This window comes from Monodelphis domestica, chromosome 3 (assembly GCF_027887165.1).
Source record: "Monodelphis domestica isolate mMonDom1 chromosome 3, mMonDom1.pri, whole genome shotgun sequence".
NCBI classification, from domain to species: domain Eukaryota; kingdom Metazoa; phylum Chordata; class Mammalia; order Didelphimorphia; family Didelphidae; genus Monodelphis; species Monodelphis domestica.
Genome location: NC_077229.1, coordinates 315,420,876 through 315,997,591, shown reverse-complemented (window position 1 = coordinate 315,997,591; position 576,716 = coordinate 315,420,876). Strand labels below are relative to the sequence as shown.

Here is a 576,716-nt window from a genome sequence, read left to right as displayed (position 1 = left end):
TAAGGGGATATTGTTCTGTGTAGTAAAGTGGGGAGAGACTTTTGGGCAAAGGGAGATTAGAGGGGCCATTATATTGTGCATCTGGGGGAGTATGGGGGCCATTGTACTATGTGGGGGAAGTGAGGCATGTGTTTTTTGTATTATGGTCTAATATTACAGACCCATAAATCCAGACCACAAGAGGACACATACTAGTGTCATGCCTTTTTTTTTTCCTGCCATGGAATCTGATCACATGGGTATTACCCATGTTCACAGATCACAGTGCAGTTCACACAGGGTAGTGTGAACTAGAAAGGTGGTGGAGGAATCGGTTCTGTAATCGTGCCAGTTCCCACACCACACCAGTGTGAGCCTGAGGTAAAAGTGGAGTTCCACCAATATGGCCATTGCTGAGGCTGAAATGGTGTGGACTGGGAAAGCTGTATTGATGGACACAGATCAGATTGCATTGATGGGTTGTGAAGTCTATATGCCTCTGTGTGGGCAAAATTATTGTTGGTATATTATTTTTATTTATATATATATGTATGTATTTTACTAATAGCAACTTGGAATCCCTAGGAAGCAATAATGTCAAGAAAGAAAAAGTTGACTTGGAGTGTAGGATACTCAAAGAACAGTGGACTTATGATTACTTTTTCATGCAGTACAAGGAAAGAGCTGTGTGTTTGATATGCCAGAATATAGTGTCTGGTTCAAAGAATACAATTTGCATTGACACTATCAAACTCAACATAAAGATAAATATGATTGTTTGGTCAAAGAAAAGATAAAATGTTAAAAGTGAAAAATACATTGACAATTCAGCAAAATACTTTTGTGAAGCAGAAGTAGCTAAATATTTCATCACTGTGAGAAAGTCGTCAAGTTGTCAAGCTAATAGCATGCACTGGCTGACCATTTGTGGAGGGAGAATTTGTTAAAGAGTGCCTTCTTTCTGTTGTCAAAGAGATGTGTCCAGAAAAGGCAGACTTATTTAGTACAGTTAGTCTTTCAGGATCTATAATTACATGAGGGATTGAAGAAACGGGAGACACTTTGCATCAGCATTTGCAAAACTCTGCAAGAAAACTTTCCTATTTTTCCTTGGCACTTGATGAAAGCAATAATGTTCATGATTCTGCACAACTTCTAATTTTCATTCGTGGGACGAATAACAATTTTAAAGTCACAGAAGAGCTTGCTGCACTGCAAAGCATGAAAGGAACAACTACAGAGGAGGATATTTATGAAAAGGTTTTCCAAACTGTGAAGTATTTGGAGCTGAACTGGGCTAAAGTAGCCAGTGTGACAACTGATGGCACTCCTAGCATGATGGGGTCTAAGAAAGGAGTAATTGCTCACATTAACCAAGAGATGAACAAACATAACCATTCTCATCCAATAGTCATACACTCCCTCATCCACCAACAAGCACTGCTATGTAGTAAATCACTGAAATGGAACTCTTTTATGAAAATTGTGGTACCTTGTGTTAACTTCCTTAGAGCTAATGCACCAAACCACAGACAATTTTAGGAATTTCTGTCTGAGCTAAATGTTACCTGTGAAGATGCTCTGTACCACACAGAAGTCCGTTGGCTGAGTTGAGGGAGAGTTTTGAGACATTTCTATGACTTACTTCCACAGATTACAGCTTTTATGCTTTCAAAAAACAAAGAAGTACCAGAGCTCAATGATGCAGAATGGAAATGGCACCTCACCTTTCTGGCAGATGTAACAGAGCTACTCAACAGTTTCAATGTGCAACTTCAAAGAAAAGGGAAGCTCATCTGTGATATGCAATCACATGTGAAAGCATTTGAAGTAAAATTAGGCCTCCTTATCAAACAAGTGAAGGAGGAAAATTTCTGCCATCTCCCCTTAACTCAAAATCTGTTAGCAGAAAAACCCTTGATTGCATTCCCAAAAGAAACATGTGTGGATTCACTGAAAAAGTTGCAAAAGGAGTTCCAATTCAGATTTAAAGAGCTTCATCTCCATGAACAGGACATACAGCTTTTCTGTAACCCATTTTCTATTGACATTGAAAATGTGGATACAATTTACCAAATGGAACTGGCTGAACTGCAGAATTGTGACTCTGAAAGACGCATTCAAGTCAAGCAGCTTGCCTAATTTCTATGCATCTCTCCCTGCCTGAGACATATCCTAATCTCAAGAACCATGTACTCAAAATAGAATCTTTGGCAGTACTTATGTCTGTGAACAGACTTTTCCCAGAATGAAACATCTGAAATCTCTAACCAGATCTAGACTAACTGATGCACACTTGCATCACTTGTTAAGGCTAGCAGTGACAAATATGGAACTGGACATTGACTATCTCATTAGCCAAAAGCAAGCCCATAGTTCCCATTGAAATGCTGGTCAGTTTGTTGATTTAAATTTACTTGTTCTTTATTTTAAATATTGTATTTGTTCTCATTTTGTTTTTTTACTTTAAAATAAGATATGTGCAGTGTGCATAGGGATTTGTTCTTAGATTTTTTTATAGTCTGGCCTTCCAATGGTCTGAGGGACAGTGAAATGGCCCCCTGTATAAAATGGGGACCCCTTGTTCAAAGTGTACATCTCCAATCATGTCCCCATCGAACCATGTGATCCTGCAGTTGTTTTTCTTCTGTGTTACTGCTCCTACAGTTCTTTCTCTGGATGTGGATAGTGTTCTTTCTCATGAGACTACCAGAATTATCCTGGATCATTGCATTACTGCTAGTAGAGAAGTCCATTACATTCAATTGTACCACAATGTTTTGATCTCTGTATACAATGTTCTCCTAGTTCTACTCCTCTCACTCTGCATCAATTCTTGGAGATCATTCCATTCTCCATGGAATTCCTCCACTTTATTTTTCCTTTTAGCACAATAGTATTCCATCACCAACAGATACCACAATTTGTTCAGCCATTCCCCAATTGAAGGGCATCCCTTAATTTTCCATTTTTTTGCCACCACAAAGAGTGCAGCTATGAATATTTTTGTATAAGTCTTTTTCCTTATGAGCTCTTTGGAGCACAATTTTATAAGAATAATATCAAGAGTGATAAATCTCAAAATGAGCTAAAATTGGCAAATAGATGAAAGAATGTTCAAAGAATAGGTAAGACCACTACTTAGAGTTGATGGGATGATTAAAATAGATAACTTGAGTGAAGACAAAACTCTTTATTCCTTATTTTGTTTCTGTTTTTATGCCAAGGAAAACAATCTTAGGCCTAGAAAGAATAGAATGAAAATGTCTAATAGAGAGATAAAATTCATGATAATTAAAGAGATAATAAGAAGCCAGTTAACTTCCCTTGATCAGTTCAAGTGAATGAATCCAGATGACCTCCATCCCAGGAAATTTAGAGAATGGTTGTGGGTGATTACTGAGTCATTGTCAATGATCTATAAATGATTGTAGAGAATAAAAGAGGTGCTGTTGGATATTTTCCTCCTTTTTAAAAAAGTTAAGAGGGTTGAATCTTCAAGCAAAACTTTGTAGGCCAATGTGTTTGATTTTGATTCTGAGAAAAAATTTAAACTATGTCAATTACTTGGATAAAGTCATAGATGGTATGCTCATCATATTGCTGATGACAGAAAGGTGAGATATAATATGGATAATGGAAAGTTTACACTTGGTTTCAAAAGTCAACTTTACAAGTACAAAGTGGAGGACAAAGTGGTGCCTTTCAGTGGCTCTATAGATATAGTGTCCAAAAAGAAAGAAGCAAGAGTTATACTCTGATATGAAAACACCTGAAACACTGTATTCAATTATGGCTCTTCATTATAGGAAGAATTATATCCCACTAGAGGAAGGGGATCAGAATGGGGCAAAGCTCCTGAATCATGCTATACAAAATAAACTGGGAATATTTGTTTTTTGTTCAGTCAGGTCTGTCTCTTCATGACCTTATTTGAGATTTTCTTGGCAAAGATACTGGAGTGATTTGCCATTTCCTCCTTCAGTTCATTTTACAGGTGAAGAAATTGAGGCAAATGACTTGCCCAGGGTCCCTCAACTGGCCTGAGACCAGATTTGAGCTTGTGAAGATGAGTCTTTCTGATTCCAAGTCCAATGCTCTATCCATTGTACCACCTAGTTGAAGATATTTAGCCTGAAGAGAAGTATGTAGGTGTCCCGAAAGCTGTCAAGCATTTAAAGACTTAATATGTAAGATTTTATCTGCCCAGGTTGGCCATAAAGGGCAAAACATGGAACAATAAGCAGAAATTAGAAAGTTAAAATTTAATCTGGATTGAAGGGAAAACTTCCAGGCTGCTGTAGAAGGTAGTGAGGACCTCTCTCACTGGAAGTGTCCAAGCAAAGGTTCAAGGACCATTAAGCAAGGATGTGGTAGAACAAGCATGGGTTCATCTAAGTAGATTCTGAGACCCCTTCTAACAGGGAGACTTTGTGGTGTTGTGATTCCTTAAAATAAGATAATGTTCTGACTAAAAACTGAATGACAAAATTGAAGGAAGAAATTCTTCTACTCAAGCAGCAGACAATGTGAGAAAAGTTCCATAAGGATCTGGGAAAAGGACTGATAGACTGTAGCACTGACTTTAACTAGGGAAGCTGGACAGTTGAATTATAAGAGCAAGAAGGCAAAGTCTTCTTTCCAATAGCCATAATAAAGGCTTTTCTGTCCCAAGGCTTCCTGCCTGTAGTAGCATATAAAAGAAGGGTGAACTTGGGCTCCTGGTGCTAGTATTCCCTTACTTGTCACTTATACTGTGATTATAAAATTAAATGTATTTCTAGATGAGAGAACACAAAAGCCAAGTAAGACCTCATCATGGCAGCCACAGAGCTACACAGCACCTGGTTATCTGAGGGTCTTTTCCCATATCTATAATGTTTCCTGTACAGTGCATCTTCTAGACCTATTTGTATACAAGCTTCTTGAGGAAAAGTCTGCTGTATCTGCCTTGGGGGCAAACTACATGAGGTCTTAGATTACACCAAAGGACTCAGAAAGGTGAATCCATGTTAAAGGTCAGCAAAAGCTACTGTCATGAAAACCCCTTCAGAACCTTTCCCTGTTTGCTTAAGTAAGCCTATCTCTGGGAGATAGCATTGCCTAGTGGATAGCATACCAAACTTGGAATCAGTAAAGCCTAGATTCAAGTATTATAGAGATTTACTAGCTGGCAAACTCTGGGCAAGTCACAATTTTTCAGTTGTGGTTTGCCACTCTTCAAAATGGAGATAATTACATCTGTTTCTTATATGAGGATGAAGCTCTAAATGTTAGGGCTAGTCTGCTGGAAATAAGTGGGTATAGGACACTAATTCCCCATCCCACTCTCTGTAACCTCTGATAGAAGCTATGCAAGAATTGAGGGAAAAAACTTAGGGGGGAGTCACATGGCTTGTCCTGTGTAGGTATTTGTGGAAGCTTCCTCAGATTCCCAGAGTCTGCCCTTGTTTCATCATCCAAATTCTAAGACAGCAGAAGTATAATATGGATCTTCCTAGTCCATTGTGAACTAGTCTTGACAATTGTAAATCTTGAAATCTCTCAGACTTGTGAATGTTAAAAATTTCCCCATCGGGAAATTCTTAATTGGAACAAATTCCCTACTGAGAAACATTCCCATTTTGATGTGAGAACTCGCCAGGATCAGAAATGGGAGGACCTCTACTCCACCCGTACTTAAGACTGCTTTGGGGGAAAAAACTCCTTGCTAAACAATGAAAGTACTTGGACCCATGCTTATAATAAGGCAAGGAGTTCTTTTAGCCAGGCCTGTTTTTAGAATTGATACAATAGGATGCTAGGTACCTAAAAGGGTCAGGTAAGTTTTCTCTTGATGAGATTAGTTGACTCAGCTGTGTTTTCTCTCACAAGTTCAGACCTACTGAGGAGATTTGGTCGACACAGCAGCATTTTTTCTGATTCAGACTTACTGAGGAGATTGGTCGACTTAGAAGGAATTTAGATGGGCAGTCTTTTGGAAAGCATCTACAGTGATTGGTAGATGTAGGGACTTAGGGGAGGTGACATGGGAGAAAAACCCCTATATAAGAAAAAGCAGAATCTCTTGAGGATATCCTTTTGGAGAAATCCTTTTGGAGGATCTCTGATGAGGATTGCTTGGGAAGAATCTCTTGAGAGAGGCTCTGGAGAAGGGAAGTTCTTGGAGGACAATCTCTAAGGAGGTCTCACTGGAGCTCCTCTAAGGGGACTCTGTCCCTCTAGAGGCTCTGGAGAGAGGCCTTTTGGAACAGTTTGGCTGGAAGGCTCTCTGGTGAAGTCAGCTGAGATGGAGCTGGCCTGGTGTCACTAGAATCCTTGTTTAGGCAGACCTTGTGGTGAGTGTTAAAAGACTGACTGACTGATTTGCTCTCTTAAGACTCAGATCTAGGCCATATTGGCTTGAGGCCCTTCATAATTATTCCTTTCCTACTCTTTCTCTCTTTCTCTAATTCCTCATTATATTATTAATTAAAAATCTCTATAAACCCAGTTGACTTGGGTATTTGAATAATTAGGAATATTTCCCTGGCGACCACCTTATATTTGATTTAAAAACCAAGACACTGTAGTGAAACATATTTTCTGCGGTCAAATTTACTCACCCACTCTTATATCTATCACAATTTATATCTTCCACCATTTTAACTCACTACAGTTTATGGGCTTCACTATTTTAAATCTCACACAATCCCTACCATGGATTTTTGTAACCAATACTCAAGGATAGGCTTCATCATGGGCAGAATTGAAGAGGCCATCTTGGATCAGATGGCTTCTCAGATTACCAGGAAAAGGAATCCCCTTCTGTGAAATTATCATCAAAGATGAGTTTCTAGTTATTTGGGAAGGTGAATTCTATTATAAGTGAGATAAAGATCCTGTCCTGCTAAAACTCTAATTGGAAAGATGGTCTTTTATTATCTATGTAAATGAATTCCTCCAACTGGATACTACCTTGGGTTACAAGACATTGTCAAAAACTTGGAAGGAAACAAACATTTGTTAATGCCTATTTTATGTCAGGTAATGTGCTAAGTGCTATACGTATATCATTTCATTTGATTTTTCACAATAACTCTGAGAAGAAAGTGCTATTATTATCCCTAGGTCTTACCGATTCCAAACTGGGAAAATGGAGGTAGGCAGAGGTTAAGTGATTTGCCCAAGGTTTCACAGTCAGCAAGTACTTGATTTGAACTCAAATTCCTCCTAACTAAAAGACCTATACAAGGATATTCATAGCTGCACTCTTTGTGGTGGCAAAAAATTGGAAAATTAAGGGATGCCCTTCAATTAGGGAATGACTGAACAAATTGTGGTATATGTTGGTGATGGAATACTATTGTACTCAAAGGAATAAAAGCAAAGCTTCAACTGTGATTGGTAGATGTAAAATTAGGGGAAGGCACAGGAAGTGATGCAAAATAAAGTATCTTTAAAAGGGAGTGACAACTTCCTGAGTGGAGTTCAACTTGGACTTCAGCTTCTTCTGGAGTTCTGAGTTGGAGACTGGAGAAGAATCTGCTGACTAGACCTGAAACCTTGTTCCTGGTGAGGCTGTTCTTAAATCTCTTCCTTTGAACTGGCACATGGTGAGTGAAAAGAGCTGACTCCTTCCTGGATTTTCTGGAAAAAACTAGCCTCAGGAGAGACCTACCTCTCGAGAGAGACATCCCCAGGTCCTTGGATACAAGGGCCAAGGCCCCTCTGATTAAGGAGTAAACTACCCTGCCTGGTTTGAGTCAAGGGTCAGAGTATATTGCTTAGTGCTTAAGCTAGATATCTTACCCTATCCTCTTTCTGATTTTCTAATTTCACTCTTTCTATATTTTGTAAATAAATTGTAAATAAATCTCTTTGGAATTAATAGAAATTCCTGGAAATCCTATTCTTAAATAATCCAATCCAACCTTTTAAATAAATAACTCCTTTCCCCCCTTACATATAGTATCCTAGAATAGCAGAAAAGAAGAGGTCCCAGGACAGAACCAGCCTTACTAGGGTTGTTGCTTCCATTGCAAGGTTGAGCTCATCCAGCCTTCTGGTACAGGGAGCAGCCAACAAGAAAGAAGAGACTGATCATTCTAAAGGAGATAAAGCCACTATCCTGATCATAGTGGAAAGGATGTCTGTCTCTCCAGCACCAGAACTGTGGCAGTTCCTGTGGCCACAAACCCTTTTTTATTAGGGTTCAAGGAGAATATAAGAATTTCTTTGCCTACAAGGTGGGGCATGACATTGTGAAGAAAGATGAGCCCCAAGGCAGTTGTCAGCTGAAAAGACCTCCTTTGGGAGGAGAGCTGATGTGGCAAGGAGACATTTAACTGACCTGAGAAAGTCTTATGCATCTGGACTGGCTGAGATCTTAGGCGGAATACACCAAGGGGCTGGGCAATAATGACTCACTATCACAAGGTCAGCTAGGGCCATGTCTTTTGCAATACCTTCCCCATGTCTTTCTCTGTCAGAGGTCATGGGACCCTTTCAGTTGAGGCTTGGGATCCTGAACCAGGAACTAATGCATATCCTGCCTCCAGCTAGAGAAATGGGGGCACATAGGTGATTATATATATATGCTGCTGAACATGGATGTTTTACCATTACTTCCAATTCATCATATCTAAAATGGAATTCACCATCTTTTTCTCTCTGATCTTCTCTGCCTCCTATCTTCCTTAAATTCCTTCAAGTCTAGGCTAAAATCCCACCTTCTGCAAAGTCTTTCATGGCCTCTCTTAATATTATAATGACTCCTCTGAGATTAACTCCAGTGTCCTGTACATGTGCTATTTGTGTATAGTTGTTTACATGCTGTCTCTGCTCCCATTAGGGTGTGAGCTCTTCAAGGGAAGTGACTGTTTTCTCCTTTTTTTATCCCTTTAGCATTTAACTCAGCCTTTGCCTCACAAAAGTGCCTAATGAATACTTATTGGGCTAGAAGAAACCTGGCTTCTCTAAGTTATTCAACCATGAAACCTTAATTGTCTTCCTTGACTCACTCCAGCCACCTTCTTTCCCCCAATATCCAATTAACAGATAAATCCCATTTATTCTTCTTTTGTAATGCCTCTCCGATTCACCTTTTCCTTTGTATCCTGTTTCAGGGTCTTAGTTATATTGTAATCTCTAGGAGAAAAAGGGCCAGGGCTCATTCGATTTTAACCTCTCTCTAGTCTCTTAGTAAATGTTTGTTGAATTGGATTGAACCAAATGTCTGAGCTATTGCCATGGTCTTCCTGCTTCTAGCCTTTCCACCCTCCAATTCACCCAGCACTCTTCTACCAGTTTCCTCAGATATTTAGATAAATGTATAATCTCATCAGTGTAGGCATTCCATCTGCCAGTGCAAATCAAAATCCTTCTACGCTTGTGCCTAAAATACAAGTGCCTGACGAAGACATTCCCTTATTCTGAAACATTCATTGGCCCCGTTACTTACAAAATAAAAATCCAGAAAGGATACTGCTGTACTCAAGGCCCTTGACAATCTATCCCTAATTCACTTTTTTCTTTTTTTTAAAACTCTTACCTTCCATCTTGGAATCAATACTGTGTATTGGCTCCAAGGCAGAAGAGCTCTAAGGGTTAGGTAATGGGGGTCAAGTGACTTGCCCAGGGTCACACAGCTGGGAAGTGTCTGAGGTCAGATTTGAACCTAGGACCTCCCATCTCTAGGCCTGGCTCTCAATCCACTGAGCTACCCAGCTGCCCCCTCAATTAACTTTTGAGTCCACTTTTTATCCCCAGATTAGATACCGGTTAAGAGTTGCCAATGGAGATAGTGATTCTACTTCTGTAGAGTCCAAGCAAAGAGGTTAAGATGGGAGTTAAGGAATGTGTCCTCTGCCCCTGCTGCTACAGCTATGTGTTCGTGGGGTGGTTGGAGGGGCAGTAGGAGACTAGGCAGAAGAAAGGACCACGCAGGACTTTCCAAGTCATATAACAAGTCTTCCCAGTGCTGGGTCACACGGAAATAAGCAGGTCCCAAAGCTTCCTCCAAGTTTACTAGAGCCAAGAAGGGCCATTCCATGCATAATCTATGAGATAGAGTCCTCCTTCCTCTCTGCTCCTGCCCTCCCCTACCTACAGGCAGGGAGATAGCAGGTTTGCAATTTGTGGTAACTAGCGGATAGCATATCTTTACATGCCCATATTTATTGTTTGATACATAGAAGTGACCTCCTGAGTGACAACTTTTGTTTCTAAGAGAAGAAATCTTAACATTTATTTCCCCTTTTGGGGAAAGAGAACTAACCAAACAAAAAAGTTGAAAACTCCCCAACAAGAACACAGTCCAATAACTTTTCAAAGGAAGGCGCCATACTTCTGAAATAGAAGCTCAATGAGTAGACCAGTAACAGGACAAAAGCCTACCCTAAAGCTGTGTTCTTCCTAGTCTCCTGCTGCCTCTCCAACCACCCCCCACGCACAGAGCCACATCGGAGGGGCAGAGGACACACCTTAACTCCCACCTTATCCTCTTTGCTTGGACTCTACAGGAAGACAAATTGTGCCCATACTTAGGGCACTAGTGTGCTGCCTCTGTGAGGGTAATGTGGTGGCCGTGCTCTTTCCCCGCTCTCGCCACAAGGTGACTTTGCTCCTGAGCCCATGACTGCCTTTTCTTTTTTTTTTTTTAATTTCTTTTTCCAAATAAGCGACTGAGAAACCTCTTACTTTGGGAATGTCTAGGTTTAGGGATGACTTTGTGATCATGAGAGATCCCATGAGGTCAGAACTGAATGGTATCATTGAGAGAAATCCCCAACGATTATCCACAGCACCTTTGGAGAGAAAATAACCACTGACAATGGTTCAAGCCAGGCCATTTTACCAGTAAACATGTATCAGGAGTTGTTTGGATGGTACAGAACTGAGATGAACTAGAAAATACATCATTAGCAAACTATTTTATATTCTGATGAAGTCTGGTTAAAATCAATCTCACTGCAGATTATAACAGTAATTATATTTAAGAATTCTGGGGGGCAGCTGGTTAGTTCAGTGGATTGAGAGCCAGGCCTAGAGATGGGAGGTCCTAGGTCCAAATCTGACCTCATACACTTCCCAGCTGTGTGACCCTGGGCAAGTCACTTGGCCCCCATTGCCTAGCCCTTACCACTCTTCTGCTTTGGAACCAATACATAGTTTTGATTCCAAGATGGAAGCCAAGGGTTTATTAAAAAAAAAAAAAAAGAATTCTAGGGGACAGCGAGGTGGCTCAGTGGATTGAGAGCCAGGCCTAGAGATAGGAGGTCCTGGGTTCAAATCTGACCTTATACACTTCCTATCTGTGTGATCCTGGGAGTCACTAAACCTCCATTGCCTAGCCCATATTACTCTTCTGCCTTGGAACCAACAACACAGTATTGATTCTAAGATGGAAGGTAAGGGTTTAAAAGGGGGGAGGGGAAGAATTCTGTTTAATTCATTCTATTACGCATGATAAAAGGCAGTCTAACCACCTTCATTAGAGCAGAGGATCCTTTAGGACTTAACCCAGGTCAATTGCATGCTTGGGTTCAAAAAGGGAAATGAGTACTAGAGTTCCTCAGGCTTCATGCAGGCAGCTTACATGGTGCAATAGATAGCATGCCAGACCTAAAGCCATGTGACATTGGGCAAATCATACAATCCTGTTTGCCTCAGTTTCCTTATCTATAAAATGAGCTAGAGAAGGAAATGGCAAACCTCTCCAATATGCCAAGAAAAACCCAAATAAGGGTCACGAAGAGTCTTTTAGATAGGACTAAAAAAAAAAAAACCACAGCCAACTGAATAACACTATGGGACCAGAAATGGTTTTTCAAGATTGAGATATGGGAATAAAGGGTGAAAAATAGACCCATCAAAGCCTAGAACTGGCAGAGACCCTTAGAGGTATCTTGGTGTGGTGGGGAAAGCTGCACTTTGGATGACTTTGAGTCCCAGATCGCCTCCTTGTCCATCATTTCTCCAGCACCAATCACCACCCGCCTCGATTTCCTCGGTTACAAAATGAGCACCCATGATCTTTAAGATTCCTTCCAGCTCTAAATCTAAATTCAATGAGCCATTCAAGACAATCAAGTCCAATCTCTTCCTTTGGCAGCTAAGAAAATTCCATTTCAGTGAAATAAAATAATCTAGCCCCGATCGAGGGGAAGATTTGAATCCAGCTCCTCCAAATCTATGACCCCAATTCTTCTGACATCTCATTGAAGTCCACTTCCTAGGGTGGGGCTTTGGGGGCAATCAGATCCAGTGGCCCCACACCCAAAGTAGGGGAAACCAACAATACCTCCCTGACCTTTAAGATTCACTCCCCAAAGCAGCAGCCCTAGAAACTGAAAGCAGTGGGAAAGAGTTTTAGGCAGGAAGGCTATGTACAGTAGAGGATATTTGTGGTTAACTTGAAAAGAAAATGCGTCAATGCTCTCCCCTTCCCTCCTACCCCACCCGCCTCTTTCGAGAGCAGTTTTGCTTCTGTTCCTTAACTGGAACCATATACCGGCAAATTGCCTCTCCATCTGAAAATAAAGCGACACCGAACAGAGACACCGAGGCAACCGCACAGCAGCAACAAAGCCCAGGTGTCAGCCAGGACAGTGGGGAGGATTCGGTTGCCTTTTCAGAGGGGACTGGTTTTGTTTCCTAGCCAACTCTTTTCAACAGGCTCTTAAAGAGTGCATTTGATGCTAGCACAAATGAGCTTTGTCAGGTTCTTGAAAGGCTTTAGCCTTGTCGTGCTATTAATCTCAGCTAACTTTCAGAAGCATGACTGTAGCAACCAAAGATTTTTCTCCATCTTATAATGCAAAAAAAAAAAAAGTGAAAATAATGATATTTATGACTAACAGACTTGGGGGGCAGCTGGGGAAGAGAAAAATAAAGAGAAGGAAGAACCACTAGTAGGCAAATGGAGAATGGGGTCATGCACAGATTCAGAGCCATTTTCTTGGAACTGGGGAAGGGTTAAATAATTTGGCCAATGTTACATGGGTAGAAAACATCAGAGGGGAGACTTGAACTCAGTTCATCTCTGTCCAGAGTTAGTGCTCTTTCTACCATACAATTGTTGTTCAGGCATGTCTAATTCTTTGTAACTCCTTTTGGAGTTTTCTTGGCAAAGATATTGGAGCGGTTTACCATTTTCTTCTCCAGCTCATTTTACAGATGAGGAAACCAAGTCAAAAAAGGTTAAGTGACTTACCCAGGGCCATGCCATGTTTAAGTTTTTGGGGCCAGATTTGAACTTAAGTCTTCCTAACTCCAGGCCTAGCCTTCTATCCATTGCACCACCTATTAAACATACTAAACAACTCCTCAAAGCTTATTTGGATACATAGCACACGGCTTCCCTCCAACCCTGCACTGCTGCAACAAAAACAGCAACTCCAGAGCTCTCCATTTGCCAGACCTCAAACTGAGGGGTTCCACTCAAGTCTATTAAACTGTGAAAGCAAAAGAGGAAGACCATTCTTACACAGGCCTTAACTCTGAATATAACCCGTAGTGTCTATTCCCTCAGTGCAATGTGGCAAAACTGAAGACACCTCTCAGCAGACTAGGGCACTGGGGAGAAGAGCCAAAGAGAAAATTCTAAGCACTGTGTTTAGATAGCCACATACAAAATTACTTGAGCTTACTTTGATTCTGCTTCTCCCATTTTGTCCCTTGCTGCATACAGTGAAACCATTAGCCCCAGAGAAGAGCCTGCCTATAACTTTTGTCTAAACACACAATCACAGAATCCAGGTTCATCCTTTCAAATACCAAAAGATGACAATCATGTCTGCCCTTCCACCAAAATTTCACTTCCTCACATCAAAAACTCACAGTTCTTTAAATGGATCCTTTTTTTACATTAGTCTCCAGTCCCCTTTTCACCTGGTTTCCCTCCTCTGGATGCCTTCTTTTCTTTTCTTTTCTTTTCTTTTCTTTTCTTTTCTTTTCTTTTCTTTTCTTTCCTTTTCTTTTCTTTTCTTTTCTCATCTTTTCTTTTCTCATCTTTTCTTTTCTTTTCTTTTCTCATCTTTTCTTTTTTTCTTTTCTCATCTTTTCTTTTTTCTTTTCTCATCTTTTCTTTTCTTTTTTCTTTTCTCATTTTTTCTTTTCTTTTCTTTTCCTTTCTTTCCTTTCCTTTCCTTTCCTTTTTCTTTTCTTTTCTTTTCCTTTTTTCTTCTTATTTCCTTTCCCTTTCTTTTCCCTTATCTTCTGTCTTAGAATCAATACTATGTACTGGTTTCAAGGCAGAAAGTGGTATGGACTAGGTAATGGGGATTAAGTGACTTGCCCAAGGTCACACAGCTAAGAAGTGTCTGACAACAGATTTGAACCCAGGACTTCCCACCTCTTGGACTGGCTCTCAATCCACTGAGCTGCCTAGCTACCCTCATTGATATATTTTCTAAAAATTATGATAACTAAAAGTGAACACAGGATTTGACTTGTGGTCTAAACAGGAAAAAATGTTGTTCTTTTGTGTCTGACTCTTTGTGATCCTATTTGGGGTTTTCTTGACAAAGAAAACTAGAGTAGTTTGCTTCTCCAGATCATTTTATTGATGAGGAAAGTGAGGCAAACAGGGTAAAGTGACTTGCCCAGGGTCACACAACTTAGTAAGTGTCTGAGACCAGATTTGAACTTAAGAAGATAAATCTTCCCGACTTCAGGCTTGGTGCTCCATCCACTGCACCACCTTGTACAATGGGGCTATCTTGTTCCTGATTTCAGACACTGACTCTCTTAAGGTAGTCCAGTCAGGGTTTTTTGACTGCTATATTACACTGGAAATTCACATTGTCCGGAACTTAGATCATTATGGGGCTGAGATGGGGAAGGAGATCTAGAGATATGCCTGTCCCCCGCTTCCTTTTTCAGCAGTTGCTATTAAGTGGAAGGGTTTGCAGTGTCCATCTGGAGTATTAGGTGATGAAGAAGTGCATTCAGGACTGGCAATTAATTAGTGGTTTAAATGGGGGGGGGGGAGGGAGACTTGGGGAGTGGAAGAGTGTGTTGTATGCTTGGAATTCCAAAGTCAGGGAGATGTTCAGAGTGAGAGTGGTGGTGGCAGTTGTCCATTTGGCTTGACTAGAAGGAATAAGTCAGTGCAGGTGATGCCCTGACAGGTGAAAGTGTGTGGAAAGTGGAGAGAGCCCTTCTGTCATGTCCTTTCCTTACCTGAGCACTGTAGCACCCATACACACAGAGTGTAGGACAAGAGAGTGACAAATGATGATAGGCTCTTTGATGGGATTGTGCCCAGGAAATGCAACACATCAGAATCACAGACTTCTGAGGTCTCCTGGTATCTGTTCCATCAAGCAGTATACACCTACTATGTGTCAGGCCATCAGTTAGCTGCTGAGGGTACAAAGATGAAGGATGAAATAATCCCTACATAAAAGAAGCTTGATTTCTTTTTTTTTTTTTAAGCAGGAGAGGCAGTAATTACATAAATTAGTATACACTAAATAAGGACACTATTCAACAGGAAAATGGATGACCTGGAATCACATACTGGTTTTGCAGTAACCTCAGACGTCCGAGACTTTTTCCCCCTCACACAGACACTGATCACTCCAGTCAGTATTGGTCTTAAAGAATTGGGGAGAGTCAAGAATTTCAAATTTCTCCCAAAGTCATGTCTGCTCTAGAAGTCACATTGAGATTTCCAGTATAGACTGGATCTATTTGTCTGTCCTGGTCTGGTCTGGTTCCTAGTTTGTTCTAGATCTAAGTTAGGTCTAGATCTAAACCAACATCAGAAGTGGTCAAAAGGCTAGCTTGGTGGTTCAGTGGACTGAGAGCCAGGCCCAGAGACAGGAGGTCCTGGGTTCAAATGTGGCCTCAGACACTTCCCAGCTGTGTGACCTTGGGCAAGTCACTTAGCCCACATTGCTTAGCCCTTACCACTCTTCTGCCTTAGAACCAATATTGGTTCTAAGACAGAAGGTAAGGGTTTCAGAAAAAAAGAGAAAAAAAAGAAGTAGTCAACCCCAGGATCAGCTCCATCTTTGGGATCCTTAAAGCATCTGACTTAAGACAAATGAAGGAACAGCTAGGAGACAGAGTGAGAATTCTTCCTTAAAAAAAAAACAAACTTAATTCCAAACTTGACAAACACAACCATTTCCACATACAAAGAAGAACAGAAAAAGAGAATTAGACATGACAGAGCCATTCTCCAATACATGCAGCTTGTACCTTTTTTTCTTTAAAGAATTCAACAAATTCAGTGCGTTAGTTTCATTTCTCCTTTGAAATCTTTCTGTACTTTTCTATTCATTGTTTATGCTTCATTGACAGTATCTTGTTTTTTTTTTTTGTATTAATACTATACCATCTGTTTCCCCAAAATTCTTGTTTTGATCTTGGAAACTCTAGGATAAAGAAACTCCTTCCACTTTTTTTAATCCCTTACCTTCCATCTTAGAATCAATACTGTGTATTGATTCCAAGGCAGAAAAGTGGGAAGGGCTAGGCAATGGGGGTTAAGTGACTTGTCCAGGGTCACACAGCTAGAAAATGTCTAAGGCCAGATTTAAATATAGGACCTCCCCCTCCTAGGCCTGGCTCTCAGTCCACTGAGGTACCTAACTGGCTCTCCTTCCACTTCTTAAAGTGGAAGACCAGCACCTTCTCTGTAACTAAGTCTTAGAAAGTTGCCTAGAAACTAAGTAACTTGTCCAGGATCAAATGTCAGATTGTATCAGAGACAGGACTTGAACTCAAATTTTCTTAGCTTCAAGGTCAGTTCTCTGTCTACTGCACAAACTACACTATCTCTCCTCCAATCCCTATTATCACTCTTTCCCAACCACCTCCACCCAAATCTTTGGGGGGAAATTCCTAATGAAACATGGAATTGACAGAAGATCTTTGACTAAGTGAAATTTTAAAACTTTTGCACAAGACAAATCAATGATCATCTTGATGGCAGATTGGGGGAAATAGTTGTGTCAAATTGCATTAAAAAATCTGGTTTTTGAAAGGAAGATCAGTGGAATAGACTGGGGGAAAACGACCTCAGCAAGACAGTATACGATAAACCCAAAGATCCCAGCTTTTGGGACAAAAATCCACTATTCGATAAAAACTGCTGGGAAAATTGGAAGACAGTGTGGGAGAGACTAGGAATAGATCAACACCTCACACCCTACACCAAGATAAATTCAAAATGGGTGAGTGACTTAAACATAAAGAAGGAAACCATAAGTAAATTGGGTAAACACAGAATAGTATACATGTCAGACCTTTGGGAGGGGAAAGGCTTTAAAACCAAGCAAGATATAGAAAGAATCACAAAATGTAAAATAAATAATTTTGACTACATCAAACTAAAAAGCTTTTGTACAAACAAAACCAATATAACTAAAATCAGAAGGGAAACAACAAATTGGGAAAAAATCTTCATAGAAACTTCTGACAAAGGTTTAATTACTCATATTTATAATGAGCTAAATCAATTGTACAAAAAATCAAGCCATTCTCCAATTGATAAATGGGCAAGGGAAATGGATAGGCAGTTCTCAGATAAAGAAATCAAAACTATTAACAAGCACATGAAGAAGTGTTCTACATCTCTTATAATCAGAGAGATGCAAATCAAAACAACTCTGAGGTATCACCTCACACCTAGCAGATTGGCTAACATAACAGCAAAGGAAAGTAATGAATGCTGGAGGGGATGTGGCAAAGTAGGGACATTAATTCATTGCTGGTGGAGTTGTGAACTGATCCAACCATTCTGGAGGGCAATTTGGAACTATGCCCAAAGGGCGACAAAAGAATATCTACCCTTTGACCCAGCCATAGCACTGCTGGGTCTGTACCCCAAAGAGATAATGGACACAAAGACTTGTACAAAAATATTCATAGCTGCGCTCTTTGTGGTGGCCCAAAACTGGAAAACGAGGGGATGCCCATCAATTGGGGAATGGCTGAACAAACTGTGGTATATGTTGGTGATGGAATACTATTGTGCTCAAAGGAATAATAAAGTGGAGAAGTTCCATGGAGACTGGAACAGCCTCCAGGAAGTGATGCAGAGCGAGAGGAGCAGAACCAGGAGAACATTGTACACAGAGACTAATACACTGTGGTATAATCGAACGTAATGGACTTCTCCATTAGGGGCAGTGTAGTGTCCCTGAACAACTTTCAGGGATCCAGGAGAAAAAAAACACCATTCATAAGCAAAGGATAAACTATGGGAGTGGAAACACCGAGAAAAAGCAACTGCCTGAATACAGAGGTTGAGGGGACATGACAGAGGATAGACTTTAAATGAACACTCTAATGCAAATACTATCAACAAAGCAATGGGTTCAAATCAAGAAAACATCTAATGCCCAGTGGACTTACGCGTCGGCTATGGGGGGTGGGGGGAGGAAAAGAAAATGATCTATGTCTTTAACGAATAATGCTTGGAAATGATCAAATAAAATATATTTTAAAAAAAAATCTGGTTTTTGAAATAAATCAAAAATTGCCACATACAGATGATATCGAGAGGCATTCTCCAATAGATAAGTGTCAGATAGATAAGTGTCCCTAAGAGATAAGTATCAATAAATACATTATTTGCAAAATATTTTCAAACTATAAATAACAAAGTGAAAATATTTTCAAAAATGCTTACAATTAGAGAAATGTAAATTAAAGCCATTTTGCCATTTCACCTCACAGTAAATCAAATAGGAAATATGACAAAAGACGAGAAGCTTAAGTATTTAGAAGGGTTATAAGAAGAAAAACATACTGAAACCTTGTTGGTGGAGCTGTGAAGCAATTCAGATTTCTGTATTTCAGTCTATAATTGTGCAAGAGACTAACCTATCCATACCCTTTGACCATAGAAGACTCTATTGGGTCTATACCTGAAGAAGTCAAATACAGACAGAAACAAAGGTTCAATCAATTAATAAGCAAGAATTACTGCTCAACACTTTTGTGTTGAATGAATATTTTTCTCACAAGTTCCTTAGAGAAGAAGTAAGTGAGATAATAGAGTGTAAACTTCTTGAAGGCAGATACCATTCACTGTCATCTTTGAATCCCAAGCATCTATTATTGTGCCTAGCACAGAGTAAGCTCAAAACAAGTTTGTTGATTGATTCTTGTATCATCACCGCAGAAACAAATGCCAACTTGTTATTGAGCTCAAACTTCTCAGAGTATAGAGAGTGGGATAAATAAAGGAAACTAAATATTTGGGATTATGGTATCCAAGCCCTTATGATTCTGAAGAATCAGGTGCTAGAGAAAGACTTGATACGGTCCTGGTTTCAGTGAGTCACTCGTTGTGGGTGATGAATTGCACATCTGTCACAAAGAACCTTTTTTAACAGCAGAACGGGTGGCAACCTGATTAGCACACACACACAGGCGCGCGCGCACACACACACACACACACACACACACAAAACCTGGCAGGTGGCCTACCTTCCCCACGATAAATGGCGCGGCTGCCATTCCTATTATAAAGCATGCCTACCTAACTCCTGCTGCTCTGAGAATCCAAGTTTCTCTTTCAATCTTGAAAGAAAACTTCTTTGGGAGGCGTTTTAATCCTTGCCAGAAAAGCTTCCACCCATCTTAAGCATGATGCTAAATGTGTCTAAGAGCTCCTTATTTGGGTGTACCTGTCTCTCCCCTGCCCTGTCTTTTGGTCAAAATGCTGGCCTGCTAGAAATTGTAACCTCCTCTTTCCTTGATACAATCTACAGTAACTAACCTCGGCTGGCTTGTTTGTACCTGTCTTCGAGGCCAGATGGAGGAAACTGGACACAATAATTAATTCAGATTCAATGCCTAGGAGTATGCCAAGAAACTTGAACTTGAATCTCAGGTTGCAAAAAAATAATTCAAAGAGAACATTACATTCCTTCTCTTCCAGGCTTCTGTTGATGGGATTATATGTCTAAAGGGGAGACTCTACCTCCCCTCCCATGGACTGCATTGCCCTTTAGACATTTGCTTTTCTAAAGAGTAGAAAAAAATGCAGGTAAAATGACATATGAGACATACTTCCTTGACAGAAAGAACCACCAGCCCCCTGTTTGATGGTCTTTATTGGTCTTTTTTTGTTTTGTTTTGTTTTTATTGGTCTTTAAAAGGAATTTTCTTTGCCTGCTTTTTGCTTGAACAGTTCCTGTGTTTAAGACACACTTCAAAAGGTTTATAAACAAAAATATCTAACCCCTGGTCTTGCTTTTTCCATTGAGTATTGAATCTGTTTATGAAGGTTTATAAAATACAGAGGAAGTAGAGTACTGTGGATGTAAAGTCAGCCTCAAAAACTATGAAAACCCAAATTCAAGTCCTACCTCATCATTCAAGGAAAGTGTGTATTTATCTTCTCAAACCCATTGGTCCATGGTGTCAAACTCAAATAGGAAACCATACATAAAGATCTCTTAGGAACCATACATAAAAAACAAACTAGGTTCTATTATAGTTTTACTTCTTTTGTTAATTATTTCCCAATTACATTTTAATCTAGTTCGGATGCTTGGGAGTGTTATATCTGCATATTTGATACTTCTGCCCTCAAAAACTTTCTAAGACTGTACGTGGGCAGCTAGGTGTAGCAATGGTTAGAATTCTGGGTCTGGAGTAAGAAAAACTCATCTTCCTAAATTCAAATCTGACTTACTACCTATGTGACCTTAGGCAAGTCACTTAACTCTATTTGTCTCAGTTTCCTCATCTGTAAAATGGGCTAGAGAAGGGAAAGGTAAACCACTCCCAGTATCTCTGCTAAGAAAACCCCAAATGGGATCACAGAAAGTGGGACAGGACTAAAAATGACTGAACAGCATCAACAAAGAACATATTTCCCCCACACCTCTTAAAGGAAAAAGTGTCCAGTCATTCTTTACCTTTGAGTTTTTTAAACCAAAGAAATTATACATCCAGCCCCTATCCTTTGTAGAACAATAATGGTGACAACATGAAATGTTTTTCTAGGCAAGTTGGTTCATAATTTCAGCATTTTTCATCAGTTAATATATCAGTCAGACTCTGCAAAATGAACTGCAATATTATTCTTTTTTTCTTCCTTGCTGTGTAATCCTGGGCAAATAATTTTTAAAATTTTATTATCATGCAAAATACACTTCCATGTTGGTCATTGTTGTAAGAGCACACTAATTCGAGACCAAAACCTCAAAATAAAACTGTAAATACACCTCTGTGAAAGATAATATGCTTCAATCTATATCCATCCAATTCCAACAGTTCTTTCTTTGGAAATGGATAGTTTTCCCTGCAATAAGTCTTTCAGGATTGCCCCAGATCATTATGTTGTGAATAGCCAAGTTTTCACAGCTGATCATTGTGCAATATTGCTGTTACTATGTACAATGTTTTCCCGATTCTGCTTATTTTACAGATCTTTCCAGCCTTTTCGAAAATTACCTTGTTCATCATTTCTTATAGTACAATAGAATTCCATCACCAACATGTTCCACAATCTGTTCAGCCATTCCCCAATTGATGGACATCCCCTCAATTTCCAGTTCTTTGCCACCACAAAAAGAGTTGCTATATTTTTGTACAAGTAGGTCTTTTCCCCTTTTTTACTATCTCTTTGGGATATAGACCCAGCAGTGGTATTACAGGATCAAAGAGTATGCACAGTTTTATAGTCCTTTGGGCACAGTTTCAAATTGCCCTCCAGAGTGGTTGGATCAGTTCACAACTCAACCAACAATGCATTAGTGTCCCAATTTTGCCATATCACCTCCAGCATTTATTATTTTCTTTTACTGTCATATTGGTCTGGTGGTACCTTGGCATTGTTTTAATCTGCACATTTCTCTAATCAAGAGTGAATTACATAATTTTTCATAAGATTATTGATGGCTTTGATTTCCTTATCTGAAAATTGTTCATATCCTTTAGCCATTTGTCTAATCTAGGTAATTTTTAACTTCTTGTGGTTTATGTCCTTCTCTATTAAAAGAAGAGACCCCTCTCTTGTTTTTTCATGAAATTTTTGAGTTGAGACAAAGCTAGTCTAGTCCCTAAAAAAGGAACAAAGCACTTAATGGATGAACAGTAGTTATCTAGTTTCTGCTTAGAAAGTTCCCATGATGGGGCCCTCACAGCTTCCTTTAACAGACCATTCTACTATTGGATGACTCAAATTCTTTAACAGGTTCTTCCAAACACTGAACCAAAATCTGCCTCCCCAATCTGTAACTTCTTTCCATTGGTTAGGATTCTTCTTCCTTTGGTAAAGTAGAATAAAACTAAATCCTTTTGTACAATATTTTTTTTGCTGTTGTTTTTCAATCATTTAGTCACACCTGGCTCTTTGGCATGCCAGGGACCATAATATACCCCGTCCTTTTTTCCTCTACTATCTCCCAAGTGTGTTCAAGCTCATTTCCATTGCTTCCATGATGTTATCTTTCTATTTCATCTTCTGTTGTCTCCTCTTTTTCTCTTCAATCTTCCCCAACATTAGAGTATTTTCCAATGAATCTCGTCTTTTCATTATGTGTTCTAAGTATTTAAGCTCCAGCTTCTATATTTGTCCTGAGGAATAGTCAATTAATTTCTTTAAGTCTGGACTGATTTGATTTCCTTGCTGTCCAAGGGACTCTCCAAAGTCTTCTCCAGGACCACAGTTTGGAAGTGTTAATTCTGTGGTGCTCAACTTTCCTTAGAGTCCAACTCTCATAGCATTACATTGCTATGAGAAAAACCATAGGTTTGACTATACAGATCCTGGTTAGCAAGATATCTATGATTTTTCATATTGCTACCCTTCAAATATTTGAAGACAAATCATTTCTCTCTCTCTCTGTCTCTGACTCCGTCTCCCTCTCATACACACACACACACACACACACACACACACACACACGAGCTTTTTGAGTTCTGGAATTATAATAAAATCAGCCTTTTCATTGTATATATCTTGCCAACCTCTATTAGTATATAAGGTGCTTGAGGATAGGCTGTGCCATTGCTTTTATACTTAGATCTCCAATGCTCATCATAGTGCTTAGAATGTAATAAGTGCTTTTTTTCCATTCACTATTATGGTATATGTTGAAAGATGTTGGTATAAACCGAATTTCTGCCAAACTCCTTTCCATTTTTTCTAACATAACAGGCTCTGGACTTACACCTCCAATTCTCACTTAAACTAGAAGATCAGGTCTTTTCAAAACCTAGAGGAAGGAGTTGAAGGGTTTGTTTTCTAAATGCTATAGCTCATAATCCTCCAACATTATGCTTTCCTCATGTTGATATCAATTAGTCAGTTAGTCTAAATTAGCTTTTAGAAATGGTTTTACTATAATGGTATAACTGGTACAAAACATTGTTCCCAGAGGCAATGACACACTCCCACTAGTACATTTATGGTTCAGGGGAAAGTGGGATTAAGTTTAAAGAGCACATGTAACAAAGTAGTAAATCATAGCTCTTGGTTGCTAGAAGTCCCTTTCTCCTCTTCGTGAATGATAGAATGGTCTGTTTCAAGAGCCTGTAAGGGCCCCAATCATGGGAACTTTCTATTGGGGTAATTGCAAAGCCCTGAATCTGCCTTTCCTCCTCAGAGTCAGTCTGTTCTTGGTTACCAATGCTGCTGGCTGATGTTTGTAAAAAATAGACTCGAATACAGGACTACAATCCCCATGAGCCTTTGCTCCACTTCCCCAGAATGCCTTGTAATCTCACCTGGGCCGAGATCGAGAAGGTATTTAAGTTGATTCAAAGGCTTTTGAAGCTCTTGGCTCTTTTTGGACTTCCGTTTTGGAGCAGACACAGCTCTTTCCATAATGTAGGTGAGGTCTAGGCCTCTGGCCTAGACACGTGTTTTTTCTTATCCTGTATTTTCTTTTAATCCTTAACTTTAATAAACCTCTAAAAAATATAATACTCCTTGCAGAGAGAAACTAATTTCTACCTGCCTCAGATGCCTCAGTCTCCCCATCTCCCCTAAATTTTAATCTTTACAGTTGGCGACCGCAGCAGGACTCGAACCTTTTGATTTTTAAGTTTAAGATACATTTGCTAATGCATGCCCAAAAAGCTTGTGACTATAAAAATGATGCCACTAATTATTTAAATAAATTATGGGACTTTGCTTAATGATTCTGTCTGATTCCAGGAGAAGATATATACACAAGAGCCATTGCACAGAGCCAAAGAAAGGCCAATCTAGGATGGATTGATGCACTTCTAGGTCAATACAAAGGTCTTGAACCTAGTGTGAAGACTCAAGGTTACTATGTTTAACATGTGTTAAGACATAGGCTTTCCTTGTATCCACACTCACCCTGAAGATACTCACAGACCAGTATCCCCGAAACCTTGGCTCCTATAATCTGGTCCCCTTTTCTGCCTCTCATAGTGTGGTACCTTTCTGTAGTCCTGGCTACTGATTGGGTAAATGCATCATTACTTAGATCATTTTGATTGGGCCCTGATTGAAGGACCTGTTATAGATTTATTTTTCTTCTACTTGGAATTTTTACACATAAGACTTTGATAGTCTATATTTTCATCCAGAAATTTTTCTTTTCTTTTGATTTTTCTGATGTCTTTTTAATATCTCTTGCCAATTGATTCATATACCTCATACCTCAGCCATGCATCCCTAAGTGATCCCTTTTTTTTTATATCACCCTCTTAACGGGGGGAATGTAAAAAAATATCATTATTTAAATTGCAAAGTTTAAATTCCTTTTGAGAAGAATTTTAGGTAAAGAAGATGCTACTTCCTGAATTCAGAAACTGAACTGTTGGAGAAGCCATCATGAAGAAGCCTCCAGACCACGAACTGCACAAAATGAACTTTGGGTGTGGTTAATGAACATTTATTTGCATGCATACTTTCATGCCAAAGGGGACTGCCCCCTAACTGGCTTTCTGTCAATGCGTCCATTCTTGGTTTTATTCTTGGTTTTATTCTTTTCTTTCTCTTATCCTCAATTATTGTAATCTTTAAATTGATTATGTTTTCATGATCCTTTGGAAAAAAATTAATTTTTTGCAAATGATCAAAGGGGGAATGTAAAAAATAGACTCGAATACAGGACTACAATCCCCATGAGCCTTTGCTCCACTTCCCCAGAATGCCTTGTAATCTCACCTGGGCCGAGATCGAGAAGGTATTTAAGTTGATTCAAAGGCTTTTGAAGCTCTTTTTGGACTTCCGTTTTGGAGCAGACACGGCTCTTTCCATAATGTAGGTGAGGTCTAGGCCTCTGGCCTAGACATGTGTTTTTTCTTATCCTGTATTTTCTTTTAATCCTTAACTTTAATAAACCTCTAAAAAATATAATACTCCTTGCAGAGAGAAACTAATTTCTACCTGCCTCAGATGCCTCAGTCTCCCCATCTCCCCTAAATTTTAATCTTTACATGTTACATGGAGAGGTAGCTAGGATGTCTCTGCAAGGTTTAAATCCCAGGGCCTTCAGAAATTTTCTTCCTTCAGGAAAGGTCATTGTGGGGAAAGAGACCACAACTATTCTTTTCCACCACCACCCTCCCCCAAGATGATTCTTTCTCATAGCCTTGGCTGGAGGTTTCTGTCACTAAAAGTGAGCAGATGCTCAAAACTTCCAGGTTACAAATTGGTCTGCTATGTTATACAAAACCCTTAGAGTATGGCTGAGTGTCCTCAACCAATCTGGACACATTTTCTATCCAACATCATTCCAATTTATTTAATGGCTTTCAAGGGCATCTAAATTGATAAAAGATTTTTTTCAGAACTTATTCTAAAGCCCATGATTGAATGATTCAATCAAGAAATGTGTTTAACTAGTTAAGGTATGAACCAGAGCATCTTGTCACTCTAGGTTGGTTAGCATCCCTGTCTTTATGCTAAAATAGAGAGTCTTTACCCTCTCTTATTCAGTAGATAATGATTTATCGAATATTAGGCTACTTTGTTCAGTTGTTTCTGGCTCTTGCTTACCTGGTATATTCCTTGATTGTCTTTTAGTTCTTTCAATTAGCACCATATAGCTTTGATGATTACTATTCTATAGTACAATTTGAGATCTACTATCCTTTGTTCTCATTTGTTTCTATGTTTCTGCTATTTTCCTAGTAATTCTTGATTTTTATTCTTCCAGATTAATTTTGTTATTGTTTTGTTCTATAAAGTAACCCCTCTGAAGTTTGGCTGATACAACACTAAATATGTAAGTTTCTCTATAATTTTATAATATTAGCATTATCCATCATGAATAAGGAATATCTTTCCAATTATTTGTCATCATTTACTTCTTAAAAAGCTCTTTTGCTGCTGTAGTCAAACTGGTCTTGTCTATGTCTTGATAGCTAAATATTGAATCTCAGATACCCTAGTCATTTGTCTAGTTATTTTGAATGGAATTTCATTTTCTAGCTCTTTCTTCTGGGTTTTGTTAGAACTATAAAGACTTGTTTGTGTGTGGGCTTAGTTTTTCATTCCACTTTATTACTGATTACTAATTAATTGCTTTTTTATTGAATCACTAAGATTCTCAAAATAATCCATATTATCATAGGGATATTTTCCCTCCTCTTCATCTATAAATATATTATTATAACAAATAATCTTTAGGTATTAAGCAAAAGACCTCTTGGCTTCCTGAACTACATAGAATCAATAAACAATGTTACTCATGAGAGAAATATTTAACAAGGACTAACAAACATTGAGAATTTGGAGAATATTTCCAGCTCTTTAGGAACATACACATCTATCAGAAAGTCTTCTATAGCTTGAAACAATTTTTCTTAAGAGTTAAATTAAAGATATAAAGAGCACAAGGATTTCTGAAAATAGTACTGGAGTAGTAACCTCAGCCACAGTTCTTCTGTACACATGGGTTTCTCTATGTAGATGCCCACTCTTCCCATGGAGATTTGCATGTCATAGTGAGATAGTGTACCCCTGATTCCAGGGCAAGGAATGTCTTTTAAATGACTGTTTTTACTATTCCATTTTGAAAAATGCTAAGAATTAATTGGTCTACTGACTGACAATTAATGATAAGTATACCAATGGGGACCCATAAGCTTTAGTGTTAGAAAGATAGGGGAGATATGCTGGTAGATGTCTAACTATCAGCCCTCCAAAATTCCTGACACACTTTTAAGTGTAATCTGTATTAACATTTTTTCCCATCACTTTAAGGCTAAACAATCAACAAAACAATAAATCAAGACCCAATTTCCAGCATTTTGCCAATTTCCAATTAAAATAAAAAATTTAACAATCTGTCCCTTATGATGGTTAGAGTTGGCTTCAACATATCCCTAACGATAGCCCTATAGAAATAGCATAGTATGTAGAGTTAACATTAGTGTCTAAGAGTTACAATAGAAATAACAAGATTGTATTAGGTTTTTTTTTTGGGTTGTTTTTTTTTTTTGGCTTCCTGGTTGCTTTGTTGACTTAGATTGAGTTGGCAGTAGATTAAACTTCCAGGTCTTTTGTCCAAGTTGGTAACTGAACACATTTAGACTAATCTTTGAAGGACCTATGGGATCTTAATCTTCTATGATCTGTTTTCATTATTTAAAGGGGTATATTCATTAGCCAAAATTAATCTCTAATTGGAGATATTTCAGAAAACGATGTCAGCAAAAACATAAAGATGCTATGGAGAAAGATAACAGAGCATGTTAGAATTGGAAACGATCTTTTAGATCATTTATTCCATCTCTCTCATTTAATAAATGAGGGACAGAAAAGTGAAAAATTTTCCAAGATCACATAAAGGAGTAAGAAGGGAACCCAACCAAATTAATTTAGGGGCAATTAAGTCTGGTTCTTAAGGTCTCTTAAACCATTTTTGCTTTTCAGAATTTCTTCCCTTTCTCCACTTCTCACTTATTGTTAATGAGCTATTTCAGTCATGTCCAACTTTTAATGACTCCATATGGGACTTCTTGGGGCAAGATACTAAAGTTGTTTGCCATTTTCATCTCTTTTTCTGCAAAATGAGAGAGCTGACTAAATATTTGACATTCCTTCAGATTCAAAGATATGATCATATATTGATATGATTTTGACTTGAATCATCTACATTTTAGATTCTTTTAGTTGACCTCCATAATTAAAAATCATATGCTCTCTTTTAACAAATCAACATGTCTATTTAATGATAGCATTTATTCATTCTTCATGTTTGTCTTTAAAAAAAGAGAAAGAGGAAAAATGTTCATTTCTACCCACTGCCTTCTTTCAATTCATTCTACCTTGGTCATGAAGGAAAGGCTCATCATCAGGAAACTCTTCATCCCAAAGGTTGTGTCAACTTTTTTTTTAAGCCCTTACCTTATGTTTTAGTACTGATTCCAAGACAGAAGAATCAGATTCCAAGAAGAAGAGTCAGAAGAGCTTTAAGGACTAGCTAATTGGGGCTAAAAGACTTGTGTAGGGTTGTACAGTGAAAAAGTATCTAAAGTCAAATTTGAACCCAGGTCCTTCTGACTCCAGACCAGGCATTTTTCCATTGAGCCAGCCACCTATCTGCCCCTGCATCAGCTTTTGATAGTCACACCTCTTCAGTTTCCTCAGCAGTCGCTGTTACTCGATATTAGAGGGCTGTTGGGCTGGGCAAAAAATTCTACCACCACCCCAAGCTTCCATTTAAAGAGGGCTCAGTCTACTCAGTCTACCCTCTTCCACCAGCTCTACTCTTTGAATTGCAACCCTTCCTTCCACTTTTCAGCTTCCTTTTATGTATTGTTTTTCTCCATTAGATTATAAATTCCTTTAGGGCAGGACCTTTCTTTTTTTTACTTGTCTCCCCAGTTCTTAGCATTCAACCTAACACATAATAGGTTCTTAATAAATGTTTATTGAAATTAACTGAGTTGAATTTGAATTGAACTTGCTTTATAATAATCTACCTAGAAAGTAATTATTCTAATTCAGTTTGAAGAGATGAGGAGGAAAGTGATACTTGGATTTTAATTCAATAACTAATAATTTAGTACCTATTGTATTTGAATCACTGTGCTAGGCACCAGATATACTAAAACCAAAAATGAATTGGCTCTTCTATCCTTTTTTTAAAATTCTTACCTTCTGACTCATATATGATATCAGTTCTAAGGCAGAAGAGCTGTAAGGGCTAGGCTGGAGTTAAAGTGACTTGACCAGGGTCAACCCACAAAGCTAGGAAGTGTCTGAATCTGGATTTGAACCCAGTACCTTTAATCATCAGGTCTGGCTCTCTATCCACTGAGCCATGTAGGGATTAAAAATTATTGATTTGACTAGAATGTATGGAAATTATAAATAATAATGGTGGTTGTCAATTTAAAGTATTATGCTCAAAGTCAAAATGATTTTTAATAGCTTTTATTTACAAAAAGAGGTGGGAAAAGTAACAGTAGAGAAATACAGAAAGGTAGAGAAGACATTTAGCCTATCTATCTAAATATTGCTCTGGTGCTCAACTCAGCCAGGACTTGACCTTCAGCCAGAATTAAACTCTCCCCAGAAGATGGGAAAAAGAAAGCCAGCTATTCATTCATCCAAGTTCCCTCCAAGAGGCAGGTCAAGACGATGACTCAAACTGAAGATGACTCCTGAGGCTGTTTTTCTTCTTGAAGTCCACTTCCTTCTTGAAACTGACCTCTAGCCCTAGAAATTCAGGACCTTTTAAGGTGGCTTCTTGTCCCTTCTCCTCTTCACAGGGGCCAATCACAGTTTCCAAATTGCCTAGACACTGCCCAGGGTCACGGTGTCTGTGGGATCCACTTCTCACCTTTTGGAGGGGAAATTTTTCATCAAAAGGGTTCACAGATTCCTGGCTGATTGAGTTGCTGAGGGTGTGAATTCTCTAAGTGGTTTGTAAGCTCCTCCACCTAGTTCAAGCTTTTGTTGATTCAATCAAAAGGCAGAAAAAGGAGAGTTAATCCTGTCTTCACAATCTAGTGAGGTACTAAGTAGGGATACTTTAAGTTATTGTTAACCAGAGTGTTAACTCAAAATAGACAAAGGGAATAAAAAATTCCCTTTCACAAGTGTGAACTCAGAATAGACAAAGAGAACAAAGAATTCCCTTTTCACAGGCATCTAGCTATCCCAGCCCCTGTATCTTCAAGCAGTTTGCATTCCATTGTAAATTACAACTCATTATCCCCTCTAATATCAGCTCTAAACTTCAGAGGAAATCTTTTTTTTAAGGAAAGTTTTTTAAAGTTTATTTATTTAATTAATTAATTAAGAATATTTTTCCCTCCCCTCCTCCCACCCTCCTCTTGCAGCCATTGAGCAATTACACTGGGCTTTACATGTGTCATTGATCAAGACCTATTTCCACATTATTACTATTTGCACTAAAGTGGGAAATCACCAAGTTTTGACATGTCTCACCACAGAGAACAGCAAAGTGAATATCTTCAGATAGTATCCAAGATTGTGGCTTCTTGTAGGTACCAAACTGATCTGATCAACCTAAATCCTTCATATTTAAATGATTTATATGTACAAGATTTTAAGACTCTGTGTCTGAAGGTAGGCATGCTTCTGCAGCTCTTTATAAGAGGTCAAGAGATTAAAAAAAAAAAACTAATATTTTTCCCACATTTAAATTTGGTATATCCCTAATGTTCTGTACTGGGGTTTGTCCTGGGCATCTGTGTGGTGTCCAATGCTAATCTGACTCTTTACCAGGTTTGACAAGTAACAATAAGGGTCGGTTCCCAGTTTGTAGTGCATGGTCCATAGGAAATACTTAATAAATAGTTTTTCCTTCATTCATTTATCTTATAAACAAACACATGAAACAATAAATGAAAACTCTGGCATGTCTTTGGGAAGAGTAGCAGTTAAAGTATGGCAGAAATATCTGTCATCCAGCTCTAGATTAAGAGATGGGATTATAGTCATAGCCAAATTTGGCTTACTATATGCACTAGAGACATGGATCTGCCACTGACATCACATCCACTTTCCTGAGCAGTCTGTCCATGTCATCCCTGGGTCACACTTTGCATTAAGTGGCAATGAGGTCCTGGAACATGGCCAGTATACTGTCACTGAACTGATGCTCTTCTGAATTGAATGTGCTATATTAGAAGTTGAAGAAGACATAGCAGACGTGCAGAGCCAACACTCAGGGAGCTGCTTTGTTCCCCCTCTTCCCAGAACCCTTGGACATTTTTTGCATGCCCCACCCCTCTGACCAGCTACCCAAAGCAAGCACTTCCTCCCTCAGCTCTCTCCCTTAATACAGAGGATCACAGACAGCATGAATTTGCTCTCTGGGCACTCAAACTCTGAAAAGGTTCACCAATGCGGTGCTATATCAAGCATGAGCAAGAACTCATGAGTATAGTAAGTTGAAGGAGCCAACTGCAAATGAAAGGATCAGAAGAAAGGTGTTTTTTTTTTAAACCCTTACCTTCAATCTTAGAGTCAATAACATATATTAGTTCCAAGACAGAAGAGTGGTAAGGGCTAGGCAATGTGGGTTAAGTGAATTGCCCAGGATCACACAGCTAGGAGTGTCTGAAGCCAAATTTGAATCCAGGACCCTCTGTCTCTAAGCCTGGCTCTCAATCCCCTCAGCCACCCAGCTGCCCCCAGAAGAAAGAATTTTAAAGGCACATTAATCACAGCTGAGCAACAATAAATCAAAGTATTCTGAATTTTAGGAAGAAGCAACAGGAGGCAGGCCAACTTGCAGAGGAGCAATCAAAGACCAGGCAGCCCCTTTTGCACAAAGGCATCCATAAGATTAAAAGGCAAAACCACAAAAGATAGTTTCTAAGAAGAACCACAAACCAAAGAACTGTTCTCACATGTACATGTTATGTGTCTGTACTGGGACAGGAGAGCAGTCTGGGACTTGGAGGGCTCAGAATATTCTGTGGTTGGATTTAAACTAAGTAATAGGCTAGGTAGGAATATGAAGCACAAGCTGAAGGTCTAGGGAGGGGGGAGAGGGGGGAATAATGAGTCAGAAACCAGGCGGGCAGACCTGCAGAAAGCAAAGGATGTAGAGTTAACTGCAAGTTAAAACAAAATTGGTCAGAAACCAGACAGGCAGCCAAATGCAGAAAAAGATCCAGCTACCGAGGACAAGGTAAATCTGACAGCCAAAGGTCCAGATGAGTCAGTAAGAAGGAGTCAGGGAAATCAAACAGAACTAACTAAGGGAGGGTGGTCCGTGTTTTGAACAAGGTTGTTCAAAATGCAGAAGATGGTAGAATCTCTTATAGTCCTTCAGCCACATGGAAATAGCTGAACTTAGTACCTTTCCTAAGAATAATTAGCTAAATCAGGAAGTTACCAGTTCATATGCACACTTTCTCCTCTAAGCAATCATCCTGCTTTTCCTCAGATGGAAACTTCCTAGGAATGGCTTTGAAATATCTTGAGATCTCTTTCTATGGCAGTCAACCTCACTCACCTGTTCTCAGCATTTAAGTATGCATTTTGTACCGCTAGTACCAGCCAGATTTTGTGCAAAAATTAATAGTCATATTATAGGATCACAAAAAGTATGCAGAAGAAAAAATGCAAGATGCCAGTACCAATGGAGACTAGATCTTGAGGAATTCTTATATTAGAGCTAATATTTAATTCAGTATAACAAACATTGAGTCCCTACTTGATGCAAAACACTGCTAAAAGATACCAACAAAGCAGTCTCTACCCCTTAGGAATTTACATTTGTCTTTAGGTAGAAGGTGATGTGCAGTCATGAGGACACTTATGACCTCATTTAGGGTTTTCTTGCCAAAGATACTGGAGTGGTTTGCCATTTTCTTCTCCAGTTAATTTTACTGATAAGGAAACTGAGGCAAACAGGGCTAAGTAATTTGCCCAGGGTCACACAACTAGTATGTGTCAGAGCCTGATTTTGAACTTAGGTCTTACTAATTCCAGGCCTAGAGCTCTATCCACTGTGCCACAGCTGTCCCTGATATAGGAGGTAGGGCAGGAGAATACAACATGAGCAAAAAGAAATCAATTTAAGTGTAAGGTATGTGAATATTGTCCATGTGTATGTCTATATGGTTTGGTCTAAATGTGGCTTACAGAATCTTATCTGCTACTTTCCATGGGGTACCTGCCTGGTGGAGAGCACAAGGCTGGTGTAAGAATCTAAATTTAGGTTTTTATGCTAATATGAAAGTTCTAAACTAATATTGTGGTCACCAATTTAAAAATATTACAGTTTAAGTCAAATTATTTTAGCAGCTTTATTTACAAAGAGGTGGAAAGAGTGAAAGCAGAAAAATGTAGATAGACAGAAAGTACTGCCTAGCTACAAATACCCTAAGTTTAATCCTAATGTCTCCAGACTGCAAATGAGAATCCAAAGTTCTAATTAGGAAGCCAAAATCTGAAAAACCAGAAGATGCTGAAGAATCTGCCCCAAGAACCTTCAATGTACACAAGGCTAAGACTGCTAAGAATCTCACCATAACTCATGCTGAAGGGAATGTCCCACCAAAGTGCCAATGAGCAGAGAGGGTCTCTTCACCAAAGAACCAAGGAAGGAATCACTCTACTCACCACCAGAAGCCAATGCAAGATCCAGGGAAAGAATCTCTTCCTCCAGTCTGGCTCACCAACACAGAGAAAGAATGACTGAATCCTCAGAGCTAACCTCTTTAAAGCAGTTGTCTCAACATCACCTTGCTCTCCCATTTTACGGGAACCAATTGCAATCTTTCAATTTGCCTAGCACTGCCCAAGGGGGCAGGCAGTGACCTTTGGAGGTGTGAACTTACTCTAGTAAGTGATTTGCTAACTCTCTTACTTAGTGTCAAGTAGGGGTACTTTAAGTTCTTGATTTGTTTAGCTAAAGATAGACAAGGGGAGAGTTAATCCTATCTTCACACTGACACCATTGCTCTCCTCAGAGGAAGGGGTCCTGGATTAGAATTTTATACATACACACACACATATATGTACATAGCTTCCAAATATTGCAAATCTAGGGCAAATTATTCCATAGTTAAGTTTATACTGCTTCCCTATTTATTATACCTTAAAGCTCAGCTTCTATATAAAGGCTTGACCAATTTACATCAAATTTTAGTTACATAAAAGATCCTCACAAATCATGAATAGCAAGCAAACCCATTTATCCAAAGAGATACAAAAAGACCAAGAAAATTATACAGATAATACACAGAGTGAATGACTTCTCCCACTGGGAGCAAGATATCTCAGTTCAACTGAGATAATTCCTGATCTTACCTAAAGGGAAATTCCCCAAAGCTTCTGGGGAGCTAAAGTGGAAATCAAGAACATGTTGGGGAGCCAGCTTCCTCTAAGGGTCTGTCTTCTTAAATTCTGTTCCCTTTTTTTCCAATTTCTTCCCAAAGAGGATCTGGAATCAAGTGCATTCTCTCTCAAAGGAGATGGGAAGAAGAAGGTCTTTGCCTTCCCAAACTCTAACACTAATTCTCTGCCCCTCATGTAGGCAGGCAGCTCAAGTTATTATTCTCTCCATTGATGAGGAGAATCTTATGCAAATGACCTAGGCTTATGCTATAGACTACACGATGTAATTTTAAGTAGGAGAACAGAAACAACTAGGGGGAAAGGAAGGGTTTTGAAGAAATTGGCACTTGAATTATGAAGTTTCATATCCTCTTTATGTTGACACAGAATCTTAGTCAGCTTCAAGTCTGACGGTAGAAGCAAGTCAATTTAGTTACACCTGCCCTGAGTAGAAAGGGAAGGAGATAAATATGAGAAAGTTGGGGATGGGAATGATCTAACATTATAAGCTAAAAAGGACTAATGGTCATATGCTGATACTGATTAACAGATAAAATAAAATGGCCAAATGCATGAGTAGAGATGTTTGGTTTTCTGTGCAATTTTATGAATGAAGATGATGCTACTGATTCACTTCATATTTTTAAAAGTTTTATTAATGCCTTCTTCTATTTACATGTTATCAACTTTTCTTCTGACCTCCAGTCTTAAATCTTCAATTGTCTATTGAATATCTAGAACTCATAGACATCTTAAATCCAATATGACCAAAATTGTACTGATTATATTTCTCCCAAATCCTCCCTTTTTCCCAACTTCCCTATTACTGTTGAGGATACCTCCTAATCTAGGTGTCATCTTGATTCCTCTCGCTTTCTCTCTCTCTCTCTTTCTCTCTCTCTCTCTCTCTCTCTCTCTCTCTCTCTCTCTCTCTCACACACACACACACACACACACACACCCATAGCAAGTCTATTGCCATGTCCTATTGATTACACCTTCAAAGTATCTTTCTTATCTGTCTTCTTTGCTCCTTCAGTACTACCATGACTCCAGAGCAGACCTTCATCTCCTCATGCCTGGACAATAGCCTCCTGATTGGTTTCCCTACCTCAAGTTTCTCCTCACTGCAATCCATCCTCCGTTCAGCTGACAAATTAATCTTCCCAAAGCATAGATCTGATGCCCATATCCAAAAATTACAGTGGTTCCCTATTATTTACAGGATCAAATACATTAACATGCAATCAAGATAAAGACATATCATTTAATTGGTGGTAGTCTCTCGGTAACCGAGGATGACGATTGTCTTTGTGAGGTTTCATCTATGGTGTATAGATGAGTGTGCACAAAGACACTTTGTACGTGAAGGAGATTTAAGTAGAAAAGTTGGTGCACAGAGACAGTCCCACTCTCTCGACATTGGAAGCCTGGGTCCAGTGGCACGAAAAGTCGTTACACCTGGAGACTTCCTCAGCTGCATTGGATGGCCGTGTTGTCCTTTGTGCTCCAACACACCCTGAGCACTCCACAGTGCTTTGCTGTGTCGCCATCTCAGCCGTTGAACCTTCTTGTTGGTTTCTTCCGCCTGTTCCGCCGAAGCAGTCTTCACATGCTGGGGTGAGCAAAGCCCTGGTTCACCAGGGGTCGAAGACAACCTGATGGCTACCCTCACAAGGTTTAGCCAGCCTGTCGAAGCTGTTGCCTGGGGTGTGGCCGCTGCCGCATGCTAGCAGCTACTGGGAGCCACAAGTGAGAGCTGGGTGTCAGGTGAGGGTCAGAGGCTGGAGAGCTGCCTCTGGAGCAGAGCGTGCCCTAGGAGGGCACGACAAGCCCTCCATACCAGAGATACTACCCCTCCCTGAGCACTCCATACACCCCATCATTTAATTAATGGATTTAATTAACAAGAATCCTTAATAGCTTTGACCCCATGCTTTGAATAGGAGTGTTGTTCTGTCATTTTAGCTGTGTTCCACTCTTCATGATCCCATTTGGAAATTTTGGGGGGCAAAGTTACGGAGTAGTTTGTCATTTTCTTCTCATTTATTTTACGGATAAAGAAACAGAGACAAATAGGATTAAATGACTTGCCCCAGGTGACACAGCTAATATCAGAGGTCATATTTGAACTCGGGTCTTCCTAACTCCAGACTGAACACTGCACTATTCACCTAACTTCCTACTTGAATGGGATTGCCTGGGTCTTTTTAATTTTCCATGGGTAGCTTTCACCACAGAATTTTACTGAAGGATGTACTTGATGAATATGATGGGATGGGAGAGAGGAGGAAGAGAGATGAAATAAATGCTTGATGGCTATTTTTTTAAAAAAGAAACAGCGACGTAAAAAAAGGAGAAAGACAGAAATGTGCATGGATAATTTGTAAACACAACTGCACAAAGCCTGGCATGACCATAGAGTTTTAAAATTGCTTTCATTCCTAGCCTTTATTCTCCTTTCCAGCTTGGCTGAGAGCCTGTTAGGCCCCATTATCCTGAATCACAACAGACACTTACACTCACACACTTGACACTCACTCACTCACTCACTCACTCATGCTTCAATTGTTTGTTTTTTCTTTTGGTGGAAAACTCACATGTTAGTTCTGAGCTTGGTATTCAAGGGCATAGAGGGTCACTAACTCAAATACCAATCACATTCCAAATCCATGAGCAAAACTTATTGGAGTGTCCATTTATGGTCATGGTGAAGCAAATTAAAATGTTTGAAAATTTTGCTTTTATTAGTTCAAAAGAGTTCATTTTTTGTAAGGTATATGGTCTTTTCAAGAAGATAGTTTCTGAAGACATCTTCCTCAATATTTGAAGGCACTATCTCAAGTCAGTCATTAGAATCAATAGACTTTACAAAAACAAACAAATATTGTATACAAATTTGCCACTTAACTACATGTGGAACCTTCAGCACGTCTATTTACCTCTCTTAGTCCTTAGTTTCTTTATCTGGAAAATGTAAGGACTGGACAAGATAGACCTTCAATGTCTCTTCCAACATATAATCTATGATCTGAAGTCATACCTAGTGCTAACTAAAGAAGTTAGTAGCAGATGAACAAAGTAGAAAATACCTTCTTCTGATTATAAAAGGAGTGACGTGCCTTTACATGCTCAGGGGCGGTATATCTTTTTTCAGCTTAACCCAGAATCTCATTATCTCCTGCTGAGAGTATTGCAATAGCATTCCATCTGGTTTCCCCAGTCTTATTTCTCCTTTATGTCCACATTTCCTATTACTGCCAGGCTAATCTCCCCTTATCACAATTGTAATTATCTCATTCCTCTGCTCTAAACCCTTTATTGCCTTGTTATCAACTTCTTCCCCAAATATCCTCAATCCTTAGGTTGACATTCAAGGCCTTTCACAATATGAGACCATCTTCATTTTTCCAACATACTCTCACACTACTTCTCTACAAGTCCCCTATATTCCAACCAAACTGGAATATTCACTATCTCCCTTCAAATTTCCCCTTTCTAGCTCTGTGCCTTTTATTTTGTTTCCTGCACTTGGAAATCCTTGCTTCTCTATCTTAATTCATCCTTTGATATCCAGTGCAAATGCTAATTTTTCCATGAAGCTTTCACTGATATTTCCAATCAGAAATAATTACAATAATGCTGTTGTCTACTTGTTTCAGTCATGTCTGACTGACTCTATGTGACCCCATTTGGGGTTTTCTTGGCAAAGATACTGAAATTGTTTGCCATTTCCTTCTCCAGCTCATTTTACAGATGAGGAAAGTGAGGCAAATGGGGTTAAATAATTTGCCCAGGGTCACCTAGCTAATAAGTATTTAAGGTCAGATTTGAACTCAGGAAGATGAATCTTCCTGACTCCAGCTCTGCTGCTCTATCCACTGGGTCACGTAGCTGTCCCAATATGAATAATAGCTGACATTTATTAACAAAAATCACATGCCCCATTGTATCTAGTCAACCCTAGCAATGCTATTCATCCGTTCAGGAATAGTCATCAAATCAATACTGTAATTATTCCTTTATGTCTGTATTCACCATTCTTATCATACCTCATATCAAAATACCTCAAAATACTGCCCACTCTATCTGTTATCTCCCCTATCAGAATACAAAGTTCTTGAAAGGAGTCATTGCCTTGTTTCTGTATTTGCTTGGCACATAGAAAATACTTCAAAATGCTTTTGCTTTCATCCATCCATCCATTCATACATACATACATTCAAAATATTTTTTCACAACTACCTTATGCTGTAAGTGGGGGGTAGCTAGGTGGCACAGTAGGTACATTCTCTAACTAGAGTTTTTGACAAAGGATTTGAACACCATATTGTTGTTTGTCCTTCTCTGGGTTCTTCTCAGCTGGGTCCCTATTAGTAAGCTTCCTTCACCTATCTCTCAGGTGAAAGATGTTTATGCTAGTCATGATAGCTAGCATTTATATGGCCCCTACTGTGTGCCCAGTGCCTTACAAATATTACTTTATTTCATCCTCACAAAAATCCCAGGAGATAGATGCTATTCTTATCCCCATCTTATAGATGAGGAAACTAAGGCAGACAGAGGTTATGTGCTTTCCATTCCCTTCCTCTGGTTCCAGCAAGAAGTAGGCACCTTTATCAGGTTTATTGACTTGATTGATTAACTTTCAGTGATGAAATGCCAGGAACTGGCAATCTCAGGAATTAGTCACTCCACTGAATTTGAAAAGTCCTTGGGGTAAATTCCAAGTTCTCTGTATTTCTTGAAGAGCTGTTCTTTTATCCCCCAGCTCTGCCCTCTTTGTGGGCAACAGTACTTGCCTCATTAGTCTAAGCATGTGGGTCAGTGTGGATTTAGGGTCTCATCTAAAGTATCAATAAATAGGGAACTCCACTCCCTCTTCTGCTATTTCAATGAACCGAAATCAGAGGAACATGGCATAATGAAGATGACCACAAGCATGATTTAGGTGTAAACTGCCTTTACTGATGATAAGCAAAATCAAAGGAATACAATAAAAATATATTCAAAAGAACTAGCACACAGGCTACCCACATCTAACGTCTCCACATATAAAGTCAGACTACTCTCAATCAATCTATAGATAATTCCAAATTCAGGAGTTCCCAAACACAATTTAGTTGAGTCATTCCCACAAGAAGTTTCATGAGACCCAAAAGTAGAATTTAGCAAATATTCCCAAAGCTTTCCTAGTCATGACCCAACTCTCACATCACATTTCTTACTCAATCTCCCAGACTGTCCCAATCAAGTCAGCTTAGGAGCTCAGGAACCAGGGCAACTCAGCTACTTTTTGGCTACTTTCCCAAGGTAACCACCAAAATTTGAATTCAGACGATTTCTCCAGGAGTTGATTTTCTCTAATAGCCACTTCCCTGTGGCCATACCTCCAGCTGCTCCTGCTTTGACCCCTACCCCCCAGTTGCTAAAGTAGCTCATATACTGGTCTTTATCTTTGGAGCCTTATCACAGGAAAGTGAGGGCAGGGTCAAAACAGGTCCTTTCCTGACCCTGATGGAAGGCATGCCTTCTCTTTCTTCTCTGTCCTTGAAAAGGCCTCCTCACCAGTTGGACTTTATGTTCTTTTCTTATCTTTTGTTTCATCTCCTTGAGTAGCCTTTATCTGTTTTTTGATTGCTGTCAATTACAATTTCATCATCCGTCAGATTGCAGATTGGCAAGGAAGCCATACCTTGAAAAATTCTTCTCACATTAAACCTTGACACCCATAGAAATTCTATGGTTCCTGGTGGGAAATCCTTGGAGTGCTGAATGAGTTTATTACTGTCAATCTTAAAATTTCAGTGACCATCTAGTTCAACTTGTGTTCAGTCATTTTTCAGTAGTGCCTGACTCTTCATGACACCATTTCAGGTTTTCTAGGCAAAGAGACTGAAGTAGTTTGTCATTTTCTTCTCAAGTTCATTTTACAGATGAGAAAACTGAGGCAACCAAGGTTAAGTGACTTGTCTCTGGGGTCACAAAGCTAGGAAGTGTCTGAGGCCAGATCTGAACTCAGGAAGATGAATCTTTCTGACTCCAGGCTCAGGATTCTATCCACTGTGCCACCTATTGCCACTTTCTATATGTTTGCCCAGTCCAACTTATACATGAAATAATAGCATACCTGACAAGTGGGCATTCAGTCTTTGCTTGAATATCTATCACAAGGAGGAAATTACTACCTTCAAAGGTAACCTATTCTCTTCTGGGATAGTTGTAATTATGAGAAATGTTTTTCTGACATCAAGTTTAAATTCCACTTTTAGAGTGTTCTGAGTATTAAGACTTTTCCTTAATTGCCAAACCTAATAGAGTCTCCTTTTTCATTATCAACCCATTTATAGTTCCAAACAGAATGAATCTTATACCTCCTTCATGTCATAGGTCCTCAAAATCCTGAAGGTAAATAGCATGTCAGCAATAAGCATTTTCAATTGACCACTATGTGTAAGGCACTAGAAATAGAAATATCATATAAAATATGATCACTACTTTTTTATTTAATAATTTTTATTTTCTCAATAACACATCATAACATTTTTCCCACATGCAATTTCTAAAATTATAAGATCCAAATTGCCTCCCTCCATCCCTTCCCTCCCCACTTTTGGAGATACTAAGCAATTTGACCTGGGTTATACATGTATTATCATGCAACACATACTCCATAATGGTCATTATTGTAAAAGCAAACTCACACAAAACCAAAACCCCAAGAGAAAACCATGAATATATTAATGTAAAGGAAACTATGCTTTGATCTGCATGCAACTCCAACTTCTTTCTCTGGAGGTAGATAGCATTCCCTGTCAAAAGTCTTTCAGGATTGTCCTAGATCATTGCATTGCTGAGAGTAGTCAAGTTTTCACAAATAATTGTCATACAGTATTGCTATTATTGTGTACAAGGTTCTCCCAGTTCTGCTTATTTCACTCTGCAACAGTTCCTGAAGATCTTTCCAGCTTTTTCTAAAATCATCTTGTTTATCATTTCTTATATCACAATAGTATTTCATTACAATCATACACTATAATTTGTCCAGCCATTCCCCAATGGATGGACAGCCTCTCAATTTCCAATTCTTTATTACCACAAAAGAGCAGTACAAGTAGGTCCTTTCCCCTTTTTTATTATCTCTTTGGGATACAGACTCTGTAGTGGCATCACCAGATCAAAGGATATGCACAGTTTTATAGCATTTTGATTATACTTTCAAATTGCCCTCATGAATGGTTGGATCAATTCACAACTCCACCAACAATGCATTAGTGTCATAAATTCACCACATCCCCTCCAATATTTACAATTTTCCTTTACTGCCATATTGGCCAGTGTACTAGGTGTGAGGTTTTTACAAACTCAACATTGTTTTAATTTGCATTTCTATAATCAAGAGAGATTTTGTATTTATAGCCATGTTCTTTGTGGTGGCAAAAAATGAAGGGATGCCCTTCAACTGGGGAATGGCCGAACAAATTGTGGTATCTGTTAGTGATAGAATACTATTGTATTGGTAATTGATAACTAACAGATCAGGCTGTTACCTACTTCTTCCTCCCTCACATTTATTCTCCCCCCCCCCCTTCCTTCTTCTTCTCTCTTCTAAATCAACTCAGGGTGAGTTTATGATGTCTCAAATGAAATACTCTTTCTCTTCTTTATCTTAAGTAAAGGGTTTATTTGGGGAAGACAGGAAAGCATAAGAAATGAAGTTAAGGGGGCTGGGGATTTCTCTAATACTACAATGAGTCTCAGTTTGGAGGATGGTGGAATATTTCAATTGGGAGAAATGGCTGATAGGTCTAGAAGTTCAGTTACTATCACAACAGAGCAATTCAGAGAGAGAGCTAGATTTTGTCATTCTTTCTTCTGTCTTCAAAGCCAAAAGACAAACTCTCCTTTCTGTCATTAAGGTTAAAGACATAACATTTTAGTTGGTCTGTTCTCTCCTCAACTCTTTCTCCCAGTAACATTCCAAAAAGAACACTCTCGTTTGAATGACAGGTCATCAATCTCAGCTACTCCTGTCTTCTTACATGCTTTCCCACTTTCTCTCTTCCACACTTGAGTGCATCATTCAGAGAGTCACAATTCTGCAATTCAGCCAGTTCCATTTAGTAAATTGTATCCACATTTTCAATGTCAATAGAAAATGGGTTACAGAAAAGCTGTATGTCCTGTTCATGGAGATGAAGCTCTTTAAATCTGAATTGGAACTCCTTTTGCAACTTTTTCAGTGAATCCACACATGTTTCTTTTGGGAATGCAATCAAGGGTTTTTCTGCTAACAGATTTTGAGTTAAGGGGAGATGGCAGAAATTTTCCTCCTTCATTTGTTTGATAAGGAGGCCTAATTTTACTTCAAATGCTTTCACATGTGATTGTATATCACAGATGAGCTTCCCTTTTCTTTGAAGTTGCACATTGAAACTGTTGAGTAGCTCTGTTACATCTGCCAGAAAGGTGAGGTGCCATTTCCATTCTGCATCATTGAGCTCTGGTACTTCTTTGTTTTTTGAAAGCATAAAAGCTGTAATCTGTGGAAGTAAGTCATAGATATGTCTCAAAACTCTCCCTCAACTCAGCCAACGGACTTCTGTGTGGTACAGAACATCTTCACAGGTAACATTTAGCTCAGACAGAAATTCCTAAAATTGTCTGTGGTTTGGTGCATTAGCTCTAAGGAAGTTAACACAAGGTACCACAGTTTTCATAACAGAGTTCCATTTCAGTGATTTACTACATAGCAGTGCTTGTTGGTGGATGAGGGAGTGTATGACTATTGGATGAGAATGGTTATGTTTGTTCATCTCTTGGTTAATGCAAGCAATTACTCCTTTCTTAGACCCCATCATGCTAGGAGCACCATCAGTTGTCACACTGGCTAGTTTAGCCCAGTCTAGCTCTGAAGCTTTCACAGTTTGGAAAACCTTTTCATAAATATCCTCCCCTGTAGTTGTCCCTTTGATGCTTTGTAGTGCAGCAAGTTCTTCTGTGACTTCGAAATTGTTATTCGTCCCACGAATAAAAATTAGAAGTTGTGCAGAATCATGAACATCATTGCTCTCGTTGAGTGCCAAGGAAAAAGAGGAAAGTTTTCTTGTGGGGTTTTGCAAATGCTGATGCAAATTGTCTCCCATTTCTTCAATCCCTCATGTAATTGTAGATCCTGAAAGACTGCCTTTTCTGGACACATCTGCTTTTTCTGGACACATCTCTTTGGCAACAGAAAGAAGGCACTCTTTAACAAATTCTCCCTCCATGAATGGTCTATCAGTGCACGCTATGAGCTCGGCAACTTGAAAACTTTCTCACAGTGATGAAATATTTAGCTGCTTCTGCTTCACAAAAATATTTTGCTGAATTGTCAATGTATTTTTCAGTTTTAATAATTTATCTTTTCTCACATCTCTGACCAAACAATAATATTTATCTTTATGTTGAGTTTGATAGTGTCAATCCAAATTGTATTCTTTGAACACAGACACTATATTCTGGCATATCAAACACACAGCTCTTTCCTTGTACTGCATGAAAAAGTAATCATAAGTCCACTGTTCTTTGAGTATCCTACACTCCGAGTCAATTTTTCTCTTTCTTGACATTATGGTTTCCTAGAGATTCCAAATTGCTATTAGTAATATATATATATATATACATATATATATAGGTAAATATATACCATCCTACAAAAATAATATATGAACAATAATTTTGCCCACACAGAGGCATATAGACTGCACTACCCATCAATGCAGTCTGATCTGAATCCATTAATGCAGCCTTCCCAGTCCACATCATTTCAGCCTCAGCAGTGGTCATATTGGTGGAACTCCACTTTTACATCAGGCTCCCACTGGTGCAGTGCAGGAACTGGCACGATTACAGAGCCGGTTCCTCTCCCACCTTTCTAGTTCACACTACCCTGTGTGAACCACACTGTGATTTGTTAACTCATACAGAAATCTATTCAAATGGGTAAGACCCCTATAGGGGCCATTATGTTGTGCATCTAAGGGAGTATGGGGGTCATTGTACTACCGTGTTTCCCCAAAATTAAGACAGTCTTATATTAATTTGACGCCCCCCCCAAACAAGGGGTATCTTATAAAACATCCAGTGGCAGTGATGGGCCCACTGCTGATGTCACAGGCCAGATCACCACTATCCGAAGCCTGTATACAGTACTGGAGGCGGTGCTGGGACTGTGACACTGTATATGGCTGTCTGGGATAGCGGAGGCTGCAGTGCTGGCTGTGATGGGCCTGCCACACCTTGCACAGGCCCATCACTGCCACCACTATACCAGGCAGCAGTATACACAGTGTGAAATTTCCTCCCTCAGATCCTGCTCATCATGCTGATGTGTTCCATTGTGCAGTCACATAATCCTTTGAGAGGCACCTCATTCTCATTCAACAAGGCACCATGCAAAGGATTATGTTATACCCCTTCTGGAAGTTCTGTGGGGGCTGGATAAATGGCCACAGGAGGCCACATGTGGCCTGCAGGCTGTAGTTTGAGGATCCCTGCTCTTTTTCTTTCCCAGTCAGAATTTCCTAACAAAAAGTTCTGTAGCATCTGAATATTTGCAAAGTGCTATAAACATATTTGTGAAATCCATTTCTAAAAATGAATGTTAAGAATAAGACAATTCCAAAAAGTCATGATGAAAATTGCTCTCTACCTCCAGAAAAAGAACTGATAAACTAACTGCAGACTGAAGCCTATTTTTTTCACATTATTTTTCTTTCTTTCTTTTTTTTTTGCAACAGCTGATATGGAATGACTTCACATGTATAATTGATAATCCCTTGCTTTCCCAATGAATGGCAGAGGGCTAGAAGAAGGAAGAAAATTTGGAATGGAAATTTTTTTTAATTAATGTTAAAATTTTTAGGAAAATAGTGTTAAAATTATTTTTACATGTAATTGGGAAAAAATAAAATACTGAAAGATGAAAAATAAAAATAATAGGACACAGGCAGAGAGAAGTTCGATAACTTGTCACATGGCTACTAAGAAACACGTTCACCACTTGAACACTTGGTGTCTTATGACACCAGATACAATGCTCTAAATAGTACCATTTCTCTTCGCCATATCAAGATGATGGCAATCAAAAGTATCTATTTTCCAAAAGCATCTGCGAGGGATACATTACTTTGCTGCCTCTTCCATTTTTATTCATTGGTTGATTCAAAGATAAGTTCTGAACAAGTTTACATTCAAAGTACTATGATCCAAATCTGAAGGGCTTTTCTTGGTCCTCAAGCTTCTCAGTCTCCCTACAGCATAGGACATTTTGGACCTCTTCCTTAATAGTTCTCTCTGAATTTTCCTGACTATGCTCTTTCCGAATTCCACTTCTATGTCTTCATCTCCTTTGCTAGAACATCATCCATATCCAATCACCCAACCTAAGCATGTCCCCACAAAATCTGTCCTGCACCCTCTTCTCTTCTCTCTTTTCACTATCACTTAGTGACTTCATCATGTCACAAGGGTTGAACTATGTTCTCTGTGCTGATGATTTTTAGATCTTTTTATCCATCCCAAGTATCTCTTGTGAACTTCAATGACATGTCACAAGCTGCCTGTTAGACATTTCAAATTGGATGTCCTATAAACATCTCGAACTCAACATGTCCCCAAAAGAACTCATTTTCTATTCCTTCAAATCCCATCCCTTTCCTACACCACCTTTTTCTTCCAAGGGTATTTGTCAATCTCTTTTCAAGGCTGCTTATCCATCTCTGCTGTCCTCTTTTCACCCAACTCTCACCTGTGGCTCCAAGAAGCTGTAGTATGTGCAGTGACTACACTCCCATAAAACTATCTCAGCAGACAGGCTAAACAAGGTTGAGGGTAACAGATAAACCTTAAACCCATCACTGAGTTAGAGGGGTGTCTACCCCAAGCATATGAAGACTTCCCTTGATGGAATGAGCAGATGAGAACAATTCATTCCAACATCCATGAAGGTGGTTGAAGCAGATGCCGTAGAGCTCTTTGGGCTTGGTCAGACATCAAAGATGCCAAGGTCATCCACTGCATCCCAAGCCATAGCCAGTCATCTTGACTTTGGTCCAACCACTCAATTTTGTTGACTCTGGAAGAGAAAGTGAGGCTGATGATTTTTAGCAACTCTCCCTCATTTAAATCTAATTCATATACAAATCAGGACATAACCTGTGATGTCATTGATCCTCTTCAAAAATGAAGGACAAACAACATCTTTTCATTTGTCTTCCTGCCTGAAGTTCCTTCCCACTCTAATCTATCTCCCACACAGCTGCCAAAGTGCTTTTCTTAAAACATAGGTATGATCATACCATTCTCCAACCTTTAAATTCCAATGGTTCCCAAGTACTCCCCAGTGGCTTGACTTATAACTATCATTTCCATACACAAACAAAAACTGATGTTCAATGCTAACACAGAAACTGTCTTTCCAAATTCCCTTTAAATCTCAAACTTTTCAAATCTTAATAATGATACCTAAATCACTGTTTTATTTGGACCCAAATAAATTTAAATTCCCTTTCCTCCTAAAAAAATTTAAATACTTATTCTTGTTTTAGGGATTTTAACAATTGGTGTGTGCTTTTCCACAATCACTATCTTTTCAATAATTGTAATTTGCCTTCTGGTTCAGTAGCATATTAAGCTGCTTATGTTGGATCTGGAATAGACGACTGAGCTTCTTAGTTCTGAGAATGTACTTAGAGAGCAGATGTTCACTGCAGTGCTAAGGTTGTCAGAGACAGATACGATTAATCTTAATTACATGACCTTCCCAGATGTGGAAAAGCCAGGTGAAGCTACAAAATATTTTCTGTGTATAAACAATGTCCTTCACAAGCACAATCCAATATGACCAAAAGTAGAACTTTTCAGAAGTGTGGAGAGCACAGGCCTTGTTATGATTGGGAAAATAACTAGTGAGGTATCCTAGTGTGCTAACACTAACTCCCGCCAGTTCACAAGAACTGATGGTTAAATTTACAATGTGAGCATTTATACCTCAGAAATTGGCCAAAGTCAATCAGGGCTTAATCATTTTTTAAGTGTTTATACACCTGTTGATTCATTCATCATACATCAGTGTTGTTACAACATACTCCTGGTTCTGCTCACTTCACTTTGTATCACTTCATATACGTCTTTCCATGCTTTTTAGTCATTATCTTGTTTGTCATATCTTATGGCACAATAGTATTTCATTACAATCATATACTATAATTTGTTCAACCATTCCTCAATTGATGGACATCCCTTCAGTTTCCACTCCTTTAACACTACAAAAAGAGCTGCTAATATTTTAGAGCATATAATTTCTTTTCCTTTTTCCTTGATCACAAGGCAAGGATCCAGGACAACCTCAAGGAGCTCATGACATAAAAGGATGCCCATCACTATGGAAGGAATACAGAGAATCTGAATGCAGATTGAAATATACCATTCTTCACTTTATTTCCTCCACAAATATTTCTCTAGTGTAAGCAATTTGTATTTTGTTTTACAACATATTGAATAAGGAAATACATATTATATATATATATATATATATGTATGTACATATATATATATATATATATACGTACATACATATATATATATATATATATATATATATACATACATACACAATCCCTATCATAACTTCCTTCTTAAGGAAAGGGGAGGACTGAGAGGGAGAGGGGGAAAAAAGAATGAGACATAACTTTTTGGATATAGCTAATGTAAGGATTTGTTTCTTTTGGATAAACATTTATAATTTATTACATATTTAGAACAAATAATATTATTTTATTGTTATGTTACATGCTATGTTATATATATTTTAAAGGTAACAGAAATGGGTTATACTTAAGAAAGTAATAGAGAAACTGTTAATAATGCAGATTAAACTTAAAAGCGCATCATGCAAATATTTTTTTTCTTCCTGAGCAGCCAGTTAAACATTTACAGCACACCATTGAATGGTGCCACTACTCAAAATCGAGGGAATATAGGATTCCAGGAATGTCAGTGTCATCCCACTTGAAGGACAACAGAAAGTGAATGTCTCAGAGGGGAATCAAAATACTAGAGGTAGCTTAAGAATTTAAAGAGGATCAGCTTCAGTGAAGTGAAATGGAAAGAGTGCTGGGTTGCAAGGACGAGGATTAAGGTTTAAATCCTGGCTCTGGCACTTACTCTTTGTGTTCTGCTGAATTACTCCACCTCCCTAAGACTTAGTTTCCTTAAATATGAAATAAAAGAAGGGGGAGGAGGAGAATGACCAGATGACATCAATGGTCCCTTCTACCTCTAATTCTACAGTTCTATAACAGATGATATATTACCTGCAGGTATCTAGCAGCAGCTAGATCCAGGGCACTTCAGATCATGTAAGTGATAGAACTTGATTTTCAAGAATTGGTGGAGGAGGAGGGAGTCAAGGACTAAAATGAATTACGGAACAATTTCAGTGCTCCTTAATGTTTTCAGAAACTACAGGAGAAGGGGATTGATATAAAAAAGTATTTGGGATACATGAAATTCTAAATTCAATGAAATTTTGATATTGGTTCTGATTGGTTTTCTTCTTCCATTTAAACTCACAGAGTGAGTAGGTAGATAAACTTCAGGCACACTCTGAAAATACTTTCCTAAACACAAATATATTCCTTTCCCACTTTATTCTTTTTTAAAATTCAATTTAAATTGAAATTTTAAATGACTAGGCAAACAGGATTAAATGACTTGCCCAGGGTCACATAATTAGTGAGTGTTTGAGGTCAGATTTGATCTCAGGTCTTCCTGACTCTAGGTCCAACATTTATTCAATTTACTTCATCACCTAGCTGCCTCTCACTTTATTTTTAGACTTAAACTTTCACAGTATGTTTGATTCTGTCCAAAATAGTATGAAAGATGCCAAGGTCCCTAAAGATATGCTATAACTGGTTTGGGATTACACTTTTCATTTTTGCTTTGGTATCTTTTTGTTGTTGTTGTTGTCTTAATTTGTGTCTACCCACTCTGCACTCAGAGAGATAGGATACTACAGTGGTAGGAAAGAGCAGGAGTTGGAATCAGGAGAGCAGGTTTTGAGACTCACCTCTTCCATTTGATTAGAGATTGGACAAGCAATCTAGGCAACATCTAGGAAAAGAAAATGGACCAAAGCCCTAAGAACAGTCCTAATTAAAGAAAGGACGGTGCCAGGGCTGGGCATGGAATTTGGTAATTTTTAACAAGTCATTCCAGTCATTAAGGTAATGTCACACTTCATTCCATTGGGTTCATCCAGTTAGATCCCTTGGTAAGGCCAGTGAACTTTCTAGATTAGCCACGTTTTCTGTAGTCTCTCCCAAGTCTATAGATACAGTCACAACTAGAGTAATTCCTCAAGGAACACCCAGTTTGATTTTAGTGAGGATTACCAGCAAAGCAGATTATTTGTTAAGAAGCTACTCAGGGCTAATCTCTGAGTTTATCCAGTACCTTCCCCCAGTCTGCTAAAGGCAGCTTCTGCTTTTGTACTGGGAAGGAAGTCGAAGCTGCTCCTTCAGCTATCATTGACCACATCTGACATCACAACAACATAAGGACCTTGGTTGCCCTTGGTAAGTATACTACACCAGCTGTTGCTACAAAGATAATTAAATAATGGAAACCCAGTCTCTCTTTGAAAGAATAGTTTGATCATAATAGGAAAGAAGTTGTTGTTTTCCAATCGCAACAGCCCAGGAAAGGTATTCAAGATGTAAAGTCTGCTTTGTTGAAAAAGGGTAAGCAAGCAAGAGATGAAGATCCATAATAGAAGTGACATCAATAGAATGTAAGTATGAGAAAGGAACATGGAGAATTATAAAAGAAAGCTGAGTAGAAGGAACTTTGTGTATTGCAAAGGAGGAGGAAGCAAATTAAGCAGCAAGCCCTTTTCAGAATTCACCGTTTGGCAGATTAATAGCAAATAATCCACAATAGATCTAGACAAACCAGGAAAGGTTGAATGGCTTCATTTAGGAACGGAACACAATCCTTGAGCAGCCTCAGGAAAGATTTTAAAGTTGAAATAAAGCCAGCTGTCAAAGGGAGCTGTAAAGTAGTATAATCTAATGATGGAAATTATGAAAAAGAGGATACTTGTGGGCTCTCAGTCAGTTCATTGTGCACCTTGGGATTGTGGGATGGAAACAAGAATGAAAGTGAAAAAAATTGTAAGGAACTGAATAAAACTTGTGGATATAAGATATGAAACTTTAAATCTGTGCTCCTGGTAAAACTTTTTCTAAAATCCAAAGAATTTCAGTGAATTCCAAATGGAAATCCTAAGCATCTTCATATGTAGGAGTTACCTTCAAAATGAAATAAAATAAGGATAATCAATTAATATTTATTAAGGTATGCCAGACACTATGCTAAGTACTAGGAATACAAATAAGAAAGAAACAGTCCCTGCTCTCAAGAAGCTTACAGTCTAATGGGAGAAGTCGAGGAAAGCTGAACAGGTCAAAAGGAAGAGGAGAGATACCTAGCACAGAGGTATGGTGGAGAAGTCAAAGAAATTCAAAATGAGTGTACCTAGGAGGGCAATAAAGAGATGTCAGAGGTTTCTGACTTTACCTTCCAATCAGAGGAGCAGATTGTACTGAGAAGGTGTAAGAAATAATGTTGATTGGATCTTGCAAGATGATAAATTTACTGGGGGTATGATGGAGAAATCAAAGAACCCCCAAAATGAATGAAGCCAGGAGGGAAACAAGGAAATATCAAAGATCTCATTTCCTCCACCCTAGTGCAATTCATTTTTAAAAAGACAACTGGGTAGTGAGCAAAATCTTTCTTGTTTGAGCAAGTGAAGTCTTCCTATTACTAGACATTTTCATTTTAGCAAACTAAAGTTGAAATTCAGTCAGGCTAAGCAGAGAAGTCCATGGAATCTAGAATTTTTGTGGCATGCAACATTTTCTTACAGGTGACTCAAAGAACTGTGAAAGGAATCATGGAAGACAAAAGAAGGCTACAAGATTTAACCATAGAATAGTGAAATAACCAGAGAAAAGTCTCCAGTCATTTGAGCAGATCACCTCTTGAGGATTTATGGAAAGACATAGATAAGAATAACATAAGATTGAGAGATGGCATGATTGTGATTGGCTAGTGACCTGCAGCACTGGGAGGAGGATCCATGCCAGGGAGATGTCAGATTACCATCAATATGAAATGATGCCAAGTGAAGTGAGCAGAACCAGGAGAACATCATACACCGTAACAGCTACATAATGTACAATGATCAATGGTGAAAGACATAACTATTATCAGCAAGGCAAGGATCCAAGACAACTCCAAGAGACTCATGATGAAAAAGGATATCTACTGGCATTGGAAGAGAAGATGGAGTCTGATGCAGATCAAAACATACCATTCTTCGTTTTATTTCCCCCAGGAATTTCTCTCTAATGTAAGCAATATGTGTCTCGTTTTACAACATGATGAATGGGGAAATAGGTATTATATGTACAACCTATATCATATTACCTGCCTTTTCAGAGATGGGGAGGGGTGGGAAGAAAAGAGAGAGCATGGATTGCAAAATGTCAGAATGTCAGAGAGCAAATATTAAAAATTGTCTTGACATGCAATCTGGAAAATTTTAAGATGGAAATCTGGCCTCAGACACTTCCTAGGTGTGTAAAGTTACTTAACCCCCATTGCTTAGCTCTTACCACTCTTCTGCCTTGGAACCAATACTGAGTATCCATTCTAAGCCAGAAAGTAAGGGTTCTTTAAAAAAAAAAAGAAAAAGAGTAAATGGGCTAGGAGTAGCTAAGTGTCTCAGAAGATAGAGGATAGTGGAGAGAGGACATCTTGAGTTCATATCTCACCTCAGATACTTCCTAGATGTGTGACCCTGGGCAAGTCACTTAACCCCAATTGCCTAGCCCTTACCATTCTTCTGCCTTGGAACTGATACTTAGTATTGATTCTAAGATAGAATATAAGGGTTTGAAAACAGGGTGCAAGGGCTGATGAGTAATTAAAATGACCAAACTTGACCCCAAATTAGACACAAATGAATGAAAGAAGAAGCATTTGGCCTAATCCATCTTAGCACAGTATCTCCAAGTTCAAGACATCAACCAACATGCCACCTCTTCAGTAATTAGGTTTATAGACAGGTACTAGCACTAATGGATTATTTTAAATTTTTAAAAGAATTGATGTTGTCATGTTGGACTCTTCATGACCCCATTTGAGGTTTTCTTGGCAAATACTAGAGCAGTTTGCCATTTATTTCTCCCACTCATTTTATAGACATAGAAACCAAGGCAAACAGTCTTTAGTGATTTACCCAAGATCACACATCTAAGACATGTCTGAGGCCAGATTCGAACTCAGGAAGATGAGTTCCTGACTCTAGACTTAGTCTTTTGGACATTTTTCTCTTTTGAAGATAATTTGAAACTTAGTCCTTCAGTGCCAACTCAATTGGGTCATCACTAGCACAAATTTCTTCTGTCTAAGTGTACTAATGTACATTTCAGCTGCTCTGACTTAATCTTCTTAAGTGGCATTTTCCTTCCTCACATAAAACTTTGGATATTTAAGTAATGGAGATTAAATGTGAAGGTTCCACTACATTTTCAAATAAGACTAAGCTGCTATAGAAAACCAGAAGATATGTTTCATGTCACATATTTTCTTTCCTACTTCCAATTTCATCTACAATTGTTTGCAGGAGGATCTGGCTTAACTAGGTCTCTCAACAATCTCCTTTCCCCTTTAACTGTCTTTTGCTATTCTAGTAAACAGTGTAGCTCATAAACTTTTGTTGACTTTTCCCATAATGTTCTGAAAATGAGTCCAGGCCCTAACCTTGTATTCCTTTTGTTTGTCATGTTTCTTCTTGGTAAGGGCACTGAATGTTTTCAGACTGACACAATTTTTGAGTTTTCATCTTCCTTCCTAGGAGATTGCTTTGCATATTGGATTTCTCTAAGGTAAAGGTAAGAGTTAAAGATCTATTTTTTGGTCTATTTCCCATTTTTTAGACTAGACAACCTGCTTATATAAATTAGGTTGAAATTCCTATAATTTTTCATATGTCTTCTCATTTTTATTCCTTCTTCTAATTTAGGACCATAGGTTTTCATAATTGGAAGGGACCCCCAAGACTTTCCAGTCCAACTCATACCTCAACCCAAACATGTTGACTGTGAACTCTGCTCTAACCAGTTAATAAGCTGAAAGCTGGTTCTGAAATGACTATGACATTGGTGGCTAGTTATTTCCTGTTGAGATATAATCAGTTTCTGTGTGTGTGTGTGTGTGTGTGTGTGTGTGTGTGTGTGTGTGTGTGTTATGTTAAAGCTTATCACAGGCAGTTCCTCTGGATTTTCTTCTTGAAAAAAGTATTTCATATATACAAGAATTATGCTTCCATAGGAAATTGTTTTCTGTCTCAGGTGGTGGTGGAGGGGGAAGTGTGGAGGGTGGGATGGAGAGAATATAGGTCTCAAAATGTTAGAAAACACCCAAAATTGTTTTTATTTGTAAGTTGGAAAAAATAAAACATTACAAAAATAAAAAAAGAATTATGCTTTCATAAGTCTTTAATCTTTCATATTTTGACTCTTATCTTGCATTTTCCAACATAGCATTTACCATGTTTTTCTGTGCCCACCTTTATATTGAAGTTACTAAGTATCAAGTTATGTTGGCTTACTTTGGGGGATCTTGTCAATTTTCACGTATTTTCATTACTGATTCATTCATGGCAACAAATCATGGGATCACAGAGTCAGAACTAGCAAAGGACCATAGCGACCTCAAAGTCCAACCCCTTCATTTTACAGATGATGGATGTGAGGCACAGAGAAGTCAAGTGACTTGCCCAGAATCACACAACTAATAAGGATGGGAGGCAATATTTGAATCCAGATCTTCCTGATTCCAGGTCCAGTGCCTTCTTCACTACCACATAAGCTACTATCCTCTTTATGATGGCCATGAGCATTATAAGGTGAGAGGACCAAGTTTCCTATGATATTTTCTTTATTTTCTTCAGGTACAGGATGAAACAAATCCCACTCTTTTATCCACCTCTCTGAGTAGAACTTACGAGCTACCCTCATATTTAGTTGCAGTTAAATTATATCTCATGGTTGTACTTATAGATGAATATATCCATGTGGATAATCCATGAAACCCATTGATATACAAAACAACCTTTGATCTTGCATCGCCCTATTTCCACTTCCATTATGAGGGTGGCAGAGCAGCAGAAAAGGTGGGGAGTCAGGGTGCACAGAATTTTTCTAATTTCAGTGAATGTGCTGCTGGTTCAAGCACAAGGACATTGAAAGTCCCACAATTCTTAGAAAGTCTACAAATATTCATTTAACAACTGATACTCTTAGTGGATGATTATTATCCAACCACTGATAAGCTGATACGCTACTGGAGAAAATGAATCATCAGTGTGCTCCAAATCCCCCCAAACTTAGAATATTCACACTGGTTAATATTTTGCTCAATCAGTAGCAGGTAGGTGGAAGCTGAAGAGAGGCAGATTAGGCTTAATATCAGGAAATCCTTCCTAAAAATGAGAGGAAATGGAAAAGGGAAATAGACTATTTTATGAGGTGATAGATTCTTTCTCCGAGAAGAAGGAGGTCTTCAAGCAAGGAAGGGACAAGGATGAACACTTGTCACATATGTTATTCCCGTGGACTTCACAGCAGGCAGAAATTCAAATTCCACCTCCTGAGAGCTGCTGAGAACTACCAGAGGAGTACCTTGCCAGGGAACATTATCTACTGCATAATGATGTGACTATAAGTAGCTGAGGCTAAATAGGACACCGAAGAGAAGTTAGCTTATGGAAAACTGGCTCTATTTGCCATGAGCAGATAGAGAATGCTGCTTTATTTTCTTTGAGCTTTTTTGCTTTGAATTCTGTGAATGGTATGTTTGCAGGGTACTATAGTTTGTGACCATCTGGCCTTGAGTTACTGCTACTAAGTCCACAAGGGCCAGGATACTTCCACAATCCATTTTCTGCACCTCTGTACCCCCACATAAGGTTTAGACCATGTTCAGACCCAGGGAGTCTCACCTTTGATGAGACCAGCTAGGCTCTCTTTTCTTATACTCATTGATTAAAAAACAAAACAAAACACACACATACACATCTGAAAACCTGGGGAAATTTCCTTAAGGCTTATTTTATGGTTCATATCAAGGTCTCCCCAAAAGCAGTGGTTTGAAGGAAATTAAATGTTATTCAATAATCAAAATAAATTGGTTTGGGGATAGTAATTTATTTCTACACACTAAATGAGGCTCAACACAGAACAGTCACAAGCACACATTAGCTTAATAGGATTCAGTAATTTAACTTGTAACTACTGTTACAATCTACTGGAAGGTTGATGTTTAAACTTCATAAGGAAAAAAAAAGAAGTTGGCAACACTGCTAATTAAGTGTTTGACTTCCATTTTACCTGAGTTTGACTCTGTTCTTACAACTCTTTCAGTAAAAAAAAAAAACATTCTTGGTCTGGTCCTCTTCTTGCCAGTGGCCAGCCTTCTTGGTGTAGAAGCTTTCCTTGCCTCTAGTGACCTCTTCATTGAAGCCAGAACCTTTGCACCATTTGATATCATAAGATTCCTGCCAGCCCTGGATAAGTATTCCTCAAGATTTTCATTTGCCTAAGATCAGGAAAGAGAAAAGACAAGAGGGGGAAAGGCAGTGAGGGATCCTGGCCCAAGATTACCTTTTGGTGGTCCCCTGCCCTAGAAGCAATGTAGATAAGGTCCACCCATGGTATTGGGATGGAAAAGAACCTGCCATTCTCCATACCTCAGTAGCACCATGATGTCCCCTGGTGAGTAGTGAGAAAGCCGGCAAGGGGAAGCTGGGAGGTTCAGTAGATTGAGAGCCAGGCCTAGCAATGGGAGGTCCTGGGTTCAAATTTGACCTCAGACACTTCCTAGCTGTATGACCCTGGGCAAGTCACTTAACCCCCATTGTCTAGTCCTTACCATTCCTCTGCCTTGGAGCCAATACCCAGTATTGATTCTAAGGCAGAAGATAAGGGTTTGTTTGTTTTCTTTTAAGCTGGCAGAAAGCTATTGTTTTAGGAAGAAACCTTGGGAGCCTTCTGTCCCTTGAGCCTTTCTGACTGCTGAATGACTCTAAGTCTACCATGTCATCTTAAAATGAAAAATCCTTTCAACACTGGGCCACCCCTATGTCTGGAAGCAATCATGAATTTATCATCCCCCAAAGCCCAAACAATGAGTCACCATATACTTTGAGTCCACAGAAGCTTCCTGGGGTGGCCCCTACAGGTCAATTCAGCAACCCATTGTTCAGTCATTTCTTCGTGACCCCATTCGGGGTTTTCTTGGCAAAAATACTGGAGTGGTTTGCTATTTCGTTCTCCAACGACATATTAAACTATGTTATGTAGTGTATTTTCCAATCTGCAGGAGAGGGGCTATAAGCCATAAAAAGAGAAATCTCCCAGAGTATGCCCAAGGCCCTGGTATGGTGTGAGGAGCTCAGGAAAAAAGATTTAGGGGTTTTAGTAAAGTGTAAATTCGTTATGAGTCAGCAGATGTGGTCACTCAAAAAACCCAGTGCAATTGTAGTGTGCCCTCCCCACACCCTCCCCAAAGCAATGCAGTTATTGGGAAAGAAGGAGGCAAGCGTCCTATGGCTTTCCACTGTCGTCAGACCACATTTGGAATATTGCGTTAAGTTCTGGCCACCGAAGTTGAGGAAATACTTTGAAAAGTTGGAAAGCGTTGAGTAGAACAATCAGAATGGTGAAGGAGCTCGAGCCTGTGCTCTATGTAGGTCATTTGTAAGAACTGGTATTGTCTAAGCCTGGAAAAGAAAAGGCCCAGAGGGGACGTGAGGACTGCGCTCAACAGAGGGATTAGACTTGTTCTTCCAGGTGCTATGCAATAGAAGGTAGAAGTTGCACATCAGTATCTTTACACTTAATTCCAAAGTAAGGACTGTAATCTATCATATTTGTTCATGGAAGTCCAATTCCAAGTCAATGTTATATTTTAACTTCCGCTTGAGTGCTAAAGGAAAATTGGAATAATATTTTTATCTAAATGATACCTTCGTATATCCTATGAAATGAAGCCGACATTGTCAGACGGTCTAGTGTCTTAACTTTGTTTCCCTTAAACGTGCTATGTTATAGAAAAGGTTTTATAAGGGAGAGGTGCCATTATGAAGTAAAATGGACATATTTTTTTCAAATCACTAAAATATCTATATATCTTAAATAGTATGTATATGTATATAACATAGGTTTGAAGTCAAGTCAACAAGTTTTATTATGCTCTCACTATGTCTCAGGTACTGTTCTAAGAGCTGGGAATGTAAATACAAGTAGAAAGAAAGAAGTCCCAGCAATTAAAGGAGTTTACATTCTAATGAGAGACGACCGCACTTAAAGGGAAGCTGAAAAGTGGGAGGGGTGGTGGCGTACATAGTTCAGAGAGCCAGAAGAGCAGCCTGGAGAATGCTGCAACACATGAAGGGTCTGGGCACTGCCCTTAAAATTGAGGTTCTAGGAGGAGCCACTCAATCAGAGGAAGAGGCTGCGTGGGTTTCCAGTGTGAAAAGTTTGAGGGTAAAGAGATTTCTGTGGCATAGAACAGAAAGTCCAGAGAGTCCGGAATGCAAGTTGAAGAGGAATAGTACAAGAAAAACACGGTACTAAACATTACCCCCAAAGACCAGGCTTCCAAAAATGCTGTGTCTGTGAATAGCAGTGGAGCAGAGGTGTAGAGAAGACAAGAGGCAAAAATTAACACAACTCCTGCTACTAGAAGTCCTTTCTCCCAGAAGGGAGTCTTCACATAGCTCCCCTTGGGTACAAGTCTATTCTGTTTAGTATATACAAATAGGCTCTAACGATATAATCTTTTCTTAAGTCCATAAGCAGCATTTTTCTTGCAATGACGGGTCATGCCCCTTTAAGCTCCCTCCTTCCTCTAATTGCTTTCCTTTTTTAAAGTATTATTTAACATTAATTTTTTTTTTAATTTTGAGTTCTAAATTCTCTCCCTCCTTCTAGTCCCTTCCCCACCCAGGGAGAAGGCAAGCAATATATCCATTAAATTTATGAAATCATGCAAAATACATTTTCAAAACAGCCATGTTGAAAAAAAAACACAAGAAAAACAAACAAACTAAAAAAAATGTTTCAACCTGTAATCAGAATTTATCACTTCTCTCTCTGGGGGTGAATAGCATTTTTCTTTTCTCTTCTTTTTTTTTAAAAAACCCTTCCTTTCCCTCTTGAAATCAATACTATGTATGTATTGGTTCCAAGGCAGAAGAGCAGTAAGGCAATGGGGGTTAAGTGACTTGCCCAGGGTCACACAGTGAGTGAAGTTGGCAGAACTCTATCTACTGTGCCATGGCACTTCCCCTTATATATCGTATACAGTACTTGAAAATCATTTTGGCATAATGGATAAGGAGCTGGTCTCAGAGCCAAAAAAGACCCAAGTTCAGGATGAGTTAACACAAACTGGCTTCCTAAGTCTGGGCAAGTTCCTTTTCACTTTAGAAGTACTTTTCTGCTCTTGCCACCTTTTCCTCTGTGTGGCTCCTCCTAGAACTTCCATTTTTAAGGAGGATGCCCAGACCAATCATGAGGTGCAGTCTCCCTCTCAGGATGCTCTTCTGACTCTCTGAACTATCCACCTCCGCCTCACCTGGACCTACCACCCTTCCCACTTTTCAGCTTCCCTTTATGCGTGGTCTTCCCTCATTAGAATGCAAACTCTTTCCATTGCTGGGACTATCTTTCTTTCTGCTTGTATTTGTATTCCCAGCTTAGTACAGCAGCTGGCAATAGTAGCCCTCAATATGTTAGGTAACTCTCTAAGACTATAAGTTTCAGAGAAGACATTGACCCACATTGATAGAAGAAGTTTGTATAATTAGAAAAATTTGGACTCCATCTCCCAGAATCCTTTTCTTGCCCCAAGAATCCTTTTCCCTTCCATCACATTACCAGTTGTTACATGTGTATATAATTTTGTGGCTCTTCCCTCTCGCTCTCTTCTTTTTCCCAGGTGCGAAGCCAAGAAAGTGGGTTTTCTTTACTGAGGTTTTTTCTTCCCTTGCTTCAAGTTTATTATTAATAAATCTTATAAATATAATACTTAGAGTATTGGATATTAATTTTAAAATCTACAAGTTTCCTCATCAGAGACTTGAAATCATAGTTCCAGTCCCTAAACCTTTCCTATATACTTTTGACATTCAAATTAAATGAAAACACAGAATTAATCAGGTACTAAGAAATAAAATACAGAATCGTAATATATTATCAACAAAACTCCTTTGGCCGGAATAGTTTCCCTACTCTAAAACCTATACATTGCAGTGGAAAGAGTATTGGACCTAGAGCACTGAGCTCAGGAAGACCTGCTTTCAAAAGTAGCCTCTGGTATTTACTAGTTTAGTTATGTGACCCTGGACAAATCACTTAACCTCTATCTGCCCGTTTCCTCAATTGTAAAATGGAGATAATAAGAGCATGCATGTCTCAGGGCTTTTGTGGGAATAAAATGAGATATTTATGATGGGCTTTGCAAATCCCAAAATGCTATATAAATGCTAGCTATCATCATCATTATTCAAAAATCATTTATTAAGCCCCTGTTCTGAGTCAGACTCTTTGCTAGATACTAAGAATAAAAAGATAGAAATTAGACAGATTTTGCTCTAAGGGAGCTTACATTCTACTGGAAAGAAATTCTACAAACACAGATAAATTAACACTATATATAAAGGACTTGTTATGTAATTAGAAATAGAGGTGAAGGCTCTAGCAAATAGAAGAATCAAAAAGGTCTTCTTGTAGGAAGGATCATTTGAACTGATTTTGAGTGGAACTAGGATTCTACTAGTCAGAAATAAAAATGTATGGGCTCCAAGCATGCATTACAGCCAGAAATTGGTATTAAATCAAGTTGGCACTCACATTAGAGGGACTGATACTCACCAATCCATTCACATGAAGATAATTGTTCAATTAAAAATCCTGAAATTTTGATAGAAAAAAATTCCTGAACTCTTGCAAGAATTACAGAAAATAAAAGCAAGCTTTAATGGGCATCTAGTACTTATGAATTCTAATTTGATCTGAACAAGCCTTTTATCTTCCTCAGGCTCTTCATCTTCTGCCTTGCTGATCCCCCCCTTTATTAAAATTTATTTAATTAACTAATTAGTTAAGAATATTTTTCCACAGTTACATGATTCATGTTCTTTCCCTCCCCTCTTCCCTCCCCTCTCTCATAGCCAATGAGCAATTCCACCGGGTTTTACATGTATTATTGATCAAGACCTATTTTCTCATTATTAATATTTGCACTAGGGTGATCATTTAGAGTCTACATCCCCAGTCATATCCCCATCAAACCATGTGACCAAGCAATTGTTTTTCTTCTGTGTTTCTACTCCCACAGTTCCTTTTCTGGGTGGATAGAATTCTTTCTCCTAAATCCCTCAGAATTATCCTGGATCCTTGCATTGCTATGAGTAGAGAAATCCATTACGTTCAATTGTGCCAGTGCCAGTGTAGAATGTTCTCCTGGTTCTGCTCCTTTCACTCTGCAACAGTTCCTGGAGGTCATTCCAGTCCATGTGGAATTCCTCCAGTTCATTATTCCTTTTAGCACAATAGTATTCCATCACCAACAGTTACCACAAATTGTTCAGCCATTCCCCAATTGAAGGGCATCCCCTCATTTTCCAATTTTTTGCTACCACAAAGAGCATAGCTATAAATATTTTTGTACACATATTTTCCCTATTATCTCTTTGGGGTACAGACCCAGCAGTGCTATGGCTGGATCAAAGTCTTTTAATGCCCTTTGGGCATAGTTCCAAATTGCTTTCCAGAATGGCTGGATCAATTTACAACTCCATCAGCAATGCATTAGAGTCCCAATTTTGCCATATCCTTTCCAACATTTATTACTTTCCTTTGCTGACATGTTAGATAATCTGCTTGGTGTGAGGTGGTACCTAAGAGTTGTTTTGATTTGCATTTCTCTATAAGAGATTTAGAACACTTTTTCATGTGCTTATTGATAGTTTTGATTTCTTTATCTAAAAACTGCCTATTTATGTCCCTTACCCATTTATCAATTGGGGGATGGCTTGATTTTTTTGACAATTGAGTTAGCTCCTTGTAAATTTGAGTAATTACACCTTTGTCAGAGGTTTTTGTTATAAAGATTTTTTCCCAATGTGTTGCTTCCCTTCTAATTTTGGTTGTATTGGTTTTGTATGTACAGAACCCTTTTAATTTAATGTAATTAAAATTATTCATTTTACATTTTGTAATATTCTCTAGCTCTTGCTTGGTCTTAAAATCTTTCCTTTCCCATAGATCTGACAGGTATACTATTCTATTATCATCTAATTTACTTATCATTTCATTCTTTATGTTTAAAATACTCTTCTTTATGTAGTGTATGAGATGTTGATCTAAACCTAGTCTCTCTCATACTGTTTTCCAATTTTCCCAGCAGTTTTTGTCAAATAATGGGTTTTTGTCCCCAAAACTGGGATCTTTGGGTTTATCATACACTATCTTGCGGAGTCATTTACCCCACATCGATTCTATTGATCCTCCCTTCTCTCACTTAGCCAGTACCATATTGTTATGATGACCACTGCTTTATAGTACAGTTTAAGATCTGATACTGCTAGGCCCCCATCCTTCACATTTTTTATTAGTTCCCTTGATATTCTTGATCTTGTCTTGCTGATTTTATTAATGATATCTTTGGGCAATACAAGGTGAATGCAGAAATGAGTCCTCTTCTTGTTTTGTTACAGCATCAGATAAGGACAGCAACAACTCGGGCATCACAACCAAAAGACCAGGCCATTTATACTATAGCTTCAACCCTTTCCAGAAGCATCAGGAGGAGTTCTCTACTTGGTTTTCCCTTGAGTAAGACAAAAAGAGGCATGAAGTGAGAGGAAGAGTATCTGAAAATGTCAGGACCTCCTAATAAGATGCTTCTTTTTGAGATGACCAAATAATCATAATTCTGATGTAAAACCAGAGTGATAAGTGTTCCACTTAAGAAGAATTTAGCATAGAAACTTGGCATGATTTGGGGGGTTTCCAAGTCTTGAACAAGCAAAGTCTTGACTTAACTAACTTGGCATGAAAATATATCCCCTATCCTTAAAAACTATTGCTAAAAAGTAGAGTAATTTATATATACCACTTCAAGGAACTTTGAAAACTATAAGAACTCTGATCAGCACAATAATCACCTATATGATTCCAGAGGACCAATGATGATGCACCTATCTGCCTTCTGGGAGAGATGATGAATTTAGGGAGCAGACAAAAATATTTAAGCATCGACGAGGGAATCGGCTTCATTTGACTATGTGTATTCACAATGAATTGGTTTTTTTCTTTTTCCAATTGAGTGAGGGTGAGAGGGAAATAGATTTCTGTTCATTTTTTTAAGCTTTAAAAATATAAGTGAAACATAAATATGCTCACTAAAATAAAAAAAAAGATTAGGCTACTTAAAGTTGGGGAAAATGTGTGGCTGTTCTACTAACAGCCTGTTTCTTAAATTTGGAAAGAACCTTGAATGTTTTTGGCTTTTTATAACTCAGACCCTATCTACCATTCAGTATAACCTTATTTCTCCCTTCATGAATACTACAGTCCAGCCAAAGTGGCCTTCTTGCTGTTCCTTACACAACACTCTCCTTCCTGCCTCTGTGCCAGTATCCTATGCCTAGAATACACCCCCTTTGCCTTTTTGGCTTTTTTTATCCACTGTTTTGGCCACAGGACATGGCACATGGCAGGTTTAATAAATACTGCTTAATAGGCTGGCTTTTTAGATTCCCTGTTTTCTGGACAGATTTAACTCAAGTACCACCTTCAAAGTGAATCCTTCCCTATTCTCCCAGCAACTAATGCCCCTCCTTCCCAACTACGTCACTCATTTTACATCTATTTTATTCACATCTATTCTGCATATACATACATGTTATTACCCCAAAAGAAAGTAAACTTGGACAGGATAAGGATTACTCTACTTTTTTTTCAGTTGTTATCCATCTCCATCTCTCTGTAGACTTTGACACTATCCATCACTCTCTACGTGATATTCTTTTTTTTTTCTGACCCTGATCTCTCCTGGTTCTCTTCCTATTTGTCTGGGCATTTCCTCAGCCTCCTTTGATGGATTTCATCCTGTTCATACCCAGTAATTTGGGTATCCTTCAAAGGCCTGCCCTGGGCCCTTACCTTCTTTACAATTTCCTCCATGATCTCATCCATTCCCATGGAGTCAGTTATCTCTGTGAAGATGATCTTTAGATATATTTTCTAGCCCTAACATCTTTCTTGATTCCCATTCTCATATCACCAGCTGCTCATTTGAAATCTCCAATCGGATATCTCTGATACACAAACTTAATATGTTTGAAACAACTTATTTTCTTCCTCCCCCAAACCCTACCCTCTTCCTAATTTCTCTCTACTGGCAAGAGCACCACCATTCTCCAAGTTACTTGGGCTTGAAATCTAGGCGTCGTCCTCAACTCTTCATCTCTTCCTCTACCACATCGAATCAGTTATTCAGATCCTTTCTCCTCCAACACTGCCACTATCCTAATACAGACCTCCATCGTCATATACCTGAACTATTGCAACAGCTGGCTGGTTGGTCTTCCTGCCCCAAGTCTCCCCCCAGTGCAGTCCATCCTCCAGATTCATCTCTCAAAGAGGTGTTCCTAAAGTAAAAGCATGGCCATTTCACACATACACTCATTCAGTAAGCTTCAGTGGCTTCCTATTAGTTTTAGGATCAAGTATAAAACCCACTATTTTGCTTTTAAATTCCTTGATGATCAGGCCCCTTCCTTGTCTTTTTACACTTTATTCATATCCATAAACACTACAATTCAGTAACACTGACCTCCTTGCTATCTCTCACATAAGATACTCCATATTTGAACTCAAGGCATCTTCCTTTGGCTCTTTCCTAATTGGAATTCTCTCATCCCCACCACCTGGTTTCCCTGGTTTCCTTCAAATCTCAGCTAAAGTTCCACCTTTTTTTAACCTGTACCTTTTTCTTTATGTATTTTTTTTAATCCTGTACCTTCCGTCTTAGAATGAAAGCATCCATTCCAAGATAGATAGAAAGGCTAGGCAGCAGAGGTTGAATGACTTGTCCAAGGTTACATCGCTAGGAAGTGTCTAAGGTCAAATTTGAACCCAGGACCACCCATCTCTGGGCTTGGCTCTCTATCTACTGAGTTACCTTAGTGTCCCATAAAGTCCTACCTTTTATAAGAAGCCTTTCTTGGTCCACCTTAAGCTTAGCATCTTCCTTCTAAGGTTATCCCCAGTTTGTCTTGTATGCATCTCTGCACATAGCATGTCTCCCTGATAGCTTCCCTGTGCACTCTTTCAGTGCAGAGGTTGTTTTTGTCTTTCTTTGTACTCTCAGCACTTAGCACAGTGCCCAGCACATAGTAGGACCTTAATAAGTATTTACTGACTTCATTTAACTTTTATCTTTGCCTGACATATAGTAGATACGGAATAAATGCTTGCTGGTTGATTTAAGAACATGAATACATCTTAAATTAGAGATCAACTTTAAGAAATTATTAGTTGAAAATAAAATATCAAGATATTGAAAGTCATTAAAATGACTACACGTGTCTCTACCTTATTAAATTGACAAGTTAAGGAAATGCAATCAAACTATTCTTTCTAGACCTTGTATACTTTTCTACTGTTTCCCTTTTCTTCTTTGGTTCATTCTTTGGAACTCATACCATCCTTGTAGGACAAATACTGATTTGTGACTTGAGCACTAGATTACCAGTACCTTTTTTCCCAACAAAAGGGGCATATGGATTATGGGCTGGGGACTGCATCTGTAAGCTGTGAAACTGACAGCTACAGTGGAAGACCTCACAGAAGGACCCTAAGTCAACTCCTGAGGAGGAGGTCCCCAAACTCTAACTCTAGGTGAGAAAACTTGTGCCCGTATTTGGTCTCATTGCTTCTCTTTGTTTAAATGATAAAAATCTCCTTTTTCCTGTTGACTTCAGTGAGGCTCAGCAGGGGAAACAAAGATAAACAGACAGTGTCCCCTGGGGTCCATACTTTAAAGAATGAAAATATTCCTTTTCTGCTACATCCCACATTAAAACATTTTTGAAGACGACTTTCCTTTTCTCAAAGATAACTGTCCTAATCCCCTCATGACACCTTTAATGGAAGCTGCCTTATAAACTCTATGGATATGATTAATCAATAATTATTTACTGTGTACTAATAAGGGCACAGCACCAAGCAAAAGATGAGAAATATAAAGTAGGGCTTCTGTTCTCTAAGAGTTTACCATCTGGATGGGGAAAAGAATTAATTATCGGAAATTTTTTAGAATAGAGTAATACTTCCAGGAGAATGGTATAGGAGATAAAGAACTAGGCTTGGAGTCATAGTTATAGTCTGAGTTATAGTTTAATCTCTGATGCATACTGGCTGTGTGACCCTAAGCAAGTTACCTAATCTCTTAGTGCCATTCTCATGGAATACATGTTACTCTGCATTGATAGCAGAAATTTCCTTACTGGAAGTTCCTTACAATGACAAAACCACAAATCTAGACCAAAAAATAATAATATTAATATTTTTTCTAGTGTAGGCTTTGGGTCTACCCTCTAATTCCCTACTCACACTGGCAAGTTGGGTCCCTAAAGCATGGTTGTTGCTTTGTATTTATTTTTCTAAATTTTTTTTACCTGGTATTTATTTCTTGGGCAGCTAAGTGGCACAGCATATAGAGTATGAGACTTGAAGTCAAGAAAACCTGAGTTCAAATTTGGCCTCAGGTACCTACTAGCTATATGACCCTGGGCAAGTCACTTCATCTTATTTGCTTTAGTTTTCTCATTGGTAAAATTATCTGGAGAAGGAAATGGCAAACCCCTGCAATATCTTTGCCAAGAAAACCCCAAAAGGGATCATGAAGAGTCAGACATGACAGAAATGATCAAACATTTACTTCTCATGAATTTTACAGATGAGAGGCAGCATGACATAATGAATAGAAAGCAAATTGACCTCAAAGTCAGAAAGATCCAGGTTCAAGTCTTACCTTTGTCATATATAGGCTATATGTGTGATATTGAGTGAGGTATCTACCTCTCAGTGTTCTAAGAAACTCCCTAAGACCATAAGTTTTAGAAAAGTGCTGACTTGCATAGGTACAGTTTCCTCAGCCCAGAGTTCGCAGGTCTAGTCGAGAGAGAGAGAGAGAGAGAGAGAGAGAGAGAGAGAGAGAGAGAGAGAGAGAGAGAGAGAGAGTGTTAGACAGACAGGCAGGCAGACAGACAGACATACAGACAGACAGATAGACAGATAGATAGATAGATAGATAGATAGATAGATAGATAGATAGATAGATAGATAGATAGATAGATAGATATAGACAGACAAAGAGAAGGAACCATCTGGATCTAGATAAATAGTGGGAGTTGGTGAACATGCTCAATATGCCCTGCTGATGTAATTTCCACATGGAAGAGGCTTGGGATCCTGATTGAATAAACATTGTGTAAATGATTCTGGTCAATTAAGCATAGGGTGTAGAGGAGCAATTTTGATTAGCTGAAGAGCACTAACTAGCCAAAGTGAGTCTCATGGTCTGGCTTTTTCTAGCTAGACTGGTGTTGAAACAAAGAGGTGGAACATCTGTGGGTCTACCTCCCCCATAAGGTAAGGTATTTGAGCTCTTTCTTATTTGGGAAATCCAACATGGAGCTGAGAGGGAAAGGACCAGCTGCTGCTTCTGGTCCTCTTATGTCTATTCTTTTTTGCTTTTTTGCTGGAGAATGGGTAGGACCTTGTGAACTTTGAAAGGGCAGAAAAGTGAGGCACCAGAAGTCTGGTAGCTAGAGGCCCTGCCAAGATTTGCCAGAAGGCAGATGGTAAACCTCAAGCAATCTGCATGACCTCACCCAACAGAAACAGAAAGAAGGATTCATCCATCCATCCATCCATCCATCCATCCATCCATCAAACAAGCAAGATATGGAAGCAAAGTCAGACCAATGCAATATAGAAACTGCTTCAAATTTGAGTCCACTCTTCCCAGGAACTGAAGGGCTTTAGGGACAAATGTGACCCTAGTCATTGGAGTAAAATATTTGAACATCTTTTCTTGCTCTATAATAACACTAAATATTCTTGTGTAAAAGGAAAATGATGTTAATTGGTTAAGTGGAACTGGTACATTAATCACTAGTGGTTAACAATGGAGGCAACTAGTGACACATTGGATAGAGCATCAGGTGTGGAGTCAGGAAGACCAGAGTTCAAATCTAGTCTCAGACACTCATCTGCTGTGTGATTTTGGGCAAGTCACTTCACCTTGTTTTGCTTCAGTTTCCTCATCTGGAAAATGGGCTGGAAAAGGAAATAATAAATCATGAAATAACTGAAAAACCAAACAACAACAATAGCAGTGGGAAGAATGCACCAGAATGGAGACTTGAATGGAAAACGTAAAGAATCAGCCCCAACACCTCAGTAGTATCCCCTAGAACTTCTTATGGGTAGATATAGTCAGCCTTCTTCTGAGAGAATGAGTCTATGTATATATACTATTTCCTACCAACAATCAATAATAATAGCTAATATTTATATGATGCTTAATTTTTACCAGGTACTATATTAACTTCTTTACAATTATGATCTTATTTGGTCCTCATGATATCCCTGGGAAGCAGATGCTATTGTTATCCTGATTTTACAGATGGGGAAACTGAGGCAAACAGAGGTTAAGCAATTTGCCCAGGGTCAAACAACTAGTAAGAGGCAGGATTGAAATCTCCATGACTTAAGGCCCTGGTAGTCTATCCACTATACCACGTAGCTGCCTCAATAGCACGTAGGGCAATAGCCTTGAGGGCAAGGACTATTTAATTTTTGTCTTTGTAAATCACCAGGGCCTAATATAGTACCCATCTCATAAGTGGTACCTAATAAATGCTTGTTGACTGATGGATTGAACTCATTACTTATTCATCTCAAACTATAAACTGCCAGTTTGGAAAAGAAGTTGGCTTCTATTTCAAGTTAAAAGATATAAAAAAAAAACTAAATATTTTTGCAAAAGGTTTCTCCATTTCTTTCTTTCTTTTTTTTATTGTCAGAAAAGTGTTGTTTCTTATTGCAGCAAATTGGTCCAGCCTTGGACAATATGGCAAAGTAGGCCAAATTTATCTTCCATGCACTCCCAATTAGGCTTTTTTCACCTTTCTCCTCCTTTGTGGCACAACCAGTCCCTCTTGTCCCCTTCCTCAATGCCCAAAGACATACCTGGTATTCTCATGCAGTCATTTAGCTATCCCATAAAGGAACTCACAAACTAATTCAGTTTATGGTTTATATGGGTGAAAACAATTTAAGTAATTCCTCATTGGGATATTTGCATTTTAATCAGGAAGCTTGTCTTAACCCAAAGGAATGAAGCTTTAATGGTGGAATTTTATGCATCATCAGATTGATAAGACCATTCTTTAGGAGTGACAGGATTTACCCAGTGTTGGCAAATTACCTGCTCCTTTTATGTATCAGGCTAGCTTTAATGGCCAGTATCAGTAAACTAAGTAAAAATATAATTCTACTATCATTGATTGTATTTTTCCATTTTTTGTAAAAGTCATGACTTTCATCAGGCTTAATTTATTTTAGGGAAATTTACTTTCTTTCAGATCCTTGATGTGGTCCTTTGTGCATTTGCCTGAGGAAACATTCTTTCATCTAAACTGTTGAGTATATTAGTTTTTATATCTACATCTATTATATATTAATATTATATTACACATAGCTATATATAATATACTCTTGTCTATTGTGTATAGCTATATATATGTGTGTGTGTGTGTGTGTGTGTGTGTGTGTGTGTGTGTGATTAGATATGGAGTTACCAATCAGCCAAAGTGATATATCTATAACTGTATAATATAGGGGCAGACAGGCAGTACAGTGGATAGAGCACCAGGGCCAAGAATCATGGAGACTTGAGTTCAAATTCCACCTTACACAGTTATTAGTTGTGTGACTCAGGGTAGGGCATATAATCCTATTTGCCTCAGTTTCTCATCTGTAAAATGATCTGGAATAGGATGTAGAGGGCAGCTAGGTAGGAGAGTGAATTGATTGCCAAACCTGAAGTGGGAAGGATCTGATTTCAAATATGGCTTTAGATACTTCCTAACTGTGTGACCCTGGACAAGACATCCCCAATTGCCTAGCCCTTACTCCTCTTTTGTGATACTTAGTACCAGTTCTAAGACAGAAAGTAAGGATTTAACAATAAAGGAAGTAGCAAACCATTCAAGAAAATCCCAAATGATGCCACAAAGAGGAGTCAGAAATGATTGAACAATAACAGCTATATAATATAGAGATATAGGAAAATATAGATATAAAAGCTAACACATATTATATAAATACCCAAATGATTTAGATATAGATATAGATATAAATATAGATAATTCATATTTTTGTAGCTCATGGTTATATATTCCTTAAAGGTTTACAGAGTGCTTTGTTTCCTTGGCAACAATCCTTACTCCTTCATTCCTCCAAATTCTGCTCCTGACTCTTCAGACTTCTTTCTACACCAGGACTTGGCAGCCTTAGCAGCCTTGAGGATCATTTTTGTCCTAGGTCCCTTCCTCTGATTGGTCAGTTCTTTGGGGATCCTCCATCTTAAAGAAGTGCCCAAGCCAGTCAGATTTGTAGCTTCATTTTTCTCTGAGCTTCATTCTTGACTCTACCTTTTCCCTTAAAGTTTGGTCAGAAATGGAAGATGCCAGTGTCATTCTCTGCATCACTAGCCATCTGAAGTCATCCTGAATTTTCTCTTGCCCCTGGACTTCTTTGACTTTTGGAATGAGACTGATAACTTGGTGCAACTCTGCCTCACTTAAATCCAATACACATGGTAAATCAAGGTGATATCTTGTGATGTTATTGGTCCTCTTCAAAATGAAGGACTGCCGCCACTATCAATAACCATTTCCCTTAGCTCTGCCACTCCCACCCAACATTCACATGTACCCCTCTCAGCTTCCTTTAATATACTCTCTTCCCCTATTAGAATATAAAGTCCTTGAGAGCAGGGGACTATCTTTTTCCTTGAGTCTGTATTCCTAGTGCTTAGCACAATGCCAGGCACTTCACAAGTATTTAATAAACCTTTGTTAACATCACTTACCTTGACTATGAGAAAGGTAGTACAAATACCATTTCTACTTTATAAATGAGGAAACAGACCCAAAGGTTGAAGTCAAACAGCTAGGAAGCTCTAGAGTCAGGGCTTGATTTCACATCTTAATCCAAGACTAGTGTTCTTTCCACTGCACAATGCTGTTAAAAGTCATCTTTTATTAAAACATCCCTGGAACAACTTTGCAAATAGCTAAATGGAAGAAGAGCCTACCTGAGCTCTTGTGAAGGAATAATCCAAATGGGAAGGGAACAGTGAGCGCAGATTGCCTGGAGAGATTCTATTTCTCCTGGATTCTGTACCCTTGGAGAATCACAGAATGTAAGAGCTGGAAGTAACTTTACAGACCATTTAGTCCCAAACTCTGATTTTACAGATAAGGAAATTTTACACATAAGGCCCCTAAGGTCCTGATGGGCATCAGATCTCATCTGGTTTTGTAGGCAGCATCATATATGACTACTAAGGGTAAGAACTATTGTGGGGGAGGGGGGGAAGACTGGGATCAGTTTTCCCCAAAGTAAACCTAAAGTGGAGATATTCAAAATAAACTTTTACTAGGGAACCAAGGGAAAACAAATAAAAAGCACAAAAGCACAAAGCTTAGAAATGAACATTCTGATCCTAACTTTAACTACTATCTAACTAAAGATCAGCTTGCCTGGCATAGCTAACAGGGACATCCAGACCTTATTTCCTTTCCCCAACCTTACCTCAGAATATGATGGATGCTAAAATAATAAATTTGAACCTATCGTCTTAGGGGAAACCAAATCGGTATTGCTTTAAAGCCTTTTGAAATTCTCGATAGTTACCTTTATTTGATATGGGATCTCCCAGATTCACAGGCTACACTTACCATACTTCTCCTCTGTAGTTTCTTGCCCCCAGGAATAAGAAGGGCAATTCTGAATCTGAGGATTAGGGTTTATGCTTCAGATCATCTTATTAACTTTGCTGATTCCATCTTCTCCTGTCTCCCAAAGGTATCTATTGCAGGGGTTCTGGATCTCTGAAAAGTTCCCCCCCCTTTTTTTTAAAACCCTTACTTTCCATCTTGGAGTCAATACTGTGTATTGGCTCCAAGGCAGAAGAGTAGTAAGGGCTAGGCAATGGGTATCAAGTGACTTGCCCAGGGTCACACAGCTGGGAAGTGTCTGAGGCCAGATTTGAACCCAGGACCTCCCATCTCTAGACCTGACTCTCAATCCACTGAGCCACCCAGCTGCCCCCCCCCCTTTTTTAACATAATTTTATTTGGTCATTTCCAAACATTATTCATTGGAGACAAAGATCAGTTTCTTTTCATCCCCTCCCCCCCCCCCAGCCGATGCACGATTCCACTGGGTATCACATGTGTTCTTGATTTGAACCCATTTCCATGTTGTTGGTATTTGCATTAGAGTGTTCATTTAGAGTCTCTCCTCTGGCATGTTCCCTCAACCCCTGTAGTCAAGCAGTTGCTTTTCCTTGGTGTTTTTACTCCCACAGTTTGTCCTCTGCTTGTGGATAGTGTTTTTTCTCCTAGATCCCTGCAGATTGTTCAGGGACATTGCATTGACCCTAATGGAGAAGTCCATTACCTTCGATTGTAGCACAGTGTATCAGTTTCTGTGTACAATGTTTTCCTGGTTTTGCTCCTTTCGCTCTACATCACTTCCTGGAGGTTGTTCCAGTCTCCATGAAATTCCTCCACTTTATTATTCCTTTGAGCACAATAGTATTCTATCACCAACATATACCACAATTTGTTCAGCCATTCTCCAATTGAAGGGCATCCTCTCATTTTCCAATTTTTGGCCACCACAAAGAGTGCTGCTATGAATATTCTTGTACACGTCTTTTTCCTTATTATCTCTTTGGGGTACAAACCCAGTAGTGCTGTGGCTGGATCAAAGGGCAGACAGTCTTTTATCGCCCCTTGGGCATAGTTTCAAATTGCCTTCCAGAATGGTTGGATCAGTTTACAACCCCACCAGCAATGAATTAGAGTCCCTACTTTGCCACATCCCCTCCAGCATTCATTACTTTCCATAGCTATCATGTTAGCCAATCTGCTAGATGTGAGGTGATACCTCAGAGTTGTTTTGATTTGCATCTCTCTGATTATAAGAGATTTAGAGCACTTTTTCATGTGCTCATTAATAGTTTTGATTTCTTTGGCTGAAAACTGCCTATTCATGTCCCTTGCCCATTTATCAATTGTAGAATGGCTTGATTTTTGGTACAATTGATTTAGCTTTTTGTAAATTTGAGTAATTAAACCTTTGTCAGAGACTTTTATGAAGATTGTTTCCCAATTTGTTGGTTCCCTTCTGATTTTAGTTACATTGGTTTTGTTTGTACAAAAGCTTTTTAATTTGATGTAGTCACTTCCAGCCAAGATGGCGGCTTAGAGAAAGCTGGAGTTTGGATCTCCGGAAACCCTTCCTTACCAATCTCAAGCTATATGCTCCTAGGGCACCGAAATTCAAAACGAACAACAGCATAGGCCCCGGGAATCCTCCTCCTGGACCTGGATCAAAAGGTACGCCCCCCCACCCAAAAGCCAGAACCCAAGATCACTCGGATCTAAGGGATAGGCAGAGGGAAGGTCCCAGGACCCATCCCCCCCAACCCAGAGCGCTGAGTCCGAGGCAACAGAGGGAACTTCAGAGCCTCAGGGCCGGTTATTTTGAAGGCTGCCTCCTGAAAACAACCTGACTCAATCGAGGGGGCACCCAACACAGACAGCAGGGAAACAGAGAGAGACGGGGGGAGCCTGTAACCTCCTGGCTGGATCCTTCCATCCGAGTCTCACGGAGGGTCCCTGCCTCAGGGCATACTCAGTTCAATCCAGCGAAAGTTAATCCTTTCAGGAGCCCTCGGAGCTCCAGGAAGCCGCACCCCACCCCTCAGAGTGTGGAAATGGGGCAGCTGAGAAGCATCAGGAGGGAACTGAGGAGGGCAGTAACATGGAAACACCAGCAATTCCTGGCTTCCCCGGGAAGACAGAACAACAACTACATAGAATGGACAATTTGCCTAGGGCTAAAGCCTCTGAACACCAGACAGAGATAAGAAAAGCTAGACCTCCCCACTCAGATAGAGATGGCAAACTCCACAGAAAAGCCTCAAAACTCCAAGAAAAACAAGAAGGGGGCGACTTTGGACACATTTTATGGAGCAAAAATACAAAATACAGAGGAGATAGAAGAGGAAACACAAGCAAACCTTCCAAAGGAAATGGAAACTCTCCACAAACCCATGAAGAATTTGAATCAGAAAGGATCAAAAAGATGGAAGCCTTCTGGGAGGAAAAGTGGGAAATAATGCAAAAGAAATTCACGCATCTACAAAACCAGTTTGACCAAAGTGAAAAGGAAAACCAGGCTTTAAAGGTCAGAATTAGGCAACTCAAATACAACAAGCAAGAACTAATAAAGCAAAGCCAAAAGAGCAAGAAATTAGAAGAGAACATAAAATATCTCACTGACAAGGTCATAGACTTGGAAAATAGAGGGAGAAGAGACAATTTAAGAATAATTGGACTACCAGAAAAGCCAGAAATAAACAGCAAACTCAACATTGTAATACAAGATATAATCAAAGAAAATTTACCAGAGATCCTAGAACAAGAGGGCAATACAGACACTGAAAGAGTTCACAGAACACCCTCTACACTAAATCCCCAAAAGACAACTCCCAGGAATTTAATTGCCAAATTCCAAAGCTTTCAAGCAAAATAAAAAATCTTACAAGAAGCCAGAAAAAGACAATTTAGATATAAAGGAATGTCAATCAGGGTCACATAAGACCTTGCAAGTTCCACTCTGAATAACCGTTAGGCATGGAACATGATTTTCAGAAAGGCCTTCAACCAAGAATCAGCTATCCATCAAAACTGACTATATACTTCCAAGGGAAAGTATGGGCATTCAACAAAATAGAAGATTTCCAAGTTTTTGCAAAGAAAAGACCAGAGCTCTATGGAAAGTTCGATATCAAAAAACAAAGAGCATGGAATACCTGAAAAGGTAAATATGAAGGAAAGGGAAAAGGAGAAAAATTTTATCTTTTTCTTTTACTCAAACTCTCTTCTATAAGGACTACATTTATATCAATCTATGTATATTAACATGTGGGGAAAATGTAGTGTGTAAATAGGGGGAAAAGAAAGACCAAATAGAATAATCTTTCTCACACAAAGATTCACACGGGAAGGGGAGGGGAAGAAAACTCCTATAAGAAGGAGAGGAAGAGAGTTTTTACTTAAACCTTACTCTCAGGGAAATCAACTCTGAGAGGGAAGAACATCCAGATCCATTGGGATCTTGAATTCTATGTTACCCAACAAGGGAAGGGAGAAGGGAAAACCAAGGGGGGTAGGGGAGGAGGGAACATAAAAAAGGGAGGGAAGAAGAGGGGTGAGGGGAGGGAACAAAAAGGGTGGGACTAGAAAGGGAAACATATCAAGGGACAGGACAAGGGGGACTGATTTAAAGTAAGTTGATGTAGTCAAAATGATTTATTTTTACATTTTGTGACTCTTTCTAAGTCTTGCTTGGTTTTAAAGTCTTTCCCTTTCCAAAGGTCTGACATGTATACTATTCTGTGTTTGCCTAATTTACTTATGGCTTCCTTCTTTATGTTTAAGTCATTCACCCATTTTGAATTTATCTTGGTGTAGGGTGTGAGGTGTTGATCCAAACCTAATCTCTCCCACACTACCTTCCAATTTTCCCAGCAGTTTTTATGAAATAATGGATTTTTGTCCCAAAAGCTGGGATCTTTAGGTTTATCATATACTGTCTTGCTGAGGTCACTTGCCCCAAGTCTATTCCACTGATCCTCCTTTCTGTCTCTTAGATAGTACCAAATTTTTTTGATGACCACTGCTTTGTAATATAGTTTGAGATCTGGGACTGCAAGGCCCCCTTCCTTTGTGTTTTTTTCATTATTTCCCTGGATATCCTTGATCCTTTGTTCTTCCAAATGAACTTTGTTATGGTTTTTTCTAAATCAGTAAAGAAATTTTTTGGAAGGTCAATGGGTATGGCACTAAATAGTGTAAAGATTAAAATTTAGGGGAGACTGAGGCATCTGAGGCAGGTAGAAATTAGTTTCTCTCTGCAAGGAGTATTATATTTTTTTAGAGGTTTATTGAAGATTAAGGATTAAAGAAAATACAGGATAAGAAACACGTGTCCAGGCCATAGAGTGGCCTAGACACAACCTCACCTACATTATGAAAAAAGCCACATCTGCCCCAAACAGAAGTCCAAACCCGAGAGCCCAGAGAGAGCCTTTGAATCAGCTTAAATACCTTCTCGATCTCGGCCCAGGTGAGATTACAAGGCATTCTGGGGAAGTGGAGCAAAGGCTTGTGGGGATTGTGGTCCTGTATTCGAGTCTATTTTTTACATTCCCCCGTTTTATCATTTGAAAAAATTAATTTTTTCCAAAGGATCATAAAAACATAATCAATTTAAAAATTATAATAATTTGAGGATAAGAGAAACAAAAGAATAAAACCAATAATTGCTGAACGCATTGACAAAAAGCCAGTTAGGGGGCAGTCCCCTTTGGCATGAAAGTATACATACAAATAAATGGTCAATCAACCACACCCAAAGTTCATTTTGATCTTGTGCAGCTTGTGGTCTGGAGGCTTCTTCACGGTAGCTTCTCCAACAGTTCAGTTTCTGGATTCAGAGACATAGCATCTTCTTTACCTAAAATTCTTCTCAAAAGGAATTTAAACTTTGCAATTTAAATAATGATATTTTTTTACATTCCCCCCGTTAAGAGTGTGATATAAAAAAAAGGATCACTTAGGGATGCATGGCTGAGGTATGAGGTATATGAATCAATTGGCAAGTGATATTAAAAGACATCAGAAAAATCAAAAAGAAAAGAAAAATTTTCTGGATGAAAATATAGACTATCAAAGTCTTATGTGTAAAAATTCCAAGTAAAAAGAAAAATAAATGTATAACAGGTCCTTGAATCAGGGCCCAATCAAAATGATCTAAGCAATGAGGCATTTACCCAGTCAGTAGCCAGGACTACAGAAAGTTACCACACTATGAGAGGCAGAAAAGGGAACCAGATTATAGGAGCCAAGATTTGGGGATACTCGTCTGTGAGTATTTTCAGCGTGAGTGTGGACACAAGGAAAGCCTATGTTGTAACAACATGTTAAACACAGTAACCTCGAGTCTTCACACTAGGTTCAAGACCTTTGTATTGGCCTAGAAGTGCATCAATCCATCCTGGATTTGCTTTTCTTTGGCTCTGTGCAATGGCTCTTGTGTGTATATATTGTCCTGGAATCAGACAGAATCATTAAGCAAAGTCCCATAATTTATTTAAATAATTAGTGGCATCGTTTTTATAGTCACAAGACTTTTAGGGTTATGCATTAGCAAATGTATTTCAAACTTGTAGCACTGAAAAGTCAAAAAGTCAAAGAAAATCTTAATGTTGGTGACATATGCTTCAAATATAAAAAGGAGAGAAATAATAATAAAAAAAATAAGTTTGGGTAGGATGTTCATTTTTATTATATTGGCTCATCCTACCCATTAATGTTTTTCCAATTGCTCAAGTCTAGTTTTAGTTGTGTGGAGAGTGTTTTGTAGTTGTGTTCATATAGTTCCTGTGTTTGTCTCGGGAGATAGATTCCTAGGTATTTTATTTTGTCTAAGGTGATTTTGAATGGGATTTCTCTTTCTAGTTCTTGCTGCTGAGCTGTGTTGGAAATATATAAAAATGCTGATGACTTATGCGGGTTTATTTTGTATCCTGCAACTTTGCTAAAGTTGTTGATTATTTCTATTAGCTTTTTGGTTGAATCGCTAAGATTCTTTAAGTAGACCATCATGTCATCTGCAAAGAGCGATAACTTGGTCTCCTCCTTGCCTATTTTAATGCCTTCAATTTCTTTAAGTTTCCCCTTTTTCTAACAGATATCTGAGCTATTTAGCCAGCCAGAAACATATTCATTAGTCAGTTATGAAGACTGGTTTCATACCTTGGTGATGATTGCCTTCTTCATCTATTGTCCTTAACTATCACCAACGGCCTCATCTCCATACCAAGGGTCCTCAGTAGTAGATGCATAAGATGGAAAAGACAGAGCACACTCAGCGATTATACTATGATTGAAGAGTAGACTATAGCTGGGGGAAGAGGGGTGGTGGAAGATATGAATGGATAGATAAGTTGGGACCAGATCAAAGATGGCCTTGAATGTCTGGCCAAGGAGTTTGTCATTTATTAGGTAGACACTGGATAGCCCCGGAAGGTTTTTGTAGCAGAGGAGTTACACATGCTCTAAGATTAATTTGGTGACAGTTTGTAAAATAGATTAAAAGGCAATGAACTGAAGTGGCAGCTGGCTAGCTCAGTGGATTGAGAGTCAGACCTAGAGATGGGAAGTCCTGGGTTCAAATCTGGCCTCAGACACTTCCTAACTCAGTGACCCTGGGCAAGTCACTTAATCCCCATTGCCTAGCCCTTACCACTCTTCTGCCTTAGAACCAATACATAGTATTGATTCTAAGATGGAAGGTTGTATGACTGAAAATCTGTTACCCTAAAAAAAGAACTACATATCCCAAAAGCCCACTGACTTCCTGTCATTACATACTTCCTGTAGACAGAGGATAAAGGGGGTGGGCTTTGGAGGCTTTCTCTGAGGTAGAATCAGCATTGATGGTGGTGAGTGGGGTTGACTAAAAAATGGCTAACCAGCCTTGGGCACGTGGTCTTTATTTTGTATCTTCTTTATTCCTTGATTTCTAATGATCATTAATAAATCTCTTAAAATATAATATTTTTATTATTGAGATTTAATTTTAACTTTTACAAGGTAAAGGTTTAAAAAAAAGACAATGAACTGGAGATAGTAGCTATGCCTTTGGTGTCCTCTTTTCTTTCAAGGCCTATATGCACAGACTATGGTTTTCAAAATGACTAGAGAATATTTGAATTCTAAATGTTCCTCAAGTAAATTTGGTTAACATCAATTATGTCAGCTAAGAAGAGAAATCAGTCTTGGGAGGACATGAATTTCCATTTGTTCTAATGTGGACCCTTGGATCAGGTTGGAATGTCTTAAATTCATAGTTGATAAGATCAACTCTGGTAATCATAGAGGATATCCAATCAGAGCTCTTTTCCTTTCTTTGAATAACAAAGGAAATAATGTGCAAGAATTATGAGATCAAATATCAGTTGTCACAGTGATGGTGGAATCATGCTATGTAGTCTGGGGCAGGTTCTATGGGCAGGGGAGAGAGAATGGAAAGGGGCCAGAGATTTTTTCAAACCAAATTTTGTCTCTTGCTTTCTCACTAACCCTCTTAGTCTCCTGCCACTATTGTTCTGTAGGCTAGCCCTCTGCTGGAAGCAAACCTGAAGAAATCACATATGATGATTAGAATCTTACTGTATGACAGAATGAGCTTCTATCGTATTCATTTCTATTCCATTAAACTTAACCTAATCACTGAGTAAACTCCAATCAGGACTAGGTCTTATGGGAATGGAAAAGAAGTAGCCAAGCCTCACCTTGGAGTAGTTTAATACCTGCTTAAAATTAACTTGCTTTTCCTCTTATATGTGCAATGTGAGATGACTGCTGCAATCATTTTCACCAAAATGATTAGAAGTAGCAATAACCAATATATTAAATGCCCATTGCCTGCAATCAGATCAATTTGGATCTTATTCTTTTCTGAGACTCCACTTTCCCATTATGCCTCGGTGGCATAAAAGAGGGAAATTATTTAAAAGGTGATGACCCTTCATGACATCTGGTTCACATGCTTCTTCTCAGAGTTCCTTCTCTTTTTCACCCTCAAGCTAAAGCTGCTAGAGAGTGACATATATCATGCAGTCCTATGCATAATGCATGCTCAGGAAAAGTCAGTAAAGTCCAAATAAAATTAGCCTCATTTTCTCTGTTCTAATGACATTCTCCCCCAATAGTCTCACAGTGGAGCAGTATCTGATTGACTGTATTCCTCTGCCAATTACCTTAATGACTCCACATATCAGCAATTTATCAGGATCAGTAACTGACAGTACCAATTATTCATAATTGTAACTTTTTATAGCCACATTTACATTTGCGTCATCACCCAGATCCATCTTGCTGCAGAAGAATAGAAAGAGGGTGAAAAGTAGGCTTCTATTCTCTTTCTCCCACTTCTCCTACCACCTCCGCTGTTGCTGTAAGAACAATAAGTAAAGACTTATAAGAACTACTTTCATTCCCTGAACACATAATCAAATCCTAAAGCCTTGAGTAGCTATTTCAGCTATCAAGGGTCCATGCAAAAATGATTATCACATCATTTTAATGTTTAATGATGCCATGTGTTAAAGTCATTATCATGTGAACTGTAGAAGTAATCCTACAATCTCAGAGTGTATGGACAGTAGAATTCAAATTCAGGAAAATCTAGGACCTTGGATGGCAAACTACATATTAGATATCAGAGGGCTACTTAAGCCTATGTCTACTTGGAGAGAGCAGAGAATCATCACCAGGAGCTGGCCACTCTGTGATGACTTTTGTTCTTTTTCTTTTGTTATAAAGATAGTAACAGCACTTTTACTCTATGGTGCATCAATATTCCCATTTTACAGATGGGATACTGAGGCCTAGAGATACAAAATGACCTGCCCAGGATGACAAGACTATTAAATAGCAAAGATAGAACTCAAACCTAGGCCCTTAGACTCAAAACCTAGTATTTTGAAAAAATATAGGTATCTTTTCCACATCATGACATGTTCCACCATGATTTCATTATATCTCAGATCAGCATGAAAAATTAAATGGGAATTTGGGGGAATTTTTCCACAAAACCCAGAAGCCTCATAATATACACAAAGGCCAGCAGATGACACAGAAAAAAATTTTAAAAATTCAGAAATTCATAAAATACATTATAATATTTATAAAATCCACAAATTTAATCTTTTAATACCATAAATTTACCTAATTTTTAAAGAGTTAAAATATATAAAAAGAACACAAAATCTAGCAAATGACACACAAAGACTAGAAACATTAACACTGAACTACATATTGCCTATGATCAAATACTTTGCTCAAATTTTACAATAAGATAATGTAAGCACCCCACAAAAGAGAAAAAATTCAGACTTCTCCAGTACAAAAGGAGAGCCAAAAATCTTTATGTGGATTTTCCAGATCATGGGGGCACTGCACCCCTAACCCCTACCCCTAACCTCCACAATGTAGAAGAGATGTCTGTAATTATTTTAACATTCATTTTTTAAATTTTGAGCTCCAAATTTTCTCCCTTTCTCTAGTCCCTCCCCTACCCATTGAGAAGGCAAGCAATTTATTAATTATATATGTGAATCAACCTTATTTTTGTGCAATCATTTTTCAGTTGTGCCAGATTCTTTCTGACCCTATTTGGTATTGTTTTGTTTCTTAAAGCAAAGATGGTACAATTATTTCCATCTCTGACTCATTTTAAAGATGAAAAGACTAAAGCAAACAGGCTTAAATGACTTGCTCAAGGTCACACTAGTATCTGAGGCTGGAATTGAACTCAAGAAGTTGTCTTCTTGACTCCAAACTCTCTGCTCTATCCTGGGAGCCATCTAGATGATCCATATTTCCATATTAGCCATATGGGAGAGAGAGTGGGGTCAAGAAAAATAAAGTGAAAATTTTCTGTTTGAATTTGCACTCAAACTTCATCAGTTTTCTCTTGAGAAGTGGATAACATTATTCAAAACCCAATATTTTTGTCATTTCTCCCTCCAGAATCTGTAGAATGGAACTGCCTCTCTCTCTGTCTCTCTGTCTCTGTCTATCTTTCTCTTTCTTCTGTCTCTGTTTCCTCTCTCCTTCTTGCTCTTTCTTCTGTCTCTGTCTCTCTATCTGTGTCTCTCTGTGCCTCACTGTCTCTGTCTGTCTCTGTCTCTCCCTCTCTCAGACTTCCCACTGGAATGGGGGAAAGTACCTCTTCCCCCAGTATGTTCCCTTCTTACACATGATAGCTTGTGCTACCCATATAAATCTAAGTCTGGATCTTTGTCCTTTGACCGTCTTTTCTATTTTATCTTTCTTTCCCTGAATATAAGTGATTAAATAGCAATTATGAGAAGTGTACTTTTCAGGAATGACTACCTCTGCAGTTTGGGGATTCCTCAGTGAAGAGTGAGGATGATATTTCTTGTAGAAGATGAAGGCTAACAGGAGGATGATCCCAAACCATGACCTAATTTGCCAGAAGACACTAACTCTGAAAGAATTGTTCAGCTGGCATAGAGTAGAGCAGAAGGTAAAAAACATAACCACCAATTCAAACAAATAATACATACTTTAGTGTTTTAAATATCAATTCCCTGGGAGAGTAGAGTAGAGGTTAGCCTTTATTGTATCACATCTTAATTCTTTATTAATGTGTACTTTGTGAATCTTTTTTGAGTTATTTCTTCTGTAGTAAGGAAAATAAATGTCGTATACCTCATCTACGATGTACATGATTATCTTTCTACTCCCTTTTGAAGATACCTTGGCATGGGCCAAACCCATTTCTTGAAGTATTTTTCTTTTTTTAAATATTATGTTTAATTTTATTTTTATTCTGAATTTAAACACCAAAAAAATAAATAAATAAATAAATAAAACAAGCACTTCCATATACATTGTAGAATAGTTGGAAAAGATTATACATGAATCTACATGTTTCTATTATGTTGAACTTGGTTTTCTTTTCTAAATTAAATCAAGATAGGGATCTCTTGAATCAATCCATCAAACACTCTCACTCCACTTAAAGTAGCTATCAAGAGTGAGAATAAAACTCTTGAAACAAATTTGCATAGTCAAACAAAACTAATCCACATAGTAGCCATGTCTAAAAATTAATGTTGCTTTACTTTGCATCTATTACTTCTGTCAGGAGGTGGGTAATATGTTTCATCAGAGCTCTACGGAGACATGGTTGATCATTTTATTGATCAGAATTCTTAAGTCTTTTAAAATTGTTTTTCTTTGCAGATATTATCATATAAACTTTTCTCCTGGTTTTTTTGACTTCAAGAATCTCTGAAATTGCTTCTTTCATCATTTCTTGCAGTGACATTATATTCCATTGCATTCATATTGTAAAGATTAAAATTTTGGGGAGACTGAGGCAGGTAGAAATTAGTTTCTCTCTGCAAGGAGTATTATATTTTTAGAGGTTTATTAAAGGTTAAGGATTAAAGAAAATACAGAATAAGAAAAACACGTGTCTAGGCCAGAGGCCTAGACAAGATAACCTCACATCATGAAAGAGACGTGTCTGCTCCAAAATGGAAGTCCAAAAGAGGCCAAGCCTATTCACAACCAGGTTTAAATACCCCATCTTGCTCTCGGCCCAGGTGAGATTACAAAGCATTCTGGGGAAGTGGAGCAAAGGCTTGTGGGGATTGAAGTCCTGGATTTGAGTCTGTTTTTACATTCCCTCGTTTGATCGTTATTGGGGAAGAAGTTTCCCCAAAAAGGATCATGAAAACAATCAACTTAAAGATTACAATAATTTGAGGATGAGGTAGGGGGAAAAAACCCAAAACCAATAATTGCTAGACTCATTGACAAAAAGCCAGTTAGGGGGCAGTCCCCTTTGACATGAAAGTATACATACAAATAAATGTTCAATCAACTACACCCAAAGTTCATTTTTGTGCAGCTTATGGTCTGGAGGCTTCTTCATGGTGGCTTCTCCAACAGTTCAGTTCTGGATTCAGAGAGGTATCATCTTTCTTTACCCAAAATTCTTCTCAAAAAGAATTTAAACTTTGCAATTTAAATAATAATATTTTTTTACAATATTCCAACAGTTTGTTCAGTCACTCCTCAATTAATAGTCAATCTAAGGCATTTACTAGCTGGTGTCATTCCCTGAAGCTTCCAGAATCCCCTCTCTAGAGTTTTTTGACCACCCTGGTGCTTTTTCAGGTGACCTTTCCCTGCACTCTTGTTGCCTCTGGACACGGAATCCTGTAGGATCTATGATCACTCTGAGAAGCTATCTTGTGCCAAACCTGTCCTGTTTATCTAGGATTCCTTCTGGCCTTGCTTCTGCACTTTGGAGGGTGTGGAGAGAACTGTGTCCTTAGGGCTTCATTCTTCTTTAGTCTGGACTCTCTGGATTTTATCTACAATACTAGAGAAATCTCTCCAACCTGGAAGCTCATTCCACCCCTAAGACTTCTCACAGTGGAAATCTGATTTCTCCTAGAAATGCTATTCTTAAGGAGGATGCCCTGGTCAGCCATGCCTTTATTCCTCTCCATACTATACTCCTGAGTCTTTTGTCCCCCATTCCACCACCCCACTCCGCTTTCCAGCTTCCCTTTAATCCCTCTCTTCTCCTCCACTAGAATTTAAGCTCCTGAGGGCAGGGACTGTGTTTCTGTTTATATTTGTATTTCTAGCACTCAGCATAGTAACTGACATAGAATAAATACTTAATATATGTTTGTTGAGTTGACTTGTCTTGACTAGGTTCCTTTTCCTGTTCACCTTCATCTCTAAGCTGGCAAGAAATAAAAAACACCATGTATAAGCACTATGCATTGATAAGAAAAATAAATTCCCAAACTGGCTAGATCCAAAATGTACATCTCATTCTGCAGCCCTCTCTAGTTGACCACTTGATGTTTCTGTGTAACTGATTCTGGATTTGATTATAAACATTCCTTTAACTATTTAATAGTAATGCATTGTGCCCACTCCATCCTGCATAATTTGTGGCATTGGCCCTTCTATCCTGGCTATATTACCTTAGTTTTTTGCCCATTCACACCTAATCCAGGCTTTTCCATTTACTTTTTGAATAGCCTACTGACCTCCCAGGTTCCTATGCCTGAACCTCTGTCTCAAATTTGCCAATTCCTGAGAATCGAGACCTCTCATTTTGGAGTAACTTAACCGTTTTCCCCTCCACATTTGTTAGTAATCGACAAGACTTTTTATTGTTTCTTGCTTAATTCTTTAGCTTTTGTATTTGCTGCGTTTCTTTCCTTTTCATTGAAGTCACTGATTTTCAAGATGTATATTAATTGGTTTAGAGGATTTTATGAAGTTCTTCATAGAATTTCTCCACTTCTACATCCCATGCAGCAGATTTTTAACACATAAGTTGCCAAATCTTCATGAAGGACCTCTTTTTTATACTCTGAGTACTGCAAGTTTGTGACCCAATGTCTCATGAAATGATGCTTCCTCGTGACCTTGGATAAACAGGAAAACCAGTTCCATTAACTCTTTCTTCATAACACTGAGAGCCATGATTTCTTTATGTCTTTTGGTTATATCAGGTTTCCAGTAGAGCTTGGAGCATTTTGCATGCTGCTGTATATTTGAAAGGAGATCTAACTCAAGATTGGTGGAAAGAATGCAGAGGTAACTCTCCAGACCTGCCTAAGGCACTGATTTGGATTCAGAGCTTTTTGTGAGAGAGATACATACTGGTAGTGAGGTTTTGGGGAAAGGGCTACAAAAGATGTCAGAGTGTCTAAGGAACAGTAAGACCAGGACTTTGAAAGTTGAAAATATGTAGGGAAGCCTGTTCTTCAACATATTCCTGATTTCTTGCTTGCTTCTCAAGAGACTCAGGAACCACCCATTGTCTCCCTCCCAAAAAGCTCTGGAAGCACATTTGTTCCTTCCTTCCTTCCTTCCTTCCTTCCTTCCTTCCTTCCTTCCTTCCTTCCTTTCTTTCTTTCTTTCTTTCTTTCTTTCTTTCTTTCTTTCTTTCTTTCTTTCTTTCTTTCTTTCTTTCTTTCTTTCTTTCTTTCTTTCTTTCTTTCTTTCTTTCTTTCTTTCTTTCTTTCTTTCTTTCTTTTTTCTTCCCTTCCATCTTCCTTCCTTCTTTCCTTATAATCCTTACTTTTTATCTTCACATCAATTCTAAGACAGAAGAGTAGCAAAAGCTAGACAATTGGGGTTATGTGACTTGCCCGGGGTCACACAGCTAGGAAGTTTCTGAGGGCAAATTTGAACCCAGGACCTCCCAACTTCAGGCCTAGCACTCTTTGCACTGTGCCTTCTACCTGCCCCCATGGGTTATTTTTTCTAGGAAGCTCTGGCCTCAACCCCATTCCTTATGCATATATACAACATTCTTTCTAGGAATTCAGAATCTCCTTGTGCTTATGCAGCTGTAGGCAAAATGTCCTTGGCTTGGTTGGAAACCTGATTACACATACTTAGCTTAAAAAAAAAATCAAGAGAGATATAGCTCATGACTTCCTATAAAGTATCAACTTGTGGTCATGGGACAAAAACCCCATATTAAGAGTAACAACAGTTAAAAATGAAAGTTTGTAGGTATTTCTTTCTGAGTCTTAGCATTTTCTGTTTCTTCTGTCACTCTCCATTTTCCATCAGCAGCTCTGCTTGGTTTCTTCCTCTCCCAGGATAAGCTGATCACTAGAAATCTCTTCTCTATGCAGACTGATTCAGTTTTTGACATTCAACACTTTCTCAACTCCTTCATTTGTCTCTGACCTCTGACCGAGAGGGCTAGAGGACAGAGCAGTAAATTTCTCCCAAAGCTTTTCTATAGAAGGCTCTAAACTTTCACGGGCAGCTAGGTGGCACAACAGATGGCGTGCTGGGCCTGAAGTCAGGAAGACTCAAATTCAAATCTGAACACAGAGCATCCTAGGTGTGTTACCCTGTAAAAGTCAATTAACCTTATTGGCCCCGATTTCCTCATATGCAAAATGAACTGGAGAAAGAAATGATAAATCATTACAAGAAGAGTCAGACACACATCTGAACAACATAGTAGTAGCAGACTTTTAGAATGTTCCAGGTAGCTCTCCATTTTCCATCAGCTTGGTTTAGATTCCATGATGGTCCCCCTTCCCCTTTCAGCTTCCATTTCACAAATCACTTTCATCCCATTAGATGGCAAGTTCTGTCTTTCTTATTGGTATCCCCAGAGCCTGGCACATAGGAAGTGTGAAGAACAGGTCCTGGCAAGATGGTGGACTCCTCAGAAGGCCATATAATGAAGAGTAAAAAGAAAAGAAAATCGAGTTAAGTTTCATGTTCCAAGCTTAAGCTCCTTTTCCCCACACCCATTTCAGAAGGACATGATGAGGAACACATGATAGGTTAGTCCTTTTAGAGGCTAACAGGTGAAGCTGCTTTACTTTAATTGTCTATTTGAATGATTGGAGTTGTAAATTTTGTGCAGATCTGCTGCCTCTCATGACTAGATTACAACTCTCTAGAAACCTGTCAATGGGGAACAAGGGGAGGAACTGATTTGCATTAATAAAAGGAAGCCTGTGTGCTCCCATTCCTTGTACTTGCTGGCTGTAGCCCTGGCTCATGAGTACCCATTCTCGTGAGGATGGAATAAAATAGCCTTTGCACATTAATGCTGGGTTCAAGATTCTATTGAGTTTCTATTCTATTGAGGTTGTTCCTCTCAGTAAGCAATTGATAAATATTTATTGAATTAAATGAGTTATCACTTTACTACCATCACTGCATAAGTAGTAGCGGATCACAGAAAACTGGAGGCCATCTTATATCTTTGTCTATTTCCTGAATTGTCATAAAAAGGAATTTGCCACCCATTGTCTAGATCCTTGTGATTAACTTATGTGACTTTAGCAAGGCTGGCACTCAGACAGTAGACAGTCTGTTCCTGAGAATATTTTCCAGCTTGGCAAGATCTTTTGTTTTACTGACCTATCCTAGATCTTAAGGTCATTTCCCTGGGATCACAGAATCAGAGATGAAGCATTGGAAGAGACCACGAAGACTAACAAGTCTGGCACACTCATTTTACACAGACAGGACCTGTTGTCACTAGAAGGAGACATGTCTTGCTTAAGGCTACATAGTGAATTGCTATTATGTCTTCTCACTCCAAATTCAGAGCTACTATCCTTAAATTATACCCTAATGAGGATTCAAAGTGGGACTTCTGTAGAGTCTCTAAAAATAAATAATTTTTCTTCTTCAAGTGAAGTATTTGTCACCTATAAGGATGTTTGCCATCATAGTAGTAAAAGGCATTTGAAGAAATCTTTAGAGATATAAGTAATAGCCTTATCTCTTAAAACAGAAGCTGTAGTAGCAAAGATGGGGAGACAGACCAAGTGGGCTGGAGGAAAGGCCACTACCTGGAATTTGGTGAAAGAACCAAACAAGAGTCTGAGATAATAGAAGTAAGGCTGGCAGGAGGGTGTAGAAGTCTCATTAGCCACAAGAACAGGACCAACTTCTGGGGGAGGATAAGAAAGAGCCATGTTCATTCAACATGGTACACAGCAACCTTTGCATCCCTGAAACTCACCTAATGACCGTTGGCCTTTGTTTGATGTCAATGGAGTCTGTGGCAGATCTGCTCCAGGTCAGGGTACTCTAGCTATTTTTTGGGTCCAGGGCAAAACTCTACAAAGTTATTCACCATATTAAGAAAGAAGCAAACATTATCTCCCGGGCTGAGATGCTCTCCAGTTAGTCTATTAATCTCTCTTTTGCTTAGTCTTATTATCATTTCATTTTTTAAGATCAATTTAATAATTTTTCAACTGGAAGATGTCTGCACCAACTAGAATACAAATGAGTTTCAAGACCCAGCTTGAAGAGGTTTGTGGCAAAGCCTCATTAACAAACTTCAGATAAGCACTCAGTGAGCCAATCTCTCTTTTATGCACATGAAGTGCCATGTGATACACAAAAACACAATACATTCTCAGGCAGACATGCCCTGACACAACTCAGTTGTGACCTCTTTACCCTCTTGTATTTTGAAAATGCAAATTACTAATTCCAAGTGACTTATGCCTTAGTTATTCAAGCAAAACTTTCTTGCTACCAACAATTGCAGCAGATAGGATCCACCTGTCAGGCTTTTATTTTCTCCCCTTTCTGTGGGATGACTTGATATGTCAAGGCTTTGAGCCAGTTTTAGGAGAGAAAAGCCCATGGTCACTGGGAGATAAAATGTTATCTCAATCTTCTGCTTCTTCCCCTTTCCGATTGCCCACACTTACCTCCATGCCAACGTGCTGATAATATTCAGAATGTGTGGGCCTCTAAGTAGGCAGATTCCAAGTACATAGTCAGTGAAACTTACTGGAAAATTTCCTTCCAAGTGTATTTGTTTAGATGGTTATCCATTCACTGAAGTGGTATGGAGTATTTATCATCCTGCACCTAAAAAATATATTGCATTAGTATATACAGTAAGCCATAAATTATCTGGTAGGAGACAGCATTTTTGCCAGAACTTAGCTTACTATTTTCAACAATCATATCATTAACGGCCCATTGCATCTGCATCCTAGCATTGCACAAACCATTACATCATGGGATGCTAAAAAACAATCTTAGCAATGTTACTATCTTTTCTTGCAGCCATATGTTGCCCTCAGCATCACGATTTTATTTAAACGTAATTATAGCTTTTCAGCTGTACAAATATCAGCATAAATAAAAAAGGCTTTAATTAGGAAACACCTTCAACTTTCATTAGGAAAACAGTTATGCTGAAACATCAATAACACTAATTCACATAATTACATTTGTTTGCCAGGCTTATTTGGTTTAAATGATCTAATAGCCAAAGGCAGTTTTCATAGCTTTTATAGTTTTGAATTCAGGCTTTCCCAGAACCAACATCAGGGAAACATTATTCACAAAATTGGATATTACACCCATGAACCCTGTACATCTGCTTTTTCTGGAACAAGCGACTGCCGTGTAGGAGATATCTTATGAACACCTTGCTCTATGGCTAATGAATGTCTAATGTAGCATTTAAATAGTGGTTTTAGTTTTTCAAAAAAACTATACAAAGACAATTTATTTGATTCTTATAACAAGCCTGGGAGATAAGTGCTTTTATTATCCCCATTTTACAGATGGGAAACTGAGACAGACAGAGGTTAAATGGCTTGTCGAGGTCACTCATCTATTAAGTGTCTCAGGCAGAATCTGGACTCTGATATTCTTGCTTCCAAGACCTTTATCCACTGTACCACCTAACTGTCTGTAATGCTTCTAATATTATAGATAACAAGAAATCACATAGAAATGGTGCATTTAATGTTTGCAAGTTTCTCTATAAACATTGTTCATTTTAATTCTCCTAAGAGTCTGTGAGGTTAATGCTACAATTATTCCCATTTTACAAATGAAGCAACTGAGATTGTAAGAGGTTTGTACTGTTTGTGCTTAGTAAATAGCTGAAAGATTCAAACCTCAAAACCATGCTGACTCTAAGTCAAACATTCTACATGTTATACTCTGCATGTTAAAACATCAATTTTGTAATTCATAGTATAATATCTGTGTATTCATAAGTGGCTCAGGCTATAGAGTAACATTCTTTTTTTCTCTCTTTCCACATTTCTTTCCCTTTCTCTCTTCCTTTCCTTTTCATTCTCTTTTCTTTCTTTCCTCCTTTCTTTCTCTCTTCCTTTTTTCTTTTCCTTTTTTTTCCTTTTCTATCTTTTTCTCTTTTCTTTCCTTATTAATTTTTACTTATGTAATGTTTATACTTCAAAAGGTTAGGAGGCAGGTTATATAAATTAATTTTTATGCAAAACAAGGCAATTGAGAGAGAAACAGAGATAGAGACACAGAGACAGAGACAGAGAAAGCAGATAAAAGGAATAAATGATACCAGCCAGATTACTACAATTGGGAACAGAATTTGACTCTAAATTTCCTGTCAGTTTGGACAAAAAGAGAAACACATTTGGTTACATGATTTGCATTTCCTGACAAAAGAAAGCAAACAAACTCCTCCTCAGAGACAAACTTTTTTTTCCTCTGGAACAAGTGAGACTGTTAAAATGGCCAATTCTCCAGGTTTGGGTAGAAATCTCTTGGAACCGATTCACATTTCCCAAGGGAAAAAGGTTAGGGAAGGAAGTTAGGACTCAGCCTCTCCAGTGGATCTTGGATATTTTACTAAAAACAAACAGGTCCTCTTTGAGGGTGTGGAAGAGGAAGTTGGCAGGTAGTGGGGAATAGAATATCATTGTAAAATTAACCCAGGCCCTGGGTCATGTCACATTTGTCCACATTTTTGAGTGTCTAGCTTCTTCTACCAGCATTGCTTTAATAGAGAGAAGAGTAAAAGTCCCAGCTGTCAGGCATAGCATTTAAACACAACTCCTAAAGTCCACAGAATCTGGGCACAAGTCTAGTAGCTATAGTAATTATGTCTATGTCCTGATTCCTCCTGTAGCTAACTCCTGAAGTGTGGATTCCCTGACTCCCATTCCATTCTCTTTCCTTGGGTCTCTCTTATGACTCAGCATCACCTTCCCCATCCCCATTTCCCCAAGGGGCAGATTTTTAGGTATGATGTAACCTCTACTCTCATTTGATTGGCTGACAGCCTAAGAACTCTCCAGTGGCTATTCCTAACAAAAGAATGTGTGTGCTTCCATTAGTACTCTTTTCTTTAATCAATTAATCAGCAGTCAACAAATAAATTTATTAAGTGTCTATTAGAGACCATTCTATGCTGAGAACTGAGGAAATGAGTATAAAGAATGAAACAAGCCCAGTGATAGAAGAGACAAGTGTGTATTAAAATATATACATCATATATATGTAAAGTGAATATATGCAGAACAGACATCTGCAAAGCAGTTAAATCCAAATGTAGTTTTAAAGGGAGAGCACTAGCAGTTGGAGGGAACAGGGAAGTGTAGAAGGTGGTGCTTTAGCTGCATCTTAATGAAGGCAGTGGGGCAGCTCTCCCCCACTACCCAGAGGTAGAATAGTGGATTGAGTGTCTGGCAGGCCTGGAGTTGAGAGGACCTGGGTTCAAATCTAGATTTGATATTTCTTAGTTGTGAGCAACTTGCTTAACTCTCATTGCCTAGCCCAGTGATGGTGAACCTATGGCATGGGTGCCAAAGATGGCACTCAGAGTTCTCTGTAGGCACTCAGCCACTCTCCCTCCACAAGCATCCCCAATTCTACAACCCCACCCAGTTCATCACTAGAAAGGAAGAGGGATTCAGCAGAGCTGCTCCCCTTCCCCTCTCCATTGTGCCTGATGACATTTTTTTCATATCCCCTGCCCCTCTGCCCAGTAGCCCAATGGGAGTGCTCCCCCCCTGCATAGAGAAAGAGGGGGCAGGGCACATGTGACACTTGATGGGGGCAGGGGTACTGCACTTGGTCTGGGGGGTAGGGTGGGGGTAGGACCCAGTACTCTGTCTCTAAAAGATTCACTATTACTGACCTAGCCCTTACTGCTCTTCTGCCTTGGAACCAATACACAGTATTGATTTCAAGACAGGAGGCAATGTTTTTTGTTTTTTTTTTTAAAGAAAGATGGGGGATTCTCTCAAGCAGAGATGAGGAAAGAATGCATTCTAGCTTGGGCAAAGTCAGGGAGAAAGGAGAAGAAATCTCTCTGGGAAAAGGAGAAGGCCAATTTGGCCGGTTAGAATATAGGGAGGAGATGTAATGTTCAGTGGGATTGGAAAAATAGGTTGTATAGGAAGATCAGAGCTAAACAGATGAGTTTCTAGCTGATCTTAGAGAAAAAAGGAAGCCACTAAAGTTGATTAAGTAGGGAAGTCACATGATCTGATTTGTGCTTAAGGAAAATTTCTTTAGAGATAGTAAGTGAGTCTTGGTTCTTGCTCTTACACATCCCAGAGTCAAGAATTTAGTTTCATTATTAACTAAAAATGGGGACAAAGGCATAGTATTCTTATTCTGAATAGTGTGAAGTAGACACATAACAGCTGGTGCCAAAGCACAAGCCCAATAAAAGTGGTGGAGAGAGGGAAGAGAAGCTCTTGGTTCTCTAGTATTCTTTTTTTGCCTTCTGAACTACAATCAGGTCTCCTTTCTCCCTCTAATACTCTAGTTGCCTATAAGGAGAGAAGAGTTTAGGTTTTCTCTAGCCTATCCCTTTTCCTACTTCCTAATAACAGCCTGATGACCTCTTATGAAATTCAAAGTGGATATATTCTCATATCCTACATAGAAAATGTGAAGATGCATTACAAGTAACAGGATGGAAAACTAAATTGTTCACACCTTACAAAGATCTGAGCAGTTGCATCCTGGTCCTACTACAGGACATGTGTCACTTTTTTTAGTTCACCCTCAAGACTGATTTCTTCTTTTCAGTCTGGACCTTGGTATTAGCTCAGTTCTAGTTCTGTGACTACGGAGTGGACATCCTGATCTGCCTTCCATAAAATTCTGGAATCATTTTTCCTAGCTTTCAATATGACATATGGGAATTGAGGTCTATGCAGAAAGTCTCCTTCAATTTGGTTATCGTACTGTACTTTTATCTTCAACCCAACCACAAACATTTGGAAAATGCATCCTGCCTCTCCATTACTGAGTGGAAAAAAAAAATTCCCCTCTGTCTAGGCTCCCAAGCTACCACTTTCCAAGTGGTTGATCCTTATTTTTTTCCTTACCTTTTCCTGGAAGACTGTATGCTCTGGCCCCTATGGAAGCATGTGGAACAGCAGACAGAATGCTGGATTTAGAATTAGGGGACCTAATTTCGAATCCTGACTCTTTAAGTATTATTTGTATGGCTGAGGGCAAATCACTTAACCTATCTGAGACTCAGGTTCCTCTTCTGTAAAACAAATGGGCTGGACTAGGCAGCCTCTAGGTCCCTCTCAGCTGTCTATCTGTTCTCCTAATACACGAAGGTATTCCTCTTCTTGCCTAATCTATCTCTATCTTAGCTGACTCCTTGAAACAGGTCATATAAGCTGGAAGTGTTGGTCAATTTAGCCTTTGATGAATGGTTTTAATAAGCCTGTTGGAACAGGGGTAACTACAAATTCCACCAGCCATCCCTGAGTATATTCTATCAATTCTAATCATTCTTCCACTCACTAAAAATTCATTTCTGCCCACAGGGAAATTGAAGGGGAGGGGCATGGGAACTGAGCTCCTCAGCTCTCCTCAGGCTCTGTCCTTAGGATAAGAAGAAGCCCAGAAAAGAAAGCCAGTTCAAATAGATGCTAACTTGCTGACTCACAGCTAAGCAGAAAGGTTGGAGTAGTGTCAAGAGGCTGGAGACTTTCAAGGCTAACCAGAAGGAAGATAGAAGTCAAAGAGGAATGGTCCCATAAATTTTCATCAGGTTACATGCTTCCTTTTATATCCAAAGCTATTCTCCCCTCCCCCAGGGCAAGGGAGTATCCTTGGTTCTGTCAACAATGGGATTATTTATGAATAAAGAAAGTCTGACTCCATGGCCAATAGAAAGCCAACTCCTCCAGGGGAGCAATCCCACATGATTCATTGGAGACCATGGGTCTACTCTAAGGGGGATCTTAAAAGTTCTCCCTTTAATCAGGTGAACATTTCATTATTGGTCAACACTGAGGAAGGAAGGAATATCCTCTCCCCAACGCACTAGAAGGAGTTGTGGTCAACCATGATGTTGCCAAGGATGATGGGATTCTAAGGCAGCATCAGATTCAAACCTCCCTAATGGCTGCTTATTGTTCAGTCTTTTTTCAGTCATGTTTGCCTCTTCATGACCCCATCTGGGATTTTCTTGACAAAGATATTGTAGTGGTTTGCTACTTCCTGCTCCAGCTCATTTACAGATGAGGAATTGAAGCAAACAGGGTTAAGTGACGTTCATGGCATTATACAGTTAGTAAGTGTCTGAAGTGAGATTAAAATGCAGGAACATGACTCTTCCTCACTCCAGGCCTGGCACACTCTATCTATTGAGTCCCCTAGCTGCCTCCATGGTTGCTTAACCCTAGTCTATTTTGCTTTCTCATACTAAACCTATCTTCACACTATTCATAGAGGCAAACTCATGGATGGACTTGAGGAACAAAGAAAAGAAACTGAACAGCTTTCTCTTGGACTCATCTGGGGAGTTAATCTAATCATTTCCCCATCTTAGCATCATCAGCAACTGGTCCTACTTTGGCTACTCTTCCTGAGGGTGACTATAAGTTACAATAATTATGATAACAAAAATTACAAGGCCATAAAGCATCATTGAATACATGTTCACTACCTCAGATCTCTCCCATCCCAACGCCCATTAATTGGGCAAGAACATTCATTCACTGGTTTAAAGCATTAGTGTTTGCACTGGAGAACTCAGATTCTGGTTTGGGTAGACATTGTATAAGGTAACTGGCAGGTTACAATGTAAGTCTTAGAATAAAAATATTAACTAATATTTGTATAGTACTTTAAAGTTTGAAAAATATTTTGCTATATCATTAGATCCACATAATGACTCTGTGAGACTTATCATCCCCATTTTACCAATGAGGAAGCTGGGACTCATAGAGATTAAACCAAATCATTGTTCTACAATCTACCTGTACTTGAATTGACTACCATGCTTTTTTTCTCCTCTTTTTCATATTTGCCAATATATTTTATTTTGATATATTAGGTACTTTCTAACAAACAACACTGCCCCACTCCTATAACACATTTTAAAGACCTTATGAATTTAAACTGGAAAACTTAGTAGAGTGATTATAAATAATGGAACATTTTCCTTTTCCTTTTTTTTCTTTTTCAATCTCTCTGGTTCACTTACTATGATCCCTTTATTATTGGGAGTTTGAAGGGAATTAACATCCGACCAGCAGTTTGGTATCAGGAGCAAGGGTCAGACTGCTTACAATATAATGAAAGAAAAGAAAGAGTTGCCTTAATTTTCCAAGGTGCAAAATGACTTTAGAGAAAGGACATCATTAGCCACAAGAAATTAGAAATTTCAATATTTACTTGCTGCAGTATGACTCAGTTAGGGAGCAGAAAGAAGTAGGGAGGGAATGGGAAAGTTTATTTCAGATTGCAAATACTGATGGCCTGACTTGGTTTTTGTGCAGATTGCAAAGCAATTTTCAACTTCACAATGCTTGTTTTATAGCTTTGAATTAAGCCACATTTTGTTATGAAATTCTGAAGTCATGTGTAGACTCAAGGATCTTACATTTTTAGAAGAGTTATAACTTGCCTGACTTCCTTTTTCTCCTATATTTAAGGGGGGGAGCAAAAGTCTCTCCTTCTGTTTCATGCTTTTAGATAATTAGTTTAGCTGTTCTAGCTAGGCTTAATAATGGAATTAATCTGTTTGTCCCTGCTTTCCAAATGACATAGAGACTTTAAAAAATTAGAGGATTTATTGTCCTCTCTGTGCTTCCTTGGAGATGAATACAACATTTTGGATTTCTCTTCTGGCCTGAACCTGTTTCCCTATCTCAAATCAGGAAATATAGTCCTAGAACAAGAAAAGATGCTCAATATGTTTTGTGAATGACTTATTGAAGAATATTGAGAAAAACTGAAGGAGGATAAGAGTAAAAGGTGGGGAGAGAGACAGTGTGGTGTGGTAGATGAAGAGCAGGCCTCAGAATCAGGAAGATCTGAGTTCAAATCCCAGCACTGACACATACTGGCTATGTGACCCTGTCTAAATACCTCTCGATGGCATGGGCAGCCCTCTAAAGTTTTGCCAAGCAGTGCTGGTCTGAACTGGTAGCCTCGATAGGAGGTCTATTTTCCAATGAAGTCAGATCTGGCACCTCTCTTCCCCAAAGGAGCAGAAAGTACATGTATTATCAAGAAACAAGGAAAAGTCTGCCTGACTCCCCAAGGACTAGAGGAATGATCACAGCACCCAGCAACTAGTCCTGAATCTGACATTCAAGGCATCAGATTTGGCATCCCCTCTTGCTTGAGAAAGGGAAAGGGAGGATCTGGGGCAATCACTTTCAGAAGTGATACTGTTGTGAAAAAGGCAATCCTCTCCATGAATGAAGGGCCAGTTTGTGGCTAAGATTAGGATCAAGGGATATTAAAGTGTATTTGATGGGATGTGAATCTCTGGACATCATAAGATCCTACCAAAAACCCCTTTTGCTGAGGAGATTTTCAAAGAGCTCCTTCTAATTAGAAGGAGTGAGAAGCAGGTTAATGAGGGAAGCCTTTTTAAGAGATTCACAATCCTGCTCTCTGCAGTCCAAGATAATGGAAAAGTTCACAGAAAGGCTCAAGCTCACAATGCTTATATGAATTTATTTAGTTCAACCACAGAAAAGATGGAAAGAACTAAAGAAATGGCAGGACTCCTAGATTTCTAGAAATTCCATTTTGATGGAAAATGTTATTAGTTTCTCATTGCATTATTTCATGGAACAGCTGTAAACAAAAGACCAAAACTGGAACACAGAATCTTAGAGTTTGAAGGATCCTTTATATCTAGGCCAAGTTCTTCATCAGTGCAAGAAACTTCCTACAGGCTTCTGGGTGAATATTTCCAATGAGAAAGAATCCATTACTTGACAAGGCAGCCTGGTCCTACAGTAGAGAGCTCTGGTCATTAGAACAGAACATAGCTAATATGGAACTTTGTTTTACATGACTTCATATTTATAATGGGTTTTCTATTTCTTGTCCTCCCAGTGGCTGGGGGAGGGCCTCCTGTTCCAAATCTAAAATATCTCAAGATAATTTGGCAACGTTGGGTCTCATGTCAAGTCCTCTACAGGCTTTTTCTAAACTATTTTTTGTAGCTATGTGAATCAAACTTCTTTCATCCTTAAAGGACATTTATTTCTCACTTGGGGTGAGAACTAATGAAGGACTAAACTAGGGCAGAGAAAGGAAGGAACAAAGGAAAGAAATGGACATTTATTAATCACCTACCTACTCTGTGACAGGTACTGTGCTATGGAATTTGCAAATATTTCCTCATTTGATCTTCACAATAACCCTGAGAGGTAGATGCATTTATGACACTCAGTTAAAGAAACTCAGTCAGAGAGAGGTTAAGTGATTTCCCAGGGTCACACAGCTAATCAATAACTGAGGTTAAATTTCAATTCAAATCTTCCTGATTCCAGATCCAATGCTCTATTCACAGTGCCACCTGAGATGGTAAACAGAAAGGGACAGATGTGAGAAATGTCAAACAGAATTGAAAAGATTTTTATAGTCAATTGAATATGTGGATATGGGATGAGGGAAAGAAAAGCCAAAAGTGACACTGAGGTTTTGAAGACCTGAGTGGCAGGTTGGTGGTGTTTTAGATAGCAATATGTAACAGTTAATTTATACTCTATTAATAAAAGTATTATATTTCATGAGGTTTGTTAAGGATTATTAGAATTAAGAATACAAAGTAGAAAACCACATGCCCATGGCTGATTAGCCAATTCAGAATTCCCGTGCTTTGCATACTCACTACATCTTGCAATCTCCGAGCACAGGAAGAGAGAGGCCTTCTGGGAAGTACCAAGGACTTCTGGGGATTGAAGTCCAGGGTTCAAATCTCCATTTTACAAATAGGGAAGGTGGGAAGATGTTGGGGATAGAGAGGAGCCAACTTATCCTTGTGTAACTTAATCTGTTCTACCAAAAAGGGGAGAGAAAATACTCTTACTCACTAGTCACTGCCTCCAAGTACAGAAACCACTCTCCAAAGGGAATCTGTGCAATTGCAAGGTATTCTCAATGGGAGTAAAATATTTCCCAGTGACATTTTATATAGTTACTGTGATTAGTTTAGGATAAAACTGTCCTGAGCCAGCACCAAGGCTCAGAAGGGGAGAGTTTGGGAACTTGCACAAAATAAAGAAAGAACAGAGTGGAGAAATATTGGGAAATAAAGAAATGTGTGGTTGTGTTGAAGACCGACAACAAATCATTAATCTTAGCAACTACAGATAATTTACCTATTTATCGGCAATGCAAGGATCCAAGACAACTCCAAAAGACTCAAGATGAAAATGCTACCCACCACCAAAGAAAGAACTGATAGAGTCTGAAAGCAGATCTGAAAGAAATAAAAAGAACTAGTGAAACATACCATTTCTCACATGAGTTTATTTTCTCATATAAGCAATATGTATCTTCTTTGACAACATGCTAAACATGGAAACATGAAAATATGTTGCATGATAGCATGTGTACAAGCTCTATCAAATTACCTAGTCTCAGGGAGGGGGGAAAAGAGAGAGGGAGGGACAGAACATAGATTGCAAAATGTCAGAAAGTGGTCATTAAAAAACATATTGACATATAAAAATGTTTTTAATGAAGAAAAAAGAATAGAATATTGCCTTGAATTAGGGATAGATCAATGAAGCATATTGCCATTGACATATGGAAAAGAAGTTTCCTGGCAGTATAGAGAATGAACCAAGATCTGATTGCAGAAGCCATGCATAAGAAAGTCTGAACCAATGAATCAAAGGCATATCTATCATGGAAGAGTATAATTATGGGCTGTTAATACTCTGAGAGTCTTAGAGGGCCTGGAAGTTACCTTGAGAATGCTTTCTGGTGTTTGATGTTACCAGTGATATGAGTGCTTCCTTGACAAACCCTGGTCCTCACTAGTGAGTAGTCTCTCTCTCTCTCTCTCTCTCTCTCTCTCTCTCTCTCTCTCTATATATATATATATATATATATATATATATATATACCCCATGCCTGCATCAGGAATGAGGCACAGTTAGCAAGATCAGGGGATTTGAGACTTGGGTTACATATGGCATAGTAAATAGGCAATCAGTTGGCCTTGACATCAGAAAGACTGGGATTCAAACCCTACCTCTGATATATATTTATCTGAGGTGTGATCCTGGGACACATATGGTCCTAAATAATTCTCTAATTAAACGTTACAGATAAGTTGCTTATCTGCAGCAGCTGGTACACTCAGACCGGTTCCTTACACCAAAGAAATCACAGATTCAAACAAAGAAGAAGTCCTTAGTGCCAAGCATAGTACCTGCCTGGCACAGAGAAACCATTTAATACATTCTTTGTTGAATTGACTAGAATGTGACTAGAATGTCCAATCAGTTAACCTAGTCCTATAAATTCAACCTTCTCAGCTTCTCTTGCTGTCTCTATTCTTTTATTTCTAGTGCCTAATACCACCCACACAGGCTATTGCAATAGTCTTCTAATAGGTATTCCCACTTACTTACACTCTCTCCCTGCTATAGTATATCCTTCACCCTATTGTCAAAATAACATTTAGGTATAGATCTGGCCATTCCCAGACTCTACATTTAATTAGATGATTTAGAATAATTTTCCATGGTTACAAGACTCATGTTCCTTCCCTCCCCACCCTCCACCCCCCTCCCGTATCTGACACACAATTTTAGCATGTACCTCCTTATTATTAATATTTGCATTAGGGTGATCTTTTAGAGTCTACTTTCCCAGGCCTATCCCAACCAACCCATGTGATCAAGCAATTGTTTTTCTTCTGTGTTTCTTTTCCCACAGTTCTTCCTCTGGATGTGGATAGCTTTCTTTCTCATATGTGCCTCCAAATAGTTCTGGATCATTGCATTACTACTAATAGAAAAGTCCATTACATTTGATTGTACCACAGTGTATCAGTCTCGGTGTCAATGTTCTCCTGGTTCTACTCCTTTCACTCTGCATCAATTCCTGGAGGTCGTTCCAGTTCAGATGGACTTCCTCCACTTTATTATTCCTTTGAGCACAATAGTATTCCATCTGCAACACATGCCACAATGTGTTCAGCCATTCCCCAATTGAGGGGCACCCCCTCATTTTCCAATTTTTTGCCACCACAAAGAGTGTAGTTATGAATATTCTTATACAAGTCTTTTTCCTTATTATCTCTTTGGGGTACAAACCCAGCAGTGCTATGGCTGGATCAAAGGGCAGACAGTCTTTTAGCACCTTTTGGGCATGGTTCCAAATTGCCTTCCAGAATGGTTGGATCAGTTCACAACTCCACCAGTAATGCATTAATGCCCAGACTCTACTTAAAAAGCTTCTGGGACTCCTTAATACTTCCTGAATAAAATTCAAATTCCTTTGCTTAGCATTCAGGACTCTTCACTATCTGGTATCATCCCACTTTTCTGCCTTTTCCAATATCCCTTCTGTGTACTCTAAACTCCAATCACACTGGATAATTCTTTGCCTCCAAATCTTCTGTCATATCTCTATACCATCCCTTCTGTTTCTTTGTTTATTGAATTCTTACCTCTCTTTTCAATACTGACTTCAGTGATGCTTTCTCCAGGAAATCTTCCCTTTCCTTTGCTGTCAATAATCACTTTCCCACTGGATCTCACGTAGCCATTTGCTTTGTACCTCTCTCCAGCAATTGTCATTTAATAATATTTATTTTAGTGACATGTTTTTCTCTTATAACTTGAATGAGACTGTAAGCTTGATAAGGGCAGATAATGCTTTCTTATCTAAACTTTTAATTTCCCCATAATATCTAGAACTATACAAAGGACACTTAATGATTTTGGAATTGTTGAATTTATATATTCCTCCACCTCCAAACGGACTCATTACATTATCTTTAAAAAAAACCCAACAACAAACTTTTATTTGCCTCTGTCACCTTTTCTAGCTACTATTCTATTTATTTTTGCATTATCTGCCACTGTCCAGGTTTTAGAAAAATTGGCCTTTGTATATTGCCTCTATTCCTTCATTACTCACTCTCAATAATCCCTTATAGTCTGGTTCTACTTGCCATACAGATTCAATGCCTCTAGTCTCTTCCTCCTCTAATCCATCCTGAATTTTGAAACCGTAATAATAATATGGAAATATGCCCCACTGATCATGTTAATTCTCCAACTTGAAAATGTTCAGTGACTCCTATTTGCCTATGGCATAAAGTTCATTTATTTAAAGATTTTCATTTTCAATTTAAAATTCAATTTCAATTTCAAGATTCAAGGCATTTCAAGAAATTTCACAATTTAATCCCCCAATTTACCCTTGGAGTATTCTTTCTCCCTACTCTCATCCATATCCATTTCTTAATCCAGTAAACAAGGCTACTCAACACAGATCAAGAAGGAATTTCATACTACTCCCCTAGTCTTCATTCCATTTGCCTGACTATCCTACCTTCTCTCCTCTAACTATTCAAATCTCAGTTATTCTTCTATAAAGTCCAGCTTTGGTCCATCATGAAACCTTCATAGATCACTTCATTTCATGATCCTTTTTGTCTATCTCATTCATATGTCTTTTTTTATTTACTATGTTAGAACTACAAGAGATCTTGGAGAGCATCTTATCAACACCCTTCTCCCATTTTATAAAAGGGATTATTTGCCTTTGCAAAAGTGGTAAGTCCATAGGTATGGGATACTTTATGTATTTTTAAATTTTTTTCCCCAACATATTAATTAGTTTTACTGATACTGTCTTTCTTTTTCTTCTTTTTTCTTTTTCAAGATATTCTTTGTTATATTGACAGCTCTCTGGAGGGAATATAAAGGCACTATAAACTTAGGCACTATAAAACCAAAAATCATTAATAAAAATTAATTTTTAAAAAGAGGTCAGTTTGGTATTTTTTGTCATTAAAATACTAGCAAGATTCAAACTGAGCTAGAAGGATTAACATGTGCTATGTAGAATTGTTTTCCCAAACTAACATTCTGGCTAATGATTTGTAGAAATATTTGAATAAAGGGTTTGGATTATCAGTATTTTCTGATTATGGAACATTTGACTATGAGGAAGAAACTGTACTTTGTGTTTCAAATGCAAAACAGATATGTTAGGTCAAATTCTGCTTCACAAGGTCCAGGAATTGATGAAAGTTTATGACTTGATAAGCAGGAGTATATGCCAAGATTTACAATTGGGGAATTCTGGGGACTGACTGGTATAGCATTCGAAATACAAAAAGTCATTCACTTCAGTTTATCATTTATATTAACCTCCAAATGATTTTTTCTTTCAAAAGAGACCTTAGATTTGAACACATTCGGTTAACTACATTAACTTAAATTTTATTAAATACCACATTTTAAGGATAGTAACAGCAATAATACCTTGCATTATCTGTCTTTACATGATACTTTGATTCTAATAACTTTTTTTCCCTAAAAATGTCAATGTGTTGACTTTTAAAAAACCTTGCTGGCTCCAAGGCAAAAGATGTATAATTGAAAATCTGATACCCAAAAAAAGAACTACTTTTCCTGGGAGCCCACTGACTTCCTGTAGACAGGGGATATTAGGCAGGGACATGGAGGGTTCCACCTCTCTTTTTGGCATGATGACATCAAGCTTGGTGGTGGTGGTAAGGTGGGCATCTGAACTGGCTGATCAGCCAACATGGTCTTTATTTTGTATACCTTTTATTCCTTTATTTCTGATGATCATTAATAAATCTCCTAAAATATAATATTTTTATTACTATTGAGATTTAATTTTAACTTTTACAAAGAGCAATAAGGGTTAGGCAATTAGTAAAGAGACTTGCACAGGGTGACACAGCTAGGAAGTATCTGAGACTAGATTTCAACACAGAACCTCACAACTCTAGACCTAGCTCTATATCCCCTGTGCCACCTAGCCCCAACCCAGTTGATTTTTAAAAGTAACTAGTTTTGATATTTTAAATTTATTTTATTTAAAATATTATTTTAAAATTTTGTTTTATTTTAATTAAATTTAAAAATAAAAAAATTATTTATTTTAAAATACCTTGAGTACTGAGAAGTATGAGGAAAGATATGTTATTTACACAATACTGAATAAAATACAAAAATGTATAGGAATCATTTTTAATATAACATTATGGTTTTCTTATTATTCTCCATAAATTTTATTTTTAAAACCCTTCTGTCTTAGAATCAATACTATATATCAGTTCCAAGACAGAAATGGAAAGGGCTAGACAATGGGGGGTTAAGTGACTTGCCCAGGGTCACATAGATAGGAAATGTCTGAGGCCAGATTTGAATCTAGGACCTCCCATCTCTAGGTCTGGCTCTCAATTCACTGAGCCACTTAGCTTCCCCCCTCTATAAATTCTTAAAACCAAACACTCATTAAATTCTATTTTTCTCAGTTATCACTGTTTAAAAGTTTTATTGACATTGGTCACATGTTATTTTACATGACTGACATATTAGTCCATCTTACCCTTTTCCCGTCCCTTAAATCTATGAAATAAGGTTTCTTTTCTTTTTCTTTTTTTTTTATAAAAACCCTTACCTTCCATCTTGGAATCAATACTGTATATTGGTCCCAAGGCAGAAGAATGATAAAGGCTAGGCAATGGGGGTTAAGTGACTTTCCCAGGGTCACACAGCTAAGAAGTGTCTGAGGCCAGATTTGAAGCTAAGACCTCCCATCTCTAGGCCTGGCTCTCAATCCACTGAGCTACCCAGCTACCCCCTGAAATAAGGTTTCTAATAGAGACATTAACTCATCCTTAACAAACAGGAAACTGTCAAATGATATGATAAGACCATTGGGCAATGTTTTATGATAATAGGTTCCCTCTGACTTTTATTTCCAAGATTATGAAGTGGTGCCTTACTTTATAAAAGGCACACAGAATATGGGAGTCATGGCAGAAAGAAATTGATGAACTGGAAAAATATGCCTCTGTTGAATATTTCTTCCTAATCTCTACAAAGGTCTCTCATCTGGAAGGCCTAATACCCATGAATATAAATCCAGTGATTTTTCACTAAAGACATGTTTTCCAGTATAGTCATTTTAAAATAAAGAACAAGAAGCAGAAATTTTAGAAAGAAAATATTTTAAATTACATTAAGAACTGAGGACAATTTTTATTTAATTTCAAAGCTCTTAATATCCAGCTATACAATCATGTTACCTAAACAAAGTAAAGTGAGATTACACTTTAAACTTAACAATCCATTATTCATCTTTATCATGTCACTGAACTTAAACCAACTACTAATTTGTGTTCAACTAAATTAAAAGAATTGTTGAAGGATGGAGGGTGGAGGTGTAAACCTTAAAATTTCTTAGACTTATAAATGTTGGAAATTTCACCATTGGGAAATTTCATACTTGAAAAATTTCCTACTGATAGTGGGAACTCTATTGGAATGTGAACCCCCTTGGCATGGGAGGGTCTTTCTCCTCCCTACTTAAGATTACTTTAGGACAGAAACCTTTTGCTGAACAATGGAAAGGGCTTTGACCTATGCTTAAGCATAGAACAGGAAGTTCTTTGAGTCATGATTGATTTTAGAATTGATACAATAGAGATACTTGGAATGACAGAACCAGGTCTTGGAACTTACAATCTCCACCCTACTCAGGGTAACAGGATTTAGGAAGGGCTGCAGCGAAGGATCAAAATTTAATTATTTGAGAATATGACCTTCAACAGACATGTGCAAAGCCACAGACCTCTGGGCGGTCCTGGGTTAAGCTAGAGCCACCATTGGCACAGGGAAGACATGGACAGTGATTAGTAGATGTGAGAACTGAGGGGAGGGGACTTAGATGGTTTCCTTAAAGATAGCAGGGTCTGAGGACTGAGGTGGTTGGAGAGGTTTTGCTCTGAGAGGTTGTGCTCTGAGGAGCTTGCTCTGAAGGAAGCTGGAGGTGGAGGCCCCTGAGACTGTTTCTCCATTTTGGTCACGCGAGTGATAGGGACTGATCTCTTTTCTTTGCCTCAGCTATCTAAGGGCTTGGGCCTTTTGGCCCAGCCTAAACAGAGGGGGTATTTAAGCCCTATTCCCTTCTCTCTCTCTCTCTCTCTCTCTCTCTCTCTCTCTCTCTCTCTCTCTCTCTCTCTCTCTCTCTCTCTCTCTCTCTCTCTCTTTCTCCCTCTCTCTCTCTCTCTCTCTCTCTCTCTCTCTCTCTCTTTCTCTCTCTCTCTCTTTCTCTCTCTCTCTCTTTCTCTCTCTAATACCTTTCTTCCTCCTGTTTGTAATTAAACTCCATAAAAGGTTGACTGCTGACTTGAGTTTTCATTAAGGAATTACATAGCTGAATTCCTTGGCGATCTTAAATTAATATATATCAGTCTTTTAAAGTGATTTCCTTGTCACAGAGGATGAACAAAGGAGCAAGAAAAGCTAGTTTGTAACAAGTTTGAAGGAGGAAGAATAAATGGCTGTATCCTGTATCTACTAGACTCATTCAGGTCAGAGGAAAAGTGGGAATATGTTCTAGAGCTCAAGAAAGCTGTTTGACTTTCAGGGTATTCTGGGAAGAGCATTGCTAACCAGGTAAACAAAATCCTGAAAATTAAGGTAGTGGGCAAAAGAAATAAAACCGCTACATAACAAATAGGGTCCACACATCTGAATAAAAGGCATGTCAGAAAAAAAAAGACATCATATCAATTTTAAAAGCAAAATTGGTATTGCATTGCTGATGGAGTTGTGAATTGATCCAACCATTCTAGAGGGCAATTTGGAACTATGCCCAAAGGGCTCTAAAAGACTGTCTGTCCTTTGATTCAGCCGTAGCACTGCTGGGTTTATACCCCAAAGAGATAATAAGGGAAAAGACTTGTACAAGAATATTCATAGCTGAGCTCTTTGTGGTGGCAAAAAAACTGGAAAATGAGGGGGTGTCCATCGATTGGGGAATGGTTGAACAAATTGTGGCATATGTTGGAGATGGAATACTATTGTGTTGAAAGAAATAATGAACTGGAGGAAATCCATGTGAACTGGAACAACCTCCAGGAATTGATGCAGAGTGAAAGGAGCAGAACCAGGAGAACATTGTACACAGAGACTGATACACTGTGGTACAACCTAATGCAATGGACTTCTCTACTAATAGCAATGCAATGTCCCAGGACAATTCAGAGGAACTTGTGAGAAACATCACTATCCACATCCAGAGAAAGAACTGTGGGAGCAGAAACACAGGAGAAAAACAACTGCTTGATCACATGGGTTGATGGGGATATGATCGAGGATGGAGACTCTAAATGATCACTCAAGCATAATTATCAATAATATGGAAATCAGTCTTGATCAATGATACATATAAAACCCAGTGGAATTGCATGAAGGCTATGGGGGGGGAGGGAAGGGGAAGGAAGGGAAAGAACATACATCATGTAACCATGGAAAAATACTCTAAAGTAATTAATTAAATAATTTTTTTCAGATAAAAAAATAAAAAGCAAAATTGGAGCAGCTAGGTGGCTTACTGGATAGAGAACCAGGACTGGAGAAGGGAGATCCTGGGTTCAAATTTTACCAGAGACACTTCCTCACTGTGTGACCCTGGGCAAGTCACTAACTCCCAATTACCCTACCCTTATCATGCTTCTGCCTTAGAATTGATATCAATTCTAAGACAGAAGGTAAGGGCTAAAAAAAAAATTCAAAACACAGAGCTAAACCTACTAAGTAAAAGTTGGGGGATTCTAAAAGGAAAAAAAAAGTATTTGTTTAAAGAAGTGATTGAATACTGTCAATACAAATTTATATATTTGGTTTTAGGATATTAACTTATTAAACTACCACTCAAGAAAATCTAATGGACTCCCTCACAATCTGAATGGATGCCACAGAACTTGTGTAAAAGTGGAGATTTGAACCCCAGACTTCAATTCCTAGAAGTCTTTTGAAGTTCCCAGAATACCCTATAATCTCCCTGAGTCCTCACCTGAGTGCGAGAACACAATGGGTATTTAAACTGACTGTACCACCTACTCTCTCTCTCCCTGCACATGCAGCTCTCTACCTAGTAGGCAAGATGTAGAGTAAGTGGTTGTGAATGGACTCTGGGCCTAGGTATGTGCTTTCCTTATTTTGTATTTTCTTTATTTCTTAATTCTAATAATCTTTAATAAACCTCAGAAAATATAATACTTTTAGCAGAGAAACTTATTTTAATTGTTACAGTTATGGTGAACCACGTCGGTTGTGACAAAATATCCTCAATCTTCTTAAATTTCTTCTTCTAAATGACTTCTTAAATTTCCTAAATCCTAAGTTCAGCTTTTAATAGCTAGTGCCTAGATAGTGATTTGATTCAAATCACTCCTGCTCCGGCTGCTGCTCCTGGTCTCTCTCTCAGTCACCTGGTCCCAGCCCTTCTTGGCCCAGCTCCTCTTGACTGCAATTTGGACCTGTTTAACCCAGATCTCGCTCACCTGATCACTACCCGTCCACCCAGCAAACTCTAGCCTCAGAGCAGATTGCTCAGCACCCCAGGCCCAGGACTCACTTCCCCTGGCTGGTAAAAACGGGGGTGATTTTTCCTTAGGCTACAATTAGCCTCCACATGAACTGGGGCAGGGAATCACAGGGGTGGGGGGGAGAAAGAAAGAAGGAAGAGACTTTTCCAAACAGGAACTTAAAGCATGACTACTTTAAGAGGATATCTTTTGACTGTACTGATACTTTCATTTATCTCACCTGAGATTCAGGGGAAAAATTCAGCTCCCTGCAACTCTTTAGCCAAATTTGAGATTCCTCAATATGGGGAGGCAACTCAGTGGCTTAGCAGAGAAACTAATTTTAATTGTTATACTTGAGAAGGGCAGAAGTGGAGGAGGGTAGAGCAGGGGAGCATTGGCTTAAGCACAAGCAACTAAGCAGCTAAGCAGGAGAGCTGCATTGGTCCCCAAAAAAGACCCCCCAAAAGGATGACTTTCCTTCCCACATGCCAGTATCTGACATCATCTATTATGACATCATCACTTGATTGGAGAATAGTCACACAGGAAATTTACTCAGACCTCAATCACAGGAAGAGGCAGGTCTTCAGGATACTTAGAGGCTCTCTTCCTCCTTTTCATGTGGTTGCCAGAATGCTTCTGCTTCCCAACATGGCGAATGCTTAGTTGATTTTGTCACCTAATCAAGCGCTTATTTAAGGGTAAATAGGGAGCAGATCTCCACCCTGCCTATAGAAAAAGCCATCCCAGTGATACATCTTTAACTTTGTTGGACCTAGTCTAGTTTCATAGCTTGGGGAAGATATGGTTTTGTAGTTTTAAAATCAAACTGTTCTTGAGGGCCAAAAGGGCAGTTATTTCTCAAAAAGTAGCCCAATTCAATATTAATTTACCAGAATAAATTAATAACACTCTCTGCATATATATTTGTAAATAGCTATATTGAGAGAAGTTGGTAGAATATCTGTATTGGACGTTTATGTGACCTTCTAATATGAATAGGCATTTCACATATAAAACCCCAAAGTTGGAAAAATACAGACTTTTCTATAAGGTCTTAATTTCCTAACTTGAAAGAATAAGTTAAGGACTTCTCCTGGAATGTGTCATATTAATGATATATAGCCTCCAAATGTTAAATGTCCTCTCTTTCTTGTTTTCATCTCTTTTTCCCCAATAACTTAATCTGGGCCTAAGTGGTTGTGTAGCATCTAGCATCATAGAAAAAGACCATCCAAATCTCATGAGCCAACCCTGAGTAAATCAGGGAACATTCTAGCCTGAAACTTTGGTCTCCATTTACTGCCTTCAAAAATCCTAAAATGTAGATCACCTGGATATCAGAAAACACCTGAAAAGAGGGAATATCTTTAACCCATATCAGAGAAGGAACTTTTCCTGTACAAAAAGGGAAAACAAGGAAGCCATCTTTGGATTTGTCACTTTATACCAATCTAATGGAACTGCCATACCATTACCGCCATCTGAATAAAGATATGGAGATCCTCAGAATTCCATTCCTAGCTCCAGCCTGCTGGACAGAAAAATTCTTTAATCAATCTTTTAGATACATAACTCTTAAGCATGCATTTCCTTCTCTCCTCCCTGGTGCATAAGCTTGAGTTACCATCTTACTCATCTGAAAAGATCTGCACTGGCAAATAAACTGACTGAAATGGGCTGTAGAAACTGAGCAAGTCTCTTCATTTTTAAATTCCTCCAACTCATGGAACCATCATCCAATTGCCACAGAGATAAACCCTAATTTGCACAAAAACTCATCAAGATCATATACTAAGATCTAGAGAAGTTGCAGACTATATGTGGAGTGATAAAACTGATGAAATCCTTGATCTTTGAAATATTTGGATACCTTGATTCTTTGCATTAGATTTAGGATTTTTATTGGTATGGAGACAGTCTTGGCTGATGCAGAGTTCAGTTCCCCGTGTTTTCTCATTCTATGAGATTCTTTTATTTGTCTTTCTATTGTAGCCAGAGGAATGATAGCAGTCTTCAGAGCCTTAATGTTTTTTAGCACAAGCATCCAACTTTTTGTAAGTTGTTTAAGTTAGTTGTCTAAATGACATGAAATGCTAAAGTCAGGCACTGGAAATAGAATAATCCTCAAGATGAACAACTGGGAATGAATGACTTAGCTATTCTCAGCATCACAATGATCCACAAAGGATTGATTAAAAAAAAAATGCCATCCACCTCCAGAGAAAGAACTGACAGAATCTGAATGTAGATCAAAGCAGACAGTTCTTCACTTTGGTTTCTTCATGGCTTTTTTCTCATATGTGTTTCCTTCCACAACACAATGTATGTGGAAATATGTTTCATATAATAGCATACGTATAACCAAAATAAAACTGCTTATCATCTCAAAAAAGGGAGAGGGGAGGGCAGAATTTAGAATTTAAAGTGTTAGAAAATGAACACCAAAAATTATTTTTACATGGAATTGAGAAAGAAAATACCATTACTAAAGAAGAAAAAAGAATGACTCTCAAGTATGATTTGAGCAACATGACATGAGAGTTTCATAATCTCAAATGTGTAGGGCTATTATAAATTTGAGATGCTGCATTCTAGAGTTTCAATATGTAACTTACTCTTGTTTTTTAATCTCTTCACAAACCAGCACTTGTCCATTTCCCTCAAAAGGCATAACTTTACTAAATTTTATTTCCTTGTTTGAAAAAAAGCTTTATTGTTTAAAAGCACAGCTATATACATGATGAAAGTATTCTTCTTAGTAGAAACTATTTTTAGCTCTTGGCATGGACAGAATTTAATATTGCCATGACCACTTAAAAGTTCTTTTGAGGGGCAGCTAGCTAGGTGGCTTGGTGGACAGAGAGCCAGGTCTGGAAGCAGGAGGTCCTAAGTTCAAATCTGTCCTCAGACACTCACTAGCTATGTAACTCTGGGCAATCACTTAACTTTTGTTTGCCTTAATCCACTGAAGAAGGAAATGGAGAACCATTCCAGTATCTTTGCCAAGAAAACCTCATATAAGGTCACAAAAAGTTGGACATGACTGAATGACTGAGCAACAAAAAGAGCATTGATATAACATTAAGATTTATGAAGTGCTTTACAAATATTTTATTTTATCCTCCCAACAACCTGGTCAAGTCAGTGCTACTATTATCCCTGTTTTACAGATGAGGAAACTTTGATCAGGGTCACACATCTATGGTTAGATTTCAACTCAGTTCTCCTGAATTCTGGGTCCGGGCCTCTATCCACTATGCTACCAGTGGCCTAAAAGGAAATGATAGGGGTCAAGAATCCAGGCTCATTTTCTTATTTTAAGCCACAATTCCAAAATCCAAATCCTCATCTCAGATAATCATCTTCCTATCCATCAATTCACTTCCCAAATTTGTCTTTTTCTTATGAATCCCTTGCTTCTGTGGGCAATACTGACAAAAACAACTAACAAAAAACAACAAAAATATCCGTTCTGGCCTAAGGTCTTTAGTTTCTTGCCCTATACGTTCTGCAAAACTTCTTAAAAATACAAGGGCTTTAAAAATTCATCCTAGATTCTTTCTGCCAATGTAAATCAACTAATTGTTATAATTGGATAGTATAGTATTGGATATAGTATATATATTTGCCAATAGTAATCAGGTCTGACAAGTTACAGGAAGATTCTCCATCATATCCTAGATGTATTATTATACATTTTTTTGTTTTGCATAAATTAGTACATTATAATAATCTAAATGTAAAGATATCGAGAGATTTTTAAAAATCTGACTGACAATTTCAAAGTAGGTATACCTTTGTCCTAGTGGTATCTCCATCCAATTTACTGCTACTATATCTCTATTCTATCCATTCGATACATAATAAATGATAGAAAACTGCTAAAAACTATAGCCTTGAACTTCTACCTCAAAAGTATAAAACCAAAAGTCAGGTATAAGTAGAGTTCCTTCTGGCTTCCAAAGACTATCTCCCATGTACTGGTGACAGGCCACAAGGATTTACTGAGTAATCAGAAAAGTACATAGACCTTTACTTGTTTTGGGGCTTATATATCAAGAGTAGATAAAATCAGGATTCCTAATCCCAATGAATTAACAATGAATGCAAATTCCAGAGATAAAAATCTATTGCCAACTATGTGCCTTTGCTTCTCCCAGAACTTTTAGCCTCTGGTCTGGGGAAGACTAGAATTCTCTAATCAATCCCAAAAAGGGGTTTAGAGAGACCGCATAAATAAAATGGGCTTTCGGATACTGATAGTTTTAGCATGATAGTGCATATTTTGGTTATGTTTCTGAATTTTAACACTTTATAAGAAGCAAATAGTGGAAGAATCAACACCCTTTAAAATTTGGAAGAGAATTATGGCCTAATGGATAGAGCTCTGGGTTTAAAAATAAAAATTTTTGCATTTGGTTACTACTTCAAGCAAAATTGACAACTTAGTTTGGGGTTTTAAAAAATTGTTAAATACATTACCTAGCCTCTGTTTTATTTTTCCTTCCTACGGGAGGTGGGGATTTTAACTGACATCCAAGTTCTCTGGAAGATTCTGTATAATAATACAATAATAATTAAGATCATTCACACATATATCCAATATTTAAACAGTGCATTAAGGTTTACAATGTAGTTTCCTTACAAGAACCCAGTGAATCAGAGCCTCTAACTTCCAGTCTTGTTATCACTCTCACCCCAGGTTCCTTTTCCGCCTCTGGACAAACACTCCTTATAGGAATGACAGGTGCTCAGACTCTTGCTCACTTAGGCAAATAGTACAAGACCAGATCACATTATTAGCCTCTCTTTATTGCTTCCTAATATTGCTATTTGCTCCACAGTGGGGAGGGGACATACTAAAACTCAGAAAACAAACTTTCCTTCATGCGCTGCTCTCCACACATGTTCCTATATGTGCCCATACCAGTTTCACAGATGAAGTGCCACAGCTATACCCCCCCACACTTCCTCATACCCTCTGCTTCTTCTCTCAATTCATTTCTTTTCCTCCTATTGACAGACTTGTTATACTCACATATTGCTTTCACAAACTCAATCTGTTCCTCTCAAAACTACCAATGCATTCCCCAGGAATAGTTTCACTCTTCTAACACTAGCATGGAAAATTTGTCCCAATGTAATCTAAATAAGCTTGGAGACTGACTGTCAGCTGTGAGTTGCTGCAGGACCTTGCTGTTTCCCAAGGAAGGCAATTATTATTATTCCCACTTTAGTTCAGGAAACGTACTCAAACTAATACAATGAAGTGATACAGTAGATACAGGGATAGGCTTGGAGTCTGGAAGACCCGACTTCAAATCCCACCTCAGACACTAACTAGCTGTGTGATCCTAGGTTAAGTCAGTTAACCTTTTCTTTCCTAGGTTTTCTCATCCATAAAATGGGGATCATAATAGCACCTTCCCCCTCGGGTTGTTGTGAGGATCAAATGAGATCATAACTGTAAAGTGCTTAGCACAGTGGCTAGCATATAGTAGGTGCTTAATAAATGCTTGTTCTCTTCTCCTTGTCCCACTCCCCCCACTCAGCCCCAGTAGTAAATATCAGAACTAGAATTAAAATCCAAGACTTCTCATTACATTCTGATTAAATGCTCTTTCCCAGTACCAAAAAAGAATAGAACTGGCAAATGTTGATTCCTGGAAAAATTCTAGAATGAATTAATTATTACAAGGTTATATATGGACATTTAGGGGAAAAAATAGCAGCAAATGCTAAAAGCTAGCATGACTTGATCAATTACAGATCATGCCAAGCTGATCTCTCTTTGTTTTAGTTTTGGTTTTGGTTCAGTTGGTTTTGACAGGTAGACTAGACGAGTCAGCCAGGGGAATGCCACTGACAAACTTATCCCTAGGTTTTGACAAAGTCTCTCATGCTATTCTTGTGGAATAATGGAGAGATGTGGAACAAATGACAGCTGAGAGGTAGATTCAGACCCAGCTGAATGTCAGAACCCAAGAGTAGTCATTAATGAGCTATTGTCAACTTAAAGGGAGGACTAGAGGAGAATGTCCAGCCCTTTGCTGTTTAACATGTTTAGAAATGACCTGGGCAGGGGCATAGGTAGCATTCTTATCAAATGTGCAGATAACACAGAGCTGTGAGGCTAGCTAACTAACTGGATGATAGTGATGATACAAAATGATGCTGATGGACTAAAACACTTTGATGAATCTCATAAGATAGAATTCAAAAGGGATGACTGTCTTACCTCCACTTGGGTTGAAGTAATCAATCTCACCAGTACAGAAAGAGGGAAATGTTACCAGACCACAGTTATGTGAAAAAGATACAGGGGCTGTGGGGTGGGGGGATGCTAGGTAGCACAGTGAATAGAGTCAGGCTTGGACTAGGGATGACGAGTTCAAATTTGACCTCAGACACTTCCTAGTCTTGGGCAAGCTCATACCTAGCTCATACCACTCAATACTTAGTATCAGTTCTAAGGCAGACTTCTGGTAAGGGCTGTTTAAAAAAAAAGAAGAAGAAGAAGATACAGGAGATTTATCAGATTGCAAGAGCAAACTGTGGGACATGGTAGAGAACAATAATAAAATGATTTTAGACTGCATTTAAAAGAGAAATGGGATACAGAATAAAGGAAATGATACAGTCTTCATATACTTTGCCCCTGATCAGATCACTTCTGGAATATATTTGTTTCTCAACACTCCATTTTAGGTGTTGGTATAGTTTCATATCAGAGTAACTAGGCTATGACCAGGAATTGGAGAAAATACTGTACCAAAACAGTTACAGGAACCAGAGTTGTTTAACTGGAACAGAATTTTCTTCTAGCTTTTTAAAAAAATTCAAAGGACTTGGGGCAGCTAGGTGGCTCAGTGGATTGAGAGCTAGGCCTAGAGACAGGGGGTCCTGGGTTCAAATCTGGCCTCAGATACTGTCTAGCTGTGTGACCCTGGGCAAGTCACTTAACCCCCACAACCCAACTAGCCCTTACCACTCTTCTTCCTTGGAACCAATATACAATATTGATTCTAAGACAGAAGGTAAGGGTTTAAAAAAAATTCAAAGGACTATTACCTGAAGAGAATTAGACATTTTAAGAATAACCATAAACAATAGAATTCAGAGTCAGATTTAAGCTCAAGGAATGAAAAGACTTTGCTAAAAATTACAGCTTTTCAAAAGTAGAATGGGATGTCTTTGGAAAGAGGGATTCTCCCTTCCTAGAGATCTTCAAGCAAAGGCTAGATACTAGCCAAGATAAATGTATTTATTAATTAATTGATAACTTCTTGTCAGAAATTGGAAGTTCACTAATATAGAGTTAGAAGGAACGTTGGGGGCTTCTAGTCTAATTTCTTTAATTTCACAAGTGAGGAAACTAAAGCCTGGGAAGTTAAGTGATTTAGTTAAGGCCACATGGGTAGTCAGCATTATAGGGAATTTCTGTGTCAGCTGTGTATTAGACTAAATAACTTCGGAGATCTCTTCCAACTCTGAAATTCTATGAGTCTATACAATCCACAAACAAAGGCCACAATAAAAACAAAAGTCAAATTCCAGGAAAGCTAACAAAATTAGAGGACCAGAAACAAGCAAAGAACAACCACAAAGCCAATGCAGCCTAAACCTGAGATCTAACAGAATAACTTCTGAGCAGATACTGCAGTTTGTTGTTAGACCAAGAGAGCCCTGAGCTAGTAATGTATGTAAAGTTTTGTGATACTAGTTCATTCATCTTCCATTGCTTATTTTCTCACTGAGGAAGATCATGACTCTGTGTGTACTAGGTGCATGTCCTCCACCCCTTTCATAAACTTTTGCAGTCGTCCTATGCACAGTAACTTTCTTTGTGGCAGTGGAATACAGATATCAATCTGATAGATGTGATCATGTCTACCTTTAGCTTCTAACTGGTCATGTAACAAATATTCTAAACCTTTGCTAATACCTTTAAGTTTGTACATACATAGCAAATGGGTCTCCACTTCAAATAAAGTCTGTGAATTTTGACCATTTGTCACAAATGTGGGGACATTTTTCATATATAGGTTGGACTAGATACAATTTCTCAAATTCCATGAATCTGTGATTCTCTGTTCCTCTCTCCTTTAATTACTACCCCATGACTTCTCATTCTTTGTGATTCTCATCCACGTGTTTCCATAAATATAGACTATCCAATATGTTATAGACCTTTCAGTCAGTAATATCAATCAGTCAAGAAACATTTATGAAGCACCTGGTATAAGTGAGAAGTACTAGGAATTAAAAAAATGAAAAAGAAAGGCGGTCTCTGCCCTCAATCTAACAATGGAATTAAGCTTACAATCTAAGGGGGAAAGAGAACATACAAAAGGAAGCTGAAAAGGGTATGGGAACACCAGGTAGGAAGATATCTAGTACAGGGACTGGACAGTTAAATCTAGAGAAGTATATTTGAGGGCAAATAAAGAAATGGTTGCCCTTAAATGGAGCAGCTCTCCATCTCCACCCTCACCAAAACTGAGGGAGGTTCCCAAGGGATAAAAGAGTTCCAGGGTTGAAATGATCTTGTTTGATGATGTGATTTCCTTGATGATGGTGAAGTCCAGAGGAGTGCAGCCAAGTGGGAAATGTGGTTAAGATAAGCACTAGGGAAAAGGAGACTCAATTTCCTCCTGGGAAAAGAGGTAGAGTCCAAAGGAAGCCAGACCATATCATTACCAGGGTTTCTTTGGTGCCAAATTCTAGGAGTTGACATGGAAACAAGAAATCAATTTCAAAAATTTTCAGTCTGGAAATATAGGTTAAGGGGGAAAGACTCAAGGAATGTTAAAGAGATGACTATTTGTATGATTAAACCCAAATTTCCCTAAAGTTTTAGGGGTTTTGTGACAGAATCTCATTCCTTATTACCATTCTAATATGATAGCATGCCTATGAGTTAGGTCTAACGGGAGGGGAGTAGGAGGAGAGGAAAGAAAGAACATGAATCATGTAACCATGGAAAAATATTCTAAATTGATTAATTAAATTTAAAAAATTTAAGACTTAAAAAATAATAATAAAATCAGTTAGGTCTACCATGAACTTTCCTGATCCAGATACACCAGTAAGACCATGATTTGTGAAATGATCTTCCTCCATTTCTTTTAATGTGAAAGGAGCTCCAAAGCAGAATTCAGATTGGCATCTGTTATACTTTATTCTACTTTCTTTTCTAGTCATGCATATCCTTAATGCCTTTTGTGGCATTCCAATTCAATTAAGTCCAAAATGCATTGTCTACTGGGGACAAAATCTTTCTGTCATGCAAGTTATCTATTGTCACTTGAGGAATTTACAATTATGAATCTTCTGTTCCAAGATTCATCACCAGGATACAACTGAATTAATGAAAAGCAATGATTAAGCACTTACTTTGTGCCAAGAAGTATGCTAAACATGGGAAACACACTGAGACAACCTCTGCTTTCAAGGAATTTTCATTCACATAGAGATGGACAACATGCAAAGGGGAGAGGCAACCATAAAAAGGTGTTTTGGTCTAGGAAATCAGATTGATTTTTAAGTGGAGCCATAGAAGAACTGATTGGCATGATCTTTCCTGAATCAATGGTATTATTAATTTGATTTAAATTCTAAAAACAAGGGAGAAAGATATCAATAAACTGCAAATGAACATATGACTTGGATATAAGGGATCACATTGTAAGTATCAACTTGCTTAATTAAAGCAACAGGGAAGAAGATCTTTTTTGCAATCATAGGGGAAATTTCAAAAAATTGGGAAAGATTCTATATAGGCAGTCAGTAAAGGGAAAATTAGAAGAGAATCAGTTAACTGGGGGGAAAAATCCTAGCAACAAATTTCTCTGGTAAAGGCTTGATAATGACAATAATTATCATCTATATAATGCTAACCATGCTGCAGACTAAGAGCTTTATAATTATTATCTCATTTGATCCTCACAACAACCCTAGGAGATTTATGCTATTATTATCCCTACTTTATCTACGAGGAAACTGAGGCAAACACAGTTTAAGTGACTTGCCCCAGGTCACACTGCTAGTAAGTGTCTGAGTTTGAATTTGAACTTGTATCTTCCTGACTATAAGCCTAGTTCTCAATCCACTATACCCCTAGTTACCTCTGATATACAAGATATACTGAGTCAAGCAAGATTCAAACCTTAGTTGAAAAACATTTAAAGGATATAAATGGTCAATTCTCAAGGTAAGAAAAACCAAGGTTGTCAACAACTATCTGAAAAAATGTTTCAAATCACTAATATAAGGAGTATGAATAGGCAAATGAGATTTCTAAATGAAGCATGCAGGGATATATCTAGAATCTTGCCCACGTCTCTCCAAGGGAGACTGATTCTTCCCTAGAAGGAAGCAGAAGGCTACTTGCTTCTTTCTCTGAGAGAGGGTACTGGATTAGACATATATTTCTGTCTCAGGCAGATGAATTTTCATTTTGGATTTTTAGATTCAAAAACAATAAAGCTGCCAAGGGGGAGGACAAGTTTGTTCCCACAGGCTTTACTCTTTTACAACAAATACTAGATACACAACGACCATCAAAAATAGTGAATAGAGAGTAAACTAATTTATCCAAGCAAATAGTGGACAGAAATTGGAGACATTAATCTGATTAGAATATACCAGAAAGGGGGCAGCTGGGTAGCTCAGTGGATTGAGAACCAGGCCTAGAGACGAGAGGTCCTAGGTTCAAATCCGGCCTCAGCCACTTCCTAGCTGTGTGACCCTGGGCAAGTCACTTGACCCCCATTGCCTAGCCCTTACCACTCTTCTGCCTTGGAGTCAATACACTGTATTGTATACTCTTCTAGTAGGAATGGAACCACTGAGAGTGGCTCTGATATCACCCAAAGGGAAATTTCTTGACATATCTAAAGAGGTAAGTATTAATAAATGCTTCTAGATTGTTTCAATGAATGGCTAGAAGTATAGTCTGATGGTATGGGGGCTGGCTAGTTATAGTTGGGTGTCCCAAATATGAGCTCACTGACTCACCAATTAGGAGAGGTTAACCTCAGGATGAGTATGCCAAAGCTGAAATGGATTAAGTCCTCCAAGATCTGGTTTCTGCAGGTCTGCAGGTCAGGAAGGTGAATTAGTAAGAGTAAGTTCATACCATCCTTGGTTGCTACCTAGCTCCAAACCATCAGAGCATGCTTCTAACAATCTACCTAGCCATCTTCTTGTCATCTGCATTGAGGTTACATCTTGCAGAGCACTGGATATCTAGACCACCAAAGACCATGAGACAGATCTAGAACTTGAACTCTAGAGCTGAGCCATCTACTGATTGATGAGTCAGTAAGCACTATCTCATATAGCACACTAAACTTAACTGTTCCTAGACCACTAAACCATAAAGGCCTTTAAGAGATGGATTTTGTAGGGAGAAGCAGCTTGGGCTCACTAGAAATGCTGTTCAGTCTCCCAAATGTTATCTATTACAACCTCTTCCTCTTCCTCCTCAATTTCAGGGATAGCTCATTGTCCACCTCCAATGCTTGTCCATTATACATATAATTGTATTTACAGAGTCTCTCCAAAGGTGTATGTATGTATGTATATATCCACACCTATATTTCTATCTATACACACACACACATACACACATATATATATATATACAGCCATACATGTATTGGCTGAACTCCCTATTAAGATGTGAATTTATTTAGACAATATGCTGCTTTTCACATTGGTTTTCTAGTATAGATAAGAAGAGGGATCTTTTTGTCCCTATATTATACCATAAGGTATTCCATACCAGTATCATAGGTTCTGTTAATTACAACTTTTTATCAATGATCATCAGAATCCTTTTGACTTTTGTCTCCTTTCCATTTAGAGAGATAAGGATTTCCTAAAGTTTGCTCTATACTTATGTCCTTTTTTTACATGGTAATTTGTCCCTCAAAATAAATCAGGCTCTAGATTTTGCTTCCATTTTCTTATCATTGGTTGTTACCAGCAATCCTTATCCTCTCTTCTCCCCACCGATAGGCACTCACAAATTCTATCTAAATTAGAGATATAGAGATGGTTTGGGGGTAAGGAATACTTGACAGGCACCCAGAAGCAGGGGGAATATCCTATCTATTTTTTGAGTAATCTATGTGAACTAAATGATTGAGGAAATTGTAAATATATCACATAACAAAAAGAAAGAGTGCTAAAGTGCAAAATACCACAGAGGTTTTCTTTACTTTAAGAAAAATACAACAGAAGTACAGGAGAGCAAAGTTTAAATATCTTGCTTACAAAGCCATAAAAACTAAAGAAAAATTGCCCAAATAATAAAATCCTAGCCCATTCCTGAATAATTTTATTTGTATTTGAATAGAAATGTAATTGAAAAATTACAATTATGGTTAAGATACAAAATCTTAACATGCTACTATAAATCTAGTTTGTAAAAAAAACTCTTTATTATACTCAACATTTTAAAATTAAATGGTTTTAATGTGAACTAGATTGCTATTAAAAAATAGCAATTTTAAAAAATCAAATTACTTCAGAATTAAAATGCAATAGCTGCATTACCTAGGGCAAATGACACACTGCTAAGTTAAAGATTGCCTTTCATCATTATTTTTTCTTTGTAAAGACATGACACCAGACAATTCTCTGGCATACATTTTCTTAATGACGTCATATCTTCCATGGCAACTGATAGAATTCTCTTGTGTGTAGGGTAAAGTAATTCCTAGTGCTTTTCTTTTTACAATCATGCATAGCCTGCTAAAATTCTGATATTATTATACCTATTAATAGTTTCAGAGAAATAAAGATAATATTAAAAACAAAACTTCATAATTTGACCTTAGCACCAAAATACAAAGGTAGTAATGAATATGCTAGGGTTTTTAATAATCTGGGCCCATCCAAGCCCTTGTCAAGTCCTTCATGATTGAAAGTATATTTAATAAACATCTCAACAACTAACTGCCCAAGAAACACAAAAGAATGTCCTATTAGAAACAAATCTCATCTCAAGCTACCTTAAAAATACAAAAGTAGAGATATATAGTATCTAAATTCATGTTGCTAGATATGCAAAGCAAACATGCTAATGAATGTGGTATGAAAAAGAAATCAATGAGATTGATAGGTTCCATTTCTGTGTCTCTTCTCTTCAATCAATCAATCAATCAACATTTATTAATACTTGCTATGTGCTAGGTACCATGCCAAGCTCTCTCAGCACTATTCACCCCTCTACTTGCTTCTATCTAAGCTCTGATCACTTGATTTCATACTTGAGTGAAGTCAAGTGATACATAACTATGTGGCACAGTCCTTCCAAAGGCTTCTTTATTTGGGGTTTTCTTGGCAAAGATACTGGGGTGGTTTGCCATTTCCTTCTCTAGATCATTGTAGAGATAAGGAATCTGAGGCCAACAGAGTAAAGTGACTTTTCCAGGGTAATATAGGTAGGAAGTGACTAGTAGTGACTGAGGCAAGATTTGAATTCAATTACATGAGTCTTCCTGACTTCAGGCCCAGAACTTTATCCACTCTTCTACCTAGCTGCCCCCCTTTAGCTTTCTTTTATGAACTATCTTCTACCATTAGAATGTAAGCTCCTTAAGGACAGGGACTGCCTTTCTTTGAACTCCTATTTGTAGTCCCAGTGCTTAGCAAGGTGCCTAACATACATTATTTAATAAATGTTAGTTGAGAGGGCAGCTGGGTAGCTCAGTGGGAGATCCTGGGTTCAAACTTGGTCTCAGACACTATCTAGCTGTGTGACCTTGGGCAAGTCACTTAACCCCCATTGCCTAGCCCTTGCTGCTTTTCTGCTTTAGAACCAATACACAATATTGATTCTAAGACAGAAGGTAAGGGTTCTTTTAAAAAATAAAAATAAATGTTAGTCTACTAATTGACCTAGAGAACTTCAATTTTTCCGTTGGGGTCCTAGTCCTAGCAGTGTGACAGCATATCTGCATTGGGAATTATTCTGAGGAAAGGTAGCTTCATGATTCTACAAGCCCTTCAGAAAAACTACAACATCCATAAGGTGAATTTGAAACAGATTACTAGCAACCAAGAATTGTAAATTAACTACTTAGTAGATGTGTTCTCTAAGCTAGAACCTACTTCTTCTGGATTTCATGTATTCTTGTGGAAAAATGTGTCAGACTTTGATGGAGGATGGAATGTGTTTAACTACTACTTATTTTATCTCCTTAGTAAATACAGTACTCCTTTTCTTTTTTTTTTAAACATTATTTTATTTGGTCATTTCCAAACATTATTCATTGGAGACAAAGATCAGTTTCTTCCCCCCGCCTCTCCCATAGCCGACATGTGATTCCACTGGGTATCACATGTGTCCTTGATTCGAATCCATTTCCATGTTGTTGGTATTTGCATTAGAGTGTTCATTTAGAGTCTCTCCTCAGTCATATCCCTTCCACCCCTGTAGTCAAGCAGTTGCTTTTCATCGGTGTTTTTACTCCCACAGTTTATCCTCTGCTTGTGGATAGTGTTTTTTAGATCCCTGCAGATTGTTCAGGGACATTGCATTGCCATTAATGGAGAAGTCCATTACATTCGATTGTACCACAGTGTATCAGTCTCTGTGTACAATGTTTTCCTGGTTCTGCTCCTTTCGCTCTGTATCACTTCCTGGAGGTTGTTTCAGTCTCCATGGAATTCCTCCACTTTATTATTCCTTTGAGCACAATAATATTTCATCACCAACATATACCACAATTTGTTCGGCGATTCTCCAATTGAAGGGCATCCCCTCATTTTCCAATTTTTGGCCACCACAAGAATGCTGCTATGAATATTCTTGTACAAGTCTTTTTCTTTATTATCTCTTTGGGGTACAGACCCAGCAGTGCTATGGCTGGATCAAAGAGTAGACATTCTTTTGTCGCCCTTTGGGCATAGTTCCAAATTGCCCTCCAGAATGGTTGGATCAATTCACAACTCCACCAGCAATGCATTAATGTCCCTACTTTGCCACATCCCCTCCAGCATTCATTACTTTCCATAGCTGTCATGTTAGCCAATCTTCTAGGTGTGGGGTGATACCTCAGAGTTGTTTTGATTTGCATCTCTCTGATTATAAAAGATGTGGAACACTTTTTCATGTACTTATTAATAGTTTTGATTTCTTTGGCTGAAAACTGCCTGTTCATGTCCCTTGCCCATTTATCAATTGTAGAATGGCTTGATTTTTTGTACAATTGATTTAGCTCTTTGTAAATTTGAGTAATTAAACCTTTGTCAGAGGTTTTTATGAAGATTGTTTCCCAATTTGTTGCTTCCCTTCTGATTTTAGTAACACTGGTTTTGTTTGTACAAAAACTTTTTTAATTTGATGTAGTCAAAATTATTTATTTTACATTTTGTGACTCTTTCTAAGTCTTGCTTGGTTTTAAAATCTTTCCCTTCCCAAAGGTCTGACATGTATACTATTCTGTGTTCACCTAATTTACTTAGAGTTTCCTTCTTTATATTCAAGTAATTGACCCTTTCTGAGTTTATCTTGGAGTAGGGTGTGAGGTGTTGATCCAAACCTAATCTCTCCCACACTGCCTTCCAATTTTCCCAGCAGTTTTTATCAAATAATGGATTTTTGTCCCCAAAGCTGGGTTCTTTGGGTTTGTCATAAACTGTCTTGCTGAGATCATTTACACCAAGTCTATTCCACTGATTCTCCTTTCTGTCTCTTAGCCAGTACCAAATTGTTTTGATAACCACTGCTTTATAGTATAGTTTGAGATCTGGGACTACAAGTCCTCCTTCCTTTGCATTTTTTTTCATGATTTCCCTGGATATCCTTGATCTTTTGTTCCTCCAAATGAACTTAGTTATGGTTTTTTTCTAATTCAGTAAAGAAGTTTTTTAGTAGTTCAATGGGTGGCACTAAATAAGTAAATTAATTTGGGTAGGATTCATTTTTATTATGTTAGCTCATCCCACCCATGAGCAATCAATGTTTTTCCAATTGTTTAGATCTAGTTTTAACTGTGTGGAAAGTGTTTTGTAATTGTATTCATATAATTCCTGTGTTTGTCTCAGCAGATACATTCCTAAGTATTTTATATTGTCTAGGGTGATTTTAAATGGTATTTCTCTTTCTAATTCTTGCTGTTGAAATGGGTTAGAGATATATAGAAATATTGATGACTTATTCAGGTTTATTTTGTATCCTGCAACTTTGCTAAAGTTGTTGATTATTTCGAGTAACTTTTTGGTTGATTCTCTAGGATTCCTTAAGTAAACCATCATATCATCCGCAAAGAGTGATAGCTTGGTCTCCTCATTGCCAATTTTAATACCTTCAATTTCTTTTTCTTCTCTAATTGCTACTGCTAGTGTTTCTAGTACAATGTTAAATAATAGAGGTGATAATGGGCATCCTTGTTTTACTCCTGATCTTATTGGGAAGGCTTCTAGTTTATCCCCATTGCAGATGATGTTTGCTGATGGTTTTAGATATATACTGTTAATTATTTTTAGGAAAGGTCCTTCTATTCCTATACTTTCTAGTGTTTTCAATAGGAATGGGTGTTGTATTTTATCAAAGGCTTTCTCTGCATCTATTGAGATAATCATGTGATTTTTGTCAGTTTTCTTGTTTATATGGTCAATTATGTGGATGGTTTTGCTAATATTGAACCATCCTTGCATTCCTGGTATGAATCCTGTCTGGTCATAGTGGATGACCCTTGTGATGACTTACTGAAGTCTTTTTGCTAGTATCCTATTTAAGATTTTTGCATCTATATTCATTAGGGAGATTGGTCTATAATTTTCTTTCTCTGTTTTTGACCTGCCTGGCTTTGGGATCAGTGCCATGTTTGTGTCGTAAAATGAATTTGGTAGAACTCCTTCTTGGCTTATTCTGTCAAATAGTTTGTTTAATATTGAGATTAGTTGTTCTTTGAATGTTTGATAGAATTCATTTGTGAATCCATCTGGACCTGGGGATTTTTTCTTAGGGAGTTCTTTGATGGCTTGTTCAATTTCTTTTTCGGATATGGGGTTGTTTAGGTAATTTATTTCTTCCTCTTTTAGTCTAGGCAATTTATATTTTTGTAAGTATTCATCCATATCATCTAGATTGCCATATTTGTTGCCATATAATTGGGCATAGTAATTTTTAATGATTGCCTTAATTTCCTCTTCATTAGAGGTGAGGTCTCCTTTTTCATCTTGGATACTGTCAATTTGGTTTATTTCTTTTCTTTTTTTAATTAGACTGACTAGTACTTTGTCTATTTTGTTTTTTCAAAGTACCAGCTTCTAGTCTTATTTATTAAATCAATAGTTCTTTGACTTTCAATTTTATTAATTTCTCCTTTGAATTTTAGGATCTCTAATTCAGTCTTCATCTGAGGATTTTTAATTTGTTCACTTTCTAATTTTTTAATTTGCATGCCCAATTCATTGACCTCTGCCCTTCTTAATTTGTTAATATATGAACTCAAGGATATAAATTTCCCAGAGAGTACTGCTTTGGCTGCATCCCATAGGTTTTGAAAGGATGTCTCATCATTGTCATTTTTTCAATGAAGTTATTAATTGTTTCTATAATTTGTTCTTAACTAACTGGTTTTGGAGAATCATATTGTTTAATTTCCAATTAATTTTCAATTTACCTCTCCATGTTCCCTTACTAATTATTATTTTCATTGCATTGTGATCTGAGAAAATTGCATTTATTATTTCTGCTCTTTTGCACTTCTTTGCAATGTTTTTATGCCCTAATACATGGTCAATTTTTGTGAATGTACCATATGCTGCAGAAAAGAAGGTATATTCCTTTTTGTCCCTATTTATTTTTCTCCACATATCTACTAACTCTAATTTTTCTAAGATTTCATTCACTTCTCTTACCTCTTTCTTATTTATTTTTTGGTTTGATTTATCTAGTTCGGATAGAGGAAGGTTCAGGTCTCCCACTAGTATGGTTTTTCTATCTATTTCGTCCTTGAACTCCTCTAGTTTCTCCTTTATAAATTTGGATGCTATGCCACTTGGTGCATATATGTTGAGTACAGATATTTCCTCACTGTCTATACTGCCTTTTATCAGGATGTAATTACCTTCCCTATCTCTTTTAACTAGATTTATTTTTACTTTGGCTTTGTTGGATATCATGATTGTGACTCCTGCCTTCTTTTTGTCAGTTGATGCCCAATAGATTTGGCTCCACCCTCTTACTTTCACCCTATGTGTATCTACCTTCCTCATGTGTGTTTCTTGGAGACAGCATATGGTAGGGTTTTGGATTCTAATCCATTCTGCTTTTTGCTTGCGTTTTATGGGTGAGTTCATTCCATTTAGATTCAGAGGTATGATTAGTAGCTGTGTATTTCCCAGCATTTTGATTTCTATTCCTGTTACTGCCTTTTCTTCTTTCACTATTTCCTTCTACACAAATGTTTGCTTTTAAACAGTCCCCCTTGTTCCCACCCTTATTTTACTTCCCTTTCTACCCCCCTCCCTTCTTATTCCCCCCCTTATTTCCCCTGTAGTCTTTCTAAAATTAACCCCCCACCCCCTCCCTCCCTTGTACTGCTTCCCTCCCCACCAGACCGTTTGTTACCCTTCTACTCCCCTATAGGGCACAGATCTATTCTCTGACCCCAATGGATTGGATTGTTTTTCCCTCTTTGAGTCAATTTCAAAGCATGTAAAAGTTGAGTATTTCCTGTCTCCGACCTCTTTACCCTTCCAGTGTATTGATGTTCTCCCCCCTCCCACCATGAGCTTCTTTGTGACACATAAATTTACCCCCATTTGTTTCTTTTCCCATTTCTTTTAATATTAACCTATTTTTAAGCTCTAGTTATATATATGTATGTATATATAATGCATACTCATGTGTATGTATTTATGCATGCATATATCTATATACCTATTTATGTCTTGTCCTTTCATTCTATACAGTTTGTCACTGTTCCCTCTAAGTGTACTTCTTTTTGCTGCCCAGGTAATAACAACAGTTTTTAAGAGTTACCAATGACTTCTTTTCTTATAGGGATACATATCATTTTAACTTATTTAGTCTCTTTAAAAATTTTTGTTTTGTTTTGTTTTATTTTTATTTTTTCCCTCTTTTTTAATTACCTTTTGATGATTCTCTTGAGTTCTGTGCTTGGAAATCAAACTTTCTGTTCAGGTCTGGTCTTTTCATTACGAATTCTTGAAATTCTTCTATTTTGTTGAATGACCATACTTTCCCCTGTAAGAATATAGTCAGTTTTGCTGGGTAGTTGATTCTTGGTTGTAGACCTAGTTCCCTTACTTTCCAGAATATCATATTCCATGCCTTTCTTTTTTTCAGTGTGGATGCAGCTAGATCCTGTGTTATCCTCACTGTGGTTCCATGGTATCTGAATGACTTCTTCTTGGGAGCTTGTAATATCTTTTCTTTGGTCTGATAGTTCTTGAATTTGGCTATAACATTCCTGGGTGTTGTCAGTTGGGGATTAAGTATAGGAGGTGATCTGTGGATTCTTTCAATCTCTACTTTTCCCTCTTGTTCTAGGATATCGGGGCAGTTTTCTTTAATAATTTCCTGTAATATCATGTCCAGGCTTTTTCTTTTGTCATGGTCTTCTGGTAGACCAATGATTCTTAAATTATCTTTCATTGAACAATTTTCTAAATCCTCTAATTTGAGAATGAGATGCTTCATATTTTCCTCATTTTTTTCATTATTTTGGTTTTCTTTTATAGTGTCCTACTACCTTGTGAGGTCACTTGATTCTAGTTGTTGTATTCTGGTTCTTAAAGACTGGATTTCATCCTTGGCTTTTTGGTCATCCTTTTCCTTTTGGTCTGATTTTCTTTGGAGGTCATCTTTCATCCTCTTTACCTCGTCTTTCATCTCCTTTTTCCTCATCTTTCATCTTCTTCCCCTCATCTTTCATCTGCTTTGCCTCATCTTTCATCTCCTTTGCCTCATTTTCCAGCTGGTTGATTTTGGCTTTCAAGACACTATTTTCTTGTTTTAGTTCAAGTGCCTCTGTTTCCAGATGACTTATCTTAGTTTTTAAGTTCTTTTCCCAATTGTCTTCAGCCTCTCTTAATTGTGTTTTGAATTGCATTTTGAGTTCTTCCAAAGCCTGTATCCAATTCACTGGGATTTCTGATTTTTCCTTTGCTGATCCCTCCCCCTCTGTTTCATTCTCTCTTTGCCCATTACCTGTGCAAAAGCTGTCTATTGTAATTTCTTTCTTCTTTGTCTGTTGTTTGCTCGAGTTTACCCCTTCTTTTCTCCCCGTATTTGTCTGTGCTCTTGCTCCTCTCATTTCTTTTGGTTTTGGGGCTGTCAGTCTCCCCTCTTGGAGCTTTGTCAGATCTCTTGGTACAGTCTCTAGGAGAGGAATGTTAGCTTCCCTGTCGTCTGGAGGCTTTTGATCAGATTAAGTTCAATTGGATTGGGCTCTATGTGCTCTGAGGCCGAAGACTCCTGGAAAGCTGGGCCGCCCAGGCTCTCTCCAGTTCTCTCCAGCTTCTTCTCCACTGTCCGCAAGTTTCCCCAGTGCCTTTGCCTGCCCCAAGGTTCTTGTCCTTGCTGGAGGCCCTACACTCTGGGGGAGGGGGGGTGTTCTGGCCTCCCTGAGCTCTGAGGAGTCCTGATGGGATTAGATTCAACTGGATTGGTCTGGGTGTGCCCCGAGGCAAAAACCTCCCAGTGAGACTGGAGCCAGATGGAAGGACCCAGCCATGGCCCCAGTCTCTCCCTGGCTTCCTCCTGGCTGTCCATGCTGGATGCTCTGAGCCCAGCGCCCCACTGCTCACAAGGTAGACCCTCCAAACCAGCACCTTTGCCCGCCCAGAGGTCCCCGCTGCCGCTGGGGGCTCAGCCCTCTGGGTTGGGGGGGAGGGGTCCTGGGACCTTCCCTCTGCCTTCCCCTTAGACCCAAGGGTTCTCAGAGTCCGGCTTTTGGGGGGCGTACCTTTTGATTTGAGTCTAGAAGGAGGGTTCCCCGCTTCTGTCCTATTGCCAAGCTTGAACTTCAGTCCCCTAGGAGCATTCAGTTTGTGATCGGTAAGGAAGGGTTTTCAGAAGTCTGAACTTTTGCTGTTTCTAAGCTGCCATCTTGACTCCGCCCCCCTCCAGTACTCCTTTTCTAAAGGCCTGGCTAATTTATATCAAGACAGCTAGATGGTTCAGTACATAAAGTACTGGGCCTGGAGTCAGAAAGACCTGAGTTCAAATCTGGCCTTAGACACTTCCTAGCTGTGTCACCCTGAGCAAGTCACTTAACCCCCATTGCCTAGCCCTCACCACTCTTTTGCCTTGGAACCAACACACAGTATTGATTCCAAAATGGAAGGTAGGGTTTTTAAAAGTAATAATAAATAAAACAAAATGGGGAAATGGAGAGGACACTGGAAAAGGAAATAGCAAATCACTCCAATATCTTTAGAGTTGAAAACAACTAAACAATAACTATAACATTAGGGAAAAAAATGACCCTTGATTACTTCATTGCTAAACTTAGCACCCTAAAGGGATGTAGGGGCCACAATTTGGGAAACAGTATCATTAGAAGACTGAGAATTGTGTAGTAACCTCAAAGCCTACATGATCTTGAAGAGCCAGAGTTTCCTCTAGCTCACTAACCCACCTTAGGAGCCGTCCACTTGCCCAGGATTTGCTGTGGGTCTGAATGTACTTGTTAGCCACTCTGTGGGACACAGTAAAGTCATCTACATTCTTCTTTTTCTCTCCCCTTCCTGATTCTCCCTCCCCAACCAAATGACATCACTTCCTTTCCTTTTGTTTCTAGATAAAATGAGCTCATTTTTGCTGCATTCTTAGACTAGTGTTTGCTGTAAAAGAACAGACCACACAAGGAAAAGAGGGGTCAGATGCGATCCTGAGACCAATTGCCTTAGACTTAACTGTAAGTCTATGTTAAGCACCCTGGCTGATTTCATGAAGTGGGGCTTCACCTGGAATTCCTTCTTTTTCCTTCTGCTTCTCCTACCAGGTGTGACATGCTGCTCAATGTTTAAAGGCCCACTTCAAAAGCCTTCCCAGAAGCCCTCTGATAATAATGAACCTTATCCTTGGACTTTACAAAGTGTGTGATTTACTCTTGATTTATATGCTTTTCATATATCACCTTGTAATATAAGTTGTATAAATATTATATCACACTATTAACTTTTTAAGTTTGTAAAGGCAAGAACTGCATCAATTTTTTTTGTTTTCCTCATTGTCTGTAACAGCACTCTACACACAGTAGAAAATTAATATATATTAATATATATGTTGAAGCCAAAGTTAAATAAGATATGCTTCCCCTACTTGCCCCCTACCTCAAGAATTTAAGATAGCAAAAATGTCAAATAAACAAAAGATCATAATTTCTTTTATTTTCTTAGAAAAAAAGAGATTACTATATAAATCATCCATCTCCTTTCGCTTTGGGAAGCAATGGGAAGTTAGGTTGACAAAGATTTCCAATTATTATCATCTGTAAAATTATCTTTATTACAACATTATCTACCATGCAGGCAAAGAGAGAAAATGAGAAGAGGAAGATGGAAGAAAATATTGGGACTATTAGAGAATATTAGGAAAGATGAAAATATTAGGAGAAATGAGATTTTACAAAAAAACAAACAAACAAATAAAAAAAAAACACCAGCACACTCAAACTTAAAGAATAGGTGGAGAAATGAAAAGAGACAAAAGAGAAAAGAAGAGAAAAAAATAGGAATGAGACTCATCAATGGAATAAAGTATAAAGAAAGCTATAAAAAAGGAGAAAAAGAATGCTTCAAACGATAATTAAGGCATAGTCCCTGAAATAGGAGAGGGGGGTGTTAGATTCAATGGATTTGTTGGTGGAAGAAGTAAAAGCATTTTGACTTGCTTCAAAGATAAATCATGTGTGGTGTCAGCCCCCTAAGCAAAGTCACATATTCACATGATCATCAACATTTTTTCTTTGATGAGATGATTTCAGAACTTGAAATCATATGACTTTCCTCTAACAGTGTGCATTTGAAACTCTTCTACTTCATATAATGGCTTCTTTCTGGCTAGGTAATAAATTAAACATACATTTTCTTCATTCTTTTAAAATTAAAAATTATTTATATATTTTGTTTTAACATCACCTTTGTTTTCAAATGTATTCTGCCACATCATACCCAAGAAACAATGCTTTTGAAAAAAAGAAAAAGAAGAAAACAGACAATTGTCAGCAAAACTAACAACACATAAGGTGAATCTGATAGTATATGCAAATCTACAAACCTATAGTTCTCTACCCCTTCAAACAAACTTAGTTATTAGAATCACATTACATTTAATTTATCACTACTGTTTTTCATATTTCCACTGTTAGCATTGTGTGTATTGGTTTTTTTTGGCTTTTTTATGATACTCTTCCTTAATTGCAAAATCCTGAGAACTGGATCTCTCGTTTTTCCTTTTTTAACCCAATGTATACAGTAAGTGCTTAACAAATGCTTTTCAGTTCAATTCTCTTCAGCTTCCTTCACTATGCATCAATTTCATAAGATTCTAGTTCCAAAGCTGGAAGGAACCTTAAGGAACATCTACTCTAATTCTTTTATTTTATAAATGAGGAAACTAAGGACCAGGATGGTTAAGTGACTTATCTACAGACACAGAATAAGTGGCAAAGTCAAATATAAATAAAGAGTAATAAATAAAGGCTATGAGAATGTAAACTTATAAGGAAAAGAGCATCATATCTGTAATAATAAAATATAGGTTTAGATACCACCTGTAAGGTTTACTCTGTGACTGTAGGCAAGTCACTTAATCATTCTGGTCCTCAGAAAGGTTCAGAAGAACTAACAGAAAGGGTTCTAGATTCAAGTCATCCATAAATTTGGCCAGTTGAACTGTAATAATCCCATTAATATGCTCTATAAAACCTAAGGATTGGAGGCTAGAACCACAGGTGTTCTGGGGATCACACAAGTTCCACCCACAGCTTCAGAGATAATGGACAGGGATGATGGGGTGTTATAAGGGCTAGTGCAAGGATCTAGGAGGTCAGAGAATAAGTAGCCATTGATGAAAGGCTTCATCCCTGTGGGACATGAGGATAAGATTTAGAGGGACCCAGATTAATCTGGATTGTGGGTGCTCTAAGGACCTTTCCAAATATCGAAATTTTTAGCCATCTGGAGAGAGGATGGAATTTCCTTGGGGGATGAGAAAAACAAAGATGGGACAGTGAGAATATAGGGAGGGGGGAGTGGGAGCATATCAGAAGGAGAGAGAGAGAGAGAGAGAGAGAGAGAGAGAGAGAGAGAGAGAGAGAGAGAGAGAGAGAGAGAGAGAGAGAGAGAGTGTGCACTGAAAATCGTGTTGGGAAGAGCACTCAATCATGACCCTATATATCTGAAGAAAGTCAAGACCTAGAAGATAGAGGGGAGCATCTGGCGTCCTTCCCCTCTGTTCTGAAAGGGAGAAGCTTTCCTAAAAGCATGTATAGTTGAATATTGGAGTAACAGGGCACATTTTAAGTTCATGTGATGCCTATACTTCAAACTTCCTGAAGGGCATTGGATTCTTATTTAAGCTTAGAGTCTTTGCTACTAAGTTATGACATTAATACCACTAAATAAAACTTACTTTAAGCTTTCCCATTCTTGTTGGATCTGAAGCTAGATCTTTCACCTCTGAATCTTGTAGATCTCAGATTGAAGCATTATTAAGACCATAAACCAAATATCAAGAGCTAAGCAGATTGTCAAAATGGAGTTTTGAACCCCAGACTTCAATTCCCAGAAGTCCTTGGCCACTTCCCAAAATGCCTTGTAACCTCACCTGAATTCCCACCTGGGCTGAGAACAGAAATTGTATTTAAGCTGACTCTCCGCCTACCTCAGGTTTCTCGGCTTCTGCTTCTAGGGACACGCTTCTCCCAAGATTTGGTGAGTGAAATTGAATGGGCCTTTTGGCCCTCCTAACCATGTGCTTTCTATATTTGTATTTTCTTTATTTCTTAATCTTTAATAAACCTCTAAAAATATAATACTTTTAGCAGAAAAACTAAATTTTTAATCTTAACAAGATGCAAACTTACTAACCATGACTAAATAATAAGTTTCAAATATCTTATTAGATATAACAATGAAGGTATTTCTGAAACCATTTTTATAAATCAAATTAAATAAAACACACAACTTTTGGTCCCAGTGGAAGAGATGGTTTTAGACATCCCTTTAACCATGTAATTGAGACTGTTAAACTTTCACCACACCCATTTCTCTACCAACCACCTTAGAGAACTAGAGGTCTCCCTTCTATGCAAAGCAAAGGTCACCATCTCCTTTTTTAAGTCTTTTAACTCAGCCACCTTCCTCTTTAACATAGAGGATTGGCCTCTGACAACAATGAGCATCACTACTATGTTAAAATTGTTGACTCTATTTTAACTTCAGGAGAGGATCTCCAGGAAATTGAATTAGAAAACATAAATTATTCCTGGTATACTGATAGCTGCTGCCTCCTAAATGATTCTGGGAGAGAGAAAGAAATGATGGGTTCCAGACAAATCCCAAAGGATAAAAAGGAGATGGGAAACTTATACTGGCTCTACTTGGTTAGTGATTCCCATTATTGAAAGCTTTCTAAAACTTCAAAGGAAAGGGTCAGGAAAAGCAGTGGATTTTAGGGCAGATAGCATAGTGCTGGTATCTTTGAGGATCTCTTCAGGATGAGAGGTCACTACAATATGAGTGATCCCTTCTGGAGATACAGACACCAGAAGAAAACATCCTCTAGACCCTCAGAGTCATCAATTTGAGCCAGACCAATTGATCTTTTTTGTTTGTTTGTTTTTGGCAGGGCCTTTTGTCAGAAAGGGAAGAAAGTGGTGGCATCTGGTGGCGCGCTGGCTTACATTGTAGCACATAGAAATCTTTCTTCCAATATCCCAATTTTTTACAATAGGAAGCACACCTTGTCACCCTATGAGCTTGGAGCTTGATACCCAGAGAAGGAAAGGCTAAGGATAGAGGAGGGAAAAAAAAGTCTATTTCAGGGCCTCTTTCATCTCTATGTAAAACCTTAACCTGACTTTCCATTTGTTCCTTCTCCTTTTATTTGGAGACCTCCTCCTGAAGGAAAGAGTCCCTATTCTCAACCTCCCCCTTTTACTTTTGAATTTTAATTGTTAAATATCCTTTTGAAGGAGACTTTAGATTCAGACTCTTGCATGGTTTCATATTTCAAGGAGCCATTGAAAAAAGGCATCTTCTCAAGGCCATCAAACTTGGGGTCAATGTTATCAAGAGTAAAAATGGTGAAAATTTCATTTTATTGTGATTAAAGAAGTGCTATTGTGGCCAGAAATAGCAGGGTTGAATTTTGTTAAATTCTTCCAATTATCCAAGTACTTGCAAGTATGCAGTTCATAATTTGGAAACCTGTACCCAACATCTGTTCCTTTAGGAGAACCAGTCAGAAGAGGCCTAAAATTGTTCATGGATCTTTTAATAAATCCTTAGTTAAAGAGCCAGGAACTCAGACAAAAGAAATTCAAGAGATTCACCCAAGTTGGCCTGTATTCAACATTCCCTTCCCAAAAGATGAAGCAACAATAAAACTTTAAAATGAAATGCTATATTGAATATATAATGCAAGGTACCATGCTGAGTGTTGGGAATACAAAGATGAAAAATGGCCAGAAGGAGTTTATAGTCTAATGAGATTGCTTAACATGTACATAAATTCAAATTCAGTTCAATTCTTTGAGGGCACAAAGACAAAAATGAAAGTTCCTATTCTCAAGGAGCTTACATTCTACTAAGGGGATACAACATGTAAAAACATTGTATAAATAAATATATATGGTCAATCAATAAACATTAATTGTTGTGTGCTAGGCACTTCAGGAAGCACTAACAAACTGGGTATGAAAGAGAATTCAAGAAGACTTTACCAAAAAAGAGGAGGGTACCTAAGCTAAGTGTTCAAAGAAGATGGAGATCTTATTTTATTTTATTTTATTTTATTATTTTTATAAAGTTCTTTATTTTTAAAAACAAAAATAAAAATAACACCTGGATACTTCAGCAATTCAAAAGACCCCTACTATATTCCCTCCTATCCTCCATTAAGGAGATGTAGTCCCTTTTATGTCTGCTTCATGATTTGGAGTAGATTTATCAATTCCCATCCCATTAATAGAGCTTCAACTTCAATTTTGGAACCAAACAAAGTCTTAAATTATACTCAGATAGTACTACTTATCTATGATCTTATCGATTTGGAAGCCTCCTTCCCATCCATTCATGTCTGCTCCTCCTCCCATAAGTTCAGAAGATTGAAATTTTAATATATGGAGATGAAGAGGTATTCCAAGACGGACAGCCAGTTTGAACGAATGCGCAGAAGCATAAAGTATAAGATTAGGTTCAAAGAACTATGAGTAATCCTGTTTGACTAGAGCACCAAATTCATAGATGGCAATAATATGGAGTAAATCCATCCTTCTCTTGACTGTCAAATTGATCTTTCTAAAATGTAAGTCAGGGGGCAACTGGGTAGCTCAGTGGATTGAGAGCCAGGCCTAGAGATGGGAGGTCCTAGGTTCAAATCTGGCCTCACACTTCCTAGTTGTGTGACCCTGGGCAAGTCACTTAACCCCCATTGCCTAGCCCTTACCACTCTTCTGTCTTGGAACCAATACACAGTATTGATTCCAAGATAGAAGGTAAGGGCTTTAAAAATAAATAAATAAAATAAAATAAAATGTAGGTCTAACCACATCACATCTCCCACTTCAATCAATTCCAATGACTTCCTTTTGTCTCCAGGATCAAATATAAAATCCTATTTGTCTTTCAAAGATTTTCATAACCTGGCCCATTTCCTACCTTTCCAGTCTGCTTACACCTTCTCTCTTCCATGTACTCTTTGATGTTGTGAAACATGATTGTGGAGGGCCTCAAGGAGAAAAGTTTATATTTTATCTTACAAGCATTGAAAAGTCTCTGAAGAGTTTTGAGCAAGGGAGGGACTTGATTAGATCTGTGCCTTAAAAAGATTATTTTGTCAGTTTTATGGAGGATTATAGTGGAGATAGACCTGGAGGAAGGAAAATTGTCTATTATAATAATCCAAGCCATTGGTAAAGAGGGCCTGAATCAGAGTTGTGACCATTTGAGTAGAGAAAAGGAAACATATTTAAGACATACTGCAGACATAGAATCTACAGGAACTAGAAACTGGATAAGAGGAATGAGTAAAGAGTGTGAAAGAGAATTCTTTACTCTGTTGTCTATCCTGAGTTAACACTAATTTAAGTACCTCACTAGATTGTAAAGACAGGATTAACTCTCCTTTGTCAACCTTTTGTTTGAATCAACACAAGCTTGAATTGGGTGGAGGAGCTCAAAAACCACTGAGTAAATTCACACCCTCAAAAACTCAATCAGTCAGGGTGAGTATTCACCTCTTCATTAGGTGAATTTTAGAAAATTCACACCCTTAGATAATAACTTAACCTTCAGAAGGTGAGAAGTTGATCCCACAGGCACTGCCCCCTGGGCAGTGCAAGACAATTTGGAACTGTGATTGGCCCCTGTGAAGAGGGGCAGGGACAAAATGTCACCATAAAAGCAAGCCCCAGACTCCCTCAGAGGAGTTGGTCTTTGAGAAGATAGTCTGAAGAGATTGCCTTCTGGACATAGTCTTTTGATAAGGGAGAGTCTTCAAGGGAGCTTTGCTGGAGACTGCTGCTTGGATTGTGGACTTGGAGCTTGACTTCAACTTAGACTCTGACTCCTGGACTACTTTGTTGGGTGAATGAAAGGCTGACTCATTTTCTAGTTTCCAAAGAGACTAGCTTCCATCTTGGAGGAAGTCATGTGGTTTCTCGCCACCAGCCTTCCTGGTTGTGAGCTAATTAATCTAGCATACCCGGAGTAAACATTTAGGTTGATAGGATAGATAGCCTCTCTAACATCTTCACATTTCTCTACGTTATTTTTTTGTCTCCATTTTGTAAATATTTGTAAATAAATAAAAAAATAGACTCAAGCTATAATAAATATTGGTAACCATATAATTTGATAAAATTATTGTCCAACCATTTATTTTGACCTCTACAGAGTCAAAATGATATTGAGTTTAAGAACCTGAATGACTAGAAATACCCTTAAAAAAGGAAATTTGATATAGTGTTAAGTGGGTAGGGATATAGGGAGGAAGATAAGCTCTATTTTGGACATGTCAATGGGATATCCAAGAAAAAATATTCAGCAATCTCCAAAATAGGAGGATTTTTTGAGACATTACAGTTGGATATAGTGAATTCGAAGTTAACTGTGTAAACTTCTCTCTGGTAATAATAGGGATGGAGGAGGAGAGTCAGTTCCTGTCCAGGAGAGGAAAAGGGTAAAGAGGTATCATTTTCTATGACTCATTGTCTCCACTCTAAGTTACTCTAGGAAATAAAAAAATAAAAATAAAAAATAAAGTTCTCATCTAGGTTTTCCCCAAATGTGGATAAAAGGTATCTCCAGATTCCATAAAAGTATGCAAGGCAGCAAATGAAAATAAATATGACAGCTTTTATTTTATTCCATAAAAAATACTAAAGATGCAAGAGACTCATAGGAACCCATAAACAAATACTGAAACATGCAATCAATAATTCAGAAGGAAAATGAACTTTAGGTTACCATTGGAGCAACCCATTGACATTCTAGTGAGTTAAGTTCCTCTTTCCAACAACCCCACACAGTTTTCCAAAGACTCATAGTACCATCTGTGGCTAAGACTCCCCCTAGAAGGTAAACACACTTTGTGGCTTACTGAATAAATAATGCCTTTCTTTTCAGACATGAACTGTACAAATAACTCACTAGTTTTGCTTTCCAAAATAGGATGCTCCTTAGGAACCTTGTGGATAATCCTTTTCTTTCTTCAAGGAGCATGCTGCATTAGGAAATTACCTTCTTTCTCTAGAAGATCCAATCCTCAAATTTTCAGATTTGAGAACTCCTGAGTTTGGACTTACCCCTTAGACAAACTGGAAGGCTGATGATGTTTAGAAAAATCTCCCTTCTCTAGATTCCTCTAGAAAGGTAGATTCCAAGCTCATGTTGCCTATGGAATTCAAAATCCACCTCTTCCACATGAGTTCAAAGTTCATGGACACTGTTTATGAACTAATCTTGAAAGTGTAATAATTAAAATTGGGTGGCCAAAATATAATACTTAAAAATTTGGTTTGACAAAAATAATAATGGTTAAAAAAAAAGAATTGTTGTGGTCACTGTTTATAAAAGTTAAAAATTAAACTATAAGTCTGTTAGTAGCTTTAGTAGCTTTATTTACAGCAAGGTAGAGATAGTATAGGGGGAAATGTAGGAATGAAGTAGAAAATATTTCCTAGCCTACCACCCTAGAGCTCCTATCTGAAGAAATTCAGTTCATTCCCCAACAAAGTTCTGATCTCCATGTAGAAGTCCAGTAGCCTCTTCAACAAGGGTCTCACCAGTGTTAGCCTCTTTCTTCAGCTCAAGTCACAATGGCAAATCCATATAGCACAAAATTCTTCTTCAGCCTGACTCACCAATGCCAAATGTATCTTTGTAAACTGCCTTGCAAAATGAATCACAGAAAAAGCCTCCTCTTCAGCTGAACTCCTCTTAAAAATGCATCCTCAGGAGGCCTTGGGCTGGCTTTTTATAAGCAATTTCTCCACATTACTTCCTGTCTCTCTCCCACTTCACAGGAACCAATCACAGCCTCCCAATTTGCCTGGCACTGCCCAGAAGTGCTTGTGGCCTTTTAGGGTGTGAACTTTCTTGTTAGTGACTTATGTGATAGGTAGGTTAAAAGAAGGGTTCAAAACTAACTAACTAACTAACTAACTCTCTCTCTCTCTCTCTCTCTCTCTATATATATATATATATATATATATATATATATATATATATATATAATAACAGACTTATTTAGCCAAAGGGAGGAGGGGGGAAAGGAAGTTAGGTGATACCTAACTTCTAACCCAAAACAGAGATTAAAACCCTTATACTTTCTATAATTATACTAAACTAAATTCTTACATTAGTAATTAAGACTGGGGGAGGGAGAGTTGTAGGAACAATAAAGGCCAAAGATCTCACAACCAGCAGTCCTCTTTGAGTCAAGCAATAGTCCAAGTAACAGCTCTGTTGCAATACACTAGACAGCAGCAGCACTGGCAGCAACAACAGCAAGGACAGGCAGAATATTGATTGTGAATTTTAAAACTATTCCACCCTAATTAGACTGTACTTTAGAAGATCTGATTTAGCTATTTCCTGATCAGTAACAATGGAGATACTTGGAATAACAGAATCAGGTCTTGGAAACTCTACATTTCTCCACCCTTCTTAGTTTAACAAGATTAGGAAGGTCTGCATCAAACTCAAGATTTAATTATCTAAGGAAATGGCCTTCAACAGACATGTGCAGAAAAATGGACAGACCCCTGGGCTGTCCTAAGTCACACTAATTGATCATTGATACAGATGAGATGCAGGAAAGTGACATAAAACCGTCCATATAAGGCACATCACTACCTCTCTCTTCCTCGTTCCCTGGAGAGGCGACTCTGGCTGAAAGTGTGCTAGGCGTTTTGACATCTTGGAGTGTTGGTGGTGAGTTTTGTCCTTGAGCTGATTCAGGTTTGGGCATCTTATCTGAACCCCTTTTGAGGTCAGGCTGATTCTTTCCTCTTTCACACTCAAAACCTTACTTTCTAGATCTCCTAATCTTCCCGCCTGGTACTAGCAACTTCTTAATTTCCTCCACTACATCAATTAAATCACCATAAAATTTCCAGCTGAGTTTGGGTGTTTCATTAGGATTTATAAATAAAATCCTTGGTGACCAAATATAATTATTATATTCAGTCTCAACCATAATTTTAACCATTACACAAGAAAGCCAAAAAAGAAGGAATCACTGGCTCTCTAGGTTCACACCAGAAATACCAGACAGAAACTGTCTTAGCTCTTGTAATAAATAGTAATAAGGGACTATATTTGATTGGTAATTGATAACTAAAGATCAGGCAGTTATCTTCTTTCTTTTGTCTATCCTCCCTTCCTCCCGTTTCCTCCCTCTCTTCAGTTTCCCTTTCCTTCCCTCCCCCTTCCTTCTTCTTCTTCTGATTTACTATATCAACTCAGGGATGAGTTTATGATGTTACAAATGAAATACTCTTCCTCTTCTTTATCTTAAGTAAGGGGCTTATTTGGGGAAGACAGGAAAGGATAAAGAATGTACATAAGAGGGTTGAGGATTTCCTTAATACTACAGTGAGTCTTAAATTGGAGGAAGTTGGAATATAGTTCAAATTGAGAGAAATGTCTGATAGGTCTGAAAGTTCAGTCACTATCATCAACAGAGCAAGTCGGAGAGATATCTGGACTATTGTCCTTCTTTTCTTCTGCCTTCAAAGTCACCAGACCACCTCCTTTCTGTCTTCAAGGTTAAAAGACATAAACTCCTTCTTCCTTCCCTCATACAAGGCAACAAGGTAACCAGGGTCCAGCCAGCAGTTGGCTTTGCCTCCAACTGTTTCTCCTGTTAACATTCCAAATAGAACCTCTCATTTGACTGACAGGTCACCACTCAACCACTGCTTCTACCTCTTCGCATGCTTCCCAATTTCTCTCTTCCACACTCTCCTGACAGCTAGAGAAAAGTAGCAACCTCTCTCTATTCCAGAGGAGTCCACCAACTGCTCTCAGAAACTGTCTGTGTGTTCAGTTCCCCAGTTCCTGAAGATTCTGTATGGAATGTTGGTTTGCAGGATCTCTTGCTGTCAGCTTAACCTGTTAAAATCCCTTACTATAGTCCTCCCCTCCTTCCCTTGTCCCCCCCCCCCCCAAAGCTGAAATCGTGTTGAAAACACTATTTTGGCATTTGTGCACTAACATACTTATATTTTCCTTAAACTAAAATTTCTACCCAAAATAATAAACAACTTACATTCAACTATCTTAACCTATCTAATAGTATCCTATTCTAGAGATTTAATCAAGGAAAGGAAAAAAGGGAAAGTATACAATTAACAAGGACAAAGTTCATAATACAGATCAAACATATGCAAAAGCAAAACAAGCAAATAACATCAAAATCAAAACACAAACACAAATTCCTGCAAAACATTAAAATCATAAAATACTACTCGTCAACTAATACAAAAAATTCTACTACTATTGCAATGCATAATCAGCAAACTTAGACAAAAATTGTGAAAAATACAATAAACACAACATTGCATAAGTTTTACAAAAATTAAACCAAACCATCAAACTTACTTATGCAAAATATATTTAACAATAGATGAAAATTAAGCGCAATTGATCCATTTAAATAAGTTTTACATATATACATATAATATATACATACTATATATGTATGCTATGCATATATACTTCATATTTATACATATGTTACATATATACATATACTATAATTAATTTTATAATCCTAACTATAATACACACTATTTACATATTTTTATATATGTAGTTACATTTTGTGTGATATGGGATGTTATGTCATATGTGCTATGTAATGTATGTTATATATGTTGTAATGTGTTTTGTAATGTAGTTCAGTATCTTACCTTATCTTATCAATATTAAACTCTAATCTATCAATTTGTAGCCCTATCTTCCTAAAATCTCCTAAAACTAATTATCTACCTTTATTATTAATATTCTAAACTAAGTAGCTAACTATTTTTGTTAGTAACTACTTTATAACTAATTATAACATTGTTAGTATCTAGCTATACGTTGTTTCACTCATTCAACTAGCGATTCAATGTAACTTAAACATGTTTATGTTTTTGTGTATATGTTTTTGTTATGCTGTTATTCATGCTATGTTATGTTCTTTGTTAGTGTTATGCTAGTGTTATTGTTGTGTTACTCTTGAATGCAACATGCTGCAACAATGCAGAATGCAATAATGAAACAACAAAGTTTCAGATTTTTCTTCTCAACTTGTTTGAAGAATTCTTCCTCTTCAAAATTCATTGTAGTAAAATGTAGTAATGAATGCATAAGAATATGTTATGTTGTGTTATATTGCATTACCCAAATTCCTTAGAACCATTAGTCCATTAATCACTTGATACTGTTCATTGAAAATTCCCTTCAAAATCTTTATCTGCTTAATATTTATAAGTCTTTCAGTCTTTTTACAATGTCCATCAATTTTCTGAATCCTCCTCTTCACCTGCAATGTCCTCTTCTGAATGTCCTCTTCCACTGGAATGGCCCATACCTTACTGATCTTTTTGACTGCAGACTCTATTTGCCTGATGAATCTCAACTTTCCATGAATTCTTCTTCATTTTCTTCTTCAACAATTTGTACATTTTCATTATTAATTCCATGAGTTAATTTAATGTGTGAGCAATGGTACCATGAATCTCTTCCTAATACTTTCACTGAAGATGGTGAAACTAACAACAATTGTATGAGGACCTACCCAACTTTCTTGAGTTGCTGATGTTTTTGCAAAATTTTTCACATACACCATATCACTTGGTTGAAAATTATGAAGAGAATAATCCAATGTACCAGTATGGGAGTATTGGATCAATACTTCCATATCATGCAGTTCTCTAAGCCATTGTCATTATGCACCTAAATATGAAGCAAGTTGACAATCTCCTCCTAAGAGAGATGTATAATAGTCTTACAAGTTTTTGCCTGCAATGGAGCATGTCCAAAGAGCATTTCATAAGTTGATATATGTAAATCTACTCTTGGTCTTGTACATAGGTAAACAAAGCTATAGGAAGAATATCTGGCCATTTTAGATGAGTTTCAGCACAAAATTTCCCCACCATAGTCTTGAGTTCCCTATTCACATGCTATACTTGACCTGAACTTTGTGGATAAGGAACATGATATTTAGGTGTTATTCCTAGACTCTCATAGATTCTTTTCAGGATATCTTATGTGAAATGAGATCCTTTTTCAAAATCTATAGTAATTGGTATACCAAACCTAGGAACAATTTCCTTAAGCAACACTTTCACCACAAAGCTAGCTGTATTGGTATTAGATTGAAAAGTTTCAGGCCACTTTGTTAATCTATCAACAATTACAAGAAAAAAACTTGTATCTTCCAGCTTTTGGTATGCTAATGTAATCAATATGCAAACTCTTGAATGGACAATAGGCCAAAAAAAATACCCATCCAAACCTTTGTTTCTGAATGCACCTTGATTGAATATTTGGTAAACAGAACAACTTGTACAGATCCTTTTTGCAACAGTATTTATTCCCAGTGCTACCCATTGCCTTTTTACGGAGTCTACTACAGCTTGAGTACCAAAATGACCTTTTGTGTGAATGGCTTGACAAAAATAGGTATATAAATCTTTTGGTAATAGAGGTTTTCCAGTGTCTGCAACCCATATTATATGTTCTTTCCTTGCTCTAAATTTCTCCTTCCACTTCTGAATTTCTGGGTCTATATAAGTTCTGTCTAAATCATCAGACTCAATAGTTGACAAATTCATTACATATACTGGAGTATTTCAGGTTACAAATTTAGTCATTAAATAAGCTCTATGATTTCCTTTAGAAGCTGAATTTCTGCCACAAGCATGACTTCTACAATGGATCACTGCTAGCTGTTTAGGTTTTTGGATAGCATCCAGCAACTCAGTTATTATTTCTGCATGTGCAATTGGTTTTCCCAATGCAGTAATAAAATATTGTTGTTTCCAGATCTTCCCTGTTGCATGACATGCTGAAAATGTATAATGAGAGTCTGTAAAAATATTAGCACTTTTATCATCAGCTAGAAGATATGCTTGGTTCAATGCCACCAACTCTGCTCCTTGAGCACTAAAGTTACTAAGTAATGAGTCATACCACAGTGTCTCAAATTCTGTGACAACTGCAGCACCAGTACATTGAATTCCATCACAGAAATATGAAGAACCATCCGTGAATAATGCCAAGTCTGGATTTTTCAGTAGGAGTGTCTTTCAAATCCATCCTAGGCATATCCACTAGTTCTACTACTTCTACAGATTCATGTAATGGTTCACTGTTCTTTGGCAAATCAGGAAGAAGTGTAGTTGGATTTAATACACTACACCTGCTCAACTGGATGTTCTTACTACCCAGGAGAATAATTTCATACTTAGAAATTCATTGATCTGAATACATTTGAGTACAAAATTTCCTCATTAGTGCTTCTATTTGATGTGAACAATATGCAGTCAATGGACATCCCAAAACTAAATCTGCTGACTTCTGGACTAACACGAAAGCAACTGTTACACTCCTTAGACAAGGAACTGTACCTGAAGCTATTGGATCAAGCTGACAACTATAATATCCTATTGGATGATAACTTTGTCCTAAAGTCTCTGTCAGTATACCAGAAACAATACCTTTGGTTTCATTGGCAAATAGTTGGAATGGTTTTGTATAGTCTGGGATACTCAAAGCTGGAACAGATAAAATGGCTTCTTTAAGCTTACTTAAGGCTTGAAGATGTTCAGGCTTTAGTTTCAGAGGTTCAGGTTCTATATTCCTAGTTAAATTTGTGAGACATGTTGTTAGTTCACTATATCCAGGTATCCACTGCCTACAGAAACCAGTTGTTCCAAGGACAGTTCTGAGTTGCTTTTTTTTTTAGGAGCACTCAGTTTCTGGATATCTTCTATTCTTTTCTGTGTGATACTTGTTGAACCCTCTGACAACACAAAACCAAGATATTGCACTCAAGGCAAAACCCATTGTAACTTTGCCTTGAAGATTTTATGCCCACACTTATATAATTCTAACAAAAGAATCTTGCTATCTCTCAAACACACCTTAGTATTTGGGGATGTAAGAAGAATATCATCCACAAAATGCACCAATTTACTTACTTTGAATGTTATAGTTTTCAAATCTCTATTTAGCTTTTGTGAAAATTGGCTCAGCAAATCAGTAAAACCATGGGACAAACGAGTCCATGTCCACTTAATTTTTTTCCCCAGGTAAAAGCAAAGATCTTTTGAGCATCCTCAGGAATTGGAATTGAGAAAAAAGCTGAGCATAAATATACCACAGTGAAATATATAGTATGACTTGGAATTGAAGAAATGATAGCAGCTAGACTCGGTACAACAGGATGAGTCTTGATTACATAATCATTGTCTGCTCCTAAATCCTGTATAAAACAATATACAATTTTGCCATTCTGATCTAAGTTTTGGGTTTTTGATTAAAAGAATAGGAGTATTAAATTCTGAGAAGCAAGGTATTATGATCCCTTGTCGGATTAGGGATTCAATGATTGGTCTTATACCCTCAATTGCTTCTTTAGTCAAGGGATATTGAGGTACACATGGAACTGATCCTTCCTTAGTCCTCACCTTGACTAGAGTACCTGATTTCAATAGACCTACATCTGTAAAAGACTTTGACCAAAGATCTTCAGGGATATCCTCAGGTATTAGATAGACTGAATCTAAGTCACCCTCTAAGAATAGCAGTGGAAAAGCTTTCAGAAATTCTTCTGGTAGATGTAATGAGATATCACCAGTATCAATACATTAGATCATTGCCCTTAGTTTATATAATAAATCTCTACCTAAAAGATTCATTGGACAGTCTGGCATACACAGAAATGTATGCTCCACAGATAATGGACCTAAAGTAATCATTTTGGTTGTAATTTTGCTATTCTCTGCAGTTTACCAATAGCACCTATTACTTCCATTGTACCAACAGCTCTACAATTCTTAGGAAGACTTTGCAAAATTGATTTACTGGCTCTAGTATCAACCAGAAAATCATAAATCTGGTCTCCAATAGTTAGACAAAAATGGTTCTGTACTATTTGGTATTTGGCTATTTGGTGGTTGAAATGTTTCCAATACTAGTGCTAACACAGTAACATCAGTACAAAGCTCAGTCATTTCCTGTCCATCCAAATTTACATCTGCTTGAATTGCATGATATTCCCAGGATTTAACATTTTTAACACCATCATTAGCTTTTTTACTACTCTCATTGGTCTTTATAACCTCTACCTTGGTATCATTATTCTTATTTACAATCACATTATCTATCCAATCTACATTCTTCACTATTTTCCATTATTACACAATCACTAGAATTTTCCACTAAGTTTCCATTACAATTTTCTTTTTCCTCCACTAATTACATCATTCTTTGTTTCAATCACATTATTTATAAATTTGTTAACCTTATCTCTGTTACATTCAATTCCATTTAATTCCAATCCATTTTCCCTTGATTTTTCAAATACTTGAGAACTCCTGGCACACCTTCATAATGAACATGCCACTTTGTTCTGATCACCCTTATGTCCACTTGGCTGTACTTGGGTCTCACTCCTGATTTAACCCACTCTTGCACTATGTTCAAATCAGGTGCTTGAGCTCCCTGACAGCAAGCATTAGGACAATTATTAGTATTTCTTCTCTGATAATTATTGTTATTCCAATTATTATACTATCTATTATATCCATTATTCTGATAAAGTTGCCTAGAAAATTGCCCTCTGAACCTGTATTCCCTAAAAAAATGTCCTACATGACATAAGAAACATCTTTGAGATCCAGATATCCTTTCTCTTGGCCTGTACTGGTTGTTTGGTAGCACAGATCTATGTGCTGCCACTGCCCTTATTTCCTTTATTTCACTGTCCCTTGCTTTATTTTCAGCATCCCTTAATTTCTTTTTCAAATCCTCAATTACTTTATCCCTGTATTCATATCTATCATCATTATCCATGCATAAATAAGTTTCTTTTCTCCTTAATTCTTCCAAATCCATCTCTTCCCAATCTGGGCAATTATTTTTTGAAAATAACTTTATCTTAGGAAATACATTTTTTGCAAATAGTCTCTTGATGTGTGCAATTGTGTTGTCGACTAACACATCAAGGCCTACAATTATTTCAGCAGCATCTGTTATTCTTTCTAAAAAATTAGTTAGTGATTCATTTTGTTCCTTCTTAATGTTCTCAAATTTGAACCAAGCATTAGGGTGTTTGGTATGTCTTTTCATTACACCAATGATTGACCTCTTGACTTGTTTCATTCTTATATAATCAGAGGATGAACTCATATCCACAACTTCAAAATCCTGTGGCCATGGGGTCAAAGATGGATCATTTCTAGTTTCCTCTATGAATTGGTTTCTTTCTTTCTTGGTTAACAACTCCTCCAATTTAGGGGTGAGTTTATGATGTTTCCTTCATTTTTTTTCCTTATCTATAGCATTATCCTTGAAATCATTCAAAACATCATTATTAAAAATCATTCTCTCCTTCACACATTGTTTCATTGCTTCTATCTTAACTTTCATTACCATAATGATTTTGTCATCCATAAAACAATTGCACTTATTTTATAACCATCAACAAAAAACAAAACTCTGCATTTATACAAGACAAGTAAAAATAAGCACATCAATGGTACAGAAGCTAACACAGTTCTGATAGTCAAAGACATCACTAGTTCCATCCATTCATATCCTAAAACAATACAATAACAATGGGGAAACAAGCTGAAAATCCCATAAGGGATATGTAGGAAACAATCCCATAAAAAAATATAAAATAATATTTGCCATGTCTCCTGACATGAGGTTCAATGGGTACAGGAAGTTGCTATAAAACACAGGATACATGTTATTATTATCCACTGTGATTAGTAATAACAAACACCAAATAGCAGAACCAACAAAAAAGAAATGTCTTCCTATCCCATATGCTATTGGCCTTTGGGCTATCTAAAATTTAAACCCCCTTTGGAGTCAATCCAGAATTAGAGTTCCATGGCCCAGGACCTTGGAGAGCCACCAAGTGCTGGAAAGGACAATGTAATGTTACAAGGTGGTTCAGCTGCCAACCTACTAATCTTTCTGTTTTACTCTGGCCTAAGTCAATTTCTGTAGGTTTTCCCTACTGAGTTGCCAAATGTAATAGGTGGGTTAAAAGAAGGGTTCAAAACTAACTAACTAACTAACTAACTAACTAACTAACTATATATATATATATATATAACAGGTTTATTTAGCTAAAGGGAAGAGGGGAAAAAGGGAATTAGGCAATACCTAACTTCTAACCCCAAACAGAGATTAAAACCCTTATACTTTCTATAATTATTCTAAACTAAATTCTTACAGTAGTAATTAAGGCTGGGTGCGGGGGGTGGGTGTTGTAGGAACAAGGACAAGGGCCAAAGAATCTCACAACCAGGAGTCCTCTTTGAGTCAAGCAGTAGTCCCAGTAACAGCTCTGTTGCAATCCACTTGACAGCAGCAGCACTGGCAGTAACAGCAGCAAGGACAGGCAGAATATCAAGAAAGCCAAGAAGAGCTATCACTGGCTCTCTGGGTCCACCCCAGAAATACCAGACAGAAACTATCTTGGCTCTCCTGACTGCTAGAGAAAAGCAGCAACCTCTCTCTATTCCAGAGGAGTTCACCAACTGCTCTCAGAAACTGCCTGTGTTCAGTTCCCTAGCTCCTGAGAGTTCTGTGTGGAATGTTGCTTTGCAGGATCTCTTGCTGTCAACTTACCCTTTTAAAAACTCTTACTACACTAAGTGTTAAGTTGGGGTACTTTAAGTTCTTGATTAATATAAAATAAACAAAGGGAATAAAAATTTCCTTTCACGCAAACCAATTGGACATGTGCATTTCTATCTCTGTAATTTCCTGCTTTTACAAAAAAAAAATCTCCTATTGCCTTCATTGTTACTTAAATGAATGTTCTGTATATGTTTCCCATACTGTTAACACCTCACACTTCTCATCAAGGGTTGTGATAATTAAAATGTTTTGGGAGCAAGGGAAATATATAACATTTATGACTGCTGAAATATGTTTTCTACTGTGTCTTGGGTTTATATAAATATAAGATGGTTGCCAGGGAATATATTCCCAATTTATGAATATGCCCAAGCCAACTGGGTTTTATAGAGAAATTTAATTTATAATACACTGATTAATCAATAGAAAAAGAGAGAAAGTAAGAAAGGAATAAGAATGAATAAATCAGTCAGTTGGTTTTATCACTCACCCAAGATCTCTCTAGGTAAGGCTTCTCATGCCAACCTCAGGCTCCACCTTCAAGAGAGCCTCCTTTCAAGAAATGTTTCCAGAGCCTTCTCCTCCTGACTCCTCCTGAGTTCTCCTTCCACAGCCTCCTTCAAGACCTCTCCAGGAGCTCTCCCTCCAGGACCTCGCTCCTCTCAGCCTCCTTCAGAGCAAAACCTCCTCCTCTCAGAGCAAAAAAAACTCTCCTCCCTCTGTCCTCAGACCCCACCATCTTTAAGGAAACCATCTAAGTTCCCTCCCCTAAGTTCTCACATCAACCAATCACTGTCGATGTCTCCCCTGTGCCAATGGTGGCTCTAGTTTAACCCAGGACCGCCCAGAGGTCTGTGGCTTTGCACATGTCTGTTGAAGGTCATATTCTCAAATAATTAAATTTTGATCTTTGCTGCAGCCCTTCCTAAATCCTGTTATTCTGAGTAGGGTGGAGATTTTAAGTTTCAAGACCTGGTTCTGTCATTCCAAGTATCTCTATTGTATCAATTCTAAAATCAATCATGACTCAAAGAACTTCCTGTTCTATGCTTAAGCATAGGTCAAAACCCTTTCCATTGTTTAGCAAAAGGTTTCTGTCCTAAAGTAGTCTTAAGTATGGAGGAGAAGGATCCTCCCATGCCAAGGGGTTTCACATTCCAATAGAGTTCTTACTCTCAGTAGGAGATTCTTTCAAGTATGAAATTTCCCAATGGTGAAATTTCCAACATTCATAATTTTAAGAAATTTTAAGGTTTACAGGGTGACACTCATTCTTTGGGTTAGCTCACTCACTCTAACTTGCTCTCTCCCTGGCAGGTGTAGAAAAAGATCACCACATGGTTATCCTTAAATTCTCTTAGCATCTTAAGGATAACTCTTTTAAAGGGAAAATCCATCCTCTACTCAACACTCTAGCTCTTGAATTTGCATTGATATGTTTTTATGTACACAACAAGCCATATATAATAATATTGAAGACAGAGAGACAGACCCTGGTCTGTCAGTGAACTTTTATAGGTGAAGCTACTTCAACTAGATTCTATCTTCCTAAGTCTTAGTCAACTAAACATTAGGAGTTCCCCGAATTGTTTCAGCAAGGAATCAGGGTGCCTACTTTTTCTACTACTGTCAAAGGCATTGCTATCTTCTCGGGCCCCTCGTTTTGCAGCCTAGATATTGTCCTCAACACCTCATTCTTTCAATATAAGGCTTGTAAATTTGAATTTTGCAACATCTCTTAAATATTACACTTTTTCTCTTCTGATATAGTCAACACTCTGGTGCAGGCCTTCATCAATTCATACCTGAACTACTGCAAGCCTACTGTTTGGTCTGCCTGCCACAAGTTTCTCTTCACTCCAGTCCAACCTTTATTCAGTTGTCAAAGTGATTTTCCTAAGGTGTAGGCCTGACCGTGCCATTCTCATACTCAGATTCTATTGACTCCCTATCAGTTCCAGCATTAAATATGAAATCCTTTTTGGCATTTCATAACCTATCCCCCACCTCCCACCTTCCTAGCCTTTTTACCTCTTAGACTTGCCTCCACTGCTATTATTCCCCACCACCCCAGACTCTTAGATCCTGTTACTGGTTTCCTAGATATTTCCTAGATATTACTCATACAAGACATTTCATCTCCTGACTATAGGTATTTTCACTGGCTATTCCCTATTCCTAAAATGTTCTCTCCCCTCCCCCCATTTCTGCCTTTTGCCTTCCCTAGACTTCTTCAAGTTCCTTTAAGGTTCCTTAAAATCTCACCTTCTATAGGAAATATTTCTCATTCCCTCTTAATTCCAATGCCTTCTCTTGGTCAATTCCTATTTACCCTGTAGCTTTTTTGCACATACTTGCTTAGTTGTTGTTTTTCCCCATTAGCCTGGAAGCTCCTTGAAGGCAGGGACTATAATTTGAGTAAAGTAGTAAGGCAGAAAGTTGAATTGCAAGGCATTGAGAAGTAGGATGAGGAAGTAAAGGCAGTGAATATAGAGAAATTCTTTTAATCAGGATGGCAGTGGGAGGAGACATATGGTATGGTTGTTTGAAGAGATGTCCAGGACAAGTGAAAGACAATTTAAAGATTGGGAAACTAAGCATAAATGTAGGCACTAAAAAAGGACACAGTATATAGTAAGGGCCTGAAGATTAGAGATCATAATATACAAATGTGGGGGATGGATATGTGAGGCACAGTACCAGGGTTGCCTTTTAGACACAACAACAACCTCGACCTCTATATACTATTGGATCATCTTATTAATTCTATGTTTCTCTATAGGTTCAAAGGCAGTCTAGTAGGTGTGCTCTGTAATATGCTCAGTAAATTACCCAAAATTTTATTAACTCTAATTTGCTCACTTCCCATCTCATAGGTTGAAAGGTTTTCTAAGGGAGAAATCTCTTTTCTCCTGGACTAGTTTTCCCTTTCTTAGTCTCACAGGCTTAGACAAAAACCCCTTAATGGCTATGTAATTTATTTTATGTATGAAGTAACAAATTTTTAAAATTTATAATTTATTAAATAATTTTATTTTTTTTCATTTTTCCATTAATTAATTCATTTAGAATATTTTTCCATGATTACATGTTCTTTACCTCCCCTCCTCCCACCCCACTCCTGGTGCTGATGAGCAATTCCAATGGGTTTTACATGCATCATTCATTGTTCAAAACATATTTCCCTATTATTATTTGCAATAGAGTGGTCACTTAAAGTCAACATCACCAATCATATCCCCATTGAAGCATGTGATCAATCATGTTTTTCTTCTGTATTTCTATTCCCATAGTTCTTTCTCTGGATGTGGATTGTGTGAAGTAACACATTTAAATAAGAAATGTAGATAAAAAAATGTAGAAGACTGAGGCTGGATTTGCAACTAGGGTTATTTCTTTCTCTTCTCTATCCTACTTGCAGATGGTCTGAGGAGTAGGTACCAAAAATTGAGATTTAAACTCTAGGTGAAAATTATTTCATCACTCTGCTCTGGGGGAAAAAATCAGGGGGAAGAAAGAAACTATTGACTGAACTTCAAACTCACCAACTGCTAGACATGAGTTCAGTTCTTCTCTACTGCCACACACCCATTTTCTGTCTTCTTACTCTATGGTTCTCATGTTTACATGCTTATTTCTCACTTATGTCTCTATTCTTTCTGATTTCTCAAACTTGGATGAAGATTCTTCCTCAAGGTGCCTGGAACACCAAAACAAAGTTCTCCTGAATGCCTGACAAACATTTGGCCTGAGGATGACTTACCTCCTCCAAAATTTCTGTGATCCTTGGAAGGTCCTCTAACGTCTTCAGGAATGTTCTGAAACTTTCTGGGTCTCAGGAACTTGAGGCTCTAACAGGATCAGAGGTTTAGATTTGGGAGGAACCTTCAGGATCCCTGAGTCCAACCCAATCATTTTATACATAAGAAAACTGAAGCCTTGACATATCTGAGGCAGGTCCAATACTCTGTTATGCCTCACAATCTCTCAAAGAGAGAGAAAGAAATAAAGAAGGGACAAATTTCCAGAGAAGACATAAGAAATCATCTTTATACCTGGAAAGGATTTTAGAATATTTTAGTTCCCCCTACCCCCTTCCTTTTACAGGATGTAGAAACTGGAGCCCAGAGAACTTAGATGATTTGCCCAAAGTCACACAAGTAGTAAATGACTGAAGAGGGATTTGAACTCAAATCCTCAAGATGGGATTAGAGACACAACAAGAAGGAACATCTTTTCCTCCAAAACTAAACCAAAGGAAGATAGGATTAGCTATGTAGAAAGCTTTTGATGTGTAGAGTAGAAGAGATGTTCAGGGCAGATCATGTGCTGAGAGAAAGGGAAGTGAGAAGGACAGAAGACGAGAAAGAGGAATGATAAAGTTTGGAACAACTTTTGTGTTAGTGTCGCAGATAATCAGAAAAGAATAATTTTAAAAAAGACTCCCTTGAAACAGAAGAGGGTCTAGTTGAGATTAGAAAACACACATTGATAGTTCAATCACCTAGTTGAGCAACTTCCTCTGACAGTGTTCAAGAGCTGAAGTGGAGAAACAAGGAAGTGTGATATAATATGTAGTGTGATGGGGCAAAAGAGAGATCCAGGCTACATGCTCTTATGAATGTTTGAAGAGAAAAGTCACTTTTACTTGAAGTGATTCATCAATTCATTCCTGTAAAATTTTTTTGTCTTGAAAAACAAAAGCTGAACTAGTTCAATTCTTAGAGATGCTGTAGAATTAAAGACAAAAACGGGTCCAAATTGACACAAACAGGTCCTGTATTATTCAGAGTCTTAAAGATTATTATCAGCAACATTGTACCTTGTTCCTTAAAGCAAAAGGGAACCAGTTTAGTTTGCAGCACAGGTCTTGTGTACATGTAAAATTGTTGTTCTTCCTGAGCTAATCAGCAGATCTACATTGCCAAATTATGGTGCTATGATCTTCAAAATTCCTTCTTCATATCACTCTGAGAGGGCTTTCTTCACAGGACTCTATAAACTGGCAGCAAGACCAGGATCTTCTTCCATTTTTTCATCTGAATACAAAATTCTAAACAGGATTTTACCTCTAATCTCAAAACAGAAATCCTAGTCATAATGATCAGGAGCTGGCATATAAATAAAAGAGGTCTTTTGTCTCTTTTGTATTTTCTAGTTCATTTTCCTTCTCCATTGTTAGGATTGTAAAGAAAGTCTGAAATTCTGAGTTCTTAAGGTGGCTTCTTGAATTTACTGGAGTAGCTGAATATCTTAAAGGCTTGTTCTTAGAGACGCTTACTGCCAAAATTGACCAGATCCTGTTGTGCCTGGACATTTCAGGATAATTGAAATGACTACTGTCTATTCAATTTCCTAAAATGTTTGAGAAAATATGGAAGAGCTGTTAGAATGCCTTTTCAAAAAAAATGGGCATTGTATATTGACTTTTTCATGCTTTTAACTTTGATAGTTAAGTAAGTTGTACTATTTGGCACTAGCTGAAAGCTATTAGGGATCTCAAAACTGTGAATTAGTTTTTGTGTTTCCAAAGGGACAAACAAAAATAGGTCATAAAGCATCGAAGACACCATATTAGATATGTAAAGTGAGTCTAGCTTTAAACTGTTATTTCCTCAGTTTCCCTGTATATAAAAATAACTAAACCTGATTGAACATACATTCTTTAAGGATGACAGAGTAATGTGAAGATTACTGTGATAATTCAGGGAGAGTAGAGGAATAGCTGGAAATGCCAACAGGGAGGGAAAAGATCAAAGAAAGCAAAGAAATGGAATTTAGGAAAGGAAAATGGTATGGACAGAAAGCAGAAATGGAGTTTTGTAGAAGTTGAAACCATCTTTTTTCTCTGGGGTAAGGAAAAGGTTGCTAAGATGATCTGAATTTTTATTGTGGATTTCAGAAAATTATATAGCTGGAAGGAATATTAGAGATCATTTTGTCCAATGCCTCCATTTTATAGATGAGGAAACTGAACTCTGGGAGACACAATACAGTGGATTATATTTACCAATATGTAACTAGATAAAACAGTGGCTAGAGTGCTGGGCATGGAGTTAGGAATACTCACCTTTGTGAGTTCAAATCTGACCTCAGGCACTAAATAGCTGTGTGACTGGGAAAGTCACTTAATTCTGTTTGCCTCCATTTCTCCATCTATAAAATGAGTAGGAGAAGGAAATGGCAAACTACTCCAGTATCTTTGCCAAGAAAATCCCAAATCAGTCACAAAGAATCAAACATAGCTAATACAACTGAATAACTATATACGTACACATACATATTATGCATATTCTTATAATGGAATAATAAAATAGAAATATATTTTCCTGAAGCAAAAAAAAAAATTGTGAAAGTATTGTTAGCAAAGCAGTATTTGGAAGATGAGAAGGGAATCATAATATCATAAATCTGGAGCTAGAAATTACCTTAGAGACCATCTATTCCAACCTCAGATTAGGAAACTGAATCAGAGAGATGAAGTGACTTGCCCAAAGGCATAAGAATAATTAATGGCAGAATCAAGATCCCAGATCCAATCTACGTTCTATTCCTATACCATACCTGATCCAAGGAGAAATACAGTATAGAGATGTTAAAAACTGAGTTTGTAATAAAACATTAGTATGAAACTATTTACATGGGAAAATTATAGGTATTACATATAAACTACATGTATTTAATACTGATAAATTTGGCAAATACATTATCTTTTTAGTTCTTTCAGCACTCAGAATGCCTTTCTGTCACTCAGAATACCTTATCTGTAAATTCATATCTATTATCTGCTTTAAGCCTCATCCTCACCAGGCTCAGGAAGCCTTTCTTATTAAGCAAACTTCTCTTTGATCACCTTTTTATTCAGTATCCAATAATGTGTGTAACATGGTATTTTACACTATTAACATGTCACTCATCATTCTCAATTGAAATATATGGAAAGAGCAACCAAATGGAGTCAAGGGACCTGGTTTCAAATTTGAGTTCTGAAAGAATTACATTATTCAAGGATACCACCCAGGGATCATCCTTATTTCCCATCTGGCTACTTTCTTATACTTCACCATTCTCATAAACATCCTCCTGGAAGATGAAATCAACTTGAGATCATGCTTCTTTGGATCATTTCTCAACCTATCTACAGGGTTGCATCATGATCCAGCATTGAGTATATAGTCCACCTCCCATTTCATCTTATTTTTTATATGTTAAATTTCTCATTAATCTATGAGCTCCTGGGGGTCAAGGACTGCCTTATGACTTTCTTTATATCTCCAATTCTTAGCACAGTGCTTGGCACATAGTCAGTGATTAAAAAATATTTGTTGACTCTGATCCTGATTCTTGCTTAATAGCACTATGTGACCTCAAGTAACTAATCTAATTTCTCTGGGCCTCAATTTCTTTAAAATGAGGGGTTGGACTGCTCCCTTTTGCCTCTAAATCTGTGATTCCATTTTATGTGTATGCATTTTTATCCTCAACTAAACTGTAAGCTTCTAAAGGCAGTAACTATTTATCTTTCTTTTATATACTGTCTATCGATGGAAAGGTTCTAAAGATGCTCCAATTTATGGAATATATTGTGCTGACTGCATTGAGGGGGGACCACTGTAAGGCCTTCTTAATATGATCCATAGTCAGTCAAAAGAATTAAGTAAGGAATTAAATAGGAAGAATTAAATTCTTGAAGAATGCATATTTTCAAGATTATGATGCATGGTTGGATCAGTAATTCATTAATCTGGCCTATCAGTACATATACCATGTAGAAATTAAAAGATGAAAAACTAATTTGGCCCAGAATTGAAGAAGGGATGATCATTTTTGGAAACTGCAGCATTTTCAGTGATCTCAAGGTATTTGATGCTACGCAAAATATCATTAAAATATATAATTTCTCCTACTGATAATATGTAGTTGAGTAGCATTGCACATCATAAACTTCCTAAAAAGAAGAAATGACTGACTCAAAGAACAATTCAAAGAGAAAATGGTATAATAGGCATATTAATAAACAAAAAAGGAGGTGGACTAGTCATACAGTTGGAATGAGGGACAATAGATGGATAGGCTCTATATAGAATCTAGTACCTCTGAAATTAAAAAAAAAATAGCTCAAGATTGCTAGTATTTGGGACAAAAACTGTATAGACATTTTAAAAAGTCAGAGAAACTCATAGTGTAAGTGGGCATGGGCCAGTTGTGACCTGCATTGATAGAAGAGACCCCAGGCAAATCACATCATGGATCTATTAAAATATTGAAGTGTATTGCCCAAATGACCTAGTTAGTGCTTTAAAAATACTGACTTTTCTATTCTAATTTCTGTTTTTTTCTTTCCCACTAACTTTATTACCTTCTGTATCAAGAAGAACAGAACACTGATGTACAAGGTTATTTTAAAGGAAAATTGTGCTAATGATATTGATGGTAGGATGGAAAGGAGAAATGGGAGAAAACAAATTTTGATGATATATAGCTATTAGAAGAGTGGATAAACAGGATTTTGGTGGTCATCAAATAACTTTAGAGATACTATGGAAAGAATGAATTCAAGGCCAACTTTGTAGTAGTATTAATGCCAAAAAATCTTTTGAAAGAGTCAATGGACATCACAGATTGAAAGCCAATGAACCAATTTTGCATCACTGACAATCTCAATATGTAGGTATAGATTTAAAAGAAAACAACAATAAAATAATATGATAATAGATGGAAATATTTTAAAAAGAAGCATTGGTGATTATTCTGAAAAAGATTTAGGAGTAGCATTGACTAGAATTAAGGCCAACTTTTAGGTAGTTTATATTCAATGTTGAAACAAAACAAGACACTTGTAGATTGTTCAATAGTTAACAAAAGGTAGCATGCATACACACATATATTTAAAATTTAGTCAGATCTCAAGAGATTGCTATGAAAACAACATAAATATATTACTTTTATTTTAAATATTATTTTAATAAATGATCTTAAGATCTTATAAAGAGATTTAGGTTTTATAAAACACTTAACCTCAATGATCTATAAGGTTTTGTGTAGTAAAAGAAAAAAAAATAATAGCTTGATGAAGATTAGTTAGATAAATAACTAACATGAAGCACTTGTATCTCTTCTGTGGAAAAAAGGTTCAGTATAATTTAAGGGTACTTTTGTTATTTTTATGAACACCTTAAAAAAGTATAACTGCCATAACTAGTCATAATAAATATATTAGACTATAACTGTCATAGTGATTAACTAAAGCTACTCACTCCATGATGTCATTGATCTTCTTTGAAAAGGAAAGATGAATAACAAAAAAAAAACTACTCTCACAAAGAATTGTCATGTAAGTCTTCAAAAATTATAATGAACTCCATCAATTATTGTACATCTGCAAATAAAAAAAGGTAGAAAAAAGCCCTCAGGACTGGTGACTCACTGAAGCTAGCCATCCTATCAGTGACTGGTACTCCTTCAGATTAATTGGTTTATTTTTCATCCATCAGCTTTTACCACCTGCGTGAACAAAGTTGTATCAACATTTTCCCCATTGTCTCCACCAATTTTTTTTCTAAGTTGTATATGAAGTATACATTAGCCTCTTGATATTAAAATAAAAGAAGGCTAGAAAGGGAAATTGTGATGAAGATTATTTGGCAGATCAAAGTTAATTGTAGATTTCTTCTTATAGGTCATTCCCCCTTTCATGACTGAAAGTCATGCAGAGTGAAAGCAACTTGCTTCCTGTGGCTTTTGTCATACTGCTGTTTTAAAAAGATGATCATTCCTTGTAAATCTAATTGCAAATGTTTAGCTCAAACCTTTCTTCAGTGTTTTTTCTTAGGTTTGCCTTAGGTTTGTGATTTAGTGTATTGTATTTCCATTGATGTCCTATAATTTTCCTTGCCATGGCTGGTAGATAGGCTGTATTGTTTATGATCATTGTGAGCAGGTACACTATAATTATAGTATTCTGCCTGCTGGCGTTGGATAGTTGAAGCAAACTATGGAAACACACAAAAGAATCAAGTTGTCAAGTTATATTGGAAATTTCCTTTGACTAAGTACTAATAATGTGTCATAAGTACTGTAGACAACAACTACTGTACAATCTGAATTTTAAGAGAGGGTGTAATTTGGGGGGACTCACACTCCTTAGATGGAGAAATGAGGGTTGAAGGCAGTGAAGATGGGGTTGATGAAAATGGCTACCCCCCCCCCCCCAGAGTCCCTGAATTACTTGAGGAAGACAAAATGGAGATCTCGCCTTGGTGAAGGCTTGCCCCTTGAGGGCTCTGCCAGCCCTCAAGGGCAGTGGGGAAGTCTTCTCTACAAGGAGAGGTATGTGGGACCTCAATCCAGATATGCGCTGCTTTGGGGAGCTCGCAAGCTTCCCCCTTGTGTCTCCTTGAAAATTGGTAACAAGATGGAGTCTGCCAATGGGCTTACTCTCTAGATGTAAATAAACAAGATGGAATTCACTATCTAACTGCTTATTTGATTTAATTGTTGATTGGGGTAAAGGGGAAGAGGTTAGAGGATTGTAGGTCACCCTAAATCTTTTTCTAAATAATCTAATTACTGCAGTAAATGGTTTTCTCATAGGCAGAGGAGAGGTAGAAAAGGGGAGAGCACTGCTCACCGATTTGAGTCCAGTATCTCAATAGTTCATGGAATGAAAGTCTTCTGAGAAATTAAGTTTTCTTGACAGGAACCAGCAAGGTTTTAAACAGGAACCCTGGATATTAGGATTTCTGTCAGTGACAGAAATCTCCACAGGTGTCTTGAAATGGCCCAAAGAAACAGCTCTTCCTTCCACTCCTTTCTGTGTCTCAGCACCCAAGACACGCTCCTCAGGAGAATTTCCCAGAAGTCCTTGTTCAGTTTCCAAATGTGTTTCTGCCTCAATCTCTGTAGAGCTCTCCCAACGTTTTTTTTCCTACTCCCCATCATTACAAGGGTAAAGAAAATAAAGAGATATGCTCAGGGAAAAGTAGTAAAAGCCTTGAAATTATAGGTTAATTCAATTCTAGTGATTATTATTCTTTCTTGGTAAAGATTATTCTCTGAGTATCTTTACGAATGGAAAGAGAAAATGAATGTCACACAAAACCTTGAATCATAAGGCTAGTTAACAGATATATAGTACCTTGAATTTATTAACTTATTTGAACATAACAACAATCCTTTGAGGGAAATATTACAGGTATGAACATTTTACTTTACAAATGAGGAAATTGAATTTCAGAGAGGTAATGTGATATCTCTGGGCACATATAGTACCAGAGAGGGGATTAGATCCCAGGTCTCTTAGGACCCTTAAGTCCAGCACTTTCTCCATGATTCCACATCATTTCAGGAGTGAATGTGATAGAGAAAAAAAAAAGCACATTTAAAACAGGAACTAGCATCAATAACATAAGGGGATATTGTATCTTTATCAACAATTATAGTTATATGTCCATATAGAGACCTCATTTTTGAATGGCTAATGTAGGATAATGGAAAGAGGACCAGACTTGGTATTATAAGGATGATATTAGAAATAAAGTCTTGTTACATTAGTTTAGAGATAAGAATTGAAGAAGATGGCTTGAGAAAGAATCAGGGTTTGAAACAGATCTAAGATAGAGTATCAGTTTCAAATGTTGACAATGTGTGTGGGAGGTATAACAATTTTGTTGTGGCAGTTGCTCTCTCTCAGAGTGCTGGGGGCAGGTGACATCTTTTTCTCTCTCTCTCCTCACAGTCTCAGGTAAAAGGAAAGAAGGAAAAAACATGAAGGTGCTAAGTGATTTTCTTTTCCAATCTGGGAAGCACTACTGACTGTCAATTGCTGTTTCATAAATTGTTTTATCTCTGAGAAGACCAAAGAAAGACCTGGTCTTTAGTTTGGACTCTGAGTCTGCTAAGGCTCAGAGTCCTAACTTGGTTCTTGCTGAGGCTCAGTCAGCTAGCCTTTGTTATTTTTATAACTTGGTGACAAAGTTAACAATTATATACTTCATATAAGGATAATAGTGTTAGTTTATTGTAAAATAGGGAAAATTTGGATTAGTCAGATCAGGAAGGGAGAAGCAGTTCCTTTGTGGAAACAGGGAGTTTTATTTGGGTGGAGTTCGAATCCCTTAGAATTAGAAATACTTTTAAATACTTTAATACCCTTATATTCTCAACAAATAGTTTATTTTTGTATAACAAGAGTTTCTTTAGTGTCCTTGTGCCTGGCCCTGATGAGAAGTTCACTTATGAGCTTCATTTTACTTATATAAACTGAAGATACTTTGTAAGCACGGCAAGCAGAGTATCTAATCAGTTTATATCCATAAACCAATTCATTCATCTATTATTTTTAGGCGTATCAAAAGATCCAGATTTGATTTTGGGCCCTGGCTTTTATTAGCTGTAACTATAAGTAGGTCAATTTACCTCTTTATCCCAATTTATTCATCTATAAAATTTCTTACACTTTCAGTAGTTGAATCACAGGGTTTATGTGGGGCAAAAAAGGAAATGGTAAAACTTAAACTCATAGGTAAAATAAAGTTGGAGTTTTTATTATTATTATTTTTGAATGTTTGTATGTATATCTGCCTATATAGTACAAAAGCACTGTAGTGATTTCTTCCCCCTTCAGTAATCCCACCCCCCTTTAAATACTTGTAGTCCATTATAGTAGTGGCAATTCTATGTTTGGCTTTTGAGGAATATAGTAGAATCTGGAGTGGAGGGTTTGGAAACCATGATTACAATCTGAAGATTGCCCAAGACATGTTAAAACATTTTATCATTCCTAAAGTTTCATTTCCTGGGGTCCAGTAATATATACATGTGTCTGTCTGTCAATGTCTATGTCTATACAGGTATGTGAATATATATATATGTATATATGCACACACATATATATTTATCATTGTATTTCAATATAGTTTCTGAGAGACAGACCTTAGATTTCCCCAGACTGCCCAAGGGGTCTATAATATACACAATAAGGATTAAGAACTTCTATCAGGTTCTATCTAGACATCCCACTTTCTATTAAGCCACCTTCAGCTCAATGGCCAATTTTACATTGCACTTTCAGAAATTACTAAAAGTATAGATATTTTTTCCTGGATCTGTGATTTTACTGGTGTAGGCAACTTCCTTGTATATTAAAAAGAGGATGTTAATTTATATCCTGGATGGAAATTTGTACCCCAGGGGGTTCAGTCTTTCAGTATTGAGAGGGAGAAAGTGTGGAGACCCCCCTTCTCAAAGTTGGGTACAGGGGAGACAGCAGATGAGTTGGCTCAGAGAGAAGAGAGGGGGTTCGAAGATTTTCTCCCTTCTGCCTTCCCTCCTTAGCTAAAGCTGCTCTCCCCAATTTGCTCTTGTCCCTCTTGTCCCCCCTCCCCTACAAGAGACCAAAGGGTCTCCCCTTGATCTGTTCACTCACATTCAGCTTGGGGAACAGATAACTTTTAATGTCAACTCAAACAGGTAATACAAAAGAAATAAAGGGCAGGGAAAAATGGGAAAAGAATGTGGGGAAAGGGGTCCCTGTCTCTATCTAAAACCCTTTTCCTTCCCTCCTCAAGTTTGGGGGGAACTCAGGCCTTGGAAGCCTGAGCCCCCTAAGAGAAAGTCAGGTTGACTCACCTCTGGGCAACAGGAGCTGAAGTAAAGTCTGCTCAGGTTTCTCTTCAATTAGGAAGTGTTGGAGGAAAGATTTCCAGTCCCCAGCAGGAAAAGTGGGTAACCCTCAGGAGAAAATCTTTATCCACTTCTCCGCACCGAGAGCCTCACTGCTCTCCCCTGCCAGTCTTCTCCATTTTAGGATTCCAAAAATCCTGGGGCCCCTCCCCCATTAAGGTGGTTGATTTCACACACTCTTCAGCCTGGCACTTTTTCTTTAGTGCCAGCCTCTGTCTGGCTTTCTCTATCAAGGAAGAAGAGCAACTGTTCTGCAATTTATGGTCTTATGGAGTTCAGTGGGCCACCAAGAGGTAAAGTGTCTTAACAAGGGTAACATAGCCAATAAACATCAGAGGCAGAACATGAATCAGATCTTTCTGACTCCAAGGATGACTATCTATTTACTATGCTATATTCTCTCCAGTGCAGATATTTATTTTATAATTCATAGGTTTAAAATTATTTTTTTGTTTATGGTAGGCTTATTTTTAATGGATCTTTGTGTGTCTTAGTTTATTAGTGGTTTTACTAGTGTGGGTGGAATACTATGAAGCATAGCAAAATTCCTCCATGCCTTATCTTATACAATTCTTATTTATATCTTTCCACAAATCCTCCACATAAGATCTATTTCTAAATATAGGATATATGAATAAATAGTGGATATCATCTTGTCTTATTATAAAAGGATATCAATGTACTATTTGTATTGACCATGTGTTTTCATTTATTTGTTCTACATGACCAACCAATTTCATTTTCCAATCATAAAGGTGGCCAATAATGTCTTTTATTCTACTGTAAACCAACTCATTGGTGATAACATACTATAATTTAATGATTTGCCTTTTGGTTTAGAAGTAATTTTTATTTTCTTCATACCATGCTGTTGCAAACTAACTTGTCAAATGCCGTATATTAATACTTATGACCATAAGAATGGTAAATTATACTAATGTATAAATGGAATTTTGAACCCTTTGACTTTGAAACCTTTGACTGAAGAACAGAAGTTCTTCAGTATTTCCCAGAATTCCTCTCCTCTCTCCAACACTTTGCAGTCATGTCTATATTTAAGTTTGCTGTAACTCTTCCCTCTCTCTTCTTTTCTCTCGACCAGTCTGGGTTCAGGTAGTTCTTTTACTTTAGTTATTATTAATAAAATTTTATAAAATATAATACTTAGTTATTGAATATTAATTTAAAAAACAACACTAACAAATTTGTTAAGGTGTCTGACTGCAATAGAGTTTGCTTAGAAAAGATATTGGAGTGGTTTGCCATTTCCTTCTCCAGGGTCCCCATTTGAGGTCTACTGTTTTTTTCTGCTGCTTTGTTTTACTTAGGGTAAAAAAAACAAACAAACAAACACTTTTTTTGAGGTTGAATTTCTTTGTCTTGGGCCATATCTTTTTGCACATGGAAGATCTTTCTCTGTTTCCAATCTGAGCCATTTTGCCCCTCCTATAACAGCTTGGTGTTCATCACATTGGTGCCAGACTTAGTACCAATACTTTATGCTCTAATGCCCTACAGCAATTAAGAACTACTGAGTTCAAGTGAGATTCTATAATCTTGCCAAGTTTTTTTAAAGTTTACCACTCTGATTCAGAGGTAGCCAGGTGGCTCAGAGGTTAGGGCAGTGGCCTGGAGTCAAGAAGTTTCTTCTGAATTCAAATCCAGCCTCAGATACTAGCTGTGTAACCCTGGCAAGACACTTAACTTCTGTTTGCCATAATCCACTGGGAAGGAAATGGGAAACAATTCCATTATCTTTGCCAAGAAATCTCCATAGAATATATGGTCCATGGTGTCACTGTGAATTTTAAAATTATTCCACCCTAATCAGACCATTCTTTAGAAGATCTGATTTAGCTATTTCCTGATCAATAACAATGGAGATACTTGGAATAACAGAATAAGGTCTTGGAAACTCTACATTCTCCACCCTACTCAGTTTAACAAGATTTTGAAGGTCTGCATCAAACTCAAGATTTAATTATCTGAGGAGATGGCCTTCAACAGACATGTGCAAAAAAAGGACAGACCTCTGAGCTGTCCTAAGTCAACCTAAGTCTTCATTGGTACAGATGAAACACAGAAAAAAGATGTAAAAACATCCATATAAGGTACAGCACTTCCTGCCTGTTTCTCTTTCCCTGGAGAGGCGACTCTGGCTGGCAGCATGCTAGGCATTCCGAAATCTTGGGAGTGGTAGCAGTTATTGCCTGGGTTTTGGTGGTGAGTTTTGTCCTTGACCTGATTCAGGTTCAGGCATCTCAGCTGAGCCCCTTTTGGAGTTCAGGTTGATAGCTTCCTCCTTCACACTTCAAACCCTTACTTTCTAGATCTTCTAATCTTCCTGCCCGGTACCAGCCAGGTGGGGGGGGGGGGGTAGGGAACAGGATGGGCAATCCTTCTCCCTTTCCTTCTCCCTTCTTCTTAATTTTCTCTACTATATCAATTAAATCACCATAAAATTTGGCAGCTGACTTGGGTATTTTATTATTTGGGTTTTTCAGTAGGATTTTATAAATAAAATCCTTGGTGGCCTAAATTAATTACATATTCAGTCTCAACCATAATTTCACCCTATACAGTTTGGCTGACCACGTCAATTGTGACGAAATACCCTCAATCTTCTTAACTTTCCTAAACCTTTTTTCTACTGTGACAATCTTTTTTTAATAGCGTATTTTGATCAGCTATAGAGGTAAGTAAATTTGGATTTAATTTTTTTTTCTTTTCTCCCTCTCTCCTTAAATTAGATAGAACACAGATGTTTTAAATCTTAGCAACAGGGCCCTAAGGTCCTAGCTGGGAGAACTGTTTCTAAATCTCCTTTCCCTTAGGGAACAACTGCCTAGACTAGGAGTGGAAAAAAACCTGTGGAAAGTTTTGGCTTTGTCCTGCTCCCCATGTGTTTTGTGAAGACCGTTAGAAAAATAATTTATATATATATATATATATATATATATATATATATATATATATTTCTCTCTATATATATGTACATATATATATAAATGAATACTACATTCTTTGACATTTATATGACAATTGAAAAATTAGGGACATTGAGGAATACAGGATACCTCCAATTTTTTATATTAATAGGTAATGTCATTTTTGTACTCCTCAATACTGTGTTTAGAGATGCTAAAATAAAAAAAATTGAGGGTAAAATGCAGGCCCAATTAGAAGATTTAAAATGTTTCTTATAGGATCAGTTGGCAAACATCCACTCTGCCAGAAACAGACCTGTTTCTGAACCTTTGAATGAGGAAATTTCCTTCCCCAAAATAGAGATGGAAAACACCTTCCCTATAGCTCAGCTAACAGACTGCTTCTCTCAGCTAGCAGACTGCTCCTCTCATGGTTTGCAAATATTGGATGAATTTAATCCCCAAAACCCTTCCCCTGCATTCCCAGTTTCTCATGTTCTTTCTCCTACCCAAAACCAAATTCCAGCCCAAAAGAGATCTTGTCCTCCTAGAGAAACTCGTCCTAGTCAAACTGACCCACAGGTACAAAATTCAACTAGAGGCCTGTTTCCTCTAAGAGAAGTACCTGAAATAGGATAGAATGGGGATGTGGTGATTTTAGGACACAAGATACCATTTACTCTCCAAGAAATAAATGAATTTACACGAAATATCCCCACATATGAACAAGATCCCTTTCTAGTAACAAAAAAGATGACAGACATATTTTTTCAGTATAATCCTTCTTACAAGGATGTTGAAAACTTGCTACGGGCTTTTTTAACTGAATGTGAGAAAAATAAAATAATTACTCATGTCAACAAAACCCGGGGGTGTAATGCAGCACATTGGCCATCTCAGATCCTGAATGGGACTATAACAACACTGAGGATTATCTACAACTATACCATTGTAGAGAGGCCATTCTAATGGCAATGAGAGAATGTGCAGACACTACAGATAAGTGGACAGAACTTGAAAAAATTAAGCAAAATGAGGAAGAAACACCCTCCAGATTCATGGATAGAATAATCAAGTTTAGGGGTAGATAATCGGATTTTGACCTATCTAAAGAAAATTGCTTAAGACAAGTTAGAAGGCTCTTTGTCAATAACTCTTGCAAAGTGATTAGGGATTATTTTAGAACACATTGTCCAAGATGGCCAGAGATGGACCTTAAAGAATTGCGAAAAACAGCTATATATGTTTTAAATGGGAAACAAAGAAAAGGAAGAAGAAAATAATGATGTCATAGAGGAAATTAAGAATTGAGATGTTTAAAAGATAAGAAGTCTAAAATAGAAAGTGGGCATGATAATCAACCAATGACACTTGCCCCTCTCCAGAAATCTAATTATCAATCCAGTACCTGCCACTTCTGTGAGAAGGGCCACAAAATGGTAGAGTGTAGAACTTTTCTCAAGATTATCAGAAGGAATATGCAGTTTAATAACAACTACAGAAGTGATAACTATAGAAATAACTATAATTATGACAATGGAAACCACAACTTTAGGAATGATGACTATAGGAATAGATATTGGGAAAATGATAACTCAAACCAAATTACTCCACAACAATATAACTTAAGTGGTGCTCTTCCAAAAAATACTCGGGTGCTAATGCCCCTCAGGGTGGTGCCTTTCAGGGGGGTGCGCAAGGAACTTCCCAAACATAATGAAGGTGTGGGGGATTGGGGGTGGGGGGTATGACACAGGAATCAGAGGATACAACCTTTGATTTTCCAGACCCTGATGTCCTATGACCCATTGTCCCTATCCACTTCCCCCCCCCACTAATGATCCCCATGTTACCTCAAAGGTGGGTAACACCTATTATGATTATCTTTTAGACACTGGAGCTTCCTGGTCTGTATTAAAGAGAACACCTGATTTACATTTTTATTCTGTTGGCTCAGAGAATGTAATAGGAGTATCAGGAATACCCCAAAGAGTTAAAAAAACTTCCCCCTAGAATGGTGTCTCTAGGACCCCTAGAGGTACAACATTCCTTCCTTTTGATGCCTTACTCCCCTTTAAATTTGCTGGGGGGGGGATCCTTCTATGCAAACTCAGAGCCACAATAACTTGCTCCCCAGGTGGTTCCTTATCGTTGGAAGTACCGGAGGAATATTTAAATTTACTCCCTGTAATTCTCTCAGAAAGTCAGGAGGGAAAAGGGCATCCCACCTTTGTAATACCTGAAGATATACTGGAGTCTTTTTGGGCCACATCTTTTTCCCATGTAGGCTTACTTAAGTCTGCTGTTCCTGTGCAGATAAAAACTAAATCTAGCCCACCTCCTTCCATTCCTCAGTATCCCCTCTCAAAAGAGGCAATTGAGGGAATTACCCCAGTAATTAACTCATTAATTGCAAAGGGAATAATAATCCCTTGTAAATCTGAATACAACACACCCATCCTGCCCGTTAAAAAAACAAAAAGAGGGCCTGATGGCAAACACCTCTATAGATTCATACAGGATTTGAGGGCTGTGAACAATCACGTTATAGACACTCCATAGTTTCCAATATCAATACTATTATTTCTACTATTCCTAGCATAGCTACATACTTTACAATAGTAGACGTGTGCTCAGCCTTCTTTTCCATACCCATACATGCGAACTCCAGGAATATCTTTACTTTCACCTGTCAGGGCCATAAGTACTCCTGGAGTCATCAGCCACGAGGTTTCGTAGACAGCCCGAGCTTATTTGCGCAAATTTTGAGCCAAGATACAGATAATATAAAATTTTAAAATAGCAAATTAATCAAATATGTAGATGATCTACTCTTGGTTTCCACAGATACAGAAGCATGTCAGGAAGATAGTAAACACCTTTTTTTGGAATTGCACGAAAGAGGACATAAGATCTCGAAGGATAAGGTTCAGTGGTGCCTCCCTAAAGTAGAATATTTGGGGTTCATCCTAACTGTGGGTGCCCTCTGTATTTCTCCCAAACAAATTGAGAATATTCAAAATTTAAGTGCTCCTACCACTAAGAAACAGTTGAGAGCAATTTTGGGAGCAATAGGGTTTTGTATACAATGGATTCCTTGCTATGGGGAAATTACTAAACCCCCTATAGCACTAACAAGGGATTTGGTCCCTGAGCCCCTAAAATTAGAACCAGAGCACCGGTCAGCTCTATCAGATCTAAAACAGGCTATCCTGTCTGTCCCCGCTCTAGGCATCCCAGATTATAACAAACCATTTACTTTGTATATACATGAGTGAAGAGAGATAGCTTCAGGTGTTTTAACTCAGACTTTGGGGCCTTCTCAGTGCCCAATTGCTTATTATTCTGCCCAACTGGACCCAGTAGCATCAGGAGCACTACTATGTCTTACAGCAGTAGCTGCTACAGCCTTACTAGTGACAAAAACTGTTGATCTAGTATTGGGGTGCCCATGAACAATTATGTACCCACATGAGGTAGAAGCATTGTTGCTAAGGTATAGAACACAGGCATTTTCTGATCAGCAAATTACAAGGTATGACATAACCTTGTTAAACAATGAAAACATTACCTTGAAATGCTGTTCAACCCTTAACCCTGCCACCTTGCTTCCAGATTTACCAAATTCAGGAGAACCATTACATAGTTGTGAAACTCTAGTGTCCATGGCAGAAAAGCCTCGAGATGATCTCTTGGACACTCCTTTAAACAACTCAGATCTGGTCTTATTTACTGATTGTTCATCTTTTATGAGGGATGGCATACGATATAGTAGAGCTGCTGTAGTCACAGAATTTGCCCCTGAGTGGTCAGCTTCACTGCCCTCTAACATTAGCACTCAAGGGGCAGAACTCATAGCTCTGAAACATGCCTGTATAATTGCCAAGGGTAAAAAGGCAACAATTTATATGGATTCTAAGTATGCTTTTGGCATTTGTCACTCAGTCAGTATGCTATGGCTCCAGAGAGGATTTTTAACCTCAGCTGGAAAATCCATAGCTAATGCAGAAATTGTTAATGAAGTTCTTTCTGCTCCCAAATTGTCTGAAGCCCTAGCTGTAGTTCATTGCTCTGCCCATACAGGTGGCACTGACCCTGTCTCTAGGGGAAATGACCGAGCAGATACTGCTGCAAAAATAGCAGCCATAGAAGGGCCTGAATTAATTTTAACACTAACAACCACTGATGGTTTAAATTTATCACTTTCCTATAATGAAAAGGAAGTGGAGAAATGGAAACAAAAATTCAAAGCAAAACAGATTAATGGAGTATGGTTGTCATCTGAAGGAAAACCCCTGCTCCCTAGAAGTTTCTATCACCAAATTTGCCAATCTATTCATAAAAATGGTCACTTTGGTACCTAGGGCATCGTGGACTCTGTTAAGAGAGTATGGATAGCCCCCAGTATAACTACCATAGCCTCTAAAGTGTGTTCAGCCTGCTCTACCTGCCAGAAATATAACCAACACGCCTTTCATGGCAAAGTTTTCGGTGGGCATCCTCTGGTTTACACACCTTTTGAGCACCCACAGATAGATTTCATAACAATGCCAAAGGCTGGGCATTATAAATTTTGTCTAGTCATAGTAGATCAACTGACCAGATGGCCGGAAGCATTTCCTGTGACCCAAGCCACAGCAGCTTTTGTTGCTAAGGTGCTTTTAAAAGAAATTATTCCTCGCTTTGGCCTGCCAGCACGTATTGATTTAGATAGAGGAAATCATTTTACTGAATCTGTCTTAAACCAAATATATTCTTGCTTGCGGATAACTCCCAAATTCCATGTTCCATATCATCCCCAGAGATCAGGCCAAGTTGAATGGATGAATAAAGAATTTAAAACTATGATTGGAAAATTATGCACTGAGACCCATTTAAAATGGCCTGAAATTCTCCCTCTGGCCTTATTTTATCTTAGAAGCAGGCCTAGAGGAGACCTACACATCTCACCATTTGAGATGCTTTTTGGACATCCACCTATACAAGCTAAACCTTTCTCCCCAGCATATACATCACTATTAGGGGGAGATACTACTATTACTTCCTATATGCTGGAATTACAGCACAAACTATGTGAAGTTCACTTCATGAATCCAGAGCTACAGTACAAGCTGGACCACTAGACTTTTCTCTTCATGACCTGAACCCAGAAGACAAAGTGCATATTAAGAATTTCAAGTATATTGGAGCAACTCAGCCTTCCTGGGAAAGTCCATTCCAAATATTGTTAACTACTCCAACATCTATAAAGGTTGGAGAGAAGGACTCTTGGATTCATTGCTCACATGTAAAGAGAACATCTTTTGTTGAGACTTATTGACTGTATCCTATCACATGCATTGAAGATAATAATCCATTGACAAGTGGATGATGTTTTTCGAGAACACATTGAATTCCTGACTTTTTTCTTTTTCCCTTACTTTTTATTATTGCTTTTCTTTTATTTTGATTAGAATATTTGATTTTCCCCTCTTCCTCATTTCTTGTACTAAAGGTACATACAATTAATTTTTTTCTCTCTCTGCAATAATATAAGTTTAATATATATATATACTTGCTATAATAGCAATACATACCCCAAAGCTTTAAACTGTGGGAACCTGCCATTTATTGATAAAATATTATGGGACTATGATTAATGTTTGTGTCTGATTCAAGGAAATCGGATAAAAACAAGGAGCACAGACTTAACCTGAACAGTGCTGAAAGGAGCACACAGGAAATACTAATGTGGACTCGAGGTTGTGATGCTTGACATATGTTAAGTCGTAGGACTTCCTTGTATCTATACTCTTTGTGAAGTACTCATACAGGTAACAAAATTTGACTATCATGATGGCTCCCTATATCCCTGAGAATGACTAAAAATCAGACCAGGGAATGACACTTTCCTATCAAAATAGAATTCTAGTTCCTTTCCTTCTTATAGTATGGCAACTTCCTGTAGTCTTGGCTGCAAATGGGTAAGTGAAACATTACTGCATTCTGTCCTGCGGACATGTGGAATAGAAATTACTTTAAATTGGACTTGTACAAGGGCCCATTATGAATTTATTCTTACTTACTCAACATTTTATATACATATATTTTGGTATTTTGATTCTGATTTTGAATTTTATTTTTTCTTTCTCCCAAAAGTTTAACTTTCTTCCATATTTTTTACCTTTATATATATTTTTCTTTTGTTGTTTGCTTTGTTTTTATTGTTTTTTAATTCTTTTAATAACTGACTCATACCCCCCCCCCCATAAGTCAACAATGCATCCTGAGCTGAACTGGATGTTTGTTTTTTTTTTTTTAACACCCACTTCAGGGGGGATTGTATTTTAATAAAAATCCAAGATTTTGAATTTTTTTTGTTGTTGTTCGAGAAAGATCTTCAAGGAAGAAGCTTGCTAACTCCTAAATCCAGAGAATGAACTGTTGCAGAAAGATGCCAGAAAACCTACATTACATCAAGATCAAGAATGAACCTTGGAGTGTGGTTGATTGAACTAAAGGTTGATTGAAAATTTATTTTGAATATACACTCTTATGCGAAAGGGGACTAATTGGCTTTTGTCAATGCACCCAGGAAAACATTGGTTTTGTGCTCTCTCTCTCTCTCTCCCTCTCCCCTATTTCCCCCTTATCTCTAACTATTGTAATTTCATAGCTGGTATGTTTACAAGACCCATTAGAGAGACTAGTCTTCCTTGGTTGTGAATTTTAAAATTATTCTACCCTAATCAGACCATTCTTTAGAAGATCTGATTTAGCTATTTCCTGATCAATAACAATGGAGATACTTGGAATAACAGAATCAGGTCTTGGAAACTCTACATTCTCCACCCTACTCAGTTTAACAAGATTTTGAAGGTCTGCATCAAACTCAAGATTTAATTATCTGAGAAGATGGCCTTCAACAGACATGTGCAAAAAAAGGACAGACCTCTGAACTGTCCTAAGTCAAGCTAAGTCCTCATTGGTACAGATGAGACACATAAAAATGATGTAAAAACATCCATATAAGGTACAGCACTTCCTGCCTGTTTCTCTTTCCCTGGAGAGGCGACTGGCTGGCAGCATGCTAGGCATTCTGAAATCTTAGGAGTGGTAGCAGTTTTTGTCTGGGTTTTGGTGGTGAGTTTTGTCCTTGACCTGATTCAGGTTCAGGCATCTGAGCTGAGCCCCTTTTGGAGTTCAGGTTGATTCCTTCCTCCTTCACACTCCAAACCCTTACTTTCTAGATCTTCTAATCTTCCCACCCGGTACCAGCCAGGTGTGTGTGTGGGGGGGGGGGGGAACAAGATGGGGAATCTTTCTCCCTTTCCTTCTCCCTTCTTCTTAATTTTCTCTACTATATCAATTAAATCACCATAAAATTTGGCAGCTGACTTGGGTATTTTATTATTTGGGTTTTTCAGTAGGAGTTTATAAATAAAATCCTTGGTGACCTAAATTAATTATACATTCAGTCTCAGTCATAATTTCACCCTTTACATCATGAAGAGTTGAGCACAGATGAACAACAACACTTATACTTTCAGAAGCTGAATCACAGGGCATATGTAGGAAAAAAGGAAATTGTAAAATTTAAACTTATAGGTAAAGTGAAGGGTTTTTAAAATTATTTTGGAATGTTTATATGGAAATCTGCCTATCTAGTACAAAAGCATTATCATGATTTCTCCAACCTTCAGTAATTCCATCTCCCTTAAATGCTTACTGTCCATTGTAGTGGTAAATGAGAATTCAGGGTAGCTTGTCAGTATGATGAAGTTTTATCATATGACTGACTCTTCAGCAGAGTTCCTTAAAACAATCATATCCCCAAATGGGCAGCTACATGGCACAGTGGATAGAGTGCCAAGCCTGAAATCAGGAAAATTCAATTTCCTGAGTTCAAATCTGGCCTCAAACACTTATTAGTTGTGTGACCCTGAGCAAGTCACTACATTCTTTTGCCTCAGTTTCCACATCTATAAAATGAACTGGAGAAAGAAATGGTAAGCCACTTGAGTATCTTTGCCAATAAATACCCAAATAGAGTCATGAAGAATGGGACATAACTGAAAAATGACTGAATAACAAATACAAATGGGTTAAGGAGTTCAGTACATATGAAAATAAAAACAAGGCTATTTGGGATTATTGGAGTATATTATAAAATGCTTATTTTCTTAAAATGCCAACTCTCATTAGCTTTGAATGATGTTATGTAGATTGTTTATGTAATTGGAATTTGGAGAATGTAAAAAGCATCTCTGATGGAATCTCATATAGCGACTCTAGGTAGGGAGTCTGCTTTTTAGTTGTGATTATGTGTAATGGGACATGATGCCTTGACAAGATGATGGAGCATGTATAGACATGCTGGTTCTAGTTGCCTCTGTAGTAAATAGGAGGCTCTTTAATGGGCTTTGGAGGCATTCAAGAAGGCTTGAGTGTTATCTCATATTTTTCTCTTCCACTCATTCTGTTCTACTGCTTAGTCTTGTGGATCTCTTTGACTTCTTTGCTCATGTACGATGAGTAACAATACTGTAAAGGGAGTGGTTTTGGGTCTTCTCCCCTCTAAGGCTATATGACCCTTTAAATCCAGGCCTGAATTCCTTGCCTGTCTGGTTCTTTTCCATTCTAGGTGAAAGAACTCTGTCCTTGTGACCCAAGATCTAGGTTTTGTAGCCAGCTTAGCATTTATGTCCTTAGGAGTAACTTTTCAAACACATTTCTCAGGGTACCCCTAGAACTCTTAAGGAGTGTTATAGACAGCCTGGATCTGGCTATTGAATTAGAATTTTAAGTTTACATGAAAAAATGAAATATTCCTAAGATCTTAGAGCAATTTTAAATGACATGGCTATGATGTTCAAAAGAATGGCATGTGTGTGCTTCAGTGTCTTTATTGCTTTCCTAATTCTGGGGGAGTTCAGCTAATGTGGAATAATGGATAATTTTTGAAATATTGCTTAACTGAGACCTTTGGTGCATAAAAATATTAGTTGTTTCCCTAAGTTTTGTTCTATTTTTATTAAAGTATTAGATCTTAAAGAGTTTAAGGATTTTTTCACCCTTATTTTGTAACCCCTTAGAACATGGCTATGAATATATATTCAGAGAGCTTTTTGCAATGATTAGAGTTTTAGGTACTTAGATACTAGAATTTTGTTAGGAACTAATAGAAAATCACTTATGTTCTATGGATTTGTTTCTAAATCATCAGTTTTAAAAGAAAGCTCTTTTAATTCCAATTAAGAAAGTATGTGTGTATAGACAAGAGTGAAGGAGATTTCACTATACTATAAACACTTCAGTTAAAGTTGTTTCCTTTAAAAAAAATCTATGACTTGTTTTATGTTAATAACAAGAAAATGATGACATCTAGAAATGATTATTGTTTGAGGAAAAAACCCCAAGCTTATTTACACCAGGTTTATTTTAAGAAACTATGTTACTAAAAAGATTCATTCTGTAAATCTTTTTAAACTTATTATGTTGAGTGGATTGTGAGGAGGGTCTTTGTACTACCATCAGATTTTTCTACTTTAGTTTTGGATGACAATGTTTTAAAAAACTAAATGTAAACCTCAGTTGGGCATACACTTAAATATTTATAACTAGAGACTTGGATTTGTGATTTCAACCTTGCCAATACTCCCACATTGCTTAATTGAACAGATGGGCTTTGTTGCACTGTGCCCTAAAAACCATCTAACTTGATTGTTGTGGTTTTAAGAAACCTTCAGTATGAAAATCAACCTTTTTGAGAATGCTGAGGTTCCATTGTATATGTATGCAAATTGCTAACTGATCTGAAGTACCTAATCCAAGCTAAATTACTGTGTGAAGAAGAGGTCTTTAAGGTAAACTTGATTTTACATAGACCTCTACCAATTGAGGAATGCTACTGTTCCTAAACAGTTCCTACCAGTTTTCTATGCCCAACTCAAATTTCTTATTTAAGTACTTCTATTTTCTCTAAATATCTATCTTTTATTTTAAAAGTCTATTTCCTGACACTTTCTCCTATAAAGTCCTACTTTGATGCCTGATAGTAGAGTGGAAGTGACTCTGGATTCTCAAAAAACATGCCAACATTATGCAAGCTCTGACAAGTTCTTACAGTGTCTGGAAAGGGAACCAGTTGTGTCAACCTGGGACTAGCCTGGCTAAGGCTGGAGATGTTCATTACCAGATTATTAATTTTGGGATGATGAACTCATGAAATAATTTACTAAGGCTCAAAATGGTTTCAATGAACATAGGGTTTCCCCTCTCTATGGATGTCCTCCTACAATGTACACAGGTGGAGGGAATACTCACATAGATGAAGTCATAGATTATTCAAAGGATAGTTCAGTTAGACAGATTTTAAGATGTTATTTGCATAAATTTTTCAAGTGTATTGTTGAGTTGCATATGGAGGAAACAAATTTACTGAATAGTAGAGCTGAACCTTAGATGCTGTCAAGCCTCTCTGTAGTACACTTTTGCCTGATAGCTCACACAGTGACTATATCTTATCACTAGAATTTCTATGATTCTTAAAGCTCAATTGTCACTTCTTACATTTTTACTTTTATTTTCTTAATGCCTTTAATAAAAAACTTACTCTCTTAGAATCAATACAATGTATTAGTTCTCAGTCAGAAGTTCAATAAGGCTAGGTATCGGGGATTAAGTGACTTGCCCAGGCTCACACAAGTGTCTGAGGACAAATTTGAACCCAGGACCCCTGTCTCTGGGCCTGGCTCTCTATCCAGAGTAACCTAGCACCCCTTAATGCTCTTTTATGTTACTGTATCTTCTAGTACTGTGTTCGTGTTACTCCTCTCCCTAAATTCCAAGAAGGCAAAAAATTGTTTTATTTAAAGTTTGTATGCTCTTAATTGTTAATTTAGAATATATAAACAGAATTGTGCCTTTTAGAATATCATCTGGAATTGTTGAGGTTATGTGAATTTGCTACCTACTTTCATCGTCCATTTATGAATTTACTGAATATACAGAGATGCATGGGCATGGAGCCAGCAGCATATCAGAAATAAAGGAGTGGAGAGTGGGTGCAGTTAAAGCAGAGCCAAATCAGCAGTCTTGCCAATATGGGAAAGGTTTGCTTAGATTGATGCAGCTGAGGCTGGGGTGTGTGGGTGGGCATAGGAGGATTGGGGCCTAAGAGCTTTCAGGAAAAATGTGAGCAACAGTGCAATAACATATAAAACATATGTCAAATACGTATAGGAACGCAAACTTCTTAATAGTGGGGATGCAGCAGCGGTTTCTATTCGTCTTTCCCTTTATCTAACCCCATCTATTTCCTTTACTCGCTCCTACACTACCACCACCACCACCCCGCCACCATGTTCCTTTTTTCACCCCTTATTTTTTCCAATCAGTTTTCAATTCCTTCCCCTCCACCTGGAGTCCCCCACCCCGACCAGTCTCCGTTTCCTTTTCTCTGCCACTTTTCCAGCACTAGTTGTTCCAAGGACTGCACCTGCTAGTACTGCTAACATAGAATGACGTCACGATATGCTGCATGTTGACATCACCCGGCGCACCGGTTTTCGGTGAGATGAAAGGGTTGGGGACCAGTGAATGGGAGAGAAGCAATAATTCCAATACTAAGGCTGGAAACTAGGAAGGGTTTCTGCATTCGTTTGGACTTTTGTGCCTGGAGGGAAGGAAGGGGAAGGTGGACACGGGGACCTAGACCCGCGGGGGCGGCGCACCCTGCACCTCCAGAAGAGAGGGAGGGTGGGCTGGGGTCACCAGGGGGCTAGCCCAAGCTGTGGGAAAAGAGCGCTTGTGCGCTCTGGAAATCGGGTACGTGAGCGTGAAAGAAGAGTGGAAAGGGTCCTAGGGAGTGGGGCGTCTGCTTGTAATGTGGTCGGAGGTGATGGCTAAAGAGTTGAAAGACAGAGGGAGCAGACGGTGGCTAACTACCCCCTGGGCTTATCAGCCTCCTTAGAGAGGGGCGACGGCGGCAGCTGCGGCAGTCGTTCATCCGGCAGCGCGCAGCAGCGCGGCGTCGTGACGTCACGGCGGCGGCGGCGGTTGGCCCAGGGTCTAGGGCTACAAAGTGTGAATTACGCTGAGCTCGCGCTGGCGGCGGAGTGAAGTCAAGACGAGGAGGAGGGGAATACCGGGAGGGGGGGGGTTGGGGAAGGAGGAGGACTGTGGCGGTGGCGGCGGCGGCAGCTGCTGAAGCAGAGAAAGCCAGTTGCCTGTCCCGGAGCCTCGCGCGCCTCTGATTTTCGCCGCCGGCAGCAACGGTCTCTTTGCTCCTGTGCTAAGCTCGCTCCCCTCCTTTTTTTTTTTTAATCCTCCTGCCTACCCTGACTCTCCCTGGCCAGCCGAGGACCCCAGGGCTCCTCCCGGACTTTGCCGGTCCCGCTCTACTCCCCTTCCCTTCTGACAATAGCGGGGCGCGCGTTGCTAACTGTCGCCGCCGCCGCTGCGCCTTACCGGGCGGGGGAAGAAGGAGGTGGTGGGGTTGGGGAGGGAGAAGGGGGGAGGCAGGGCCGGCCCCCGTCCCGGGGAGGCGTGAGTGCGGCTTTCCTCGCCTTTGCTGCGGCCGTCTCCACCTCTCCGGCGTTGCCCGGGTCCCCCCGCCCGGCGGCTGCGGGGCTGCGGCGGGCCGGGGCCGGGCCGGGGAGCAGAACGGCTGTATTCAATGGAAGTATGTTACCAGCTGCCGGTGCTGCCTCTGGACAGGCCGGTCCCTCAGCACGTCCTCAGCCGCCGAGGAGCCATCAGCTTCAGCTCCAGCTCAGCGCTCTTCGGTTGCCCCAACCCCCGGCAGCTCTCTCAGGTAACCGCCGCTGCCCAAACGCTCAGCCGACCCTTCCCCTCACCCGCCGGCCCCCGCCCCCTTCATTGTCTGGGAAGCTTCGCTCCGCAACCGCGGGAGCCCCTTCTCCTACCGCCCCCACCCCCCAACCAGCCTGTTCGCGCTGTCTTACTCTTCATTCCATCCACAGGGGAGGCCTTTAGATTCCTGCCTCCCCCCAACCACACATACATACATATATACACACGCTTGCTTTCTCCCCAACCACATATGTACATCAGTTTCTCCCCAAGACGCTCTCCATTTACCCCCCCCACCACCATACACAGCGTAATTGCCCCCAGCTACACATACATTCACATTGCCTATCTTTTCCCATAACTATATACACACATACACATGCTTACGCTCCAACCCAGTTCTCCCCAGATACACCCCAATTCCTTCCTCTTTCCCTGCCTTTTCTGCGTGCTAAATACAGTACCACAGATTTAACCCTCTTTCCTTACCCCCCCCCCCCTTGCCAAGAAGTTCCTGTCCCCTAGGTAAGAGAACACCACCTGTCTTCCCCTTCTTACCTCTCTGCTCTTTACCACTACTATCTCTAATAGCCTACTCCTACCCCTGGAATGCCCCTCCGCTTAGGTTTTCTCTCTGCCTCCGAAGTTCTAGCCATACGAATCTTCTCCCCTTCTTTTAAGTGGGATGGGCCCTTGTGCTGTGTCACTTTACACTGTCCTTTTTTTTAACTTAAAAAAATCAACCCTGGACAAACCACCCTTATTTCCTCTCAGCTCCGTTTACCTCTTCAACTCCTTCGTTACCAAGATAACAAAGAAAAAAATGAAGCTTAGGGAAAAGTAAAAAAAAAAATATGGTAACAAGGAATTTTAAGCATAGTTCCCGCTTTTTTTTTTTTGCTTTTAAAGCTTCTTTAGAAGAGAGAAGCAACTGATGGATGAGACTTCAAACAGAAGAGTTGTGTTGAATGAATGCTGCAATGCCAGTTGTTGCGGAGAATTCAGTTACCAGTGATCAAATGGTCACTATGACAGAGCTAGTTCTATTATTTATTTTTGTGATCAAATCTCCCCCACCCCCTCCAGTTTCCATCCTTGTCTTTACTCCCTATAGTCTTTGTAAGCTCCTTGAGGGGAGGGATCTTGAATTGTTTGGTTTCAGTATCTACCCAGAGAAAGTACTTAAGTTCCTAACTCCTCATCCTTTTCTCTTTAGGATGGTACCATGCTAATGAGGACTGAGTGAATAAGAAGTTACCATAACAATAAATGTCATTTTTCTTTATCAACTTCATCTTAGTGGTATAGTATGGGACAGAGTGTACTTGATTTAGAATCTTGAGAAACAGACTGTCACTTCCCAGAGTCTGTTTCCACATCTGTAAATTCTGGATGACAGTGGTTTTACTTCATAGAGTTTTTCTGAGGGAGTCAATATATGAAAAAAACTTAGTGTTATATGAATGTTAGCTATTATTATTCAGAAATAGCTGCCGAAAATCAGTCACTTATCTTACTTGACTACTTCCTTAAGCATTCCCAGATTACAAAATATTGAAATGAATTTAAATTACTACTAAAATATGTAGTAGTTAAAAGTCTCTTACTTTTCCCTACTTCTAATAAAATAATATTTTACTTTCAAAATCCAGCAGGGACAGACTTTCAGAACTGACTTTCATTCAAAATATAATCAGGAAAATAATCACCACTTATAAAATAAGAGGGTAAAATCATTTGAATTCTCTGTGGGAAAAGGTATGAGAAGAGAAATCCCAAAAGGATTAAAGTAAGTAAAGATGATCTCAGAGGTTTTTACAAAGTGTTTTAATTAATCCTGAGAGACCAATTTTAAGTCCCACTGCTTTCTTAACTCATTTGCTAGTATGCATTTTAAGTGTATAATGGAATTTTAAAAGCATGATGGGTGGCAGACAAGAAGCAAATAGTAAACACATTGGGGATATGGTCTACAAACTTAAAAAAAATGTTTTCGTCTTTCTAAACCTAAAGAAAGCAAATTAAAACTTTTGAAAATCTAGATTCTCACTGAAGTTACTGAGTACTAGAACATTCTTTTTAGTTTTTTGGAAGAGAGGAGTGGGATTGGAAGGGATAGAAGAAGGATAGGACCTTATTGCTAACATTTCATATTATGAGGAAATATATGTGGGTGATTTTGATAGGTTATGTTTTCTTTATGTCTTAGTGCTACTGATATGTTTTTAAAGTCTTTACAAGGGTTAATAATGCAAAAGGGAAACAAATGAGCCTCTGCTCTTGTTCAAAGCTCTGGAGAATGAAAAGACGGTTGCTAAAAATCTGTTTTCCTGTTAATCTATAGTATTAATGAAGAAACTAAAGACATAATTTCGATTTAGATTTAGTTACACTTTTCAATTATTTATAAACCTAATTTATTGGACCAAAATTAATTTTTATGGTTAGTATGTTTCTATTTCACAAAAGTTGATAGTGTCATTGCTAGACACCAACTTCAAAATGTGGCAGCAGTGGCAGCATTAAGGTACTTCACAAATCTATTGCTTATTTGACAATTTTAGCTTTTTGAAACATGCATGAGAAAATAAAATCTTCACCATCCCAGAGTGTTCTTAAAAGCTCATAGTGGGAGAGAGAAGGGAAACTTAAATAAAATAACTTTTCCACTATTAAAACACAGTAATCGGTGCTTATAATGATAATCCATAGTCCAAAAGAAAAGGTCAATGTGGGCAGTGCTTTAAGATAGAGAAGGGTAGGGGGCAACTAGATGGCTCAGTAGATTGAGAGTCAGGCCCAGAGACAGGAGGACTCAGGTTCAAATCTGGTCTCAGACACTTCCTTGCCATGTGACTTTGGGCAAGTCACTTAACTCCCATTGCCTAGCCCTTACACAATATTAATTTTAAGACAGAAGGTTAGGATTGAAAAAAAGTAGAGAAGGGTATAATTTTTGTGACAGATTTCCATATGAAATGGCTAAGATGTTTTAAATTTTATTCATGTTGTATGAGGACCTATTTTCTTAAGTTTGTTGAGTTAGAAAGGACTTTGAATGTCATCTAGTCCATCCCCCCTCATTTTACAGATTAAGAAACTGAGTGCTAGAGAGGTTAAATGATCTACATGTTATTTAGTAGGTAGTAATTTGTAAAGACAGGATTTGAACCTAAATCTTCTGGTTCATCCCACATGATCTAGAAAATTCATTTGTGTGCAATATTTCCTCAGATATATCAGATAAATGAAATTAAACTATTAGATTTTTGCTATCAGATAACAAGTTACTTTTTTTCCAGATGATTAATTTTAAACTAATTTGAGCCTGAAGAAATAAATGAAAAAAGCATATATTTGATTTTTAGATAAACATTTAGTTCCCTTATCAGTTTAAAAAGAATATTACAGAGTAGTGAGTTTGAGGAATATTTGCATTGGCATAGGAAATGCTTTTTGTTGATGATTTTAAATTCATGCACAAATTTTTCCTGGTTAAATCAGAAATGAAATTTTACTTGTAAAAATTTCAGTCTGGATTGTAAATTTTAACATAGTGGTAATGTGTGATTCATAAGTTCAACATTGCCATGTATCAAGTCTTAAATATATATTATTCTCAGTATTATCCCATTCATCAAATACAACTTTAGGGATACTATATAACAGTTTAGTTATTTAATGAGTTGGAAAGTTCAAAATTATCATAAATCGCGTGGTATTGCTTCAAATATCCATTGTTTTTCTTTCACAAAATTTTCTTTGCCCTCTTCAGATTTATTTATACATCTCCTATAGTAGAGCTTAAAAATTCAGTTTTTAGTTCCTTTCCCTTTCCTCTTCCTTCTCCCTCCATCTCTTTTAGTGATGTCTTCTATTTATGTTAGCCATTTCTGCATATAGTCTTTTTGATAGAGAAGGGAGTTAAGCAGGTATAGACAGCATCCCCATTTTATAGTTTATGGGACATTACAGATTTCCCTGTTGAAGCAGGAAAGTGTTTCACCATCCCTTTATGCTCAAAATTGGTCATTAAAAGAAAACTGAATTCTCAGTGATTAGTGTTCTTTTTATTTTAATAATTGTACTCATTATACAGATAATACTGGTTCTGCTCATTTCACACCACATCCATCCTAGGCTTCTCCAAATTACTCATATTTGTTTTTTCTTGGGGACAGTAATAATCCATTTCACTTATATACTATAATTTGAATCGCCATTCTTCCATCTGTGGCTGTCCAGTTTTTTTCTTCTAGGGTACATTATGATTTCTCCTTTAATTTTTAGAATTTACAATTTTGGTGTCTTTTTTTTCTGGGGATTTTTAAATTGTTCTCTTTCTAATTTTTTAAGTTGTAAGCCCAATTCTTTGATCTCCTCCCTCTCTATTTTGTTGATATAGGCACTCAAAGACATAAATTTTCCCCTGAGTAGTGCTTTGGCTGTATCCCATAGATTTTGATATGTTGTCTCCTCATTGTCATTTTCTTCAGTGAAATCGGTAATTGTTGAAGAATTAGCTTATTTAGTTTCCAATTAATTTAAATTTGCCTCTCCATTAACCCTTATTAATTATAATTTTTATCATATTATGATTTGAAAAAGTTGCCATTTATTATTCCTGCTTTTCTGCATTTGTTTACAATATTTTTATGCCCCTAGTACATTGTCGATCTTTGTATATGTACCATGTACTGCTGAAAAGAAGGTATATTCTTTTTTATCCCTGTTCAATTTTCTCCAGATAACTATTAACTCGAATTTTTCTAACATTTTATTCACTTCCCTTCTTTCTTATTTATTTTTTTGGTTCAATGTATCTAGTTCTAATAGAGGAGGGTTACTAGTATGGTTTTACTACTTATTTCCTCCTTAAGCTCCTTTAGTTTCTCCGATAGAAATCTGGATTCTAGGGGCAGTTGGGTAGCTCAGTGGATTGAGAGCCAGGCCTAGAGATGTGAGATCCTAGGTTCAAATGTGACATTGGACACTTCCCAGCTGTGTGACCCTGGGAAAGTTACTTAACACCCCATTGCCTAGCCCTTACCATACCTCTATCTTTGAACTGATACACAGTATTGATTCTAAGGCAGACGAAAAAGGCTTAAAAAAAAAAAAAAGAAATCTGGATGCCATAGCATTTGGTGCATAAGTATTTATAGTATTGATATTCATTGTTTATATTACCTTTTAGCAAGATGTATTTTCCTTTCTTATCTCTTTTAATCAGATCAATTTTTACTTTAGCTTTGTCTGGTATTGTGATTGCTACTCCTGCTTTATATGATGCACAATAAATTCTGCTCTAGCCTTTTACATTTAATCTGTGTATGTCACTCTGCCTCAAATGTTTATCATGTAAACAACATAAGTAAGATTCTGGTTTCTAATCCACTTTGCTATTTGCTTCCATTTTATGGGTGAGTTCATCCCATTCAGAGTTATGATTACTTGTGTATTGCCTTCCATATAAATTTTCCCTTTTGGTCCTGTTCTATTCCTTTTTACTCTTTTCCTCCTACCCAGTGTTTTGCTTTTTATCACCCTCCTCACTTCCCCCTCCCTCCAATTACCTCCACCTTCACTTGTCTTACTCCTCTTCTACTTTTCTGTAGGGTAAGATATGATTCTATACCCCAATGAGAATATTTGTTTTTCTCTAGGGTGCATTCTGAAGAGATTGTTTCCCTCTTATAACTGAAGTATAAGGAGATGAAAGAGAGGGACTCTTCCTATCTTGGCACCATGCATACATGTTTGCAGACAGATACAGGTTTCTCCTTAGGTCTCTCATGATCACTTTTTGACTTATATGTAGAAATCTGATCAATCTTCATTCAAATTCAGTATTTCAGAATCACTTCTTCTGAGTCTGCATTTAGTTTTCTCTTCTTTCAGATACATATCTAAGAGTAGTAAAATAAATTTTCAGTGAGTTTAAAGTATAATTCTGGTTGTGTGGTGCCATCTTAATTTATTAGTTTGAATTAGATACTGTTCTATTTAGTGGATAGAGACTTCCCGCCCCCAAATTTCCTTTGACTGACAGAAGATCATTACAATTTTGCAACCCAGTGAGAGTAAATCAGATTTGATACCTCTATTACAGATGCAGAAACTATCAGTGTTGGGATTTGAACCCCCCAGGCCTTATTGACCCCCAAGTCTCTACACTTTATCTAATAGATTTATAATTGCAGTGATGTAATTCTGGAATTTATCCAACACCAAGCTACTTTGTTTGCTTCTTGGTCACTTAGCAAGTCTTTTACTCATCAGCTTGGTCAAGGAGAAATATGACAAAAAACAAACAAACAATATTCCAGGTATTCTTAATCTGGGTCTATACTTAAAAGTTTTTTTTTATATAACTATAGAAATATAATTGATTTCCTTTGTAATCCAATACATTTTATGTTATGCAGTCCAATGGCAGGTGGTAGATGCCAGAAATTGCAAGGTATTAAAATTGCTTGGATTACCTTTTTCAGGTATTCTTTATATTATTCAGAGAAGGAATCTATAGGCTTCATGAGATTGCCAAAGAGGCCCATGATAGACACAAAATAAGATTAAGAACTCCTGCTGTAGTTAAACATTTCTAATTAATATCTGTGCAAAAATACTGGCTAAAATATTAGCAAAGAAGGTATAGCAATGCATTCTAAAGATTATTTACTCTAACTAAAAGGTAAATTTATACCAGAGTTTAACCCTGGGAATCCTATAAACAAAATGGACCACGTTAATAACAAAAACAATAGTAATCACTTGATCATTGCAATAGTTGTAGGAAAGCCTTTAACAAAATACAGATGCCATTGTTCAACACAAAAAATATATAGAAATAAATGGATTTGTCCTTAATATGATAAAATAATGTCTTTTCAAAAACCAAGAGTTAGCAATATTTATATTGGGGAAACAGTGAAAATTAGCTAAGATCAGGCATTCCTGAAAGATGATCATTTTGAAATCTATTATTTAATAAAGGTCTAGAATGCTAGAAATAGCAATAAAATAGTAAACAAAATGGAAAAGTTTTAAAACTCCCATATTGCTTTGAAATAGTTTGTGAAAAAGTACTTACACTTGAATGACCTGACCTGGACAAGAAAATTGGAGTTTTTATTACTTTAAATTAAAGATTTTAGTTTTTCTTATTCAGAATGTTTTCTAAAATATACTTTAAAAAATCCATTTGCATGTTTAAATAATACTTTTTTAATCTGAAAACTTCTTACATAAGAATTTTGAACATGAGTATAAATGAAAGTTTTAGGACTTGAAAATAAATAGGTTGGGGAAACTTTTACATCTGTCAAAGCAAGCAAAGTTGGGTTTAGTTTTTTAATTTTGATTTTTCCAGTCTGTGTATATATGTATATACATAGTCTTTCATATATAGTCCCTGTGTAAATGGGTGTATATAGAATCTGGCTATTCTCATTATTGTGAGTCAGATGTCTTGCTTCTCTTTATTTTAATTTTGCAGGATGAATACAGTCTGCCTCATTGTTGCTCCTTGCTTCCATCTGGTGGTGGGGATTTTCCCTGTTCTTCTGAAGTTAGAAGTTTGGGGCTGAAGAAATGCTAAGATAGCCCAATCGAAGGAGAAGCCTCAGTAAACCTTAAAGCAGTATCTAAATGTAAACTGTTTTTATTAGAAAAAAATGTAACTTATAAAATGTGTAAATTATGGCATGAGTATTAAAAGATTAGATGCATAGTTTTATTGGTGGGCATACTCTGGCGTTTAAGATAGATTACAATTCCTCAGTAAATTGGTAGCTGTTCTTTGAGAGTTGTACCTGAAGTCAAAATATATCACCATGTAACCAACCTGATTGTACAAGTCCTCAGATAACAAAGTTGCCAGGTCATACTCAAAACTTCTATAGCTTTATAGGACCTGCCAGAGTTTGTACTCTCCTGACCATAACTTTAGAAAACTGATGATCCATAACACAACAGAAAGTATTGAGGTGGTTCTCTTTAAAAAGGAATTTTAACTTCACGAATGGATTAGAGGTTCTTTGAAGTCACAATATTTCTTTAAATAGCAGAATGTGCCTAGTATTTTTGTTTGCTTGTAGATCATCAGCTATTTGATGTGGACCAGTCTTGGAGTCAGGAAGGCCCTACTATTCCATCAATTCCTATTTCTTTTAATTAGTTACTCAGTGACCATGGGAAAATCACATCCTCTCAGTGCATTAGACTATTCTCACAAATTGGTAAAATCTAAGACTTTTTATCATAGAAAGGAACAGGAAACAAAGTATTGTTATGTTTCAATAAATTTGAGGAACAAGTAAGCATATTATACTATATGAATATTACTATACCATAAGAAATGATGAATATGAAAAATTCAAAGAAACGTAGAAAGACTTTTATAAACTGATGTAGAATAAAATAAATAGTACCAGGAAAACAAAATGCACAGTGAGAAACTATGTAAGCAAAACTAAAATCAAACTAAACTCTGTAAATTGTAATGGCCAATATTAGGCCAAGGAATAGCTGAAAAAAATATTGCTTAAACTATATTTCCAATCTCATTTTCTATCATACCACAACCACATACACCCCACCATTGCAATCACCACCACTACTACTTCTAACTCTATGGTCTTGCTAAACTGACTTTCTGTTTCTTATATACAACAATTCATATCCTTTTCCTATGCCTTTTTGATGACTATTCCCCATACTTTGAAGGTAATCCCTCTCACTTTTTCTTTCAAGTTGTAGCTTTATCACCTTCTAGAGTGTCCCATTTTCTGTATTTTACTTTGTATACTTATCCTGCATTTCTTTACAAGTATATGAATATGTGTGTGTGTGCATTCATATATATTTCTCCACTTTTCTGTATGCTCATGTCTTTTTCTCTCTCTCTCTCTTCCCTCTCCCTCTCTTCCCTTCCCTTCCCTTCCATCTTAGAATCAATACTGTTGGTTGGTTCTAAGACAGAAGAGTAGTAAGGGCTGCACAATGGGGGTTAAGTGACTTGCCCAGGGTCACACAGCTGGGAAGTGTCTGGGGCCAGATTTGAACCTAGGACCTCCCATCTCTAGGCCTGGCTCTCAATCCACTGAGCTACCCAGTTGCCTCCCATATATTCTGTCTCTGATCTGCACAGTGGCCAACCACAATTCCAGAGGATTAATGATGAAACATTGCTATCCACTTCTTGATAGAGATGTGATAGACTCAGAATGGAGATTGAGACATATTTTTGGACATGGTCAATTCAGGAATTTATTTGACTATATTGTTTGTAAGAGAGGTTTATTTTTCTTGCTTTCTTAATACGTGGAGGGTGAAAAGTAGGTAATAGTGTGAAAAAATAAAATTTAATAAAATAAAAATATAGGTCTTTGTTTCAAAAAAAATCATGAATTCATTGATCTTTGCAAAATACCTAATTGTTTCATTAATATTTGTATCCTAAGTGAGTGGCATATATTAGGTGTTAGTTTAATAAATTCTTACTTGTTGATTCTTGATTTCTTTATACTGTGTATTGGTTCCAAGGCAGAAGAGTGGTAAGGACTAGGCAATGGGAATTAAGTGACTTGCCCAGGGTCACACAGCTAGGGGAAGTGTCTGTGGTCAGATTTGAACCTAGGACCTCCCATCTCTAGGCCTGACTCTAAATCCACTGAGCCACCCAGCTGCTCCTTGATTCCTTTATTGCAGAGATAAGGAAAAGTGGTTTCTATGAATGTACAGTCTTGCATATATTGAGTTTTGCTTATTTTTTCTCTTTTTAAAAAAAATCTTTGTTACATGAAGATGGTTGGTGCTGGGGGCTATATATAGGAAAATGTGATTGAAAAACAAAAGACCCAAATAAAATGAAAAAACAAAAATAGTAAAACCAGTGTGTGGAGAGGTGGGAGAGATTCACTTTAGCCAAGCTAAATTGGCTTTGGCAAATTGCAAAGTTCAAGCTTCTCTCTAAAACAAAGACCCACATTCTTATTTCTTAAACTTTATTAATTTTTTAAACAAAAGAATAACCATTTTCTTCTTTTATCTCACTTCCACATATTGAGAAAGCAAGAAAAATAAAACCTCTATTACAAATAAGTATAGTCAAGCAAAACAAATTCCTACATTGATCATGTCCCAAAAAAATGCCTCCATTAGCATTCTGAGTCCACATCTCTATCAAGAGGTGGGTAGCATGCTTCATCATGAGTCCTCTGGCATTGTGATTGGTCATTGTGTTGATCAGAATTTCTGCTAAGTCTTTCAAATTTTAACGTATCTTTACAAAATTGTTTTTGTAGAAGTTATTTTCCTGGTTCACTTCACTCTGAATCTATTTATACAAGCCTTCCCAAGTTTCTCTGAACCATAACCTTCCTCATTTCATGAGATAATATTTGTGAAGCACTTAGCACAGCGCCTGGCACACAATAGGTATTATATAAATGCTTAATCTCTTCCTTTATTTTTTACTGCACAATAGGATTCTCTCACAGTCATCTACCATAACTTATTCAGCCATGCCCTAAATGATGGACACGTAGTTTCTAGTTCTTTGCAAACAAAAAATAATTGTATAATAATAATACAAAATAATTTTTTTTATCTTATGGATCCTTTATTCTTTGCGGTATAAATATAGCAGTGATATCATTGGGCCAAAGGGTCACAATTTAGTATGGCTTTCCAAATTGGCTAAACTAGTTCATAGCTGTTTTTCCATTGACTCCTCTAGCATTTGCCTTCCCTTTTGGTCAGCTTTGCCAGTCTGATCGGTGTAAGGTAGAACCTCAGAGTTTTATTTATTTATCAGTGATTTAGAGAATTTTTATGAAAATATTGATGCCTGAATTTCTTCCTTTGAAAATTGTTCCTATCATTTCCTTTGACCATTTATCAATTGGAGAATTACTCTTATTATAAATTTGACTCAGGTCCCTATATATTTTAGAAATGATGCCTTTATCAGAGAAACTTAATGCAAAGATTTCACATTTGCCAGTTTCTTTTCCAATTTAGGCTGTATTGGTTTTGTGCAAAAACTTTTAAATTTTATATAATAAAATATTTTTATATAATAAAACTTTTCTATTTTCTCTGATATGATCCTCTCTATCTCATTTGGTCATGAACTCTTCCCCTATCTGACAGATAATTTTTTCCTTGCTCCTGTCATTTGTGATAGGATCTGTGACCCTTTTTAATCTAAGTAATATATCCATTTGGAGTTTATTTTCCAGACTTCTTTCCAGTTTTTCCAACACTTTTTGTCAAATATCATTAGTTCTTTTCTCATGGGGACATACACTTTATTAAAACTCACTTACTAGCAATTTCTTCCTTTTCTCACTTACTAGCAATTTGGTTTTCTTTTTTTATCAGGTTACCCTAATGGTTTTGTTTATTAATTTAATAGTTTTTTAATTTTGTTAATTTTTTAGAATTTGTATTATGTTGTTTATTTGGAGGTTAAAATTTTTTTTGTTTTGATTTTTTCATTACTCTCATAGATGTATACTTTTTTGTTTTGATTTTTAATTTTTAAATATCTTTTCCAGATTACATCATTACAATTTTTAATAATTTTAAAAATAACTTCCTGGCATTTTACAATCCATATTCTCTTCCCTTCCTCTTCTCCTGTTTCCCCGAGACAGAGATGATGATTATATATGTGCTACCATGTAATACGTATTTTCATGTTCATCATATTGTGAAAGAAGACACAAGAAGATACAAGAAAAAACTCATTAAGGAGATGAAGTAAAAAATGGTATATTTCCATCTGAATTCAGACTCCATTAGGTTCTTTTTTCTTTTTTTTCCACAATAAATCTCTTGGATTTGTCTTGGGTCCTTGTATTGCTGATAATAGTTAAGTCATTCATAGTTGATTGCTGTATATCATTGCTATTGTGTATGATGTTCTCCTGGTTCTACTCACTTCACTTTGCATCACTTCATATGGATCTTTTTTATTCATATAAGTGTTTGGAACTACAAAATTTCCTCTATGGACTTCTTTGTACCCCCTAAATTTTGGTATGTTGTTTCATGTTTCATTTTTGTCATCTTTGATGAAATTGATAGTTTTTATGACTTGTTCTCTGACATTCTTTAAAGTATGTAATCCTCAATTAATTAGTAATCATTTCTTCAGTGGCTTTTTGTTGAATATATAGTATAGTCTGTAAAATAATGCATTTTATTACTTCTACTTTTCTATAAACATGAGGTTTTTATGCCTAATGGCCTGTTTTTATAAAGGTGCTGTGCATAGGTTAGATATTTGTATCCTCTTTCTGTTTCCATTTGGTTATTTCTAGAGATTTATATCCAACTTTTCTAAAATTTTATTTAGTTTATTCACTTCTTTTGTATTTTTATTGTTTTTTGTGTAACCTAGGTCTGAGAGGATTGAATTGTGGTCCTCCTCTATTATAGTTTTACTGTTCATTTTTCTTTGCAGCTCTTTTAACTGTTCCTTTAAGTATTTCGTTGTTACTCTATTTGGTGTATATATGTTTAATATTAATTAATGATTAATTAATAATAATAAATAATTTAATTTTAATGAGTCATTTCAATGGTACCTATCATCAAAATGGTTTTTCTGTTTATCTCTTTTAATTATGTCTATTTTTGCTACTGATTTTGCTATCCCTGCCTTTTTTTTTTAACTTCCAATGAAGCATAATAGGTTTTACACTAATCTCTTTATTTTAACTCTGTCATTTTTGTTTTTTTTTATTTCAACAGTATTTCTTGTAAACCAACATATTTTTGGATTCTGGTTTCAAATCCATTCTGTTATCCTATTCTATTTTATGAGTGAGCACATCCCATTCATATTCCAAGTTATGTTGCCAATTATGTATTTCCCTCTGTCCTATTCCCTTATACTTTTCCTTCTGTTTCCTACTCCCTTTTTGTAAAGAAGTAGTGGGTGATGACAAAGAAATGAGCTATGCACTCTTGCTCTAGGTTTGGAATAGTCTGTTTCTGCTCCTCTTCCTCCATTTTTCCTCTCACCAGTTAAGATGAGAATGTGATTCAAGTGTTGTCTGCCCTCTTATTTGTATAATCTTAAACTTGAGCACTCCAGTAACTTGAAATAATTTTTTTTCATCTTTTTTCTCACTCTCCCTACTCCAGCTGAATTCCTCTTCCTCTCCCTTTCCTTTCTTCAAGATCATCAAAACATTACAAGTTCTTTGTTTAATTAGACTTCCTCTGTGTGGCCCATGATGATGACAGAGTAGTGAGGGGGTCCAGATATCATCTCCTTATATTAGAATATAAACAGTTGATCCTTGTTTTTAGTCCCTTATGCTTGCTTGCTCATGTTTACCTTTCTATGTTTCTCTTTATACTCTCATGTTTGTATTTCATAGTATATATTTAAACTCTGGTCTTTTCATCAAAATCTTTTTTTTTTTTTAATTAAAGTTCTATTGTTGGGTTATTTTTATTTTATTTTATTTTTTATTAAAACCCTTACCTTCCGTCTTGGAGTCAATACTGTGTATTGGCTTCAAGGCAGAAGAGTGGTAAGGGCTAGGCAATGGGGGTCAAGTGACTTGCCCAGGGTCACACAGCTGGGAAGTGTCTGAGATCAGATTTGAACCTAGGACCTCCCATCTCTAGGCCTGGCTCTCAATTCACTGAGCTACCCAGCTGCCCCCTGTTGGGTTATTTTTATAAACAACATTAGATTTGCTGCTTAGTTGATTTTTGGTTGTAAGCCTACATATCTTTTAACCTTCTGGTATGTTGTGTTCTAGGTTCTCTACTCCTTTATATTGGCAGCTGCTAAACATTGTTTTAACCTGACTGTAGTTCTTTGGCATTTGAACTCTTTTGTTCTGGCTGCTTGTAGTATTTTTTCTTTTACCTAGAAACTCTAGATTTTAATTCTAATGTTCCTAAGAGTTTTCATTTTGCTGTTTCATGAGGTTGCTGGTGAATTTTTTCCATTTTCATTTTGTTCAATTTCCTTTTATGATTTCTTGAAAAATGACATATAGGTCCCTTTTTTGGGGGGGTTATGACTTTTAGGTAGTCAAGTGATTCTTAAATTATCTTTCTATATTTTTTTCAGTCATTTTTGACATTTTGGCAGCTAGGTGGTGCAGTGAATAAACACTGGTCTTGTGAGTTAAAATGTGCCCTTAGATACTTGCTAGCTGTGTGACCCCAGGCAAGATCCTTCACCTCTATTCACCACAGTTTCTTCAATTTTAAAATGGGAGTAATACTAGCACCTGCCTCTTAGAGTTGTTATAAGGATCAAATGAGATGATAGTTGTAAAGTACTTAGCACAATGCCTGACACATAATAATTGGTATATAAATGTTAGTTATTACTACTACTGTTATGTGCCTTATATTTTCTCCTTTTTTTCCCCCCATCTATTAACTTTGTTTTAATATTCTTGTTGTTAGCTTTCATTTGGTTCATTTTGATTTTCAAGTTGTTTGTTTCTTGGGTTAGGTTTTAGACATCTTGTTCATAGCTTTTAATTCCCTTTTTAAATCATTTTTCACTAGCTTTTATTTCTTTTCCCTTTTTTTCTTTCTCTCAATTGATTTAAAAATCATTTAAAAACCCTTTTAATTTAATTTTTCCTTCATCTCTTCAGATGATTTGTACCTAAGCTGTGTTTTTTATTTTTTGGTGTTTTTTTTTTGTTGTTGTTTTTGAGGCCTTGCTTGTAGATAGATGTTCTGGACTAGCATTTTTCTTTTAGGTTTGCATCTTGAGTATCTTTCACTGTAACAGTTTTTTATGGAATCATTTTTTGTTTGTTTACTCAAATTGTATTTTAAAATGTATTAAGGCTGTGCTCTGCACACTTCTGGGGAAAATGTCTCGACTGACTTGTATCCTCTTGACTCCTTTTGGGACCTGGAGTATTGTTATTGTAGATCTCAGCATTAGCTTGTAAAAGTTAAAATTAAATCTCAATAATAATATTATATTTTAAGAGATTTATTAATGATCATGAGAAAAGTACACAATGACAGGAAGGCAGTGGGCTCTTGGGATATGTAGTTCTTTTTTTTAGGGTAACAGATTTTCAATCATACAAGCTCAGGATAGAGAACTGAAAGATTTCAGTGCTGTCAAAGTGTTCTAATACAGAACAAAGCCTGACTACCTTCTTGCTCTTAGCTCTTCAAGTTCTTGACCTGAGTTTGGGTCTGTGCAACAAACACTCTTGTTAACTTGGCCTATTTGGAAATTCCTGGAGACAGCTGCTAGACTCAGCTATCAGCCAACTAGAAATTTCTGCAGGTTTCCTTTTGGTCTTGAATTCTTGGATTTATTATTATGCTGCAGGCTTCAGACTGAGCTGGAGGCTGGAAATGAGACTCCACTCAGCTCCTGGGGCCAATCACTGTACTTTAAAAAAAAACAAACTTTTTATTGATGACTTCTGTTTCTTACATCATCATAGTTATCCAAAGTATATCTTACTGGTCTCTGAAACTTTACATGATCCTAGTTCATTTTATGTTTACTTAATTCTTCCAGCTTCATTTACAGTTGCTCTCAGGATAATCTGGCTCAGTTATTTCTCACATCAAATTCTCTGAGGAATTTTTTTCACTTATAATTGTTCTTCCTTTATTTATGAGATGACTTGGCAGGGCAATAGTTCTTTGCTGGGATTCTGGGATTCCCCCAAAATCTTTTTAAGTGAAGTCAAACTATTTTCATAATAATACTAAAATGTTTTAATTCCCAATATAGCAAAAATTGATAGATCTAATGCTCTTTGGAGAATCCACAGTAATTTTTAAGAGTGTGTAGAGGTTCTCAGAGGGGCAGTTAGATTGGATAGAGAGAGCACTGGTTGTGGAATCAGGAAGACCTGAGTTCAAATCTAGCATCAGATACTATGTGACCTTAGGCAAGTCACCTAACTTTTTTGCCTTTATTTGCTGGAGAAGGAAGTGGCATACCACTTGAGTATCTTCGCCAAGAAAATCCTATAGTATGGTTCATGGGATCATGAAGAACTGGACATGACTGAGCACCAATAAAAGGAGTTCTAAGACCAAAAAGTTTGGGAACTACCTTGGTGTGGGGCATAATCTTCCATCTTATTTTGTATTTTTTACAAATTACTTTGTAACTGATTTGGCAAAGAGATGGAATGTTTAGTTGCAAAAATTTCCAGGCTTTTTCTGCCTCCTTGTGGTGACTATTGCAATACATTAGCTTTTCTCTCAATCAGCTGCTTGCCTGAAGAAACTTCAGTCTAGTCTGTTATATCATATATGATGTCAGGTCCTCATTGTTTCCTTTTTTTCCCCTAATTTTTCTCATTTGATAATCATTTGGATTTTACTATGAACCACTAGACTGCATAAAGACAGCTGATTTACAGAAACAGAATTTTAGAGGTGTAAGGAATATCAGAAGTCATCAGAAGCAGTTCACATTTGTAACCAACTATTTGCTATTTGTTTTAATGATCAAATCTGTCTTCTAATTCTGTTATTGAAGAAAATATTCATGTTTTCTAGGTATTGGGCTTCTGACTAGTTTTGAGTCCAAGGCCTCTTTTCTCAATCCTAAATCCTATTTTAAATTATTTTTAAATGTTTTCTGCACCCAACTCTAAATGAAGAAACCAAATATCAAATAATTGATTTAATTTGGATAATTTTGCCAAGTTCTTCCTAGAATTTCTTGACACTTATGAATTATCTGTGTGTACCTATGCTTAGGCTGCCCTTATTTTTTCATTTGCCTGTTTGCCTTCAACCTTCAGAAGTACTACATGTTGAAGGAGTCCTTACTCAACAGTTAATACTCTGAAAAAGACCTGGGAATTCAAAGGATTGCAAGCACAATAGTAGTCAACAATGTGATATGGCAACCAAAGGAAATTATTAGAACTATATCCAAGAATAAGAAGGTGGTAGTCCCCTTATTCTCTGCCCTGGTCATATAACATCTGCAGCATTGTGTGCATTTCTTGGCTCATATTTGAAGAAGGAAATTTTTAAGCTATAGAATGTTGGGGGTAGGATGGCTACCAGTAAGTTAAGGACCTTGAATTCTTGTCATATGGGAATCTGTTCTCCGGGAATGTTAAACCTAGAGAAGAAAAGATTGGGGATGGGGTTGTGGAATAAAATAGCTGTCTTCAAATATTGGAAAAGTTGTCTCATGAAAAAAGTATTTGATTTGTTCTGTTTATCTCCAAAGGGCAATGGATATAATTTGTAACAAGGCTATTAAAATGGGATATAAGCCAAAAATCCTAGTAACTATAGCAATTCAAAAGTAGAGAATTAGGACTTCCTTGAGAAGTAGTGGAATTCTTCATCAGAGGTTTGAAAGGAAGACCGAATGGGTAGGGGGAAGATGATGGAATAGGGTATGAGATGACCTCACTCTCTATCCTCTTCCAAATTAAAAAATAATGCCACAGAATCAATACTAAACATGGCAGAAATAGATAAGAATTAGAAGTAAAACAGAACAGCTAAGGACAGTGTGGCAGGAAGGTGCCCTGACCAGCCTGGCCCCTGGATCACCTGATTGAGGCTTGATACAAACACTTTTGAGCAAATACTGGAGAACCAACAAATGGCCAGTCCTAGGGCAGAGCAGGCTGCCTCAATTTGTCTGCTTGACATGGGAACCTATACCTTACCAGTGGAGTCAATAGGCAGTGAGCCCTGGGAACAGCTGTGTGGGCTGCAGCCTCAGTTTGGGGGTTGACAATTAATTGGAAATTACTTTTTGGGGCCCAGGTGCATTGACCAGACCAGCTCCATTTGAGACTGTGACTTTAATAGAGGAACGAGAAGGGAAGCACATACCACTGAGTTTGGTTGCTATGGGGAAAGGGCTCTGCTAGTTGTGGTCACCTCCAGGAGAGTGGAGTCAGAGGGAGGCAAGCTGGTACTTACAGACAACTGGAGACCATAGAGAATGAAGCTTGTCTGTTTGCAGGGCCAGAAGTGCTGGAGTCTTTGGTTGGAGCACCAAGAGATTAATCACAGACTAGAGTATGAGCCAGGGGGGAACAAGAACTATTCCTAGTCTTAGATTATAGAAATTAGAAGAACTAAGTAGGACCTAGGTCAGTAAAGGTGAATGTTTTAGAACTCAAATGCCCAAATTGCAACCTCCATGCCTTTTGTGAGGCCCTCTCCCTTTCTCTCCCCCCGCCCCCCATACCTTACCCCAGATATGGAGGGAGGAAACGTTCCCATCTGGCTTCTGGGCAGAGGAATGGGTGATTGAGAAATGTCCTTGGGTACAGTGAAGAGGGGAAAGGGAGCAGCCCCCTTTGGCATCATAGATTTGCCCACATGGGCCTAGAAAATAACATACAAAAACCCCCCCAAAAAACTTGAGGCATTGCTCCCTACACCTTAGGAATTCAGAGCCCAAGTCTAGCATAAAGCTGACTAAATGAGTAAGCAAAAGAGAAAGAATCCAACTTTAGATATTCTGGGGACAGAGTAGACCTAGGTTCAAATTCAGAGGACAGTGAAGTTGAAATAACTACACTTTATAATATAGTAAAGAGAACAATCAGATTATCACAAGCCCAGAAACAGGTTTTGGAAGGGTGTAAAAAAGACTTCAAAAAACAAGAGAGGTTAAAGAATGATTAGGGGAAAAAAGAGCATTGCAAGAAAATCATGAAAGAAAATGACCCATTTGGAAAGAGATCCAAAAACTCACAGAAGAAAAGAAATAAAAAATAGAATTGTTCAAGAGGAAGCTAAGGACTCCTGATGCAACACAAAATAACAAAGCAATGAAAATTTAAAAAAAAAATAGAAGAGAATTTGAAATATCTTATTACAAAGCAACCAACATTTTCTTTGATGTTTGTGCCAACCCTGGGGATCTCCTAGGACAACTGGCACAAGCACCAAAAGACCAGGGGCAAGTGTAAACCCTACTATAAGAAGCACAAGTTCAAGCTGGGCCAGCCAGCCAGCCACCAAAGTCAAGAGCAACCCCTCCTGCATCCATATCATATCAGTCCAAGGAGGCAACAAAAAGTACCAGGTGATTAAGTTGGATGTGGGCAACTTCTCCTGTGGCTCCAAGTGCAGTACTTGAAAAACAAGGATTATTGATATTGCCTACAGTGCATCCAACAATTAGCTCAGACCAAGACCCTAGTGAAGAATTACATTGTGCTCATCAATAACATTCCATCTCACCCATGCTATGAGTTGCACTATGCCCTATCCTTGGGCTAGAACAGCATTGGTGAAGTATTGGTACGTGTGCTAGGACCAGCACAGGGGAGCTTCTCCATTTCCCCTTTTCCCACCATCTGAGGACTTTTTTGCGTGTCCCATCCCTCTGTCCAGCTGCCCAAAGTGAGGACATCCTCTCTCCACTTTCTGGGTTAATGTGGGGTACTCCACAGACTTGAAGTTGTAGTTTGGGCATGTGAACTCGAAAACCATGAAAGCTGGACTGGAAGAAAGGAGCAAAGCTAGATTTCCAAGAGTAAGAGGGACAAACCTCTGTCATCTCTTTTTGCTCCAGACTTATGAGGAGGAAAATATTTTAAATAAAAAACAGTCAAATAAGATACAGGAAAAAAAATATGAGAAGTGGAAAAAGGAGCCAGGATTAGCTTGCTTTTGGAGGAACTATCTCAGCAGGGCAAGCTGGAGGTTTGTATATGTGTAAAAAGACAAGAGCTTAATTTTAAACTAAGAAAGATCAAGGCCTAAAAGAGCCAATGAACCCTAACTTGAACATTTACTAATGGGATAAGTCCTCAAAATGTTAAAACAAAAAATGATTGATCTGAAAAATAGATTGAGGAAAGACAGCATAAGAATTTTCAGATTATCAGAAAGTTATGATTAAAAAAACACTTTTATATACTCCAGGAAATTAGCAAGGAAGTTTGCTAAGGAATTTTAGAACTAGAAGTTGAAGTAGAAATTGAAAGAATCCACAGATCACCTCCAAAAAGAAAACTCCGAGATGAAAAAACACGGGAACATCATTGCTAAGGTTGGGAGCTCCCAAGTTAGGGAGAAAATATTACAGGTGATAAGAAAAAAATTTTAAATAATGTGAAGCTACAATCAGACTAACATAAAATTTAGTAACTTCTAAAAGAATGTAGAATATGGAACAGAATATTTTCAGGAGCAAAGGAGCTGGTTTTACAACCAAGAATACTATAACCAGCAAAACTGAGCAAGGGAAAAAGGAATTTCTTGGAAAATTCTTGGGAGAAAAGACCAAAACTGAGTAGAAAAATTGATCTGTAAGAACCATAAGAAGGTAAACACAAAAGACCAATTATAAGGGATTCAACAGGGTCAAATGGTTTACTTCTTATATGGGAAAATGTTTTCTATAACAAGAATGATAACTACTTGGATAGTTTGACATCACTACTTGGGTAGTTTGAAAGAGCACATATAGATGACTTGAGGTTGAGTTGAATATAATAGAATGAGCTAAAAAAAAGTAAAATAAGATAGAGGTAAATGTAAAAATTATACAAAAGTAGGATGAGTGGAATAACTGTCACAGGGAAGGGAAGGAAAAGAGTGGAGGACCAGAATGACTAGAATCTTATTCTCATCAGATCTGGGTTAAAGAAGGAATAACATGTACAACTAGAAGGATAAAAGTCTTCTTAACTTACAGAGAAACAGGAAGTTAGGTAAGTGGACAGCATAAGAGAGTGACTAAGAGAAGAGATTATATTAAGAGGGTAAGGAGCTAAGATAAAGAAGGGATTTCTAGAAGGAAGTACATATAAAATAGGTCAAAGTGAGAGGAAAAGGGAAGGACTCTCAGGGCAAAATGGAATGTTTAGAAGAGAAAGGTGTTGGGATAAGGGAAGACTTTTGGAAGGGTGGATAGAATAAAAACTACTAGGGCAAAAGAAAAGGATAAATGAAAAATTCTTAGCAGGGGTAAAAATTGGAAAGGTAGTCGTCAGAAGAAATTGGACTTCTGAGGAGGAATAGGGCAAAAGGAGAGACAAAAAGTGAGGAAAAATATAATGGAGGGAAATAAACAACTAGTGATTATAACTTTGAGTATAAATGGAATGAATTCACCCATAAAATGGAAACAGAATGACTCAAAAACCAGACCCCAACAATATGTTATTTACAAGAAACACACTTAAAAATGAGAGACACACATAGAGTAAATGTAAAGGACTGGAGCAGAATATGCTGTGCCTCATCTGATTGAAAACAGGAATAGTAATCATAATCTCTGACAAAGTTGAAGCTAAAATAAATTTAATCAAGAGAGAAACAGGGAAACTATATCATGTTAAAAGGTACCTTAAATAATAAAGCTTTATCAACATTAAACCTATATGCACCAAATGTTACAGTATCCAGATTTTTACAGGAAAAGCTAAACTAATTACAGGTAGAAATAGATAAAACAGTAATGATTGAGGACTTTAATTTTTCCTCTTTGAGAACTAGACAAATCTAATTTTTAGAAAGTCAAGAAGATGAAAAGAATCTTAGATAAATTAAATCAGATATCTAGAGAGAATTGAACAGGAATAAAAAGGAGTATATCTTTTCAGTGATGCATGATATCTTTAAAAATTATCCATATATTAGGGTACAAAAGCATTATCATTAAGTGTAGAAAGCCAAAATAATAAATACATCCTTTTCAGACCACAATACAATATAAATTGTATGTAATAAGGGATTGTGGAGACACAAAGAAAAAATTAATATAATTTCACTAAAGAGAATGATAAAATGAGACATCATATCAAAATCTGGTATATAGCAAAAATAATAGACAAAAAATTTATATCTCTAAATGCTTATGTCCATAAAATAGAGAAAAAACAGATCAATGAATTGAGAATGCAATTTTAAAAATTAGAAAAAGAACAAATTTAAAATCTAAATACTAAATCTTACATCCTAAAAATTAAAGGTGAGATCAATAAAATTGTATGTAAATAGACCATTGATTTAAAAAAATAAGTCTAGGATTTTGTTTTATGAAAAAAATCAACAAAATAGATGTGATCTTAAAAAGAGGGAGAAGAAAACTTGATTTGGTTCCTTTTGATTTATAAGATTAAAGATCAAAAGGGCAATTATTAGGAGTTATTTTGCTTACAATTAAATTCCAACAAATTTAGCAATGTAAGTAAAATGGAAGAATATATACAAAAATATAAACTACCTAGACTATCAAAGGAGGAAATTGAATATCTAAATTAACCTATTAAAAAATATTAAACAGGCTATAAGTAAACTTCTAAAAATAAAGCAGCAATACCAGATGGATTCAAAAAAGTGAAATTTACCAAGAAGTGAATTTTGCCAAACATTTAAAGATAAACTAATTCCAATATTAAATAAATTATTTGAAATGAATAAAGAAGAAGTCTTATCAAACTCCTTTTATTTAAAAAAAATGGTACTGATACCTAAAACAGAAAGAGCAAAATCAGAAGAAGAAAATTTTAGGTCAGTTTCATCAATGAACATGGATGCAAAATTCCTAAATAAAATTCCAAGTAGGAGACTACAACAATATATAGCAAAGATTATACATTGATACCAAATGGGATTTATACCAGAAATGGTTTAATATCAGGAAAACTATCAATATAATTTATTTTTAATAAAAGTAGCAAAAATCACAATTACATCAAGAGGTACAGAAAAATTCTTTGACAAAATATAGCACTCATTCCTATTAAAACACTGAAAAGTGTATATGTAAATGAATTTTTTCTTAAAATTATAAAGCATCTACCTAAAAGCATTATCAAGTATTATTTATAATGGAGGATAGGCTAGAAGCCTTTCTAATAAGATCAGGAGTGAAGCAAAGATGCCTATTATTACCAATATTGTTTAATATAGTATTATGCTAGTATTAGTAATAAGAGGAAAAGAAATTGAAAGACTCAGAAAGGGCAGAGAGGTAAATTAAAGCTATCTTTGTTTGTAGATAACAGTGGTATATTTGGAAAATCCTAGAGATTTAACTAAAAAGTTAGTTGAAACTTATCAATAATTTTAACAATTCCAATTTAGTTTGGATAAACTTAAAATAACAAGCTTACCCAAATTAATCTAATTAATTACAATTAAATTACCAAAAAAATTTTATTGAGCTAGAAAAAATAATTCATTTGGAAGAACAGTCAAGAATATCAAATGAATTAATTTTTAAAATGTAGAGGAGGTCTTCAGTACCAGGTTTTAAATTGTATTATAAAGTAGTGTTTACCAAAACTATCAGATAGCGTGTAAGAAATAGGCAGATCTGTGTAATATAACAAACAGAACAAACAATAAAAGATTATACTATCCTTGTATAAAATGTGTATATAAAAATATAGAAATTGTTGGGACACTTTTAAAGTAGTTTGGCAGAAACTAGGTATAGACCAATATCTTGCACCATTAACTAAAATAAGATCAAAATGGATATATGACTTAAATGTAAAAGAAGATATAAGCAAATTAGATCAGGGAACATACTACCTCTCAGATTTATTGATAGAAGAATTAATGTAAGAGATAAGAGAGCATTATGAGATAAAATGGATAGTTTTTTATTACATTCAATTAAAAAGTTTTAATACAAATAAAACTAATGTAGCCAAAGTAAGGATAGCAGCAAATTTGGGGGAGGGGGGAATTATAGACAGTTTCTCAGAGTTCTTATCTAAAATATGCAGAGAGTTTTGTCATATTTGTACAAATATGAGCCGTTTGATAAATGGGTAAAAGATATGGACAAATAGTTTTTGGATGAAGAAATCAAAACCATGTATTTGTATATGAAAAAATGCTCTAAGGCACTACCGATTAGAGAAATGCAAATCAAATCAATTCTGACCTCTTTTCTCACACCCATCTGATTTGCTAAAATGACAAGAGGGCAAAATGACAAATGTTGGAGATGTGGAAGAATGGGGACACTAATATACCACTAGTGGAACTATGAACTGATCTCCAATCATTTTGGAGTGCAATTTGGAATTATGCCCAGAGAATTACAAAACTATATGTCTTTAGATCCAGCGATATATTTCCAAGGAGATCAAGGGAAAAGGAAAAGAACCTATATGTTCCACAATAATTATAAGCAGCTGTCTTTGTGGGAGCAAAAAGCTGGAAATTGAGGGACTGCCCATCAATTGGGGAATTAAGCTGAACAGATTGTGGTATATGATTGTGATGGATGAATTACTGAGCAGTGGAAAACATTGAGTAGATTAATTTTATTTGAACTTGGAAAGATTTATGTGAAGTAATGAAGAGTGAAATGAGTAGAACCCAAAAGAACATTAAATACAGCTATAGACTTGATATTTGAAGAATAACTTGTGAATGTCCATGTCCAGAGAATAAACTAAAAAATAGAAACACTAAAGACACAATCTGGATTTACATATCTTTTTATCAAGTGATATCTTCTGTGGTGTGGGGAGGAGAGGAAGAGCTTGAGATATCTGGGAGGAAATTCTGTTAGAGAAAGAAAGATTGAATGAACACTTGTCAGATTTGTCATGAGAGGCCTCTGTATCCAGTACACCACGTTTCCAAGGAGACCTTAGAGATAATTTCATCCCACATCCTATGCTTTAATATTATTAGACTTTAAATTATTTGAGGGATAGGAACTCTGTCTTACCTCTGCTTGCAGTGATAAGCAAAGTGACTTTCAGTTAGATGTTTGCCACTCATGCTTCAGGATTCTTCTCATGTAACAAAATTTTAGAACCCAAAATTTAATGAGACCTTACAAGTCAATCAATTCCAACTCTCCTTAGAGCATGACTATCTTGTACAACTTCCCTGACAAGTGTTCTTTAATTCTCTGCCTAGAAATGACAATTCTTGGAAAGTATATTACCTCTAAAAGTTAATATGTTTTTGGACAGTTCTAAATGTTGGAAGATAGTTGCTTTGCTTGTTTTGAAATATTAAGGTAATAGCTGCCTTCCTGTAGCAGAATTAATCATAGTTCTACCCTTGGGGATCAAGAAGACTAATTAATCCTGTGTGAAATCCCTTAAGATATTCAAATTCAGGAATCATGTGTCTGCCTCCTTTTCCCCCCAATAAACTTCTTTTAGGCCAAACATTTCCACTTCATAAAATGACACATTTCTGGCATAATTGTACCAATGAAACATTGGCCTAAGCCCGAGATTGTGGGATTCTCATATCTGGAGTAGGAGTTCATTTTGGGGGCAATGGAAAGTGCACTGATTCTGGAGGACCTGGATTTAAATCCCACAACTGACAATTATTAGCTTTGTGACTTTGGGCATGTTAATTTTGTTAAGATAGGATTTGGGATAAGGGAAACACAAGAGGAAAAAACATGTAAAAATCTACTTTATTGTTTTGGAAGGGAAAGGAATAAGGGCTTAGGGATTTACTTATGCTTATTATTTAAAGAACAACTATGCTAACCAAGTTACTAAACTAAAACTTAACCAAGTTCCCAAATCTTACTCAGCAGGGGTCCAAAAAACAGTTAGCCAGGATCTGTTGTTGTTAGATGTCCAAGCAAGCCCTGATGTCCAAGTGAGACTGAATGCTGCCAGCAGCTAGATACAGGAATCCTTCCTCAGTTCAACACAGGGAAATCCTCTTCAAACCTTCCTCTTGACTTCCTCAGGAGACCAGAAGAAAAGTCCATTGGGGCAAGATGGAATCTTCTAGATCCTTCAGCTCAGGCTCCCATGTGACCCTTGGTCACATGCCATTGTCAACATAGTTCTTGCACAGTTTTGCAAATTGCAAACCTTTCCATTCTTTATCACAGTTTGACTATCTCCCTCAGTTTCCTCATTTGGTGCTGGAAGGCTTCTAAGTTACTCTTTCTGCCTTTATGTGTGTGTGTGTGTATATATATATATATATATATATATATATATATATATATGGTCTTAGTTACAAGCACTTACTTAAATATTGATTTGATGACCAGCCTCTGAACTCCAGTTCTTGGCACAGAATGAATAACTGACCAGGACAGTCCTTTCCTTCCTGGACATTTTACTTTTCTTTAGGATTTGTGATCTAATTAATTTCTGTGCTTGCCATAATTACATTACACTGAGCTTTTAAGTTTCAAAAAACCCAGATCTTTTTTCCCTGAACTATTTAGTGTAGCCATATGTTACCCCTTGGTATCTAAACATTTTTTAATCCTAGAATATAACTTTATTCTTTAAAAATTTTATCTTAACAGATTTGCCTATGAAGATGGGATACTGATTTGTATTTTCTTTTATATCAGCTAATTTTCCCTGACTTTTTAGCTTTGTGTTATCACATATTTTGATAGAATTCTATAGAGGCCTTTATGGAAAAAGAAGTTGAGGATAAATAAGTATTCAGAGTTTGAGAACCTCGGTAATTGGAAGGACCTGAGTGTTTTGAAGGATGTTTTGTCCTAAATAGAAACAGAAAAGTTAGGAAGAAAGGATTAGGGGTAGGGGTGGGAAAAACAAAATGAGTTCTGTTTGGGACATGGTGAATTTGAGGTGCTGATGGGATATCCAGTTGGAAAGGTGTACTTAGCAAATGGTGGTGCAGGAGTAGACTTTAGGAGAGAGATAGAAGGAATGTATAGATTTAAAAGTCATCTTTCATAGAGATGATAATGGAACCTAGGAGAGCTGATGAAAGCATATAAAGAGTTAAGAAGGGGCATAGGAAGTATACCCATAGTTTGGGAATGGGAGTTGGGACGTTACTGATCCAGTAAAGGAGACTCAAAGCTATCAGTTGAAGGAAAAGAGAAAAGTTTTTATTAAGAATACAGGGGAGAGGGGGCAGCTGGGTGGCTCAGTGGATTGAGAGTCAGACCTAGGGGCAAGAGGTCCTAGGTTCAAATCTGGCCTCAGACACTTCCCAGCTGTGTGACCCTGGGCAAGTCACTTGTCCCCCATTGCCTAGCCCATACCACTCTTCTGCCTTGTAGCCAATACACAGTATTGACTCCAAGACGGAAGGTAAGGGTTTAAAAAAAAAAAAGAATACAGGGGAGAGTATGTAGGAACAGGAATTGGCCTGTGGTGTCTATGTAAAAGTTCATGAGGAGTAAAGGATTATGAATCCTGAAAAAAGACCATTGGATTTAGCAATTCGATCACTTCTACCTCATTCTCCTTATCTACCAATTTCAAAACCCTGTCAAACAATGGAATGAAGTTAATATAGTATGCCCTTTTTAAAAAACTCTTAGCTTCTGTCTTAGAATCAATCCTTTGTATTGGTTCCAAGGAAGAAGAGTGGTAAAGACTAGGCAGTAGGGGCTAAGGGCACATTCAGGCACATACATGTGCGTGCTCACACATACACACGGACACACACACAACTTGTTTTTGATTAACTTATCTCCCTTTCCTTTTTGAAAATTGATAGATTTGCCTGTTTTGTTCTCTGGCAAATTCTATTTTCCATGATTTAAAAAAAATCAGTAACAGTGGCTTAATAATTATATTTGCAAGTTCTTTCAATATCCTAGAAAATAATTTACCTGGGTTTAGTGTGTCCTGGGCTGTGTGTGTTATAGATTCCCTGAGAATAAGAATTGTTTCTTTATTTTTGTAAACATAGCCTCATCTGGCACATAGTAGGTATTTAATAAATATTTTTTTAATTTAAATGAATTTATTTAGTCAATTTAGAACATTATTCCTTGGTTACAAGAATCATATTATTTCCCTCCCTCCCCTCCCTCACCTTTCCCATATCCGATGTGCAAGTTCACTGGGTATTACATGTGTCCTTGATCAGAACCCATTTCCATGTTGGTGTTTGCATTAGGATGTTCATTTAGAGTCTACATCCGCAGCCATATCCCCTCAACCCATGTATTCAAGCAGTTGTTTTTCTTCTGTGTTTCTACTCCCACAGTTTTTCCTCTGAATGTGGATAGTGTTCTTTCTCATAGATCCCTTTAGGTTGTTCAGGATCACTGCATTGCCACTAATGGAGAAGTCCATTACATTAGATTGTACCACAGTGTATCAGTCTCTGTGAATTTTAAAACTACTGCACCCTATTCATACCATACTTTAGAAGATTTGATTTAGCTGTCTCATGATTGTAACAATGAAGACACTCTCTTTAACAGAAATTGGAATGTCTTGTAGTACTTTACATTATTCTACCCTACTTAGACATTCTTTAGGGGAAGATAAAGTTGTAATATTCTAATTGAACAATGAAGGTACTTAGTTCTCACCCTATAGTGAATCTAGAACTTTAAGCTAAGTCTATTTTTAGACCTTACTACAAAAAGGTGTTAAGTAACTATAAAGGTTAAATTAATCACAAACAGGTCAAGTAATTAACAAAAGGTGAACTTAACAAAGAAGTGTGAAGTAGCTCAAAAGATACAAACTAATCAAAGAAGGTGAGAACTAAAAGTATGGGCAGTCCTGGAGAAAGTCTTTGATGTGATTGGTAGGTGTGAAAATTTAGAGGTGGAGACACAAGGGTGAAAGGTCTGTATATTTGTAATTTTTTCATCTCTCAAAAACTCTTTCCCCGGAAAGTTGGATCTGGTTGATCACTTCCTGTGAGCAGCCTGGGTGCCAGTTCAGTCCTGGAACTCAGTCTGGAGGAGCTCACTCAGACAGCTTCCTTGAGAGGGTCTTGTGGTGAGTGATAAGACTGAGTTCCTTTTCCCTTGGGCTCAGGGAGGCCCCTTTGGCCAAGGCCTTTAATTCCTACCTGGCTCAGCCTGAGCCGGAGCAGTTTAAATTAACTCTTTTTCCTCTCCCTCTCTCTTCTCTTTAAATTCCTTCCCTCTATATTAATTAAATTACAGTAAATGTCCAGACTGACTTGGGAATTTTATTTGGTGACCATTTAAATCTAGATTTAAAGTCACAACTCTAAATTCATCTTTACAGTATACAATGTTCTCCTGGTTCTGCTCCTCTCACGCTGCATCAATTTCTGGAGGTTGTTCTAGTCCCCATGGAATTCCTCCACTTTATTATTCCTTTGAGCACAATAGTATTCCATCACCAACAGATACCACAATTTGTTCAGCAATTTCCCAATTGATGGGCATCCTCTCATTTTCCAATTTTTTGCCACCACAAAGTGCAGCTATGAATATTCTTGTACATGTCTTTTTCCTTATTATCTCTTTGAGGTACAAACCCAACAGTGATGTGGCTGGATAAAAGGGTAGGCAGTCTTTTATCGCCCTTTGGGCATAGTTCCAAATTGCCTCCAGAATGGTTAGATCAATTCACAATTCCATCAGCAATGCATTAATGTCCTGACTTTGCCACATCCCCTCCAGCATTCATTACTTTCCATTGCTGTCATATTAGCCAATCTGCTAGGTGTGAGGTGATACCTCAGAGTTGTTTTGATTTGCATCTCTCTGATTATAAGAGATTTAGAACACTTTTTCATGTGCTTATTAATAGTTTTGATTTCTTTAACTGAAAATTGTTTATTCATGTCCCTTGCCCATTTATCAATTTGAGAATGGCTTGATTTTTTTGTACAATGTGTTTAGCTCTTTATAAATTTGAGTAATTAAACCTTTGTCAGAGGTTTTTGTTTTGAAGATTGTTTTCCAATTTGTTACTTCCCTTCTAATTTTGGTTGCATTGGTTTTGTTTCTACAAAACCTTTTTAATTTGATGTAATAAAAATTATTGATTTTACGTTTTGTGATTTTTTATAGCTCTTGCTTGGTTTTAAAGTCTTTCCTTTCCCAATGATCTGACATGTATACTATTCTGTGTTGATCTAATTTTCTTCTTAGTTTCCTTCTTTATATTCAAGTCATTCACCCATTCTGAGTTTATCTTGGTGTAGGGTGTGAGATGTTGATCCAAACCTAATCTCTCCCATACTGTCTTCCAGTTTTCCCAGCAGTTTTTATAAGATAGTGGATTTTTGGTTCCAAAAGTTAGAATCTTTGGGCTAGTCATAGACTGTCTTTCTGAGGTCACTTACCCTAAGTCTATTCCACTGATCCTCCTTTTTGTCTCTTAGACAGTACCAAATTGTTTTGATGGCCACTGCTTTATAGTATAGTTTGAGATCTGATACTGCAAGGCCACCTTCCTTCCAATTTTTTTTCATGATTTCCCTGGATATCCTTGTTCTTTTGTTTTTCCAAATGAACTTTGTTATGGTTTTTTCTAATTCAGTAAAAAAAAAAGTTTTTTTGTAGTTCAATGGGTATGGCACTAAATAAGTAAATTAATTTGGGTAAGAATGTCATTTTATTATGTTAGCTTATCCTACCCATGAGCAATCGATATTTTTCCAATTGTTTACATCTAGTTTTAATTGTGTGGAGAGTGTTTTGTAGTTGTGTTCATATAGTTCCTGTGTTTATCTCAGCAGATATATTCCTAAGCATTTTATATTGTCTAGGGTGATTTTAAATGGAATTTCTCTTTCTGATTTTTGCTGCTGAGATGTGTTGGAGATATATAGAAATGCTGATGTCATGTGGGTTTATTTTTTTATCCTGCAACTTTGCTGAAGTTGTTGATTATTTCAACTAGCTTTTTGGTTGATTTTCTAGGATTATTTAAGTAAATCATCATATCATCTGCAAAGAGTGATAGCTTGGTCTCCTCATTGCCTATTTTAATACCTTCAATTTCTTTTTCTTCTCTAATTGCTACAACTAGTGTTTGTAGTACAATGTTAAATAATAGAGGTGGGTATCCTTGTTTCACTCCTGGTCTTATTGGGAAGGCTGGTAGTTTATCCCCATTGCAGATGATGTTTGCTGATAGTTTTAGATATATACTGTTTATTATTTTTAGGAAAGTCCCTTCTATTCCTATGCTTTCTAGTGTTTTCAAAAGGAATGAGTGTTGCATTTTGTTAAAGGCTTTTTCTGCATCTATTGAGATAATCATGTGGTTTTTGTCAGTTTGCTTGTTAATATGGTCAATTATGTGGATGGTTTTCCTAATATTGAACTATCCTTGCATTCCCTGTATGAATCCTATCTGGTCATAATGAATAACCCTCATGATGACTTGCTGGAGCCTTTTTGCTAGTGTCCTATTTAAAATTTTTGCATCTATATTCATTAAGGAGTTTGGTCTATAGTTTTCTTTCTCTGTTAGTCTAGGCAATTTATATTTTTGTAAATATTCATTTATATCACCTAGATTGCCATATTTATTGCCATATAATTGGGCATAATAGTTTTTAATGATTGCCTTAATTTCCTCTTCATTAGAGGTGAGGTCTCCTTTTTCATCTTGAATACTGTCAATTTGGTTTTCTTCTTTCCTTTTTTTATTAGATTGACCAGTACTTTGTCTATTTTATTTGTTTTTTCAAAGTACCAGCTTCTAGTCTTATTTATTAAATCAATAGTTCTTTGACTTTCAATTTTATTAATTTCTCCTTTCAGTTTTAGGATCTCTAATTTAGTCTTCATATGAGGATTTTTAATTTGTTCACTTTCTAGTTTTTTAATTTGCATTCCCAATTCATTGACCTCTGAGTACTGCTTTGACTGCATCCCATAGATTTTGAAAGGATGTCTCATCATTGTCATTTTCTTCAATGAAATTTATTGTTTCTATGATTTGTTCTTTAACTAACCAATTTTGGAGAATTGTGTTGTTTAATTTCCAATTAATTTTTGATTTGCCTCTCCATGTACCCTTACTAATTATTATTTTCATTGAGTTGTGATCTGGGAAAGTTTCATTTATTATTTCTGCTCTTTGCACTTGTTTGCAATGTTTTTATGCCCTAGTACATGATCAGTCTTTGTGAATGTATCATGTGCTACTGAAAAGAAGGTGTATTCCTTTTTGTCCCTATTTCTTTTTCTCCACATACCTACTAACTCTAATTTTTCAAAGATTTCATTCACTTCTCTTACCTCTTATTTATTTTTTGGTTTGATTTATCTAGTTCAGATAGAGCAGTGGTTCTCAACCTTTCTAATGCCGTGACCCCGCAATACAGTTCCTCATGTTGCAGTGACCCCAAACCAAAAAATTATTTTGATGGCTACTTCAAAACTGTAATTTTGCTACAGTTATGATTCGGAATGTAAATACCTGATATGCATTATGTATTCTCATTGCTTCGCATTGAGAGGTTGAGAACCACTGAGATAGAGAAAGGTTCAGGCCTCCCACCAGTATAGTTTTTGTTTTGTTTTGTTTTTTATCTATTTTATCCTTGAGCTCCACTAGTTTCTCCTTTAGAAATTTGGATGCTATGCCATTTGGTGCATACATGTCAAATACTGATATTTCTTCATTGTCTATACTCCCTTTTATCAGGATGTATTTACCTTCCCTATCCTTTTTAAACAGATCTATTTTTACTTTGGCTTTGTCAGATATCATGATTTGCGACACCTACCTTCTTTTTATCAGTTGATGCCCAATAAATTTGGCTGCATCCTCTTACTTTTACCCTATACGTGTCTACCTTCCTCATGTGTGTTTTTTATAGACAGCATATGGTAGTGTTTTGGTTCATAATCCACTCTGCTATTCGCTTGAGTTTTATGGGTGAGTTCATTCCATTCACATTCAGAGTTAATATTACCAGCTGTGTATTTCCCAGCATTTTGATTTCCACTCCTAGTCCTGCCTTTTCTTCTTTCACTATTTCCTTCTACACCAATGTTTTGTTTTTAATCAGTCCCCCCTAATTCCCACCCTTATTTTACTTCCCTTTCTATCCCCTCCCTTCTTATTCCCCTCTTATTTTCTTTACAGTCTTTTTAAACTACCCCCCCACTTGTACTGCTTCCCTCCCCACCAGTCCGTTTTTTACCCTTCTACTTCCCTGTAGGGCACAAATCAATTCTCTGCCTCAATGTATTTAATTGTTCTTCTCTTGTGCTTAATAAATATTGATTGATTCAACTCACTAAGAGGAGGCAAATACTCTAATTTCCTAATTTATTGTGATTAAAAAGACTGAAAGGAACAATAACTGGAAACATTTCTGTAGACATTCTTTATTTCCTTTTGCAAAGGGTCCCCTAACAAGGAACAATAAATAAAATGGCTAGTCCATGATCACACAATTAGCATGTGACATAGGCAATACTTGAATATGGCTTCTAACACTAAAACTAGGCCTCTAGCCAGACTGCTTTTTTAATTAAAAAACAAAAAACCTTGTGCTGCTTTAAAATTTTCTTCTCTAAACTTTTCTACCTTTAATCTTAACTATTAACTAAAAGACAGTGTATAATACAATCTTAATGCAAGTTTTCTTTTAAATAAACTTGTGTTTCAGGAATACTTACTGGTTGTAGTATTGGTAGTTTGAGTCTAATGGTCAGAGAAGAAATTGAATAACACAATGGAAACTTCCTTTATAAGAAGCAAACACTGTTCAAATGATTATGTTTTAAATTGAGCTACAAAGAGTAAAGATAAAAACTAAAGACAGTAATCAGTGAAGGCATTTTTGCAAGGGACCCAACATCATGTGGAATAGATGCCTGGTTTATTATCTATTTAAATTAAAAGGTTAGAACTTTTTTTTGAGAGCCAAGAAGAATGAATCATTAGCATACATTTAATTATCTCTCAGCTATTAAGCTACTCTTTGGCTGATTCTGGAACATGGTCAGTTTACAATTTAATCTGTATCAATGATGCACATTCTTAGTACTTTTTCATTTAAAAAGAACTTTAACGTTTACTCATGTTGTATGTTCAGATGTTCTTATTAGTTAAAATGAGTCATTGTATTCTGAAAGTTTAAGAGCAAGCCATACCATCTTCTAGGCAGACCCTAGATATGCCTGAAGGTAGAGCCATTTTTTTCCTTAAAAAAGTCATACTCCAGTGTCTCATTATGGCATGGAGGTATGACCTTCAGTTCTTTTTTTAAAAAATTATTTAATGAATTAAATCAGAATATTTGTCTTTGGTTACATGATTCATCTTCTTTCCCTTCCCTCCTTCCACCCCCCTCCCGTAGCTAATGAGCAATTCCACTGGGTTTTACATGTATCATTGATCAGTACTTATTTCCATATTATTAATATTTGCAATAGAGGTATCATTTAAAATCAACATCGCCAATAGTATCCCTGTCAAACCATGTTATCAATCATATGTTTTTCTTCTGCATTTCTACTCCCACTGTTCCTTTCTCTCTGGATGTGGATAACGTTCTTTCTCATAAGTCCCTCAGAATTTTCCTAGATCATTTACATTGCTCCTAGTAGAGAAGTCCATTACATTCGATTGTACACAGTCTCTGTGTACAATGTTCTCCTGGTTTTGCTCCTTTCACTCTGCATCAATTCCTGGAGGTCGTTCCAGTTCACATGGAATTCCTCCAGTTCATTATTCTTTTTAGCGTTATAGTATTCCATCACCGACAGATACCACAATTTGTTCAGTCATTTCCCAATTGATGGACAATCCCTCATTTTCCAGTTTTTGCCACCACAAAGATTTGTCACCTGCTATTGCACATGTGGGTCATAGACCTCCCCCACTCGTGTAAGTGTATACACTTCTGGTGATTAAATCTAAAAATGGGCAGAGGAGAGTTAATTTAATCTTCATACTACAAAATTAAGATTTAATTATAGGATCATATAGTTGGATGAATAATTTTTCTATTTTTTTAATTGGACATTTGGTTTAATATATTTCATCTTGCAGGAGATCTGATACCTCAACATCAGAAATATATTTTTTAAAGGTTCTCTGACTTGTGGTTTTGGAGAAACAGATATGAAAAAGACTTCTAAAGCCAAATCTCCTGTTTTATGAGATAATTTAAGAGCAACGTGTTTGGAGTTATTTGGATTGGTTGAATTCATGATTCTTTACTCTCAGGGGGGAATATAGAAGAAAAAAATCAAACCCTGAAGTCAAGAGACTTGAGTTTAAATCTTGGCTATACTATGTATGAGCTGTATGACTACCATGTCTTATTTAATGTCACTGAACCTTAATTTCCCCACCTGCAAAATGGGAAAGTACTTTGTAATGTTTATCTCAGATAGTGTTTGTGGGGGAAATACTTTGTAAACCTGGAAATGTGAATAAATATGAAATGGTTATTATTGCTGTTATTGTTATTCTGCACTTTTCAATAACCTTTAAAGCATAGAAATCATAAAAACATTTGTTTTGCATATAGAAAAGTATCTGAACAGATTCCTGTCATACAGGAAATAATGATTCACAACTTTTGGTTCATAATCACTTGTATAGGCTTGATAGCAAAACTCAGCATTTCTTGGTAAAATGAAGGACAACTGTATTAGGTAATGGTTTCTAATAGATCTTAAAATGTAGGGGGGGGTTGGTTAAAAATAAGGGAAAATCTTAAACTTTTGTATTCTTATGTTTTTATAAATTATAAGTGTTCATAGAGGTCTACATGAGACAATTAGGAATTAGTAAAGCTCAGACTATTTTCATGGCTTGCTACATTGTTGGAAAATCATTGTGATGTAGTCTCAGAAGAATTCTGTAATTTTGATAAAGTGACACCAAAAGCATATATAGCAGTTCCATTCACATTCAGTCACATCTGACAAATCATTGTTATCCCATTCTTCCCTCCCCACACATCAGTTATTCTGTCCTCCTGGATCCTTTATAGGTTTTTGTATGAAATAGGTAGGTAAGATGGTCTGTTGAAATGGAGGAGTTTCTCTTCTTTGTTTTTTACAATTAAAAATTTATAATCTAAAAATCAATAGCTACAAAAAATAAACTATAACATTCAGCTTATTATGATTGCATGAATAAACTTTTTACATAGTTGTGATTGATCTAGATATTTTAACAAAGACTCTTGGAAAAAATAGACTGTGGTAGAGAAGCATAATAACTCTTTAAGTGCCACTGAGATAATTTTATAAATGAAGAAATTCCAGATATTTTTCTAGAGGAAAGCCAAGCGGGGACCTAAGCCAATGAAAGGAACAGTCTTCTTGCAGTTAGATTGATAAAATGTAAACCCTAGTGGAAAGAATACTTGCTCTGGAGTAAGAAGCCCTGGCTTTAGATGATTTCCTTCTAACACAGGGCAAGTATTTAACGTCACCTGTAAAATGAGAAAGTTTAACTAGATGGTCTCCAAAGTTCTTTCCCACTCTACCATTTGAACCTCTATAAATTTGGCTTTCATTTCATTTGCTTAAATGTAAGAGAATATTTTGAATTAGATAAATTAGCAAACTAAATATTAGTGGAAATATTTGACTTTGGTGCTTATGGGTATTGAGTAAACCATGTAGAAAAGGTATGTAAGCTTTTTCACATCCTTGCCTACTTCTTTGCTGTTAATGAGGATGTTGAAAATGGAAAGAAGTGAAAAGTGACTTTTCATAACTAGTAGCATTCTAGATATTTGGTCCTGATAACTTGCAGAATTATTGGTTACTTTGGGGATAATGCTTGACTAAATTTTTATTTGAAAAACTGATGAAATATATGATATTTTACATTCCTCATACAGTTAGAAATATCACATTTCAACCCATTAACTTCTGTATGCCAAAGCACATTTATTTACTATGAAATTTCAAATTTAAATTTCACTGGGAGATATTTGAGTGTGGCATCTCATTTGTCCTTGCTGTGTGGCTTAATTATTTCCAGCTATAGGATTATTAGTAAGAGATAATATAACATGTTCTATCATATTGGCCTTCATTTGATACTAAATCAGATATGGGTATATATCCTTTATAAGGAGATAGGATTTCAGAATATTTAAAATTAGATTGGAACAAGTATTTTTTTGTTCAGATTAAGTGTCTTTGTTCAACTTTTACTTCTCCATTTGTTTTTATGTTACACAAGAATAACCATTTAGTAGACAGAGTTCAGTGAATTAACCCTATCCTAAAGGGGAACCATATCTAAAGGAAAATCATGTAGATAAACATTTTTGTATATAAAGTGGGAGAGAAAAGGAAACAGGCATTTATTAAGCTCTTGCAATGTGCCAGGCATTATGCAAAGTGCTTCACAAATAGTATCTTATTTGATCCTTACAACAATCCCAGGAGGAAGGTGTTCTTTAACAGTTAGAAAATTGTGGCAAGCAGAGGTTAAGTAACTTGTACAGACTTAACCAGTTTATAAGTGTCTGGGGCTGGTTTTGAACTTAGATCTTTTTGAACCTGAACTCAGTATCTACTGTGACACTTGGCTGTTTGTTATGATAAATTTTTATATCTCATATATTTTTATTCAAGAAATATTTGTAGAATTTAGTTAGCTATTTTTAAAAAGTTAATTCATTTCAAAAGTTTCACACCTGTCTATACAATGTTCACAACCTTGTTTCTTGTGGTATAATAATTGACCTTAAAAAAATATTTGTTTAAAAATACATTGCATAACATTTCTGTAATTTTTTAGTGTTACATAAGAACTTTATATAAAAATGTGATAGAAGAAGAGACAGTATGGAAGAGTACAGAATGACAGCCATCAAGAAGATTTGTTTTGACAGAGACTAGCTCTGTGACCACAGGCAAGTTGCTTAACTTCTAAAAATGCTCTAGGCAAATTCACAAGACCATAATTTCAGAAAAACTTATGGTCTGTATCAGTGGAGGGAATTTCCACACTGGAAATTATTTACACTCATGATATTCACAGTCTTGGGCCAAAAAACCTAAAAGAATAGTTTTGCTGGCAAGAGGTCTTTCTTGCTCCTTTAAATTTTTGTTGTTGCCAGAACCTTTAAGGCAATCAGTAAATTAATTCAGTGTGATTAAATTAAGTAAACTCTTTATGATCATAAGTTCACTTTTGACTGATATATGAAACATGATAAATTAGAATAAAAACTATTTTTATGCTACGTTAAGAATATATTGTCCACATTCAAAGATATGGTTATGTTTTAAAAGATTAATGTTTGATCAGCAGCTCTTTCTAAGACATGTAACTGTGGGATCTACATAGATTGTGCTGATTATGTAGACTAGACTCATTTATTTCTTCATTCAAATATTTATTGAGTGCTATGGTGACATGCATTATGGGAGAGAAAAGATAAGTACATTTTTGCCTTGATTTTTTTTTAAACCAGGCATTCATATAGCTATACTATAAATGCTTATGGGAACTAAGAGCCTTCCTGTTGGATGTTCAAGGAAGACTTGCTGGAATAAATGAAAGAAAAAGTTTATTTAGGTCTTCAATGTATGTGCCAGTCACTTGATAAACACTGGGCATAAAAGAAAGGAAGAAAGCAGCCCTTTCTCTCAAGGAGTTCACTATCTAATTAGAGGAGACATTATGCTAATAATTATGTACAGGTAAGATAAATAAAATGTAAATTGGAGATAATCAGCCCTAGCATTAAGGTGGTTGGGGAAAGGCTTCTTGCAAAAGGAACTGTTTATGGATGATTTATGGAAGAACAGGAATAGGAAATGGACTTGTAATTTATTGATATAGAGATCTGCCAGGTGATAAACTCCCTTTAACTACATAAGTTGGCATCTTCTTTGCTACATATAGTCTTAGATAGTTTACTAGAACACTGAGTGAATGACTTGCTTAAAGTCTCTTTGCCAGTCAGTAGATATCAAATGGGTCCTGAAACCAGATATTCCAGGCTTTAAGAGCCTATTATACTGAATTTTTGGTGATACTTTAAAAATAATTATAACTAAATATAGTGCTCAATAAATGACTATTAAATTTTTGTGGGTCAAGATTTTTTATATTAGCTTTGCATAAAGTGATATAAACCAAGATTTGGACGAAAGTCAAGAGAATAGATTTATGTTACTGGCCCATAACTTTGTGTGATTTATCAGTCATTCAATTTGTATGGCCCTTTGGATTGTTTTCATGATTTAAATTAGGTCTAAGGTATCCTAAAATAATTTTTAAATGATTATTGATCACTTGTTGTTCAAACCCTATGAAATCCCAAGAGAGCATGGATCAACAATTTATTCCAGAAGAGTGCAAGAAGGAAATGAAAACCATAAGAGAAAGATTTAGAAGGGAACGAACAAATGTTAGAACTTATAACTTCCCAGCAGAAATAATTAGTATATTAGAAAAGCTTAAATCCATAGGGGCAAATTCTCCCAAGAAACTAAACAGAATCACTAATTTCGAATATAAAAGTGCTGAGGTAAAGGACAATCTGAAAGAAGAAAAGCAAAAAGCAATAATATTAAGAGTATTCCTCTCCACACAGACAAAAGCCACTGCCCTTAAAAACAGAATGAAGAGGAAAAATTAAGGATTGTAGGGCTTCCAGAAAATGACTGTTGAAAAACACAACATAGGCAATAACAAAAGAAAACTCCTCATGACTTCTGAATACAGAAAACAAGGCACTAATCAAATGAATGCCGAGATTGCTTCTAAGAAAGGGGTAGGGGAAGAACCTTTTTGCTTCAAACTCCAAGGCAAATAATGAGTTTCAGTCCAACAGTTATGGTGAGAAATAATGAATTCTACAAACTAGGAGAAAGACCTTTAGAAAGTGAAAGGAATTTCTAATAATACAAAACAATGTACACACTAAAACAAAAGGAAATAGAACAATAGGTTATGAAAGGTATGAAAGCTCAAGATGCAATTCCAAATGACATACCCTGCAAACCTAAAACTACCAAAGATAGTATTAAGAAATGAAACAAATTACCACATCTCAAAACAAAGCAAAACCCCAGAGTTCATCAAAGGACTATGGAGAGAAAATGTTATATAGGATATTTTTCTGGGTGGGGGAGAAGATGGGTACAGGAGAATTATAAGTAATGTGAAAACAAAAGGTTTTGAAAAAATCACCCTAGGCATTAATGATGAAAGTAGAAATAGGATAAGTAAAGGTGGAGCAGAACTGAAGGATGATAGGGCACTAAATTCTAAAACTGGTATAGGTGCATCAGATATATTTTATGTGACACAATTATGGAATATGATGGTATACAAATAGAAAGAGAGGACAGAACAGAGTGTGATATGCCCTAATAAAAGTGTCCTTAGGTACATAATGAAAAAAATAATTCCAGGAGTCTCTGAGCAAAAAGACTACAGGGAATGGGAGAAATAACAAGGAGGAATTGAAACTGGTGGAACCATGATGAGAGAATTTTTCCTCTAGGGTGAGGAGGGAATTTCACTTAAGAGCAATCCAATAAAGAAAGAGGGAGAGGGAGAGGTAGGTGTGTGTGTGCGTGTGTGTGTGTGTGTGTGACAAGGCAAAAGCAATACAACAACAAAAAATTTGGTTAGAAGAGAGAGCTGAAACTTGGTATTGTTGAAACTTTAATTCAGTTAATTTAATTCAATTCACTGAAAATCACAGTGTAAAGAAGGAATAGATATGGGAATAGATCAAATCAGAGAATAAAAGTTAAGAGCAGAAAGAATTAATGAGAACAGGGTAAAGAAATCCTTCTTAAAAAAAGGTTTAAAAAAAGAATTAAAAAGTTTTAGGGGAGTAGAATACAGGGGAATTTTTAACTAGTTATTTAACAGAAGAAAAGGAAAGGAGAAAAGGAGAATTGGATAATTAAAATAAAGGAAGAAAGAAAATGAAAATAAGCAAAACATCCAAATGAATGAATGGATTGGTTGGTTGAGGAGGAAGAATCTGGGAATAGTTTTACCTCAAAGTAAATTTTTAAGAAAATTAATTATAGGAACCAAGGGTTGACTCAAGATGAAGGGGAGCCAAAAATTCTTAAAAAAAAAAAATCTCATGATTTTAAACACAAATAGATTAAACAATCCAATAAAACAAAAGAAATTAGTAGCATGGATAAGAAAACAAAACTGCACAATTTATTGCTTAGATGAAACATCTGGAAAAACATATATATATATATATATATATATATATATACACACACACATAGGATCAGTGAGGATCTAGAACAAAATTTACAATGCATCAGGTAAATCCCAAACCACAGATGAATCCCAAAAAGCAAGGATTGTAAAACATGGTATTAGAAAAAGCAAAAATGAAATTTCATTTTGTTAATGGAGAAATTATTTTATGTGTAAAGGAATCATAGTAACCAATACAAAAATTATACTAACGTATTCAAAGTGGCATATCTAAATTCATGAAGGAAAAATTAACTGAATTACAAAATGCCACAGCAATGCAATAAGGGAAGACTGTAATATTCTTCTTACAGAATTAAATATGACAGAAAAAAGGAAAAAGCATAAAATTGAACAAACTGTTAGAGAATTAAAGGTAAACAATTTATAGTGCCTTCTGAATGGTAACTTTGAGGAATACACAAAAATCTAAGCACAACATGGAATTTTTATAAAATCAGACTATATATTAAGGTAGTGGTGGCAAACCTATGGCAAAAAGATGACACGCATTATGCTATGGGCATGTGCACCCCCTTCTCACCCCTCTCCCCCAATTTCCCCCAGAGTTCATTACTAGAAAGGTAGAGGGTCTTAGGCAGAGCTGCTCCTTCCCCTTTCTCCATTGCTGATGCCATTTTTTAACATCTCCCACTCATCTGCCTAGCAGCCCAGTGGGAATGCCCAGGGTGTAAGGTGGGTGGTTCACAGGTGGCAGGCACAGCTGGAGGGAAGAGGAACACTTGGACCCCACTCCCCTCCCTCTCTCTACCTTGGCTGAGGACATTCTTCACTTCATCTAGCCCTCTGCCCAGCAGCCCAATGGCAATGCTTTCTCCCTCCCATGCCTCCCAAGGGGCACTCCATCTCTGAAAGGTTTGCCATCACTGTATTAGGGCATTGAGAAATTGAAAATAAATGTAAAGAGGCAAAAATACTAAATAGCTTTTACAGATCATAATGCAATAATAGCATTCTGGGAATCTAAACAAAAGATAGTCCTAATTGAATACTTAATGAAATCTTAAATAAGGAGTGGATGAAAGAACATATAGAAACAATAATTATAAGATGGTTATTAGAGAACATACTAAAATTGGGGGGGGTGAGCAGTTAAAGCACCTCCAAAGAAAATAGGCATACAAACTAACAAATTTTAAAAGAGGAGACTAATGTGCTGAATAAGCATTTAACAATTAAAATGTCATCAAATCCTAAATAAACACAAAAGAGGACAATGCATTTAAAATTAAAGGGAAATTAGGAATATCTAATATATTAGTTAAAAACCAAGAATGCTATAGATCAGATAAAAATTAAAACTAATTCTTTGAAAAGACTAATAAAGTTGATAAATCATTAGCCTACCTAGTTAGAAGGAAAGGGGGGGGATCAGATTAACAAAATAAATGAAAAAGATGAATAAAGCCAGAAAAGTTATCAGAACCTACCATAAAAAGTATACCAAGAAAAAGAATTACTCTAAAAAAATAATAAATATCAAAATTAACAATACCAAATAGAGGTTTTATCATCTAATCTTAGAAAAAGAAATAGCCTTGGTTGTGAAAGAATTACCACAGGAAATTATACTCCAAACTTTTTTTTGTGACAAACAGCCCTAATACCTGAACCTCAGAAGGATAACAATGAGGACTGTAGACCAAAATCATTAATGAATCTTGATTCAAATTTAAAAAATAAAACCCTATGAGAAATATAGAAATAAAAAATGATTATAATCAAGTTGAGTTTATGTATGCAGGGATGGTTTAACATTAGTAAAGAAGACAATATTTTAAAACAAAAACATGAGAAACCACTTGATTATCTTAACAGAAGCAGGAAAAGCTTTTGATAAAATATTATACTCATTTGTGCCCAAGTTGTATGAAACTTAATAATAAAGGGATTTAAAAAAATAAAAAATACTAATGCTAAAAATAATCATTATGTGTAACAGGAAAACCCTAGAATATTTAAAAAGAATGATGCAATTTTTCTTTGACAATAGCAATAAATGAAAAAAAATTTTAATGACAAAAAGAAATAACTTTGTTGATGACAGAATGCTTTCATAGCAAAATCCTGAGCAAAGCAACAAAGAAACTAATGGAGAGAATAGCTTCAGCAGAGTTTTAGGATACTAATAAACACAGAAATGAACAGCATTTTTTTTTTTTAATGGGAGGCAGTGTGTGTGCCATGCAAATTGAACCATCACCACCATTTTAACAAATCAGGCCTTGGTGGGCAGAGTCCCAGACCCTGAACCCAACAACACTGGGAGGAGTTAAATAACAGCAGAAAAGAGGTATTAACCTTTACTTTGTTGCAGCACTTTAAGGATCATGGAACTTTGCCATGTGACTTGCAGCTGAAACCTTCCATATGTGTTATCCTTCCCCCTGCCTCCAACCCCAATTAGAAAATGCACTCTTTGAGATCAGGGACTGTCTTAATTTTCTGTTTGTCTTGCTCTTGGCATGGTACTTTGCTTAGTAAGCCTTTAATAAATCGCTCATATAAAATCCAGGGGGCAATAATAGAAAGAGAAACCTCAATAAAAATAACTACAAAGTGCATAAAATTCTTGGGAGTTTGTCTACCAAAAGACATTCAACATCTGAATAGATTTAATCACAAAATGCTTCACAAGGAAATAAAGAACAATCTTAAAAGCTGGAAGAAATAACTTGGCAATATCTCAGTAAGTAAATCCCAAAACTTTAATTACCTGGGAAAGAATTCTATGTTTAATAAGAACTAATTGAGAAGATGGAAAACAATCTGGAAGAAATTAAATTTAGGCAGTATTTTATGCCATATTCCCCAAATTCAAAATGAATTCATGACTTTAATATTAAAGGCATACTATTAAAAAATTAGTAGATCACATACATCTCATACCTATGAGTAGGCAATGGATTTTTAATAAAAGATTGAAATAATTAAAAATATAAAATAGACCATTTCAATTATTTGATGAAATTGAAAAACCATTTTTCCCCCTATGGTTACATGATTCATGTTGTCTCCCTCCCCTTTTCCCTCCCCACTCCCAGAGTTGAAATAATTCCATTGGGTTATACCTGTATTATTACTCAAACCTATGAAAAACCTTTTGCATGAGAAAATGAATCTTGGAAAAAGGACAAAAAGAATATTAACTAAGGAACAAAATGTATCAAATATCAATTTGGGACGAAATGTGAATGAAATTTTTTCATGGTTGATGGGCCTCTAAAATTGTGCAACCATTCTGGAAAGTAATTTTGAATTATGCAAATTAGGTATCAAGAATATCAGTACCCTTTCACCAAAGAGTCCACTGTGAAACACATACCCCAAGGGCATCGCTGACAAAAAAAGAAAGGCTACATTTATACCAAAACAAATTGTAGTGCTCTAAGAAATGATGAACATGGAAACAACAGGGAAAGACTTAACATGAACTAATAAAAATTATGTAAGCAGAGCCAGGAAAACAATACATACAATGATTACAATAACATGAACTGAACAACCAAACATTTAGAATATTGCATGTAATATTAGACTTTTTTCAGTGTGTTGATTGATTTTGCTGAACTGTTTTTTCTTCTGTCTTTGGAATTCTTTGCTATAAAAGATGGCTCCCCTAGGATGGGAGAAATACAGAAGAGAATATGTGATATTCTTAAAATGGCAATATTTAGGGGAAAATCTCTTAATGAAAAGTATTAGTATAAAGGTATATTTTTAACAATTATTTTTAGACACTAAGTATATAAAGACGAAGATGAAACTTCAGTAGAACAATCATGCTTTTTTTCTTTTAACCCTTACCTTCCCTCTTAGAATCAATAGTATATATTGTATATATGATTCTAAGGCAGAAGAATGCTAAGGGCTAGGCAATAGGAGTTAAGTGACTTGCCCAAGATCACACAGCTAGGCAGTGTCTGAGGCCAGATTTAAACCTAGAATTTCCCATCTCTAGGCCTGGCTCTCAATCTACTGAGCCACCCAACTGTCCCTAATCATCCTTTTCTTTTTCTAAATATTACTGATTTAAGCCATTCCCCAATTGATAAGTGGGTAAGGGACATGAATAGGCAATTTTCAGATGAGGAAATCATAACTATTAATAAGTACATGAAAAAGTGTTCTAAATCTCTTATAATCAGAGAAATGCAAATAAAAACAGCTTTGAGGTATCACCTCACACCCAGCAGATTGACTAACATGACATTGATCCAACTATTCTGAAGGGCAATTTGGAACTATGCCCAAAGGGCACTAAAAGACTGTCTGCCCTTTGATCCAGCCATAGCAATGCTGGGTTTGTACCCCAAAGAAAGAATAAGGAAAAAGACACGTACAAAAATATTCATAGCTGTGCTCTTTATGGTGGCAAAAAATTGGAAAATGAGGGAATGCCCTTCAATTGGGGAATGGCTGAACAAATTGTGGTATATGTTGGTAATGGAATACTATTATGCTAAAAGGAATAATGAACTGGAGGAATGAAAAGGAGAAATGAACTGGAACAACCTCCAGGAATTGCTGCAGAGCAAAAGGAGCAGAACCAGGAGAACGTTATACACAGAGACTGGTACACTGTGGTACAATTGAATATAATGGACTTCTCCATTACTGGCAATGCAGTGATCCTGAACAACCCAGAGGGATCTACGAGAAAGAACACGAACCACATTCAGAGGAAAAACTGTGGGAGTAGAAACACAGAAGAAAAACAACTGCTTGATCACATGGGTTGATGGGGATATGGTTGGGGATGTAGACTCTAAATGATCGCCCTAGTGCAAACATAACAATATGGAAATAGGTTTTGATCAAGGATACATGTAAAACCCAGTGTAATTGTGTGTTGGCTATGGGAGGGGAGGGAAGGAACATGATTCTTGTAACCAGGAGAAAATGTTCTAAATTGACTAAATAAAATAAATATTACTGATTTAAGGAGTATTCTAGAAATTCTGACCTTAGGCCATGGTGAAAATAGGATAGCAAGCCTGGGTTGTCAGAGTCCTAGAAGGACAGCAATTTTAACCTGACTCTTGGGATTGAAAAAATAAATAGTAAGAAAGTACATTCCTCCCCCTCCCCCCACCTCAAAGATAGAAGCTATGAGATATATTTAGTTTGCCAGGAGGTAGATCAGGGTAAAGCAGAGGAGAGAATTAGAATTATGTTAAAGTGGTCCATTCCAGAGCTGAATTCTCTAAATACGAGATATACTTGAATCTGCCTTTATTTTGTTTGAATTATAGATAGGTCACACATTGCTTTGGATATCTCTTTGGTTCATACATTGCCTTGGACAAATTATTACTGAGAGTTCCAGTGCAGTTTCATAGTCCTCTTTACATTTTAAAACTAAGTCAATATGAAAATTGCTTAGATCCTTATGTTCTAATTAATGACCTCTATTTCTATTTAAATTTGATACCACTGCTTCAGAGGATTGTTGAATTGTGTTATCTTCATTATATCTATTAGGAAATTTTGTATCATATTTTAAGCAGATAACAAGTTATAACTATATTTGTCAAATAAGAAACACTACTCAGGGAGAGCTTTTAAGGTTATGTTGCTATACGAATTCATATGTTTTGAATCAATAAATGGATTGCCTTAGGTGGTGGTTAGTGAAGTATCTTTCATTGGCCTTCAGGCAAAGGCTTTATAATATAACCCCCTTTTTAGGAATGGATCAAGTTTCATGACCACTAATGTACTGTCCAACTCTGAAATTTTGTGCTTCTATGAAATAAATGCAGCCACATATAGTATCCTCTATGCTTCTTAGTTAATGACTGTAAAGATGCTATAGAAAATAGACCCTAAAAGAGACTGCCAGTTCCCTTCTCATGTTTTTGTCAAGGATAAACCCTGCATAATTAGATGGTTCTCATAACAGCTTTATAGAGATGGGGAAAGCAGACATATGTGTTTGTGCCTTTAAAATTGTGTTGCTTTTAGCACAGACTTTATCTGTAAGCTTTTAGAGATATCTAGCCACAATTCCTAACTTTACCTTACTTCTGTAGTCACTTTCTTGAATTATAATTGATATTGAGTTAATGAAGAGTTCAAATGTGGTAATTCCATTATTCATGATGAGAATGTATCAATATAGAAACAATGTTCCAGTTTGCTCAGTTTTGCTGTTTTTCAGGTCTAATGTCCATTCTTCATCAGTTCTTGTGACAATCTGGGTGAAATAAATTTTATGACAGGCCTTCCGTACTCTTTTTTCCCCCATTACCTATCACCATTTTCAGAAGGGATTCTATTACTTTTAATTTTTTTGTCATTATCTTCTAATGGTTTGCAAACAAGCTCTTACTTTTAAACTGGTATTGCCCTTTACTAATTCTTTCTACTTGGCAAGTAAATAAAATGTTTACTTTCCAAGTTTGTTCTTTGGTCTTGTTATATTCATTGTGGAGGCTAAATTTCTATTTAAAAAAAAAAGGTAATAGTATTCTTTCTTTTATCTATTTCCCATTTTCAGAATCAACAGTTCTGTCCTGATCTATTTATGGGCTACTTTAATTTTCCATAGTGTTTTCTAAGTTTTTCTTCCAATTTGGTATTAATTTTTATTGTTCTTGAAACTAATCAACAAACAACTGATTCTGAAATGAATCCTGTGTTGGTAATCTTTTATTTCCTGCCTATTAAGATATATCCAATTTCATAATTTTTTGGTGTGATTTTCATTTTTCTTTTGGAAGAAAGCCTTCATTTATATACCAGCATTAGGCTTCTGAATAGTTTTCTTAAACCTAAAGTAGGGGGGTTTTATGGCCAGCTTTATATTTTAAATCATCAGGTATCAAGGTATTTATTTACTTAGTTTCAAGAAAAAGTTTTCTTTACATTCTAGAGTAGATGTTGATGTGTAAGCTGTAATTATGTTCCTATGTTCTTCTATTGGGAGGCAACACAACTTAGAAAGACCTAAAGGATTTCTTTTTTAATGTATATGAAAGACGAAGATAACAATTATTTGGGGGAAATGGCATTATTACTACCAAAAAGTAATTAAGACTGGCTTATCAATAATTGTTGACCCCTATGCCTACTTTCCCATTTCTCCCAAAATTTTTGAGTATAATATTTTTATGTTAAGGGCATATTATTATAAAAACAAGAAAAGAAAATGAGCACATTGTAGGTATCATATTAATGCTATCATTATTGTTGCTGTTATTAATATTATTAAGATCTGTGGTCACTCAGATGATAGCCTATCTTCAGAAGAAAACCAATTGGATAAAAACTTCCTGTTGATCAGATTTTGATATGCAGTTATTCTTACAGCCCATAGAAGTAGTTGATCTATGTGTTTATGTGATATGTGTGTGATATGTATGAAAGACAATGCAGATTGCATATGGACAGTGAATTAAGCAAAAAAAAAAAATGGAATTGAAGGTAAGTATTGAGAGATTTTGCAGGTTTATCCCTTTCACAAAGGTCCATATTTAAAATACCAGTATTCTTTTGATGCTTCTAGATAGTTTTTAAAACATGAAATACCTCATTCTCCAAAAATTTAAAGTTGTGAGTCATTCGAAGGACAACAAAGAAAATTGTGGGAGATTTATGTTGGGCATAATGTATTATAAAGGATAAATTGCATCTAAGCAGCCTAAAAATATATCAAAATACAGTAAGGCCTCATTGTATGTGAAAGTAAATGCAAATTCAAGCATATGCAACTGGCAAAAATAAAGGTAGGTAAATAATATTTAAAATTTTTATTATGAACCAAATCTACGCCATTTTCTGAGCTCTGTAGTTTCACAATTCACACATTTATGCTCATTCTCTCTCTGAAAAAACGTGTGATTCATTACATTGTTTTGCTACAAGCATTAGCTCTTGCATGACATCAGTCTTTGTAGTTCTCACTTGTAACAAGTTATGTTTACTTCAGAGCAATGCTTCTCTTTGTTTCATTAATTCTATTTAATTATTAAAATGACCCCAAAGTACAAGAATAGTGTTACTGGTAGCTCTGATAAGCTTAAGAAATGTCATAAAGTAACTTGGTATATTTGTATAGGGACTATTCATTAAGTAATGGGGTTTGCTCCTATGACAAGGATCTTGGAATGTATCTTTTTGTGTGTGGCTTTTTACTATTTTGAGGAAAGAAACTTCTTCATATTACTGATCTGATTTTTACGGTAGCATGATTGTGAGTTGTTCAAGTGTTTCAGTTGTAGATGCGGAATCTGGGGTCAATAGGGTTAAGTACAGAGCAGGGTCACACAGCTTTTAAGTGCCTTGAGACCATTTTTGAACTCTGGTCTCCCTTCTGTACCACCTAGCTGCCTAGAGATTTGCATAGTAAGAGTATTCAAATAGGCAGATCTCTATAACTGTCCAGTGAGTATGAATTCCTAAATTTTTTTTAGTCATGTAGTGGTTCAGTTTCTCAAGATATTTTAAATTGAATAGCAATTCCATTTTCCTTTTTTTTTTAAGTCTTATTTTTTAATTGTTTAATTAATTAATTTAGAATATTTTTCCCATGGTTACATCATTCATGTTCTTTCCCTCCCCTCCTTCCACCCCACTTCCATAGCCAATGAGCAATCCCACTGAGTTTTACATGTATCATTGATCAAGACCTATTTTCATATTATTAATATTTGTAATATAGTGATCATTTAGAGTCTACATCCCCAATCCTATCCCCATTGAACCATGTGATCAAGCAGTTGTTTTTCTTCTGGGTTTCTACTCCCATAGTTCCCTGGATGTGGATTGTGTGCTAAAAAAGTATTATTTTATCACTCACTAAGTTTGATAATTAAATTTATTCTATTTCTTAGTTCTCTATTCTCTTCCACTACTTTAGTTTTCCATTCTTTTTTCTAATACCAGATAGCTTAAATCTTTTTAAAATAATGTTTTGAGATCAGATAGATCCCCTTCATTAATTTTATTTATCATAGTTGTTTTTTTCATACAAGTTTTATTATTTATCTAATTCAATGAAATGAAACCTATTGATATTTCTATTGATAGTACTTTAAACTTTTAAGATTGTTTGGGGAAGTCTTATTATTTGCTTGACCTAACCATAAGAAGTGGTTTTGTCTTATTCTCCCAGGCCTCCATGCTCCCTGGTCCTTTCTACTCTATAGAGTCCTCAAGCCAAGGACTCTTATTTGTATGGATCTCCAGGACAAAGCTCAGTACCTGCTAATTTTTTCAGTATTTCCTTATCTTCTTCTTTTTTTTTTGTATAGAAGTTAATTGCCAACTATATGTTTTATGGTTTTTAAAAAGGACATTTCTCTTGGAGGTGATATGTAGAAATGCACATTTTTTTTCAGATTTATTTTCTGTGTTGCTACTTTTCCAAATTATCTATAGTCTGAACTTTTTTGTTACCTATCTAGGGTTTTCCAGTTATGCAATCTTTTCATCTGCAGATAGACATATTTTGGCTTATTGCTTGCCAATGCTTTTTCATGTCTAATTACTCTTTGATGAAACTTCAAAAACCATATCAAAATGAAGCATCAAAGGAGGACATCTGGCCTTCATCAAAATACTTCTGTTTCATGTAATATTAGCTTATGGATTCAAATGCATACTTTTTATTGTATTAAGGATATACTTATTAATACAAACAAGTTATGCACATCATGAAAAATTTTCTCTGTATCTAATGATATCATGTAATTTTTTAGGGTTTTTCATAATGGTAGATTTTATTACATTGATTGTTTTTCTAGCATTAAATCATCATTACTATTATTTACACATCTTGGGCATGATAGATAATTTTGAGGAGTATATTGCTATATTCTATGTGAATATTTGATATTTATATTTATTTATTACAAATATAACTATATGCATTTGTCACATTCATGAATAATATTGGTTTTCTTAGTTTCATTTTCATTCAATTTAGGCATCAAAGCCATATTTGCCTCATAAGGTGGAAAGTCTTTGTGTGATTAGTATATTTTGAAACATTCTACATAAGAATTAATTGCTTAAAATATTGGTAGAATTTATGTATGATTATACCTGGGCCTGATGTCTTTTTTTTAGGGTAACTCTTTAACTTTCTAATTATCTTTAGAGTTCTCACTAATTGTTCTGCTAATTTTGTCTTTTGATGTATTATTTGATGCTATAGCTATGGTCAACTGCGGCATATTGCTTGTGAACTCCTGTCTTTTCCTTACTAATACTCCTGAAAGATTTCCTCAAACATTTGAAGGTGAGTCTTTTGAAATTTTTATAGAGGAAAAATGATGGAAACAGGTTAGGACCTAGTTCAACTCTCACCATTCCCCTCAAAACAACTTTAAAATGATGATTCTAATCAAATTTTAAAGAGGCAGAACCAACAAAAGGTCAGGAGACACTTTTCCCGCTTAAGACAATGTAGGAAGTCCACAGAAGAAGTCTATGACACTGGGGTTAGAGCCGGCCCATAGTGCAGGAGCACAAATATTAGGCCTTGGAAGTGACTGATAGCAGTAGCAGTCTCAGAAGCTCTCATCTTGAGAGATTCTAAGGGAATCAGACAGCTGAACAGATAGAAATTACTGGAGATTCTTTGATAGCAGAAAACATCATATGTATCTGTCATAAGGAAGTAGGGACCTAGTCATAGTTCTATGTGACATAGTTTTATGACTGCAGAGAAGCAAGAGCCCTTCCTAGATAAAGACCAGAGCACAGACCAGGAAAGTAGTTAGTGATCATATTTCTCCCAGAATAATGCTACCTTTGATGCATGAAAAACTTTCAGAACCCTGAACTAGCTCTGGAAACAACGTGAAAAAACTTGAAGCTTGGGACAGTGTCTCCCTACTCCTAGGTCAGCAAAGCCCAACTTTAGTATAAAGTTCAAAGTCAAGGAAAAGATGGGGAAATGAGCAACATCATCAAAAAATAATGACCATAAAATGCTACTACGGAGGGAGGGATGACCAAGAAATAAACTTATTTTGTGAAAACAGCCACAAGTAAAGCCTCAAAGAAGAATGTTAATTAAATTCAAGACCAGCAAGAATTCTTGGAAGAGTTAATGAGATTAAAATGGTACAGGAAAAACTGGGGAAAGAAAAGTCATGAAACAGGTTCTAAATATGGGCAGAAAAGAAACAAAAAAGAGCCTGACCATAGAAATTTACCTATGGTGACAGGAAAGATCAAAATGGCACAAAATAAAGAAGGAAAAAATAGGAAAAGAAATGAGAATGATGGAAGAGAAACATGAATAAAGAGTCAAAAGTTGACAAAAGAAGCATAAAAAATGGAAAAAGTTATACAAAAGGGGCAACAAGGTGGTAGAATAGTGAAATGGAAGTTTTCAAAAATTGAATCATAGACTTAGAGCTGGAGAAAGGTCTTTGGATTAGAGGTATGACATTCCATCTCCCGCACATGTAATTTATCTTTATATATTCCAATAATACAGTCCCTCCTTACCTCCTTCTCTTAGAGCCCCTTGCTTCCTTCCAAATTCACCTTTTACCAGAAGGCTTTTATTGATCTTACCAACATGTCCATTTCATTTGGACAGTATTTACTTAAAGATGTACATGTGTTTCCCCATAATAGAATATAAATTCCATAAAGGTGAAAACTGTTTATCTTTTATCCCTAGTTCTTGAATAGTGCCTGACATATAGTGAGTATTAAGTAAAGTTTTTATGAATTAAATTGAATCACCTCATTTTTTGTAGATATGAGGAAACTGAATCCTCTATAAACAAAGTTCAAGAATATATGGCAGGATATGTGTGTATAGAAATTAGTATCAAGGTCAAAATGGAATAGAATTTCAGGAAAATTGATCCACAGATTCCCTTTCAAGTCCTTTGCTAACTACATCCTCTCTGAAGAATCTGTTTGATCCCTAACTGTACAACCCATGTCTTAGACCTGAAAGACCACTTTTGGTTACCAAAAAAAAGAAAATGCCAATGTGTAAGATGAATGAAAAAGGCTAGCTAGTAGCTCAACAGTGATTCCTGCACTACCAGATCTACTTAGGAACCTGTTCTGGCTACAGGGACTGATGGAGGCTTACCTTACTTTATGGTATCCACTGCTCTACCATAATCTTGCAGGAAAAAAAAATCCAAATGAATTAGAGGCCAAAGTAGGAGAATGAAAAGAATCACCAAGCTATGAATGGGTCTGACAATTCTAGATAGAAATTTTGAATTATGTTAATTAAAAAAATTTTTTAACTAATGAAAATGACCATTCCTTGACCCAGGGATCCTACCTCTAGTTATATCTACCAAAGAAGGCAATGAAAGAGATTTCATATGATCAAAATGTTAATAATAGCACCCTTTGTAGTAACAAAGAATTGGAGACAAAGTAGATACTCATTGATTGGAGAGTAGATAAACATATTGTGGCATGTGAATGTAACAGTATCATTTTCCTGTCTGAAATGATTAATGAGAAGAATTTGGAGAACTATGGGAAGACATTTAAAATGATACAAAAAAGTGTGTAGGAACAGAAAAACAATGGGAAGATGATATATACAGAAAGAAAAAAAAATTATAAAAATTGAAATTGGCCTTGAAGAAGAGACAATGTACAACATTCTCTTCAAAGGTGCTGGGCAAGCAAGGGTAGGGTAGGGAACTCTGGAAACAGAAAACTGCATAACACTATTGGGCTCAGTTGGTATGTTGACTTAAGTTTTGCTGAACTACTTTCTACTTAAAAAAATTCTTTTTATAAGGAATAGTTTAGGAAGAAGGTAGGGATATATTTGGAAATGAAGGTGATATAAAAACAAAAAAAAAACACAGGGCTGGTAAATAACAGAGTGAGGTTTGGAACCTAAAACCTCTAATTCTAATTCCAGCCCTCTTAAAACACTGTATTAATACCTTGACACAGTGAGGAAGGACCTGCTGACCTAGGAGTTGGGGTCTGCCTCTAGATTTAGCTCTATTAACTTTTTATTTACATAAATTTTCTTTCATTCTCAGTTGTTATTTTTACCCCTATAAAACCCTTTAAAAAACTAGTGATGATTTAAGTGTTGTGGTAGGAGGAAACTAGATGGGCCAGCTATAGTTATGTTTATCCATAAGAGCCTGAACTAATGCAATTCAGTAGTTATTTCTTAAATACCTACTCACAGTACTGTACTTAGGTACTGGAAGAGGTTGTGAATATTTATGGTCAAGAAATTTGTCATCTTTAGTGACCAACCTGACAGTTGATTAATCTTGTACTTAGGTAGAGTTGATTATCCAGGGGAGAACTATAAGCTTGTTAGAATCTTGTAGAACCTGTGTCCTTCTGGCATAGCGCTTGAGAAGTTAGTATTTCCACACATCCATAGAGGTACTGAGAAAGGATCCTTGAAGGCTCATGAGTTCACCAGGGAAAACTTTAATCCATTCATAAATAATCACAGAGTTTTGGCTGGTCTTAGTTGCCTAGTGATAACTACCTTAAGACTGCCATGAAACTCTCCAGTATCCTTCAAGCTACTTTTAATTTTAATTCTTTGGAGTCCATGGTATACTATGATTCTCTGCACACAAAATAAAAGCTAGCATTTCTAATACAATATTAAATAATAGTGGTGATAATGGGCATCCTTACTTCACCCCTGATCTTATTACAAGTCTTCTAATTTATTCCCATTGTAGTTGATACTTGCTGAAGGTTTTAAGTATATACTACTTAATCATTTTAAGGAATGACCCATTTCTATGCTTTCTAGTGTTTTTAATAGGAATGGGTGTGGTGTTTTGTCAAAGGCTTTTTCTGCATCTGTGGAGATAATCATGTGATTTCTGTTAGGTTAGTTATTGATATAGTCAATTATGCTGATAGTTTTCCTAATATTAAATCAATCCTGTAATCCTGGTATAAGTCCCATCTGGTCATAGTAAAGAATCCTTGTGATATGTTGCTGTCATCTCCTTGATAGTAATTTATTTAAAATTTTTGCTTCTATATTCATTAATGAAATTGGTCTATAATTTTCTTTCTCTGTTTTTGCTCTTTCTGGCTTAGGTAACAATACCATATTGGTTTCATAAAAAGAATTGATAGTATTCCTTCTCTGTTTTTTCAAATAATTTATGAAGTATTCAGATTAATTGTTCTTTAAATATTTGATAGAATTCACTTGTGAATCCATCTAGTCCTGGAGATTTTTTCCTTAGGAAGTTCATTGATGGCTTGTTTAATTTCTTTTTCTGATATGGGATTACTTAAGGATTCTATTTACTCTTTTGCTCATCTGGGCAATTTGTATTTTTTAAATACATTTTTAAATATTTTAAATATTCATGCATTTCACTTAGATTGTCAGCTTTAGTGGCCTATATAGCTCCAAATGACTGCTTTAATTTCCTCTTCATTAGTGGCGAGTTCACCCTTTTCATTTTTGATACTGATTATTTGATTTTCTTCTTTCCTTTTCTTTAATCTAACACTATTTTTTTCATAAAACCAACTTCTAGCCTTATTTTACTAATTTCTCTTTTAATTTTTAAGATTTCCAATTTAGTCTTTAAATGTTGATTTTTAATTTGTTCTTTTTCTAGTTTTTTTTAGTTACATGCCCAATTCATTCATCTGTATTTTCTCTATTTTTTATATAAGCATTTAGAGATATAAATTTCCCCTAAGTACTGCTTTGACTGTATCCCATAAATTTTGAATGTTGTTTCCTCATTTGTCATTATTTATAAAATTAATTGTTTCTATAATTTGATCTACCCCCTTTTTAGCATTAGATTATTCTCCATTAATTTTTTATATATCTTTCCATGGAACTTTATTGGTCATGATTTTATTGCATTATGAAAATAATACATTTATTATTTCTGTTTTTCTATATTTGGTTGTGAAATTCTTATATCCTAATATGTGGTCAGTTTTTGTGTAGGAGCCATATAATGTTGAAAAGAAAGTATATTCCTTTCTATTGCCATTCTATTCTCTTCAGAGCACTATTAGTTCTATCTTTTCTAAGATTTCATTCACTTCCTTAATTTCTTATTTAATTTTTGGTTTGATTTATCTAGATTTGAAAGGGGGAGTTGTGGTTTTTCCCACTAGTATAGTTTTATTGTCTATTTCTTCCTAAAGTTAATTTAATTTCTCCTTTAAAAATTTAGAGGCTATACCATTTGGTGCATATATATTTAATATTGATTTTATTTCATTATTTATTATACTTTTTAGCAAGATGTAATTTCTTTCTCTCCTTTAATCAGATCTATTTTTGTCTTAGCTTTGTCTGAGATCATGATTGCTGCTCCTGATTTTTTTACTTTAGATAATACACAACAAATTATGCTCTAGCTTCTTACCTTCACTCTGTGTGTGTCACCCAGCCTCAAATGTGTTTCTTATAAACAACATATAGTAGGATTCTGTTCTTCACTTTTGTTTTATGGGTGAGTTCATCCCATTCACATTCACAGTTATGATTACCAACTGTGTATTCCCTCCATTTTTTTTACCCTCTTTGATCCTGCTCTTTCCCCTTTAACTCTGTTCCTCTTCACCAGTGTTTTGCTTTTTATCATCATCCCACTTCCTCCTCCCTCCTATTATCACTCCCCTTCCCTTTTCTTATTCCCCTCCTGCTTCTCTATAGGATAAGATAGGATTCGATAACCCAATGTTTATGGTTGTTATTCCCTCTCTGAGCTAGTTATGATGAGAGTAAAGTTTAAGCATTAGCCATCACCATCCTCCTCCTCTCCACTGTAATACTTTTCCATGCCTCTTTAGGTGAGATAGTTTACCCCATTCCATCTCTCCCTTCCTTTTTCTCTCAGTGAAGTCCTCTTCTTCACCCCTTGATTTTCTTTTTTGCATATCATATTATCCTAATCAGCTTACTTCCCTACCCTCTCTCTAAGTATATTCCTTCTAACTGCTCTACTACTAATAAGAATTTTTTAAAGAACTAGAAATATCCTCTTTCCATGTAGGAATACATACAGTTTGACCATATTGAGTTCCTTAAATTCTCTCTTATTAACATTTTTAGCCTTTTCTTGGGTCTTTTGGACTTTTCTGTTTAGGTCTGGTCTTTCTTCGGGAATTCCTAGAAATCTATTTTACCAATGGTCATTTTTTTTCCCCTGAAAGAATATACTCACTTTTGCTGGGTGCCAGGGTCTGGATGTTGGCTTGGGCCCAAGCTCAGAACACGGAACAGTAGATATAGGGGCTTGCTGTTGTATTAGTGTTATCCTTACTTCTTGCTGTAGCCTTCTGCTGACTGTGCTCCACTCTCACCCAGTGCCCCAGATGTTCTCTGCCTACCTTTTAAGTTGTTCTCTTTATGAAAGTTGCTTCACTCTTCAGCTGTCTACTTGTTGGTTCTTTCACTCCTGTATATGTCTTGTGGTATTATTTTATAATTAGTTGGGGAGGGTTCTTATGGTAGTTTTGCGCTTCCCTGCTTCTATATACTCTGTTATCTTGGCTTCAGAACCAGTACTCCCTCAAGAGACTTCTAATCTAATGGGGGAATACAACACACAAAAGGAAACTTAAACATTGAGTGGGGAGAAGATATCTGGTACAGAAGTATAAAAAAATCTAAAGAAGGCCAAAAGTAATATAACTGGTGGTAAAGGGGGAGAAGACTATACTGATCCCATGACTTTATCGGAGGCCCTGAAGTCCATGACTCTGCCCTTGAGTCAGATAGTCTACTCAGAGGGGTAAAAGGAAGTCAGGTCTTGCTAGATAATGAGATTTTCAACTGATGGATTTTTTGAGTCAGGAAGGCATGATAGCAAAGTCTAAAAGCAGTGTAGGATTGATTTTAAAATGATGACTCTTTGTTTCAGGAAAAAGCTTGGGGTTATTAAAAGCATTGAGAATGGACACTGATGGACCAGCTTTGTGGATTTTACATCAAACTACATACCATTGACAATTCTAAATTCACTTGAGTTTTAATAACAATAATAATAATCACAATAGCTATTTTTAAAATTTTTATTTATTTTTCTTAATTTGGTCAAGTTCAAACATTATTCCGTGGTTACAAAGTTAATATTCTATTCCACCCTCCTCTCCCCCCGCCCTTCCCATAACCGATGCACAGTTCCACTGGGTATTCCATGTGTCCTTGATCAGAACCTATTTCCATTTTGTTGATGTTTGCACTAGGATGTTCATTTAGAGTCTATATCCCCAAAAATATCCACCTCGACCCATGTAATCAAGCAGTTGTTTTTCTTCTGTGTTTCTACTCCCACAGTTTTTCCTCTGAATGTAGATAGCGTTCTTTCTCATAGATCCTCTCCGGGTTCTTCAGGATCACTGCATTGCCACTAATGGAGAAGTCCATTACATTCGATTGTCCCACAGTGTATCAGTCTCTCTGTACAATGTTCTCCTGGTTCTGCTCCTTTCACTCAGCATCAATTCCTGGAGGTTTTCCAGTTCCCATGGAATTTCTCCACTTTATTATTCCTTTGAGCACAGTAGTATTCCATCACCAGCATATACCACAAATTGTTCAGCCATTCCCCAATTAAAGGGCATCCCCTCATTTTCCAATTTTTTTCCACCACAGAGCGCAGCTATGAATATTCTTGTACATGTCTTTTTCCTTATTATCTATTTGGGGTACAAACCCAGCAGTGCTATGGCTGGATCAAAGGGCAAACAGTTTTTTAGTGCCCTTTGGGCATAGTTCCAAATTGCCCTCCAGAATAGATCAATTCACAGCTCCACCAGCAATGCATTAACGTCCTAACTTTGCCACATCACTTCCAGCATTCATTACTTTCCTTTGCTGTCATGTTAGCCAATCAGCCAGGGTTTTTTTTTTTATTTGCATTTCTCTGATTATAAGAGATTTAGAACACTTTTCCATGTGATTATTAATAATACTTTTGATTTCTTTGACTGAAAATTGCCTATTCATGTCCCTTGCCCATTTATCAATTGGAGAATAGCTTGATTTTTTGTACAGTTGATTTAGCTCTTTGTAAATTTGAGTAATTAGACCTTTGTCAGAGGTTTTTGTTATGAAGATTGCTTCCCAATTTGTTACTTCCCTTCTAATTTTGGTTACGTTGGTTTTGTTCCTACAAAACCTTTTTAATTTGATGTAATCAAAATTATTTATTTTACACTTTGTGATTTTTTTCTAAGTCTTGCTTGGTTTTAAAATCTTTCCTTTCCCAAAGGTCTGGCATGTATACTATTCTGTGTTCACCTAGTTTACTTATAGTTTCCTTTTTTATATTCAAGTCATTCACCCATTCTGAGTTTATCTTGGTGTAGGATGTGAGATGTTGATCCAAACCTAATCTCTCCCACACTGTCTTCCAATTTTCCCAGCAGTTTTTATCAAATAGTGGATTTTGGTCCAAAAGCTGGGATCTTTGGGCTAGTCATAGACTGTCTTTCTGAGGTCACTTACCCCAAGTCTATTCCACTGATACTCCTTTCTGTCTCTTAGCCAGTACCCTATTGTTTTGATCACCATTGCTTTATAGTATAGTTTGAGATCTGATACTGCAAGGCCACCTTCCTTTGCATTTTTTAAAAAATTTTTTTAAAATTATTTCTCTGGATATCCTTGATCTGTTTTTCTTCCAAATGAACTTTGTTATGATTTTTTCTAATTCAATAAAAAAGATTTTTGGTAGTTCAATGGGTATGGCACTAAATAAGTAAATAAGTTTGGGTAGGATGGTCATTTTTATTATGTTAACTCATCCTACCCATGAGCAGTTAATGTTTTTCCAATTGTTTAGATCTAGTTTTAATTGTGTAGGAAGTGTTTTGTAGTTGTGTTCGTATAGTTCCTATGTTTGTCTTGACAGATAAGATTCCCAAGTATTTTATATTGTCTAGGGTGATTTTAAATGGAATTTGTCTTTCTATTTCTTGAGATGTGTTGGAGATATATAGAAATGCTGATGAGTTATGTGGGTTTATTTTGTATCCTGCAACTTTTCTAAAGTTGTTGATTATTTCTACTAGCTTTTTAGTTGATTTTCTAGGATTCTTTAAGTAGACCATCATATCATCTGCAAAGAGTGATAGCTTGGTCTCCTCATTGCCATTTTTAATATCTTCAATTTCTTTTTCTTCAATTGCTACTGCTAGTTTTTCTAGTACAGTGTTAAATTATAGAGGTGATAATGGGCATCCTTATTTCACTCCTGATCTTATTGGGAATGCATCTAGTTTATCCCCATTGCAGATGATGTTAGCTGATGGTTTTAGATAAATACTGTTTATTATTTTTAGGAAATACCCTTCTATTCCTATACTTTCTAGTGTTTTCAATAGGAATGAGTGTTGTATTTTGTTGAAGGCTTTTTCTGCATCTATTGAGATAGTCATGTGATTTTTGTTGGTTTGCTTCTTGATATGGTCAATTATGTGGATGGTTTTCCTGATATTGAACCATCCTTGCATTCCTGGTCTAAATCCCACCAGATCGTAGTGAATAACCCTTGTGATAATTTGCTGGAGTCTTTTTTTCTGCTATCCTATTTAAGATTTTTGCATCTATGTTCATTAAGGAGATTGCTCTATAGTTTTCTTTCTCTGTTTTTGACCTGCCTAGTTTTGAAATAAGTACCACATTTGTGTCATAAAAGGAATTTGGTAGAACTCTCTCTTTGCTTATTATGTCAAATAGTTTGTATTGTATTGGGATTAGTTGTTCTTTGAATGTTTGATAGAATTCACTTGTGAATCCGTCAGGCCCTGGGAATTTTTTCTTAGGGAGTTCTTTAATGGCTTGTTCAATTTCTTTTTCTGATATGGGATTATTTAAGAATTCTATTTCTTCTTCTGTTAATCTAGGCAATTTATATTTTTGTAAATATTCATCCACATCACCTAGATTGGCATATGTATTGCCATATAATTGGGCAAAATAATTTTTAATGATCGTCTTAGTTTCCTCTTCATTGGAGGTGAGGTCTCCCTTTTCATCTATGATATTGTTAATTTGGTTTTCTTCTTTCCTTTTTTTTATTAGATTGACCAATACTTTGTCTATTTTGTTTGTTTGTTTTTTTTCAAAATACCAGCTTTTAGTCTTATTTTCTCCCTTAATTTTTAGGATCTCTAATTTAGTTTTCTTCTGGGGATTTTTAATTTGTTTGCTTTCAAGTTTTTTGATTTGCATATCCAACTCATTGACCTATGCCCTCAGTAATCTGAACTCAAAGATATAAATTTTCTCCTGAGTACTGCTTTGGCTGAGTCCCATAGATTTTGAAATGTTGTCTCATCATTGTCATTTTCTTCAATGAAATTATTAATTGTTTCTATGATTCGCTCTCTAACCGATTTTGGAGAATCATATTTTTTCATTTCCAATTAATTTTTGATTTGGCTCTCCATGTATCCTTACTGATTATTATTTTTATTGCATTATGATCTGAAAAGGTTGCATTTATTATTTCTGCTTTTCTGCATTTGTTTGCCATGTTTTTATGACCTAACACATGGTCAGTTTTTGTGAATGTACTATGTGCTGTCTTTGTTCTCAGTTTCTCTTCTCCTTTTAAAGGGAATTTTCTCCTATGTCTCCTCCCCTAAGTTCTCACATCTACCAATCACAGTAGACGTTTTTCAAAGGACAGACCATTCTTAGTTCACACCTAAGAAGACTAATCTTGAGTAATTCACACCTGAGTAGACTAGAATCTCTGAGTAAGTTCTCACCTCTTTGCTCCTTGTAAGTTCACAAGTTGCCTGACCTTTATAGGTACTTAGCACCCTTTGTATTAAATCTAAAAATAGGCACAGCTTAAGAACTTTTTGCCTTATTATAAGTATGGGTTTAAGTACTTTTCATTGTTCAGCAAGGAGTTTACAACTTTATCTTCCCCCAAGGCATGCTTAAGTATGGTGAAGTAGAGTTCTCACATTCCTGATCAAGTACCTTCACTGCCCAAATGGGGAATGGTCCCAATGGGGAATGGTCTTAACCCAATCTTATGAAGTAGGGTCTGGGAATTTTTTAAGGTTTACAATCCTAACCTTATGAAGTAGGGTCTGAGAATTTTTAAGGTTCATACATCTTGAATTAGATGGCCTGTCATCATCTTAAATCCAGCATGTCCAAAACAGAACTCATTTCCCCCCAAATTCTTTCTCTTTCTAACTTTCTTATTGCTCTGGAAAGGGCACGGACCGACTCCCAGGCATCTAGACTTGTTGTCATCCTCAGCTTCTCATTTTCATTCACTCTGCATATCCAAATCTTGTAATTTCTACCTTCATAGTATTTCTTGGGTCTGTATCCTTCTTTTTACTCACAAATCTCCTACCCTAATTCAAGCCCCCATTATCTCTGCCCTGGGTTTTTTTAAATTTTTATTTTTCTGTTACATTTTAAGTTCTGTCTCTCTCCCTCCTCTGCCCATTCCAGAGGGTACCATTTGATAAAGATGTATGTGTGGGTATATATGTAAATATGTTTTCAGCAAGAGGCCTTTAGTTACAGTAACATTGGTTGGTTGTCCTAATATCAATTCCTAATCCAGAAATATTTAAACTAAGAATATTGTTGAACATTAATCTCTTTTTGAAGCTAAATTTTAACATAGTAGTTCCCTACCACTAAATGTTAGCCTTAGTCTTCTCTACCTGACTACCTCTAAATGCATCTTTAGTTCTACTTCCTATATTCTAGCCCACACTTAGAGCCACCCATCATAAGAAGCAGTGGGGTATAGGGAATAAAAGATATGGCAATTGATTTAATAAGATTTTAATTCCATTTCTATTTATCATATTAGTAGTCTGGCTCAAGGCAAGTTATTTAACTCTTCTAATTTTCAGTCTTCTCATCTGTAAAATGGGACTAATAAGTTTTATATTCTTCACCTGACAGAATTTTTAAGAGAAGTGCTTTGTAAATCTTAAAGTGCTATTGCATAATGAGCCATTATTTGATGAGAGTCATTACTTGCCTTTTCCATTGCTCTTAATATTTATGTTACACATTTTGGTTCTCTATAGTACACATTTTTAAAATATAAGTCTAATATCATAAGCTCCTTAAAGTGGGTGGCACTGGGACAGTGTTGATTAAAATACAGAGCTCTAGATAAGCAAGGTGTCAAATCAAGAATTTAAAGGTGGGGAAGAGTAAGGTGATAAATATCTGTAATTTCTAAGTTTAGGAAGACTGAGTTTCTTTAGGATGAATTTTTAAGTTAAAAAATTAAAACAACTAATGCAGTAGATTTCTGCTTAAAGGAGGAATGGTTGTATAATTGGTATGCTGTGGATAAGTTTTAGGTAAAGATTAAAATTTCCATGTACACTGATTACAAATGCATTTTTCTTAAACGAGGAGTACTGTGTGCGTCAATGCAAATTTGAAAATTATTTTTGCGTCCTTTGTCTATTATACTTTAAACAAAGCATCATAGTTACAGCTGTTAAATACATAACTTTCTTTGTTCTCTATATTTCATTAGATGGAAATGAAGAGTGTTAATTTGAGAAGTTTCTTTTGTCTACTAAAGTCCTTTCAGCACATTATTTTGGTTCTGAAAATAGTGATAAAGTAATTTACTTTAGAATATCTTAAGTGACTTTGGTAACAACATAATCAGAGTTCAAAGAGGTTGCATTTAAAAAGGTGGGGAAGGGAAGTTAAATAATTGGCAAGATTTGGTGGCAACCTCTGTAGGATAGATATAAAGGCAGATGAGATGAAAATTAGGAAAGTAGGAAACAACCATAGTATTTAGAAAAGAGAGAATGAAAGAACTTACATGTGGGAGTTGTGATTATGGAGGTTGGAAAGAACAAGATAAATTGTAATATCTATAAATATGGAAGGAGTCACAGGACCAATTCTCTCTTGGGATAGTTTCCTGTCTCTTTCTGAACCTTATATCTCCTAGGAAGCCTTTATTATGTGATGGCATAATAAAATTTCATCATTCTCCATGCATTATTCATCCTGTCCCTTGTTCCATGACTTGGGACAATCCCTTTTCTCTCTAGATAATAACCAATACACAGTATTGATTCTAAGATGGAAGATCTTGGCAGGCAGACTAAAACTAATTGAGGGTAACTGACTGTCCTTGAGCCAGTGGGTGAGTTAGAGAGGTATCTGTCCCAAGCATCCTCCTCCAAAGAACTAGAAATTAAGCTGCTATCCAATAAAGAATGGATGAAGAAATAATAGTATTACATAAATATAATAAAATAATATTGGACAGTTTCAGAAAAACCTGAAAAGACATGTCAGAACTTGAGTGAAAAGAGAAAAACAGGGAAAACAACCTTTGAAAGACTTAAAAACTCTTTATCAATGAAATAACCAACAACAATTTCAGAGGACTTACAGTGATGACAGAAACAAAATGGTTTCAGAGTGCAAATTGAGACATAGATTTTAGAGCTATGGCAATGAAGATTTTTTTGTTTGTTTAATTGTGCTTATTTGTTACTAGGGTAATTTCTTATTTTTTCAGTGGGGAGTAGAAAAGGGAAGGGAAATAATTTTTTGTTAATTAAAAAGAAATATTCTTAAACATTAGCCTTTTGTCTTAAAATTAGTACTGTGTATTGGTTCTAAGGCAGAAGAGTGCTAAGGGCCAGGCAGTGTGGGGGTTCAATGAATTGCCCAGTGTCACATATCTAGGAAGTGTCTGAGGTCAAATTTGAATCCAGGACCTCACGTCTCTAGGCCTGGCTCTCAATCCACTGAGCCTCCTGGGAAAAACATTTTTCTTTAAGTTTTTAAAATATCCTAGGATAGGCCTGGGGGAACAAAGACAAAAGTGAAAAAGTTCCAGCTCTCAAGGAGTTTACATGCTGGTGTGATAACATACATGTATAGTATGTACACATACAAATACATTACACATACAAAGAAGAAATACGGTAACCTTGAATGCACAGACTAGTCTGAGACACCAGAGAAGGCCTTCTGCTGAAGGTGGCATTTGAGTATTCACTTTTTACATATAAGAAAATTGAAGCTCAGGGAGTGACTTATGTTCACAAAGCTAGGTAGGAATTGAACCCAGGTCTTCCTGACTTCAAGTCTAGTAGTGTATTCACCATGTTGCACTGCCTTTCTTAATCACCCTAAAGAGGGTTAGTCTGAATATTTACATAGTAAAAAAGTGAATAAAAAATATTCATTGTCCAAATTACATGTAATTGCATAGTTCCCTGCACAAGTATCTTGGACAGAAATTGTGGATAGATAATGATCTGAACATAGAATTGATGAGAAGGATGCCATTAGAGAGATGTATAACCAGAAAAGGAGGTGGACTGGATATGTATTGAGATCCTGAAGTATTCAGTGGCATTCAAACACTATCAAGAGATTTAGCAGATGGTCCCACCCTTAGACCTTCTGTGGAATTTTTATAGATGTAACAGCAAGAAATGAATAGAATGAAAAGATGTAGACACATTGTCATATTAATGTATATATAATGTATATAATATATATAATAATAAATAATAATATTAATTGAAGCAAATACCCACATCCCTGAGATTACAGAGGTAATGCCTTCTCAGTTCTATGCACGTTGAGTGCCTTCTTAATAATTTATATTTTATCCTTTTTTTTTAGTAATTGGAATAAAATGGAATTTCCATAAAACAGATTATTTTTGAAGAACTCAATTCAGAGGTTTAAAAATATTATAACATTAGGTTTTTATTTGGGTAACAAGCAGCAACATGGTGTAAAGAAAAGAAAGAGCTCTGGATTTTTGAAGTAAAAGGTCTTGACTCAAATCCTGTTAAATCTACAACTTACTACCTATGTGACATTGAACATGATAGCTTTACTGAACCTCATGTTCTTTATCTGTAAAGTGAGATGGTTGGATATTCTGTCCTATGTTAAAATAATTCCTATACTATATAGTACATAAAACTTTTTAGTACCATTAATTAGTTCTTCATATTTTGCCCATTCACTGTTGCTATTCATCATTGTACTGGAAATACTGCCTATAGCAATAAGAGAAGAAAAAGGTGAGAGAATAGGACTAGACAATGACAAAATAAAGATCACTTTTTGCAAATGATATGCTGGTATACTTAGAGAATCTCAAAGAATCAACTCAAAAACAAACCAACACAATTAACTTTAGCAAAGTTGCAGGATGTAAAATATTTATTCATAGTTTAAATTTTACTTTTAGTTTAAGAAACCATAAAATAGGACTTTAATTTTTTTTAAATGAGCATTTATTAGCAAGCTTGATTGGGTTTTTAGGTATTCATTTAAAAAACAAGTGTTGAATTTTTGCTTTAGCTTTTTTAAATCACCTCCATAAATCCACACTGCCTTCTGCCTGCACTTAATTTGTATACTGGTTTCTGTGATAGTCTATTTCTGGCTATGAGATTCCAAAATTATAGACACTGATGTCAATGCAGATGAGGTTGGCCTAATTTGGTCAAGAGAGGGACATGCTATGCTAAGTCTTCACTGCATGGAGAGATAAAGGCCAGTGCCAAGATTGACAGGTGTCCTGTGGGTGGCAGAGAACCCCAGGGATAAAATTTGCTACTGGCATTGCTATAATTCTTATTTCTCTAAGAAACATAATGTTCAAAGTTATTTTCATTTCTCTAATAAGCTATCTTTTCCTATTTTTTAGTTGTTTTTAAGTCATAAGCAAAAAAGGTTAAGTCCTTTGTAAAATCAAAAAGTATCTTCTAAATTTCAGAAACAACTCCAAATTGTATAGTTGTTAGAAACTGTGAATCACTTGTAATTTACTGAAAAAGATGTGATCCTTTAGAAATGAACAATTCACTTGCTACAGTTAATGACATTTATATGATATTGTTGAAATGATCTAATTTTTTTCCCTTGGTAATTTTCTAAGGAGACAGCTCAGAACTGGAGAGAACATATTATCAAGAAAGTTTTTTGTAAGACTTGTTCATGTTTAGTTTTCCCATTTTTATTATGGCTTTTTTTTTTTTCATTTCCTTGTTTCTTTGTGATGGAGAAGGAGGTTCAATGGAAAGTTTTTGTAGTGAGAGACCTGAATCTGAATTCTGCCTCAGATACTTAACAACTCTTTTGTCTTGGTCAAGTCACTTAATTTATGTTAATTTTAGTTTACTCTTCAGTAAAATGGGAATAATATACAAATCTACTTTACAACGTTGTTTTGATAATAAAATGATTAATATCTGTAAAGCACTTTGAAAAACTTAAATTACAACATTGTGTTAGTTTTTATTACTGTGTAACCTTGGGCAAGGCCCTAATTTAGCAGCTCCCTTCAGGTCTAAATCCTGTGAACCTAATTTGTCAAGTTAACTTAGGGCTATATCATATATTTCTTACAGACCTAATACACACTAATTTTGACCTTGTAAAAAAGTTTGCATATGTTAACAAAAATCAAGAGAAAATTAGAAATGACTTAGTTAGAACTTTTTGTTAGTTTTTTTTTCTTCCCTGTAAAGTTGTTTGTGTTCATGACAACACAATTTTTCTCAGACTTCCAAATTTTAAAGTTAAGGACATTTACTTAAGTGTCTCAAACTTAATTTTTAGATCTTTGGACATTTGGCAATAAACTCTATGTGCTTCTTTAGAGCATGGGAAAATTTGTACAACTCTAAGAGGTTGGGGGGAAAATTTTAGGTTTTAATGTTTTTTGAAAGTAATGAATAATAACTGAAAATACTACCTGTGTTTCCAGTGTCTCTCTTCTTTAATCCATCCTCTGCATAGTTGTCAAGGTAAAAGTTTATCCATATCCTGCTCAAAAACCTTTAATGGCTTCTTTTTGCCTCAAGTTATAAATTGCAATTTTTCCATTTTGGCATTGAAAGCATCCACACACTTGAATAAAAAGCATAATATCTTCATCAAATTTATATATACCAGAGAGGTTGTATTAATACATTGAGTGATAGATTCCAAAAAGACTTTATGAGCCAAGAACATTGATCCTAATCTAATAAAATGAAATTTAAGATACTAAGTATAAAGTTTCCAAAAAGCCAATTTCAGAATGATAAGATGAGGGAGGCATAGCTAGATAGCAGTTTGTCTGAAAAGATCTGGGGTTTTTAATGGAACTAGAAACTATGCAACCAGTAAAGCTAATGTAATCTTGGGTTACATTCAAAGAGGCATTAGCCAGGGCTAAGGAGGGTGATATAATCTGCCCTGTTCAGACCATATTTGGAGTACTATGTTTAGTTCTGAGTGCCACATTTTAGGAAGGTTGTTGATAACCTGGAGATCTACAGGAGACATTGTGGATGATGAAAGGGCCTCAAGCCCATTTCTTTTCCGTTTCTGTTTAGGGAACTGCTGACCTTCTGGGCACCCAGGTTTACAACCTTGGAATAATGTTTCTTCATCCTTTAGAGTCAAAATTAGTTTTGTTTTACTATCTTTATAATGTCACTTCCACAACATTTGTCCCTTCTCATGATTTACACAGCCTCCACAATACCTCAGGATTTTATTTCTTCAGGATTATTTTCAGAGCCTCCTAGTTGAGCTCCCTGCCTCAAGTTTATTCCCTCTTCATCCTCCACACAGCTGCCAAATTGATTTTCCTAGATCTTACACTGTCACCTCAACTCAGATCTTTAGTGACTTCCATTTGCTTCTAGGAGAAAGATCCCCTCTCTTGCTCTCCCTCTCTCCCTCTCCTCTAGAAAATGGAAGCTTAATTTAGTATCTCTAGCACATTTCCTTAGATATACAAAATGCTTGGTAATTGATTTGCTGAATCAAAAAAAGTTCAGTTCAAAGCACTATACTAAATACAAAGTGAACACAGACAAATGAATACAAAATATATACCAAGATAACTGAATAGTTAATTATTAGATGCTCATAAGTAGGTATGTGTGCAAAAAAATTTAGCTTATGTACCAACATCTATTGCGTATAAAGAAAGAGCAATTCTGTTAAAATTAGTCAGGAAACAACTTAATAAGGACATGGTCTTTTTGTCAAGATTCTTGAAGTTGTGAACACAAACTTGAATACTTCGTTATTTATAAGCAAAAGTGTGTATGAGAAATAAGGCCAAAATATGTTATAAAATATAGTTTTGTAAAGACAGAGACTTATAACTCACTTACATATCTTTTGCCAATACACTTATTCAGCAAGAGAGTCCGAAAATATATGATTTTGTAAGCACTAAAAATTAAAAAATTAAGCTTACTCTATCTTGACAGACTAGTGGTTATGGACATCACAATAATTTCACAATTATGTGCAGTCATATCATTGACTGCTTACAGCCAAGGTCAAAGAAAATAATAAACTATAAAGATCAAAGATATCATAGTTTAAACATTCTGCAAACCATTAAAAATGGGAAATGATCAAAAATGTTTTGAATGTCACTGTTCAAGAAATTTGGATGCTGTAAATCATGATGAATAGATGTCTTCACCAACCAACACTTTATCCCATTATCAAATGGAGGTACTTTGGAACAACAAACTACCTGACTTCAGAGTATAAATTAATTTGTAAACTATTAGAAGGAGAATGAAGGAATGTTATGATTCGGATTGCTACATAGCAGCTAAACTGTTGGATCTGCATTCAAAACCCTAGCCAAAATTTGCTAGCTCTGTTAGCATATGCAAGTAATTTTCTGAAACCCCAGATTCCTCAGCTAAAAAAATGGACCCCATAATACCTACCTCATGTAGTGACTTTGAATCCTGGCTCTTCTTACTAACTGCATTAATATCTCTGGGCATTGATTTTTTTCATTGTTTATATAAACATTTGAGGCAGATTAAATGCTATGTCAGTCAGACTACCAAAGGATACATTGCAGGAGTTGATAAAATAATATGATCACTACTGGGAAAAATGGAAAGTTGTCTGGCAGAAATTAGGTCTAGATCAACATCTAATTAAATCACAAGAAATTTTAAAATATATTTAACATGAATGTTAAAGATAATTATAAGAATAGACTTTATAAGAAGAGAAGCAGATCATATCTTTCATAGTAATGAGTAGGAAATTCTTTTATTTGGATTGGTTTTTTAAATAACAGGTAATTTTTTTCTTCCCCTTCCTTTCATTGATAAAGATAAAGAAAAACAAATGCTTTGTAACATATATAAAAACAAAACACATTACCCAAGTTGATCCTACCATTTTTGAGAGCAATTTGGAATTATGCCCAGAAAACTATAAATATTGCTGAGTCTATTTCACAAGGAGATCAGGGGAAAAGGAAAAGAACCTATATGTTCCAACTTTTTTTTTTAATGATGGCAAAGACCTGGAAATCAAGGGGATATTCAATACCTGATGAATGGCTAACCAAATTGTGGTATATAATTGTGATAGACCACTACTGCACCATAAGAAACAATCAGCATATTCATTTTTTTAATTTGGAAAGAGCTATATGAGATAGAGTGAAATCAAAAGACCCAAGAGAACATTATATTTAGCTTAAGATTTAATATTCAAAGAATAACTTGTGAATGTTCACCTCCACAGAATGAAAACAAAAAAGATATCATCTATATATTTTGCCAGATGTTGCTTTCAATGATGTGGGAAGGGGAGAGGGAGAGCTGAATAAAAAATTAAAAACAATTCCCTCATTGACCCCATCTATTTTATTTGTAGCATTCTACATATTGAATCCATCACTTCTCTTGGCCAGTGGTAGATAAGATTCTTCATGGATCCTCCATCATCTTAGTTGGGCATTGTGTCCATTGAGTAACGGTTTAAGACTGATCATGGTTTGTCTTACAATTGTTATTGCTATTGTTATTATTAGGAAAAATAATTATTTTCTAGCATTTGCTCACTTCCCTCTGCTTATTTCAAACAAATCTTCTTAGGTTTCTCCCAATTTGTCCCTTTCATCATTTCTAACAGCATATTCATATATCGCAATTCCTAATTTTTATGCGTACAGCTCCTTTTCTTCTCTTTCTTATTTCTTTGGGGCGTAAGCCTAGGAGTAGTATAACTGAGTCAAAGAATATGATTGCTTAGGAACTTTGAAGGCAATGTTCTAATTTACTTTTCAGAATGGCTGAACCAGTTAATTCACAGGTATAACAACTGTGTATCAATGTGCCTATTATCCCATGACTTCTCTAGCATTTATTATTTTCCTTTTTTTGGTCAACCATGCCAGTCTGAGAGGTCTTAAGTGAAACCTCAGAGTTGCTTTAATTTGCATTCCTCTAAAAACTGATGCTTTGGAGTGGAGTTTTTTTTTAAATATATATAGCTATTGATAGTTTTTATTTCTTTCTTTGAAGAAATGTATAGCTGTTTATAACCTTTCATCATTTACTAATTGGGGAATGACTCTTGTTTTTATAAATTTGAATCATTCCCTGGCATACCTTTTAATTGAGATTCTTTATTAGAGAAACTTGTTAAAAAAGTATTTTTCTCCAGAGAACCATTTCATTTCCAATTTTGTTTTGTTTTTGCAAAAACTTTTAATTTTATATACCCCAAATTATCCCATTTTTATCTTTTGTGATGTTCTTTATATCTTGGTTAGTCATCAGTATTTCCCCTATTTCTTTCCTTATTAATCTAGTTTATTCTATGGCCTTTCATAGCTATCATATCCAGTTAGAACTTATCTTGGTATATGGCATACAGTATTGGTTTAAGCCTAATTTTTCCCAGCAGTTTTTATCAAATAGTGAGTTCTTACCCCATACCTGGAGTCTTTAGGTCTGTTGATCAATTGACTACCCTGTTTATTTGCTTCTTTGTTAGAAGCCACTTCCAATGATAGACCTCTGTGTTTCTTAGTCACTACTAAATCATTTCAGTGATTATTCCTTTATATTTTGAAATCCAGTAGTGCTAAAACATCTTCCTTTCCACTTTTTTCTTTATTACCTTTGAGATTCTTGATTTTTTGTTCCTTTAGATGAATTTTTAAGGATTTTTTTTGCTAATTAAAAAAAATCCTTTTGTAGTGTGATTGGTATATCAACAATGAATAAATAAATTAATTTAGTTTCATTTACATATTTCTCCAGTTATTTAGGTCTATATTTGAGTAGTGTTTTATAGTTTTAATGAAAATACTTTGTATGTGTATATCTTAGTAAGTAGGAGATAAAGTCTTAACCAGAAAAGGAAAAGAGGCAGTTATAAAAGATAAAATGGTTTGATTACATGAAATTCAAAAGTCTTTGAATAAGCAATTAATATATGATAAATTTCCCACATTTGTATAAAACTAACAAATATATAAGATCCAAAGGCCATTGCCCAGTATAGAAGTAGTTAAAGGATATGCAGAAATAGTTCCCAAAAGAAGACTTATAAACTGTTAGTAATACCTCATACTCATCAGATTGGCCAAGTTAACAAAGAAAAAAAAAGAAAATTGCAAATGCTGGAGGGGCTATGGGAAATGAGCTACATTTAATGCATTGTTACTCTGTGAATTAGTATAGTCACTATGGTAAATAATTTGGAACTAGCAAATTAAATTTAAAAAAGCTAAAATGTGTTTTTCCTTTGATCCAGAGATTTAATTACTATCGGGTATATGTATATATATATATATACCCCAAGGATTTCATTGGTAAGAAAAGCTCCATGTATTAAAAAAAATATTTATAGCAGCACTTTTGTGGTAGTCAAGAACAGGAATTAAGAATAGATGTCTATCCATTGGGAAATGGCTAAAGCAATTTTGGTACATGAATATAATGGTATATGCTTGAAGAAACAACAGAAATGGAAGAAACATGGAAAAACATCAACTGGTACAAAGTAAAATAAACAGATTCATGTCTCTGTGTGTATGTGTATAATTTCCCATACACATAAAAGACATTTTTCAGTAGATGGAAGACATGGTTGAAAATTTCTTATACTGAATCATACAGAATCTTTTATCCAAGCTTAGTAAAGAAGAAAATAACCATCTTTTAACACACATATGATTGACCCCAGCAAGTTTTAAACTACCTTTAGAGGAAGTAAGGTGTTTAGGCTTACTAGGGACCTTAAATCTAAATCCTTTATTTTACAAATGATAAAACAAATAATCCAATGTCACACTGGTAGAACCAGAATTTGGACCTAAGCCTTATGACACCAAATCTATGCCAAATTACTATATTACTAATGTCACTAAAATGATAAAACTACATTTAAAAAAAAATTCTTGTGAGCTGCAGTCTTAGAAATGCTAGGCCCTTTTAAAGTCATTAGAAACCTTATTCAAATCTCATCTCTGGTACTTACTATTTTTATAACATCTTCTGGCCCCAGTTTCCTTAAAAATGGTAATATCTATCACTTCACAAGGTTATTATGAGGATGAAACATAAAACACTTTGCAAGTCTTAAAGTATGCATATATATCTATATTATATGCATTGCTGCAGCTTCGTATTTCAGAAATTCTGAGTGACCTTCCTTTATCTTTAGTACAAATTAGTATATTTTTATTATGTATGGGCTATTAAGACCACAGTAAAATATGAATATATCTATGTATGTACTTATATAGTCTTCTAATATGTTCTTTGAAATTAACACAAAACCCACATTCTTAAGGCTCATTGTGAGTCTATTAAAAATTAGGTAGGTCATGTCTTAATAGTTTGTAAAAGAAAACCTAAGGCAATGACAATTATAGATTACATTCCTTGCCAATAATATCAGTGGCCTTGATGCTAGTACGTATGGAAATGGCTGGTGACATTTTCTGTATTCAGCAAAATTTTGGAGAAACTCCTTCTAGAGCCCCCTATTTTTCATTGTTGTTTAACTTTTCCTACCTCCTACTTAGTATTGTGGTGTTAGCAAATGTTCTGTAATGAGACCTACAGAGTGGTGCATTCCCAAAGAAGTCAGGTGATTGTTGCATTAAGGCAGCTGCTTGAAGTTTTAGTCAGTCAGTGCCCCTCTGCCTTCTGCCACAGGATCACTTGTTATTTATCAAACTCTTAAAAAGCTTTCAGTGCTGACTGGGTTTAAAAACAAAGATTATGCTGAAGTCTTTTGGGTGTTCCAATGGGAATTACATTGATCTGGTGTTTGGCTTTGGTTCTTATCAAGTGGATTACCTCTAAGGTAAGCCATAATGCTTTTTCAGGATGTAAAAATTAATGTTATAAGTGTGAGAGAATAAATAGCTAATGGATTTCTCATACTTCATCTTAAAATTTTCTTCTATAGCTGTCATTAGATTTTTAATGACCATCAAGCAGTCTTAAAATTGCTATTTGCCGTTTTTAGTTATTTTAAGCAAATTTATTCTTAAACTTTGTAAAAGGACTTTTTTAGTGAATAGGTTAATAATCTATATGGAATATACCAATTTTTTATAACTAAAGAAGCTTTATTTCCTTGTGGAGGAAAAGTCTTTTTAAAAAAACAAAGACAAAAATGTATTTCTCAAATATAAACTATAAACTTTGTCCTTCATTAGGACAGAATTCATTTTGTTTGGCTTTCCTTGCTTTCCTCTTTCCTCCCCAGTTCTATGTTAGGCCTTCTAATAATTGAATATTTCTTATTGTGAAAGTGCCAGTTCAGCTTTATATGTATCTTTATATATATCCACTGGGTGAGATTTTATTGATGATTGGTTATCATCTGAAAATCTTTTATGTACTAGATTATGGCTGCAATTTTATTATTTCTAATAATGATCAAACATGTAATATAATTTTCCTGCCAAAATTTATATTCTTTTATCCATTTAAATTTTTAAAATTTACAAACTTAGGCAAATTCTTTCTTTAATAAAAGGAACAAAATATTTTTTGTTGGCCTAGAACCCAAATACCAGGCCGAAAGAGATTAATACATTAACCTGTTGCCATCTAGTGTCTGGAACTTTGCATTTGAAGTATCTTCAGTGATTGCAATATTACAGTTTTTTTAATCATGTTCAAATTTTTCTTTCAATCTGTAATGCAAGTTGCCTATTATCAGATCTGAGACATTTGTCTTAAAATTTATAAAACCAGAATTACTTTTGGAGTTATTTTGATAGTTTTAAGAATGTTTAAAAATTTAATGCTTAAGCAACACAATATTTGTAAAATGCCATATTCCAGGGCAAAAATTTGATTATTTTAAGGAAGTGTGACACATTGTTCTTTGAGAAGTCTTTATTCATATAAAGAAAATTTATACCTTTAATATCAAGAAAGCTTATAGTTTTAAATTTTAGATATTATTTTATTGATAGAATTCATATTTAATCACTTGTCAAATTGTACCTTTTTATAACAATATATAGTTCTTTAAAAACGCTTTCTAAATTATTAAGTAAAATTCAAATTAATGTTAATAGAAGTATAGCCTTTTTAATTGACTATAAAGCTTTTCTGTCAAATATAGAAATTTGAGAGTAGGCATTTTCGTAAGCTATGTGTTATTATTCACAAAAGAAATATTTCAACTTTGAAAATTATTTGAGGTGAATACAAATTAATCTTGGAATGATGGAACAGAAGATATACTTGCTGTGTTTGAGGGATTAGGGTCCAAACAAAAGCCTACTCCATTTAGATTTGTAGCCATGGAAAAGTCATTTGACTTCTCAAGGCCTCAATCTTCTCATTTGTGAAATAACAGATTATGAAATAAGGAGTTTGGATTAGATGATTTCAGAAGGTTTTTCTAGCCCCAAATACTGTGGGGGGAAATGATCAGTTTATTTGAGGGGTGGTAAGCGTAAAATTTCCACATATATTAGTATTTTGTTTTTAAAAGGTTTTTTACATCATTCCAAACATGTTTTCTAAACTTTAAATGAGGAAATTTAAAACATTTTTATCTTATTATTTACTGATCATATTTGTCCAATTCCTGAGAGCTGCATTTTTTGTAAATTTTTATAAATAAATTTACCCTTCCATGTTTTTAAAACAAGATTTCTATATCTCTCAAATATGTCAAAATTTTAATTAGCACACCATTCCTCCCAATAAATTCTGGTTTCTGCTTTGTCCTTTGACATAGTCCAAAATAGTATTCTTTCAAACTGCTAAATTTGATTTTTATTCCCCTTTAGAATTAACTTGCTACATTTGTCTTATTTTAAATAAAATTTATATTCAAATAATCAGGCTACATAAATGTATAATATGTTTATACCAAGAATAAACATAAAGGTGATTCTTTACTTTTTATTCTTCTACTCTCCCACTCATGTACTTCCCAGTTTAGCTAAACTGAAGTCATTATTCCACATAATTTTGATCTTTACTGCCCTTCTGCTTTTAATTCCTCACCCAGGAATGAGCCTTCCCTTCAAACCTCCCATCTCTGCTTATTGAAACTCTTTCCTTTTTTTCAAGGCCCACCCCAACAGTACCTGTACTGGGAAGCCTTATTGTACCCCTACCTCAGCTATAAATAAGCTTTCCCCTCTTCTGCCACTCAGTTTTTAAAATTTCTCCTACATAATTATCACAGCCTATTTTGTACTTCAGTTCTTTCTTTATATATAACAGAGAATATAACTGATAATATAGCCCACCAGAGTATAATCTTGAGGGCCCAGAAAGCTTGTTAACTCAAGTGCAAACTCATCTATTTGACATTTAAACTGTTTCATAGGCTGGTTCCAACCAACTTTCCCAGGCTAATTATTACATGTTCTCCTTCACACACTCCTTAGTCTAGCCAAAGGAGTGTTCATTCTTTTACTCACACATAACATTTCCATGCCTTATACCTGGAATGCTCCCCAGTGCTCCCCCAATGTTCCACTCAAATGTCACCTCCTGCCTGAACTGATTCCTACCAGTGCTGCTGCTAGTGCCCTCCAATTATATGTAGTAGTGGTGAATATTTGATAAGTGGTTGTTGAATGAATGAATTTTGTAAAATGATTCACTTCGGTGTTCTTTCACAGTGATTCTGTTTACCTAAAATTTTCAGGAACATTAAATGTGGAATCTATATTTTTATGTAATTTTGCATTAAGATCAATTTTATTACATACCTTTGAAAAGTATTTGAAAACAATCAGGATCCATATATTTTTTTAAATTTTCTTTGATTTTAGGAAGTTTAACTTTTAATCCAGTTAAAAAGTTACATATTAGGGGCAACTAGGTAACTCCAGGGCTGGAGTCTGTAGGACCTGGGTTCAAATTTGTCCTCAGACACTTCCTAGCTATGGGGCCCTAGGCAAGTCACTTAACTCTCATTGCCTATTTCCCTTAACACTCTTTTGTCTTAGAATTGATATAAATTCTAAGATAGACAGTGAGAGGTGGGGTTTTTTTTAAGTCACATTCTTAAGAATATTGGGCAAAATAATTTTTTTTTATTGTTTTCTTCTGTTGAGAAACTATGTTGGTAGGAGATTGAGTCATCACAACTCCAGAAAGGTAGGAAAAGAGTGTTGGTGTGATAATCTTACAAAATAGTCAAAGGGAGTCACTTTGGGAACCTGCAATGTAGCTTGTTTTTTGTTTTTTTTTTCTATAGCTGTCAGTAGTTTCTGATTAGCTCAGCCTCGCCCATGTTTTGACCTATACTTGCTTTTACAAGCTGTTCTCAGGATGGCTAAATTAGAAAGTCACGAGTCAAAGCCTCTCAGTTATTTCCATTCACTGATGAGGTGGAAATGTGGATAAGAACTGTGTATTTCATAATTGGCAATTGACATGGTGTTTTGATTATAATTTAACTTCACAATTTTCCAGCAAAAATGTACTTGTGTTTTTTTCGCTATTAACTTTTAAAACAAACCAGTAACTGTAACAACCCTTTGTAATCAAATATTCACTGCATAATCTTTATAATATAACTTGATTGAAATTTCTGACTTGCAGAGTTACAAATTAATTATCTGGAGAGCTTTTTCAAAATTAATATCTTTAGGGTATCTTGTTATAAAGATCAAGTGGAAAGGTTTAAAGGATTAGCATGTAATTATTTATGCTAATATCTATATCTGGTGACATTTTTCAGGATCTTTTAGCTTAAGCATTGAACTAGTTTTGAAGCTTGGTTTTGTTTTTTTTCCTTCACATTGGTTGCATAAATTTTTATTTCATTTGGGAAATTTATTTATTATACCAATCACTTTATCAAATAATTATTATATCTTTAAATAATTTGTCTACAAATTAAGTTTTGTTTTATGATTCACTTAATGATTTATGTTAGGATAATATAATTTTATACATTTACAGCTGAAAATGAGTTTTTAATAAGATCTGGATCTTTTAACTTTTAGCATAAGGTTTATATTAACTTTTTAAACTATAACTTTGGCTTTTACATTAGCTATGAAATATATTAGCATTAATTTTAATATACATGAATTAACTCTTGTCTAACAATCAGTAAGATTTGACAGTGAGTTACCATTAGGACATGTAGAATTGTTAGCATAATAAAATAAAATTTTAACATAGCCACACACACACACAAAATTAATTGTGCCTTATATTCTTATCCCCAAAGTGAAATGTTTTCCTCACAATAAAGAAATCTGTTAGACATTAGAAACTTGATGGAAATTGCTTGTAGCATAGGGTCATTTCTCTGTTTTGTGGTTTCCTTATTCTGATTTGGCTCATAAAAATAAATATTTTCACATGTCCTATCATGAATCCCAGGACTCTCCATATAACAGTATTATTTTAACTGTATTGAGTTTTGTAAGCTAATCATTTTATGTAGGACAGAGACAGAGAGAGATTGAGACCCCCAACTGCCAGCCAATGGTTTTTAGTACCAAATGATGGACAGATTTCTTGCTTGAGAATAAATTAATCCAAATTTAGCAAAAAAACATCTGTAGGTTTGTTGTCTGGATTCTTAGTAAACTTTTAAAAAAGAAATTGACACAATTTTTAACCAATACAACTGGAGCATATGAATTTTTGTTTTTCTATTTTAGCTAATTTGACAGCAAAGGAATTATCTTGCTTAGATACCTAAAAGAGATAGAATTTTTTTGTCTTTCATATTGAACAGGTTAGCCATGGGGATTTTAGAAAGAAAACACATATTCCTATGTAAGAGGTGAGTTCTTTAGACTTTCAAAATATGTAATAAAAAGTATTTTAAGGGGGAGAAATAATTTTATTAGGTTCATTTCGAAGAACAAAACACAACCTGTTCAATTTAATCATTGGTTTTCAAAATCAAACCAGGAAGAATATCATTGAAAAAATGGCTAGATGATGTGAACATTTGGTGTTGTAACCTCTGTTTTGAAGTGTGATCAATTTTAGTTAATCAGCATCAAAAAGTGTTTGCTTAGACATACATAAGCCTAAAAAATTTAGTTATGTAGTTATAGAATATATTTTATGTGCATAGAATACAGAATTACATGTATAATTTGTAGAAGATAATTATAGAAATTACATTTTTTTAAAGATTGGAGGGTATCTCAGAGGTTATATATAGTCCAATATCTTAATTTTGGAAGTAAGGAGAAAAAAAAACATAGATTGTGACTTGAAGTGGTGGTTACAGCTAATCCATTTTCAGAGCCAGGAGGAGGAAACTCAAGTCTCTTTGCTCTTGCAAAGTTAGTTCTGCTATTTATCATCTTTTTACTTTAGACAAGTCACTAACCTTCTAAATCTTGGTTACCTCACCTATAAAATGAACAGGCTGGTATAGATGGTCTTTGAATTCATTTCAAGTTTTAAATCTATCAAACTAGAAGACTGAGAATCTTGGAGAATATGAATGTCAAAAATATGATTTTAACTGAGATTTTTATGACTTTAAATCCATTGCTCTTTTCTATCTATTACACTGCTTTTTACCAAACTTTGCACCAGTTCCTCATTGTAATAGAAAGTAATACTGGGTACTCAAAGGCTGCAGTCAGGATCTAACAAATTCTGCCTTGTTGGAAAGTCTCAAGAACATATAGTCTGCCTTCTGAGGACCAGCTAAGTGTGGTGATCAATTCTTTGGCTATAACAACCCATGCAGCAAAGAAGAATTTAAAGTGGCCCTCAGTCCCATGAAGCATCTTTTAACTGCCCTAGTGACTGTAGCAGAAGGGGGACAGAGGGCATAAAGAATCATGCCCTCTGTAGAGCATAGATAAATATTAACTTAATTGTAGGTATTGTCAATGGGAGCAAATTTTCCAGTGATTAAATAAAAATAATGCCAGATGAACTTAAATCCTATCAGCCTCTGCATTTTTTCCATAAATCAAATCAGAATACTCTCATGATCAATATTTCCTGGAGGAGCAATATGAAAAATAACTGCATCTTGTAGTCCAGCATTTCTTACATAGGATGATTCAAATCAGCATGTAGATGTAATATTGAGGGAATACATGTATTAAATATATTTCAATACTTTGACTTTAGCAAAATAATGGAATGGGAAGAAGGGTAAAAATAATGTTATAAATATGGTCCAGAATTGATTCATAAGTCATATAAAAGAGGAGAGAATAACCAAATGATCTGAGGGGCCAACTTGGACCTTATTGTACCCTCCAAAAGTGGCCAAGAAAATATTAGTGGTTATTACATGCTTCCTTTTCCAGCACTGAAAATTTTCATAAGAAAAAAACACAAATTGAAGGCATCCTCAATGAAGGAATAAGAAAGCAACAGCTAGTATTTCTTTATAGTTCCATAGCTGAATAACTAGTGTAGATAATGAGATCCTACTGTGCTTATTTTTCAATAATTTAAAATATTTGATTCAATAAAGGAAAAATACTTTTATTATAATAGCTAGCATTTATGTAGCCCTTTAATATTTGCAAAGTATTTTACAATGTTAACCTCATTTGATCTTCACAACTACCTTGTGATGCAGGTGCTATTATTATCCTTTTTCAGATGAGGAAACTGAGACTAGGAGAGTTTAAATTATTTGCTTAGAGTCACATAAGCTTTTAACATAAGGCTCAGATCTTCATGATTCTAAGCCGAGTGAAAATTAAATATATATATATATATATATATATAGATATATATTAAAGGGTGTGTGCGTATATATACACATATATGTATGTATATTTATACACACACATATACATATAACTTTCTGATATCAATCAATACTTAAGTAGAAAAATACTTGCAAAGATATTTACCACCTATATTGATGCTGAACTATGCAAATGAACAAGAATTCCCTAGATTCTAAGGTCTTCCAAATGCTTCTTTTTGCAAATGTCAGTCACCAATCCATGAGCATTTATTATTTATTTAGTGTTTATATGTGCTAGGCCCTGTGCTAAGCCCTGGTGTTAAAAAGAAAAATGGTTCCTACCCTCAGGAGATTCATATTCTAATAGTGGGAACAGTTGGCACTTAGATTTCTGCAGTGGCTGGATTGTAATCTCAGAGGTGAATGGGGATGGAACCTGGAAAATGTCTTTTTCAGAAGATAGGGTTTAAGTCGAGTCTTAAGGACAGGGAAATGGAGGAAAGGGTCCACAGAGAGGCACAGTGCTGGCATAGCCAGCACAAAAGCACAAAGTCAGGAGATGAAGAGTATTGTATAAATATAAGTAGACCGTGTACTTGTATCATAGAGAGGTTATCAAATGTAAGAAGATTAGAAAGAAGGGGTTAAGTTATGAAGAGCATTAAAATGTCAGAGGATTTCATAGGTGGTCTTAGAAATAATAAGGAGCCATGGGATTTATTATGCTGATTGGATCGAGTTCTAGGTGTTTGCAGAGCCTCCTATATGAGATTTTTAAGTTTTCAGAAGAGTTCAGAAGTTGAACTAAACACATAAAAGAGGAAAAAATGAATAAAGTGTCTTTGTGCAACCAATGCAAGTAATAGTCAACTACTATACCTGACACTGCACTTAGCTAATGTTGAGAGCAAGGAATAAGTGACTGGACAGTCCATAATGCATTGGTTTGACATCTCTTCCTTTTATGGAGAATTTACAAGGGACATAGACAACAGTTACATAAGTTAAGTAAGATGAGAGGTGATGGATGAGATGTGTTCTGCTTCATTTGAAGGAATACCAACCTTGATAATTGCAGAGCAATTGGAATATAATGAAAAGGGTTTTTTTTGGCAAATAATTCCTAACAAAATCCATGTAAATAATTAAAATCAGGATTTTTTTTTAAGAAGAAAAAAACCATGAAGTTTTCAGAAAGGAAATAATTGTATATTTAAAAGTTTGTTGGAGACAACAGAACTGAGCACACTTCAGGTACTTATTAGATGTGTGAAAATCCTGCACAACTCACTGAGCCTTGATGCTTAGCTTCCTGGTCTGAAAATGTTAATAGTCACTTTGTACTGCATGTTTCTTAGGGTTCTCATAAAGAAATGTAAACTTGTAAACTTAAAGGCATAATTTGAGTTGTTATACATTTACAGTCAGTGGACATATTGTTAATTTATTCTTATTCACTAGTTAAAGTAGATTTTCTAAAAGACTTGGCAGCTGTTTCTCTTCCAAGTATGGATTAAGTAATCAAACTATACTTTTAAAAAAGGATATTTCAGACTTTTAATGAATTGTCCTGATTATTTTGCTTTTACTATAAGTTCAAGAAGAATTTAGAGGGTAATATGTTTACTTATTAAGAACAAACCAACAAACTTAACTTGTCCTTATTGCATTAATCCTTCTCCTAACATTTAAGTTCTTTCACAATCTGACCAGAAGACTAACTTTCACATGATCTTTCAATTTAGAATGTTTGTTTTCCTCAAACATGTCTTGCATACTTCTTTATTTTGTTATTACCTGTGCTGCTCTCCTTTCTTTTGTGTCCAAATGTTGTTCATTTTATTCATAATTACTAAGTTTTTAATACCACTTTATAAAGCACCTTCCTCATAAGAGCCCTGGGATATAAGAATCATTATCATAGATGAAGTTTAGGTTTGGACATGCTCAGGGTTAAATGAGTAAGTGGAAAAATTTGTTTTCCAATTCAGCCAGATCATATGATGTAGCAGGCTTCATGCTATTTCTCTAAATCCTACTTCTTAGTGAGGACTTTCCTGACAACCCATATCTTTATTTAGCCTCTTTTACTTTTCATGTTCCTATTTTAGGCAGTTTGTTATTTTTCCTTTTGTTCAATATGATACTATTAAAATTTGATTCCATTGGTGATCAGTTTATCATACATGTTTTCTCTCTCTTGCTAGATTATAAACTTTTAGAAGGCAACAATGATTATATTGTCTCCTCCCTCCCTCTTCCCTCACCTCTTGTCGCTCTTTCTTCCCTTTAGAACTAGTGTAATGGCTTACATATAATAGGAACTTAATAAACATCTTTTTGAGCTGAATATATGAAAAGAAACTACCTTGCTGTTTCTCAAAATTAATACTTCTCAATTCTGACACTATTAACAGAAACATACTAGCTGGAAATCCACTATGTTCTTGTTAGTTTCCTAAATGATAATGGGCACATTTGTTTGTTTTATTGCAGGTGTTACATTTTGACATGTATATTAACATATATTAAGAATGCTTTTCTTCTTTTTTAGAGACGTGGAGCAATTTCCTATGACAGTTCTGATCAAACTGCATTGTACATTCGTATGCTAGGTAAGTATCTTTTTCCTTTTTGATGATCTAAGGTGGGATTTGGGATTGTATTTAAGAAAAAATATGTAAGCATTTATATATGGCACAGTAAGTAGATAAAGTGCTGGACTTGGAAATCTGGAAGATTCAAGTTGAGATCCTCCTTCTACTACTTATCAGCTGTATAACCCTAAACAAGTTATGAAAACTCTCCTAGCTATAGTTTCCCAATTTGTAAGATGAGGATAATACTAGCACCTACTTTTTAGGGTTGTTGCGAGAATCAGAAAGAGAAAATAATGTAAAAGCAAACCTTAAAGTACTTGTCATTGTTCTTATTAATTATTAATCTTATTGATTATTATTCTAAATATAATTTCAAAAATTTTTAGATGAATGCCTAGAGATAGGTTAGGCTTGGGTCTTGGGTTTTATTTATCTAAAAGAAAAAGAATGATTTGTCTTCTATACTAATTCTTTAAGATGCTTGAAACATTTTTTACTAGATGCATAGCAAAAATGACATCAATTGATGCATATACTTTATGCATGAACACTAAAGATAGTATTCTCTGTTTGGTTTTCTATTGGTCATAGACATTATATTTACATGTATGTGAATGAATAGAATTTAGAATAGCATTTAAGTAAGAAAACCAATGGTTTTCTACATAAAACTAATATTTTAATCTAAAAACATTGCTGTTTATTAAATTGTATTATATGGTGATTACAGAAACCATATAATTGAGATTTGAGTCTGAATTGGAAACTCAGTAAAGAATTGGAGACTACTTTGATATTAAAATTACTTTAGCTTAAAAAGAACCTTTATCTAATATGTAGACATAATACATTTTAGTAAAACTTAGATCTGAGTATGAATTTTGGGGGGTTGAATGTTTTATTACTTTATTACAATATTACTTTTACCAAAATTATAGAGTTCCGTATCTTTTCTCTCATGGATATTCTAACATTAATTGTGAAGGAATGTAAAAATGACACTACTATGATTATGGTGAAACCATAGGCCTTTTCCTTTCAAAATTGGGAGTGAACAGTTGTCAAAAGGGAGAAATATAAAAACAAATAAGGAATGTTTTGTGTATCTTAAATATAATAGGTGTTTTTATTCCTTTTTTCTACCAATATTTCTAAAATCTCTATATTGATATTAATAAACTTTAAAATAATTGAATCTTACACTTGGAAGAGACTTTAGAAAAGTCCATATATGATGTTATCTGTATTCATTATATATGTGAATATCCCAAGATAGTCCAAACTGGAGGGGGGGAAAGCATATTTTTAATAAAATAATAATGCAGGAGGAATTTTTTTTTGCATTAAGTTTTAATTTGCTCATCTGGTCACCATGCAGATATCATTAAGGTATAAACTCCAGGAAAAAAGAAATAGTCTTTAAATAACAACTAAAATACCAGTTATATAAGTTCATAACAAAAACTACAAAAAATTATGTTGATTATGGAGTAACATTTTCTCAAATCTCTTTTGAACAATTAAAATTTACTTTTATTTTACATGGAAAGTACATTTTGAAGCTGAATTTTGTTCATCTACAAACATTTGTTTACGAGAGAAAATAGAACATTATTTCATTGAAATATATGGCACATGAGAGTACATGAAAGAGTAATAAAAACTAGGAAGCTAATATGAAATTCTTTTAGCTAGCATTAGAGTAAAGACTTTATACCACTTTTGTGCATCATGGGAGCAGCAGGAGAGGAAAGGAGAGACAAAAGAAAAGATTGTTGTCTTAGCCCTGTAATTTATATTTGGGTACAGAAGACAAATAGGAACAGAATACATACTGATGTATAAATTGTATTTGGAAATCTTAGAGTAAGTGGTTACTATGTCTAGTGATCAATCTAAGGTATAATTGTAAAGATTGTTGAGAGGAGTCTTGAAGGCATGATGATAAAAGTCACTCTCATTTATTGAGCATTTTATAGTTTATTCAGTACTTTCTTTACAACACCATTCCCAGCAGGAAAAGTATATTATGGTCCCTGTTTTGCAGGTAAAGCTCTATGGAATTACATGATTGGCTTAATCTCATACAACTGACCTTTATCAGACAGGACTAGAAGTTAGATTTTGACTATCTCTAATGTTGTTATCCCTGTACCACCTTGCATGTTAATCCGGCATAAGTTGAAAGAGAGTGTTCTGGGTAGGAAGTACAGCATTTTTTAAAAATACAAGAGCCTAGAATCACAAAACTCTTTCCAGACAAATTTAATTGAGAAGAAAGCTCTTAAAATTGTTCCAATATTTGTTCTGAAGAGAATTTTAAGTTGAATAAATACCATAATGGATGAAATTTTAACTTTGTCCTTAGGAAAATGGGCATATCCAAATGTATAGTGATTGGAATTAACTTCTGCTCTAATATTTTCTACCATTCCTTCTGAATGACAATAAAATGTGCATTGTAAAATTTTGATTTATATATACATTTTGCTTTTGAAAGAAAATCTTTATCTGCTATAATATAATTACTCTTATGTAGTGTAGGTGTTAGAAGGCACCAAATGTCTGAGGAACTGTTTGTGAACAAGCAAATGATATCAGTCAGCCAATCAGTTAATATTTATTAAGTATCTACTGTACGCCAGGTATTGTGCTAGGCACTGAAGATACCCCCAAAAAGGACAAAAAAGTGTCCCTGACCTTAAGAAGCTCACACAATGTTTGTTGTTTGTAGTTAAATAAAGTTATGTTTTTAAAATGTTTGTGCCTAGGAATAAAGTTGTTGGAGAATAATCTACTTTTTAAAAAATGAATACTAATACTTTTTATGCTAGAAAATTGCTAAATCACTGGAATAGGAAAGGCTTCATTTTTGGAATGTAGCTTCTTCTTTTTATTTAAGCTGTTTCATGTAACCTTAATGAGAACAAAGCAATTACTACTTTTAGATGTAATGGGGCAGAAAGCAAAATATGTAGATTTGAATTAGTCCCATGTTGAATGTTATATTTTCTGTTCATTCACCAAGTATTTGTTAAGCTCTCATTTGCCAGACATCGGGCTAAGTGCTGGGAATACAAAAAAGAGCAGAACACAATCCATGCCCCCAAAGAGTTCACAGTTCTAATGGGCAAGACAACATGCTTACATAGAATATTGTCTATTCTATGTTATAAATAATAGACTTGTGACTCAGAGCAGGTTACTAGCATAGGAGAGAGGTTGGTGGATGACACCAGGAAAGGCATCTTGCATGATGTCATATTTCAGGTGAGAACTAAAGTAGGTAAGGGAAGCCTGGGGGCAAAAGTAAAAAAGCATAATATTAAAAACTTGGAAAACTAGGGGCAGCTGGGTGGCTCAATGGATAGAAAGTCAGGCCTGAAGATGGGAAGTCCTGGCTTCAAATTTGGCCTCAAATACTTCCTAATTGTGTGACCAGGAGCAAGTCATTTCTTAAACCCAATAACCCAGACTTTACTACTTTCTCTGCCTTGGAACTGGTAGTGTAAATTCTAAGACAGAAGGTAAGGGTTTTTTGTTGTTGTTGTTGTTGTTGTTGTTGTTGTGGTTGTTGTTATCATTTTTTAATGAAATATGATAAACAGCCAGTGAAAAGACACTGTGATTTGGAATGGAGTATAGTATGTGGGACCAAAAAGGCAGGAAAGGGACAGATTGTGAAGCCTTTTAAATGCCAAACAGAACATTTTCTAGTTGAGATTATTTTAGGTTATAGGGAGCAAGTGGAATTTGTTGGGTGGCAGAAATAGACCTAACTTTAGCAGCTGAGTGGAAGATAGATTAGAATAGGAAGAAACAAAGTGACCAACGAGAAGGCTATTATGGTATCTCAGGATCCTACAAAATGGCTTTAAAACAAAAATGACCAAAAATGGGCTACAGTGATTTCATAAGTTTATATTCTAAAGCATAGCAAAAAAAAAAGACAAAAAATAAGATATGTGGTAATGAGAAAATCAGCCATCAATTTGCTTTTCCATAGCTAGATATATCTTGTATCACGTCTCATATGAGTGACCTGATTCTCAGCAGCCATCAAAAACTGATGTTGCTATCTAGATGAAAATTTTTTTTTTTATAAATCCTTACCTTCTGTCTTGGAATCAATACTGTATATTGGTTTCAAGGCAGAAAAGTGGTTCAAAGCAGAAGAAGGGCTGGGTAATGGGGGTCAAGTGACTTGCCCAGGGTCACACAGCTGGGAAGTGTCTGAGGCCAGATTTGAACCTAAGACCTCCTGTCTCTAGGCCTGGCTCTCAGTCCACTGAGCTACCCAGCTGCCCCCTAGATGAAATTTTGAAAGACTAACCAGGTTAAATAAGTAGGAAGCAGATACTGAGACTATACTTCCTCAGAGCATAATATAGTGAATCATCCTTGCCTTTGAATGCAGGGTCTGTGGTTGTTACTTGATTCCCAAGTGAATTAAAGAACAAAGCCTTTATATACTTTTGGACATTCAGAAAATCTTTTTGCTACATGTGTTTAGTTTGGACCATAGCTATGAAATCCTTCTGAAATATGTATCAAAAATTTCAGAGAGTAGAATGACATGCTTTCTGATAGATTATGGGTGTGTGTTTGGGTGTATGAGTGATTTAAGACCCTAAGTGAATCAGCATATAAAATTACCTACTCACAATGTTGAATTTTTTCCTCCACTGAGATAATATAACTAGATAAGCTTACTAAAATATTAGATTAAATTATATTATTTGAGATTCTTAGGTTTTAGATTATTCTCTGGAAAGTTCAATTAATAGGATATCCTAGAAAAAAATTCACAGAATCACATTCTACCTTAGAATATCAAAAGCTTGAATATTTCAAAGATATTGGCTTTGATATAATTACCAAATGAATTCTGAACAAGGTCTACTCCCAGTACAGTTCACTTCTGCAAACATTTATTAACCACTTGTTATGTGTATAGCACCAAGCATTTGGTGCCAGTCAAATTTTACCTAAGAAATCATCTTTGCTGTCAGGTAGCTTACAGACCAGTGGGAAGATGAGGCTTAAACTGCCCCAAACCCTTATTCAAGGAAGTGACTCCTATAGAGAAAGATGTAGGCAAACTAGCAGAACTGGCAAGGCATCCTGAAGGAGAAACAGTGCCAAGTAATTAAAACCAATACGACTACCCATTTTCCTTGGATCCTAATAGAGATAGCCCAAAGCCTTGGAAACAGCAGTATCCTCTAGACCTCTGACCTTGCTTTCAGCCCAGGCCCCAGAACCATCAACTTAGGAAGCAATACTAGTGTACATATAGCTTCTTGCTTGCTTCTGCAAAACTTTTGAAGAACAGTAAAAGAAAGTGTTGTTGGCTCTGTCAAGTGACTCAATGTTAGAAATTGATGATTTTATCAAGCTAAATGACAATAAAGAATTAATGTTATTACTAAGTGTATTGTCATTGGTTTTGCCACTGCACCCTAAGGACCATGAGACTTTTCTATCCAATTTGAGGTTGCAAATTTCTTAGTGTGTTATTTCTGCCATTAGAATGTGAGCCCCTTAAAAGAAGGAACTGTCTTTTATCTTCTTCTTTGTTATTCTGCCAACTTTTCTGTTTTTACTTTTTATATCACCAGTATTTAGCACAAAGCTTTGTACATAAGTACTTAATAAATGTGTTTTTTTTATTGTGCATATACAAGCAACTAAGTTTTAAAATTCATGAACGTCTAAGAGATAGACAAAATAAGGTTGTAAGAAATGACAAGGCAGAAAGCAAGGAATATTTCTTTAAGATATGGAATTTGAACAGCAGTTTCCAGGAAGGATTAGAATTAAATAAACATTAAGGTTTGTTTGGGGGGGGCGTGTGGCTAGCTTTTATTTTAGGTGCTTTAAATAGCATGAACTGTTTGGCTGTTATACCATAGTATATCTGAAGCGAAATAATGTGAAATAAAACCAAAAATGTATAATAGTTTGAATGCTAGGCCAGCAACCATTGAAGATTATAAGGCAGGGCAATACAAAACTGGATTTGTATGTAAGGAGTAATTCTTTCAGTAATTTTAAGGATGAATTGAAGGGCTATTTCAATAGCCTAAGTGGGTTACAATGAGGCCATGTGCCAGGTTGGAAATAGAAAGAGAAGAGAGGGATATGAGAAAAATAGCTGAAATATATTATTCAACAAGATTTAGTAACTGATGTAGTATTTGAGGTGAGAGAAGAGTAAAAGATAAATGATTTTGAATATAAAATACTAATCTTGGCACTGACAGAAAGGGATGTGTACAGAAGGAATAGATTTTGAAGGAAGGTTGATCATATTGAGTGTGAGTTCTGTTTAAGATATCAGATGTAACAACTCATGAAAGTTGTCTGAGAGAGTAGTTGTAATCTGTCTTGGTGAAGGCAGAATTTATGAAATTGTGCATCCTTGAAATCTAGCCTAGTAAAGCATTCAAGAATAAGTGGTCATCAGCTCTCAAATAGGAGATGCTACTCTCATTGTATAATTGTCAAGTGCTTTCCAAGATGTAACACACAAATCATAGATTTAGTTTTTTACTTGTGGAAGAAAATGTTAAGAACTCAAACAAGTTTGTTCTTTTTCATTTATAACTTTTAATACATTCAGATTCTAAAATGAGCTGTTCTTTAGAATAAAGAAAATTTGGAGATGCTAGAAAACTTAGATTTAATCTAATTTATTAACCTCATTTTATGGCTAAGGACTCTAAAAACTAAATAGTTAGGATTTCTATGATTTTTATTTGCAAGAATTCTGTATAGGAATCATAACTGTAGAAACAGAGATGGTATTTAACTGAAACATGCCTTGACCATTATGTATATGTTGCCCTCTGTTGATTACCTTGCTATGATAGTGTAAAGACCAAGGGGCAGAGTCCACAGGCTATTGGGTCAGTATTAGTTGGGTTCAAACTTGATCTCTGACAGAAACTATGGGATCCTGGGTGAATCACTAAGTTTATGCCTTGGGGCCAAGGCTATTCCCTAGGACTTGAGATACATCTTGGTATAGGAGTAGCCTAAAAAAAAAAGCAAATTGATTTTGCAGTAATCCATAAAATAATTTTAAAGATAACTTATTTCCAAAGGTCCTTATCTCACTATTGGGAGTTATGAAAACATTTGGATTTATGATATCTTTATGAAGTAATGAGTCCACTTCACTCCTACCAAAATCAGTTTCATTACTTCAAACACACTTCCTAATCAACAGAAATACTCACTGCAGTAGCAAACAGAGACACAGAAGATACTTTCCCTCCTATAATATATGGAATTTTACTCCTATTAGATAAACTTAGTGGTCAGAACTGCTTGGTATTTTATCCTTCTTCATTTAGGTCAACTATATAAAAGACTTAGTACTCCTATAATGATTTGAACTAATAAATGTTTCAAAGTAGAAGAGCTACATGGGATGTTGTACTCTCAACAATCAGCATCTTTTGTGTCTTACACAAACTCACCTAAAATGCCTACAGTTAAACTATAAATGGACAGAGTTGCAGATGAGATATTTAATCTTAAAACACAACTAGTAGGTTGTGCTTAAATCTTGGGTTTACCAAAGTGTAATTTTCTATGCTAACCACTGTTTTGAAATTTAACAAATTTGCATAATTTAGGGGTTTTTTTCCAATAGATTTCAGAAACATCTCTGTGCTCATTATATAGAAACACGGGTAGCATTCATTTGTGCTTAACTCCTTTAAGATAAAACAAATAATATGACAAATTACTGGGTTTTCTTTCAATATAAAAATCACAATAGGTTGTCCTTAGAAATGAGTACTATCAATGCTTCTAGCTACATGATCCATAGAAATAATTAGTAGTTAAGGTATATAGATTGCTAATTTTGAGACTGCTTTGTAGTATTACAGAAAGCAGCCTCTGTTCATTTTTGTATTTATCTCTACAGTCTTCCAAGCTTGTATTTTATTCTTGACCCTATCTAGGAGATGTACGAGTAAGGAGTCGGGCAGGATTTGAATCAGAAAGAAGAGGTTCTCATCCATACATTGATTTTCGTATTTTTCACTGTAAGTATTAGCAGTTGAAAGAATACTTCTAATCTAGGCTTTTTTTTAAACCAGAAATTTTAACCTTCATATTAATCCTGTGACAATAAATGGCAGATTTTCAAAGCAATAGCACCCTTGTGCTATTAAAACACACACACACACACACACACACACACACACACACACACACACACACTATATACACACATATATATATATATATATCAACAAAGTATCTTTTGAGCTATTAATAGAGAGGGATTTAAGATTCTAATTAAAGTATTAACATAAATATTAATGATTTATTTAGATTTATTTTGTATCATGTAATTTTGCTGAAGTTTTGTGTTTTTTTTGCTAAGTCTATAAGGCTCTCAGATGCCATCATATTATAATAGTGCATTTCTGCATCTAAACTGAAGATATTAGACTAACTTCTAAGGGCCTGAATCTGTGATATTAAATTATAGGCATTTGGTATTCCCAGATATTAATCATCAAGTATTAAGTACCTATTATGTCAGTTAACTATGCTAGGTGCTGAATATACAAATGCAAAAGTGAGTTAATCTGTTCCCTCTAAGCTTACCTACTCAGACTGTGTACATTTCTATATGATAGGAACATTGGTTGTAATTTTTATATGTATACACATATATACATAATTAACATACACATATAATATAGTCTTAAAGATATGTAAGCTAAAATATGTTTTTAAAGATACATAAAATTTTTAAGCTAAACATAATGTGTTTTTCTGAACTCAACTAACATAACTAGTTGGAGATAATTAATATATGTAAACTCCTAGTAATAATTTCTGAATAGTTTATTAACTGAGTTATATAGGCAACAGGGGATTCAAGAATGACATGACAACATTTTTAAATGGTATCTTCAAAACAAATACATAGCTATAATACTTTACACAAGTCATTTTTATCTTAAATTGCTAAGTAATTTTTTGAGAATATTTTCATGTGACTTTAGGAAAGCATAAAGACACATGTAATAGAAACCTGGCACTTGCCAGAAGACCTAAAAGAGACCAACTGCCTATTTCTTGCATAGTCCTGATGTTCTATAAACAAAGTTTCTGGGAAAGACTGTGTAGTGTGCTTAGGTGTTCTGTTTCATTAACTGCATAGTCAATGAGAGACTCTTTGGGTTTACAGGAATTTAAAAGTCCTTAGTTGGCTTCTGCCAACCCTCTTGGCCTCATTTTCTTCACCTGTCTACACGTGGTGTGATGGCATCTGGTAAGAGACTATATACTGTCAAGGGAAGGGCTGTTGGGCCTTTCCCCCCCGTAAGATCATAGATTCCCAAGAATCAAGCCTACATTTTCAGCATTTTTGTTAGTTCTTTTCTGTTCTTACATGTAAGCAATAGTTTCTGACCCTTCAGATTAGAAAAGTAACCCCAGGAATTAAGGCGAAGATTTGCACCCATTTTATTGCATTCATAGCCCAAGGATCAAGGAATGATCTTTTGGAGTGACCTTTTTTACCCATGTCAACGAAACATGAAATGAGGACTTATTTGATAGCAGTGCCTCCTTTGGATGTGAAGTTGGTGGGAATGATGCTTTGTAAGAACTGAACTAAGTTATGAGCCTAATTCCCTTTCTTACCCCCCAGGTATTGGGAGGTTAATGTCTGTATATTTGCTCTTGTTATATTTTTTCAGTAAAAGCTGATGTATTTGTAAAAGTCAGGGTTAAAATCATTAGAAAAATGTGATTTGTCTGCTGAAAATGATGATACACAGAGAAATCACCAGCCAGCTTAGATTTTCACAAAGAATCTATTGGAGTCTAACCAAGTTGATAAAGTATAAAAAAGTAGTATATCCCATATCTCAAAATAATTATGAGAATGACAAGACCACCCCTCCCACTACTACTACTACTACTACTACTACTACTACTACTACTACTACTACTACTACTACTACTACTACTAATAATAATAATAATAATAATAATAATACCAATAATAAACTAGCATTATTTATATTGGACTTTAAGGATTGCAAGACACTTTTATAAATAACTCATTTTACCCTCACAACAACCCTAAAAGGTAGATGTTATTTTTATCCCTATTTTACAGATGAGGAAAATGAAAAAGATAGGTTAAATGACTTATTCAGAGTCATATAACTAATAGGTTTCTGAGGAAGGATCTGAACTCAGGTCTTCCTTTTCCAGATTCAAGGTCTTCCTTTTCCAGATTCAACTTCTATCCACTATACCACCTAGTTGCCTGCTTCAAAAAGACCTGGAAAGAGCATCAGAACAAGGTCTGACAAGGAAATCCAAGGGGGGAAAATTGTGGATCATTTTTCCAGGCCACCTTAATATAAGGAGACAGATATCTGTGTAACAGGAGATGGAGTCTGTCCAGAAGGGTGGCACTATTCTAAAAGTTCAGCATAGAAATTAAGCCAAGTCCTAAACCTGCACATTAAGGCCAAAAAAGGTCTTGTATCTAGCATGGATAGGCCTGTAGCTAAGCAAGGGGCAGAAAATGTTACCAGCTGGTAGTTCTGTCACTTATTCTCTAGAGCTATATCATAGATCCAGTACAATTTGAAAAGGGGACTTGCTCTTGGAGTGGTGGTCTAGGGAAAGAAGTAGTCCTCAACCTGAGGATTAGTTAGGAAGCAAGGACAGAAGTGACAAACAACTATGTGTATCTGATTCCAAAGTGAGATAGATGTCTGATTCAACTCCCATCTTAGACTGAAACCTGTAGAGCTTTCTGGCTAACTGATGGTAGCTAGGGCCAACATCAGTCTACTAGGATTCCAACAAGGAGCAAGCCCATAGTTGTATTGTCCAGACCTAAATAGAATTGGGAGACTGCAAAGCTCTGATTGGGAAGGCAACAATCAGACTTTACCCTGGATATGAAAGCTTAGAACATACTCAAAGCTTTCAATATAAGCTTCTCTGAAGGTCCTTGAGGAATATCCCATGAAAGCAGAAGCAGAGCCAAATGAATGGAAAATAAATATATGCTAGGTCTAGACATTACCTCTAGAATTGTCACAAAGTAGCAATTCAAGAAGTAAGGCTGGATGAAATAAATTTTAAAAAACAAACACCATAATAAACTATTATGGTGACAGACAGATTAAACACTCAAACACAAAAGAAAATTACTCCAGAATATCTATAAGCAAAACTTCAAAAATAGGCACAACTTGGATATAAATTAACTAGAATTTCTATAAGAAATTAAACAAGGGATTATTTTTAAATTAACATAATTTCATAAATAAGCGTCATAGAGGAAAGAATTAGAAAAAAATGAGAACTGTAGAGGAAAGACTAGGAAGTCAAATTAATTAGCTTAGCATTAGAGGTATAAAACCTTACAGAAACATTAGATTCTTTGAAAGTGATGATACAGAAATGATACAGCAAGAAATATGAGTTAAATGACTGAAAAATGGTACAGTAACTCATAAAAAATAACTTCTGGAAAACAGATCAAGGAAAGATAATATGAGAATCATTGTACTGCCTAAAAGCCATGATCAAAAAAGTACACTGGGTATCCTAATTCAAGAAATCATGAAAGAAAATTGTCCAGCTTGTTAGAACCAGAAAGAAAAATGAAAATAGAATTCTCTGATCACCTGCTTAAAGATACTCCAAAATAAAAACTCCTAAGAATTTCCTAGCCAAAATCTATAGTTCCTATACCACAGAATAAAGTCAAGCAACCAAAAAGAATAATTCAAGCACCAGAAATGCACAGGATCACACAAGATACAATTGCCACCATCATTAATGAGCAGAGATCTTAGAATATGATATTCCAGAGACCTTGGAATATGATTTATCAGGAAACAAAAGATAAATGTTGTCCTTTATAGACATATCTTCTCGTTTATCTAGAAGATCAAATGTTTGCTGAACTGAGGTGATTTCTGGCCTCTTGGTGTCTCCTCTTTATGACAATTGATTTTTATTAGTTAAACTAACTTAGAAAATGGTAATAATGCTGTTATCAATTATTTTATCCATTTTGTATTTTTAGTAGCTAACAAATTTTTATTTTTCTATAGTTGTTGCAATAATTGCTTACCGTATTCTCATTTTTATCCTTGTTTTCTAATTTTATAATGGTTTTGATCATAATGATGTGATCATACACTGACAAATGATTCAGTAGTTACTCACAGTGGTAACCTGTCTATTAAAATATTGTCATTTTCATTTTTTAATGATGTTATTTAGTTCTCATCATCTTTTTTGTCTACTTTATGTCTTTCTTGGAACAAAGCATTAATAATTCCTGGCATATAGTAGGTACTTAATTAATAAATGTTTATGGATTGATTAATACTTAGGCATGAAGTTTTTGAAGTTACTCTTGAGCCTTTGACTTCTTTTTTTTTCTAATAACTGAGTACTATGTTGTAGCATACATTTTTGCCATCCTCCCTATCCTTCCTATGCACTGAACTCACTGATTTTCAAGTATTATGCTGATCTCATTTGGGGTATCTTACTAAGTTCTTCATTCATTTTAGGCCAACTTCCTTGCAATAACGGATATTGCCATATAAACCACAATTATTTTTTGATGGTCTTTTTTTATACATCCTTAACATTAATTTGATAATATAAGATGACCAGATTTCTCCCAAGAAAGGTCACTTCTTGTTGCCCTTTAGAACACCATAAAGCACATTCTACCAGTTAATTTATTGACCTCCCAATGATGCTACCACTTCCTCTTTTTTTCTCTTGGTTTCATATGTAACAAATGTGTCAGTTTGGCAAAACCATAGAGTACATTGAAGGGAGATGAAGTATACTGAGATTCTCTCAGCTATGATACTTGCACCCTATTTTTCCTAATTCCAAGGCTATATGTCTGTCGCTCTTACCCTTACCCATAGCCCTCAACACTATTATTTATGTTGTATATATTTTCTTCATGCCCATATGTTTACATGTTTTCTTCTTTATAGATTGTAAGCTGCTTGAGAGCAGAAATTTTCATTTTTGTCTTTATATAGCTAGTTGCCTAGCACAGAATTTGCAAGGTACATAGTTAGTGCTTAAATACTACTCAGGTGTCAATTGATTGATCTTTGACTTCATATAAACTCATAGTCCCTCACTATGTCTACACCAGCATTTTAGGACCTCTAAGAACTTATTTCCAGCAGTATTTGTCTTTGAGAATCCAGAATATAATTTATGTTTTAAAGATATTCCTAGTTCACATTTTTAATCAGTTCACTAAGACCTATATTAAATCACTTGCCATTATTGCATATCTAATTGATGTTTTAGAATAGAATAACTCTTACATTAATAGTACTTCAGTACTTTCAAATGATCTATGATTTCACTAGTGTGGATACATTTGTTAACTTGACAAAAATTAGTGGACACATGTAATACCTGGTCCTAGATGAATAAATTATAAACACAAAAATGTAAAGTAAAACAGTTGCTTTGCCCCCCAAAACAAAAAAAGACCCCTGTTTTCTACCTTCTGGTGATTTATGAGTTTAGGCAGCCCCTGAACAATAGAGATTCAATGCATTTGTATCTAAAATCTTTCTGGCTTGGTAACATCCTGCCAGAACTTGAGCTCTGCTCTTTAACATTTTAAAAACTGAGAGTCACTTCATACCATAGTGAATCATTGGAGCAAAACTCAGGAGGCATTTAAAGCCTTTCAAAGCTTGGTGTCATCCTACTTTTCAATCAGTTAACAAGTTATTAAGTACTAACCATGTGCTGAAATACAAAGAATGAAACAACCCGAAGTTCTAAGCAGAATGACCTCATCATCATTCCATCTTTCACCTTCAGGTATTTGTACAGGTAGTCCCACCTGCCTAGAAAGCACTCTTAGCCTACCTTCTCCTTTTTAGAGTCCTTCTTTTCCTTCAAGGCTATAACTTGGTTGCTGCTTTCTATGGAAAGTCTTTTTGATCCTCTTTCTTACTAGTGCTATTTTCTTCCACCCCAGTGGAGTGTTAAATACCTGAGAGAAACTTTTTTTTAAAATTGCCTCCTCAATGGTTTCTTGTATACTGTAAGTACTTAATGAAAATGCTTATTGAATTGAGAAAGGTAATAGTAATTTGTTCCATTATTGAAATGGATTATTAGATAATGATTTGAATTAAGGCTAATTTATGGCTTGAAAAACGTTAGTCTGGGCTGGAAAGAAACTGGGATATAGTAAAGAGAAAGTTTTGCAATTAAAAGCCATACTATTAGTAATGTGACTTCTCAGACAACAGAACAGAATCTTTTTTTTTTTCAATTTCAAACATTATTCATTGAATACAAAAATCCTTTTCTTTTCCTCCCTCCCCTCCCATTACCCCTCCCATAGCCGACACGCAATTCCACTGGGTATCACATGTGTCCTTGTTCCGAACCCATTTCCATGTTGTTGGTATTTGCGCTAGGATGTTCATTTAGAGTCTCCATCCCCAATCATATCCCCTTGGCCCCTGTAGTCAAGCAGTTGAGCAGAACAGAATCTTAAGAACACTGGCAACATAAATGACCTAAGGGTTTGTGAAAAGAATTTGAAGTGTCACTTGTTAGAACAAAGTGTTTGGCAAGTTGAGAAGGAGAAGGCAGCTTTTTAGCAAAGAGGGGGATTTATAAGTAAATTATACAATAAAAGTGATAGGAAGAAGGGAAGAGTAGTGATGGTTTATGATTCTGTGCTAAAGAGTATTGAGGCAGCTGTTTGTCAAACTGGTAACAGTAAGAGGTACATTTTTTTCCCTTATGACATTTACACAAGATATAACAGAACCTCCAAAGCCTTATGAACATGGTTGACTACCACTACCATCTGACTTATATGAGCACAAATGACTGCCCAAAATGACAAAACAGTTAATATTGGAAGGAATGTAGAAAGATAACAACACATATCCTGTTGGTGTTTCAGACATTTGGGAAAGCCATTGTGTTTAAAAAAGTACTTAATTAAGGGCAGCAAGGTGATTCATTGGATTGAGAGCCATGCCTAGAGATCGTGGATTCAAATCCGGCCTCAGATTCTTCCTAGCTGTCTGTCCCTGGGCAAACAAACAGAAAGGTCCTACACCTACTGAAATATTCAGTGAAACAGTATCCATTGGTTGGAAAATGACAAATGATTTTTGGGTTATGAGTATGATGGAATTCAACTACATCATGATAAAATATTAATATTAAGAAAGTTAAAAAACATGGGAATATTTATATGAAATGATACAGAGCAGTGAAGTAACCAGAACCAGGAAACCAAAATACACAACTGCTACAACCTTGAATACAAGGATAGTTGTTCACCTTTGTATTTATATCCCCAGTTCTTAGCACTGTACCTTACATTTAATAATAATAAGCAGCTTGCCAATTTATTAAAGAAACCAAAACAAAGAAAAAGAGAAATTAAGTAACTTTCTTGGGTCATAGAGCTAGTGTCAGAGTTGACAATTGAACCATTCTGACTTAAATCTTCTGTGGACTTTAATCATTATTTTTCTCTAGCATTTATATACCACTCTTCGGTTTGCAGAGTGCTTTACATATATTATTTCATTTGATCCTCATTTGATTCTTGTGAGATAGATATAATTGTTTTCATCTCCATTTCAAAGATTGTAATGAGCAAAAGATAAAATTACTGAGGAAACAAAGCTTGATGATCTTCTGAGCATATTAATTTATTAAGCTATGTATGCCAGTTGCCCAATAAAAGGGTACCAGGTCCCCTCCTCATCTTAGGACTAGACCCCAAATATGGAGGAGACAGACTTTTGTATAGTAAAAACAGTTTTAAAAGACCAATTAATTAAAAGATAATATGATTTCTAATTGTATGAAAGATTAAGGACTTTCCAAGTTTGGAAGGGGAGAGTAAACAAGTATAATTCTCTAAATTCAGGAAAAGAATATCTGTAGATAATCAAAGGAACATGGAAACAATAACTGACTGATCAGTGCTGGGCCATTTTTTAAAAGGCATATAAAGTTTAAGATACACAATTATGAAAAAATTCTTTACACAAATCTTAAGATCTAACTGCACTTCTGGTCAACATAATCTAGGTCCTTTGTTAAGGGTCTCTAAACAGCAGGTACAAGTGGTCCAGTTTCCAAGGGCTAGGTTCAAACAACGCAATAAAGTTTCCTCCCAATTCCCATAATTGAAGACACTTTTCTCACAAAACAGAATTTGGACTAAGCCCTCAATTGAATAGAAAAGAAACTAAACTAGCTACAGAGAGGAATTGGTGTGGTTCACTCTGTTCCCACTATTAACTACTTGCTACCTTCTTCAAATTTCTCACAATTTACATCGTTGTGAAAGGCTAAGTAACTTATTAGATTCATACAGTTACTGTGTCAGATATGGAATTTGAAACTAGTCTTCACTCTAAACAAAACCATCACCCTTGATTCATCCTTTCCTCTTACCTTCCATGTAAAATCTGTTGTCACATCTTGTTTTACCTCTACTTCAATCCTCAAATACATCCCTTTTTCTCAGTCCATGTGCTTCCACCATCAATACTATCACTCTTCACTTTTAATATGGACTATGTTTTAACTTACTTATTGGTCACCTTGCTTCCAGCTTCTCTCCAGTCTCTCCTCCACACTGCTGCCAAAATTACCTTCCTATTGGATAGGGCTGATCCTCTTACTCCTGTGCTCAAAAACCTTTCTGGGTTCCATCTTGTCATTAAGATAAACTATTTAGTCCAGCATTTAACACCCTTGAAGTATATGGGATACTGTTGGAGAATTAGCACCTGGTGTGAGGGCTTCCTGAGTCCTTTTCAAGACTGCTCACCCATATTTGGGATCCACCTTTATCTGTAGCTCCAAGAGGCTGTAACAGGCACAATAGCCTCACCCTGGCAAAACTGTCCAGGAAAATGGACTAAACCAGGTTGAAGTTAACTGAAGGGCCTCAAACCCATCAATGATTTAGACAGGATGTCTACTCCAAACATATGAAAATTTCCCCCAGCAAAATGGGCAAATGAGAACAGTTTGTTCCAATGGCCCTGAAGGTAGTTATGCTATGGAGTGCCCAGAGCTTGGTCAGACATGGAACCAAGGTCATCTGCTGTATCCCAGGCTATAGTCATTCATCCTGATTTTTCTTTTGCCTCTGGAAGAGAGTGAGACTGATGATTTTATGTAACTGCTTCATAAATCCAATTCACACTGAGTCAAGACATAACCTTGTGATCTCATTGGTCTTCTTCAAAAGGGAAGGATTAACAACAGCACCTTTTATAATCTTGTTTACAGATTCTCCAGCCTAATTTCATATAACTCTTCTTTAGTTTTTCAATAAACATTTGTTAAGTGCCTGGCACTAAGCTGAGGATACAGAGACAAAAATAAATCTATTCTTGCTCTTATGGAGCTTATATTCTATAAGGGGAGACAAATATGTACAATTTAATATAAAATATAAGTATGGCATAATTTTAAAATATAAAGTAACCAGACTACCAGTGGTAATGGTAAGCTTGTTTGCAGCACTTGTATCTCTAGCTGAACTGGCAGTTGTAAAATTAGGAATATTTATGATTATAAATCCTTCACACTTTTTTTTATAATTGTTAAAGAGTATATCATATACAGAACGTCACAGTTGTCTCAAAAGTCAATCTATAACTGAATAGAAATTCCCTTCGTAACCTGTGTAACAAGTGATCATCCAGCCTTTTCCTAAAGACATCATCTCGAGAAGCATCCTGTTCTACTTTTGGATAGCACTAAATTTTAGAAATCCTATTTATATCTTCTGCTCATTGTGCCTAGTAATGCCTTTTGGGGCCAAGCAAAAGTAGTAGCAGCCATTCTAAATGAAAACAACTGTCATTGTCTTTACTAAGTCTTCTCTTCACTAAGCTGTATCAACCTAGGTCTACCAATGTATCTTCATTTGGCATGAACCCTGCATCTTCTCTATACTGGGTGGCCTCTTGGATACTTTACACTTTTATCTGTGCTGTCGTTAAAATGTAACTCCCTGAAATGAACCGAGTCTCACAGATGTGGTGCTAGACTATGGCAGAATACAGCTCATAGCACAATGGCCAGGTACAAATAAGATATATTTGGAGATAAATTGGAGATACTCGATAAAAGGAAGGGACTAGTATTGAGGGAGATTAGGAAAGGTTTCTTTTAGAAGGTAAGATTTTAGCTGGGACTTGAAGAAAAACAGGAGATAGAGCTAAGGAAGAAGAGAATTCCAGTTATGGGAGATATAGTTTATATTCCCAGAGTTGAAAGTTGAAGGTTTGAATTAGGATCAACAAGGAGCCTAGTGTCACTAGCTCACAGAGTATTGGGTAAAGAGTAAAGCAAAAGACAAGGAAACTTAGTCTGAGAGATGATTGACTTGCTGAGGCTCAGACAACTAGTAAGGGTCTGAAGCTGGATTTTAAATCCTGACTCGAGACCATTTACTTGATTCACTGCATCACCTTGTTGCCTCAGGAAGTGTTAGAGAGCCAAAGGAGAGTTTTAAACAGAAAGGTGACCTAGTTAGACCTAAACTTTAGGAAGAAGTAGAGGATGGACTGGAAAAGGAAGAGTCATGAAGCAGGTCCACCAGCAGGTTATTGCAAAAGTCCAGGCTTGAGGTGATGAGTACCTGCATCAGGGTGGCAGCAATGTCAGAGTAGAGGATGGGACATATAAAGAAATGTTTTGAAAGTAGATGCGAGAGGAATTGGCCATTGATTTGAAATATTTTGCTTTAAGTACAAATGACAGAATATAAAATTAGTCATTCATAGTTATTTGGGAATATCCTTAGAAATATAGGACAGTGATGGCAAACCTTTTAGAGACCAAGTGCCAAAACTACAACCCTCACACTGCATGTGAACCTCCCTCCCCACTCTTACAACCCTAACCCTAACCCTAGACAAGGGAGGGAGGAAGCACTCCCATTGGGCTGCTGGGCAGAGGGGCAGGTGATAAAAGAAGTGATAAGAGGTGCCTGGAGAGGGGGAGGGGAACAGCCCCCTCCTGCAGGCATTCCATAGGTTTGTCAACATGGGCATAGGACAAAGCTAATACAAATCTGACTAAGGCATTCAGATGTCAAATGATTTTTCGCAGCATCAGTTCTATCATTCTAATTAAACTTTGCTTAATTTGCCAATGACATTTCCTCAGCCACATTGCTACTACTGGCTTTCAAGCAAACTGAGTGACATTGGAAAACTAGACTATAAATTTTAAAATGTTATGGATAATCTCCTTATAGATAATATGGAATTGATAGGGAAGTAGAAATAGGAATAATAAAGGAGGGAAGCTTTAGGAAAGGATATTGCAAGTATTTAATCACATAAGTATTAAACTTAATCATTTTAACATGACTCTTAATAGACTATTTTATAGTATAACTTGGAGATTTAATTTAGAAAATTTGTTCTTGCTGGAAGAACTTTTCTTTGATGCAAAATATTTGTTTTGGAATGTCAGTTGTTGGTTACTAAATACATTACTTTCTTTTGCTTTGGAAATAATGCTATTGGTGGACATTTTATAAGCCTAAAATGTTTATATGTCTTTAACATTAGCAAAATAGTTTATGTGCTATTTTCTAGAAATAATGCAAAATATAGTGACTTGCTCTTAGGAAATTTATTTTCCATCTCTCTGAACTATAGAAATTATCCTTAAATCAACTTAGTCCTTTTTTCTCTCTCAGAAAAAAACATTTTATTTTTTATAGAAACATTTTAAGAACATCTACAAAGTTAAAAGATGAATTAATTTTAGAAAGCTAATTTTGAGAGTTTCAGATGTAATTTGGGAAATGGTTTTCTAAGTATGAAAATTAGTGTTGATCCAGGTTACTTAGAATTGGTGTAGAGGTCAAATGGCAGTACAGCTAGAGGTATGTGGTCTGAGAGGCACTCTAAGTGATGATCAGTTATACCATTTCAACTTTTATCCACAATTGGGAAAATGTGATTAATGTTGCCTGGTTTTCCTTAGTATTATAGTAATTATTAAGTAGATAAATTCTAAAAAATTCTACTGTGTAAACATAAGGATTGGCAGAAAAAACATCTCATATATATTTTGGAGTGATAGATTTGGCTTGTTTTACTAATTTTTTTGTTACTGTTGTTATTTTTCAGCTCATTCTGAAGTTGAAGTGTCTGTGTCTGCCAGGAATATAAGGAGGTTACTAAGTTTCCAGCGATATCTTAGATCTTCTCGCTTTTTCCGAGGTGTTGCTGTTACAAATTCACTAAACATTTTAGATGATGATTACAATGGACAAGCTAAGGTTTGTATAGTTTGATTTAAACTTTTTAAATAAATTAAGCAAAGAATTTCATACATACATGCTAATATTATAATTTAAGGAGATTTAATCTAGTGTTTGATACATTTTTGAATTAATTATTGCATGTTCTTTTCCCCTTTTGAATGACTGCCTTTTAAGTTAAAAGTTATAAAACGTGGTTTATTGGTTTAACATTGAGTAAAAAGATTTTTTTTTAGAGTAAAACCATATTTGTAAAAATCATGGAAATTAGAGCCAGCATTTGAAAGATAAAGAAATTGAGGCTCAGAGAGCTTGACTTGACTTGACTTGTCACATAGATCATTAAAGCCAAAGCTAGAAATAGACCCACCTGCCTTTTGGCTGTTAGGCAGGATTTTATTGTTGAGAGTACTTCAGAAACATTCTGGTCCAGCCTTCTATTTTACAGATGAAAAAGCTGAGATGTAAAGAGCCCAAGTTTATTCAGGTAGTCAGTAGCAAAGCTGTTATTTCAACCTAGAACTTCTAATACAGTACATTGCTCATTTTTCTTTGAATGTTTTAAAAGACTAAATTGTTTAAAATAGTTTAAACCACATCTATACAGAAGTTAGACTCTTCAATTTAAATAAAAGCTATTTCCATTTTGTTTTTTAGGGAGGCTGTGTTTAATGTCCAACAGATCTTCCATATTAACCTAATTCTTTATCCCAAATAATAAGCCAGATCATCATCATAATATTGTGACACTCCGTGTTTTGCAAAAACTTTCATCACAATAGTTGATTACTTTAAGTTAGATTTATGCAAAATTCATAAAAGAACATAGGGAATGAGAATACCAAAACACTCTTTTCTTCCTTTATTCTTCCCTAATATTCCACCTCTCCACTAGAGAAAAATGAATCAAATCGTAGTAACTTGATCTCTTTCTGAGTCAAGTAGACAGGTCTTTGAACAAATATATCATTTGGAATCATATTCCTTCATAATATGAGTAAGTCAGCTTCAATTTTCATTGCTTTTTTAAAATAGCTACAGATAACAGAAAAATGTTGATTGAAATTATATTAATAGTGTAAACATTTATTTTATTTCAGTGTATGTTGGAAAAAGTTGGCAATTGGAATTTTGATATTTTTCTCTTCGATAGATTAACTAATGGTAAGTAAGAAGCAGTTTATTCTAGTGTATTCTGCCAAGCAAAAGTCATCTGTAGTAGAGAAATGTGAAGGAATGAAGAAAGACAGTAGAAAGAATGAAAATATTAAAAAAATGCTCGATTTTATTCCTGTAAGATCAGTCACTCCCTAAGATCAAAATATTTTTATTCCTCTATGTGGCACATGGATAGAGTGCCAGACTTGGAGTCAGGACAACTCATCTTCCTGTGTTCAGAATTGGCCTCAGTGACATTTTACTAGCAGTATGACTCTGGGCAAGTCACTTAACTCTGTTTGCCTCATTTTCCTCATCTGTAAAATAAGCTGGTGAAGGAAATTGCAAACTATTCTAGTATCTTTGCCAAGAAAACTCCAAATGGGGTCACGAAGAGTTGGGTATGAATGCCACAACTGAACAACAAAAATTAACTGGTAGCCCATGAATTCAGTTATTAACAGATTTTGTTTTAATAGCACTTATATTTTACATAGTGTTTTTACTGGAAACTCAGTGAGATATATAGTAAGTACAATTAGTATTTACTTTTTTCCTTTTTTTTATATGAGGAATCTAATGTTCTTGAGGAATTAAATGGCATTCCTACGGTTTCCATAGCCAGTAACTGTTCAAATTGAGACTCAAGCCCAAATCTCTTTACTCCAAATCCATTGCTTTGCTTTTCTTTTTTCCCCCCCTTTAATTCTTACTTTCTGTCTTGGAATTGATAGTGAGTATCATTTCCAAGGCAGAAGAGCAGTAAGGGTAGAGATTAAATTTATTACATAAATAGAACACTTAATAGTACCACTGGCAAAAATTACTTATTTCATGCCTACTTTGGGTCTAATATGTACCTAGATAGTTTGGAGTGATAAAAATAAAGTTTACTGTAGTCTCAAAATTTTGTAAATGTAATTTTTCTAAAGGGTTCACTATTTTCAACCAAAGCAGCATAAGATCAGGAGCCACGAATAGATACAATCTTCATCATCAAATGGATCATCCAAATTGATGTCATCACAGATCTATTTGAGTAATTTGTCTCATTCATTCCTATTATAATAATGAGCTTCTGTTTTGGAACTGAAGGATATAGTTGTGCAAAAAATCCACTGGCTTAACTGGGTTTCCAGCTTTTTAGACACCTGTAAATTTTTTCCTTTGTGCTACAGAAGTCTTCCTCTGTGTAATATTTCCTATGTGCAATTTTCCTAATCCCCAGAAGATGGGGATATTTTCCCATAAAAGTAGACCATAGACTCCTAAGCTTGTACTTAATCAACCACCGGAAATTGATAAATTATATTCATAGGAAAGTAAATATTTGGCATGAGTTTGTAGTAGTGATGATACAATAATACTGTATGAATAATAGGATATTCAATATTTATAGAATATTATGGAAATATTTGCTTACTTTCTTGAGACATTACATATTTCAGGTGGTAAGGCAAAGAGCAGCAATAGCTCACCATTTCATAAGGATTTTCCAGATCGTTTAGTTCATTTTTATAAATTATTTTTATTTGTTTAATAAATTGTGATACAAGTTCTGTTTCTTGAAACTATTAGATTTTGTCAACTACCTTTTGAACATCTCAAATCAAATGCTCCATGGGTGTGCATCTTAAACTCACTATGTCCAAAATAGAAATCATGATCTTTTTTTTTTAACCCTTACTTTCCACCTTAGTATCAATTCTAAAACAAAAGAGTGGCAAGGACTAGGCAATTGGAGTTAAGTGACTCTCATAGTATTAAATAGCTAGGAAGTGTATGAAATCAAATTTGAACCTAGGATCTCCCATCTCAAGACCTGGCCTCCATCCACTGAGTCACCCAGCTGCCCTCTCCTCATTATCTTTCATCTGGACTAATATAATAACCTTCTTCTTGTTCTCTAGGTTTCAAATCTTTCCCTATTTCAACCCTTCCTGCATTCAGCTGCCAAAGTGATTTGCCAAGAAGTCAGGCATGTCCATGTGCTCCTCCTTCCCTTCCAGAACATGTAAAGTCTTTAGTTTGGCATTTAAAACTCTTCACAACCTGGTCCCTTTCTTTCTTACTAGTCTTCCTATAATTTACTTTCCCACATATGCTCTATGATTTGGCTATACTGACCTATTTGATTTTCAGCCCATGTGACACTTATCTTCTGACCCTGGCCTGCTGCCTCCATCTCTTAATGTTCTCTGGCTTCCTTTAAAGCTGAAATCCAGTCCCATTTTTATGGGAAGCTTTTCCTGGGCCCTTATCTGCTGATGCCTTCTATCTGATATTGCTCTCCTTTTACACAATGTAGATCTTGTATGTCCCTAGTTATTTACCTGCTATCTCTCCCTTTATAATGTGAGCTCTTTTTCAATATTTTATGCTACATGCTAGGTAAATTGAAAAGAATTCTTAAAATACTGCTTCCTTTCTATTATTCCTCAGGCCAACATTGTGGTTACTAGATAGCTCCACCTTAGTTTTGGTCTTCATAGTTGTTTGAAGGACTGCTTAGGATATTTGGCAGAGCATTCAGTAGATGATGGAGTTGTCATTGGTAGTTTATACTTTATTAAGAACTGTTGGTATAACATATTTAAAGGTATAAGGTGGAGATTAAATTGGGCAGGGGAGAGACATGAGGCAGGCAGACAACTAGAAGGCTATTGCAATAGTCCAGGCAAGAAGTGATAAAAGTCTAAACAAGGGTGGTTGGCTATGTGAATGGAGAAAAAGGATGCTGTAGAGAAAAAAAATAGCAACAAAACTTGGCAAATGACTGAGCTGGAAGTTTGATCAGCAAAGGAAAGATGCAGGATGGGGTATACTGGGAGTTAATGAATAGGTAAAGAAAGACTTTGTATTTGTTTTGGAACCTGGAATTTTTAATTTAACTTTAACAGAAATAAGCTTAATGATTAGCTATTATAGTAGGGTGATATCCATTTATATAAGGTGGTTCTTCTGCAAAATTGTTTGCAATTTGTATACCTACTTACTTTCTAAAATAAAATAATTTGTTATTCTCATTTAGAAAAAATGTAACCTCCAGCTATAGCACTGCTGGGTTTGTACCCCAAAGAGATAATAAGGAAAAAGGCTTGTACAAGAATATTCATAGCTGCACTCTTTGTAGTGGCCAAAAATTGGAAAACGAGGGGATGCCCATCAATTGGGGAATGGCTGAACAAATTGTGGTATATGTTGGTGATGGAATACTATTGTGCTAAAAGGAATAATAAAGTGGAGGAATTCCATGGAGACTGGAACAACCTCCAGGAAGTGATGCAGAGCGAGAGGAGCAGAACCAGGAGAACATTGTACACAGAGACTGATACATTGTGGTACAATCGAACGTAATGGTCTTCTCCATTAGTGGAAATGCAATGACCCTGAACAATCTGCAGGGATCTAAAAAATACTATCCACAAGCAGAGGATAAACTGTGGGAGTAAAAACACTGAGGAAAAGCAACTGCTTGACTACAGGTCTGAGGAGAGACTCTAAATGAACACTATAATGCAAATACCAACAACAGGGAAATGGGTTCTAGTCAAGAACACATGTGATAACCAGTGGAATCGTGCGTCGGCTATGGGAGAGGGAAAGGTGGTGGGAGGGGGGGCGGGGAGGAAAAGAAAATGATCTTTGTTTCCAGTAAATAATGTTTGGAAATGACCAAATAAAATAATGTTTAAAATTTAAAAAAAAAGAAAAGAAAAAATGTAACCAACTATTAATCATTTTTACCTAGAATGGAAGTAAGATTTCATTTTTAAAGTCTGATTTTAGAAAAAATGAAGATGATAATAAAAAGGTATTTGGTAATATCTTCATAATCAGTAACGTCTGTAGCTGTAATGAAAGATAGATCAATGCATATCCTGAATAAAAATACAATCAAATTTCTGTGCTGGTATTTTATATTGGCATAACATATTTCCCTTTTTCTTTTTAGGAAACAGTCTAGTGAACTTAACCTTTCACTTATTTAGTCTTCATGGACTAATTGAATACTTCCACTTAGATATGATGAAACTTCGTAGGTTTTTAGGTAAGAAATTCTAGCCAATATATAATGGTAGTTACCTAAATATAGGTAAGAATTTGTTTAAATTTTTATGAGCTGTTTCCTGCTACCAAAAATTTTAACAATTTCCATTCTATTTTTCCTTTAGTATGAGACTAAGAACTTCACCTTGTAATATCTCATGCTGTATTCCCAGCTGTGTGACCCTGGGCAAGTCACTTGACCCCCATTGCCTAGCCCTTACCACTCTTCTGCCTTGGAGCCAATACACAGTATTGACTCCAAGGCGGAAGGTAAGGGTTTAAAAAAAAAAATATCTCATGCTGTGTTCTTTTTCAACCTGACAATGGGGACAAAAAATATTCTAGGATTTGCTATAATCAGGGATGTGTGCTGATTAATATTTAATGACCTGCTCTCCAAAAATGTAGGATACACTTTTAAGATGAATCTGCATTATTAACATTTTCTTCATCACTTTCTTAAGTGAAGATAATTAATAAAAGAAATCAAGCTTTGATTTGTAGCATTTGTTAATTTCCAAGGCATAAATGCTCATAGTGAAATTTTAACAGTATTCTTCTACAACTGGGTATGAGCCGGCCCCAGCAGCTTATTCCCTGGCTATAATGGAGACCTAATTTCAAATATACATATAGTATAATGTTTTTGTAAAAAGTATTCAGTATTTATTTATTGACTCTTCTTTTGGAAATATATTCCAAACAAGTGAAGTCATCCATTCTAAACTAATGGTAATATCCAGTATATTTCTTTGTCTGTTTCTTAGAGGAATATGATTAAAACTTGGTCTTAATATTAGAAGTGAACTAAAAAAATTATCTAGCAGCCTTTAGTTAGGGCATTGAATCTGATTGAAAGCAAAAAATATTAAGCTTTGAAATCATTAATTATTTCATGTACTTGTTACTTAAATATGTTTGAAGTATGTGACGATTTGTTTCTAAAAATATTATTAGGCCTATATCAGATCATTTTCAGACAATGATTACTTAAAATGTGTTAACAGATCACCTCCTTTTATCATATTTTAATACATTTCACCATTTATAATTAAATTTATATTTTTTTCTCTTTAGTAATGATTCAAGAAGATTATCATAGTCAAAATCCTTATCACAATGCAGTTCATGCTGCTGATGTGACTCAGGCCATGCACTGTTATTTAAAAGAACCTAAGGTAAGATGTTAACATTGATTCCATCTACTACTGTAAGAAGAAAAACAATTTGAATATTTGTTCATTTTCTTTTTAAAAAAATAACATAGGGGGCAGCTGGATAGCTCAGAGGATTGAGAGCCAGGCCTAGAGATGGGAGGTCCTAGGTTCAAATCTGGCCTCAGACACTTCCCAGCTGTGTGACCCTGGGCAAGTCACTTGACCCCCATTGCCTAGCTCTTACCACTCTTCTGCCTTGGAGCCAATACACAGTATTGACTCCAAGATGGAAGATAAGGGTTTTAAAAAATAATAACATATTTATTCCCCAGTTACATCTAATAACAATTTTTAACATATATTTTCTTAAATTATGAGATCTCTTCTCTACCCTCTCTCTGAGATGGCAAAGCAGTTTAATCTAGATTTTATATGTATGATCATGTAAAACATTTCCATATTGGTCGTATTGTGAGAGAATATTAATATAAAACCAAAACCTCAAAATAAAAACACATACAAATAAAATAAAGTAAAAAATAATATCCTTTGAACTACATTCAGATTCCATCAGTTCTTTCTCTGGAGGTAGATAGCATTTTTCACTGAGTTCTTTGGAATTGTCTTAAATCACTGTATTGCTTAGAATAGCTAAATCATTCACAGTTGATCATTGTAAAATATTGCTGTTACTATATACCAGTGATAGTGGACCTTTTAGAAACAGAGTGCTGTGCTCTGTCCCCACCCCACCAGACCGAGTGCTACAACAGGCCCCTCCCTTACTCCAGACAGGGTAGAAGGAAATAGCTCTACCCTGAGTCCCTCTGGTTTTCTAGTAACAAACTTTGGCAGGTGATTCCATCATTTGCTACATACAGTGTTTTCCTGCTTCTTCTCATTTCATTCCATATCATTTCATGTGAGTCTTTCCAGGTTTTTCTAAAATCATCCTGCTTATCATTTCTCATCACAATAGTAGTGAATATTCCCTTTTCAATATTTCCTATTTCTTTTGATGGTTTAAGTTAAAGATTAGTAACTTCCTATGTAAAGACCACTTCTAGACTAATAAATATTTCTACAAAACATGATAAGAGAGCCTAGGTTAAGGGTAGGTAGATTGAACTAAATCTGCCTACAAAGTTGGTGTTTCATTACTTCACTTGAATAATTCTCTGTTTTCTTCCCTATCCATCTCTTTGTAAAAAGCCAAGTTTTTCAGTTTCTTGTTAGTATCCAAACTGGTTTTCTCACCTCCACTTTCTGCCTCCTCCAGTTGGTCCTTCATATTACTGCTAGAAAAAAAGATTTATCATCCTTTAGCTAGTGTGAGTGTACCCAGACAACACTAAGATGGTCTTCATATGACAAAAATATAGTCTTAGGTTCTCTACTCAAAGCTTTTGTGCTTGACTTGTATTTTATCATCACTTTCAAGAAAACAGGGTCACCTCCATTCTACAATGAGGCATCCAAAATAAGATTTTAGGGACCTAGAGGAGAGATGGATGACCCTTTTTTTAAAGCATATCTTAAGTGCCATCTCCTCCATAAACATTACCAATTTCTTCTATACAAAAAGGTCCTATTTTGGACCTCACCTAGCATTCTACCCCTGTCTTTGTACTTTTCATGTATTTTTTTTGCTAGTTATTTGTATATTATTTTTCTACTAGACTATAAGCTCAATAACAACAGAGACTTATTTGTCATCTTTGTTTCTCTTAACAGAATTAATACAGTGCTTTACAACAAATATATGCTTAGTAAACATTGGAGGAATAAGTAACAAGTACAATAATAATTGACATTATATGTTCTATGGTTGGGAAAGATTTGAGAAATTAGGGGAAAAATGTGAAACAGGTACATTATCTAGTTGACAAACCATTAGCATGTCAGTACCTATAAGTAGGACAGATATAGCAGTTGATAGTGTTCTGGGGTTAAAAATTGAATAGGGGAAAAAGAACAGGCTAGAATGACTTCAGGGAAACTAAAGAATTATTTTGTTGGCCCAGAATTCTCCTTGAATCAAAAAATTATTTTTAACCCTAATATTCGTCCATTGATGATATGTAGACTGGAGTCATGAAATACTGTGGTTTTCAAATAATTGAAACTATAATTACCCAGATAGAAATAGAAAGGCATATATTTGTCATGATAAGGTTTTAATATATTAAAATTGAGGAATGAAGCAAGAGAAATAACATAAAGAATGGCATTAGAGGCTATTTCTGGCCAAGAGGTCTTACCCACTCCAGCAAAAACATGAAATTTAGATTGGACCAAAATGATTTTTTTTAATTTTTTTAAAAAGATTTTTTAAAAAGATTTTTAAAAATCTAGTGAGATTTTAGTATGTGACTTCTTCCACCCCACAACTGCCCAGAGAGTAAACAACATGCCCAAAAGCAATTGCAAATGAGGCCACCAACAAAGCCAATGCAGGCAAACAAATCTGGTAGTTTCTCAGTTTAACTCTAGTTAGGCCAGAGATGTGCATAGGCTAGGATTCTATGCCTGGAGTATGGAAGACTCTCACAAGAAAGCCCTCAACAGGGTAGAAATCTGGACATTGAAAGACCTAGGGATTTTTAGCAACAAGTAGGGCATGGTAGCACTCAGACTAGGAGAGCTCTGGGACCCAGAGGCTCTGTGTTTCCAAGAACTCTATCCTGAGAAAATTTAGAAGACCCTAAAGATTCCATGCTGTGAACCTCAAAAGATGCAGGTAGGCCTAACCACAGGAAGTAAAGGTCAATACAGGAACCAAGGGCTGTACCAGGGAGTACATACTTGATACCCAAAAAAGGCATCAAGTGGTAAACCTGGTCTTGGCACAAAGCCCAATTTAGAGACTGAGGCTAAAAATGAATAAATCAAAAATATATCTAACACAAAAATAGCATGCGGTTGATAATGAGATTTTAAAATTCTTGAACATGGATGTATGCATTTGTAGGTGATGGCAACATTAAGGGTATCTGTATGTAACTGAGGTGAGTAGGTCATGGGAAGTGAGTAGGTCAGGGAACTCATTGGATGGAATGTTTAAACATGAGATTAAGTAATGAAATAAAAGCTCTAGAAAAGAAATTTAGAAATGGAATAAATAGTTTAAAATAGAAAGTGGTGAATCTTACCCAAGTAATGGATTCCCTGAAGATTAAAATAGACTAAACAGAAATCAATGACTAAATTTCATTTTTTGTATCTCTTTGCAGAGATTTCTAATTCTCTTCCTTATGTGTCCTCCCTTTCTGTCTCTTCTAGAACCTCATTTTCTGATTTATGACTCCTAGTCCTTTTTATTCTTTGCATTCCCAGAAGCCAAAACTTCTGAAATAGCATTCTGGATTCTTCCCTTTAAGTAGTTTCTGCCACTGCCTTATAGAGCTTGCCCAGTGGATTCTCCTTTTCCCTTGTGCCTCTCAGAAAAATAAAATTACTGCAGATGTCAGAGAGGAAATTGCTCCATGGGAGGGCTGACCCCTGTCCCCCACAATCCTGATTATGCCACTAGCATACACCTTGCCACTTGGTTACCTTCCCTATTTGCCTCAAAATCTCCTTCCTGAGTCATTGTCCTCCCACTCCCTCAGTCATCTGTTGGGGGCAGTAAGTTGTAAGAAGACTAGGAAGGTCAGAAGGGTCCAGGTTATGAAAAGCAAACAGGATTTTATATTTGATATAAGAGATCATAGGGAGTAATTTATTGCATGGGAAGATGGCATGATCAGGCCTGCATTTGAAGATCCATTTGACAGTTGAGTGGAAGATGGACTGGAATGGGAAGAGACAAGGAAGAAAGACCAGTCAGCAGGCACAGTTCAGGTGTGTGATGATGAGGGCCTGCAGCAGAGAGATGGCAGCATCAAAGACAAAAGAAATTTCTGTGACTTCATAACAAAATGAGAGAGACTACAGACCTTTTAATTTCTAAAGGAAAGACTTTAAATTTGACACTATCACTAATAGATTAATTAGGTTTACTAAAAATAAAAATGTTTAGTTGTATTTTGCTTTAACTTGCAATATATCACTCAGAGAACTTTGCTAAAATGGAAGTAGCATAATGTCCATTTTGTCTAATGCAGTAGTAGTAATGATACAGAATTTCTCAGTTGCATTCAGGTAATTAATAATTCATTTTATTAAATTTATAGCTTGCCAAGACTATAACTCCTTGGGACATCTTGCTGAGTTTAATAGCAGCCGCCACACATGATCTTGACCACCCAGGTGTTAATCAGCCTTTTCTAATTAAAACAAATCATTACTTAGCAACTTTATACAAGGTAAGTACAATTATAACACAAAGTAAAATTTAAACAAATTTGTTATTTTTGAATTATGAAAAATTAATATTTTGAGTGAGAGCAAAGAGCAGATTTCTCTTACAATAAGATTTTTAGGTAGTTTGACAGAATCATAATTTATATTTAGAAACATTACTGAAATATATTAAATAACTTAATACTTTGCTTTTATTTTTAGAATACCTCAGTATTAGAAAATCACCACTGGCGATCAGCAGTGGGATTGTTGAGAGAATCTGGTTTATTTGCCCATATGCCATTAGAAAACAGGTATGTTGTATGAACATAATGTGAATCATTAACATTAAATTCATTTTATTTTTAACCATTGAAAGTAATTTTACCAAATGTTTTAAAGTTATTTTTCCCACTGCCCAATGTATTGTCATTTGATAAATCTTTCTTTGAATATCAAGTAAACTGAAAATAAAAGTGAAAAACATATCCACTCTATATATGTATATTCACACTTACATTCAGAAAATTTTGTCTTTTAATTATGATACATATTCACAAATATACATACACACATCTATAGATTGACATTTATCACATTTTCATTATTTTTCATGAAATTAATGGAGATAACTGGGGTTTTATTTGGGAGGATAGTTATACTAGTTTTTTAATTAACTCAGAATTTTGCCCAATTTTGCCAAAAACATTCCAATAGATTCGTTTGTATTAATTATATTTCTGAGTTCTTAAAATTTACAACCCCACTCCATTTGCACGATGGAGTGGATCATATATTAAGATCGTACCTTGATTATCTCAAGAAGGTACTAAATTCCCTGTAAGGCTGAATTATAACTAAAAGGTAAGGAAAGAAAAGGTAGACAAAGTCCAAATTCCTGCAAATCCATAGAATCTTCTGTCTTTAAAATCCATAAAATTTACTGTTTAGAAGTTTTCAGATTCAATAACTAGTATATTATTTTAAGTTCTTTGCATTGTAATCACTTCTATTACTATCAAGATAAAAGGACAGGTCAAAGCAAGCCATATATCAAAATGAAAATAATGATAACTAGGTCATTTTGGGAACCATTCACTGAGATAAGAATACTATCACATTGACTTGTTTTTAAATAATGTCTATGCATATGAAGGGATTTATTGGTGTGTCTATACAATTTATGAGCAAAAACACTCCTAATGAGAAGGCTTATTGTGATTTAGATGACTCAATTCACAAATATTTATTATATTTTAGATATTTATATCCAAAGAAAAATATCATAAAAGATATTCCTAGGGAACTATAACTGAATAATGTAATGAGAGTAGTCCACATATTCCACTGCCAATTGTATTATCAAGAGACTTAGAGGAAGATCTAAAACACCCCATGATTGATTTAGAAGAGAACTATAATGGGTAGGGTTGGGTGGGTTTGTGATCTACATTATAGAAGGAAGTCACTACACTGATGCAGTCAGAGCTCTACAAAGTATTGAGGTTATCATATGCAAGGTACTGTGCTAGGCATTGTCAATAAAAAGGCAAAACCAAAAAATAACATCTACCTTCAAGGAGTTTTTATTCTACTAGAATATGTAACGTGTGCATATATAAGGCAATTTGAAGAGAGAAAGAGAGATGACTAACAACTTAGGGGTGCTGTATTAGTAAAGATTTGTCAGAGAAGGTGGAACCAGGGCTGAACTTTGAGGGACCTTAAAGGTTTTAAAACAGGTGAGGGAGCAATATAGTCCAAGCATGGGGAGCCTCCTGTGCAAATGAACAGAAATAAAGAATAAAATACCAATTTTGGTAATCACTTAGTAGATAAGTTTGGCCATAAATTAAGATGTATATGAAAGGGAGTAGTATGAAATAAGTCTGGAGAAGTAGATAGGCTCAATCTTGGGCTTCCCTTGTCTCTTCTATTGTTCAGAAAGTTTCATTGCATTGTTTGAACCTCTCCCTACAAGGCTGGACCACCTCTACCTGCTGCTTAGAGACCCTTAACTAAGAACCTAGGTTGTGCTGACCAGAAACCCAGTCATATCCTGATTGATACAAGGAGATTTCCCTTATATAACTCAAGCAACCCATATGTCTTCTCTGAAAACTGAGAGTTATGGAAGAAAGAATTAGAATTAAGAGCTTGGCACAAGAAGTATAAAACCTTGCCAAGTAACAAACTCCATGAAAACTCAAATGACCCAAATAAAAGCCAATGTCTTCATGAGGCAACTAGAAATAATTAAAATCAAAAGACTTAAGAAGTGAAAGATAATGTAAAGTATTTTATAGCAGAAACAACTCACCTGGAAAACAGAGCAAGGGGAAAAAAATTAAGAATAATTGTATTATCTGTATACCAGGACCAAAAAAATACCCTAAAATCCCATTTCAAGACATCTTAAAAGAAAACTATACAAATCTGCTAGAACCAGAGGGCAAAATAGATGTAGAAAGAATCTAATGATTTAACTCCTGAAAGAAATCTCAAAATGAAAACTCCCAGGGCCATCATAGCCCAAATCTAGAACTTCTAGATAAAGAAAAAAGTATTACTAGCAGCTACAAAGACAGAATTCAAGTACCAAGAAGCCACAGTGAGAATCACACATGACTTAGCAGCCACTACTGAGAAAAAAAAAGAAAAAAAAATCTTGGAATATGATATACCAGAAGGTAAAGGATATGGGTCTAATGCCAAGACTAATCACGAATGTAGTAAAACCAAGTATAATATCTATAAGGGAGAAAAGAAATATTTAATGAAATAGAGTACTACCAAACCTTTATGATAAAAATACCAGAACTGCAGAGAAACTTTTAAGGTCAAACATGGGAATAAAAAAAGATAAACATGGTTGAACAAAGAGTAAAGGTCCAAACAAAGATAAACTGCTTACATCTAAATATGTGATGACAATACATGTGCCTTCTCTGGCCTTATTATCATTAGAGTTCATAGTACTCCAGGTAGACAAAACTTTTGTCTGAGAGGGATTCTGTTACACTTGATAAACTTTTTTATATTAAAAAAATGTTTTTCCATGGTCACATGATTTTTGTTGTCTCCCTCCGAGAGTTGACAAGAAATTCTTGTTATACATGTTATCACTGGGTTATACATGTATTATCACTCAAAGTTTATTTCCATATTGTTTATTTTTGTAATAAATAATATTTTAAAACCAAAACTCCAAATCATATACCCATATAAACAAATGGTAAATCATGTTTTCTTCTGGATTTCTACTTGAACAGTTCTTTCTTTAGATGTGGATAACATTCTCATAAGTCTTTCAAAATTGTCCTGGATCATTGCATTGCTACTAGCAGCAAGTCACTCACATTTGATTGTTCCACAATGTTTCAGTTACTGTGAATACCGATCTCCTGGTTCTGCTTATTTCAGTCTGCATCAGTTCATGGAGGTCTTTCTAGTTCTTAAAGAAATCAACAAGTTCATCATTCCCTACAGCACAATAGTATTCAATCATCTTCATATACCAGAATTTGTTCAGCAATCCCAAGTAGAGGAACATCCCTTCATTTTCCAATTTTTTGCCACCACAAAAAGCTAAACTATAAATATTTTTGTATAAAAAATTCCACCACCTCCCTTTTGTTTTATCTCTTTAGAAAACAAACCTAGTAGTGGTATACCTGGATCCAAGGATGTGCATTCTTTTAAGGTCCTTTTGGTATAATTCCAAATTGCTTTCCAGAATGGTTGAATCAATTCACAAATCTACAACTAATGCATCAGTGTCCCAAGTTAGCCAGCTTCCCCCAACTATTTTCTTTTTTTTTCTTTTTAATTTAAACAATTTTCTTTTTAAATATTTTTCCATGTTTACATGATTCATTTTCGTTCCCTCCTCTCTTCTCGCCCTGTTCCTAGAGCCACAAGGAATTTCACTGGATTGTACAAATGTTATCACTTAATACCTATTTCCTTATTATTCATTTTTGCTATAGAGTGATTTTTTTAAAGCCTAAACTCCAAATCACATACCTATATATACATGTGATAAGTGATGTCATATGTTTTGCTTTTGCATTTCTACTCCCATAATTCTTTCTCTCAATGTGATAGCATTCTTTTATATTCAGGAGTATCCTGGCTTGTTGCATTGCTACTGGTAGCAAAGTCCATTACATTGGATTTTCCCACAATGCTTTACTTTCTGTGTACAATAATCTAATTTCTTCTTCATTAGAGGTGAGATCACCCTTTTTATTCATTATGCTATTAATTTGGTTCTCTTCTTTCATTTTTTTAAATTAGATTAAACAAGACTTTATGTGTTTTTTCAAAATACCAGCTCCTAGTCTTATTTATTTAATTCTTTTAGTTTCAGTGTTATTAATTTCTCCATTGAACATTAGGATTTCCAATTTGATCTTTCTCTGAGGGTTTTTAATTTGTCTTGTTCTTTTAGTTCCATGCCCAATTTATTAATCTCCTCTTTCTCTTTTTTGTTAATATGGGCACTCAGGGATATAAGTTTTCCCTTGAGTACTGCTTTGGCTGTATCCCATAAATTTTGATATGTTGTTTCTTCATTGTCATTCTCTTCAATGAAATCAGCAAGTGTTTCTATTTGTTCTTTAACCAGCCAATTTTGCAGAATAAGATTTTTAAATTTCTAATTAATTTTTAATTTGCTACCCATGTACCCGTACTAATTATAACTTTTATCACATTATAATCTGAAAAGGTTTCATTTAATATTTCTGTTTTTCTGCATTTGTCTGCAATGTTTTTATAACCTAGTACCTGATCAGTCTTTGTGAATGTACCATAAGCTGCTGAAAAGAAGGTATATTCCTTTTTATCCCTATTTACTTTTCTCCATATATCTATTAACTCTAATTTTGCTAAGATTTCATTCACATCTCTCACCTCTTCCTTATTTATTTTTTATTTGATTTATCTAGATCTGATAGAGGAAGATTGAGGTCTCCTACTAGTATAGTTTTACTATCAATTTCCTCCTTAATGTTCAATAGTTTCTCCTTTAAAAATTTGAATGCTATACCATTTGGTGTTTACATGTTGAGTATTGATATTTCTTCATTGTCTATACTTCCTTTTTTAAAAATGTAATTACCTTCCTTATCCCTTTTAATCATATCTATTTTTACTTTCACTTTGTCAGATAATCATGATTGCCCTCCTGCCTTCTTTTTCTCAGTTGATCCCCAATAAATTCTGCTTTATCCTCTTTCCTTTACCCTGTGTGTGTCTACCTGCTTCATGTGTGTTTCTTGTAGACAACTTATGGTAGGATTTTGGTTTTTAATCCACTCTGCTATCTGCTTCTGTTTTATGGGTGAATTCATCCCATTCACTTTCAGAGTTATGATTACCTCTTTGACATCAGTGTTTTGCTTTTACTCAGTCCCCCTTTTCCCCACCCTTATTTTACTTTCCTTACCACCCTTTCCTTTCTTATTCTCCTCTTATTTCTCTTTAAGGTCTATTAATCGCCTCCCCACACCTTTCCCTCCCTTTTAGTACTCCCCACCCCACTCCCCTCCTTCCTTATTTCTCTTTCAACTTCCCTGTAGGGTAAGATAGAATTCTATACCCCAATAGATTTGGCTGTTCTTCCCTCTCAGAACTGATTCCACTGAGAGTAAGGTTTAAGTAATACTTATTACCATTCTTTTCCTCCCCTTCTTATAATAGTATTCTTCACCTCCCCACACAGACCATATGTATAATATATCCTATTTTTCTTCTTCCTTCAAGTTTTTCCTAGTACCATCCTCTTTTTTTGTCCCCCCTCCAATTTTTTTAACATATCATCTTAAACAGCTTAATACCACAACCTCTGCCTATGGCTATTTCTTCTATCTACTATGATAATGAAAATTATTTTTAAGAATTAAAGATATTATTTTTCCTTTTTGGTATATAATTAATTTGTCCTTACTGAAGTCCTTAAAATTTTTTTTCCTATTGTTTACTTTTTTATAGTTCTCTTGAATTTTATATTTGGACATCAAATTTTCCATTTAATTCTGGTCTTTTCTTTAGGAATGCTTAGAAATCTTCTATTTTATTAAATACCCATACTTTCCTCTCAAAGTGTATATAGTCAGTTTTGATGGGTAGCTGATTCTTGGTTATAGACCCAGTTCTCCTGCCTTCCTGAATATCATATTCCAAGCCTTGCTGTCCTTTAGTATAGCAACTGCCAGACCCTGTGTTATCCTGACTGGGGTTCCTTGGTATCTGAATTGTCTCTTTGTGGCCTCTTGCAGTATTTTCTCCTTGGCCTGGAATTCTTGAATTTGACTATAATATTCCTGGAAGTTGTGTTTGGGGGATTTAATGTATGGGGGTAAGGATTCTTTCAATGTCTTATTTTGACCTCTTGTTCAAGAATATCAGGGCAGTTTTCTTGGATAATTTCTTGAAATATGATGTCAAGGCTTTCATTTTTGTCCCAGGCTTTCAGATGGACCAAATAATTCTCACATTGTCTCTCCTGGATCTTTTTTCCCAGTTAGTTGTCTTTTCAAAGAGATTTCACATTTCCTCCTATTTTTTCATTCTTTTGATTTTGCTTTATTAATTCTTGTTGTGTCATGAGATCATTAGCTTTTACTTGCCCAATTCTAGTCTTTAAAGACTGATTTTTCAGCCATGATCTTTTGATTTTCCTTTTCAGTCTGATCTATCCTTCTTTTCATGGCTTCCAGCAGGTCAATTCTGGTCTCCAATTTGATTATTACTTCATTTGATTTCTGTGCCTCTTTTTCCATATGGGCAATTTAGTATTAAGCTGTTATTTTCTTTTTGTATTACTTTCATTTCTTTTTCCCACTTTTCTTCTGATTTTTTCTGGTTCTATTTTTCTTAATTGGTTTTTGAGCTGCTTTTTGAGTTCCTTGAGAACTTGTGACCAATTTCATTTTTTTAAAAATTTGGATGTGTTTGCCTGTTTGTCACTCTCTGCTGTTGCTTCTGTATTTTGCTTTTTTTCTCCATAGAAATTAACCAGGGTCAAGAATTTTTTTTTTCTGTTGCTTATTCCTTTTGCCATTAGTGGACTGGGTTTACTGCATTTTGATTGCTTTCTTAGCTTCTCTCTCACAGGGTTTTGCTTTGGTAGTATCTTCCCTTCTCAGTTAGAAGCCTGAGTGAGGGCAGGTAGATCTGTGATGTTCTTTGTGTAGCATACTTTAAAGCATTTTGCCCTGAGGCTATCTTTCCAGACCCTGCTGCCTCAGCTGTGGTCAACCTTGTTTCTTGCCCAAGCTCCACACTCTGATGCTCAGGCTCTGCTCTTAAGCCTTGAGTCTCAAGTGTTGCTGCCACTTGCACTGCCCTTAGGGGTAAGTCTGTGGTGCTTTCAGCCAGCCCTTGAGAATTTAGACACTGGCATGGTAGGTGATATGGTGATGGGACGTTGAGATTTGATAAGTACAGTTTCACTCCCTTATAGTGTGGGAATCCACAAACACTTTAAAGCTGTGTCCAGTGGGAGAGCCCCTTTACTTGTCTGGTTTTGATTTCTGTTCTTTTGAGACACTTTGTAATGATCAGTTGGAAAGAGATTCAGAAGGGTCCTGCTACTACACCACCATCTTGGCTATGCCTCTATCTTGACTCTGTCTTTTTTATTTTCCTTTACTGATGTACTGGCCAATCTACTAGGTGTAAGATGGTACCTCAGAATTGTTTTGATTTGCTTTTCTCTAATCAGGAGAGATTTAATATGTTATTGATAGTTTTGTTTAAGGTAAGAATTAGTCCTAAGCAAAACAAACTCTTAAGAATATACAGAAATATTTATAGCTCTTTTAGAGATGGCAAAGAATGGAAGTATGAAGGGGGATGCCTATAAATTGGATAATGGATGAACACAGTTATGAAGTATAAATATGATACAGTACTGTTGTGCTGAACTCTTTATCAGTTCAGTAACCAATGGGAACTGCATGTACTACCTGATGGCCTCTGAGGACTTTATGAATCAGATCCATAATAATATACATAATGACTATAATGTTTTAAATGAAAATCCTAAAAGGTATCCAAATTCAGATTCTAATGACATATCTTTGCCATAGATTTTCAAAGTGAAATGAGCATCATGGCCATCAGTCCAGCCCATACTTGAATAATTCCTTCTACAACATACTGGTGATTGTTCATTTAAACTTTAAAGTTTGCCAAAGCAGACAATTACAACTTAGCTGGATATGGATATGACTACTTCTCTGTAAACCATTTTAGACTGCAGCTGTAGTTGATTAAATTAAGCTCTTTTGACAAGCATAATTCACATAGTGATTATAAGATATTCATTCTGTTAAATCATCTTAGTTGAAATTTGGCTATTTTATTAAATTTAAGAAAAATTGAAGTTTATAGTTGTTATGTTCTGTATAAATATATACCTCACAATTTGCATATTTTTCTAATTCCAGGCAAGAGATGGAAAACCAGATAGGTGCTTTGATTCTAGCCACAGACATTAGTCGACAAAATGAATATCTCTCATTGTTTAGATCGCATTTGGACAAAGGGGATTTATGTTTAGAAGATGCCAGTCATCGACATTTCATTTTACAGGTGACACTTTGACTTATAAAACTTATATTTCTGATGTATGTCATATTGATATCAGAATAAAAATAAAATGTTACTGCTTCAGAGTACTTTTCCAGTGATGCATAAATCTCAAGGCATTGCTATGAATTTGTTTAAACTAATGTTTCCAAGATGCTAGTAGGAGGCACCTAGTAACAGTAGCATTGTTTTTTTGAATGTCTCCTTAAGAACAGATGATTATGTTTTTCTTTTTATTTAAAATATGAGTATGCTATTCGTTATGCAAAGAGCAGAAAATTATATGCTATATGGTAGTAATGTTTTTGAAAGAAGTGATAGTATTTGATTAGTAATGCTTTAATGAACTGCTTTGCAGATTCAAAAAAAAGAATCGGCATGATATAATTTTTCAGTCTACCAATTCAACTACTCCATACTTAAAAGCAAATGTTTATTCCATGTGTATAAAACATGAATGTGATGTGCCTTTTACATTGTGCCTCTAGAGGAAAAAAAGAAAAGATATGAATAGAATTGGGGGGGGACTGTAAAATTTTTTTTTCCCACTACCCTTAATTTCATATTCATTCATATTTCTTAATACAAGGGCACAATAATTTATACAGGCCTAAATTATTTCATCGCAGAAATATATATTTAGATGGTAAAATATTATTCTGGCAGCAATATTGGCGACTAGGAACTGGAGAATGTGGGAGGAAACTCCCACATGTAGGCATAGATATAAAACCATTCCGTTTCTGTCACAAAGGCAAAAAGATAAATACTGTTAGTTTCTGTTGTGCTTACATACTCCCTCCATTTATCCTTCTACTATGTTCCCATCTCCAGTTCTTAGGGACTATAACTGTAGCCACCCACAATAATGAGGCTGAGAGGCAGAAAAGCAGGCACTGTTGCAGGGCCTTTTGAAGCCTTTCTCCTGTCTCATTCCTCCTTCTCCTTCCTGTTTGGTAGAACCAGGGAGCAAAAAGAAAAAGCAGAGAGCTAGAGTAGATAGAACACTGACCTTCTTTCTCTAGGCCTTACTTTAGGTGCCTGTGTCTCCTCAGAGTCAAGTTAGGCCAACTCCCCTGCCCCGTGGAGAGTCAGTGCTGTAACTTGTGTGAAGGGAAATAGTCTTCATTTAGTTTGGCTGTACAGTAGCGGTAGAGAGAGGCAGTGGGGTATAGTGGACAGAGTTTTAGACCTGGATTCAGGAGGCATCTAGGTTCAAATCCCATTTTCTACATTCAGAACCCTCTGACTCTGTGTAAATAACTTGTTCTTTTTGAAACACAATTTCCTCATTTGTGAAATGAAAAAGATAAAATTAATAATGCCTACTTCTTATGTTTGCTCTATCATATAAGATCAAATAAAATAGCACTTCGCAGATTATGTTAGCTATGCCCTAATGCAGAATTTATTTAAGATTTGTAGCAGTAAGTCATTACATAAAAAAGGACATATATGTTCACATCTGATAAACAAATCAAGTTGGTGAAGATTAATCAGTTCATGTCTTATTGCATTAAATAACAACTAGGAAATATTTAATGTTATTATTTTAAAGTGAGGTTTTTTTTTAAAAACAGGAGATTTCTGATCAGTGCTCTAATGTGAAAACTAAATGAAGAAAAGTTTCAGTCTAATATTATCATCTAAAAACAGATAGAATTAGATGATTTAATTTTAGTTTTATGCCTGAATCAGAACTGGGCCTGACATTATCAATAGATGGTAATATGAACAAGAAAAATCATATATGAATAGATGCAGAAAAGGTTTTGGCAAAATACAGTACTTATTTTTATTTAAAAAAAACACTAGAGCACATTGAACTTTCATTCATGTACTAAGTATCTGTCTAAAACCAAGAACCAATCAATGTTCTATTTGATGGAGATAACCTAAAGGCCTTTTTATTAAGACAAGGAGTAAAACAAGAATATTCACTCTTACTACTACTGTTTGATACAGTGCTGAAATCAGCAAGAGAAGAAAGATAAACTGAGAGCAAGCATAGACAACAATGAAACAAAACTTAACTTTATTTAGGGGAAACATGTTGCTTTAGAGTCCATTATAATTAAAAACAACTTCAAATCCATATAAATGATCAGCATCTCTTATGTTACCAACAAAATCCAGCGGGAAGAGATAGAAATAGCAACTCCATTTAAAAATAACTTTAAAACCTATGAAACACTTGGGAGTCCATGTAACAAGACACATAAGAACTATATGAATGAAACTACAAAATGCTCTTTATAGAAATAAGAATAGACAGATATGTGAAGAAATATCAATAGCTCATTGTTGGGCAGAACCAGTTAACAAAAATGATAGCACTATCTAAATTAATTACACAGTATGAAAAAAAAAAGTTAAGCCTGTTTTATAGGTGTCCTAACTACCAAACCAAATAGTTAAAAGAGTTATTGTGCTATATAACTTAATCTTAAACAATTGGTGGGTCAAAGGACAAATTATAGAAATAATATGAAATTTCATCAAAGAAAATTATAACAATATAATGTAACCAAAATGTGTGGGGTATAGCTAAAACAATCCTATTGGGGAAAATTTATATTTCTAAATGTTTTTAATCAACAAAAGAAAAACAAATCAACAAATTGGGTATGCAACTAAAAAGTAAAAATTCTGAAAACTAAGAAGAGACAAAATTGAGAGCAAAAAATTAAATTGATAAATGAATAAAATAAATGAAAAATTAGCTAATCTGACAAAAATAATCAAAGAGCAAGACTATATATTAGAAAGTAGAATTCACAGCATTTAAAAAAGAAATAAAAAAAATCAGAACCTATTTTGCCCAATCATATGCCAGTAAAACCTATAACTTTTAAAAAGTGCACTGATACTGAATGTCAAAAGATTTGAGTTTTACACAGGCATTTCAGTCACTTTCCTTCACCCACAGTGGTATAGTCAGCACCATCTCAGAATATAAATATGAGTTTTTCATTTTGTAATGATATATGTGATCTAATGTTGGTTTAATTTTAGCACTGGAAAAATAATAAAGCATTTCATACTCTACAACTAAAATGGAAGCATTTTGTTTTTGTACATAATGATTACAATTGTTGTATTGTCTAGATGGCTTTGAAGTGTGCTGATATATGCAACCCGTGCCGGACCTGGGAACTAAGCAAGCAGTGGAGTGAAAAAGTCACAGAAGAATTCTTCCATCAAGGTAAATATACATTAGAGCTTATTCACTCAGTCTTAGTATCAGATGAGGAGGTTTTGGAGTCAGTAAATAATAATTAATTTTTCTTTTTAAGTATTTTTCCATGTTTACATGATTCATTTTCTTTCCCTCCCTCCTCCCAGAGCCCACAAGCAATTCCACTGGGTTGTACAAATTGTTATCACTTGATACCTATTTCCATGCTATTTATTTTTGCTATAGAGCAATCTTTTAAAGCCTAAATCTAAATCACATAGATATATGTGTGTGTGATAAGCAATGTCATATGTTTTGCTTGAAGTCAGTAAATTATAGAAAGAATACTTTTCAGTAGTATATGTGACACGGAAATATGAAAAAGGAATAGGCAAAAAAAGATTCTATAACAGACTATGTCTTTTCAGTTATAAGATCATACTGTATACATTGGCTGACAACCTTAAAAAAACAATTAGCTGAGTAGTACAAAATATAGGTTTAAAGTTCTTTCAAGTAAGATGATTGATGAATATGTCAAGATCCTACAAAATTCTTAGACACAAACATCAAAGATCTGATGTTTAGCTCTCTCAGGTGTGGTATAAGATGTGGAGAAAACATGTCCACCGGAAGGGTTCACTAGTGTCACAGAAGATGTTCTGCAGAGACCAAATAGAAGAGAGATCCTCTATCAATACCCATGTTTCCATTTGCAGATGACATTGGAACAAACCCCAGAATAGTATGGAGTCTTTTCAGTAACATCTGTGACCACAGAAAGGGTAACCTGAACAGTGCACACAGAATAAATAGACAAAGATTTTCTTATTGAAACTCACCTGGGAGCCAGAAAGCCCAAGTTCTAATCCCAGGGTTATTTATTACTAAGTCAGTTACACACTCTTAGGGAAGTTATTTAATCTCTTAGACTATTGTATTATCTATAAGAAGATTATTTTGGAGATATACTTTACAATTCTTACATGAATGCTTCCTATATAATGAAATCCTTTACATATACTGACCCATAGTATCATAAATCTTGAATCTGAGGACATTAGAGACAATGTTTTACTGTTGAGGAAACTGATAATATTCTCTTATTTTTATTATTTTTTCTTGTGTAGGAGATATTGAAAAAAAATATCATTTGAGTGTGAGTCCATTGTGTGATCGGCAGACAGATACAGTTGCCAACATTCAGATTGGTAAGCTTCTATATTTTGCATAGTTTTATAGAAAAACACCATTGCTTACTTTCACTTCTACTTTTTCAAGAGAAATATTTTTGAAATGTAAACCTTTAGTATTATCTTTTTCTGTTTATTAAAATATTTTCAGTAGTTTTGCTGTATTTCATGTTTGTTTATTTTGGTTGGTACAAAACCAAAAAATAATATCCAGTTTAGGCATGTACAGCCTTAAAAACCACCATGTATATCTCAGTATTGGTCACTTTGGCATAGTGGGCAAATCAGCTGGTTGAACAAAAATGACTCCAAAAGTGTTCATATTATATGAAGAGAATATTGTTCCAACAGCTTTCTATTGAGTTCTCTGCCTTTTTCACCATTTCTGATGCCTTTTTTGTTCTCCTTTATAACCGTCTTCTACCCATTGCTTCACTACCTGTGTGGTCAGGTTGCTTGCTCCTTCCTGCTCACTTCTTTACTCTTGTACTTGCTGCCTTTTCTGATGATCACCACTGTCTTTACAGACACAAAAATACTGTATTCAGTAATTGTCACCCCTTATGCTTGACCATGAAATTACTGTAGACTAAAAGGCATGTTTAACACACAAAGTTTTCTATTCGATTTCTACCTTGCTATTTCCTAGCTGTATCTTAAGGTTACTTTCTATTCCAGACTAGGATATCTAATGAAAATTAGACAAATAGATTTAGATCACCAGATTTCAACAAGCTTCCAACTAGATTTCAGAAGGCAAATCATTTGTTATTATATGTGAGCTATGTTTTAATTGACAATTCATAAATGTAATATTGCTTTGTTCTGATAGTACTTATAATCTAGCAGTTTGATTCTGATTATTGTTGCTGATTGAAGAATATCAGTAGAAAGAAGCCTATTGTTCTCACAATTTCTTTCCTCATTACATCCCTTAAAGTAATGCTTAAATCTAAATCACAGTATTTTCCACTGTTCTGGGATATTTTTTCTTCACAGATAGGAAATTTTTTGAGTTCATTGGTGCTTAGGAGGGGAGGGTCTTTTCATTTTAATTCCAAAGTTATTCTTCTGGTCTTCTTCACCTTTTCACTGTTTCACTCAGTAGGATATTTTAATGATTCTATGATCCCAGTTCAGACTCATTTCACATATTATGTACCAGGTGCTGTATCTAGTGCTAGTAATACAAAGAAAAACAAAAAAACTGTCTGCTCTCAAAGAGCTTATTTACACTATAATGGGGGAGAGAACACACAAACTGTGTGCAAACAATTTTATACACACACACACACACACACACACACACACACACACGTGATGAATTATAGTTAATTAACAGAGAGAAAGAAGTAGTATTAATGGGTGTCAGGAAAAGCTTCTTGTAAAAGATGACTAGGTGTAGTACTTGAAGGAAGCCAGGGAGCATAGACAATGAGGGAGAGAACTGTAGATGTAGGAAACAGCCAGTGAAAATGTCCAGTGTTGGGGAACAGAAAAGAAGCCAACATGATAGAGTTGTGGTGAAGAGGAGTAAGCTATAAAAAGACTGGAAAGGTTTGCGAGGGACAGTTTACGAAGGGCTTGGAACATCAAATAGGACAGGGGACCACTTGGTCAAGCCTATACTTAAGGAAGATCAATTTGACCGCTCAGTGGAAGATAGATTGGAGTGGTTTGAGGCAAGGACCATCCAGCATCCTGAAGCACAAAGACCTGCACTGAAAGAACGTTAGACTTGAAGTCAGTAAATATCTGCCTTTGTATCCCACCACTGAAATTTATTGGCTCTCTGACCATGACGTAAATCACTTGGCCTTACTGAGCCTCAGTTTCCTTCTCTGTAAAATGTGAATAATAAAACCTACCTCCTGAGATTTCTGAGTCAAATGCAACAATATATGCAAAACACCTTGCAAATCTTAAAAGTGTTTTGTAAGCTACTATTTAGTAGTAGTTGAAATTTACTAGTGATGTAAGAATTTGGAGATATATTCTTTTTCCTTCATAGACACTAATTTTCAGAATAATTAGTCTTCATTCCAATAAAATTTGACTAGTCTTTTTTTCTAGGAAATTAATTTATCTAGTGCTCAAAATTTGCCTGTTTTATATTTAGTTTGTATGTGTTTTGTATATGCTTAATCTGTCTATACATTGTTTCATTTCTTTAGATCCAGCTCCTAGAGATGGTCATTATTTTATTTTTGTCTTTGTCTAAAAACAGTATTTTTGCCTAGTTCACTATCTGGCTTAGAGCATCCACTTAATACTTCTTGAATTGAATACTACTATATTACTACATTTACATAGCACTTGAGACTTTAAAGCTCTTCCTATGTAGGATTTTATTTTTAATGAAATTTTATTGCTCTTGAATCTTATCCAGAAGTTTTTCTGTACAAGTTGTTCAGTACTTGCTGTTTTCAAACCTTGCTTTTTTTCATTACCTCTTACAGACCACTGGGGTATAATATGAATTATTATACTTGTACATTACCTTTTTTGTGGATCAGGGAAAATCAGTTAGAGCTATTAGATTACTAGTTACATTTTTCTAATAATTAAACTTTTTTTATTTAAAAGTATTGTGTACATATTCATTTCTATCAATGATACATATGTTTGGATTTTACAAAATGTATGGGTTTGGGCATTTTGAAAGCAGGACTTGTTTTTTTATCACCATTTTTATAGAATAAGAACTTATAATTCACACTAGAGTTTAATCAACAATGGCAAACAGTGGCAAAGTCTTAATTAAGCTAAAGAAAAAATTGATGTCACAGTAGAATTTTCAATACACCCTCCATTCCCACGGCTTACAACCCTGTCACCATGCTCTGACCTCTTGTTATATCCCAGTAAGTAACTGCCACAACTTCATCAGTTTCTCTGCTTTTAGTCTTTCCTCCAACCCTCCATCCATCCCAAATCACACCCTGGTGTCCTAAAAGTGTTCAAGCGCATTTTGACCATTGTTATCGTGGTGGCAACTGAGTTGTGGGTTCTCTGTGTGAAAATGACATACATACATTTGTTTTTTTAATTGTTTTTGAAGTTTTGCATATATTATAGTACTTTGAATTTGAAGAAACGGAGTCCACCAAAAAAGATAATTAAATTGCACCTATTAGTCTCATATAAAGAATTCTAGATTGGCAATGCTGAATTAGTCTTTTCAGGTAGTTAATGGATTTGTAAAAGATAATATGTAAAAATAGATTTGATGTTTTTGTTTTTGCTTTCTCCCCTTCAAGGCTTTATGACGTACCTAGTGGAGCCATTATTTGCAGAGTGGGCCAGATTTTCCAATACCAGGCTGACACAGACCATGCTTGGTCACATGGGACTCAATAAAGCCAGTTGGAAGGGAATGCAGAGAGAACAGTGCAGCAGCAGGGATGATGCTGACACTGCCTTTGAAGAAGTGGACTCTGAATTATTACCTCAGGAAAATCAATCGTTATGACCCACCTCCACCCAACCTGCCTAGAATCAACGGCACCAAACAGGCTCTGGGAGGATTTTTTTACATACTGTGAAATGGGTCTTGAGGGGAGATAATGACTCCTGTGGGCCGAGGTTTCTGAATGAACGATGCCAGCATTATTTATTTCCAAGATTTCCTTTGATGGATCTTTTAAACTCACTTTTTATTATAAGACCGGAACATATAGCAATATGTATATGTCTCAGTTGACTTTTGTGTGAATACTTTAATATGCAAAACCCAGCAGGAACTGGCTCCTCCAGGAGCAACCGAGGACATGTTTTATGGTTTGACACGTGTGTATGTGTGTGTATTTTTCAAAGCAAAACTGTGAGCTTCTGAATGGCTCCCTCAGCAGAGGTCTCTCAGAACTTAATCAGGCTGACGGGATGAGGGGAGAGAAGACCTGCCGCCACCACTAAGTTCTCGCTGAAACTATGGAAATGTGAAGTGCCCAGCCTCTGCTGCCTCTGACAAGACTTGATGTTTACAAATTGACTCTCAAAATGTGGGTTCTAAATTTGCCTTGGAGCATGATTGTGAAAGAACCACTCCATTTTATAAAGATCAAATCTGAGACTGCAGCTCTTTCCCCAAACATCCCCTTTGTGTTTGACTTTCTCCTGTCATTTGGAGGCCACACACGTCTCCCATTTGCTATGGTTTTACTTTATGCACTGGGAACTGAGCTATTCCCAGAGAATACAGCCCAACTTTCACTCCAGTGCCGCGTGGGAATGTAATTTTGTTTTTAAAATAGAGTGCCAGTTTTCAAGCGAGAGATGAGACAGGCGAGTGGGAGTGGGCTGGGGAGCTGAACAATGTCCGAGCTGTCTCGAGGTTCTGCAGGGAAGACGCTGCGTGTGGTTTTCACTACTGTACACTCGACCTGCACATGCATGAAAAGGTGGAATGTTTAAAAACACCATCATCAGCTCAGGGTATTTGCCAATCTGAAATATAGTGGGATGGGGAAATGTGTCCTTCCGAACCAAGGGTACAAAAGTCCCTTTCACTGCAGTGAGAGTGAGAATGAGGAATTTAAAACTTTTGTGTGCATGTAGAGGTGAATGGGGATGTGTGTGGGTGCCAGTGAGAGAACGGGGTGTGAGAGAGGGTGTGTTTGTGTTTGAGTGTGTGTGCGTGTGCTTATCCTTATGGGAAAGGATTTAAACTGTAAACTTTTAATTTATTCTTTTAGAATGTGATGACTTAATGAGCAACCACACTTGGGGAAGGGAGTTCTGGAAGCTGTAACAAATTGCTACAGATGCCTTAAACTATGCACACAGCTAAGTGACCAAACTTCTTGTTTTGATTTGAAAAAAAAAAGTGCATTGTTTTCTTGTTCCCTCCCTTTGGTGAAATGTTACCCCTCAGTGGGCCCTTTGACCTTTTGATGTGAAAAGGAGATGTTTTCTAGGACAAAATTTAAGAACTAATTTTAAACTTAAAACATTCCATTTTTGTAGTTTGTTTTAAATTGTTTTAAGTACAGTACAGTAAGCACAACTGTAATCTAGTTTTAAAAGAAACTGGTGCTTTCTTTTAGTTTATTTGTATTTCCCTTGTTACTGTAAAAGACTGTTTATTAATTATGTTTACAGTTTGTTGCAACAGCCATTTTGGAGATGGAAGCTTCAATGTAAAGCCATTTGTAAAGGCTTTGCCACACTCATTTAATATGTGCCTGTTGCTGTTAACTTTTGATGAATAAAATTCTACCTTTTCACACTCATCCTAGATGGTTACATTATTTTTCTTTTTATATGTATATATTTTTTCCAAACTTCTATACCACTAGAGGCAGCATTACTTCATTTGAACATTGGTCTTAAGAGTCAAGCTGAATTTGAATCCCTCCTCAGATACATAATTCAATGAATTTGGGCAAGTCAGCTTCTTATCCTCCATTTCCTCACCTGTAAAATGAGGATAACAATATAACATCATACGGTTGTGAGAATCAAATGAGCTTTACACACGACTGTCAGAGTAACCTTCCTAAGCCCAGTATTCCCTGACTAAGCTTCGCTGGATCCCCTGCGTCTCTCCAGTAAAAGCCATCCTCAGTCTGCCTCTAGCTTACCACCTTTCCAAATGTAGCTTACTTCTTTTGTCCTCTCCTTCGACCCCCTGCAGTTCAGTGCAAGCCCGTTTGCTGTTTTTTATACATAATATTCCAAGCCTCTCAGACTGTCCCCCCTTTTGAAATGTTTTCTCTCCTCACTTCCGAGCCTCGGAATGCCTAGTTTCCCAGCCCATCTGCGGCCGTTGCTGAGACTTCTGTTACTCCTCTCCCAGCCGCCCGTAACTATTTTGTAGCTACGCGGTGCGTCTTGCCTGCCTTGTCCGTGCTCCCGCCCCCTCTGACCCAGGGGACTTTGTGTTGCAGTGGCTCTAGGCCATTAGCCAGCGATGGAAGTGTTATGCAGGTAGCAAAAATGCCAGTTTCTCATAGTTTTTTCCTTTTATCCCGGGCTTTTGATAGACGGATACAATAAAGAACATACACGGCAGCCTCTGCTCCGGACTTATTACATACCAAGTCCTAGGAGGAGTGGCATGGCGTAGGGGAGAAAGCACCAGGCCTGCAGTCTGGAAGAAGGTTCATCTTCCTGGGTTCAAATCCAGCCTCAAACCCCTCCTGTGTGACCCTGGGAGAGTCAAGTAGCCCTATTTGCCTCAGTGCCTCATTCATAAAATGAGCTAGAGAAGGTGGCCAACCACGCCAGTGTCTCCGCCAAGGAAACCCCAAATCTGAATACACATAAAGTGACCCCCGCTGCCCTCCAAGGGTAGCAACAACAATGCATGATGCTCCAGCGGCCCATGACGATCAAGGCGGCAAGGATCCAGGACAGCTCCCAGGGACCCTGATGAAAAACGCCTTGCGCCACCACAGTACTCCAAGTACAAGTGTTCTATTCACAGGGCTACCTAGCTGCTAGGATAGAAATCATTTTCTTTTCTATGTAATAAAATACTGGGGATGCAGTTTTACAATATTTTATCATTTTACCACATAATACCTTAAATAAGCCTATATGTGTGTGATTAGAGTGACTAATAGTCCTTTGTGATGCTATTTATTCTTCAGTACTTATGGATCTATGATCTCCTGAATGAGGATATTCCTTCCTAAATACAAATCACAACCCATTCAAGCCTTACCCTATGCAATCATTGCTAATATTCTCCAATGGGTCTTGGAGAGAGCACAGCCAAAGGTTCTAGGTCAGAAGTTCCTATATTTTTTTGTGTTCTGAACCCCTTTGCCTATGGACCCCTTCTCAAAATAGTGTTTAATGTGCATAATTGAAAAACATGCTGAATTTCTGTTAGAGGTTAGTGAAAATGAAGATGTATTTTTTCCCCATCCATGTTCATGGACCCTTAATTCTGTTTCTACCCTGAGCCTTCAAGGTCTTTTTTCTATTTCATGGGCATGAAGTTCAGTACTTGGGATTATCCATTTGCTCTCTTATTCTTGCTACATGATTAATTCACTTCTTTTCCTGATCAAAAATATCCTGGATGAAATCCTGTAAGTCACCTCTTGAATGTAGGTTATCAATGGAAATATACTATAACCCAGGGATGCCCATCGTGTGTTTATTATCCTTTGTTTTATTCAAACTTTTTCCCCCCTTTTAAACATTATTTTATTTGGTCATTTTCAAACATTATTCATTAGAAACAAAGATCATTTTCTACCCCCACCACCACCACCACCTCTCCCACAGCCGACATGCAATTCCACTGGGTATCACATGTGTTCTTGACTTGAACCCATTTCCATGTTGTTGGTATTTGCATTAGAGTGTTCATTTAGAGTCTCTCCTCAGTCATATCCCTTCCACCCCTGTAGTCAAGCAGTTGCTTTTCCTCAGTGTTTTTACTCCCACAGTTTGTCCTCTGAATGTGGGTAGTGTCCCCGCAGATTGTTCAGGGACATTACACCGCTACTAATGGAGGAGTCCATTACCTTCGATTGTACCACAGTGTCTCAGTCTCTGTGTACAATGTTTTCCTGGTTCTGCTCCTCTCACTCTGCATCACTTCCTGGAGGTCGTTCCAGTCTCCATGGAATTCCTCCACTTTATTATTCCTTTGAGCACAATAGTATTCCATCACCAACATATACCACAATTTGTTCAGCCATTCCCCAATTGAAGGGCATCCCCTCATTTTCCAATTTTTTGCCACCACAAAGAACGTAGCTATGTTATTCAAACTTTTCATTCTGAAATGATCACAGCATTTCTATATCCATAGCCATATAGCGTTATTACTGGAGAAAGAGGCATTTTTAATATCAATTTTTTTATCAGGTAATGATGAGATCATTGAAACTGAGAAAACTTATTTCTAACATATTGAATTATTTCTATTCCTGAGTTTTGAATTAGGGCTCATATTTGTCCTTTGGACCTCTTTATTCATAGCAAATTCAAGGAATGTCACACCCTAAAAGTATCTCCCATAAAAAAAAAAAAGATTATGGATAAATAAAAAAACCCATCACAAACACTGTGTTCAGAATGGCGAACAAATATAAAACAATGTGGATGCACCCAAGATCAAAACAGTGGCATCTCATTGACTACATCATTGTACGCCAGCGAGACATCCAGGATGTACAGATCACCAGAGCCATGAGAGGAGCTGAATGCTGGACAGACCACTGATTGGTTAGAGCAACTCTTCAAATGCGCATTGCACCTCACCATCCAAAACATGCCCAGACAGTTCACACATTTTACAACGTGAGTCATCTTAGAGATACATCTTATTTGCAAACATTCCAGTCCTGCCTGGACAACAAGCTGTCTGACAAGGGACCACTCACTGGAAGCTCAACCGAGAAATGGAACCAGTTCAGAGACACAGTGAAGGAAACATCAAAGGCAGTCCTAGGCCCCAAACAACACAACCACCAGAACTGGTTTGATGAGAACAACACTGCTATTGAAGACCTATTGAGCAAGAAGAAGCCTTTATGGAGTGGCAAAATAACCCAAACTCTGCTCCTAAAAAGGACAGATTCAAGTCTCTTCAAGCCACAGCACAGCGTGAGATCAGGAAGATGCAAGACCAATGGTGGGAAAAAAAAGCAGAAGAAATCCAGTGGTTTGCTGATATGAAAAACTACAATTTTTCAGTGCCCACAAGACTGTCTATGGGCCATTAAAACCCACCACCACTCCCTTGCTATCCTCTGACGGTGACACTCTCATAAAAGATAAAAAAGGCATCAGCAACAGGTGGAAAGAACACTTCAGTCAGCTTCTCAACCGACCCTCTTCAGTCGACCAAAGTACCCTTGACCAGATCCCCCAAAACCGCTGCATTGAACAACTTGACGTCCCTCCTTCAATAGAGGAAGTCCAAAAAGCCATTAAACAAATGAGTGCAGGCAAGGCACTCAGTAAAGACGAGATCCCAACCGAGGTGTACAAGGCCTTAAATGGAAAGGCGCTCCAGGCATTCCACATAGTGCTGACCAGCATATGGGAAGAGGAAGACATGCCCCCAGAACTCAGAGATGCCTCCATCGTAGCCCTATACAAGAACAAAGGCTCACGAGCAGCCTGTGACAACTACAGAGGCATCTCACTACTCTCCACTGACGGAAAGATCCTCGCCTGTGTTATACTCAACAGACTTCTGTCATCTGTTTCAGAGCAGAACCTGCCTGAATCACTGAGTCTCTACATTGTCTTCATAGACCTGACAAAGGCGTTCGACACAGTGAACAGGGATGCATTGTGGGTGATCCTTAGCAAGTTCGGTTGCCCAGCAAAATTCGTCAAACTGATCCAGCTCTTTCATGTCAACATGACAGGGGAAGTCCTATCTGGTGGAGAGACTTCCGATCGCTTCAACATCTCCAATGGCGTGAAACAAGGCTGTGTCCTCGCTCCGGTACTATTCAACCTATTTTTCACCCAAGGATTACAACATGCCGTGATGGATCTAGACCTGGGTGTCTACATCAAATACCGACTGGATGGCTCACTATTCGACCTTCGCCGCCTGATGGCAAAAACAAAGACAACAGAGAGACTCATCCTGGAAGCTCTCTTTGCAGATGACTGTGCTCTCATGGCCCACCAAGAAAATCATCTCCAAACCATTGTAGACAGGTTCTCCACTGCAACAAAACTGTTTGGCCTGACTATCAGCCTCAGCAAAACAGAGGTGCTGTTCCAACCTGCACCAGGGAGGCCAACGAACCAGCCGTGCATAACTATCGATGGCACACAGCTTTCCAACGTCAACACTTTCAGTACCTGGGCAGCACCATCACCAATGACGGGTCCCTAGACCACGAGATCAATGCCAGGATCCAAAAGGCCAGCCAGGCACTTGGGCGGCTGCGCTGCAAAGTCCTCCAACACAGCGGTGTAAGCACTGCGATGAAGCTCAAAGTGTACAACGCAGTGGTCCTCAGCTCGCTCCTGTATGGTTGTGAGACATGGACACTGTACCGGAAGCACATGAAACAGCTGGAGCAATTCCACCAACGCTCCCTCCGGTCCATCATGAGGATCCAATGGCAGAACCGAATCACCAACCAGGAAGTCCTCAACAGAGCCAACTCCACCAGCATCGAAACCCAGCTACGATGGTCTGGACACGTCATCCGCATGGACCCACAGTGAATACCAAGACAGGCATTCTATGGTGAACTGTCAGCTGGACTCGGGAAACAAGGCTGACCAAAGAAAAGATTCAAGGATCAGCTAAAGTCCAACTTGAAGTGGGCTAGCATTACACCAAAGCAGCTAGAACTCGCTGCCTCTGACAGAAGCAGCTGGCGAACCCACATTCACCATGCCGCCACCACCTTTGAAGATGAACGACGTCAACGTCTTGCCGCTGCGTGTGAACGCCGACACCAGGCCACAACCGCACCTCCCGTAACAACTGGCGTCCCATGCCCCATGTGCCACAAACTGTGCGCCTCAGCCTTTGGACTCCAAAGCCCCATGAGGGTACACCGTAGATGAAACTGCACAAAGACAATAGTCATTCTCGATCACCGAGAGACTACTACTATACTAGATACATTTTTGCTTTTGCTTTGTCTAACTTCATGATTGCTCCTCCTGCCTTTTTTTACTTCTATTAAAGCATAATAGATTCTGCTCCAGCCCCTAATTCTCTCTGTTCATTGTGTTTGAGTTTGGATTGTTGGATCCTGGTTTCCATCCATTCTGCTATCTGTTTCTGTTTTGGGGGTGAGTTCATTCTATTCATATTCACAGTTATGATTACTATGTATTTCCCTCCATCCTGTTTTCTTAAAGTACATATTCTTGAAGGCAAAGGGGCTAGGATTACAACCAAGAATAACCCATCAAGAAAAATAGCATAAGCTCACCAGGGGAAAATGGTTATTTAATGAATAAAAGGACTTATAAGCATTCCTGATGAAAAGACCAGAGATACATATATATCTGTCATTCATACACAATATTCAAAAGAAGCATAAAAATATAAACATGAGATATCAAAGTTTATTTACTATTCCTATCTGGAAAATGACATATCTGTAACCCTTAAGAATTTTATCATCATTATGAAAGTTAGAGGGAGTCTACATAGAGGGAATTGGTGTAAGGCTATTATGATAGGATGATTTCAGAAGAAGAATGGGAGGGGTGAAGAAAGAGGAAGAATGGGGGAAATTATCTCACATAAATGAGACACACAAGGAAGTTTATACAGTTCAGGGGAGAAGGGGGAAGAATACCTCATCTGAACTGGTTCAAGAAGGGAAAAATATGTATACACATAATAGGGCACAGAAATTTATAAAATTTTTTAAAATTTAAATTTTAAAAAATTTATTTTTCTCCAATTACATGTAAAAATAATTTCCAACATTTTAAAAAGAATTCTAAATTCTCTTCTCCCCTTCCCCCATATCCCAAGACGGTAAGCTGTCTCATGTAAATTTTACATGTGCAATCACATAAAACATTTACAGAAATTCATCTTACCCAAGAAGAAGCTGGAAGGAAAGGGGCTAAGAGAAAAGAAAAGGAGGGGGGGATGAGAGGAAGGGTAGAGTAGGGGAGGTGTTGATCAGAAGTAAAATAGACTTGAGGAAGAGACAGGGTTATAGAGAGAAAGATAAATATGAGAATAGAATGGAGGAAAATATACAGTTATAACCACGAATGTGAATGGAATGAACTCACCCATAAAATGGAAGTTAAAAGGTATTAGAAACCAGAATTCAGTGATTCTTTAATGATCTCTTCTTGATTTATTTTCTAAGCCAGTTTTTCCCTCTGACATAGTTCCATTTTTTTCCCCATTTCTTCAGTCTTTTGACTTTATTTTATTGTATTTTAATCTCATGGAGTCATTAGCTTCCCCTTGATCCATTTGAATTTTTAAGAAGTTATCCTCTTCAATATGGTTTTGTATCTCTTTTTGTTATTTGACCAATTCTGTTTTTTAGTTATTTCCTAATTGTGGCTCTTTTACCAAACTATTAATTCTCTTTTCATAATTTTCTTGCATTGCTCTTGATTTTTTTCTAAATTTCCCTCTCCTATTCTTATTTGATTAAAAAAAGTTTATTTTGTTGTTGTTCTTTAAAAAGAAAGAAAATTCTTTTCTGGGAATCCTTGGGTTTGTGTCCAATCTACTTTTTTTTTAAACTTAGAGGCTTTGCTTGTAGATGTTGTCAAGTTACCGTCTTCTGAGCTTGTTAGTTTTCCCAACAACACAGTAGCTTTTTATGGTCCAGTTTTGTTGTTAGCTCATTTTCCCAGCCTACTTCTTGATGTTGGACTTTATGTTTCTGTTAGACTCTGCTCAACTCTAGCGAGTAGGGGGAGATGACTTACCTGAGTTTTTGCCTTCTATGTCCTTCTTTTACTGTTAAGTTTTCAGTGCTTCCAAAGTGGTATAATATGGGGAGGTCTGTTCCCTGCCCTCCTGGTCTGCTCTACTCCTTAGATAGGTTTACCCCTGCTCCCTCCTAACTTTGGCCACTCTTTTCTGGCCTGGAACTACAACCTAGAACAGAAAAATGAGCAACAGAACTACCAGTTGACATCCATTCTGCTCCCAGTGCTAATAGAGGGTCCCCCAGGATCTCTGCCCAGATGGTCAATCTTTTTACTGTTTCTGGGCATGACTGGTGCTGAGCTCCACTTCTGGCCAGCTCTAACCTTGGAAGTCACGGGCCTCTCCATTTTCCTAAGCTGTCACTGTTCTACAATGAGGCTAGTTATGGAGCCCTCTGTCCCAGCCCACTGTAGCATTCCAGGATTCTAAGGGAAAAAAAAAAGGTGGAGGAAGCAGGCTCAGTTGTTCCCTTTGCCCTGTGTAAAGATTAAAATTTTGGGGATACTGATAGAGGTAGAAATTAGTTTCTCTCTGCAAGGAGTATTATATTTTTAGAGGTTTATTGAAGATTAAAATATAAAGAAAACACAAGTAAGAAAAGCATGTGTCTAGGCCCAGAGAGCCTATTCACAACCATTCACATCTTGCCTGCTAGATAGAGAGCCGCGTGTGTTCCGAAGCGGAAGTAAAAAAAAAAAAGGCAGAGCCTTTTCACAACCAGGTTAAATACTCCATCTCGGTCTCGGCCCAGGTGAGGTTTCAGTGAGATTAGAGGGCATTCTGGGGAAGTGGAGCAAGGACTTCTGGGGATTGAAGTCCCAGATTCAAGTCTATTTTTATATTCCCTATTTGATCGTAATTGGGGAAAGAAGTTTCCCCAAAAAGGATCATGAAAACATAATCAACTTAAACATTACAACAATTTGAGGATAAGAAGGGGGAAAAATCAAAACCAATAATTGCTGGATGCATTGACAAAAAGCCGTTAGGGGGCAGTCCCCTTTGGCATGAAAGTATACATACAAATAAACATTCAATCAACCACACCCAAAGTTCATTCTTGTGCAGCTTGTGGTCTGGAGGCTTCTTCATGGTGTCTTCTCCAACAGTTCAGTTTCTGGATTCAGAGGTAGCATCTTTCTTTACCTAAAATTCTTCTCAAAAGGAATTTTAAACTTTGCAATTTAAATAATGATATTTTTTACATTCCCTAATTAAGAGGGTGATTGAAAAATACAGGATCACTTAGGGATGCATGGCTGAGGTATGAGGTATATGAATCAATTGGAAAAAGATATTAAAAAGGTATCAGAAAATCCAAATAAAAAAGAAAATACTGGATGAAAATATAGACTATCAAAGTCTTATGTGTAAAATTCTAAATAAAGGAAAAATAAATCTATAACAGGTCCTTGAATCAGGGACCAATCAAAATGATCTAAGCAATGATGCATTTACCCAGTCAGTAGCCAGGACCACAGAAAGGTACCACACTATGAAAGGCAGAAAAGGAAGGGACCAGATTATAGAAGCCAAGTAGGAGCCAAGTTTGGGGATACTAGTCTGTGAGTATTTTCAAAGTGAGTGTGGACACAAGGAAAGCCTATGTTGTAACAAATGATAAACACAGTAACCTTGAGTCTTCACACTAGGTTCAAGACCTTTGCATTGGCTTAGAAGTGCATCAATCTGGATTGCCCAAAGAAAAGCCTGGATTGGCTTTTCTTTGGCTCTGTGCAATGCCTCTTGTGTGTATATCTTGTCCTGAAATCAGACAGAATCATTAAACAAAGTCCCATAATTTTTTAAATAATTAGTGGTATCATTTTTATAGTCACAAGCTTTTGGGGCATACATTAGCAATATATCTTAAACTTATAGTACTTCAAAATCAAAAAGTTAAAGAAAATCTTAATGCTGGTAACATGTGCTTGAAATATAAAAGAGAGAGAAAAAAATAAAAAACTGAAAAAGTATATTGCACATGTGAGAAAAATATAATAAAAGTCTTTAAAAATTTCAAAAATATAGCTCATAATCATTGACACTCTGTGTCAGCTAAGAAAACATAGAATACAAGGCTTTCTCACCAAAAATGAGATCCATTTCCTCTTCATGCCTGGCCATGATCTACTGTGAGTGAAAGCAAATGAATTGAACAAAGTAACAATTTTCATTTTTAAAGAACAGTAGTACAAATATGTAGTTATCAATATCCCCCAAATTCTCAATAGCCCAATTAATTTTAATAGCAAACAAACACACTATCATATTTCACATAAGTTGCTGTATGACATTTTTAAAACCTATGAATTGATGGATATTTGTCACAAGTTTTTACAATCATAGCAAATCTTTCAACCTTGGTAATAAACAATTTTTAAACAAAGTAAAACTCATTTTGGGTTTAGAACACAATCAAGAAATCTATATATCATTCTGGTGGAAAATAGTGAGCTGAAGAGTATAAATGAGAGATGCTCCTTTTTTGGAGGCTTTTTTAGGGGTACAATGCCCTGAGATTAACTGCCCCAACTTCCATTCACATATTTAGAAATGCGGGAAGGTTGGGGGTTATAATTGTATTTCACTTCAGCTATGGGCCTTACCTCGTGGTAGGGGCGGGCAAAAGTAACCAGAGATTGTAAAAAAAAAATTCCCAAAATCATTTTAAAAACCCTTAAAATCAGTTTAGATATTTAGCACATTAAATTTTCCAAAGGTTGTTATAGCAATTGTAACCAGTTCTGATGAAGTCCATCTATCCTCTATGTGACAATTTACAAAGGCAAAAATAGAAAAACTGTTTTTTCATATATGGGCTTAATTACAGTGATATTTGTTCAATATATGGTTATAGGGGGAAAGCAACAGAATTTTAAAACTCAGTACATTAAATGAACAGAATAATATTGAATCCAGTAATATATGAACTTAAAATCACAAAGTTAAACCTTAAACCAAGCAAATAGCAAAATCCAGTAGAAATAGATTTTTTTTTTATAAACCATTGGAGTCTGAAATGCCTTGAAATATAGAGCCTCCAGTCTTTAAAGTTCCTTAGGTGTGTTTTTTTTTAATTATTAATTATCCATTTAAATGTCTATTGTCCGAAGGCAAATTGATAAGGGGTAAGCAATGAGGTCCAAGTGATCTGCTCAGGGCCACACGGCCATGAAGTGTCTCAGGCCAGACTTTAACCAGAGACCTCCCATCTCTAGGCCTAGCTCACAGTTCACTGAGCTGCAGAGTTTTTTTCCCAGTTAGCTAAATGGTTGTAGGGAGCTAAATATTTTCCCTGACACGCAGGTGAAGTCAATAAAAGGATCAATGCAATTAAAAGATATCCTTGTAAAATAGCTATGTTTTTAAGTTCCTGCTTGAAAAAACCTTTCTTCTTTCCCCTCTTGTCTCTCCCCTCCTATGCTCCGATCCGCCCACGTGGAGCCCAATCTGCCCACAGGGAGCCAATACCCCCGTTTGTTACCAGCTGGTAGAAATGAGTCCTGAGCAATGAGTGATCTGCTCCAAGGCTAGGCAGGTTGGGCAGGCAGGTCACCAGGTGATTGCAATCTAGGTTGAATCAGGTGGGCCAGGTGAGCGAGAACACCAGGGTGGGCAGGTAAGCTGCAATCCGGTCAAACAGCAAACTGGTCCAGAGTGGGGGCTGCAGGCAGGAACACACGCAGGCAGGGAGAAGCGGCCGAATTGGTGGGAGGGAAGGGCTCAAGAAAGTCTGAAGCGGATGGCTGCCGACAGGAGCTGATCAAGATGGTTTTCTAAAAAAGCATCTTGGAGAAACATGGCTTAAAAAAAATTTCTAGGCAGTAGCTATTAAAGGCTGAACTAAAGATCAGTAAAGAAAAGAATCAGAAGATTGAGAGTATTTTGTTTTCCCGTTAGGTCGCCAATTGAAAAGATTAAAATTTTGGGGATACTGATAGAGGTAGAAATTAGTTTCTCTCTGCAAGGAGTATTATATTTTTAGAGGTTTATTGAAGATTAAAATATAAAGAAAACACAAGTAAGAAAAGCATATGTCTAGGCCCAGAGAGCCTATTCACAACCACTCACATCTTGCCTGCTAGAGAGCCGCGTGTGCTCCGATGCAGAAGTAAAAAAAAGGGCAGAGCCTATTCACAACCAGGTTAAATACTCCATCTCGGTCTCGGCCCAGGTGAGGTTTCAGTGAGATTAGAGGGCATTCTGGGGAAGTGGAGCAAGGACTTCTGGGGATTGAAGTCCTGGATTCAAGTCCATTTTTACACCTGTTGACACAAGTCTTACCTTAAAGAAGAGCAGGGATGACCCTTGGCCTCAGAGGCTCAGCCTACAAGGACTACCATCAGCAGAAACACCCCCCAGCTTCCATCCTCCTTCTCCTCCTCTTGAAGGATCTAAGTTACTGGCTCTCTGGGGATCCCTAATCCTTTTAAGGGTCTTTTCTTTTTTTAAAATGTTTCCTTATGTTTTTTTTCAAAAAGAGGTAGAAACAATTTTAAATGATGCATATACCCTTTGGCCAGATTTATTTTCTTGAAACTCTTACCTTCTGTCTTAGAATTGTGACTGAGTATTGGTTCCAAGGCAAAAAAAGAGCTTGTAAGGGCTGGGCAACTGGGGTTAAATGACTTGCCCCGGGTCACACAGTTAGGAAGTATCTAAAGTCACTTCCCATCTCTAGGCCTGGGTCTCTACCTCAAACCACCTATTTTCTTGAAATATGAAACCTATTTCCATAATAATACAAAGATTTTAACTTCTAGTACACTAAAATAATGGTTTAACATTATTGGTAAGGGGAAGACCCTCAATAATTTTTATGAATGTAAAAGTGTGTTGAGACCAAAATGTTGAAGAGCTACTGGCTGGTGAGAGTCCATTTAGAGAGGAACTCATGGTCAATAGTTAACATTATCTGAATCATCTCTAAAGCCCTTCCCCCTCTTTAAAATTGTGCTGCTATAAAGATGTGTGTTGGTTGGGGGAAGGGATTTTAATCGAAAAACTGGAAACAAAAGGGAGTTATCAGTGGCAAAGGACTAAGCTGGTTTCAAGAAAGCATCTAGCTAAACCATGTAGCTGGCAACTTCTAGGGTTTCTTAAGGAATTTAAAACTGGATGAGATTTTAAATTTAAGTACAGTACCTTCTGCTGATAGCTTATGTTAGGGAATGTATTTCTACTTCAAATACTGATGGCCAAGAGAAAGAAGCTACATTTGTAACGGAAGCAAAAGAATCTTGTCTATGGTGACCAATGAAAATCAACATCAGCCAGATGGAAACAAAACAGTTTGCTTTATTTGAAAATAGTAATGTCTTCAAATCTGGGCACGGGCCTAAGTTCAATACCAGTACAAATATATACCTCTCAGAAGGCCAAAATATTTATGATAGTAGGTGCTCTGAATTTTTGGGTGGCCTTTTAAAATACATAAAACAGATACATCTGTAAAATGCACTTTAACAGCACATTAAACTAGGTAGTTACAGTTCAAAATTAGATCTGAATAATCAAAGCCCTTGAAGACCATGGCATATACATTAACAAAACTTTCTTTATAGGAGGCCATTGCCCATTTTAAAATAATTTAAAAATGAAAACTCCCTTCCACCACCTCCCCCCGCCCAAAGAAGTGCAGGATCTTCCCTAGGAGATTAGAATTTTAACTTCAATGAATAAAAAAGTCATGGTTGAAGATTTTTTAGGCATTGACTCCAGCTGAGTTTGTCAAGTTGAGACAGATAGCACTATTGGAGCTATTACAGATGTCAAGGGCTGTGAGTAGGAAATGTATCTTAAAAGTGCAGAAAGTATTTAACTTTAATATCAGGGATTTCTGCTTTTTGATATTGTCCTAGGAAACAGCACAGTGACCAATTATACACCAATTTACATGGGAAGTTACTTCCCTTCCTGCTAGATTCGACAACTCCTTACCCATCTACTAAGTTCACTAACAACCAAACACTTTCTGAAACACTCAAGCATCATACATTTTTACAAGGATTTGTGAAATTTACATTTTTTTTTTAAAAATCCTCCATTGTGTGGACATTTCAGAATTATTTACTGAACAATGAGCCATCAAAAGGGGAAAACAATACAACAATGCATTCTGGTCTTTCCAAACAAAAAGATTCTCTGTCATAAGCTAACTTGATTCCTTGCTTTCTCTGGCATCTTTTTCACTTGGTACTGGGTGGCACTGAGACAAAAGAAGCCTTCAAGGTCATCCACTTCAACTTCAAAAATGAGCATTTTGACACATTTCAGCAGTAAGCTGTCTTCTTGCTACTTTCTGACCTCTAACTCCCAACAAGCATGAGAGAAGAATGAGAGTTCTAAGTAAACTGGATCTCTTTTCCAGGCAAGAAGATTCAAATCTCAAATTAAATGTTTCACTGCAACAACTTATGTTATACCAGCTGTTCCATCATTGTAGACAAAATTAATATTTAATATGAATGAAGATAACTTAACAGTACTTCATTGCCATCATCACAAACTGTTTTAAATCTGTCAAATACATGCAAATAAAACATTTGTACAGATAAATTAGTGTTTAGGAATTAAAACCTCAGAGCAATATCCACAAATGTTCTGAAATCTAAACTTCTTTTTTTAAAGCATGGACAATTTGAACCCAAGCAACTTGGATACATTAAAACTTGTCGGAATCCATACATTCCATGAGTGGCTCCACAGACCATCTTTCAGAAAGGGGAAAATAGTGCTTTTGTCACGGTTTAATTTACTTTTTGGTTTCACAGGCAGCCACTGAACATAAAAGGATTTACTAAATAATGTTGATTTCTACCAGCCTTATTTAACTCTAACTAAACAACAGTTCAACAAAATAGTCTTTTCCTTCTACTTAGTGTTGACTTGGGAATGTGAGACATTTTCAATTAAAGACTTCATTTTTCCTGTAGACTTCAACATGTGTGGTCCAAACTGAAAAGAAACAGACAGGATTATTAAAGGATTATTATAGTTCAATAACAGCAATAATTTATCCTCCATATCACATATTACATTTGACTACTGGTAAATATTTCTGGAATAAATGTTCAAATAACTATTAATAATAATATCAAAATCTTAATTTAAGAAGTTAGCATTGTGAACGCAAAAGGGCCTATCCTGAGAAACAAAATACTCCCTGAAAACAGATGTCCCTAATGCCATACCCAAATTATTCAAATATCATCTCCATGAAACCATCCCTAATCATTCCGGCCAAGTGACTTCTCCTTCCTCTACATTCCCGTGGCATTAGTATCTGTCCCACTAAAAAAGAACATGCCATACAAGGCTTCTGAATTTGTGTATGTGGTAAGTGAGAAAGTGCTAAAATGCTACACAGAAGGCAGGTGGTAATATTGTATAAGCCAGGAGACGGAGGGGCTGAGAACTCTGTAGGTCCCTTTGGACAAGAGGAATACTCGGCAGGCCTTCAATCACTCTTTATGCACGAAGGCACCCTGACCAGAAAGGAGACAGTACCTACCAGCATCGTTTCTGAGGTGGCCTTTGATTCAGACGCAGGCATGGATTTCTCTGTTTCAGGTTGGCTATCACTTCGGTACCGATAAGCGAATTTCTTTTTCAAAGCTTCTGCAATTAGAGATGCAGGGTCGGCAGGGTCCACCGGTTTGGGTTTTAGGTCTTGCTCTGATCTTAAAGATGGTTTAAAAAAAAAAAAAAGGTCAAATTTTAATGAGCTGCAAACTCACTGGTGAGAGATCATGTCCATCTTTATGTTCTGAACACTGCATCCAAGATGCTGGCTGAGGAAGGGCAATTTATATGCAGCCCTGAAAAAGTGAAGTCTAGGAAGGGACAAAGAGCCGCACTTCACTGAGTCTTCTTTTGGTTTAATCAGACGACTACACTCTGATTCATTGCTTTGTGAAGTAATAACAATAAAGATTTGTCTTAAATATGTGCAGATAATATTATTTTAAAATTAAAATAACCTTGATCTGAAGTTGCTCCTTCCTAGTCTCTTAAGAGGACCCATTCACTGGAATAGCCTTATTGAAGCATGAAGGCATGGTCACCAAATTATTAAGAACTAAATAATAAGAGCTAAGTGCTTTGTGTAATCGAAGGAAGCAAAATCTGGGGGGAAGGGAGAAAGGTAGACAAAGAACAACATGTGTACATAATTCAATCTTCACCTTTTCACAGACCGAAGTTTTACATTGTTCATGTCTTTTAGGATTTCTAGCATATTTGGCACTTCAGGTTTCTTTGGGATATTTTCTATCAAAATCTTTCCAGCACTAGTTTTCTTCTCTCTTCTCTCTTTAATCAGATCGATAGCAGATACACTTTGGTGTAGTCCTGATGAAGGAAGAGGAGGTGGTGGCGGTGGTGGGGGCAGAGGTGGGGGAGGTACTGGTGGTGGTGGGGCAGCAGATGATTCAGGGGCACCTGGAAGTGTGGTGGGACTTAAGCCACCTACAGAAAAAAATAAACAGAACAAAGTTAATGCTATTTTGACACTCAACCATGACATTCCAGATTTATTTTTTTAATATTTTTGACAATAAGAATGTTTACTTGGTATGTGCCAAAGTACTGAGATCATAATGTTTTTTGTTATCTTAGTCAAATGAGTGGAAATGCTGTTTCAGTTGCTTTGTTATAAATACCCAAATCTAGGTTAGAGTAGTTTTCCATCCAATTCTTTCCAGACTGGAAAAGTCCTGTTTGTACAGGGATGCTTTTGTGATCTCGAATGTTCCAAGTTTGGATTCATACCAATAGCGATGGCAAATTGTACCATACTTACATGGCAATTAATTCCACATAGATACTCCTTTAAAATTTATTGTTTGAAAACATATAATATCAAATGTGTAATGTATACCGATATGGTGTAGTTTACATTTAAACTATGAACTGTGAATTCTTTTTTTACACAAATTTTAAAAGACAAATTGATGATTCAAGTTAAGACATTCAAATCATAACCATTAAGATGCAACAAAATTATGGTGGTAGAAGGGAATCCATCTATACAGCAAATATAAGACTAACCTTAAATTTATTTAACTGAAGTAGATATCATGTATACATAAACTTAAGCTTTTTACACTATTTGAATGTAAGACATTAATTTAGTGCTACAGGGAAAAAAGTTCCTTAAATCAAAAGAAAGTTCTCTTTAAGATTTGTATCATACAATGTAACAAAAGCTCACATTTCGGTATAGGAATGGCTGCTGGTGTGCCACGCATGTCATACACACAACCTCTCAATTTAAATTCACATTTTTGGCAGTTTTTCTAATCTACCAGCAGATGGAGGCAAAGCCAAACAAACAATAACTTAAAGTGGTTTAAAAAACCCAAAAGACTCTAGGGAAAGTTATCTAGGGCAAAGTTCATTAAGTGAACAGGAGATTAAGCCATATAGAAGAAGCCACCAAATTAGTTAAAGTCTATTAAGTTATGTGGAAAGAAATTCCCTATGCGGGCTATGGTTTCACCATGGTTGTGCCTTTGACTTGATGCAATTTCCTTTCTTTTCTTTTTTTCTTTTAATTCTTACCTTCCATCTTGGAGTCAATACTGTGTATTGGCTCCAAGGCAGAAGAGTGGTAAGGGCTAGGCAATGGGGGTCAAGTGACTTGCCCAGGGTCACACAGCTGGGAAGTGTCTGAGGTCAGATTTGAACCTAGGACCTCCCGTCTCTGGGCCTGGCTCTCAATCCACTGAGCTACCCAGCTGCCCTCCTTGATGCAATTTTCTAAAGTATAAGAGTAAAGAATATTACATGTCAATGGAGTACTCAGTGGGGATTAGAATGCCATACGTGGCACCTCTGCCAATGGACACTTTTTCACTAAGTGACTAAAAGCAGTGCAGGTACTCTCTATCCCTCTCTATTTCAAAGACATTAATTTAGTGCTACAGGGAAAAAAGTTCCTTGGCTCACTGAGCTAAAATGACTTGCCCAAAGTCATAGCTAGAAGTGGCAGGGCTGGAACATGAGACTTTTTGCTCTACATCTGATACTTTTTCTACTTTTCCCTATTGCCAGGTCGGGCACATAGAGAATTAATTTCAGTGTCAGAATGTGTCTCTTTGAATATATCTCTGAATACACTCCAAATTACATATAAATTCTTTGGAATTAGCTAGGCAACTAGATGGAACAGGGAAGAGGGAACTGGGCCTGAAGTCTGGAAGACCTCCGAGTCCTACTGTGGCCTTGTGCCCTCTAGGTGTGAGACCCTCGTCTACCATGGAGATTATAACAACCCTTCCAGAGTTGTTGTAAGGGTCAAATGAGATATCTGAAAATTGATTATTATTAGCACATGGCACATTAGCACATATGTGGGGTCCTATTTCATGTAAACTTCTTTTGACTCCATGGAGACTCAATTCTCCAAATCTATTATGTTCTAGTGACCTGAATAGTATAATCAAAAGGTATTGACAAGGGGCAGCTGGGTTGGGAGCCAAGCTTAGAGACTAGACGATTTGGGTTCAACTGTGGCCTCAGACTCTTCGGCACCTGTGTGACTCTGGGCAAGTCACTTAACCACAATGACCTAGCCCTCCTTGCTTTTCTGCCTTGGAACCAATACTCAGTGTTGATTCTAAGAGAGAAGGTACAGGCTTAAAATGGCATTGACAAAGTCCTGCTCATGTCCAAAATACCTTTTAGCCAGTGATACAAATCATAATATGTGAACTCTAAGACAACAGACTTTCCTTCTACTGGTTTCTATTTCATCTGTTTAAAGCAAAGAAGTTCAAGACTCAATTACCTGAAGCAAGACTCTGCTGTTCTTGCAAAGTCACAATTTTGGCAATCTGTGCTCGGAGAGTAGCCAGTTCAAGTTCGAGGGCGCTGATCTTCTGCAAAGCTTCCTCATTGGCTAGAACTGTCACTTTGGGCTCTGGGTCCTCCTGGGAGAAGTTTGGTAAAGAAACTTGTCTGTTCGGGGGCTTTCCAAAGAAATGAAGTTCATCTGGAGGGGCCTCCTTTGCCCCAACCTCTGTTCTGTGAAAAAACAGAAAGATAAAACAAAAACGGGTTGTCGTGGGCTTGGGAAGGCAGGATCACAAGGATGCATTGTCAGTAAGTGCCCTCCCAAGGTCTGTGGCCCCCAAACAGCGGCAACAAGAGGATGAGATAGTGAGCTAAAAAAAGAAAATAAGTTCTTTAGTAAAAGCAAATCAGTCCTAAATTGGGCTCAGCAACGGAGCTGGAGAAATCAAATTGTTGGTGAGATCAGTAGCCCCATACCAATCATGAGGGGCCTGGACTGTCTGGCCAAATAGTATAAGTTTTATTAAACGCTCAATAATCGCCAACCCCTCCATTGATGGCCACACAGGGTGATCATTAGGAGAATTTGTGTGCCAGAGTACTCCAGCCCCTACCTCCATTACTAGGCACAAGATAGCTTTTAGACTCCCCTTCCACACCCACATTTAATATTAACTACATGGGGTGGTTCAGCCCTACCAGTAATGCCTGGCGTCAATGCTCCTACTGTAAATATCCAGAACAAGCATTCCTAAGAATTCATAACATCCACATTCACAATACACATCTCTTTGGTCAGATACTATACCTGAGGCTCAACTGAGGGGCTGACTTCTCCCCACCTCCTTCCCTTAAAGGTTTGCCTCCAAAGCCCCAAAAGAAAATGAGGTACTCTTTAAAGTATAGAGGGCATCAGCAGTCGCCTGGCTGCCAGTATCTAGCATCCCCTGTTTTGTATCTGGGACTTTCCCCTTGCAAAGCAAAAGTCATTTGAGCATATCGCCTCTGGTCCCTAGGATGGGGTGAGGTGGGATGGAGGTGAAGAGAAACTTTTAATTTTCCCATCAGGGAACTTATTACAAAATATCTCAATAAGAATACAAAGACTTGTATGATTGTAAACAAACAGGGATATGTGTGAGGAAGGTAAGGATCAATTCTGTGAGGTGGGAGCTTTTAGGAATATCCAAAACTTTGGTAAGGCAGAGGGACTCTTATTACCCTTGCCTCAGATTGATCGATCATCCATCCTCTCCATTTTAAAAGCCATATCATCCAAGTTCCTATGGTAGAGAATTTCATCATGTGTTGGTGATACAAATCATGCCTTATCCTCAGAGCACCTATTTGTGTGGATAGCCAGGAACACTCTAACTGGGCCTGAAGTAGGTTGGCCATCTGGAGTGGGGGTTATGGGACATAATTCCAACCAATCAAATCAGAATTCCTTATTTCATAAAGCACCTGAAAAGGAAGATTGCCATCTGGGGTCTTTAACTGATTCATCTGTATGTAAACTCTTACATGGAATTCCAAAACTGACAAATATTTTAAATCACTCATTAGACAACACCATCTTTAGCTATTGTTCTAAAGTTTCAATGACTTCATTAAATTTCTTTTATAGCCTCATCTCTTAATGTAAAAAGACCAAATCACTACTGAATAGAGAAAATGCAAATTAAAACAACTCTGATACCACCTCACACCTATCAGATTGGCTAACGTGACAAAAAAGGAATATGGTAAGTGTTGGAGGGGATGTGGGAAAACTGAGACACTAATACATTGTTGACAGAACCATGAACTGACACAACCATTCTGGGGAGCAATATGGAACCATTCTTGACGGTAGATAAAACTATTCACACCCTTTGACCCAGCAATACCATTACTTGGTCTGTATCCCAAAGAGATCAGAGATAGAAAAGGACCTACTTGTACAAAAATAATTTTAGCAGATATTTCTGTAGTGGCAAAGAATTGGAAACCAAGGGGACGATCATCAATTATGGAATGGCTGAATAAGCTGCGGTATATGGTTATTACCATAAAGAAGGAATTGTTGCAATGTCTTCTTTCATAGCATGCAGACTATGGAAATATGCACTTCATAACAGCCCAGGTATTAACCTATATCAGACTATTTAATGCCCCAGGGAGGTGGAAAGAGAGGGAGAGAATCTTAATCCCAAAATGAAGGGTAACAATTTTTAAAAATTTTAAGATAAAAAAAAAAAAGCCATTCCCAGCTCTCTATACCCGCTATACTATTTTTATAAGACATTCCCCAAGAAGCAATATGATGGAAAAGTTAGTAAGATGATAGGCTGCTCTGATTCCCAGTCATGATTACCTCTATTATTCTGTTTTATAGCACTCAACTCCATAGGGTTCAAGGCATTCTTCAGAGAACCATCTGGGGCAGAAAGCATAATTTCCTCTTGTAGTCAGTCTATTAGTCCCTGCCTCCATTAACATTGATCTCTTCCCTTGGGTAATCAACAAATCCATTACGCAGTCTTCAAAATTCAGTGATGATAAAGAAAAAAAATCAAAATCTCATTTACATGTTCTAATCGCTTAATCCTTACAGACAAGTTATGTTCTTTTCCCTATTTTGTCTATATAGTTTCTACCCCCTATGTATGTGAGTAGGAACTAAACAGTGCTTTGAACACTTATACTTTCTCCTAACATGAATATCTTAATCCCATTGGATCAGTAAGAATTATTCCTATTCCAAGAAGCAGATTTTCCATATAATCTAATCAAGGCCTCTGCCACTGGGAAAAAAATCTATTTCTAACTAGCCTATCATTGAGAGCTCCCTTTCTTCCATTTCACTTCTCTATATAACAAATGAATTTAACCTTGAAGCCACTGGGAAAAAACAAACAAACATATACCACCATTCCATCTCCTTCAACCAAACTCTCTTAAAACTCAAACTCTTTTGTTTGTAGTACCAAATGTACTACACTTGGCCTAAATGTACTAAACTAAACTTGACCAAATGTACTAAACTAGGCCTAAATTTAGCAGTTGCCAATCATAAAATCCAGTTTAACATTAAAATAATTTAATAGTTAAATATTAAGAGCACACAACCTGGGGGCAGCTAGGTGGCTCAGTGGACTGAGAGTCAGGCCTAAAGAAGGGGGAGATCCTGGGTTCAAATCTAGCTTTAGACACTTCCTGACTGTGAAACCCTGGGTAAGTCCTGTAATTCCCATTGCTCAGCCCTTTCTGCTCTTCTGTCTTAGAATCAATAACACAGTATTGATTCTAAGATGAAAGGGAAAGGTTAAAAAAACCCAAAACACAGCATCTGAGTCTGGAAAGGGCATTAAACATCAAATTTAGAATTTAAAGAAGGTATTTGTGGAGGCAATGGAAGCTTAGAAAAAGATCTAAGCACCCATCCCAACACTCTTTTAGAGTTAGGCAACCAAATTTGAAAGGTATAAAAATAGCATGGTGGATAGAGCACTAGGCTTGGAGTCAGGAAGAACTGAGTTCAAATTCAAACCTCAAGAACTTAGCTGTATGAACCTGGGTAAGTCATTTAAGCTCTTCCTGTTCTCAATTTCCCCATCTGTAGAATGGGGATAACAGCAGCATTATTACCCAAGGCTGTTGTGAGGATCAATGAAATAATAAGTGTAAAGAGCTTAGCATGGTACCTGGTACATAGTAAGAAGTATATAAATATTAGCTATTATAATTTTTCTTTGGCAGGGCTGAACTCACTTAAATTCTTACCACAAAGATCATCATGTCCTCAGGCTTTCATGACACTCCTTCCTCCTCCTGCCCATATGCCCATTCTTCTTAGTCTCTTCCCTTGGTCTCCAGTGCTAACCACAGGTTCTGTCCTGGGTCCCCCACTAGACAATTTCACTTGGTGATCTCTTGAGTTCCCAGAGATTCAAGTATCATCTCTGTGCAGATGATTTTCAGCCCCACTTATCTAACCCTAGCTTCTGTCCTTTAGTTTCAAATCTTCAACTGCCTATTGGATATCTTGACATGGATGTCCTGCAGACATCTTCAACTCAACATGTCCAAAATGAATTCATTACCTTTTCCTGTAAAGTCCTCTTTCTTCCAAATTTCCCTATTACTATTGAGGACTCACAACTCAGATATCTTCCTCAACCTCTCACTTTCTCTCACTCTATACAATTAGCTGCAAGCTCCTATTGCTTTTTTCCTACCATTGTAACATTTCTTTCCTGCACCTCCTTCTATTCCCCGACACCAACCACCGGAGACCAGGAACTTGCCACATCACCCCCAAACTACTGAAAGCCTGCTGAGGTTCATCTCTCTGCTTTGGGTCTCCAACCCATCCTCAGCCATCACATTGAACTTCCTCTACCTATTCCATTCTCCTAGTCAAAAAAGTCTAGTGGCCAAATGGAGGATCTAGTATGGAATCCTCTGGTTCCCGTTGCCATTTAAAGTCCTTTAAAACCTGACTGCTTTCTACATTTCCAGTTTGGTTACGTCTTATTTTGCTGTCCAATGACACTGGCCTTTCTTACAGTTTCTTACAAAGTTCCATCTCCTGACTGCAGGCGCATCCCCTGTCTGTCCCAAGGCCTCAAACTCTCCCTCATCTTGGTCTCTTAACTTCCTTCATGTCACCTAACTTTTCTGCAAGAAATCTTTCCCAGTTATCCCTCTGCTGATTATCTTCAATTTACTCTCCTCTGTATGTTTGTTGTATAAATAGTTGTTTGCTTGTCATCACTTCCATTAGGCTGAGAGCTACTTGAAAAGGGGACAGTTTTGTTTTGTGTTTTTTTTTAAGCTTCTTTTTGTGTCCTTAAGGCCTGGCATATAATAGGCAATTAATAAATGTTTGTTTTTATCCTCTAATAAGATCCTTAAATACACATAACATTTTCAACCCAAATTTTTTACCGCTTTCATTCTCTTAATCCTCATATTACCTTCACAGTACTAGCAAGTCATCAGTTCTAATATTTTTGCCAAGTTTGTCTTTTTTTTCTCTCAAAAGAAAGGATAACCTGTTTTAATGCTTTTAGAGAAATAAGAGACTTTTTTTTTAAACCCTTACCTTCCGTCTTGGAGTCAATACTGTGTATTGGCTCCAAGGCAGAAGAGTGGTAAGGGCTAGGCAATGGGGGTCAAGTGACTTGCCCAGGGTCACACAGCTAGGAAGTGGCTGAGGCCAGATTTGAACCTAGGACCTCCCATCTCTAGGCCTAGCATGTAGGTAATGGAAAAAGGTCATTTAAGCTGAATACATTTAAAAATGTAAACCAACATTTTATAGGGAATGAAAAAACATTTTTATGGCGACCTTATCTTTTCTTAATTAAAAAATTTTTATTTTCCCAAATATACATAATAATTTTCAAAATATTTTCCAAAATTATAAGATCCAAACAGTCTTCCTTCCCCCACCCCTACCCAGAGATGGTAAGCAATTTGATCTGAGTCATACTTGTATTATCATGCAAAACACATTTCCATATTGGTCACTGATTTAAGTGCATACTCATACAGCATTAAAACCATAAATACACTGATGTGATAGTATACTTTGGTCTGCAGCCATCTGACTCTTAACAGTTCTTTCTCTGGTGGTAGATAGCATCCCCGGTCATCAGTCTTTCAGTATTGTCCCAGATCATTGCATGGCTGAGAGAAGCTAAGTCATTCCCATGTGATCATTCCCGAATATTGCTGTTACTGTGTACAAGGCTCTTCTGGTTCTGCTTATTTCACTTTGCATCAGTTCATGTAGGTCTTTCCAGCTCTTTCTGAAATGTTCCTGTTCCTCATTCCTTATAGCACAATAGTATTTCATCACCATCCTATGCCAAATCTACCCATCCATTCCCTAATTGGGGCATATCCCTTTAGTTTCCAATTCTTTGCCACCACAAAAAGAGCAGCTATAAATATTTTTGTATCAAAGATCAATCATCAGTATATTAATAAACAAAGTTATCCAAGCAGCAAAAGAAAGAGGACAGGGGAAGGGGAAGTAGGCTATAGCATATTACCAAAAAAAAAATTGCTCAGAAGAAGTACAAAAAAAGGTGAGTCAAAGAAAATGTATTGGGAGGGGGCAGCTAGGTGGCTCAGGAGGTTAAGAGCCAGGCTCAAGGATGGGGAGGTCCTGGGTTCAAATCTGGCCTCAGACACTTCCTAGCTGTGTGACCCTGGGCAAGTCACTTAACCCCCATTGCCTAACCCTTACTGCTCTTCTGCCTTGGACCAATACATAGTATTGATTTGAAGACAGAAGGTAAGAGGTGTTTTTTTTTTAACGTATGACAGGAAAGGATATGGGTCCTAACATAACAAGAGAAAGGAATAACTGCTAGAAAACCTATGTGCTCCCTCAGTTCCCCAACAATGTAAAGAAATGTAGAGGAAAGCAGATATCTTTGGACACTGGGTAGGGTCTCTTGTAGAGGGGTTGTTGTTTTTTTTTTGGAAGATATGAACAAGAGTGATACAGGAAGAGAAAGGGTGAATGAACTGAAGAAGCACCTCCACCATTGAGACCACAGATCCATTGAAGCATCAAAGCATGAGAAGGCAGAGGCATGACAGGACAGACAGTGTCTATGTTCAAGGAAACCAAGCAAAATAGAGGTAGTAAGAGTTCTAGATTTTTTTTTTGGAGGACTAGTATTTTTTCTATAGATAAAAAGATCTCTTTATTTTATTTGTATCTACAACTTTTATTTTGTAATGCTTTTTCTTCCATATACATACTCCCTTAGAGAATAATTCCTTATTTATGTGCAGTTTTATGTTTTGATTTCCACAAAAAGTTCTTCATGGATTTGACCTTCACATTGAGGGGAGAACAGTAATCAATTAGTGCTTCTTTGTTGATGAATTTACTTAATGTGACAGTGTATTTATGAGTGACTATTTTTCCAAGAGTTTTATTTTAAGACCATCTGGACTATCAAACAACAAATGTATTTAAAACTTTAAAAAATTCCACAAAAATACTTTTGTATTGACAATATAATTAGTATTTGCTATTGTAAATTTATAGCCTACATGAAGCTTTTTGAAGACTTAAGAATATACAACAGAAAATTGTTGGTGGCTTTAGCAAGTTTATATCCTTTTCTTTCTCTTCCACTCCCCTAAACACATAACTCTTTGTAAAGAAGATGGCTGAGACAAGAAGGAATTAAAATTGATCTGTCCCCAGTTCTTTGCCTTCTGAATTCACATTTTTTATCTGCCCAAGGTTTTTCTCATCTAGCTATGGAATCAAGTTTCTCTCAACTTATACAGCTCTCATTGCCTCTCCCTTTGATGACAGCAATGCCATCCTATTTGGTCTCCCTAATTCAAGACTTTCCCAATTCCAGTCTATGTAAAACTTTCTTGCCAAAGTAACATTCCTTAGGACAGCTAGATGATGTAGTAGATAGAGTGGTTCGCCTTGAGTCAAGAAGAAACTAGTTAAAATCTAGCCTCAGACACATTATCTGTGTGACCCTGAGTAAACCTGTTTGCCTCAACTTCTCCAACTGTAAAATGGGGGAGAATAATAGAATCTATCTGGCAGGGTTACTGTGAGGATCAAATGAGGCAACTATAAAGTTCTCAGCACAGTGCCAGGGACATATGAGACACTATAACCCTCCCCTCTTTAGAAGGTAAACTCCTTGGGAGTAGAGATTATGTTGGTCTTAGTATTTATATCTCCAGTGCCTAGTAAATGTCTGAAACATAGCAGATGCTTAATATATACCTCTCGACTGCCTGAAAATTAACAAGTGGGATAGAACCTATACAGAATTCTGGTCTTTAAGTGGGATTTTCAGGGGGCAGAGAGCATTACTTTATTGCTTTATTTTTTTTTAAACTCTTACCATCTGTCTTAGAATTAATATGAAATGTCTGCTCCAAGGCATAAGAATGGTAAGGGATAGGCAATGGGGTTAAGTGACTTACTTGCCCAGGGTCACAAAACGAGGATGGGTCCGAGGCTAGATTAGAACTCAGGACCTCTCATCTCTAGGCCTGGCTCTCTATTCACTGAGCTACCCAGCTGCTCCTCTTGCTATTATTTTAAAAATCTTTAATTATACTCAAAAGTCCACAAGATTTGAAGACCAAATAGTGAAATGAGAGAGCAGACTGTGTAATATGTATAGTCATCAAAGAGATGATATTGACTCCAGATAAACTAAGTCCATTGTGGGATACTGGAATCTTTCATTCAGGGAACAGTAGCTAAAAATGTCATTTACGTATATAAAGTGGTTACCTTAATGGATTAAATCTTCATAAAAAATTTTTCTGCAAACTACAGATTTCATAATCATTTAACAAATTCTTCAGAAGCCAATATGTAAAACTTTCATTCTAATAGTAAAATAGCAAATTCTAAGATTATTCACACTTAGTAGTAGTTCAGAATTTGTTGTAAAATTTGCACCTGAAAAATCCAGGTTCCCTTAATAGATCTTTCAACTTTTACAGAGTAGAAGAGATAATAAAGTTACCAGGTTTTCTAATACTGCAAAAGAATCAAACTACCCTCTTTACATAACTCCTGAAGGAGAACATTATCCTTCTGTTTCTGTTTATTTTAAATTAAGGACAAGCTCTTCTCCAACCTTGAATACCAATGTAAGAAGAAAAAACCATCAGGTCTCTTGGCAAAGTTATGCAAATAACTGACAAATCTCAACAAATACTTTTGCTATGTGGCTATACTGTTTTACAGACCATTGGATATAGGGTCAATGTTTCCCTTTGGGGAAACATGTGTTGATTTGAGGATGCATCTTGGGCACATTTTGCAATAGCTCCCCAACTTCTGCCAAATATAGAAAACCTTGTAGTTTAAGGACAAAGATTTTTAGAAGGTGAAACTGAAAAGTGAAAGTAAGTAACCATAAAATAGCCAGACCTTTCCAGACTGCTAGATAGTTGGTACAATTATATAAAAGTTCTTTTGCAACAGAAAAGTAGCTGCTATATATCTTTCCTCATTATATATGGGACAAGGTTTAAGACTGCATGCTGTTAAATCTTAGATGTCATCTTCCTTTGAAAAAAACAAAAAAACAAACACATACCATCACCCACACAGACAACTGTTTTACAAAAACAGCCAACTAAATTTTCAGAAATAGATCCAATCTGTTTTACTGTCCTTAAGAATAGTTATTAAGATATAAATATAAAAACAGAACAGATACACACACACACACACACACACACACACACACACACACACACACACAGAAAATTGTTATTTGCAGTTTCACCTAGATTTTTGTTATTAATTCTGGGAAATTTCAAGAAATGATAATATAACAGAGTACACTTATTCTAGATTAAGAAGTTAAACAATCACAGTAACCATTCACATTAAATACTGAGAAAAGTAATTAAACTAAGAGTAGGACTATACCATTAAATGCTGAGTCTAAATAACTTGGGTCCATTCCACTTATTATATAGACTTCTCTTACTTACTAGGAATTGATAAGCATCAAGAGAGAGGAAAATGATTTGATGGCTACTTTGCCCATAAAGTCTCCTTGAAGCTAGCAGAAAGGAGAGAAAAAACTCATTAATTCAATGGGATAAAATCATCTACTTAGAGGTGGGATACCAGGATCAGACTGGTAGGGTCAAGAAAATACATGGATCTGGTATCTCTGCTGAAGTTGGTGAACAAAATGATTGTGCAAAATTCACAATGGGATTCATAATGAATTGTCTACGGATGAAGCAAAGAAAAGAAACAATTCTATTATGGATTCATAAAAAGGGACCATATTCTATACAAGAGGGAAAAGAAAGAGGAAATTTTCTACTTTTCTGCTACTGAGACTGGGATATTTTCAAGGTCCAGGAATAACGTACAGGACCAGAAAAGAATAATGTTTATCACAAAGCAGGTTTAGAAGGAATCACTCCCATGCCTTGAAAAAGGCCCAAGATTCACATAGGACTTGGAAAGCCTACCTTAACTAGAAGTTTTGGTATCTTTATTTGACATCCTATTGAAATAGGGAGAGATTACAGGGAAGGGAAGGTGTTTCTTAAGCTGCATCAAATTATCTATGTCTAAACTTCTGTTAACTTTGGATCCACAAACTACAATCTGTATATGTGATCTAGAAAGGCATAATAGGGTAGAAGTGATCTTTGAGTATGGTATTGATGAATGCCTATAGTGTACATGTCTTATGGGGCTATTGTGAAGATAAAAAAAATTGAAAAAAAAAAAGAAACAAAATACTTTTTATACCTTAAAGTGATATTTTAAAAAGTTATCATTATCATCCTCTTCTTTTGCTTTTGTGTGTCCCCCTTCCCCTTTAAAAATCTAAGTTGCTTTTGGAAAACTCCAATTGTAATTTTTTTGGTTTGCCTTTCTCTAATCAGTGTTTAGGAGCATTTTTTCCATATACTTTTGATTTATACCATTTTGATTTCTTCATCTTAAAACTCTCTATATCTTTGTCCATTTGTCATTTGATAATTTTTTTTTCTTTCTCAGTTGGGAGTGAGGAGAATTCTTGTGCCTCTATGGTTAGGTGTAGTGGTAGCCACAATCAGAGCTTTGTAGGAGAAACTGGGACAGGTAAAGGGAAGGAATTGGGGATAGTTGCCATTGATCATTTCTTATCTTGGTTAACACCTTTCCAAAGAGTTGCCAACATAGACATGGTGCTTCCAAAGAAAACAAAGCATATAACTTGACAAAACACTCCTAAATTCTTGACTGTTCAAAAAGCCTTAACTAAACTACATAACAACTTAGATATTTTTTGAAAAGGAAATTTCCAAATTACTATTTGACAGTTTCAAAATAAGAGTTTTGTTACTTACACTCAAATAAATATACTATCATATTAAATAAATTAATTACTATTTCTTCTTTTAAATATACATATCCTTATGATTCTGCCTTTGCCTTCCAAAACTGTCAGTGGATCATAATAGAGTTGAAGCATCAAACATCACATGATGATGGGCTAAGGCCTGAGGAACAATCTTTAGGCAAGTAATAAAGCAAAGCCAAATGGCCTACCTTAAGATGAATCCATAATCTTTTCATTTATTAGCACTACATTTTAACCAAGTGAGTTATTAAACAACAACCATCTAGAATCCTAGTACAACTAGAAATAAGACAAGGCTAGGCACATCTATTGAGAAGGTATTCAGTTCAAGGCTTATAGAGGGGAAGAGAGAATGCTATTGGAGTTGACTAAAAGGAGATAAAGAGTATTGAAAAGGATTTTTAACAGCATTTGGAGGAACTTCAGGTTAGGAAGATCAGGATGACATAAGAGACAAGAAGTTACTAATGATCATTTTAGGTTGTATTTGGAATTAAAGGCCTTTATGACTATATTTAAATTTTAAACCTTTCTATATGAGCTTATACTTGGAAATGGAAATCAGTGAAATTAGGAGACTGCTCATTTGTATGCAACATTTTTTTGGTTTGTGTCAGTTACTAGATGAGGGTTCATACATGATATAAAGGTGTTTTCCTTAATTTTATAAATATTACAGGGAGAAGAGCAAATTATGACACAGCTACAAACTGTATCTGAACTTAGCAAGCAAAAAGTCACTCCTGCCCTCACTTCTGTTCTGGTTGTTAATTGGTATAGTAATAGAGTTTGTAGTTATATTTCATCAATACAGAGAACTCCTAGATAGGGAAACTACTTCTACCAATACAGAGAGGAATATCCTTGACCACTCTAGTTTTAGCTACGCAGAACAATAAAAGGTTTAGTGGTTTCAAATCTAGGTCTCAAGAGACTTCCTAGCTGTGTGACCCCAGGCAAGTCATGTAAGCCCAATTATCTAATCCTTACTGCTCTTCTGTCTTAAAATCAATGCTAAGTATTGTATCTAAGACAGAAGGTAAGGGTTTAAAAAAAGTGGCTTTCCTTGTACTGTCCTCTCTCTATCCCAGGAATTTTGAATGACAGCTTCTATAGCGGCTATTAAAACACAGTGTTGCCATTCCTAATGGCTTGCCCCCTTATATCCACACCTAACTCAACTTTTTTCCAGCTCATAAGCAGTTCTATTAATACAAAGGAAAAAGGAAATGTCTGTAAACAGTATATTATATTATATCAATATCAAGATCAATATATTGTCTCTTGGGGATTTATATGATCCTGTTGCTATTCTTAACAGATATAATGCTGTGACATCACAACAAATTGCTGCTAAAATGTCAACATCATAAAGTTCATTAGAAAAATAAGAAACAGATCTCTTAAAGAGCTTCTACTTTCATACAAATACAAATGTGAGAGACAAGGAAACAAATTGTGCCATAAATAGATGGAGTCTCTGAATAGGATGTTTCCACATGGAATTAAGCAGTCTGGAATACAAATTAAATTTATGAAAAAGAAGGTATTTTGTATTTTACATGACAAGGAGTCTATTTAAAACTACATTCCACAAGGTGTTTTCATTTGGTTTAATGCAGCGGTTCTCAACCTCTCAATTTGTAGCAATGAGAATACATAATGCATATCAGGTATTTACATTCCGAATCATAACTGTAGCAAAATTACAGTTTTGAAGTAGCCACCAAAATAATTTTTTGGTTTGGGGTCACTGCAACATGAGGAACTGTATTACGGGGTCACGACATTAGAAGGGTTGAGAACCACTGGTTTAATGCATCTAATTTTCTTTCATTTATGTAGGTTTTAGAAAAAAAAAACAGTAGTCAGAAATGCAAATAACCTTAAAAAGGCAAGTGGAAAATATATGTTAATAAACTTTTAAAAACCCATCTATAGGGGGCAGCTGGGTAGCTCAGTGGATTGAGAACCAGGCCTAGAGACTGGAGGTCCTAGATTCAAATCTGGTCTCAGACACTTCCCAGCTGTGTGACCCTGGGCAAGTCACTTGACCCCCATTGCCTAGCCGTTACCACTCTTCTCCCTTGGAGCCAATACACAGTATTGACTCCAAGACGAAAGGTAAGGGTTTAAAAAAAAAAACAAAACATCTATGGAGGCAACAAACAGGAACTTTGATAGACTTTAGGAGATAGTAGGGAAAAGAAGGGCCTGGAGTGCTACAGTCCCAGGAGGTCACAAAGAGTTGGACATGACTCAACAACTGAATAGCAAAATCTGTAGGAGGCCTTCACAGTCCTCCTATGTGCAAATAAATGCCTTCTTTTTCAGGATTGCTTTCCTCTCACTCTATATGTTTTTCATGTTTACCTAATTATTTTCATGTCTTCTCCCACAATAGAATATAAGCTACTTGAGGTCAAAGATTATCTTTTGCCTTCCTTTTTATTCTCAACACTTAGCACAATGACTGGCATATTGGAAGGTGTTTGTTGAACCAACTGATAGGTTTTTTTTTTTGTAATTTTGCAATAAAGATATTTTATTTTACCAATTAAATGTAATAACAAATTTCTGCACAAGCTTCCCAAAATTATATGATCCAAATTGTCTCCCTCCCTTTTCTCTTTCCTTACAGAGCTGGCAAGCAAATTCAATCTGGATTATACATGTACATGTATGTGTATGTATGCATGCACATATATATGTGTATATATATATATATATAAATGAAAGATATTTTTTCCATATTGTTCATTTTTGTAAGAGTAATCACATAAAACCAGAACCCCCACATAAAAACCCAAATAAACTTAAGTGAAAAATCTAATTGGGGCCAGCTAGGTGGCTCAGTGGATTGAGAGGCAAGCCTAGAGACAGGAAGTCCTGGGTTCAATATGACCATGTATACTTCCTAGCTGTATGATCTTGGGCAAATCATTTAACCTTCATTGCCTAGCCCTTACTACTCTTCTGCCTTGGAAAAAGTACACAGCAGTGATTCTAAGATGGGAAGATAAGGGTTTACAACAACAAAAAAGGTCACTTAATCCAAGCCTCTGTCTGAAATATTCATTATTGGCCAATGCAAAATAAAATGTCATCACCTATTTATCTAGTACCAAAGTGTTAGGGAAACTTTACCTTCAGGAAACCTACAATTATAAGTATTGCCACTGTGTGAGTAGACATAATATAGTTTATCTAGCACAATCTATTCTAATCTCCCTATTTTACTGGCTAGGTAAACTTCCTTAGCAGGGATCTCTCTAGTCTTTTTCCTTTGTGAACTATCTTGAAACACTGTGACATGTTAGCTAATAATATAAGTTCACCCTGACATTTCTGAAATATGAAAATAAAGTTATAAGGCATCTCTCCCACTATCAGATTTTTTAAAAAAGTATCTTGGATCACTGTCTAAGGCTTTCACAGTTGATTGCACAGCATCTCTTATATATACTTTCTTCCCTGATACTATCGCCACCCTGATGTAGATCCTCATCACCTCACTTCCTAGACTATTGCAAAAGTCAAAATTTGGTTTCCTTATCTCAATTCTCTATCCAATCAGCTGTCAAATTAATCTTCCTCAAGTGTAGGTTTGACCATCTCACTCCCCCTTCACCATTAGATTAAATATAAAATCCTCTCTTTGGCATTCAAAGTTTTCCACAACCTGGCCTATTCCTACCTTTCTAGTTTTCTCATGCCTTAACTCCCCTCCCTGGAATCTGTTATCCAGTTATAACGGCGTCCTTGCTATCCCTCACAATACTTCAGGCACTTTACATCCCTGAAATGCTTCTTCCTTCTCATCTTACACAGTGCCTGGCACACAAAAGGTGCTTAATAAATGCCTACTGAGTGATAATTTCACATTTAGACTAATTACAACCATTTTGGCCATTCTGTTAGCTACTGTCCTTCAAATTATTTTGCATGTTCCACCTAAAATCCATTATTTGTGTTTATCACTATAACAAATTTAAACTATACCTCTCCAATGAATTGACTTTCCTCCAGATTAAATACAAATTGGACAAACTTCAGACAAAGCTTCTTACCAGCTAATCCTACTGCTCCAATATGCCACTATTTCCTTCTATATTCCAGCCTCTAGCCTTTATTTCCAACTAGTGTACCTTACTGCCACTCCTCTATTATATATTCTCCTCCTTCCATGTAAGCAGTTCCACATATCACCTTTCTTGGTAATCACAACTTAACTGCCTCCCCTTCTTCAGAAAGTGTGTCTCAGAACACAGCCCTTAATTTATAGATAAAATTTCAAACATTTTTAACTGCATGCAAACAACACTTATATCAGTTCTTTTGTACCTTTGATATACCAAAACTTCCCTAGATGGAAATTATTTGTAAATGTATGCATTTTCAAGCTTCTATAAGTGCTTAGAAACTGGTGGGAAATTCAGTAAATTAATCTTCCTCAAGTGCAGGTCACCCTCACCAGGTAAATAACTGGTGAACTGATGAACCAGATAAATTTCAGAAGCTAATGAAAGTAACTTTGGTATTACTAGTTAAGTCACAAATAAGAACAAAAAGCAGGCTCAAACACTTTAAAAAATCGATAAGGTGGGCTAATAATTGCTAATAGTAAACATGCAACTCAGCTCTGATTCTAGACCTCCAAAACTCACCTTAGCCTTGTGGAAACCTCTCCTTCTTCCTTGGCAATCCATCCTACATCAGCAAAAGAAGCCACTGCATCCTCTTGGTGCTGATCAGGGCTCCATTCTGTCAGATGACTGGTAAGCTAGAAGTCAGAAGCAAGGCAAAAGTTCTTATTTTGATGCTGAAGTGAATAAGTTAAGGAAAAAATTACCTAAAAGCAAAATCATAGGTCCTAGGACCAAAAAAGTTTCCTAACACAAATCCTTTAATAAAGACTTTGCTACGATCATTCTTAGTTCCTATGCTATAATAAGATAGTTTGCCAATATTTGAATGGTGGTCAATATTTATAATAGCATTAGTTTTGTAATTGAACTAGGATTGTTCTATTCTCTGTTCAAATATTTTCATTTACAAAATACAAATACAATCTAAAATATAAAGCAGTTATTAATACTGACCCATAAAAACATTTTCTAAATTGAAAAGTCTTATTGATTAAATTTCATTGATGATACAAAGTAAGCTTATTATAGAACATAAAAGGGAATATAAAAAAGTTGCTATGTATACCCATCAGTTAGGCTGTTTATAAGAAAATGCTATGTATATCAAAAGAACTAATGTGTTAAATTGTACATGTATTAATGCATATAGCATCAGTATAAAAGTAATTTTAACTCAACTTCAGTCCTGGTTATCCCAAATGTTATTTGGGATATGCAAACTAAGAAAGGAATTAATAAATTGTAAAACAAGAAATATAAGTATTTTTGCAGTTAATAATACATACTAAACATGAACTGCTATAATCTTAAATAAGAATTATTTTCTAAATAAATTCTGAGTGGCAGTGCATTTTTTAGATGGAAGAATGAAAGATTTAACTATAAAAGAAAAACCAACATGGCTATTTTTGTGAGAACCAAAAAACCAACCAAACAAAAAAACCCCAAAAGGTGCTAAGGCAAGACAATTGTAGGTATTTACCAGATAAGTTTCAGAAGCTAATGAAAATAAAACAGATAGAAAATAGACATCCATTACACCAATAATTACTTCCATTCATCCCGCACAGGCATCTGCTCTATTTAAACCAGATCCTTGAAAACAACTTGAATAATGCCTTCTCACAGAAAAAGGGAAAAAAAGCCAAACAACCCTCCATTCGAAGAAAAGTAGGTTGACCCTCCAGATAAGGAGAATATTAAAAGATAATCTAGATATACCCGATGAGTTCAAGTTGCCAAGTTCAGATCAGACAATCCAAAATACTGAAAGAATCGTGAGTTATAAGTGACTGCTGAGTCACTCTCTTGGTCAGAGATTGAAAGATTGGAGAATAGTAAAGACATCCAAGAATCTAACGAAAGCCACATGTTGTCTTGATTTTTAAAAAGGAAGAGACCAGGAAAATATAGATAAGTAAATTTGACTTAAAATTTGAGCAAAATTCTGGATTGAGATTATTATAAAAATGAAGTGAACATCTACAAGATAAAGCAGTGATTACAAAGAGCATGGCTTCATCAAGAAGAAACCATGTGAAAGAAATAATATTCTTTTTTGATAAGGTGATTAGGTTAGCAGGCTAAGAGAATGTGATAGAGATATGGCTTACTTGGATTTTTTAGCAAAGCATTTGACAAAAAACTGGGGAAATAATTTTTGGAACAAGGTGGAGAGACATAGCTACAGGAGAGTACAGTTAGGTACATTTAGAAAGTTTGAATGACTAGACAGAAAGAGTAGCAATGAATGATTTGAAGACAACTTTGAAGGTATTTGGTGGGGTGCCCAAAGGATCTTTGCTGTGTAACATTTTTATCAGGTACCTGAAAAAAAATTATAGCTAACAAACACTACATTTGCTGCTAATATAAAGCAAAGAGGATTAATTAGTATGTTGAGGGATACATTCAAGATCTCAATAGGCTAGAACAAAGGTATGAATCTAATAAAATGAAATCTCATAGGGATAAATGTTACACTCAAGTTTAAGAAATTAACTGTGCAAGTACAAAATGGGAGAGGCATAGCTGATTAGAATTTTGTACAAAAAAAGATTTGAGGGTTTTAGCAGACCGAAGTTCAACATAAGAAAAAAATGCGTCATGGAAAAAAATTAATGATCTTAGGCTTCATTAAGTAAGGCAGTGTCTAGGACTAAGAAATCAAAAGATTATTGTACTGTACTCTTCTATTCAGATATTCACGTGGAGTATTATTTTTACTTCTGTGTACCACATTTTAGGAAGGATATGAATATGATATGCTGGAAAATGACCAGGATAATGAAGAGCACTGAGCCCATGACAAATGAGAGCTGATTGAAACAAATGGGAATGTTTAGCCTGGAAGAGAAGACTTGGAGAATACATGACAGCTCTTTGAAAGCTGTCATGTGGAAGATTGGTAGCAGTTCTAAAATGGTAGATTTAGGGGAAATCACTTTATTCAATTAAAAATGATTTATTAAAAGGGCAGCTAGGTGGCACAGTGGATAGAATGCCAGGCCTGGAGTGAGGAGGACCTGGGTTCAATTCAAATCTGGCCTAAAGACACTTCCTAGTTGTGTGACCCTGGGCAAGTCACTTAACCCCAATTGCCTAGCTCTTGCCCTTTTGTCTTAGAGTTGTAACTAAGACAGAAAGTAATGGTTTAAAAAAATTATTTATTAAGTAACTACAACAATGAGGAGCAAGTAGCCAGGAACATGAAGACAAAAAATATTACCTACAGCTTACATTCTATAATACAGAAGAATTGGCTATCCCCAAGATGGTTGGCTACCCACATAGGGGTATTCAAAAACAAAGGTTGAATCACTATATTCTAGAAAAGATTTTTATTCAGGAATGTGTTTAACTAAATGGTATCTGGAGCTCCTTTCAATCATAAGATTCCATAATACATAATTTAAACATAATCAGTTGAAAGCTCCAATTTAAAAAACAGCAAAAGAAGTGGTATATACAATCAAAAAGTATTTGTTTGGGTCTTGGTATGTAGGGCCATTTTGAATGTTAAAATCACTTAATCCTCAGATAAAATCCTACTCTACTGCCTCACCCTATGTGAGGGTGATCAGGGGATGACTTGGGTCTTTTGAAATCTAAGCCAGAATAAAGTTTCAAAGACTGGAAGATTTTACCAAGTTAGAAAAACTTCAAGTATGGTCCAGTGCTATATCTTAAGTCTGCCAACCAGCCTAGCTAAAATCAGAGAGGCTCATTACCATAAGGTGGAAGACTTTAAAACAATCAATTCCAGAAGATTGCCTATTAAATACTATCTAGGGACTAAGTTGTGCCAATAAAGGGAATACTAATCAAGAAAATCTGATTCTTGAATTACTTAGGGAGACAGAGACTAGACCAGTGATTTCACTGACATGGGGAACTTCCAGTGAATGTACTCCCTTCTACCAATGTAGACTGGTACTTTCTCTGAAGCTTAAGAGTCTTAGAGCTGTCTGAAGGACTGAGAGATTCTATGACTTGGGCCCTGAGTCAAAAAACCTCTTAACTGTTAAAACAATGTAAGAGGGCATGAAAAGAGGTAACTAAATAATATACAATAAAGCATCAAATAAAATCTCAGCTTTGGAGGAAGCAGTCTATTCCAGTTCTGAAGAATTAAAATTGTTAATAAGTTTTTCTTTAGATCAAACCTAAATTTTATTCTTTACAAACTTCTTCCAACTACTCTTAGTTCTGTCTTCTGAGACAGAACAGAACAAGTCTGCCAAATTTTCTCTTCTTCAGATTCTACATCCCTAGATTTTTCAACTGGTTCTTCTGTAGCATGGTTTTGAAGATCATGATGGTCACTGTTCTCTTGAAGTTTCCTCTTAATGTGCTTCTTAAACACAAATAATAAAACACCTTACTATCTAAAATAACAAACATGACAATACAGCTTTATTTTATCAGATAGACAAGTGAGATAAAGATGTCACTTTTGCTTAAAACCTAAACACACAGAGGTTCTGAGGCTTTATCTCTGGCCAAATTAAATATAAATTACAGTTAGTAGGATCAAAGATGATGAACAAGTGAAAAGATTTCAGAATATTGGAGTTTTTAAAAACTTAGCAGTCGGTTATTAAAAACTAAAGTAAATATGAATTCCATCAAATCATTTGGCAGATTCTCCTTAGGGAATTTATAGCATAGGAATCTTCATCAACCTGTTAGAAGTTCAATACAAGTACATATTTTATGGGACCTAAGAAGTTTCTAAGTAATATTGTGTATTACTGTGTGTACTGTTGGAAGGTTACCTAGGCAAGAGCAAAGGATAAGAAGATGGCCAGTTTAATATGACAAGAGACCTAGATGAAAGCTCTCATCACTTTAGGAGAATCCCTTGTGGAGGGCTGATGGGAGGATTCAGAAATGTACAGGATGAGAAATCACTGTTTTGCATAGTTGGGGAAAGTGTATACATCAAAGAAATCACAAATACATTAAAGTATTGAATTCATTGTCTGTTGGTGAAAGCAGGGCCTATATATCTATGCCAGGATACTGGGTTAGGGATTTTTAATACATGACCTTGAAAGACTGACTGGTTGATTCCACCTAAAAGACTAAATCAGTGGACCTCAATATATCTTTTGAATATATCAAAACTCAAATCTGACCTTCCAAATACTATTTTCATAAAAATAAATTAAAAGAAACATTGTAATAAAATTGCTCCTGTTGAAAAGCTAAGTTTAAAGTTAAAGTCTGTTTCTGCCTTTTGCATTTCTTACTGTGATCTAAAAATTACAATATTATGTTTCTTAATAACCTTTTGTTTATAAAAGGAGAAAGTCAGTATCAAAGAAATGACCTGCAATGAATAAACATTCAAGCACTATATAAAGCCCAATTCATCCTCCAAAGGTTGATCTGGCTCATTTTCTCATGGATTAAATTAAATCTTGGATTATCTTACGGCAATCAAAGACCAAGGAATGTAATACTTTTTCAAAATATCTTCCAAGGACAAAAAATACCTTGTATCACATGTTCCCTTGTCTGTGTTATTTATTTATAAACATATGAAGTGCTGCCCTTTGCTTAACATGCTTGTTTAAGTCATGCAAATTCTTATACTAAAGTTTTAAAAATATTGAGCATTAATTTACTGATTTTTTAAAACAGGGTTACTCTTATAGACAGTGCTCAACAAACTGTATAACATTGTAAAGATTTGCTCAAGATTGGTGACAAAGACTGCATTCCTACATAAATGTACATGCATAGCCTGTCCATAGCCTGTTCTTGAAAAGTCCCACTGTGCTACTTAAAAAGTACTATTCTGGGAAGTTAAAGGATTCTGACATTTCTAATTTTCACATGTGTCATGAGCATTATCTAGTTCCACTAAAAAAAACAACAAACAAAAATGAAAACTTCATTTTCCCAAAGATATTAAAATCTCACTCAAAAGATAAATTCAAAAAGGCAATTTCAATAATATTCAAAATAGAAGGCAATAAAGCATTCAAAATGAAAGGGTATAATGCTATAGTACAGAAAACAAAAATCTAATTTAATACCCAAAGGGCAACTCATTTATAAATAGTTCATGCTAAAGGTGAGTTTGTGGCATATGTTAGTAGTCAAGTTTTATGGTTTTTTTGTAGCATGATTATGATACCAGTATCAACATGCACCAATAACTGGTAAAAATTGTGAAATAGACAAAGCTGACTTACTGAAGTTTCACACCACGGTCCTTTCCTACTAGTGCTCGCAGAAAAGAAAAAGAAGAGAAAATAGGAAAGAGAAAGAAATAGAAAATTTTCAAGAGTTTTATATAAGACAAATGTAAAATGAATACTCGTGAAAATCCCCACTTAAAGAGTAAAATTATATCACAAAATATCAATATTTTTTCTCATAAAGCAACACATTCTGTGAAAAATATCTGACAAAACACATGACAACAAATAAAAATGATTTACATTATTCTAAATTTAAATTTTTTTTTAGTAATGTTTAATTTTTTCTCAATTACATGTAAAAGCAATTTTTGGTATTCATTGTCTAACATTTTGAGTTCCAAATTCTGTCCCCACCCCTCCCAAAGATGGTAAGCAACAGATATATGCTATTATACAAAACATTTTTCCATGCTCATTATATTGTAGGAAAAGACCCATAAAACAAATAAAACCATTAAGAAAATAAACTGAAAAGTGCTATTTGATGTGTATTTGGACTCTATCAGTTCTTTCTCTGGAGATGGATAGCATTTTTCATCATGAGTCCTTTGGGATAGTCTTGGATCATTGTATTGCTGAGAATAGCTAAGTCATTCACAGTTGTACAGTATTGTTGTTACTGTGTACAATGTTCTCCTGGTTCTGCTCACTTGACTGTGCATCAGTTCATGTAAGTATCTCCAGTTTTTCTGAAATTCTTCTGCTTGTTTCTTATACCAGAATAGTATTCCATTACAATCATATACCACAATTTGTTCAGTCATTCCTCAATTGATGGGTATCTCCTCAACTTCCAATTCTTTTCTACTACAAAAAGGCCTGCTATTTTTGTCTCCCTGGGATACAAACCTAGTAATGGTTTTGCTTGGTCAAAGGGTATCACAACTTTATAGCCCTTTAGGCATAGTTCCAAATCTCTCCAGAATGGTTAGATCAGTTTACAGCTTCCACCAAAACTGTGCTAGTATAAATTTGAAATATTTTTTATTTAATTTAAAATATTTGGCTTAACCTAAATGAAGCTGAGTAACTGAATAATACAGGTTAAAGGAAAAACAAAATATAAAAAGATTGCATGAACTGAAACAAAGAATAGGGAATTTTAAAGCACCCAACCTTGTCATGAGTTCTCATTTTTAATACACTACATTAGATTATAAGATATTTCAATTTCTGGCCTATAGAATAAAAACAGGAAAATGTTGCTCAGAGTTTAGCTAGCATTTTTTAATGATAGAAAGTAATCTTTTATTTTCCACCCTTTCAATTAAACTAGCACTGTCACCAGGCCCTTAATGGTCGATTTTTGCCAAATGGAAAATACAACCATGAATCAATTGATTTTCAGCTTTTTATTTTTAAAAAAGCTAACAATCCTCACTTTCTACATGTCATTTTTGGTTTTAAGAAAGAACAGACCGTGCATATCGTAATGCAATTAAATTTTGTTTTTTACAGAGAGGATATATATAATGTGAAGTAGTAATGTGGATATATATAAAGTAAAGTAGTAAGACACAAAGTCTTACTCTTAACTCTGCTATTCATAGTGTGTCCCTAAAAAATTTATAACTTATGAATATTATGTTTCCTTTTAATCCTTGGATTAAATATTTTAGTCCCCCAATTTCAATACTCTATGATTCTGTAAAATGGAAATGATGAGAAATTACCTTAGCATTTTCTATCTTTTTTTAAAAAGACACAAGAAAAAGGATCCGTAAGAGCATCAGTAATTGAACACAGGTATAAGTTCTGTACTCCTTGTGTACCTTCTATTTCAGATATTTTATAGATGAAAGAGACTAAGGTGAAGCCCATGAATGGGAAGCTTGGGATTTTTTTGATGTAGGTTTTTGTAGGTTTAGATCTGGAAGCATGATAGAAAAGGTTCAAGATAGTGTCTCTAGACCACCATTTCACTTATAAAGCAATATTAATTCTCAAGTTAAGCAAAGGAATAATTAAGAGTGGGGAAAGTAGGAAAGGATTTGGTGAAAAGTTCTTTTTCTAGTTATAGAATTGATTTTGATGTCTCAGTAAGCAGTCAAGGTGGATTTATATGATAAAATCCTTACTTTATTATTTTTTTCTACTTTGTTACCCCCAAAAAGGTCTATTAAGTTCGTGTGCTTTTTTCCTCCATACTTTGAGATTAAAATTAAACCGTTGTGTGTTATTCAGAAAAAAATAAAGCCAAGCTTACTCCTGATTTAGTAGTTATTTTTACAACTGACAATAGATGGCAATGCCACTCCATAAAAGGCAAACAGGTTAACTGATTGAAAAATAGCCTTAGAAAGTAAATGAATAAACGAAAACTAGCTTTGAAAATAGTATGTACCCAAGTATCTTTTCCTAAGAAAAATCCAAAAATAAATTTAAATTTTATTTTATTGATGCTTTCTACAGTATTTAAAAAGAAGCCAATATAGCAGAAGTATATTTTTTTCAGTGATGGGAAGAAACTTTGTCAAAACACTATGGAGAGTGTTGTTGTTTAGTCATTTTAGTCATGTCTGACTCTTCCAAGACACCATTTGGGGTTTTCTTGGCAAAGATACTGGAATGGTTTGCCATTTCCTTCTCTAGTTCATATTACATAGATGAGGAAACTGAGGCAAATAGGGTATAGTGACTTTCTCAGGGTCATACAGTTAGTGTCTTGAGGCCAGATTTGAACTAAGGAAGATAAGTCTTCCTGCATACAGGTCTAGGACTCTGCCCACTGTACCATCCAATTGCCCCAGTGGATAGTGTTGTTTTGTGGCAAAAGTAGGTTTGAATGTTGCTTCTGCCATTTAAGTAGCCCTGTGACCATAGGCAAGTTATTCAGCCTCTCTCAGTTTTAGGCTCTCCTCATCTCTAAAATAGAATACCTGTAATAACACCTGATTCACAGAGCTATGGATATGAAACTCAAAAGAACTAACTATGCAAAACACTTTGCAAATCTTAAATAATAATGATTTCATATAAAAGTCAAAGTCACTCCATTTTATTGAGACCACCAAGTTAAAACTGGAACAAGGACCCTGACTTAGAGAATTTATTAGTGTATTATATTAAATGTATAAATATGGTTGAGGCAGGGACTGAGTTGTGGTAAATTCCAGGCTTATATAAATGATCATTGTTTATTTAAAATGTTAAAATGCTTAAGTTGTTTTATATCTATTTTTTACATGATATTCACAGGTTACAGAGAAATATTTTGGGAGCACAAATGAAGTTTGTAGAGTGCTCCAAAATGGGATGGTTCCTAACATTCTACTCTATAAAAACATGTAGGCTTTCAATAGACCTAAAGGAATACCTCCAATATATTTTTTTTTCCTGAACATAATCATGATACAAAAATCTGAAGAAACATAAAATCCATTCAGAAACAAAATGTGTTATAAATGGGATAAAATAGCTGAAGACAAAAATCTTTGCTTTATTATTATTGATATTATTTTAAAAACCCTTACCTTCCAACTTAGAAACAATTCTGTGTAACAGTTCCAAGACAAAAGAGGAAGTAAGGGCTAGGGAATGGGGCTGAAATGACTTGCCCAGAGTCACATAGCTGGGAATTGTCTGAGGCCAGATTTGATCCCAGAACCTCCTGTCTCTCAATCCCCTAAGCCACCTAGCTGACCCCCTCTACTTTAATTTTTAAAGAAATCAGTCTGATGATTATGAAAGACAACTAAACTGTCACCCTATCTACCTTTCAATCCCCAGGGGGGCAGACACCAGGCATGTCTGCACAGAATTTAAATTCTGTGCCTAGTACAGTGTTTTGCTCATAAAAGAGGATTAGTAAACATCTTTGAATTGACTAAGTTAATCTTTCTTGACTCTAATTTTAGAGGTCTGGAGATAAAAGAAAATGGGTGCTATTGAGTATCATGTGACAAAGAACAAATTACATGTACTATGAAAAGTATAATAACTGTAAGTCCCCTTGATTCTGGAACTCTCATAGACCTACTAATCCTTTATATAACTCAGCCTCAAGAGATTAGGTTAAAATATACACTATAACCTCTCTCCTTACAAATAAATGTCATACATTGAATTCTCAAGGAAGACAATTATTTAGATTTAATAGGATATATTCCAGAAAAAGTCACTAAAAGAACCTGCAAATACCACCTTAGTTTCAGATAATAGGATCACAGAATCTTTGATTTTACTTCCCTGAGGATAGGGTTGCTCCTCTATAAAATGAGCAGGTTGGGCTAGATAAGCTCTAATTAGGGTCCATTTTAGCTCTAACATTTCATAAACATCATTAATTCAAAACTATGAATAGAATGTAAAAAGAAAACTTTCCAAGGAAGCTTTTCTTTGGCAATAACTAAGCCAGACAAGGCCATTATCAGAGTAAATTCTGGTTACAATTAAATGCCATTCTAAGACACTTTCATTTGTTACCAACTACATGAACTATATCTCAGTGGGGAAAAAAAAACCCCAACCTTAATAGGTTCACTTAAATTAATAAGCTGCTTAAAGTGATTAGAATCAGATTCTATAAACAGGCAGAGAAGAGCTAAATCTTTGCCCTCTTTAGTACATGAAAGAATGCTGGGTTCTAATGAAGGTATCACTTAGCCACTAAATATTAAGTGAACTGATATTAAAAAATATGATTAATAAGAAACATTTCTTGCAATTTTCTTAATTTTGATAACAAGAAAAATTTGTAAATTAATTACATTTTTGTTCAAAAGGTCATGATTAACAGCATGAAAATTAAAAGTGATCATGAAATGAATGAAAATAAAAATATGTAGATGATCAAGGGAATTTTTAAAAAATTACTAGGAATATTCTGCATAAAGCTTTATCTACGCAAAACTCTCAAGCTCTGATTTGAACTCAAAGTGAACCCTCTATCAAAATTCTATATCCCTATTCAAAATTTCTTCTTTGTCCATTTCTTTTTACAGTTCTGATTTGTCAACTTAGCCAAACGGCTAAGGAAGACAAGGAATTTATAGAAATAATCATGACTATTACAGTGTGTGGTTGTGTAAGAATTAAGGACTTAAATAACTTGTATTTCTTTATTTCTGGTTCAATATATAATAGGACATTTTACCTGCCTATTTCTATTCCTTGATGTGTATAGTTATTAACAGCTGTGACTTTCTCACCTGACTCAGGAAGAGTATAGCAATTATTATCCAGAACACTATGAATTTTTTGGATGAGGAAAATTGTCTTCTTTCTACTTCCCAAAATATCTAAATAAAATGTACATGTGACATAAAACTGGTGTGCCTGATATTCAGCTTTATATCTGATAAAAGTTGCACTGACAGAAGCTTTGCCATAACGGTGTCTGTTTATAATCTGTGAAGAACAAGGACATGGCTATACAGCATCAAAAGTCCTATGCATAGGATTGTTCAAAATCTCTATGCCAAACAAACCAACTATGCATTCTATGTAAAAAGAGAGTTCTAAAGTGACACAGCGCTCAAGAGACACTTAAGTGGATCTCTAAGCCCCAGGCAAACTTGAAATCCCCTGATTTAGTGTTTCACTACCAGGATACTCTAAGGAACCACAAACTTTCAAAGGGCTACATGTAGCAGATATACCACCTTTGGACTTTATCACCTTAGAAAAGTAATTCTGTAGCAGTAGGAGAGGGAAAGGCCCTCTAGCTGTAAATACACATATATAGTCACTGGGTGAGTTTCAAACTGTTTCAAAGAAAAACATAGGAAGAAAGATTTTTCATTGTTCCATACGGTTCTTAGCACCAGTGATGACCTTTGCCTCATTTCTTGACAGCAAGGTAAGCCCCTGTGCTATTACTACCACTAGGGTGATTTTGTTTTCATTGCAGGATTCTAATCATGACCTAGAGTAGCAAAAGAATTTAAAAAGGAACAGTAGTGAGTTCAAAGAGAAGTCTTTTCTATAGAGGAAGGAACCCTAGTATAGCTGCAGAAAGCAATAGTAGGGCCAGAGGCATCCTAAACCTCCAATACAGAGGCTCACTTGGGACCATTGGTTAGTATGGTGCTTCTAAGGATCCACACACATATTTTGAAGGTGGGTATTTCTGCCATTAGGAACTTGAATCTTAATGGTCGATGAATGACTGATTGATGCCACAGTGTGAGCTAGTTTACAACAAAACCGACAGTGCTTTTATTTCCAAAACACAAGGTGAAGCAATTCCTAGTGAAGAGCAACATGACAGTACCAACTGTGAAAAATAAAAGTTAACATAAGGACATGACTCAAGTTAGGAAGAAAAATCAAAATTATGAGAGAAAAGACTATTGAGCTTTTCCAATCCTTATTTTGTTACTGGGAGACTAATGTAGCTAGCAAAATACAGAAGTCTAATGGCTCCTTAAAAACACACACACACACACACACACACACACACACAATTTATATAGCACATGTAAAAATGAATAAATTTTAAAACATGAAAAAAATACCTGAAATTGAACTCTTGGACACTGAATCAGAGATAAATTAGTACCGATCTTTCTTACAATACTTCGAGATGAACCATATGGTTTGCCTGACCAGAGTACCTGAGAAAGGAAAAAACCAAAATGTTTAATGACAATACTTACAACACTGTTAATACAGAGTTTATCAGTCAATTATAAAACACATGAAGAGTCTGTGCCATATAATTAGATGGCACACTGTAATAAGAGGTATGCTCCACATTTGGGGGGAAGGGCTCAAATGTTTCCCAGTTAAAAATTTAAGGCACATAGTTTAAGCTATTAACAATGCAACAAAGGTTATTGGAGAGAGCATGTATAATGGCAATATAATGCAACTAATAATTAATTTAATGCCATATTTATTATATCAGTGTTATCTACTTTCAGAACTTCACAAGCGCACACACACACACACACACACACACATCATAACAACCTCTTAGATTAACTCTTTCATTTTAGATAATTTAAAGATTTAGTTTCAAAACAAAGATCCAGGCATAACACAAATGTCTTGGGATTTGAATATTATCAGATTTTCTGATATCAAATTAAGAGGGTACACAGAGTACTTTACAAATCTTAAAGCACTTCAGTTATTTGCTATCCTTATTAATATACAGTAAATAAAACCAAAAAAAGCAAAATTTCATAAAAGAAAACACAGGCACACATATGGATTAGTGGGTGCATACTGAGTCCACTCTGAAGCCTGATGATATGTTTTCCTGAGTATATTGGATATATATGATTGCATCAATACTTTATTTAAAAGAAAAGACAGATAAGATAAAGGAAATAATTTAGTTGGGAGATCAAGATAAGACAATCATTTTTTTCTTAAGGAGCATCATTTTCCCACCTAATTTTCTTATCCCCTACTAGATATTTCTCTGAAGGGGATGATGCAGTGGCTAAAGCAACCACATATACTAAGTGGGGAAGCAGGTCCAAAAAGGGCAGGGAGGCATTTTTCAGATGGAAGCCCCAAGGACTGACTCTGGGAAGAGTGAATGGAAGAGAAATGAGCTATTAAATAAAGAAAAAAATAGAAGTGCTTCAGGATTGAATTATACTTCTTACTACACATGTATATCTGACATTCGTGATGAGACTTTATATATTAAAATCTTTAATTAAACCGGCTGTGCTCACTCCAAGTAGCTCAGAGACTGAAGATATACCAACCTGGAGTGCAGAAAGCCCCAAATCTTGAGGTATAGAACTTGGCTTTGAATCCTGGCAGAATCACTTATGCTCCTTCTGCTTCCCTTTCCTTACCTATAAAATGAAGTTTTGGCTCAACCTCTGAGGCCCTCAATGACTCCAAATTTATGACTCAACTCTGAATCTACCTTACTGTCACATTCAGGGTATGATATGAATACCATAAATAGCTCTGAAGCCTGGTTCAAACTTGCCCCTTGGGCATACATTATCAGAAATCAGGCTGAGCTCAAGCCCATCTCTCTGCTGTTCTTCAGCTGACAAGAACTTAGTTTTAAGTCAAACTTTACTTTGCCTATGCTGACCTTGAACTCTGAGGGTTGGACCAGAGCCAAACACAATTTAGGAAATCATAAGGCAGTACTAGCATTTGTCTCATACTTCAAGGATTCTTTGTGATTCTCCCCTTTACCATGTGTAGGGTCTCACTGATTTCTCAGAGAGGTCAGAAAAAAATGGGTTAAAGTTAAGAATTGGGTCTGAAATTTAAATATTATTCCCACCTAACAGTGAAGACTATCATTTGAATATATCCTTGAACAGAAGTAGGTTATATGGGAGAGGAAGGACATCTGACAAAATGAAAGTGTGAGGCAACACAGAGTTTTATTAACAAATAAATAAAACAAAGCAATTGCCAAGCCAAGAAAAAAAAAATTTGAATGGGCATGCAATGGGTAGAGATTTAACGTATAATATTTAAACAAATCTTTACCTTAAACATTTTTCAATGGGCTTCCTTAGTCTTGATCTTTTAAAAATAGAATCACAAATTAGGACAAAAAATGGCAACCTTTAGTTTCTAATACTCTGCCTTCTTAATTTTTTTCCCCTGTGATTCTAAGTAAGTCATAGGTCAAATAATACTATGACATAAGAAATGTTTCAGTTACAGCAGAATACCATTTCACAATAGTAGTAAGGTACAGGAAAAGAACAATTTGATGCTCAAAAGAAATCCTACTTCATTTTTAATGAGAATATCTAGAATGCAGAAAATGAGAACCGAGAAAGCTCAGTAAGATAGGTAATAGATTCAACAATACTTTTTTTTCAGCTTATGACCCTGGGACCTATATGGTAAACAGCCGAGTAAAGATTCCGAAGTTTCCTACATAACTGTTTTCTTAACTGTTTCATAGAAAAACACAAGACCAAAGCTTTTATAGAAAAAAGAAGCTATAATTTCAAAAATAGATGCCAGAATAACACAGAAGATGATGGTGTATTTGATTTTTGAATGACCAGTGGGCTAAATAATAAATAGTATTCTTCTGTTTTTGTTACCTGTGTTCTGCATGGCACCTTGTACTGTATAAAGAAACAGGAGGCAAAGGTCCATGCAGGCTGCTGATTAAGGACTCTAGGGGGAGAATGAAATAGTTGATTCTGTTACAGTAGGACAAAGATACGTGGAGAAAAAAGAGCAACTAACCTCCAGGAGTCACAGAATTAGGTCTTCCTTTATTTTCTCTGTTCAGCCCTCATGAGAAAAAAATGCAAATAGCTATAAAGGAATAGGGAACAGATGGTACTGAAAAGTCACCATCTGTACACTGGGAGGCTGTTTGACCCAAGTGGGTCTCTCTCTCTCTACTCCTGGCTCAACCATGCCTTGTAAATGTAGATGTGTAGAAAATGATTTTCTCTATTTTGAAGCAATTAAAGATATACTGTTATTTGGATATACCCAGATAGCAATTGGAGAAGAGACAGATAAAAGCTTCTTTATACTTCTCTATATATATTGCCTAATCTCTAAAGTGGATTACATTCAAAAAATGTTCTAAATGGTAAAATTATTCTTATTATCCATTTATTATGCATAGTGTTTATGCATATGAAAACATGCATACAGAGAAGTAACTATAACTATATTAATGCTAAGAGAAATTCTGGGAAAGGATCTGAGAGGTAGAGAGACAGTGTGCATGTGTGTATATGTATCTAGTTGTGACAGTCCATAACATTTAGCAACAGTGTTTGAATGTGATGACAGCAAAATGGGGGGAATCTGGTGACATTAGGAAAGCAGTTTGTTCTATTTTAACATTGTGAAATGGTACAGTAGAGGTGTTGAAGTGTGAGGCTTGAGTCTGAAGTTGTCATCTGTCTGAGTCGTGCTGGCTACACACCCCTAGCTTCATGTAGTAGTAAAGGGAATTAAAATTAATTGCTGCCATATTTCTACTTTATTTTCTATTTTTAAATTTGTTCTATATTAATTTATTCAGATTCATGTAATAATCTGATAGACAATATTTAGTAGGGAATACCAACTGTAAATTCAATCCCAATGAACACTTTAAGTGAATGGACTGTTTTAAAGAAAAACTAGAAAAAAATAAGCTCTTGGTTTTTTTAGACTATGGGCATGGGGAAGGGGGAGAGAAAAGGAAGATTAAATTGTACATTAAGAAAATAACAGTAATTCAGAACAGTAGCATTCCCTAAAACCCTCAAAGATCTCTAACCAAAGGATACTATTTTTTTTGGTCATCTGAAACTATAAGCCATGTATATATTCCTTCTGAAGTACACTAAAAGGAAAAAAAAAACTCATTCCTTAAGATAGTGAGAAAATTCTGAGATTCATATTCTTTTCCCCCACAAATTAAATATTGGCTGTCTGCTATAAGCAACAGAACAACAATCCATTAGTTCCCTAATAGTTGTTTCTTCCAACTGAAAAATAAAAGGTAATACAAAAACATATATGGAATTGTTCACTAAAGACAAAAAGAATGGAGAAGTAAAAATATGTTGTAAAATCTAAAAAAGGCCATTGAGAAGATGATATAATATCTAAAAATATGTAATATCTATTTAGGATTATAGATGTAGAGCTCCATCCCACACACCCCAGGGACTCAACAAGCCCTGATGCTGTGTCCCAGTACAGCCAGTGTTAGCGTTGAGACCCAAGGAGGGAAGCCAGCGTGGGAAGTGGGGTGGGTCTCTTTGCTTCTGCAACTGTCTTTGGGCTGGAGCTTTCCTCTGAGCTCATACCCTATCTCATCTTGCAATCTCTGGTGAGCTGAAGTGGGGAATCGGATTTTTACCTAAAGTTAGAAAGGCCGATACTTATTTCTCTCTTTCTCTTTCCTGGGAAGAAAACTTTTTAAAATTACTGGTAGTTCTTGTTTTTATATCACATTAATTTCTTTATATATTCTTTCTTTCCTACACTGATAGCCAGCATATCTTCATAAAAAATAAGAGAAAAACCCTCTTAAAAACCCAACATATCAATTAGGTAATTTAGTCAATGAACACTGCTTAAATATCTACTATGTGTTACCATTGCTAAGTACTGGAGATACAAAAAGTGGTAAAACACAGTTCTTGCCTTCAAGGAGTTCATGATTGAATGGGTTAGAAAACAAGCAAATATGTACAAACAAGTTATATACATGACAAACAGGAGATAATTGAGAGAAAAAGCTCTAGAATTAAAATGGGCTGGGAAAAGCTTCTTGTAGAAGTCAGTAGGCAGAGATGAGAAGTGAGTCTTCCATGTATGAAGACAGAGAAAAAGCCCAGAGCTGAGAGATGTAGTGATTATTCATGAAACAGCCAGAGGCCAGGGTCACTGGATGGAAGACTACATTTTGAAGGGTAAGGTTCTAAGTGGAAAGGGGGGGAAGGGTAAGGGGTCATGGATAGTTTGAAGGGGAATATAAAGATTTCGAAAAGCTGCTGTGGCCCTCCAACCTTCTGAAACAAGTCAAAATTCTTCTCTTCAGATCTTTTCTCTCCTTAGTTTTGCCACAGAATTTTCCCTTTCTCTCTCTCCTCATATATACATTTGTATACATATATATTTGAAAGAACTCTTTTTTCCCCCCTTAGGAATCACAGGAAAGAAGTCATCTTCAAGCCTCTTTACCTTACCTTCTAGGACAGAAATCAGCTTGGACTTTGAACAAATTTTGTCAGTTGGCCAGGAAGAAACAGAAACATTCTCACTTCAGGTCACTGAAAAATCATCATCTCTACTGTCCATTTCCTAGAAGTGAGCTTTCAGTCCTAGACTTTCTTGCTAACTCCTCTTGGAAAACTGGGAAGGTAAAATTGCTTCCTGATATCAACTGATACTCCTTTCTCATGGTTAGTACCTTGTTAATATATATTACTACCTGACTTCCCACTCCTTTTACTCACTCCCCATTTTTGTCGTGTTAACAACCTGTCTTACTTGTTTTTCTTATTTTTCTGTTTCTCTTCTTCTTTAAGTACCTTTCTTCTAATAATCCTGGCATGATCTTTTACAGTTTTTCTTTTACTATTCTTCAGTTGTTCTATTTGAGTTCTCTATTTCTTCCTTCAATTGAATCCCTTTAAATTTTATCCCTAGATTTCTTTACAATTTCAAATCTTGACATATCACCTCCCCCAAATTTTCTTTATTTCAAGTCCTTCTCTTCCACAACCATCACCTAAATGAAGCTGGAACTATAATGTATTACAACACTTTTATCTTGAATCCTGAGAAAATACTTTTCTTTAAGCTTAAAAACTATAATATCTTAAGCGGCCCTAAACTCTTCATAGATAAAAATTGTATTAAACTTCTGTACATAATACAGACCAAAAACATTAATACTGTTCAATTAAAATAATTTTCTTTTTACTTAAAAATAGTATTTTGAAAAAATAAATAAATAAAAATAGTATTTTGCTTATTTGTAATGGGTAAGTTTTCTTCTTTTCTCAATGAATGGAGTGGGGAGAAAAAGAATTTAAAACTGGAAAAAAAAACCCTAAATTAAATTTATTTTTTAAAAATTAGGAAATGAGCTTGGTCTAGATCATTTGGTCTCTAAATTCCTTTTCAGCTCTTAAATATTTTGATTCATAACATGTCTACTATGTTTTAGAGAAGTATATTCCTGATATATGCAAAACAGTGTTATAACAAGGTTGCCTTTTATGATTTTTCAACACTTCGAACCACTAAGTTTCACAGACATATTTTGCCACTGATTTACAAAATCAATTTTGCATACTCACTGAATCCATGCTTATTCCAACTTGTTCGCAAACCATCCTAATTAAGCGTTTGATCCAGTTAAGCATCTAGATGGCAAAGTCTTCACAAATTGTTATTTTCAACATTTCAAGCACCCACATCAGCACATGGCCCATAATCGAACTGAAATTAAAAAAGAGAAGCATTTAAATAGGCAAACTTTCAATTAACATTATTGATCAGCATAGTATATTGATAGGAACACAGGAGTGCAAGACAGTAAATTGGTTCTAATCTTAGTTCTGCCAATATCTGCCAAGAAACTTTAGGAAAGTATTTTATATAAGGAGGGTTGTTTTTTAAGATACCAACTCCAATGTATTTCAGGAAACACTTAGTTATTAAACATCTACACTATCTGAGGTACTAAAATACAGAACAACAGTCCCTTCTTTGAAGGAACTTACATAGGACTAAAGAGGGACAGAGGACATCATGGCATTAGTACAAGTAGGTATCATATCAATTTTACAATCCAATAGTTAAGCACCAATTATATACCCATCATCATTCAATGTACTACTGACCCTACTCACAAAGAACTTATGATTAATTTAGCTGAGGAAAAAGACATGAAAGAACTGTGAAGTCTACCTACCAGTGCTATCTGAAGACCTGACAGCATCATTGCTGTTGTGGTCCCTTGAACTATATGAGGATCTCATGGCCAATTGGAAGATATAGATATAATTAGGTGCTGTAGATTCCAAATTGAGTATCAAATAGAATATATATGCAATTAAGTCTATATATCTGTCCTTATGTACTGGGAAGTTTGAGGGACTTACTGGGAACAGGAGGTGAATAAGCTCTCCTGACATTTTCCTCCACTTAGTAGTACATGCTTTCTTAATGGGTGATTCTGTGTTATTTCAAAGTCAAACCTAAAAAATGAAAGAATCCACAAATAATACATACAACTCTCTTCTTAAAAGCCTTAGTTATATTACCATGGGCAAGTTACATCTCTGCAAATCTCATTTTTCTTACATGTAAAATAAAGGATTGGACAAAATGATCTTTCAGCACCATATCTATTATTAGATTGGAGGTCACATTTATAGGACTGAAATTTTGGGGTGCAATCTGCTGGCTCTCAGTCTCATGTCAAGATATAGAAACAAGACCTTCAGGGACTTTTAAATTTGGTGAATGTTCCACCAAATAGGTAGGGAATCATTGCTTCTGACCAACTGCAGATATAGGTGCTAACAGTTGGGATATCGTTCCAGGAATTTGCAGTTGTCCAAAAGACATTCACTTTATATAAAAACCTCTAAACTCTTCACATTTCTTTAAGAGATGAGTAGTTTGGAAGATTTCTTCCTTTAGCTTCAGGTGATTCTAAAAACACTTAGACAATAGATACTAACTTTCTGCATAAATCCTAAGGGGTCAGCACAGATAATTATTTAGTTAAACTTTAGAAACTTCATTAAGTATTCTAAGTCCCCCATCCCCAAATCAGTAAAGCATGGCAGAAATGGAAAGATAAGTAGTGGGAAGTTTTCTTCACCATTATTACTCAAAAAATTTTTTAATTTCTGTGAACATATTTTCTCGACTATGTATTCCCATTAGTCAATAGACAAGTGAATGAAAACGCATTTATTAAGTAGTTATTATATGCCAAGCCCTGGAAAGATAGAATAACAATTTACAGACTCAATCAACAAACATTTATTAAGAGCCTGCTACATACTGGACACTATGACTTTCAGACTTTGTTCAATAATGGAATGGAGAGCTCCAAAATTGATAATCTCATGTTTATGAAATAGATCAAAAGACAAACACTAAGGCTGGGGAAAATAAGCAATCATAACATTTATATAAATATACATCCTCTCTAAATAGGGAATAGGCTAAATATATAATCATATGTAAATAAAATACATCTATATTCAAATCAGTATTTACTAAACATGTACAAGGCAGTTACAAGAACATAATGTGCATCATTAGAGTCTGAATTATACTCTTTGTAAATTACTTATATTTATTCAGTTGCTAAATATTGTGATTCATCCTTTGAGATATTTCTTCTACCACCTAGACATACATATCAACTCATGCCAGTATTAATATACAACTTTAGCTAGACTCATGTTACTAAATTTCATTTTATCTAGCACACTGCTGCTCATGTTTTGTGCTTTCTTTGACTGTGGATATTGCCTCCACTAAAGCAGATTACAAAGCTCAACAGCACTGGAAAACTATCTTCATGAGTTATCATGATCAAAAAAAAAAAAAACAACCCTGGGTGGTTCAGTGATTGAGAGTCAGACCTAGAGACAGGAGGTCCTGTATTCAAATGTGGCCTAGCTGTGTGACCTTAGGGAAGTCACTTAATGCCAATTGCCTAGCCCTTACCATTCTTCTGTTTTGGAACCAATAGTATCTATTCTAAGATAGAAGGTAAGGGTTTTTTTAAAAATTAAAAATAACCCATGGGTAACCTACCTTCTTGACACATTGTCAGCCTGTGCTCAAAGTTTGCTCAACTATTTCCCATTAGCTGAACTTCTTGGATTTGACTCCATTATTACCCTCATTTCCCAGTCCCTTTACCCTTTGAGCTTCCCCACTGCTCCTTGAAGGCAGGGGCTGTATTTCTTTTTTGTATTTGAATCCATAGTGCCTCATGAAGTACCTGACACATAGTAAGTGCTAAATAAATGTCTACTGAATTGAACTGAATTTTCCTTCAACACCATTTCTTGTGTTCAAAAACAAAAATAGGTCTAGGTAGCTTACCACATATCAAATTCCTCTTTCTGGCAGCAATGTTCAATGGTTAGTATCAACATACAGTTAAGTGTTTAAATTATATCCTAGACACTCAATACCTGTATATCTATAAGCAAGTCACCCAAACCCTCTGGGTCTGTGCCCTGATCTGCAAAAAAGAGGATAATATCTGCATCATATAATGCATATTCTGAGGAAACATGCTTTACAAATCTTAAAGCATAAAATAAATAAGGTATTAGCTAACTTATTTGCTGGCAGTCCATTAGTACCCTCTGCTCTGAGCAGGCTGGGAATGCCACAATTAAAATGTACTCCTCCCACCTCTGTTCATATCCTTTAACACTGCTGAGAATCCAGACATAATGCAAGCATTATCCTACTCTTATCTCCCCTACTTATTCACATGCCACTCATTCTTTAAGCCCCATTTTCCTGGGCAAATAACCAGAGCTCACTATATACTTACGATCATTTATTTATCCTGTTATTTTTCTTCTCTCACTCATATCTATGTATGCTTGTTTTGTGTTTCTTTTTTTGGGGGGGGGTTAGGGGGAGGGTTGTGGTGCTATTAAGTCAACAAGAATTTCACTCTATTACTACCAGGCACTGTGTGAAGTGGTAGGGATACAAAGAAGTTTAAACACTGTGCCCTCCATAAGCTCACATTATAATGAAGGGAGTCAACAGAGAAACAAGTAAGGTGTATATATGTACAAGAGTAGAGGGGAAGGGAGAGATGGGGTATGGCTGGTTAGCTCAGGAAAGACTACCTACAGAATGCTGGTTTTGAGGTTGGCGTTTAAAAAAGGCAGGAAAGCCGGGAAATGGTGATAAGAGAGTAGACGGAGCTTTCTAGGCATGGGGGACAGCTAGTGCTTAATCATGAGGCTGCAGGACAGTGCTGTATTAATGAGACATCAATTAGGCCAATGGAAATTACAGAGTTCATAGAGGGAAGGAAGTGTGGAAAGGGGCTATGTTCTAATGGGCATTTTATATACCAAACTGTGGATTTTATATTTGATCCTGGAGATGATAGGAAGCCACTGCAGTTTACATGTATATATATACATATACATATTTATATATATATTCATAATTACTTAGTTTATTCAGTAGCTGCCAAAATCATGTTGAAATCTGAATGGAGGATGTGTAGTGGAAAAAGATTTGAGCCAGGGAGATGAACCAATGAACAACTGCAATAGTCTAAGCAGGAATGAAATCAATGAAGCACATGTTAAGTTCTAAATGATGCAAAGCATGGAGCTAGATATACATCCAGAGTCACAGGTCTCTTGGCTGTCTGACAAGCAAGATAATCCATCTCCTGGCTCTGGGCATTTTCTTTGGCTCTTTCACATACCAGAATGTTCTCTTCCCTCTCTGACTAATGACGTCCCTGACAACTAAAATTCCACCTTATCCAACCATTCTGGAAGGCAATTTGGAACTATGCCCAAAGGGCGATAAAAGAATGTCTGTCCTTTGATAGCACTGCTGGGTTTGTACCCCAAAGAGATAATAAGGAAAAAGACTTATACAAGAATATTCATAGCTGCATTCTTTGTGGTGGCCAAAAATTGGAAAGTGAGGGGATGCCCTTCAATTGTGGAATGGCTGAACAAATAATGGTATATGTTGGTGATGGAATACTATTGTGCTAAAAGGAATAATAAAGTGGAGGAATTCCATGGAGACTGGAACAAACTCCAGGAATTGATGCAGAGTGAGAGGAGCAGAACCAGGAGAACATTGTACACAGAGACTGATACACTGTGGTACAATCGAATGCAATGGATTTCTTCTCCATTGGTAGCAATGCAATGATCCAGAACAATTCTGAGGGACTTATGAGAAAGAAAGCTATCTACACTCAGTGGAAGAACTGTGGGAATAGAAACACAGAAGAAAAACAACTGCTTGATCACATGGGCCGATGAGGATAGGATTGGGGATGTAGACTCTAAATGATCACCCTAGTGCAAACATCAATAATAAGGAAATGGGCTTTAATCAAGGACAGATGTAAAACCCAGTGGAATTGTGCATCAGCTATGGGGGGGGGGGGGGGGGGGGAAGGAGAGAGAGAACATGATTCTTGTAACCAAGGAAAAATATTCTAAATTGACCAATTAAACAAATTAAATAAACCAATAAATAAAATTCCACCTTGCCCAACTCCTCTTCATTCCAGTGCCTTCCTTTTGTTAATTACTTCCTATTTGTCCTATAAAAAGTTTGTCTTGTAAATATTTGTTTGCGTTATTGTCTCCCCATTGGACTATAAGCTCCTTGACTCTTTTTGTAGCACGTGCTTAATAAATATTTACTGGCTGAAAAAGAAAATAAGAGTTCTGCTCTGAAAGAGCTCACATTTTAAAGGGGGAGATGAAACATTTGAAAAGTTTCAAATGTAAGTCAGATGTAAATTTCTTTGTATATAGAATACGGCAAAGCAAAAGTTAATATAATTTAACAGTCTTTAATGTAATTTCCACTGAGAAAATGAAGTCAATTTCTGATAATGGTCAAATCTTTACTCAGTTCTCTATCTTCTGGTACCTCCATACATGACACCTCTAACCATTCTCTACCCTTGCAGTCTCTCCTAGGTGTTTCTTCAGGTATATTTTACCTGAAGAATATTTTTTTAATATAATATATATTATATATATATACACATATATATATAATATATATATTTTCCAAAGCTGGTCTTGAAATTCAGTTACCTTTCTGGTTCAGATCTTTATCGCTCCACATCACCACCACACTTCTGCAAAAGCCTCCTAATTTATCTCTCAGTCTCCAGTCTCTTTGCCCTCTCTAATCTATCCATCATATAACTCTTAGTTGAAAGCTGCTCTGACCACAACACTCCCTTGCTCAAGAATTTAAAGTCCTTCACAATCTGGCTTCAACATCTTTCCAGATTTATTTCACCTTAATCTTCCACATGTATTCTATTGACTTACTCACTTTCCTGTATATAATATTCTCACTCATCCCCTTGCCTATGAATACTCTGGGCTCTCCCTTCTATCTCTTGGAATCCCTAGCTCCCTTTACGGTTCAGTGTAAGTGCTACCTCCTACCTATCCACAACTTTATCAACAATTCCAAGATTATTTCAGCCCACATTGATCTCCCTGCATTCACAGTCAGCACCTTAGCATTACAGCATATATGGGCAGGGCAGAGTGTAACAGACTCCAAATTTATTACTCGTCCTTTTCTTCCTCTACCCTTACCATCACTGAACCTTACCTAAAGGCAACAGTACCATTACCTTTTAAGGAAGGAAGGAGCAGGAATCAGTATGTTTGTTAATACAGTATTTTCCAAATTAATTAGGCACAGGACATTTGAGAGCTACAAAAAAATGAACACATGCATACACACATACAGCACACAGGAATATATTCCATAAATCCTGGAAGGGAAATATGGATTAATCTTAGCAAAACAGAGAGCCAAGAAAATTGTGAAGCAAAAATAAAGGATTAAGGGGGCAGCTGGGTAGTTCAGTGGATTGAGAGCCAGGCCTAGAGATGGGAGGTCCTAGGTTCAAATCTGGCCTCAGACACTTCCCAGCTGTGTGACCCTGGGCAAGTCACTTGACCCCCATTGCCTAGCCCTTACCACTCTTCTGCCTTGGAGCCAAGGGCTTAACCAAAAAAAAAAAAAAGGAAATTAAGAGTAATTTTCACTCAGAAAAACGCTGCTGGGGGCAGCCGGTAGCTCTCAGTGGATTGAGAGTCAGGCCTAGAGATGGGAGGTTCTAGGTTCAAATCTGACCTCAGAAACTTCCCAGCTGTGTGACCCTGAGCAAATCACTTGACCCCCATTGCCTAGCCCTTACAACTCATTGGCTCCAAGAGGGAAGGTAAGGGTTTAAAAAAAAAAAGAAAAAAGAAAAACGCTGCCCATACTGTTTCTGAAATTTAAAAACTGCTGAATTTGGTGTTTTAGAAGAAAAAATATTGCTAGTTTTATTTTTTTTTCTAATGGGAATTCTATTTGTGGAACAATAGGATCTCATCTAAAGACCAGGCCACAAATCTGGAGACATAGATTTCAGTGTACCTGCTAGTACCAATCAACCATAGACAATTCACTTAACCCAATATATTACAATACAATGTAATACATTATGAGCTTGATTTCATCTTTCAGGAGCTGGGTAATGCATTGGATAGTGTGTTGGACCTGGAATCAAAAAGATCTGAGTTGAAATTTAGCCTCAGATACTTACCAACTGACACTGAGTAATATAAAAAAAACCTGTTTGCCTCAGATTTCTTATTTGTGAAACGAAGACAAAGAGCACTTATCTCCCAGGGTTGTTGAAGAGAAAAAGGGGTATTTGTAAAGTGCTTTGCAATTATTATTTTATTATTTAAGAACCTTGTTTGGGGATGTCGATGGGGACTGATGCAATTTTTCTTCTCAAACGGAGAGGACTAGGAAGCTAAACAAAAACTAAAACAAGGCTAAAGAACTTATTTTACAAATGCCAAAAATATCATTCTTATTCTCTCATGTGTATACTTATACATATATATATATAAATATGTTAATCAAATTTATAACCTTGCAGGCAATCTGATTGTAAGGAGTTGAGATATATCCTTCACTATTCGATTTAACTACTTGTCTAGCAAGAAGTAAAAAGAAAACATTTACAATGCATTATAAATCACAAAAGAATACAAATAATAAGCTAAATGGAACTATTTAAACCACAAACTCTTTCAACCAAACATACCTATGATTAATAAGTTGAATACATAGTTCTACTGATACCATAACAAGCCACTACACTATTAATACAGGGGATCATTTTAAGTCCTCCATTTTTCAGTTCCATGTGGAAGCACATGGTAGTGTATAAGCTATGCTAGGCCACACTAAAGTGAAACCATAATACCTATTAAGAATGATAGAGAGGGCAGCTGGGTGGCTCAGTGGATTGAGAGCCAGGCCTAGAGACCGGAGTTCCTAGGTTCAAATCTGACCTCAGACACTTCCCAGCTGTGTGACCCTGGGCAAGTCACTTGACCCCCATTGCCTAGTCCTTACCACTCTTCTGCCTTGGAGCCAATACACAGTATTGATTGACTCCAAGAAGGAAGGCAAGGGTTAATTAAAAAAAAATGATAGAGGGCTAAACTTCTGAATGACAGAAATTCATGATTAGAATAGAAAAACTGACAATAAGAAAAACCTGGCAAACGGACAAACTTTTCTACACACACACACACACACACACACACACACACACACACACACACACACCCCGCACCATCCTCCCCCCAAACACACACCATTTCCTACCAGCTACACAGCTTTTGGATGTCTCTATCAAACTTCCTATCTCCAGGAAACTTACTGGGAAATCTCATTACTTTGCAAGATTGAATCTACCTGATATTTACACCTTTTCAGTATATTGTGCCCTTCTTTTTGGACACATTGGCTGGAGGGCAAGACAATGAGCTCCAGGGCCTCTTTTTAACTCCCATTAGATAAGCTCCTTAGGATGTGAACTTTTTTTAAAAAACTTGTATTTGTATCCCTGGTGCTTAACAGAGTGTTCTTACATAGAAGGTGCTTCACAAATATTTATTGACTGATGTTCCAATATTGGCAATTAGGCAATTTATATTTAACAAATTGTTTGCATTAATTAATGGAATCGATTTGTAAGCCTTACTAAAAATTTTTGTATTATATTTCAGAATTTGATCTAATTTGGTTATTTTTATATACTGAATTATTTTTATCATTCAAAAAAAAAAAGACTAGAAAATGAAAAATGCTGAAGGCGATGTGGAAAAACAGGGGCACTAATGCAATGCTGATGAAATCATGAACTGGTTCAACAATTCTGGAGAATAATTTAGATCTATGGCCAAAGAGCTATCAAACTGTACATACCCTTTAACGCAATACCACTAAGGATCTATATGTGCAAAAATATTTATAGCAGCTCTATTTTGTGGTGGTAAAGATTGGAAAATGATGAGATGTCCGGTAAAGATTGGAAAATGAGATGTCCATTAATTGAGGAATGGTTGAACAAGTTGTAGTATATAATTGTGATGGAATACGAATGTGCTCTAAGAATGAGGGGGGATGGTTCAGAAAAACCTAGATGAAGATACAGAGTAGCAAGCAATACCAGATTATTGTCTCCAATGACTATTTTGTAAGATGATCAACAATGATCCAAGATAATTTTGAAGGATCATGATGAAAAATGCTACCCACTACCAGAGAGAAATGATGTACTGAGTACACAAATTGAAGTATACTTTACTTTCTTTTTCTTTTTTCCCTCAATATGGCTAATATGGAAAAATGTTTTGCATGATTTCACATGTATAATTAATATCATCTTGCTTACCTTCTCAATTGATGGGAACTACTTTTCTATACTCACCCACAGTAGAAAAAGGAACATACATTTGAGGGCCTATTTTTCTCCTACATAAAATGAAGGTACTAGACTAGATACACTTTAAAATTCTTTCCAAGTCCACAACCTAGGAGAGACATCAGGTAATTATTGTACCCTGGGTACACTGTTACAAGCTAAATGTCCCTCCTAGAGACAATGTATCAAAGTGAAAGCAAAAAAATGTACTGTCCAAAATACTCTCACTTAAATCTCATTTGATACACACACCAATGACAGTACAAATCTACTAAAATGGTGTTTTGGTCATACCTCTAACTGGACTCCAAACTTGTAATAATTTTGGTGTATGCTACTTCTTTAAATTTAAATCTATTACATTAAAATGTCCGGTCAACTCCCACCCTCCTTTCCCTCCATTAGAGAAGTCATCTTTTGACCAAAAAAAATAAAATAAAATAAACATATATAACTGTCTTGCCCATTTCTATTTATCAGTTCTTTTTTTGGAGGTACACACACACAAATCATTTTTCAAAAAATATTTCTATTGCTGTATATAATGTTCTCTTGGTTCTGTTCCTTTCATACTCTTTATAATTTCATGTTGGTCTTTCCTTGTTTTCCCAAAATTAGTGTGTTCATTTCTTAGAGCTGTATTCCCTCACAATCATATACCACAACTTACTATTGTTAAAGGAGACAGGTTTTTCCCTCCTATGACAATGCATCTGAGAAGCAGCATATAATTATGTTTACATTATATTAATTAATAATTATTGTAATGGTGCCTGGGAATTAGGAAGATTTGAATGCAAAACTCAAGGTTCACACTTTAACAGTCAATGTGTGAATATGAGAAAGTCAAAATTAAATCTTTGAGTCTCTGACAACTCTTTAAGGAAGTAACTATGTTGGAAGGTGGAGACAATTCATAGAATCACAGGATATTTCCTTAGAATAGCTTTTTTTTTTCCCTCTCCTGAAAATATATGAATTATGAAATATGAATTAGTTGTATTCCCCTCAACAATGTCAAGTGGATGAAAACTTAAAAATATCATTTAAAGATTTTTGAACTGGTAAGCTAGACTATGTAGTTCCTGGGATAATCTTGGTGAACGGGTGAAGGTAAAGCTGGCAAAAGGCAGGAAAATTTTAGGAGAGAATTGTGAGAATACATATTCTTTCTCCCCATTCAAAAAACCAATGTTTGGCACATAGTAAGTACTTAATAAATGTTTAAATGAACATCAATTTATGGAGGATGTGACTGGGATTCAACATATGTCAAATAAAGATCTTTGAAGAATGGAATTAAAAGATATCATTTGAAAAATGTGATTGTAAAAGAGGGGTTGGTCAAGAATCAAGAGAAACGACAGGTCAAGAATCAAGAGTGAGAAATGACAACCTAAATGCTCTACTGGTGTTCTCAGGGCGTCAGGAGACACTGAAGAAAGCTTCCAGTAGGGTAGACTCTTTGGGGAACACTTTACATGGGAGGACACAGAACATAATTGAACAAGATGGCCCTGAAGGCAAGAATGGGTTTCAATCACATCAGCATAATTAGAGAAAACATTTGGGATTTGTGAGTTCTTTTTTCATAAGGAGCTCAAGGAAATCAACCTTTCTGGAATGTTAAAAATGCTATGACAAACAATTGCAAAGTTATCAATCATCACAAGAGTTTGATCAAAATGAATTATAATCAAACTGATATAATGACAAAAAACATTTAATGATATAACTGCAGAACATGGTAAGGTTCTTGAGGGCCTACCTTTTTCTAGGACATTTATGCTAAGATAGTTATATCGCATTTTATAGATGAAGAAAGATGCAGGCTAACTAATCTCTCAATTCAGTACTTTCTTCACAAATTCACAGAGGTTTAAGAGCTTAGGAGTAATTGTACAGCCCAAAACATTTCAGAGACATTAAATTGGAAGATTAAAGAAATACATGTAAACACTGGCATCTTATGATGATTCATTCACTCTTTATCAACCTTTGGGTACATTTTAATTAGCTATAATATAGCTAATTGAATTCAAAATTCAAAATTCAAAATAATTGAATCACAAATTTAAAATTAGAAAGGGCATAAAGAGATAATCAATTGTTTCTAATCTCTTCCTGCTACCACCCTGATAAAAATCAGTCCCTAACCTAAACTCCATCTTTCCCCACACAAAGAGAAACTGCAAAGAAGGCTTAATGAAAACCAGAGGAGAGAGAACACATAGATGATGAGATTGAAAAAAAGAATCACTTTCTGGAAAATGCTGCTCTTGATGACTATATAGCTATATTTTTTTCTCTCTAAGAAAGCTTACAATCACTATACTAATGAACAATCCAGGGATTCTTCCATTCCCAAGTGTTAAGATTAATTAATTTTAGCAATCTAAATCTGAGGAGTTTCTTTTTAGGGCACCCCCCCCCCCTTTATGTAAGGTCCACTAAATTTTTAAGTTAAAGGAGTTACTTGCAAAAATGACAAAATAATTATTTCAAATGTATGTTTAAAATAACAAAGTGGAAGCTATACTAAAAGATCAAGGGGTGGGGGTTGTAATGCTCATGCCACTAAGGGAATGATAATTAACTATGAAGGAGTTTTTGAGAAGCTGTATAACTCCAGCTTATAACTCCCTATACTTAGTGAACATAAAAGTTGCTTTTCTTGGCAATAATTGATCATAAAAAAAAAATTAAATGTACATACAACTAGTTGTCTAATTTTGTATCTTTTAACTATATTTTAGAAAGTTTTTATAACAAATTTGCATGTAATTGGAACTGATTTTCAATAGCGTATAAATGAATTAAAAAAAGAACTTAATAAAATAATCAAGAGCAAGGAGACCTGGATTCGTTTTATTTTGGCTATTAATTTGCTATGTGATCTTTGATGAGACAGAGTTCTACTGGGCTTCAATTTTCTCACTTGTAAAATGAGGGGTCTGGACTAAACTGGATTAAAGTTCCATTCCAATTCTAAATTCTATATTAGGCATAACATAGATGTTAAAATTAATACTATATAAAGACTGAATAACCATAGCAACAAACTTCAGTAAGACATCTTGGTGATAAGCCTGAATTTATTTTGGTTAGCCCTCTGGATCAGTATATTCTGAAAATAAGGCCAAGAGTTGTTCTAGTTAGGATATTGTTCTGCTCATTCTACAGCCAATCAGAGAAACATTTTCTGGAGTGGTTAACTACAGCTACTAACTCAAAAAGCTTAAGGGTAAAATAAACGGTTTTTAAAAGCCTTAAATTTGCCATCTGCAAAGTTTTAAAGGGCAATGGAAAGAGTTGATAATACTCCGAGGCATATGACTAACCAAGAGAACAGAGTGCTACATGTGGTAATAACATTTTTTTTAATGTGAGGTACTTCTTTCACCCAAAATATTCAGTCAATCAATAAACAGTCTTCAATTACTTATAAAGTCCAAACTCAATCTGGCAAAGAAGTCTCTCAACAATAACATCTTATCTTTTTCCCCAATTTAATCATGACACTATTCCATAATACAAATTTTCTTAATTTAAAACATTCTTATTGCACCCATAACAAAGTCTTAGTGTTCCTTTCCCCTTTAATAATATCCTATATTTGAATAACACTTCATTTTCTAAAGTGTATTTTTTTAAACCCTTACCTTCCTCTTTAGAATCAATATTATGTATTGGTTCCAAAGCATTAGAGTGGTAAGGACTGGGGAATGAGGGTTAAGTGACTTGCCCAGGGTCCCACAGTTAGGAAGTATCTGAGGCCAGATCTGAACCTAGGATCTCCCATCCCTAGCCTTGGCTCTCAGCCCACTGAGCTACTCAGCTGCCCCCTATAAAGTGTTTTTTAATATAGTATTCTCATTCTATTTTCACATCTCTCCTATGTAGTCAGGATGTGTATTTCCATTTTACCCCTGAGAAAACTAAAATTGAGAGTTTGGTCCAATGTCACACAGCTAGTTCCTGGCCAGCCAGTTAGAAACCATTGCTCTGCTTCAAAAGGCAGCATTCTTTCCTTCTTACTACATAACTAGCCATAATATAGAAATAAAACATTTTAAAATGTCTGATATAGTTATTAAACAATTTGGGTCTTCATTTAAAAGTTATAAGTCTTTAAATATTTTAAACATTAAATATTTTAAACCATTTTAAAAGAAACTTTCAAAACATAACATATACAAATGCAACTCCTAACTAAAGCTGCTTTTTATCCCACATTCTTTTTTTCCTATGGCTCAAACTCTTAACAATTATCTCTGGTTTACTTAAAGCAAGTGATATTGGGGCAGCTAGATGGTTCAGTGGATAGAAAGCCAGGCCTAAAGGCAGGAAGGAGGTCCTGGGTTCAATTTTAGCCTTAAATATTTCCTAGCTCTGTGATCCTGGGCAAGTAACTTTACTCTCATTGCCTAGCTCTACTACTCTTATGCTTTGGAACCAATACTTCATATTGATTCTAAGAAAGAAGGTAGGGGGTTGTTTTGTTGTTTTGAAATTAAGTACTGTTGTTTCATCATAGGGTCTGTACTTCAGATTAATACTACTTTACATTTTATAGTACTTTAATTTATAAAACTTTCCCCACAAGTGCTGTATGAAGCAAGGAGAGTACTAATTCTATTTTAGAAATGAGCAAATTCAAGGTTATGTAGTTTAGAAGTAATCTATATTCATCTGATTCAAATTTAAACCTAATCAGAAAAATGACATTTACTATTTCTACCTCCTGAGGTTATAAAGCTGGACTGGGATTGGATTGTCAAATTTGTAGAATAGAAACTGGACTAGTCTTTTTTGTAGTATAAAGGAAGTAAAATTAAATAAAATCTAGAAAAAATGTGGATAACCAATTATTCTCTGCTACAATCTAACTCTTATGCCTCAAAGTGAAGTGTGGACCCTGAAGATCCATCTTAACATGGAAAAGATCTCTGAAGAGGCTCAGACTCCCAATACTTCTTTTGAGGATCAGTCTGGCTAAGTGCTGCCTAATTTCCAAAGGGATAGCCATTAGGATTAATTTTTTTCCCCAGGTACAGACAAGTATTGTGCAGTGGAAAGAAAAATGAATTTGGAGTCATTCTGCAATGTGTTTTGCTACCTACTACCTCTCTGCATTCAGTTATCTCATTTGTTGGGGTAGACCAACAGGATCTGAAAGGGTTCCTTCCTGCTCAAGATCTAGGCTCTATCTATTGAGGCAAAGGTTCTTAACCATGAATTTGTTTAAAAACATTTTTGGCATAACTATATTTCAATATAATTGGTTTAATTTGTAATCCTATGTATGCATTGAAGAACATTATTCATTAAAGGGGTCCAAGACACACACACACACACATACAAATTAGGACATTAGGATATAGAGGATATCTTACCTGGATGGGTGGGGTAGGAAAGTAATAAGCATTTACTAGGTACTATGGGGGATACTTTAGAAATTTGGTCCACAAATAATCTTGCTAGGTAGGGGACTATTTACTATCTCCATTTTGTGTTGAAGTTGAGCTCAGAAGCAACAAGGCGGTCCACTGGATAGAGCCTAATGAACTTGGGAGTCAGGAGGACCCGAGTTCAAATCCAGCCTCAGACACAGTTATTGAATGTGTTTCACTTCCCTCTACTGTAAAACAGTAGTCACAACAACCTTTAACCTCAAAGGATTGTCAGGATCAAATGAGAATCTATAAAGGCCTTAGCACAATGCCTGACACATTGAAATGAAGTAAATAAATGCTCCACTCCCTTCTCCCCCACTCAATCTAGACCCAGATCTCCTACCCATAGCTACCCTCCTGCTCATTAAGTATCCGTGCCAATGAAATCACAGATATATTTTTAAGTTGAACATTTTTCGTTTTATTTTCACACTCACATAAAAATATTTTTGAGTTCTAAATCTCTCCCTCCCACACTGAGACGGCAAACAATATCATATAAGAATCACAAACACTTTTCAGTTTGAAAAAAGACTATAGATCACAGTGGGTACCGTAAACAACAACAATCTTCCCCCTCCTGGCTTCCTTCAAATCCTAGATAAACTCAGACCTTCTCTTTGATCCCCCTGAATACTAGTGCTTTCCCTCTGCGATTATCTCCAATTCTGCCTATACCGCATAAAGCTAGTTAGGTAAGTAGTTGTTTGACTGCTGTCTCCCCTAAGAGACTAAGTCCCTCGAAGGCAGGGGATGTTTTCGACCTTTCTCCGTCAGCAAAGCGCCTGGCTCGCAGGAGACACGTAATAAATGTTTCCTGACCATCAAGGCCCGCAGCTCAGGGCCCTAACACGTAGTGACATTCACATTTGCTATGGTAAAAAAGCCTTTGGCTAACACCACCCCCAACCCCCACTCCCCTGCCGTAGAGCAGCTAAGGGGGGCGGAGGGGTCGGCCCCGTTCTTGCTCTTGCAGCTTTCCTTTGATTCCTTCGTGATCCGGAGGCTTTTCTGCCCCGACCCACCGAGGCGGCCGCTGAGTGAAAGCGCGACCCCAGAAGAAACCCAGCCTCTCTGGTTCCTCGCCCCCTCAACGGGTTGCCATGAGCTAGTTAGTGTACCCGGGCGCGCGTGGGGGTGACTTAGCCCAAGAGCGACGTGTCGTTGTAGGCCTGTGGGGGTGGCAGAAGGCGTAGCCCGCTTCTTCCCGTCCGCCTTGCTCTGCATCCGCAGGCCCTCCCCGACTCAGCCGGCCCCTTTTTCCTCCCAGAACGGGCTGCCGCCTTCTCCGGGGCCCAGCGGGCCGAAAACTACGGCTCCGCTGCTCCGACCTCCCCCTCCCGCCCGTTCCTAGCATTCCTTGTCCCGAAACTCCCATTATCCAGAAGCCCCCTCCTCCCCACCTGGGAAAAGGGCCCCCTTGAGTTTCTCCCCGGCTCCCACCCTCTCCCGGACCCCCTCCTCCCCCTCAGCTCACCGGACCCTCCGCAACAGCCAGAGCCTCCTCCACCGGCTTCGGACACGGGCTAGGAGTTCCCAAGAGCGTCACCGGCAGATAGCCAATCCCCTCCCGGCGCCGGTTGTGCCCAGGCCTCCGTCGCCCAATCGACTGCCTTCCGTTAACGAAGGGGGCGGGTCCCGAGACCCGCGCGGCTCATAGGGCGGAGAGGGAAGCCTAGGAGGGGGTCAGGCGGGCACCTGGTTGGGCCCGAAGCTGAGAAAGGGTGCTCTGCTCGCTCTGCGCATGTGTGTGTTTGGGTGTGGGAGCGAGCCAGGAGGCGTCATGGAGCCGGGAATGTGGCGCTGTGTCCCTGCTCTTGATGTTTGTTTCTGTGGGCCGTCTGTCTGTGTGTGGCCTTTTGTTTCTTTGAATGAAGTCTAGGAAGCTAGCTCCATATTTTGAGGGGTGACCCTGGGTATGCAATGCAGAGAAAGATCAATTCTAAGCATTTTTTCAGATTATACGTGGGAAGCCTTTTCAGATGACACGCACTGTGGACTTTGGACCTATTGGCTTATGCTATGTTGTAGCTAAGCAGATAGCACACCTCACACACACACACACACACATATATAACCACAATTCAAACCACACACACATATATATATGTGTTTTGAATTGTGGTTTGAAGACAGCAGCAGTCTCTTTTGGATCTTACTCTGTATTCTTGTACACTTTTAATAGTCCTCTTTCTGATTGGATTCATCCTCTTTTCTTATCTGTGGGGTAACCACTGACATTCTGAAGGCAGTGTGGCATACACTTCGACAATGATACTAATTACAGAGTAACACTAACAAGGGGAAGTTTGTAGTGATGCCCATAGGGATGCCATATATGGAGGAGGATAAAAAAGACAGACTGGTGAATGAGGTGATACTCATTGTGAGCTCAGTGTGACTTCACTAAAGTTCATTCAACTTTGAATTGGAAGGAGAAAGCTTGCAGGACCAGTTTTTAACTGGTTGCTTGTCAACAGGCATTTAAGCAACTGGTAATTACCTTTTGTGACAGAAATTCAATATCTTTATGCTTTCATCTCTTTCTTTCAAAAGATATGAAAAACCAGAGCTAGATAAATTAGGACTACACTCACAACAGAAGCAAAATTGTACTTTAGATTCTGAGTGCTCAATAAATGGTAAGTATTCACTAGTCAAAAAAAAAGAAAGAAACTATCTTTGTAAAAGGAATTCAAGTTAGCATAGGTAAAGAGAAATATTTTACTTTAAAAACAAATTTGTAAATAATTTAAAATTTGCTAAAAGTTATTTAGTAACATGAATTGGAGACCTTTTTAAGGTAAGTGGACCAGTACCCTTTGGTCTACTTATATTTGCCTTTCTACAGTTTACTACAGCTAATCATTTACTTTTAACACTTTAGAGATCTATTTGATCTGAATTATAAGTACTAATGAAGCACCTGATTTTCTGACTCTCATTACACTGAAGCTGCCTCTTCTCCAATGACAAATTGGGGAGGAAGACTTCTGTTATTTTCTCTGTCCATTTACAACTGCTCCCTCTCGTGGTCTTGAGGAGAAAAAACTATTCAATACAAATCTACCAAGTTAAATTTAAAAAATTTTAAATTTCAGATAAAGCAGGGTACAAAAGAGTCTGAAGAGTTGCTATTTACTACTTTCTATTCATACTAATTGACTTCATCTAGCTCCTATTTATTTCTTGAAAAGACTTGAGAACCCGTGAAGGAAATGGGCAGCTGGGGAACAAAGTCTCAGGACAAGAACTAATGCTATTTCAATTCATTTGACAATAATAATAATAAAGGTATGGAGGTGAATAAGGAGTACTTCCTGTAGAGCTGGGTATACCCTCTGGCCCTTGCTAAAGGATATACTCCCACCCAACAACTTCATATTATGTTCCTGGGGCTGTGTAAAAAAATATTGTCCATAGAGTAAGGAAGATCCAGGCTATAAAAAGATCAAGCAAAAAAAAATACAAATACAAATGCAAAACATTTGTTGAGCTTTTCTCATTGGACCATTACTTTTTCCTTCTTGGTTTTCCAGTTATAGTGGACTAAGTTGCTGTTTTAGCAGGGGACCAAAGTACATTTCTAACTCCTTGGGTTATATTCTAGTCTTCTTTGGGAGAGAACAATACAACAAAACAGTTCTTAGGAATTTATTCAGATGAGACCAATAATTGTTGCTTTAAAAATTAGTTTGTAAAATTTAGATAGTCAAAGACTGAAGAGAGAATCTTTTCAGTACAGTTTTTGGTAGGGAAACATTAGCTTACAACTATGTGTAAGATTATTTGAAAAGTAGAAAAGTGGAAGGAAAGAGGTAAAGCCTGGAAGAAAGACAACTGTACTTTCAATCACGCCAGACTTACCCTTGAATACTGTTTCAGGCATTTGTATGATTAAGTGATTCCTTAATTCAAGCAATACTCAAACACTCAACTATTATATTCTCTTACATGCCAGGGAGTAGGAATACAAAAGAAGGCAAAAGCTAGACCTTGCTCTCAAAGACCTTATAGTCTAATGAAGGAGACAACACAAAAAAATATACCAAGTAAGTTCCATACAGGATAAATAAGAAATAACAGAAGGAAGGCACTGGAATTAAGAGTGATTAGGAAAAGCTTCCTGAGGGAATTTGAATTTTAGTTGGGACTTAACAGAAGCCAGAGAAGTCAATAGTCAGAACAAGAGCTCTCCAGGTATAGGGGACAGCCAGAGAAAATTCCCAGAACTGAGGGATGGAATATCTTGTTTGTGTAAAAGCCAGGAGGCCAGTATCACTGGATTGAAGAATATGTATCAAGACATACAATGTAAGAAGACTGGACAGGTAGGTGGGGGGCTATATTTCAAAGGGCTTTGAATGTCAAATGGAGCAAAAGGAAGCCACTGGAATTTATTGAGTAGATGGTGACATGGTCAGACTTATGCTTTAGGAAAACTACAGTAAATGACCAAATCAAGGATAGATTGGAATAGGAAGAGAGTTGAGACTGGTAGCCCACTATCAGGCAATTGAAATAATTCAGGTGTGTGGTGATAAGGACCTGCACTAGAGTGGTGGCATGCCAGAGAGAAAGGAGCATATTGTAAGGGATGTTGCAAAGATGACATCTACATACCTTGGCAACAGATTAGACATTGAGAAAAATAGTGAGGAATCCAGGATGATTCATAGATTGTGAGTATGAGGGATGGGAAAATACTGTTGTCCTTAACTGGATTAGGGAAATTACTGGGTGGGAGGAGTTTAGAGGGGGAAAAATGAGTTTTATTTTGAACATAGTAGGTTTAAGATATCTTATGGGACATCCACTTTGTGATAAAAGGCAGTTGGAAATGCAATTAGGTCAGCAGAGAGATTGGGTCAGGATAGATATGGGGATTGTCAGCATTGAGATGATAATTAAATCAGAAAGAGGATGAAATTATCCAGTGAAGTAGTATAGAGGGAGAAGAAAAGAAGCCCAAGACAACCTGGAGGGACACCTGTGATTAGAGGGCATGATCTAGAAGAGGATTCAGCAAAGCAGACAAAGAGAGAATGAAGGATTAGATAGGTAGGAGGAGAACCAGGGAAGAATGGCATCCTGAAAACCTGGGGAGAAGAGAGAATGGGAAAAGAGTGATCAACAGTGTCAAAGACTGTATCAGAATCAAGGAGAATTAGAATTCAGAAAATGCCATTGGATTTGGCAACTAATGGGATTATTATCAGTTTTGGTGAAATGAGTTCAGAAGCCAGATTGTAATAGGTTTAGAAGAGAGTGAAAGGAATGTGGAAGCTTCTATTTTAGATGAGGAATTTAGCTAACAAGGGCAGAAAATATATAGGACAATAGTTACTGGGGATGGTAGGATCAATTAAAGAATTTTTTTTTTGAGGATGAGGGAGATATTGACATGTGTGTAGGCAGTAGGGAAGCATCCAGCAGATAGATTGAAAATACACCATAGAGAGCAGCTAGGTGAATAGAGAGCCAGGACTAGAGAAAGGAAGTCCTAGGTTCAAATTTAGCCCCTTGGGCAAATCACTTAACTAGTACTTACTGCTCCTCTGTCTTGGCACCAACACAGTATTAATTCTAATACTGAAAGTAAGTTTTTAAAAAAGTAAAAAGAAAAATGTGACAGAGTAGGGATGGCAGAGGGGGAATTCTCTTAGAGGAGAAAGGATGGAATGAGATTACTTGAGCAGGTAGAGGGTTTAGATATGTTAAGAAGTTAGGTCATCTCATCATGTTGTGAGTGTGAAATTCCCTACCCCACTTTATGAATATAATAATATTACCCTTTATAATTATAACACAGATAATATAGTTTGCTTCATATGAATTATAAACAGTAGCTAAGAAAATTAAAGTTTAAAGGTGGTATCAAATCTTGCTGACATTTTGACCTTAAGTCTGTAAATGAAAAGTTTCAACCAAGCCCATCACACCCTGGTGCAAAATCATAAGACAGGAGGTAGAGGGCCACTCTCAGAGACAGATGTATCTCAGGTGCAAATGTCAGTCATAAAAGTCATCCATCTAACTGCTGACTCCTAGTCATCAGTGGGAAAACAAAACAAAACAAAACCAACAACAAAATATTAGATATTCTAGCCCTTTACTGAAAAGGTTTTGGAAAGGTCATTAGTAATAATAATAGACATAAAGTTACTACCCATGGTGATTATTTTTAATACTTTATAGCTTATTCAGCACTTGTATGATCTATCCATGTGAAAAATTCTGTATTCAGTCTGTTGTTTGGGACAAGATGTCATCAGATTCCCAAGTATAAAAAAAGCTATTTCCTAAGGCTCTGGTTCTCTTGTCTTGATCTTGACCAGAGTCTGGCTTTATTGTGAGACTGGCCATCTCTCAATGAATCTATTATTCAACTTGGAGACTGTATTGGTGTGATAAGTTTTCACCATAATGTAATTAAGGAATGAGGGAAATAGTGGCAGAAAGCATTTGAGTGATAGGAAATGGGGAAGAGTGAAGAAATGGGAGCACATCATTTTTACTGTAAAACAGGCAAAACTGCTCAGCTGAGAAGAGTTAGACTGAGGAAGGGAGAAAGAGCCATGAAAAATTCTAGGAAGGATGAAGAGGTTGGAAAGTGCAGCTGTGGAGAGTGGAATCACTTGAAGAGTAAGGCATAGTAGGATTTCTTAGCAACAGTGAGGACCCAGTTGAGGTTATGTAGTGTAAATCTGTAGTGGACACAATCAAAATGAGTGATTTTCTCCACCTTCATTCAACAGTTCAACATCAAGTTTGTAGGAAAGAAGGTGACAGTAGGAGTGATCCAAAGCCAGGGCTTGGTTGAGTGTAATTTGAGATATAATAAGGGGGCTAGTCATTCAAGAGAGGAGGACAGTGTAAAATTGAATTGAAATTAAGCCTCAGGTTCCACATTTACATTTATAAAAGAGAATAGATATAGAAAACATTTTACAACTTTCAAGTATTACATACATATAATATTTTCATTGGTGAAACAGACTGTAAAAATCCATTATATACGAAATATTCAGAATATGAAAAATTTCCCGGTGAAATTACTGTTCAGATTGAGAAATTCCATTGTACAAAATTTGATTCTTTATAAGGAGAGAAAAAAAGGGAGTCATACATGCTTAAATTGACTAAAGGACATTTAATCTGGGTAACTCAGTAATAGTTTCTTTAAAAAAACCTACCCCCTCCAAATACTTTTTGATGACGATTATTAAGATGATTAATAATAATTGAGGCCAGCTAGTGGCACAGTGGCTAGAGTTTCAGGACAGGAGTCAGAAAAGACATTTTTCATGAGTTCAAATCTGCCCTCAGACACTTCCTAGCAGTGTGACTGCGCAAGATACTTTACCCTGTTTGTCTCAGTGTCTAAATCTGTAAACTGGAGAAGGAAATAACAAAATGCTCCAATATCTTTGCCAAGAAAAAACCAAACGGATTAATGAAGAGCCAGACATGATGAAAAAAAAGATTGAAAAGGAAAAAAAAGTTATAGGTTCTTGGAATGATTATTGTACCTGGTCTAATTAAGTCAGCAAAGGCTGAAACAACTGCTTCCTGGGAAATGTAGTTTTCTACAGCTTGAACGAGGAGTATTGTACTACAAATGAGTCCTTTACACACACTGAATTCTGGGAACTGTAGTTCTAAGGCTGAAATCTGTCTCTTTTTCTTTTTTTAAAGACTCAAATTCCACGAGATTTCTCCTATAGGCAGAGTCTAGACGGATGGTGAAGCACGAGGCCCATTCCAGGGTTTCTGGCTTCCCATTGGCTCTATCTACACAAGGCCACGACTCTTTCTCCCCTGTAGCCAACGGCCATTGCAGCCCTAGAAGAACTCCAGCTATTGGGGGAAATTGATCTCGAGCTTAGGGCCAATGATTGCGGGGAGACGGCAGAGGTGACTGGGTCACAGGGTTAGAGTCCGCTGCTCGGTCCTCCTCCGTGGACCCCAACTCTCCAAATCTTTGGTTCTCTTTTTCCGGGGGCCAAGGGTGGGTGGGTTCCCTCCGGTAGCGGCGGCTGGGGCAGGTGAACGGAGTCGCCTCCGCGGGCCTTAGAACACTCCTGACTGTGTGGCTTTGCGATGTGGCGGGGCCTGGATGCGTGAAGCTGACCCGCGGAGCGTCGGTACGTTGGGACGTCCCAGGCCGCCTGGCAGCTAGACGAGTTAGTGGGCCGGCCGGAGGGCAAATCGCCGGCTGGTGAGCCAGGCCGCGACAATCCCTGGGCCTGGGGATGTGGGAGGGGCGGGGTCCGGCCAGGACGACCGCTCCTGCTAGGCCTTCGTTGTGGACCGGTCCGGGTCCCTGATTTTCTTCCCGGTGTCCAGATTGGGTTTTTCTGGCTTCTTTGTCCAATTCCCCTGCCAAACCGTTTACATGTCCCTTCCTTTCCCTGGTTCTGGTAATCAATCAGCACTTTTTTATTTACTCCCAGCTTGGTGCTAGGGGCTGTGTCTGGGCTATTAGGGTGCAAAGACAAAAAACGGGAAACAGCCCCTGCCCTCAGGGAGTTTATGTTCTGTAAGGCCTATAATGAGGCACGTATGAGTAAGAAAAAAAGCGTACAAAGTAAGTCAAAGTTAATTTCTGGGTGGTGTGCAGACAAAGATACTAGTAGCAGGGGGTTACGTGGGAGTTAGGGGAGGAGGTAAGGAGGACCGGATGTTACTGTAGTGTTTAAGCTGAGCTATGAAGGAAATTAGGGATGTAAAGGTAGAGACGTGAGGATAGTGCATCACTTACACACAATTCTTCATCTGCTTCTGCCTTTTCATTGGCTATCCTTCTGTGTTGGCATTGATTTTCCTTTTGTCTTCTGGCTTCCTTAAGACAGGTCATATCTAGCCTTCTGCAAGAAACCTTTTAAAAGTCTCTGTTCCCTTTTTTCTTTACCCTGTAGGTTTACCCTGTTAATGTCTTTCCTCTGAGGTTACCTCCAATTTTCTCTGTTTATGTCTGCATATTTGCAAATATTTGTTATGTATGTAAATGTTTGGTTAATGTATATGTAAATATATACATATATGTAAAATGTCCCACCTTCAAAATTCAATTAAATAAATATCAATTAAGCATCGACTTATGTAGAAGCAGCATGGCCTAGTGGATAAAGGGCAAGGCTTGGTGCCAGGAAGGACTCCACAAGGTTCAAGTCCTGCTCCTGACACAGTACTTATGTGACCGGGGCAGGTTATTTAACTTATAGGTTCTCTGAGTGAGAATAAGACTGGAAAAAACTGCCAGGCTGCATTGGTAAAGAGAATTTCCTCACTGGGAATTCTCTATGCCAGTGAAATCACAGGTTCATATCCTATCCCTACACATGGGCAGTGCAAATATGAGAGATTCTGGGTATGTAAAGTCAAAGAGGAAATGGCCTTTGTCTTCTTGCTTCTTCATGGATACAAGGTATGTACCTATAAGTTAAATACATGGTACTTTGAGGAAAGGGAGAACAATAACAAATCAGAAAAGATTTATTGTAGGAGATGGCATTTAATATGAAAGAAAACTAGGGATTATGAGACCATCTTTCTCTATTCTTCTCCTTTGCTCCATTTTTTTGCAGATAACTCAAAGGTATACATATATATCCAGCTCTCTTCTCTCTCTCTTAAGCTTCAGTCTGCTTTCTGAACACTTCTATCTGGGTGTCCTTGTAGATATTTCAGGTCAACAGGTCTAAAACAAAACTCATTTTCCCCTTAAACTTTCCTGATATTTCTATTACTATTTTTGGGTATCACCATTCTTCTAGTCCTCCCATTTCACAATTTGAAAGCCATCTTTAATTCTTTACTCTCCCCCACACCTCTATATACAATAAATTGCATGTACATTTGAATATATTAATATGTGAATACATTTTGAATGTGAATGCATATTTGAAAGTTGCTTTAATGCACATACAGTAGCCAAACCAAGGGATTATTTAATGTCTGCTAGTTATTGCATATAACTTGGGGCCATTATTTTCTAAACACCAAAGATTTCCAAGAATTAGTTATGTTTTTCATTAAGTTTAGCTGCTTATATCAATGAGTTTGTTTATTCATATTTTATTTTTAGATTTTTGACTTGTGCGCACTGCCATCAACCTAGAATCCTTAGAAAGCCAGAGAAGCTATCAAAAAGCACCCCAAATACTCCTGCATAGAGGAAGTCTTGTCAATTCTTCCTGACATCATCGCTCATCTCCTTTCTGTTTATGCCACTTCCACCCTAGTTCCCTCTCCTGCTTTTAGAAGCTTCACTGCTTCTCTATTATCTCTAGGATAAGATACAAACTCATCTGTTTGGTATATAAAGCTCTTTACAGTCTTATTTCAGCTTATCTTTCTGGGATAATTATGCAATATTCCCTTTTGTGTACTCTTTAAATTCCAATCAAGCTTGTCAACTTGCTATGTTCCAAAAAAAATATTGCTATACTTGCAAAAAACACTTTCATCTTTGATCTCCATGACTTTGCACAGGTTTTCACCTATGTCTAGAGTGTTCTTTCTTCATCTCTATTTCTTTTAACCGATAGCTTTCTTTAAGTCTCAATTGAAGTTCCACCTCTCACAACAGATCTTCATGATGTTCCCTAGTTATTAGTGTGCCCCCCAACCCCCAATAATGTATAGGTATCTTGCATTTATTTATCATTATTCATGTTGTATTTTTCCTCCAACCCCAGGAGAATGTAAATTCCTTGAAGATGACTACTTCATTTTTGTCTTTTTTTTTAGCACCTGGTATAGTGCCTGATATATTAAGCACTTTAGGAAATAATTATTGCATCAAATTGAATCATAGGGAACAATTTATAAGGACTCAAGGCAGGAAATAAAGTGTTCTTTTTGACAAAAAGATAGTTGGCTAGTTTGGCAGGGACATAGTATACATGAAGGGGAATAAAATGAAATATTTATAAATACATAGGTGGAACCCATATGGTGAAGTGCTTTAAATGCTAGGCACAGAGATTTGTATTATCCTAGAAGCTGAAGGAAGTTACTGACAATCTCTGAGCAAGGTAAGGTAGTGTCATAATCAGATCCATATTTTAGAAGTGGTAATTTGATAGTGTATAAAGATTGCATTAAAGAGTAGAGATATAGAGCGTAGGGAGACCAATTAGGTTGCTTTTACATTAATTTATGTAGTAGGCAATGAAAGGTCACAGGATCATATATATTCAGAGCTGAAAGAACCTAGAAATCATTTTCCTCCAACTTGTCATTTTATAAATAAGACACAAGTGCTCAAAAGTTATAAAGTGACTTTAACAAGGTAATAAGTGATAGTTAATGATTAATAAATTATATATCTAGTGTTAGAACACATATCCCCTACCTCCTAATATAACTTTTTTCCATTTTATCATACTGCCTCTGTCTGAATGAAATGAAATGGAGGATGTATGTATGAAATGTTGTGGAGATAGAATTACTAGGACTTGGCAACTGGTTGGCTATGAGGAGGGAAGAGAATGATTTTGAAATTGTGGATGTGGGTGACAGGAAGGATGGTGATTCCCTTAGTTAAAATAAGGATATCAAGAGGAGGAATTCATTTAGGATTCATTGTTTCTAATGTGTTGAGTCACATGGGGGTCTCCAGTATGTAGTTGGTGATTCAGAATTGGAATTCAGGTGATGGATTAGACTAGATAAATAGACTTGCGCATAATCTGCATAGAGATGATAGTTGGGTCCATGGGACATGATACTACTGATTATATTTCACAGAAGTCTATTCTACTTTATATACTGAGTTTGTGTCCTTTGTTTAGTCACAGTATGTGCCATCATACAATATATATTTCCATGTTTGTCATGTTTTGAAAGAAGACATCACTCATGCTAAAAAAAGATATATGAAGGAAATGAAGTGAAAAATGATATGCTTCAATCTGCATTCAGGCTCCATCTGTTTCTACTATGGTGATTTTTAGCCTTTATTGTCATGAGTTTGTCTTGCTTGAATCCTTGTTTTGCTGATAACATTTAAGTCATTCATAGTTGATCATAATATATTATTGCTGTTACTATATACAATGTTCTCCTAGTTTTGCTCACTTCATTTTACATCAATTCATTTAAGTTCAGGTTTTTTGTGATCATTCTGCTTGTCATTTCTTATACCACTACTTGTTTAGCCCTTCCTCAACTGATAAGACATGCTTTCAGTTTCCAGTTTTTTGCCATCACAAAAAGAGCCTTTTTGCCTCTTGTCTTTGATTTCTTTGGGGATACTGAGTTTTCTTTAGAGAACTGCCTAAAGAAAAAGAGGAAAGATCATAGATAAATACCAGAGTTTAAACTGTTCAGACACACCCATTGTTTTAAAAACTTATTTGGAAGAGTGAAACATGGGGATTTTATAGTTGAAAGGAGAGAATAAATCTCAGATATAAAAATGTAGGGTTTTTTTAAAAACCTTCTTTAACTTACAAATTTATTTTTGGGATTAATGTAGAATTACTGTAATTTATATGAAAAACCAAACTACTTGGATAATCCATGAAAGTTATTTTCCTAACATGTTATGGATGTACTTTCTAGATTGACTGGACCAGTTCATTGTTATGCCAACAGTGCATTAATGTGCCTGTTTTCCAAAAAGTTCTCCAGCATTTGTCATTTCCTTTGGTCAACTTTGTCAATCCAATTCATCTGAGGTGTAAACTCCAAGAGTAATTTTAATTTGCATTTCTTTAATTATTAGTGATTTTGAGCATTTTTTAAAAATGTGACTATTGATACCATGGATTTTTCCCTCTAAAAACTGCCTGTTCATATCTTTTGACCATTATCAACTGGAAAATGGTTCTTATTCTTAAAAGTTTGACTTGATTCTCTATGTCTTAGACATTAGACTTTTATCAGAGAAACTTGCTGCCAAGATTTTCCCATTTACTTCTCTTTTAGCTGCATTGGTTTTATTTGTACCATAACTTTTAAATTTCATATAATCAAAATTGCTAATGTGATCTCTGGTAAACTTTCTCTATTTAATCATGATCAAAATTTTATCCATCTGACTGGTATTTTCTTCCTTTAAGAATTTAGATTTTAATAGGGGGATATAATACTGGAAAGTGGAATTGGGAAGGAGTTTTTGGCCTAGGAGTCTGGGAATGCGAGTGCCAAGTCCTAAGGCATTAGCACAGTGGATTTAGCATTGATGTGATTACTGTTCCCAGGACAGGCATGAAGAAAGTTAAGATACCTTTTGTAGACATTTTATCCTTGTGGATAGCTGTATAATATCTGTTTCTGAGGTGTTTTCCTTATCTGAGATTCTCTTTTAGGGATGCCAGAGTAAGTCATTATGTTTAAAAGGAACACTCTTCAAAAAACATTTTCATTTCATTAGAATATTTATAAGTCTTCTGTCTCCAACTCTTGAAGGAAAGATACTCATTTTATTTTATTTTATGTTAAAAACTCTTTTAGAAGTCTTATCTTCTTTGGGTACTTGTCTAAATGGGTGTTCTGTGGTAGAAACCAATAGTTATGGTTTAAGAGCATTCTGGGAGGAGATAGAATAAAACACAAGAACTTTTCCCCTAAGAATTTCTCTTAGATGGAAGAGCACTAATGAGAAACCAAGGTCTTTTAGTATACAGGAAGTCCTGTTAATTGATAGTGTGCCTGGTTCTCAGATGGAGATCTGAGTTGGGACACTTGTTTGGAAACCAGCAGTAGGTGTTCTAGAGGCTCCTTTTTACCAATAGTTCTTGTACATATGAAAAACATGTACAACACATGAGCAATTCAGTACCCACATAGGGAAATGTGCATACTAGCTGATAATAAACACAACCAAAGGGAAAAACAATTCAGCAATTATCTGTTTTGTGCCCTATTTATACAATTTTTGTGTGTTGTTTTTGTTAAAAAAAAACCTACTTAACTAGCCATTAAAGTTATCCACAAGGATACTTGTGGAGTTACTCCAGCAGATGCAACTTGTTTTATATAGTGTAGAAGAGATTTCTCTTCAGATATGAGTTGGTCTAGGTGGCTTCTGAGGTAGATCCCTTCCAGTTTAAGATTGTATGACAGACATCCTGAAACTGCAATATTGACAAGTAGAATAAACAAAAAGTGAGGACTATAAAAATGTGTGCCCTTGTGTGTGCTTTATGACCTTGTGTACATTTGGGGAGGGAATCTAGGTTTTTATCAGATGAGAAGAACATTTACGAAATGCATTGCAAACCTTAGTGCACTGTGCAAATACTAGTTATTATTTTTATATATCATCTTATTACCTTCTATACCATGTGTTTTATCAATATAAATTAGTATAGCAATGATTTGTGTTTTATCAATATAAATTAGTATAGCAATGATTCTTGTTCTATGTATAAAGGTGAGCCTGGGTTCTCCAAGGCTATGCCAATTTAGCATAAGCTTTGTCGACTTTGACCTGGAATCAGACAGAATCTTTTTAAAGATTGAGACAGCTTTTCAAGGTCATGCGATCTTTAACATCTCTTTTTTGTTGTTATTCCAATATAAGCAAATGGCCCAGAATACTTTTTCACTAAGTAGAACATCCATTGAAAACTAAGAACTTAAGTAATCTACAGAAGGAAAGTTGATTTTTTCAAAACTTGGATGTGAAGAAAATTTTTACATGAAGTCTACCTACATGAGTTTCAATATTCTAAACAAATACTTCTTTATAAAAACAAAATAACTATACTATGAATAAGTGCTTTAAAATTTATTTTTACATAGTTTAATAGTTTGTAGGACTAAAACTAGAAACCAGGTCTTCTGCGTGAAAAATAATCTGCTATACCAAAATCTGCCAGGTCCTATCAAGCCAAATTTATTTCCTGCAGCTTCTACTTTTCTTTTTTACTGCTGCCTGTCAAGGTCATTTAAAACAAGTTTAATCCCTTTACTGTGACAGTCCTTCAAATGTTTGATGAAAATTGAAATGAGGGCATCTGACTTGATGATCTCCCAGGTCCTATCTACTTTTAAAGCTATGATACTGTGATCCTGTCTTCTAGCCAAAATATTCCCAATTCCTGCAACTTATACTTATATGATGGAATTCTTACTATTCTTGACTTTTTGCTTTATTCAGTTTATCACCAAAACTGATTTTCAAAACTATGTACAATATTCTAGAGATATGATCTGAGCAGGGCAGAGGATAGGGGAAACTTGTGCCTCCTGAGTCCTGCATATATGTTAGGTAGCCCAGTTTTCCTTTCTTTGTGTAAATTTAATTCATCTATTCACTTTGTAAGGTTTTAATGTTGTAAGGAGATTTAAATCACTACTCTATGGTGCTAACTTAACTATTTTTCTCAACAGATCTTAAAAAAAAAAAGACTATTTTCTTCATATGGCATAGAAGATGAGTTCTGCTACCATGAATGAAGAGCCTGATGCACTATCTGTGGTCAATCAGCTTCGAGATCTTGCAGCAGATCCGCTAAATAGACGAGCCATTGTCCAGGATCAAGGATGTCTGCCAGGCCTTATTTTGTTTATGGACCACCCCAATCCTCCAGTTGTCCACTCAGCTTTACTAGTAAGTGATCCCTTAGCACTCTCTAGTTTTTAGGTTAACTGCTTCATCATTTCAATGGACTTTGTATTATTAGTTTTGCCCTCTTGAGTTTCTTCCCTGTAGTATATCAGTGACCTGTAATCCCATTTGCTTATCTTTTCAGCTCAGTTCAGTTCTTTGTTATTAAGGTGATCTGTTCTATATTTTCATTAGTTTTGATCTAAGAAAGAGAAATAATTGCTTGAAAAAGCATTAAAATTCATTCTGAGTTAACTTTATTTGTAGAATATTATAGATAAAAAGTCCTTTGTATTTGGTATTGATCTATGTTTTTTCCTATTTATGAGCATAATTGATCTCATCATTCATTGTAGTTGGAAAATAATCCCATATCATTTATATGTCTTAGAGGTGAATAATTGTCCCCCTTTTTCATTCCACTTTTTTGTTTAGAACTTTTGATTGTTTCTGACTTCTGTGCTGGGAATAAATAACATCACTTCCTAGAATGATAGCTATCGCTATCAAGATAGAAAAAATAGATATCTCTCCAGTTATAAATTTATACCTTTCTTAGGCTGAGGTTATTAATTAATTAGTAACTAATGTATTTGTTTTCTGGCCTATGACAGAAAATTCTATTTACTTAAACAAAGGACTAGTTAAAGTACCATCTTTGAGGCAGCATAGCCTAGTGCAGTGATGGTGAACCTTTTAGAGAGGGAGTGTCAGGCCCCTTTCTGCTCACTTCCAGTGCTGTGCCTGCCCCACCCAGAGACCAAGTGCCACACCTTGGCCCACCCACCTTACCCTTCACCTTTACCCTAGATAGGGGAGGGAGGGAGCATTCCCACTGAGCTATTAGGTGGGGGGGTAAGGGGGGAGCAGGTGATATGAAAAAAGAATGTCATCAGGCACAGTGGAGAGGGGGAGGAGAACAGCTCCACTGAAGTCCCTCTGCCTTTCTAGTAATGACTTTCACTGTGCATGCCTACAGAGAGCTCTCTGCATGCTATCTTTGCTACCCATACCATAGGTTCACCACCACTGGCCTAGTGGATAGAGAGGCAGTTTTGGTCTGAAAATGTTCCAGTCCTACTTCTAATGCACACTTTCTAGGAGACTAGGGTCAAGTCACCGACCTCAATCCTCTGAGATTTTTCAGTTAGAGTTATTTGGCTAGTCTGCATCAGTTTTTACCAGGTATTACTGACACTGGTGAAATCACAAATCTAGACAAAAAAGTATTACGTATTAGAAGATACTCCCATGGATCATGAGAGATGTTTCTTATGGATGATCACTAAGAAATTGAGAGAGACAGACAATATTGTGTACGGTGTGTGTGTGTGTGTGTGTGTGTGTGTGTTTTTAAACTGGACATGAGATTGCATCTGGGTAGGAAGCCCACAATGAGGAGATTCCAATCTTTACCAATTCAGATTATCACCTTCTGTCTTTTATAATATCAGACAGTGACCAGATTCTTGGCACTTAATCACATAGTCTTTATGTGTCAGACTCTGAACTTGAACCTGTGCCTACTTTTAATGCAGAATACCTCTTAAATATTAGATCAAATTATGAAAAAATCTCTAAAAAAAATTACTAACTCTAAATTCTCTATTTTTAAAAGACTTCTAAAAGAAAATTCTATCATAGCAAGAGAATATGAATAATTATTGAAAGTTCACAGTAAGAAGATCTGACAATCAAAGGTGCAATATGCAGTACTATTGGCAAGCTATTGATGCTATTAATAGACATAGGCTTACATAATTAAGTGCTTTTGAGTTTTTCTTTGCTGAGGTTGAAAAGAAAAGGAGGAGAGTATTACTATTTAGAACCTTTTTTTGGATGAGAGAATAGACTAGACATTGACCATAACAATGAGATAGAAAGGGACAATGTAAAAAGACTTACGGTGCTGAAGAAGTGAGAGAAATCTTAGGATTAATGTCTGCATGTGAGAGATCAATTGCTGCCTCTGAAACTTTTTATTGATGCTTTTTATTTTATTTTATTTTTTAAATCCTTACCTTCCATCTTAGAATCGTATCATGTATTGGGTTCAAGACAGAAGAACACTAAGGACTAGGCGATGGGGCTTAAGTGATTTAAGTGATTTGTCTAGGGTCACATGGCTAAGATGTATCTATGTCTGAGGACAATTTGAACTCCTGCCACTAGGCCTGACTCTTAATCCACTAAGCCACCTAGTTGCTCTCCTGTCTTTTATTTTTTAAGCCACAGATACTTCCTGAAATCTCCCTCTTCTGTGCTTCTTTGTTATGAAGACAACATTAAGTAAATTTTAAACAACACATTCTGTGAATCTGCCAGTATATACAACATTAGTTGTTTGGAGATCTATGCCATTCTCTATTAAGAAATTATAACATTTATCCTCTGGAGCTAATAATAATTATTGCCTAATTTGTTCATGTGGCTTTTAGTGGTGTTTTTATTTATAATATTTTTCTCTTCCTACAGTCCTTCCAACACTTTCTCTCTTTTGTCATCTTTTCCAATCTGATGGCTATGAGGTAAAATGTGAGAGTTGTTTCAATTTGAATTTCTTTTATTAGTGATTTTGAGCAGTTTTTGATATGATTGTTAATGGTTTACAATTCTTGTTTTTAAAACTTGTGTTCAGATTCTTTGACCACTCAGTAGGTGGTGGTTTCTTAAGAATTAGTAGCAATGAGGAATCTGGAATCATATCAACAAACTTTGTGTGTGTGTTCTGTTCCATGAAAATCCATTGGTCTGGTCTTGCACTGAATGGATCTTTTAAAACTATGCATGATTGTGTAACATGCATTGGTCATTTGGTTCACTGTTATGCAGATATTCCATATGTTCACATATTTCATTATATGATAATTAAAAAAAAAATCACATTCATTATTAACACTACTAGTTTCATTAGAAAAGTCTTTTAAGTATTGGGAAGCTGTCAAGTCCAGAGTGGGAATACAAGTTTCCCAAAATTCTAATTTTTGCTTGAAAACTTGAATTTTTTTTATTGGCTATTAAGACTGTCTATTGTTTTCCTTGAAGTAACAGGCTCACTTGATTTTTAAGAACATATCCATTAAATAACCAAGTCTAAATAACCAGTTTGTCAGTTTTTCTTTCCAGAAAAAATGGTCTATGGAAAAACTTGCCTGAAAACTGGTGTTCACATCAGTGTTTTTCTTAGAAACTACCATATCTCAGTATTCATCTTTATTCATATTACACATTCACCACATAGAAGTTAAAAAGATATTTACTCAGGGATTGAGATTTAATAAAATAAATTTTTATTGTTTCAGCTAGGATATGCTTAAATGAAACTGGCATTTGTTTTTTATCATGAGTGCATAGTGGTGAAGTATACAATGCCACTGCCTTAATTTATCTTAATTTGCCAGCAGTCTTACCATTTGGCATTGTCGGTGTAAATATTAATTCAGTTATTCCAGAATAAACCATGAAATTCAAAAAAGTTACTTAGCACTTTGAATGTTTCAGTATTTCTTGCATTGATTTTCAAGCATTCACATAAAAAGATCTCTGATTATTATTTATTGCTGATGTTGGATGAATGCAAACAAAATGACACGTATAGCTATATCTGTAGATTGTAAACTGGTGAGATAAAAGCACAAGTTCTGCAAGTGGGATTTTAACTCAGTCTTGATGCCTGCATCTAAATCTTAACTCACAGATCATGTGGCCTTTGGAAAATACCACTGTTCACTTTAGAAAATGAGAGTGAAAAAGACTTTAGTATTCTTGCCTTAAAAGTAAAATGTGTTAGTATTATTTTGGAAATAATTTTGACCTTGGTGATCCCACTCCCCCCACCAAGGAAAAAAAATGGTTCTGGGGACTATACTTTGAGCACTACTGGTATATCTAGAATATCAAATGTTACTTTGTTGTTCTTGCTTAATTATTTTCCAGTCATTGTGCTAGGCACTGGAAATAAAAAGAAAAGCAAAAACACTCCTTGCCCTCATAGAGCTCAGTCTAGTGAGGAGGCAACATGTAATTAACAATGTATATAAGGCATATACAGGATAAATTGGAGATGATCTCAAAAGGCATTGGAATTAAGGGGGATTGTTGGAGAAGCTGGATTTTAGTTGAGATTTGAAGAGAAACCAGGAAGCAGGGATAAAGAAGGAAAGAATTCCAGAAACAGGGACACATTTTTAGCAAAATAAGATTTTTGTTAGTATTTAACTACTCCTTTTCCTTGAAATAAAATACTCATCTGTTTCATTTTTCTTCTATCACTTGTTTCTTCTCTTCCTATTTATTTCTTCACTTAAGTTCATTAGCAGGGCTAGAGGAGTTTCAGGAAAGAACCTTGAAACTAAAATAAGGATTTGGCATCTGTTTGGGTTTCAGTTTACCCTCTGCTTTTCATATGCTATCACTGCTCAAGATCCAAAATTTGCTGTGTGTAAAATAAGGTGTACTTGTCAGATCCCATGAGAACCAAGCAGCACTGGATTCTCAGCAACATTAAAAAAATGTATATATATGCTACATATGGAATTAAGTACTTCATTTTTAGAAATTTGTGATCTGCTACTGTTATAACTAACCATGAAGTAGAAACATGAAAACAACCCTTGAAGTGCCCAAGGTTTTCAAGCTTTGATATAGCTGACAAATTATGAAGTCCCTGCTAGTAAAGTCACATTGCCCTTGGCCTTGGTGTATTTAAAAAAGAGTAACAGCAGATCAAAACACTAAAATTAGCATGCAAAATCCTAGCTTTTTCTAGAGAGATAAGGATTTGGTTAAAAATGATTGATACTTTAATCTTAATTAGCAAGGTCATACAAAGTTAAACTGCAGCAGGACAGAAACTTATAATTCTAAAATTGCTTAGATGCTACTTACAATAAATATTTGAGTGTCTTTTAAACAATTTTTTCCTTTAATGTTGACATTTTTCAAAGTCCTATGAGAAGGTTAAAAGAGGAAACTCCACTTTATTAGGCAACTGCTAGATTATAAAGTTCTTCAGGTGAAGAGGGAGAGCAGAATATATATTGACAATTTTAAAATTAAGTTGAACATAAAAAAATTTGACTTTTTAGATTTCTTTTTAGAAATGTTCAAGTTGCCAAATTTGCGTTTTTCCTCAGATTTTTAACTATGGTAAAATTTACAAGCTTTTGAAATTCCCTTTTTTATAGTAGCTTTGGAACAATAGTTTTAGTAGATTGAATGAAAGGTTATTATATCACTTTGTAGATGTTATCTAATTTTTCCCCTTCTCCCAAATCTAGAAGAGAACATTAATAATGGGAAAGAATAAAGTTAATGGTAGATTTAGATATCAGAAGGAACTCAGAGAAAATAGAGCAGATCTTTACCTTGGAAGAGTTAGCTTACATTCTGCTTTTGGAGTAATATATACAAAATTTTAAATGTGACTGCAGCCAAACATTTTGGTTATTGTGTGGATTTTTACATGACCATACCAAGATAACTTGGAAAGTCTTATGTTAGGTAGTATGTCATATTTGTTAATCTGATTTCATCCTGAATACGAGAGTGATTGTATTTCTTTGTATTTGAAGATTTTTAATCTTTCATTTTAGTTTTTCAGTACAAATTAATTTTATTGTGTAACACATAGCTATTTAGATTTTTGCAAACACTTTTATATGTTGGTTCTTTATAATTTTGTCTCCAAACTTAATGTTACATGTTACTGCTAGATGCCAATTCACTTTAACCATATTTTAGGCTGGAATACAAATAGCTTTGTCTTTGAATAACTTGCACAGCTCCTGGGAGAACTGGATAGGAAGGTTGTTTTTTTTTTTTCCAAATATAGGTACAACTCCCAGGAGTGAAGTCCTGGCATTGTAGCATGCCTCAGTAAATGTTTGTTGAATTAAATAAGCTGAATTTCAAGTGCCACTGCCTCCTTTTTTCTATGGTATGTAAACCTCAAAATTCCTTAGACTTATAAATGTTGGAAATTTCACCATTGGGATATTTCATACTTGGAAAATTTCTTACTGATAGTCTATTGGAATGGGAACCCCATTGGCATGGGAGGTTCCTTCTCTTCCCTTCTTAAGATTACTTTAGGACAGAAACCTTTTGCTGAACAATGGAAAGGACTTTGACCTATGCTTAAGCATAGAACAGGAATTTCTTTGAGTCATGATTGATTTTAGAATTGATACAATGGAGATACTTGGAATCAATCTCCACCCTATTCAGTCCTAACAGGATTGAGTAAGGGCTGCAGCCTAGATCAAAATTTAATTATTCCAATCTCTACCCTACTCAGGTTAACAGGATTTAGAAAGGGCTGTAGCAAAGGAGCAAAGATTTAATCATTTGAAAATATGACCTTCAACAGACATGTGCAAAGCCTCTGGGCGGTCCTGGGTTAAGCTAGAGCCTCCATTGGCACAGGGAAATTGATGGACAGTGATTGGTAGATGTGACGACTGAGGGGAGGCAACTTGGATGGTTTCCTTAAAGATCAGGGGGGTCTGAAGACTGGGGGTTGTTGAGGAGTTGGCCGGAGTGGTGGCGGTGTGCTCTGAGAAGCTTGCTCTGAAGGAAGCTGAAGGTGGGGGCCTCTGAGACTGTTTACCATTTTGGTCACGTGAGTAATAGGGACTGATCTCTTTTCTTTGCCTCAGCTATCTAAGGGCTTGGGCCTTTTGGCCCAGCCTAAACAGAAGGGGTATTTAAGCCCTATTCCCTTCTCTCCCTTTTTCTCTCTCTCTATCTCTAATTCCTTTCTTCCTCCTATTGAAATTAAACTCCATAAAAGGTTGCCTAAACAGAAGGGGTATTTAAGCCCTATTCCCTTCTCTCCCTTTTTCTCTCTCTCTATCTCTAATTCCTTTCTTCCTCCTATTGAAATTAAACTCCATAAAAGGTTGACAGCTGACTTGAGTTTTCATTTAGGAATTACATAGCTGAATTCCTTGGCGACCTTAAATTAATATATATCAGTCTTTTAAAGTGATTCCCTTGTCACAGGTAGAGGACAACGTAGAACTTTCTTAACAGTTATATGTAACTTTGCTCCATATATTAAAAACCCACTATTCTTTATGCCCAAAGGGCTTTAAAAGACTGCTTGCCATTTGATCTAGTCATACCACTGCTGGGTTTGTACCCCAAAGAGATAATAAGGAAAAAGACATGTACAAAAATATTTATAGCTGAGTTCTTTGTAGTGGCAAAAAATGAGGGGGTGTCTTATCGATTGGGGAATGGCTGAACAAATTATATCATGTTACAGTTAAAAGAGTGGTTTCCTTAAAGTGTGACCACGAAAATATGGTTTCATGACTGTGAATTGCCAAACTGTAAAAATAATTTTTTGTGTCTTGATTTTATATCAAAAATAAAGTGGTCGCCATGGGAAAATTCCCAAGTATTAAATATACCCAATTCAGCTGGGTTTTATGGAGATTTTAATTAATACAAATGAGGAATTAAGGAAAGGGAGAGAGAATAAGAGGAAATAATGGAAACAGGGCCTAGGCCATTGGCCTAGGCCTAAGCTTTAAGAGAGACTAGTCAGTCTTTAATCACTCACCACAAGATTTGTCCCAAGCAAGATTCTAGTGTTCAGAGAGACCCAGCTACTCCAACTAGTCCCAGCTCCAACTCAGCTACCAAAGCTGCACTCATTTCAGAGCTCCAGCAGCCTTCTCTGACTCCTGACCTCCAATTCAGCTCCAAAGCTCAAAAACTTCAGAGGCCTTTCTGACCTCCTTTTAAAGAGAATTTTCTCCTATGTCACCTCCCCTAAGTTTTCACATCTACCAATCACAGTAGACGTTTTCCAAAGGAATGACCATTCTTAATTCACACCTGAGTAGACTAAAACCTCACACCTCTTGCTAAACTTGCTTGAACTTTTAGTGATTAATTTTACCTTCATAGGTACTTAGCACCTTTTTGTATTAGATCTAAAAATAGACCCAGCTTAAGGGTTTTAGCTTTACTTTAAGTATGGGTTAAGTACTTTTCATTGTTCAGTAAGGAGTTTACAACTTTATCTCCCCCTAAAGTATGCCTAAGTATGGGTGGAGTAATGTTAGATTTCCCACCTACATTCCTGACTAAAGTCCCTTCATTAAAAAAATAAGGGAATAGCAGCCTTAACCAAAAATGTTCCAAGGTAGAGTGAGAATTTTTAAGATTCACAAGTCTGAGAAATTTTAAGATTCACAATCTGTTGGTGATGGGATACTATTGTGCTGAAAGGAATAATGAATTGGAGGATTTATTTGTAAACTGGAAAGACTACCAGGAATTTATGCAGAGGGAAAGGAGCAGAACTAGGAGAACATTATATACAGAGACTGATACATTGTGGCACAATTGAATGTAATGGACTCTACTAGTAGCAATGCAATGATCTAGGACAATTCTGAGGGATTTATGAGAAAGAATGCTATCCACATCCAGAGAAAGAACTGTGGGAATAGAAACACAGAAGAAGGGAGGGGAAGAACACGAATCATGTAACCATGGAAAAATATTCTAAATTAACCAATTAAATAAATATTCTTTCACTTAAGAAGCTGGAACTCATTAATTGCTAAGTGAATCATCTTATTTTTTAAATGGTTTATTTTCAGAATCTGAAGTTGGATTTTTTGTTAATTTGTTTATATACTTAGCTTTCATCCTAAATTGCATCTTTACCCACTGCCTCTGACACTGTTTTGACTTAGGCAATTGCCATTATTGCATAGTATGGAGAAGGAACCCCAGAGACTCCCTGTTTCAGCTTGGCTCCTACAGCTGACAGTTGGTTATTTAGCTCAGCACACTTCAGGGAGTGAGAGAACTCCTTTAGGCCCCGTATTTGGTTTGGGCAGCTTGAATAATGGAGAAGTTTTTCTTAAAACCAGTCTAAATCATCATCTCTGCTATGTCTATCTGTTGCCCTTCAGATCCCTGAAATTATGTTCTTTTCTTGCTAAATACACCCAACAATTCCTTTAATTGATGCTGATTCATGATTGAGTTTGAGTTCTTGCATTATATCGATCACTTTCTTCTGGTGGTTTTCCAGCTAGTCATTGTTCTTCATTGTGGAAAAAACAGGTCCCTAATAGAGAAATCAAGGTGGATAGATGGTGTAATCCACCTTAGAGAGCTGCCTAGATTCCCAGGTGTTGTCCCCAGGTTTCCCTCACTGGGCTAGTAGTGCACAAACTCCTAGAGACAATGTTATAGAGAGAATATCTATTTTATTGTAGATCAAGGTTAGGAAGTGAGGATTAGTAAAAAGGGTTTCCCTAGCTCTAATTTTCTTAACTCACACACACCAAAACTAAGTTCATTGCAAGATGAATATCTCTGGTCTTCAGGCTCCCTATCAAGCTTCCTATTTTCTGGCTAAACGTCCCTGAACTCTGTCTACCTGACTATATTCCTCAGATTCTGATTCAGTTATTTCTCCCAAAGTTGTCTCCAAATTATGCTAAGAGTGGACCCAAGATGGCTGAGTCCACCCAGCTGGGTCTGAACCCTGAGGAAAATCCTCAGAGCTCTAAGAAAGTCAGGATTTCAAGGTAAAATCACCAGGCAATTCTTCTCCAGGATGTTCAACAGCTAAATAGAAACCTCAGGGAAATGGTTTGAAGATTTCCCTTCATCCACCAAAGGCTTGAGGGGTAGGAAAGCTCACAAAAGCAGTTCTTTCTCTCCCAGGTTAGACAGGAAGCAGTTGTACCTTCAAAACTCTTTCTCCTCTGCCCCCTGAATTCCAGAATCCTTTCTCCAGAATTCCTAATGTGTGCCCATTATAGCATCTTAAAGACAGCCTTCAACTTCTTTTAAAACTTACTCTTATCTCTATAACTCTACTATTACAATTGAAATTCAACAGATATCTATTAAGGGCCTATTGTGTGGTCAGATATTGTGTTAAGTGTTGATATAGTACAAAGATGAAAAAAACACAGTATTTATGCTGCAGGAGTTTGTTTTATTGGAGAGAACAGCATGTACATGAACATTAAAGCTCAAAATATATCTAAAGTAGTTTCCTGGAGAAGATCAGGATAGGTTTCATGTTGGAGATAGTATCTGAACTGAGTTTGGAAGGAAGCTATGGATTCTATGAGTCCTCTGAATGTGTTATCCTGAACTAAACATGGTACTTGAAGAGGACTTCTAAGCAGAGAAGAGCAGAATGAAAATACAGTAAATCTGGAAAGACAGATTTCAACCATATTGTAACTACTAATAATTGCTTTAATTTCATCTTCATTGGTTGTAAATTTGCCCTTTTTATTTTTGATACTGTTAATTTGTTTTTTTTAAATCAAATTAATCAGTGGTTTATCTTTTTTTTTCTTCACAAAACTAGATCCTTGTCTTACTACTTTAATGATTTTTAAATTTTTATTAATTGCTGCTTTGGTTTCCAGGATTTCTAATTTGGTGTTTAAATGGGGATATTTCATTTGTTCTTTTTCTAGTTTTTTAAGTTGCATGCCCAATTTATTGATCCATTATTATTCTATTGTATTGATGTAAGCATTTTAGAGCTATATTGTAAAGGTTTCAAAAAGAGAAGTTAGTGTTTTATCTTGGAGGGTAATTAGGGGCTCTGAGCAACTGGAATAACGTGAAGAGAGGCGTGCTTTAGGAATATTAATTCATTAGCTATGTGAAGATGAATTGGAGAGTGGAAAACCTGAAGGCTGAGAAACCAATTAAAAAGTTGTTGCAATAGCTCATCAGATAGAAAAAGAACTGAGTTGGTTGCTATGTAAATGGAGAGAAGAGAATGGTTGCTAGATTTGTGGAGAAGGAATCAACAAGAGTTGACATTTGATTGGTTAAAAACACTGAGGAAAATTTAGAAAATTAGGAATTAGAGACTACTCAGATTGTGACTAGCTGAGTGGAAGAATGGTAATGCTCTCAACAGAAATAGGAGAGTTAATATGTGAGGAGAGCCTAGGGCAGAGAAATATTCATATACAGTGAGTAGAAGGATGATATTTGTGCAGTTGAGACTGAAAAGGATTGCTTCAGACTTGTCAGAGAACTAGAGAGAATAGGGTCATGGAAAGCCAGAGAAAAGAGAGAATGTTTAGGAGGAACAGGTGGTTAGTAGTGTTAAATGATGCAGAGAAGTGAGGAAAAATAAAACATAGTCCAAAATAGAAGAATTAAGCACATTTTTGTTATAAAACTGTAACAAGTCTATTTAAAGCTTATGGGAATATAATGATAGCATTGAGAGAATTTATACAGTAAAATGAAATTCAACTTTTTTATGGCACACATTTTATATTAGCATTTATATACGATATTTAAATTGTTTATTTAATTTATATTACTGTGTACTTGTTGATAGGTTCTTTCATAATTGTTTTTAAAGTCATTTTACTTGTACTTTTTTTCTCATTCTGAAAGGAAAAGAGACATATGTATTCATTGTAACTCTTCTACTCTCAGCCCCAGCAGCTGGTACAATTCTTTAAATAGAGCAAGTGGAAAAGAAGTTTTTGTTAATTAAAATTCATTTTCCATCCTCGGGCACCCTTATCTACAGAGCCTTCTATGCTGTAAGTTTAGTGATATTTTTAATTTGTCCTGAAAGTGTATCAGCATTTTCACTTTTCAGCCTTTCGGTTGGTAAATACTGGTAACAATCTTTGCTGTATTTTTCTATCTATCCCGCTCCAGCCTGTAATAATTAAAATAGTTGAGGCCATAAACTGTGATAATTAAAATAGTGGAAGATATAAATTGTAGTAGATAAAAGAGTGGATGAGTAAGTTGTGACCGCAGAAAATATGGTTTCAAGACAGTGTCTTGTTTTAAATCAAATATATAAGGTGGTTGCCAGGGAAATATTCCCAATTATTAAAATATACCCAAATCAACTGGGTTTTTATTTTTTAATTAATTCAATGAGAGATTTTAATTAATACAATGAGGAATTAAGAAAGAGAAAGAGAGAAAAAGGAAATAATGAGAAAAGGGCTATACCAGCCCTAGGCCGGCATGAGCCAGCCTAGGCAAGAGAGGGATCAGTCAGTTTTTTATCACTCACCACAAGATCTGTCCAAGCAAGGATTCAGAGGGACAGAGTCTCCTCAGAGGGAGTTTCAGCCAGAGTCAGCCTCCCTCAGACTGTCTTCAAGAGACTGTGTCCTTAGGAGACTGTCTTTCAAGAGACTGTTCTTCAACAGACTGTCTCATGCTCTCAGATTCTCATCTCCTTATAAAGGCAATTTTCTCCTATGTCTCCTCCCCTAAGTTCTCCAATCTACCAATCACAGTAGACGTTTTTCAAAGGACAGACCATTCTTAGTTCACACCTAAGAAGACTAATCTTGAGTAATTCACACCTGAGTAGACTAGAATCTCTGAGTAAGTTCTCACCTCTTTGCTCCTTGTAAGTTCACAAGTTGCCTGACCTTTATAGATACTTAGCACCCTTTTGTATTATATCTAAAAATAGGCACAGTTTAAGGACTTTTTGTCTTCCTCTAAGTATGGGTTTAAGTACTTTTCATTGTTCAGTAAGGAGTTTACAACTTTATCTTCCCCTAAGGCATGCTTAAGTATGGTGAAGTAGAGTTCTCACATTCCTGATCAAGTACCTTCACTGCCCAAATGGGGAATGGTCCCAATGGGGAATGGTCTTAACCCAACCTTATGAAGTAGGGTCTGAGAATTTTTAAGGTTCACAAGCCTCTCTGATCATCTCTAATCTTGCATATCCAACTGCCTTTCAGATGTCTTGAATTGGATGCTCAGTAGACATCTTAAACTCAGTATGTCCAAAATGGAACTCATTGATCTTTCCCTTTAGAATGACTACTCTCCACCCCCAATACTTTTATCAATTGCTTTTCAGTACAATAGCATGCTTTTAGGCTCACAACCTAGAAGTCATCCTTGACTTACTTTTCCTTACCTCCATCCTCACCCATATCTAGTTGACTGCCAAGGCCTATTGATTTCACTTTTGCAACATTTTTCAAATATGACTCCTTCACTCTTGATATTACTTCTACTCTCTTGCATACCAGTAATACCTTATGTTTAGAGTATTTTAACAACCTTCTGGTGTGTGTACTTGCCTTAAGTCTCCTCCTACTCCATTATATCCTTCATTCAGGCACCAGAAAGCACAGATCTTACCATGTTATTCTCCCTATACAGTAAACTGCAATGGCTCCTTATTGCCTCCATCAAATATAAGATCTTCTGTTTGGTGTCCAAACTCTTTCATACTCTATGCCCCCCTGCTTTTTCTCTGACCTCAATGCCTGGAATGCTTTCCCTCCTCATCCCTGCCTACTGGTTTTCCTGGCTTCTTTTAAGTCTCAGTTAAAATCCTATCTGTTACAGGAAGTCTTTCCCAACCCCTTTTAATTCTAATAACTTTTCTCTCTTAATTATCTCCTGTTTATAGCTTATTTGTACATACTTATTTGCTTGTTGTTGTGCCCATTTAATGATTGTGAACTCCTTGAGGAACCTACCATCAGTGCTTTTGGAATAGTTCAGGCATGAGGTTATAAGGGCTTGAACCAGAGTGGTGACAGTATTAGAAGAAAGAAGGGAGCATATTAGGAAGATGTATATAGATGACATTGATAGGCATTGGCAATAGATTGGATGTGAGGGGTTAGAGAATGGGGAGCTGAGGATGATTCTTGAAGGATTGGGAGGATAGTGTTCCCCTCCACAGTAATAGCAAAGGTAGGAGGAGTGAGTAGGTTTTTGTTGTTTGCTCATTTTCATTTGTGCCCAACTCTTATGTGACATCATTTGGGATTTTCTTGGCAAAATGGAATGGTTTGTCTTTTCCTCCTCTAGCTCATTTTATAGATGAGGAAACCAAAGAGTTAAGTGACTTGCCCCAGGTCAGCTAGCTAGTAAGTGTCAGAAACTGGATTTGAACTCAGAATATGAGTTGTCTTTACTCCAAGCTCAGCAGTCTATTTTACCGTGCCACCTAGTTGCCCAGACAGGTTTTAGGGCAAAAGATAATGAGCTGTTTTCAATATCTTGAATTTTAGATATTACTTGAATATGCAGTTCATGAATCTGAAAGGTAGTTGGAGATTCACAAATGGAGTGCAGCAGAGAGATTAAGGCAGCATAGGAAGATTTGAGAATCATCAATATAAAGATGGAAATGGAGCATCTTGGAATAGGACACACCTGGAACAACAGAACAACAATAAATTCATGGGGGCTGATGAGATCATCAATTGTTTTAGAATGGGTAGAGGACTTGGGGCACAATGCTGTGGGGCACCTTTGTTTAGAGGATATTACCTGGATGAGGACCTAAAAAGTAAATAAAGGAGATGGAGAAAAAGGGGTTAGATAGGCAGGACCATCTCCCAAGCAGCAGGGATTATAGACCTGTACCACCATGCCTAGTTTAGCTTTTCTTTCTACTTTTCTCTTAATTCCATGCTTATATCTTTACATACATAAATTTGTTTACAGGCTTGTTTACCCATTTGCCCCCCAGGACTCATGGAAAAAATCAACATATTCTAGTAAGTTAAACATTAAAGAGAAATAGCAAGTTAATTTTTTTAGCATGTGAAATCATGGAAAACATTTCCATATTAGAGATGCTGCCGAAAATAGCAAGAAAACTAAGGTGTAAAAAATACTTTAATTTGCATTCAAAGTTAATCAGTTCTCTCTTGCAGTAGATCTGAATTTTTTGTCATTTCTTCAAAATTATCTTTAGATTATTGTCTTGATTTTGAGTAGCATAGCTAAGTCACAATTGGTCATTGTACAATATTGCTATTACAAGTGTACTGATTCTCCTCACTTTATTCTACATCAGTTTATATGTCTTTCCAAATTTTTCAAAAATTGTCCATCTATGATATGTTGTAGCCTAAAGTATTGCATCACAGTGATATACTTCAACTTGTTCAGCCATTTTCCAGTTGATGGGTACCCTTTGATTTCCAGTTTGTTGCCACCACAAAAAGAGCTGCTATATAAATATTTTTGTACATATAGATCCTACATATAGATCATCACCCCCTCAAAAAAAATCTTTGGGATACAGACTTAGAGTTGTGTTTTCTGGGTCAAATCACATAGCCCTTTTAGATATAGGTCCAAATTAGAGAAGTTCACAACTCTATTAGCAGTGCATTGCATTTAGTGTCCCTATTTTTCTACATTCCCTTCAGCATTTATCATTTTACTTTTCTGTCACGTTAGCCAATCTGATAGGTGTGAGGTGATATCTCAAGAGTTGTTATAATTTGCATTTATTTAGTCAGTAGTGATAAAGAGCATTTTTATTGCACTATAGATATCCTTGATTTCTTCTGAAAATGGTCTGGTCATATCCTTTAACCATTTATCAATTAGGGAATGACTCTTAATTTTATAAAATTTACTCAGTTCCTAGATATATGAGAAATTAAGTCTTATCAGAGAAACCTACTTGAAAAATCATACCTCCCCTTCCCTTAGACCTGCTTTCCTTGTAATTTTGGTTTAATTGGTTTTATTTGTGCCTTTAAGAATTTGGATGCTCTGGCATTTGATGCATATATGTTTAGCATTAATGTTATTTCATTGTTTATTATGTTACCTTTTAGCAAAATGTAGTTTCTCTCTTTATCTCTTCTAATTAATACTATTTTTGCTTTTCTCTTGTCTTAAGAACCTGCAACTCCTGTCTCTTTTACCTCAGTTGAAGCATAATAGATTCTGCCTTTTTCCCACTCTATATATGTGTCTTCCTGTTTCAAGTGTGTTTCTTGTAAACAGCATATTATTGTTGTCCATTTTGCTTACCACTTCAATTTTTGTGGATGAATTCATCCTTATTCACATGCATAGTTATGAATACTGTTTTCTCCATCCTATTTTCTTCTCTTTCTCATCCTGTCCCCCAAATTCTGTTTTGTTTCTGACCACCACCTCCCTTAATTTCTTTGCTTTTTTTTATTACTCCTTTCCTCTTTTATATCATTCCCTTCCCCTTCCACTTCCCAGTTGGGTAAGATAGATTTCTATACCCAACTGAGTGTTTATAGTCACTGATCCTCAACTTTCATGGGGGGTAATGTTCCTAAAAGACAGTAGGAATTTAAAAAATGTGAATGTTGATATGTTGAATCTGTGAGAAATAGGGAGTTGGAGCTAGAGATTACTGAAAATATACTTTTTCTGCATACATTTCTTAATTACAAAACATTTTAATTCTGATAAAATGTACTTTTCCTATTCCAGTAACCATGAAATAATCCATAAAATGCTGTACACAAAATTAAATTGGTAACGTACAAAACATTTTTCTTGATTGCTAATAATTCTATAGAATTCCCTGACCTTTTGTACTAACATTTCAATAAGGCTGGCAAAGTTTCAGCATCACCTTATAGCCCAAAGGACTTGCAATATGTTTTTAGTTCATAACTGCAACCCAAAACTTGTGTTTTAAAAACAAACAATGAAAATAGAAAACAAACGCAGTGCCTAGAAGTATGCCAGGTACTCCACAGATTTGTGTGCTTTATGCCTTTCATTTTTTTCTCTGCTTCACAAATGTGCGCAGTTGCTAATGTGAAAATGAAAATTGTTACTAATAATATCATGGGAATGTTTGAAGGTGAGAAAGATAAACAAGATTTGATTGTGTCTCTGGACCTTGTGTATTTCATTTCTTTCAGGAAATGACTGACAAGTCCTTTGGAGATATGGTTGGTCATTGCATTCATCAAAATTCTTGAGTCTTTAAGTATTGTTTTTAATTTTTACATTGCTGTCCTTGACTAAAGTGTTCTGGTTCGATTCACTTAATTGTGGGTCAGATTATACTACCCACATTCTCTGAAATAATCTCATTATTTCTTATGACATAATCATATTTAGTTATGTTGATATATCATAATTTGTTTAGCCATTTTCCAGTTGTTTAAAGGGCATTTTATTCTGTTACTCCTTTATGTTCAAGTTCTTTTTTTCTTTTTCACTTTGAACCCTTACTTTTTAAAAAATTTTATTTAGTCAATTTAGAACATTATTCCTTGGCTACAAGAATCGTATTCTTTCCCTTCCTCCCCTCCCCACACTGTTCCAGTAGCCTACGCATAATTCTACTGGGTATTACATCTATCATTGTTCAAAATAGATTTCCATATCATTAATATTTGCAGTAGAATGATCATTTAAAGTCAATATTCCCAATCATGTCCCCATTGGACCATGTGATCAATTATATGTTTTTCTTCTGTGTTTCTACTCCCACAGTACTTTCTCTGGATGTGGATAGCATTCTCCCTTATAAGTCCCTCAGAATTGCCCTGAATTATTGCATTCCTGCTAGTAGAGAAGTCTATTATGTTAGATTGTACCACAGTGTATCAGTCTCTGTGTACATGGTTCTTCTGGTACTTTTCCTTTCACTCTGCATCAATTCCTGGAGGTCATTCCAGTTCACATAGAATTCCTCTAGTTTATTATTCCTTTCAGTAGTATTCCATCACCAACATATACCACAGTTTGTTCAGCCATTCCCAATTGAAGGGCATCCCCTCGTTTCTAATTTTTTGCCACCACAAAGAGCATAGCTACGAATATTCTTGTACAAGTCTTTTTTCCTTATTATCTTTTTGGGGTACAAATCCAGCAGTGCTATGGCTAGATCAAAGGGCAGACAGTCTTTCAGCACCCTTTGGACATAGTTCCAAATTGCCCTCCAGAATGCTTGGAAATTCACAACTCCACCAGCAGTGCAATAATGTCCCAACTTTGCCACATCCCCTCCAGCATTCATTGCTTTCCATTGCTGTAATGTTTGCCAATCTGCTAGGTGTGAGGTGGTACCTCAGAGTTGTTTTGATTTGCGTCTCTCTGATTATAAGAGATTTAGAACACTTTTTCATGTTCTTATTAATATTTTTGATTTCTTTGACTGAAAATTGCCTATTCATGTCTCTTGCCCATTTATCAATTGGAGAATGGCTTGATTTTTTGTACAATTGATTTAGCTCTTTATAAATTTGAGTAATTAGACCTTTGTCAGAGGTTTTTGTATGAAGATTGTTTCCCAATTTGTTAATTCCTTCTGATTTTGGTTGCATTGGCTTTGTTTGTACAATACCTTTTTAATTTGATGTAATCAAAATTATTCATTTTATATTTTGTGATTTTTTTTCTAACCCTTGTTTGGTTTTAAAATCTTTCCTTTCCCAAAGATCTGACAAGTATACTATTCTGTGTTTGCCTAATTTACTTATAGTTTCCTTCTTTATGTTCAAGACATTCACCCATTCTGAGTTATCTTGGTGTAGGTTGTAAGATGCTGATCCAAACCTAATCTCTCCCACACTATCTTCCAATTTTCCCAGCAGTTTTTATCGAATAGTGGATTTTTGTCCCAAAAGCTGGGATCTTTGGGTTTATCGTATACTATCTTGCTGAGGTCGCTTGCCCCCAGTCTATTCCACTGATCCTCCTTTCTGTCTCATATCCAGTACCAAATTGTTTTGATGACTGCTGCTTTGTAATATAGTTTAAGGTCTGTGACTGCAAGGCCCCCATCATTTGTGTTTTTTTTTTCATTATTTCCCTGGATATCCTTGATCTTTTGTTATTCCAAATGAACTTTGTTATGGTTTTTTCTAATTCAGTAAAGAAGTTTTTTGGTAGTTCAATGGGTATGGCACTAAATAAGTAAATTAATTTGGGTAGGATTGTCATTTTTATTATATTGGCTCGTCCTATCCATGAGCAGTTAATGTTTTTCCAATTGCTCAAGTCTAGTTTTAGTTGTGTGGAGAGTGTTTTGTAGTTGTGTTCATATAGTTCCTGTGTTTGTCTCGGGAGATAGATTCCTAGGTATTTTATTTTGTCTAAGGTGATTTTAAATGGGATTCTCTTTCTAGTTTTTGCTGCTGATCTGTGTTGGAGATATATAGAAATGCTGATGACTTATGCGGGTTTATTTTGTATTCTGCAACTTTGCTAAAGTTGTTGATTATTTTGATTAGCTTTTTGGTTGAATCTCTAGGATTTTTTAAGTAGACCATCATATCATCTGCAAAGAGCGATAACTTGGTCTCCTCCTTGCCTATTTTGATGCCTTCAATTTCTTTTTCTTCTCTAATTGCTACTGCTAGTGTTTCTAGTACAATGTCAAATAGTAGAGGTGATAATGGGCATCCTTGTTTCACTCCTGATCTTATTGGGAATGCATCTAGTTTATCCCCATTGCAGATTATATTAGTTGATGGTTTTAGATATATACTGTTTATTATTTTTAGGAACGATCCTTCTATTCCTATGCTTTCTAGTGTTTTTAATAGGAATGGATGTTGTAAAAGGCTTTTTCTGCTTCTATTGAGATAATCATGTCGTTCTTGTTGGTTTGCTTGTTGATGTGGTCAATTATGTGGATGGTTTTCTTAATATTGAACCAGCCCTGCATCCCTGGTATAAATCCTACTTGATCATGGTGGATGACCCTTCTGATCACTTGCTGGAGTCTTTTTGCTAGTATCCTATTTAAGATTTTTGCATCTCTATTCATTAGGGAGATGGGTCTATAATTTTCTTTCTCTGTTTTTGACCTGCCTGGTTTTGGAATCAGTACCAAGTTTATGTCGTAAAAGGAGTTTGGTAGAACTCCCTCTTTGCTTATTATGTCAAATAGTTTGTATAGTATTGGGATTAACTGTTCTCTGAATGTTTGATAGAATTCACTGGTGAATCCATCAGGCCCTGGGGATTTTTTCTTAGGGAGTTCTTTGATGTCTTGTTAGATTTCATTTTCTGATATGGGATTATTTAAGAATTCTATTTCTTCTTCTGTTAGTCTAGGCAGTTTGTATTTTTGTATATATTCATTCATATCACCTAAATTGGTGTATTTATTGCCATATAATTGGGCAAAGTAATTTTTAATGATTGCCTTAATTTCCTCTTCATCGAGGTGATGTCCCCCTTTTCATCTTTAATGCTGTTAATTTGCTTTTCTTCTTTCCTTTTTTTAATTAGATTGACCAGTACTTTGTCTATTTTGTTTTTTCAAAGTACCAGCTTCTTGTCTTATTTATTAAATCAATAGTTCTATCACTTTCTATTTTATTAATTTCTCCCTTAATTTTTAGGATTTCTAGTTTGGTTTTCTGCTGGGGGGTTTTAATTTGATCGTTTTCAAGTTTTTTTATTTGAATTTCCAATTGATTGATCTCTGCTCTCCCTAGTTCGTTAATATATGCACTCAGGGATATGAATTTACCTCTGATTACTGCGTTGGCTGCATCCCAAAAGGTTTGAAAGGTTGTCTCACCATTGTAATTTTCCTCGATCAAATTATTGTTTCTATGATTTCTTCTCTAACTAAACGATTTTGGAGTATCATATTGTTTAATTTTCAATTAGTTTTTGATTTGGTTTTCCACGTACCATTACTTATTATTTTTATTGCCTTGTGATCTGAAAAGGCTGCATTTATTATTTCTGCTTTTCTGCATTTTTATGCCATGTTTTTGTGACCTAATGTATGGTCAATCTTTGTGAATGTGCCATGTGGTGCTGAGAAGAAGGTGTATTCCTTTTTGTCCCTATTTATTTTTCTCCATATGTCTATTAATTGTAATTTTTCTAAGATTTCATTCACTTCTTTTACCTCTTTCTTATTTATTTTTTGATTTGATTTATCTAAATATGATAATGGTTGGTTCAAGTCTCCCACTAATATGGTTTTACTGTCTATTTCTTCTTTCAGTTCTCCTAGTTTCTCCATTAGAAATTTGGGTGCTATATTATTTGGTGCATACATGTTGATTAATGATATTTCCTCATTATCTAAAGTCCCTTTTAACAAAATAAAATTACCTTCCCTATCCCTTTTGATCAGGTCTATTTTTGCTTTGGCTGTATCAGATATCATGATTGCCACTACTGACTTCTTTCTGTCAGTTGAGGCCCAGAAGGTCTTATTCCATCCTTTAATTCTGACCTTGTGGGTGTAAACCCGCCTCATGTGTGTTTCTTGAAGACAACATACATGGTAGGGTTTTGGATTCTAATCCATTCTGCTATTTGTCTACGTTTTATGGGTGAGTTCATCCCATTCACATCCAAAGTTATGATTGTCACTTCTGGACTCCCTGGCATTTTGATATCCTTCCCTAATTCTAACCTTTCTTCTTCAGCTCTACCTTTTAGTCCAGTGATTTACTTTAACTCAGTCCCCCTTGTCCCCTCCCTTGATATGTTTCCCTTTCTAGTCCCTCCCTTTTTGTTCTCTCCCCCCCCCCCCCCCCCCCTTTGGTTTTCCCTTCTCCCTACCCTTGTCGGGTAAGATAGAATTTAAGATCCCAATGGATCTGGATGTTCTTCCCTCTCAGAGTTGATTTCCCTGAGAGTAAGGTTTAAGTTAAAACTCTCTTCCTCTCCTTCTTATAGGAGTTTTCTTTCCCTCCCCTTCCCATGTGAATCTTTGTGTGATAAAGATTATTCTATTCGGTTTTTCTTTTCCCCCTATTTACACATTATGTTTTCCCCACATGTTAATATACATATATTGATATAAATGTAGTCCTTTTATAAGAGAGTTTGAGTAAAAGAAGAAGATAACATTTTTCTCCTTTTCCCTTTCCTTAATATTTACCTTTTCAGGTATTCCATGCTCTTTGTTGTTGATATCGAACTTTCCACAGAGCTCTGGTCTTTTCTTTGCAAAAGCTTGGAAATCTTCTATTTTGTTGAATGCTGCCCATACTTTCCCTTGGAAGTATATAGTCGATTTTGATGGATAGCTGATTCTTGGTTGAAGTCCAATCTCTCTTGCCTTTCTGAAAATCATGTTCCATGCCTTACGGTCATTCAGAGTGGAAATTGCAAGGTCTTGTGTGACCCTGATTGGCATTCCTTTATATCTAAATTGTCTTTTTCTGGCTTCTTATAAGATTTTTTCTTTTGCTTGAAAGCTTTGGAATTTGGCAATTACATTCCTGGGAGTTGTCTTTTGGGGATTTAGTGTATAGGGTGTTCTGTGAACTCTTTCAGTGTCTGTATTGGCCTCTTGTTCTAGGATCTCTGGGCAATTTTCTTTGATTATCTCTTGTATTGCGATGTCGAGTTTGGTGTTTATTTCTGGATTTTCTGGAAGTCCAATTATTCTTAAATTGTCTCTTCTCCCTCTATTTTCCAAGTCTATGACCTTGTCAGTGAGATATTTTATGTTCTCTTCTAATTTCTTGGTCTTTTGGCTTTGCTTTATTAATTCTTGCTTGTCTTAGAATTGCTTAATTCTGACCTTTAAAGCCTGGTTTTCCTTTTCAGTTTGGTCAAACTGGTTTTGTTGATGCGTGAATTTCTTTTGCATTATTTTCCACTTTTCCTCCCAGAAGGCTTCCATCTTTTTGATCCTTTCCTATTCAAATTCTTCATTGGTTTTTGGAGAGTGTCAGTTTCCTTTCGAAGGTTTCGGAGCATTTGCTTGTGTTTCCTCTTCTATCTCCTCTGTATTTTGTATTTTTGCTCCATAAAATGTGTCCAAAGTCGCCCCCTTCTTCTTGTTTTTCTTGGACTGTTGAGGCTTTCTGTGCTTCTGTGCTGTTTGCCATCTCTATCTCAGATGGGAGGAATAGCTTTTCTTATCTCTGTCTGGTGTTCAGAGGCTTTAGCCCTAGGCAAATTGTCCTTTCTATGCAGTTGTTGTTCTGTCTTCCTGGGGAAGCCAGGAATTGCTGGGGTTTTGGTGTTACTGCCCTCCTCAGTTCCCTCCTGATGCTTCTCCGTTGCCTTATTTCCACGCTATGAGCCTGGCTTGAGGAGGTGTTGCAATGCCTTTACAGGCCAGAAGACCCAGCACTCTGAGGGGGTAGGGGCCGTGGCTTCGAGGGCTCCTGATAGGATTAACTTCAGCTGGGTTGAATTCAGTATGTCCTGAGGCAGGGACCTTCCATAAGATCTGGATGGAAGGATCCAGCCAGGGGGCTACAGGCTCCCCCTGTCTCTCTCTGTTTCCCTACTGTCTGTGTTGGGTGCCCCCGAGACTGAGTCAGGTTGTTTTCAGGAAGAGGCCTTCCGAATACCCGGCCCTGAGGCTCTGAAGTTCCCTCTGTTGCCTCGGACTCAGCACTCTGGGTTGGGGGGATGGGTCCTGGGACCTTCCTTCTGCCTACTCCTTAGGTCCAAGTGATCTCGGGTTCTGGCTTTTGGGGGTGGCCGTACTTTTTGATGCAGGTCCAGGAGGAGGGTTCCCGGGGTCTATGCTGTTGTTCATTTTGAATTTCAGTGCCCTAGGAGCATATAGTTTGAGATCGGTAAGGAAGGGTTTCTGGAGATATGAACTTTAGCTTTCTCTAAGCCACCATCTTGACCGGAAGTCGGAGATTTTAATTAACATAGAGAGAAGGAATGAGAGAGAGAGAGAGAGAGAGAGAGAGAGAGAGAGAGAGAGAGAGAGAGAGAGAGAGAGAGAGAGAGAGAGAATTAATTAATTTATAATTTAAGTTAATTTATAATTACAGTTAAAGGCCTTGGCCAAAGTGGATTTCCTGAATCTAAAGGAAAGGGAGTCAGTCTTATCACTCACCGTGAGTCTAAAGGAAAGAGAGTCAGTCTTATCACTCACTACTAGACCATCTCCAAGGAAGCTCCAGTCCTCCACTGAACTCAATCTCCTGAACTGAGTTCAGAATCCAATTCTACTCCGAACTGAATTGCCTCAACTGACTTTTTACCCCTACTTTAAAAGAAATTTTCTCTTATGTCACCTCCCCTAAATTTTCACGTCTACCAATCACAGTAGACACTTCTTTCCAGGACTGTCCATTCTTAATTCTCACCACTCTTTAGTTCTCACCTTCACTGGTTAGATTATATCTTCTGAGTACTTCACACTTCTTTGTTAAGCTTGCCTTTTGTGAGTTACTTGACCTTTTGTGATTAATACCTTTACAGGTATTTAACACCTTTTTGTATTAGATTTATAAATAGACTTAGTTTAAAGTTCTAGCTTCACTGTAAGATATGAGTTAAGTACCTCCATTGTTCAATCAGGAGTTTATAATTTTATCTTCCCCTAAAGTATGTCTAAGTATGGATGGAGTAATGAAAGTTCCCAAGACATTCCTAATTCTGTTAAGACCAAGTATCTCCATTGTTACAATAAGGAAATAGCTAAATCAAATCTTCTAAAGTACATTCTGAGTAGTTTTTAAGATTCACACCTTGCAGTACCAGATCTCAAACTATACTATAAAGCAGTGGTCATAAAAACAATATGGTACTGGCTAAAAGACAGAAGGGAGGGATCAGTGGAATAGACTTGGGGTAGGTGACCTCAGCAAGAAAGTCTATGATAAGCCCAAAGATCCCAGCTTTGCAGACCAAAGTTGCCTGCACTATTGCTCCTCTCTTTGGGTGGTGGATCTGTGGGTTTGGGCTTTTCTTTCAGCCTTCACCCTTGGAGTTTATTTAGCAAGGCCAGTCTGTGGGGAGGGGTGTTGTAGCTTGAGCTTCCTGGCCCTCAGAAGGCTTGATGAGATTAAGCCCAGCTGAGTTAAACTTGCAGAGCTGCATGTGCCCTGAGGCCAAAACCTCAGGAAGGGAAGGGGACAATATGGATTATCTCTGCTCCTGGGACTAGGCTGTGTCCTCTGTGCTTCTCCTTGAGCTGCCTCCCAGTTGCCTGTATGTGGAGTCCTGAGCCTGGCACAACTATCCCCACAAGGTACTCCCTCCAAACTAGCTTCCTTGCCTACCCAGAGATTCCAGCCATTGATGGAGACTCAGTATTGTAGGTTGGGGAGAGGTCCTGGGACTTTCCTTCTTCCTTCCCCTTAAACCAGAGTCTTCTCAAATTCAGGCTTTTGGGGGGGCATACCTTTTAAGTTGAGTCCAGCAGGAGGGTTCCTTGGCTCTGGCCTGTTGTTAGGTTTGGTTTACAGTCCCTTAGGAGCATTTGATTTTTAATCAGTGAAGAAGGGTTTTCAGAGGTCTGAACTTTCGCTACCCCTATGCCTCCATCTTCAATTTATTTTTGTTTTGTCCTTTATTTTTGTTCATTCATGTTTACCTTTTTGTCTTTCTTTACTCTCTTCACTCCTGTATTTGAACTTCAGAGTTTCCCTAAGCTCTGATTTATTTTTCATCAGGAATCTTTGGAAGCCCCTTATTTCATTAAGCATACATTTTTTCTTTGTAACATTATATTCAATTTTGCTCTAAAAGTTATTCTGGGTTATAAATCTTTCTAGAAAATCAGATTCTAAGTTCTCTGCTCCTTTATATGAGTAACTACTAAATTGTGTGTATTATCCTGACTATAGTTACTTGGTACTTGGTTGCTTTCTTTTTGCTGCTTGTAGTGTTTTTCTTTGTCCTGGAAGTTCTGGATTTTGATTATGATGTTCCAGTGAGTTTTTGTTTGGGATTTTTTTAAAGATGATAACCAGTGAATTCTTTCTTTTTTACATTTTGTCTTCTGGTTAGCCTTGTTTTTGGACATGGCGTTCAGATTATTAAATCCTTCCCCCCCAACCCCCCCATTCTCTTTCTAAGTCATGTGTTTCTATGAGACACCTTCTATTTTCTTTTTTAATAAAACTTTGTTTAAATTTTTCTTTATGCGTCGTGGAGTCACTAGTTTCTGTTTTGTCCATTCTGGTTTTAAGGGAGCTGCTTGTTTGATTCAGGTTTTAAAGCACCTTTTGTGCCAAGCCATTCCCTTTCCAATTCTTTCTTCTATAGCTTCCATTTCTTTTCTTTTTCCTTAACAATGCTCATTTAAATTATAAAAATATTAAAACACTTTTTTAAAACTCTTGCTTCATTTATTCTAAGAATTCTAGTCTACTTTATATCTAAGACATTGATTTTTCTCTGAGGCATTGCTTATAGATGTTTTAACATTTTTTTCTTCTGTGTTTGTGTTTTAAGCTTCTCCACAACCATGATAGCTATAATGGTGAGATTTCTTTTTTTTGTTTGCGCCTTCCTCCAGCCTCCTTCCTGACTTTGGACTTCGTATTAGGACTAGGATCTTTCATGCTTCTATAGGAAATTTGCGGTGGACCTCTTGTGTTATTTCAGAATCTTAGAGGTTGAGGACTTACAAGCTTATGGTGTTCCTAAGGACCAAGTGTGAGTGCTGGCTCCTGATCTGAGCTCTTCAAGTTCTTATCTTGGATTATTTGGGTGTAAGTAAGAGTAAACTGCTGAGCTCAGACAACTTCAGCCAGAAGAATATTTACTAGTTTAGTGAGAGAACTTCAGGCTCTCCTGAGATTCTTGCCCTGGTTCTTCCTCTGCAAGGCTTCAGGCTAGACTAGAAGCTAAAGAGTCATATTACTGCTGCTTGCTTCTGAAATTGCTCTTTGGTCTTCTGGGCTGGGGTATGGGAACCACTTGTCAGTCCACTCTGGATCTGTGAATAGTTATTCGATATTAGGCAACAAAGCTGTTAGTCAATACTCTTTCCCTCATGGCACTCCAGTATGGGTCTGCAGGTATTCTACTATGGATTTGGGACTTCTTTTTGCTTCAGTTCACAGCTTCTCCTTGGGCATTGTAGTGTTGAACCAGATCCCTTCCCCATTGTCTACAAACCTCTTTGTCTCTTCCTTTACTGAATGGGGCTGGACAAATGACTCACTGTAATTTTTTTATTTTTATTTTCCCATCAAGATTTTACTTGGTGCATTTTTTTAGATCTGTTTAGAATTGTTTAGGGGTAAGAATTGCAGCTCATTGTATTACTGTTTCTTGTTTCCTTAGCTTGGCTCCCTGTTTTTCTCCTACTTTTTTTTCAGTCTTTTTATTTTGTTCTAAAATTTCTTATTATGGAGTTTATTGATTTCTATTTGGTCTGTTCTAGCTTTTATGGAATTCATTACTTAGGTATACTGTTTTCTGTTTTAAACTATTTTCCTTTTCTTTCCTATGAAGCTTTTGTTCTCTTGCTTCATTTATCATAAATGCTAATTTATATTGTGTGGAAAATCCATTTTTGCCTTTTGAGTTTCTCCTTGTACTTTTTTTCTTCTAGTAGTAGTATTCTTCTTTTGGGGCTCTATAGTAAATCTAAATATATATAAATCTTTCATATTGTTTTGGACCTCCTTTGATTTACTCATCACTAGAAGTTATTTAATTCAAGCTTTGTAGCCTGTCTAGACTGTCTTTTGCTCCACTTTGTGGTGGTACAGTTGACTCTGCTTGGTCTACCCTGACTTCCACTGCTCATCTCTGCCTCCTAGAGTTAGGCTCCTTATAGGCACTTGAAGTTCAGAACTCTGGATCTTCCGGCCCACTGTGACATTTTAGGACCGCGGAGCCTTTAGGCTGGAGTGTCTTGCTGGTTCTCTTAATCTTTCTTTTTATATACACATGCATGCATGCATATATATATATATATAATATTCCCTCCCAAGTACATGCCCTTAGTTTCTTAATATTTGTTTTTTGATATTTTGCAGTCTGTTTTCTTTCTTCTGCCCCCCCTGCAGAAGGCAGTTCTTATGATATAGACTGTACATATATTAAATAATATATGTTTCCATGTCTGTCAGTGTTGTGAAAGAAACACATATTGCTTACACTAGAGAATTTTTAATGGAGAATATAGAATGGTATGTTTCATTTTGTCTTCAGATTCTGTCTATTTCTTCTGTGATGATGGATTATTTATTATTTTTGTCATGAGTCTCTTAAAAGAGTTGGCCTGGATCCTTGCCTTGCTGATAATAGTTAAGTCATTTATAGTTAATTATCATATATTGTTGCTACTATGAAAAACGTTCTGGTTCTACTCAGTTCACTTTATATCACTTCCTATAAGTGTTTCCAATTTTTTGTGCATTTTGTTTATGATTTCTTATGGCACAGTAGTATTTTATTATAATCCTATACCACATATATAGTTGTAATGGAATACTGTTGTTTCTGGCCCTTCTCTCCCATAACTTCCTGCCTTGTCACCTGCACTGGCTTTATCGGTGGTTCCTTTTCCTATTGTCTTTGGGCTCCTGGCTGACTTTTTGTTAATTTCTGGGGTGATAGTCACTGTAGTTTCTCACAGGATTTCTTCATCATTCATTCTGGTGTGATTTCAGATTTTTGCTAAAGTTAAGGGGGAGCAGGATGATTAGTTTTCTGTTCAGGTAGCCATTTTGGTTGGAATTCCTATCATAAGAATTAGTACTACCCACTATTATTCTCCATCACCAACCAATTCCTTGCTATGTCTCCATTTATCTTAGTTTGGATCTTTATTACCTCTTACTTGGACTATCACAATTACCTAATTGTTTTCTTGCTTTCATTCTCTCCAATCTCTATTCCCAGCTACTAAAATCATCTTAAATTAAAGGTCCAAATAATGTACTTCGTTTTGATAGTCAGATTGTAAAGTGTTTCAAAAGTCAAGCTGAGGAATTCATATTTTATCCTAGAGGCATTATTACCTTTAGCCATGATTTTGTGATCATCAAAAGAATCACTTTCTACCTTTGAGTTTGGTTACCATTTAAGCCAAAGCCTTATTTTTCATCTTCTAGATTTATTTTCATACTGCTTCCCTACATTTACTTTATGTTCTAGTCTACTTAATATGGTTCTCCAAACTCTCTGATTTCTGATAATTTCATGTCTCTGAATCTTTTCACAGATTTCCCAATGTATAGAATGTATTCTCTATTTACCTAAGCCTTATAAAATCCATAACAACCATCAAAGCTTAGCATCTGAGCCATGCCTTACAATTGCTTCACCTTTATCAGTTTTTCCCATCTCTTCAGATTCTTGAATTTACTCATTTGTTGAAATGTTAACCTCCCCTCCTCCCAAGTTGAATATAAATTCTTTGAGAATAGTAACTGTTTTTTATTTCTTTGTTTTGGCAGAGTACCAATTTTTATTTTTAAAATTTGTCTTCTCAATTGGAAATATTAGAACATAATAGTTGCCAATAAATATTTGTTTAATTGAAGTGTCTCAACCATTCTTATTGTTGAACACAATATTATATAGCTCAATAGATCTTAATAATTTTAATTTAGGTTAATCTAGAACTGGAAATTAATTGATTATTTCTGTTTTAGGCTTTACGCTACTTGGCAGAATGCCGTGCTAACAGAGAAAAGATGAAAGGTGAACTGGGTATGATGTTGAGCTTGCAAAATGTAATACAAAAGTAAGTAGACTATATTTTGTTTTGCTGAAATGGATTGTTTAGTTAACCTTTATATACAGTTAAAGTCTTAAATGAATCTTTGAAGTTGACTTTCAACTTTTTCTGAGTATTAAAACCTTTTGAAAATATAAAAATGTTTCACAGGTCACTTTCATGACAATTATTCTGTTAATATTGGCTAAGAAAGTAAAATGGGAAGCAGGGGTTGGAGAGATAGGGGACTCAGCATATTGAAAGGTCGGGGTAGAGAGAAGAGATCCTGGTTTCAAATTTGGCCTCAGACACTTTCTATTTGTGTGATCTTGGACAAGTCACTTAACTCCCTTTGCCTAGTCTTTATCCTCTTCTGCCTTGGAACCAATCCATAGTATTGATTCTAAGACAGAATGTAAAGATTTTTTTAAAAAAGAAAAAGAAATGTTAGCTATGTGACTGAGCAAATTGCTTAACCCCCATTGCCTTGTCCTTGCTGCTTTTCAGTCTTAGAATTGATACTAAGACTGAAGGTAAGAGTTTTAAAAAAATAAAAGAAATGGTAATGAAAAGCTATTATGAATTCTATTATGTTTTAAAATTTGTATCTTTATAATATCTACATATATTAGAAAAATGAGAGATTAAAATTAGTCTATAAGAGCTATGTTGAATTATCTTATATCTTTTATTGGATCTAAAGAAAGATCAGAACAACAGTTTTTGGTGGGTATGTAATGGTTTCACAGGCTCCCACTTATCCACAAATTCAAAACTACAGTGTAATGTTTCCATCTTATTTATTGATTTATTTCATTGTTTATTACAATGAACCAGATGGTGATGGAACAGCTACATCAGAAATTTATGGGATTCAGATGGACTTCTTTGGGGAGATTCTGATAGGCATTTCTGAGGAGGTTCTAGATAAGATTTAGGGCTATTTGATTGATTTTTTGAAAACACTTTTTTCCTTGAGCTGCTCATGGCCATCTTGCTTCAGCACAGTTTGGGCTTTGGGACCAGGCTGAGCTCAGGCAAACATTTCTTGAGAGCAAGCTCTTACTTGAGGGAACTTTGCCCTTCCCTGATAAGTGGGAACAGTGAGGAAGGGGGGATAACCTATGTATTCCTGTCCAGATGACTACAGGATTTTTAGGATTCTCACTGAAAAGACTACAGGTTAATTGACATCTGAAAACTAGAAAGGAATTGATAAAATTTTGATTTTGAGGAATAGGGGCACCCATGTTCTTTTTAAAAGTGTCCAACCAGCTGAAGTAAGGGGAAGGCTGGATGCCAAAGGGCTTTGTATCAAGAAACATTTGTCTAGGCTTTTCCCTAGTTCAGATCCTTCTTGCCTCTCATAGTCAACTCTCAACTTCAAGCCAGTTTCTAGAGTCTCCCTGGGCTCTTTTTTTCCTACCTGCTCTGAAGGATGTTTTAAGGTAGTGCCACCTCAGGCCTTCCCAAGAGCTTCCAGAGGCCCTCTCAGGCTACAACACCTCCAAGGCCCTGCTTTTGCTGGTCTCCCCCCTCCCTCCCCCCCCCCCCCCCCATTGGGTTTCTGGATTTCCCTGCACATTCCTCCTCCTCACCTGCTCTGAGGTGGGCCTCCCAGGTCCTATAAAGATATTAATGCCTTTATCTGTCATATGATCAGGCCTTCGGGGAAAGATTTTGAAGTATCTAATCATCTGTCCCTCAAACAAGAGAGATACCTTCATATTCAAAAAGTATACATCCAGATTTTTTAAAAAGGGAAGAAGACAGAATCTGCAAACTGTCAGCCATTTAGCTTGACTTCATTTCCTGGAAAGATTCTAGAACAAAAAGATAGTTGCTGAACATCTAGAAAAGGAAGCAATGTTTACAAAGTGCCAGAAGACTTCATGAAGAAGGCATCCTGCCAGGATAATCTCATTCCTATTTTAACAGGATCATCAAACTAGAAGATGCGAGTGATATTAGAGAATGTGAACTCAGATTTTAGCAAAGCTTTGATAAAAGTTTTCATGTTATTCCTAGAGAGAATGGAAATACATGGATTGGATAATGATACAGTCAAGTGGATTCAGAAATGGTTGTCTTACCAGATATTAAGTGGTTGTTCATATTTCAGTGTCATTGTGGTAGGAGGTCTCTAGTGGAGTGCCTCCTAGAATCATTGGTTGATCCTTTGGCAGTCAACATTTTTGTCATTTATCATCTAGATAAAGATGTAAATGGTATGTTCATAAAATTTGTAAGATGAATTAGAGCTGGGAGGGATAACCAAGATAAAGGATGATAGAATCAGTATCCAAACAGATTTTGACAGTCTTGAATATTGGGATAGATCTAAGACTAATGTGAAAAAGCCTTTCACTTTGTGTAAAGGAAATATTGAGGGAACATTGATCATGAGTATAGAATCAAAACTCTGGTGCTCCCTGTAGTCGGTAGGAAAAGCCAGCAGCTGAGATACAGGACAATGAGGCAGGCCAGATGTTCCCTGGGCATCCTGATGTTCACTAGGCGACCCAGGCAAGGGAGAAAGGCGACAGTTGGCTCAAGAGGCGTGATGTGTGAGAGTCAGTGGGTGGAGAGAAAGTTTGATAAACTGAGGCTAGATCAGATTGTTGTCTCTCAACTTCTATGTGGGTGTTGGCTAGGGGGCCCATGAGTTAGGGTATTTTTCCCTAAAAGTAATCGACCTCCACTTTCTCTCTTTCATCTTTCTTCCCTACTCCTTTCCCTACTGAATAAAGATTACAAATTTATGGCCAGTTTCTCAGTTTTAATCCTAGCAACATAAGTTCAAAAAAATAGCTTCTCTTGTATAAGATGAAGGAAGTATAGTTAGTCATAAGTTCAGAAAAAAAAAAAGATAGTGGACCTCAACCTGATTAATGAATTAGTAGTTTGATATGGCAGTCTCTAATGCTAATTTGATCTTGGAATGCATTTAGAAGAAATAACTTACAAAAATATGGAGCTGAGTCTCACTCTACTTTGCTGTAATATTCAGCTCTGCATCCACAGTTTAAGAAGTACGTTGATAAATTGGAGAGTCTTGAAGGGAAGGCAACCATGATAGTGAAGAGTATTGAGTCCATGTCGTAAAAGGATAAGTTGAAGTAACTGGTAATGTTTAGACTGAAGAAGAGAAGACTTATTGGGATAGGTTAGCTATCTTCAGGTATTTGAAAGACAGATATTAAGTATGTGAAGAATTAGACTTGCTTTTTTTTTTTTTGGTGAGGCTGATCCAAGAGCAATGGATGAAAATTGGAAAGACCAAATTTAGGTTTCAGATCAGGAAAAATTCCCTAACAAAGATGCTGTCCAAAAATCGAATGACATTTTTTAAGGGCTAGTGGCCCCAGGTCTGGCTGGGTAGTTCAGTAGATAGACATACCAGACCTGGAGATCCTGGTTTCAAGTTTGGCTGGAGACATTTCCTAGCATGTGACCATGGTCAAGTTACTCAACCCTCATTACTGTGCTTCTGCCTTAGAAAAAATACCTAATATTGATTCTAAGACAGAAGTAAAGGGTTAAAATAAAAAAGAATTTGTGACCTCCTTGGAGGTCTAAGCGGAGGCTTAATAATCACTTGTAGACTAGGTTATAATGGGGGTTTGTTTTGTGTATGCATTGGACTTAGGTGGCTGCTGAGGTTTCTTCCATCTCCTGGTTTCTGTGATTATTAAACTCTCTTAAAATTTTTGCAAAGTTCTTTACATGTGTTATCTCATTTGGTCCTTCAGATAATCTCCAGTGGCCGCCTGCTGTCTTCAACTTTGGCATTTAAAGTTATTTTCAACCAATCCCCTTCCTACCTTTCCATTCTTATACTTTACTGCTTTTACCACAGTGTATGATCCAGACCTATTTGGTGCTCCTAGTTTAATGACTTTGCAATGGCTGTCCTCCCTGTGTCTATAATGTTCTGCCTCACTTATACTTTTTAGATTCCTTGGTTTCTTCTAGGCTTATCTTAGATGCCTTCTTTTGCAGGAGTACTTTCCTAGTCTCCTAGCTGCCAGATCCTTCCCCTGTAAGGTTATCTTCCATTTACATTGTTTTTTTCTTTTATGTACCTGTTTATTTACTTCTTGTCTCCTCTATTAGAATGTCGGCATCTTGAAGATATATGACTTTTTTTATTGTATTCTCAAAATTTAGCACAGTGTCTTTCATGTGGTAAGCACTTAATAAATGGTTGTTGATTGAGAAACTAATCCAGAAATGTCTGTTTAATGTTTTAAAAAATCTTAATTTAAAATTTCCATGTATGAAACATTTTTTTAAAGAACTAGTTGTTAGCTTTCTTGTTGACCTACTGTATCTTCTATTCACTTATGGCTTTATCTTGTACTCTTTTGTTATGAAGTCATACTTCCCTTTCAAATGCATGAACTGAATGAACCTTAATTATTTTGAGTTTTTATTAACTATTGATCCTTCACCAGGGTGGCTTCAGTAATGCTAAAAAATTCACAGAATTATAGACCTAGGACTGAAAAGAAGCAGCTTGAAAGTCATTGAGTCAAAACCTCTCATTTTATGAATGAAGACATCCCAGCTCAAAGGAAAGTGATTTGCCCAATGTCACCCAGAATAGTATATTTTTGTTGTAAGATTTAAATCCAAGTCCTTGACTCTTAAGTGCCAGATCTCTATCTAACTGGCTGTGCTGCCCATACTCAGAGATAAAAAGTCTTCTTTTTATGTCTTCACTTCAGATGGTCAACTCTTAGCTGTATATTCTACACTCAGTATTATGATAGTGGATTATAACAGGACTAGAGTGCTGTTTCTTAGAATATTGTAAAGCATTGAATATGAGGTAACTATAAATTAATGAGTGTTTTTTTACATTGTTAAACTTGTATACGTCACGTTGCTAGTAAATTCACCAGCCACAAAAGAAATTCCATATTTTCACTTAAGTCACAGGACACTATCTGTTCTACTTTATACCCAGCATATATGTGTGTTCGCAAGGGCGCATACTCTCTCAAAAGTTTGAAGAAGTGGGTTTGAATACTTTTGAAACTGTTGGAAGCTTTAAGCAGAGTGTATCAGCAAGAAGATTTCTATGCTGACCTGTTACTGTTAGTGTGGTGTTAGAATTAAATTTGGAATCTGAACACTTGGGTTTAAGACTCCAGTTTCTCTTTCATCAGCTCTGTGACTTTGGACAAGTCACTTAGCCTTTTTGGATTTGTATTTTTTCATCTACAAAATGGGGATGTCACAGGATTGTTACCCCCAAAAAAATACATAAATGTGAACCAATTGTAATTGGCTCAGCTTTATAAATATCAACTGCTAAAACTACTGAGTATAGCTGCTGATAACTTGTTATATGTCAAGGTATTTTTGTTAGTCTTGGTTTCATAGATAACTTATTACCATCAAATGAATATATAGCAATATAAATGTTATATAAAGATGTATAAATTAATATGCATATATTCACCTGATGGCAATAAGCCAAGCCATCTTGTGTGTGTGCATGAACTATATAAATTTTCTTTTTTAAGAAATTCATATCCCAAATTGACTTGACTTTCAACTTGGGTTATAGTGATAGAACAAATAGATTAGTAAAGAGTATATTCATATTAGTGACTGTTCAAGGGCCATTTAACTAAATGCTTGCAATTTTGTATATTGGTCTTTTGTACTTATGATGTCCACAAATATTAGAATCAACTATTTTATGTCATCTAGATTTTCTGTGATAATCAGACTCCAATAAAAATCTTAAATTTCATTGTAGAAGGCCTACAGGTTTTTAACTATCACTTTTTTTGCTTGCTATTTTTGTATTCTGTACATATGACTGCTTGTGAATCTGACCTTTTTGTTCTACTCCTTTAGAATGAAAGGTCTAATAATTACCTTGGGGCAAGAGTAACAAAGATGAACAGCAGTCATGGATAATCTTCAAACCTGGTAATTGGGTTTATTAAATATTTTTCCCAAACTTTCGCTAAAGAAAATCTCCGATTTAGTTTCAATTAATCTTTAACAGCTTTTTTAAAATCAAGGAAAAGCAACCAAATACTAAAAAAAAAAAACCTTGTTTAATTGAAAAACATTTTTGAAAGTATCGAATTTTAGCAAAAGATTTTTGGGTGGCATATTATTGATAATATATTTAGAAAGATCTAGCATTTAAGAGTGAAATATAAGTTTTTAAGAGCAAAGATTTTTTTAATTTTTCTTGTTAAGATATGAGGACATTAGTCAGCTGGGTGGCTCATTGTGGAAAGAGAGTCAGATGGAAGGTATTGGGTTCAAATCTGGTCTCAGATACTTCCTGTGTGACTCTGGGCAAGTCACTTTACCTCAATTGCCTAAGCTCTTACCTGTTTTGCCTCATAATAGATACATAATATCAATTCTAAAACAGAAGGTAAGAATTTCAAAAAAAGATTTGGAGACATCTAGTTGACAGGAAATGTTGACACAAGCTTTTAATTTCTTGGAAGTGTTAAGAAAGTTATGTATTGAAAAGGGGGATTTTTGTTTCAGAAATAAAAACTTGAAATAATTTAATGACATTTTGCTATAGTGAAAAAGACAAAGACATTTTAAGTGTATGAATATAATAATGACAGTGATTTTTGTAGTATTTCTTTAAGGTATTGTAATTTCAACTTGAAAATTTTCCTTTTAAAACTATTAATGGTCTACATATCTAATGACATTGAGGATGAAAGAAATGAAAAATGGCCGATATTTTTCAGTTTAATATTTTAAGAAGACCTGTTGTTTACTTAATATATGAATATATTGGTAAAATTCATATTTACTTCTCAAGGTATGATATAGGTGTAATCCCTTCCTTTGTCTGTGTTGTAGGAGTGATGAGCATCAATAGCTAGTTACTTTAACAAAAAATTCTGAGGACATAGAAGATTATGGGAAAACTTGTCATAAGAATGACTTTGACATAACAGTGTAACAATGGATTTTTTCCCTTAAGTACCTGTGAGTAATTAATAAAGTAATTCTAAAATCAAGGTTCTTATGCCCTATCCTTTAGCCTTTTTGAATTTTGATTGGTTATTACATTAATTTTATTTACAGAAAACAAAATAAAGCTCATATAATGCTAGGAATGTCAATCTCTTTGTGTCTCCAGTGACTTGCACAATCTGATATTTAGTAGATATTTTAGTAAATGTGTCACTCATCTTACTGACATTTTTTCTTAGATAATTTTCACGTTTCTTTTCAAGTGTGTCCACTCTCTTAACATAAACTATTACGCAATACAAAATTTGGTATAAAATTGGTGAGTCTAAAATCTTGTTTGAATGGATTTATTGGTAGGAGAACCAAACATTATTATGACAGTGTTACCTATATTTTAATGGGACATACAAGACTTAGGCTCATTATAGCTTTAATATATTTTGTGACTCATTTGCCTGTTGGAGATCTCCCTAATTTGAAGGTACAATATTGCATAAATATTCTGTTTATTTCCTGATATTTTGAACATTTTAAAATTTGGTTACCATAAATGTTTGTAAATTTGACTTATAATTTGGATGTTGTCTTTCGTATTTATGGGAAGATGATTAGATAATCTTTTGCTCCTTAGGCAACAGGACTTTACAAGGCATCCACATTAGGATCATATTTTGGTTCAGAACATCTCTAAAGTACTTCAAGAATCTGTGATTTTGTCATTGTGGGTACTGCCTTCATTGAAATAATAGATTACAGTCCCTCTCACAACTTAGTAGATGGACTTTGAATGTTGCTGTAGCTTACAATTTAAATACTTTATAGCTAACTTGGTGGTGAGCTTCGCAGCTGATCCTCAGGGGATGGATGTGCAATCTGTCTCAGGTCTGTACATCTCTTTAATTCTCTACAAAAACGTCTTAAGTGTGTTGTAAAAATATGTATTTTAGGATAGGAACTACTTAAAAAATTTGACTGCCCACAAAAAGTTATTGTAGCTTTTCAAGTCTTTATTTCATAGTGAAAACCAAGCTTTATCTTTGTGATAGCCTTTTGTCTTGAGACTAGAGAAAAGAGAGACATTTTAAACTACATAACTTCTATATATGATTCTCAGCTTCTGTTTTCCATATATCACTAATGTGGACCATGACAGATGTTTTTCTGGCCACAGGTGGTTGATTTATCACAATCCTAACTTTAAGACAAGCATTCTTTAGGAAATCATTCAAATTTGAAATTTCTTATACCCATATCATAAGAAATCTATATTTCCTAGACTGATAATTGTTTTTTTTGATCTGGCTACACCAGGGCAGATATCCAGCCAGCATGAGAGTAGAAGAGAACTGTCAGAACATCCATCTATCTCTTTAGGAGGCCTGAGTTAGGGTGAGATGTAGTTGTGCTGCTATGGAACTGCTCAACTGTGGAAGCAGCAGAAGGATGTTCCCACACCCCAGAAGGCCCCAGAGGGCAAGAAAAATCTGTTATGGAGGGCTGCTGCTTGATTAACAGAAGAGAAACACTAGACCTGGCAGTAAGCCGTGGGGAAACCAGATAACAGAAAGCAGGTATGGAGAATGGGGTTGCTTGTTATGGGGGAAAAGCAGGGAACATTTGTTGGATATTGAAATAATTCTGGGTATTTTCTTTTTGCCCTCCTTTAGTTGTTATTCTGTGAAGCTCTATACAACTTCACTCAGTTGTTAACACTTGCTGGTTTCTCTTGTGCTGGGGTCAAATTGGTGCTTGCAGACTGGCAATTGGATTGATTTCAAAGTCACTGTTACTTTCAGTTCTTTAACTGTGAAGAGAATTTTTGAGTTCCCTGTCAGTCACAATGAGTCTGGCATTATGGCCTACTTCTAGTCTGATTAACAAAAACTCAGTGTTTTGAAGGCTAAAACTCTTGTATTCTTCCTTTTGGTTCTAAAGTTCTTTGTCAAAGAAATATAAAACGTCAGCTCAGAAGATCTAAATCTAACTTATGACACATTTGTTGTCTGGGGTTTGGAGAAAAATAGTTTTGATGGAAGATGTGTTTTGTAAAAGTGCTTTGGAATATTTAATATGAAGAATACTATAAATATAACTTGCTTTAATAAAATGTGACATTCACTTTAAAACTAGTAACATTTCATGGAGGAACTTTATAAAATATTAGTTTTAGAAACAGTGCTTTTGGAATGGTCTGATATTATTCTTGAGGCTTGCTAAGGTAATTTGATATAGATGTCTGATGACAGGTGAAAATCCTTTGCATTATTCCATTTTGCTTCCCTCCTATAATAATTCTTTTAAAAATTTATTTGTTACCCCAAAATGTAACATAATTATAATCATTCTCAATTTCTTGTCCAAGAGAGAAGTATAATTCCTGTTTCTAAATGATTAGGAATAACTATCAAGATAAAATCAACTTTAAGTATAATTCCTGTGTTGCATAAATGTAATTTTTTTTGCCCTGAAAGGACACAAAGTGCCAAGTTGTCTCTTAAAAAAGAATGTTTAAGAAGTTTTCCACGAGGTGTCCGCAGATCTTTAGCATTAATACTAATATAGTCAGTAGATTATGAAGAGTGTGACAATCTTAATGGCTCCTTATGGACAATATAAAGTAGTATTAGTAGCTTCTATAATTAGCATAAATTAGAATTTATAGCGTATATGGAAATATACTCATTTTGTATTGAAAATGAAAGTGACTTTTGATAGCCAACTGGGTTAAAGTTCATTGGTGTGGTAGATTTTTCTGGGGAGTTCATTTTATGAATACCATTATGGTACTCTTGACTATAACTAATGTATTAAAAATAGTGATGGAAAATCAATATACCAAATAGTTCTTATTATAGAATGGTGAATTACTGAGAATAAAATTCCAATTACTTAGCTAAAAGAGCTTTTCAAGATAGTCTCTATTTGCCTGGATGTCAGGTTTAACAAGCTGAACTAAATCTAGCACATTAATCAGCTCTTCCAATTTATTACTTACCTAAGAAGATTAGGGCAATTAATATGTGCTTAATTACATAGATTCTTCTTCAGATATGACCAAATACATCAATCTTCAACTCCAGACTTATTTCTAGTCTCTTTCCCCTTGACTTTGGCTTTAATTTTGAATAGCTTTGGTCTTTGAACATTGAAGTAGACATAAAATCTGTATCTTTACCATCAAAGCCTTCCTTTTTAATTTTTTTTTTAAACCCTTACCTTCCATCTTGGAAGCAATACTGTGTATTGGTTCCAAGGTAGAAGAGTGGTAAGGGCTAGGTACTGGGGGTGAAGTGACTTGTCCAGGGTCACACAGCTGGGAAGTATCTGAGGCCAGATTTGAACCTAAGACTTCCCATCTCTAGGCCTGGCTCTCAATCCACTGAGCTAACTAGCTGCCCTCTCTTTTTAATTTTTAAATAATTTTCTTAAATCACCAAGACAGGATAATTTATAAGTGATGGAGCGACATCAAGGCTGTATATGTAGTTGCTAGAATATTGAATTATATATATGTAGTTTTTTCTAAAATATTTTTCTTTTCTATGTTAAAATGCAGATACTTTTTTTCTATACCACAGGCCCATTTTGAAACAATATAATTAGAAAAATATAGTGGAATGAAATTAATTGCTTTTTGGAAAATAACATAATGATGACATAGTAACTTCAGCGTGGCAATTATCAATTTTGAAATAGAACAATGCCTGGCACATAATAGGCTCTTAATAAGTACTTACTTGAAGGGTAGCTAGATAGCTGAGTGGATTAAGTAAGCCAGGCCTAGAGATGGTAGGTTTTGGGTGCAAATTTAGGTGCAGATACTTACTAGCTGTGTGACCCTGGGGAGTTCACTTAACTGCCATTGCCTAACCCTTACTTCTCTTTACCATAGAACCAATACTTAGTATTTATTCTAAGACAGAAAGGAAGGGTTAGAAAAAATAAAAAGTACAGATTGATTGGAAAACTTTTCAATAATAAATACTATATATATTTATTATATGTATTTATATATGATAATAAATTAATTACTTGAAAGGTAACAATGTAGTCTAAGCATAAAGATAGTAGCAAATTTTTTTTTCCTTTTCTACTACTTTTGATGGTCTGAGTCATATGTCTCTGAAAATCAAGATGTCGTCTTCAAGTAACTTTCGTTTTTCCACTGAAAACCATATATGGTGATTTCTTTTTGCTGAAATAAGATTGAAGTTCTTCTGTGATTTAGTGTATTTTCTTTATAGATTTACTGTAGCCTCTAAATCATCATGTTTCAAATAAATTGGTCATGGACTTCTCTGTATTTAGCTAGGCTGATCCTTGATCAATAGGCAGTCTGTGACCACACAGCACTTAAAACCTTTTAGCAATGAAGTACACCTCATTGCCAGGATAATGTATCTGAGTCATGACCTTTTTATCTGAAGGTAATGAGTAGTACCTTTTTTAGTTCTGTAATTAGTCACTTGTTGCCAGTTGTGGGAGAAATCTTGAATGTTTTGAGTGTGTTGGGTCAGAGGAGGAAGAGAATAATGCTATTCAGAGCAAAAGTGAATCGTTGGGACAGCTTAACCTTCTGAATTTTCACTTTAATTTACTAGACTTCCTGAAATTTCATCAGTTTGAGGTGCTTATGTGATTCTCATCCTCCTTTATGAATGCTAGATAAATGTAGTCAGCTAGGTTTTGTTTGCCTCAGTTCTTCATCTGCAAAATGTGCTGGAAAAATCTTCGTTATCTTTGCCAACAAAATCCCAAATGGAGTCTTGAAGAGTTGAAATTGACTGAAAAGCAGTAACAGATAAGTGTACTAGTTCAGTGCATTTTCCCCTTTTCTCCTCCAAGAAGAGAACTGTGATTTCATTGAGGAAATGCCTTTTCACTGATGCAGATTAGCAATTTAGAATCTTAAGGATTTACTGGTCCCAAAGAGTATTTCCCCATGGTCATACAGGTAGTGTGTCAAAGACAAAACTTTAATTCAGGTCTTCTTAACTCCAGGGACAGCCATCTTAACAGGTACAGCACACTTGGAGGTTTGATTTGATTACAAGCTTCAGTGTGTTGTGGCATCAAGAAAATCTAAAATAATTGTGAACTTGGAAATTACTCCACCCTAATTAGACATACTTTAGGGGAATATAAAGTTGTAAACTCCGGATTGAACAATGAAGGTACTTAACTGGTACTTTATAGTGAAGCTAAAACTTAAGCTAAGTCTATTTTTAGATCTAATACAAAAGGGTGTTAAGTACCTTTATATAAAGTACCTATATATAAAGGTTAAATTCATCACAAAAAGGTCAAGTAATTCACAAAAGGTAAGCTTAGCAAAGAAGTGTGAAGTACCTCAGAAGATATAATCCAACCCAGTGGTTCTCAACCTGTGGGTCGCAACCCTGGCGGGGGTCGAAAGACCAAAACACAGGGGTCGCCTAAAACATCGGAAAATACATATTTCTGATGTCTTTAGCCGCTGAGAAATTGGGACCCTGCTGCCCGCACGTTGTACTAATATTAGTTACCTATCAGCAGCCCTCCCCCTATGAGGTGTGATGGATTTAACCTGTTGCCTGGAGACCGGACTCAAACAGAGACCCAGAGAGAGCACCTGGGCGCTGACTCCTGAGGGGTTAAGAATGAGTCTTGGAGCGGATAACGGAGCCGAGTAGCCCCAGCAAAGTGAAGCCTCAGCTCGAGCTGGAGGGAGACAACAGGAAGAAGAAGGCAGCGTCTGCGGACCCCCTCCCCAGGCAGGACTTACCTCCTGCCTCAGCGCTCAGGCTGCCTCCTGCTGGATTATATTTCTCAAGATATAATTAAATATTGTTTTTGTGATTAATCACTATGTTTAAATTATGTTTGCTTTGTAGCAATGAGAATACATAATGCATATCAGGTATTTACATTCCAAATCATAACTGTAGCAAAATTACAGTTTTGAAGTAGCCACCAAAATAATTTTTTGGTTTGGGGTCACCACAACATGAGGAACTGTATTGTGCGGTCACAGCATTAGAAAGGTTGAGAACCACTGATCTAACCAGAGAAGGTGAGAACTAAAAAGTGGACAGTCCTGGGGAAAAGTATCTACTGTGATTGGTAGATGTGAAAATTTAGGGAAGGTGACAAGAGAAAATTTCTTTAAAAGGAGACTAAAAAGTCAATTCAGGAAATTGAATTCAGTTCGGAGTGCAATTAGATTCGGAGTTCAGTTCAGTGAGAGCTGGAACTCAGCCTGGAGGATCCCCCTCAGACAGCTTCCTTGGAGACGGTCTCCTGGTGAGTGTAAGACTGACTCCCTTTCCCTTAGGCTCAGGGAGGCCACTTTAAGTGGCCTTTAACTACAGCCTGCCTCAGACTGAGCCAGAGCAGTTTAAATTAATTCTTCTATCTCTCTCTTTTCCTTAATTCCTTCTTTCTATAGTAATTAAAATCACCATAATTCCCAGCTGACTTGGGTATTTTATTATTTGGGAATTTTCCCAGGCAACCAATTATTTAGATTTCAAGTCACAAAGCTAAAATCATCTTTACATAATATTAGACTGATTTAATAGATGTATAGTATCCAGAGTAAAGGAGAGCTGGTAATCACAATCATCTGGAATATTGTGATAAGTTAAGAGCAATACATGATAGAAAGCATCTTAGCAAATTGGAACATACCTAGGATGGCAAAAAGAGATTCTAATCTAGGTCTTGTCCAGTCAAGTATTTGTTAAGTTCCTACTATGTGTCAAAACAATTGTGCTAAGCACTGGGGATACAAAAATAATCACTAACTATGTGATCCTGGACTAATCACTTAACCCTCTTTTACGCTAGTTTTCTCAACTATAAAGTGGGATAATAGGAGCACTTCCTAAGATTGCTGCAAGGGTAAAAGATAATACTATAAAGTGCTTATTAGCACACAAAGTAGGCAGTACTTAAATGCTACCTATTAATCCAAAAGAAATGCAATAAACAGTTGCTCTCAAGGGAACACTAAACAATTATGTATAAACATATAAAAGATAAATTGGAGATCATTAATGAAGGGAAGGCATTAAGATTGGTAGAGAGGAGACTTAGAGGGTCCAAGATAACAGTCAAATATAATATTTAAGGGGTTGACATGTGGAAGAGATTAGATTTATCTACTTGTCCTATAAATTTAGTGTTGGAAAGAAACTCAGAGGTAATCATTTTGTTCAAGCTTTTAATTTTTTTATATGAAAAAATAGATGGGAGCAGCTAGATGGCTCAGCTCATGGAGAGACAGTCCTGGAGACACGAGGTCTAGGTCAATGGCCTAGATATTCCCTAGCTGTGGGAACCTGGGCAAATCACTTAACCCCAGTTGCTTAGCTCTTACTACTCTTCTGACTTGGAACCAATACTTAGTATTAAATATAAGATAAAAGAAAGTAAGAGATTAAAAAAGAAATAGGTGAGAGTCAAAGAGATTTTGAGAACCGCATCACATGAATGTAAGTGTAAAATTAGGATTTAAAACCGGGTCCTTTGACTCTAAATCCAGACCAATTTTCACTGCCTTCCTAGAGTGGAAAACAGTTCAACTCAACAGCCAACAACACTTTTCAGTAATTAGAGCTACCACATGGAAAGTGTTGCTTTGCATAAATAATAAATTTTCCATATTAGTATTGCTCCGTACAGAAGGTTATGGCCGTTTGTCAGAAGGATAGATAGATAGAATTCCTCTGTCAAGCTTCTTTCTAGCTTTAAAATTCTGTCATGCTGAGATTCAGTTAATTCCTTAAGTCATCTGCATTGAAAGAATAGAAGCTTTAATGGAATGACAGAAAAGGGCAATTTTGAACCATTCCAAACTAGGGTAACAGTTTTGATGGGAACTAGCATGAAGATATTTATTGGGGAACCTGGAAAAAAGGGCCTCAGAATGTTAAAAAGGTGTAGAATGGGAGGTGAGAGGGTGCCGCAGAACAACTGAACGTAAGATTTTCTCTGGGGCTGGCCATACAACTCATAAAAGGAATATAAATTTTTTCTGCTCTTCATACATAGCACTTAACTAGCTCAAACTAGTTGTCCTACTACCATACTTCAGATATGTGATGACAAAATAGGTTTTTGTGGGTTCATTTTGGAACATAAATACTATTAATCTTTTTATGAGAAAATGAGTTCTGAATTCTAGATGATTTAAAAAAATCTGAATTTGAATCAAACTTGTTCCTAAGATGAGAATCTCCTGTATTTGTTTTAAGTAGATTTTTACTTAAGATAAATGAGTATCAAATTAATCAAAATGAAAAGTGGAAATTTTGCTTGAAGGGATGATATAACCTCAAAATTCTTTGTCCTGAGTAGCCAAATGTATATTTTCTTCAAAGTATTTTAAAGATTTTATTAATCCTGTACCAATCAAAAAACCGAGGACTTTTCATGAATTGAGGGTCTCATGTTGATATATTTATTTTCCACAAGACAGTTTTGTTAGTTTGTGCATTTTGAGAGCTTTGAATTTAAGAGTTAGAAAGACCTGGGTTCAGATTTTGTTTCAAACACCAGCTCTGTGACTGAACAAAAGCATTTAACCTCTCAGACCTTCAGTTTTTTCATCTGTCAAATGGGAGCTCATGTTCACAAAATATGTAAAACTTCTGCATACCTTAAATTATTATGTAAAGTGAGTTGCTGTTATCATTCCATGACAGAGAATGAATCATCTTCAACTCTCTCAATTTTTATTTCTTTTGTGGACAGCAATGTGACCTTTAGTAATATTAATCATTTAGAATTGATACAACAATTCAGTTGGGATAAGGGGTGGGGCTATTATTTTATATCAGGAAGCTCTTAGAATACAAAATAAATGGGACAAAAATACCATATGTTCCCCTATTTATTTTTTCACTGAAAGTCCACAGGACTGTAATTTTGTAAAGATAACTGACAATGCTGCAGTCTTTCTTCTAAAAACCTGTTTTTTAAATAGTCTTTATTTTTTCCATTTATACATGTAATCAGTTAGTTTACAAAGTTTGTTTTGTGTCAAAACAAAATATTAATGATTTATGGGAATTCTATTCTAATTAAATATTCAGAGAAATAATCTAGCTTGTAAAATATTGTCAACCTCTCTTTAGTAACCACAATTTTAACTTAGTTTTTAAAAATAAGATTTATTATGAATTAAACAGATATGCTGTTTATAATGTAGATTTCCCAAATAATATCAATCATTCTGTTCACACCTCATTTTTCAGATGATGAAATTGAGGCCTGTGGAGGAAAAATGACTTCTATAAATAAATAAAAACAAAAGAAATGGTAGAAAATTACTTTTATATTGCAAAGTAGGAGCATATGCAGCATTCATTAGAAAATACTGGAAAGCTTTATTTTTGGTGACTTTTGTTGTGAGAGCATGATATTTCATTGTTGTCTAGTGAAGACCATTAGTTGATGGTCCTGCCACTTGGTAAGATTGATATTAGGCATATCACTGAATCTTCTTGAACCTCTTTTGTCATTTAAAAATAAGGATAATGATGCTTACATTCTCTATGCAGCAACAGGGTTGTTGTAAGTACAGGGCTTTATGATTACATAAATCTAAGTTGTTGCAATTATCATGCAGCTTTTGTATTAAAAGTATGTACTGACAGTCCTTTTTTTTCAAAACTTTGAAAACACATATTAACAAGGTGGGTTCTGTTTTTAAGCTCAGGATCTGAAATTCAGCAGTGATTTCACCCAACTGATCTTTATACATTAAATTTTTCAGTTCGCCAATATCTGAAATGTCTTGCAAATGCAGTGAGCTTTTCCATAAGTTGTGATACCAATTAGAAGAAAAACTTCTGAGACAATCTCTTAAAAGAAATAGGGTTTTTTTTGTTTTGTTTTTTTTTGACAACTTCCTTCACTACTCACCCAAGCTCAGTCAAAATGATTTATCTTTATGTGTGAGCAACAGTGGCCTGAAAGAGCCCACCTGTTGTCAGTGGAGTGTCCAGGCAATTGTTTCATTGTCATCACAGGGAAACAGAAGAATATATATGTTTATGCTATACCATAGTGTTATCTCAACATGTTTACTAAGCTCTGACAGTGACTTTTAGGGTTCCTTCCAGCTCTCAATCTATGTTCCTGTGATCTTTTGTCAAGTACTATTAATCCCTTTCTCATGGAACTTAATCTAGTTGAGAAAGAGAGAGCTATATAAACTATAAAATAATGAACATATTCAATATTTAAACGGAATATATATGTGTGTGTATGTATAAAAGGAAAAGAAAAGGTTTATTTCCAGAGTGAGCAGGAAGCTCCTCTTTCATTGAGGAGGTGATAAGATAGTAGAGGAACTTTACATAGGTGTTTATTGATTATAAAATATAGGTGTTTTGAATAGCTTCTGTTCTTCCTAGCTATTTTATTGCTTACTGGCTTTTCCTTTTCCTATGAGAACATACAATACACTAATGAATGAGTGCTCTAGCTTTTTGTACTTCAGAAAGATTTGTTATTTCATTAGTTGTGGGTACTGCTTCTGTTAATGTGGATCACAGCCCTATTCACCCTTTAGGAAATATTCTGTGTCAACAGAAGTTGTGGCCTTTAGTGACTTTTAGAACTTGGACTAGTCCTCAGAGATTTTCTGATTTGGTGTAGGACCTGCCCCTGTGTTAGTGCTTTAGGGGTTTGGCCTTTGAAAATGCTGTGTGTCTTCCCTCCATAGAAGGCAGCACAGGAGGAAAATTTTTTTGGACAAGTAGGTAGGTAAACTCTCCTAAAACATTTGTTTGTTGGTCATTTGAAATATTGTGTAATCTACAGAATAACATGCTGGAAAGATTTCATTTACTTCTTTACTGATCAGAAACAATACTTAAAGGATTCTTTGCTTTAGTGAAGTAAAGATATTTCTGTAGTTCCAAGTAGAATGTCAATTTAAAAAATCAATAAATTAATATAATTTAACTATTATTTAAAATTATGTTTTTATGAACATTAGTTGTAAATTGTTTGTCTAAGTTTGCCATTTGGATGTTCTCAAGGCACTATTTTATTACCTCATAAATAATTGGTCAGAATGGAAAATATGAAAGAACCTTATTAATGAGTTAATTAGATCTGTATTAATTCTAGATGGTGTAATTAATTGTGTTAGGCAAGGCTATCTTTGAATTTTATACAGAAAAATATTTATGTTTCCTAAATAGGCAGTACTTTAATTTTTACCATAACACTCAATATTAATGATCTGATTTAACAGAGCTTGCTGTGATTCTAGAAAAATAAGTTTTAAGAAAAGTTTCCAATACTTTGACTTAAAATTTTCTTTTTCTTTTTTTTCCCCTTTGTGCAACCTCAGCCTCAATTAGATTGCATTCCTTTTGGGGATCATGAATCCCCTTGGAAATCTGGCAAAGTTTGTGAACAACCTTTCAGAATGTTTTTTTCAATAAAATTACTAATTGAAGGAAATAACATTTTTCCCCTGACCCAAATTCACAGACCACTTGAAATGTTAGACTTTAGGTTAAGAATTATTGCCCTAGACGATTCAGGTTTTATTTTTTTGGCCATGTGTGGGAGAGAAATTTAACAAGTGGGTAATAGTGACTGTTTCTACTTTTTAAGAGTGTGTGTATGTACAGATGTATATATGAGCATAAATAATTTCCTAAAATAAATAACTTAGATATAACTTTTACCTTTTTTATTAGCAAAATTTTATTTTCTTTCCCTTGCTTCCTCTCCTGAGGGGGGGGGAGAAGAAAAGCAAAAACTTAATAATTGCATTTAGTTTTATAATGCATTAAAACGCATTATTTACATTGTAATAATTATTAAATAATTATTTACATTGGAATAAACTTTTCTGATACTCTGACAATGTGAAGTCAGTGTAAAAGAGCGATTTTTTCATTTTGATCAACTTTCTATTTCTAATTGCATAGTATGAGTGATGGACAGCATCACTTCTGAGACCAATGCAGAATAACAACTTAGATATAGATGACTTACTTTTCTAACCTCGTCTGACTTATACTTTCCCTAAATGTAGGTAAGATTATATTTAAAGATGATTTCAAACATCTTTTCCTTCTAGCTTCAAGTTGTAATTTCACTAAAAATAAAATTGAATGATGGTTATGTAGAGGAGGGGATGATATCACAGTTGGAAGTCAGATGTTTTCATGTTGGTTAGGCTTAGGGCCTTTTACCTTTGGTTCCTGAACTTAGTGGAATTTGACATTTTAAAAAATCAGAGTGGGGAAATAAAGGTTTCACAATTAGCATTATGTACTTTAGTGTTTTTAGCTTTTCATGAATTAACAAACCTTTGAATTATACTGGAGCAAAATAATAACATAGTTTTCTGTTAATCCATAGAAATAAGTCTAGAGAAATTTAAGAAATATTTCCTATAATACCATGTAACTGAGACGGTTATTTTGTGACCAGTACTTAAAGTATTATTCAGAATATTTTGGGCATATTTCCTGAGAAATTTTCTGATTGGCAGTTTTATTTACTTCAGAAAGATTGAGGGTTAGCTTTATCTATACCAATCTCAGATAAACAGGAGGGAACTTAAATTTCCATGGAGTACCTTCCAGGAAATAAAATGGTAAAGCTCAAAAGACCTTAATGCATTATTCATCACTGGTACATATCACCAAACTAACATTTCATATATGAGAAGTGAAGTTCAAGTTTGGGGTTAAAAACACTATTGCCTACATTACCACAAATGGTTTCTCAAAATTCTTCTGGCTGTAATTTTATTAAAGCCATGTTTCTTAAAAGAGTTACATGGTCTTTGCAATCAATTTACTTATGTGATTCACTATATTTTTTGTCAAATGGTATCCTACAAGTCAATGACACTTTATTTAAATCAGTCTTTGAATTTTTTAAGAAATAAGTTTTTATCGATCTCCTTTTTTACATAATCACAGCTTTCCCTCAGTGTCTTTCCACTTTTTCTTCTCAGAAAGCCCTCATATTTGATAAATTATATTTTTATGACAATAGAAGAGGAAAAAAAATGAGTGACAACCGATTAACACATTGAAAAAAGAAAAAAGTGTTTAATGTTTAAATTGAATTAACAAGATGTGTTTAAATTAATTTAAATCACTAATCAGCTTCTATATTTTTCTACTAATATATATTCTTAGTATTTTGATGTTACCATAGCACATTGAAGATATACTCCTCATAATGTTGCCCCAACCAACATAGTTTCACAGTAAAAATTAAATTATAAACACCTCCACTATACTATTGTTTTATAACATCTATTCTATGGAGTTAACTATTTGTAATTTTCCACTTTTACTCTAGGGTTTTCATGTGTCCCGTTTAATATTAGATGGGACACTATTTACAACTATATTTTCTTTACAACTGTAACTTAATCCATCTCTTTATAACACTTTCCCTCCTTTAATAATATAGGAGCAGAATAAACAGTAAGAGATTTTCTGCATTTTTTTCATTACAAAATGATATTGTAAGTAAATTTAGGCAAAAAGAACATTCTTTATTAGACCATCAAAAGAAACTAGGATACCATTTCAATATCTTTGAAAGAATCTTAAATACTTGAATGATTTCCTGAAGGTCACTGGTATAATTTTTTTTTCTTTGAAGACCTCATCAGCAGATTTGAATTTGTCCCTTTTTATTATTTATATTAAAAATATTTAAATTCCTAATCCCTTCCTTTTGTTTTTCCTCCTCCCATTGGGAAGGGAAGCAATATATAGATTATATATGTGGTATCATGCAAACATGCCATATTAGCAATGTTGCTGCAAAAGAATAAAAAAGCAAGAAAAAAAGAAAATGAAAAAAGTCTGCTTTAATCTAAATTCAGAGTTTGAGTTCTGTCTCTGGGGGTAGAATTGCATTGTCTTGGATTATTGTATTGATGAAAATAGCTAAACCTTTCATAGTTAATTATCATTATACTATTGCTGTTGCTGTGTATAATATTCTGGTTCTGTTTGCTTCATTTTGTATCAGTTAATATGACTTCACAGATTTTTCTGAAAACTAGGCTGCTCATCATTTCTTAGAGCATAATAGTATTCCATCACAATCATATACCATAACTTTTTTGGCCATTCTCCAATCAACGAGCAGCCCTTTAATTTCAAATTCTTTGGCACCCCAAAAAAGAGCCTCTAAAAACATTTTTTGTACATATGAGTCCCTTCCCTTTTTCTCAGATATTTTTGGGATATAAATCCAAATAATAGTATTTTGGGTCAAAGGGTATGTACAGTTTTGTAAACCTTTGGGCAAAGTTCCAAATTGTTTTCCAGAATGATTAGAGCTGTTCACAACTAGTGTACATATTTTTCTGCTATGCCCCTAGCATTTGCCATTTTCCTTTTTTTTAAAATCATATTAGTCAATTTCATAGATGTGAGGTGGTATCTCAGAGTTGTTATAATTTTCATTTCTCTAATCATTAGTGATTTAGAGCATTTTTTCATTTGACTATCGATAGCTTTTTTTTTCTTAAAAACTTATTGTTTGTATCCTTTGGCCATTTGTTGATTGAACAGTGACTCTTATTTGATTTGATTGAATTTCCTTTGTATTTGAGAAATGTGACCTTTATCCAAGAAACTTGCTATAAGTTTTTACTTTTTTTCAATTTTTATTGCCTTTTTGTGCAAAAAATTTTAATTTCATATAATCAAAATTCTCCATTTTATTTCCCATTCTTCTTTCTATTTTCTTGTTTAGTCATAGACTTACTTTTATCAGTAAATCTGAAAAGGTACATTTTTCCATGCTCCCCCAATTTACTTATCGCTCTTTATGTCAAAACGTATATAGTATTTTGTATTAGCAGTCCCCAGTTTTTCCGCCAGGAAGGAGAAAGGTATGTTTTCATTATCCTCCTTGGTTTTCTGATTACTTAGAATGCTTCCTTTTTGTCATATTTTCATTTCTATTGTTGTAATTATTATATATGTACTCTTGAATCTACATATTTCATTCCATATCATAATATTAATACTTTTCTTCCTATGTTTCTCTAAATTCCTTATAGTCCTCATTTTTTACTGTATAATAGTAGTATGATCATGCCTTTTTTTTGTTGTTGTTCCTTCATTTGATAGATATACTTTGTTTCCAACTTATATTGGTATAAATTAAACTTTTGTCTCTGTCTTTGACTTTCTTGGGATATTTCAGGAGTAGAATCACAGAATCAGAGAGTGTTGACAACTTACCTTTTTGCTTAAAAAATTCTAAATTAAAATCCAGAATGTATTTGGGTCACATTAATTATGCATCCTTGTGCCTCTTTTACCACAGATACTCTAATAGTTCCTAATCCACCCTTTTGAACTTTGCCAGTGTGCATGGAATGAAGCCTCAGAATATTAATTTATTTTTTATTTTATTAGTAGTGACTAGGAGTATCTTTAACTATGATCATTTGTAGTTTTCAGCTCTAGTTTTTTGTTGTTTCTGTCTTATCTGTTGGGGAAGTATTAAATATGCATTTTAAAATTCTCTTCATATTTTGGATGTCATTTTGGGAACTTGATTCAAATATCTTTCACTATCCTATTGTTCTTTTCTAATTGTGTCTTTACTGATTTTATTTCTTCAAAAGCTTTTAAATTTTATTAACAATTGTAGTAAAAGATTATGGTTTTACTCTTTTGAATTCTTTCTATAACTAGAGTTTTGAAAAACAAATGATATTACTGTCTTCTGATTTTCTTTTTAACCCTTACCTTCCGTCCTGGAATCAATATTATGTATTGGTTCCAAGGCAAAAGAGTGATAAGAGCTAGGCAATGGGGGTCAAGGGACTTGCCACCAGGGACACACAGTTGGAAAATGTCTGAGGTCATAGTTGAACCCAGGACCTTCTGTCTCTAGGCCTGGCTCTCAAGCCACTGAGCCACCCAGCTGCCCCCTGATTTTTTTAAAGTGATATTTTATGTTCAGGTTGCATTCCCTTTAGTATATATTGTGAAAGATGTTAGTCTGATCCTAATTCATGCCAAATTGTTTTATAATTTACTTAGCCAATCATGTTCAGAAATGACTTATTTCCATTGGGAAGGTTCTCAATTTGTCAAACACTAAGCTACAGTTTTGTTTTGTTTTTTAAACCCTTACCTTCCATCCTGGAATTAATACTGTGTATTGCTTCTAAGGCAGAAGAGCTACAAGGGCTATGCAGTGGGGATTAAGTGATTTGTCCAAGGTTGCATACCTAGAAGGTTACTGTTTTTTGAGTTTTTGTTTCTTGTTTGTTCCATTGTTCTACTTCCATTTTTTAAATAGCCAATATCACCTTTAATGATGATTGCCTTACCATATATAGTTTGGTGTGTGGTGATCCTTTATCCCTTACAGGTAAACTTTTCTGTTATTTAGTTTAAGAATTTAGATCTTTTGATATTATCTTGTCTAACTCTGAAAGGTATTCCCTTAGTAATTTGCTTTGCAAAACACTGTCTCTAAATTAGATAGTATTGTTATTTTTGTTATATTGGCACAACCCCAGTTATTATCTCACCATCATTTAACTATTTCTATAAAGAATATTTTGTAGGCATGGGTATATCTATGCATATATTTATATATGTATATTTAAAAATCATCTGTATTTTTGTAGATTAGTTCTAGGATATTTTATTCTTTTGTATTTGTTTTACTACTTCCTGGTTGTGACCGCTAAAATATGGGTTCAAGACTTTGAATTGCCAAAACTGTAAAGATAATTTTAGTGTCTTGAATTAAATAAAAAATAAGTGGTCGCCATGGTAAAAATTCCCAAATATGAAATACCCAAGTCAGCTGGGTTTTATGGAGATTTTAATTAATACAAATCAAGGAATTAAGGAAAGGAAAAGAGACAGAGTAAGAGGAAATAGTAGGAAAAGGCTAGGGCCTAGGCCAGTGGCCTAGGCCTTTTCTCTTTAAGAGAGAAACTAAGGTCAGTCTTTAATCACTCACCACAAGATCTTTCCAAGCAAAACTGTAGTGTTCCGAGATCCAGCAGCCTCCTCTGACTCCTGACCTCTAATTCAGCTTCCAAAGCTAAATTAAATCGAACTACCCTTGAACTGGTTCAGACAACTCCTTTTAAAGAGAAATTTCTCTTGTGTCACCGCCCCTAAATTTTCAACCAATCACAGTAGACGCATTTCCTAGGACAACCCATTCTTAGTTTTTAGTTCTCACCTTCTCTGGGCAGATTATATCTTCTGAGTACTTTACACCTCTTTGTTAAGCTTGCCCCTTGCAAGTTGCTTGACCTTTTAGTGATTAATTTGACCTTCATGGGTACTTAACACCCTTTTGTATTAGATCTAAAAATAGACCTAGCTTAAGGGCTTTTGCCTCACTATAAGTATGGGTTAAGTACTTTTTCATTGTTTAGTAAGGAGTTTACAACTTTATCTTCCCCAAAGTATGCCTAAGTATGGGTGGAGTAATGTTAGCGTTCCCAATACATTCCTGACCAAGTACCTCCATTGTTTACATGGGGAATAACCTTAACCATAACCTTAAGATAATGTTCCAAGGTGGAGTCTGAGAAATTTTAAGATTCACACTGGTTTTTATTACTTCTATCTGGAAGTACTGATAATTTTTTTTATTCATTTGGCATCCAGAAATTTTGCTGTAATTAATTGTCTCAGTTTCCAACAGTGTCTCCTCCCCCCCTTTCCCCCATATACCATCTTGTTATCTGCAAATAGGGATAATTTTGCCTCTGTGCTGAAATACCTTTGATTTTGTTCTGTGTGAATTGCTATAGCTAGCAAATTTATAACTGTGTCAAATAATGCAAAGGGTATATAATGCTCTTAGTATTAAGAAAGCTTCAGGTTTTCTACATTGAAATTGTTTACTTTTTGTTTTAAACAATGCTTTCAAGAATATTCCATAGCAGTAGTGTTTAGAATTTTGAGCATACCAAATGTTATATTTCTTTGGAGTCTTACCTGATGCTTACTGGAATAACCATAGGATTTTAAAATATTTTTATTGTTTAGATGATTATGGGAATTATTTAATATTGAACCATTCTTGCATTTCTAGTATGAATTCAGAAAAAATTTATTTCTTGAATATTTTCTTCCTATATTACAAATTTATCATAGTGTTGTTAGGGAAGAATAATTTCATAATATCCATTTCTTAACAATTTTTGGTCAAGAATTATACAAAAAAATTTCCCTCTAAAAGTTTTTAATGGTTATACAAACAACTTTTAGTCAAGAATAATATAAAAAATTTCCACCCTAAAAGTAGGCTCTGGTGTCACTGGAAAATTAGGTGTTATGCATTAATGAAATATTCAGATTACTGAAATTTTGTCTAAGCACCAGCATTTTTGTCAATTTTTATATAAACCTAAAATTAAATAAATAAAATAAAAACATGCTTCTTTTCAACTTAAATGGGTTATAATCTAACCTTGTATTAATGATTTAATGCCATCATTTAAAATATCAGTTATCAAGAATTCCTTAAGAATAAGTCCCCAGGACCAGATGGATTCACAAGTGAATTTTATCAAACATTCAAAGAACAACTAATCCCAATATTATACAAACTATTTGACATAATTTGCAAAAAAGGAGTTCTACCAAATTCCTTTTATGGCACAAATATGGTACTGATTCCAAAGCCACCCAGGTCAAAAAGAGAGAAAGAAAACTATAGACCAATCTTCTTAGTGAACATAATGCAAAAATTTTAAATAGAATATTAGCAAAACGACTCCAGCAAGTGATCACAAGCCATTCATTATGATCAGGTGGGATTTATGCCAGGAATGCAAGAATGCATTAGGAAAACCATCCAAATAATTGACCATATCAATAAGCAAACCGACAAAAATCACATGATTATCTCAATAGATGCAGAAAAAACCTTTGAAAAAATATAACACTCATTCCTGTTGAAAACAGTACAAAGTATAGGAATAGAAGGGCCTTTCCTAAGAATAATAAACAGTATTTATCTAAAACCATCAGCAAGTGTCATCTACAATGGGGATAAATTAGAAGCCTTCCCAATAAGATAAGGAGTGAAATAAGGATGCCCATTATCACCTCTCTTATTTAATATTGTACTAGAAATACTAGCAGTAGCTATTAGAGAAGAAAAAGAAATTGAAGGTATTAAAATTGACAATGAGAAGACCAAGCTGTCACTCTTTGCAAATGATATGATAGTCTACTTAAAGAATCCTAGAGAGTCTACTAAAAAGCTAGTCGAAATAATTAACAACTTTAGCAAAGTTGCAGGATACAAAATAAACCCACATAAGTCATCAGCATTTCTATATATTTATAACATATCTCAGCAGTAAGAGTTAAAAAGAGAAATTCCATTTAAAATCACCGTAGACAATATAAAATACTTAGGAATCTATTCATCAAGACAAACACAGGAACTCTTTTATCACAACTACAAAGCACGATCCACATAATTAAAACTAAATCTAAATAATTGGGAAAACATTAATTGCTCATGGGTGGGATGAGCTAACATAATAAAAATGACCATCCTATCTAAACTAATTTATTTAGTGCTATACCAATTAAACTACCAAGAAACTTTTTACAGAATTACAAAAAACTATAACAGAGTTCATTGGGAAGAACAAAAAATCAAGAATATCAAGGGAAATACTGAAAAAAAGAAAAAGGAAAAATGTGAAGGTGGCCTAACAGTACCAGACCTCAAACTGTATTATAAAACAGTGGTCATCAAAACAATATGGTACTGACTACGAGACAGAAGGGAGGATCAGTGGAATAGACTTGGGGTAAATGACCTCAGCAAGACAGTCTATGATAAGCCTAAAGATTTCAGTTTTGGGGGCCAAAACCCACTATTTGATAAAAAACTGTTGGGAAAATTGGAAAACAGTATGGGAGAGACTAATTTAGATCAGCATCTAACACCCTACACCAAGATAAACTCAGAATGGGTGAATGACTTGAATATAAAGAAGGAAACTCTAAGTAAATTAGGTAAACACAAAATTGTATACTTGTCAGATCTTTGGGAAAGAAAAGATTTTAAGACCAAGAAAGAGGTAGGAAAAATGACAAAATGTAAAATAAATAATTTAGATTACATTAAATTAAAAAGTTTTTGTACAAACAAAACCAATGCAACTAAAGGAAGGCAAGAAATTGGGAAAAAAGTCTTCATAACAAAAATCTCTGACATCATTTAATAACTCACATTTATAAAGAGCTTCAATTGTACAAAAAAATCAAGCCATTCCTCAATTGATAATTGGGCAAGGGACATGAATAGGCAATTTTCAGATAAAGAAATAACTTACTAAGCACATGAGAAAGTGTTCTAAATCTCTTATCAGAGAAATGCAAATCAAAACAACTCTGAGGTATCACCTCACACCTAGCAGATTGGTTAACATGACATCAAAGGAAAGTAGTGAATACTGGAGGGGGTGTGGCAAAATCGTGATATTAAATGTATTGCTGGTGGAGTTGTGAATTGATCCAACCATTCTGAATGGCAATTTGGAACTATGCCCAAAGGTTGCTAAAAGACTATCTTCCCTTTGATCCAGCCATAGCACTGCTGGGTTTTGTACCCCAAAGAGATAATAAGGAAAAAGACTTGTACAAAAATATTCATAACTGTGCTCTTTGTCGTTGTAAAAAATTGGAAAATGAGGGGATACCCTTCAATTAGGGAATGGCTGAACAAATTGTGGTATTTGAATACTATTGTGCTCAAAGGAATAATAAAGTGGAGGAATTCCATGGGGACTGGAAATACCTCCAGCAATTAATGCAGAGTGAAAGGAGCAGAACCAGGAGAACATTGTACACAGAGACTGATATACTGTGGTGCAATCGAACAGAATGGACTTCTCTACTAGCAGCAATGCAATGATACAGTACATTTCTGTGGGACCTGGTTGAATTGTACGTCGGGTATGGGAGGGAGTTGAGGGGAGGGCAGGGAAAGAACATGATTTTTTTAATCCTGAGAAAATGCTCTAAATTAATCAGTTGAATATAATTAAAAAAATTAAGTTAAAAAAAAGTACACCCAACTTGTAAAGAAAAAAAAATCAGTTATCTACATTATCCAGAGACCAAACTTCTTATGACCTCCATTAGGTAGAGTTGTATCAAGCTTAGATATAATGAAGAATAATTTGTTGCATAACTAAAGTCAAAATCTTTGAGAAAAGATTAAAATAACCAAGAGTCAGTGACCACATGATTACATTCTGTCTGATTGTTGTTTGAGATTTTCCCCGTGAAAGATGAGTAGTCCAGAAGCAGCAGAGAATGGAGGAGACAGGAAGTAGGAGGAGAGAGACAGGAGATATGTGGAGGGAAACATCAGGAGGAGAATGGTAAAGAACAAAAGTGGCTTTGGCATGGCAGAGGAGAACAATAAGATCTTGGGGTTATAGGTATGGGAGATAGTGTCATAGTGAAGAAGAGGGTTCAAGTCATCAACCAAAAGTTTTAAGAGCTTAAAAATAGCTTGGAGACAGTTAATAATAAAGACTCTGAACATAGAGACTGCTTATGAGTTAAGTGAACGTTGTTGTTGTTAGGGTCTTTCAGGAAAACTATAAAAGAGATGTTTGTTTTAAATGACATGTCATTTATGCCAAAAGGAGCCATGGCATCCTTTATCAAATAAACTAGCATATTTCAGTTTATAGTATAGAGCATAGTTTTGAATAGTGTCTAATCAAGAGACTTTATTGGACTAGTAGCCTAAGGTGAGACTGGAGGCAGGTAGGTTGTAGTCAAAAAAGCTATTTTGATCTTAAGATTAGTTGTTAGAGAAATAGCATACCAAATGAAAGAGCTGAAAATATTGCATTGCTCTTCTCTGTTCACATCCCTTATAGAGCATTTTTCTGTTCCTTTCTGGGCACCCATATTTTAGGAAAGACATTGATTGATATACTTGTGTATCAAAACATGAAAGCTAGAGACCATAAACTGGTTGAAGGAATTAGAGATATTTTGTTTATGGGGACATGATAAATGTCTTAAGACCTTGAAAGGTTGTCATTCAAAGAGGGATTGAACTGTGTTTGAACCCCAGAAGAAAGAACTCATTTCACGTTTCTGGAAAATGCAGAGGTGAAAATTTCTACCTCATTGTAAGGAAAACTTAATAAGATGAGGTACCCTGTCATTACTCATTTCATGGAGACAGTTTTTAGATGACATTTTCTCTGATTGGTGGATTGGTTGAGGAGATCCTTTTGCATCCATCACCCCTGGTCATCTAGTATATTTCCATTAGATATTTTTCTTGGGCAGTTGTATCAAAAATCTATTTCTTGGATGATATTACTATTGTCTATAAAGCTTTTTCTCTTAGACCAGAGCAATGAACCAAATCTAGTAAGATTAAATATCACATAAGATCTTATTCTTAAATATTTGCCTGGATTTGTATTTTCATGGATGTAGGTGATGTAGATCATAACATATCTTGTTCATGGTTTTCCTTCTGTAGCAAGTTTGCCACCCAGAAAAGTTTTTTCCATATTGTATGGGTGCCAGTGGAATACTCAGGCTCTCTGTCAGTATCTCATTTTTATGATTATGTCCAGCTCATATTCTTTTTCATTCTTACAGTTCTTGGATGACATCCTTTAGTTCACTTCAGTCAATCAATGAATATTATTAAGTGAACAATAATTATTAATCTAGGTTCTGGGAAGACAAATATGACAAAACGAAACTCCCTAATTAGAAGAACCTAGAATTGAAGTCTGAGGCAGACAATTTACATATAATTATATAGGGAATAAACATTAATAATACAAATTATAATACAAATACAAATGGGGGAAGGGAGAGCAGCAATTGGGATAATCAGGAAAAGGCTTTATGTTAAAAGGCCATACTTGAAAGGAGAGAATTCCTATGAATTGGAGGAGAAGTAATATACTTTAGGCATGGAGGACAGCAAGTGCTTCTCCATTGTACTATCCTATTTGTGATGTGTTGCTGCCTAGTTATGTACAGGCTTCACCTTTCCAATGTCCTCTGGGTGATGCTGATTCAGTTTCTTTGGAGACTATAATATTCCATGGCTGGCTGGTAGCCATTCAGCATCACCAGAAAAATATGAGTATTTAAAAAAATGAACCTTTGATGGTATATATGTGAGAGAATACTATCATGTATAAGAAATGGTGAAATGAATAGTTTCAGAAAAACCTGGGAAGATGCATAGGAACCACTGATACAAATTGAAGTGAGCAGAATCAGAACACTTTACACAATAACAACAATATTGTAATGATATCAGTGAAAGATTTAGTGACTTGGATCAACACTAATGCACTGCAGTTCCAAAGGGCTTATAAAAGAGAAATGCTATCCACCTCCAGACAGAGAACTGGTGGACTCAGAATACAGATTTTATCTGTGTGTGTATATATATGCACACACATATATGTATAGTATTTCTTGCCATCTCACTGGGTGGAAGAGGGGCTAGAGCCAAAAGAAAGAATCTGTAATTGAAAATTAGATAAAATTCAATGGGGGAATTTGTTTTAGGGAGAAATTTGGTGTCATTAAAAGAGCTTTCCAGTTTCCTGAATCTAGCCTGCTTCACTTCCTACAGGTTCTATGAATAGATTAAAAAAGGTCAGTAACCTTGAATGGAGATAAAATTACAGCTTCATTTTTATTAACCTTTGATTCCTTTGTAACTTTATGTATTTTATGCATTTAAAAACAAAATTCTGAAAAAAGGATCTTTGGGCTTCACCAGATTGCAAAAGGGAATATTCATTGACACAGAAAAGCTTAAGTTCAATGTAAACTGAACCCCCCTGGCTGCCATATCTTTCTTTTTTCAAATAATAAGTCAAAAGTGTTGTCTGGTTATGAATTTTTAGATTTTATAATCTCAGTATGACAGTTTAGTCACATAAGTTGTATTTCTTTATTAAATTATTACTTTGTACTTTGTTTCTATAGTCCATATTTTTGGATCAATTAGAACTGAATATAGTCAAATCAGAATTTTCTTAATTGCATGACATGTCTTAATAATTTTGTTCATCTCTGCATCACTTACATATACCCCCCTTTCCCATTTACCTAGCTGTCATGTTAGGTAGTCTCTTATCACCTCTTGACTACAACTACTTGTATTATTCCCCGACTTCGGCTTCCTGATTCAGATCTTTCCCCATTCCAAGTCATCTCTCACAGAGCTACCACTGTGATGTTTCTAAAGTGTCAGTCTGACAATGCCATCTCCACTTGAATGATTCTAGTATCCTGATGGTTCGTCTCCCTGCCTCACCCTACTTCCATTCCATCCTCTAATTACCTGCCAAAATGATCTTTCATTAGTACAAGCATGAATGTGTTTACCTCCACCCCTGCCCCTAAATAATATACTCCAATGGCTCCCTATTGCTTTTTCCTTTATACTGGCTCTAACATATACTTGAAATGCTTCTCTCCCCACTTTCACCTCCCCCCAAAATCTTCCATTTCTGCTTCTTTTTTAAAGGTTCTTTTTAAGCACTGTGATCATTATTGTTATTGTTGAGATTATAGTAAATCAAGTTTTATCAAATTTAAATCAACACAGAATATACATGTATAAAGTGATATAAGCATGTATCAAAGTAAAGTTAATTTAAATGGGGGCAAGATAAGTCACTGTCATGTCAGAGGTGGTTGCTTGAGGTGAGCTTTGAAGGGAACAAAGGATTCTAAGAAGTCAGGGGTGAAAAGCATCTTTCCTGGTGTCAGTCAACAAGTATTTATTAAGTAATTACTATACACTGGGCACTGGGCTAAGACATTGGAAAGGCAAACGCATACTCCCTGTTCTCAAGAAGCTCATATTCTAATAGAGAAAACAACATGCAAAGCATCATACATGCAATATATACATTATAGGCAGAGGGAAGGCACTAGCAGAGGTGGAAAATTGGCAGGGAGACAGTCTTTTACTGACGATGGAATTTGTGCTGAGCCTAGAAGGAAGGCAGGAGGTAAAAGGTAAGGAGCGAAGATATTTTTAGCATGGGAGACAGTGAGTGAAAAGGCAAAGAAATGGGACTTGTAGTATCCTGTGAGAATAAGGTCAAGATGGCCAGTGCTTCTGAATCATAGTATATGTGGAGAGGAGGGAGGTAAGACTGAAAATTAGGAAAGGGCCATGTTGTGAATAGTTTTCGAGATCAAACACAATATTTTCTATTTGATTCTGAAATTACTGGTGTTCACTGGGATGGGTACATTTTCAAATTTGCATTTTATGAAAGATCATTTTGGCATTGATGTAGAAAATACACTAAAGTGAGAGCTTTGATAGAGACAAGCCATCCCTCCTTGAGGAGGACAGTAGTGATATGAGTGGAGAAGAGAGTATCCAAGAGATATGAAGGCAGAAATGACAGGACTTGGTAACAGATTGTATATGAGTTTAAGATGCTTAAGATTGCTCAAGTTCAATATGTTTACAGTTAGAGACTGTAGTTCAGAAAAGAGGTTAGGACTGCTTAAAAGAGTTGAACCCATGGGAGGTGATAGAATCATCAAGTGAGGTAGTAATAGAGGGAGAAGAGATGATCATCAAATAGCTTATTAGATTCAACTCCCATTTACCTTAGAAATAAACAAACCAGTTAAACCACTCACAGCAACATTGTGGAGGGATGGCAAGATCCAAATCTCTTAAAAAAATTATTTTGAATATTTTTCCATGGTTTCATGATTCATATTCTTTTCCTCGCCTCCTCCTGGAGCCAGTGAGCAATTCCACTGTGTTTTACATGTATCATTGAAGGTCCAAATGTCATACTTCTACATGGCATGACCAGTTCTTCTGCTGTAGAGTATCCTTACAACCTTACCAAAAATCCTTTCCATTCTAGGAGAAGTGAATCTGTTAAGGAAATCTCCCTCTTTGAAGCTAGTGTCTTAAGTTTTGAACTCAGAATTACCTCTGAAGTATAACTTCAATTGGAAATGCTCATTCTCAGGACTGCTAGTCTTTAACTTATGTTTGGGAAATGAAACAGAAAAGATAGTTTATATCCTATGAAATCATGTTTTTTTGTTGCAACTCTTTTGATGGCCTTTCTGGGGAGAATCTGTGAGTTAATCCATTTTGCTGAAATTTCCATTTGTTTCAAGCATGTGGGAAAGCCAGTACAAAGACCAAAATAATAGGGAGCCACTGGAGTATATTACACATTCTTGCTTGTATTTATGGAAAATCACTTTAGCAGCTGACTAGAGGATAAATTGGAAAGACTTTGAGGCAGGAAGGCCAACCATTAGGATTTTGCAAAAATCCTTATTGAGGAGTGGTAAGCAGGACGGTCAGTGATAAAAGAGAAATAAAGTACATCATAGTATTTGTAGTAGTCCTTTTTGTTATAGCAAAGAACTGGAAAAAGAAAACATACTGATTGGTTAGGAGATGGCTAAACAAGTTTTGGGACAGAGTATAATGGAATATTATTGTCTAAGAAATAATGAATGTCATTATTACAGAGAAGTATGAGAAGACTTTCAAACTGATGCAAAGTAAAATCAAATTAGGAAAATAATATAAATGATGACTACAATATTTTATCTGTAAAGAATAATAAGTCAAAACCAAATGCTGTAAAATTATGACTAAACTTGCACAGCAAAAAGAGATGTCCCTTTTTTTTTGCAGTTATGGGGGTAATATGGAGCACTATATTTATTATTAGGTTTTTTAAACGTCCCATTTAGTTTCACTGAAATTTTTTTCTTTTAATTTTTTTAATAAAAGGAATAACTGTGGGAGAATAGATTAATAGGAATATATGTGATTTAAAAATAAGATGTCAATACATTTTTATTTTTAAAACTCCACTTAAAAATAGGATACATCCTTAATAATTGATCTAGGATTAAAAAAAATTCTTAACTTTTAAAAGTTTGTCATGGTAACATGCTGCTTATCCTTTAATGCTCCTGTCAGGGATAGTATACCGGCTGGACTAGTCCATAGGGTTGACCCAGAATATAGCAGATTTTATTTTATTGTTCACTTCAGCAACCATTTATTAGGTGCTTATGATGTAGATGACATTTATAACTTTTATGTGTTACTTTCCTGTTTATTATTATGGAATAACATAGAATTTCTTCTGAATTAGATAAAATCATTTAATTGGAGATGTTGCTTTTTGTTCAGTTGAGGGCCAGAGTCATGGTACCAATAAAATAAAATTTAGATAATATTTTACTGATATAAATTTGTTTTTCTTTGCAAGGACTACTACTCCGGGAGAGACTAAACTTCTGGCTTCTGAAATCTATGACATCCTTCAGTCATCTAACATGGCAGATACTGGTAGTGTCAATGAAATGAACTCTCGTCGAAGGAAAGCTCAGTTTTTTCTTGGAACTACAAACAAGCGTGCCAAAACAGTTGTTTTGCATATAGATGGCCTTGATGATTCTGTAAGTGATCTGAAAATACACAAAAATGACAATTTAGATTTCATTTTTTCATTTAAGTTTGTCATACACCTGTAACGAGTGTATGAAGCATCAAGTCTTCTTGATATTTTGTTGGAGAAACCACCTTTTAAAATATTAGTATTTTAGTACAGTGGGGGAAATGAGGCACAGTAGGATGAATTTTTGTTACATCTCAGTAAGTAAGTATTTATTGATCTTAAGAGGGATGGAAAAGTAAAAATAAAACAGTCCTTGCCTTCATGAAGGGTACATATGAATTGGAGAGACAACATGCTCATATATAGATATGTACAAAATACAGACAAAATGTAACTGTGAGGTTGAGGAATGGAATATTATTACCATCTGAGGGCATGTAGAAAGTAGCTCTTAGTCCAAGTCTTCAAAGAAAGGAGGGATGGATTCCAGAAAGTGGAATTTGGGAAGGAGTGCATTCCAGCACTGGAGGGCACTTTGGAGTACAAAGGTACAGAGACGGAAGATGAAGTAATCTGTGAGGAAAGACTAGACTATAGATTGCATGAAAGAGGACTAATGTGTAAGAAGGCTGGAAATAGAAGAAGGAACTAGGTTGTAAGGAGTTTCCAGTGTCATGCAGAGGAGTTCACATTTAATCTTAGGGAGCTGTTGGAGTTTGAGACGTGGGGGAATGTGGTTCTAAGACTGGCTCTTTGGTGGATGGATTAGAGTGGGAAGAGACTTGAGGTAGGGAAATGAAGGAAGAGGATGTTGTAATAATAATAATAATATATGACAGAGATATCATATGTCAATAATATATGACATAATAATAAAAAAGGACAATGCATCATCTCTGTGGTGTAAGCATGAGTGAGATTTGTAGGTTGATACATATTATGGTTGTAATTGGTGACTAGAAGAATAGGCCATGCCTTTGACAAAAATAGAGAAATTTAGAAGAGTGGTTAAGTTTGAGGAAAAGATAATGTGTTTTATTTTGACCATGTGGAATTTCTAGGGCCTGTAATAAGACAGCTGTTTTGAAATATCCAACAATTGGTCATTCAAGACTGGATCTCAGAAAAGAAACTAGGTCTCAATATATAGCTCTGGGAATCATCATAATACCTAAAATCTTCAATGAAAAGTGATGAAATGACATCTTTCTGAAATATGTTATTAGAATGGAGTATTCTACTGGTTCTCCTAAAACAATTATCCAAGACCTTGTTTACCTTATTATTCCTATTACTTTAGCACACTAATTTGGTACTATAGAATTCTTCCCAGGACTATCTCTATTTCAACTTTTTGTTCATTTCAAATTATAAATTGTCATTATTTCTATTGGTATAAATTTTTTTTGTTTCAAGGAAAATAGAGTATTACTGGGTTAAATAATGCTTCACTTGGTTCATCTTATACCAATATTTATGGATATTTCTTTAAATATCATATTTTCTAAAATTTAGGAGTCCTAGCTCATTCATCGAAAGTACCTTGAGCTGCCTTGAAGGTGTCTTCACACTCCCCATTTTATAATTGACAAACTAATCCTTTAAAGGTTAAGTAACTTGTCCCCGAACACCATTTTTTAGTAGCAAACTCACAAATAGCCTTAGGTGTCCTTATATCTTAGTTATTCAATAATTATACCAACATTTAGGAATCTCTAGCTATATTATAATTTCTCAAATTAATACTTCTTTCTATGTAGGAAACAAATATGAATATAATCCTTGATTTATAGAAATTAATTTGTTGATACCTGAGAATGTTTTGCCAGTAATTTATGTATCTTTAGAGCAGCCTTGGGACATCCATAATAAATATTTATTGAATTGAATTGCTTACATCTAATCAGTGCCCATATAATTTATCTCCTATGCTGTGTGGTTGGTTGGCTTTGTGCGAGACTGATGAGTTCCAGATCACATGACCAACAAGATGGTGGAATAGACATCTTTTGTGATTCTCATGACCTCTCTCACACCTCTCCAAAATAGAAATGATGCATAAAGACAAAGTAATTTCAGTTTACTTCATGATCTTAAACATGAGGAATCCAAAGCAAAAGTGAAAACTATACAACCTAATACCAAACTCATTCTTGTTCAGCACTTTCTCCCCCATCACCCATCATGGTCCTCGTAAAAAGGCTTCAAAACAGCACTAGCAGACCCATGGGATTGCAGCAAAACATCTCTATACCTTAACACTTATTTCCCTTCCCCTTCCTTCTTTCAAACTTCAGACTGAAGAAGAATAGAGAAAATGGGGTAGGACAGTAAGACATATTTGGGTTTATAAAAGAGCCCAGCTCTATAACTTTTCCCCTATCTTCTCCCAGTGTCATGAAGATCAAAATTCCAAAGGGCAGAAATTTGTCCAGGCTATGTGTACTAGGCTGTCAGCCTCTCTACTGCTGGACCAGAGAACTGAGAAACAGAGGAACAAGGCAGAACACTGTAGATGTGTGAGGTGATATGTGTGAGCTTTCTGAGCCTGAAGGAGAGAACTTAGCATCTAATAATGACCAATTCTTTCTCCATAAAAGTCACTTGGGACAGAGACCTAGGATGGTGAACTGTGAATTGTCCAGTGTAGGACCAGTTTAGATACTTTGAGATCTAACCTTCAGGGAAACCACTATCAGAAGGAAGTGAGTTAGAAAGGAAGCAATAGAGGGAAATAACTGGGAGGGGTAAAAAACAAACCCTAAAAATTGCCCAAGATATTAGGAGGCAGTAACTGGAAAACTTTGAACATAAGCAGATAAGTTATTAGGGAAAATATTAATAGCAGGAGGAAATATGATCTTCAGATCTAGTAAACACATTCAAGTTTCTAGAATAAATATTATAAAACAAAGTATCTGAAAGTATTCAGTATCTGAAGAAGCATAAGACCCTGTGGAGTCTGAGGAAAGCATAGAACCATAACATAGTATTTGTCAATGGCTGAAAAGAGATAAGAATTGTAAGAAGAGAATTTATGCCCTTACAGAAGAAATTGTTGGATGAATAGGAAAACTTAAATCTTTGATGGCAAGTTTTGCCAAAAAAAAAAAGAGGACTACTGATTAGGAATGCAAATATGTATACGTGGAGGCCCTTCTGGAAAAAAAAAAAAGAGGGAAGCAAAGAGCATTAACATGAAAAGAAAACATTGTCTATATAAGCAAAACATGTTGCCCTCAAAGACAGAATGTGTAGAAGCACTCTAGAGATTACAGATCTTCCTGAAGATTACAATTTAAGAAACTTGAGCTCTAATGCAAGAAATAATACAAGAAAATTGCCTAGAACTTTTGAACATAGAAAAGGAAATGCCTATTGAAAGAATTTATTGATGACTTCTAGAAAAACTCAAGGCTGCAGAACCCTAAGACTTATAGTGCTTAAATTGAACAATTCATGTTCCAACCTTTCTGGAAGGCAACTTGGAATTATGCCCAAAGAACTTTAAAAGAATGCCTGCTCTTTGATTCAGCCATACTGCTACTGGGTTTATACCCTAAAGAGATAATAAACAGGGAAACATATTTATAGTTGTGTTCCTTGTAGTGGCAAAAACCTGGAAAATGAGGGGGTGTCCCTTGATTGGGGAAGACTGAACAAATTGTGGTATCTGATGGTGATGGAATACTGTTGTGCTGAAAGGAATAATGAACTGAAGCAATTCCATGTGAACTGGAAAGATCTTTAGGAATTGATACCGAGTGAAAGGAGCAGAACCAGGAGAACATTGTACACAGAGACTGATACACTATGGCACAATCGAACGTAATGGACTTCTCTACTAGCAGCAATACATCCTAAAGTGGCCTATATCCACAAACCTGAGCTTAATTATAAGTGAAAAAAGATAGATGTTTAATAATAGAGGTGTTCAAAACATTCTTAAGAAAAAACTAACATACCTGAAGAAATTATTTGCTTCTTGAATAGCCCAGACAACAGAAATGCAGAAGAAGTCAACAAATGCAAAAGCCAAGGATTGCAACAGCAATTAAATGACAGCAGAGAGACCAGTAAGAGACTTTTTTCTAATTGTACACAAGCAGAACAGGGGTGGTGAAGATGGAAATTAGGTGGAGGTAATGGTGGAGAGAATGGGCCTGGGGAATTATGGACTGGTCTTGGAGGGACCCCACTTATAGGTAAATCATTTTTTTTTTTGGTGTGGAACTAAATTAGAAAATGAAAAGATTACTTTAAAGGAGGGAGGGGAGGAGGAGGGATAGAGGATATGTTATGATATATCCAGATCAAATCTTAGGCTGGCCATGGGAGAAAGATGATTCCTATTATTTGTCAGGAAGAAGAGACACTGTAGGAGATCAGAGAGATTGGTGAGAAAATGGGGAGGCTTTGATTTTATGGTGGGAGGGTGTCTATGAAGTGACATGAGGACATTGTACCATTGTCTTTGGGGGTTTGGTGCTTGAAGAGACCACTTCCTGTTTCTGAATAGGTGGGCAGAACTCCTGGGGCAGTTTGCATTTGGGGGAGTCAAAGTTTGTGGTCTCTGAGAGGAAATCTTGAGGTATTGGGGGAGGAAAGTGACCAGGGAGAGATTATAATTCAGAGACAGACTGTACAATAAGAGATGGGAGTGGAATGGAGTGGAGGGGTTCTGCTGTGGAGCAGTGCTCTCTGTGTCAAGTGTAGCAACTGTTATTTTTCTGAGTATTTACATTAGACTATTTTTAAGCTTTTCCAGAAAGACAAATAGTTATTGTAGTCAGTAGGTAAATTGAAGGAAGTGACACTAAGAGGCAAGTGCATTTGAATACCTTTTTATTTTTCCACTTTCCCCAAACTGAAAGATAGTTTTATCATGTGAATTTTAAATGTAAATATATAGCAGAGCCATAGACCTCAGTGCCTGGAACATCCTCACATGTTTTTGCAAGTTATTAAGGATATTTAAAAAGAAATTTTTTGTGTTTTGGCTAAGTTTAGCTTGTGGTATAGTACTATAATTCAACTTAGAATATTGTAATTATTTTCAATAACAAATAGAAGATTTATTTAAGAGGTAACATTGAAAAATGATCCATGATAATCCACAGTGCAATAAACAGAAGCAACTACATAAACAGCACTCTTTTCATATTAGAGTGTATTATAAAGACCAACAAGGAGAAAATTTAGTCATTCAGTCAACCAAAGTGTGTGTGTGTGTGTGTGTGTGTGTGTGTGTGTGTGTGTGTGTGTGTTTGGAAATGTATGATGTCCACATCCATTAATAGAATGGTATTATTTTATTATTTATTTATTATTATTTATTATTATTTTATTTTAAGATATATATATATATATTTATATTTGTTAGCTTCCTATAAGCTACCTTGCTGTCCTTTACGTCACTTAATACTCTAAATAGATATATTTTTAACTTGGCATTTGTGTAAGTTAGCAGTATTGGTTAACCCTAGATGTTAGATGTTTTATTTAAAAATAAAGCTAAAATTCTGGCATAATTGGGAGTGGTAATATTATTCTGATTTATCTGAGATTGTTGGACACTTATCCTAAATGACTGTCTCTAATCCTTTCCTTAATGATTTTGATTGCAGGTATATACTGTACCCTAAATGCCTACTCTTTTGTATTCCATGTGTTTGATTGTAGAGAGGATAAATAATTCAAAAGGGAAAGGACAACATGATAATTCGCAGGAAAAAATGCCATGTCTTAGTAGCTGATTGGCTATATAGAATGAAAGTTATGTATTTGTGAGTCATCCATATAGGGAATGAGTCTGAACTGGCTCTCAGAATGAGAAAGGGTAAAGAGAACAGAGCTGAAGAGGCTCTAATTAGAGGGCAGGAAGAGGAAGACAATTGTCAGGGATCAGAATCAGTAGAATGTGATGTCACAGACTGGAGAAAGAGAACTTCAGGAAGGAGTTCCTGATCTATACTATTAGTGAAAAGTTAAACAGAAATAAGTCAGAAAAAATCATTAGCTTTAAAACAAGAAAGAGGTAATTGCTAACTTCTGAGAGTATATTACCACAGATGAGGCATTTTAACAAATATGCTTTGATGCCTTTGGTCATTTCAAATCCCAAGCTTGTTAAGAAACAGTTTGAACATTTAAATGCAAGCTGCTCATTTAATGCTAACTCCTCTCAGCCAATTCTGTTCACTGATCATATGGAAAAAAAATATATACATTTTCTGCTTTTGAGCACTTTGCTCTCCTCATCATTTATTTACTTATTTCAATTTCTGTTAACTCTTAGATCACTATAAAATTTGTCTGATTCTTGGAAGCTTCACTGCAAAGCTAAATGTTAGTTAGTACATGAGTAGGGGCATATTTATTTCTTTTAAGTGTTCCTTTTTTTGGTTTAATTTTTTTTTCCTTTTCTCAGTCTCGAAGAAATCTTTGTGAAGAGGCCTTGTTGAAAATTAAAGGAGTTATTAGTTTTACATTTCAAATGGCTGTGCAGAGATGTGTTGTACGAATCCGTTCAGATTTGAAAGCAGAGGTGAGTGATTTTAGATAATCAATATTAATAAAACTAGACTTCTCTTTTCCTCCCAAACCTACTCCTTCCAAACTTTTCCTGTTATTGACTAGAATACAGCCATCATTCCCATCACCCAGGTTAATAACCTTGTTATTGTTGACTCTCCCTTACTCCACATACCCATACAGTTGCCAAATCTTGTCATTTCTACCTCTACAATATCTTTTGCAGTCATTCTCTTTTCTCTACCTTTGTAGTGAACACTGTCCTAGTTCAGGCCTTGTTCACTTTTCAGCCAAAAACCTTAGGAGGAGCCTTCTAATTTGGTCTTCCTGTCCCAAGTCTCTCTTTTCTCTAGCTATTCTTCACTTACTTTGTAAAGTGATTTTCTCTAGAGTACAAGTCTGACAAGTTGCCTCCTCTACCCAGTGATAGGTAATAACGATCTAACTCTAATAACTCCTTATTACCTCTAGGATAAAATAATGTTAGCTCACCTCTTTCCTCCATTATATTCCACATTACTCTCCTTCCTATACCCTAAAGTTCAGAACTAGATCCTTGCTGTCTTGCAGTCTTGATACTGATATCCTCACTCTTGACCTTGTCCTCATTGGTTCCTCTTGTTAGAATGCACTCCAACCTCACAGCCCTGACTCTTAGAATCCCTCATTTACGTCCAGCCTCTGCACAAGTGACATATTCATGAAGTCTTTCCTATTTCCCTCAGGGGTTAGTGTCCTCTCCCTCCCAAATTTACTTTGTGTTTATTTTGCATAGACTTATTTATGTTCATTTTTTTGGCTCTTTGCAGTCAATAGACTTAACCCAGGGCCTATCACCTATTAGATTTTCATCATCAGTTTCCAAGAGATCCACTCTACTCTTGTCATGGTCTCACTTTTCAACTGAATTTGTTAATAAGTTCTGAAGCTTTTTAATACTATCAATTGTAAAGATGATGCTAAATATATTTCTTTTTTTTGTTTTATTTTGACCCAGGCTTTGGCAACAGCAATAGCATCAACCAAAGTTATGAAAGCACAGCAGGTTGTAAAAAGTGAAACGGGAGAAGAAGTAAGATAACTCTTATTTTTAAAGCTAGCAGATTTTGATCCTTTTGTGGGTCCTTATAGTGATTATAGTATTTCCAGCACAAATAAATGAAACTTTTCAGATAAAGCACATTTACAGTTTTATCTGTCTTTACATATCCATGACTAAGAGTTTTCAGATTTTACATGATGTCTATGAATTCCTTTCTAAATGTTAGAAACTTCTCTTAAGAGAAGCATAAGGGAAAACGAAAGAAGTTCTATGTTTGTGTTTCTGGATCAGGTTTCTTACAATTGTACTTCTACATGTTTGCTTGTGTAAGTTGTTTTTTGTTAGTCTAAAGCTAGAGGATGATGTTTGGCAAGTCAGCTTTTGCCTTTTCATAAGAAAGCAGGGTGACAGGCTGAATTCATTGGAGAGAGCAGCCCAGGAATGCTCCCTTTCTAAAGCATTACCTTTAGGTAGACAAAGGGGACTTCACCCTTTAAGAGAAATTAAGAGAAAGAAACTGGTAATTTCTGATTTTTGTTCCGTCCAGCTTCAAGCAGAAACAGGCAACTGGTCTGTGTTTCATTCACTAACCTTTTCTTTCATTGTGAGATTACTTGGTGTAGTGAAAGCAAATTGTTGAGGCTGAGGATTCTGTTTCCTAACAAACTGGGTTATCTATAGTTTTAGGCTAGTTTCTTTACCTATTTTTGTTTCCTCATCTATAAAATAAAATGTATTTGGTAACTTCTTAAGATTATTTCTGTCAGTTAGATTCTTTGATTCTGTGATGACTCCATATTGTCAGTGGCACCATAATTCGATTTTTTTTATATCAGTTTTTTTAGGCTTTAAATAATAAATTAATGTGATAAGTATTTTAGAGTATAGAAATAAAGTAGATGATATTCACAATGAATAATTTTAAAGTCACATCATTCAATTATATTGATTATTTTTAACATTTTCTATTCATTAGATGCTGGTCCCATTCCAAGATACTCCTGTAGAAGTAGAACAGAATACAGACCTACCTGACTATCTGCCTGAGGATGAGAGTCCTATAAAGGAACAAGATAAAGCAGTGTCTCGAGTTGGGTCACACCCAGAAGGTGGAGCCAGCTGGTTGAGCACTGCTGCAAACTTTTTATCCAGGTCCTTTTACTGGTGACTTAATTTGAGGATCAAGAACTGTATGAACCAACAAAGGGGCCAGTTTTCCATTGGTGTGGTGAACTGTCAAGTGCAATTTGCAATAAGTTATCATGAAAAATTTTTAGATTACACAATTACGTATGCTGCATTTTACATTTTATTGGACGTTTAACCTGTCAGGTAGTTAAAGGGACAGAGGCCTCAGATGGGATTGCTTTGTTTATGGAGGGTATTTTTTGGTTTTGTTTTCCTGTGTTTTATCACTTTACTTAAAAAAAAAAAGTGGGTCCATTATTAAAACCAAACTTTTGTGCATATGCAGCTTTAAATTTTACTTCACATGAAACATGTGATTAGGTAAATTCTTGACTCAAGTCTCAGGACTTTGTTTGCAGGGTAATCATTTTTATCCCAAGTTGTACCTGAATCATTAAATCTTTTTTTGGGAGGTGTATGGGTGAGAGTTCCTTGTTTCTAATGAAGGATGTTGGTTTTGGTACTCTTTACCAAGAAACCAGAGGGAAATATACTTGTTTATTCTTTCCCCATTTTCACCCCTTTTGTTTTTGCCAGCCGTTTTTGCAGAAGCTTAATTTTCAGTAGTATTTTGTGTATTACAATTTATCTATTTGAACACAGTATTTCCCAGAATACATTTAAAATTTTTTTTGTTACCCCCCAAAACATTGGCATTTTGTATGATTGACAAAGAATTGAATAGAAGAAACTGATTGTGTTGTTGGTTATACTGCTTTCAAAGAATATTTATCTTCATGTGATGGTGTGTAGTTAACATTGACTGCTATTTAGTCTGGCTCAATTCAGATCTTGAAAGTTATAATTTGCTCAAGTGACGTCCATTATAGTTTTACTTTAAGTAGGAAATGGCTTATCAGCCATCGTTTGTAATTGTACATGATCTCATTCTAGCAAAAATAACAGTAGTTAAAACTGATATGAACTTGAAAAACAACACAATGGAATGAATGTCTCTTATGCCCCAGTCCCCCCTGCAGTAGATTCTGAACTTAAGCATCATTTGCTTGGTAGGTGTCCATTCAGCAGATGTTTCCTCATATCTCCTCTTTTGAATTCTCATGCACATGCAGTTGTGGGTATTATACAGGGTAGGGTTGAGGGAGGGAGGGAGGAAAGGATACAAACAATTACAATTTCTAGACAAAAGTAGCTTTTGTTTAAACCAAAAAAAAAAAGGTCTTGGTTCTTTAATCTTGTCTCAGATCCAGCCAGTCCAGTTTTTAAAAGAATTTTGGCTAAGGTAAGATTAGTTTTGTTTTGTTTATGTAAATAAGATTGAAGACATGTGCACAGTGCGTAATTAAGCTTCTGAACTATTTGGTAACTAAGAACAACATTCTCTGGGAATATGACTGACAAACTTCAATGCTGTTATGATTAAAAACCAACATGAAGTGGTTGAAGATGCTCTCTTTCTGGCAACATTTGCATCTCTTATTATGTGGAACTTCAGTGAAAATTTAACCTGGAAGACTTCTTCCTTCTATTCACCTCTGACAAAATAAACACATTCAGCATTATAAGAGAGAAATTATTGTAAAATTAATACCACTAATGAAAGTCTTGAATTCATTCATTTGAATTGCGGCTTTCTGGAAGATTTTGAAAGGGACATATTTTGCCGACTAGCTGTTTGTGGGGTGTTTTTTTTTTTTTAAGAATATGTAGTTTTTGATTCAGGTGACACGCACAGGCTGAAAATACAGGCTTTGAGGAGCATGTATTGCTTTACATATGTAATACAACTTGCTGCCTAGAATGTTACAGTACCAGATGTGTTTTTTTTTTTAAATCATCCTTTCTGTAGCCATGAATGCAAAGTTTACTTTTCTGTATTAACAACTATTTGCATTTTATTTTGCATTACAAATATGTCTACTTGTTAAATAATGACATCCCTTTGATAGTAATGGTTCAGTACAAGTAGGTATTACAGTTTTGATGTTTGTGTGTTTAAATTTAAAGTATGCTTCTTTTGCCAGTATTGCAGATCTTGTAGAACAGTTAAGGCATCTGTAAGGCATTTCTTTTTTCTTTCTTTTTTTTTGAAATATATTGTAAAATAATAAAAAGTAATGTAACTAAAAGTGAAATAATTGAAGTTTTTGCATTTTTGTGAACCCTTGAGCTTTATTGATTTCTATTCACATCTTGTTATATTTTGTAAATTTTGAAGCTATTTTGTAACTTGGTATTTTAACATGCCTTTCTAATTTATTTATATTTCCTTTTACTCGATTAGAGACTTTCGAACTGATCACTTTGTACCACCAGCCTAGGAGAGGTAGAATGGAGATAGAAAATTAATACTTACTAGCCCAATACCCTTGATGACAGTCTTTGACAAGCAGCCAGCCCTTATTTGAATCTTCCCCTTCCCCTTTTTTAAAAGCAGCATAACATGATGAATTAATAATGTTTATATATTTCATATCAAATGGATAAATAACTCAAAACATAAAGGAGTCATAATTTTTCTTTCTGTTATCTATTGGTACTCTATACCTAACATTAGATAAGTTCTTTAATATGTCAGTTTCTCTTTGTGCATATTAGGGACAGTAATACCTGCTGCTCTTAAGATGTGATAAAGAACAATTCTGACATTCTCATAGAATTGTTATAGGAAAATGAAATATCAAAATGATTGTTTTTCAGAATGTCTCCCAAATTAGACATTGTTGACTATCCCTTTGTTTTTGATTCTCTCCTTTCTTGCTCACAGTGATACTACATTAACACTGTTTTCCCAGTTCTCTCATGAATTGTTTTCTGACCTCTCAGTCCCATTCAGATAGGCAGGCCTGCCATCTATCCTCCTTTAAGAACTTATCTGCTCTCAGGAGTTTAATTGTTTCTCAAAAATCTTTACTGCTTAAGCTCCTCCCCGCCCCCCTCCCAATATATCTACAACCATGTAGTTGACCAAATCTCCTTTTATATCAGATCTGGCACTTTATTTTCAACATTAAAATTTTCCAAATTCTCTTACCCTCCAGACCCTTTCCAAACCATTGAGAAGTCAGTCAATATATCATTTATATGTATTAGCCATATTTCAAGAAAACAAAACAAATAATATAAGAGTTAAATTAATATCCAATACTTAAAATATTTTTATAAAGTTTATTGTCTGACAAAATAAAACCACATGACTAAGTTTTGTACCTGCTCAAAAAAACCTGCTCCAGCAAAGTATCCCCAGGAAGGAAAAAGAGCTAGACATGGAACTCCATCTAATTTATATCCTGTCTATGTCAGCACATAACAATAGGAAGTGAGTAGGGTGCTTGGGAATCATAGTTTTCTTATGGATCATAGTTTTTAGGGTAACAGTTACACAATCCTCCCTGAGAAGACTAGTCTCCCCAATGGATCTTGAAAATATTACCAACTTATAAATTACAGTAATTTGAGGATAAAAGGGAAAGAACAAAACCAATGATTGCTAAGTGCATTGACAAAAAGCTAATTAGAGGGCAGTCCCCTTTGGTATAAGAGTATACATAAAAAATAAATGTGTTACAACTCCCCACAGTTCAATTTCATTACAACCCAAAATTTATTCTGGCTCTTTTGGTGCAGTTTGAGGTTTCTGCAGCTATCTCCATGATGCCTTCTTCAAGCAGTTCACTTCCTGGATTCTGGGAGGTAGCAAGTTTCTTAACTTTTTATAAAACTAGAATTTTTTTGACAATTATACAGTCCCTTCTGAGGAGGGTGTTGACAAACACACGGGTCAACTCAGGATACATTAATTTTCACTAAGAAAACAGCTTTATTAAAAAAAAAAGTAGTATAGCAGCTAATTCAAGAAAACCTTTTGGGTCTAAAATATTACCAAGAAACTAGATTATTCTGGTAGAGGTAGATTAAGCTGAAGAGTTAAAAATCATCCAGGAGATACTTAGACTTCATGGGAAATGCTCCCTCTTGGGAGCCATCTAGGGGTACTACGCCCTAGGAAAACCTTCCCAACTTCTCTGGTATAAGACTGTAACAGCCTTAAAAGGCATATCTTTATATGTGTCATCAATTACATTTTTACAAATGAGGACATGGGGATTAGTGCTATATAATACTTCACTTCAGCTACTAAATGGACCCTTGCCTCTTGTTACAAATACCTCAAAGGTACTTTTATAATGGTATCTTCTCCAGTCCAGTCATATGGGGAGGTACAAATAAAGACAATATAACAGCACATAGAGCTAATTGTCAAAACACAGTAACTTAGTGACATAGTATAACAGAACTTAATAAAATAAAACAACAATCAACAAATATATGTGACAGGATGCAGGCACTGAATTTGAGTCCTTTTAAAAAATTAATATCCAATGCTTCAAGTATTATTTTTATGAAGTTTATTATCCAACAAAATAGAACCATGTGACTTTTCTACCTGCTCAAAAAAACCTGCTCCACCAAAGCCACCACAAGATGGAAAAAGAGCTAGACATAGAACTCTACCCAATTTATATCCTGTCTATGTCAGCACATAACAACAGGAAGTGGGTAGGGTGCTGGGAATTGTAGTTTTCCTGTGGATCGTAGTTGTTAGGATAACAGATTCAAATTACACAATAAAAGGAAGAATCTAAAGAAAATGTAGAAAGTATACTTTGATCTACATTCGGTTCATTATTTTTCTTTTATGTAGGTAGCATTTTTCATCTTGGGTCCTTTGTAGTTGCCTTCGATTATTGTTTTGAGCCTTTCCCAGTATTATGTTGTATGATTTGTGCATACCTGGACTTCACAATGTGATTATAAACCCCTCCAGAGAAAGGATATCTTCTACTTCATCTTTACCTTGGTGCCTTGTACAGTATTATTTGTATAACAGATGTACAATAAATATTTGCTGATTAAACATAGCAAACCAATTATAAAGTATTTGAATTTAAAAGATTTGAAGGAAAAAATTTTAAATGGAATTTATAAAAATATAAAGCTTTGTGATTTTTATACAATTTGTTTTTGGTTGGTTACATCTAAATAGCATTATGATACATTTCAGTTTCAGGATTTTTGAAAAATCCAGATAGTTTTCAAATGGAACCCAAATATTGTGTAAGGTACTTGGCTAGGTGGTTTCTTATGGCATTATGAGAAACCCTAGTAATTTGGTTTGCCTTGGTAGCTGCTCTAGTCTTCTAACCTCTCCCTTCCTGAGCCTCACATGAAATGATGGTAATAGAACTGGGATGTACATTTTCCTTCTTTTCTCCATCCATTTGTGGACTCTTCCATCCAGTTTACCTTTCCAAAGTTCTTTTCACTCTTCATTGTTTTGAGCCTGATGATGATATCAACTGATATCATCATTTCTAATTTTTTTTTTTAACCCATACTTTTCGTCTTGGAATCAATACTGCGTATTGGTTCCAAGGCAGAAGAGTGGTAAGGGCTAGACAATGGGGGTTAAGTGACTTGCCCAGGATCACACAGCTGGGAAGTGTCTGAGACCAGATTTGAACCTAGGGCCTCCCATCTCTAGGTTTGACTCTAAATCCAATGAGCTACCCAGCTGCCCCCATCATTTCTAAATAAAAAAAAAAATCATTTGGGGCTTGTATTTGAAAGATTGCATTCACATTTAACATTCTCAATTCAAACCTTTGTGCTTTTAACTTGCATTCTTAGTTTACTTCTCTAGCCTTCCAATTAAGAACCATATTGAGTTGATTACTCTGACACATCAGCATAGGAGAGAAATAAATTAAAACAACTACAAATTAACTCTCTCTCCCTTTACCCTTACCATTATCAAGCAGTTCTCCCTTTTCTTGCCCCTCCTCAATCCCAGCATTGCTTTTTGCTTCTAACAAAGACTATTCAGTTTGGAAAAACCTCTGCTAGCTCTAGCAATTAGTCTTTCAAAGTATAAAATGGAGGTGGAAAGAGAAGAAAAATTCTTTGAGGGAAATCTTTCTTGATTTTCTTAAAATATACTGTGAGGGGAATCTTAAACAAGGAAAAAATACATGAGTGAATGCAATATCTGAATTTTTAAAAGTTTCTGCAGATCTGTGAGAAGCAATCTAACATATTGGGAAGAGCATTGTACTAGAAGTTGAGTTTCAGAAATGTAGTCTTGGTTCTGCTATTAACTAGCAAGTCACTTAATTTCTGCCTCATCTTGCTCATCAGTAAATTAGGAGTTGGACCAGATTATCCTTAACTCTCCTGCTCCCTGAATTTCTGTAATCCTCTGTCTTCCTGGACCCTTACTAGCTTCTTATCTAGCCTTCCTAGCATTATTATTTTTGCTATAATCAGCTATGCCTCATCTCCCACACCCCCAATCCCAACCCCATTTATGTACACTTAAGGTCCTTTAAGTCTAGGGATTCCCAACTTGGGCAATACAATCTAAAGTATGTTCTCACTGGTAGGCAACTGCCCTTTACATGTTGTACATGTTGCATGTTTTGCTCAGACAAATATGTGAAGCTTAAGAGGTTTTCCCTAGTTTTGATGACACAATCAAGGAATATTAATGGATGTTCTCCAGCTTCTTGTTTCAGTTTTTCAAATCTTCCCCACATGTCAGGGCATTTCCCCAGATTTTTCATTGCCTCCACCAATGCCTGTCTTGTTCTGGCCAACAGTCTCAAATTCTGGTTGTCTGATAGATTTAGGTTTCCCCCATCTTATGGCCATGACACTAGGTTTGAGTTATCTCTGGTCTCTTTGATAAATTGAACCTTCTCCCTTTGAGAGAATAATTCAACAAGAAGGATCGCAATTTCCTCAAAGGTGGGGTCAAAGAACTGAATTTCATGCTTTTACTCTTTTATGCAGAGCATTGGGTCCTCAAAAAATTTTGGCGTAGCTTCCTCAAATGTTCTAGGTCTCCTATGCTAAAAGGTTTGTGTGTTTTAATATGGAGGATGCCACTTTCTGGGTTTAAAGTTGTCATGTCTCGTAGTGGGAGTAATGGTATTGCCTCTTCAGCTTCTTTTTCAGTCTTTTTGTCTGCCTTATCTTTTTTTGTGTGTTTTTGTGTTTGATTGTTACTATTTCTTAGATTACTAATTTCCCAATCACTTCTTTGAGCATTGCCTTTAATTGTGTTATTTCTTCCCTCATTGCTACCATCAAGATTTTCAATTCATTTTCGTCCATAGCCATTGTCTTATCCCCCAGTAGCCTTATGATGAGTCTTTTCAAAGCATGGTATAATTGTAATAGTGAAAAAAGGACTCCAGCCAGAATTGGTATATAAGAAATAATTTAGTCTAATCCTATCTTCAGCCACTGCAAACTGTCATATAGATTGATTAAAAAGTAGATGTAGTCAGGAATTGTGATAAATAGAAAGTTGTAGTACATGTATATGAAATTCCAGAGGATTGCTGTAACCTTCATTGCTATAAATAGTTGGGGGCTGTTGTAAAATTGACTTAAGTCTATCCCTTTAAGAGATTCACTGCCTTCAGAAGGAATGGAATATTCTGATTGGTTAGTCTAGTTGCTGGGCAGAACCTAGTATTGCCTCAGTGAACTGCACACAAATATGGCTGCCTGCTACTTCCACACTGGTCTTGTTTTAGTGTGTAGGCCTTGATCTTTTTGATGATATAACTGACTTCCCTGACCTCCCAGTGTTCCCAAAACTAGGTAGGTTTGTTATCTAGTGGGCTCAGCCAACGGAAAAAAGGGAGGGGGACCCTGGGTTATTGATACAGATGAATGATCAGGTAATGTGAGCAACCTGACCTGTCAGGGTATTCCCTCCCAGAGACAGAGAGCAAAAATGGCTACTCTTAGCCTTAGGCCAGAGCACTTTGGTGGGCAAGCTGTTGCAGAAATCTGTGACAGAACAGAGGACACCTCAGGAGAAAGGGATAATCAGTTGGCTAGGAAGTTTTGCAAGACCTAGCCTTTCCTATGAGGTCTTCTGTACAGAAACTGTGAGAGAGAGAGAGAACAGTAACAGTAACTGTTGGTCCAGAAGTTTACATAACCTGGCCTGAGAAAGCTCTCCAGGATAAAACACCTTCACCCACCAACCTTGAGTCTTCTTTATACAGATCTGACTGCCTAGTATATAACAACAGATATTTATTTGGGGTTAGGACAATAAGGCTGAGTTTAGGGAAGAGGGTCAGGCAGGATTTCCCTATGCTAAAACACAGGTCGATAGCAGGTCCTTTCGCCCTCTTGCTAACTGCCAGGACTGGCCTGGAAGCCCTCTCTGCCTGCTGGATTCTCCCATGCTAGCTAACCTAGGCTAAACTAAGAAGCAGCAATGTCTCTAGATGTATCTGGCACGGATGAAGAAGTTCAGACTTTGGGACTGACCCAGCCTGCCCTTCAGGGTAAAACCCTCTCAGGCAGCTGAATGTCCGATCAGTCCCCACAGTTCTTGAATTCCCAGAGAGACAGGATCAATCAAGAGCCACAGTGGACTTCAGATACAACAGGGAAATCCTCAGGAATGGGTTTGTTCCAGTCCTGAAGTGGGTCTAGGAGCTGTTTTCTCTCCAGGGTTCAAAACTGAACTATCTCAGAGTTCATTGGGCTCTCAGAAACCCTTACTCCCAAACATTCCATCTTCCCTTGCCTGTCATCTCTGCTTCTGCTGCATTCCATCTCGTATCTGTGTAGAATCCTTCAGGTATGAGCTGCTCCCCTGGTTTGAACTGTGTACCCTCTTCATTTCTTTTTCCTTCAAGGCCCAATTAATGTGTTAATTCTCATGGGAAGCTTTCTTGATACCCCTGGTTGTTTAGTGTCTTCCTCCTATTCAAATTATTGTAGATACTTATTTGTCTTTCTTAAGGGCAGAAAATGATTTTTTGTTTGATTTTATATCTCCTAGTACTCATATTTAGTAGGTATTTAATAAATGATTGTTAAGCTGAATGAGGTTTTCTAGCCATCTCTAGTTGGTCCTCAAATCCCTAATATGCCTGATGTGTTACCAGTTCTGTAGGCAAAACATTTCTAACTTTGTAGGGATTGCCAGAGCTTGTACTCTAATGTACATAGCTTTCTATAAATTTGCTACCAGACTGTGAATCGTTAAAGAAGGACTTTGGTGGCAGTAATAGAGATTAGATACTGGATGATACATGCGCTAGAACTTTTCAAACAGTGCTTGGGGAAAAGGGTTATTTCCAGTGAAAGAGGTGGGAATAGGGGACAGACAAAAGATCTGAGGAAGAATCCTGGAGGCGGTAGCATTTGGTTTCAGCTTTAAAGGATAAGTTGGAGTTCATCAGGTAAAGAAAGGAGAGAATATTCACTGAGTAGAGAATGGCATGGATAAAGGCATGGAAGTGGTAGAAGGACAGAGCATGTTTGGAAGACAGTAATATGATTTGGCTAAAATATAGAGTTTGTGATAGAGATTAAGGACAAATATAGCCAAGAAGGGTTGACTGAATAGCAGGCAAAGAATTTTGAACCTTGAAAAGCAGTAAAGAACTAGTGAAGATTTTTGAGCAGAGGAGTGATGTGATTAGATCTATTTTTTTTTAAACCCTTACCTTCTGTCTTGGAATCAATACTGTGTATTGATTCCAAGTACACAACACACTACCACCAAATCAGTACACAGTATTGATTCCAAGACAGAAAAGTGGTAAGGGCAAGGCAATGGGGGTCAAGTGACTTGCCCAGGGTCACACAGCTGGGAAGTGTCTGAGGCCAGAGGACCTCTAGTCTCTCAATCCACTTAGTTACCCATCTGCCCTAAGGAGTATTTGCTATTGAGACAGAGTGGAGGCAGGAAGACCTGTTGCAATAGATACCAAGGGGGGAGTAATGAGGGCTTAATGAAGGCAGTAGCAATAGAGAGGATGGGAAGATGTGTGAGATGCTTGAGTTGTTTCAGACAGCGTGCCATTGTCTAAGACGGACATCAAATCTTCAGAGAATGGTGACGGACTCTTTTATCCTATCTGCACATAATCCCAAGGTTTAAAACATAAGAAGCTAGTAGAATCATGGTACCACAGTTAGAAATAGTGATGTTGGAGAGCAAAGTGGTATTAAAATGAAAAAAATGAATGCTCACTCTTATGGTTCCTTACCAATTGCATGCAAATAAACACTTCTTTATAAGTAAATTTAATATCTCTTTATCTTGAAGAGATTGCTACCTTTATATTTTTCCAGTTTTTCACTCATTCTTTGCAGTCAGACAAAGAATAAAAGAGCATTTATATAGTGAGTGAGAATGTTGTTATGGTTGTTGTTCAATTCAGACATGACTCTGATTCCATGGCAAAGCACATAGTACTGTCTCTGGGGTTTTTGTGGCAATGATATTGGAGTGATTTGCCATTTCTTTCTCTGGTGGATTAAAGCAAACAGGTTAAGTGACTCACCCAAGGTCACATAGCTTGTAAGCATCTGAGACCATAGCCACTTACCTGCCTTTGGAGTGAGAATTAAATGTCTAAAAAAAGTGGGATTTTTGGATTTGGTGCATGATCTACTATTTAATAGCTTAATAAATGTTACTGAAAGGAACTATACAGTAAAGACTTTAAATTTGTATATGATACTCTGTAGTTCTGGGTAGTGAAATACAAAGCTGATCATCTTAGCAGACTGTGAATTAGGGAGACATGGAAATGTCAGGTGAATTTCATGGTAGACAAATGCAAGGTAATAAATTTGGAAGAAATCCAAATTGTACATAGAAGAAAATGGACTCTGACCCATGTAATCTGGGAATGGATACTTTAAGATTCATAGTGGACTGGCCAGGAAAGATATAATTTCACTATGTCACTTTAACTAGACAGTCCCAACAAATTCTGCTCAGGGTAAATGAAAGATTAAAAAAGGCAAGCTTTCCTGGAAGGAACACCTCAAGTATAGGAGTCAAAGAAAGACTAGATATTGGTGAATGCTATGATCAAGAGATTAGACAGGGTTATGTAGTTCATAATATCATCGCTCTAAAGTTGCTAGAGACCTTAAACACGATCTATTTCCACCCAGAAGAGAGAGAGAGAGAGAGAGAGAGAGAGAGATTTGCATAGGCTCATACAGCTATTAAGAGACAAGAACCACAATTTGGACCCAGGACTTCTGACTCCAAATACGGCCCTCCAGTACAGCACCAAAGACAGATTCTTAAAAATATTTTACTTTTGGGGGCAACTGGGTAGTTCAATGGATTGAGAGCCAGGCCTAGAGACAGGAGGTCCTAGGTTCAAATGTGGCCTCAGACACTTCCCAGCTGTGTGACCCTGGGCAAGTCACTTGACCCCCATTGCCTAGCCCTTACCACTCTTCTGCCTGGGAACCAATATGCAGTATTGATTCCAAGATGGAAGGTAAGGATTTAAAAAAAATTTTTTTTTTTACTTTTCAGTGATTGAATTTTTTAAAAATCATAATTGGGGGTATGGCTATGATTACCATGGATTTATTTACAAACCTTGTACTATGATATTAAAATTATTCCCTTCTCCCCCCCTTAAATTTTCTGGTGAACTTGAGACTATCCTTTGAAGCTTTTCAGGATAGTTTTACATTTCTTTTTCTAGGAAGGTATTCTCCAAACCTGTTTATGGAATAAGCTAGAAATACAAATTCAAGAAAATTTTAGAAAAATAGAACGCGATCCATAACAGATTCAAGTTTTAAGTCAGATGTTTTTGGTACATCCCTGCCTTTTTAGGCTCAATCTAATGCAACATATCTTTTGTCTCCCATAGAACCTGACTTGATCTTTTCTGCCAGAGACCACATACTTATCTTGGGGGGAAGATTGATCTGACCCACCATAGCATTTCTCATCATATTAGACAGATAAGGACAGGATACTTTTAAAAAAACCTTTACCTTCTGTTTTGGAATCAATTCTAAGACAAAAGAGAAGTAAGGGCTAGGCAGTTGAAATTAAGTGAGTTGCCCAGGAACACATACCTTGGAAGTGTCTGAGGACAGTTATAAACCTAAGTCCTCCCAACTATGGGCTTAGTGCTCTTTCCACTGGGCTACCTCACTAATCATTACTAATTTGATATTTAAGATAAAATATAATTGATTAATTGAAATAGAAATGTGCTAAGATTGTTAATTGAGCAAAGTAAGAACACTTTTCCTATTGAAGTTTTATGAAATTTGAAAATGAACCAGATGAATATTAAATGAAGTAATCTTCATTAAAACTCTTGAACAAAGCACTTTCCCTCACTAGAACCCTGTGAGTTATAGGTATGCAAGTATTATTTTCCTTTTCAAATGAGGAAGATAGGGCTTTGGAGGTTAAAAAGATTTGCCATGGGGCAACCAATTGTCTCAGTGGTAAGAGCCAGGCCTAGAGACAGGCACATCCTGGGTTCAGAATGGACCTCAGGCACCTCCTAGTTGTGTGATCTTAGGCAAGTCACTTTACCTCCCTTGCCTTTCCCTTACTACTCTTTTGCCTTGGAAGCAAAAAGTTTTGCCCATGTTCATTCAACCTCTGTCTGAAGTGAGAATTGAACCCAGGTCTCCTGACTCCAAATCCATTTTTCTCTCTATGATAAAACTGCTGTGTAATCTGAGATAATAATAATAAAAATGAAAGTTTTCTTCCTTTTCTAACTATTGTGATCCCCTTTTGTTTTTTCTACTTTAAAATCAATAATATCTAGTATTTATATATCACTTTAGGGTTTACTAAATGCCTTATAGGTCATTTGATGCTCACAACCTACCTTGTGAGGCAGGTGCTATTATTATGTCCATTTTACAAATGGGGAAACTGAATTTGAGAGAGGTTAAGTGACTTCTTTGGGGTCACACAGATAGTAAAGGCCTGGAACAAAATTCAGATTTAGTTCTCCTTACTCCTGAGCCCCTTATTCTATTCACTAACCTCCCCTAGCTCCCACTACATGAACACCTACTACTACAGATGCTTGGAACTTGGGCCAAATGTATAGAGGTCAGAAAGGCAAATTCTGGCAAATCATTAAGAAAACTTCAAAACATTGAGAGCTAGATGTGTAGTAAGTTCTCCATTACTGAAGGTTTTTCAAATAGATTGGATAAACATTCTAGGACAAGATGAATGGAGTAGATAGCTGGAACATGGCCTCTAAAGATCAGATTAGAGCACCAAGACATTCCCCACATGGATTATTCTGCTCAGTTGTAGTTGCCACATTTTAGGAGTAATATTGTTCAGGAAGAGTACATTCAGAGGAGAGTCACTGAGATGTAAAGGGTCTTGAGATAGCACAGTATAAGGAGAGATTAAAGGAAATGATGCTCTTCAGCTGGGAAAGAAAATTCAGGAGAGTGATCTGCTGGTAATCTTCAGGTATTCCAATAGCCATTGGCTAGCAACAGGGTAGACTTAGGCAGTACTAGGAGCAGTTATGAAAGTTACAGAAAGGACAAATTAGGAACACTTCCCCATAAAGAGAATTATCCATACTAGCTTCTAAAGTCCCTTTTAAATCAGAGTTTCAGTGATTCTGTGCAGACAATGGATTCTTTATCACCAGAAGTCTTTAAGCAGCAACTGAATGATCATTTGTTAGAAAATTATTTCAGTTTGCCAATTGTTTATGAAGCCCCTATGATACTCAAAGCACTGTGCTAGCATTATTAAAAAAATAGTTCCCCACTATTGTCCCCAAGGAGTTTACATTCTCTTGACATTATTGGTAAGATACAGGTTGGAATAGTTGATTTTGGAGGTCCCTTTCCTCTGCGATTCTGCACAAAAATCCCCTTTGTGTTTCAATAAGTCATTTTACAAATATAAAATTCAACACCACTTAGGCCACCAGTATTGCTTCTGGCCCATTCCTCAAGCCATGATTTGGTTGCAATTCCAGAGGGAAAGAGGTCTGCCATTCTGACCAACTGCCACACAGAGGGCTGGCGAGCTAGTCTAGATAAGAGAGAGATACAGAAAGCAGCAGGTGCCAGACAATGCAAACCACCACTATCATTTTGACCACCATCTCCCCTCATACTCTGATGAGATAGCCCAATGACCCAGCTTTGAGAATATCAGTACTCTCAGCCCATTGCCCTGGGAATCAACATATCATCCTGGGAAAGAACCCTAGTGGAGACGTAGCCTTGTCAATAACCCTGTAGGGACTGCAGCCATATATTTTGAAGACCCACAACAGAAAGCTCTCGCCACCAAAATCATTATGTCACTTGGTTCAATGTAAGACACTGATACAATCTTATCAGGGGAAGTGATGTGAAAGACATTAGCGTCTGCTTTGCTGTGCCTTAAGGACGATGGGAGCTTTGCATTGGATTGGCGGCTGAAACCTCCTCTCTGTGTTTTGTCCACCATTAGCATGTGGGCTCCTTGAGAGCAAGATATGTCTCACTCAGTGGCTTGCAAAATGTGGTTCATGGCCCCTTTGGCTTCCCAAAGTTCTTTTCTGGAGATCTGTGAGGTCAGAAGTTTTCCTAATAATAATATGTTATTAGTGTATTAAAATACTTGTCCCTGTCTCTGGGAGGCTGGATTTTCTTGATACACTTCACTCAAAACAAGACATTACAAAAGACTGAATGCAGAAGCAGATAGAAAATCCATGTGCCCTCTATTAAGCCAGACCTTAAAAAGATTTGCAAAAATATGTAAAATAGTATCATTTCTTTTTCATTTGGGAAATATGTATTATCAATAATACTATATGTAAAATATTTTGTTAAAATGTTATTCACATGTATTATTAACATAGCATTAATGTAACCAGTTATTAACATAATCAGTTTATTGGTATCAAAATGAATTGGAATTTTAAAATTTTATCAGTTTTCATTTCTAATATGGTAAATATTAAATATAATCCACATGAGCCTGCATAAAAACTCTGTGGTGTTCTCAGTTTTTAAGAATATAAAGGGGCTGTGAAACTAAAAAGTTTGAGAAACTTTTTTTTTTCCAATTTGTATCTTTAGTGCTTAGTGCAGAGATCTGCACGTAGGAAATCATAAATTAGCCTACAGTACAAAAGCACACATATGAACACAGCTCTTCAAGTTGTTCATATATCACCACTTTTGTGTAGTTGTCTACATGTAAAGCTGTTAGCCATCTTATCTCTTTTGATTAGCAGGTTACTAGAAATTTCATTGCTTCCTCCTTTGAAACTTAACAATGCCACATATTTGTTGATATGTTAAGTAGGAAGACTAAGAGCCAAGGCAAAATGTTGAGATCTCATCCTTGTTCAGAGTTCTTAATTGCTTAATGAAATAAAAGTTCAGGATTCTTCCAGGTCACTGTAGAAAGAATGGCTCAAAGAGCTAAAAGTTCTCAAAGTTGTTGTAGGGGAGACAATAAATTTAAATAATTGAATACTTAACATAATGAAATGTTTCAAAACTGTTCTTCAGAGAACAGCAATCAACATAAATTTGATTAGATAACCACACTATTGATTGGAGTTAGCACTATAAGTTTTTTTGTAGTGATAACGTACTGCTTTTAATATTATGTAAACGACATAATATGGGTCTGAATCCTAGTCAATTGATGTTTACAGAATTCCTTTTTACTCATAAATTTGCCAATTGCAAAAGATTTTCTTTCAAAACTCTGAAGAGCAAATGTTAGTGTCATTATTTTAGAGGATGTTGTTCATTTAAAATTTTTTCTCTGGTACATTTGAATGTTTATAATAGTAATGTGCCATAAAATGTTGCTGTTTTGCACGGGCATAGTTTGGCTTATTTAAAAACAGCATTTGCTCTATATGATATTTTAGCAAATTGTGACTATTATTGTTTCTCCTCAGCCATTTGGTTAGCTATAACACATGGAATGTTTTTGAAAGTGCTTTTCTTTATGTATAAAATACTATTAGTACTTATCACAGATGAATAGTGTCAACCACTTAATTTTCAGTTGTCTACATTTTCAAAACAATGAAGACATATCACTGACTATAATATGGAAATAGCTCTCATTTAATATAGTTGAACATTTACTGTGTCATTTGCTCTACAGAAGCAATCACGTTATTAAAATAAATATAAACAGTTTTGTGCATATGTAGATGTACCGATATATAATACACATTACAGTTTGTAACCATAAAATATACAAACTTAATGGATATTTTGCTTTCTTTTCCAATATAGGCTTATAGAAAACTGAACCAGGTCCCCAGTTCATGTAATACATTAAAGACAGGTTTCAATTTCAACTGAAGATTAGGAAGAAGCTTGTGACTTAAATTTTGCCTCTTTTATAGATAAGCTATTGAAGGTAAAAACAGGGAACTAAATTAAGACAATATAAATCCTCTCCTTAGAATTCAGATTCACATGATCTTTAGTAACATTGTTTCTAATCAAAACTTCATCTGCTTTGTAGACAATAAAAATAACTTCATAGCCGCATACTGGGAAGAATACCAAGGGGTCATCTGGTCCAATTCATTCCTAGTCAGAAATCCTCTCTGCACGGTCTTCCAAAAATATTTTTCAAACTCTTCTTAAACAGGAACTTCTAAAGAGAATGATTTATTATATATAAACTTAATGTTGAACATCAGTCAGCGAGTTAACATGTAGAGCATAATTGTTTTCCACTGTCTCCATTGAGATTCTTTGTTTTTATCTTTATTCTCTGTCACATTTGCTCTTTTATGGTTTTGCTTTTTTTCACTTTGCCTTTGATCAATATCTCCTTAAATTTCTTTATGTTCCTTTTACTAATAAGTTGTGCATTATAGCATTTTAACACAGTTTATTTTAACCATTTTCCTGTTGATGACCATATGGATCATTTCCAGGTTTTTTTGTTTTTTTTTTCAGCACAAATAATTCAACTATGAAGAGCTTTGAACAGATAGCTCTCTTTTTTCTTTTCAATAATGCTTCCAGGACATAGTCCCTAAAATGGAATAATTAGGTCAAAGGATAGGATTATATTTTGTGAACTGATGAACTCAGTGCAGATTGAAACATTACTTTTTTCACTTAAAAATTTTTGTTTGGTGGTGGTGGGGAGGTAAAGGGGATTTTTTCCTAACAATTTTTTTTGACATTTTAAAATTCAGATTTTTCTCCCTCTCTCCCTATCCTCTCCCTTGCTGAGGCAGTGAATATCTTGAAATAAGTTATATTCATACTTTAATGTAATGCATATTTCCATATTGCTCATGTCATGATGGAAGACACATATCACAAATACAAAAGAAATCTCATGAAAGATATATAGTGGAAGATGGCATTCTTTGATCTATAATCAGATTTCATTAGTTCCTTCTTGGCTCTGGATAGCATTTTTTCTCATGAGGCCCTTGTGGTTACCTTGGATACTTTGTTGATAATGGTTTAGTCCTTTGCAGTTGGTCATTATATAATATTTCTGTCACTGTATACATTGTTGTTCTGATTCTGCCCACTTCACTGTGTATCATCTAAGTCTCTAGGTTTTTCTGAACTCCGCCTGTTCATCGTTCCTTGTGGTGCAATAGTAGTCCATTACAACTATGCACCACAATGTGTTCATCCATTCCCCAAGTGAAGGACAACCTCTCTGCTTCTAATTCATTGACACTACAAAGAGAGATGCTAAAAATATTTTGATATAAGTAAATCTTTTCCCATTATCTTTGATCTCTTTGGAATACAGACCCAGTAGTCGTATTACTGGGTCACGGGGTATGCATAGTTTTATGACCCTTTGAGCCTGGTTCCACATTATTCTTCAGAATGGTTGTATCAGTTCATAGTTCCACCAACAGGGTATTAGTGTCCCAATTTTCCCACTTCCTCTCCAACATTTATCATTTTCCTTTTTGGTCATGTTAGCCCATCTAGTAGGTGTGAGATGGTATCTCAGACTTGTTTTACTTTTCATTTCTCTAATCAATAGTGATTTGGAATATTTTTTCATATGACTATGGATAGTTTTAATTTCTCCCTCTGTGAACCACCTGTTCATATCCTTTTACCACTACTTGATTGGAGAATGTTTTGTATTCTTAAAAATATGTTTCAGTTCTCTATATATTTGAGAAATTATGCTTTTGTCAGAGATAACTTTCCCCCCAAATTTGTTATTTTCCTTCTAATTTTGGTTGCAGTGGCTTTATTTGTGCAAAATCTTTTAAATTTAATATAATCAAAATTACATTTCATTTTCCATAATGTTCTCTGTGTATAATTTGGTTATAAATTATTTCCTTATCCATAAGTCTGACAGGTAAACTTTTCCATGTTCCTCTAATTTTTTATGGTGTCACCCTTTATTTCTAGATCAAGTATCCATATTGAATTCACCTTATTCTATGGTGTGAGATTTTGGTCTATACCTAATCTCTGTCATCATATAATGCTTTCCAGTTTTTACAGCAGTTTTATCAAACCATGATTTCTTTCCTGAAAAGCTTGAATCTTTGGGCTTATCGAACACTAAGATCCTATGGACATGAATTGCCATGTGTTGATTACTTAATCTATTCTACTGATCCACCAACTCTATTTCTTAGCTAGTGCCAGATTGTTTTGGTGATTACTGTATAGTTTTATATCTGGAATATCTAACCCTCCTTCCTTCATATTTTTTTCATTAATCCTCTTGATATTCTTGTTTTTCCTTTTGTTTTTCCAGATGAACTTTCTTTTTAGTTCTTTAAACATAGAATTTTCTAGTTCTATGAAATAAATTTTACTTTAAATAAATGACACTTTAAGCAAATTATTTCATTTTATTCTCACAAGGATCCTGTAAGATAATTGAAACAAATAGCCACAGGATCACACAATTTCAGAGTTGGAGGGACTTTGTTCATATTAGATCATAAATTCCTTAAGGAAAATATAACTATTCTTCTTTGTATCCTTGGAGCCAGGAAAAGTATCTAGTGTTGATGGCCATCTAGTTCATTTAGAAATGAATGATCTTTTCCACAATGTTATTTAACATCACTTAAAAGATCAAATTACAGGTATTTATTATGTATCAGGCACTATGCTAATAAGCACTCATTTTTATGTGCCAGGCTGTAGGGATACAAAGACAAAAATAAACGTCTCTGCCCTAAAGTAGCTTATGTTCTAGTCATGAGGATTTGGATGAATTTGACTGGTTAATAAATGACTTGATGGGGGCAGCTGGGTAGCTCAGTGGATTGAGAACCAGGCCTAGAGACGGGAGGTCCTAGGTTCAAATCCGGCCTCAGCCACTTTCTAGCTGTGTGACCCTGGGCAAGTCACTTGACCCCCATTGCCTAGCCCTTACCACTCTTCTGCCTTGGAGCCAATACACAGTATTGACTCCAAGACAGAAGGTAAGGGTTTTAAAAAAAAAAAATAAATAAATGACTTGATACAATGGAACCAGAACTCAAACCTAGTTCCTCTCATTCTAAATGTAAAATTTCCACTGTGTCTTCCTACCAGTACAAAAAGGTTTCACTCTATGCCTATAATTTAAAGATCACACCAACCAAATTCAGGGGTTCATCACCAAAGGTCGCCCACCCAACTGATTTTCCCCCCCGTAACTCATTTAATCTGTCTAGACTAGAAGTGCTTCTCTCTTTGCTTGTTAGTTATATTTCAATCCATGAATGATCCATGAAATGATTGGTTCTTGAAGTATTAAAGTTATGATAAGAATGTGACAAACAAGTGTTGTTATATTCTGCATTAAGAGAAGCATAGTGTCCAGAACAAAGGAGGTGATAGTTTAAAGATAATACTGACAGAATGGAGCATATGCAGAGGAGGATGACCAAGATCATGAGCAGTCTGAAAAGCAAAAGATCTCTTGAGGGATCTAGGGATAGACTAAGAAGAAAAGTATTAGGGTAAAAGGAATGAGCATTTATTAATGATTGATTTATTAATTATTATGTGTCAACTGCTTTTTAAATATCTTAGGGGCCTCATGACGATCCTGGGAAGTAGGTGCTATTATTTCCATTTTATAATTGAAAGAACTGAGGCAGACAGATTAAATAATTTTCCCAGGCTCACCCAGTTAGTGATATGTCTGAGGCTGCATTCGACCTCAAGATTTTCTGAATCCGGGACTAGAGCCATTCTAGCTCAGTCCCATGGCAGAATTCCAAACTCACACAGGGAAAGAAACATGGTCAATGGTCTGGAAAGGTTGTTCCGAATGGGGAAGAGACAGAGGCTGCCATGGCAGAGGAGGTGACAAGATATATGTGCTACCTGGGGTAAATGAATGTGAAGAATAGTCTGGGATCAATTAAATGCAGATCTTATATATGTCTGTATCCACTGTCTAATCCAGCTTAGTCCCATGTTTAAAATACAGTGTCAAAGGAATGCAATATTGACATGCCTTACATTGCAGGCTAATACCTTAGAAGGTATATTTGTAGGGGCTGCTAGGTTGCTCAGTGGTTAGAGCACCAAGTCTGGAGTCAAAAGAAGGCGGTTTGAAATCGCCTCATGTGTTTCCTTAGCTGTGTGACCCTGGGAAGGTCACTTAACCCCATTTACCTAACCTTTGTCCATTTGACTTAGAGTTGTTATTAAGACAGCAAGTGAGTTTAAAAAAAAAGATATTCATAATAAGATTTTTTTTTAATAAAATAAATTTCTTTAAGTTAGGTGTAGTGGTGCAGGCCTGTAATCCTTGCTACCAGTTTGGGGGTGGTGGTCTCAATTTGAAGTGGGCTAAGCTGATTGTGTCTTCATTTAGTTCTGAACTAAAGCTGGGCAGTAATATAGTGAGTCCCCAATGGAGTGGAGTCTATTAGGTTGTTTAAAGAGAAATTAATCCTCCTAGGTCCAAAACATATCAAGAAGGGGGTGTGCTATGAAATATTTTAATACCCAATTCTCAAAAAGAAAAAGTACACACTACACACTTGTAAGTTTAAATCTTCATTATTGATATTTCCTCCATTACTCTCAAATCTAAATCAACAAAACCATAGATCAACTTTGAATTTGTTTTAACTTCCATATTTCCATGTTGACCCTAGATTTTCTAGATTTTTCTTTGGTTCCAGCACACCCTTTGTTAAGAGATTGGATTTTTGAGTAGCCCATGTACTTCTATGGTAGGTAAGATGGGGAGACTTAATTTTAAATATAAATAAAAAAATACATTCCTTCAAAATGAATTTATTACCCTTATAGTTTCCAAAAAGTCAGTGAAGTTTTCATCTTAAGCTTTTAAGATGTAAATGTCAAACAAAGGATTTCGTATTTGATTATAGAGTTATTTATTGATTGATCACTGGAGTTTTTAGCTAGGGAATGATCTGGTCAGAACTGTGCTGAAGAAAAGTCATGTTGGCAGCCATATGGAGAATGGATTGGGGAAGGAAGAGAAGAGACTCAAAACTACGAACCAATGATGAGCCTATTGAAATGTAGAGAAAATAGGGAACATTAGTAGCGGAGTAATAAGGTTCTCAGCTGAGAAGGTAAAGGGAAGGGGTGGATGATGTGGGAGGTTTTAGGAAGAGAAGAGAAACCTTAAAATCAAGTTAACTTGTTCAAGGTCACAACTACTAAGTATGAGAAATGAGTCTCAAACTCATGTACTTCCACACTCTAGGCATGCTCTAATGCGGAAGATTCTGGTTTTCTGGTGGCAGCTAGGTAGTAAAATGGATATAGCACTGGACCTGAAATCAGGAAGATTTTAATACAAATCCAGCCTTAGACATTTATTAGTGTGATCTTGGGCAAGTCACTTGGTTTCTTTGACCTCAGTTTCCTTCTCTGTAAAGTGAAGATTATAATAGCTTTCATTCCAGGGTTGTTGTGAGCATCCAATGAAGGTCATTGTAAAGCTCTTTGTCAACACAGTGCCTGGCACATGATAAGTGCTATGTAAATGTTGAACGTTATCAGGACACATTGGATGAATGAAATGCCATATTTTACTGTCAAAAAACATACAGGATTCCCCAAAAGTCAGTGCAATTTTAAGCTTATTTGAATTTCCTCTTCTCTACATTTCAACAGCCTCCTAATTGGTCTCTCTGCTTCAGTCTCTTCTCTTCCTTCCCCAATCCATTCTCCACATAGCTGCCAAAATTATTTTTCTTCAATAAATTTCTGACTATTTCATTCCCTACTCAATAAACTCCAGTGGTTTCCTAGTTGGTTGTTGTCTTTTATCCTTGAAGAGGACCAAAATGACATCACCAGGAATTAGGTGTGAGGCAGTCACTTTGTCTTCCAGAATTCAAAGGCAAGACCAAAGTCAAGACTGGTGATGACTCAGGATGCAGTGGATGACCTTGGTGGCTTCTTTAATGTCTAACCAAGCTCTAGGTGCTCCGTAGTGTCCTCTTCTCATGCCTTCTTGACCTTTGGAATAGATTTTTCTCCTCCTCCCATTTCACCAGGGGAAGTTTTTACATGCCTCTGACTCACTGAAGGGTTTGAGGACTGTCAGTTACCCTCAACCTGGCCTAGTCCATCTGCTGAAATGATTTGCTGTGGTGTGGCCATTGTTATATGGTGTAGTTTCTTGGAGCCACAGGTGAGAGCTAGGTGAAAAGTGGATGAGCAGCAGGTCCTCACAGCAGAGGTACTAGAACCCCTGAATACCCCATAAGTTCCCCAGTACCTCTAATTGAATACCAATTCTATTGTTTGGCACTTAAAACCCATCCAATTTACCTTTCCAGATTTTCAAATGATTTTCCCTCTTTCACTGACTGGTCCAGTCAAACTGGCTTTCTTAATCATTCTCATACTTGATATTCTACCTCCTATCCCTTGTCTGGAATGTTTCTCCATCTCTTATGAGTCCTTCATTTCTTCAAAGACCAGCTCAAATGCTACCTTTTGCACAAAACCTTTGTTGACTTCCTCAGCTACTAGTTCCTTTTACCCTCAGACTACCTTGTCTTATTTTAGAGATATTTACATAGATGCATATATTTTCTCACAGAAGGTAAGCTCCTTAAGGGTAGGACTTTTATTTTGAGTCTAGCACATGATGCAAAATCTGGCATGTAGTAGGTACTTAATAAATGCTTGAATCAACAATTAAATGCCTATAATAGGCTAAATAGAGAATGGAAATATGTCTTCCTTCACTCCCAGTCCATCAGAATTTATGAGAGCTCATTATAATTCCCCAAAGAACTTTTAAGCACATCCCAGAAGAAGGATACTGCCAAAGAGTGACTCTAAATAAAGTGCTAGTTCTGTTCACACTTTAGAATTTCTTAACTTCTTCCACTTATTTGCTCCACTCTCTGCAGTACCCATTAAATATAATTTATATAAAATATAAATATAATTTCCACTTACATGAAAACATGGAGGCTTTAAGTCCTGTCAGGTCACCAAGAAGAAAGATGGGGAAGAAAAAGTGGGAGCAGTGGGATAAAAAATAAAAACCATGTTGGCAAAGCATAAAAATGGAATCTTATGTGTAGGTAGATCTATAACTAGAAAAAACTTGCTTTTTTAGTTGAGTAAAAACATTTGGTTGTAATATGTAATATGATTTGTCAACAGAAGCAGTCACATAGGGAGAAGCATTACCATCTTTGGCACTTTAGGATTTAGTTGAAGATTGAAAGAGAGTACTCCAAGAGGCAGGTAACATATGTAGAGAAAGGCAGAGGATGAAGGTACGGCATTGAGGCAAGGGGAGGAAGTGTATACCTTTCAAAAGGGAAAGCACCCTCACCCCCCTGATGATGGCATTTTGGGACAAAGCCCTTTCTTTTTATCCCTGCTAGTTACAGCAATATGTGTGTGTACCTATTTTTGAAGACAGCTCAATAAATTCTAGAGCCTACTTTTAGGTTCTGCTAAGTGGTAATTTGAAGTGTCTTTTCTGCTAACTTCATCCTCCCATTTCACCTCCCTCAAAAAGTTAACAATTTGCTCACCTAATAGCTGAAAATAGTTGATTTTGCAGAAAGTTAACTAGAAACATTAAAAATGTGTCTATGAGTCCCTATTCCTCTAGGAACTCCCCAGAGGACCATATTCCTCTATTATCTGATTTCATCCATCAATCCCAGTGGGGGTGGGCACTTAAGGCCCAAAACATACATGGAGCCATTGTATAGAGGATTTAGAGCTTAATCATAGAGGAGTAAGGAGCTTGTCTTTTCTATTATCTTATCTTCTTCATCAGGTTCATGTCCACTACTCATAGGTGTCCCCCAAGGCTCTCTCCTGGGCCCTCTTCTCCCATCTTAATATTTCACTCATCAGATTCCATGGATTCAATGATCATCTCTATGTAAATGATTCTCAGATTTATTTATCTAGCCCTGACCTCTTTTCTGACCCTGAATCTTGTATCTCCAATTGCTCATTGGACATCTTGAGCTCAATGTCCCACAGACATTTTAAATTGAACTTATCTTTCCCTTAAAACCCTCTCCTCCTCCTAACTTTGCTTTTTACTGATGGGAACTTTACCATTCATCCATTCACTTAGGCTAGCAACTTCAGTGTCATTCTCAGCTTTTCCCTCTCTCATCCCCATATCCAACAATTCCTATTGATTCTACCTTGTACAGTCTCATATATTTCTCCTCTTTTTTGATGCTGCCACAAGCCTAGTATAGGCCCTCCTCACCTTGGACTGTTGTAATAATCCTCATGTTTTCCCTGTCTCACATCTCTTCCCACTCAAGTTTATCCTCTGATTAGCTATCAAATTGATATTCCTAAAGAATAAGTTTGACCATGTCACCCCTTACCCTCTATTCAATAAAAGCCAGTGTCTCCTTATTATATTCAATATCAAATAGAAAATTCTCCATTTGACTTAAAAAAAATTTAAACACTTCTGTCTTAGAGTCAATATTATGTTTTGATTTCAAGGCAGAAGAGTGGTAAAGTCTAGGAAATCTGGGTTAAGTGACTTGCCCAGGGTCACTCAGCTAGGAAATGTCTAAGATCAGATTTGAACCTAAGTCCTCCTGACTCCAGACCCAGCATGCTCAGGGAGGGGTAGTATCTCTGGTATGGAGGGCTTGTCGTGCCCTCCTAGGGCAGTTCTCCAGCCTCTGACCCTCACCTGACACCCAGCTCTCCCTTGTGGCTCCTAGTAGCTGCTAGCATGTGGCAGCAGCCACACCCCGGGCAACGGCTTCTAGCCATCGGGTCGTCGTGGACCCCTGGTGAACCAAGGCTTTGCTCACCCAGCATGTGAAGACTGCTTCGGCCAAACAGACGGAAGAAACCAATAAGAAGGTTTAACGGCTGAGATGGCGACGCAGCAAAGCACTGTGGAGTGCTTAGGGCGTGTTGGAGCACAAAAGACAACACGGCCACCCAATGCAGCTGAGGAAGTCTCCAGGTGTAACGACTTTTCGTGCCACTGGACCCAGGCTTCCAATGCTGAGAGAGTGGGACTGTCTCTGTGCATCGACTTTTCCACTTAAATCTCTTTCACGCACAAGTGTCTTTGTGCACACTCATTTATGAAAACGCACAAAGACAATCGTCATCCTCGGTTATCGAGAGACTACTACTACTATACTTAGCTGCCCCTTCCATTTACCTTTTAAAGGTCTTTACAACCTGGTCCCTTCTACATTTCCAGGCTTTGTACACTTTACTATCTTCTCAGTATTTAAAATCTAGTGATGCTGCTAGCTTTGCTGTTCTTTGAACAAATTATTTCATCTCTGCCTGGACTTTCACAGCATTCACCCTATAGTCTTGGAATGTCCTCTTTTACTCATGTCTATTTCCTAGCTTCTTTCGTTTAAAATCCCACCTTCAACAAGAAGTCTTTCCTAATCTCCCTTAATGACCCTTCCCTCTGAGACCATCCCCAATTTATCCTGTCTGTATCTTATTTGTTGTTGGTATTTTCTCAGATAGTGAGCTCCATGAGAGCAAGGACTTTTTTGTCTTTCTCTGAATCCCTAGGGCAGTGCCTGGTATAAAGTAGGTGCTCAATAAATGCTTGTTGACTTAATGAATTCTCCCACAAACAAAGAAGACAGAACAAAAGCTCTTCCAGAAGTAGTTCTTAGTGATGGGCAATCTGAGGGGATGATGTCCAGAACAGGAGGAAAAATCATTGAGAAACTATCTCCTCAAAGTTTAACTCTGAGTGGTACAGATAATAATCTTTAATTTTAGAAAGCTGACTTTTCCTTCAAAGAAATTCATCTTCTCAAATTCTACTGCTGCTGGATTCTCCAGGACTTTGGCCAAGAAATCTAAGCTCTGGCAAATCCTATCATGTTGGAGAGGCTCCATGAATTGGCCAGAGATGGAATGATTGTATATCTTTTCCATGGACCAGCTTAGCTAAGTCCAGAAAAGCTCATTATTCAGTTGGCCTGAAGGTAAGGATTTTTTTTTGTTTTTTGTTTTTGGCCACAGCAAATCTTGTAGCTCATATGCTAAATCATAGAGAAATTGTAGTCTTTATTTATGGAGGGAGGGTCCCCACTGATTAGATTACATCTTTCCTAAAATATTTTTTCTGTGACGGAGTTAGTAGCACTGTTGGAATAAACTATCAAAATATTCCTTGTTCCTCAGAGCTTGCTTGAAACAACCAAGGGTAAGTAGTGTTCACTTTATAACGACATTATATCTTTGTTCTGGTGGGTGACTCTAATTCATGGATCAAATAGGAATTTTCTGTATCTAGTAAAAATGCCCTCCTCTCCTCTCTTCTTCCCTCCATCACTCCCTCTTCTTTTCTCCTTCTTTTCTTTCCATTCCTTTAAAAAAATTATTTTAGGCTTTAGCTGAATCCAAGGTATCACCATACATATTTTATCTGCATTATCTAAATAATACACTAGATGGCAGCATAGAAATATTATTTTAAAAATGTGTCAACACTCAAATCACAGAAATATATCTCTAGCAAGACATAAACTAACCCCTTGTAATTTGTTTGGCCTTCCCTAAACACAGGGGTGGACAGTCAGTATGGTTAGGCTTGTTTCTGTATTCTGTTGAGAAAGGCAGAAAAAAAAGAGATTTCCATATCATTCTTGAGAGTTGATTCTTTTCCTTGCTGATGATATTATGGAGGGATGAATGAGTGTGTAAATTCACCGTAATCTCTTTGCCTTCCTTCCTGCCTTGTGCACAGCTCTCATCCCCAAAGTTAAACTTATAGAACCTTCCTCTATGCCCTTTCAGTTTTTGATTATTTGTTAGGAGCTGCCTGGAAGTGACTTGCGGCGGATCCTGTGGTCATGTGGGATGGACAAGAAGGTCCTAGAGGGTAGAAATGCTCAACTTTGGGTATATATGCCCGAAACCAGGGCCTTGACTATCTGATAGCATTCCTTCATGAAATGGAAATAATTACTATGTTATTGTGTTGGAGTATTGTGCTATTCTGTTAACAAATATAATATGTAGATACAGATGCTAATACTATCTTTATGGAAAAATTTCCTTTGTTAAATTAAAAAAATGAGTTAAAAACCATCTTATAATTTTCAGTCATGTAAGTTTGCTTGGTGAATTACCAAAAAGGTATGGAAACTCCACAATCTTAATGTTTTTTTTACAATGGGTTTCCTTGACTGTTGTTATTTATTTTAATCACAACGAATTCATTTGTTGTTTGGCCTTTTGCTAGAGGATCTTAATTTTCTAAAATTTACATGATCTTGCATGTCAACAGAAATCAGGCAACTGCAAATGAAATTAGCAAAAAAAAAAGCAACAAAAAACAAACCACCATGTTGCTCTGTGACTGGAGTGGGCAGAGTTTAGTAAATGTACTGCATTTATGAAACATGAGATAGAGGTGAAACCCTGAATATTCTTGTAGGATCTGAGAGAAGCTTTAACTTGGAATGGTGGCAGCTAAAGACAATAGGAAGTGATTTTCTACCATCACTTTAAAAAATTTGTCATAGTACAGAGAGGTTTTTCAAAGCCTTTGCATATCCTGTGGAGTATGTAACACCTGTGCTGCACAGCCTTTCCAAGCTCCCAATATTCTTTGCCTAGCTGTTTAAGGTGTTTGCTTTCATCTATAAAGTCAAATAGGATTGAAGTACTGAGTACTCTAGAGACAGCCCTCTCCTCTGATTCTCCCATGGCACGGGAGATCAAGGAGCAAACAGACCTTGCTGAAGGTTTGAAGTCTAGGGACCCAGGGGCAGGGCATTCTCAGAGAAGGGAACATGACTCTGGAATTTCCTCCCTCCTAGTGGTCCAACAGAGCCCGTGTCTGTTTGCCTTCAGGGCACAGTGGAGGACCCATCTGTTTGTTCAAGCATTTGTCTGAGTGGTAGCCTTATGGTGGCTCTCCTCAGACCCCTCCCCTCCTTCTTCCCCAACCTACCTACTCACCAACCTTGATAGAATGGGAATGAATACTTGGCATTTCCTATTTAGAAAGAAAAGATTTGCAAAACATTTGTTTGATTTATATGAGCATCTCCATCCAAGAAATAAAAATGATTTGTTTTTAATCAGCAAAGATAAAACCTTGTGTACAAAAGCTAAAAATTCAAATTCAGAACTGCATTTCATGTCCTCTCACTTATAATTTTATTTTAAATTATTTTCAGCTTAAATTGACTCTTCTTGGAATTTGACCTCCCATCTTCCATATCTCTGCCTTTAAAGCAGGCTGTTTTTCTTTGATGGAAATACAGTCCCTCCTAACATAATCAAACCATAATAATAATGATGGGGGCAACTATGTGGCATGATAGTGTACAGAACACTGGGATTGGAGTCAGGAAGACTCATCTTCATGAGTTCAAATCCAGCCTCCCACACTTACTGGCTGTGTAACCCTGGGCAAATCTCTTAACTGTGTTTGCCTGAATTCCTCATCTGTAAAATGAGCTGGAGGAGGAAATGGCAAACTACTCTAGCATCTTTGCCACAAAAACCCCAAATGGAGTCACAAAGAGCCAGACATGACTCAAAAACAACCAAACAAAAATCCAGCCTCTGCTCAGGTCCTTCTATTATAAGGGAACATTCTTGATCTCAAGATAGAATAAACCACATTGGTATACCTCTAATTTAGGATTTTTTTTTCCCCTCACTTAACTCAAGTTATGCAAGTATGACTGAGCCAGTAAAGTGCCAACTATCTCAGCCATGTTATTCCATTAGGACTTTTACTTAAGGAAGGAGCCTGCACTCACCACTTGGCTGATTTGTCGGCAAAAGTACCCCAGGGGTGTTGTGCACTTCACCTCTGGCCTACAGATTCCACACCATGGTACGTCACAGCATAGTACCTGTCCCTGGATGGATGGGCCTTCCATGACGTGATTGAATCTTCAACTAGGTCCTTGGGGGACAAAATGTTGGGTATTAGAACTTGGTTTTGAGTCTGTCACGCCTGGAAATTTTTTAGTTTTGATTAGGCTTATGAACACACTGTTCAAGGTGAGGTAACATGATGGTCTAGCTGAGCATACTTGTGATAAAAATGAAGCTTCTAGTAATACAAATTGGCGTAAGATCCCGTCTTGAACCAAATAACCTTTAGCATTGCTGAGTAAATCCTATTACGATCACCAAGAAAAGCATTCTAAAATATTCAAATGATTCTCAAGTTGGTTGCCACAAATGAGAGCATGTCTTGCATTTCTATTGTAAATAAGGCAGAATTTAAAGTGAAAGAATGCATGTTACAGAATTATAGTCCTTCACACAGTGTAGGAGACCCAGAAGTGGGACTCCTATTTGGGCAAACACAGAAAAAGAACCATTCCAGAAAGTCACAAGGTGGGGACACATGCTGAGGGGAATGCTCTGTCATGAAACTGAGAGAGATCATTGAAAACAGTCTTCACAGGTCCCAAGGGCCTATAATGACCAGGTCTTCTGGCACATACACAACATTAATCTATTCCTCTATCAATCATTCCTAGTTCCTCCAAAAAGGGGCCAAGCAGAATATCCAATACAAGTTCTCTATGACTGATATTCAAATACATGAAGACAAATATTACCTTCTTAAACTTTCTCTTTTCCAGGCCAAATATTCCCAGTCCTTTCAGCCAATTTTTATATAACATTTTCCCTAAAGAAAACAAAAAGGAGAAAGAAGAGATGAAAGAACTAAAATGAAAAGATTTAAATATTATACAGAAATGAAATCTGTGGAGCAGAGGCTTAGAAAAAAAGAATTAACAGTACAATATAAGAGAGATAAAACTTTAGCCTTGTAACAGACTTCTTAAAAATTAGAATGGATAAAATAGAAATTAATGACTGGGAGGCAACAATTAATATTAAAATAAAGTAAAAAGTTTGAAAAAATGGAAGAAAATGTAAAGTATTTCATATAAAAAATAAAACTGACTTGCAAAGTAGATCAAGGAGAGATAACCTAAGAATCATTGTGCTATCTGAAAGTCATAACCAAAAAAAGAACATGACTCTCATATTTTAAGAGGTTATTCAAAGAAACTATACAAGTATATTAAAATAAAGAGTGATAAGAAAGTAGAAAGAATCTATCACTTCCTGAAAGAAACCCTAAAATAATAAATCCCTGAAATGCCAATCATTGACAAAACTTGAAGTTTCCAAATCAATGAAAAAAAATTGCAAATAGCCAGAAAAAAGGAATTCAAATCCTGAAGAACCACAATCAGGATCACATAAGATTCAGCAGGTACCACTACAAAGGAAAAGATAAAATAGAATACAATATTTTAAAAGACAAACGATATAGTCATACAACCAAGAATAACTTATTGAGAAAAACTGAGTATAATCCTACAAGGGGAAAAAATAGATTTTTAGTGAAATAAAGAACTTTTATACATTTGTTACAAGATGATCAGTGATGAACAGTTTTGAAATATAAATATAGGAGTCAAGAGAAAAATAAAAAGTTAAATATAGGTGAACAATTGGAAGGAAATTTGTAATCTTGAACTACTTACATTCTAATGGGGTAGGAAGGAATGAGAGAGTCCTTTCAGAGTTGTAAGTCATTAAAGGTTATAAAAGTAGTCAAATGAGATAGAAGACCTTAGAAGTGGTTTTGATGCTAAAAGGAGGAAGACAAGAGAGGTGTATACACTGGTTGGGGGGGCGGGATGGAAAGAAATATGGAAGAACTGATAACTCATAATCATGATGTGACCATAGAAATACAAATATATATAAATGTGAAAAGAGTGGGAGAAGTGGGTGTCAACTGAACTTCATTTTCATTTATATTGGTCAAAAAGAGGACAGAACACAGAAATACACAAACACAAAGAATATGGTTTAGAAATACATTCAATTTAATAGAGTTATGGGAAGGAATAGGAAAGGAAGGAATAAATGGGAGGCTAGATTAAGGGAAGTATTATTGATAAGTAAAATAAACCCTAACCTTTGAGAGGAGATCATGAATAATGAAAGAAAGAAAAGATAATAACTTGTAATAAAGAGAGGGCAGGGAGGAAAGAGAAGAAAATGTATAAAGGAATAGGACAGAGAAAAATACACACTTAAATATAAATGTGAATGGGATGAACTCACCAACAGAATGGAAGAATATAGCAGAATCCAGCAATATGTTGTTTATAAGAAACAGAGTTGAAACATAAACACTCACCCAGAGTTAAAACGAGGAGTTGGAGCAAAATCTGTTATGCCTCAGCTGAACTAAAAAAAGTAAGGGTAGCAATTATGATTTCAGTTGAGGCAACTGCAAAAATAGACCTGAAACAACAGAGAAACTACTTTTTAGAGAAAGTCACCATAGACAATGAATTAATTTTAATACTTAGCATATATATCAAATTGAATAATATTTAAGTGTTTAAAGGAAAAGCTATTAAATGAGTTATAAGGAGAAATCGACTTAAATTATAACTGGGAAATTCAATGTACACCTTTTGGTTCTAGTTAAATTAAAAAAATTAGAATATAAATAAAATTTTAGAAGAGCTAGATATGATAGGTTGCTGATGATTATTGAATAGGAATAAAAAGGAGTATACATATTTATCAGCTATGAATGGCTACCAAAACCAACCAAATAACTTTATCTTAAATAATTGGTGGGTCAAAGAACAAATCATAGAAATGATAGATAATTTTATTAAAGATAATGATGACAATGAATCAACATACCAAAATTTTTGAAACGCAGGCAAAGCAGTCCTTAAAGAGAAAAAATATCTCTTTAAACATTTTCTTTAATGAAAAAGAAAAAGAACAGATCAATGAATTGGACAGATACATGAAAAACTGCTAAAAAGAAAACAAAAAATATCTTAATAAAGCATCAAAATATATATCCTAAAAATCTAGGAATATATTAAAAATATTGAAAGCAAAAGAAAAATTGAATAAATAAAACTAAGAGCTTAAAAAACAAAAACATTAGCAAATTTTATTAAAACAAAGATAGAAAAACTAAATTGTTATCAAAAATGAAAAAGAATTTTCAACAAATGAAAAAGCAAGATATATTAATGGAAACTATTTTGCTCAATTCTGTGCTAATAAACCTGATAACTTAAAATTAAATATGTGAATATTTACAAAAATACAAAATCTCAGATTAACAGAATAAGAAATAATGAATTTAAGCAACCTAGTCTCAGGAAAAAGAAATTAAACAAGTCATAAATGAACTCCTAAATTTAAAAAAAACCAGAACCAGATGGATTCCCAAGTGAATTCTACCAAATATTCAAAGAACAAGCAATTCTAATATTACACAATCTGTTTGCAAAAATAAGAATAAAAAGAATCCTACCAAATTCCTCCTATTACACAAATATGATCCTGATACCTAAACCAAGGGGAGTCAAAACATAAAAAAGAAACATTAGATTAACATCTCTAATGAATATTGATGCAAAAATTATAAATATAATGTTAGCAAAAGGTATACCATATATCCAAAAATTAATACAGATTAGATTTTTATTAGGAATGCAAGATCGGTTTAATATTAGGATAACTAAAGAATTGATTAACCATATTAATGACAACACCCAACAAAAGCATGATTATATTAGATGCATAAAAAGGTTTTTAACAAAATATGAAATCCTTTTCTGTTAAAAAAAAAAAGCACTAGAAAACATGGGGGAAATGGACGTTTCCTTAATAATGTATCTAAAACAAAAACCTAGCATTTTCCATAACAGGGATTAACTAGAATCTTTCCCAAAAGAGTGAGAATGCTATATCAATAAGTAACAAAAAGAAATGTAAATTTTTGTCAATGATGCAGTGGTATAAATGGATTTCTTTGCTATTTGCCATGTTTTCATTGTGGAACTGGTATTATATGAGAAAGGGGCCGAGCCTTGGATTTAGAGCTTGGGGTCTTTTTTCTAAAATGGCAAAGTGATCCGAAGTTAGATAGAACCTGATTATGTCCTCTAGACTAAAATATTTTTAAGGGAATAGATAGATATACCCCTAACTTGGTATTTCCACTCTCTAAGGAGAGCAGAGTGGTTACCTCCTGCTTTAACATTTGCTTTCCCTCCTGGCAGGAGTGAGAGTCTCCTGTGGATGGGGAGAAGAGACTAGAGATGTTTATTCGGTCCCCCTTTGGGTCACACCCAAGGAGAGATCTTTACGACAAGTGGACCTCACTCCTCACCACAAGAGGTCTGTCACTGCTACTGAGTGTCTCCCTTAAAGCCAGGATGATTGTTCCTCCAGCAACCCCCAGTAGGCTTTTGCTAGGCAATCAGGTGATGGTGACCATTAGCAATATTTTAAAAAATACAGTTCTATCAAAGGCTGGGCACCCTTAGGTCCTCTCAAGTTATCCTTTTCTAATGTAGGGAAAATTTATTTATCATCCCCAAATTCAGTCACTCTAGTTTGTTTGGAGAGTAAACTGAGTTTTGAAGCTATTCCATTAATGGTGCTTTAGAAGAGATTTAAATTATCATACTGAAAGCCATAATAAAGCTAGATGACTTAAAATACTGTTTACCATGGTAATCTTCAAGAGATGGTTCTTAAAGACCCAGGGCATACTGACATAATTCACTTTATGGTGAGTAGCCATGGTCAGTTACACCCAAACTCTGAGGACTAAGAAGTGCCCTACAGTAAGAAACTACCACTTGTAGAGTTATCACCAAAAACACCACTGGAATAATGAAGGCCAATTCAGGCTCACTTTCTTCTTTATTGCAATTATTTCATTTATATTTCAAAATCAGCAAAACTAAGCCAATTGCTCTGGGTTGACCTCTTTTTTTTTTTTTGAAAATTTTATTAAATTAGCCAATTTAGCACATTATTCCTTGGTTACAAGAATCATATTCTTTCCCTTCCCTCCACCCACCCCTTCCCTAAACTGAAGCATAATTCCACTGGGTATTACATGTGTCCTTGATCAAAACCTATTTCCATGTTGTTGGTGTTTGCATTAGGATGTTCATTTAGAGTCTACATCCCCAGTAATATCCCCTTGACCCATGTATTCAAGCAGTTGTTTTTCTTCTGTGTTTCTACTCCCACAGTTTTTCCTCTAAATGTGGATAATGTTTTTTTCCTGTAGATTCTTCCAAGTTGTTCAGTACCACTGCATTGCCATAATGGAGAAGTCTATTACATTTGGTTGTACTACAGTGTATCCGTCTCTGTGGATAATGTTCTCCTGGTTCTGCTCCTTTTGCTCTGCATCAAGTCCTCCACATTTTTTCCCCATTATTTCCCTGGATATCCTTGATTTTTTGTACTTCCAAATGAACTTTATTATGGTTTTTTCTAATTCAGTAAAACTTTTTTTGGTAGTTTGATGGGAATGGCACTAAATAAATAAATTAGTTTGGGTAGGATTGTAATTTTTATTATGTTAGCTTATCCTACCCATGAGCAACCAATGTTTTCCCAATTCTTTAGATCTAGTTTTAATTATGTGAAGAGTGTTTTGTAGTTGTGTTCATATAGTTCCTGTGTTTATCTTGGTAGAACGATTCCTAAGTATTTTATATAGTCGTGTGATTCCATTTATTTATTTTTTTAAATTTTATTTAGTCAATTTAGAACATTATTCCTTGCTTACAAAAATCATATTCTTTCCCACCCTCCCCTCCCCCAACCCTTCCCATAGCCGATGTGCAATTCAACTGGGTATTACATGTATCCTTGATCAGAACCTATTTCCATGTTGTTGGTGTTTGCATTAGGATGTTCATTTAGAGTCTACATCCCCAGTCATATCTCCCTTGATCCATGTAAGCAAGCAGTTGTCTTTCTTCTGTGTTTCTACTCCTACAGTTTTCCCTTTGAATGTGGATAGTATTCTTTCTTATAAATCTTATAAATCAGAGTTGTTCAGGATCACTGTATTGCCTCTAATGGAGAAGTCCATTACATTCGATTGTACTAGTGTCTCAGTATCTGTATAATGTTCTCCTGGTTCTGCTCCTTTCACTCTGCATCAATTCCTGGAGATTGTTCCAGTTCATATGGAATTCCTCCAGTTTATTATTCCTTTGAGCACAATAATATTCCATCACCAACATAAACCACAATTTGTTCAGCCATTTCCCAATTGGAGGATGTCCCCTCATTTTCTAATTTTTTGCCACCACAAAGAGCACAGCTATGAATATTCTTGGGCATGTCTTTTTCCTTATTATCTCTTTGGGGTACAAACCCAACAGTGTTATGGCTGGATCTAAGGGCAGACAGTCTTTTAGCGCTGTAAAAGAGAGAATCTGCAAGGCAAGCCAAGCCAAGCATGCAACACAAAGCAAAGAACATCATCTTTCAATCAAAAAGTAACATTCCATTTGGAATGTTCCCGGGAAAAGACAGTTGGAAGCTAACCCCACAGCTGAACGGAACTGCTCTCTCTTGGAACTTCTCCTCTAGAGAGGAGGGTAGAAAAAGGTTTTGTGTGGCTGAGGGTGGTGGCTGAACCTGAAGAGTTTTAATTGCGTCTCTGGAGTGGCTGTTTGGAAAAGAAGAAAGAAGAAAATAATTGTCCTCCTAGTGACTCCCTGACAGACTGTGTCACAGTTGTGACTGAACTGCCATTTTATGAATACACTCCTAACTCCTTGTATAGATTAGAGAAAACCCCATCCCTCTTACCTCCTCCTCTATCCTTGTCCTATCTTCCCCAATAGACCTCCTTACTTGAGAAAGAGAGAAAAAGTATCTTCTCTAAACTTCATAGTTTTACCTTGAGTTACATAGAAGGTGGCTAAGAGGGGGAGGGAAAGGAGGCAGGAGAGATAAGGTGAAAAAAACGGGTGGTATTTTGAGGGAGGAGGGTAGGCAAAATCTAGATCCATAAGCCATCTAGTAGTGATACATAGGCACCCTCTAGTATATCTCTATCTCCAAGTATCTCCTTTATTACAACAGAAACTCAGAGTATCTTTTTATCATAACACCCTTTGGGCATAGTTCCAAATTGCTCTCCATAATGGTTGTATCAATTCACAACTCCACCAGCAGTACATTAATGTCACAACTTTGCCATAATTCCCTCCAGCACTCATTACTTTCCACTGCTGTCATGTTAGCCAAACTGCTAGGTGTGAGGCAATACCTCAGAGTTGTTTTGATTTGCATCTCTCTGATCATAAGAGATTTAGAACACTTTTTCACGTGCTTATTAATAGTTTTGATTTCTTTAACTGAAAATTGCCTATTCATGTCTCTTGCCCATTTATCAATTGGAGAATGGCTTGATTTTTTTGTACAATTGATTTAGCTCTTTATAAATTTGAGTTATTAGACTTTTGTGAAAGCTTTGTGTTATGAAGATTTTTTTCCCAATTTGTTGCTTCCCTTCTAATTGGGGTTGCATTGGTTTTGTTTGTACAATCCCTTTTTAATTTAATTTAATCAAAATTATTTATTTTACATTTTGTGATTTTTTCTAACTCTTGCTTGGTCTTAAAATCTTTCCTTTCCCCAAAATCTGACATGTATACTATTCTGTGTTCACCTAATTTACTTATAATTTCCTTCTTTATATTCAAGTAATTGACCCTTTCTGTGTTTATCTTGGTGTAGGGTGTGAGGTGTTGATCCAAACCTCATCTCTCCCACTCTGTCTTCCAATTTTCCCAGCAGTTTTTATCAAATAGTGGTTTTTTGTCCTAAAAGCTGGGATCTTTGTGCTTATCATAGTCTTGCTGAGGTCGCTTACCCCAAGTCTATTCCACTGATCCTCCTTTGTCTCTTAGCCAGTACCAAATTGTTTTGATGACCACTGCTTTATAGTAAAGATTGAGATCTAGGACTACAAGGCCACCTTCTTTCACATTTTTTTTCATGATTTCTCTGGATATCCTTCATCTTTTGTACTTCCAAATCAACTTTGTCATGTTTTTTTCTAATTCAGTAAAAAAATAATTTTTGGTAGATTTATGGGAATGACACTAAATAAGTAAATTAGTTTGGGTAGGATTGTTATTTTTATTATGTTAGCTCATCCTACCCATGAGCAATCAATGTTTTCCCAAATGTTTAGATCTAGTTTTAATTGTGTAAAGAGTGTTTTATAGTTGTGTTCATTTAGTTCCTGTGTTTGTCTTGGCAGATAGATTCTTAGTATTTTATATCGTCTAGGGTGATTTTGGTATTTATTTATTTATTTTTAACTTTTAAGCATTAGTTTATTTTGTCATTTTCAAACATTATTCATTGGAAACAAAGATCATTTTCTTTTCCTAACCCCCCTCCCCCATAGCCTATGCGTGATTGCACTGGGTATCACCTGTGTCCTTGCTCTGAACCCATTTCCATCTAGGGTGGCTTTAAATGGAATTTCTCTCCCTAACTCTTGCTGTTGGGATGTGTTGGAAATAAATAGAAATGCTGATAACTTATGTGGGTTTGTTTTGTATCCTGCAACTTTGCTAACATTGTTGATTATTTCAACTAGCTTTTTAGTTTATTCTCTAGGATTCTTTAAGTAGACCATCATATCATCTGCAAAGAGTGATAGCTTGGTCTTCTCCTTGCATATTTTAAAACTTCAATTTATTTTTCTTCTATAATTGCTACTGCTAGTGTTTCTAGTACAATGTTAAATAATAGAAGTGATAATGGGCATCCTTGTTTCACTCCTGATCTTATTGGGAATGCGTCTAGTTTATCCCCATTACAGATGATGTTTGCTGATGGTTTTAGATATATACTGTTTATTATTTTTAGGAAAGGCTCTTCTATTCCTATGCTTTCTAGTGTTTTCAATAGGAATGGGTGTTGTATTTTATCAGAGGCTTTTTCTGCATCTATTGAGATAATCATGTGATTTTTGTTGTTTTGCTTGTTAATATGGTCAATTATGTGTATGGTTTTCTCAATATTAAACCATCCTTGCATTCCTGGTGTAAATCCCAACTGGTTATAATTAATAACCCTCTTGATCACTTGCTGGAGTCTTTTTGCTAGTATTCTATTTAAGATTTTTGCATCTATGTTTTTTAAGGAGATTGGTCTGTAGTTTTATTTCTTTGTTTTTGACCTGCCTGACCTTAGAATCAGTACCATATTTGTGCCATAAAAGGAGTTTGGTAGAACTCCTTCTTTGCTTATTGTGTCAAATTGTTTGTAGAGTATTGGGATTAGTTGTTCTTTGAATGTTTGATAGAATTCATTTGTGAATCCATCTGGTCCTGGGGATTTTTTCTTAGGGAGTTCCTTGATGGCTTGTTCAATTTCTTTTTCTGATATGGGGTTATTTAGGTATATTCTATTTATTCTTCTGCTAATCTAGGCAAATTATATTTTTAAATATTCATCTATATCACCTCGATTGCCATATTTATTGCCATAGAGTTGGGCATAATAGTTTTTAATGATTTTCTTAATTTCCTCTTCATTAGAGGTGAGGTCTCCCTTTTTGTCTTTGATACTGTTATTTTGGTTTTCTTCTTTCCTCTTTTTAATTAGATTGACCAGTACTTTGTCTATTTTATTTGTTTTTTTTTCAAAGTACCAGCTTCTAGTCTTATTTATTAAATCAATAGTTCTTTGACATTCAATTTTATTAATTTCTCCTTTAATTTTTAGACTCTCTAATTTAGTTTTTATTTGAGGATTTTTATTTTGTTCACCTTCTAGTTTTTTAATTTGCATGCTGTGACAAGGAAATCACTTTAAAAGACTGATATATATTAATTTAAGGTCGCCAAGGAATCCAGCTATGTAATTCCTAAATGAAAACTCAAGTCAGCAGTCAACTTTTTATAAAGTTTAATTACAAACAGGAGGAAGAAAGGTATTAGAGATAGAGAGAGAGAGGGAGAGAGAAAGGGGAGAGAAGGGAATAGGGCTTAAATACCCCCTCTGTTTAGGCTGGGCCATAAAGGCCCAAGCCCTTAGATAGCTGAGGCAAAGAAAAGAGATCAGTCCCTATCACTCACGTGACCAAAATAGAGAAACAGTCTCAGGGGCCTCCACCTCCAGCTTCCTTCAGAGCTGACTCTCAGAGCACCACCTCTCAGAGCCAAAACCTCTCCAACCAACCCTCCTCCGTCCTCAGACCCCTCTCTCTTTAAGGAAACCATCCAAGTTCCCTCCCCTCAGTTCTCATATCTACCAATCACTGTCCATGTCTTCCCTGTGCCAATGGTGGCTCTAGCTTAACCCAGGACCGCCCAGAGGTCTGTGGCTTTGCACATGTCTGTTGAAGGTTATATTCTCAATAATTAAATCTTGATCCTTTGCTGCAGCCCTTCCTAAATCCTGTTAGGACTGAGTGGGGTGGAAATTGTATTTTCCAAGACCTGGTTCTGTCATTCCAAGTATCTCTATTGTATCAATTCTAAAATCAATCATGAATCAAAGAAATTCCTGTTCTATGCTTAAGCATAGGTCAAAGCCCTTTCCATTGTTCAGCAAAAGGTTTCTGTCCTAAAGTAATCTTAAGAAGGGAGGAGGAGGAACCTCCCATGCCAATGGGGTTCACATTCCAATAGAGTTCCTACTATCAATAGGAAATTTTTCAAGTATGAAATTTCCCAGTGGTGAAATTTCCAACATTTATAAGTCTAAGAAATTTTAAGGTTTACAATGCCCAATTCATTGACCTCTGCCCTTGCTAATTTGTTAATATATGAACTCAAGGATATAAATTTTCTAAGTACTGCTTTGATAGCATCCCATAGAGTTTGAAAGGATGTCTCATCATTGTCATTTTCTTCCCTGAAATTATTAATTGTTTCTATGATCTGTTCTTTAACCAATTTTGTAGAATTGTATTATTTAATTTCCAATTAATTTTTGATTTTCCTCTTTCACTATCTCCTTCTACACCAGTGTTTTGTTTTTGATTAGTTCCCCTAATTTCCACTCTCATTTTACTTCCCTTTCTACCCCCCCATCCCCTTCTTATTCCCCTCTTATTTGCTTTAGTAGTAGTAGTAATCTCTCGGTAGCCGAGGATGACGATTGTCTTTGTGAATTTTCATCTATGATAGATGAGTGTGCACAAAGACACTTGTGCGTGAAGGAGATTTAAGTGGAAAAGTCGATGCACAGAGACAGTCCCACTCTCTCGGCGTTGGAAGCCTGGGTCCAGTGGCACAAAAAGTCATTACACCTGGAGACTTCCTCAGCTGCATTGGATGGCCGTGTTGTCCTTTGTGATCCAACATGCCCTGAGCACTCCACAGTGCTTTGCTGCTTCGCCATCTCAGCCGTTGAAATTTCTTAGTGGTTTCTTCCGTCTGTTCGGCCGAAGCAGTCTTCACATGCTGGGTGAGCAAAGCCCTGGTTCACCAGGGGTCGATGACCCGATGGCTACTCTCACAAGGTTTAGCCGGCTTGTCGAAGCCATTGCCCGGGGTGTGGCCACTGCTGCATGCTAGCAGCTACTGGGAGCCACAAGTGAGAGCTGGGTGTCAGGTGGGGGTCAGAAGCTGGAGATCTGTCCTAGAAGGGCACGACAAGCCCTCCATACCAGAGATACTACCCCTCCCTGAACACCCCATGCACCTCACTAAGTTTACTCAGACATTTTACGATCTTTTTAAACTACCCCTTTCCCCACCTTCTCCCTCCCTTGTATTGATTCCTTCCCCACAAGTCCGTTTGTGACCCTGCTTCTCTTTTGGGTACAAATCATTCTCTGCCCCAATGAATTTGATTGCTCTTCCCTCTTTGAGTCAATTTCAATGTATGTAAGAATTAAATATTTCCTATCTCCAACCTCTTTACCCTTCCAGTGTATTGGTATTCTCCCCTACTTCTGCCATTCACTTCTTTATGACATATAAATTTACCCCATTTTATTTCTTTTCCCATTTCTCTTAGTATTAACCTCTTTTTTTTACCTCTACACATATATATGTATATGTATTTATGCATACATATATCTATATGCATATTTATGTCTTGGGATTTCATCCTATACAGTTTGTCACTGTTTCCTCTAAGTAAAATTCTTCTTGCTACCCAGGTGATAATAACAATTTTTAAGAGTTACCAATATCCTCTTTTCTTGTAGGGATACAAACATCATTTTAACTTATTGGGTCCCTTAATAAAAGGTTGTTTTTTTTTCTGCTGTTGTTGTTTTTTCTCCTTTCTTAGTTACCTTTTGGTGATTCTCCTGAGTTCTGTGTTTGGACATAAAATTTTCTGTTCAGGTCTGGTCTTTTCTTTATGAATGCTTGGAAGTATTCTATTTTATTAAATGGCCATACTTTCCCCTGCAAGAATATAGTCAGTTTTGCTGGGTAGTTGATTCTTGGTTGTCGAACTAGTTCCCTTGCTTTCCAGAATATCATATTCCATGCCTTTCAGTCCTTCAATGTATATGCAGCCAGATCCTGTGTTATCATAACTGTAGTTCCATGGTATCTGAATGACTTCCTCTTGGTAGCTTATAATATTTTTTCCCTTGTCTGGTAGTTCTTGAATTTGGCTATAACATTCCTGGGTTTTGTCATTTGGGGATTAAGTACCAGAGGTGATCTGTGGATTCTTTCAATCTCCACTTTTCCCTCTTGCTCTTGAATGTTGGAGCAGTTTTCTTGGATAATTTCCTGTAGAATGATGTCCAGCCTTTTTCTTTTGTCATGATCTTCTGGTAGACCAATGATTCTTAAGTTGTCTTTCTTGGACCTATTTTCTAAATCTTCCATTTTGTGGATGAGGTATTTCATATTTTCTTCAATTTTTTTCATTCTTTTGATTTTGTTTTATAGTTTCCTGCTGCTTTGTGAAGTTGCTTGCTTCTAGTTGTTGGATTCTAGTTTTTAAAGACTGAATTTCATCCCTGGATTTTTGATCATCCTTCTCCTTCTGGTCTGATTTTCGTTGGAGGTCATTTTTAATGTTCTTTGCCTCATCTTTCATTTTCTTTGCCTCATCTTTCATTTCCGTTGCCTCATTTTCAAATTGATTAATTTTGCCTTTCAAGACACTATTTTGTGTTTCCAGGTGATTTATTTTGCTTTTTATGTTCTTTTCCCAGTTGTCTTCAGTCTCTCTTAATTGTTTTTTGAATTGTATTTTGAGTTCTTCCAAAGCCTGTGTCCAATTCACTGGAGTTTCTGTGCTTTTGCTTGGTGTTCCTTGTTCCTCCTCTGTTCCCTTTGCTCTTTGTTCATTGCCTGGATAGAAGCTGTTGATTGTAATTTCTGTTTTCTTTTTTTGTTGTTTGCTCATATTCCCCCCCTTATTTCCCCCTACCCCCCTGTATTTGCCTATAGTCTTGCTCCTCTCATTTTGTACTAGATTTGTGAGTTTGGACTGTTCTGCCCTGAAGGGGCTTATTCTCTAGTCTGCTGTTTGGTTAGGTAGTCTGATCTTACTCAGCTGACAGCAGAAGCTGAGAAGGAGCTGGGCTTCCTGCTCTGTTGTCAAGGTTGTTGCCTGTAGTTTATTGTAGCCTTTACCCCTTGGAGCTCAGTCAGTGAGGCTCTCAGATCAGTCTTTTGGGGGAGGGGTGTTGGAGCTTGAGCTTCTCTGCCCTCTGAAGGCTTCTTATCTCCCCTTATTGATGAGATTGAGCCAGGAAGAGAAATCAATCTGCAAAGCTGGCTGTGCCCTGAGTCCAAAACCTCCAGAAGGGGTGGGGGAAAGATGGAATGTTTTGGCTGAGACTAGGCTGCCTGCTCTGTGTTTCTCCTCTAGCTGCCTCTATGCCACACTTGGGTTCTAAGCCCTGGAACTGGCACAGCTTTGCTGGCAAGTTACTCCCTCTGGACTAGCACCCTTGCCTGCCCAGAGATTCCAGCCACCACTGGAGGCTCAGCACTGTAGGTGGGGGAAGGGTCCTGGGAGCTTCCTTCTTCCTTCCCCTTAAACCCATGTGTTATAGAGTTCAGGCTATTTTTGGTGGCATACCTTTTTAGTTGGGTCCAGGAGGAGGGTTCCCTGGCTCTGTACTGTTGTTAGATTTGGTTTTTATTCTCCTGGAAGTGCTGTGTTTTTGATCAGTGAGGAAAGGTTTATGGAGGTCTGAATTTTTGCTACCTCTAAGCTGCCATCTTGACTCTGCCTCCTCTGGGTTGAAAACTCTTTAGGTAGTTTAGATTCAAGACAAACAAAATGAGATACTGGCTGGTCATTCAACAGTTAAGCAAAATTTTTTTAAAAAATCACTTAGTTGTAGCAAGATAATATTCAACGTGAAAAAGCATTGAGAACCTCTTGTGCTGATTCAATTGAGCAACTCTTCCATAAGGATTCACTAGCCAAGTATCTCAAAGCTCCTTCAGTTTCTCATGCTGCTTTGAATTCAGGGGATGAGGGAGTTATGTAAACAGTTGAAGCTTTGATCCCTTGAACCAACCAAGTCTTGAACAGTGTTTCAACATCCTTTTTTATTAAAAAAAAAATCCCCTCCAGATTACATGTTGATTTGATTTTTTATATTTGTTTTCTGACATTTTGCAATCCATATTCTTTCCCCCTTCCCACTCTTTCCACCTCCCCAAGAAGACAGTCCATATGATATACATATATTATCATATAACATATATTTCCCTCTTTTTCATGTGAAATAAGACACATTGATTGTCTTTGAGAAAAATTCATGTAGGAAATAAAGTGAAGAATGGTATGTTTCACTCTGCATTCAGATTATGCCTGTTCCTTCTGTGGCAGTAGATATCTTTTTTCATCATAAGTCTCTTGGAGTTGTCCTGGATCCTTACCTTGATGATGATATTTAAATCATTCACAACTGATCATCATACATTATTGTTGTTACTGTGTGCAGTATTCTCCTATTTTTGCTTACTTCCCTTTGCATCACTTCATATATCTTTCTAGGTTTTGTTTTTTTGTGATCATCTTGTTTCTCATTTCTTTTGGCACAATAATAGTCCATTACAAGCATATACCACAACTTGTTCAGCCATTTCTCAATTGATAGATATACTTCAATTTCCAGTTCTTTGCCACCAAAAATGAACTATTATAAATATTTTTGCACAGGAAGGTCATTTTCCCATATCTTTAATCTTTTGTGGATCCAAATCTGGTAGTGAAATTGCTGTATCAAAGAGTATACACAGTTTTATGATTCCAGACTGCTGCCCAGAATGGCTGCATCAAACTACAGTTCGACCAACAGTATATTAGTGTCCCAATTTTTCCACATCCCTTCCAACATTTATCATTTTCTGTTTTTGATATGTTAGCTAGTCTGATCTCAATATATTTTAAGGAAAAGCTAGTGTGACTTGCGTGGAAAGAGGGATTAGATATTGCTTTTAACATAGTATTACTACAAGGATGTTAACAGAAGAACAAAAACTGAAGGAGCTCAGACTAGCAAGGGAATTTAATTTACTATTTTGAGGAAATGAGAATCAGAAAAAATGACTGGTACTTGGGATATATGAGATAATGATAACTAGCAACACAAAAAGGCAGGGGAAAAGTATATGGGGATTTTAGTAGATTGCAAGCTTATTGTGATCCTGGAATATGATATGGCAGCCAAAAAAAGCTAATTAGATTTTGAGGTGCATAGCTTCCAGGAAAAAGGTGAAAGTTCCTTTGTCCTGTACTTAGGGTAGACAACAGCTTGGGCATTATTTTCATTCTAGGCTTCCTCTTAGAATTAGGAAGGAAATTGTTTAAACTAGATAGGATCCATGGTGAAGGTCCATGAGTCCATGACTTATAAGAATTAGTTGAAAGAAATGGGAAATTTTAGTCATGGGAAGGGAAGTCTTAGTGGGTACATACATGATAGCTATTTTCAAGGACTTTCATATGGAAGAGAGCTTAAACTTGGACCCAGGAAGAGAAGTAGCAAAAAAGGAGATTAAAGTTGAATGTCAGAAAAAATTCCTAATTAGAGCTATTCAGGAGCTAAGCAGTTTACCTTCACTATACATGTTCAGGTAGAAGCTAATGACTAACTTTAGAATATGTTGCTATAAAGCTTCTTTATATATGAGTTGGATTCTTAAATTCTATGATCTTTCCAAGAAAGTTTCACAGTAGAAGAATGAGAAGGCAGGGAACAAGGGCAAGGGAAAGCTGAAGGTAAGGAGAGAGAAAGAGAGAGAGAGAGAAAGAGAGAGAGAGAGAGACAGAGACAGAGAGAGACAGAGACAGAGACAGAGACAGAGAGACAGAGAGAGAAAGAGAGACACACAGAGACAGAGAGACAGAGACAGAGAGACAGGGACAGAGAGAGAGGAGAGAAAGGGAGAGGGGGATGTCTCTAGCTGTTTTCAAAGAAAACTCAAGTTTGGAAAAAACGTGCTGTATATAGCAATATTAACTAAAAACCTTTAGCCTTTACTTCAAAGATAGCAAGAGTAAGCATACCAATTTTCCCTCACACAGACTTGGTGGGAATAATTCTTCTCCCTCCCTCCACTACCCCTCATCCCACCTCCATCACTGGAGATAAGAGGGGGGAGATTAGGTACCTAGTTTAGTTCAATTCCTACATAGTATTAGTTTCACCAAATTCCAAATCCAAGGTGCTCAACTACTTCCACACCTTGAGTTAGCTTCTTGGGATTCTGGCTTCTTGAGATTTTCCTACTAGGGTGTCTGTGACATCTGGCTTAGAGTACCTGGTTCCAAGTTTTCATTGCTTAATCTTCTGGGTACAGGACTTCACTATCTCCACCTAGATCTGAATAGACCAAACTTCAAACTCATTTCTCAGGATCCTCAGACCCTTCCCAACTTATTCCATAGTGTTATCTGCTATGAGTAAATGAATCCTTTACACAGGAAAGAGAGCTCAAGATTAATTTTATTTTAAACCTTTATTTTCCATCTTAGAATCAATACTGTATATTGCTTCCAAGGTAGAAGAGAGGTAAGGACTAGGCAATGGAGGTTAAGTGATGAGTCCAGGATCACACGACTAGGAAGTATCTGAGACCAGATTTGAATACAGGACCTCCTGTCTCTAGAATTGACTCTCAATCTACTGAAACATCCAGCTGCCCAAAAGATTGATTTTTTAGAAAGGAGTCTGTGCTGATGAAGACCATAGGAATTTGAGAGTTGAGGGAGCACAATTATTTCATTCAGTGTTGAGAGCAAATCCATAAATCTCAAAGCCTATAGGACATAACTTAGTTATGAGAAAGAGCATTTTAGCCACATCTAGAATGAGGTCATATATGATAGCATCATCTTAACTTCCTCATAGTTTAGCTTGGTACCAATGAAGTCAAATGGGCTTAGCCTCTGAAACCACAGCTCTTTGTACCTATCTAGGGACCATCTTTCTATATCTTGTTTGGTCACCAGATGAGGGACATCTCTTGGAGACAAAATGGCATAACATTATGCTTCTATGCCCTTCATGAGTTTTTTCTCTCCTTTGACTCTGGCTTATGTTGTATACCATTTCTTTAATAATACTTCAGGAGTAAGGAAAGAAAAATGAAGTTATATATGGTAGTACATAGATTATAGGATTTAGAACTGCAAGGGACCCTAGAGGTTAACTAATACAGAATCCTCATTTTATAGATGAGGGAAAAAGTTCCAGAGAGTTTGGCTTTTTTGCTTTGTCTTTCTTATCCTTAACATACAGCTAAGTACATGTTTGTTGGATTGAAACCCCAAACCACATTTTGGGACTCAAAACCCAATGCTTTTTCCCCTCGCAATGACACCATTTGTTAGGGTTTTGTTTTTTCTCCAGTTTGGTAATATGGTAGTATAATGAGAGCACAGGTGGCTGCAGCTGCAAGAATGTTTTTCTGGTAGTAAGTAGGAGTAAAAATCTAAATGAAGTCAGCTTTTCACATGGAAAGACAGGGTATGTGTGTGGGGAGGACCTAAGGAGTCTGTCCTTGTATATGGGTCACAATGTGGGAGGAGAATCACTTTTGGAGAAAAAGGAATGGATAGACCTTTTCTTAGCTCAAGATCAGAAGAACTCAGAATTAATCTTCTCTATTGTTTTGAGAGCAGCAGATGGCAAAAATAGATGAAGATAATGAAAGAGAGTCTCAGGAAACTAGGAAGCAAAGTAGAGACACTGAAAGCTTACATCTTTTTATAATATGGAATTTGCAGTATGCTGATTTTGATTAAATAATAATGAATAATTCTGAGTAAGTCATAAGTGCTTGCTTCACAAGACAGAGAAGTTGGAAGTGTCTTTTAGGTTTCTATATGAGATAATTGGGTTATTAGAAGAAATAGAGAATATAGGAGGATAGGTTTGGAAGAAAGATGAGGTAAATTCTGGATATGTTGAATTTGAGGTGTTGGAAAATATTAACAACTGACTTTCTGAAAAAAGGTAAACACAACACATTTTTATTAATTATTATCATTATTATTAAAATATTCCCTTCTATCTTATAATCAGTGCCATGTATTGGTTCTAAGGCAGAAGCATGGTAAGGTCTAGACAATCAGGGTTAAGTGACTTGCCCAGGGTCACACAGCTAGGAAATATCTCAGGTCAGATTCGAGCTCAGGACCTCCTGTCTCTAGACCTGGCTCTCAATACACTGAGACACCCAGCTTCCCTGAACTTCTTCCCCTCAAATTAAAAGTTTTAATATTCATTAATAATGGTTTTTTTAATCACTTTCTTAAATCTTAATCAACAAGACAATAAATCAAGCTCTGATTGTAGCAGCTGCTGATAATTTAGGTAAAATGATCACACTGAAAATTAAACCATCAGATCTTCTGAACTGGTTGGAACTGATTCCAGCACACCTTTGATTTGGGGTATCAGTGGCATTCAATTCAGAAGCAACGAGCTCTACAAGCAATCAAAAGAAAGATCTTTAAATAAAAAGGAAAGAAAATTCTAATAAAAACTATTCTGCCCCTACCAGAAAAGACAGGAGGAAATGGAATAATTTCTTCTGGAGAGAATTGGAGCTCAGGATGCAACCTAAGGTAACCTACCCTTCAAATCTTGAACTAGCCATAAACAAAAAAAAATGGATATTCAATAATAAAGAGATATTTGAAACATTCTTAGAGAGAAAGGCAGATTCAGAGACTTGCTTCTAGAACAATGCAGACAACATAAATGCAGGAAGGGTGAATGAATGTAAAAGCCATGGATAGTAACAGCAACAGAGTGACAGACCAGTAAGAGACTTCTTTCTAAATGGAAACAAGGAGCCAGAGATGAAGAAAGAAGTCAGGTGGAAGTAACAGTGATTATCAGGTGGGTCTGAACCATTGTGGATAGAACCTGGTGACATCTTGCCTAAAGGTGAATTAATGTTTTCTCATGGGACTACATTACAAAATAGGAGAGTGAATGTTAGGGACTGATATGTACAAAGATCATTTGTCCTTTCTCAGGTGTAAATCTTGAAATCTCTCAGACTTGTGAATGTTAAAAATTTCCCCATCAGGGAATTCTTAATTGGAACAAATTCCCTACTGAGAAACATTCCCCATTTTGATGTGAGAACTCGCCAGGATCAGAAATGGGAGAACCTCTACTCCACCCGTACTTAAGACTGCTTTAGGGAGAAAACTCCTTGCTAAACAATGAAAGTACTTGGACCCATGCTTATGGTGGGGCAAGGAGTTCTTTGAGCCAGGACTGTTTTTAGAATTGATACAATGGGATGCTAGGTACCTAAAAGGGTCGGGCAAGTTTTGTCTTAATGAGATTAGTTGACTCAGCTGTGTTTTCACTGGTTCAGATTTACTGAGGAGATTTTGTCAACTTAGCAGGAATTCAGATGGGCAGTCCTTTGGAAAGTGTCTACAGTGATTGGTAGATGTAGGGACTTAGGGGAGGTGACATGGGAGAAAAACCCCTATATAAGAAAAAGCAGAATCTCTTGAGGTCGATCCTTTTGGAGAAATCCTTTTGGAGGATCTCTGATGAGGACCGCTTGGGAAGAATCTCTTGAGAGAGGCTCTGGAGAAGGGAAACTCTTGGTGGACAATCTCTAAGGAGGTCTTGCTGGAGCTCCTCTAAGGGCACTCTGTCCCTCTGGAGGCTCTGGAGAGAGGCCCTTTGGAACAGTCTCTGGCTGGAAGGCTCTCTGGTGAAGTCAGCTGAGATAGAACTGGCCTGATGTCACTAGAATCCTTGTTTAGTCAGACCTTGTGGTGAGTGTTAAAAACTGACTGATTTCTCTCTTAAGACTCAGGTTTAGGCCATATTGGCTTGAGGCCCTTCATACTTATTCCTTTCTTACTCTCTCTCTCTCTTTCTTTGATTACTCATTGTATTGTTAATTAAAATCTCTATGAAACCCAATTGACTTGGGTATTTGAATAATTGGGAATATTTCCCTGGCGACCACCTTATATTTGATTTAAAAACCAAGACACTGTAGTGAAACATATTTCTGCTGTCAAATTTACTCACCCTCTCTTATATCTATCACAATTTATATCTTCCACCATTTTAACTCACTACATTTTAAGACCTCAACCATGTTAAATATCACACAGGAGAGGGGAAATGAAAACCCCCAAGGGACAGTAGCACCTGGGAGAATGACAGGGCATGGACTGAAGGAGGTGATTTTTGTTGGATCTAAAGGTATGCAGTCTTTTAAAGCCCTTTGGGCATAATTCCAAATACCTTCCAAAATGATTGGATCAATTCACAACTCCACCATCAAATGCTAATTAATGTACCAATTTTGCCACATCCCCCTCCAATATTTTTTCTTTTCCTATACTGCCACATTGGCCAGTCTGCTAGGTGTAAGGTGGTAACTTAGAGTTGTTTTAATTTGTATTTCTCTAATCAAGAGGAATTTAGAATATTTTTTCATATAATTATTGATTGTTTTAATTTCTTCTTCTGAAAACTGCCTATTCATATCCTTTGACCATTTATCAATTGAGGAATGACTTGATTTCTTATAAATTTGACTTAGTTCTTTATATGCTTGAGAATTTGTTGTAATATTTCTCCAACAGTTTGTTGCTTCCCTTTTAATCTTGGTTGCAATTGTTTTATTTGTACAAAACCTTTTAAATTTAATATAATCAAAATTACTCATTTTATATCTTGTAATGTTCTCTATCTCTTGTTTGATCTTAAATTCTTACATTCTCCATAGATCTGACAGGTAAACTATTCTGTGGTTTGCCAAATTTGCTTATAATATCACTCTTTATGTTTAATTCATATTCCCATTTTGACATGATCTTGGATTGGGTATGCAATATTGATGTAAACCTAATTTTTGCCATACCGTTTTTCACAACAGTTTTTTTAATCAAATTATATTTTATTTATTATAGTATTATATTATATTATATCAAATTATATCAAATAGTGAGTTCTTATCCCAAAAGCTGGGATCTTTGGGTTTATCAAACACTAGATTGCTGTGGTCATTTACCCATAGTCTATTCCATTGATCTACCTTTCTATTTCTTAGCCAGTACCAGATTGTTTTGATGATTACTGCTTTATAGTATGGTTTAAGATATGGTACAGCTAGGTTACTATCCATCACATTTTTTTCCCATTAGTTCCATTAATATTCTTGACCTTTGTTCTTCCAGATGAATTTTGTTATTATTTTTTCTAGTTCTATAAAACGGGTTTTTTTTTTAGTTTAATAGGTATGACACTGAATAAGAAAATTAATTTAGATAGGATTGTAATTTTTATTATATTAAGTAGTACTCTGTGATAGCAATGAATTAGAAACAAAGTAGATGCTTATCTTTTGGGAAATGTTTCAATAAATTTTGGTACATAAATGTAATGGAATATTGCTATATTATAAAAAATGATATATGTGATGAATAGAGAGAAGTGTGGAAAAATTTACATGAACTAATTCAGAGTGAAGTAACCAGAGTCAGGAAAACGATACATATGGTAAGAAAAATGATGAAAACGAAGAAAACAACCACATACCAAAAAAATTTAAAAATGAGTTTGACAAAAGTATAAAAGACAAGCATAACTCAAATGAAGAGTTGAGAAGATGCCCTCAATACACCTCTTTGTGGAGATGGGAGGTTCACAAGCATTGTACATTCCATAAATTTTGGGGCTTTTTCAATGAATCTATTAATTGCATTGATTTTTCTCCCTCTTTCAAAAATACTATTAATTATATGGGATGACTTTGAGAAGCAGAGGGAGGATACTGAGGATAACTACAATGAGTAAGAAAGAGAAGACAGCAATAAACACTTATTACAAAAAGAAAGTTTTTATTATTTACAGGCATGAGGCATTTTGGTCTCCTTTTTTAAATGATGTTTTGTTTTTACATTACTGTGGATATACATATATGTAATTCTTCCCTTCCCTATTCAATTTCCTACTCAAAAGGAACCTTTCCTTTTAAAAAATATTAGAACCAGAAAAAAATCAGCTACAGTAAAATCAAACAACAGAGTAACTGTAATAATGTGTGCAATATTCTCTTCTTCTATGAAGACAGGGAAGTATATTTTCTCAACTCTTTTTTTCCTTTTGAATTGGTTTATTTAGTCAATTTAGAACATTATTCCTTGGTAACAATAATCATATTATTTCCCTCCCTCCCCTTCACCCACCCATCCCACAGCCAACATGCAATTTCACTGAGTATTACTTGTGTCTTTGATCAAAACCTATTTCCATGTTGTTGATGTTTGCACTAGGATGTTCATTTAGAGTCTACATCCCCAACCATATCCCTTCGATCCATGGATTCAAGCAGTTATATTCCTTCGGTGTTTTTACTCCCAGTGTTTCCTCTGAATGTGGATAGTGGTTTTTCTCGTAGATTCCTCCTAGTTGTTCAGGATCACTGCATTGCCACTAATGGAGAAGTCCATTACATTCGATTGTACCACAGTGGATCAGTCTCTGTGTACAATGTTCTCCTGGTTCTGCTCCTCTCACTCTGCATCTATTCCTGGAGATTGTTCCTCTCCCCATGGAATTCCTCCACTTTATTATTCCTTTGAGCACAATAGTATTCCATCACCAACATATACCACAATTTGTTCAGCCATTCCCCAATTGAAGGGCATCCCCTCATTTTCCAATTTTTTGCCATCACTAAGAGTGCAGCTATGAATATTTTTGTACAAGTCTTTTTCCTTATTATATCTTTGGGGTACAAACCCAGCAGTGCTATGGCTGGATCAAAGGGCAGACAGTCTTTTAGCATCATTTGGGCATAGTTCCAAATTGCCCTCCAGAATGGTTGAATCAATTCATAACTCCGCCAGCAGTACATTTAATGTCCCAACTTTGCCACATCCCCTCCAGCATTAATTACTTTCTTTTGCTGTCAGGTTAGCCAATCTGCTAGGTGTGAGGTGATACCTCAGAGTTGTTTTGATTTGCATTTCTCTGATTATAAGAGATTTAGAACACTTTTTCATGTGCTTATTATTAGTTTTGGTTTCTTTAACTGAAAATTGCCTATTCATGTCCCTTGCCCATTTATCAATTGGAGAATGGCTTGATTTTTTTGTATAATTAGTTTAGCTCTTTGTAAATTTGAGTAATTAGACCTTTGTCAGAGGTTTTTGTAATGAAGATTGTTTCCCAATTTGTTGCTTCCCTTCTAATTTTGGATGCATTAGTTTTGTTTGTACAAAACTTTTTTAATTTGATGTAATCAAAATTATTTATTTTACATTTTGTGATTTTTTTCTAACTCTTGCTTGGTTTTAAAGTCTTTGCTTTGCCAAAGATCTGACAAGAATACTATTCTGTGTTCGCCTAATTTGCTTATAGTTTCCTTCTTTATATTCAGGTCATTCGCCCATTCTAAGTTTATCTTGGTGTAGGGTGTGAGATATTGATCCAAACCACTGTCTTCCAATTTCCTCAGCAGTTTTTATCAAATAGTGGGTTTTGATCCCTAAAACTGGGATCTTTGGGCTTATCATAGATTGTCTTGCTGAAGTCATTTACCCCAAGTCTATTCCACTGATCCTCCTTTCTGTCTCTTAGCCAGTACCAAATTGTTTTGATGACCACTGCTTTATAGTATAGTTTGAGATCTGGGGCTGCAAGGCCACCTTCCTTTGCATTTTTCCCCCATGATTTCCCTGGATATCCTTGATCTTTTGTTCTTCCAAATGAACTTTGTTATGGTTTTTCTAATTCAGTAAAAAAGTTTTTTGGTAGTTCAATGGGTATGGCACTAAATAAGTAAATTAATTTGGGTAGGATTGTCATTTTTATTATGTTAGCTTGTCCCACCCATGAGCAATCAATATTTTTCCAATTGTTTAGATCTAGTTTTAATTGTGTGTAGAGTGTTTTGTATTTGTGTTCATATAGTTCCTGTGTTTGTCTCAGCAGATAGATTCCTAAGTATTTTATATTATCTAGGGTGATTTTAAATGGAATTTCTCTTTCTAATTCTTGCTGCTGAAATGGGTTAGAGATATATAGAAATGCTGATGAGTTATGTGGGTTTATTTTGTATCCTGCAACTTTGCTAAAGTTGTTAATTATTTCAACTAGCTTTTTAGTTTATTCTCTAGGATTTTTTAAGTAGACCATCATATCATCTGCAAAGAGTGATAGCTTGGTCTCCTCACTGTCAATTTTAATACCTTCAATTTCTTTTTCTTCTCTAATTGCTACTGCTAGTGTTTCTAGTACAATGTTAAATAATAGAGGTGATAATGGGCATCCTTGTTTCACTCCTGAGCTTATTGGGAAGACTTCTAGTTTATTCCCATTGCAGATGATGTTTGCTGATGGTTTTAGATATATACTGTTTATTATTTTTAGGAAAGGCCCTTCTATTCCTATACTTTCTAGTGTTTTTCAATAGGAATGGGTTTTGTATTTTATCAGAGGCTTTTTCTGCATCTATTGAGATAATCATGTGATTTTTGTTGGTTTGCTTGTTAATATGGTCAATAATGTGGATGGTTTTCTTAATATTGAACCATCCTTGCATATATAAATCCTACCTGGTCATAGTGAATAACCTTTTTGATGACTTGCTGGAGTCTTTTTGCTAGTATCCTATTTAAGATTTTTGCATCTATATTAATTAAGAAGATTGGTCTGTAGTTTTTGTTTTTGACCTGCTTGGCTTTGGAATAAGTACCATATTTGTGTCACAAAATGAATTTGGTAGAACTCCTTCTTTGCTTATTCTGTCAAATTTATTTATTTATTTTCTGGTTTGATTTATTTAGTTTGGATAGAGGAAGTCTCAGGTCTCCCACTAGTATAGTTTTTCTATTTCATCCTTGAGCTCCACTAATTTCTCCTTTAAAAGTTTGGATGCTATGCCATTTGGTGCATACATGTTGAGTACTGATATTTCCTCATTGTCTATGCTGCCTTTTATCAGGATGTAATTACCTTCCCTATCACTTTTAACTAGATTTATTTTTACTTTGCCTTTGTCAGATACCATGATTGCAACTCCTGCCTTCTTTTTATCAGTTGATGCCCAATAGATTTGGATCCATCCCCTTACTTTCACCCTATGTATCTGCTTTCCTCAAGTGTGTTTCTTGTAGACAACATATGGTAGGGTTTTGTATTCTAATCCACTCTGATATTCACTTGTGTTTCATGTGTGAGTTTATTCCATTCACATTCAGAGTTATGATTACTAGCTGTGTATTTCCCAGCATTTTGATTTCTACTCCTGGCCCTGCCTTTTCTTTTTTCACTATTTCCTTCTACACCAATGTTTGTTTTTAATCCATCCCCCTAGTTCCCACCCTTATTTTACTTCCCTTTCTACCCCCTTCTTATCCCCCCCCTTATTTTCCCTGCAGTCTTTCTAAAACTACCCCTCACCCTCTCCCTCCCTTGTACTGCTTCCCTCCCCACCAGTCTGTTTGTTACCCTTGTATTCCCCTATAGGGCACAAGTCTATTCTCTGCCCCATTGGATTGGATTGTTCTTCCCTCTTTGGGTCGATTTCAATGCACGTAAGAGTCGAGTATTTCCTGTCTCCAGCCTCTTTACCCTTCCAGTGTATTGATGTTCTCCCCCATCCAGCCATGAGCTTCTTTGTGACATATACATTTACCACCTTTTGTTTCTTTTCCCATTTCGTTTAGTATTAACCTCTTTTTTTAGCTCTAGTTGTATATATATATATAATATATATACACATGTACATATTTATAATATATATACACATCCTATACAGTTTGTCACTATTTCCTCTAAGTGTAACTTTTCTAGTTGGCCAGGTGATAATAACAATTTTTAAGAGTTACCAATGACATCTTTTCTTATAGGGATACATATCATTTAAAATTATTAAGTCTCTTAAAAAAAGTGTTTTTTGTTTTGTTTTGTTTTGTTTTGTTTTTTCTTTTCCCCCTCTTTTAAAGTTACTTTTTGATGATTCTCTTGAGTTCTGTGCTTGGACATCAAATTTTCTCTTTCGGTCTGGTCTTTTCTTTATAAATTCTTGGAATTCTTCTATTTTGTTGAATGACTATACTTTTCCCTGTAAGAATATAGTCAGTTTTGCTGTGTAGTTGATTCTTGTTCTTTGCTAGCACAAAAGTGTGATATAAACCCAGTAGTTATATTACAGGATCAGAGTATGCTCAATTTTATGCCCCTTTGGGAATAATTTCAAATTGCCCTCCAGAATGGTTGGATCAATTCACAACTCCATCAAGAATCCTACAATGCTTTGATAACAATTCAAGAGGTAATGTTTTTTGAATATTATCATATCAGCAAGAACATCAAATTTATATATCACCAATGAGCTTGTACTAGATTTATCTGTCTGAAAAAAACTAAGTATAAATGATTGATGCTCATGCCCAAATATTGTCATCAACATATCAGAATGAGCTAGCAATGAGCTTTATTGAAACTACTTTAATTCTCATTTGTTGTTTGTGTGTCTTCTATGTTAACAAAAATACCCAAATTTTTATAGCCTGTGTAGTATGAGGACCCTTAGGTCAAGGGTATGTTAAATGTCCTAAAAATTATTTCAATAACTTCTTGAATGGATTTCTTACCTAGTTCCAGCCTTCTTCAGTCTGACCTTGCATTGCTATAGCCACTTATTGTTTCCAATGTCCTTTGTAAATCCTGTGAGTCGTTTCCTATAACCTTGTTTATAAAGTCTCTAAATTTTTAAACTTTTCACTTGCATGCAATCCTTTTATTGCTGCCTTTTCTACTTTTCTCAAGTACATCTGTTCACAATTCTTTGTATACTGTTTCACTTCTTTCTTTGTTCTTTCTCCAAAAGTAGCCTCTCATGTTTGAAATGCCCTTTTCCCAGCTCATGCAAAAGTCTCTCTCATGACCTTACCTATTGTCAGTGTTGGATAATTCCCAAGAGGTTCATTGTTCTTCAACACCCCATTCCTCAGGAGCTCCAGCTGTTCCAAGTTTAGTCTTCATTGACATGAGGTCTCCAAATGAATCTATTTTCTCAAACTCTTAATTACATCTGATGCACAGGGGAGGCCAACTGAGAATGACCTGTGAATATCAAAATATTTTCCAGTTAATCCAAAAAAAATATTTGGGATCAGGCTGTGATAGCAACTCTCAAACCACCTTACATATAGGCATTTGCCTGAGTCACTTAGATATTTAAGAGCTGACAGTCCTCAGATGTTTGTGTTCCAGATCCTTAGATTTCTATTCAGAAATTAAGTTTTCACAGTGTGCCATCTGGGCTCTGGATGAAGGAAAATTTTCTCTAATCTTCAGTACTACTTTTTTATGACAAAAATAAAAAAGGTTCACTTACAGGCAGAACCTGAGAAATGGTGGTGGTGTGTCCTAAAATATCACAGTTGTCAAAAGTGCCTTGGTCCTCTGGTGATAGGTGCTATATAAAAATACAGACAGACCAAAAAATATCTACCCTATTGGATTTGACAGTGACACTTCTAGATTTAGAGTTCTTTGATGTGAGTATATGGAAATTTTTGTGATGTGTATATGATTTTGAAATCCATAAAAGTGTTCTTCTTGTCCTTATTCTTGATGATATTTTGATAGTGGGGTAAATATTGTGCATCAACTTTTTAGTGTTATTTTAATTAACCATTTAGAATAATTTTAAACTAGGATTTTCAGATAATGCCATAATTTTTCTATACTTTGCCAATAAACATATAGTTGTAATATGGTTGGTAAAGTTTGGAGAGATCCTAGTGGAAAAGGATAAGGACAATTGATGCATGGAGAAAGAAATAGCCAAATCACAGCCAAAATGATGGCAGCCCTTGTTCTTAAAAACCATTTGGATGTACATTTAAGGTAAAGCTTTAAACCCTTCTCCGAACACTGCCATTTTGAGTATTAGAGCAATTGTTTGTCTTTGTGCTATGTCTATTCAAAGACAGAGATTTTGTGTTTTGTTATGTGTAAAATTATGTGTATTTTCCAAAAGAGTGGATCTCTCCAATTTTTGTTTCATAGATTTCCATGGCCAAAGTGTCCATTGCTAAATGCTAGTTCATTACTGACAAACTTTTTTGTATCTAGCTAGATGATGGTCAGAAAAAAAAGGTTTAATTTCTTTCTAAGACCACTTAATATGGTAGAAGCTGCCAATGATTGTTTTTCTAGTATAATCTCTGAGACCCCCTGGAAAAGTCTTTACCATAATGAGGTATCAGAATAAGACTTTGCCCTGTACTTTGGACATTATGTGAGCAATCCATCCAACTGATAATTTATACAAGAATGTATTTTGTATTTCTACCAATATGGAAGCTGTACCTATTTCTTGCACCCAGTTCTTATAGCAAACTTCTCACAATCATATTATAATGCAATTAAATGATGTCTCATTGAAATTTGAACTGAAAGAATGGGAGGAAGGAAAAAATCAAATGAACACTGGATGGGGCACTGAGATACTTGCATCTAAGGCCAAATCTTTTGCACATGTGACATCTACCTCTTTTTTCTCAACTTTGAAATAAAGGGATTGGATGAGTTTTCCTCTAAAGACCCATTAGGATCTGACCTATTATTTCATAATTCATACCCATATGTACACACTCAAATATGCACATAGTGTTTCCAAAATCAGACCAACAAGAAATAAATTTTGGTGGATTTGCAAGTAGGATAAATTGGTAATTGTGGTGCCAGCTTTCTTAAAATATCTAAAGTATACAACTACAAATGTATTAGTGCTCATCAATAGAGAATTTTGAGTGTTTTTAACCGAGATGTTCAACTAATTGCCTTTCCTTTTCTCCCCAGTCTTCAGATTGTCTTAATAAATTAATACTATGTATTATTCAAATACTTTTTTTCATATTGTAGGAAGCAAGCTACAGCTCCCATGAGTTCAATTAACATCTCTGTGCAGACAACTTCCTAATCTATAACTCCATATCCAATCTCTGTTCACAACTCTAGCCCTGCATCACCAATTGCCTGATGGACACCTCCTAATGAATTTACCATAGGCATCTCAAATTCAGCCTATCCCGAACTAAACTCATCATCTATCCTAAAATTTCTCTTTTTCCAAATTTCCCTATTTCAGACCCTCTTTGCAGTCATCCTAGTTCTTAAATGTCAGCCTTCCACTTTACTCTCATTCAGTACCCTATTTATAGAAGACAGAGTCCTAAAAGGGGAACATAGAAAATATTACCAGGAGTCATTTAAAGACAAGCAAATCAGAGGATACTCTGAACAGAATCATGTAAGAAGTTCTAGAAGAGGTTTCAGAACTCATGATGATAAGTGCTATCCACTGCCATAGAAGAAACTGTCAAGAATATGAGTGCGGATTGAACCATGCCATTTCCTTCATGAGTTTCATTTTACTTGTGTGATATATGTCTTCTTTCACAACATGAGGAATTGGGAAATTTGTATTGCATGACAACACTGTAATAACCTATATCAGAGTGTTTGCTGCTTGAGAAGAGGGGAGGAGAGAAATGAAGGAAGAGAATTTGAGTTGCCAAAGGTCAGAAGGCAATTGTAAAAATATGTTTCTTCATGTAATTGAAAAAAATAATAAAAAGAATGAATTGGGAAAAAAGAAGTCCCAGTTCCACAATGGAAGGGGGGGGGGCATCATCAGGAACAGAGTAGTGACAGGGACATGGGCAAACTGGTAGGGGTAGGTTTTTCCCTTTTATTCAGACTTGGGTCATAGATCTAGTGGAGTGAAATGGGTACCTATGCAGGGAGTGATGTCCTCAGGTAGGGAGGTTTTAATGGTATTAGAATAAAAGACAAAGGGAGCAAGGAAGTTTAATACACAAACACAGACAATGAGAACAACTCCAAAACATCTACTAGTAATTCCTTAGTTAAAAACATAGATACAAAAAACTAGAATTCCTAGAAGGGATGAATCAAGAATTAAAAAAAAAAAGTTAAACAAAAAGACTGTCTGCCCTTTGATCCAGACATAGCACTGTTGGGTTTGTACCCCAAAGAGATAATAAGGAAAAAGACATGTACAAGAATATTCATAGCTGCGCTCTTTGTGGTGGCAAAAAAATTGGAAAATGAGGGGATGCCCTTCAATTGGGGAATGGCTAAACAAATTGTGGTATATGATGGTGATGGAATACTATTGTGCTCAAAGGAAAAATAAAGTGGAGGAATTCCATGGGGAGAGGAACAATCTCCAGGAATAGATGCAGAGTGAGAGGAGCAGAACCAGGAGAACATTGTACACAGAAACTGATACACTGTGGTACAATCGAATGTAAGGGACTTCACCATTTGTGGCAATGCAGTGATCCTGAACAACTCGAGGGATCTATGAGAGGGAATACTATCCACATTCAGAGGACAGACTGTGGGAGTAGAAACACAGAAGAAAAACAACTGCTTGAATACATGGGTTGTTGGGGATATGATTGGGGATGTATACTCTAAATGAACATCCTAGTGCAAACATCAACAACATGGAAAAAGGTTTTGATCAAGGACACATGCAAAACCCAGTGGAATTGTGTGTTGGCTACAGAAAGGGGTGGGGGAGGGGAGGGAAAAATATGAATCTTGTAAGCAAGGAAAAATGTTCTAAATTGACTAAATAAAAATTTCCAAAAAAAGTTGTTTTTCTAAATGAAATGAAGAAATGAAATGAGAGCTATTGAGGAAAAAAATCTGAAAAATGAATGATAGTTATAGAAGAAAGAACTAGAAAGATAATTAACAGCTTTGCACCTGAGGTACACAACTTTGCTCAAGTAACTGAAAATCAAAACAGACCAAATAGAAGCCAGGGACTTTATGAGGCAACAAGAAATATTTAAAACCTAGGAGAAAAAAAAATTAAGGATTTTAGGACTAGGGGGCAACTAGGTGGCTCTGTCTGAGAGCCAGATTTAGAGAAAGGAGGCCCAGGGTTCAAATGTGACCTCAGACACTTTTTTAGCTGTGTGACCCTGGGCAAGTCACTTAACCCCCATTGCCTAACCCTTACCACTCTTCTGCCTTGGAATCAATGAGTAGTAGTCTAGATTCTAAATTATGGACATCTTATATCAAGAAATATTAAAAAGAAAACTGCCCCGAGCTCTTAGAACTAGAGAACATAGTGAATTCACTGGTTACCTCTTGAAAGAAATAAAAAAAGAATACTCCCAAGAACAAAATATTCAAAATCCACAACTTCCAAATCAAAGAAAAAGAAAATACTGCAAGTAGTCAGAAAAAAAGAACTCAAACATCAAGGAAACCCAGTCAGGATAACACTTGCCTTAGCAGCCATGACTATAAAAGAACAGAGAACTTGGAATATAATGTTCTAGAAGGAGGCATTATCAGAAAGCTTACCGCCAAAAAAAAAAATCCCGAAAAACTGAAAGTCATGAAATGGGGAAAAAAATAGATCCTTAATGAAGCAGAAGATATCTAACTATTCCTGACATAAAGAACAGATCTATGGAGAAACTTTAAAGTTCAAACAAGAGTAAATAAAGACATAAAAATGGAAACAGCAACAAAAAATGATAAAAAATTAAATAAGGATAAACTCCTTAGATTCAAATATGAGTAAGATGATATGTGTCCCCTCTGAACTTTATCATCAATAGGGATCATTGAAGGAATCTAATTAGACAAGGGCTGTTAGTGTTTTATCTCTTGATGATCTTAAGAGAAGCTTGGAAAGAAAAAAAGGAGGGGAAGAGAAAGTTAGGGGAACAGTATCTCACACAGACAAACAACTATATATAAAGAGAGAGGAGGGAGTAGATGGAAAAACTGACACTTGAATCTCACTCTCATCTGAACTGGTCACAAGAAATGAGAGCACACGCACACATACACAGAGAATTCCAGTGTGTACACATTTATTCTAGTATACAGAGTTGGGTACAGAAAGATAATTTAATCAACAGTGAAATAAGAGAAAGGGGAGAGGGAGAATTAGAGGGAGGAGAGTTTAAAAGAGATTAGTCCTGTGAATTTTAAATATATTCCACCCTAATCAGACCATTTTTTAGAAGATCTGATTTAGGCATTTCCTGATCAGTAACAATGGAAATACTTGGAATAACAGAATCAGGTCTTGGAAACTCTACATTTCTCCTCCCTTCTTAGTTTAACAAGATTTGGAAGGTCTGCATCAAACTCAAGATTTAATTATCTAAGGAAACGGCATTCAACAGACATGTGCAGAAAAAAGGACAGACCTCTAGATTGTCCTAAGTCAAGCTAAGACATCATTGATACAGTTGAGAAGCAGGAAAATGATATAAAACTGTCTATATAAGGCACACCACTTCCTCTCTCCTCCTCTTTCCCTGGAGAGGCAATTCTGGCTGGCAGTGTGCTAGGGGTTCTGACATCTTGGGAGTAGTGGCAGTTATTTGTCTGGGCTTTGGTGGTGAGTTTTGTCCTTGACCTGATTCAAGTTCAGGCATCTTAGCTGAGCCCCTTTTGGAGTTCAGGTTGATTCCTTCCTCCTTCACTCTCTCCTCCCTTCTCCTTAATCTCCTCCACTATCAATTAAATCACCATAAAAATTCCAGCTGACTTGGGTATTTTATTATTTAGGATTTCCCCTGGCAACCACTTAAATTTAGATTTTTGAGTCTCAACCATAATTTTTACCTTGGATCATTGTTTTGCCAAACATAGCTAAGTCCATTACACTTGATTATTCCACATTATTGCTATTACTGTGTACAATGTTTTCCTGGTTCCGCTTCTTTTGCTCTGTATCAGTTTATGTAGGTCTTTCCAGCTTTTTCTGAAATCATCCTGTTCATCATTTCGTACAGTCCAAAGGCGTTATGTCATTATCATATGCCATAATTTGTTCACTCACTCCCTAATTGATGGACATTCCCTCAGTTTCCAGTGCTTTTCCACCACAAAAAGAGCTGCTATAAATATTTTGTACAAGTAGGTCCTTCACACACTCCCTTTTTTTCATCTCTCTGGGGTACAGATGTAGTAATGGTATTTCTGGATCAAAGGGTATTTATTTTTAGTCTTCTTTTTAGAAGAGACCTCAGCAACTTACTAGTCTATCCCATACCCAAAAGGAATCCCAACTATAAAATAGATGCCAAGTGGTCATGTAACCTCTATTTGAAGACCACCAAAGTGGGGGAATTCCTCACCTTTATTTTTTTACTTTTAATTTTTTGGAAAATTTTAATTAGTTAGAGATTTTTCCATGGTTACAAGAATCATGTTCTTTCCCTTCCCTTCCCCCATGCCCCTCTTGTAGCCAATTCCACTGGGTTTTACATGTGTCGTTGATCGAGACTTATTTCCATATTATTGATATTTATACTAGTGTGATCACTTAGAGTCTGCATCCCCAATCATCCCCATCCCCATCGACCCATGTGATCAAGCAGTTGTTTTTCTTCTGGGTTTCTACTCCCACGGTTCTTCCTCTGAATGTGGATAGCATTCTTTCTCATAAGTCCCTCCAAATTGTTCTGGATCATTGCATTGCTTCTAGTAGAAAAGTCCATTGCATTCTATTGTAGCTTTAAAAAAAGCTACTAATTGGTGGGCCCATCTGAAGAATGCTCATGTATCCATGTGAAGGGAAGGGTGATTTTTTGAGTCTTTTTTTTAAATGAAAAAACAAATTATTTTAAGCAGCAAATTGATCAAAATGATTAGTGAGCTTTACTGTGGTTCTATTTTCCTTTTAAATTCAGTTGAATTCACTAAATATTTATTAAGTTCCTATGGTGCTGCAAGGCGCAGGCATTGTTCTTACAAAAAACAGTGTTACTTTAAATAGTATCAATACATACCTTAGGTCCTTCTTCCTCACAGGATTTAAAAAGCTGATCACTGGTAACCCCTGAGTTCACCATTATGAAGGTTTTTCTGGCAAGTAAAGGCAGTTGTCGTGATTTAAAAAACTGCATTTTGGGGTATAATTTATTCAAAGAGATATCCCCCCCCCCCTAAAATCTGCTGATGTTCTTAATTCCCCCTTTAATTCAACTTGGAGATCTTATAAAACACCCCATCTCATCTATTTCCTCTAGTGAGATATTTCACCTGGGTTATTATCACAACTATTTTGCTACGTGCAATGAAATTATCAGTGATTTCATTTGTTGGAATCATATGTAGATGGCAAGTACTCTCTGCCTTATTACCAAATGAGTACAGCGTGCCCTTCAGTAATTCTCTAAACTCTCAAATGCCTTGGAAATAATATGCTGGAATATTACTGAACTGTGACTGAAGCACCATTTGTGCTAAATGTGACAGCACACAAATGATATTCCTCTATAAAAGTTCAAACTACATTAATCTTTTAGGGAGCTTCATTGACTGGGAAGATGGCTTTAGATACAAAATGAAGATACTCAGGCCCACTTCAGGGAGGTTTTCTGTTCTAGTTTTCTAGGAATGAATGTGAAGTCTAACCTGGTTTAAATTTACCTCCCAAAAAAGGAGCTGGAATGATGTGTGGGGTTAATGCTAAGGTGTATAAGAATTAGGATATAACAGTACATGTCAATTGAGCTCAGATATTATCTCCAAGAAAAAGTGAACCAAAGCTCGGATACTAAAGGGTTGAAATGAACAGGCAAAGTCTGTGGTTGGGATCTCTGGATCCAAGCTAGTTGAGAGTTCATGGAATAATATAGATGATGCTTACAGGTCTAATTTTAAAGCCTGTTATGAATTATAGAGAAAATATGGGAGACTCTTTTTTTTTTCCTGTGCAATCTGTGTAATGCATTTGGTATCCTTTTTTTCTTTTAGATGAATCAGTATGGCCATATGACCTTGGCTCAATGATCTGAAGCCCCTCCAAGAGTAAGATGGTAAATGTTTAACAATGACATTTCTGGAAAACAAATTACAAATGACATTTCAAAGTTTATCTTGCATTATTAACATTTTCTCCTTCACTTTCTTTAGTCTAGACAATCAATAAAACAATAAATTGAGAGCATTTGCTGATTTTGGAGGTATAAAGGCTCACACTGAAAATTAGCAATGAATTCAAGCTGACTCTTGCATATTCCTCCTGCTAATCCTGCTCCTTTGACAACAGTGACTTCATGACAACATACTTTTCATATCAGACTTCTTGCTACTTGTCTGACATAATCAATTGATTGGGTATCTGCTTTCATTCTTACCTATAGCTTTTCTTGCCACCAAGATCTCCAAGATTTGAATCCACAGAATATATTTCCATCTCCTCCTGTTGCTCCTTGAAATAGTAATGCTAACCCTCTAGGTGTTTTTAGAGAGGAATTATTGAGTTCCAGCAATATGACCGAATAGAAGGTATTTAGCTTCCTCTTATTACCTAAAAATCACTAGAAATGAATCAAATATAACAATAACTAAAATAGGAGAAAGGTATGACTCAAGATAAGTCACTGATATCCACTGACTTGGCTCTAGATCCAACCCTGTGTTGGAAGTGGGAGAGAAGCCATTTAGCATCACTTCCTCTGCTAGCAGAGGCCCAGGCTCATGTGTCCTGTCCCTTTGTCCCAAATAAATATTCAGTTTTCATCCTTCATGATCTTTTTGTAACTGTTGACACTATTGACTTATAGATGCCATCCTCAAATCTTTATTCGTACTCCATATATCCAAATTGTTTCCAAATCCTATTGCTTCTACCTTCAAAGCAAGTCTTGGATATGGCTTTCCTCTTCTGCCATTGTTGCCATGCTAATGTGGGCCCCTATTACCTAATTCTTGAACTGTTGCAATAGTTCGCTGATTGGTTTCCCTGCCCAAAATATCTTTCCATTCAAGTTTATCTTCCATTCAGTGGTCAAATTGATTTTTAATCAGCACAGATTCGATCATATCATGCCCTGATTCCATTGTTTTCTGGTGAAAACTGGTTGACTCATTAAGTAATATTAAGCTTTGATGGGATGTTAGATAATTTAGAATATACCTTTATTTGACTCATACTGTAGATAATCTTTCTTTTTAAATTTTATTTAAAAAATATTTTCCCATGATTCCATGGTTCATTTTCCCTCTCTCCCTTCTTCCCTTCCCACTCCTCAAGCTGACAAGCAATTCCTCTGGGTTATACATGCCATACTATAGATAATAGGGCAAAATCTCCCATTAGCCTCATTCTGGCTCGTTGTTATCAAATACAGTTTAGGTGGCATAGTGGCCACACAGAGAGATTTCCCCTACTATCAACTTTCCCTTGTGAGTAGCAATAAAGTTTGTTAAAGCACAGTCTGTGTGGGATCATGCTTTTCATTTGACTTCTTGTCTGCCATACTTCATAAACTCCAGTGGTTTCCTGTAACCTGAAGGATCAAATAAAAAATCCTGGTTGACTTTTAAAGCCTTTTACTAACTGACCCCTTCCTATCTTTCTAATATCCTTGTACTTTGTTCCCTTCCACAGGCTCCATGTACCAATACACTGGCCTCATTGTTGCTTTCTCTACAAGACACCCCACCTCCTAACTAGATGCTTTTTTCATGATTGTCCCTCATGTTGGGAATGCTTTCCCCCTCCTCAACCCTGTCTCCTGGTCTCCCTTACTTCCCTTGAGATTCAATTCAAATCCCACTTTTTCCAAGGGGAAAGGAGAAAAGATATAGCCCCTGAAGGATCCAATATAGAACTCTGGTTTTTAAAGAAAAATCTCATCAATAGTGATTTAGAGAATTTTTTTCTTTATATGAAAAATCTATCCACCTCCTGCCGCCGTGCCCCCCACCCCCAAGTAATCTGGGGCAGAGAGTATGGGAAGAGAGTGATATAGCTGCTTAATCCCTTTCTACTTTTCTACTTTCCTTATGCTTTACTTTTTGTTTTTTTAAACTTTGTATACACTATCATCCATAATGTAAAAAGGGATTCTTTATTCCTTTTTTAATTTAATGGGGGACCTGGAGGTGCTCTTACCATAGAGATGTGTAAGGATTAACAAGCCCATAGTGGCAGGAAGTAGAAACCATAGAGACAGGAAGTGAAGTAGGAGAAGGGGATAAAAGGGGGAGGGGTCAGTTACTTGGCAGTTGCAGCAAAGTTGGTTGTTGGTAGTGTGTTGGGTTGGTGGTTGGTGTTTAGTTTCTGGAATATAAAAGGTGGGTCTGAGATTACTGAGAGGACTTTTGGGCATTAGCCTTTAGAGGGCTTTTTGGCTTTTGGTTTAGGCTGTTATGGTTTTTTTTCCTTACTTGAACTTTTTGGAAGGTGGCTGGTCTTTGTTGACAAGACCTAATTGGGATTGGATTAAACACTGATTGGTTTGGTTTTGATTGGGCTAGGTTGGATTGGAACTTTGTAGGGTAGTTGTTAGTTATAGGTAGATATAGGTAGTTATAGGATTACTAGTATAGACATTATGGAATTTTCTTTCTCTACCTCTTTCCTATATTTCTCTCCTTTACTATATTTATTTAACTATAATCTTTTATTGTCTCTATTTTAATTAAACTAAATTGTTAATTGTTAAAAGCTGCTAGATGTTTTCTTTGATTTAAAGGGATAATATTAGTTTACAACTGTACTATATTCTCATTAAAACTTAAATGATTAAAAGCTGTGCTCTTTATTTTATCAAAGCTCCTAATTTAACCTTACAAGTGACAGTGGCACACTGCAAGTATATAATTGTTTACATATTGTTTCCTCCTTTAAAATATAAACCTCTTACTGGTAGGGACTGCTTTTGCTTTTCTTTGTATCCTAGGGCTTAGCACAGAGCCTGGCACATAGAAAATGCTTAATAAATGCTTGCTAACTCAACTTGGGGGCATATAGTGGGCACAGTAGAGATAGAGTGCCAGGCTTGGTGTCAGAAAGTCTCACCTTCCTGAATTCACATCTGATCTCTGACATTTCTTAGTTGTGTGATCCTGGATAAGTCACTTCACTCTGTTTGCCTCAGTTTCCTCCTCTGTAAAATGAGCTAGAGAAGGAAAAGGAAAACACCTCCAGTATCTTTGTCAAGAAAACCCCAAATTAAGAGTTGAATACAACCGAGATGATTGAATAAAACTTGACTTTCATCAATCCACATTGCCTTTCCCCAGGCCAGGCCCTCTTTTCAATGCCAACCTATTTCCTATTTCCTGGGAGGTGAAAAACAACCAAAATCACATAATTTGAGAGTTGAAAGGCATCTTAGCAGCTATCTAGCCCAACCCAGACATGAAAGGAATTGCTGTCATTACCCATCAAGTATTTGCTCAAACTTTGAAGTCCTCCAAATTAGAAGAGCTCATATGCTCTAAGGTAACCCATCCTACATGATAAATGACAGTTTTTCAAACACTTGAAGAAAATATGTTGTGTCTTCCTCAGTTTAAACTGGAGTTTACTTAGTAAAATTTCATTATCTTTCCCACTAATCCCTCTTCTCACCAACCCTGCCACCTTCCCTTTTTAGTGTAGACAGTACATATTCAAATTGTCAGATTCAATCAATCTCACTTTTGCAGCATCAATATCACTTCATGCCCAAAATACCATGCCCCCCAAAGTACCAAATTACATGCCCCCTGAAAATCTTGAAATTTCTCAGACTTGTGAATGTTAAAAATTTCCACATTGAGGAATCCTCCATTGGAACAAATTCCCTACTGGAAACATTCCCCGTTTTGATGTGAGAACTTGCCAGGATCAGAAATGGGAGGACCTCTACTCCACCCGTACTTAAGACTGCTTTAGGGGAGAAAACTCCTTGCTAAAAAATGAAAGTACTTGGACCCGTGCTTATGATGAGGCATGGAGTTCTTTGAGCCATGCCTGTTTTTAGAATTGATACAATGGGATGCTAGGTACCTAAAAGGTCTGGCAGGTTTTCTCTTGATGGGATTAGTCGACTCAGCTGTGTTTTCTCTGGTTCAGACTTACTGAGGGGATTAATCGACTTAGCTGGAATTCAGATGGGCTGTCTTTTAGAAAACATCTATGGTGATTGGTGGATGGAAGAACTTAGGGGAGGTGTCATAGGAAAAAACCCGCTATATAAGAAAAGGAATCTCTTGAGCAAGAGAGGCTTGGAGATCCATGAAGAGAGATTTCTTGGAGATAGATCCTTGGAGATAGATCCTTGGAGAGAGATTCCTTGGAGAGAGATTCCTTGGAGATAGATGCTGGGAGATAGATCCTTTTGGAGGAGGCCCTTTGAAGATCTCTTGAGAAGAAGTCCCTTGGGAGACTGACTCTGGCTGGAACTCTCTCTGGGGAGACTCTGTTCCCCAGACATCCTTGCTTAAGACAAATCTTGTGGTGAGTGATAACTGACTGGTTTCTCTCTTAAGGCTTAGTCCTGGGATGGCCAGGCCTGCCCTGGGCCAACCTATTCTTTTCTCATTAATTCCTTTTCTCTCTCCTTCTCCTTTTCTTTAATTCCCCATTTTATTATTAATTAAATTCTCTATAAAACCCAGTTGACTTGGGCATATTCATAATTTGGGAATATATTCCCTGGCGACCACCTTATATATTTGATTTAGAAACCAAGACACTGTAGTGAAACATATTTTCTGCCGTCAAATTTACTCACCCTCTGTTATATCTATCATAATTTATATCTTCCACCATTTTAACTCACTACAGTTTACAACATCAACCATTTTAATTATAACAGTTTATGGCACCAACTATTTTAAATCTTATACCCCCAAACACCAGGTTTTCCTGTTCCAAAGTCTCTTCCAATTCTAATTCATCCTTCAACTCAGACATTAAAGTGATTTTCCTAAAGCATATGCAGTGGTTCCCTATCACTTCCATGATATTCAAATTCAAACTTATCTTTCCATCTAGCTATTCCATGAACAAGGTACTCCATTTTGCAGCTCTCAGTATTTATAGACATGCATGCCTGGAACACCCTCCCTCCTCTGCTCCAACCTTCCTTTAAGATGCAACTACTTTTATAAGAAACCTTCCCTAACCCCTGTTAATTCCAGTATCTTCCATTTGTTAATTATTTCACATTTATCAACCAGAAAACAATAAGGAGAACTGTTTGTCCCCCAAACCAGAGAGCAAACCATTGCATTCAGCATATTGTTTATATCTTTTTAAGAAAGATAGGGCAACAAGAGAAAGTATGAAATGTAGGCAAGGACATGACTTTGATAATAATGGAAGCAGAGAGCCTGCGTGTGTATCAGATTTACTTCTTAAAAAGTAAAGGTAATCTATATGAAATAAAGGAATAATAACAAGTATGTTTCTATGAGAAAGCAAGAATCATTTTTAGTATTCCAATATTTAGTTAATAATTTTGTGTCCTAGTTCATGATTACAACCCATTAAATTTAGAAATTTTATCTAGAGCAGGTTACACCAAAGTTTTGATGGATAACTTATTAACACATAATTTTGTTATTAGAAAATGAAGTGATTTTATCAATATAAACAGACTAAAATAATTTTATTAGTAATTTTTCATATGTTTACATAATATAATATTTGCATATTATTTATTGTTTGGGAAATAATCTAATTATTGAAAACCAACCTACAAAATGGAGACAAAGTGGAGTCTAGTATGCTGTTAATATAATTATAATTATTCTTATTACACAATTGCTCCAGAATCACAATTAATTATTAATGAATTATAAGCTTTATTTTAAGAGAGAGAGAGAGAGAGAACATAATGTAGAAATGGGAATGGAAAAATAACCCTGTCTGTTTTGTCTAGAGCTAGACCTGAACTAACAAATTTTTTTGCATTTCCTCTCCACTTATATAATGTTTATTTTTTAGTAGATAAATTTTGGATACTATAAATTCTAAAAAAAAAGAGAATATAGAAGCAGGATTCTTGGGAATACATATTCTAAACTGGCACTTTATTCTTTCTTAGTTTTTAAAACACAATTAAGTAAAAAAATTGAGTTTACATGAAATAAAAATAAGCCTTTATTATTTCATCAGTCAATTTTTCATCATTAACAATTTTCCACACAAACATATCATTTAAGATTTACTTCATTAGGACTAGGAAAGCCATTGAGAGCAGCTAGAAGGATTTCCAACATGTCTTCTATCATGAGATGTCAACTTTGAAGAGTTGTACTTCCATTGTGAGGGGTGAAAATAACATTGTTTAATTTTTAATTTTAACAAAGGATGAGATCTGAAATACATATGCCCTCACATTTCATTTTTAATAAAATTATACTATAGTTTTATGTTTATATTTGTAGTAATATTTGTAATAATTATATTAGTAATAATAAAATTATTGTATTTTAATAAAAAAGTTAAAATTATTACACTATAGTTTCACTTTTTATATTTGTAGGAAGGCAAAAATTTGTAGGTGATTAAAAAAAGAATTGAAGAAAATTCCATTTGATTTATGGAAAAATATCCTGTTCCAGATAGTAGAGGGATTGTGTCTGTGAGTAGCTCGTGTACTTTTAGATATGGATACTTTTATTTCAACCAGAATAGGAAAAAATAATGTCTGTAATTCAAGAAGACAACAGAAATGTAATGGGAAGAAATTTACTGTTAGAATAGAGGGCTTGACCCTAATCTTTAATCCTCCCTAGATTTTTGGGAAAAAAAATCTAATTATTATTAATTAGCCTGATATAGTCCTTTGAAATTCCAGTCCTTTTTATACAATTCTGTACACTGGCTTGAGAATGGAGGAATCAGAGTAAAATTTCAAGCTTGAAGTTTAATATATTCATTTATATAAGGAATCAGAAGGAAACAATTGATTAATATTTACTTACAAGCTTATTGTTATTGTCATACTGCATAACATGCCACGGTGAGGGTTTTGTAGGCAAAATGTTTTAGGTGAAAAAATATTAAAATATTAGTCTAGGCAGCCCAGTCTGAAAGTTGATGCCCTTCTTCATTAGTCTATCTTGGGAGAACATTCATAGTCAATAACTTAGAAGGATCCTTGGTGATCATCTAGTCCAACTCTTTTGCCTTGCTGGTGGATTAACTGAGGTACAATGAGAATAACAGGGGTAAATAGCAGAGCTTCATCTATTTTAAGGCTTTTTTTCTTAAATTTCCATACATTGGCATTTGAATGCCCACTATCTTATTTTTTTTTTAGGTTGGGAAGACTATCTCTCTGCCAGAAAACAGTCCAGGATTCTGTTAAATCCATCTTAACAAAGACTAGAAAAATGCAAATAGAAACTGAAAAATGTAACCCCAGATAGTAATAAATTGTAGGCTTGGATGTGTTGGTAAGTGTTTTACAACCAAATCTTTGAAAAAAAATGTAAACACAACATAGAAATGAACAAACTAATAAATCAAGCTCTAATTTGTAGCATTTTCTAATTGCAATATAAATGTGAGTACTGAAAATTTAACAAAGATCCTTGTGAACTATTTCCAGTACATGAGAAAGGGACTTATCTACCTTTCCCATTGGAAGCAGCATATTTATTTTATTTAGGATTTTTGCATCTGAATTTATTAATGAAATTAGCTTATAATTTTCTTTTTCTGTTTTTGCTCTTCCTGGTTTAGGTTTCAGAACCATAATTTTTCCAAAAAGGGAATTGGAATCAGATGATCTTGGTAAAATTCACTTTTAAATCCATCTGATCCTTTTGCTCTTCTTAAGAAGTTCGTTTATGGCCTGTTCATTTTTTTTTTCTAAAATAGGTTATTTAGATATTTTATTCTGTTAGTCTAGGCAATTTATATTTTTTGTTAAGTTATTTTTGTTATCCATTTCCCTTAAATTGTTAAATGTATTGCTTATATAATTGGACATCCTTTTAATTTAAAGAGCATTTGATTTACAAGACACCAGAAGAAAAAGGATACTGCAATTTTGTTATGCTTTTTAATATTGGATCATTACTCTTCAAACTCCAACCTTTGAATTATAATAGTGGTTAGGCACTGTGGTAAATTCCTAAAATTTAAAAGAATTTCTTTAGACAACCAACTGTGAGATTACTATAGCAAAAGCTACCATCAGGTTACTCCTATGTGAGCCTTGATTCTATGCCTGTGTCCTGGACATGGGAAAAATCATATTTTAAGTTTAAAATGAACCTCAATGAGAATCTAGTTTAACTTTAAAGCGGTAGGTGGCTCAGAGAGCCAGGCCTGGAGATGGCTGGTCTTGGGTTCAAATCGGTCCTCAGTTGTTTCCTGTCACTTAACAACAATAGCCTTGGCCTTACTACTCTTGTGCCTTAGAACCAATATTTAGTATCAATTCTAAGACAGAAGGGAAGGGTGAAAAAAAGGCCAAGAGGAGCTATATAGTAGATGAGCTGGGATTTGAACACACTTCCATTATACCATATATGCTTCTTCTATCCTTCTAGTCCTTTGCCTAAAGTATATGTTTGAATTATTTTATCTTGTTTTAGTTTCTTTTTCACTGATTTTCCCCTGGATTTTGTTCTTGATCTAGAGATTACTTTGGGCATTTTGTACTATTTCTGATTAGCAAATTTACTTTATTTTTTTTTCTTGGTTTATTCTGACAGAAAAGTTGAAGAGGAACAGGCAGTTGGGGTTCATTACTGTGCAAAGTTGAACGAGCTCCTGCAGCAATAAGACTTTGTAATGCTCATGCTGACACCCCAGACTCATAAGACGACTGGAAAGAGGGAACTAGAACTATGAAGTCTACTGCTATTCTTATAAACATTGGCAGGAATGATATATACTAGAAGATATGCCTGACAAAATGATATTTTTCTCCTTCACTGAAAGAATGCAGCAATATACCTCAAATAGTTGCCATTCCCTATCAACTTCCTTTTTTTTTTCCCCCAGCTCTCTTGGTTCAGAGTAACCCAGATTGGGTATCTGAAATTTGCTTTCTAGTTTTTAGAATTTTTGTCTTTGTTGTGAATATAATTTATTAAATGAAGATAAAACCTTTATATTCAGACTTTTTGGGCAATCTTTCGTTGGAAAGAACAGTATGATATGGATCATAAAATTAAATGAGAGGCATCATGAACTTGGAATCAGCATACCTGAATTTAAATCATGTCTCAGGAACTTCCTGGTTGTATGACCCTAGGCAAGACACTCAACCTCTTTGACCATTAGTTTTGATATCTGTAAAATGAAGTAGTTGGACTCTTTATTCTTTGAGATTCATCATTTTGCAATGAAATAAAAAGTTATGAGGTCATGCTTGTTGTTTTTTGGGCTCCATTTTAATTTTTGTTCACTATCACTTGGTTTTATTTAATTTGGTATTCATATGTTTTTGTCATTTGAACATTTGAACTGTACTTTTTTTTTGTTAAGACAAGTTGAATTGGAACATTTATTCTTCTCTATTATATATGTTCTAATTATGATAGTGACAAAGATACTATTACATTAATCCAGATCTGTTAGTTGATCAAGATGCCCCAGTGGAAGCTCTGCTGACTGGAATTATTGAAGTTGCAGCATTGGATATGACTTATCCTGAACTCTTGCCAAGGTAAAAAACAAAGAAGTTGTTCCTGCAAATTTATTTTAAAGATAAAAAATAGAAGCAAAATTCCCTGTCCTTGTTTAAAGATACTGACTGGGGTTCTGTGATATCTGAATTGTTTCTTTCTGTCTGTTTGAAGTATTTTTTTGTTGGCCTGGTAGCTCTTGAACTTGGCTAATAACATGCCTGGGAGTTGTTATATGGGAATTTATTGCAGGTGATGATTTGTGGATTCTTTCAATCTCTAGTTTACCCTCTTGTTCAAGAACATCAGGGCAGTTTTCTTGGATTATTTCTTGTAATATGATGACAAGGTTTTTTTTTGTTTTTGTTTGTTTTTTGTTTTTTGTTTTTTGGCCATGAATTTCAGGTTGTCCAATCATTCTCAACCTCTCTCTCCTAAATCTATTTTCTAGGTCAGTTATTTTTTTCAATGAGATAGTTCATATCCCCCCCACCCCCCTTCTTTTGATTTTGTTTTATTGTTTCTTTATGTCTCTTGAAATCATTAGCTTCTATTTACGTAATTGTAATTTTTAGACTGAATTTCTTCTATGATCTTTTGATCTTTCTTTTCTATTTGGTCCATTCTACTTTCCATGGCACTCTTTTCTTTATTAGATTTTTTTTTTGGTCTCTTTTCCCAGTAGGTCAATCCTATTTTTTAAAGAGATCTTTTCCTTCATTGGATTTTTGTGTTTCTTTTTTCGGTTGACCAATTTTGCCTTTTAAGCTGTTATTCTAACTTTGCATTACCTCCATTTCTTTTCCCAATTTTTCTTCCCTTTTTCTTCAACTTGTCTTATTTGTATTTTTGAATTCCTTTTTAAATTCTTCCAGATTTTTTTTTTTTTTTGGTTTTGTTATATTTTCAAGTTTTGCATGTGGTTGCTTGGATCTCATCATCTCCTGTTGATTCTATTCTTTGTTCTTTTTCTCCATAGAAATTTTCCAGGGTTAAATGTTTCTTTTGCTGTTTGCTCATCTTCCCAGCCTTTGTCTGTGGACTGGGAACTTATCTGTTTGCTGACTTTTGCCCTGCGGCTAAGTCTTCAATGCAGCTAGCCACAGAGGCTTGAAGAGGTCAAGTCAGATTACTTTGGGACCTCACTGTAGGCTGAAGCCTGATACCTCAAGGGGTGGATTTGAGGTGCTCCCATGCTGGTGAAGTCCACATCCTGGGTTCCTGAAATTGATGTGCACATAGGTTCTGAATCTGGCTTGGTAGGCAGAGTAATAGTCCACCAGCACTCCCCTGTTTGCAATTTTGCTTCTACTTCCCCCTTATCCCATGAAAATCAACTCTGCTTACCTTTCAAGTTGTGTTCAGTGGGAGAACCTCCTCACTTGTCCTACTTTGATTCCTGTCATTTTGAAGTGCCTTCTAAAGACTGTTTTGGAAGGATAGTCAGAGCAGTTTCAGCTTTTTCTGCTACTAAGCCACCATCTTGGTTCTGATCCCTATCTCCATTTTGGACAAAACTAATGTATATATATATTTCTAATTTGTGATTAATGTCAGTAATGAAAAGAAATGAGTTGGAATCATATACCAATTGAGTATGAAGTATGTCAATTTGAAGTTAATCTTTATATGGAAGCTAAAACTGTTTGATTCCTGTATAATATATAATAACATGATATGATATAATATAATATATTATTCCTGTATTAAATAGTAGGAGGGGGCCAGGTTATAAAGGACTTTTAATTCCAAGTAGAATATTTTGTATTTGATCTTAGAAGTGACAGGGAGCCACTGGAGTTTGAGTAGAGAGAAAGCTTTCTTCTTCCATTATTTTTAATAGTCTACATTCCAAGCTACTGACAAACATCTGCTGTTAGGCAGAAGTTTATCTCTTGTCCAATTCCAGAGATCATCTCCTATCTTTCTTAAAATACTATAAAACCTGTAATCTACTCCACCTCCCTTATGCTTGATCTTCTTCCAACCTCAACATATTGTGTCTTTGTTTTCTTGCTTTTGAAGGAAATAAACATTTTGCTGAGAACACTGGCTTGCTTTCTGGTTTTTTGGGACAAACAGTTTTCCTATTATTTTCTGGTTCATAAATATGAAATAATTAACACTGGAATTAATAGGGGTTAGGGAAGGTTTCTTGTAGAAGGTAGGAGTTTAGTTGCATCTTTAAGGAAGCCAAGGAGATTAGTAGTTGGAGCAGAGGAGGGAGGATGTTCCAGGCATGCTCAGAGCTGAGAGTTGGAGTGTCTTGTTCTTGGCCTACCTGGGGGAATAGGTAGGTTTGAATTTGAATTCCAAACAGAATATTTTTATTTTATCTTGGAAGTGATAAGGAGCCACTGGAGTTTACTCAGTAAATTTTTCATTATCTTTCCAACTAACCCCTCTTCCCACCTTTCCTGCCACCTTCCTTTTTACTATAGATAGTACATGTTCAAACTATTGTCAAGTCCTGTCAATTTTATTTTTGCAACATCAATATCACTTTTTGCCCAAATTACTTCAAGTTTTTCCTGTTTCAAGTTTCTTCCAATTCCAATCCATCCTTAAACTCAGACATTAGAGTAATTTTCCTAAACATACTCAGTGGGAGGTAGGAAGAGAAGTTATTGGAAAAGATAATGAAAAGTTTACTGAATAAACTCCAGTGGCTCCTTTTCACTTCCAATAGTAAATGTGGAATATTTTCTTTGGAATTCAAATTCAAACCTGACCCCTTCCAGGCTGAACCCCACCCCCCACCCCCGCCTCCAGTTGATGTGTCCTCTCTTCTCCTCAAAAAGGCTATCTACAATAGGGGCCTGTATTTTCTGTAGCTCTTTTTATAGTGGCAAAGAATTGGAAACTATGAACAAATTGTGGTATATGATTGTAATGGAATATTCATAAGTAGTGACAAATGAGCTGAGCTGAGAAGACTTATATGAACTGATGCAAAGTGAAGTGAACCAGGAGAACAATGCTTATAATAACATAAATATTATATGACGATCAACTGTAAAGGAATTGAAGCAAGTTCCCAAGTAATTCACAAGGGAACCATGATTAAAAAGAGCTATTTATAGCCAAAGAAGGAAATTTGGGAACAGTGCATTGATCTAGAAGTGGGAGTAGTAAATAACTTTTTACTCTTCCTCAATTAATTACCTTGCTCAACCACTCAAAAGGCAGAACTCCTAACACACATCTGAGATGAGATTTTTAAATTTTTAAAGGAATATTGGGAATTCATCATTGAAGCTGTGATCTACCATCACACCAATTCCAAACTTGGTTTTGGAAAAATGTTGTACCATATTTACATCTTTAGTTTTTGTACATTACTGAGTTCATTGTACAGGATATTATTTAATTATTTTTGGACACATAAAGAGATTTAAGTAACATCGTTTAGTATGGATTAAGAAAAACATTTCCCATATAAATTTGAGGCATACCTTCCCACAAATGCATACCCATATATAAGGAATACATGACAACAATGTCACTGGGGATATTCTGGCCAGCATAACAGAGAAAATAGACCATTAAAAAATATGAAAATGCAAAAGCTTTTATATGAACTAAATCAGTGCAGTCAAAATAAGAAAGGAACTGCTGTTGGATAAGGGGAAGTTTTTTTTTTTTGTTATCAAATGTTATCAGTAAAGCCTGTTTTCCAAGATATGTAAAACCAAGAGACATTTTCCAATGCATCAAAGTCAACAAACAAACAATGCAAACTATTAAGTGATTTCTTTGTTATTATGTTTTATTTAATAATGTTTAAATTTCTAAAAATTATAGTGAACTTAGTAAATACTAAATAATTTGTACATTTCCATAAATAGTCAAACAGAAGAGGAATGTTGCATATGAAAATAAAATGCAGTTATATATAATTCTGTATGTAATTTTAAAAACTGTCTTGTTGTGTTTGATTCCCCAACCCTTTTTTAAAAGTGATTTTTCTTTATAAAATTGTTGTTATTGTGCAAATTGTTCTAATATTCCCATTCATTTAACTTTGAATCAGTTTATACATATCTCATATTATTCTAAAAGTATCTCTGTCATCATTTATATATAATTACATCACATTGTTAAACCATAATTTGTTTTATTAAAGTAGGTTTCTTGAAGAAATGAACTAAATATATAAATATCTATCATGGCATGGTAGGCTGTTTTCTCCCTCATATCCTTTTTATTTAAAAGTCCTTTTGATTTACAAAACACTAATTTGATCTGGGAATTTGGACATAGGTTTTTCTAGCTATACCACATTGCCTCCATCCTTTTTTTTTAATCCAATTTGAATTTGGTTGCCAGCCTTTAGCCTACATAGTATGTAACATTTATTTTATGTTCCTGGATTTTGTTCTTGGTCTCTTGAAGTTTCTTTGGGTATCTTGGACTGTTTCTGGTTAGGAAACTCATTTACCATGGCAGTATACTTTTCAGAGATGTCCACAAAGATGATTAAACTTAGAATCAAGAGAGGTCTGGGTTTAAATCCCTCTCTGGCACTTAACTGCCTATATGATCATGGTCATGTAATTTAATTCCTCTGAGTTTCTTCATCTATTAAATTGGCCTAAAAATGTCTGTAGAATTTAACTCACAGAGCTGTGTGAAGATTGGATTTAGCTATCTCCTGATTGTAACAATGAAGATACTTAGCTCTTCCTTTATTGTAAAGATAAAATTGTCATCCCTTGACTGTAACAATGAAGGTATTTAGCTCTTCCTTTATAGTGAAGCTAGAATTGTAATCCACAATCTATTTTTAGATTTTAATCTACAAAAGGTGATAACTCAGTATTTTAAGTACATCTACCCATTTCAACCACAAAAAGGTGTTAAGTAACTACAAAAAGTGAATTTACCAAAAAAGGTGTTAAGTAACCCAAAAAGATATAATCTAACCAAAGAAGGTGAGAACTAAAGAATAGGCAGTCCTGGAGAAAAGAGTCTGCTGTGATTGGTAGATGTGAAATTTAGGGGAGGTGACACAAGAGAAAAAGGTCTTTAAGAGGACCAAAGGCCAGAAGAAGGAGATATATTTGATTCCAGGAGATTGAAGGAGCACAATGCCTTGGAGGAGTGACTGGAAGATAGACACCCAGACTTCTTTCCATTTAGATTGTCACCATTGGTGAGTGAAAAGCTGACTTAGTGACCCCGCTTTTATCTTCCCCTGCCTGGGGCTTAGAAATTCTAACTGATATCAGAGGAAGTCAGAGTTTTTTTTTTCTCTCTCTCATTCCTTAATATCTTTCTCCTATTGTAAATATTTTAAACAAACTACCATAAATTCCATTTACTTTAGTAATTCATTTTGGGATTTAGAAATTACATTCCTGGTGACCACCTATAATAATATATTTCGGTCTCAACCACAATTAATTTTAACAGCTGGGAGAGTCAAATGCAAAGACACCCTCTACCATTTACTAGAGATGAATGTGGTTTTTAAGCCTCTTCCTGGAAGAAGGGGTTCAGTTCTTTCATCCTCCTCTTTCAACTTCCTTTTTTATGATGTCCTTCATTTTGTTTTATTATAGCATGTTTGCTTAATTTACAGTAAGCAGAAAATAAGCTGGATCTTTTCATTTTGATTCAAACATTGATGTTTTAGAGATGATACACAGTATTTCTTTAAAAAAAGGACCTATAAAAATATTTTTTGAAGATATAGGGAAGAAATTATTAAGTTTAGCCCTATAATTTTCCTTTTTCCTAGAATTGCTGGCTATTGCCAAAATTCAAAATAAATTCTTTTTCATCTAGGACAGTCTACAAAATTAAAGAAACATTCTTTGCATGTTTGCAAATGATTAAAAATCATTTGAAAATGATTGCTTAGCAGAACATGAACATTAACTACAAGTAGTAAAGAAATAAAAATTAGAAAGACTATCAAATAATACAAAGATTCTAGAATCAATCCTTCAAGTACGTTCTACAAACAATACTTTAAATCATCTTTGGCATCAATTATATGCTTCAGTTATAGTTTGCAGCTGAGTGTCCAACCTTAGAGTTTCCTACCTTTATTCCTACTCTATTCTTTGTTTACTAGAGGTGCTATTCTTAATAAACTTCTCCCTTTTAGAGAAGAGCAATATTTTCTTCATTCAACCCTCTCAGCCAATGATTAGGAAAGTCTTCCTCTAAGCCAAGATGAGATCAGACATGGTTTCTGTTCTTAGGATTCTTCTGTTTGACTTTTCTGTGAATATTTTGTCTTCTTTGCCTTGTCTGTTAATCATTCTTTTATATTTTCTCTTGAACCACTTAGTTCATTGTAATCTAACTTATTGTCAGAAACCCATTTTCCTTCTTCTCTTTCCTCCCAATGAGGCAAAATCCTCTTTGGTTCCATTCTCTCAAGGAAGAGTTGTTAAGTGATACCATGATTTGAAAAACTGTTTCACCTTTCCTTCATATTCCTCTGATATATGCGAATAGCAGAGGCTGAAAAGGCTATTAACCTGTCTTATTTCTTTTCAACATATTACAGCCTGGTCTCTCCCAGCTTTAAGAAAGCTTTATATAAAGGACATATTGAGGTCCTGTGTTGTTTCTTGAAATATTTTGGAAAGGTTGTCTATTTTGTTGTGCAGCTGGGCAAAAATTTGAAAAACAGAATGCTTTTTATCCATAGTATTTCCAGAAATGTATCTTACAAATGTCAGCAACATGCATGTAGGTCTGTTTATTGGCAGGGCAAAATAATCACTCTTCTTAATCTTTAAAAGCAGCTGTCACAGACATTAACTGCCATGTCACTTAGACTCCTTGAAACATTACCATTTGACAATGGCACATATTTAAATTTCTGGGCTGCATATTCCACTAGATACCATGTCCATTGTTAAGTGATGAGAAAGTCTTTAACTGCAGTTGGCTTACATATCTCTGCAACATGTTACAATTCCAAAGCAGATCTATTTGAGACCATCATCACTATGGCTAAAATTTCGAAATGAAGTTCAGAGATTGTAGAAATTAAAGTTTCCCAATGATGATTTGTCTTTTCTGAGGCAGACACTGTTTCCAAATCATGTATCAGATTTGAGGGCTTCATATGTTCCACCAAAAGGCACAAAGACCTCTTTGCAGCTTTGTATCAGTAAGTTCATACCTGTGACATGTCTCAACCTTTTTTCCTCCCTTTATTATTATTTTTTTATTTTTAAAAATTTTATTTAATTGATTAAGAAAAATTTCCCATGGTTTCATGATTCACGTTCTTTCCCTTCCCTCCTTCCATCCCCCTCCCATAACCAATGCTCAATTGGGTTTTACGTGTGTCATTGATCAAGACCCATTTCCATATTATTGATATTTGCACTAGGGTGACAGTTTAGAGTCTGCATCCCCAATCATATCCCCATCGACTCACGTGATCAAGCAGTTGTTTTTCTTCTCTGTTTCTACTCTCACAGATCTTTCTCTGGACGTGGAAGCATCCCTTCTCATAAGTCCCTCACAATTGTCCTGAATCATTGTGTTGCTGCTAGTAGAAAAGTCTATTACATTTGATTGTACTACAGTGTCTCAGTCTCTGTCTATAAGAGTATCCTGGTTCTGCTCCTTTCACTGCATCAATTCCTAGAGGTCATTCCAGTTCACATGGAATTCATCCAGTTCATTATTCCTTTTAGCACAATAGTATTCCATCACCAACAGATATCACAATTTGTTCAGCCATTCCCCAATTGAAGAGCCTCCCCTCATTTTCCATTTTTTTTTTGTCACCATAAAGAGTGTGGCTATGAGTATTCTTGTACATGTCTTTTTCCTTATTATCTCTTTGGGATACAAACCCAACAGTGCTATGGCTGGATCAAAGGGCAGATAGTCTTTTAGCACACTTTGGGCATAGTTCCAAATTGCCATCCAGAATGATTGGATTAATTCACAATTCTACCAGCAATTCATTAATGTCCCAATTTTGCCAATCCTCTCCAGTATTTATTATCTTCCTTTTCTGTCATGCTATCCAATCTGCTAGGTATGAAGTAGTACCTCAGAGTTGTTTTGATTTGCATTTCTCTAATTATAAGAGACTTAGAACACTTTTTCATGTGCTTATTGATAGTTTCGATTTCTTTGCCTGAAAATTGCCTATTCATGTCCCTTGCCCATTTGTCATTGGGGAATGGCTTGATTTTTTTGTACAATTGATTTAGCTCATTATATATTTGAGTAATTAGACCTTTGCCAGAGTTTTGTTATAAAGATCTTTCCCCAATTTGTTGCTTCCCTTCTAACTTCAGTTGCATTGGTTTTGTTTGTACAACCTCTTTTTAATTTAATGTAATCAAAATTATTTATTTTATATTTTGTAATTTTTTCCAACTCTTGCTTGGTCTTGAAATCTTTCCTTTCCCAATGATCTGACAGGGATACTAATTTGTGTTCACCTAATTTACTAATAGTTTCCTTCTTTATATTCAAGTTATTAACCCATTCTGAACTTATCTTGGTGTAGCGTGTGAGATATTGGTCCAAACCTAATCTCTCCCATACTGTTTTCCAATTTTCACAGCAGTTTTTGTCAAATAGTGGATTTTTGTCCCCAAAGCTGTTATCTTTGGGTTTATCATAGACTGTCTTGCTGAGGTCCTTTACCCAAGTCTATTTCATTGATCCTCCCATCTATCTCTTAACCAGTACTATATTGTATAGAATAGTAGTATGGTACAGTAGAAAGGTCTCTGGTTCAAAGGTACTAGGTTCAAATCCTCCCTCTAATGTTTATTACCTATGTGAACATGGAATAAGTGTGTCATTTTCCTCATTTTTAAAATGAATAGATTGAAATCAAATGGACTCTGAAGTCTATTTCGCTTTAGACCTACAATCTTATACCCCACATTTACTTTAATTAGAAAAAATTATAACAAATCATGCAATACAATATAATTTGCCATTTCCTATAATTCCAAGTCAGAAAGCTGTACTTAAATATACTTATTCAGAGCTGGTGAGTAAAGTGAGGGATGCCTGTAGGGACCAATGACAATGATTCCATTTTATTTAATGAGAATCTATGTACCTTCTATTTATCTAATAGTATTAAACTGAGGCTCATCTTTCTTGTTGGGCTGGATTTTCCTAATACCTTTGACTCCTCTCACTCAGGTTCCTACATATAAGAAATAACATAGTTCTGTAGAATTTTTTATAAAATTTTTATAAAATCATATATATAAGGGAGTATGGTCATGCTATTATAACCTCCTCCTTAGTTCAGGGTATGGTTTCAACCATTATTTATTTAGATGTATGGCTTGAATTCTCACCAACACATCTCTGAGCCACACCCTACTAAATGCCCATGAATTCAAAAGCAAAAATGCTTTTCATGAAAATAGAATAGTGAGGTTAATAACAATGAAATAAATCAGTTAGTCAGTATTTCTTGCACCTTTACAAAAATGGCAGTAGTATTAGTCACTGTCTCCCCTCCAATCCCATTCCTTAATTCCTCAATATTTCCAATATGTTGGGAGGCAAGGACACATTTAGACCAAACCAGTGTTAAAGATTAGTTGTGGTTTCTAATCAGCTTTTCCTTTATCCTTATTATGGCAGGCCAGAAAGCCTTGACTGCACACAGTCAATAGTATGATGCAGAAGGGATGCTAAACTTTAAGGTACCATGCATGGACCAGTCCATGCCACTTTTCTCCCCAAGAGCTACCCTTTCTTCTTCTCTCAATAGCTTTACTCTTAATTCTTTTTTAACCCTTACTTTCTGTCTTAGAATCATGAAGAAAGGTGAGAGCCAGTTGATTAGGGTTAAATGACCAGGCCTGGCTCTCTATCTACTGAGCCACCTATCTGTCCCTACTCTTAATTTTTTCAGTCCTATGATTTTGATCTCTACTACCCCACCATAATGGGTTCTGAGAAGAATTTAGTGGAGAGTTAATTAACACTGAACCATTGGAGATAGCAGATATTTGCTTATGGGTGCAGGGGAAATTGACTATCAGATTCAATTCATTGTTATTATTCTGGCTAATCTATCTTAATTAAGTTTGCTTTCTTTTGAAATCTGTGTATTATTTGGTATGGTTTGACATAGTGACACATTGGTGGGAACTCAATCTATATCTTTGAATAGATGATGACTCAAAAAAGTTCATGGTTGCTACATTTATGGAGCCTTTGTTTCTGCTATTGCTTCTGATAATATATTAATAGCTAGATTATATATAGTATTTTAGAGTATACAAAGCACTTTACAAATGTTATCTTCACAAGTGTTACTGTTGTCCCTTTTACTGATAGAGCAAGATTGTAATCCTTTTTAAATTTCTCACATTGTACCTATTTAATAGGGACCTCCACACTTTCTCTCCTATTACTTCTTAACCCTTTGTTATCTAGTTTCTGACATTAAGAGATCAAGAATAAATTCCAAGAAAAATTCCATTAAAAAAATAGACATTTTTAGGCTAAATGTTGCCAATTCAGACAATGAAAGAATGGGAAATATGGGGTTCAAATCAGTAAAAAACTCAAATTAGTCAAAACCAGCTCTGACAGGTCAGAACCAGTCCAAATCAGTCAAAACCAGTGCTAATTAGTCAGAACTGGCTTATACTGGTTTGAACCAGCTAAAATTGGTTTTGACTAATCTGAACCTGTTGTGACTGGTCATAACTGGTTTAGACTGGTTTGAACCAGTTTTTAGTGTTTCACTTATATATTTTTTGTTATCCTTTTCATATTATTCATAGGATTCAAAGGAAACCAAAAAAGTTTTGATCTCTACAGGTCTCAGATCTGGAAGTACTAGAGGCTAAATTTCTCTTGGTCTCTATCAGCCCCCTATGCATATCTACAACTGGGGAGATTATGTTGTTCCGGGCTAAATTCATACTAAAAACCACTATCAAAATCTTCAAACTGCTAACCCAGCACTGCTGATCTCCTCAGGTACATTTTCTAGGGTACCAGTAACCTGGCCTTACCAGAATGAGACATGTATTGCCCTCCTTCATTTATATATGACCTCCAAAGGAAAGGAGGAGAAAGGAAGAATCTAGGGGCAGCTGGGTAGCTCAGTGGATTGAGAGCCAGTCCTAGAGATGAGAGATCCTAGGTTCAAATCTGGCCTCAGACACTTCCCAGCTGTGTGACCCTGGGCAAATCACTTGACCCCCATTGCCTAGCCCTTACCACTCCAAGACGGAAGGTAAGGGTTTAAAAAAAAAAAGAACTCATCTAATTTTTTTTTCCTGTGCTATTCCAATTTCAGAGGTGGGGTTGGAGCACCTATGATACATTCTGTCAAGCCAAGCCAGGGAATATGCCACTATGGTTCAATTCTGGATTATGCAGGATCCCCAGCATAAGATTCTTGGTTATTTCTACAATCTAATGTCTCTTGAGGGGTATGGAAAGAGAACCAAACTGTGATTCTATTGATAAAGGGAACTCCTAAATGAGGAAACTCTTTCCATCAATTCAGGTCAGCACCTTCTTTATAATTTATAATCTTAGAGAGTTGTCTAGAGCACTTTGACCTTTGAATTCCCGTCTAACTGGACAGGTGTCAGAGTAGATAGAATACTGGACTTAGAGTCAGAAAGACTCAAAGACTGCTCATATCCTGCTCCAGAAACTTGCTAGTTATATGACTCTGGGAAAGTCACTTAACCTTTCCCTACCTCAGTTTCCTTCTCTGTAGAATGGGCATAATAATCTACCTCATAGAACTGCTATGAGAATAAAATGAGGTAAAATATGGAAAGAATTCTCTGTCTCACCATACTTATAATAACTGAGAATAATTGTAGCATTTATATAGGTGCTTTAATGTTTATAAAGCACTTTACATGGCAGCTATTTTTATTGTTTTCTAAGTTTAAAAAAATTCTCAAATTGGATCTGAGCCTTCCTTATACCCACTTCCATCTGTTTCTCAAACAGAAAAATTCAGGTAGACTTATACTCTGGATCTCCTTATACTCTATGATCTGATGTCATTTGTTGTGCCCGCTGTGTACAAAAGATTATACCAAGCACTGTGTAAGAGTAGGAAGGAAGGAAATAGATGACTTGGTCTAGACTGTGAATAGTATGAGATTCTAAGAAGGCAAAAAAAATACATATAAAAACACGTAAAATACAGCAACTTATGAAGAAGCGCATAACTGAAATGAAGTCCTTGAATATTTTTGGGAATAATGTTGGGGTTAATTAACATGATCAGTTTGCTTTTGCATATTTTATTTTATGCTTTCTGACATATATGTAAAGAATAGAAAATGTGTGTGGTCAGTTTATAAATTTTTTCCTTCTGGAAAAACCTGAGGAACAAAAGCCAAGATGTTAGAGTACAGGCTGGGATCCAGGTGAATATTCCCAATATTCCCTTCCAAATAAACTTAAATAAGACCTCATGCCAAATTTTGTAAAGCTGTGAGCCAACTAAAGTCAGAGGGAAAGATTTTTCCCACTCTAAGACGACTGATGAGGTCTTCAGGAGAGACGTGTAACACTGGGCATGACAGGGGCACTAGCAGTGGGACTTGGAGGAACCCACTACACCAACAGCAACAGCAGCAGCTTCCTGAGCATTCAGCCCAGAGAAGGTAAAGAAGTTGGACAACTGGTCAGAAAGAGGTTATAGGAGACCCATGACTGGTACTGAGTTTAGCTGGTTCTGATTGGCAAATGAATTGACCATAAACAGTGCTGGGTCACAGTTCCAGGGTGGAGAGAAAAATTTAGGATTGGCCACGAGGGAGCAGGGGAACAGTCTCTGGACTATCTTTTCCAGGAGACTGAGCATGACCACACAATATGGTGATATCACCTGTGTTAAGCTGACTCTGCAATGTGAGACATTGAAAAAGAATTACAAGAGGGACAACAGTAATATGTGCTTTGTAAGGTTGTTGCGAATAATATTAGATGATATTTGTAAAGTGCTTTGTCCATTTAAAAATACTACATATAAGCCAGCTATTATCAGTAACAATAGCAGTAACAAAGTCCCCATGAATGTAGCAACCATGAATTTTTTTCCATATTGAGTTCCATATTTTTTCCCTCCCTCCCACCCTTTTCACAGCCACTCTGAAGGCAAACAATATATCAATTGCATATGTGAAATCATGAAAAATATATTTCCATATTACTCGTTTTGGGGGAAAAAGGAAAAAAATACATCAATTTATATTCAGATTTCATCAGTTCTCTCTCTGGAGGTGGATTGTATTTTTTTCTTCATGAGTCTTTAGGAATTTTCTTGCATCATTTTATTGATCAAAGTAGCCAAATCTTTCACAGTCGATCATCATTACAACATTGATGTTATTATGCACAATGATCTCTCGGTTCTTTTCACTTCACTTTGCATCAGTTCTTGAGGTTTTGCCATGTTCTTGTTTTTCTGAAACCACCCCCTCATCAATTCTTATAGCACAAGAGTATTCCATCACAAGAGCATGCCAAACTTGCTCAGTCATTCCCAATTGATGAGCATCCTCTCAACTTCCAATTCCTTACCACCACTAAAAGACTTGTCAAATAATTTTGTACACATAGTTTCTTCCATTTTTGTTTGATCTTTTTGGTGAACAGACCAAGTAGTGGTATTTCCAGCAGATTTAGAATAACTGAATTTACTGATTTTAATTAGGCAGTAGTACACTTATCTTTCAAGTCATTTACCACTAATTAAATTATCGAATTAAGACTAAGAAAGATATTATACCCAAGTCTGCTGAGAGGAAAAGCAGTTTGAAATCAACTTTGAAGGAATTTCAGATGTCATGAAGGACAAGCTGGGGCTGAAGACTGATATTAATATTAAAAAATCAACCTTAATTAAGTGAGTATAAGTTTAAGTGTTGTGAAAAATCTCATTTTAATAACTTGACACAGGAAGTCCAGACTTTTCCAGGAGAGACAGAAAGTTTGTCATGAAGTTAGTGACTAGATGTAACTGACTGACCAGGCAATGATTATAGACCTGAGCTTATTAAAAAAATTAGAATGCAATTAGTAGTGGCCAAAGTATACTTTTTCTATCCTTTGACATAATAGGTATTGTTAAGTATTTGCTTTTTGATTTTTTTATCATTTATGTATATCTGGTTTATTCACATATCAGTTGCCAGATTACTCACTTAACAGATTCCTATAAAATTCAAATCCCTGGTGTTTTCTACCTAGTGTTCTTTTGATAGAAGTGGATAACATTATAACTAATTGAATTTCAATATATTTGTGATAAAGGGACTTAGAATTATAGAATTCCTGGCTTAGAGGGTACCTTAAAGACTATTAGTCTAACCCTTACCTGAAGCATAATTCTTAAGTACTTCATCCTGACAAGTGTAGAATGGGGTGGGAAAAATTAGCAAGATAGGTTCCAGCCCTTGAAACTACAAAGCCCTGGGTTCAATTGCCACCTCTGACACCAGCACGATAATGTGACTGGACATATTCACTTAATCATTGGTTTTCTTAACTGCAGTAAAGGTATTATAATAATCACTATATTATCTATTATTTCATGATGACTTGCATGTGAATTGAATTTAAGTGAGGCAGAGTTGCACAAGTCTTGTCAACTTTACACTCTTTTCCAGAGGCACTGAAGTCCAGTAGCAAGACAAAAGTCAAGATGCCTGGAGATGGCCCAGGATACAGTGGATGACTTGGCATCTTCGACTCTGACCAAGCTCTGAAGATGGCTGAACAGAAACAGGCTCTATGATTACATGCAACATTTTTGTGTATATGTACATAAAATACATGTTTTTTTAAAAAGTTAACGTATTAGGAGATGTTAGAAAAGACCTGAGCTGAGTTTAAAGGCAGTTAAAATTTCCAAGAGGTAGAAGTTACTAGGGAGTTTGTTTTCAGCACAAGATACAGCCTATTCAAAAGCAGGGAGACAAGAAATGGAATCTCAGGTTTGAGGAAAAGCAAAGATCAGTCAGACTGGGTCATAGACTGTAGGAAGACAAGGCACAAGTGTAAGGAGTTTGGTAATATAGGATGGGACCAGGATATAGAGAACTTTAATTGACAAATGGAGAAGACACATTGATACTAAAGATAAAAGGGGCCTTCTAGAGTTATAATAACATTATAAAATGTGTTTATATTGATATAATAACAAACATATAAGAACAAGGATAAAACAATAATATTTTAATTACTTTAAATTTTAACATAATGCTTTATATGTTAATGTATATAAGAATAATTATTAAACTAATATATTTAATTTTTTAACATTAATAATTTTTAAAATACTAGGCCTATCGGGAAGTCTTACAATTTTTTTTTTAAAACTCTTACATGATCTTGGTATCAATCCTTTTTTAATTTTTCTTTTTAAACCCTTACCTTCCATCTTAGAATCAGTATTGATTATAAGGTAGAAGAACCATAAGGACTAGGCAATTGGGGTTAAGTGACTTGCCCAGAGTCACATAACCAGTCTGAGGTCAAATTTGAACCCAAGACCTCCTATCAACACTCTTGTTCTACTGAGCCATCTAATTGCCCTTTTAGGGAGGTCTTGATCAGGATTTTCTCTGCTGGTGCAATTTACTACAATTTAGAGTGTTAGAGATATTTTTTCCTGGAGCATAAGGAAGTTAAGGGACTCTCCCAGGGTCACACAGCAAAGGCAGGACTTGAATTCAGGTGTCTTCCTGACTCTGAGTCCATTTTATCTGCCACAAAATGCTGCCTCATATTTATTGCAGTGAGGTGGAAGATGGAAGTAATCTTTTCTCCTTGGGAACCATAGCTGATAAGGACTTTGCTAGACTTTTAGGTGTCTCTTATTTGACTTTGAAATACATTTCTGTTTTCTGTTTTTCACAATAGTTAAGCATGTTCCTCCCCCCCCTTTTTTTTTTGGCTTAAAAAAGAATAATTGCTTAGGGAGCAGCTCAGTCACACAGTGCCTGGTGTCAAAAGAACTTGGGTTAAAATCTGGCCTCAGACACATCTTGTGTAACCCATGGCAAGTCACTTAACCATGATTACCAAGCTCTTGCCACTCTTCTGTCTTATGAGTAATATTAAGACAAAAGAAATAAGTAAGAGTTTTTTTTTTAAAGAGTAGTTAGAACTTTGATATTTTCTTTAAAAATTTTTTTATTTAGAATATTTTTCCATGGTTACATGATTCATGATTCATGGTTCCCCCCACTCCCCTGCTCTCTCCTCCCTCTTCCCAAAGCCGACAAGCAGTTCCACTGGGCTATATATGTATCATTGTTCAAAACCTATTTCTGTGTTATTCCTATGTGCAGTAGAGCAATCCTTTAACATCAAAACCCTAATAACATCCCTATCATACTATGTGATTGAGCATATATTTTTCTAATGTATTTCTGGTTCCACAGCATTTTCTCTGAATGTGGACAGCATTCTTTCTCATAAGTCCCTCAGAATTGTCTTGGATCATTGCATTGCTGCTAATAGAGAAGTTCATTACATTCAATTGTACCACAGTGTATCAGTCTTTGTGTACAATGTTCTCTGGGTTCTGCTCCTTTCGCTCTGCATCAATTCCTGGAGGTTGTTCCAGTCTCCATGGAATCCCTCCAGTTCATTATTCCTTTGAGCACAACAGTATTTCACCACCAACAGATACCATAATTTGTTCAGCCATTCCCCAATTGAAGGGCATCCCCTCATTTTCCAGTTTTTTGACACCACAAAGAGTGTTGCTATGAATATTCTTGTACATGTCTTTTTCCTGATTATTTTATCATTATTCTTAAAATCTACTCTTAGTTCTGTAAAACATTAAAAAAGTTAATTTCTACTGCACCCCTTAGCTGTCAGTTTTGCCATATTGTATCGACGTTCACATCTTTTCCACTTGTACTTTTATCTTTTTTATTTAATTTCCTGCATTTCATAAGATTATCAAGGCATAGGCTTCAAACTGGTGGATGGTCTTTTTCTTACACATTCTTTTATTTTTAAACTTTTATCTTCCATCTTAGAATCAATACTGGGTATTGGTTCTAAGTCAGAAGAGTGGTAAGGGCCAGGCAATGGGGTTCAAGTGACTTGCCCAGGGTCACACAGGTAGGAAGTATCTGAGTTCAAATTTGAACCCAGGGTCTGGCTCTCAATCCACCCCACTCCCTTTTTACATGTTCTTATAGTTTTCCTCAATTCAGAAAGATACTTTCATTTTTTCCCCTCTAGTAATATTTTATTGTATTTTCTCTCCAATTACATGTAGAAACAATTTTTGACATATATTTTCTGACATTTTGTGATCTACATTCTCTCCTTTCTTCCCTCTCCTCCCACCATCCCTGAGACTGAAAGAAATCTAATATAAGTTATACAGTGTTATTGTTAAGTATAGATTTCCAAATTCATCATGTTGTGAAAGAAGACACATATTGCACATATAAGAAAAAAACTCATGAAGGAAATAAAGTGAAAAATGGTACACTTGGATCTACATTCAGATCCCATTGGTTCTTCTAAGGCAGTGGAGAACATTTTTTTTTCATCATGAATCCCTTGTAGTTGTTGTGCATTCTTGCATTGCTAATAATAGTTGTCATTCACAAAATTGCTGTTGCTGTGTACAGTGTTCTGGTTCTATTCATTTACTTTGCACCACTTCATATTACCCCTAGAAAAATATCTTCTTGTGGCAGCTAGGTGGCTCAGTGGCTAGAGAACCAGGACTGGACATGGCAAGTCTTGGGTTCAAATATGACCTCAGATACTTCCTAGTTGTGGAACTCTGGGCAAGTCACTTAACTCCCTTTGTCTAACCATTACTGCTCTTCTGCCCTGCAACTAATATTTAGGATCAATTCTAAGACACAAGGTAAGGATTAAAAAAAATGATACCTTAAAGAAACCATTTTTTGTTTCTTCTTGGCTAAGTTCAGGTTTCCTCATACGATCTATATATCATATTACCTGACTTCTTGGGGTGGGAAAGGGTGGGAGAACAGGAAATAAAAAGGAATAAGACAGATTTTGGAGTGTAGTCAATGTGAGAATTTTTCTTGAATATGCATATTTATTATAGTTTATTATGCATATATAACAAATCATATGTATTTTACTATTACATATTATATCATGTCATATACAAAAATAAAAATACACACAAAAATGGTAAATTTTATGTTTCTGAGGTGTTCCCAAGCTCAATTGAATTTGACTTTTATTGAGTACCTACTATATGCAAACCTTTAAGTGATGAGAGTGATACAAAGACAAAGGAAAATCTGCCTTCAAGGAGCTTACTATCTAGTCGAGTTGGAATCAGATATGTATATCCATAAAAATCTATTTGCAACCAAAGTTTGAAAATGCCTATGAATGACAAAATCCTCTATGAGGCAAGGACCACTCCTAGTCTAGCAGAAGAAATAAAGGGTGATTTTGTGTGAAGTGATGGTAGATAGAAGTTTTTTGGATTGCTTTCCATTATTCTTTAACAAATTGTCTTGGAGAAGCAATAATTTCCATATGGTTGCCTTCTTTGAAAGTTAGACCAGTTGGAAGGAAGGGAGGCTAGTGTATTGTATTAAGGAAGAAAAACAACATGCAGTTTATTGTTATTTTCTTTCATCATGACTATGCTGAAGTGTCTTAGTAACAAAGCATTTTATTTAAAAAAAATTCTACATGCCATCTGTCACTTCCACCCACCACCAAAAACAGAAGACATAGTTTTCTCTGGGAGCCAGATTAATGGCTATCTGTGTATTCCAGTGGAGGTCGTCCTAGGCAGGCCTGGCTCCCTCTCTTTTGGACGCTGGCATGGAAGAGAGAGGCCCCAGCCATCATCATTTCATGAGAGTGCTCTGGATTGCCCTGTGACAGATGAGTTAAATGCTCTCACTTAAGAGATTAACCTGCTATTCCTTAAGCAGTAATTACAGTGGGAGCAGCGAGTGATGGAGTAAAATGGGGTTACTTAAATTGGAGCTTCAGCTATATTGATAAATCCATTCACTTGGGCTGACCTCCTGATTCTGAGTTACAGAGGAAATCTCAAGCCAGTTTAGTCCTTGGATTCACTGAACTCAGCAGGCTCACAGAAAGTGAATGAATGTGACCTATTTTTAAATGAAGCCACACGCACCAAAGTTAATAATTCTGATGTCAATGATGCCACATTTAAGAGCTCATTCAAAAGAGACCTACAGGGCCTCTCTGTTTCTGCCTTTCTCTCTTTTGCCTCTTCTTTCTCTTTAAATGTTGCTGGTTAGTATGTTTGGGTAAAGGGGTCAGAGCCTGTGTGTGCCAATTGGCTTTATTCTCTCCCATGGCTGCAAATTACATCCCTCACTAGCCAACTAAATCTAGTCATTCATGAGGGAGTTTTAGTGAGAAAGAGTGGATTAGTACAAATCTATTGTCATGACTAGACAGACAACTGACAGTACATGTCCTCTCATTTGGGGAATGGCTAAGGAAGTGGTGAGACATGAATATCACAGAATATTGCTGCAATTAAAAAAGAACAAATATGTATAATTCAGAGAGACACGAGAATACTTATGTGATATAAACAAAATTGGGAAAACAGTATATACAATCACTACAATAGAGTATATAGGAAAGAAAAACTTAATTGCGATGTCAATTTTATAATATTTGTACATTCCTATTTTATTGGTGAAAGAACATTGGGGTTACGAGGTACTTGAGTATTATAAAAACTGAGAAGAGAACAAAGCATCATTCTAATTTATTTGGAAAACTGGTTGCACTAGTCCATTCAAGACATCCACATTTTTTTTTGGGGGGGGGGGGTTGTTTCTTGTTCTTTATCTTGGCCAAATAATCATCAATAATTTCTTAGGAAATTGAGAATTCTGGGTATTTCTTATGGACTTATACTATAAACTATTATTTACTCTTACTGTATTAAAAAGTCATAGTATTATTTCTTTTTTAATATTAATTTCAAGATATACTAGTAGAAAGAGTACTATGCTTAAAATCAGGAAGACTCATCTTCATGAGTTAAAATTTGGCTCAAGACCCTTTCTAATTGTATGACCCTGGAAGTGTCACATAACCCTATTTGCCTCAGTTCCTCATTTGTAAAGATGAGCTGGAAATAAGGAAATGGCAAACCATATTAGTATTTTTGCCAAGAAAACCCCAGATGGAATTATAAAGAGGTTGTAATTACTGAGCAACAAAAGGAGATAAGCTGTTCTCTCTGCCTTTCCTTAAAAAGAAAAACAGTTAAGCAAAACCAACCAATGAAATGACCTTATCTGCCAATGTCCACAGCATTCTGTATCTATGTTCCCCTATCTCTAATAAAGGTTGAAGATTCTCTGATGCCTAGATTGGTCATTTTCATTGACCAGAGTTCATCCTTAATATTATTGTAATCATTTTGCATGTTGTGCTCCCCCTTTTGCTTTCTTTACTCAGTTAATCAACAAGCATTTATTAAGTGCCTACTGTATGCCAGGCACTGGGACTCCAAAGACAGATACGCATGTACTTTTTACTATATTACATCCTAGTAGTCCTCTGGATTTTTAAATCACTGGAAAGACCTGCTTCATTCAATTTAAATGAACAATCATTAAACCTCTACACTGTACAAAGGCACTGTGATAGAAGTCATATTTATTCAATAGAAAAAATTCAAAGTTGTGTGGCATTTGAAAACAAAATATGATAGCTTGGCATTTACTGCCCCCAACATTAAGATCACTGTTACACTCTTATTTTCCCAAAATATGGGAATATGGAAATATGGGATAATAGTAATAACTGACTTTTACAAATTTATTTTATTATTCTGTTTTTCCATCATTTTTGTCTCCAAAGATGTCTCTCTTGCCCTCCTCAGTGAGCCATTTCTAATAACAAAGATTAAAATAAAGGATAAATAGATGGATCAGTGAAACTATATATCTACATATTAATTTCACCCATATACATTGGCTCACACTAATAGACCTCTGTCTCTGCAAAGACTGGATGAAGGTGTATTTTCTCAACTCTTCTTTGGTCAGCCTTGGTTATAGATTCATAAATTTTTCTGCCCCCCCCCCTCCGGCCCCCATGTACCTTATTGTAGTCTTATAACATACTATTTTCCTAGTTTTGTTTATATCACTCTGTCAGATCATATAAGCATTTTCATGTTTCTCTGAATTGTACCTACTTGATTTTTTATTACAGAACTATTCTGTTGCATTCATGTACCACCACTTCTTTTCTTTTTAAATCCTTACCTCCTGTTTTAGAATTAATACAAATATCATTTTGAAGGCAGAAGAGTGGTAAAAGCTAGGCAAATGGGATTAAATGACTTGCCCAGGGTCTGAGGTCAAATTTGAACCAAGGCCCTCCTAACTCCAGGGCTGACGCTCTGTCCATTGAGCCACCTAGTTTCCCCTTCCACTACTTGTTTAGTCATTCCCCAAATGATAGACATCTACTTTGTTTCCAGTTCCATAAAAAGAGTTGCCATGAATATTTTGGTGCATATGGGTTTCTTTCTGTATTTATTGAACTTATATACATAAACATATGCAAGCATGACATAGTTATATATATGCATATATGTATATAAATATACATACACACACACTTTTTTTTTTGCCTAATGATACCTTTTCTAATACAGATTGGGGAGGAAGAGAGGGAGATGTCTGGGAATTTTAATGTAACAAAAAAATAAATGAAGTGTTTAAAAGCAAACAAACAAAAATACCCTTAACCTTTACCTCCAAACCAGTCTCCTTGCTTGAGAAGAAAATGAGATCTCTCTATACTCTGGTTTATTTGGGACAGGGTAGAAGGAATCATCTAAGAAGGAGTACAAATAGTGAAAAGTTCTGAGGAGTTGGGGAGGAGAGAGAATATAGACTGGGAGAAAGGGAAGAAGAATCAGGCTGTTGTCAACTCCTCTGAACATGTTCTAAATTCACAGCTTATTGGGGCGCTTGCTGTGAAGATACATAAAAGTCTTTATCCTCTTCATTTTCTTTATTTTTCTTCCTTCAATGTTCAACTTTCCATCTACTGCTTATATTACTTTGCATAGACTGTCTCTTATGCCTGGGATGCCCTCCTTTCTTCCCTTTACCATATGGAACCCCTACTCTAGTTCCTTTTCTCAGACCCCTCCTCAGTTCAGTTTAAGCTCTACCTCCTTCAAGAATCTTCCTGATTCTCTTAGTTGTTAGTGTCCTGCCCCAAACCATTGTGAATTTTGGGGGTATATACCATGAGTTTGCTTATCTGTGAATATAATATATTTCAGTCCAGAGATTCTTAATCTTTTTTTTTTTTTGTATATCTATGTTGCAGTAGATAGAACCCCAGACCTGGATTCAGGAAGATCTGGGTTCAAATCCAGTTTAATTAGCATCTGTCTGTCTCAGCTTCCTCAGCTCTAAAATGGGGATGATAACACCACCTGTCTTTCAGGGTTGTTGCAAAGATCAAGCAAAATAATGTTTGCATTTAATCCAGTGCCTGGCACACAGTAAATGCTCAATAAATGCTTGTTGCCCTTCCCCCATCCCTGTCATGGACTACTCTGGTAGTCTGACGAAGCCTGTAGATTTTTTCTCCCTATCATGCATGCTTAAAAAAATTCATAATCGAAGAAAATACTGATTTGTAATTAGTTAGTAGAAATGAAGATGTAATTCTTTTTTTGCCATCTGAAAACATAGATTCCCTATACTGGAAATCTATCCACAGATGCCTTTGTACTACTTCAGGCCCAGGTTAAGAACTTTCACCCTAGTGGAGTGCAAACTAACAATCCCCTTGTGGACAATATGCCTATGATGTTGATTGGATAATTGAATATAATCAAGTGGATTTCTAACTCTTTCATGCTTGGGCTTAAAAAGTATTAATAGATTAAAATCAGCCTAGTGGGAAGTGTCATGCCATGCCATAGGGTTGGAGTATTGAATCCAGTTCTGGGGAACATATTGGATGATAATTTTAGCAACTCATTTGATCTTAAATTATTAGAGCCAGAAGAGAGCCCAAAATTCATAGAATTGAATATCAACTCTGCTGCTTACCTTATTACCTTATTGCTATATGACTGAGTTTTCTGATCTTTAGTTTCTACATCTATGAAATGAGAGCTTCTGACTAGATATTCTTTAAGGTAGCTTAATCTCATTTTGCAAATGAGAAAACTGAGACTCACAGACATTTTGATTCACCTAAGGTTAAAAAGCAGATTTGGGGCTAAACATTCAGTTCTCTGAATAGTTCCCAGTAGTCTTTCCATCATACCTTGCCATTGCCAAGTGTGTCCAGATTTGGATGAATAGAATGCTAAAGGATCTGAAAACTGTCATAAGTTAAATGATCAAAGAAACTATGCATGTTTAACTGGAGAAGACTGAAAGGTACATGATGTCTGTCAAAATATAATCTTGAACAAAGGGAGAGTTTTAAGTTTGTCTTTATGTTTTTGTTTCATAGCATAGCGCTGTGTGTATAATAGGTACTTAATGTATGTGTGTTCATGAGATCATAGGTCATATATAGATAGGATTATAAATTTAGAAAAGATTGCTTAGCCCAGATGAGAAAACTGAGTCCTAGAGAGGTTAATTGACTTTCCCAAGGTCATACAAGTAAATGACATAGCCAGGATATAAATGCAAATCATCTGAATGCAACTCAATCATCTTTCCTTTGTACCATGTTGTGTCCTTATATGGAATTGGATTGTTGGATTTAAGGATTTTTGTGGAGGAGGGATAAGATTCATTAAGGTTATGCCCTCAGGATAAATAGGTAGATATTGTAGAGAGGTAAATTTCAAATCAGTATAAAGAAAAATATCCCAAAAGTTCTAGCTTTACAAAAATGCAATGAGAGCTCTCTTACGGTAGTGAGTTCCCTCTCATTTTAGGTGGCAGTTGTTATTATTTGTCCTTCGTTTTTCAAAGAGGACCAGTGATATCCTTGGGTGCTGTCTTGATGTGTGTATAAATTGGATTTAAGCAAGGCATCATTACACAAAGTCATCTGCCTCACTTTCTCTCCCCGAGTCATCCAAATTCAGGGACAAGACAAAAGTCAGGACTTTTATGATGATGATCTGGGATGCATTAGGTGACCTTGGCATTTTTGATATTTGATCCTCCACAGTGCCTGCTTCAGCCTTTTTCATGGCCGTTGGAACAAATTGTCCTTTTTCACCCCTTCCACCAGGGGTGGTCTTCAAATGTTTGGGGTACATTCCCCTAAAACTCACTTATAGGTCTACTTGTTGCCCTCAACTTGGTTTAACCCATCTACCAAGATGGGTAAGTGGGTGGCCCCATTGTGCCTGCTTCAGTTTCTTAGAGTCACAGGTGAGAGCTGACTGCCAGGCAGACACCCCAAAGGTGAATGAGCAGCCCTCACACCAGAGATGCTATCCTCTTGGAACACCTACCCTGTTGTAGGTACAATCACAAAGGCTAGATAGTTACCCGTAGATATACGTTGCAGCGATTATTAGGGCAGTTAGTGGAGGTGGACTACATGACCTTTTCATATCTCTTCCAAATATCAGGTTCTGTATTTCAAAGATGTTCAAATACTATCATCTCCTATGGGCATAGCCCAAGGCATTATGGGTTTTCAAGGAAAAGACTCATTTTTTCTCTAGTTGGTGCTGCTTTGTACTCAGTACTAGCCCTAGCCAACACACTGCCTAAGGTGATCAGCCCTTTAGAAATATATAGATTTGCATGTGTTCTATGTGGGAGGGTATCACCATCAGTGTAGGTGGTAAATGATAAATTCAGTTGTGTAGGAAACCTTACATAAGTGTTCCCCTCCCCATTTTCTCCATAGAAACATAAGAATGTGGCTGCTGGTTTATGGAGTGGGGAATATCCATTAGTCTCTGGTGGCTTGAGCCAACATAAATGATTCTTTAGAGCAGTGAGATGGAAAACTAGAAATCTAACTAACTATATTCTGGCCAAGGACTAGGCTTCCCCCGATAATTAATGTATGAGGTGTGAACATTGCTCTTTGTAATGTCTCATGGCCTCCTTACACCGTGTAGCTTGTTGGAGGCCAATGATGATTGCTTGTTTATCTGAAAATCTGAAAGTTTGTCTTGGTCCTAGCTTTACACCTCATTGCTCCTCCATCTCTTTTTCAAATCTCATTTAGAAGATGTTTAGGTATTTCTCCCTTGCCCATCTCTCTTAATTTTACTCAGCTCATGTGGATGGCTTTGTGACTCAATGCGTTGCAGTAGTCAGGTCTCTTTTGATTCTTTTGTCACTTAGGGCTTGTTATCAAGTGCCTGAAAATCTGGTCTATGAAACTCTGCCTAGACCTTTAGAATATAGTGGTCTAGCCTGGGGATGGAGGTAGGTTAAATATTCCCAGAATGTGTCAAACAAACTTACATGTATTTTTCAGTCTGTGTATTAAGCTATTGCTTCCATTTCCAAACATGCATTATTGAAGAAAAGGCATAGTGGTAGCTACCCTAAAGAAGGGCTCCCCAGTTTCTTTTTTAAAAAATCCTTTAACATTTGTACAACCCAGTGGAATTGCTTGTTGGCTCTAGGAGGGGGGAAGGAAAAGGGGAGAGAAAGAAAATAAAATATGTAAACATGGAAAAATATTTAAAAATAGAAATGAAAAAAATCCTTAACTTCTGTCTTAGAATTGATACTAAATATTGGTTCCAAGGCAGAAGATCAGCAAGGGCTAGGCAATGGAGGTCAAGTTATTTGCCCAGGTGCACATAATCAGAAAGTGTCCCAGGGCATATTTGAACCCTGGACCTCTCATCTCTAACCCTGACTTTACCTAGCTGCCTCCTCTAGCTTCTTTTTATTTGGGATGGGGGGGAGGTAGATACTCTGTTTCTCACCTGAAATTGTGATTAACAAAGTATGGAATTGCAATAGAAATTGTATCTGGGATGATGGAAGTACTTATGATATGAAAGTGTGTTATTTATAGGTATTTATATGCAATCCTTAGATATTTTGCCAGTAAACATCAGAGAAAGCCATACAGGGGATAAAGAACCTTCTTGGAATCAGAAAGATTCATCTTCATGAGTTCAAATATGGCCTCAGATATTTCCTATCAGTGACCCTGGGCAAATCATGTAATTCTCTTTGCCTGAGTTTCTTTATCTATAAAATGAGCTGGAGAAGGAAATGGCAATCCCCTCTAAGAGTATCTCTGTCAAGAAAACGCCAAATAGGTTCATGAAGAGTCAGACATGACTGAGATGAACAGCAAAGTAGCAGAAAGGGATCCATACTTGTAACTGGGATCTTACACAATCATAATTCAAAATCCAAAGGATCTCAGTAGCCATCTAGTCTAATCCATACCTATGTGAGAATCTTCTCTACAATAGCAATGGCCAATCAACTTCTACCTGGAACTTGTTCAACATCTCCCTCACTCTAGCAAAAATGTTCAAGTGATGAAGGGAGGGGAGCAGGCCAGAAATCTGAGCAAAGCCCTTTGCTCTAGCCAGAAGACATTTGAAATGCTAGCAGCCACAGCTCCCAGATTTCCTTCTTGTAGACTATGGACATTTCAAATTAAAATAAGCCATAGGGAAGAGATGTAGTCTATTGTCTCACTCTGTTTCCCCAGTATTTAAATTCGGCGACCAACCATGTAAAAGGAGTAGGGTTTGAGGGGACAGTCTATGATTAGCTGTTTGCAATCAACTTGCTGGGTGCTCCTGCCTTAAAGTCCTTAACTTATGTTGAAAAGTAGCTTATCCCTTTGGTAGGTTGGATCAATCAATTGACCAATAACTGTTATATGTAAGGCACTATGCTAGGAGCTATGGATACAAAGAGAAAAAATGTAACAGTCCTTGCTCTCAAGGAGATTATATTCTATAAGAGGAGACAACATGTGCACAGAAGTTCACATAAAATAGATGTCCAAAAATGCAAGATAAATTTGGAGAGGCACAAGCCACTGGGAGGATGATCTAGAAAGTAATTTGTGAGCTTTGAAGGAAACTAGGGATTCTAAAAGGTGGAGGGGAGGTGAGAGTATATTGTAGGTATGGAGGACAGCCTGTGCAAAGACACAGAGATGAGAAATGAAGTATCATATGGCAGAAAATTGCAGGAAGGCCAGCTTAGCTGGATCTGAGCGCATGAAGAAATGTACAATAAAGATCTGGTTCAATACATGGAGAGGTGTTATCCCACATAAACTTAGCCTTTGCCCAAGTCACAGACTTATAAACATTAGAAGTGTTTTTCAGGGAGCCTATTGTCCCTGTAGATAATCTTTTTTCATTTCAGGAGCCACTGGGATGGCTAAATCTCCATGGAGGGATAGCAGGTAAATCAAGACACAGAAGTGGGAGTGTGATTTTTCCCCTGCCTGTGAGTGGGCTGGGAATTTCAGTTTCTGGGCTACCTTCAAACTTTGTGAATGCCAACATGTTTGTCTGTATTATTCTTGGCAATATTGGTCCTGGAAAGTGTTTCTTGGATAGATGTTGCATTGCAGAAACTGTGGATTCGTGGCCAAAGTGACACCATTCCAAAGGAGCTCTGCCTTACAGTGGCAGGCTTTCTGGGAAATTGGTTCTGTGCCATTGTGCACCTGGGGGGAGGTAACATTGTTTCTAGTGGGGGCCTTTTGGGAAGAACTAGTGAAAAACAATTTTAATAACAAGAGAGGAGAGTTATAAGCAACTCTTCTTCTTCATTCCACTACCACCCAAGAGTAAATTTTCCTGAAGTGAAGATTTTAAGTTATATATATTTGCCATTTATTTAAGCCATTACAGCAAGGCATCACTTTAAGGTTGGCCAAAGCAGTTGAATGAGATTAAAGTTATATACTAGATTAGGAGCTCTGTGAAGGCAGGGACTATGGATAAATTATTTTTTGTCATTTTTCTCAGGGGCTAGATAGTGTTCTGTACAAAATAAGTGTTTAACAGATTTTTAAAAAATTGAATTATATATAGTTATATAAAATATATAAAATATATTTATTCTCAATACACTAGGGTTAATCTTTGTAGGAGGGGAGATATATATACATATATATATATATATGTATATATGCTCCTTTTACTCAAAACTCTAATTCCTAAGCCCTCACCATTGTACTTCCCATTTAACAGTTCAGCTAAGATGACACCATTAACTCTTTTTTTTTAAAATATATTTTATTTGATCATTTCCAAGCATTATTCGTTAAAGACATAGATCATTTTCTTTTCCTCCCCCCCCACCCCCCATAGCCGACGCGTAAGTCCACTGGGCATTAGATGTTTTCTTGATTTGAACCCATTGCTTTGTTGATAGTATTTGCATTAGAGTGTTCATTTAGAGTCTATCCTCTGTCATGTCCCCTCAACCTCTGTATTCAGGCAGTTGCTTTTTCTCGGTGTTTCCACTCCCATAGTTTATCCTTTGCTTATGAATAGTGTTTTTTTCTCCTAGATCCCTGCAGATTGTTCAGGGACATTACACCGCCACTAATGGAGAAGTCCATTACATTCAATTATACCACAGTGTGTTTGTCTCTGTGTACAATGTTCTCCTGGTTTTGCTCCTCTCGCTCTGCATCACTTCCTGGAGGTTGTTCCAGTCTCCATGGAACTTCTCCACTTTATTATTCCTTTTAGCACAATAGTATTCCATCACCAACATATACCACAGTTTGTTCAGCCATTCCCCAATTGATGGGCATCCCCTCGTTTTCCAGTTTTGACACCATTAACTCTTAATCAAAAACATTTACTAAACAGAAGGCAAAGCAATAATAATTAATATGTCACAGTCCACCCATAAATCTGGGACATACTCTACTACAAATACATACAGTCTCTAAGGGAGCAAGTAGACACAAACTTACAGGACTATAACAGGCAGCAACATGAAAAAGGGACATGGTTAGAAGGTTCAGGGAAGGAGAACTAGGATAAATCTCCTTCCTCTCTCATATAACCCTTTGATTTCAATAAGTCTGGGGCAACTCAGAACCTTGAACTTAGTCCCAATGCCCCTTTTCTCCTTCAGGCAGTCTACACTAGAGTTCACTGGTAGGCAGAGTAGCTTTTCTTCTGGCTACTCATCTTCTAAGCTTCTGAATTAATAAACATCCCTTTCAGCATAACAGAAAACATTAATTCTTGGGTCAGCAGAGAATTTCCAGGTTTGTTCCCTTGGCTGGGCTCTGACTACTCTTAGGTAGTAGACATTAGTGTTGGGAGAGCAAAGATAGAACATTTTTTCTCCACTCCACTGTTATTCCATATACCAAGATTTTCCTTTCTAGGATAAACTTTTCCAAGCAGTGACCAAGCATCTGACCTTTTCCTTCTGTCAACTCTTCTATACAAGAAAGTGTTTCTCCTCCAATCAGCTCCTTCTAGCAGCAGGTGGCAATGTAGACTCTGAGGTCTGGTGGTGGGACCCAATTCAAAGTTACTTCTTGAATCTATTTAGATTGTAGATCCCTGAGGGCAGGGATGTCTTATGCCTTTCTTTTTTTTTGCATACCCAGCACTTAGCACAGTATCTGGCACATAGTAAGCACTTAATAAGTGTCATTGATTGAATGAATGATTGAATCCAGCTATGACAATAGCTTCTAGTCCCATTGGGAGGTCTAGTCTCAACTAACCCTATAGCTCCAAAGCAGGTTCTCTTATATGAAATGACACCTCAAACTTATAGTAAGGAAGGAAAATCCATATTTCTTCTAGTCAAACAACAAAGGCACTACTCAGTTGTCCTACAGTTACAATAGTTCTGGGTTTCAAGGTTTCCCAGGTTTTAATCTCAAAGTATATATATATATATATATATATATATATATATATATATACACATACATATATATTACTCATATGTAATTATTTTTGCTATTGTTGAGTCTTTTTAGTTGTATCCACCTCTACATGACTCCACTTAGGATTTTCTTGGCAAAGATATGGGAGTGGTTTGCCACTTCCTTCTTTGACTCATTTTACACATGAGGAGCTGAGGCAAACAGAGTAAAGTCATTTGCCCAGTGTCACACAGCAAGTAAGTGAAGTGTCTGAGTCCAGATTTAAACTCAAGTCTTCCTAAGTCTAGGATGTTGTTCTATCCACTGTGCCACCTATCTATATGTCAATTAGATGCTGGAAAATAGTCAGCAGTGTTCTGATAAATGTTAACAAGTATCTCTGGGGAAAAATGTATGTATGACACACTTTTACGTTTACTCCATCTACATTAGGAACATTATCATTTTTGTAAGTTTAAACAATCACAACAAAAAATCAAGTACTGCTCTTTAGTTTGCCAATTTTTTCTGAGGTATAAATGCTCACACTGAAAATTTACCAGTTAACTCTCAGAATTGATTTCTGCTAATTCAAACAAATCTTTGGAAATAAGACATTTTAGCCATCTCTGTCCCAAATTCCTACTTTTCCTCTGTGGACCTGCTTCTTCAGTGTTTCTCATTCCACTGTGCCCTATTTCAAACAGTAAAATTGTCTCTCTCAGAAAAGGGTATCATCTTGCAAAGAAATGAATTTTTCCTTGAAACACCTCAGTTTAATTAAAAATATGTTTATCAAGCATTTCTTGGATGCAAGGTACTGACAACATCTTAAAAAAACAAACCCTAAAACCTTTCTCTTCCCTCAAAAAGCATGCATTTTTCTGGGGAAAGGAAAACAACATATAAACAGATAAGTTTACCCATATCAAGAGTAATATATTGTGATATGGAAATCACTTTAAAAGACTGATATATATTAATTTAAGGTTGCCAAGGAATTCAGCTATGTAATTCCTAAATGAAAACTCAAGTCAGCTGTCAACCTTTTTATGGTGTTTTAATTACAAACAGGAGGAAGAAAAAGTATTAGAGGGAGAGAGAGAGAGAGAGGGAAAAGGGAGAGAAGGAAATAGGGCTTAAATACCCACTCTGCTTAGGCTGAGCCAAAGGCCCAAGGCCCTGGATAGCCGAGGCAAAGAAAAGAGATCAGTCCCTATCACTCATGTGACCAAAATGGAGAAACAGTCTGTGGGCTCCTCCACTCCAAGCACCAGGCTCCAACAACCTCTCTCTCTCCTCCCAGGAAGTCCCCAGAACTCCTGAGCTGTCCTCTACCTCACTTTCTGTCTCTCACATGTGCCAATGGTGGCTCTAGCTTGACCTAGGACCTCCCAGAGGTCTGTCCTTCTTGCACATGTCTGTTGAAGGCCATATTCTCAAATAATTAAATCTTGGGTTTTGCTGCAGCCCTTCCTAATCTTGTTATCCTGAGTAGGGTGGAGATTGTACTTTCCAAGACCTGATTCTGTTATTCCAAGTATCTCTATTGTTATTGATCAGGAAATAGCTAAATCCCATTTTCTAAAGAATGGTCTGAATAGGGTTGAGTAGTTTTGAAATTCACAATATTCGTGGTGAGATAGTAGGAGAAAGTGAATTAATAGTCAAGAGGATCAGGAAAGATTTCCTATAGGAAATGATACATGAACTGGAACTCAAAGGATACTAGGGATTATGAGGAACAGAAGTGAGGATGAAGTAAATTCTAGTAATGAGGGGATAGTCTGTGGAAAAACAGAGTGATGGGAGTAGTGAGAGTGTCTACCTGGGGACTCTCCCACAACTTGCAGAGTGAGTCTTCTATGGAGTGGGTTCCCCAGGTTTAGGCTACTCTGTAGATCTATGTTCCCTAAAACTAGTTCATGACCTCATACTTATGTGTTTCTATTTAATCATCAGTGAAATTAGTTCAATTAGTTCATTTAGCACAATTAGTTCAAAGCAAAAGCAGTTATTTAAATAAAATAGTAAGAAAAGTGGCAACAAAACATTTCTCCCACAAATCGAAGTTGCACTCTCCCCCAAATATATATTATCAATGGGAAACATCAACACCTAAGAGAGGTACATGAAGAGACACATCAAAAGGAAACATGTGTGACGTGGGCATACACATGGAAGGGACATTTACATATACAGATTGACATCAGAATGTACACTTGTACCTTTTTTGTACATAAAACTGCAAATCTCTATTATGCACAACATGCTTTTCTATTGAAATATATAAATTCAACATGTAATTTTCTTTTTTAAAATATTTATTTTTTTGGTTATATTTTGAGTTCCAAGCTGTTTCCCTCCCTCCCTCCCAAACTACTCTGAAGAAGACCAACATTTGACACAGATAGATGTGTGAAACTATACAATATATAGTCTCATATATCAGTTCTTTTTCTGGACATGGATAGCATCTTCCTTCATAGATCCTTTGTGGTTGATTTGAATATTCATATAATTCAGAATAGTTTAGTCATTCACAGTTACTCTTTGAACAATATTTCTGTTACTATATACAATGTTCTCTCGATTCTGCTCATTTCAATCTTCATTATTTCATGCAAGTCTTCCAGTGTTCTTCTAAAACCAACCAGCTTATCATATCCACTGCAACAACTTGTTCAACCATTCCCCAATTGGAGGGCATCCCCTCAGTTTCCTGTTCTTTGTCTTGACTGTAGAGAACTACTATGAATATTTTAGAACATATGGGGTTCTTTTCCTTTTTCACTGATAATCTTGAGAAACAGACCCATTATTATTGAGTTGAAGGGTATATACAGTTCTATAACTCTTTGAGAATATTTGCAGTTTACTTTCCAAAATGGATGGATCAGTTCACAGTTCTACCAACAATGTTTTAGTGTCCGAATTTTTCCACATTCCACCCAACATTTGTCATTTCCCTATTCTATCGTTGTAACCTATTTCATAGGCACGAGATGGTATTTCAAAGTTGCTTTAATTTGTATTTTGATCAATAACGATTTAAAGCACTTTTTCATTTGATTATATATTGCTTTGATTTCTTCCTCCAAAAACCACCTGTTCATATCCTACACTTAGACCGCCTACTGATATTATACTGCTTTTGTGGTCTTCCACCTTTAGATTCTATTCACTCTTGCCTCTGTTATTTCTAGCTCCTTCCTGGGCTAAAGTCCTTGGCATCTATTGTAAATTTTTTTGTTTGCTTTTCTTTATTTTGTTTTTGCTTTAGGCTCTTCTTGGCTGATTTAAAAAAGGCAGAAAAAACTTTTGTGTTTGAAACAGGAGAATAACTCTCTTGTCTAGCTATCTCAAAATCTTGGCTACTGAACTCTATTACCTTTCCCCCCAGCAGGAGATTCTTAACCCCAGGTGCTCAGATCTCTTTAACAACAAACAGTGTCATTCCAGTTAGCAAATGTGTCTTCAGGCTTAATTTTGACTTTGGACTCCTATTTCTAGTGAGCCATTTGGGTTCTTCCATTAGAAACTACATTTACTTTTGTTATGAGCATTCTGTATTCTTCCTCATTTTTCATAGTTGTTGCCCTTTGTACACAAAGAGAATTAAAATGATATTACTTGTGCTGCCTTTTGACTTGATCAAAATTTGGATTTAAGAGAGGCAGAGTTGCACCAAGTTGTTGGCTTTACTCTCTCTTCCAGTCACTGAGGTCTGGTGGCAAGAAAAAAGTGGAGGGTACAGGTGATAGCATAGGATGTAGTGGATGACCTTGGCTTCTTTGATGTGCAACTCAGCTCTAAGTCCTCCACAGAGTCTACTTCAGTCCCCTTCCTGGCCACTAGAACAAATTATTCTCATACTCCCATTCTACCTGGGGAAGTCTTCACATGTCTGGGATAGCCATTCCCCTGACTCACTGATGGGCTTATGACCTATAATTTGCCTTCAACCTGGTTTAGTCTATCTGTCAGGTTTACTGATATGTATGGCCACTGCTCATGTTACAGCTTCTTAGAGCCATAGGCGAGAACTGGGTGTCAGGTGGACACAAAGAAGGATGAGTAATCCTGAAAAGGACTTGCCAAACCCTCACATCTCTGGTGCTAGTCCTCTCCAGACACCCCATTTACCCCTTTGAAGGCTTAAATATAAATTCAGTAACTACCAAATAGCACTGGGCTAAGGATTGTGCAATTTTCAACCTTAAATCAAAGCCAATTTTTTTTATTACCCATTTAACTGACATAGAGGAAAGCTGGTGTTCACTTTTGGGTCTTAGAGCCACAGAGACTCCAAGAATTGATTTCCCTTGGTGAAATCATTCTCCCTTTCCTTGCTTAACTGAGGAGGGGTTATATTTCTCCCAAAGAGATAATTTACTATTGTGTATTCTTTGATTTATTCTAATCCATAAAAATCCCCCATTTCTGTTTACTACTTATTTTGATAAATATAAAATATATTTTTGATAGCCTATTGAATAACCAGTGTTTGGAGGGAGTTAAGCTGATAAGAGTGTGATCAGGCAAAGTGCCTTTTATTCCAAACCCTTAGACCACAAATATTTCAAAATTTTTAGAGAGTAAAGGAGCAATTGCTTAGACATTGGGTTCTTCCTGCCTGTTCTTTCCCTGATACTCTGGTGATGATGCTAGTGTGTTCCTCCTTCTTTCTACAAAGGAAGAATTTGTAACCTTTTTTCTGAAATGAATGGACCAGATCTTATGTTCCATCCACTAGTCAAATATGATTATATTATGTAGCCCAACCATGTATACTTTACCTAATTGTTAAAGAAATAATTATGATGATGATAGATAGATAACATTGATCTCATGCTTAAAAAAAAAAAAAAGGACTTTTGTTCCTGGTAGAAGCTTGGGTTACTATAGTATCTTTGCAATTTCCTGAAGGCAATTCAGCCCACTTTCCTCCCATTTCATTTTGGTAATCTATTTGATGGAAAAGATTAATCATTAAAAAATGCCAAGATAATATTAAATCCATAGACCAACTCAGTTATTTTATAGATGAGGAAACTGAGACTCATGGAGTGATTTGTTCAAGGTCACATAGATAGAAAGTATCAATGTGGGATATAAGCCCAAGTCCTCCATCTTGAATCTCCTCTTTCCCTCATATACCCCATTGCCTTCTTAGATTAATTAATACCTAAATTCATAAGGATTTTGTTTCTTTTGCATAGAATGGGATATATTTTGTCTTGTTTAGGATGGATTCATTGGGATTAAAATTATTTTCTAGGAGTTTGCCTTATATTCATATAGTATCATTCAGTTCAGTAGCCTCAGAAGATGATATGACTTTCTTGGATATGAAAGCTTCTTGCTAAGGTTGAATAAGCTCCCTTTTAAGACAGATGCTTGCTCTTCACATATGTAATAGAAAATCCATTGTCTTAGCACCAGGCCAATGATGTGATTCAACTTCAGATACTTTGTCTCCTATGTAAACTTTTCTATTACTTTACAGATGGAATTAGGGTCTTATATTGGATCTGGGGATGATGACAGAATTTAGCTCCTACCTCATTGCTCCTGTCAGACCTTCATATCAATTATTATAATCATGAGAGAGAAAAGTCTTCTATATCACGTCTTTTCTCTCCCTCTATTCTTTTGTCTTTTTAAAAAGAAGGCCTTCCATGTATTTAAGCTTTCTTCCCCTTGCCCACTAAAGGCCCATCCTGAATTCTACAGCCAATGTGATAAGCAGCCACTCAGGAGTTCTCTTCACTTGTATGATTTGTAATTCTCCCAGAATTCCAAGATGTGTTCCATGAAGCTAATGGTAGTTCAGCCATCAACTTGCTGAATTCAGTTTGGGTTAGCAGATCTTTTCCCTTCCATTACCAGTTTTTAGATAGTTACAAACCAAACATATTTCAATAATAGCAATTTCCCAGTCTCTATCGTTACATATTCTTAGTTAATGGAGTTTCTTATTGAGCCGTCTGAACAAGAGAATTAGCTCAGGTTAAAGTTTTAGTAGGGGACTAGATAGCTCAGTTGATAAAGTTTGCTTCTTGATGTCTCATAAAATCATTAGCTTATAGTTTCCCAATTTTATTTTTAAGAAATTATTTCCCTCCATCAGCTTTTGAGCCTCCTTTTTCATTTGGTCCATTTCTTCTTACATTACTTCCATTCCTCTTCCACATTTTCCCCCTGCCTCTCTTAATTACTTTTTGAAATACACTTTGAGATCTTCCAGAATCTGTGTCCAATTCATATTTTTCTTTTGAACTTTGTGTGTGTTAGCTTTGCTTTGACTGTCCCTTTCTGTGTCTGTGCCTTGTTCTTTGTCTCCATAAAAATTCTCTATAGTTAGGTGCTTTTTTGGTTATCTGCTCATTTTTTCAACCTTTTTATAGTTAGGCTCTGTTCTCTGGGAGGTTAGGGTACCCTCTTAAGTTTCAATCCTTCTACCCTTAGCTTTTCTTCTGGTTTTCTGCCAGTTTCAATTCTACCAAGATAGTTTGATGGCCTGAGGGCTGGGAGCTCTGAGAGCTTCCTTCCACTGCTGATTCAATTGATCCTTGAGACTCCTGATGACTGAAATTCTCACCTCTGACTTAAGTGTAGGCTTTTGGTCTCACTTTGGGCTTCATCAGGTCATGCAAATTGCTTACTGCCTTGCCCTTGAGCCTTTGAGAGGCTCAGGAGGCCCAGATTTGGGTCCACCAACTACCCCAAATTGAGATCTATGTCCTCATCACTGGCCTTGGATGGGACTCCTGGCCTCATTCTGAGCCCACACAGATGAGACTGCTTCAGTACAGACTGCCCCTGACTTGAATTCTGGACCCTACTTCAGGTGTTTTTGGAACGTCAAGAGGTGTGCATTGGCTTGGACCTCTATTTGCCCATGTAGGATCTCAGCATCTGCATGTTGCCTTGAGCTGAGGTTCATAATAAGGCACAGCAGATGTGGGGTGGGGGGCATGTGGCTTTCTTCTTACTCCTTGCTGTAGCAACCTGTCGGCTGTGCCCCTCTCACTCCAGTGCCCCAGATGTTATTTGCCTACCTTTTAAATTTTTCTCTTCTTGAAAGTTATTTCACTTTGTCTCCTTGTTGGCTATTTCATTCCTGCATTTGCTTTGTGGCATTATTTTAAGATTAGTTGGAGGGGATTCTTATGGTAGTTTTCAACTTACCTGCTTCTACTCTGCCATTGTGGCTCTGGAAACAGAAGTCTATTGATAGAAATTCTCTCATTTTCCATTTTTGTCAACTTTTTCAATGTGATGAAGAACTCTGGGATTGCTTTAATGAATATTTCTCTGATCATTAGTTATTTGAAACATTTTTTTCTTATGGCTATTGATAACTTAGATTTCTTCTTTTGAAAATTATTAATTCATATCCTTTGACCATTTGTCAACTAGAGAATTACTCTTATTTTATAATAAATTTGAATTTGTTTCTTAAATATTTTGGAAGGGGGATCTATACATTTGTTACAAATTCTTTTCTTTGTTGTTTCCCTTCTAATCTTAGTTGTTTGGGATTTATTTTTGTAAATTAAAAAAATTAGGCAGTCAAAATTTTTTGTTGCTCAGCTTTTTAAGCTATGTGTGATCCTTTGTGACCCCATTTAGAGTTTTCTTGGCAAAGATTCTGGAGTAGTTTACTATTTCCTTCTTAAGCTCATTTTACAGATGAAGAAACTGAAGTAAAGAGGGTTAGGTGACTTGCCCAGGGTCACACAGATAAAAAATATCCTAGGCTGGATTTGACTATATCTTTCTGATTCCAGGACAAGCTCTCTATCCACTGTGCCATTTAGCTGCCCCTCAATTAAAATGGTCCATTTTATCTTTTGTCATCCTCTCTATACTTTGGTCATACACTCCTTACCTATCCATAGAAATGAAAAACCTTTGTTTTTCTTGCTCCTCAAATTTGTTTATAATGTGACCTTTCATATCTAAGTCATATCTATATTTTGAGTTTTTTTTTGATATGCAGCTGATCTAAAACTAATTTTTGCCAGATTGCTCTCCAGCTTTCCCAGAAGGTTTTGCCACAAAAACCTTTACCCTAAAGCTGGGTGTCTTTGAGTTTAATAAACACTAGACTACTCTGTTAACTTTTTTCTTCATGGTGTATACCTAATCTGTTTTTATACTGGAGCAGTTTTGATTACAGTAAGATTGAGGTATGGTACATCTCCCTCCTTTATACTTATTTAAATTGAGATTCTTTATCATTTTTCCCTGCAGATGAGTATTATTT

The 576,716-nt window shown here is 36.2% G+C and overlaps 3 protein-coding genes and 2 long non-coding RNA genes across 15 annotated transcripts; 3 read left to right on the top strand and 2 right to left on the bottom strand.

Annotated features, from left to right (window-relative positions):
* Positions 1 to 82,241: 82,241 nt before the first annotated feature.
* LOC103094010 (uncharacterized) lies at positions 82,242 to 94,611 on the bottom strand. Of its 2 annotated transcripts, XR_464343.3 has the most exons (5): positions 93,613 to 94,611; positions 93,035 to 93,064; positions 88,616 to 88,778; positions 87,913 to 88,010; positions 82,242 to 86,594 (listed from the first exon to the last, which is right to left on the bottom strand). It is a non-coding gene; the product is annotated as an uncharacterized LOC103094010 (long non-coding RNA). The 2 variants fall into 2 exon arrangements; XR_001628687.2 differs by lacking the exon at positions 87,913 to 88,010 and having other exon boundaries at positions 88,699 to 88,778.
* Positions 94,612 to 176,860: 82,249 nt separating this feature from the next.
* PDE7A (phosphodiesterase 7A) lies at positions 176,861 to 310,152 on the top strand. 5 transcript variants are annotated; one of them, XM_001379117.4, is made up of 13 exons: positions 176,863 to 177,540; positions 260,890 to 260,950; positions 268,915 to 268,998; positions 281,167 to 281,318; positions 282,401 to 282,464; positions 286,414 to 286,509; positions 287,586 to 287,686; positions 291,841 to 291,972; positions 292,172 to 292,263; positions 300,409 to 300,553; positions 303,659 to 303,755; positions 304,859 to 304,939; positions 308,182 to 310,152. In XM_001379117.4, exons 1-13 carry the CDS (start codon positions 177,403 to 177,405, stop codon positions 308,391 to 308,393), a joined length of 1,455 nt encoding a protein of 484 aa, XP_001379154.1. In that variant the 5' UTR covers positions 176,863 to 177,402; the 3' UTR covers positions 308,394 to 310,152. The 5 variants fall into 5 exon arrangements, with proteins under 5 accessions (XP_007487112.1, XP_001379154.1, XP_007487113.1 ...); XM_007487049.3 differs by lacking the exon at positions 176,863 to 177,540 and adding an exon at positions 250,816 to 251,507; XM_007487052.2 differs by lacking the exon at positions 176,863 to 177,540 and adding an exon at positions 270,159 to 270,242 and having other exon boundaries at positions 260,924 to 260,950.
* Positions 310,153 to 322,571: 12,419 nt separating this feature from the next.
* Positions 322,572 to 378,467, bottom strand: MTFR1 (mitochondrial fission regulator 1). Of its 4 annotated transcripts, XM_056823984.1 has the most exons (10): positions 378,211 to 378,371; positions 362,864 to 362,959; positions 362,057 to 362,198; positions 357,759 to 357,794; positions 355,796 to 355,894; positions 343,642 to 343,757; positions 328,084 to 328,319; positions 325,478 to 325,760; positions 324,805 to 324,973; positions 322,572 to 324,248 (listed from the first exon to the last, which is right to left on the bottom strand). In XM_056823984.1, the coding sequence occupies exons 4-10, from the start codon at positions 357,765 to 357,767 to the stop codon at positions 324,165 to 324,167; spliced, it is 996 nt and encodes a 331-aa protein (XP_056679962.1). In that variant the 5' UTR covers positions 357,768 to 357,794; positions 362,057 to 362,198; positions 362,864 to 362,959; positions 378,211 to 378,371; the 3' UTR covers positions 322,572 to 324,164. The 4 variants fall into 4 exon arrangements, with proteins under 4 accessions (XP_056679962.1, XP_007487115.1, XP_056679961.1 ...); XM_007487053.3 differs by lacking the exon at positions 357,759 to 357,794 and having other exon boundaries at positions 378,211 to 378,465; XM_056823983.1 differs by lacking the exons at positions 357,759 to 357,794; positions 378,211 to 378,371 and adding an exon at positions 377,855 to 378,090.
* Positions 378,468 to 384,546: 6,079 nt separating this feature from the next.
* Positions 384,547 to 466,724, top strand: ARMC1 (armadillo repeat containing 1). The gene is made up of 7 exons (XM_001379158.4): positions 384,547 to 384,880; positions 392,085 to 392,304; positions 421,383 to 421,474; positions 455,736 to 455,925; positions 462,295 to 462,411; positions 463,396 to 463,470; positions 464,417 to 466,724. The coding sequence occupies exons 2-7, from the start codon at positions 392,128 to 392,130 to the stop codon at positions 464,606 to 464,608; spliced, it is 843 nt and encodes a 280-aa protein (XP_001379195.1). The 5' UTR covers positions 384,547 to 384,880; positions 392,085 to 392,127; the 3' UTR covers positions 464,609 to 466,724.
* A 62,359-nt stretch (positions 466,725 to 529,083) lies between these two features.
* On the top strand, positions 529,084 to 540,680 carry LOC103095699 (uncharacterized). 3 transcript variants are annotated; one of them, XR_008917741.1, is made up of 3 exons: positions 529,084 to 533,495; positions 536,311 to 536,446; positions 537,716 to 540,680. It is a non-coding gene; the product is annotated as an uncharacterized LOC103095699 (long non-coding RNA). The 3 variants fall into 3 exon arrangements; XR_008917742.1 differs by lacking the exon at positions 529,084 to 533,495 and adding an exon at positions 535,478 to 535,629; XR_008917740.1 differs by lacking the exon at positions 529,084 to 533,495 and having other exon boundaries at positions 535,636 to 536,446.
* The last annotated feature ends 36,036 nt before the right edge of the window (positions 540,681 to 576,716 follow it).

Coding starts and splice junctions, on each gene's coding strand:
- MTFR1 (XM_007487054.3), bottom strand. CDS start 362,122: ATGCTTAACTGGATCAAACGCTTAATTAGGATGGTTTGCGAACAAGTT. Junction 355,895..362,056: donor TTGGAATAAGCATGGATTCA/GTGAGTATGCAA, acceptor TTCCTTTCTCAG/GTACTCTGGTCAGGCAAACC. Junction 324,974..325,477: donor AAACTTCGGTCTGTGAAAAG/GTGAAGATTGAA, acceptor ACCATCTTTAAG/ATCAGAGCAAGACCTAAAAC.
- ARMC1 (XM_001379158.4), top strand. CDS start 392,128: ATGAGTTCTGCTACCATGAATGAAGAGCCTGATGCACTATCTGTGGTC. Junction 421,475..455,735: donor TTGCAAAATGTAATACAAAA/GTAAGTAGACTA, acceptor TTTCTTTGCAAG/GACTACTACTCCGGGAGAGA. Junction 463,471..464,416: donor AAAGTGAAACGGGAGAAGAA/GTAAGATAACTC, acceptor TCTATTCATTAG/ATGCTGGTCCCATTCCAAGA.
- PDE7A (XM_001379117.4), top strand. CDS start 177,403: ATGGAAGTATGTTACCAGCTGCCGGTGCTGCCTCTGGACAGGCCGGTC. Junction 287,687..291,840: donor GTTATTTAAAAGAACCTAAG/GTAAGATGTTAA, acceptor TTAAATTTATAG/CTTGCCAAGACTATAACTCC. Junction 304,940..308,181: donor AGTTGCCAACATTCAGATTG/GTAAGCTTCTAT, acceptor CTCCCCTTCAAG/GCTTTATGACGTACCTAGTG.